The sequence below is a fragment of the Schistocerca piceifrons genome, chromosome 5 (assembly GCF_021461385.2).
Source record: "Schistocerca piceifrons isolate TAMUIC-IGC-003096 chromosome 5, iqSchPice1.1, whole genome shotgun sequence".
Classification (NCBI taxonomy): domain Eukaryota; kingdom Metazoa; phylum Arthropoda; class Insecta; order Orthoptera; family Acrididae; genus Schistocerca; species Schistocerca piceifrons.
The window spans coordinates 26,529,562-27,004,149 of record NC_060142.1 but is presented as its reverse complement, the minus strand read 5'-3'; the positions used below and the strand labels follow the sequence as shown (position 1 = coordinate 27,004,149).

General features: G+C 41.9%; 1 protein-coding gene and 1 non-coding gene across 2 annotated transcripts; both read right to left on the bottom strand.

The window, feature by feature from the left end:
- Positions 1-50,017: 50,017 nt before the first annotated feature.
- On the bottom strand, positions 50,018-413,458 carry LOC124798129 (trehalase-like). Its single transcript, XM_047261387.1, has 7 exons — positions 413,346-413,458; positions 253,030-253,818; positions 232,749-232,882; positions 218,501-218,784; positions 163,179-163,442; positions 103,905-104,049; positions 50,018-50,200 (listed from the first exon to the last, which is right to left on the bottom strand). Exons 1-7 carry the CDS (start codon positions 413,453-413,455, stop codon positions 50,151-50,153), a joined length of 1,776 nt encoding a protein of 591 aa, XP_047117343.1. The 5' UTR covers positions 413,456-413,458; the 3' UTR covers positions 50,018-50,150.
- Positions 120,893-120,967, bottom strand: Trnat-ugu. Its single transcript has one exon. It is a non-coding gene; the product is annotated as a tRNA-Thr (tRNA).
- Positions 413,459-474,588: the final 61,130 nt, after the last annotated feature.

Below are 474,588 nucleotides of genomic sequence, written 5' to 3'. Positions count from 1 at the left end.
TACTCCCACACGTCGACCCCACACAAGACGAGCGACACCGCCCTGTCCTAATGCATGAGGCAAGCAGGCTTAAAAAACCGAAAAAAAGCAACCGGCCCAGACAAAATACTTTCAGAAACATTAAAACAAACGGTAACACAGATCACACCTTTTCTTACTAACGAGGCACTACTAACATGCAGAATTCCCAACTTTTGGGAAACTGCTAATGTAGTAATAATCAGGAAATCACAAAACAAAGAGCAAAAGACCCCAAAACGTACCGACCGATCTGCCTCTTAAACACTCTCTCCAAGGAACCGGGAAGGCTCCTGTCTGAACGCTTACAACTGCACAGACACCTCCTCGGGCTAACGCCGCATCAATTCGGCTTCAAGGAAGCTAGATCAATAGAAGACGCCGTCAACCAAGCTCTGACAGTTACAAATAGCATCACTGAGAAATATACGTGGCCGTCATAAAAATCGACATAGCCGGGGCTTTGACAACCTGTGGTGGCCGTCCCTCTTCGCCAGGAGGTTAAGGGAAATGAGGCTATCAGCTTCCCTCGCCAATAACCTCCTCGACTACTGCAGAGGCAGATTGGCGGAGTGGAGGGCTGGTACACACAAGGTTGTCAAGAGAATAACGAAGGGATGTCCACAGGGCTCGATCTGTGGACCAATATCCTAGGTCATCGTAATCGAACCCTTACTGAACATGCTGGATGGTGGCGATAGGGTAAGAGGTGTGGTAGCAGATGCAGATGACCTGCTCGTAGTGGTGTCAGCCAAGTCGAGAGTAGCAATAGAGACAACAGGTAAGCAACTGATTCAGAAAATTAACACTTGGTGCAAAGAAAATAAATTAAAAGTCGCTCCCATAAAAACTGTATATTTATTGCTCAGAGGGATATACAGTGCAATCAAAATCTAAAATTAGGCAATATAAGCATATAAGAGGAAGCAAGCCACACGCTATCTAGGGCTACCAATTGGCCAAAAACAGACTTTTAACTACCATATCAAAGTTACAACTGACAAAGCCTCCAAATACATCCACAAACTAGCAAGACGCAACACAACTCAGTACATATTACCTATTAAGCCGGTAAGGACCTACCACATTGCGATATTTGACTCCATCGCAAGCTTTGCTGCAAGTGTGTGGGCTCACAGACTGAACATAGACTAACGAGACAATTGCAAGACAAGAGTTGTAGGACATCAAGGAGTCACCCCACCTTGCATTGTTGCCAAATGTGTTCAAGATGGCGGGTCCAAGGTGGCGGAGATAGATATGGCAACGTCGCGATGATGTCACTGCGGGAAGTTCAAATTTTGGCGGGAAAATAGATCAGTTGGGCTACCTCTCCAAACATATGGGGGAGAGACAGACACTGTGTCACGGACGTGTGAGGGCTTCCCAGCGAAACTTTTGCAGCGCAGTTGGAACAGCGGGCACGCCAGCTGCGGGAAACTCACGATGACCTTTTCCTTTGACAGCTGGGGCCCGCTGCTCACTGAGTTTCTGGAACACGACGCCACAATTGATGCCCATGGACATGTAGATGTTTTCCCAAACTGAAGCGTTCCATCAAGTCCAAAAGCCCAGGAATGTTGACGCACGATGTAATTCTGTTGCAGAATAATGGCCGACCACAGGTCGCCAACGTTGTTTCGATTACCCTTCAGAAGTGTGACAGGAAGCCCCTACTCATACTTGGTGGGTGACTGTGGAACAGCCACCCTAAGGCCTGATCTGGCACCCTACGGTTACCAACTCTTCAGTAAACTGCTAAACAGTGGGCCACAGGCGCTGGTCCTGTCTTCAGTCGTGCGGTTATACAGGCCATAGTTTCACGGTGGTATAAGGCGACTGAAACGGACGGAGATTATGTCACAAAGTTACATTTTGTCCGTCAAGAGTGTGTCAAAATATGTAAAGGTTTTAAAGGTTCGGAAAGTAAAACACATGACCGAAAAATACATTATGCAATCCTTTCGGAGTGATCCTCGTAAAAATACGGCCACCCAAGGCTACACGGCAAAGCAAGCACGAGATATTTACACAACAATTTTGTACGACAGGGTTGCCGACGGGCAGTTCGTAGAAGCGCACTCACTGCACAATTGTTTCTACGTATGCGCCTGACGTAACAAGCGAATCCGCACGGAGGTGTGCGGCCGGCTTGTCCGACGCTAGCGGGTCAGCGTGCCGATGAAGCCCGCTCTCTCGTCGACAGTCGCCATCCGTCGCTAAGCGAACGTCATTCCGCCGCCCGATTTCCGTTAAACGCGATCAGCCATCAGTAACAGTCACCTGCAGCGAGCGCACGCAGGGGGTGACACGGAACGGCAGCCGCTGCAAAGCTGCTGCCCGGAATGAGACCAGCACTGGATGTGTAACTCGTCATGTTTCCTGTCTTGTACATCATAACTGCTAAACTACGCACCAAACACGCTGACGAAAATGGAGAGTCTAGCTCCATGAAGCAACAGTCGATATCAATCAAACTTTGTGGAGATGTTCGTCACATAACGGCCATTGAATGATTAAACTTTCACCCCGTTTGGAGGTAATGTCCCTCATCAGCAATGGTATTATGTGTGGCCATAACAGGTAGAAAACGGCTGAGAAGTGTTGTTAGGCTGATTCTTTAATAGATATGTTGTATTTTCCATGTTTTTTGCTAATACATAGTAATTTTTCGTTCGTCTTCCGCACAACATTTGCTACTTGATCGTCCTACATTAAGTTGTTCGTAGTTATAATCCTAGGTATTTAGTTTCACTGACAGTTCCTAGATTTGTGTGGTTTATCAAGTAACCGAAATTTAACGAACTCTTTTTAGTACGCATATGGCTGACGCCACGCTTTGTATCATTCAGATGAAATTTCTAACTTTAGCATAATACAGATACCCTGTCTAAATAGTTTTGCAATTAGATTTGACCTTCTGATGACGTCACTAGACGGTAAGTGACATCATCATCTTCTGTTTTAGTTGATGACTTTCCTAATTACTTCGAACTATCACCATCCTGACAGGAAATTCTCTACAGCTGCAAGCGCTATTTATATTCGTTATTTGTAGGATATAAATGTGAAATCAGTAACATAATTATACAGGTAATATGTTTGTTTGTGATATTACATACGAGTATTCCTCATTTACAAACAAACTAGAAATGCGTAACCTCCTGGCATATACCCTCGTCTAATTGCAGCCCCACCCGAACCTGCACGATATCGGCTATCGTTGTGTAGTCACTCCCCGTCACAAGCACAGTTCTCGCAGTACGTGACTGAAAGATCTACTTCTTCAACCCACGCTCCCAGTCCAGCTGTGCGCCTCTGAGAGGAATACAACTCGTACACGATCTTTTCCTACGGCTCACTCCCTTTCCATCGGAATTTCTTAGCCAGAGCTTGTCGTTGATCTCCAGTCGAGCTACAGCAGCTTCAGTGTCAGTAACATCATCAGCATTACGCCTCTAAATTACCCTCAGCATCACATTCATACATCGTCACACCAACGTATCTCGTTCCAGTTCATCAAACTTGCACTTTTTATGATCCTTTTTCTTTAAGATTGTTGTAGTCATTACCTATACGAATGAAGAACAGATACATCAGTGCAGCCAGCTCGCCCCAAATTGGAACGAAATTGTAAAAATTAAAAACGCGTATTTGTGATTTTTAATTGTTGTCATTGAGAACACTCAAACTTAAAATGCAAATAAAAAATTTCTGCGGTAAGTGATAGCATAACCGTATTAAATAATTACATAGAGGCAATTCACATCAAGCCATCAGCAACGATCTGAGGTGAACTTATCATGCACTGTCTACTTCGTATTTTGTTCACTGGGCTTCTTTGTCTAAGAATCATGATGTACTTACAAACTGGTAGAATATCAGTTTGTCACATAGTCAACAGTAACTCTGCAGGTATTCAGTGGCGGCTTGCGTGTAGGCACTGTGGAAATGTTGCACCTGCTATTTCCTTCCACTTTATATAATCAATAGTGTTTAATACAACGAATTCTTTATTTACATTTGTACAATGTACTCAGACAGCAAAACTTGCAACAGCAAGAAGGAGTTGTCCGATGTAAACGAAAGGTGGTAGGCGTGTTCCTGCATCTGGAAGATTGTGTCCGCTCTGATGTCACGGCGGTCACAGAAGAGAGCCGCTGGTAGTGCCACTGTGAGGATGCAAATCAGTTTTGCTTTAAATACACGTCGTAACGGCGGCGAGGGATAATTATCTCTCTGATGTGTCGACAGAAGTGCCGACAGAGTGTGGTTTGAGGAGACCGAAATACACGCTATAACCTCACGCACGATGGCGTTAGGTCTGAAACAGGATACGTAATGAATGCTATAAAGAAAAGTACGTAGCTTCTGGAATACTTAACTTTAATCCATCCTTGTGGTACATCGCTCTTGACGAGACAAGTGAGACTCTTTAGATACAAGCTATGTAAGGCTAATGGCGCCTTGCTAGGTCGTAGCCATTGACTTAGCTGAAGGCTATTCTAACTATCTGGTCTGCAAATGAGCGAGGCTTCGTCAGTGTGCATCGCTAGCTACGTCGTCCGTACAACTGGGGCGAGTGCTAGTAAGTCTCTCAAGACCTGCCGTGTGGTGGCGCTCGGTCTGCTATCACTGAAAGTGGCGACACGCGGGTCCGACGTATACTAATGGACCGCGGCCGATTTAAAGCTACCACCTAGCAAGTGTGGTGTCGCGGTGACACCACACTCTCAGACTGGACGTGGTGAGCCCATGTTAGTCAAGAATGCCTTTAAGACGACAAAGGCACTGAGTTTGAACTAGGTCCTGTAACAAGGCTACGAGAAGCAGGATGTTCCTTCTACAATACTGCACAAGGGCTGTGGCCACTGAAAACGACTGCTGGCAGCGGTGGTCACGACAATGTGCGGGCGCAACGAGACCGGACTCCGGGCGACCGCGTGGCAGTACCGGGAGGGGAGGCCGGCGTTCCCGGCGTATCGTTCTGGAGCGTCGAACTGCGTCTGCAGCAGCAGTCTGAACAGCAGTTGGCTCCACAGCGACACAGCCAGCTGTAACGAGTCGGACACATCGAGGACAGCTCTGAGCCGGACGCCCTGCAGCGCCCTTCCTGCTGACCCCAAACCACCGCCATCTGCGACTTCAGTGGTGTCGAGCGAGAGCTCACTGGATGGCAGCTGGAGGTCTGTTGTGATTCCTGATGAAAGCTGCTTCCGTCTCGGAACCACTGTCGGTCAACTGTTGGTTATCGGGAAGCCAGTTGGTGGCCTGTAGCCAACCTGTCTGCTTGCTGGACACACTGGACCTACACCTCGAGCTGTGGTCTGGGGTGCGGTTTCGTGTGACAGCAGGAGCACTCTTGTGGTGATCCCACGCACCCTGACTGCAAATCATGTGTCAGTATTATGACAACGAGTCGTTGCTATACTGCCATTCGTGTACAGCATTCCAGTGGTGGTTTCCAACAGGATAACGCTAGCCCACAACCGCCGCTGTAACCCAACATGCTGTACAGAGTCTCGACACGTTGCTTTGACCTTCTCGCTCACCAGATCTGTCTCCAATCCGGCACACGTGGGACATCATCGGACGACAACTACAGCGTCATCCACCAACAGTATTAACCGCTCCTGTACTGACCGACCGACAGCAGCAGGCGTGGAACTCCAGCCCACAAACTGATGTCAGGCACCTGTACAACACAATGCATGCACGTTTGCACGCTTGCATTCAACATTGTGGTGGTTACACCGTTTATTAATGTACCAACATTTCAAAATTACATTAATCTTCCCTAGACAAAAACATTCTCAAAATTTCATTTCTCTACATTAATTACTTTTTGGTGTTGCGATATTTTCTCCTTCAGAGTGTAATCATCAGTTTATGAAAAATCATCTATTTATGAAAAAGATACAAAAACCTTCGCTTGGAATTCCGCTTCACACTTCCAGCAGCGTGGTTTTCGGTTGTTGAGCGCATGCGCGCACAGGAAACTGTCACAGTGGGTGCCGCGAGGGAGGGGGAGACACAACACTGTCGCTTCTGCAGTGCCGAATCTGGCGAGGTGACTGCTGCTGGGAGGCGGGCAGTCTTCTTTTTTACTCCAGCTGTGTTGTGCTTAAAAACGGTGTTTCATATTATTGAATGTGGTAAATTGTAGAATGAGATTATAACTCTGTTTCCAACTATTCTTTCCGATTACTTTTCTTTCAATTCTTTTGTGAGAATGAAAACTTTAATCATGGCCCTGTATACCCAAGAAATAAATCCTATGACTATAAGCCACAGGGTTCATGAAAATTTGTAACATTTAAAAAGTCATTCAGTCAATAACAAATTCAGATCAAACCATTGCAGAGGCAACAGTAATTTAAAATACCTGAATGATGCTAATTTCAAGTTTCGGTTATTCTTATGAAATTATACCTCATGCTGAAATAATTTGCAACCAAATGCACTCTCAAGAAATTAGTGTATTTAAAGGTAAAGCACATATAACAAATTTCATAAGTGTTTTTTTAGGATTTGCCGACTGCCTTGCCGCAGTGGTAACGCCGGTTCCTGTCACATCACCGAAGTTAAGCACTGTCGGGCTGGGCTAGCACTTGGATGGGTGACCATCCGGTCTGCCTGACACTGTTGGCAAGCGGGGTGCACTCAGCCCTCAGGAGCCGCTTGATTGCAAAGTAGCGGCTCCGGTCTCGTAAAGGGACATACGCCCGGGAGAGCGGTGTGCTGACCCAGTGCCCCTCCATATTCGCATCCAATGACGCCTGTGGGCTGAGGATGACACGGCGACTGGTCGGTACGGTTGGACCTTAATGGCCTGCTCGGGCAGATTTTAGTTTAGTTTAGTTTCATTTCATTTTAGGATTAAGAAAGTCGAAGTTCTGTGAGAATCCTTCAAATACACCAATGCCAAAAGCAAGGTAAGTGTGTGATAATGGACAAATTCTCTTCCAATGAGCACACAGTAGCTGCTAAATTGTTCAACAGGGAATGCTTTATCACATTAAAGAACGATCAACGTACAGAAGACTTAGCACTGACCACTGCAGCTTATCTCTAGAATGACAAAGAAAAGCTTGAAATTGAGCAAAAAGTGTTCTATTGTGGGTCTGATATTCACAAATATTACAGATGTTGTTTGTGAAATTACGAAACTTATAGAAAGTGTTGTTAACAGGTCTCATGACTGCATGAGAGGCAGAATGTTGATTTTCAACGCTGAAAAAATAGTAAGTTTACGAAAAATCACTAAGAATTCGAAAAGACTAAATGCGCTTAAAGCGATTTCAGTGGAGAAGAATGTTCTCAGTTGTTATCATCCAGAGAATAAGGAACAAATGTTTCATATTTTCGCACAAATTAAAAAAAGAAGAAACGATTTAATTTTTGAATGCTTAGATCAGACTCGAACTGTAACAATTTAGGCTCAAGTGAGTAAAAATATTTGATTCTGTTCTTTTAGGATTCTATCAAGTTTCTGAAAATTCTGTTTTTATACACGGTCGTTTCTGTTTACATCATATCTAAACTGAGGCTAAAAATTTTCTGGAGCATCTCCCTCACTATTTTTAGCTACGAACTGACAGTGCAGACATAGTTCAGCAAACCTGTTCTGCCGTACTCATGTCAGATGTCCGGTCTTGTTCGTAAATACCCTGAACTCTGGGCACTGTAACGCATCGGGCGTGTCTGGTCCAGCGGTACAGTGTCACTGAATTTCCTACTGCAGCAGCAAAGCGATATAAATAACGGTAAATGGTGTCACGTCTACTGTAGTGGTTACTTTAGCTGGCATAGAACTGAGCGTCAGTACTAGTCGTTCGGTTATTCATTCCTTGGCGTCAGACTTCTGAAAGTAAATCAACAACGATTATGGGCTGCTAGCAAGTCTAGACGAGCCATTTATAGTAAAAGCTTAGTCAACCGAAACCTCTACAAACTACCGAAAAATTTCAAATAATAAGGAAAAAAGGAACATGTACTGGACGGAGATTTGAGGTGAGTGTGTGCTGGGCCGCCGCGGTTAGCGGGGAGAGGTGAACGCTGACATGGACTTGTCTTCCCACCCACAGACTCACCTGTCTAAGCAAAGCTACAATGCCAAAAATAGTGCATTCGAGTGGCTGTTTCTTTCCATTGCGTATGTATTTTTGTGTTATGGCGACTAAACGGGAGCATGTTGTGATTACTTTCGCTGACCAGCTAGCTACTACCCATGAAGCTAAGAAAGGAATTTTGCTGAAAACGTCGCAGCTAATTACAGAGCTGGTGCTTCTGTTGATTCAGAATGGGTCAAGTCGTGATCTAAATTTGTAGAGTAAATCTGTGGAAAATCCAATAGGAAAAACAGTGAACATTTCCGAGAAAAAGAGATGCCTTTCCCGGCTTGAAACTGCAAAAAGAAGCTAAAATATTGGCTGTTCCTAGGCGAGGAAAAAAAGATTTTTCTTCATGCAGTGGATGGTTAATCGGGTTTAGAAACAGATATGGCATTCCGCAATAGAATGTGTGTGGATTAAAGTTATTTGCAGACCCGGACGCGATATGTTTTCAAAACAGAATTTGGAGATTACACCCAAGGCTACACTAAGCATCGATTTTAGATTTTACAATGGCCTGAAACGGGAGTTAATTTCAAGATGTTGTCTCCTAAACCTTTCAACTCCCTCAAATGAAACGTCTGCTTCACGACACAAAATGAAAAAAGAAACGCTTCCGGCACACGTAGACTGCCCCTAATGTGTTTCGGGAAGGTATTCTTGATCAACGGTATTTTTGTATAACTTGTGAACTCATTGCCAGATGGTTTAGTGATCAGTTCGTAGCGAAAGTTGAAAAGTTATGACTAAAAAGGTCTGCTTAACAAAGACATCGCATGAGTACTCAATGCGCCTACATGTCGTTGCGAGTTAAAAAGTTCCGATATTGTTGTGCATTTTCTTCAAATGGTTCAAATGGCTCTGAGCACTATGGGACTTAACTTCTGAGGTCATCAGTCCCCTAGAACTTAGAACTACTTAAACCTAACGAACCTAAGGACATCACACACATCCATGCCCGAGGCAGGATTCGAACCTGCGACCGTAGCGGTCGCGTGGCTCCAGACTGTAGCGCCTGGAACCGCTCGGCCACCGCGGCCGGCGCATTTTCTTCCCCCAAGAGTTACGTCTGTATCTGTCACCGGCTCAAAGCATAATACCATTTAAATGGCGCTACCTGTGGCTGTTTGTGAGAACGACCCTGCAGAATAGAGACATGCAAAACAACTATGCGAATGATGCGATGAGGGAAGTAAATATGAAATACATAATTTATTGGTAATTGCAGGCCTGATAATGTCAAAGCAGATATTCTTCATAGACGCTGTAGAAAGTTGTACGATTGGCATGAGGAAAAGGATTCGTAAAATTTTGAGAACAGTAAGGAGAATTCGCTGGTAAGGAGACATGGATACCTGCGATGTAGATGAGTGGGTAGTGGCGGACGATTCACAAGAAATAACGGACCAAGAAATTGTGGAAACAGTGTTCCAGGGAAACAAATGACGCGATCGAAGAGGCGAAGTAGATGATTTGAATGACAGAGTGACAGCGGCGATGGTTTTCGAGTACTCGTGGTAGGTCTGTATTAATAATTTACCTTTCAAAAACCTACTTGGTATAGTATAACACAGAAATCACGGTACATGTTTTGTTTTTATAGCAGGTTTCTCCAAGGTTTGTTGAACAATGCGTTGTGTCAACGCCAGCTGTTGTCCTAATGAAACGATGGCGGGACATCGCTGCTCGAAAACGTGGCAGAGACACAAGAAACAAACAAAAATTACCAACTTTTCTGAATGAGTAATTCGCATGCAACAAACTACTGTATTACGTACAGCGTATTGTATACGAATGTAATGTAATCCTAAAAAGGTAATTCTTACTTTCATAAAGAACGTAAGTATAGCCTACAAAGAGATTTTTGAATTCGTTTGATCTTCAAAACTTTTTAAATGTACTTACTGTAATTACAATACAAAGTACTGCAGTACATTTTAGAGGTTCATGGGCTAACCAAAGAAACTGTTACCCAAAACGTCTTCCCCTCCTTTGATTCGGTTGTACTGTATAATACCAATCGACAAACACGGGGCACGGTAAACTGGCCCCAGTTGCAAGTATCCTATTTAACGGTTTCCACGTCCGACAAAAATTTGATTTTCAATGTTTGATACAATTACTGACGGAAATTAAAAATTTTTAATGTTGTCACAATTTGTCGTTAAGACGTATAATCTTACGTTGCAGGTCAAACACAGTAAGACAAGTACACTCATGCTCATAAATTAAGGATAATTGCAGAATGTGGTGCCACACAACGTGGCACACCAAAAAACTGGCGCTAGTAGCATAGCCTCATAGGCAACACACACGACACAGATTTATAAGTCCACAATATTGGTGATAAGTTGAGAAAACCGTCCCGGAACACATGTGCTACAAAGCGCCACTGTTTCCTGCGCATGCACCCCGACATCAGTGTGGGATATGATCACCATGCACACGTACACAGGCCGCACAACGGGGTGGCATACTCTGGATCAGGTGATCGAACAGCTGCTGGGCTATAGACTCCCATTCTTGCACCAGCGCCTCTCGGAGCTCCTCAAGTGTCGTAGGGGTTTGAAGACGTGCAGCGATACATCGACCAGGAGTACCACAGACGTGCTCGATTGGGTTTAGGTCTGGAGAACAGGCAGGCCACTCCATTTGTCTGATACCTTTTGTTTCAAGGTACTCCTCCACGATGGCAGCTGGGTGGGCCCGTGTGTTATCATCCATCAGGAGGAAGGTGAGACCCACTGCACCCCTGAAAAGGCAGACATACTGATGCAAAATGACGTCCAGATACACCTGACCTGCTACAGTTCCTCTGTCAAAGACATGCAGGGGTGTACGTGCACCAATCATAATCCCACCTTACACCATCAAACCACGACCTCCATACAGGTCCCTTTCAAAGACATTAAGGGGTTGGTATCTGGTTCCTGGTTCACGCCACATGAAAACCTGGCAAGAATCACTTTTCAGACTATACCTGGACTCGTCCATGAACATAACCTGGGACCACTGTTCCAGTGACCATGTCACTGTGTTATTGACACCACGCTTTACGGGCTCTCCTGTGACCAGCGGTCAGTGGAATGCACCTTGTACGTATCCAGGTGCCTGTTCAGTCGTCCGGAGACTGTGTGTCTGGAGACAACTGTTCCAGTGCCTGCAGTAAGGTCCCTAGCAAGGCTACCTGCAGTACTCGGTCGCCGTCTGCGGGCACTGATGGTGAGATATCGGTCTTCTTGTGGTGTTGTTCACTGTGGACATCTCGTCTCCTGGAAACGTTTCCTGTCTGCTGGAATCGTTGCCTTAATCTTGAGATCACACTTTGTGGCACACGGAGGGCCCGTGCTATGACTTGCTGTGTTTGACCAGCCTCCAGTCGCCCTGGTATTCTACCCCTCATAACGTCATCCATATGTGTTCTTTGAGCCATTTTCAACACACAGTCACCATGAGCATGTCTGAAAACTTCTGTAATGTGACATGCACCAACACACCTCAGCGTATGTGGACTGCTGCCAGTGCCACCGTGTGACTGTGCGACGACCTCTAGGGAATCAGTCTACCCACGCAATATAGAATTCACATGCGTTCCATTGTGTGCCAGCCTAGTCCACTGCAACCAGCTATGACGTCAAAAATGTTGTGCAATACCTTAAAAGTAAAGTAAATAATCCGAAAAGTTAATAGCATGTCAGAAGTGATGCTAAAATGATAATGTGTTAAGTTTCAGTTTAGTAACTTCAACAGATTTCGAAATTTGGATATTTTACGTATAAAACATTAGTGCAACAGGAAGGAGCTAGAAACTTCAAAATTAATATTGGTATTCCTTTTTCATTGTAATTTAATGGAAACACCATGCTGGATTTCCCAAAATCATATTTTGGTTGAAATTCATGGTTTTCTGATTTTGTGTCCTAAAAGTACGGAAGCAAGATAGATTAAGTAAGTGATTAGACAAAGCTAGGAAGTCTAGATTTAGGTTGAATGTAGATACGCTATAATAACAAAGATGTGAGAATTTTCCAAAGGGTAGCTATAAAATTATAGCTGTAGCGTCTCTCCAAAGGGCAAGTTCAGAGATCATCTATTGCATGCAGTGTAACTGAAATAATTCTCTCGCCAAAAGTATTTAACTTAGCCACATCAGAATTTCATTATAGATACTTACCTGTGTGCTGATTGCACAGTTAAATTGAGAGCTTCATCGGCCTTCAGCGAATGAGGCAATTAATCATTTAGTAACTTGAAGTGGTGCTCTACTAGCCCCAGCGGCTACTCAGGAAGGCAAATTTTGTTGGCGGTCCGCACCGTGGCTGTATAAATAAGAGGGCTGCGAGCCAGAGTCAGGCCCCAGTTCTCTACTACATTCGTATCGACGCGCACTCCATGTTGGAAGCCACGTCGCGTCTGGGCAGTTGCAAGGAACAGCCTTGGATGCTGTATTACGTAACTCAGTATGCACGTAACAATGAATTCGCATTGTGGTAAAGTGTTAAATGTGGAACGACCTCAGTGGTTTATTCTCAGTTTGCGTATGTCGTATTTTCACATGTCGCCGCAGGACATACCTTGTACCATTACTAGCATGGCATTTGATGAGTATTAACATCAAATTTTGGTGAGCATTCAATTTGAACATTTACATTGATAACGATTATTGAACAGTTTCATTATCTAGGAATAATAGGATCTGCGCAATAGACTCTGAACAGATCTGATACTATAAGAGCTGACAGTAGCATTGCTTCGGTAAGCTTTTGTCTGGAACTTTATGCTTTATCGTTTTCAGAATATAGTGAAAATTCTTATAGTAGGCCCCTAAACTGCGTTTTCTATGAATCCCAGACATAATCCTCAATTATCAGCGTAATGAACTTCAATGATCAAATAACTCTATTTCTCCATCAGAGTGGGCACAGTGAACTTTAACTATAGGCATCACGTTTTTGCTAATCACTTCCTGGTTGCCAACATTGTAGTTAGAGAACGGCAACAACAGAAAAATTTCCACCCACCGTCCCGCAGACCGCAGGTCCAATGCACCGCATGGTCATTCTGCGAGGTGATTTAAACCCGCAAACTACCCACCAGAGTGTTGTTTCACCATGTATCATCCTTGATTTATGAACATGAGTGTATTACGGTTAGAAACTGTGTATTCGTCTTCGGATGGCATAACAGATCGCGAGCAAATATCAAGAATAGATTCATTCAGTATATGAGCATGAACGCACTTGGCACATTCCAATACAATTACCACAGCACTTCAAGCATTTATGGAATTCTTTTTGGCTGAGCCCACCACAAATAACGGCAGGAGAAAAATTTATCACTCATTGCATTTTTGCTTTTCATGTAGTAAGACTGGAGCATCAGGCATGGCGTTTTAATTCATTACGTATTTACTACAAACTCTATTCGCAGACAGTATCCACATATACGGCTAAATGTAGTTCCATAATTATATCACTGTACGGCGCACAGTTCAGGAGAAATCACGCGAGAAACACTGAGATGTGAGGAAAACTGGTTTATCCTTCAAATGGAGCGCAAATTGCTCAGACTATACTCTTGCAGTGTCTGATAGTGAGAGCACCTAGCGACACCCAACCAGCTTTAAACATCATTCCAAACATTTTCTAAACTTTCTCTCGCTTATATGCTTAACGTCTAATACTGAGCACATCAACTCACTTGTAAAGTAATTAAAATGTTGACGCTGTTTTATACATGGGAGTTCTACCCTTTAAAAAATCTGTGTTTTACAGATATACAGTAAAACTAACTAAACCATTGTTTTTGTAACCAGCTGTCCTGAGACTGCTTTGACATTACACCGTAACCTAGTCTACGTTCTGCAGTTCATTTCTCATCTACCTCAACATTAATTTGAACAAATTTATTGTACTCAATTCGCGGTGTTAGTCTACTATTTCTAACCTCCATCTCTACGTTCCATTATCAGATGAACTGTTTAACCGATGTCACAGATCTAATGCTGCAGCCCTGTCCTCACAATTAGATTCATAAACACGTTAATAAGTAAATCCTCTAAACATCTGTAATCTGTACCAGCATGTTACAGGGTCATCTGTTCCCCCAGCTCGCATACTTGGATTGAGTCGCTTATGCACTCCTGTGCGGTAGTGTTCAACCTTGTATGAAACTTCCTGGCAGATTAAAACTGTGTGCCCGACCGAGACTCGAACTCGGGACCTTTGCCTTTCGCGGGCAAGTGCTCTGCTATCTGAGCTACCGAAGCACTTGCCCGTGAAAGGCAAAGGTCCTGAGTTCGAGTCTCGGTCGGGCACACAGTTTTAATCTGCCAGGAAGTTTCATATCAGCGCACACTCCGCTGCAGAGTGAAAATCTCATTCTGGAAACATCCCCCAGGCTGTGGCTAAGCCATGCCTCTGCAGTATCCTTTCTTTCAGGAATGCTAGTTCTGCAAGGTTCGCAAAAGAGCTTCTGTAAAGTTTGGAAGGTAGGAGACGAGATACTGGCAGAAGTAAAGCTGTGAGTACCGGGCATCAGTCGTGCTTCAGTAGCTCAGATGGCAGAGCACTTGCCCACGAAAGGCAAAGGTCCTGAGTTCGAGTCTCGGTCGGGCACACAGTTTTAATCTGCCAGGAAGTTTCATATCAGCGCACACTCCGCTGCAGAGTGAAAATCTCATTCTGGAAAGTAAACTTTTGTTTGAGAAAATGCTTGTTCAGTTGTATCTATCTCTGACTAGGAGAAATCATTAACCCATTACATGGCATCCCAATCCTCGTTTCAGTCCCTGAAAATGTCAAGCACTTCATGCATCGAACTTGCATTTTCAGCCTGAATGAAACCAAAAAAATAAGTAAATTGCCCACATTATTCCTCATAGCTGTCAAAATAAAAGAATATCATACATTCTTGTTTTGTATATTACAACTAACAAACAACTATTCCCATATTTCTTCAGATTATCTCTTTGCCAACAGCTCTAATAGCAAAATATTGGCACCTGTACCATGTCTGTAATAAATTGTGTCTCAGTTCCTTATGGCACTCATTAACCTGATTCTGCAGTCCAATTTTATGAAACAATACTTAATTTTTAACCATACAGGGCCCCATATAGATGACTATAAATTGTTTTCTCAGTGGGGTAAAATGTAATAATCATTTGACGCATTGTGTGTGTGTCCGAGGGAAACTGTTATCAACAGATCTAACAAGAGCCACATTATTGGATATATGATGTTGTTCCATTATTCATCTGAATTTGTATTTGCTTTACAAGCCCTCATTAGAAAATGTGTGTGTGTGTGTGTGTGTGTGTGTGTGTGTGTGTGTGTGTGTGTGTGTTTTGTGTGAGAGCACATGCACTGATTTGCTGGCGAGCAAACAGATAAAGTCTTTCAGCCCTCTTTGAGATTCTAAAAGGATCTGGCTTAGGAATGAGTGTCCTAAATTGATATGAAAACAGTTTTCAAATTCTCTGCACAAACTGTAAATACAGAGTGCGTTCCATAAGTAATGCCACCAATTTTTTCTGATGCAACAGTACACCACAGTGGGTTCTAACCAGCTGGGCTAAGTGGAGGGGGCGTTAGCTGCAAAACTCTCTTTGTCTCATTCAGTTGTGAGCTGCTGGAGAGTCAGGACATGCATTTCTGTCAACCCCATTTTGAGTTTATGTAATGTGGCACAATGGATCATTCTGTAGAACAATGGTACACTATCAAATTTTGCGTTAAACTTGGGGAGTCCACCACCAAAACATTTCTATTACTTCAGCTTGCCTTTGGGACTGATTGCTTGTCCAAATCACAAGTTTTCCAATGGCACAAGTCATTCATGGAGAGCCGAGAGCAGATCACTGACGAACCTCGCAGTGGCTGGCCACCAACTGCACGAGTCCATGAAAATGTGACACATGTGCACGATTGTTTGAACTCTGACAGACAGCTGAGCCTTCAATTGATTGCACATACTCTAAACATGTCAAAAACAACCGTTTTCCACATTGTGACTGAAGATTTGAACATGAGAAAGGTGTGTGCCAAACTCGTCCCAAAAGTGTTGACCAACAAACACAAGCACATGCAAGTGTTTCGATGCTGAGAAATGTTGGAAATGTGTGATAATGATCCTCATTTTTTAAACTCAGTTACCACTGGTGATGAGTCATGGATTTTTGAGTATGACCCTGAGACAAAAAGGTAGAGTTTAGAGTGGCATACCCCATCATCGCCCCATCCCAAGAAGGCACACAAGAGCAATTCCAGGATCAAAACCATGCTCTTTGTCATCTTTGTGGCCAGAGGCATTGTCCACCATGAATTTGTACCTATCCGGACTACAGTGAACTCAGCCTTCCACTTGGAAGTGCTCAAAAGACTGAAAAAGAGGGTCTTGCACTGCTGAAGTGACATCAAGGACACGTGGAAGGTTCACCACAACAACACGCCAAGGCACAGCGTCTTCATTATCAATGACTTCCTGGCCAGAACCGAGACCCCATTGGTTCCCCAGCCTCCCTAAAGTCCTGAGCTGGCTCCTGCTGACTTTTTTGTTTTCTCGGTTAAAAGGAGTCATGAAAGGAAAACATTGGGACACACATCTCAGCTTTTCTTCACTGTAATTACTCTTTATTCACTCTGTTTTAGTTTTCTGCATCTTTCATTTCTTTCACATCCATTTTCACCAATCCCCTCCCACCTCTGTTACCCACAATGCACTTAGCTTCTCACTTTTATTAACTTGTGCATGATGTTTTAGTAGTAATCTCTGTCTTACATATTACCCTGTCTTCCACCTTTAAGCTCTCAGGTTTTCAAATCTCGTCCTATGCAGTCCCCAACAATCAGACTTTCCTTCTCATCCTGTATGATAAGTCTCCCATGTTCCATGGTTCTGGGTGACTTTCCCAAAATCTACTCCTTTTCCTAGACCTCTCCAGCCCTTTTCCTTCACCCTTCTTCCTTCCCCTTCAACACTTCTGCCTGAAGAAGGAGCCACTCACTCCAAAAGTTTGCTAACTGCCACAGTCTTTTATGTGTGCATTCTGCTGCTGCTTTGTGAGTAGATTTACTATGTATCCAAGTAAATAATTTTAGCAATAATTGATTTTTTTGTTGTTACAATAAAATAAATTGATGTTCATATTTTTTTCTATACAATTATCCTCTGCCTGGAATAATTACTGGGTGGATTGAGTAGCTCAGTAATTTCTGCTGGCAGTCCCAAGCCCAAACAAAGGAGGAGGGTAAAAGCCAAAAACTGCAGCAATACATCCGCTGCTCTATGGACTAACAACCCGTACAATGAGAGTGAATTGAATCAACAATCAGCCACTCCCCCCAGGCAGATGCCCACCAACTGAAATCAACCATGAACTTAGCATGATGGAAACACAAATAACAAAGCAAGTACCTCAGGTCCTAACTCAGAAGAGCGAAAGTGAACCTCGTCATCCAGATTCTGAGGGACCAGGACATCATGCAGGGAAAGTCAGAGCTTGCCTAAACTCCTCAAACCAAAGCAAAAGCAATTCATTGGTACACTGAACTACAGACACTGACTAAAACAGCAAAACTCAAGATCCTGGTAGAGACTTGTGATAGATTTGGGATTCATATACTTGCAGTTCAAGAAACACATTTTTGTGATTGTGATCACTTTGATTCTGGTGACTAGCAAGTCTACAAGGGAAAGTCTGCAATCAAACTGAAAAATTTTGACATAAATTTGTTGGTAATGGCTTTCCTCATGCATAACAGTATCCAGGACTCTGTGATCTCATCACCCTCTCAACATCTCTCACAGTTAAATGTGCCAATAAGGCCTATACACTGGTAAACGCACATACTCCAGCCAATAATGACCCTGACAAAAACAAAGTGGAGAAGTTCTGGTCACAACTCGAGTGTGTACTGACCAGGATCCCTCAACACCAACTTCAGGGTATTGTTGGGAGATTTCAATGTGCAAATTGGCAGAGAACATGAACACAGACATATAATTGGGAATTTTTCAGCACACAAAAAGACAAACACCAATGGACATTGCTTAATCAACATATGTGGTATAGCAACCTCCAAATGATGTTCACTCACTTTAAGAAACAACTGAGGAAAATGACTACATGGAAATGTCTAAATAACCACATTGGGGAATATCAAATTGATCATGTAACGGGAACTAGAAAATTCTTTCCAGAAATCATGAAAGTGAGGGTATGCAAAGGTTTAATGGAGTCCAATCACCATTTCTCACAAGTAAAAATCCGCTTCATGCCGAATGGAAAACCTAAACTGTTGCATATTGACCCAGAACACCTGAAAGAACATGCAGAGGAGTTTACACAATCACTAGATACTAACACAGAAACACGGGAAGAGCTTCTTGGAACCATCCAGCAGTCATCAAGAAAACTTGTTCAACCACCAAGGAAAAGGAAACACAGGTAGTGGACAAAGACTGAAACAGAACACTTGAATCATGTATTCAAGCCTGAAAGATTTGGCACAGCCATCAAACAGAGGAGGATTGGCAGAACGTTTTGGAAACACAGAAGAAAACATCCGAAATTATCAGACAAATTAAACACATGTACCATCACACACAACTAGAGGAAAGTGATAATGTTTTTAAAACAAACAACATAAGAAACTTTTATAGGACATTTAGGGAAGAACTAGCAACCTTCAAGCCACCCACTCTTTGGCACCATGATGGAACACCTGAGCTGAATGCAAAGGCCAACTGTGAAATCTTGAAACAGCCAGCATTTTGGGAAGTTACACAACTGTGAACCACCAGCAGACTAACTTGACTTCCATGTTACAACTCCAAACCAGGATTCAACTCCACCTACGCATGAGGAAATATGAAAAATTGTAAGACATCTGAAAAACAACTAAGCACCAGAGGAAGATGGTGTGATTGGCAAAATGCTCAAGATTGGAGGTGAACTCTTAATTGACCGACTAAAAGCTATCATTGCAAATATATGGGAAAGTGGAGTCCTACCAACAGATTGGAAAACTGCATTGATTCACCCTCTACACACAAAGGGCGACAAGACTGATCCCAACAACTATCGAGGCATTTCACTCCTACCAGTTGCTTACAAACTGCTCTCATGTGCTCTTCTCACCAGATTAGAACAGCAAACAGAACATAGGATCAGTGAATATCAGGTAGGCTTCCACCCACATCAATCCTGTGCAAAACAGATCTGGAACTGAAGACGATACTGCAGCACCTTCAGTCAAACCGCATAGTAGTTAGCTTCATAGATTTCAGGAAAGCATACAAGTCAATTCATCACACCAGTTTTTTCAATGCACTTCATGAATATGGTGTAGATAACAAAACTGATTCATTAATTTAGCAGACTCTAACATACATAACTTCAAAAGTGAAATTCATGGAGAAAGTTTCTGAACCGATTCAAATTAGGACAGGAGTGGGTTGTCCCCACTCCTCTTTACCTGGTACTGGACAAGATTATCAAGACATGGGAGAAAGAAATACCTGAAATAAATATGGGAACAAAGAACAAATGAATCAACATAAAATGCCTTGCTTTTGCTGGTGACATGAGGTTGCCGTCAAAACAGGACTCCAAATTTCTTATGAGAAAACACAATTCATGGATTCCAAAAGTTCAAATCTTAAACCACTTGCAACAAGATATGGTGACATCAAACAAGTTAAGTTCCTCAGAAATGGTCAGCAACACTGGCAATGAAAAAGTAGCTCAAAAAACACAGCATACAATGACATGGAACACATACAATAAGAAATTGCTATCCACCCAAGCCAAATTTCACCACTGTCATTTAGTCACTCTTCCAGAAGCACATTCTGCAACTGAAACATCATCATTAACCATCAACATCAAGGACATAAAGAAAATTGAAAGGCAGATATGCCGGAAAATATTTGGACCCAAGATTCAAGATGGTATCTGGATATGCAAAAGCTCTGAAGAACTGTACTCAAGGACTGAACATTACACATCAGTTGCACAGAAAAGATGATTGAAATTCTATGGACATTAGCAAGAATGGATGCCTCTAGAATGACCAAGAAAATCTTCCTTGTCATCAAAGGAACTCACCAAACAAGGGCGCGCTGGCTAACAGAAACCCAAAATTACCTCACAGAGCTCAGTATTAACCCACTAGAACTGTGTACAGACAGAAAATCAACTCATATATTCACAACAAAAAACCTGATGTAGAAAAATCTTAAATTGAAAAATGCATGACCACAAGAAAGAAAACAGGCCCATAATGAAAGGATGAGGAAGTTTTGGGAAGAAAAGAAGAACAAGAAAGTTAAGAAGACCAGTACTAATTAATGCTTCCACATGCTCATTAGATGGCAAAATGAATAAATAATAATAATCCTATAGCTTCATGACTTGAGTTGTGTGTATAAGGGAAATGAAGCAATAACCGTTCACAAATTGTGTACGGAATATACTTAAGTTAGTCAGGTTTTTACTGAAGATTATTTACCAAAGCCCACAAAACAGGCTGCATTCAGTAATACTACAAACAGTGATGCCTCACTAAGGCAGACACAAACCTCGAACCTTTTAAAAAATTTAGTTTAGCAGGAGCAAATTACACTCATCAAAGTTTGAAATGAGACTAAGGAACCTCTCAGCCTTGAATTCCACATAATTTTGCACTCTGCTGCTTAAGTTTTCCTTTTAGATTTATTACATTTCTTAAAGAGGCTCCTGTAACAAACACTAGCAATTCACATAGTTACAATATGTGATTAATACTGCTTATGTTTCACAATCTCATATTTCAGTTTCACTCTGTAGTTGCTGGTAAATATTTCCATGGAAGAGTAGATTTCTTACACCAAACAGTAGCTGCCTTAAGGAACATTAAGAAACAAGTTATTTACAAATTAATGAAAAAGGAGGCAGGGTTCCAAAAAGTATAAAGGTATGCCCTGGGTAGTCACTTTTACTGGATTAAGCTCTTTCCATATCCTTTCTGATTTCGGCCAGCTGTCCCTTACTGTACAGAGATGACAAACACCTTTTTGCAAATGCCTTGGTCATGAATCCAATTTTTGTAAGAGCAAGGTGTAATGAACTAACTCAAAAACCTTAGTGTTATATGGCCAGAGCAAAAAACAACTTTATTAAATGAATGAAGGATCTGGTCAGTAACTACCTTTTTTTGTGGGCCAGATTCCAAAAATACACTTTGTGCCAAGGCATTCAGATTGTACATCACCTTTCTGTACATTTTTAATGTAGCAGGAAGAGTGGGGATTATTTAACTTATCTTTATCCTAAGCTATATTACAGATTGTATATACATTATCACGCAAAAATAGTGTAGGAAGCAGATGGCAGGTGGCAGATAGACAAAGAGAACAATTTTGCATGGCAATGAAAGACCTACACCAAAACAAGGCACCTAGAATAGACAACATTCCTCACATTTGTGGAGATCCTTCAGACAGACAGCCAAGTCAAACTATTCCATCTGGTATGCAAGATAAGAGACAAGCAAAGTATCTGCACACCTCAGGAAGAAGTAATAATTCCTATTCCAAGAAAGCCAGGTCTGAAAGTTGTGAATATTACAGAACCATCAGTCTGGCAAGTCAGGGTTATATTTGACACAAATTAACTACAGAAGGGTGGAAAAACTGGTAGACACCTGTTGTGACTCGCCGATCTTTCAAAGTGCCACCGCACAGTTACACGTGTCCTCTACATGCAGCGCTGTCTGCCAGCCATGCAGCAGCAGCGCCACCTAAGCGGCCAGCCAGCCAGCAACCGCTAGACTCGGACTCAGTTATGATTTGACTGTTAAAGTGGCACAAGTCATACTCTGTTTACTGTATTGCGTCGTCCTTGAAATATATTTGTTCAACTTGAAGTTATAACAACACCAACTGTGGTCCTATGAAAAATCACAAGATGGGTTAAAGAAAGACAAACATGCATTTATAACATTGGTGGATATAGAGAAAGTTTTTTTATAATGTTGTATGAACTACACACTTTGTATTTTATCCTTTCTAACTTCAGGATTTCAAAGACTAATTCTTTTTTTTTAATTTGCACAATAATGAAATACAGTTATGTGTAAAGGCATGAAAGGTGTGCAGTACTTAGGAAAGAGACTGAGGTATTGTAGAGGGTGAATCCATGGCTTAAGTATGTATGTTCAAAGGAATGTTGTTCCACAAACACTCTTTTCATTGCATTGGAGTTAATTATTTTGTGGTCAGTCCTTCCCGTGCATCCTAATACTAATCTTTTGAGGGCAATGTCAATATTGAAGTAAAGGTATACAAATTCAACAAAATCAAACAATGGAAAATCCAGGATGGAATATAACAGTATTATGAAAAGGGTGGTTGCTGCTCACAATACAGCGGAGATGCTGAGTCATAGATAAATACAAAAGAAAGACAGTCTCACACAATAAGCTTTCAGCTAACATGGCCTTTATCAAAAATAGAAAAAACACACACACAACCACAGTCTCTGGCAGCTGAAAACAGACTATGAACAGCAGCACATGACGGGAGAGGCAACAAGGTGGCGGTCGGGAAGTGAAACGAAGAATGTAGTGTTAGGCTGCATGCTCAGCAACAAGGTGGCTCATTTCTTTTTTGTCCATCATTTGTCAGTGACCTCTCATGTGGACAGAGAGCTTGTTGGTTGTCACACCCACGTCAAATGCATCACAGTCATTGCAGCTTAGCTTGTAGATTACATGACTGGTTTTACAAGTAGCCCTGCCTTTAATGGGATATGTGATGTTTGGGACCAGAGTGGGTGGCATAGGGGGGATGTATGGGATAGGTCTTGAATCTATGTCTATTACAGGGATATGAGGCAAGGGGTAGGGAGCAGAGGTTGTGTAGGGATGAATCAGGATATTGCGTAGGTTCAGTGGGTAATGGAGTAGTACTGCAGAGAGGAGGAGGCGGGGGGGGGGGGGGGGGGGGGGGTTCGGAAGGGTTGTGGGTAGGACAATTCTCATTTCACAGCATGACAGAAAGTAGTCAAAACCCTGCTGAGAATGTAATTCAAATGCTCCAGTCCTGGCTGGTACTGAGTCACGAGGGGAATGGTCCTCTGTGGCCGGGTGGTGTGATTCTAAAATCTAAAAAAATTCTAAAATTTGGTGTTAGGTGATGGGCGACTGGAAAGATACAGCATGGGAGGTCTGTTTTTGTACAAGGTTGGGGGTGGAGGAGGTAATTGCAGTCTGTAAAGGCCTCGATGAGACCCTTGGTGTCTTTTCAAAGAGACTGCTTGTTACTGTGGATGTGGTGCCCACAGGTGGCTAGGCTGTATGAAAGGGACCTCTTGGTATGGAATGGATGCCAGCTGTCAAAGCAGAGGTATTTCTGGCGGTCAGCAGGTTTGATATGGAGAGAAGTACTGATGTAGCCATCTTTGAGGTGGAGGTCAACATCGAGGAATGCGGCTTGTTGGTTTGAGTAGAACTGATGAAGTAAATTGGGGAGAAGCTGTTGAGGTTCTGGAGGAATGTGGATAGGGTGCCCTCACAGTGGATCCAGAGCACAAAGATGTCATCAATGAATCTGACCCAGGTGAGTGGTTTAAAATTCTGGGGGTTTAGGAAGGATTCCTCTAGATGGCCCATGAATAGGTTGGCATAAGATGGTAGCATGTGGGTGTCCATAATCATACCCAGATTTGTTTTTATGTAATGCCTAAAGGAGAAGTAATTGTGGGAGAGGATATAGTTGGTTACAGTGATTAGGAAGGAGGTTGTTGGTTTGGAATCCATTGGGAATTGTGTAAGGCAGTGTTCAACAGAAGTAAGGCCATGGGCATTAGGGATGTTAGTATAAAGGGAGGTGCCAACAACAGCGATGAGCAGGGAACCATCATCGCAGGGAACCATGTGGTAAAGGAACAGGAACTGCAGAGAGTCCATGGAGGAAACATTTGGTATCTTTTATATAGGAGGGTATGTTGTGGGTAATAAGCTGAGGGTGTTGGTGAATGAGAGCAGAGATTCTATCAGTGGGGGCACAGTAACTGGCCACAATGAGATGTCCTGGGTGGCTGGGTTTATAGAAGGTAGGAGTATGGAGAGTGGCAGGGGTGAGAAGACAGGTGGATATGGTGAAAGGTTCTGAGATGGGCCTAAGGATTTAAGGACTGACTGGACATCCTGCTGGACTTCTGGAACAGGGTCACTGTAGCAGGGTTTGTAGGTGGATGAAGTGACAGCTGGTGGAGTCCTTCCACCAGGTAATCTTTGCAGTTCAAGACAACAGTGGCAGAACCTTTGTGAGCAGGTAGGATTATAAGGTTGGCATCATTTACGAGTCCTTCCTAAACAGCCAGAACCCAAAACTCCTCACCTGGTTCAGATACGTTGATGACATCTTCATTATGTAGGTCAAGGGTCAGGACACCCTATCCACATTGCTCCAGAACCTCGACACCATCACCCCCTACTCAACCCAACAAGTCGCCTACCTCGATGTTGACCTCCACCTCAAAGATGGCTACATCAGTACCTCTGTCCATATCAAATCTGTCGACCACCACCAATACCTGCACTTTGACAGCTGCCACCTATTCCATACCAAGAAGACCCTTGCACACAGCCTAGCCACTGGTGGCCATCACATCTGCAGTGACAAGCAGTCCCTCTCAAAACACACTGAGTGCCTCACTGAGGCATTTACAGACAGTAACTAACCTCCCCCCTCCCCCTCAAACCTTGTACAAAAACAGATCTTCCTTGCTTTATCTTTCTAGTCACCTACCAGCTCCCAAATTCTCACCATCCAGCCACAGAGCAGCATTCCCCTCGTGACTCAGTACCACCGAGGAGTGGAGAAAATGAATTACATATTCTCCACCAGGGTTTCGACTACTTCTTGCCGTGCTCTGAAATGAGATGTCCTACCCACACACCCCCATAGTGGTACTCCAGTGCCAACTGAATCTACACAATATCTTCGTCCATCCCTACTCAACTACTGCTCCCAACCCCTTGCTCCATGGTGTGTCGTACATCCTCCCACAACCACCTACTCCAATCCAGTCACAGGCATCACGTATCCTATCAAAGGCAGGGCTACCTGCAAAACCAGTCATGTATCTACAAGCTAAGGGGCAACCACTGAGCTTCATTCTATGTGGGCATGGCAATCAACAAGCTGTCTATCCACACGAATGGCCGCTGAGAATCCATGGCCAAAAATCAACTAGACCAGCCTGTTGCTGAGGGCATTGGCAAACACAACACTCTGCATTTCAGTAACTGCTTTGCAGCCTGTGCCATTTACACCCTTCCCACCAACACCAGCATTTCTGAATCACTGAGACGTGAACTCTCCTTGCAATATATCCTGGCCTCTATCTTTGTCAGTCATTGTCTCTACCCATCTAGCCCATTCTCTGTTCCCATTCCAGCACTATGCACCCAGTCTTTTTACTTCTCTCTCTCTTCTCCCTCTAATCCCACCTCTCCCTTCCACCCCGTCATCTGCCTAATCTCCCGACTGCACCTATCTGCCTTATCCTATCTCCATCTTGTCCCTGCACACTCCTGCAGCAGCACTTTACCATCCCCCATCTTTACCCTACTATCCTTCTCCTCCCCACCCCAGCCTCTTCCTTACTCTCACCCAGTTGTCTTTCCCATCATGCACTGCTGTTCTTAGTCTCGGTTCAGCTGCCAGAGACTGTGATCATGTGTGTGTGTGTGTGTGTGTGTGTGTGTGTGTGTGTGTGTGTGTGTGTGTGTTTGTGTGTGTGTATGTGTGTGTGTGTTGTCTATTTTTGGCAAAGGCCTTGTTAGCCAAAAGCATATTGTGACAGTATTTTTGTTGTGCCTATCATTGACTCAGTACCTCCACTATATGGTGAGCACCAACTATACTTTTCATAATATTGTTACAAATTCAACAAAGATTTTTGACTAGTCAATGTATCATCTTCAAGCTCTGATACTTCAACACACACTTAAATTGCTTGATTGTATATTACAAGACTTTGTAGTTCATGACAATTCATTACACGTAATTTGAAGATTCAACAGCAAAGTGAAAGACCTGACGTAAAAGTAGCATTCACTGAGCGATTGGTATGACAGTTATTCTAAGTTGACAATATTTTACATCTAAAATATAGCCATAGGAGTTACTTATATCAATCTGAATTGGTGTACATTGCGGTGATCTACATAATAAACCCACAATACATACCCATGGTTTTGAAGCACTCATCTTCTAATGCTTTGGACAATGTTTTAAGTGTGAATTAGATATACTAACTTCCACTACTTTTACAAGAGGACTTACTTGATTGATTCATTGATTGATTTCTTTATTAATCCATGTAATAACTTACATTGTGTGGATTTCGTCAGCTAAATCATATACAATACAATATACCTACAATTTATATACATAAAATTAATATTTACACACATTTTTAAAGTATCTTACATTAGTTTTATATCTTTATGTAATTTTCTTATAGTACTGTACAGTTCTGGATTTCATATTCTAATTATTTCCTCATGTATTACAATGCAGGTTACTTTAATTACACTACATGTTTTAATTCAGATAGTCCATTACTGCATAATAACTTTTATTTAATAAAAGTTTTGAACTGTCCAATTGTGTCAATATCTTTTATATTTTGGGGTAATTTATTATATAATTTAACAGCATTGTAGAGCAAGCTCTTCTGAGTTTTAACTTTAATTTTCCTCTAAGATGCAGATTGTATTGGTTTCTAGTTTCATAGCTGTGAACTAAAGAATTTTTAACATAGCAGTCAATATTTTTTAAAAAATATCCAGCTTTTGGAAATGTTCAAGGCAGTGAGCCCTACTGCCACTCTTGGTTATTATGCAAATTGCTCTTTTCTGTAATTTGAAAACTATTTGAATATTTTTACTGTTGACTCACCAAAATATTATTCCATAGGTGATAACAGAGTGAATATAAGAAAAATATACAGATCTGACACATGTAGTATCACACACAGCAGTCAGAATTCTAAGAGCATAGCGTGCTGTAGCAATTCTGTTACTAAGTATTTTAATTTGGTCTTCCCACTTTAACTGACTGTCAACATGCATACCAAGAAATTTTGTGTAGTCTACACATTCTATAGTTTCATCGTTTAACTTAAAGGTGTTATAGTGTGGTTTGCAGACATAGAAGTTAACAGCATTTTTTTTTTTTAAGTGATAGTTTATTATTGGAAGCCCACTCACGTACACTGTTTAGCGTTTATTTGACTATATTTACATAATTTGGGTCTGAAATATACTTTACAATATAGTTTGAGAAATTTGAAATATGTGAGATTTCAGTTATCTGTCTTCTATTTTTTAGATTTGACTGGAACCACTTTTTCACAAGTCCCCATATTCCCAGTTCATCTAACTTACTTAACAATGTGTTGTGGTTTACTGCATCAAACGCTTTAGTTAGATCAAGAAATATACCTGTTGTGTTGTTACCTTTATCTAATGCTTCTAGAATGTGTTTTGTGAGGTGTGCTGTTGCTGATTCTGTGCTTTTCCCTGATCAAAATCCAAACTGGTCAACAGACAGTAAGTTGTATTTATTTAAATAATTCATTAGCCTATCTTTCTTAATAGTTTCTAATATTTTTGCAAAGCATGAGAGTAGAGAAATTGGCCTATAATTTTCAATTTTTTCTGCATCACCTTTTTTGAAGAGATGTAGTAATTTAGCATATTTTAAATAGTCTGGAAAGTAGCCCTGCTTGGAAGATTGATTTAGAATATCAACTAAAGGTGGAAGTAGGCTCTTGATACAGTCCTTAATTATAAAAATGCGGACTTCATCCACACCAACTGAGTTTTCGTTTTTCAGTTTGCTGACTGCATTGTAGACTTCTTCCTGTGTTGTAGGAAATAACACCATTGAGTGTGATATACCATTATGTGGCTTTTTGACCTGAGGGGCAGTTAGAAAATTTTCCTGTAATATTATTCCTATCCTCCTAAAATAATCATTTATATAGTTTGCCAAATATATTTGGGTCTTTTATTAGAGTCACTCCCTCTCTGATTTTCAAGTGACAGATTCATTTTCCTGGTACCAGTTTCCTGCTTTACAATCTTCTATAGTGCCTTATTTTTGTTTTCAGCAGAGAGCACCAGTTTGGAGTTACGAGCTCTCTTTGTTGCAAGCAATATTTTCCTATATGTTTTCCTATATTTTTTATAAAAGAGTGAGAAAGCAGGATTAGTTTGGCTGTGTTTAATGGAGTTCAGGTACTTAAGAGTTTCAGATGATTTTTTTATGCCTTTTGTGACCCACTTGTTTTTTCCTGCTGTTGATAATAGACATACACTTTATGAAATGTTTCTTCAAAATTTAATTTAAACAATGTCATGAAATTTTTGAATTTTTCATTTGCATCTACCTCTGAGTATACTGAGTCCCATGTTTGTCCTGCTATCTGTTTGGCAGACTCATATCTATTTTGTTTAGAAAAATTTGTCTGTAAATATGCATTTTCTTTGTTTCTTCTGGAACCACTTTTGTATTAATGATTTGGCCTGAGTGATCAGATAGTCCTAGCTCTGCTACCACCACCTCACAGTTTCCTCTGCCTAAATCTGTTAATACCTGATCAACAGCTGTCTTTGAGTATTTTGTTATTCTTGTTAACCATTGGAACTAGATTGAAACTTTGAGCAAGACAATTAGTAATGAGTCCCATCTACATTTAGGTCTCCACATATGAGAATGTGGTTCTTTGAAGAGGATATCTTGTCAAGAACATGATTAAGTTTGGAGAAAAAGATGTTGAAATCTCCACTAGGAGATCTGTATATACATAAGATAATCAAATTCCTACACCTGTATTGATCCCTGATTTCAACTGCTGCCAGTTCAAAATGTTGCTCTTCACTGTTTACACTTAAATCGCTTCTGGTCTTATACCAATAATTTTGTTTTACATAAATACAACACCCTCGACACTTCATATATGTCCTACAGAATGCACACGCTAAATTATAAGACTGCAAGACTAATTGATTAATTTCAGCCTCGTTGCACCAATGCTCAGTGAGACAAACAACTGAGCACTCTGTAGACTCCAGCTCCACTTCTAGCTGTTGGGTCTTATTTGCTAGGCAACATATATTTCGGTGAACAACTGTTAAGTAATTTTTGCCAACACTATTTGCATTTCCACTTTTTTTCATTTTAATGTCATTCTGTGTTGGTTCAACTGCTTCCATATTATGATTACACTCATGTTTTTTGTTTGCATATGGTATTCTTGGATAGTCACCACCAGCAGACTGTATTAGTTTCCCTTATTTTTTATTTTTTTTATTTTTTATGTTGTCCACAGCTTCTTTGCTGGCTTCAGGAATCTCTTTAAACTTCTTCTCCTAAGAGTGATGCCAGGTACAGGGATATTTAAAATTCTCCATCTACTTGTGAAATAAGTAGATGCTCAAAGGTTACTTTTCATCAACTAATGATATATTAAAACTTCATACAGAACAAACGTCTCCCTCCTCACATAAACATCTGGCTTCTTGTAAGTCCCTTGTATTGCATCACATCACAAAACAAATCTAATTACATCCACAAAAGAGTTGGCTTAATAACCATAACTCTTTAACACAGGATTCATGAAATACGTCTTGCCTCTACCAAGGCTGGAATGAGAGTTTCTTAAGAGTTCTCTTTTCACTAACAGTAGTCACTGATACTGTTATCACAGAGTTACATAAATACTTCATGGTCCTCTCATATGCACTCACTAAACATCCATGGACTGCGCGACAGGTACTTGTCAGTGCCGTTCGACCGCCACATCTACATTCTTCCTGCGACTGAATTTAAACCTGCACACACAGACATGTGAACTGCAGCAGGTAGGATTCCACTGTCTCACACTCATATCTAAACTATCATGTGTTTCAGATGGTAGAAGGCTGAGTGGTTCTTGAATTTACACAGAAATTCTCGAAACACTACATATCCCTCCCCTCAGATCAATCACGTGATATTTTATACATAATCATTATGTAAATAATATCACACATAATAACAATTTCATATTTTAACGGGATACATTTCTTTTCTTTCAATAACTGTGAATCATATTTCACTTATTACTTCGCTATTCTCTCTTGTCCTACTTTAATATTAAGCCATAAGCATTCACTCAAGGTTTTAGTCAGCTCTTCACTAGTATTGAGGAACTATGAGGACTCCTTTATTTCCAATGGTAAATTCCAGGTGTTCATGACACAGGAGCAATTTATTTTCTGTTCTCATCTTTTGTATTACCTTTCCTTGGTATGTACAATTCTTACTATTTTTGTAGCTTGGAGGAACTCTGGGCAAAATGAAAGTGTTCTTTTGACCCTCACAAACTTTCATGAAATATAATAATGCTAGTTGTGCATAGAATTCAAACTTTCCAGAACAACCCCTATAAAATTCGTGACTTCTCCTAGGATCAGTACCAATACCTTGCTTGGAAGTTGACCTTATGAGAGCACTTTCCATTCTGGTAGGTACGCCCCTAATCAAACAATGTAGGTACACCTGCCCTATATACTTAGCAAATGCTGGGTATGCCCCCCCTCCCCCCCCCCCCCTTATCCTTTCTGTGTAGGCCTCATGGTTCATTAGCTTCGAATACATTTCTATGTATACTATAATTATGTATTCTTTGGTAAAGATACAAATCTATGTTACACTTCACATTCACTTTTCAATGCATCATTCAGTCCCTAGAATCCTCCTCTACTTCTCAACTTCTATACTCTCAGTAGATAATATGTCTACATATACTATTCAATTCCCACTATCTTACGATTCATCAATTCATCAGAGTAATTATTGAATGGACTTTTCTTGAATGACTATCATGATCAATTCCACTCTGGCTTACATTCTCTTTCTTATGTATAATCGATGTAGAATCATCACAGTTCTTATATGCATATGCGATGTGGATTCATCACAGTTTTTATATATGTATGTGTGCCTATTTCCCTTTGTGCACATTTTTTTTCCTTTACAATACCTGGTGATTCTCACATTGTAACAGGGTTTTTAGTCTGCAATTTCAATGTTTGTATCTAAATGTAAATTTTTTTGTGTATGCGGATGTATGTTCGTGTAGTCTGATTCTTTGTCCAGCTTATCTAAAGATAAGATGTAGGTTATTAGAAATCACAGAAACAAGTTTGTGAATATCGAAAGAGGAAAACAAAAAGGTAGATACTCAAATGAGAAATAAGAAAGGAAAACAAAATAGAAATGGTTGCTAAGATCAAAGAAGAGAAAGAAGATAGCCCCAAAGACAGGAAATCCTTCCAATACCCCCACCCCCTCCCCCTTCCCCTTCAGGTATTTGAGTGAGATGCCGGAGGAGGTTCGGTGTCAAATCATCTACTACAGAATGGATGTTTCCACCTTCACAGTGGAGGTCCCCAAAATAAATCTTAGCAACCCTGTGGAAATGGTGAAAAATCAGGCACACTGGTTTGTGAGGGTTGTCTGAAAGGTGTGATGTGTGTTTTGTGTTAGCCATGATTTATTTGTTCTTGTAAACCATGCTTTTATCTACAATACCCACCACTTCCTAAACCTACACAAAACCTTCCATTTATACCACATGTCATAAAAGGTATAAAATACTCTATACAAAATAGAAAATTTATACACTCTGGTATCACAGTTGTTTCATTGGTCACCTCATATTATATTATATTGTTGTTGTGGTCTTCAGTCCTGAGACTGGTTTGATGCAGTTCTCCATGCTACTCTATCCTGAGCAAGTTTCTTCATCTCCCAGTACCTACTGCAACCTACATCCTTCTGAATCTGCTTAGTGTATTCATCTCTTGGTCTCCCTCTACGATTTTTACCCCCCACACTGCCCTCCAATGCTAAATTTGTGATCTCTTGATGCCTCAGGACATGTCCTACCAACCAATCCCTTCTTCTAGTCAAGTTGTGCCACAAACTTCTCCTCTCTCCAATCCTATTCAATACCTCATCATTAGTTACATGACCTACCCACCTAATCTTCTACATTCTTCTGTAGCACCACATTTCAAAAGCTTCTATTCTCTTCTTGTCCAAACTATTTATTGTCCATGTTTCACTTCCATACATGGCTACACTCCATACAAATACTTTCAGAAACGACTTCCTGACACTTAAATCTATACTCAATGTTAACAAATTTCTCTTCTTCAGAAACGCTTTCCCTGCCATTGCCAGTCAACATTTTATATCCTCTCTACTTCAACCATCATCACTTATTTTGCTCCCCAAATAGCAAAACTCCTTTACTACTTTAAGTGTCTCATTTCCTAATCTAATTCCCTCAGCATCATCCAACTTAATTCGACTTCATTCCATTATCTTCATTTTGCTTTTGTTGATGTTCATCTTATATCCTCCTTTCAAGACACTGTCCATTCCGTTCAACTGCTCTTCCAAGTCCTTTGCTGTCTCTGACAGAATTACAATGTCATCGGCGAACCTCAAAGTTTTTATTTCTTCTCCATGGATTTTAATACCTACTCCAAAATTTTCTTTTGTTTCCTTTACTGCTTGCTCAATATACAGATTGGATAAAATCAGGGAGAGGCTACAACCCTGTCTCACTCCCTTCCCAACCACTGCTTCCCTTTCATGACCCTCCACTCTTATAACTGCCGTATGATAAGATATGCCGATGATATAGCTGTCCTGGCTGAAAGTGAAGAAGATCTTGTAGTCCTACTGAATAGAATGGATAAAGTTATGGATGAAGAATATAATATGAGAATTAATAAAGCAAAAACAAAAGTAATGGCATGCGACAAAGAGGATCAAGTGAAAGTCCAAGTTCATGTAGGCAATGAACTGCTGGAACAAGTTGATAAATTTACTTATCTGGGCAGTAATATTACCAGGGATGGAAGGAGCAAGGCAGAAGTGAGAAGTAGAATAGCTCAAGCAAAGGCTGCTTTTAACAAGAAGAAAAACATATTAATATCTAAGAGCATCAGCCTTGAAACCAGGAAAAGATTTTTGAAATCATATGTGTGGAGTGTGGCATGCTATGGGTGTGAAACATGGACTCTCGGGACAGAGGAACAGCAGAAGCTAAATTCTTTCGAAATGTGGTGCTATAGACGCATGCTCAAAATAAAATGGATCGACAAGGTCACCAACGAAGTGGTTCTGGAAAGAGCAGGTGAGAAGAGAAGCTTCTGGAGTTTCATAGTTAAAAGAAGAGTGCAATTTACAGGCCATCTATTAAGACATAAAGGACTCCTGAACACAATTATAGAGGGATATGTCGAGGGAAAAAGACCAAAAGGAAGACCACGACTGAGGTACATGGATCAAATCGTGAAAGATGTGGGATGTGACACCTATAAAGAAATGAAGAGAAAAGCTGAAAGACGCACAGAATGGAGACAAGCTGCCATTGTAGCTGTTGCAAACCAATCCTTGGATTGACCACTACAGAAGAAGAAGATGGTTTCTGTACAAATTGTAAGTAGCCTTTCGCTCCCTGTATTTTACCCCTGCCACCTCCAGAATTTGAAAGAGAGTATTCCAGTCAACATTGTCAAAAGCTTTCTCTAAGTCTACAAATGCTATAAACGTAGATTTGCCCTTCCTTAATCTAGCTTCTAAGATAAGTCGTAGGGTCAGTATTGCCTCATGTGTTCCAACATTTCTACGGAATGCAAACTGATCTTCTCCGAGGTCAGCTTCTACTAGTTTTTCCATTCGTCTGTAAAGAATTCGCGTTAGTATTTTGCAGTCATGACTTATTAAACTGATAGTTCTGTAATATTCACATATGTCAACACCTGCTTTTTTTGGGATTGGAATTATTATATTATTCTTGAAGTCTGAGGGTATTTCACCTGTTTCATACATCTTGCTCACCAGATGGTAGAGTTTTGTCAGGACTGGCTCTCCCGAGGCCATCAGTAGTTCTAATGGAATGTTGTCTACTCCCGGGGCCTTGTTTCGACTCAGGCCTTTCAGTGCTCTGTCAAACTCTTCGTGCAGTATCATATCTCCCATTTCATCTTCATCTACATCCTCTTACATTTCCATAATATTGTCCTCAAGTACATCGCCCTCGCATAGACCCCCTATACACTCCTTCCACCTTTCTGCTTTCCCCTCTTTGCTTAGAACTGGGTTTCCATCTGAGCTCTTGATATTCATACAAGTGGCTCTCTTTTCTCCAAAGGTCTCTCTTATTTTCCTGTAGGCTGTATCTATCTTACCCCTAGTGAGATAAGCCTCTACATCCTTACATTTGTCCTCTAGCCATGCCTGCTCAGCCATTTTGCACTTCCTGTTGATCTCATTTTTGAGACGTTTGTATTCCTTTTTGCCTGCTTCATTTACTGCATTTTTATATTTTCTCCTTTCATCAATTAAATTCAATATTTTGTCTCTTACCCAAGGATTTCTACTAGCCCTCGTCTTTTTACCTACTTGATCCTCTGCTGCCTTCACTACTTCATCCCTCAGGGCTACCCATCCGGCTTCTACTGTATTTCTTTCCCCAATTCCTGTCAATTGTTTCCTTATGCTTTCCCTAAATCTCTGTACTACCTCTAGTTTAGTCAGTTTATCCAGGTCCCATCTCCTTAAATTCCCTCCTTTTTGCAATTTCTTCAGTTTTAATCTACAGTTCATAACCAGCAATCTATGATGATCAATATGTATGATACTACTCAATTTCGTTTCTGAACTGGTCCAAAAACTCTGCCGCAGTGAGATCATGTAATGACTTAGGAATAATAGGATACATTTTGTATTTCACATGAGCATTTTTTTCACTTTCTGGTGAAATTCACAAGTTATTATCAAAGATGCTATTCTATGCCCTAGCTTCTTAAAATAATAAAACTTATTCATATGGGCTACACATTTTTTGATTCCGAAGTGTCCATCTCCTGTATAATCACAACACACAAGTGCATCTTCCATTACGTTCAGAATACACAAGTGACAATGCTGTGATGCGCTGTCTCTCTAAATCAAGTTATGACCTATAGTTTTACATTTTCCTAATTGATTAAGAGGTAATGAGTTCTGAGTACACATAGAGAATATTTCTGTAAAATAGGGATCATGATGGATATTTTCTGTTATTGTCTGAGCCATTTCCTTTGCTCTGATGTTCAGATATTTTGCTGACATAAAATTAATGGCAAAATTAACACCAGGTACTTCCGTACATTTCAATTCTTCCATTCCTATGGGTAGCCTAGACAAAGCATCAGGTACTATATTTTCGGAACCTTTTACATATTGTATCCTAATATCATATTCCTGTGGGAAAAGCATCCATTGCATTAACCTACTGTGTAATAATCAATTACTCATTAGAAAGGATAAAGCTTGATGATCTGTATAAACATGGATTTTTGATCCCCATGCAACTATCTGAAATTTTTGGATACTCCATAAAAAAGCCAATACTTCTTTTTCGGTAGCTGTATAATTTAGTTCATGCCTATTTAGACTACGACTTGCAAAAGGTATGGTTCTGAGTTTTACATTATTTGGATCCCACTCTCCTTGGAAAAGTTTGGCAGCAATACTATAATCAGATGCATTTGTTGAAATTTTAAACAGTTCGCCCATCACTGGATGATGTAATAAGGGTGATTCAACAAGTGCTTTCTAACATTTTCAAACACATCATTTGCACCTTGATCCGAAATCCACAGTACTCCCTTTCTTAGTAAATTTAAAATTCTTGGGTCATTTAGTTCTTGCCCTCTTACATACCATCTATAGTATCTGGCCTTACCTATAAATCCTTTTAATTGTTTTATGTTTTTTGGGTGTGGACATTCTTCGATAGCTTTTACGCATTCTGGGTCCAGTCTAATTCCCTCTGCCCCTTTGGCAAATTAACATGTTTCCAATATTGCAGTTCACTTGGGTTTCGTATTTCACAATTTTACTTTTTGTTCCTTTTATCCCAGATCACGTAAGAAACAGATTGACCGTCCTTACGGCGGAAAAGGCAACCGTAAAAATAGTTTTCCCGTCGGTCTACAGATGTCGCAGGCAACGCTACAATGCTAACTGACCTGTCCATGTCGTGGAATTGGCAACGCTGTATCTTCAGTGACACGAATGACGCTGATTTGTGTTTGGCTAGAGCATTGTGCGCGAAATGTATTCGTCACACAGCTGACTGTAGACAATGATCGGCTATGGTTTTTCCCGAGTTTTCAATCGAAGAATGTAGATTAGCTCCTGTAATTCTACAAACCAAGTTTATTTCTACTATAGGGATACTTCTCACAATCATATGTGAAATGAAATAAATGAAAAGTAACACACAGATATTTCTCCTGAGTTACTGTTTAAATGCAGGCTGTATTGCAGTCGCATAGGTTTTACACTCGCCTTCCATGTTGTCTATTTTCTCTTTGTTATACAGCTCTTCTGATACGGATTATGGTGGTAAAAAAGATCTCCACGTGCAGGTTAACACTAGAAAGTTTTCAAAACCTCAATGTCTTTGAAATATAATCCGTTAATTTACTGACAAATATTGCACTGAGCAGTGGGTTTCACGTCCTGACTTTACCGACATAATTATTTATTTTGCATAAAGTATGTATAGGGATTAGGTGAGTTACAACTACAGATATTTTTCACATTGAGACTGTAAATAAGTTTAAGAAACAGATTTTGCTTCCTTTCTAAGTATTTCTGTAAGTGTTCTTAAGTATAACTACATTTTGCATTTGCTTACTGTTAGTTGTAAACGAATATAATTTCATGTACGCACTTAACAATGATATCTTTGAAAAAATAAATATTGTGAAACTTTAAATATCGTGAGTAAAAAAAAAAATTCTGTGATGGTAAACATCTTAACTTTGCGGTCAGCACATCTACTATTGTCACGAGCAGCATGTTTTGCTCAGATTTAACACATTACTTCTTTCTAGTTAAACGTGGTAGAGTGATCAAGGAAAGGCAACGAAACTTATTTGGGCAGCCTAATGGAGAATCTTTATTTGGTACTTAAATATGATATGAATAAACTACATATTTTTTATAATTTTCAGTTTTGAGACTGTTCTACTACACATGTCTTTGAACATTTAAAAACTCCAAATCACAGCAAAGATTTCATTTAAAAATTATATGATATGATTCTTGTACAGGAAGGGCTGCCACATTATATCAGAATATAAGATCGACAAAATGTAGATAGGGTCAAATGCTTAGGGCTCTTCATTAATTCTTACTCGTAACTAATTTATTGATTTACCTTAATTTAAAATCCACTTGCGTAACCTTTCTTTATCTTTGACGGGAAATCTGAACATTTTTAATTCAGGATTTGTCCGTCTACTCCTTCCACAGTTGATATACTCGCAGGCCCTTGGCATGACGACTCAATCCACTACCACTGGTATGTCAGAAACAGCTGTACTTCACCGACGCCAAATAGTGGAACGCTGCACGCGTTCGGCCGATGTTGCCACATATTTCACAGAACGGAGTGCCATCTAGTGGTTGATTCCACAAGTAAGCATGCGATGCTGTTGCCGCCTTGTGGCCGTTCCCTGACAAGGGTTGCCTGCTAGACCAATCAATCGGGCAATCTGTTTCTTACGTGATCTGGGCTGTTATCCCGACTATGCAAAGTACGATTTAGACAGTTTCACCATAATACCTTTCTCTTTAAATTTTTTCAAAGTCCTGCTCAAAGTTAATCAATGTCCTTCCCAAGCAGCTGATATTATAAGGATATCGACTATATATATTATCAATTCTTTTAATAACACTCTCCCTAGTGCCTCATCTAATGCACATAAAAAATGAGACACAGAGGTATTAAGTCCGAATGGCAAGACATTGAAGTGATATGATTTACCATCAAACAAAAGTGATGTATACTTTTTGGATTCAGGATGTAACTTTATTTGCCAATCATACTAAACAACCTTGCCTTTTCAGATTTGGATAACAATTCATCAGTATTAATCGGTCGTTCTCTTTCGGTCTCTATATGTCTCCTGTAGCTTTTTTCACCATGACCAGAGGATTGTTCATTATGCTGGAACTTCATTCTATAATATTGTTATCAATTATTTTATTGATTTCATCCCTAACTGCAAATTTCAGACTTACAGGTATTGGATATGGTTTGCAAAAGAATGGGGTGTCATCTATGATTTTAAATTTTCAGATGTAGTCGCTGATACTACCTGGAAGATTGGAAAATACTACTTCATACTGCATTAGAATTTTATGTAAATCTTGTCTTTATTGATCAGTTAATATTTTTGCTCATTCACTTTGCCTTGTATGTCAATTCGGTGTGCAGATGTACATCATTGATCTTTGGTGACAATTGTGCTGTAGCAGCTAATCACAAACACTGACACTCAGTTGTTTGTTTTCCAATATAGTTATCTGTTGCAAATGGTATCTAACATCTACTGTCTCCATTTCCAAAACAAAGATTTTCGTCAAAATTTAAGATAACTTTAAACTCTAATAACCAATCTAATCCCAATAATATATCTCTATTAATATTTTCTACTGTCAACAGTGTTTGACAAAATAACATGTTTCCAATACTGCAGTTCACTTGGGTTTCGTATTTCACAATTTTACTTTTTGTTCCTGTTATCCCGACTATGCAAATTCCAATTGCTGGCAAAAGTGGTAAGTGTTGCTTAGTCTGTAATGAATTAAAAAATGTGTTGGAGATGAGTGATACCTCACTCCCTGAATCTATAAATATGTTAACCTAGGAATTTTCCACATTTCCTGCTATTGTAGGTTGTGGATTATTGGTAGCTAAGCTTTGTTCTTCAAGCAGCAACCATTCCTTTGTGGGTAAAGTTAACATACCCATACAGAACAAGTCCTCCTAATGTATCTCCACAATGTGGGCCTCGGCCCTGCATCCAGATCAAATGACATTTTGCTCATTACTGCTAATTACAGGCTGGTTATCGAAACGAGATATTGATTGAAGGGGTAAACAATACGAAATCGTGCTGACCCATATTCAAAAAACTGTCAGTTCTTCCTCTTCCTTTCATTTTTATCAATGAAACATCAGCTTTCATCAAACAATATGATGATAGACTCCCAGATATATTATTAAAAAATGAAGATATACATGCATACAATACCAGGCAAAAATCTGACCTTCATATGAAACAGGTGAGAACATTATTGTGCCAAAAAGGCACTCTGCATACTGGGATAAAAATTTACAATAATCTGCCTAACCATATTAAATCAGTAAGTAAGCTCAGTAGCTCTAAGGCTGAATGAAAGGCATATTTAATTGATCATTGCTTTTACAGTCTGACAGAGTACCTAGAAATCAGACAACAAAAATAAAGATGCATTATGAATATTCTACTTTGTATGTTGCCTCTAGTGTTTATCGTATATATGATTCTTTGCTAAATTACTTCAATATCTAATCCTTAAGAATGCAATACAAATTGTATTTTATCTTGTAAAGACCTAAACAATGTCCAATATCCTTGTATATATTCTATATGTGTAGGATTTGAATGACTAAATAAACAAATAAAAATAAATAAACATTACCATTTTGTGGTCTATTGTTACTCGGTACAAATTCCTGAGCAGTCACTGGACTTAAATTTGAAGGTGAATGCTTCTTCCGATAGTTGTCATCATACTTTTGTTACTGTATTGGTGTACTCTTGCATAGTTAGCCTCATGTTTTTTAAAATTATTCCCAATGCTCTTTTTGTAGTTCGGGCTTTCACTTTGGTGTAAGTTTTCATTGCGGTCCTTATTTAATGCATCAAGGGCGTCAACAAAAGATAATAACTCCTTTATTGTTTTCCAACCACTACATAAAGATTTCCTTAAAATTCACACTAATCCTTCCTCTTCCATCAGCTTATCTAAATACTTTGCCCAGGTTAAATTCTAATCAAAATAGTTCCTCATAGCATCCTAAGTATTATTGTGATATTTTGGGTCCCAGAGATCAGATATTAATTTTTCCTGGGCACTTGCAGACCAATACTTCTCTTTAAATTTCTTTTGGAAATTTGCCCAAGAACAAAAATTCTCAATATTTACAGTCCCCCATTCTCCAGCTTCCCCTAAAAGGTAACCCACAGCAAATGCAATTGTATTAGAATCTTCCCAATTTTTCGGCAAAACTCGGTTAAAGCTTTTCAAGAAATGTGTCGGATGTACATCTCCATCAGGCTTGAATTTAGGGAATTGTCTGGATAACCCTAAATTAGTTCCCCATTGCAAATCAGTAACTACTTCAATAGTTAACACAACAGGCTCAACGGAAGCATCCAATTCCACCCGTCTGCAAATTTTTTTTTTTTTCCATCCTTGTGCGTGTTTTGGGATCGTGGTGGTTTTTATCTGTTATATTTAGCTTGTCCCCTCCCAAAATCCCCCAATTACCCACAGTTACCCCATTAGTTTGTTTATAGTTTAGGAGGGAGATGTTATTGTCTTATTTATACGTATTTTCGTAAGTATGTAGTGACATTATAGGCGCCATATTGGAGACGCATAGAATAGCCATTTCTGCCATATTGATGGAGTCATAGGTCAAGGAAGACTCGTAGAATCAGACAAATCCTTAATTCGAAGCTGTGTATTAGACAACAAATGCTATTTTTCGTATGCAATAACAATGTTTAGGCTCTCTGTAGAGTTCTATATGACTGTTTATGGAATGTGTGAGGGACATAATGCATTTATTATTAAAGTGGATACATAAAGTACACATTTTATGCTACTTATTTGGTCCACATCAGAATAAACAGATCAACCACAACATGGGCAAGAAACAGGTTAAATCTGATAATATGACTCCATACAACTTTTTTACTTGTACGTAATTTATTAATGTTTGCATTTCATTGCTACAGTGTAAATACAATAACAACCACATTTTGTACACACTATGCACACATATCAGTGGATCATAATTGTTTCAAAAACATTCCAAAACATGGAGCAATTTGTTAACACACACTTCTCTGTAGTCCAAACAATGTAGCCTACCTCGATTCAACCACGGATCTCGATCAGTCGACAAGACTGCTACACGTGCTACACACACTGCAGCATCTGGCGCTGCCAGTGGTCCACAAGTATCACTTTGACCCATGCGATCTTGTTCTTTTCAAGGTTTATGGTGACCGTGAGTACTGGGAAAGAGGTGTGATCCAGGAATGAATTGGCTCATATATGTACTTGACTGCAGGTCCCGATGGTTGGCAGTCCTGCCACCAGAACCAAATTCACGCACGTCATTTGACCTGTGATTGTGCTGCTTTTCTTCCCATAGATTCCTGGCTTCATGGGACTGCACAGTGTTCAAAGCTGCCTGCTGGTGCCACCAAGGCACCCCAGGAGGAGAGCCCTCACCACCATCATCCCTGCTCGCCAACCCCATGGACCTGGACCCGCCATCGCTGTCACAGTCGCCATAATTGCCCCAGTACACACTCTCAGGCTTGGACTTGTGCCCTGGTGGCCTATTACCTCTTAAGGCAGATGGCAGCGTACTGATGGGAGTATGCCATCCTCCACAGTCATGTCCCTCAGCCCATCTCTACATACAGCATCCTGCCTGCCTTCCCATTGTCGTTTGCAGCCTCACGCACAACAACAGTGCGGAATTTCGAGAAGGAGGAATGTTCTAGCATAAGCTGGCGCCAGCACACCCTGCTGCAAAGAGGTTGAAAGACAAGAGAGGTCAACAACAGACTCGCAGGAAACACCTCTCGGCCACCAGTATTTAGCATTGCCGCTGCGGATGGGAGGGCCAGTAAGTTTGAGTATGTTGCACCAAGTGAGTTCCAGTGCCTAGTGGGAATCACAATAGCAGCTATCTCTGCCACTAACTCAGAGACAGGTAGCACATAACAACTATAAAAGTGTACTTAGCAGACTTTGTACTTTACCAGCAATTAGGCTAACGTGGACTGTACAGAAAAGCTTGTACAACAACAAATATCTTGAGTGAAGTAAACTTTCCATTCTTATGAACAAAGAACCCAGTTAATCTATGCATGCAGTTTGTGTTATAGGAAGAGGATACCGGCCACCAAACAGCATCCTTCCTTGTTCCCATGGTACAGCTCTACAGAGACAGTGACAAAACATAAAACTTGTCACAGGACCTTTAAAGTCTCTGGTTCAGTCCTTACATTCAACTCAGAACCAAAGGGCCATGATCTGTTCTGGGAACAATGCAGCAAATTGTGAACTTCGTTGAAACATCATGCTCAAGGTTGGTCTTCTCAACCTTTTATTCCAGTCACCAGAATGACCCAAGTATGACGTTGAAGCCCAGGCGACAGGCATCATTTGTTCCAATGTGCACCACAATCTGTAGTTGGTTGCACCCTGTTTCCTCAATGGCTGCTGCTATAGCCTCTTCAGCATGTTGACTGAGACCTCCCAGGCATACACACTGAGTGCCCATGGTGTACTTTACTGTCCCTTGGTACCATTTCCCTAAGGTGTTCAATAATTTGCCTTATGTTTGAACACTCCAACAATTAATACACCCCTACCCCACTGCCCCAATTTCAGTTTCAGTGAAAGACAACACCTCAAACTTGTTGGTAAGGGGGATCAGAACAACACCCTGCATCCTCCCTTGTCCCTGCCCACCTTGTACAGGACGCCCAGATCTATCATTGATATGCCACTGGCAGTCAAGTGGTCAAGTAATGACAGATACTGTACTTTCTGCAGAGGAGATGCAATCCACAGGAGAGGATGGTGCTTGAAGTACCTCCGGTACAGATATCACAAGTACATATCTCTTGGGTGTTCTTGTAACACACTGATTCATAGCAGTTGCCAATCGCTTGACAGTAATCAGGGCGATTTCCAGATAGGACTACTGCTCTCAGAAGTTTTAGATGAACACAATTAATTTTAAGCATACAATTGATGACAACTGTATGTGGTTATCGTGAAAGTTTGAAATTTTGCAATACATTGGAATATAAATGGGTATTGATGCTATCAAGTAAACATTACACAGAAGCAATGTGAACAGTGAAATATATGAATCTGGAACTTTAAGGCACATAACTTTGTACAAGCAGTCCCACACAAAGGAAAATTCCTAACTCAGTTTCTACATATAAACAAACGTGGATATTGTATGAATTTTTCCTTTAGTTGATTCTGTGAACACTTCTAAAATGGTGTGCCAAAGAAAACACTGCAATGTGAGTTTACCTCAGTCACAATCACAAAATTGTGCAGCACCAACAAAGCACATGAGTTGCCTGTTGCAGCTAACAATGCTAGTTGTTGAATTTTGTGTTTCCTTGCATTTTGCAGTCTCTTCTCACGGCTTTCCTCTGTTTTTTTACCTTTTTTAATGGGATGGTAGGCCTGAAAAGTTACCAACAGGTCAACTGGAACCACTGTAAGTCGCCACCAGATATAAGCACGGATGCCATAACATTGTCATTCATGGAGTGGGTACACATCCTTTACACTTTGGTAGATTATATTCTGAGTAACATCCTGCATCATTGCCAAGGTAACTGTTCTTCAGTTGATCTCATTACATCTTCTTGTGAAGTACTGCTGTATGAAATGGTGTGCTGTAGGAACTCGTGTAGTACAATAATTTAGGTGTTTGTCATTACATCTGGATTGAATTTTGTGTTCCTCTTGCATTCTCTCTCTCTCTCTCTCTCTTGTTCTTTTTTTCTAACTTTTTTATTTTATTTTTAACCCACTGATTCAGTGAACATGGTTGCCTACTATACATAAAATTTGATTGAATCATTCACCAAATTAAATTACATAATTGACACTTTATGTGGCTCAGTTTTCTTGCTTAACTCTTTTACTGTGTTCCCCCCCACTCTTCCATCTGTTAATAAATTAGTTATCTCTTGATGTCTCAGAATGTGTTCTGTCAATCTATAGGTTGTGCCTCAAATTCAGTACCTCCTCACTAGTTGTGCGATCTACCTACCTAATCTTAAGCATTCTTGCATAATACAAAATTTCAACAGCTTCTATTCTCTTCTTGTATAAACTGTTTATTGTCAACATTAAACTTCCACACAAGGCTACACTCCATTCAAATGTTTTCAGAAAAGACTTCCTAACACTTGCATTTATATTATGTTAGCAAATTTTCTTTCATCAGAAATGCTTTTCTTGCCATTTCCAGTCTACATTTTATATCATTTCTGCTTTGGCCATCATCAATTACATTATTGCTCAAATTAGAAAACTCATCTATTACTTTAAGTGTCTAATTTCTTAATCTAATTCCCTCAGCATCAACTGTCAGTTACATTTCATTGTCCTTGTTTAGCTTTCGTCAATGTTCATTTTGTATCCTCTTTTCTAGACACTGTCCATTCTGTTCAGCTGCTTGTCCAGGTTCTTTGCTGTCTCTGACAGAATTACAATGTCATTTGCAAACCTCAGAGTTTACATTTCTTCTCTTGAAAATTTAATTCCTAATCCATATTTGTCTTTTGTTTCCTTCACTTGCTTGCTCAATGTACAGATTGAATAACATTAGCAATGGGCTACAACACCGTCTCTCTCCCTTCTCAACCACTGTTTTCCTTTCCTGCCCCTTGACTCATGTAAATGTCATCTGTTTTCTGTACAAGCTGTAAGCAGATGTTTTATGTATCCTGAGCAAAATGTTAACTGTGTACATAACATGAATCTTCTCCAGTTTAACCCTTTCATGGTTAAGATTTATTTTGCAGATATTTGAAAAAAAAGGTTAAAACTGTCTTTTTATAATATATAATACACTTTCACAACAAAACAATTTTAGGTTAACTGATGCTGAATATTGGTGAAGTGGGACACATGTGTCCCACAAACATAAGTAGAGCCCTGTTTTCATGTGCACGTAGGATTTTCAAAATTAAATTTTAATTTTAGAATGACTTCATCAGGATGGAAATTATGGAGAAAAGTATAACAAATCAGTACCAAAACACATTTATTTCTTGACAATGAAAATCATGAACTGTCCCACACAAGTTTCCAATGTATCATTTCAAATGGTGTTTATACACTACACATCAATGTTTTCTACATTCTATGAAGTTTTCAGGGGCATACACATCCCACCACATACAAATGACAATAATGTGTAACAGTCATTTCGTTGTTAGATTAGATTAGATTTTCATTCCATAGATCCATGCTGTGGAGATCCTCATGGATGTGGAACATGTCATTTTTTTAAAAAATATTTTAAAGCTGAAATAACAATACTATTAGTATGAATATCTACAATACATCACTTGTTTCTATTAAAAAATTTGTCAATGGAGTAGAAGGAGTTGGCCACTAGTAAGTCTTTCAGGCTCCTTTTAAACTGGTCTTTATTTGTAACTAAATTTTTTATGTTTGCTGGCAAATTATAGAAGATGAGTGTTCCTGAGTAGTGGACCCCTTTTTGAACTAAAGTAAGTGCTTTTAAGTCCTTGTGCTTATCTTTTTTTGTTCCTGCTATTGTATGTATGAACTGAGCTGTTTCTTGGAAAAAGAGATATATTATTTAGGACAAATTTCATTAAGGAGTAAATATACTGAGAGGCAGTAGTTAGTATACACAGCTCTTTGAAGAGGTTTCTTCGGGACGTCTGTGAATTTACTCCACAAATAATACGTATTATATGCTTTTGGACTCTGAAAACTTTTGTTTGACTTGAAGAGCTACCCCAGAATATTATACCATATGACATTATGGAATGAAAGTAGGCAAAGTATGCAAGCTTTTTCTTTTTTATGTTGCCTATGTCTGCTAACACTCGAATTGAAAATACAGATTTGTTAAGGCATTTCTGCATTTCTGTGGTGTGCTCCTCCCAACTGAATTTATTATCAAGTTGTAATCCCAGGAATTTAAGACTGTCAACCTCTTCTATCTGCTCTTCTTCATACTTTATGCATATGCTGGGTGGAAACCTCTTACAGTTTCTAAATTGCATATAGTGAATCTTTTCAAAGTTTAATGTCAGTGAGTTGGCTTTAAACCATTTATTACTATTCATGAAAATATCCTTAGCAGATCTTTCTAGAACTACACTTGACATACTATTTATTACAATACTTGTGTCATCTGCAAACAAAACGAACTCTGCTTCTGGCAGAGTAACTTTCTGTAACTCAATGGGTTATCTTTATGATGAGCAGCAATTGATCCTTTTCCTAAATTTGTTGATATCCCAACTTGGAGTGCCCAGTACATACAAATTATGTATAAACCAGAAGAATTACTGATATGTTTAGTGTTGTTTCAAAATAATGTATGATGTAGAAGAAAACACTATTAGTTATGTCAGAACACCAAGAGAATAAAACTTCTCTGAAGTCCTAAGGAGAGGATCTTTGGAAGAGACTAGCAGCGAATTCTTGAGGTTGTAAATCTGCAGAAGCTCTTGTAAATTTGTTCTATGTAATGAAGCAATTCGTGTACAATTATGTTGAACATCATTTGCACTATTAGCATGCACACAAGAAGATCTGAAAAGAAGTATGCAGACCTTGGAGTTATTGGCAGTTAGGATTGGTCTACAACTTTGCTCTGAGAAGACTGAATGTATGACCATAGGAAGAAAGACCCAAAACTCTCAAGGTTTAATTGTGAACAACACCATGTATAAACATGTGAAAGAGTTCAAACATCTTGGATAAATTTTTATAGAAGTAACATCAATTGAAGCAGAGATAAAAGCATGACTGCAGGTGGGAAACAGATACTAGCTCTCTCTAGACCCTATATTAAAATGTAGAAGTGTCTCTCGACAACTAACACTGTGTTTTTATAAGACATTAATAATGCCAGTAGTACTTTATGGTTCTCAAAACTGGAGCACTTGAAAGCAAGACGTTAGCTGTCTGCTTACATTTGACATGAAGGTCCTCAGGAAAATATTTGGACCAGTTTGAGATCAGACTACAGGAGAATGGAGAAGTCGTGATAACACAGAATTAGAAGAGCTACACAATGTACCTAACATCTAGGGAGTGATGAGAAGCAAAAGACTGCAATGGGCTGGACGTGTAGTTAGCATGGAGGCAACAAGGTGGCCCAAAATTGCAGTGAACTGGATCCTGTCAGGCAGCAGACTAGTGGGAAAACCTAGAATGAGGTGGATCGATGGAGTAAGAGAAGACTTGTTGCAATGGGGAGTCACGGAAAACTGGAGACATATAGCAGAAGACAGAGACAGATGGAGAGCTTTAACTGTGGTGGTGCATGGTCCACTGGGCCTGATCACGTGACTGAATGAAATGATCATTTCATACTGGTTCTAGTATGCCTTAGTAACTCTACTTCCACTTTAGACAGATTGGAATAGAAAAAATGGGGATTTCATCTAAGTTTCATGAAATAGATGCACTGCCCTACCTGTAAACACAAACAGGTCCAATTGGTTGCTCACCGCCTTCTACATATCCAACCTGTAGTCTGTAGCATTTTTATCCAAGTTCAGTAAGCACTTCACTACATGTTAGTGTTGGACAGATATGAGACATAAATGCCCCAATGCTCAAAACTGTGTATTACTTTAGTGAGGATTATGTGCCCCCATCAGCCACAAAAGGGTTAAGTGATCATTGTGTCTTCTTTCATCTTGTCTGCTAAGGTGACTTGACTTAGAAATTAGCATTCTGGTCTGAGCTGCCAGAGTCGACAGTCATGTGCATGAGATGTGTTTGCTTGTGTGTATGAATGGCGTGTGTTTGTCTTTTGCTGATGAAGGCTGTGACCTAAAGCTTTATGTAAGTGTCTTTTAATTGTGCCCTTCTACAGCTTTCCATAATATTGCCTTCAAATTCATTCTTTTGTATACCTCTTCTACATTTTCCTTATGCTTTTTAGCTCCCCTTCTTTACTTAGTATTGGTTTATTATTTGAGTTCTCGATATTCATACAAGTGCTTCTCTTTTCTCCAAAAGTCTCTTTTGTTTTCCTATAGGTGGAATTCATCTTTCTTCTAGCTCATTTGTATCAGTTCTCTAGCCATTCCTGCTTAGCTATTTTGCAGTTTCTATGAATCTAATTTTTTTTACATGTGTATTCCCGTTCACTAGCTTCCTTTACTGCATTTTTATATTTTATTCTTTTGTCAGTTCAGTATCTTATGTTTTATCCATGGATTTCTACTAGGCTTTGTCTTTTTACCTATTTTATTTTCTGCTGTCTTCACTACTTCATATCTAATAACTGCCTATTCCTCTGTAACTTTTGACAAACTCTCATTCTATCTATGTATCCAGGTCCCATCTTAATTTCCTATCTTTTTGCAGTCTCTTCAATTTTAATGTAAATTATGGTAAGAGTCCACATCTGTCCCTGGAAACATCTTACAGGTATAGATCTGGTTTTGAAATCTCTTTCTTACCATCATATAATCAATATTATACCATTCAATATCTCTGGATCTCTTCCAAGTATAAAACTTTCTATCGTGGTTCTCAAACAAAGTTGTAGCAATGATTAAATTATGCTCTGTGCAAAATTGAACTAGGTGGCTTCTTCTTTCATTCCTTTCCTCCAGTCCATGTTCTCCCACTATTTTTCCTTCTCTTCCTTTTCCTACTGTCAAATTCCAGTCCACTATCACAATGAAATTTTCATCTCCCCAAGCTGTCTGAATAATTTATTTTATCTCCTCACAGATTCTTTCAATATAAACTTGTACGACTGTGGTGGATGATGGCTTTCTGTATATCTTGGGTATGATACAGTTTTCACTATGCTATTCATAGTATCTTATGCACATTCCTATTTTCTTATTCATTATTAGACAAATTCCTGCATTAACCCTATCTCCTGTTATTCCTCCCGATGCACTGCACACTTCCCACTAAATCTAACTTAAACCTATCCATTTCCTTTTTTAAAAAAAAATTCTCCAATCTACCTACTCTATTAAGAAATCTTAATACTCCATCCTTCAATGCATAGAATTCCAGTTTTGTTTTTCTTGATGATTACATCTTCCCAATTAGTCTCTGCCTGCAGATCCAAATTGGTGGGGGAAGGGGGGGGGCTATTACACCTCCAGAATAATCTACCAAAGAAGATACCATCATCCTTTAACCATCCAGTATAGCTACATACCATCAGGAAAAGAACTGTAGTTTCCCCTTGCTTTCAGCTAATCACATTACCAGCTTGGCAAGGTCATGTCGGCTAATGTTACAAGACCAGACTGTTGCCCCTGCAACTACTGAAAAAGCTACTGCCCCTCTTTGAGAACCATTGATTAGTCTGGTCTCTCCACTGATAAACCTCCATTGTGGTTATTCAGCCATAGGTGTCCACAAGGGAGGAAGGGATGTTAAGAAAGGCATTTGCCACCAACCCCCCTCCCCCCCAAAATCTCCCTGGAACCTGTAGTACAGAGTTTTTATTTGTATAATGAGCAGATAACCATCAGTTCTGTGGAGCATTATAAGTTTTTGTGTGACCTACAAAATTTATTTCTCATGGCATGATGAGGTCTCAGACCCAACTAACTCATTTATATAATGAAACTAAAACAGCAATTTTAGAGTCTTACCCCACCTCCTGAATAAATTTCTCCAGAGATTATGCTTTCTTAAATGGATTGTGGTAGATTTTTTGTGAAAAGTGTAAAATTCAGTGTTTCTTTGTTGATGTAAAAAAATATTATCCTGTTTCCATGTGTAAGTGATATTTAATAATGTAACTGTCTGCTGCAGTCAATAATAGAAACGTCCTGGGAAGGGCTATAGAAAGGGATGTGTGTTCATTGAATTAGTGAATGAATTAAATGTTATATTCCAGATGTTTTTATTAAATCTTAAAACAATCAGTTGAAGCATATACAACTCCTTTTTTCTCTCTCAGAAAATACAAGTACAAATAAATCACGCAACATTTTTTAATCAAAGTCCATCATCTGAAATCTAAATTTTTCCACGTTGTTGTTTCCGTCTCTTGACAGCTCTGCGAGATTCTGAAAAACAAATGTCACATGCATAAAACATTGTGCAGTGTCAGAGCCATAGGGAGAGGAAGCTCTTTCTGTTGAAACACATGGGTTGCTCATAACTGTTGACTCAGTGAGAGTTTCAGGAAGAAATTTACCAAGGACACAACGGATGAAAAAAATTGATTCTTTTCTAAAAATATTCTAAGAATAGTGCATGCTGGGAGAAAGGGTACCAAAGAACTGGGATCAAAATATTTCGTGTTATGAAGAGATAGTTTTATGTAACACAGAGTTCTGACTGGACATTTATGGGGCACTTAAAGCAGCTTTGAAAAGTCTTTAATCTGTGACCAAAAAGTTACAAACTATGTACTGTCAACAGTATGCTTAAAATCCCAAGGAACAGCAAAGTCAGTTTGGTTGTATTATTAAGTATGAATTGAATGAATTTGGTAAGCAAGTGATATTCAACTCTCTGATGACAGAAGCAGCAAAACACATAATTAAATTCAAACTATTGTCTACCGAGATTCAATGATTCTTCCAACAGTAGCTGAAAACACAGGGCTAAGAAATTTACCCTACTTAGACAGTCATTGCATACTTTACCACGAGACATCAGCTATGCCAAATCATGTGTTTGAAAGGTCACTGAAAAGTAGTAACTCTTATGGCCATTACAGCATTTCAAAGTTCTAAACTCTCAAGCTGACTCAATAGTGCCACCCTCACCCCCTTTAAAATCATGGTATATTTCATGATAGACTGAAATAAGCAGCAGTAACACCCATTTAGAGTTAGATAAGCAAGTGAGCTATATTTAGAGACCAATCTCCATAATTTCCACATTCTTAAAAAGAACTGAGAAAGTAGCTACATACATATTTGGAAAACACTGTGAGGTGCATGGCAGAGTGGACTTAGCATGGCTTCATATTGTAGGATTTTGTTCCTGTTCCAATAATACTAAGTGCAAGAAGAATGACTACTTAAATGCATTTGTTTTCATGGTCCCTACAATCACTATATGCAGGGGGTTGAAAAATGCCTCTGATCCCTCAAGTAATACTGGTTTTTGAAACTTCAGACTAGGCTTTCATGAGATAATTGTGTATATCTTCAAGTGTCTGCCAATTCAGATTTTTCAGCATATACATGTGACCATTTATGCTGTTCTCCTTTGTTTACATTGAATATCCCCTGTTACTCCTATTTGGTATGAGTCTCACACAATTCAACTATATTTTAAGATCAGTCACAGAAGTGTTTTGTAAGCAATCTCCTTTGTGGGTTGATTGCATTTCACCAGTACCCCATCAGTGAACCACGGTGTGCCACCTGCTTTACCCACAACTGAGCCGTGTGATGATTCCATTTTATATCCCTACAAAATTATGCACTGAGGTATTTGTGTGACTTGTTTGATTGGGATTGTAAATCACTGACATTTTAGTCATAAGATATTAAGTTTTTTATGAAGTGTACTATTTTACATTTGTGGACATTTTTGTGGACATTTAAAGCAAGCTACCAATCTATGTACAACATTAGAATCTTATTGAGATCTGATGGAACATTTATTTCTGCAACTTTTATCAGACAACTTTTTATTATAGACAGCATCTGTCTGATGTTTCTATCAATATCGTCTGTCAGGTAGGCCCCTAGTGAACATAATACAGAAACAAAAAGAATTCCAACACACTGCCTGATTTTCCTTTTAACAAGTTTCTCCAAAGCTCTTGAGAAAATTGTACATAAGTGAATTGTGTAGCACCTGAACATCCACAAGTCTCTTAGCCACTGTCAGTTTCAGAGTCCAAGCAGGCTTGTCCACTGACTATTGTCTACAACTGTACACCTTGTTGTATACCTATTATGTAGAGACAACTATTTCTTTAGAAGTTTCTCTTCAGGTTTTCTAGCAAATAGATCATAGTATGTTATTCTTAATAGAGAGTAATCTCTATAAGCAAAAGTAACTTCGGGTGTATCCCAAGAAAGGGTCATAGGAGTCTTACTGTTCACAGCACATTTAAATAACCTTGTAGATGACATCAAAAGTTCCATGTGGCTTACTGTGATGTGTATAGAGAACTCACAATGCTAAAAAAATGTAGTGAAATGTAAGAAGAATTGTGGAAGAGCAGTGCTTGGTGTAGGGATTGGCAGTTGACCCTTAACATAAACAGCTGTGAAGTACTGTGCATATATAGGCAGAAAGACCCATTATTGTGTAATTATGTGATTACTGAAAGGTCACTGGAAAGATCATTAATGGGAAGTTTGGGCTGTGAGAGAAGTGAGCTGGAGGGAAGTATAGTTTGTGGCTTTGTTCTGCATGATGATCTTGAAGAGAGTATCAGCATAGATAGGTGGCTAGAGTATTGTAAATCTGATATAGTGTTGAATTTTTTTCTGAGTTTTTTGTTTTTTCTTTTTGTTTTTTTTCTTCTTTTTTTTTTTTTTGTATTGTTTTCTTTTGATGTTTTTGTTTTTTTTTTTTTTTTTTTTTTTTTTGAATTTTGCTGATGATTTTTCTCTTTTTGTATTTCTTCACTGTTTTGTTCTTTTCTTTTTTTTATTTTTTTGGACTTGGAAGAGGAGCTGAACAGAACAGATAGTGTGTTGAAGAGGAGTTATAAGAAAAACATGAACAAAAGTAACCAAGGGTAATGGAATATAGTTAAATTAAATCAGGCAGTACAGAGGGGATTACATCAGGAAATGAGACCCTAAAAGTGATAGGTGAGTTCAGCTATTTGGGCAGGAAAACAGCTGGCTGAATTAGTGGGGATATAAAATACAGACCGATTATAGCAAGGAAAGCATTTTTGAAAAAGAGGAACTTGTGAACATCTAATATAAATTTAAATGTTAGGAAGTGTTTTCTCAATGTATTTGTATGGAGTACAGATGTACAGATGTGAAACATGGATAACAGGCAATTCAGACAAGAAAAGAATACAAGCATTTGAAATGTAGTGCTGTAGAAGAATGCCAAAGATTAGATGGATACATTGAGTAACTAATGAATATTAGTGTATCGAAATGAGGAAAGATAAAATGTATGACGACTTGAAATAGAGAAGGGACCAGTTGATAGGATACATCTTTAGGAATAAATTTGCCAGTGGAGTGAAGAGGGGAGGGTGGATTTAAAATTGTGGAGGGAGAGCAAATAATGTATACAGTAACCAGAGTTGGATGGATGTAGGTTGCAGTTGCACAGGATAGACTAGTGTGAAGAACTGCATCAAACCAGTCTTCACTCTGAAAACATTAATAAAACAACAACAACAACAGGCATTTGGTTTGATTTAAAGTGAAATGACAACAGAAAACGAATCATAAGAAAACCAGTTGTCAAACTGAGATTTATTGGAAGAATCTTCATACCTAATAGAGGTAGGTTACAATACCTTTGTTCAAATGGTACCTGAATACTACTCAGCAATCTGGGCCTCTTACCTGGTATGACAAAGGAAATAAAGACTATTGAAAGAAGAACAGTGCCTATCATCACAGCTTCGATTAGTAAGCAAGAGAGCATCATGGAGATAAATTTACACTTCGTGATTTTTGTTTCTGACAGTAAAAATGATTTTCAGCTGAACTTTCATTTACAGCGGACTTGCCATCTTGAGTTGTGTGTATGACATAGAAAGCAATTTGTGCAGTGAATTATGTTGGCAATCAGTGACAAAATATAATGTGCAATAGTATAATGTCAATCAACAGCTGCACCATTACACCATGCACCAGCGATGCAAGTGAAGCAGCAAGATAATGAAATTGCTGTGATATACATAGTCAACCACAAAGAATAAAACCAGCAGAAGACATCACTGATTTCGATTTCTAGCCATACACTGCAGAAGGGGGGGGGGGGGGGGGGGGGCAGTGGTAGTGGCCCAAATGCCACACCAGTAGCTACAGTAAAAAATAATGGACGAAGTGTTCTAGGTTAATCTAGTTTAAGACTGTTTATTTTTAAGTAACTTTTCTCTATGTGTCTATGTTTGTTTTGTATGTGTAAACACCTGAAGATGAACAGAACATGTTCGAAATGCGTTGCATTATGTTAGATTAAGCATAAAATAAAAAGTGACTGGTAGCAGAAACTTGAAATAAATAACTATTTAAACTCATTGTCCTGCTGGATAGCCTCTTTCCTGGAAAATTTGATGCTGCTCAAACATTTTGCTTTCTTTTGAAATTTTACATCTTCCAATACCTGTACCCTTTCCTCCAACCCAGTAATCATCTCATGTGAACAAATAGTGTCCCTATTCTCATTGTTCTGTTCTAATAATTCAATATGACCTGTTACATCTGTGATTTGATCTTTCACAATTTTGCATTCCTTTTTCATAAATTCGTGGACACTGTTTATTATGTTCAAGTATCTCCTTACTTATTAATATAATGTAACTGGATACATAAAAAACCTACTCACCAAGCAGCAGCAGACATACACATAAAAGATGATTGTAATTAGGCAAGCTTTTGGACCCAGTGGTTTCTTCCTCTGGCAGAAGGGTTGAAGGGGAAGCAAGAGGGGGTGAAGGAAAAGTCACCCAGAATCATGGGACAGGGGAGACTAATGGACGGGATGATAAGGAAATACTGATTGCTTGGGATTGCAGTGGACAAGATTTGAAGAGTTGAGAGCTTAAAGATGGATGACAAGGTAACATGCAAGACAGAGATTACTGTTAAAACATCATGTACAAGTTAATAAGAGTGAAAACTTAAGTGCAAGGTACATAAGGGAGGGGAGAGGGGGACAGCGAAAAATAGGCAGCTAAGAAAATGAAAAACGTAGAAAACTAAATTGGAGTGAATGAAGCAGTAGTTACTGTGAAGAAAATCTGAGACAGATGAAATTAACATAAATTAATGCCAGATGGGTGGCAAGGACCAAGGACATGTTGTAGCACTAGTTCCTACCTGCTGAGTTCTGAGAAATTGGTGTCTGGGGAAGAATCCAGAAGGTACATGTATTGAAACAGGCACTGAGGTCATGACTGTCATATTATAGAGCATGCTCTGCAACAGGATATTTTGTGTTGCCACAATAGGATATTTTGTGTTGCCAATACACACCCTCTGCCTTTGCCCATTCACCCTAACTGATAATCTGGTGGTTGTCATGCTGATATAAAAGGCTGAAGAGTGTTTACATAACAGCTGGTATATGACATGTGGAAGACATATACACATTATATACCAACTGTTATATATGGGCATAGGCAGAGGGTTTGTACTGTCAACTTACAGTATCCTGTTGCAGAGCATTCTTTACAACATGACGGTCATGCCTGTTTCATCAAGTGCAATCTGGGTTCTTCCCCCAGACACCAATTCTCAGAACTCAGCAGGTGGGAATTAGTGCTACAACATGTCCTTTGTTCTCCCCATCCAACTGACATTAATTTACATTGATTTCTGCCACCTTGGCATTTCTTCATTCTGTTTTAGTTTTCTACATCTTTCATTTTCTTAACTGCCTATTTTCCACCATTCCCCTCCACCTCTGTTACCTGCAATGCACTTAGCCTTTCACTCTTATTAACTCATACACAATGTTTTAACAGTAATCTCTGTCTTGCATATTACCCTGTGTTCCACCTTTGAGCTCTCAGGGTTTCAAATATCATCCGGTGCAGTCCCAAACATTCAGTATTTCCATCTCATCCCATTCATTAGTCTCCCTTTGTCACAGTTCTGGATGACTTTTCCAAAATCTACCCCTTTTCCTACATCCCTCCAGTCCTTTTCCTTCAGACCCTCTTTCTTCCCCCTCAACCCTTCAACTGGAACAAGGAGCCACTGGCTCTGAAAGCTTGAATAATTATAACCTTCTTTTATGTGCATGTTCTGCCCCTGTTTGGTGAGCAGATTTTTTATCTATCCAGTTACATTATATCACCAAAAATTGATTCCTTACATACTAAGTCACATTGCTGCACAATTTCTGGATGTATCTCCTCTTTCAAAGCATTTAGTTTACTGTGAACTATGTTTCTGAAATGTGACTGCAGAAGCTCATGAACTTAAGAATATTTAGTTTGAAGTCTTCTCTTAATTCACAGTTATTTCTTTGTAAGTTGATTATATTGTCTAGCAAGTTACCTTTACTGTCTTGTACTAGTGAGAGTTCTTTATTAATCTTATCAATGCTGTCTCTAATTTTGTTATTAATACCATCCTCTTGGATCTTAAACATCTCCTCTAGTTTCACAAGTAAAGTCATCATACCTACTCCTTGTGCTTCTATGGGCATTTTCCTGGTCCACATAAGCATATGCTATTATGGTACTGCTAATTACTAATAAGTATTATCACACTTTGCTTCACACTACTAGCTAGTTATTCTAATCTTCTTTTACCACAATGCAGAGAATTGTAATGATCACAGCTCACCCACTGACAAAACATTGTGTCTGGGATGAACTGTGACTGCTTTATTGCTTTGCAGCTATGTCATGTTGAACAACTGTGCTGAGGTGCTGCTGGGCTGCTGATGGTTGCACAGTGTCATGTGACAGCCCACTGCCTTAAACAGTGGGTCTTGTAAATCAGCCGATACAATGTCCATCAGGTGCTACAAACTCACCGAGAATTCTTCCGCTTCATAATGCAAAACTTACATGTGTGCTTCATATTCATATTTCCTCACAATATTTTAGCAGTGGATGCAGCTACTGTATCATTTGCTGTATCATTTGCATTTTCTCACAAAAACTTCGACACTTCTTCTTTCATAGTTTAACAATTTCTTCAATTACACTGAATAATGCATGCTCTGCTATAAAGCTTGTTGTTCTGCAGCTGTTTACTTTTCTTACCTCTGGAAATGTGTATTTCTTCAATATTTCTTGCTTTTTTCCATTTTTTTTCTTATTAGCTTCTTTATTCTCTTTTCCCTGACTTACTAAGTCCTGGCCATAACGGTGGACATGTTTGTGCCTAGTACTCACAGGGAGAAATCAAACCTGTCAGTTACATATGTCATCCTGGAATAATACATGACCTTCTCTTTCTTTTTATAATTCAATTTGTTTGCTATTATGTTCTGGATACTATGGTCGCCTATAAATTTATCATATAAGGCTGGTCCCAGCTAATAATCTTCTTCACTATGCTTGGGTCCTCTTCCCCAAAGATTTAGTTAATTAGCTGGAAAGAGTTCATTTCTCTTCTCATATAACATAAAGCACTCATAACCAGAGTGCCATCATTTCAATCACATATTGTCACATTAACCATTAACACCATGTACTTTACAATAAGCAACTGGCTCATCCATATATTTGGTCCATATACAATAAAGTAAGTTCATTACTTTACATTTTACATGATGTTCATTATTAATGCAGGCCTTTTTATTATTCCTTAGTGATCCATCATAACACCTTCCATCAGCGACTGCATGGAATAATACATTCCCTACAGCAAGTGACAACTTCTGTTCACCATTCATGTTCAAGGGAGGAGCAACTCCTGCCTATATTCTTGGCTCTGCATAAACAGATGCCTGGCTATAGTGTTTTGCTCCACTGTAATTCAATTAACTTAAAATAATAGTATTTCTGTCGATATCTGTGTGAATATCTTCCATTTCTTGAAGTGCCTAAGAGTGTACTATGGCATTTCCTAAAGAAGTGCCATGTTACACTAAAACTGAAGAGTTCTTTTTCTGATTTACATTTTTCAAAATATCATGTAAACTTTGTATCATGTATAGGCATCTCTATGCCTAAATGTCTAGAGGTCAGCAAGTTTCATAATAACAGTCATTTATTTGTCTTGTAAATCAGTATGTATACACAGTATATGCTACATAACTTCTGTCCTTAGCTGTGGTGTATAATAACCTACTTTTATTTGTTGGTCACTATTAACATATTGTTTGTAAGCAACCATGTATGAAGTGTTGAAGCTACTGTGGAAAAATTAGTTCTGGCGAGCACTGTAGCTATTGTGACAGATGAATATTTAAGATCTAATAATCACAGGAGAGAGAAACAAGGTCATAGGAGAAGGGACAGAAGAAAGGGTTATGGGAGAATGTGGGCTTGGCAGTAGGAAAGAGAGATCTGCCTTGACAGCTGAGTGGTAACCATAAAGGGCTGCCATGCAGAGGATGCCAGATCAATTCCTCATACTGTCAAGTACATCTATGTGATGAGTGAACTGGTACATGGTACACTCAGCTTTCTGATGCCAGTTTAGGAGCTACTTGTCAGAGTAGTGCCTCCACAGTCTGGAATATTTGCAAAACGGCGAGGAGAGCTGCGTGCTGACCACATTGACTCTTGGTGATGTATTTGCATAACAGAGCAAGGCAGAGGATACTTTGGAAAGTCCCAGAGACATTGGATGATTCCAGCAGGATTACATCATGGTTAGAAAGACATTCCAGAATCAGATATTGGATTGTAAGATATATCCTGGTGCAGACATAGATTCAGATCACAATTTCATAATGATGAAGAGCAGGATTGAATTTATAAGTATTGTCACAGTGTTATGAGAAGGAAAGTTGCCACTCACCATACAGTGGAGATGCAGATAGGCACAACTAAATGACTTTCACAATTAAAGACTTTCTGTCATTGGCCTTCGTCAACAATAGACGCACACATGCTCATGCATGCACACACACACACACACACACACACACACACACACACACACACACACACACAGACACACACAAATGCAACTCACACACACGACTGCAGTCCCAGGCAACTGAAACCACACTCTGAGACTGCAGCATCTCTGCCATATGGTGAGTGGCAACTTTCCTTCTCATAATATTGTTACATTCCATCCTGGATTTTCTGTTGTTTCATTAAGAGTATTGTCCAGAAGAATCAGTGTGGAACAGACTGTGGTACTGAAGAATGATGAGAAATGTTTGAAGTTCACTAAGGATATGCATACCGTGATAAGGAATACCGGAGTGGGCAGTTCATTTGAAGAGAACTGAACATCTAATCACAGATGTTGGACAGACAAACATGGGTACATGGAAGGTAAATGTGAAGAAACCATGGGTAACAGAATAAGTACTTCACTTGATCTGTGAAAGGAGGAAGCACAAAAAAAGTCAAGGAAAGATAGAAATACAGCAGAATGAAACAAATAGCAATTGCAGGTTAGTCGAGGCAAAATGACTGGCAGAGAGATGTGAAGAAATTGAAAAATGAACGACCATCGGGAGGACTGACTTGTTGTAACATTAAGACTGCAATGGAAATTCCACTTTTAAAGCCAGCTGAGAGAATGGATAGGTGGGAAGAGTATACCAAAGGTCTCTATGAGGAGAACTTGTCTGATGACATGATAAAAGAAGAAACTGGAGTCAACATGGAAGACGTAAGGGATCCAGTATTAAATTCAGAATTTGAAAGAGCTGGCAGACTTAAATCAAATAAGTAGGATAATAAATTACATTCCATTGGAATTTCTAAAATTGGTGGAGGAAGTGACAAATAAATAGCTATTCAGGTAGGGTGTAGAATCTATTAGAGTGGTGACATGCCATTAGAATTTAGGAAAAATATCATCAACACCCTTCTGAAGATAGCAAGGGAAGATAAGTATGAGGAGTATCACATAGTCAGCTTAAGAGCTCATGCATCCAAGCTGATGACAAGAATATTATATACATGAATCGAAAAGAAAACTGAATATCTGTGATGGTGATTATTTTGGCTTCAGGGAAGGTACCAGAGCGGGAGTTATGACAATGCACTTGATAACAGAAGAAATGCCATAGATTTGTCAACCTATAAAAATTGTTTGATGATATAAAATGGTGCAATTCAAAATTATGAGGAAATATATTTGTACAATATATACAATAATCACGTGGGCACAAGAAGATAGAAAGAGAAGGAAATGCACAGATTAAGAAGGGTGTCAGACAGGGATGAAGTTTTTCACCATTATTGCTCAATATATACATAAAGGAAGCAATAACAGAAGTAAAGGAAAGGTTCAGGATTGGGATTAAAATTTCTGGTGAAAAGATATCAATGATAAGATTTGCTGATGACATTGCTCTCCTCAATAAAAGTACAGAGGAATGTTACAGTAGCTGTTGAGTGAAATAAGCAGTCTAAAGAGTACATAAATTGGATTGAGAGTAAAACACAAAAAAGACAAAAGTAATGAAAAGTAGCAGACATGAGAATAATGAGAAATTTAACCTCATAATTGATGATTACAAAGTAGACAGAATTAAGAAAGTCTGCTACCTTGTAAGCAAATTAACCCATGATAGATAAAGCAAGGAGGACAAAACAGGTAGATTAGCATAGATGAAGATATCTTTCCTGGTCAAGAGAAGTCTAGTTATATGAAATAAAATCCCGTGGAAAAAATTTTGAGACACTGGGAAAACTGGAACAAAAAAGAATCAAGATGTCTTGAGATTTGGTGCTACAAAAGAAAGCTGAAAAACAGGTGGACTGATAAGACAAAAAATGAGGAGATTCTCTGCAGAATCAGCAAAGAAAGGTACATATGGAAAACACTGTCAAGAAGAAGGGACAGGATAATAGGGTGTGTTAAGACACCAGACCCCCATGGTACCAGAGGAAGCCATAGAAAGTAATACGGGAATACCGGAATGTTGTTGTTGTTGTGGTCTTCAGTCCTGAAACTGGTTTGATGCAGCTCTCCATGCTACTGTATCCTGTGCAAGTTTCTTCATCTCCCAGTACTTACTGCAACCTACATCCTTCTGAATCTGCTTAGTGTATTCATCTCTTGGTCTCCCTCTACGATTTTTACCCTCCACGCTGCCCTGCAATGCTAAATTTGTGATCCCTTGATGTCTCAGAACATGTCCTACCAACCGGTCCCTTCTTCGTGTCAAGTTGTGCCACAAATTCCTCTTCTCCCCAAACCTATTCAATACCTCCTCATTAGTTATGTGATCTACCCATCTAGTCTTCAGCATTCTTCTGTAGCACCACATTTCAAAAGCTTCTATTCTCTTCTTGTCCAAACTATTTATCATCCATGTTTCACTTCCATATGTGGCTACACTCCATACAAATACTTTCAGAAATGACTTCCTGACTCTTAAACTTATACTCACTGTTAACAAATTTCTCTTCTTCAGAAATGCTTTCCTTGCCATTGCATCTACATTTTATATCCTCTCTACTTTGACCATCATCAGTTCTTTTGCTCCCCAAATAGCAAAACTCCTTTACTACTTTAAGTGTCTCATTTCCTAATCTAAGTCCCTCAGTATCACCCGACTTAATTCAACTACATTCCATTATCCTCGTTTTGCTTTTGTTGATGTTCATCTTATATCCTCCTTTCAAGACACTGTCCATTCCGTTCAACTGCTCTTCCAAGTCCTTTGCTGTCTATGACAGAACTACAATGTCATCGGCGAACCTCAAAGTTTTTATTTCGTCTCCACAGATTTTAATACCTACTCAGAATTTTTCTTTTGTTTCCTTCACTGTTTGCTAAATATACAGATTGAATAACATCAGGGAGAGACTACAACCCTGTCTCACTCCCTTCCCAACCACTGCTTCCCTTTCATGTCCCTCGACTCTTATAACTGCCATCTGGTTTCTGTACAAATTGTAAATAGCCTTTCGCTCCCTGTATTTTACCCCTGCCACCTTCAGAATTTCAACGAGGGTATTCCAGTCAACATTGTCAAAAGCTTTCTCAAGTCTACAAACGCTAGAAACGAAGGTTTGCCATTCCTTAATCTTTCTTCTAAGATAAGTCGTAAGGTCAGTATTGCCTCACATGTTTTAATATTTCTACGGAGTCCAAACTGATCTTCCCAAAGGTCGGCTTCTACTAGTTTTTCCATTCGTCTGTAAAGAATTCGCATTAGTGTTTTGCAGCTGTGGCTTATTAAACTGATAGTTCTGTAATATTCACATATGTCAACACCTGCTTTCTTTGGGATTGGAATTATTATATTATTCTTGAAGTCTGAGGGTATTTCACCTGTTTCATACATCTTGCTCACCAGATGGTAGAGTTTTGTCAGGACTGGCTTTCACAAGGCTGTCAGTAGTTCTAATGGTATGTTGTCTACCCCCGGGGCCTTGTTTCGTCTCAGGTCTTTCAGTGCTTTGTCAAATTCTTCACACAGTATCATATCTCCAATTTCATCTCCATTACATCCTCTTCCATTTCCATAATATTGTCCTCGAGTACATCACCCTTGTATAGACCATCTATATACTCCTTCCACCTTTCTGCTTTCCCTCCTTTGCTTAGAACTGGGTTTCCATCTGTGCTCTTGATATTCATACAAGTTGCTCTCTTTTCTCCAAAGGTCTCTTTAAGTTTCCTGTAGGCAGTATCTATCTTACCCCTAGTGCGATAAGCCTCTACATCCTTACATTTGTCCTCTAGCCATCCCTGCTTAGCCATTTTGCACTTCCTGTTGATCTCATTTTTGAGATTTTTTTATTCCTTTTTGCCTAATTCATCTACTGCAGTTTTATATTTCCTCCATCCATCAATTACATTCAATATTTCTTCTGTTACCCAAAGATTTCTACTAGGCCTCGTCTTTTTACCTACTTGATCCTCTGCTGCCTTCACTACTTCATCCCTCAGAGCTACCCATTCTTCTTCTACTGTATTTCTTCCCCCCATTCCTGTAAATTGTTCCCCTATGCTCTCCCTGAAACTCTGTACAACCTCTGGTTTAGTCAGTTTATCCAGGTCCCATCTCCTTAAATTCCCACCTTTTTGCAGTTTCTTCAGTTTTAATCTACAGTTCATAACCAATAGTTTGTGGCCAGAGTCCACATCTGCCCCTGGAAATGTCTTACAATTTAAAATCTGGTTCCTAAGTCTCTGTCTTACCATTATATAATCTATCTGATACCTTCTAGTATTCGCAGGATTCTTCCGTGTGTACAACCTTCTTTTATCCTCAATTATTTGCTGAACTTATTCCAGTATTCTCTCATAAAAGAATACTGGAATACATTCAGCAAATAATTGAGGATGTAGGGTGAGAGTGCTACTCTGACATGAAGTGATTTGTGCAAGAGAGGAATTTATGACAGCACATCAAACCAGTCTGAAGACTGATGGGAAAAAGAATTTAAAAAATAGTGGGATTCTTCCATGCATGGGACAGAAAAATAGCTGAACAGGTGAAAAAAATTAGTGTCCTTAAGGGGACCACACCCAGCCTATCTAACCCACGTTAATTTAGGCAAGTATCTGACTCATTTCTGAAAAAAACTGTTTGATGCAGGAGCTTAATATTTTTACTGTATGTTACATGATGCTAATAGAGTCAACTGTACTAAAATATACTTTATTACTTTTATAGATTTTAAGAAATACTTTTTTAAATTTATTAACAAAAAATATTAAGTTTTTTCTGTAGAAAATATTTTTTTGTAAACTTCCTAATGGGGGAATATTACTGAATGTTGTACCAGAGGTGGCTTTTTATGTTATGTAGAGTCTTATCTGTGATAGTTTCTGATATAATTGGGCATATGCACTGAAAATTTTAGTTTGCAGGAAATTGACTTTAAAGAAAAAACTTTTGAAATTTGTTACTTACAGTTAATTAAAACTGTCCTTCTGCATATTATGGCCCTTCTCTGGCCTCTATCAGGTCTTCCAGCTTCTTTTTCACCTTCTTGGATGTTTGTCTTGCTTTCTTGACCATATTAGATGCAGACCTGTTTGCATCGGCTATCCTCATTTTATTGCAGTGTTGCAGCCCAGTGACCATATTTTCGCCAGGATTTATTCCCAGCTTTTTCAGTACCAAATGCTTTCCAATATTACCACAATTGAATGTAATAACAGCATCATGAACTCCTATTTTCATTGTATGCATGCCTACAAATACAATTTTAGGAAGGTGGTTCCAAATTGTGCTGTTGAAACATTCATTTAGTTTCTGGGTCTGCCCAGGCAGACATTTCCTTAGAAGGTCAGGATGAGCCAACTCTCTGAAAATAGGTTTAATTGCTGTAATGACAGCAGCTGGGAGAGAATGCTGGAGAGAATAAGATTCTCCAGTTGCCTGAGCCCTATTGTATTTGCACCATGAGTTTTCTCCTGATGGACACAATCCATGACATCAGTAGAGGACTTATTGAAGAATATGGCTCAAACATCTCTCTTCATTGCCTCCAGATTTTCTTTATTTCTCCTAATTGACTGCCCATAGTATACCTGCAAATTTTTTATTTCAGTTTTAGTTAACCTACCCTGCCTGGTCAACAGTTTTCCATCTTCTAACATTTTTCCTCTCATATCAACAGTTAGTTTTCTCAGCCTTGTTCCCAAACGTTTTTGAACATGGCCTACACATTCTATTTTGCTAATAATGGCATCTCCATATGGCTTAGAGTTCACCACATTGTTGTATGCCTTACTGTCAACATTGCCCAAATATTTGGTGTAGCGTATGCCTCTTGTTTCTACAGAGCAATGAAATATTTGTTGTACTCCATGAACTTCCATACCACCACTTGTTCCTCTAAAATTAGCCACACAGTTGTGTTCTTTATGTTCATTGACTTTGCAACATTTGCAATATTTAGACATTATTTCCACATCCAACACTTTAGCCGTGTCTACACTCGTGTCATTCACCACTCCATTCAAAGAAGTATATCCTCTTTTCTGCCAACTTCCATCAAGTGCAACTGCAATATCCAAACATCCATCATTTTCTTCCACTGCTTCCCTAGCAGCCAGTTTCATGCTTTCCTCACTGACCTCACATTCAGCTTTCTCTACTATTGCAGTCAGTTTTTCAAATTTATTTCGTGGTTGATGTAAGTATGTCACTGGGCAAAATGTTCTCCCTGCAGCCATGTCATTGCCAATGGATCGTAAGGCATACACTAATCTAGTATTGATTTCATAAGGGCCACTTGCATCTGGTTTTGAGGAACTCATAAATGAAATCACAGCTGTGCATTTAGTGCAAATTAAATCCAATGCAATTGCTAGGCTTTCTCTCCCACTGGTACTCGCACAAATTTTCACACACTGTGACTCACCACACTGTTTATATTCTACAAATTTAGAAATTACATCTGATAATATTCTCAAATTTATGATGTTACCTCAGTAATGTCACTTCAGTAAATTAGTTGTAACTGTCTTGAAATGGTGAGAGCTTCTTTGATGATGCACTTGTTAAAGAATTACAATTAGAAACATCATTGCCAGGCAACATAACCTCTTGTACAGAAAGCGTTCTAAACTTGTTTCCTCTAAATTGTCGTTTCTTGAAAATGCCTTTATGTTTCTTCATCTTCAATAAACAAAACACACATAAACAAGCACAGCAAACATAAGAATAAAACTACTTACAATCACACTTGAACAAAACTAATAGCGTGTTTGAAAGTGTCTTATTTACAAACAGCAGAAACAAAAGAATACTGACTGTTGCATTCCAAAAAATCCCTAACGTGCAATGTAGGGGATATAAAGACCTAAAATATATCCAGGAAGGTGGGTGACAGAAAAGTGGGTGTGCCACATAAACACACGTGGTAGGAAAATGCTCTTTAAATGCTTGAAATAATTTTTTTTCAGCAAAATCCTTTTTAGAGTACTTAAATGAAACCTTAATCTATTGAAATATGCTGAAAACCGAAAATCGGTTTTTTTTGACCTGAACCACAGTGTGGTCCCCTTAAGGAAGGTTGACAGTGCTAGGAAAATGTTGGAAAGGTTAAATGGGGAGAAGGGTAATAAGAACTGTGAAATGGTTGGAAGAAAAATGAGCCACAGGAAGATAATAGTATCTTGCAGCTTTGGCAAGGAAACAATTTCAAAACAAAATTACTGGGTATGGATGCCACGGTTCATGCCAACCAGTATGGAAACCAAACAAACCACATTGTTAATAGAGTTGGAGTGAACCATGGCTTCTGTTTTATGATATGATGATGACAAATGATGGCCAGAACCAGTAATATTGTCCTGAAATAAATGTGATTTTGTCACATAACAAATTATTTTCTAAATAAACATTCACTGTATGTTTTCAGCTCAACTGAAATTCCACTCTTTGCAAAATGCTTTTCCATTGGGAAAAAAAGAATGTTTTGCCCCACTTACTCAGATAAGGAAGAGTTTCCAGTAGATGCAGGTGTAGTCAACATGCACCAAACTTTCAAAAGGAAACCAGACAAAGTAGGAAAGTCATACTGTTGGGTCGAAGTCATAGAAGAGATGTGGGCCAATTGTTGTGGGAATAATTAAAAAACAAGTACCAAGCTACAAACTACTTCAAGCCATGTGCAAGTCATAAAAAGGGGCAGAAAATATATGTTGTTTTTGGAAAAGAGGATCATATAATAATGATAGGAGACACTATATCCAGGGACAAGGGCTACAGTATCAAGAGTGGCCTGATAAAGACAGCTTCTTTTTTTTTTTAACTATATCAACACCTGCTGTTAGGTGCTGGGTTGAACAACAGTTTGGTTTCTGTTGATGCTGTTGCCAACTAGGATTTTACAAGGCATGGCTACATCTCAACAGAAATGGGAAAGGAAAGTAAATGATATGGTAGCAGAATTTCTGAGGGAGACACTGATACTGAAGGTGGCATCCCTGTAGTTACAGGTGTGAGAGCAGCAACCTTTTAATGCCAGACTTGAAACTTCAAGCTTTCAATTATTAAAGGAGTAAATATATGGTATAACTGAAAATTTTGAATGTAAAATACATAAATATGAGGAGGTTAAAGTAAACGTGACGTGTTGCATCAAAATATCAGGGGTTGAAAAACAAAATTGATGAACTTCTTATCTGTTTGGATGAAAGGCAGTTGGCAAATCACCTAGATGTAATAAATGTCTCTGGACATCATTTCATCATGGAAATAGGAATGTAGAAAATGGATAGATGCATGGGAATGTTGATCTACAGTAGAATATATGATACATATAATGATGCAAATGAAGAAGCCGTATTTACGACCCAAGAACTACACACTGATACAGAACATGTGCTGTAGGTAATTCAGTAGAGATACATTTACAATGAGGACTGAAAAAGTTACAAACTCAAAGATATTTGCTGTCTGCCTCATAATCAAAATAATCTCGCTGCCGCACACACCCTCTGACCGCCCCCTTCCAACCCTTGTAGAGCAGAGCTTAGGAAAGTTATGCAAATTTATTGTGAACTTTGCAAAGAAACCTCATGTGAACGGAAGTCATGTGTTGAGGAACATGATGTGAGTCCCAGTTGGGCATCTGTTGTGTAGGTGATACTAACATTAGTGGGTCAAAACCATCAACTGTTGCATGCAATGGTGAACTGGAGCAGTTCCTCTGACAATTTACACCCTTTTCCATGACACTGTCGCTAGTTTCTGCTTCATTCCTGAGTTTAGATACCCCACCATAGTCAATTATGAAAACACAAGTGTTTATTACACAAAAACCACGTCGAGGAATAGCAGACATAGGAGTTACGAGGTGCTGCTTCGTAACCTCAGACACTGGCTGCTATCTCAACAGCTGCCACTGTTGCTAGTGCAGTGGTGGTTGTCAAGATGGTTGCTGTTCCAGCTGTTGCTGCAAGCTATGATGTGGAATGTGGGCAGTAAATGTTTTGTTTTGCAGGCTTGGTAACACATAGGGCTGTTGTTATTGTAGATGTTGATGTAGCAACCTAGTTACCATTTGGTTTCTGGTTTTAGAAACTGTGCCATCATTTTGTGTGTTATAGTTGAAGTTGAAGGAACTGGTAATGTCATTTGGCTGCAGGCAAATTCTAAATTTCCAAGGAGAGTCAGATAATGTCAAGTGACAATGTTAATTTAAAAATTTTATTGTATATCTATTCTAGAACTATCATGAGTCCTTTGCCCTTTCAGGTAATCTGGCCTCCCTTGTATAATTTGTCACATGAGTTAAGGGAACCAGCAACACTCTGTTGATAATGCTTTTGTAGATACATCAGGATTGCAGAGTTATAATGTAATTACCATACTTAGTTGCCTCTCACACCAAAATGGTCAGTTGCTAGCATTTGATATAGAAGCTACAGAATTACAAAACTGCTATAAGGATAATAAATGAAAACAGAATTGGAGATTTTAAGAAGTATTTGGAAAATAAAAACTGAAAAAAAAGTGTGAAACACACTTCACATTAATGAAAATATAATGTATTCTGTAACACAGTCATAGGCTATTTTGAAAATTGGTTTCCTAAAAAATTAACTGATGGGAGCTGATTAACTGTATCTATTCCTGGGTTACAATTGGAATCAAAATATCATGCGAAATCAAGAGGCAGTCTTATTTGGCACCATGGTATATGTATGATGACAGAGTTAAGTCACATTACAAACTGCGACATAAAATTTTCAACAAAATCATCAGCACATCGAAATTTTTGCACTTTCAAGAAAAAATAAGCTCCTCTGACAACAAGATAAGAGCTATGAATAACGCAGTCTAAAATTAAATAGAAGAAACTAATCAAGAAAATGAAGACATTTTAGAGGTGGATAATGAAGTGATCAAAGATAGTTCCAAAATTGCAGAAAATTGTTATGACCTCCTTCTGTTAGTAGCAGATAATTTAGGATGGATACTTCCTCAGAATACAGCCAACAGTTCCTGATAAAAAGCTTCCAAACCAAATTTGATAAAATTTAGTTTCATCCAACATCCCCAAAAGAAAATTTCAATGTATTTACTCTGTCAAAAATAAATGTTCCAGTGGCTATGATGAAATCACTGCTGAAATAATGAAAAGTTGCTCAGCTGAATTTAGAAATATATTGTAATAAATGTTCTTGCAGTGGCACTTTCCCAGAGATACTTAAACATGCTGTTGTCAAGTATCTCCACAAAAAATGAGACAAAACATTGGTGAATACTCACTGACCACTCATATTGCCCCCAGAATTTTCGTAGACTTTCCAGATTGTATGCAGTACTCTATAAGCACTTAAGTCAAGAAAGAAATATTTATTAGCAAACAGTTAGGATTTCAAAAAGACCTGTCAACTGGGAGGGTTAAATGTAGTTTAACAGATGATGCACTAGAATCAATAAATCAGAAATTGCTACACGTGGGAGTATTTTATGACTTGGATGTTGACCATGTGGACTGTGATATCCTAATGCAAAAGTTAAGTATGACAGAATAGTGAACACAGGAGGCTCAAGGTTTTTATCATATCTGACTGACAGAAAGTAATATGTACCATTGCATAACAATAGGCATTCAGAGTTTGAAGTAATCAAGCACTGTGTAGCACAAGGTATGATTTTGAGTCTTCTGATATTTCTGATACACGTAAATGTAAATGTTGTCCTTCTTTGCTGATGAGACAAGTATATGAATAAAAAGTAGCATCAGCCGCCTAACTGGAAAGTGCAGATTTTCTATGAAGCCCAGTACATATAGTCCAATAATTCTCACAGAACTCCATGAGATCTAAAGATATCAAAAAATGAAATATGAGAGCAACAAAGTGCTATGTTTAGGGACTACACAATCATAATCAGAAAACATATTGCCTTGAATTAATGAAATGTCCTTTCTACAGCTATGTCTGGGAGTATGCATGATTGCTGCTTTTTCTGGTTTCAAAATGAAGAAACTAGTTTGCATTTCATATCACCAATAACTATCTTTTCTGAAAAATACCTAGTGAAAAGCACATATGTAAAACACTTGGACCAAAAATAATTTCTGCAACAGATTTGTATGCGCTAACAGTAGTACAATGATGATGGCATCCTCTTGGGTAAAATATTCTGGAGGTAAAATAGTCCCCCATTCGGATCTCCGGGCAGGGACTACTCAAGAGGATGTCATTATCAGGAGAAAGAAAACTGGCGTTCTACAGATCGGAGCATAGAATGTCAGATCCCTTAATTGGGCAGGTAGGTTAGAGAATTTAAAAAGGGAAACAGATAGGTTAAAGTTAGATATAGTGGGAATTAGTGAAGTTCAGTGGCAGGAGGAACAAGACTTTTGGTCAGGTGAATACAGGGTTATAAATACAAAATCAAATAGGGGTAATGCAGAAGTAGGATTAATAACGAATACAAAAATAGGAGTGCGGGTAAGCTACTACAAACAGCATAGTGAACACATTATTGTAGCCAAGATAGACGCGAAGCCCACACCTACTACAGTAGTACAAGTTTATATGCCAGCTAGCTCTGCAGATGATGAAGAAATTGATGAAATGTATAATGAGATAAAAGAAATTATTCAGGTAGTGAAGGGAGACAAAAATTTAATAGTCATGGGTGGCTGGAATTCAGCAATAGGAAAGGGAGAGAAGGAAATGTAGTAGGTGAATATGGATTGGGGCTAAGAAATGAAAGAGGAAGCTGCCTAGTAGAATTTTGCCCAGAGCACAACTTAATCATAGCTAACACTTGGTTCAAGAATCATAAAAGAAGGCTGTATACATGGAAGAAGCCTGGAGATACTGACAGGTTTCAGATAGATTATATAATGGTAAGACAGAGATTTAGGAACCACGATTTAAATTGTAAGACATTTCCAGGGGCAGATGTGGACTCTGACCACAATCTATTGGTTATGAACTGTAGATTAAAACTGAAGAAACTGCAAAAAGGTGGGAATTTAAGGAGATGGGACCTGGATAAACTGACTAAACCAGAGGTTGTACAGAGTTTCAGGGAGAGCATAGGGGAACAATTTACAGGAATGGGGGGAAGAAATACAGTAGAAGAAGAATGGGTAGCTCTGAGGGATGAAGTAGTGAAGGCAGCAGAGGATCAAGTAGGTAAAAAGACGAGGCCTAGTAGAAATCTTTGGGTAACAGAAGAAATATTGAATGTAATTGATGGATGGAGGAAATATAAAACTGCAGTAGATGAATTAGGCAAAAAGGAATAAAAAAATCTCAAAAATGAGATCAACAGGAAGTGCAAAATGGCTAAGCAGGGATGGCTAGAGGACAAATGTAAGGATGTAGAGGCTTATCGCACTAGGGGTAAGATAGATACTGCCTACAGGAAACTTAAAGAGACCTTTGGAGAAAAGAGAGCAACTTGTATGAATATCAAGAGCACAGATGGAAACCCAGTTCTAAGCAAAGGAGGGAAAGCAGAAAGGTGGAAGGAGTATATAGATGGTCTATACAAGGGTGATGTACTCGAGGACAATATTATGGAAATGGAAGAGGATGTAATGGAGATGAAATTGGAGATATGATACTGTGTGAAGAATTTGACAAAGCACTGAAAGACCTGAGACGAAACAAGGCCCCGGGGGTAGACAACATACCATTAGAACTACTGACAGCCTTGTGAAAGCCAGTCCTGACAAAACTCTACCATCTGGTGAGCAAGATGTATGAAACAGGTGAAATACCCTCAGACTTCAAGAATAATATAATAATTCCAATCCCAAAGAAAGCAGGTGTTGACATATGTGAATATTACAGAACTATCAGTTTAATAAGCCACAGCTGCAAAACACTAATGCGAATTCTTTACAGACGAATGGAAAAACTAGTAGAAGCCGACCTTTGGGAAGATCAGTTTGGACTCCGTAGAAATATTAAAACATGTGAGGCAATACTGACCTTACGACTTATCTTAGAAGAAAGATTAAGGAATGGCAAACCTTCGTTTCTAGCGTTTGTAGACTTGAGAAAGCTTTTGACAATGTTGACTGGAATACCCTCGTTGAAATTCTGAAGGTGGCAGGGGTAAAATACAGGGAGCGAAAGGCTATTTACAATTTGTACAGAAACCAGATGGCAGTTATAAGAGTCGAGGGACATGAAAGGGAAGCAGTGGTTGGGAAGGGAGTGAGACAGGGTTGTAGTCTCTCCCTGATGTTATTCAATCTGTATATTTAGCAAACAGTGAAGGAAACAAAAGAAAAATTCTGAGTAGGTATTAAAATCTGTGGAGACGAAATAAAAACTTTGAGGTTCGCCGATGACATTGTAGTTCTGTCATAGACAGCAAAGGACTTGGAAGAGCAGTTGAACGGAATGGACAGTGTCTTGAAAGGAGGATATAAGATGAACATCAACAAAAGCAAAACGAGGATAATGGAATGTAGTTGAATTAAGTCGGGTGATACTGAGGGACTTAGATTAGGAAATGAGACACTTAAAGTAGTAAAGGAGTTTTGCTATTTGGGGAGCAAAAGAACTGATGATGGTCAAAGTAGAGAGGATATAAAATGTAGATGCAATGGCAAGGAAAGCATTTCTGAAGAAGAGAAATTTGTTAACAGTGAGTATAGGTTTAAGAGTCAGGAAGTCATTTCTGAAAGTATTTATATGGAGTGTAGCCACGTATGGAAGTGAAACATGGATGATAAATAGTTTGGACAAGAAGAGAATAGAAGCTTTTGAAATGTGGTGCTACAGAAGAATGCTGAAGATTAGATGGGTAGATCACATAACTAATGAGGAGGTATTGAATAGGATTGGGGAGAAGAGAAGTTTGTGGCACAACTTGACTAGAAGAAGGGATCAGTTGGTAGGACATGTTCTGAGGCATCAAGGATCACCAATTTAGTACTGGAGGGCAGTGTGGAGGGTAAAAATCATAGAGGGAGACCAAGGGATGAATACACTAAGCAGATTCAAAAGGATGTAGGTTGCAGTAGGTACTGGTAGGTGAAGTAGCTTGCACAGGATGGAGTGGCATGGAGAGCTGCATCAAACCAGTCTCAGGACTGAAGACCACAACAACATCAACAACAACAACTCTAGTACAGAAAAGAGTCCGATACATTTTTATATATGTATTCAAAAACTTTTGAGAGCACATTAAATGTCATGTAGATAATGTGGTGGAATTTAAGACTAAATTTAAAAAGTTGCTGATGAACAACTCCTTTTACCCCATTCAAGAGTTTCTTCACAGAAACTCTTAAATTTAATGTTTTAGGTTAGTTTATAATTTTAATTGGTGCTGTAATACTGTAATGTAAAATACTGCATTTAAATTAAGTGTACATATTTGACTTCTTTCCACATCATCAAGAATGATTCCAAGGGATTCATAGAGTTCCAGTAACATAATGTAATGGACCAAACATACTGGTCAGGAAAGCAATACTATTTCAGAGTGGAGAATGATTGAGAAGACAGAGTGTTGCCTTAGCTGCAGGGGTGAGCGTTTCAGTTCAGTCATTCACTCATTTGCTCATTCATTCACTCATTGTTCCCCATGAATCTCATCATGAAATAGATAGTACACTGATGTTAAATAAATCAAATTGCATGTTACCAGGCAGTAGCAGCCACTGTGTGCTACTTGCGTAAAATATATTGAAACAAATAGAAGTAATACTAATTGAGTCACATTAGCCACTATGGGTTTAGCTTATACAACAATAGAAAAGCATTTCATAGTTTCTCTTTCTCTCAAAAAAGAAACTTCCCATTCTCTTACACAATTTAAACTCCAAGAAGCCTGACAAAATGTAGGAAGCATGGCCAATATGCACTGTCTTACTTTATTTTATAATACTGTCTAATTTAAGTTTCATGTCTGATGTCTACCAGTAACCTGTTAACTCCTCATAATTCTTCCTGGCCTGAAATTTCTATTATGGTATCACAATCAGATCAGCAGAAGCAAAACTGGCATACAGATCAAAGCATGGAATGTCAGATCCCTTAATTGTGCAGGTAGGTTAGAACATTTAAAAAGGGAAAAGGATAGGTTAAACATAGTTGTAGTGGGAATTATTGAAGTTCAATGGCAGGAGGAACAGGATTTCTGGTCAGGTGAATACATGGTCATAAATACAAAAATCAAATAGGGGTAATGCAACAGTAGGATTAATAATGAATAACAATACAGGAACACAGTAAGCTACTATGAACAATATAGTGAATGCATTATTCCACACAAGAGACACACAAAGCCCACACCCACCACAGTCATACAAGTTTATATGCCAACTAGCTCCGCAGATGAGGAGGAGATTGGGGAAATCTGTGATGAGATAAAAGAAAATATTCAGATATCTGAGGGAAACAAAAATTTTATAGTCATAGGGGAGTGGAATTCAAAAGTAAGAAAAGGAAGCAATGGGAAAGTAGTAGGTGAATATGGACTGGGGGAAAGGAATGAAAGAGAAAGCTCTGATAGAGTTTTGCACAGAGCATAATTTAATCACAACTAACACTTGGTTTAAGAATCATGGAAGAAAGCTGTATATGTGGAAGAGATCTGGAGACACTGGAAGGTTTCAGATTGATTATATAATGGTGAGACATAGATACTGCAACCAGGTTTTAAATTGTAAGACATATCCACGGGCAGATGTGGACTCTGACCACAATTTATTGGTTATGAGCTGTAGATTAAAACTGAAGAAACTGTGAAACAGTGGGAATTTAAGGAGGTGGGGCCTGGATAAACTGAAAGAACCACAGTTTTTAGAGAGTTGAGATGGAGCATTGGGGAACATCTGACAAGAACAGGGGATAGGAATATAGTAGAAGAAGAATGGGTAGCTTTCAGTGATGAAATAGTGAAGGCAGCAGAGCACCAAGTAGGTAGAAAGACGAGGGCCACTAGAAATATTTGGGTAGCACAAGAGATATTGAACTTGATTGATGAAAGGACAAAATATAAAAATGCAATGAATGAGGTAGGCAAAAGGGAATACCAACATCTCAAACAATGAGATTGACAGGAACTGCAAAATGACTAAGCAGGAATGGCTAGAGAACAAATGTAAGAATGTAGAAATATATAATACTAGGGGTAATTTAGATACTACCTAAATGAAAATTAAAGATTCCTCTGGGGAAAAGAGAAGCAGCTGCATGAATATCAAGAGCTCAGATGGAAAACCAATTCCAAGCAAAGAAGAAAAAGCAGAAAGGTGGAAGGAATATATAGAGGACCAATACAATGGAAATGGACTTGAAGGCAATATTATGGAAATAGAATAGAATGTAGATCAAGATGAGAAGGGAGATATGATACTGCATGAAAAATCTTCCAAAGCACTGAAAGTTCTAAGTCTAAACAATGCCTGGGGGTAGACAACATTCTATTAGAGCCTGATAGCTTTGGGATAGCCAACTATGTCAAAACTGAGGGTGCCAATATGAGATACACTGGATCTTTTGGCCCAGCATTTTCCATCTGGAATCATTAAGTTGTTCCAGCAAGTCCTAATGACAATGTACTTTTTGTACTGAGATGAATATTATGAGATGACGGATGGCACAGCCATGGGATCACCACTGTCTATAGCAGTTGCAAATTTCTTCATGGAGCACTTTGAGGAGCAGGCTCTGCAAACTGGGACATTGCAGGTGTCTTGTTCTCTATGATACATTCATGACACCTTCCTGATATGGCCTAATGGTGAAGATACACTACAGCAGTTCGTCGATCATATGAATGGTGTCCATCCCAACATTAAATTTACTGTGGAGATAGAGAAGCATGGCAAGCTACCATTCTTGGATGTTTTGGTTGAGTGGAAGGCAGGAGGCCAGCTTGGTCATTCAGTGTACCAGAAACCAACAAACACTGATCGGCACTTGAACACCAATAGTTCCCACCACCCTGTACAGAAGAAAGCTGTCCTGAACACGTTGGTTCATAGAGCCAAGATTATCTCTGACGATGACCACCCACAATCTGAATTGCAGAACATAAACATGTTTTTGGGGAAAATGGATACAGCAAAAGAGACATCGCAAATACTTTCAAGGACCACCAATGAAAGACACTTGGTGAATCAGTAGAAGAGGCCAAACAGACTGTATTCCTGCCATACTATGGAGCAACTAGCAGTAAGTTAGGAGTCTTCTGCAGAAATATATTTCTACATACAGTGTTCCGGCCTGCCCAAAAGATACAAGATATGTTGCACCCTGTTAAAGACGACACTGCTCTTCGAGGGTCCGGTGTGTATGGTGTACCCTGTGAATGTGGCAGCATGTATATTGGACAAACAATTCACGTGATTGTGGAGCACTGTACTGAACACAAGTGCCATGTAAACCAAAGAAAGCTTGACAAGTTGGCCATAGCAGAGCATTGCCTGAAAACAGACATAAATTACAGTTCAAAAATACAAAAGTGTTGGCTCATGCATCTACATATTGTGACTCTATTATAAAGAAAGCAGCCAAGATTTGCTTAAACAACAATTTCAACAGAGACCAGGAATACACACTGAGCAGGGCATGGGGGCGGGTGTTGGACATCAAAAGAAAGCAAAGACAGATGTGTGAAGCAGGCGTGGCAGTTTCAGACATGGCGCTTGCACCTGGTGTCACCTGATATCACTGGTGCTGCCACAGGAAATAGCTCTGTAGCTACCCGGGTCGACTTACGCAAACACACTACATCGGGTCAATCTAATTGGCTGCTGATGATGTCATCATGCCTATACAGGTGAGAAACCATAGCAGCTACAGCAGTCAGTGAACTCCTGACGATGATGGCAGAAATGGCCAACAAAAGCTTAAGGATTTTATTCAAATTGATGTGGCTGGAAAACCCAGAAAATTTTTTTCATGTATGCCATCATTAAAGGCTCTGGGGACACAGATCAAAGCTATTCCACCTGGTGAGCAAAATGTATGAGACAACTGAAAAACCCACAGACTTCAAAAAGAGTATGGTATTTCCAATTCCAAAGAAGCAAGTGCTGACAAGTGTGAAAATTACAGAACTATCAGTTCCATCAACCATGGACCTTGCTGTTGGTGGGGAGGCTTGCGTAGTACCTCAGTGATACAGATATCCATAATGTCGGTGCAATCACAACGGAAGGGTATCTGTTGAGAGGCCAGACAAACATATGGTTCTTGAAGAGGGGCAGCAGCCTTTTCAGTAGTTGCAAGGGCAACAGTCTGCATGGACTGATCTGGCCTTGTAACGTTATCCAAAATGGCCTTGCTGTGCTGGCACTGAGAACAGCTGAAAGCAAGGGGAAACTACATCCACAATTTTTCCCGAGGGCATGCAGCTTTATTGTATGGTTAAATGATGATGGTGTCCTCTTGGGTAAAACATTCTGGAGGTAAAAATTCCCCCATCCATATCTCTGGGTGTGGACTACTCAGGAGGATGTCATCATCAGGAGAAAAAAAAAACTGGCATTCTACGGTTCGGAGCATGGAATGTCAAATTACTTAATCGGGCAGGTAGGTTAGAAAATTTAAAAAGGGAAATGGATAGGTTAGAGCTAAATATAGTGGGAATTGGTGAAGCTCAGTGGCAGAAGTAACAAGACTTCTGATCAGGTGAATACAAGGTTACAAATACAAAATAAAATAGGGGTAATGTGGCAGTAGGTTTAACAATGAATAAAAAAAATATGAGTGTGAGTAAGCTACTACAAACAGCATAGTGAACACACTGTTGTAGCAAAGACAGACACAAAGCCCAAACACACCACATTAGTACAAGTTCATATGCCAACTGGCTTTGCAGATGACAAAGAGAATGATGAAATGTATGATGAGATAAAGGAAAATAACAGATAGTGAAGGGAGACGAAAATCGAATAGTCACAGGTGACTGGAATTTGATAGTTGTTGTTGTTGTGGTCTTCAGTCCTGAGACCGGTTTGATGAAGCTCTCCATGCTACTCTATCCCGTGGAAGCTTCTTCACCTACCAGTACCTACCGCAACCTACATCCTTCTGAATCTGCTTAGTGTATTCATCTCTTGGTCTCCCTCTATGGTTTTTACCCTCCACGCTGCCCTCCAATACTAAATTGGTGATCCCTTGATGTCTCAGAACTTGTCCTCCCAACCGATTCCTTCTTCTAGTCAAGTTGTGACACAAACTTCTCTTCACCCCAATCCTATTCAATACTTTCTCATTAGTTATGTGATCTACCCACCTAATCCTCAGCATTCTTCTGTAGCACCATAATTCAAAAGCTTCTATTCTCTTCTTGTCCAAACTATTTATCGTCCATGTTTCACTTCCATACATGGCTACACTCCATACAAATACTTTCAAAAATGGCTTCCTGACACATAATCTATACTCGATGTTAACAAATTTCTCTTCTTCAGAAATGCTTTCCTTGCCATTGCCAGTATACATTTTATATCCTCTCTACTTCGAACATCATCAGTTATTTTGCTCCCCAAATAGCAAAACTCATTTACTACTTTAAGTGTCGCATTTCCTAATCTAATTCCCTCAGCATCATCCGACTTAATTCGACTACATTCTATTATCCTCATTTTGCTTTAGTTGATGTTCACCTTATATCCTCCTTTCAAGACACTATCCATTCCATTCAACTGCTATTCCAAGTCCTTTGCTGTTTCTGACAGAATTACAATGTCATCAGCGAACCTCAAAGATTTTATTTCTTCTCCATGGAATTTTATACCTACTCCGAATTTTTCTTATGTTTCCTTCACTGTTTGCCAAATATACAGATTGAATAACATCAGGGAGAGACTACAACCCTGTCTCACTCCCTTCCCAACCACTGCTTCCCTTTCATGTCCCTCGACTCTTATAACTGCCATCTGGTTTCTGTACAAATTGTAAATAGCCTTTCGCTCCCTGCCACCTCCAGAATTTGAAAGAGAGGGTGAATGGCGGACAGTGGTGGGCTCGCGCGTGCCTGGCCGAAAGGCGAAGGTGGGATCTGGCCGCGTGGCAGCTGCCTTACCCCTTTCCAACAGGTACGGGGTGCTTCCTAGTGGTGATGACATCGTTTCCGAGCCACCGCAGGATGCCTCGCCTGTTGGGCCAGTGGCCGATTCTCCGGCAAGGTCCCGACAGTCACAGAGGGCGGGCCTATTAGTTATAATGAGCTCCAACGTTAGGCGGGTTATGGAGCCCCTTAGGAAAATAGCGGGTAGGTCGGGGAAGAATGCCAGTGTGCACTCGGTGTGCTTGCCGGGGGGTCTCGTCCGTAATGTGGAGGAGGCCCTTCTGGCAGCTATCGAACGCACTGGGTGTGACCGGCTGCAGATAGTAGCACATGTCGGAACGAATGACGCCTGCCGCTTGGGTTCTGAGGCCATCCTTGGTTCCTTCCGGCGGCTGGCTGATTTGGTGAAGACAACCAGCATCGCACGCGGAGTGCAAGCTGAGCTTAATATCTGCAGCATAGTGCCCAGAGTCGATCGTGGTCCTCTGGTTTGGAGCCGTGTGGAGGGTCTAAACCAGAGGCTCAGACGACTCTGCGACTATAATGGTTGCAAATTCATCGACCTCCGTTATTGGGTGGAGAACTGTAGGGCCCCCCTAGACAGGTCAGGCGTGCACGTGCACCGGAAGCAGCTACTAGGGTAGCAGAGTACGTGTGGCGTACACACAGGGGTTTTTTAGGTTAGAGGGACCCCCCCTTGGGCGAAACGATAAAATACCTGACGGCTTACCAGAGAGGACATTATCATCGTTGATAAAGAACGTCCGTCCTCAGAGACCAAAAACAGGAAAAGTCAACGTAATATTGGTAAACTGCAGGAGTATCCAGGGCAAGGTTCCTGAATTAGTATCTCTTATTGAAGGAAATAGTGCGCATATAGTATTAGGAACGGAAAGTTGGTTAAAACCGGAAGTGAACAGTAACGAAATCCTAGACACAGAATGGAATATATACCGCAAGGATAGGATAAACGCCAATGGTGGAGGAGTATTTATAGCAGTAAAGAATTCAATAATATCCAGTGAAGTTATTAGCGAATGCGAATGTGAAATAATCTGGGTTAAGTTAAGTATCAAAGGTGGGTCAGATATGATAGTTGGATGCTTCTATAGACCACCTGCATCAGCAACCGTAGTAGTTGAGCGCCTCAGAGAGAACCTGCAGAACGTCGTGAAGAAGTTTCGTGATCATACTATTGTAATAGGGGGAGACTTCAATCTACCAGGTATAGAATGGGATAGTCACACAATCAGAACTGGAGCCAGGGACAGAGACTCTTGTGACATTATCCTGACTGCCTTGTCCGAGAATTACTTCGAGCAGATAGTTAGAGAACCAACTCGTGAAGCTAACGTTTTAGACCTCATAGCAACAAATAGACCGGAACTTTTCGACTCCGTGAATGTAGAAGAGGGTATCAGTGATCATAAGTTAGTGGTTGCATCAATGACTACAAGTGTAATAAGAAATGCCAAGAAAGGAAGGAAAATATATTTGCTTAACAAGAGTGATAGGGCACAAATCGCAGGATATCTGAGTGACCACCATCAAACGTTCATTTCTGAGGAAGAGGATGTGGAACAAAAATGGAAAAAATTCAGAAACATCGTCCAGTACGCCTTAGATAAGTTCGTACCGACTAAGGTCCAAAGCGAGGGGAAAGATCCACCGTGGTATAACAATCATGTACGAAAGGTACTACGGAAACAAAGAAAGCTTCATCGTAGGTTTAAGAGTAGTCGAATCATAGCTGATAAGGAAAAGCTGAACGAAGCGAAAAAGAGTGTAAAGAGAGCAATGAGAGAAGCATTCAACGAATTCGAACATAAAACATTGGCAAACAATCTAAACAAGAACCCTAAAAAGTTTTGGTCATATGTAAAATCGGTAAGCGGATCTAAATCCCCTATTCAGTCACTCGTTGACCACGATGGCACCGAAACAGAGGACGACTGAAGAAAGGCAGAAATACTGAATTCAGTGTTCCGAAACTGTTTCACTGCGGAAAATGGTAACACGGTCCCTGACTGCAGCCGTCGCACGGACGCCAAAATGGAAAATATTGAAATAAACGATATCGGAATTGAAAAACAACTGCTATCACTTAGTAGCAGAAAAGCATCCGGACCAGACGAGATACCCTTAAGATTCTACAGTGATTATGCTAAAGAACTTGCCCCCTTTCTATCAGCAATTTATCGTAGATCGCTGGAAGAACGTAAAGTACCTAGCGACTGGAAGAAAGCGCAGGTCGTTCCCATTTTCAAGAAGGGTCATAAATCAGATGCGAATAATTATAGGCCTATTTCGCTTACGTCAATCTGTTGTAGAATAATGGAACATGTTTTGTGTTCTCGTATTATGACGTTCTTAGATAATACAAATCTCCTTCATCATAACCAACATGGATTCCGCAAACAGAGATCATGTGAAACTCAGCTCGCCCTATTTGCCCAAGAAATTCACAGTGCCGTAGACACTGGCGAGCAGATTGATGCCGTATTCCTGGACTTCAGGAAGGCATTTGATACGGTTCCGCACTTATGTTTAGTGAAAAAAATACGAGCTTACGGAATATCGGACCAGGTTTGTGATTGGATTCAGGATTTCCTAGAAGAAAGAACACAACATGTCATTCTTAACGGTTCAAAATCTGCAGATGTAGAGGTAATTTCGGGAGTACCGCAGGGAAGCGTGATAGGACCTTTATTGTTTACAATATACATAAATGACTTAGTTGACAACATCGGTAGCTCCGTGAGGCTATTTGCAGATGACACGGTTGTCTACAAGAAAGTAGCAACATCAGAAGACTCGTACGTACTCCAGGAGGACCTGCAGAGGATTAATGCATGGTGCGACAGCTGGCAGCTTTCCCTAAACGTAGATAAATATAATATAATGCGCATACATAGGGGCAGAAATCCATTCCAGTACGATTATGCCATAGGTGGTAAATCATTGGAAGCGGTAACGACCGTAAAATACTTAGGAGTTACTATCGGAGCGATCTGAAGTGGAATGATCACATAAAACAAATAGTGGGAAAAGCAGGCGCCAGGTTGAGATTCATAGGAAGAATTCTAAGAAAATGTGACTCATCGACGAAAGAAGTAGCTTACAAAACGCTTGTTCGTCTGATTCTTGAGTATTGCTCATCAGTATGGGACCCTTACCAGGTTGGATTAATAGAAGAGATAGACATGATCCAGCGAAAAGCAGCGCAATTCGTCATGGGGACATTTAGTCAGCGCGAGAGCGTTACGGAGATGCTGAACAAGCTCCAGTGGCGGACACTTCAAGAAAGGCGTCACGCAATACAGAGAGGTTTATTATCGAAATTACGAGAGAGCACATTCCAGGAAGAGATGGGCAACATATTACTACCGCCCACATATATCTTGCGTAATGATCACAACGAAAAGATCCGAGAAATTAGAGCAAATACGGAGACTTACAAGCAGTCGTTCTTCCCACGCACAATTCGTGAATGGAACAGGGAAGGGGGGATCAGATTGTGGTACAATAAGTACCCTCCGCCACACACCGTAAGGTGGCTCGCGGAGTATAGATGTAGATGTAGATGTAGATTCCAGTCAACATTGTCAAAAGCTTTCTCTAAGTCTACAAATGCTATAAACGTAGATTTGCCCTTTCTTAATCTAGCTTCTAAGATAAGTCATAGGGTCAGTATTGCCTCATGTGTTCCAACATTTCTACGGAATCCAAACTGATCTTCTCCGAGGTCAGCTTCTACTAGTTTTTCCATTCATCTGTAAAGAATTCGCGTTAGTATTTTGCAGTCATGACTTATTAAACTGATAGTTCTGTAATACTCACATATGTCAACACCTGCTTTCTTTGGGATTGGAATTATTATATTATTCTTGAAGTCTGAGGGTATTTCACCTGTTTCATACATCTTGCTCACCAGATGGTAGAGTTTTGTCAGGACTGGCTCTCCAAGGCTATCAGTAGTTCTAGTGGAATGTTTTCTACTCCCGGGGCTTTGTTTTGACTCAGGTCTTTCAGTGCTCTGTCAAACCCTTCACGCAGTATTGTATCTCCCATTTCATCTTCATCTACATCCTCTTCTATTTCCATAATATTGTCCTCAAGTACATCGCCCTTGTATAGACCCTCTATATACTCCTTCCACCTTTCAGCTTTCCCCTCTTTGCTTAGAACTGAGTTTTCATCTGAGCTCTTGATGTTCATGCAAGTGGTTCTCTTATCTCCAAAGTTCTCTTTAATTTTCGTGTAGGCAGTATCTATCATACCCCTAGTGATACTCGCTTCTACATCCTTACATTTGTCCTCTAGCCATCGATGTTTACCAATTTTGCACTTCCTGTTGATCTCATTTTTGAGACGTTTGTATTCCTTTTTGCCTGCTTCATTTGGTGCATTTTTATATTTTCTCCTTTCATCAATTAAATTCAATATATGTTCTGTTACCCAAGAATTTCTACTAGCCCTCGTCTTTTTACCTACTTGATCCTCTGCTGCTGTCACTACTTCATCCCTCAGAGCTACCCATTCTTCTTCTACTGTATTTCTTCCCCCCATTCCTGTCAATTGTTCCCTTATGCTCTCCCTGAATTTCTGTACAACCTCTGGGTTAGTCAGTTTATCCAGGTCCCATCTCCTTAAATTCCCACCTTTTTGCTGTTTCTTAAGTTTTAATCTACAGATCTTAACCAATAGTCCACATTTGCTCCTGGTAATGTTTTACAAATTAAAACGTGGTTCCTAAATCTCTGTCTTACCATTATATAATCTCTCTGATATCGTTTAGTATCTCCAGGGTTCTTCCATGTATACAACCTTCTTTTATGTTTCTTGAACCAAGTGTTAGCTATGATTAACTTATGCTCTGTGCAAAATTCTTCCAGGCGGCTTCCTCTTTCATTTCTTAGCCCCAATCCATATTCACCTACTACATTTCCTTCTCTCCCTTTTCCTACTACCAAATTCCAGTCACCCATGACTATTAAATTTTCATCACCCTTCATTATCTGAATAATTTCTTTTATTTCATCATACATTTCTTCAATTTCTTCGTCATCTGCAGAGCTAGTTGGCATATACACTTGTACTACTGTAGTAGGCGTGGGCTTCGTATCTATCTTAGCCACAATAATGCGTTCACTATACTGTTTGATAGCAGGTGGATATATATAATGGGGGTATATAATGAAGGAGGAAGCCGCCTGGTAGAATTTTGCTTAGAGCTTAACTTAATCATAGCTAACACTTGGTTCAAGAATCAAGAAAGAAGGTTGTATAGATGGATGTGGCCTGGAGACAGTGGAAGGTTTCACATAGATTATGTAATGGTAAGACATAGATTTAGGAACCAGTTTTTCAATTTTAAGACATTTCCAGGGGCAGATGTGGACTCTGACCACAACCTATTGGTTATTAACTATAGATTAAAAATGAGGAAACTGCGAAAATGTAGGCATTTAAGAAGGTAGGGCCCAGATAAACTGAAAGAATCAGAGGTTGTAGAGAGTTTCAGAGTGAACATTAGGGAATGAATGACAAGAAGGGGGGAAATAAATACAGTAGAAAAAGAACGGATAGCTTTGAGAGATGAAATAGTGATGGCAGCAGAGGATCAAGTAGGTAAAAAGACAAGGGCCAGTAGAAATCCTTAGGTAACATAAGAAATATTGAATTTAATTGATGAAAGGACAAAATATAAAAGTTCAGTAAATGAAGCACAAAAACAGGAATACAAACTTCTCAAAAATGAGATCGACAGGAAGTGGAAAATGGCTACGCAGGGATGGCTGTAGGACAAATGTAAGGATGTAGAGGCATATATCTCTAGTGGTAAGATAGACAGTACCTACAAGAAAATTAAGGAGACCTTTGATGAAAAGAGAACCAGTTGCATGAATATCAAGAGCTTAGATGGAAACCCAGTTCCAAGCAAATAAGGGAAAGCAGAAAGGTGGAAGGAGTATATAGAGGGTCTATACAGGAGCGACGTTCTTGAGGACAATATTATAGAAATGGAAGAGGTCACAGATGAAGATGAAATGGGCAGTATGATACTGTGTGAAGAGTTTGACAGAACACTGAAAGTCCTAAGTTGAAACAAGGCCCTGGGAGTAGACAACATTCCAGTAGAACTACTGATAGCCTTGGGAGAGCCAGACCTGACAAACTCTACCATCTGTTGAGCAAGATGTAGGAGACCAGCAAAATACCCTCAGACTTCAAGAAGAATATGATAATTCCTATCCCAAAGAAAGCAGGTGTTGACAGATGTGAAAATTACTGAACTATTAGTTTAATAAGTCATGACTGCAAAATACTGACATGAATTTCTTACAGATGAATGGAAAAACAGGTAGAAGCTGACCTTGGGGAAGATCAGTTTGGATTCTATAGAAATGGTGGAACACCTGAGTCAATATTGACGCTATGACTCATCTTAAAAGATAGATTAAGAAAAGGATAACCTACAATTCTAGCATTTGTAGACTTAGAGAAAACTTTTGACAATGTTGGCTGTAATATTCTATTTCATATTCTGAAGGCGGCATGGGTCAAATACAGGGAGCAAAAGGTTATTTACAATTTTAACAGAAACCAGATGGCAGTTATAAGAGTCAAGGGGCATGAAAGGTATGCAGTGGTCAGGAAGGGAGTGAGAAGGGATTGTAGTCGATCGCCATTTTTCAATCTGTATACTAAGCAAGCAGTAAAGGAAACAAAAGAAGAATTTGGAGTAGGAATTAAAATCCATGCAGAAGAAATAAAAACTTTGAGGTTTGCTGATGACATTGTAATTTTGTTAGAGACAGCAAAGGACCTCGAAGAGCAGTCAAACAGAATGGACAGTGTCTCGAAAGGAGGGTATAAGATGAACATCAACAAAAGCAAAATGTGGGTGATGGAATGTAGTCTAGTTAAATCAACTGATGCTGAGGGAATTAGATTAGGAAATAAGACACATTCTGCAATTTGGGCACCAAAATAACTGATGATGGTTGACATAGAGAGGATATAAAATGTAGACCGGCAATGGCAAGGAAGGCATTTCTAAAGATCAGAAATTTGTTAACATCAAGTATAGATATAAGTGCCAGGAAGTTGTTTCTGAAAGTATTTGTTTGGAGTGTAGCCATGTATGGAGGTGAAACATGGGCAATAAATAGTTTAGACAAAAAGAGAATAGAAGCTTTCAAAATATGGTTCAGTTTGGATTCTGGAGAAATGTAGGAACATGTGAGGCAATAGTGACCCTACGACTTCTCATAGAAGATAGGTTAAGGAAAGGCAAACCTACATTTATAGCATTTGTTGGCTCAAAGTAAGCTTTTGATAATGTTGACTGGAATACTCTCTTTCAAATTCTAGGGGTAAGATATAGGGAGGAAAAGGTTGTGCAAAAACCAGATGGCAGTAATAAGAGTTGAAGGGCATGAATGGGAAGCAGGGGTTGAGAAGGGAGTGGGACAGAGTTTTAGCTTATCCTTGATGTTAAATCCAGGGAGAAGAAATAAGAACTTTGAGATTTGCCAATGACATTACAATATGTCAACATCAAGTATAGATTTAAGTGTGATTAAGTCCTTTCTGAATGTATTTGTATGGAGTGTAGCCTTGCATGGAAGTGAAACATGGACGAGAAACAGTTTAGACTAGACAAAAATAGTAGCTATTGAAATATAGTGCTACAGAATAATGCTGAACGTAGATGGGTAGAGTATGTAACTAATGAGGAGATACTGAACAGAATTGGGGGAAACAGAAATTTGTGGTACATCCTGACTAGAAGAAGGTATCGATTGGTAGGGCACGTTCTTAGGCATCAAGAGATCACCAATTTAGTACTGGAGGGAAGCGTGGGGGATAAAAATTGCAGAGGGAGACCAAGAGATGTATACAGAAAGCAGATTCAGAAGGATGTAGGTTGCTCTGGTTAGTTGTATATGAAGAGGCTTGCACAGGATAGAGTAGCATGGAGAGCTGCATCAAACCAATCTCTGGACTGAAGACCACCACAACAACAACAGTGTTTCTGATTTATATACTTTTATGTTTTTTAGCTTTACTAGTAAATTTTAAATGTGTCTTCTAATAAAACTGATGACATATAATGCTGAAAATTTCTATTACATATTTACTTTTTTATATATATATTTTGAATATCTCAACCCATTTTACTTCATGGGAGCAATAACACACAAAGAAATAGACTGAAATGAAATAGAGTGGATCATTTCACCATTTAAAATATGTCAATAATGTAAATAACAGGATCAAAACAAAAAATTAAAGTACCTGATTTATGTGTGTGTCATAGACAAATTTATTAGCCTACTTATCTATTTTTTGTAGAATGCTGCTGCTTGTAAACTATGTACTGAGTTAATGAATAGTCATTATGGTTCCCAGTATGATGTTTATTTTTGTCCATAGCCAGTTTTTGCTGTTATATTTAAGCCTTTCATATCAGATCTGAAAACTGTATAGTGGCGAAGAAAACATTTTACATAGTTTCAACACAGCACAATTTTCAGATACACTAGAAACTGTCTTAAATATGGAATATGAAACCATAACATATGAGGGTATGCTGGAAAGCAATTCCTCTGAATATTTTATGCAAAAACTCTTGATGTTTTTAAATAAAACATTCTACATATTCTTCATTCTACATATTTATGCTTCATGTTTACATTTTCTCAAAACAGTCACCCTGGTGGTGAATATATTTCTCCCAACAACAGAAGAGTTTGTTGGTACTGTCACTGTAGAATGTTTGATTCTGTTGACAGTACCACAATCTCACCTCCGACTGCACCACTTCAACACTATTGAAATGAAATCCTCAAAGGTGTTCTTTGAGTTTTGGAAATTGATAAAAATCTGATGCGGCCAAGGCAGGACTGTATGGAGGATTATGGGGGATTATCAGTGACAGTGTACCCAAGGCATTGGGTTGTTGCAGATTTTGCAGTGCTTGTGTGTGGTCCGGCATTGTCATGCTGAAGGAGAGGGTGCCCCATGTGTGAATAAACTCTTCAACTGTTTTCACATGCCAATGTAGTTACATTATACACCACCGTGTTACATGCTACAATTCAAAGCCTCTAATGGTAGAGAGTTGTAAGTATATAGACATGAAGACTAAAGGTGTTTTTTTTTTTTTTAAAAAGCCTTATGAGTTTTCACATAAAAGTTTTGAGGCATTACTTTTCGACATATTCTTTACAACTAACTGGAGTTCACTAATGGGAAGCCCAGGATGGAATCCTTTCAATGTTATTCATCAACACAGAACCACAACAACACAGATGAGTGTCTAGTTTTTGAGCCACTGTTCTTTTTATGTTATAAGTGTGAGGTCATTCCACATCAAATCACGAATGTCGTGTCACCTATCATCTCAGATTTTCATGAAACTTTGCACATTTGCTTGTACTTATAACATAACAACTTGTGCTAAATCTTTTTGTTCTCAGACTAAAATTTTGCTTTATATCGAATTTTAAATGTAGTGATATTCTGATAATTGGGATCTATAAGAATGTCAATGCAAAATGATACTTATCTACATAAATAACTCAGCTTTCAATTTGGAATTTTTTCGTAACTCAAGAGAAGCATGTACTTAACAGACATGTAGTTATTTAAGCAGTAAAGTTACAAAGAACAATACAAGAAAATTGAATATGTGTCACTTTCCAATTTCTGGAAAAAGTATAGACACATTAAAAAATGCTTATATCATATGTTTCTAACCTGGTGGGAACTTGTAATTGGTTTTAAGTAATTCCCAAGACAGTACAGATTGTAATAAAAAATATTAAAGAGTTTTCTATGAATGGCCACAGAAATAAATCTGAACTCACAATACTTTGTGTTGTGATGAAAATGATAATAATAATAATTCTAATTAAGATCACCCATACCTAAAACCCACTGCTTCAGATTTTCATGAAACTTTTTCTACTTGTTACTTTCTGCATGGCAGTTGTCAATGTGAAGTTTGTTCACGTATGTGTAATTTCAGGGGAAAAAATGGAAATCTTTAACAAATGTAAATGTCGCAACTGAAGTTTGTCATTTGGACAGCATTACTTCAGACAAAAATAATAATAATAATAATAATAATAACAATAACAATAATAATAATAACAGAAAGCATCATATTTTCAACAAATCACTGTCACATTTCCCCATATGTCACAGAGGGGGTGTATCTTTATTGGAAAGAAGTTAATAACTATTCTTGACATATGGGAATATAGAAAATCAACTTAAGACCTTGTGATCCAAACAATGACTTTAAAAATATGTAAAACACTTTCTGCTAGCTGGTACAAGATTTATTTTTATCAAAACTCTGATATTGTTTTAAGAAAAAGAAAAGAAAAAAGAAGCAGCACCCTGAGTTTTGATAGATATTAAATATTCATTTAACATAGATCACATTTTTGTCCAGAAGATCATTCAAATCAGATTATGTAAACTTACAATCCAGGGTAAGGTTTCCTCGTGAAAGTACAGAGCCAAAAGTTATCAATTTAGTAGAAATATTTTCATTACATGGGTTAATTTTACTTAGGGTATGAAAATGCAGGCTTTCCCAGCAAATCTCAATGATAAAAATCTTCTCAGGTTGACGGCTAAGTCAATGCATCATTCATGGCAATGTTTCAGCAAGTTTCTCACTTGCCATCTTCAGGCAAAATGTTGGCTTTATGTCTCATCTGGATCTTCATAGCCACTGGGCCATGGGCTTCTCTACATCCTCAGTGCCAGCTGGTCCAATCAGACATGAGCTGAATCAGCATGGTGGGAGGTGCTGCAGGTGCCAGGTGCCAGCATCTCGTCTCCGTGTGCCCTGTTTATTCCATCCGACCTGCCTCCACCGGTGCACTCTCATCTATTCTCCATAATGTTGTGTTCCAAGCAGTGCTGAGTTGGAAGCTGCTAGCCCTGTTGACTAGGTTATCAGTGACTCATATCTCCACTGTCCCTTTAATAACAGAATCATAAAAACCTTTTGCTGTAAACAGCATCTTGATTTATTCAAATTGTAACACGTTTTCTTCTCTGAGGCTGTGCTCCACTACCACAGATTTTTCCTTTTGTCTGAGGTGAAAGCTTCTAACATGTTCATAGTTATGTTGTGTTATGCAATACTGTGTCTCTCTGATATATTGTTTTTCACATCCACAGCAAATGCTGTATCTGATGTTCTTAGACCCAGGTTGTCCTTCATTGAGTCCAGCATATTCCTCATTTTTGCTGGAAGATGGTTTTTATCTTGTTCTTCTTCAGTATCCTGGTAATCTCAGCCACGGATGGCCCTGTGTACAGGAGAAACACCAGGTCCTTGTTGTACTCTCCTTCCTGAAGGTCCTCCTTCATCTTGCTCATGATAAGAGTATGTCTAATCTGTGTTTTGGTGTAGCCATTTTTCTGGAAGGTTTTCTTCAGATGCTGAATCTCAGTAGATAAACTGTCCTTGTTGCATATGTCATGAGCTCTGCAGAAAGGGTAATGAGCACAAATTTCCAGTATGCTGGGTGAAGGCAGCTGTTGGCTTTGAGATACAGATCTGTGTGTGTTTTCTTTTGGTAGTTTGAGTGTCTCAGAGTGCCGTCCATTTTCTTCTTTATTAGGATATTGAGGAAGGGTAGGCACCCATTTTCTTCTAATTCCATTGTGAACTTGATGTGCTCATGTATGCTATTCAGATGGTTGAGTAATTCTATTAGAGGGTCCCTGCCATGGATCCAGACTGCTGTCAGGACAAGGATATGCTGCCACAGTTCACACACCTGCAACATCCCATCCATACAAGAACCAAACACATACTGCAAAGTGCCAGCTTGGCACTGGTGAGGAAGCACATATGCTTCAAATGGTCTGAATTAAAAAAAAAAAAAAAAAAAAAAAAAATGGACGAGCCTTACTTGCATGCCCTCTACAACTGGCCTCAACTCACTCATCTTTCACATGGGAGTGGGTAGATGGCAATACCTTCAGCTCAAGTGAACTTGCACGTGGTAGGCCACCATGAAATAAAAAAACAAGTACCAATGACTACCAGGGGCACTAATGCAGGAGGCCAACACTGAGGATTTGAGGACCATTGTCAATCTGACTGGCAAGGAAATGGATGAAGTGACAACATCTGTGCTATCCAAAGGATTAAACTTTGCACCAGTTCCGATCCCGCATCCGGCCATCCTGATTTAGGTTTTCCATGATTCCCCTAAATCGCTCCAGGCAAATGCTGGGATAGTTCCTTTCAAAGGGCACGGTCGACTTCCTTCCCCGTCCTTCCCTAATCCGAAGAGACCGATGACCTCGCTGTCTGGTCTCCTTCCCCAAAACAACCAACCAACCAACCAGTTCTGAGTTACCAAAACTAGAGCAGCAGCAATGAACAGGCCAAACAGGGGCTACCATCTAAAGCCACAGAAGAGGTGAGAAAGGAGACATACAGAATCCTAGACAAAGCAAGAATGCCTAAAACCAACATCTCAGTGGTAGAATGCAGGGTGATATGCAGCCTCAGAGAAGATGAGGGTACTGTCATTCTACCAGCAGACAAAGGAAATGCAATGGTGCTGCTGAGAGCAGCTGATTACTTGCTGCCACAAACAAATGGAGAAGGATGATACAACATCTGTGAGCAGAAAGACCATCAGTCTTCTCATCAATTCAGGTCTGGACCAGGACCTGGTAAAAAGGATTTACCCCAGAGCTCTGATTCCCCCATGGTTATATGGCCTCCCCAAGATTTACAAGAAGGAGGTACCACTATACCCAATAGTAGACTTGATAAATTCTCTTACCTATGATATAGCCAAACACCTGGCACAACTATTCAGGCCTCTGATGGGTAAATGTCCCCACCACATCAAGAATTCCATGGAGTTTATTAAGACACTCAAGGAGTGGTGTCTAGACCAAAATGATATTTTGGTCAGCTTTGACATCACATCCCTCCTCATGAGGGCACTGCTAGAGAACTGCTTAAAACTAATGGAAATTCATTTCGGCAAAGACACAGTGGAATTATTCGGGCACGCACTCACAACCACATGTTTCCCATGTGGATGTAAGTTGTATTGCCAACCTGTACATGGAACACTTCAAAGATATTGCCTTGGAAACAGCACACCTTAAACCCAAGGTCTTTTATTGATGGGTGGACAATACTTTTGCAGTCAGGCCATACAGTGAGGACACTAATTGAATTTCTCAACCATCTGAACAGCATGAACAATAATATCAAGTTCACAATAGAATTAGAAGAAAATTTGTGCCTATCCTTCCTTGATATCCTAATAAAGAAGAAAACGGATGGCACATTGGGACATTTGGTCTACCAAAAGAAAACACACACATACCTGTATCCCAGCACCAACAGTTGCCTTCACCCAGCACAACAGAAATCCATGCTCACTACCCCTGTCCGCAGAGCTCATTACCTATGCGGCAAGGGCAGTTTATCTACTGAGATTCAACATCTGAAGAAAACCTTCCAGAAGAATGGCTACACCAAAATGCAGATTAGATCCACTCACATAATGAGTGAGAAGAAGGAGGAGGAGGACCTACAGGAAGAAGAGAACAACCAGGGCTTGGTGTTCCTCCCATACACAGGAGGGCTGCCCATGTGAGAGACTGTTAGGATACTGGAGAAGAACAAAATTAAAACCATCTTCATCCTCCAGCATATTATTAGGAACATGCTTGGCTCAATGAAGGACAACTTGGGTCTAATAACACATGGTGTCTATAGCATTTCCTATGAATGCTGAAAACAATATATCAGACAGACACAGCATTGCATCACATAACACATCTCTGAACATGTGGAAAATCCACACTAGCAGAGCACAGACTCAGTGAGGAACACATGTTTGAGTTTGAACAAACCAAGATGCTGTGTTTCTGGGAGTCTATTATTAAAGAGGCAGTGGAGATATGAGTCAGTGATAACCTAGTTAACCAGGATAGAGGCTTCCAACACAGCCCCACATGGAACACAACATTAGTAAGAATATGATGAGATCACACCAATGGAGGCAGATTGGTGGCAGTGGATGGAATAAAGAGGCCGCACTGAGATGAGATGCCAGGACTTGGCACTCACAGCTGCCCCCCACCATGTGCCAAGGATGCAGAGAAGTCCATCATCCAGTGGCTATAAAGATCTGGACGAGATGTGAACTTGATACTTTGCCTGAAGCTGGCAAGTGAAACACTAGTTGAAACATTGCCAGAGAATGATGCATTGACTCATTAAAGTAATACATTCTGCCCAGTGATGTTGATTTAGGTACACCAACAGCCCATAAAATGTTTTCAAAAAGCACAAAACACAAGTCTTCCTTCACAGGCTATAAGAATGACACTGATGGTCCAGATGCATGGAGAAATAGTTGTTAAACATCACCTTCTTCATCTCAGACATTTCTGGTGAAGGCAAAGCACCACCTGTCATTATATAAGGCTGTTAAAAAAGAATTTTATTGAGAATGAGTGCATGTCCATTGTGGGGCATCTTCACTGAATGAAAAAACCAAGGAAAGCTTTTCAGAAGTTACTATTCTAATCTCTCAAGAACCACAAAAAAGTGGGTGGTGAGAACCAAGGGCATGTTATAGAGCTAGTTTCCACCTTCGGAGTTCTGAGAAACTGCTGTCTGGGGGCAGAATCCAGATGGTGCGTGTGGTGAAACAGGTGCCAAGGTCATGAATGTCATGTTGCAGAGCAAGTTCTGTAACAATATATTGCAAGTTACCAGTATACAACGTCTGCCTATGCCCATTCATCCTAATTGATAATTTGGTGGAGTCATACTGATGTAGAAGCTGAACAGTGCTTCTGTAAGAGCTGGTATATGACATGTTGTTTCACAGGTGGCTCTCCCTTTGATAGTACACATTTTGCCAGTTACAGGGTTGTTATAGGTGGTTGTAGGAGGGTGCATAGGGCAAGTCTTGTAGCAAGGACGGTTGCAGGGGTAGGAGCCATAGGGTAGGGAGATGGGTGCAGACGGAGCATTGTGTCAGACAAGAATATTGCAGTGATTGGGAGGGCAACGGAAAGCTATTCTAGGTGTGGTGGGCAAAATTTCAGACAGAATGGATCTCTTTTCAGGGCATGATTTTAGGAAGTCATGGCCCTGTTGAAGTAGCTGATTAATACATTCTAGACCATGATAATACTGAGTCAGCAATGGTGTGCCCCCCAGTTGTTTTTAGGAGGGATCAGCAGTAAGAGGATTGGATTGTTGGCCCACGAAATCTGCTTTTTAACTAGGCTGGTGGTGTAGTTATGGTAAGTGAAGGTGGAGGTGAGAATGATGGTGTATTGCTGTAAAGAGTCTGCATCCGAACAAATATGTTTGCCTTGGGTGCCAAGGCTTATGCAAGGAAAGGAAAGGAATGTTTGACATGGAAAGGATGGCAACTGTTAAAATATGTTTGTTGGTAGGTTTGATGTGGATGGAATTGTTTAGCTGGCCTTCAGTAAGCACAAGATCAACATCAGTTTGATAGTTGCCAGCTATCCTTTCCATGTCACACGTTCCCTTCCATACAGTCTTGGCATCTGGGGCAAACATATTTGTTCTGATGCAGACTCTTCACAGCAATACACCACCATTCTCACCCCAGCCTTCACTGCACATAATTACCCCACCAGCATAGTTAAAAAGCAGATTTCCCAGACCATTACATCCAACTCGTACACTGATTATCCTTCCAAAAAACAGCTTCAGAGCACACCATTTGTGACTAAGTATTATCCTGGTCTGGAATGTGTTAATCAGCTACTTCAACAGGGCCATGACTTCCTAAAATCATGCCCTAAAGTGAGATCCATTCTGTCTGAAGTTTTGCTCACCACACCTAGAATAGCTTTCTGTCATCCTCCCAATTTCCACAATATTCTTGTCAGGTCCTATGCTCCTTCTGCACCCATCTCCCTACCCTATGGCTCCTACCCCTGTGACTGGCCCTGCTACAAGACTTGCCCTACACACCCTCCCACCACCACCTATAACAGCCCTGTAACTAGCAAAACATATACTATCAATGGGAGAGCCACCTATGAAACAACATCTCATATACCAGCTGTTATGTAAACACTGTTTAGCTCCTACATTGGTGTGACTACCAAAAAATTATCAGTTAGGATGAATGGGAAGGCAGAGGGTGTATACTGGTAGCTCGCAATATCCTGTTGCAGAGCTTGTTCTACAACATGACATTCTTGTCCTCAGCATCTGTTTCACCACACGCAACACCTGGATTCTTCCCCCAGACACCAGTTTCTCAGAACTCCACAAGTGGGAACTAGCACTACAACATGTCCTTGGTTCTTGCCACCCACCTAGCCATAATTTACGTTAACTTCTTCCATCTGAGCATTTCTTCAGTGTAACTACTCTTTGCCTCACTCCGTTTTAGTTTTCTACATCTTTCATTGTCTTTCCCATCTATTTTTCACTGCCCTTCCTGCCTCTGTTACTTACAATGTACTCTTATTAACTCATGCATGATGTATAAGCAGCTTTTTCCACCTTTCTGCTCTCAGCAGCAATTTGGAATATTATTGAAAGGGAAACAGGGCAACCAAGAGCACAAGAAAACTTTAGCGCCATAAAACTGAATGACAAGTGTACTAACGAACAATCAGAAATTGAAAATATTTTCAAGAATCATTTTTTAAATGTTGTGGAGAAAATAGGATCTAGATCTTCACTAGAAGAGGCAAGGCTTCAAATAGAAGACGCCATACCTGTGCAGTTTGAAACAACTGTATTTCCACCAACCTCTCCCTCTGAAATCAGTAAAATAATAAACTCACTGAAAAGTAAAAGCTCTCACGGAATTGATGGCATTTCCAGCCAGATACTTAAAGCTTGTTCCCCACAGATAAGTAGGACTCTCAGCCACGTATGTAATAGCTCTTTGGAGCAGGGTGTTTTACCCGATAGACTGAAATATGCCATTGTAAAACCATTGCATAAAAAGGGGGATACGTCGGATGTCAACAACTATCGCCCAATCTCTCTTCTGACAGCTCTATCAAAAATTTTTGAGAAAGGAATGTATTCAAGAGTAGCCTCCCATATTTGTAAAAATAAAGTACTAACAAAATGTCAGTTTCATTTTCAGAAAGGCTTTTCAACAGAAAATGCTATATACGCTTTCACTGATCAAATATTAAATGCTCTGAATAACCGGACATCACCCATTGGTATTTTTTGTGATCTCTCAAAGGCCTTTGATTGTGTAAATCATGCAGTTCTTTTAGATAAGCTAAATCATTATGGTTTGAGGGGGGCAGTGCACAAATGGTTTAATTCATACTTAAGTGGAAGAATGCAGAAAGTTGAAATAAGTGGTTTATGTAATGTTAAAACAACAGCTGATTCCTCAAACTGGGGGGATATCAAGTACAGGGTCCCACAGGGTTCGGTCTTAGGTCCTTTACTGTTCTTGATATACATTAATGACTTACCATTCCACATTGATGAAGATGCAAAGTTAGTTCTTTTTGCTCATGATACAAGTATAGTAACAACATCCAAAAACCAAGAACTAAGTGATGTAATTGTAAATGATGTTTTTCACAAAATTATTAAGTGGTTCTCAGCAAACAGACTCTCTTTAAATTTTGATAAAACACAGTATATACAGTTCCGTACAGTAAATGGCACAACTCCAGTAATAAATGTAGACTTTGAACAGAAGTCTGTAGCTAAGGTAGAATTTTCAAAATTTTTAGGTGTGTCCATTGATGAGAGGTTAAACTGGAAGCAACACATTGATGGTCTGCTGAAACGTCTGAGTTCAGCTACGTATTCTATTAGGGTTATTGCAAATTTTGGTGATAAGAATCTCAGTAAATTAGCTTACTATGCCTACTTTCATTCACTGCTTTCGTATGGCATCATATTCTGGAGTAATTCATCATTGAGTAAAAAAGTATTCATTGCTCAAAAATGTGTAATCAGAATAATTGCTGGAGCCCATCCACGATCATCCTGCAGACATCTATTTAAGGATCTAGGGATCCTCACAGTAATCTCACAGTATATACATTCACTTATGAAATTTGTTGTTAATAATCCAACCCAGTTCAAAAGTAATAGCAGTGTGCATAGCTATAAGACCAGGAGAAAGGATGATCTTCACTATGCATGGTTAAATCTGACTTTGGCACAGAAAGGGGTAAACTATGCTGCCACAAAAGTCTTTGGTCACCTACCAAACAGCATCAAAAGCCTGACAGATAGTCAACCAACATTTAAAAATAAATTAAAAGAATTTCTAGATGACAACTCCTTCTACTCATTGGCTGAATTTTTAGATATAAATTAAGGGAGGGAAAAAAAAACTTAAACATTAGTGTCATGCAATATTTTGTGTAATGTAATATCTTGTACAGACATCTTTTATTAACCTGACACATTCCACATCATTACAAAGTGTTGTATTCATGATCTATGGAACAAGTATTAATCTAATCTAATTTAATCTCAGGTTTTCAAACCTCATCCAATGCAGTCCCCATCAATCAGTTGTTCCTTCTCATCCTGTATGGTAAGTTTCCCCTGAACCGCAGTTGTGGGTGACTTTCCCAAAATCTAGCCCTTTTCCTAGACCTTTAACAGTTCTTTCCTTCATCCCTTCTTCCTTTCCCTTCAACCCTTCTGCCAAAAGCAGGAGACACTGGCTCCAAAAGCTTGGCCATCTTTTATATGTGTGTTCTGCCACCACTTTGTGAGTAGATTTTTTATGTATCCAATGAAATAGTCTTCTCAATATAAGTTTTATAGTTCCTCCCAAACCATCAGACACATATTTACCATGGATACCAGCAAAAAAGGAATAGCATCAATAGAAAAATTGTTATCATGCTCATACAATTTTTAAAGATTTTTGTATTGTTATATTGAGCAGCACATCTATTAGTGAAATACTGCACTTTCTTCACTTGTGGGTAATGCTCTGCCAGCCACTTATCCATTTCTTTCTGGACAGCATTGTTCACTATTACCAATTTTCTATCTTCATTTACTACATAAACACACATGTACATTGTACAGCTGCTTCTTGTCCAGTAGTAACTCTGAGTTTCATTCTGAATTACAAATCTGTAGTTTTCAGCAAAGTCCATTAACAGAATAGCTTGTTCTGGTGTTAGATTTTCTTTAAATTTTTTCAATGATTTTGACTGACACTTAGATGTAAATGAGCGCGTGCAATTTTGTTAGCAACAAGTCTATGTATTCATCAACACTTGAAGACTTCTTTACCAATTCTGGCCAATGATCTGTGTTTACCCACTGGCTGAACTCAATGTCATCATCGTGATCTTTGTAAGCTAATTTTTGTCTTCATAATTCTGATAGTTCATCAGCTAAAATATACCACTTCAGTCTTTGCAAAAAAAAAATTAGAGAGGCCAATGTTAATGTTTGAATTCTCCCATTTTAAACAAGAGTACAGTTCTCTTAAGTTGCAAGGGATGAGTCTTTTTTGCATATACACATTCTTCTGAACACTAACTTTGTCTTTTGCTCCTAGTAAAATTTCAGTATTTTCATTATTTTGATAGAAATCAGTGACAATCTTTATCACTTCATCAGCTATAACTTTCCATCTTTTTGGTTTAGTAATTGATAAAATACCCATTTCTGTTTTCAGTTCCCTTGCTTGTTGAACCATGTATTCACTAACATTGAATTCTGACATTAAGTTTTCTCCAGGAGAGCTTCTATGAAGTATGGAAGGTAGTACATGAGGTATTGGCAGAACTGAAGCAGTGAAGATGGGTCATGAGTCGTGCTTGGGTAGCTCAGTTGGTGTAGCACTTGCCTGCACAAGGCAAAGGTCAAGAATTCAAGTCTCGGTATGTCACACAGCTTTAATCCACCTGGAAGTTTCATTATGTTTCATTTTGACCAAGAGAGTGGAGCTAAAGTTCAAATTTCAATTTTTTCAGGTACTCTTACACTATCCATTATTTCTTTCATTAACAATATCATAGCATCAAAAAACAGTTTCATCACGAAACTTTTCTTCTCTATGGTCAGAATTTTGAGTACTGCAATCCAATGCCTGGCATAGTTTTCTTTCCAAAACATACTTCACTCTTCCTAGCTTCTTTCTGCCATATGAAGCCTTGCTGTGATTTGGAAGGGAGTGAAGTTTTAAGGGAGAGCACCCCAAATCATGTACAGTTTTATTTGCATCCTCAATACTTTGACTTTTTAGTACTGATTCGAGAAATGTCATCTCTGGTTCATCTGCATCACTGTCGTTTCTATCACTGATGTCTGTTTTCTGTTCACAAATCTTACAACATGTTGTGAACAGTTTTTGGCCTGGTTTTACATAGATTCATTTAGCACCTAATGTTTTACACAAAGACAAGCAAACTGTCCTCTGTTTGTATGTGTTTTTTGAAAGGAACACAACAAGTCCTTTGAAAATTTTCAGAAACTTTTAAGTAGTAGTATTTCTGATGTCCACATATAGTTGCACTCGCTTGATGTTGCAGAAAACTCATATTGGATTGCAGCAATATTAAATCTCATTGGTCTTCACTCAGCTCTTCTGTTTTTTGTAGAGTTTTTACCAAGGTATAGGTTGTCAAATGAAATGGTGTTTTTAGTAAATATGCATTTTCTATTGCAATTAACTGAGTACTAATTCACTTAAAAACATACTTTATACAAGAGGAATGATAGGGCCGCACCATGAACAGATTGGACCTAAAGACAAAGAGGAACTCAGACCAAATAGACTAATTGTTGCATGTCAGTTATTCTCAACAATGAATTTCAGGCATTGTTGTGTTGTTTTTGTGCCTATAAAAGTTTCAAGCAAGCTACTGTTGTCTAAGAACACTTTTTTTTATCACTGTGAGCAGGTAATTGGCTGAATGCGTAAATCATATATATTATAGTCTTAGAAAAATTACTGAATTAGTCCAATGAAAGGACATAGATTTTCACACTTAAGTTAACTTGGCTGCCTAGAATGAGTTATACTTAAATATGACGATTTGATACCCTTGCATCTGAGGCAGTGAGACAGGGGGTTAATGGACAGAGTGAATCTTTACCAACACAGAAAAAAGTATCTGATTTCAGATGTGTATGTCAGTTACCAGAAGGTCCATTCAAATTTTCATTTTATTACATAGCTTATGATATAGTGGATTATTGAAGACCAAAATCAGGTTCGCAGCAGGTTGTAGAAATGTGATATAAGCATTTTTCCACATCCTCACAATTTTTCTGAAATCGAAAATTGACATATATTAGTATTTTTTTTTTAAGTTTTCTTTGTAACTTTTCTGCTTCAATAACTCAATATTTGTTAACTATATGCCTTACTTAATTTCTGAAAAAAAATTCGAAATCAAAAGCTTCTTAAACACCTGAGTTATGTGCAATTATGTAGATAAGTACCATTTTGCACTGACATTCTTGCAGAGCCCAATCATGAGAATATCACTAAATTTAAAATTTGATATAAAATAAAGTTGAAGTCTGAGACCAAAAAGATTTAGCAGAAGTTCCTGTGTTATAAGTATAAGTAAATGTGCAAAATTTTGTGAAAATCTGAAATAGAGGGTTACAAATCCTTGATTTATTGTGTGTTTTGGGGTGAAGTGACCCTCATCATCATCATCATCATCATCATCATTTAAGACTGATTATGCCTTTCAGCGTTCAGTCTGGAGCATAGCCCCCCTTATACAGTTCCTCCATGATTCCCTATTCAGTGCTAACATTGGTGCCTCTTCTGATGTTAAACCTATTACTTCAAAATCATTCTTAACCGAATCCAGGTACCTTCTCCTCGGTCTGCCCCAACTCCTCTTACCCTCTACTGCTGAATCCATGAGTCTCTTGGGTAACCTTGCTTCTCCCATGCGTGTAACATGACCTCACCATCTAAGCCTGTTCGCCCTGACTGCTACATCTATAGAGTTCATTCCCAGTTTTTCTTTGATTTCCTCATTGTGGACACCCTCCTGCCATTGTTCCCATCTACTAGTACCTGCAATCATCCTAGCTACTTTCATATCCGTAACCTCAACCTTGTTGATAAGGTAACCTGAATCCACCAAGCTTACGCTCCCATACAACAAAGTTGGTCGAAAGATTGAACGGTGCACAGATAACTTAGTCTTGGTACTGACTTCCTTCTTGCAGAAGAGAGTAGATCATAGCTGAGCGCTCACTGCATTAGCTTTGCTACACCTCGCTTCCAGTTCTTTCACTATGATGCCATCCTGTGAGAATATGCATCCTAAGTACTTGAAACTGTCCACTTGTTCTAACTTTGTTCCTCCTATTTGGCACTCAATCCGTTTATATCTCTTTCCCACTGACATTACTTTCGTTTTGGAGATGCTAATCTTCATACCATAGTCCTTACATTTCTGACCTAGCTCTCAAATATTACTTTGCAAACTTTCAATCGAATCTGTCATCACAACTAAGTCATCCGCATATGCAAGACTGCTTATTTTGTGTTCACATATCTTAATCTCACCCAGCCAGTCTATTGTTTTCAACATATGATCCATAAATAATATGAACAACAGTGGAGACAGGTTGCAGCCTTGTCTTACCCCTGAAACTACTCTGAACCATGAACTCAATTTACCGTCAACTCTAACTGCTGCCCGACTATCCATGTAAAGACCTTTAATTGCTTGCAAAAGTTTGCCTCCTATTCCATAATCTTGTAGAACAGACAATAACTTCCTCCTAAGAACCCGGTCATATGCTTTTTCTAGATCTATAAAGCATAGGTAAAATTCCCTGTTCCACTCATAACACTTCTCCATTATTTGCCGTAAACTAAAGATCTGGTCCTGACAGCCTCTAAGAGGCCTAAACCCACACTGATTTTCATCCAATTGGTCCTCAACTAATACTCGAACTTTCCTTTCAACAATACCTGAGAAGATTTTACCCACAATGCTGATTAAAGAGATACCTCTGTAGTTGTTACAATCTTTTCTGTTTCCATGTTTAAAGATTGGTGTGATTACTGCTTTTGTCCTGTCTGATAGAACCTGTCCCGACTCCCAGGCCATTTCAATTATCCTGTGTAGCCATTTAAGACCTGACATTCCACTGTATTTGATGAATTCCGACTTAATTTCATCCACCGCAGCCGCTTTATTGCACTGTAATCTATTGACCATTTTTTCCACTTCCTCAAATGTGATCCTATTTCCATCATAATTCCTATCCCATTCTACCTCGAAATCTGAAACATTACTGATCGCATTTTCACCTACATTGAGCAACTCTTCAAAATATTCCCTCCATCTGCCCAAGGCATCCACAGGATTCACCAGCAGTTTTCCTGACCTGTCCAAAATACTTGTCATTTCCTTCTTACCTCCCTTTCGAAGACTGCTAATTACACTCCAGAATGGTTTTCCAGCAGCTTGACCCATGGTCTCCAACCTGTTTCCAAAGTCTTCCCACGATTTCTTCTTGGATGCTGCAATTATCTGTTTGGCTTTGTTTCTTTCTTCAACATAACTTTCTCTGTCTACCTGGGTTCTGGTATGTAACCATTTTTGATACGCCTTCTTTTTCCTTTTACAGGCTGCCTTGACTGTATCATTCCACCAAGCTGTTTGCTTCATCCTACTTTTACACACTACTGTTCCAAGACATTCTTTAGCCACTTCTAGTACTGTGTCCCTGTACCTTGTCCATTCCTTTTCCAATGACTGTAATTGACTACACTCAACTAACTGGTACCTTTCTGAGATCGCTGTTATGTACTTGTGCCTGATTTCCTTATCCTGAAGTTTCTCCACTCTTATCCTCCTACATATGGACCTGACCTCCTGCACTTTCGGCCTCACAATCCCAATTTCACTGCAGATTAAATAATGATCAGTGTCATCAAAGAATCCCCTGAATACATGTGTGTCCCTCACAGCCTTCCTGAATTCCTGATCTGTTATTATATAGTCAATGACAGATCTGGTTCCCCTGCCTTCCCAAGTATACCGGTGAATGTTCTTATGTTTAAAAAAGGAGTTTGTGATTACTAAGCCCATACTGGCACAGAAATCCAAGAGTTGTTTCCCGTTCCTGTTGGCCTCCATATCCTCTCCAAATTTACCCATAACCTTTTCATACCCTTCTGTTCGATTTCCAATCCTGGCATTAAAATCACCCATGAGCAGAACACTGTCCTTGTCCTTTACTCTAACAACTACATCACTGAGTGCCTCATAAAAACTATCCATCTTATCTTGATCTGTCCCTTCACAATGCGAATATACTGACACAATCCTAATTTACATACTTTATTGCAACTACGCTGGGTTCCATTTCTTTCCTGATGTAAAGCCCTACACCCCATTGTGCTATTCCTGCTTTGACTCCTGACAGGTAGACCTTGTATTCTCCCACTACCTCTTCTTTCTCACCCCTTACCCGAATGTCACTAACAGCTAAAAAGTCCAGCCCCATCTTACTTGCAGCCTCTGCCAGCTCTACCTTCTTCCCAGAGTAGCCCCCATTGATATTAATAGCTCCCCATCTCATTACCATTTGTTTGCCAAGTCGTATCTTAGGAGTCCCTGGTTTGTCAGTTGGAGGTGGGACTCCGTCACCTCCAAAGGTCCGAGGCATTTTGCTCTGATTGTTGCCAGTATCATATTTAAAGTACCAGGGAAGAAGCAGGTTGCTAGCCTTACTTGCCCCAAGTCCCATTGGGTGACCCTGTGAGCATGTATTTAAAATGGAAAAACTGGTAGCTCAAAAGCTGACAACATGTCTCTCTTGTTATATGTGTCTGTGTGCCACACAGTAATCAGCTGCTGGTACGTGGTTGCTTTTCCTCATTCTTTTGTTCTGTCACTATACAGTTTCCTCTTTTGCAAATGGAAGTATAATTATTCTCCTTTGCCTTTTAGGAGAAAATTATTTTGAGGACTAGAAATAGAAGGGACAACTATGCATTTATTTACTGTTAACAGACCTAAGATACTTACCATGGTTGTTTGTTTTGGGTGTAGCTACTAGTACTTGGCCATATTTTTTCAGGAGCTCGAGGATTATTCCATTTGACCATCCAAAACCAGTCTGAACTTCATACTCTCCACCACCTCCTTTCCTCCCAAAGCTGGAAGCATCATACTGCAACAAACGATAATACCTAAAATTCTGTCTGGAATTTAATTACTTATTTTTCATCTGTTGACACTTTTGTAGTGATATTTGATATGTCAGGGTATACATACATTACTTACAGAACATTTAGTATTTATATAAACTTAAGGTATATAGGGTAGTTTGGTAGATAATATCAGTGCTGAGCTTCCAAAGATCAGCTCAGTGATGTGTCCCCTTTCACTGTTCGAATCCACAGAGGGTAAAGAAAGCTACATTTTATTTACATTAAATGGTAGAAAAATCATACCTCAGTAGCATTATTAGCAAAAGCAGATAATGTCAGATTTTGTCTGCATCTCCTCTACCACAAGTTGCCCAAACTTCAACAGAACTAAGAAGAACTTGAAACCTAAACTCTTAAAATTGGCAGGATCTTTGGCACTCAGTGGGTTGCCTCTAGCTTTAGAAAGATTTCAGCAGTTTGCAAAATTATGAGGCAATAGTTTCACATGTCACTTTTGTTAACAGATAGAACACTGATAGGAAAATGTATGAAAGTCTTCTAAAAATATTATGGATCCAGGTTTAATGTGCAAATGAGTTATCTGGCCTTTGTTTAGAACTATAGGCTTGTCATGTTCCCACTGTGCATTAGGCTTGTAACTAACTATCACATTCTTATTGTGGAAGAAGTACGTCTTCTATGTTTATCATGTTTTCATTGAAGACCACTCAAGAAAGAGCACATAACATATGCAGCGGTTACACAATGATAACCAATGGAATTTTACAGAAAACTTGTGTAGAACTGCCCAGAAATGTTCTGTGAAATCAACAATGGAACAATTATAATGTAGCACATTGTTTAAAAGTTATGGTATGCTCGCACACCATGGCAAGGAGTAAGTACATGTAAATGCTCCTCGTGGCCGGCATGCGAACCTCGTTGACACTTGCATTCTGTCAGCTGCTCGGGGCTGCCAGCCACATGACCATCTTAGTCACCACACAGCCCCCCACAGCAGAGCGGAGCACTTTTGTTGTTGGTAACTGCCTCAGAATCTGTCCTTAAATCTGGCCGGAAAGTGCACACGATGTCCGTACCACGTTGTACTCTGGGTCTGTGTTGAAGGAGATGCATGAGGTTCTGGATTATCAGCTAGCAAAATTGCCAGTCGGTGGAGGGAACTGTATGCATCTAAAGATTCCTCCAAGAAAAAAGCAGGTTTAACTTGGTCGACCGACACTGTGTTCCTTCTTCCATTCACCGTAATGTCCATTGTTTTGTCCCATCTTGTTATTAAGTGATGTGGTCCAGTGTAAGGTGGTGTGTGCACTGGTAAATGCCGTCTTTGTGTAGCATGACATGGTTGCAATGCTTTAACTATTTATGTACAAACATGTGTGGTGTCTCATGTTGCGATGTCAGATGCAATCGAATGTGTGAAATCCAATCCCAAAATTGAGTTATAAACTGGGACAACTGTGATAAGTCCCCCAGTGAGGCACCAGGATGAATAAGCTCACCTGGTAGCCGCAGGGATTCCCCACAGACCAACTCAACAGGGGATGTGTCGACGTGTGCCTCAGTGATGCTGCAGAGGGCAAGTAGCAGTAAAGGAAGAGCCATGGTCCACTTGGATTTGTGAAACATTAGGGCAACTTTGAGGGACTGGTGCCACCGTTCAACCATGTCGTTGCTGGCTGGATGATAATTCATTGTTATGTGACATAATGTGCCACAAAACTTGCTTAGCTGAGTAAACATTTCACACTCAAACTGGTGTCCTCTGTCAGTTATATGTAATGGACAGCCGAAACAAGCAACCCAGAGGGACAAAAATGAGGTAGCTAGCGTTTCGGCAGAAATGTTGTCAATCAGAATAGCTTTTGTCCAACGAGTGAATCTATCAATGATTGTTAGCAAATAGTGTTGACCCTCTGAGGGCATTAAAGGTCCCACAACATCCAAGTGGACGTGGATGAACCTCTCGGTCATGTCTGGGAATTTGCCTACTGGCACACGAACATGACGTGAAATTTTGCTGTGGTGACAATTGACACACGTGCGAGCCCACTGACGGTAACCTTTTTGTATCCCCAGCCACACGTAATGATCAGATATGAGCTTTGTCATTGCCTTTACCCCCGGATGACATAAATGGTGGAGGTTATTATATATTTGCTTACACAGGTCTGCCAGGACAAATGGGCACGCTTTGTTATTGGAGGTGTCACAATACATCTAAGTGTCTGACCCTGGTACATCAATGAGCTTGAGCTGCAGGCCTGCTGTGTCATCTTTTAGGCAATTTTCAAGTTCTTAATCTGATTGTTGTGCTTGGTCTAGGCGTCTGAGGTTGATAGTCTCCATGATTGCATTGACGCATGAGAAACAGTCTGCCCCTACATTGTTCAACCCAGAAATGTGTTTAATGTCAGTGGAAAATTAAGCAATAGCTTCCTACTGATTGAACTGTCTTGGGGAGCATTTCTTGTTCTTCTGGCGGAAGGCGAATGTCAGAGGTTTATGGTCCATATAATTGTAAATACTCTCACCTCCAGCTGCATTCGGAAATATTTTACAGAAACGTAAATGGTCATCAATTCATGGTCGTAAGTGCTCCATTGTTGCTGAGTGGGTGATAATATCCAAGAGAAAAAAGCGAGGGGCTGCCAGGCTTTGTCCACATATTGCTGCAATACTGCACCGATGGCCACCTGGCTAGCATCGACCACAAATGCAAGAGATGCATCTAAAGCAGCGTGAGCAAGAAACGTTGCCTCAGCTATGCTTTTCTTGGCAGTTTTTAAAGTGTCTATCATTGTCTGTGACCACTGCACAGGTGCTTTGCTTTTTGCTTTCGGACCGGCCAGCACTGCTGTAAGTGGTTCTTTGAAGTTCTGCCGCATGTGGCAGATGGCAGCGATAAAATTTGAGGATTCCAAGGAATCTACATGATTCTTTGGCTGTCTCTGTGTGAGGAATATTGAAAATGGCTTTAACTTTCTCTGGCAAAGGGTGCAATCCCGCAGAAGAAATTAGGTGACCCAAAAACATTATCTCCAGTTGTCCAAACACACACTTAGTGACATTCAAAACAATGCCGTACTTGTCAAGGTGTTCTAAAACTTCAATGAGATGCTGCTCATGTTCCTCTGGTGACGCTGAAAAGACGAGTATGTCATTTAGGTAGGCAGAACAACACGGTAACCCTCACAATACAGAATCAATGAATTGTTGCCATGTTTGTGCAGTGTTCTCATGTCAAACATCATAAATAAGCTTTCGAACAAGCCAAAAGGCGTTGTAATTGCTGTCTTCAGTATATCTTCCTCAGCAACCAGAATTTTTATGTATGCTTTGGCACAATCCAACACACTAAACACCTGTTTGCCACACAATGCACGATTGTAGTCGTTTAGGAGAGGCACTGGATAGTGGTCTGTAATTGTTCTCATGTTTAAGGCTTGGTAGTTGCCACACAGCCACCACATGCCATTCTTTTTAGACACCAAATGCGGGGGTGACGACCAAGCCCCACTAGATGGGTGGATAATGTCCTCGGCCGGCATAGCACCAAACTCTGCCTTAGTGACTGCATACCAGTCAGGAGATAATCGCCTGGGTCTGCGTGATATTGGGGCACCAGCCATAGTATTAATGTAGTGTACTGTACCACGACATACCTTTTGTGGGGCCCCTGAGACCTTGTGAGAGCAGGGAACCATGCTAGCAGCTTAGAGTACCTGTTGTCTGCATCCTGGATCGCCTTGGCGTCGTAAGTTACAGTGTGGTGCTAGAATCCAGTGGTGGACAGCCCTGTGACTGTGTCCAGCAGCCTGAGCTTTGGCGACGTCGGGCATCAGGCGGTAATGCACCAAGAGGTCTGCATTTATGATTGGCTCCATCACGTCTGCAACTATGAAGTTCCACACCAAAGAACATCTCAGTCAGAGGTCTAGTTCCAAATGTTGTACTCCATAAGTCGTGATCACAGAATTATTAGTGGCTGACAGTTGAAATGTGGCAGCCGGATGGTATTTATGAAGCTTATCATGTGGTAGGATGCTGAGGTCAGATCCAGTGTCGATCAAAAACTTTCAGCCTGTCTTGCAGTGCGTTAAGAATAGATGTACAGAATATCTGCCAGGTGTGTTTAATTCCGTGTGATGTTTGCTGCCGGTATATGCACAAGGCAGATTTCATTTGCGTGCCTGCTCTCCATATCACTGGTGATACCAACATACGTTAGTAGGCAGTGCATCACCAGAGGCATGCACACATGATAAAGAGTAGCTTCAGGATCTCCATTGGAACTGTCCTTTAATGTTCCGGTCAGCGAGCAATTCATTCATTTGTCTACTGAGGGTATCAACCTTGCTTAATAAGTTCTATTGTAGTTGGGCTTAGTTCCCAACAAAGCACTGGAACACACCATCAGTGGATCAGAATAGGAAGTGGGTACAATTGCATCTTCAATATGGTTGGCGAGATCGGCTATGGTGTCAAGCAGCATATGGGTTTGTGACTCGACAATGGCTTTCACTTGGGCCGGCAATCTACTGCTCCATAATATACGAAGTAGCATATCCGGGACCATGCCTGCATTGACTTTGCTCCTCAAGTGACAGAGGTATTTAGACAGTATTTGTCTCCAATGTCCTCCTGTGTTAGAACCTGGCATGCCCTCTCCTCTTGCGAGGCGGATACTCATTGAATTAACTCGGTCTTGAGTTTCATGTAGGCCTCTGTGTTGGGTGGCGAAGTTAGAATATCCTGTACTTTGGCAGCATATCAATGGTCTAATTGGCTCACTACCAATGCAAACTTGGTGGAATCCAGCATTTTTATTGAAGATCACTCAGGAAAGAACACATAACATAGGCGGTGATTACACAATGATAATCAATGTTACAGAAAACTTGGGTAGTACTCCCCATAAACATTCTGTGAAATCAACAACAGAACAATTATAAATAGCACATCATTTAAAAGCCATATAATGCTCGCTCACTGTGGCAAGGAGTAAGAACATGTCAGTGCTCCTCGTAGCTGGCACATGAGCCTCGTTGACACTTACATTCCCTCAGCTGATCGCAGCTGCCAGCCACGCGACCGCCTTAATTGCCACAGGCTTATGATATCACTCTTCATGCTGCTACCACGAAAATAAAAATGCAACTCAGTGTTTGAACAGAGGAAGGTAAATAGAGTCCCATATTACAAAGAAGCTCTCAAAACAAAGAAGCAATTATAGTTAAGGGGGATTTATCTTCAGAAAGGAAATAAAAAGAGGTTTATTGCTGTGCATAGCTCTAGTGACCTAACATCATTTTATGAAAGGTTATGAAAGTGAATGGAAGATAGACTTATAAAAGAAGAAAATGATACTTCTTCATGCACTTAAGCACTAGACCCTTCTCACTGACTTTGAAAATCCTGCAATAATTTTTGGTGAGGAAGAAATTTTATATACTGCTTCTGATAAACTTGATTAACTGCATACTGGTACCCACCAGAGAATATGAGAGGGGATTTTTCACAAATGAACCTTGTTTTAAAACTATTAGGAGTGTCACGATGCCTGAAGAATGCTTCTTACAACTTGAAGTTCATCAAACTAGTGGAACCTCCTTTACAACTGCCCAACCCAGATCTCTACATAGAGACCTGTATCCTAAATGGCAGTCACCTGGCTACAGACAGCAAATGTAAGAAATACAAGCAGGAGATATATGATAGCAGTATTCTGATGCTAATTTGGAATCTGCCTTAAACAAGACAGTTCATATACAAAGTACTACCTTTAACTTTAATTCCAGATATTATATATATATAAATCTGAATTATTTGCTTACTTTAAAAGTATGTCATAATTTCTTACAGTAATAATTTGTAAATTTTAGACATTGGCAACAAGTCACTCAGAGAACCACTTAACTTTTTCCCAGGAAATCAGCACTGGCATTATGTTAAAACTAGTCCTTCTACCAAATAAATACAATGCCAAAGAATGCAAAGATTACAATGCAAGATTACAAGCACAAAGGCAACTAAACAAGTAGAAGGATTTATATTTTCAGCAAACTAGATAAAGAGGAATTAGTGTCATATTTCAGTAATGAACCTGAAACATTTAGCCCTGCTGAAAGGCATGTAGAAGAACTAAGGCACAGATTTTAAGGTATAGTAGACAATGGAATTTATAGATATTCACCTAATTGAACAGTTCATGATGACAGAAACATCCATGGTATATACAATTTATTTATTTATTTATTTACACGCCTAGTTCCATAGGACTAAACTGAGGAGCAAATCTCCAAGGTCATGGAACATGTCAGTACATGAAATTACAACATAATATAATAACAGAAAAATAAATTGTTTATGAACCCAAAAAAAGTCAAACCATAAGTAAACAGAATCAGCAATATAATGTAAGAATCAGCTTAATTTTTCAAGGAACTCCTCAACAGAATAGAAACTCTTCAGTTTCAATTTGAAAGCACTTGGATTACTGCTAAGATTTTTGAATTCTTGTGGTAGCTTGCTGAAAATGGATGCAGCAGGATACTGCACACATTTCTGCACAAGAGTTAAGAAAGTGCGATCAAAATGCAGATCGGATTTCTGCCTAGTATTCTTATTCTTGGGAATAAGCTGATATTAACAAGAAATGACAGTAAAGAATATTTGTATTGAAATGCCAATGTCAGAATACCTATACTCTTGAACAGAGGTTTACTAGATGTTCGCAAACTTACACTATTTATTGTCCGAACTGCCCATTTCTGAGCCAAAAATATCCTTTGAGAATGAGAAGAGTTACTTCAAAATATAATAACGTATGACACAAGCAAATGAAAATAAGCAAAGTAGACTAATTTTTGTGTCAAATGAACACTTGCTTCAGATTCCATTTGAACAGTAAAAATGGCAGCATTATGTCTTTGAATAAGATCCTAAACGTGGGCTATCCACAACAGTTTACTCTGCCTGAAACCCTAGAAATTTAAACTGTACAGTTTTACTAATCATATGCCCATTCTGTGAAATTGAAACATTGGGTTTTGTTGGATTGTAGTTAGAAACTGTAAAAACTGAATGTTACTGTGATTTAGATTATTTTCTGTGATTTAGATTATTTTCTACAAACCAAGAACTTATGTTATCAACTGCACTATTTGAAACCGAGCCAATGCTGCACACAACATCCATTACTACCAAGCTAGTGTGATCAGCAAACAGAAATATTTTAGAATTAATTGTAATACTAGAGGCAATAACATTTATATAAATAAGGAACAGGAGTGGCCCCAACACTGATCCCTGGGGCACCCCCAATATGACCATGTCCCAGTCAGACCTCATATCACAGCCATTCTCAACAATGTGAATAATGACCTTTTGCCATCTGTTGTTAAAGTAAGAGGTGAGCCAACAATGAGCAACTCCCCATATTCCATAATGGTCCAACTTTTGGAGCAAAGCAATATTTTGTGACTCCCCCCCACCGCGAACCATGGACCTTGCTGTTGGTGGGGAGGCTTGTGTGCCTCAATGATACAGATAGCCGTACTATAGGTGCAACCACAATGGAGGGGGTATCTGTTGAGAGGCCAGACAAATGTGTGGTTCCTGAAGAGGGGCAGGAGCCTTTTCAGCAGTTGCAGGAGCAACAGTCTGGATGATTGACAGATCTGGCCTTCTAACACTAACCAAAATGGCCTTGCTGTTCTGGTACTGCGAACGGCTGAAAGCAAGGGGAAACTACAGCCATAATTAAATGATGATGGCATCCTCTTGGGTAAAATATGCCGGAGGTAAAATAGTCCCCCATTCGGATCTCCGGGTGGGGACTACTCAAGAGGACGTTGTTATCAGGAGAAGAAAACTGGCGTTCTACGGATCAGAGTGCGGAATGTCAGATCCCTTAATCGGGCAGGTAGGTTAGAAAATTTAAAAAGGGAAACGGATAGATTAAAGTTAGATATAGTGGGAATTAGTGAAGTTTGGTGGTTGGAGGAACAAGACTTTAGGTCAGGTGAACACAGGGTTATAAATACAAAATCAAATAGGGGTAATGCAGGAGTAGGTTTAATAATGAATAAAAAAAAATAGGAGTATGGGTAAGCTACTACAAACAGCATAGTGAACCCATTATTGTGGCCAAGATAGACACGAAGCCCACGCCTACTACAGTGGTACAAGTTTATACGCCAACTAGCTCTGCAGATGATGAAGAAACTGATGAAATGTATGATGAGATAAAAGAAATTATTCAGGTAGTGAAGGGAGATGAAAATTTAATAGTCATGGGTGACTGTAATTCGAGAGTAGGAAAAGGGAGAGAAGGAAACATAGTAGGTGAATATGGATTGGGGCTAAGAAATGAAAGAGGAAGGAGAGCATAACGTAATCATAGCTAACACTTGGTTCAAGAATCATGAAAGAAGGCTGTATACATGGAAGAACCCTGGAGATACTAAAAGATATCAGATAGATTATATAATGGTAAGACAGAGATTTAGGAACCAGGTTTTAAATCGTAAGACATTTCCAGGGCTATGTGGACTCTGACCACAATCTACTGGTTATGAGCTGTAGATTAAAACTGAAGAAACTGCAAAAAGGTGGGAATTTAAGAAGTTCAGACCTGGATTAACTGACTAAACCAGAGAATGTACAGAGTTTCAGGGAGAGCATAAGGGAACAATTGACAGGAATATGGGAAAGAGATACAGTAGAAAAAGAATGGGTAGCTTTGAGGGATGAAATAGTGAAGGCAGCAGAGGATCAAATAGGTAAAAAGACAAGGGCTAGTAGAAACCCTTGGGTAACAGAAGAAATATTGAATTTAATTGATGAAAGGAGAAAATATAAAAATGCAGTAAATGAAGCAGGCAAAATGGAATACAAACGTCTCAAAAATGATATCGACAGGAAGTGCAAAATGGCTAAGCGGGGATGGCTAGAGGACAAATGTAAGGATGTAGAGGCCTATCTCACTAGGGGTAAGAGGGATACTGCCTACAGGAAAATTAAAGAAACCTTTGGAGAAAGGAGAACCACTTGCATGAATATCAAGAGCACAGATGGAAACCCAGTTCTAAGCAAAGAAGGGAAAGCAGAAAGGTGGAAGGAGTATATAGAGGGTCTATACAAGGGTGATGTACTTGAGGACAATATTATGGAAATAGAAGAGGATGTAGATGAAGATGAAATGGGATATATGATACTGTGTGAAGAGTTTGACAGAGCACTGAAAGACTTGAGTCGAAACAAGGCCCCAGGAGTAGTCAACATTCCATTAGAACTACTGATAGCCTTGGAGAGCCAGTCCTGACAAAACTCTACCATCTGGTGAGCAAGATGTATGAGAAAGGTGAAATACCCTCAGACTTCAAGAAGAATATAATAATTCCAATCCCAAAGAAATTAGGTGTTGACAGATGTGAAAATTACCGAAATATCAGTTTAATAAGTCACAGCTGCAAAGTACTAATGCGAATTCTTTACAGACAAATGGAAAAACTCATAGAAGCCAACCGCGGGGAAGATCTGTTTGGATTCCATAGAAATGTTGGAACACATGAGGCAATACTGACCCTACGACTTATCTTAGAAGAAAGATTAAGGAAACAGAAACCTACGTTTCTAGCATTTGTAGACTTAGAGAAAGCTTTTGAAAATGTTGATTGGAATACTCTCTTTCAAATTCTGAAGGTGGCAGGGGTAAAATACAGGGAGCGAAAGGCTATTTACAATTTGTACAAAAAGCAGATGGCAGTTATAAGTGTCGAGGGGTATGAAAGGGGAGCAGTGGTTGGGATGGGAGTGAGACAGGGTTTTAGCCTATTCCTGATGCTATTCAATCTGTATATTGAGCCAGCAATAAAGTAACCAAAAGAAAAGTTCAGAGTAGGTATTAAAATCCATGGATAAGAAATAAAACTTTGAGGTTCGCCGATGACATTGTAATTCTGTCAGAGACAGCAAAGGACTTGGAAGAGCAGTTGAATGGAATGGACAGTGTCTTGAAAGGAGGGTATAAGATGAACATCAACAAAAGCAAAACTAGGATAATGGAATGTAGTGGAATTAAGTTGGGTGATGCTGAGGGAATTAGATTAGGAAATGAGACACTTAAAGTAGTAAATGAGTTTTGCTATTTGGGTAGCAAAATAATTGATGATGGTTGAAGTAGAGAGGATATAAAATGTATACTGGCAATGGCAAGGAAAGCGTTTCTGAAGAAGAAAATTTTGTTATCATCGAATATAAATTTAAATGTCAGGAAGTTGTTTCTGAAAGTATTTGTATGGAGTGTAGCCATGTATGGAACTGAAACGTGGATGATAAATAGTTTAGAAGCTTTCAAAATGTGGTGCTACAGAAGAATGCTGATGATTAGATGGGTAAACCACATAGCTAATGAGAAGGTATTGAATAGAATTGGGGAGAAGAGGAGGGTTCGGTTGGTAGGACATGTTCTGAGACATCGAGGGATCACCAATTTAGTATTGGAGGGCAGTGTGGAGGGTAAAAATCGTAGAGGGAGACCAAGAGATGAATACACTAAGAAGATTCAAAAGGATGTAGGCTGCAGTAGGTACTGGGAGATGAAGAAGCTTGCACAGGATAGAGTAGCACGGAGAGCTGCATCAAACCAGTCTCAGGACTGAAGACCACAACAACAACAACATTTTGTGACCAACACAATCAAATACCCTAGTAAAATCAAAAAAGATGCCTAGAGTTCGAAACCTTTTGTTTAATACATCCAATATGTTGCAGAGAAAAGAGAATACAGTGTTTTTAATTGTTAAACCAGTTCTTAAGCTAAATTGTACTTTTGATAGGAAATTATGTGATATAAAATGATCAATTATCCTTATATACACAGTTTTTTCAGTAACTTTAGGAAACACTGATGGCATAGAAATAGGTCTAAAATTGTCTACATTATCCCTTTCTCTCTTTTTATAAAGTGGCTTTACTACCGAGTACTTTAATTGTTCAGGAAACTAACCATTCTTAAAGGAGAAATTACAGATATGGCTAAGTACAGGGATAACATGTGCAGCCCAGTACTTTAATATTATTCTACGCATTCCATTACATCCATGAGAGTCCTTAGTCTTCAATCATTTAATTGTTGACTCAATCTCTGTCTTGTCAGTATCACAGAGGGGTATTTCAGTCATCAATCTCAGAAAGGCATTTTACAAGAGAGTTATATGATTCCCTGTAGATACTAAGTTTTTATTTAATTCACCAGTAATGTTCACAAAATGATTGTTAAATACTGTACACATATCTGACTTATCAGTAACAGAAATATTTTTACTGCGAATTGACTTTATATCATTGACCTTGTGCTGCTGACCAGACACTTCTTTCACAACTTACCATATGGTTTTAATTTCATCCTGTGAATTAGCTATTCTATTTGCATACTGCATACTCTTTGCCTTCCTAATAACATTTTTAAGCACCCTACAATACTGTTTGTAAAGGGCTACTGTAGCTTGATTGTGACTACTTCTAACATTTTGATATAATTCCTGCTTTGTTCTACATGATATCCTTATCCCAATAGTCAGCCACCAAGGCTGCCTTTTACTGCTATTACCCTGTTTAGAATGTTCTAATGAAAAGCAACTCTCAAAGAGAATGAGAAATGTGTTAAGGAAAGCATTCTGTCTGGTACCTATGTTAACATAATCCATTAATGAGGTTTAAAAATCTATTGTCACTGGATTAGCTTTCCGAAATAGTTTGTAATTACATGTAAAATTCATTTGAGTACAAAAGTCTTTTAGTGTCAAAATTTGTGCATCATGGTCTGAAAGGCCATCCACCCTTTTATTAACAGAATGCCCATCTAGTAATGAAGAATGAATAAAAGTATTGTCATGGCTGTGCTGCTGTTCCCCTGCACACTGGTTGGAAAAAACACTGTATGCATCAGATCATATGAATTTATGAGATCTATCAACATCCTTTTTCTCGCACAGTCATATACAAAATTAATACTGAAATCACCACATATAAATAATTTTTATTGCTTCATATAAAGTGAACCAAGAACACTCTCTTGCTTGAGAAGAAATGTCCTGAAGTCAGAATTAGGGGTCTTAAAAACAACAACAATTAGAAGTTTAGTTTCACTAAACTCAACTGCCCTGCACAAGATTCAAATAACTGTACAGTGCTGTGCTGAGATACATCTACAGATTCAAATGGAATAATGTTTTCTTTACATACATGGCCACTCCTCCACTCCACAAAGAACTCCTTGAAAAACAGCCAGCTAATCTGTATCCTGATAAAGGAAGACTGAATTGTCAAATTATTTAAGTGGTACTCCAATAAACCAATAAAGTCAGAGTCAACATCTATAAGCAGTTCACTAACTTCATCTCTAATACCTCTTATATTTTGATGAAATATGCAAATTTCTTCTCTTCTTGGATACTTGACCGCCTCTGAAGGTGATTCCTTTGTGATTCCTTTGCTAGAGGGACTTCCTTTAAGCAGGTATACCTAACAGCTGACTTCAATCTAGAAAAGGTGCATTTCTAACACCAACTACTATGGGAATTTTTCCATGAGTTTTCCAACAGCCACACACTACACTGTTGCCTATAAGCTTTGCCAGCCTCCTCTTCCCATACCTACAGAGGTGCAGGCCTTGTCTACTGAAATCTGATCTGCTGATAGACTAAACTGGTACCACTGCAATGTGACCCATGGACTCCACCATTAATGCCTTTTCCAGCCCCATATTGACACACCTCACATCAGCATTAAGACAAGACAAATCATGATGCTGAAACAGTTGCACAAAGTGCTCATTAGTGCCACCAGTTTGAGTAGTTATCTTTATCAGGTCACCACCTACATCATATTCCCAATCCCTATCAAGACTATTCCCTGCTCCACCCACAATCACTACTTGATCCTTTTTCATAAAATTCTTACGTAACTCTCCTATGCTGTCAGTCACCTGAGCCCAAAATTGAAGGTAGCAAAGCAAAAGCAGAAACACTGAACTTGGTTTTTAAATAGTCTTTTACCAATGAAAATGAAATGGTATTGTCCCAATTTAATAATTACACCACTGAAAAGATATGTGATATAGATATTACTGTCAGTGGTGTTGGGAAACAGGCGAAAACTCTAAAATTGGACAAGACTCCAGGGTCCAATGGAATCAGTAACAGATTCTGCACTAAATTTATGACTCACTTAGCTTCTCTTTTAGTGATAATCTACCATAGAAACCTTCAACAAAAATCATGCCCAGTAGTTGGAAGAAAGCACAGTATATGGCTGAGTCTGTCTGTCACTCTGGGAATGTATGGCAGAAAGGCCGTACCTGACACTTCTTCTTTCAATGTGTCACTTTGCCAAGCCTTTGGTTCTGTGACACTTCTTATGTAACTGGTGGAGTACCTTTTGCTCCTTGGAAGACTTTCTAGGTGTTTAATCTCATGTCTGATCTGCTATGGCTCATATTTCTGTCTTGAGTGTGTTACGAATATATTAATCATACCTCTTTTCTGCCTGAGGTGATGATTTGACAGTCTGTGCAGGTATTGATCCATGTGTGTCGGTTTTTGATACAGGTTTTGTCCCAGGTTTTCACCATCCCCTGCAATCAGCACATCTATAAAGGGTAGCTGTTGGTGCTTCTATACCTCCATGGGAAATTTTATGTTGGCAGGGAATCTGTTCACATGTCTTAAGAAGTCACCAAGGTTTTCCTAACCATGGCTCCACACAATAAAGGTATTGTTAACATATCTGCATCATACCTTATGTTTACAAAGTTCAAAGTCCAAAACCTGTGCTTCAAAATGTTTCGTGAAGAACTTGGCCACCACTGGACTAAGTGGACTACTCATGGCATCATCTTCCAGCTGAAAGCTGTTCATAGGAACTGCCATTCCACATGAAATAGCTCATGGTGAGACAAGCATGAAAGATCCTGGTGATGCCTTGCAAGAAAATTGAACTGATATACTCCTGAGAATCACTGATTGGCACTCTGATAAACAAAGAAATGACATCAAAGCTGAGCAGGATGTTGTCTGGTCAAAATTTTAGTTTCTTCAACTTCTCAATGAAATGTCCTGTGTTCTTTAAGTATTTGTTGGTCTTTACCAAATGCAGCTGAAGCAGAGAGGCCTAGTATTTTACCGGTTTATACACTGGTGAGCCTGGAGCACATACAACTGATCTTCATGGAACATTATCCTTATATATCTCTGGTAATCCAGATAGCTGAGATGGTAGGGCTTCTGTGTTGCATAGATTCCTCTTTATGTCTGCCATTAGAGAAGGCTTCTTGAACAACTAATATGTATTCCATGTGATTCACTGCAGGGAAGGAGGAGAAGGAGGAGGAGGAGGAGGGGGAGGCAATTAGTGTTTAACATTCTATTGGCAATGAGGTCATTAGAGATGGAGCACGAGCTCATATTTGGGAAAGATGGAGAGGGAATCAGCCATGCCCTTTCAAAGGAACTATCCTGGCATTTGCCTGAAACAATTTAAAGAAATCAGGCAAAAAATTAAATCAGGATAGCCAGATGCAGGTTTGAACCACAGTCCTCCCAAATGCGAGTCATGTGTGCTAACCACCTCGAGTGGTGTGATCTGCTACAAAAGATCCATGCTTAGTTTTCAGTGGATGTAATAGGTCCTGAATAAAATTTTCAGTCATCATTATGTAGTCACATTTCCCTTGTAGGCAGGCAGTATCAATATACTCTTATCAGTGTTATGTCTCTTGATACTATAGTAACTTCTTGAAGATCTTAAAAGTTGTTGATGTAGACTAGAAGAAAAGGAGACACAAAAAGAATCTACGCAAGATAAGGTAATCTAAGGATTAGTGATGGGAAACAGATGAGGCATATATTGGAAGAAATGTTGGACAAGGGTGTTATTTGTCAATGACAGCTTTCAACATTAAACCAAAAACCTAACAGCCCAAGCATTACAAAACGAATTGCATATAATAGTAGGATGGGAGACGGTAAAGACTTAAGTAGGTGGATGATCAAATGAACAATCAGTGTTGGTTAAAACACAGCAAAACTACAATTTATGATGGAGACAATCATACAAGTGGGAAAACAGTATGAAATGAAGATAAATACAGCAAAGACCAAAGTAATGAGACTGCTTAACAAGCAATGTCTTTACATGATTAAGATGTTTGGTGACAGATAATGAAAGTTGTGTTGAGGAAGTAAGAAGCAGAAGGCAAAAAGGTAAAAGAGATAGCAAGAAGGTGGAAGGTTATTGACACCAAAAACAATTCTAATAGAATTAAAAAAGAGATTTGGCAAATGTTTTCTCTGGAGTGTACTACTATATGTCAGAAAATAGTGGACAGTCAAAATGAAAGACAAAGAGTACTTCAATAATTTTTAAATGTGTAGTGGACACAAATGCTAAAAGGGGAATTCAGGGAAAGAATGATGACTGGAGAAGTGCTTGTAAGAGTACTACACAAAAGAAAACTACTTGAAATAATAAGAATTAGGGAAACATCTCAGCTGTGCCACACAATATGCTGCGAAGTAACTGCCTGCAACAGAGACACTGAAGGGAAGAAAACAGTATGGGAAGGAGTAACAAAAGTAAGGAGACCTGGAATGCTGGAACCTGAGTGGAGGAGTAGGTCAATAACTAAGGTGCCAATTCAGGAACTAACAGCTCCAAAAGGTAGGACAATTGTTTCTACCTTTGTAAGTCTACCAGAAGAACTCAATATTTTTCCTTGTGAGGCTAAGCTTACACTAGCCATCCTCTCGTTCTGTGATTGTTGGTCAGTATTTACCTTCAGCAGACAGAATACTGAGTCCTGCCAGTAAACACATATGTAATTATATACACTCTGTATGGGCATTTGTCTCTCATCTGATGAAGGATTTTGCCTGAAAGCTGAAATTTTTCAGGAGTCTACTTTTACATGTGTCTGTCCACCACTCAATGCCTCCTAATGTGGTGAGTAGCAGTTTTCCCTAGTTCATACTGTTATCTTTACATTGTATTATTTGATGCTGGATAAAAAGGGTGAGGGGGTAAGTGCCCTTTTATTCCACTGTGTTCTTTAAATATTTAGGAAATCTTGTGTAGTGGATTTTAAAAACTACTTCGCATTGTATCAACAAACTGAAATCAGGTGACATCATAATTTTAGTTTGAATGTGAACTATGTTTTGTGTTAATGGTATTGTGTAGAAGAAGGTTCTAAAATTTGCATCCAGCTGTTCAGGACTTCTTTTTTTGTTTAACTTAAATCTGCTCATATATATATGATAGTAACGCTTACATGAAGGCTGTAAAAAAGTTTTATTAATCACTGAACAGTATACTTATAGAAACATACATGCTTCACAGATGTGCTCAGCTGGTACAGTCTGAATTTTCAATTCTTCAAATTTATCTTGACAGAAATGCCTCAACTGTATGTTCTTCTGCAGTTTTAGCAACCTGTATATGTTTACTTTTGTTGCACTGTCACATATAAATACCAAAGTAATTAAATTTTTTTATGATAAAATAGCACACTCTTTAGTAATCAGTCATTTGTGCAAGTCAGCTTCCCTCATGTTTTAAGTAGGCAGAGGTAAAACCACTACACAAAAAAGGATCAAGGCAATATGGAAAATTACACACCCTATCTCTACCCTCCCAGAATTAGACCCAAGTATTTCAAAATATAGCTGCAGATCAGATAACAAATTTTATCACAAAATATGACATTAGAATTACATATTCACACCTTCAGCTGGTGATAGGCATTGATATATATCAATGGGAACAGGTGAAAATGTGTGCCCCGACCAGGACTCGAACCTGGGATCTCCTGCTTACATGGCAAATGCTCTATCCATCTGAGCCACCGAGGGCACAGAGGATGGTGCAACTGCAGGGACTATCTCACATATGCCTCCTGTGAGACTCACATTCTCCCTTATATGTCCACACATTACATCGTGGTGTCCCTACCCAACACACACATTACTCGTGAAAGACATTCTTACCAAGTCCCGTAAGACCTTGAGTAATATGTGTGCATCCACACAGAAGAGGAAGGTAATGGATGGTATTGCCAGAACTATTTAGATGGATATGGTGTCTGTTCCTTTGGACATATCCATATCCATATCTACATGCATCAGACATGCCTGAAAGAACAGACACCATATCCATATAAACACGACATTACCCTCCAAAACCAAAATGGGTTCCAAAAACAAAAAAGCATCTAGAATGCAATTAATGAATTCAATGAAAAAAAAAAATCAGCACATCACTGGACAAAAACTATAAAATGGCAGGTATCCTCTGCAACTTTCCAAAGGCATTCAGTTCAGTGAATCACTCCATTCTACTTCATAAAATAGACAGATATGGCATCAGACAAAATGCTCTGCAGCCGCTTTGGTCTTATCTGACGAAAAAGAAAGAAGTGGCAATCATAACACCTAATACCTTAATTATGCATCTCAGTGGGATGAAATTTCACAAGAAATCTCTGAAGACTCAGATTTAAGCCCAATCTTGTTTCTCTTTTACATTATGGGAACAGGATAGGAATAGCAGTATACACAATAAACTGTCCTCACTAATATCTGCACATACATATATTTCGACAGTTATCATACATGTGCACACAGTTCAAGGTATAAGAACAGACTGAATTAACATGGCGGCTGGGATGAGCGACCTGAGTCCCAAAGATTAATATTGTCTACGGCCAATATGACCTATTGATGCCACAGAGCCCCCCCCCCCCCCCCCTGCACCCCCCTCCCCTCCCCCACCCCCACCCCTTGGACTGAACAGCGGATGGCGGGGTGTAGGTGTGGCAAGCCCAGATGCTAATTGAGCCATCTGGCAAGATGAAGGCACGAATTGTCATCAGGTCACACTCATGAGGGAGGGTGAGGTTATGCACAACACCGACATTTAACTGGTCATTGGGTGGCGGGGCCACGGTGTCTCCACAGTTGATGAGGTAGCAGCACGGGTGGAGGGTAGTGTGTCTGAGAAACCCGCAAAAGGTGACAGGGCAGCATCGGGTGAACAAAACAGCATGGTGGCCTGAGGAGAAACATTATCAGACTCCACGGGGGGAGAGAGACTGGTGGGAGAGTCATTAGGAGAATCAGACTGAGCCAGCAAGGGGATGTCGGGGTCCACGAATGCTGGTTGTCAGTGTAATGAAACAGTTTGTGGATTGTCAATGACGATGATGCTGAAAGTTGTATCGCCCCATCAGAGGACTTTAAACAGGTCGAGATAAGGTGGCTGCAGAGGCTCTCAGACCAAATCGTCTCTCAGCATTACATGGGAGCAAGTGTTGAGAGCAGTTAGCATGTAAGTGTCCGGCGGGGAGTGGCTGATAGGTGGGTGCAGGCATGCATGTTTGAAGGGGAAGGGGAAGTCTTCAGGTACTTGAGACTGAATGAGTTCCCCTGGTAGGAAGGTGTTCCCCTGAAAATGAATTGTGAGATAGTTCCCTGTAAATCAGGCTTGAAAGTTGAACAGAGGCTGAGCAGTACCCATGGGAGTGCCTTGGACCAGAGGAAGTTGTGGCACTTGAGCACCATTTTTAGAGTGCAGTGCCACTGTTCCACTAAGCCATTGCTTTTTGGGTGGTAGGCTGTGGTGTGAATTTTCTTTATGCCGTAGACATTACATAAAATGATGAACAGGGAAGACTCAAACTGGTGAACCTGGTTGGTGGTGATGGTGGTCAGAGAACCAAACCCAGCAGTCCATGAGGAGATAAAACCCTTGGCCATGGTCTTGGCGGTCATGTTAGGTAAGGGGGCTGCCTCTGCCCAGAGGGACGTGCAGTCAATTGTGGATAGAATGTATCTGTAGCTCTCCGACAGTGGAAGAGGACCGATAAGATTGATATGTACATGACGAAATCGTCCTGGAGGGATGTTGAACTTGACCAGTGGTGGGATGGTGTGACGACCAATTTTGTTGCATTGGCAGGGGATGCAGCTGTGTGCCCAGGTCTGACAGTCCAGTTTTGTATTTGTCCAAATGAAACGCTCGGACATGAGCCATGTAGTGGCGTGGATGCCAGGGTGAGCGAGGTTATGCAGAGCGTTGAAGGCCTGCCAGTGCAGGAGGGTGGGGGTAATGGGCATAAGGTGCTGGTAGACGAGTCACACCACACCTCATCCTCAACACCAGGGAATTTAGCTTTAGTAAACACAAGGGATGTTTGAGGGTCCATGAGGAGAGCTTGAGATTCCATGTAGGAGGCTTGTATGGCAGCCAGGTTGGATAAGTGAAATAGTATTGATCTAAAAAAAAAAAAAACTGTGGTGATGTTGTCCATGCCTTTGATGTAGAGAACATCAGTTGTGAATTGGGAGACTAGATCAAAGTGACGGAAACGGCAAGGAGGTGGGTCCTCGGAGCGGTTGCAGAAAGTGTCTGTGAGAGGTTTGTGATCCTTGACAATGAAGAATGAGCGACCCTTCATGTCGGGGCAGAACTGTTTGATGACCTCATAGATCACAAGTAGTTCTCTATTGAAAGTGGAGTCTTTCTTCTGAGCTGTTGAGAGTTTTTAGAGAAGATATGAAGAGGGGAAACCGCGTCTGCCTTGTGTTGCTGTAGTACCACTCCCACTGCGATGTCACTGGCATCCGTAGTGATGAATAACCCGGCCGAGAGGTCAGGTTGGGTGGGTGTTACAGCATGAGCTAAGGAAGTCTTTAATGCATTGAAAGCCTCAAGCATAAGTGCAGTCCAGCTAACGGGTTTTGAGTCCTGAAGTCTGTTTACCCGACAGTCAGCGGGGCCTGCACGGTGGCGGCAGAAGGCAGGTGATGACAGTAGTAATTTATTGTGCCCAGGAAATGCCGGAGTTCTTTGTAAGTAGCTGGGGGTGGCAGTAAGTGATGGTGTGCATGCAAGATTTGGGAGGCTGTATTCCATCGGTGGAGACGGTGTAACCCAAGAAAGTGACGGAAGGCTGACGCAACTGGAATTTTTCTTTCTTGACCTTGACGCCATTGAACTTCAAGGTCTGGAGGACCATGGATAAATGATTTTCATGTTCCTCAGCTGACTTGCTGAAAATGAGTATGTAACCCAGATATGCAAAGCAAAACTCGAACTGTTGTAAGATGGAGTCAATTAAATGCTGCCACATTTGCGCCACATCTTTTAGGCCGAATGGCATGAAGTTTTATTGTAACAAACCTAGCAGTGTGATAATAGCTGTTTTAGAGATGTCATCTGGCGCTACAGGAATCTGGTGGTAAGCATGTTTACAGTCAGTAACACTGAAGATTGTAGCACCTCATAATATGTGAGTGAAATCATTTATGTTAGGCATGGTAATTGTCCATGGCAGTATGAGTATTTAAATGTCTGTACTCACCACAGAGTTGGAAAGAACCCCATGTTTGAGGACGACATGGATCAGTGAAGATCAGCTGCTGCCTGATGGTTGCAGGATACCTGCCTCCAAAAGTTCGTTAATTTGTTGCTGGGCTGCGTGCAACTTAATAAGGTTGAGGCATCTAGCCTTGTGACTAATAGGAGGGCTGGCAGTGGTAAGTATCTTGTGTGCTGTTCCGTCAGTGATGGAAGAAACTGAGAACTGCACATGAGACAGATCAATATCCTGACACAAGGTTTTTGGATGGGTAGGGTACGACAAGACATAGCCATTATTGTGATTGGGAAAAGACAGCACGAAAGTCACATGTCTCTTACGTGAGCATGGTGTGCACTTGTTTGGAGAGGGCAGCTGTGTGCACAGTGCAGAGCAAGTCAGAATGTGCAGCAACTGTCTGCTGTCAATCTTGCACATGGTACCCAGCGCGGGTGAGAGTGGCATTGGCATTTCACGTGGAACAGCGATGGCTGCCGAGTCACGTGACTGGCACGGGAGAGAAGGTGAATGTTTATCAACATGCAGGGTGGATGCCTGTGCAATGGGCATGGTCATATCATGCATGTGACTGTTATTAGAAGCACTGTCTGACACATATGGCAGTCAACGTGGTGAGCACATTGGGGATGCAAAGTCTGCCTGACACGAATTGTCACGCACAGTTAATGTTTTTGGACTAACCTGATGAGTGTCCGAGCTGGTGTCTGCTGGAGAAACATAATTAAGTGGCGGGGATGTGGACTGCAGTTTCAACAGTGAGGTACGAGCCATGACGAGCTCGTTGTAAGTGTGTGGTATTTATTGTTCCAGCTTGTCTTTTTCAGTGGAGTTGGGCTGCCGAGTCGTATTCTGACAGTAGGTTAGTGATGAAGGTCACACAGTCACCCACAAGGGTGGAGCACTTGCATACCAACTGATATGTCTCAAGAGAAACAGACTGTGGAACATAAGTGCAGGAGCAAAGTATCTGAGTGTTAGTGGGACGGTGTAGCACTGAGCCCTGAACTACGTTCGGAGAGAGTTTGTAACTGGACAGAAGATCCATACTGAGAATTGGTTCTTCAATGTTGGTAATGTAGAAAGTCCACAGAAAACGCAGAGAAGGAGATAGGTGCACTGTAACTTTGACAGAGCCTGAAGTTTGCAATGTTGATGCATTGACAGCTTGTAGCAGTGACTTCATCAGTGAAAAGACAGGGGCAGCCATCGATGTAGGTATGGTAGACATGTCAGCATGAGTGTCGACTAAGAAAGTGAGCCGTGATTAAATGTCAGTAACATACGAATGATTGCTCGGCTGGGCAGATGAGTGAATGGAGTGCAATGTAACAGGAAGCCTGTGAGGTTCCCCACAGCACTTGGCATCTTTTAGGTCCTGCCAACTAGCGGTGAGTGGTGAGCTGGTTGGTGTTGTTGTAGCAATGAATACAGTTGGTCTGCAATGTGGAGACAAGAGCTGATGGACTCGAAGGAGTGCGGTAGAAGGTGGATCTGTAGGTCAGTAGGAAATTTGGCAGACCACTCCGCCCACAGAGTGATGTCCGGCATGATATGTTCACTCACAAGCAACCGAAGGCAGTGCCAGAGTTGTGATGGAGTTCAGTCCCCCAGGTGTTCCTCATATAAGATTTTGATGATTATTTCTTGTGGTGAACAGGTGAGTCATTCCATGATCATTTACTTCGCGAACTCCTACTTCTGTGGAGGCAGTGGCGAGAGGAGTAGATCGCAAATTAAGTCTGAGTGATCATGGAGGTGCGTGACGAGGCAAAGGAATTTAGAGTTGTCATCAGACACGTGATGCAACTCGAAAAGATGCTCAACAAGTACAAACCATGACACAGGGTTGTCTTCATATAAAGGTGGCAGCTTTGGGAGACGACCTGGGGAAGGGGACAAAGGCAGCTTCGATGTCCATTGGAAAATTGGCTGGTTCGTGGCAGGCCAGCACAGTAGGCATGCATGAGTTACTGGCAAGAACATCCATAGCAATGGCGGGTCACATTATCCTTGATGTGTCACGAAAACACAACGCTGCTGGCACGGTAGGTACCATGGGAACAAGTGGTTACGAGATACGTGTGGGGATCCCCTAAACTGGGCCGTAGGTTACAGGTACTAATTTGAATTTGCTCACCTCGAAAATAATGCAGAAGGCTGGTGTGGTAGACACAGGCAGAGCTGTGGGTGAGGCGAGCAACTGAGCGGTCAGAACAGGGGCCCCTGCAGGTGTGGAGGGGGGGGGGGGGGGGGAGAGGACGGGGGGGGCACAGTGGGGGGCAAGGGAAGTGTGTTGGTAACTCACATGACAAAAGTGTGAGTTCTCCACGCATGTTCAAAACATGCCCTGTGGGGTTTGACTATAAATTACTGGTGGAAGTTGCAGAAGATCACTGCGGTGTGGTAAGACACCCCTAGAAGGCGAACTGCTGAAATATGTACTCGAACCCACGTGGTCGAAAATTTGAGCAACAGGTATCATGGGTGAGCAAGAAGAATTTTGCGCACAAAAATGTCCATCATTAGTCTGCAAATGAGACAAAACTGGAACAGGTCATGACTGATAGTGGCCTGGTGTGTTTTGCACAAATAGCAGTGCTGCACACAGCATGACAGTAACTGTTGTTGCAGTCTGTTGAGAGTCAAAGTACATGTGCAAATGTAGATCACTTTGAACATTATATGATCGATTGGTAGGTACACAGTTCTGAATATTATGTTGGTGAGCACAGTGTGGCAACACAAAACATGAGTTTGAGTTAACGGCATAGCACTTGACCGTTGTAGAACAACAGAGTTTGAGGTTAACGTGGTTGGAGATCATGAATCACTATGGAGTAATGGAGAGCCAGCCATTGGTGAAGGACTGAAGGGGCCCGGCGGTCATAGTTGGGCTTCCAAGTCATCGAACAAAGCGTTGGGTGAGGTAGCCATGGCACCGTGCACAGAACCTGTTGCTTTACAACACCCGGTGCAGAAGTTGCAGAAGATGTAGAAACTTTGGGGTCACCAGTATGGGAACAGGATACGAATAGTGGTTTACAGAATAAACTGTCCCCACTAATATCTGTGCATACACATATTTCAACAATTATCATATATGTGCACACAGTACAAGATATAAGAACAGACTAAATTAACATGGCGGCTCGGATAAGCGACCTGACTCCCAAAGATTAATGTTGTCTATGGTCAATATGACCTGCCACAACATAAATGGTTTACCTCTCAGTATCAATGCTCAACCAATCATGTATACCAATGATGCTTTGGTACTTATTGAAAACAAAAATATCAGGAATTCCTGATGGCTTAATAAACACATCAAGCAACCTAGAGACATGGTGTGATGAATCAAGCTAAGATAATTTTAATTCTCCTCTTGTTTTGTCATCTGCCTCTTCAAAATTCATTTTTTTTTTCATTTTGAATTAATTACCGTTAACATATGTTAGTATAATCTGTATTTTCATAAAAGAGAAAGATTTGTCCTTAGTTTTAAAGAATATAACAACAGATCTAATTTTGTGCTAAGTTTTATGTTGTTGTTGTTGTTGTGGTCTTCAGTCCTGAGACTGGTTTGATGCAGCTCTCCACGCTACTCTATCCTGTGCAAGATTTTTCATCTCCCAGTACCTACTGCAACCTACATCCTTCTGAATCTGCTTAGTGTATTCATCTCTTGGTCTCCCCCTACGATTTTTACCCTCCACGCTGCCCTCCAATACTAAATTGGTGATCCCTTGATGCCTCAGAACATGTCCTACCAACCGATCCCTTCTTCTGGTCAAGTTGTGCCACAAACTTCTCTTCTCCCCAATCCTATTCAGTACTTCCTCATTAGTTATGTGATCTACCCATCTAATCTTCAGCATTCTTCTGTAGCACCACATTTCGAAAGTTTCTATTCTCTTCTTGTCCAAACTATTTATCGTCCATATTTCACTTCCATACATGGCTACACTCCATACGAATACTTTCAGAAATGACTTCCTGACACTTAAATCAATACTGGATGTTAACAAATATCTCTTCTTCAGAAACGCTTTCCTTGCCATTGCCAGCCTACATTTTATATCCTCTCTACTTCGACCATCATCAGTTATTTTGCTCCCCAAATAGCAAAACTCCTTTACTACTTTAAGTGCCTCATTTCCTAATCTAATTCCCTCAGCATCACCCGACTTAATTAGACTACATTCCATTATCCTTGTTTTGCTTTTGTTGATGTTCATCTTATATCCTCCTTTCAAGACACTGTCCATTCCATTCAACTGCTCTTCCAAGTCCTTTGCTGTCTCTGACAGAATTACAATGTCATCAGCGAACCTCAAAGTTTTTATTTCTTCTCCATGAATTTTAATACCTACTCCGAATTTTTCTTTTGTTTCCTTTACTGCTTGCTCAATATACAGATTGAACAACATCGGGGAGAGGCTACAACCCTGTCTTACTCCCTTCCCAACCACTGCTTCCCTTTCATGTCCCTCGACTCTTATAACTGCCATCTGGTTTCTGTACAAATTGTAAAAAGCCTTTCGCTCCCTGTATTTTACCCCTGCCACCTTTAGAATTTGAAAGAGAGTATTCCAGTCAACATTGTCAAAAGCTTTCTCTAAGTCTACAAATGCTAGAAACGTAGGTTTGCCTTTCCTTAATCTTTCTTCTACGATAAGTCGTAAGGTCAGTATTGCCTCACGTGTTCCAGTGTTTCTACGGAATCCAAACTGATCTTCCCTGAGGTTGGCTTCTACTAGTTTTTCCATTCGTCTGTAAAGAATTCGTGTTAGTATTTTGCAGCTGTGACTTATTAAGCTGATAGTTCGGTAATTTTCACATCTGTCAACACCTGCTTTCTTTGGGATTGGAATTATTATATTCTTCTTGAAGTCTGAGGGTATTTCGCCTGTTTCATACATCTTGCTCACCAGATGGTAGAGTTTTGTCAGGACTGGCTCTCCCACGGCCGTCAGTAGTTCCAATGGAATATTGTCTACTCCGGGGGCCTTGTTTCGACTCAGGTCTTTCAGTGCTCTGTCAAACTCTTCACACAGTATCATATCTTCCATTTCATCTTCATCTACATTCTCTTCCATTTCCATAATATTGTCCTCAAGTACATCGCCCTTGTATAAACCCTCTATATACTCCTAGTTTTATGTATGTAACTCATTTTCCAATTTATTTTGACTATTACTAGTTAGTATCTTTCATTATAGGGCGAAATCAGTGATTGTTTCGTAAATTAAATTATATTGTTGACATAAAAACAAATGTAAATCCTGCACTAAGTATAAACATTTGGAAGAACAACTAATAGTAATTTTAATGGATCTATTTGGATATATTCAAAAACATGTTACCAAAGCCAGCCCTTAATTAATTCCAAAGTAATAAACAGTTTTGTCAAAAGTATTGTTTGTGTAACTATATATGTTAATTTCATGATTTAAACAAATAATTTGGCTTAACCCTTGTAGTAGAAGAAACTGTTAAAAAGACGCAATTTTTCAATGTATTTAGTTAAACTGATGAATTAAGGTTTAATTGTAATTTCTGTAAATTAAACGTCAAACAGTGTGTAGTTTCAGCACCTATTATTTCGAGGATATATAAGGGTCAGATTTTTGGTCACAAGACAGTCAGTCCATGACCAAGTTTTAGATGAGGAATGTGTGTTGCTTAGGATGACAACAATGCATCATCTTAATCGTGAAATAAGTGTTACACAATTAGGCCAAGTGTAAAAATAATGACAGTGTCTGCTCTGAATGTACCTTTCTATTCTTCAAGAACTGTGTACTTTGTGGTTATGTTATTACTGATTGTAGATGTTCAATAGTAAACTATTTTAGCAGTACGTGGAGGTTTTCCTGCTAACTATTAATGAGGCTTATGGAAAGTTTAAACAATAGTGCACTGGCCATACACATATAACTGTGTGTTATTGGGGGTTTGTGCAAAGTGTAAGTAAAAGACAGTGAAATGCAACTGTGCATCTGTTGGCTACATCATTTACAGTAAACAGTAGTTGCACATCCAACCCCTAATTTTTCATCCAGTGTAGCAATGCAGTAAATTGACACTGAGGACAATAAGCGAAGAACATTAAAGAGGTGGAACTGCTACATGTGGTGCCCTTGCAGGTGAGGAATATTGCACATAGCCACAATAAATAAGGACTCACAAACTTTCAAAAGTGAAATGAAGAGGGGTTTACAATGTAGTGATGATACAGCCAATCAGCGCTGGGGTTTCATGGCGACAGTAGGTCAGCAGCCAATCAATGAGCAGGTTCTATGGAAGCAGCCATTGAGTACAGGAGCAGTCAGTCAGCACACAGGTGGATACATCTGACTGGAGGTAAACAAGACACCTCACCGAGAGAATTACAACTTGCAGCAGACAAAGAACCGAGATGACAACCACAGCATTAGCAACAGCACCAGCAGAGGAAGAGTGAATGAGAATAAGGTAATTTCATAGCAAAAGCTGTTTTGTATTAAGTGATACATAATGAGTGACTTTAACAAACAAGACAGTGTGATGGAGAACAGCTGTAGAGGTTAATTTGTTAAATGAACAGAAGGACATGAGTAATTATAAATCAAATATGAGTGTAACTTTGAAGTATGGGGACGAAAGTCCTACAGTAAAGAGTGAAATGGACAAAAACAATACTGAAGTGGGTAAGGTCATTAAAGGTTAAGGAGGAGGAATCTAGCAGCAAAAATCTGCAAGGGAAAAAGTTTATGTCATAGGGAGAAGTGGGAGTGATGTTAAGGTATATTATGAATAACATAGCTGCGAAAGAAGACATCAAAAGTAATATGAATAGGGTGGAAAAAACCATGAATAGGGTGGAAAAAGCCATGAATAGTGTGGAAAAAGCCATGAATAGGGTGGAAAATATGTTTGTGTTTGTTTGTGTGTCTATCGACCTGCCAGCACTTTCGTTCGGTAAGTCACATCATCTGTGTTTTTAGATATATTTTTCCCACGTGGAATGTTTCCCTCTATTATATTCAATCATATAAAGGAAGTAATACGTAATACTAGTGAGAAATTAACATTGAGTCGTAAATGTGTAGAAGAGAGGGAGAAATTTTGTGATGATAATAGCAGGAAGGTGGAGGTTTTCAAGAAACAATGTGTTGAAAGTACAGTTAAACTTAACAACCAAATCAATCACATTAGAAATTATTCAGAAACTGAGATAGAATCCAAGTGTGTAGGAAAAACTGGTAAAAGTAAATGGAAATATAGATTCAAAACTGACTGAAATAGATAAAAAACTGGAAGAGGTACCAAATATAAAGCATAGTATAAGCAAAAGTGTTTCTGATTCTGACTGTAGTTGTAATGATGATAGCAATGACGTATCCAGTAGTGATGAGAATGGGGTATTTGAATCTATAATTGATAATGATGGCCACATGTTAAGTAAAGAAAAGATTAATGAGGATTTCTTGTATGAAGATCACCTGGCAACTAAATAGGAAGTGTGTCAACCTGTAATAACAGCAAGTGTACAATGTGTATATGTTATAAGTGTTTACTAGACAGTGGTAATGATTTGAGTGGCATGTCCCAAGTATTTTTTGAACCTATTAAGAACACAGGGGGTATAGTAATGATGCATGTTTCCAGAATAAAAATTATTGGTGTTACTGGTAAGCTATCAAAGAGTATGAAACAAGAGGAACTTTGGAATTGGCAGGACAGTTGTTGAAGTACAATTTGTTGGTGATTCAAAATCTCAGCAATGATGTAATATTAGGGACTAATTTCTTGTGCTATTAGCAAGTAGGGGTTCAACATTCTGTATTGGATTTATTATGTGGCAATAATGCTGACCCCAGCTGTCTGTCTCATTTTTCATGTTTCTGAGGCAGTCAAACTCTTCTATTATCCTATATGTAGTTAATAACATTCTATCTTCGACTTTTACATAATTTGGTAAAGTAGGATTCTTTAATATAGAAATATGTGTGTGTGTGTGTGTGTGTGTGTGTGTGTGTGTGTGTGTGTGTGTGTGTGTATTTATATAATGTTGTGTTAGTGATAAGTAATGCAGTCATTAGAGGAAGGAAGAAAATAAAGTGGTACCATGATTAAAGAATTTCTGTCAAACAAATGGAAGGAAAACTGAAACCAAAAGGTGTCAGCATATGTGGATGATAATTAACATCTGAAATAATCAGTTCATTGGTGCAGTAGCAGAGGCAATATGCAGTAAAAATCATCTTGAATACTACATCTTAATATTAAATGTGGTATAGAAGAAGTGTTTGTGTTTGGTGCAATCAATATATTGAGATAACTATCTACCCATAGAAGTGTTGTCATGGTACAGCTGTTTCTAACATTAAGGAATTATAACTTGAAACATAGTTGCCTGGAGTAATGTGTGTGAAAAGAATAATCAAGATTTGTATATACAGGGTTATTACAAATGATTGAAGCATTTTCACAGCTCTACAATAACTTTATTATTTGAGATATTTGCACAATGCTTTGCACACACATATAAAAACTCAAAAAGTTTTTTTAGGCATTCACAAATGTTCGATATATGCCCCTTTAGTGATTTGGCAGACATCAAGCCGATAATCAAGTTCCTCCCACACTCGGCGCAGCATGTCCCCATCAATGAGTTCGAAAGCATCGTTGATCCGAGCTCGCAGTTCTGGCACGTTTCATGGTAGAGGAGGTTTAAACACTGAATCTTTCACATAACCCCACAGAAAGAAATCGCGTGGGGTTAAGTCGGGAGAGTGTGGAGGCCATGACATGAATTGCTGATCATGATCTTCACCACGACCGATCCATCGGTTTTCCAATCTCCTGTTTAAGAAATGCCGAACATCATGATGGAAGTGCGGTGGAGCACCATCCTGTTGAAAGATGAAGTTGGCGCTGTCGGTCTCCAGTTGTGGCATGAGCCAATTTTCCAGCATGTCCAGATACACGTGTCCTGTAACGTTTTTTTCGCAGAAGAAAAAGGGGCCGTAAAATTTAAACAGTGAGATTGCACAAAACACGTTAACTTTTGGTGAATTGCAAATCTGCTGCACGAATGCGTGAGGATTCTCTACTGCCCAGATTCGCACATTGTGTCTGTTCACTTCACCATTAAGAAAAAATGTTGCTTCATCACTGAAAACAAGTTTCGCACTGAACGCATCCTCTTCCATGAGCTGTTGCAACCGCGCCGAAAATTCAAAGTGTTTGACTTTGTCATCGGGTGTCAGGGCTTGTAGCAATTTTAAATGGTAAGGCTTCTGCTTTAGCCTTTTCCATAAGATTTTCCAAACCGTCGGCTGTGGTACGTTTAGCTCCCTATTTGCTTTATTCGTCGAGTTCTGCGGGCTACGTGTGAAACTTGCCCACACCTGTTCAACCGTTTCTTCGCTCACTGCAGGTTGACCCGTTGATTTCCCCTTACAGAGGCATCCAGAAGCTTTAAACTGTGCATACCATCGCCGAATGGAGTTAGCAGTTGGTGGATCTTTGTTGAACTTCGTCCTGAAGTGTCGTTGCACTGTTATGACTGACTGATGTGAGTGCATTTCAAGCACGACATACGCTTTCTTGGCTCCTGTCGCCATTTTGTCTCACTGCACTCTCGAGTGCTCTGGCGGCAGAAACCTGAAGTGCGGCTTCAGCTGAACAAAACTTTATGAGTTTTTCTACGTATCTGTAGTGTGTCGTGACCATATGTCAATGAATGGAGCTACAGTGAATTTATGAAATCGCTTCAATCATTTGTAATAGCCCTGTATATCACCCTTCAGGCTAGAATATGAAGCAAATTGATGGAATACAGTGAAATAATAGTTTTTCTAAGTAATAATTTTGTCTGATCAGTAAGGAGAGTTAAGTTTGCCTTAGCATAAGGATCTGTTATTGTGGAGTGTTTTTCTGTAGAATCAATTTTGAATCTGATAATCAGAGCTGGTGTTTATTTACTAGATAATGAAACAATAATGATATAATAAAACAAAGAATAATGTTAGGGTATTAATAGTTGGGGAGCCTGTCTGTGCAATAGGGTTATTTTTTTGAGAATGCACTCCACTAGTTAACTAAGTAAGAAAGGTAAGCAAAATAATGGAGCTGACAGACATGACTGAGTAATGAAAAAGATAACTGTATACAAACAAATGTGGTGTAACTGTATTAATTATCTATTTGTGAACCAGGTAACATTAGGTACTGTTTATATTGGGCAATTCATGACACAGCAGCTGGAGTGAGAGATTAACAAAATGAGGTACAAATAATATAATGCTGCATCATTGGACCTACATGTTATCTGAAAACTTCTATTTGTGCTCTGAAGAATTATGAGCTTAAAGTGGTAACACTGGAACAAAGTACAATAATTTTGCTGGTTAACTGATAACTGTGGTGCTAGACTGATGTGGATATTATGACAGGTCAACTATTTGGTAACATTTTGTGGTTTTGTGAGTATTTAATTTTCTGATTGAATAAGAATAGGGCTCAGAGTTGAGTAGAGAAGTGGAGCACTGATTTCGTACGACTTCTGTCCCTGTAATTTTGATTTGAGTAGTAACTAAGTTATGTAATGGTGACTCTATTCTTCTTTCATAAAGTAATAATTAGTAAATCTATACTGCTTCACATCTTGAGATTTTGCTATTTTGCAAATGGAAAAGGAACCCAGATCTTTCAAGTTTAGACAGGTTCAGACAGTTATGACTTAGAGTACAGTATTGGTAGTGTAACTTGCACTTGATTATAAATTGTTACTAGTCCACACCTTTCATATTATAGTCAATTTTATTGTTAATTGTTGTAATTTTATGAGAACTATGTATTTATTTTCTATCATTTGCCCTTAGGGTTAAACATTTTCTTAGACTGAAGATAGAAGTAAAAGGAAGTGTACTAAAGTGGGATGTTTTTTCTGACTTTTTTATGTACTGTGGCAAAGGAGAACCACCTCCAAGGGAACTGATCGCAGTGTATTTCCCAACTAACTGCCTCTTGGACCTATTGAAGGCATGGAGAGATAAATCAGAAAGTGTGTTAAAGCTCACTGAAAAAGTGAAAGTGCTTGTGAAAAATACTGAACATTGAGCAAATCCATGAGGATTTATTTCGTTTAGGAAGATAGGACTTGTACAAAGTGGTATGAGTTTTAAAATGGAATTCTTATTTAACCCAAAAAGAGCATCACTTATGATGAAAATGCATAAATTTTGTTGAAAGTATAACTTGTAGATATTTTGTGATCTGTATGTAAATATTTTGTATGGGAATTTTCGTATGGCCAGTTAGTGTAAGTATAAATTTGAAAAAAAAAAAAATGGCCTGTAGTTTTTGATAAGATTTCTTATGTAATATTTTTGTGTGTGTACATTGCTAAACCCAATTTCTGGCATCACTTGTGGTCATTGAATTGTCCAGTTAGCTATTAACAATATCTCTTTTGTCAATCCAATAAGGGGGTGATGTGACAATTCCCCTCTCATTTTGTCATCTTTCTCCTTAAAATTCATTTTTTCATTTTGAATTAATTATCATTAACAAACATTAGTATAAGAGAAATATTGGTCCTTAGTTTTAAAGAATATAACACCAGATCTAATTTTGTGCTCACTTTTATATATGTAATTGATTTTCTAATTTATTCTGACTATTACTAGTTAGTATCTTTCATTACAGGGCGAAATCTGTAATAGTTTCATAACTTAAATTCTATTGTTGACATATAAACAAATTAAAACTCTGCACTAAGAATAAACATCTGGAGGAACAACTAACAGTTATTTTAAAGGACCTATTTGGATCTATTTGAAAACATGTTAGCAAAGCCAGCCCTTAATTAGTTCCAAAGTAATTTACAGTTTTGCCAAAAGTATTGTTTGCATCACTACATATGTTAATTTTATGATTTAAGCAAATAATCCAGCTTAACCCTTGCAGCTGAAGAAACTGTTAAGAAGATGCAATTTTTCTATGTATTCAGTTAATTTAATGAGTTAAGTTTTAATTGTAATTTCTGTAAATTAAGCTTTGAACAATGTGTAGTTTAAACACCAAAATGGAGAGAAGTACAGGACTGTGAATGCATTTGTGGAAAGAAAGCTGTTTAATGCTGGAGTGAGAGCAGGGAAGGGGATAGGTGGGCAAACGGCAGTGACTAACAAAGGTACAGGAGAAGTACAGAAACATAGGATATATGGCAGGGATAGTTTCCACCTGCACTATTCAGAGAGCTGGTGTAGGTAGGAAGGATCCTGATGGCAGAGTCTGTGAAGCAGTCATTAAAACCAAGAATGTGGTGTTGGGCAGCATGCTCAGCAACTGGATGGTCCAGCTGTTTTTTGGCCATAGTTCATTGGTGGCCATTCATGGAGACAGATAGCTCATTGGTTGTCATGTCCACATAGAGTGACACACAGTGATAACAGTTTAGCCTGTAGATCACATGACTGATTTCACAGGTAGCCATACCTTTGTTGGCATATGCGGTACTTGTGGCTGGAGTGAAGTAGATGGTAGTGGGAGGATATATGGGACAGGTCTTGCATCTAGGTCTGTTTCAAGGATATGAGCCATGAGGGAAGGGGTTTGGAGCAGAGGTTGTATAGGGATGGATGAGGATATTGTGTAGGTTCGGTGAGTGGCAGGATACCACAGTGTGAGGGGTAGGGAGGAGTCCCTTCCATACACTCTAGCCACCTGTGCCCGTCACATCTGTAGAGACAAGCAGCCCCTCTTTAATCATACTGAGGGTCTCACTGAGGCATTCACAGACCAAACTTACCCTCTCAACCTTGTACAGAAATAGATCTCCTGTGCCTTATCTCTTCACTCACTCACCATCTCCTCAAGTCCCACTGTCCATCCACACTGGCACATTGCCCTTGTGACTCAGTATCACCCAGGAATGGAGAACTGAATCAATTATCCACCAGGATTTCGAGTACCTCTTGTCATGCCCTGGAATCAGCAACATCCTACCCACTATCCTCCCCACTCCTGCCACAGTGGTACTCTGCCAACTACCAAACCAATACAATATCCTCATCCATACCTACATAAACCCTGCTCCCAACCCCTTGCTTCATGGCTCATATCCCCGTAATAGACCTAGATGCAAGACCTGTCCCATACATCCTTCCACTACCATCTACTCCTGTCCAGTCTACTCTCTGTCTAACCTCCCAACTACATCTAGCTGCCCTGCTCTCTCTAACATAATTGTCTGTGTGCTTCCACAAGCAGTACTTTACCACCCCTTACCCAAATCCTGTTACCCCTAATCCCCCCCCCCTCCCCGTCAGGCTCAGCCAGCTCCTTACCACCTGCTCCTTATCCCCATCATCCAGACTGCTTCTGCAATCACACACAGCTGCTTGTTGCAGTCTTTGTATTTGTGTAGATGTATGAGTACATATCTTACCTATTCCAAAGGAAGACCTTCTGGCCAAAAGCTTGTGTTAGTAGCTATTTTTTTTTTTTTTTTTTTTTTTTTTGTGCCTATCTGCAATTCAACATCTCTGCTGTATGGTGTGTAGCAGTCTATTTTTCTCTAATATTGTCATTATTCCATTCTGGATTTTCTACAAATGAAATATAAATTCAATATGAAACATGCAGATAAATAATACCATAGTATATTTCTGGTAATATATCACAGTTGATAACTTCAGACATTTTACAGAGGATAAAAATATTGTGCTCATCTTTGAAGAAATTTTATCTGTGTGAGCTTCTCATCAAATAGAACTGCCCATTGTAAGTCCTAGAAGATTTCTGGAATGAAGTTCAGAAATATTCAAGTCGCCTGACTCAGTGGTGAGTTCATCAGCATTAACTGTACTTTTCGTTTGTCTTCCCATGTTTATTTTATTTCCAAGTGTGAAGAGGTTGTTCTTGCCCAACAAAATGCATGCTGTGTCTTGCCATTTCAACACACATCTCCATTTCTAACAAGGGGAGACCACAACATAGGGATCACAGATTTATTTCAAAATTTGTACACCCTAATGACCTACGAGGCCATTAAAACAACATAATGTGCAAGCAGTAAGGTGCACTACTCTAGCAACTCTGAGAAAATCACAAGAAAAATTTTATGCCTCTATTATGTGGCTTACGTATCTGTCTGTAGGTACCAGGTGTTTGAGTTCATGGTGATCAAGTGACCAGCTATCGAACTTCATAAACAGAACATGCATAAGGCAAAGGTTCGACTCCCACTCAGTCATAATTATTGTTCTTTATTTTTCATCACTGGTCATATTATTTAATTTATGTGACATTTGAAGGGTAATATAATGAAAGAAGAAACACATGTATTTGCATGAAGTTTCAATTTACGTTTTCCATGTCTGTATGACAAATATCATCCCACAATGTATGATGTTGAGTGTACATTCAAAGAGTAATTGTACACTACTATTGTGGTCTGGCACATTGTAACGTACTATATTACTGATTGTGAATAGCGTCATTCGCATAAATATTTATCTAGATATAACTTGGGCTTTCCTAGCCTGTCCCTTGACCTTGAAAAATTAATTAAAAATACAAATAATCAATAACATATGAAATTCATGAAAACTTCACGAAAATGATCATGGTTTTTATTTTTCATTGTATTACCTCTCAAATATCATATATCATTGTATTACCTCTCAAATATCATAAAAATCCCCCCCATGAACCATGGACCTTGCCGTTGGTGGGGAGGCTTGCGTGCCTCAGCGATACAGATAGCCGTACCGTAGGTGCAACCACAACGGAGGGGTATCTGTTGAGAGGCCAGACAAACGTGTGGTTCCTGAAGAGGGGCAGCAGCCTTTTCAGTAGTTGCAAGGGCAACAGTCTGGATGATTGACTGATCTGGCCTTGTAACAATAACCAAAACGGCCTTGCTGTGCTGGTACTGCGAACGGCTGAAAGCAAGGGGAAACTACAGCCGTAATTTTTCCCGAGGGCATGCAGCTTTACTGTATGATTACATGATGATGGCGTCCTCTTGGGTAAAATATTCCGGAGGTAAAATAGTCCCCCATTCGGATCTCCGGGCGGGGACTACTCAAGAGGATGTCGTTATCAGGAGAAAGAAAACTGGCGTTCTACGGATCGGAGCGTGGAATGTCAGATCCCTTAATCGGGCAGGTAGGTTAGAAAATTTAAAAAGGGAAATGGATAGGTTGAAGTTAGATATAGTGGGAATTAGTGAAGTTCGGTGGCAGGAGGAACAAGACTTCTGGTCAGGTGACTACAGGGTTATAAACACAAAATCAAATAGGGGTAATGCAGGAGTAGGTTTAATAATGAATAGGAAAATAGGAATGCGAGTAAGCTACTACAAACAGCATAGTGAACGCATTATTGTGGCCAAGATAGATACGAAGCCCACACCTACTACAGTAGTACAAGTTTATATGCCAACTAGCTCTGCAGATGACGAAGAAATTGAAGAAATGTATGATGAAATAAAAGAAATTATTCAGATTGTGAAGGGAGACGAAAATTTAATAGTCATGGGTGACTGGAATTCGAGTGTAGGAAAAGGGAGAGAAGGAAACATAGTAGGTGAATATGGATTGGGGGACAGAAATGAAAGAGGAAGCCGCCTTGTAGAATTTTGCACAGAGCACAACATAATCATAACTAACACTTGGTTTAAGAATCATGAAAGAAGGTTGTATACATGGAAGAACCCTGGAGATACTAAAAGGTATCAGATAGATTATATAATGGTAAGACAGAGATTTAGGAACCAGGTTTTAAATTGTAAGACATTTCCAGGGGCAGATGTGGACTCTGACCACAATCTATTGGTTATGACCTGTAGATTAAAACTGAAGAAACTGCAAAAAGGTGGGAATTTAAGGAGATGGGACCTGGATAAACTAAAAGAACCAGAGGTTGTACAGAGATTCAGGGAGAGCATAAGGGAGCAATTGACAGGAATGGGGGAAATAAATACAGTAGAAGAAGAATGGGTAGCTTTGAGGGATGAAGTAGTGAAGGCAGCAGAGGATCAAGTAGGTAAAAAGACGAGGGCTAGTAGAAATCCTTGGGTAATAGAAGAAATACTGAATTTAATTGATGAAAGGAGAAAATATAAAAATGCAGTAAGTGAAACAGGCAAAAAGGAATACAAACGTCTCAAAAATGAGATCGACAGGAAGTGCAAAATGGCTAAGCAGGGATGGCTAGAGGACAAATGTAAGGATGTAGAGGCCTATCTCACTAGGGGTAAGATAGATACCGCCTACAAGAAAATTAAAGAGGCCTTTGGAGATAAGAGAACGACTTGTATGAATATGAAGAGCTCAGATGGAAACCCAGTTCTAAGCAAAGAAGGGAAAGCAGAAAGGTGGAAGGAGTATATAGAGGGTCTATACAAGGGCGATGTACTTGAGGACAATATTATGGAAATGGAAGAGGATGTAGATGAAGATGAAATGGGAGATATGATACTGCGTGAAGAGTTTGACAGAGCACTGAAAGACCTGAGTCGAAACAAGGCCCCCGGAGTAGACAATATTCCATTGGAACTACTGACGGCCTTGGGAGAGCCAGTCCTGACAAAACTCTACCATCTGGTGAGCAAGATGTATGAAACAGGCAAAATACCCTCAGACTTCAAGAAGAATATAATAATTCCAATCCCAAAGAAAGCAGGTGTTGACAGATGTGAAAATTACCGAACTATCAGCTTAATAAGTCACAGCTGCAAAATACTAACACGAATTCTTTACAGACAAATGGAAAAACTAGTAGAAGCCAACCTCGGGGAAGATCAGTTTGGATTCCGTAGAAACACTGGAACACGTGAGGCAATACTGACCTTACGACTTATCTTAGAAGAAAGATTAAGGAAAGGCAAACCTACGTTTCTAGCATTTGTAGACTTAGAGAAAGCTTTTGACAATGTTGACTGGAATACTCTCTTTCAAATTCTAAAGGTGGCAGGGGTAAAATACAGGGAACGAAAGACTATTTACAATTTGTACAGAAACCAGATGGCAGTTATAAGAGTCGAGGGACATGAAAGGGAAGCAGTGGTTGGGAAGGGAGTAAGACAGGGTTGTAGCCTCTCCCCGATGTTGTTCAATCTGTATATTGAGCAAGCAGTAAAGGAAACAAAAGAAAAATTCGGAGTAGGTATTTGAATTCATGGAGAAGAAATAAAAACTTTGAGGTTCGCCGATGACATTGTAATTCTGTCAGAGACAGCAAAGGACTTGGAAGAGCAGTTGAATGGAATGGACAGTGTCTTGAAAGGAGGATATAAGATGAACATCAACAAAAGCAAAACAAGGATAATGGAATGTAGTCTAATTAAGTCGGGTGATGCTGAGGGAATTAGATTAGGAAATGAGGCACTTAAAGTAGTAAAGGAGTTTTGCTATTTGGGGAGCAAAATAACTGATGATGGTCGAAGTAGAGAGGATATAAAATGTAGGCTGGCAATGGGAAGGAAAGCGTTTCTGAAGAAGAGAAATTTGTTAACATCGAGTATAGATTTAAGTGTCAGGAAGTCATTTCTGAAAGTATTCGTATGGAGTGTAGCCATGTATGGAAGTGAAACATGGACGATAAATAGTTTGGACAAGAAGAGAATAGAAGCTTTTGAAATGTGGTGCTACAGAAGAATGCTGAAGATTAGATGGGTAGATCACATAACTAATGAGGAAGTATTGAATAGAATTGGGGAGAAGAGAAGTTTGTGGCACAACTTGACCAGAAGAAGGGATCGGTTGGTAGGACATGTTCTGAGGCATCAAGGGATCACCAATTTAGTATTGGAGGGCAGCGTGGAGGGTAAAAATCGTAGAGGGAGACCAAGAGATGAATACACTAAGCAGATTCAGAAGGATGTAGGTTGCAGTAGGTACTGGGAGATGAAAAAGCTTGCACAGGATAGAGTAGCATGGAGAGCTGCATCAAACCAGTCTCAGGACTGAAGACCACAACAACAACAACATCATATAAATCAAATACTGTGACCAGTGATGAAAAAAATATAGACTGGAAAATAAGCAGAAGCAGGACTTGAACTATCATTTTGTCTATGCCCTGCTTGCTAACCACAAATGCTAACTGCTTGACCACAATGACATCTTGTCATCAGTACCTTTAGGTAGGTGTATCACAGCCACATAACAGGTGCATGAAACTTCTCTTGCATTTTTTTTGTAATTACCAGAGTAGTGCATCTTACTACTTACACATTATATTGTTTTAGTGGCCCACAAAAGGTGTGCAAAGCATGAACTAAATCCATGATCCCAACATCGTGGCCTTCCCTTGTAAGTCTTTTGCTGATTTACTGATGACTAAAAATATGTGGATTTTAAAAATTTTCCCAGAGAACAGAAAAATCTAAGAAATTTTCACCTGTAGATGACTGGCAGCTGCTCAATTGAAACATCATGGTTTGTAGTTACGGGCAACTAGCAGCAAGCTGGAAGCTTCTTTGAATACTAGAGACATGTTATCAGAGTACATCCACAGCTTTAGGCATGACATTTACGTAAACAATAAAAAGTAAGTCTTAATCTTGCAGTACTCACTATTTAACCTCCTCTACAGTTGAATACTCATTTTCCAATATATTGCAAATGCTACATTTTATACCTACACACCACTGCATATTTTCATTAAATGATTGCAAAATATTTATTGCTTTCCACTTAACACCATAATAGTGCAATTTCATTAATAGCAGTATGTGACATTTATGACAATAACCTTGGGAAGATGCAGGAATCAATAACAGATGTATCCCTGATCTTCAATTCCTTTGATTATTGTTCATGGTTACAAGGTCTCTATTTATACAGTGTCTGTATCTTCACAATACAATGCCTTTCAGATGTGCAAGCACATGTGAAGGAACAGACATTTTCACTGATGTTTACTGCTGTGGTAAAGATTATGAAAAATATTAGCATTCAGATTCAAGTCCAAGTCTGATACAAATTTTCATGTGTTGCAAACAGCTGATGTCAATGTATAGTTGCAACATGTGAATCTAATCCATAAACCATTGGTTGTACATTTTGGGATTCTGCAAGGCATACAGATGCTGGAGAAGCTGAAATGGCAGACACTTGAAAGTAGATACAATTTCTTCTGATAAACTAACAATATTATGAAAAGGAAGGTTGCTACTCACCATATAGTGGAGATGCTGAGTTGCAGATAGGCAAAACAAAGACACTGTCACAAATAAAGCTTTCAACCAGTAAGGTCGTCATCAAAAACGGATGACACACACATGCACGTGCACATGCTCATGCACACACACACTCACACACACACACACACACACACACACACACACACACACACACACACACATGTGCACGCAAACGCAACTCACACACACGACTGCAGTCTCAGGTAACTGAAACCACACTGTGAGCAGCAGCACCAGTGCATGATGGAGTGGCAACTGGGTGAGGGTAAGGATGAGGCTGGGGCAGGGATAAGGAGGGATAATTGGGTAGGGGTGGTGGACAGTGAAGTTCTGGAGGTTAGACAGTGGGCAGGGGAGAGGTGGGGAGTGGGGCAGTAGCAGAAAAGGAGAGAAGTAAAAATAGGGTGCGATGGTGGAATGAGGGCTGTGTAGTGCCGGAATGGAAACAGGGAAGGAGCTGGATGGGTGAGGACAGGGACTCACAAAGGTGGAGGCCAGGGGGATAACGGGAATGTAGGGTGCATTGCAGGGAAAGTTCCCATCAATGCAATTTGGAAAAGCTGGTTTTGGTGGGAACAATACATATGGCACAAGCTGTGAAGCAGTAATTGAAATCAAAGATGTCATGTTTGGCAGTGTGGTCAGCAACAGGGTGGTCTACTTGTTTCTAGGCCACAGTTTGACAGTGGCCACTCATGCAGACAGACAGGTTGTTGGTTGTCATGCTCACATAGAATGCAGCACAGTGGTTGTAGGTTAGCTTGTAGGTCACATGACTGTTTCCACAGGTAGCCCTGCCTTTGATGGGATGGGATAGGTGGTGTTTGTGACAGGAGCTAGGTCTATTACAGGGGTATGAGCGATGAGGTAAGGTGTTGTGTAGGGATGGACAAGTATGTTGTGTAGGTTTGGTGGACAGCAGAATACTATTGTGGGAGAGGTGTGGAGGCTAGTGGGCAGGAAATTTTTAATTTGAAGGCACTATGAGAGGTGGTCGAAACACTGGTGGAGAATATAATTCAATTGCTTCAGTCCTGGGTGGTACTGAGTTACAAGGGTAATTTTCCTCTGTGGTTAGACAATGGGACTTTGGGAGGTGGTGGGAGACTGGAAATATAAGGCATGGGATAATTGTTTATATACAAGGGTGGGAGGATAATTATGGTTTGTGAAGGCTTCAGTGAGATCCTTGGTTTATTTCAAGAGTGACTATTAATCACTGCAGATGCAATGACCACAGGAGCCTGGGCTGTATGGAAGGGACTTCTTGGTATGGAATGGGTGGCAGTTGTCGGAGTGGAGGTACTTCTGGCAGTTAATAGAATTTATAAGGGCAGAGGGACTGATGTAGCCATTTTGAGATGTAGGTCAACATCTGGGAAGATGGCTTGTAGGGTTGAGTAGCAGGAGATGAAGGAAATGTGGGAGAAGTTGTTGAGGTTCTGGAGGAATGTGGATAGGGTGTCCTCACCCTCAATCCAGATCGCAAAGATGTCATCAATGAAACTGAACCAGGTCAGGGTTTTAGGAATCTGGGTGTTTGGGAAGGATTCCTCTAGATGGAAATGAATAGGTTGGTGTAGGATGGGGCCCATAGCCATACCCTCGATTTGTTTGTAGTAATGCCTTCAAAGGAGAATTAGTTGTGGTTGAGGATATAGTTGATCATGGCAACTAGGAAGGAGGTTTAAGGTTTGGAATCCATCGTACATTGGGTAAGGCCAGACTCAACAGTGACAAGCAGTGCACCGTGTGGTAAAGGGACAGGAGCTGTGTAGAGTCGGTGGAGGAAATGGTTGGTATCTTTTATATAGGAGGGTAGGTTCCAGGTAATAGGTTGAAGGTGTCAGTCTACGAGAGCAGATATTCTTTCAGTGGGGCACAGTAACTGGCCACAATGAGACATCCTGGGTGGGTGGGTTTATGGACTTCAGGGGGAATATAGAAGGTAGGAGTGCAGGGAGTGGTACAGGTGAGCAGAGAAATGGACTCCAGGAAGAGGTTCTGTGATAGGCCTAAGGATTTGAGTAGTGACTGCAGATCCTGCTGGATTTCTGGAATGGGGTCACTGTGGCAAGCTTTGTAGGTGCAAGTGTCTGACAGCTGGCAGAGTCCATCATGCAGGTAATCCTTGTGATTCAAATCAACAGTGGTGGAGCTGTTGCCTGCAGGTAGGATTATATGGTTGGGATCAGTTTTTAGATGGTGGACCACGGTTCTTTCTGCAGATGTAAGGCTAGTTTGCATGTTGAGGTATTTGAGGAATGATGGTGAGGCAAGGTTTGAGGTTAAGAAATTCTGTAAAGTTGGCAGAGGGTGATATGGGGACAGTGGGGGTGGTTCATGATTGGATGGAGAAGTAAAGTGAGTTGGCCATAGTTCAACATTGGTTTCTGGTTGAGTCTGATTGGTAGGGTTGGTGGCAAAAAGTGTTTCCACTATACAGACCGGGCGAAGGAGAGAAAGTGTTTAACAAGTCGTGCATGACTGAATTTGGGAGTGCGGCAAAAGATGAGGCCTTTGGAAAGGACTAATATTTCTGTGGGGTTGATGCTTCTGGAGTAAATGTTCATTACTGTGTTATGGGTCTGCTTAGGTTCTGGATTATGTGTGGTGGTGGGAGGGAGATATGGATAGTGGGGTAAGTGTAGTAAATCTATGAGACAGGGTTTGTCAGCTATGAGGGGATGTGGGGGAGACTTGGAGGTGGTTGCAGAGGTGAGGGATACTGGTACTCCAAGGCAGAAGTAGGATGTGAGCAGGGTGGAGAGCTTTTTGAGATGGTTTTGTACATGTTGCTCTAGTTTCTGGACAGCAAGTGCTTCAATGTGTGTTAAGCATTATAGGAATTTGGGATTGCATAGCAGGAGCAAAATTTTGCAAATGGAGAGAAGGTACAGCAAGGGGGTTTGGGCTTAGTTGAAATGATTTTGCAGGACTATGTTGGTGAGGGCTATGGATTGGCAGAATATGAACAGGTGGAGATCATTGTGGAAGGAGGGGTGGCAGCCAGAGATGGGTAATTTGATAGTAAAGCCATTTGGGGATATTCCATGAACCAAGCAAAAACATAGGAACAGTATGTGGACTGTGTTCTGGCTAAGGGCAAGGAAACTTTTCTGTATTGACTCAGATGGATGGAGCATAGAAATGCGAAAAACTGCATTGATAACATAGAATTACGTCCGAAAAACTTGCAAAAATACACCAAAGTACATGTGAAAGCTCATGAGAAGGATGAAATGGATGCAAAAGGGGGAAACATTATGAAATCTGAAGGAGTCAATGATAAAGAAAGGCGAAAATAAACTAAAATGAGTGGCTACCAAGAAACTGTGGCCAAGAAGCAAGTTGACCACCCTGTTGCTGAACATGCTACCAAATATAACATCCTTTATCTCAATGATTGCTTCAAAGTGTGTACCATGTGGATCCTTCCCACCAACACCAGCTTTTCTGAGTTGTGCAGGTGAGAACTTTCCCTGCAATACATCCTACTTTCCTGTAATCCTCCTGGCCTCAACCTTCGTTAGTCACTGCCCTTACCCATACAACCCTTCCTTGTTCCCATTACAGCACTACACAGCCCTCATTCCACCATCACACCCAGAATTTTTACTTTTCTCTTTTTCCACTATCCCCTCCCCCCTCCCCATCTCTCCCCAGCCAACCATCTAACCTGCAGCACTACACTATCTTCATTATCTGCCACGCCTACCCTACTATCTCTCTCCTTCCACCTCCCCCCCCCTCCCACACAGCCTCCTCCTTACCCCCACCCAGTTGCTACTCCCATCATGCACTGGTGCTGCTGCTCACAGTATGGTTTTCGTTGCCTGAGACTGTAGTCATGTTTGTGAAATGCATTTGCATGCACGTGTGCATGCGCGTCCGCGTGTGTGCATTTGTATGTGTGTCTGTCATCTATTTTTAATGAAGACCTTACTGATCAAAAACTTTATTTGTTACAGTCTTTTTGTTGTGCCTATCTGCATCTCAGCATCTCCACTATATGGTGAGTAGCAGCTTTCCTTTTCATAATAGTGTTACATTCCATCCTGGATTTTCCATCGTTTGATTCTTCTGAAGAAGCCCACTTCCAAAGTTTAAGGAATCTAGAAATATACTAAAAACACCTACGTATCATTATATCCTATTGGTACACAACTGCAGCAGCCTTTATAAAGAACTTTAAATTTCTGGATTAGACCTGTCAGTACAGTTCTTGTTTTTCCTTAGGCTCCCTCATATGGTCTTTCTCGTGACACTATCAGACACTTTTTCAAGATCTAAAAATGTGAGGATTAAGTCTCCCCCCTTTTCCAAGTGCTTTTCTAGCAGCATTCTGAGTGCAAATATGAAATCTATAGTTCCATGGTGTTCTGTGATTCCATGCAATTCTTCCTGCAGTTATGGTTCTGTTCCATTGGTAGCCTTTCCTCCAGTATTTTCTCAAATATTTTGAGGCTGTGAGGCAATTGGGTGGCTTCTCTGTAATTGTTACATTTTCCTTTGGCTTCCTTTTTTTAAGAGAAGTACTATTTTGCCTTTTTACGATCATCTGGAATTTTCCCATCCTTCCACATTGCACCTATTATCGAAAACACCGTATTCTTAGTGGGTCATCTGCTCTGATTACATCTGTACTGACTTCATCAAATCCTCTCAGTTTTTCTTTGAGCACAATACTGATGGCTGTTTTTACTACCTTTCATGTTGGTGGACTCTCTCCATTGTGCTCAACATTACAACTAAAGATAATCTGTGTGGTTACATCACTGGGGTTCTAACCTGTGTGGTAACATCACTGGTTTCTTTTTCTTGTACTGTGGATATATAATTAAAAAATGTCATTAGCTTCCTTATTTCCACATATTTCCCTAATATATTACCATCTGTTTGCTGTTATGTATAAACTGTCTCTGCTTACAGCTGTTATCAATCAGTATAGTAGTTTAAAATTATCTTATCTGTTCTTCTCAAGTTTATCTGTAAAATCAGTCCAAGCATTCTGTTTTTCTTCAACCAATTTTTTTTCATATTTGTATTTCTGCTTTAAGTGATGACACTGAATTTTATCAAGGAAAAAATCAACTGAGAAAAAGAATAAATTCTGAGACAGAATTGCTGGTAAGGAGGCAAAATATTTACTATTGCTGAAGGACAGATAAAAGTAAAAGTAATGATCACTGTCTGATCTTTCAGAATTATTAGTTCCCTCACTGGTGAGGAGAGAGTGGTAGATCGATGAAGGTTAGAAAGGTAGGGCAGCTGACTCAGACCTCAGGCTCTGAGGGATGCAGTAATTGTTGAGAACATTTATAGTGGAGAACAGCAGTTTTTCTTAGTATTTTAAAATAAACATTAACAGTCTCGACTGCAAGAAACCATATTTGTCATTACCATTTTCAGTCAGTTACTGACGATCTTCTGACCTCACACCATGACGTAGGTGGTGGCAGAGAACAGGTATTACAGGCTCCATGAACATCAACTACAGCAGTTGACATTCATGGAATCCATAATGCCTGTTCCATTCTCTCCCACCACCTGCCATCATGATATGAGGTCTGAGGATGGTCAGCAACTGACCAAAACCAGTAACCACAAATATAAGGTTTTCTTGCAGTCGAGACTGTTTATGTTCATTTTGAGAGGTCTTCACCTCTAGAGAAGACAAGGGTACAAAATAGAGTGTTTCTATTTGTAACAGGGGGCTTAATTTCTCAAAACATGTGCTTCTTTGATATATGTTTACTGGTTTGATTGAAACAGTTTTTGTTGTTGGCCTAATTATGAACTTATGAAAGATCAGTACATAAATAATAATAAATTCATTAGCGTCCTCAGTGTCTTCAGCAGTGGCCTGCCTCAATAAAAGTTATTGGCACCAACCCTAGTAAATGTGTGTGTATACAGGGTGATTCTATGATGATGTTACCAAATTTCAGGGATGGTGGAGAAGGAAAAATGTATCAATTTGAGGTAAGGATCCCTGTACCAGAAAAAAAGAGTTAAAAATTATAAGCACAAACTGTTCTGATACCTCTGACAGTGGAATACACATACTGGTGCTGCTTTTCCTGAGACTGAAGGGTAGGCAACTTTCAAAGATGGTAAAATAGATCAAAACAAGGAAAGAGTCCAGTAAGAATGGGCTCTAAAAAGTTTACCCTAACAGCTATTAGCACTTGTTCAATGAGAAGATGTGTTTCACACTAGTGAAGATGAGCAAGTGCTTATAGTTTCTCAGGTATGCATTTTAAAGCCCATGTTATTAAGATATTGTTTCTTGTTTGGTGCATACCACCACCTCCGAAAGTTGAATATTCGACATTCTTAGCAAAAACCATTCTGGTACATGTATTCCACTGTCAGAAGTAGCAGATATGTGTATTCATCCCCATCATCCTTGAAAATTCATAAACATTTAGAGGTACGGGCACCCATAACTTTGGCACTCTTCAGTATCAGTGGAAGACATTTCCAGACATGGGTTCCTATTCAAAATATTATGTACTCATTCGTCTCTACAGTCCTAGAATTTTGAAATGGGAGTTTCTGAACACCCTGTATAGATGCAATGGCAGCGTGTGGAACCTTCCAGGCAGGGCTGAAGTAATGGATGCATGGAAGGCAATTTTGGCAGCTCACAACAGTCCTCTCCTGCTGTGGGAAGGTATGGGGTCTGGCACCACATCTGAAACTGCCACTCCTGCCTCTATACAAGTGTCATGCCTCTGTCTTTGCTTTCTCTCAGTGCCCAAAGCCACCCCATTGTCCTTGCTAAGTGTGCACCATTGCTCCTCATTAAGGCTGTTGCTGTTTATTCTAATTTCAGCCACATCTTTTACAACAGAATCTCAGCATGATGATGTTTGAGTCAAAACACTCATATTTTGAAATTGTATTTTATATCTGTTTTCAAGCAATGTTCAGCCATGGACAACTTCTCTTGTTTAATATGTAATGAGTGCTCTGTACAATGCTCAGAAACAGTGTAAATACTTTGTACTATGTAGATGCTACAAAATTCACAGGAGACCATACATACTAGGAACCTGAGGAACTATGTTGTCTTTAACAGGGCGTAACGTATCGTGTATCTCAGAAGCAGGACAGAGCACTGGCCTCTGCCGCATCTACATCTACATCTATACTCTGCAAGCCACCAAGTGGTGTGTGGCGGAGGGTACTGTGTGTACCACTCTGACTTCCTCCCCTTCCTGTTCCAGTCACGAATAGTTCACAGGAAGAATGATTGCCATTAAATCTCCACATGGGCTTCAGTCTCTCGAATTTTATCTTTTCAGCATTTTTGCAAGATATACATAGGAGGAAGGAATATATTTGTTGACTCTTCTACGAACATACACTCTCAGAACTTTAACAACAAACCATACCATGATGCACAATGCCTCACTTGCAGCATCTGCCACTGGAGTTTGTTGATCATTTCTATGATGCTTTTGTGCTTGCTAAATGAACCTGTAAGAAAATATGTTTCCTTTCTTTGGACCTCCTCTATTTCCCCTACCAGTCCTATGTGGTTCAGATCCCATAGTGACAAACAGTGTTGAAGTATTTTATATAACATTGTTGGAGAACAGCAATGTTATTGTGTTAAAATTATTTAAAAGCATCTTGATCACTGCCAATGTTAATTTCTGACTGGTTTTGGCATTTTAATTACAGACCATCATCAGAGTTTGCACTGTAGTGACAAAAGTAACAATGCTACATTACATAGAGAAGCCAATGTTGTAAAAGTAAACTCTAAAACGATGCATTATTACATATACAGGTGAAGGTGTTGGTGCCTGACCCACTGTGGATGCCTTAGTCACTGTAACTGATGCTGATGGCTAAGCAACCATGAGTTGTATAGGGTAGAGAGAGGATGGTCCAGAGCTTAAGGCATCACCATCAGCCAATGGGGAATGACTTACATATTGTTTTGGGTCTTCATTCTTAAATATTTATCTTTTAAATTGATATTCATTTATGGTTCATAAATCTTACAGTCAGCCTCATAAAATGCATGACAGTCTAGTGTGATTCATTAACTAAGGTTCAGAGCATCATCTGGATGAAATAATTAGCTCTTTGGGGCTGGTGTACATAACCTGAAGATTATTCATGATGTTCCCTCCTGAATGTTTGCTGTTAGTACGGAGTTGCCCAAAACTGATTTGTCAGGTGATGTACCACAGATGCTTTGTATGAAGCAAGTTTTAAAATTACAACCACTCTGGCCAACATATATTTTGTTACAATCATTACAAGTTAACTTATACATTCCTGATCCACAGTATTGTTTATCACATTTGCCAGTAATGCGTTTGAGTTTACTGAAAAGCCTGTCTGTGTTTGAAAAGGCAATGGTTAAATTATTATCTAGAATTATAGTCATTAGCAGATGCAATTTGTTTTAAAACTTTGAGTTCTTTTCTGTGTTTGATCTGTGGATAAAGGGAGTTTGATCATTCTATTCAACATGGTTAAGAAGAAAACTCTCTTATATTTCATGGGGTGACACAAATTAGCATTGATAATGGCATCAGTCGTGGTTGGTTACCTAAAAATACTAAAAAAGTGTTTCCTATTTCTATTAGAAATAGTCAGACCTAAAAATAAATGGTTCCTCATTTTTCCTTCTCTATTGTGAATATCAAATCTGGATGCAAATTATTCAGAGAACTCATTACAAAATTAAGATCTTCAGAGCCATTATATGGCAATAACATGTCACCTACATAACATGTATAATAAATGACTTTACTATTTATTTATGGGTTGTCTTCAAAAAATCTTGTTTCAATATAGTTGACAAAAATATCGGCAGTTGCACTTACTAGTTGATGATTTTTTTCCAAAAGGTATGATCAAAACAGCCACAGGCTCCTACAAAACAGACATTTTCTAAAATGATATATATGGGAACAGTATCTAACAATAAACAGGCTCTTTAGAAATTCTAGCTTAACCATTGCTTTTCCAACCACAAACATGCTTTTTGGTAAATTCAAACACATTACTGGTAAATATGATAAACAATGCTGTGGATCAGGTGCATGGTGACTTGTAATGATGGTGACAAAATATATATTGGCCTGAGTGGTCATAATTTTAAGACTTGCCTCAAAGAACACATGACAAATCAGTTTTGGGCAACACCATACAAACAACAAACATTCAGAAGGCAACATCATGAATAATCTTCAGGTTATGCATACGAGCCCTAAAGGTTTACTTTTAAATGTGTTGGAAGGATTGGAAAAATTTTTGTTCACTATATGAAAAGCTCACTCACTCAGTTAAATGAACAGTTAGCTTTTTGTGAAAAAGCCTTTTTTGAATTATTTGAATACATCTTTTGAAGCAGAGGATACTTGCTCCTCTATGGTTCTATCAGATTTTTAAGCTTCTACATTACAGTCAGGGTTTTTTTTTTTCATCAAATAGACAACAAATCTATTCTAATAGGTGTGACTCTTTCCTGACATAAAATGTGGAACAACTGCAGAAATATTAATTCATAATACCAGTAATGTCAATGTAATGATATGTGTATATAAGTTTTACATTTTTCTGCTCTTCTTAAGACATATTTTTATTCTAAACTCCAAATGCTTCTAAATTATTTGTAATATAATCATTTCCTTTTGTGAAACAGTTATGTATTGCAGATTATCTACAGTAACATAATGTGGGTAAACTGGCACCACTTCTGTAAACAATGTCCCTTTTATCTCTGGTGGGTGATATTGACCTCCAGTGTTATAATACTAGCATCAAATACGTCTTTGACAACCAACAGATTGGATGTCTCCATGGAAACAGCATCCTAACACATTATTACAGGCACCAAGAAATGGGGCACCTATACAACGATGCATTTAGTTTTTTCTAGTGTTTTGTAATAATTGACTACTACTATTAATAAATCAACATGTATAATTTTCATATTAATATGCCATATGTTCAGTTTCATTATGAATAAATAGCAGTAGCTATAGAACTAATAATCTTATAGTGTTAATTATTTCATCCAGATGATGCTCAGTTAATGGATTACACTAAATTGTCATGCATTATACGAGACTGACTGTAACATACACTCCTGGAAATGGAAAAAAGAACACATTGACACTGGTGTGTCAGACCCACCATACTTGCTCCGGACACTGTGAGAGGGCTGTACAAGCAATGATCACACGCACGGCACAGCGGACACACCAGGAACCGCGGTGTTGGCCGTCGAATGGCGCTAGCTGCGCAGCATTTGTGCACCGCCGCCGTCAGTGTCAGCCAGTTTGCCGTGGGATACGGAGCTCCATCGCAGTCTTTAACACTGGTAGCATGCCGCGACAGCGTGGACGTGAACCGTATGTGCAGTTGACGGACTTTGAGCGAGGGCATATAGTGGGCATGCGGGAGGCCGGGTGGACGTACCGCCGAATTGCTCAACACGTGGGGCGTGAGGTCTCCACAGTACATCGATGTTGTCGCCAGTGGTCGGCGGAAGGTGCACGTGCCCGTCGACCTGGGACCGGACCGCAGCGACGCACGGATGCACGCCAAGACCGTAGGATCCTACGCAGTGCCGTAGGGGACCGCACCGCCACTTCCCAGCAAACTAGGGACACTGTTGCTCCTGGGGTATCGGCGAGGACCATTCGCAACCGTCTCCATGAAGCTGGGCTACGGTCCCGCACACCGTTAGGCCGTCTTCCGCTCACGCCCCAACATCGTGTAGCCCACCTCCAGTGGTGTCGCGACAGGTGTGAATGGAGGGACGAATGGAGACGTGTCGTCTTCAGCGATGAGATTCGCTTCTGCCTTGGTGCCAATGATGGTCGTATGCGTGTTTGGCGCCGTGCAGGTGAGCGCCACAATCAGGACTGCATACGACCGAGGCACACAGGGCCAACCCCCGGCATCATGGTGTGGGGAGCGATCTCCTACACTGGCCGTACACCACTGGTGATCGTCGAGGGGACACTGAATAGTGCACGGTACATCCAAACCGTCATCGATCCCATCGTTCTACCATTCCTAGACCGGCAAGGGAACTTGCTGTTCCAACAGGACAATGCACGTCCACATGTATCCCGTGCCACCCAACGTGCTCTAGAAGGTGTAAGTCAACTACCCTGGCCAGCAAGATCTCCGGATCTGTCCCCCATTGAGCATGTTTGGGACTGAATGAAGCGTCGTCTCACGCGGTCTGCACGTCCAGCACGAACGCTGGTCCAACTGAGGCGCCAGGTGGAAATGGCATGGCAAGCCGTTCCACAGGACTACATCCAGCATCTCTACGATCGTCTCCATGGGAGAATAGCAGCCTGCATTGCTGCGAAAGGTGGATATACACTGTACTAGTGCCGACATTGTGCATGCTCTGTTGCCTGTGTCTATGTGCCTGTGGTTCTGTCAGTGTGATCATGTGATGTATCTGACCCCAAATGTGTCAATAAAGTTTCCCCTTCCTGGGACAATGAATTCACGGTGTGCTTATTTCAATTTCCAGGAGTGTAGATTATGAACCATAAATGAATACAAACTCGTTTCTTGATTAGTTAAATTTGAAAGATAAATATTTAAGAATGAAGACTTAAAGTGATATGTTAGTCATTCCCCATTGACTGACGGTGATGCCTTAAGCTCTGGAGTGCCCTCTCTCTACCCTACATAAATCATGGCTGCCTAGCTGTCAGTATCAGTTACAGTGACTGAGGTGTCTACAGTGGGTTAGGTCCCATCGCCATCATCCATATGGGTAATGATTTATCATTTTAGAGTATACTTTTACAACATTAGCTTCTCTATGTAACATAGCACTGCTACTTTTATTATTAGAGTGTAAACTCTGATGATGGCATGTAATTAAAAAACCGAAACCAGTCAGAAGTTAAATCGGCTGTGATCAACACTGCTTTTAAATAATTTTATGTTGAAGTCAGAAGTTAAATCAGCTATAATCAAGACTGCTTTTAAATAATTTTATGTTGAAGTATTGGTTGAATGAGTGTTCTGTAAGCTACTTCCTTTGTGGATGAACTACATTTCCTGAGGATTCTTCCAATGAATGTTGGCCTGCAACTGCCTTCCCCACAATTAATTTTATGTGATCATTCCTCTTTGAATAACTTTATCAGACATGCCAACTTTCAAAAGTGGAAAATCAGGAGAATTTTAGCGGTGTAATATTGTGAATTAGAACACATCCCTGATGATTAAAGTTGCAATAATTCAATACCTGTAACAACTCAATTACATTTGCTTTATTATTTACGTGTAAATACTAAATAATGGGCATACCTGAGCCTTTGGACTGTATAATTTATCATTCAACATGCAGAACAGCAGGTTTCTTTGGATTCACACACATTCAAATGAAGCACTCTCGAGAGAACTACGGTTCGAAATTATGATCCGAGGAAACAAATTAACGTCTATTAGATTTCTGTTTTGATATTAGCACAGTTTCTGCATGAATAAATCCCTGTTATATGATCACATGTTTTCATTTCATAATGCAACCCATATTTGAATGGCATCTTATATCCATAAGGCATCTTTCTGAAATTTAAATCAATTTTATACAGGATGTACATGTTAGGCTTAGCAAATAATTTGAATAGTTTATCAGTCTGAATTTGTCTGACTATGGTAGTTATTTATTCAGCACACTCGTAGCTGACTTAGCCTTCTTCAAAAACTCTGAACTAAATTTCTGCTCAAATCACCTGCCTTTTTGAACTGATTTTAAAATTAAAAATTTCCCCAAAGACGTTTCTGAAAGTATGGACCTAAACTGAGTTTTGGTCTTTGTAACTGTGCTAAAAATTCTCTCATATTTTGCATTACTATGTGGAATTTACAAAATAGCCAGCATCACCTTTGCAAGTTTATCATACTGAAGAACCCCATCAGCCAATTTCATCTGACCTACCAATGCCCACTGAACATCAATTCTCTCTGCTGCCAAATTAGTTTCTTCCAGCTGAAAGTTGCAGAACTGAGAGTGGAGAATATCAACTTCTGTATCTAAGTGTTCACTTTTGCTAGTCAGAATATTAGAAAATCTGTTTTTGAAAAATCTACGGCTCAAAAATGATGCTTTGCCAATTGTAGAAATATTTGCAACTCCTGCATGCATTAAAACTTCATCTTCTAATGTAAATTTGTGTATCATGTAATCACATGATGATAAGAAACATTTTTTTACTGACTTAAAGAATGTAAGACTTTTGCTCAGGTATCAAAGTTTTCACCAAAGCAAATGTAGAATTCCCTATCATCAGATTACAATCATCCTTTTGATTTACAGGGGCATTTAAGTTCTAAAGCCTCTGATTTTTTTTCTCCGGACTGGAAAGAGATAGAAACATGCGCAATGTTTTAAAATGAGGCCGCGTTCATTGTCAATACGTCCCAGAGATGGCAGCACCGTATGGCAGATGGAATTTTACTGCCAGCGGCGAGAATGAGAACTGTTTTAAATACTTAAAATGGCGATGTTTTCCTTACTTGAACAGCGTGCAATCATTCGTTTTCTGAATTTGCGTGGTGTGAAACCAATTGAAATTCATCGACAGTTGAAGGAGACATGTGGTGATGGAGTTATGGATGTGTCAAAAGTGTGTTCGTGGATGTGACAGTTTAATGAAGGCAGAACATCCTGTGACAACAAACTGAAACAACCTTGGGCTCGCACAAGCCAGTCTGACGACATGATCAAGAAAGTGGAGAGAATTGTTTTGGGGGATCGCCGAATGACTGTTGAACAAATCACCTCCAAAATTGGCATTTCTGTGGGTTCTGTGCACAGAATCCTGCATGACGACCTGAAAATGCGAAAAGTGTCATCCAGGTGGGTGCCCCGAATGCTGACGGACGACCACATGGCTGCCCGTGTGGCATGTTGCCAGGCAATGTTGACGCGCAACGACAGCATGAATAGGACTTTCTTTTCATCGGTTCTGACAATGGATGAGACGTGGATGCCATTTTTCAATCCAGAAACAAAGCGCCAGTCAGCTCAATGGAAGCACACAGATTCACTGTCACCAAAAAAATTTCGGGTAACCACCAGTGCTGAAAAAATGATGGTGTCCATGTTCTGGGACAGCGAGGGTGTAATCCTTACCCATTGCATTCCAAAGGGCACTACGGTAACAGGTGGATCCTACAAAAATGTTTTGAAGAACAAATTCCTTCCTGCACTGCAACAAAAGCGTCCAGGAAGGGCTGCGCGTGTGCTGTTTCACCAAGATAACGCACCCACACATCGAGCTAATGTTACGCAACAGTTTCCTTGTGATAACAACTTTGAAGTGATTCCTCATGCTCCCTTCTCACCTGACCTGGCTCCTAATGACTTTTGGCTTTTTCCAACAACGAAAGAAACTCTCCGTGGCCGCGCATTCACCAGCCGTGCTGCTATTGCCTCAGCGATTTTCCAGTGGTCAAAACAGACTCCTAAAGAAGCCTTCGCCGCTGCCATGGAATCATGGCGTCAGTGTTGTGAAAAATGTGTACGTCTGCAGGGCAATTACGTCAAGAAGTAACGCCAGTTTCATCGATTTCAGGTGAGTAGTTAATTAGAAAAAAAATCGGAGGCTTCAGAACTTGAATGCACATCATACTGGAGTGTGATAACCTACATCAGTAAGAGAGCTGGAGGTTTTAATAATGAGTGGTCTCACAAATCTTGCCATCACATTCTTCAATAGTTCCTCGAAAACTGACCTCAATAAGTGGATATCTGGGGCACTTGACTGAAGAGTTACATTTTGGCTCTCAAAGATAGGCATAAAGCTTGAAAGGAAAAGGCATAAAGATTTGTGTAAATTTGATGACAGAAACATGAACAGTCATTCCTCATGTGATAGAGCATGGTCCACAGTGTCAATGGTTTTCTGTAAAACTGATGATTGGGTTTTTCTTTTAAGTGAGGAGTGTGGTGAAATCTTATCACAGTGCTTGGACTTGTGGTATGAAGTAGACACATCTACATTTTGAGTGTGTTTTGGAATTTTATAATTCTTCATAGTTTCCACTTCAGAATCCTTACTTACAATTTCACTCTTGAACAAACTAACCAAAGGGTCCCACTGCTCCAAAATCCTATCTAAACATCTTTTCAATGATAACCATCATGTAGGCACATGTTTCAGAATTTTCCTCATTTCTGTGTCGTGTAAAGTTTGAAACTTTCTAAATTTTTCTTTCCTCTTTGCACTTCTTTCCAAATAATAAAATATGTCAATAATATTTTCGTCAATGTTTAAAGGCAAACATGCCGCCACCTTCTCAGCAGCAAGATTAATTAGGTGACAAGAACAGCCTACAATGATTAAGTTAGCAATTTCTTGCTATAAAAATCCTGGCACACCCTTTTTTAGCCCTTCCCTTACAGGAGCATTACTGGCACCAAACGCCAGACAGTTTTTATTGGAATACGAAATTCACGCAAGGTTGAAAGTAGCAGATCGGCAATATTAGCCCCAGTGGCATCCCATTTTAAATTAGGCACAGAGAGTAGGCAATTCTGAATTTCACGGAGTTCAGGGCTGAAGAACAATATGATAATAGGATCTAACTTAAAGTCTGTTTCATTACTACCATCGGTAGCAATAGCGAATGGATTAGACTGCAAGTGCATAATAATTTTCGCTTTTTCTTCCATGCACATCTCCATAAGGATAGTGGTTGTTTTTGTTCTGGTGCACCCATATCGTTTTGCAATTTCAGAATTGGGAAACATTTTGCAAAACAAAGGCCCAGCATGGTTGGCACAGGTAATAGTCAAGTTATGCTCTACAATAAATGAGGTAAATAAAGCCTCAACATTCGTCACAGAATCTACATTTTGTGGTTTACATGAGAAGTTAAGTTTCTGGTTCCATTCTACACAATGGACATTCTCCTTGTGTTTTTCAGTTTGCACATGTTTAAGAATGTCGCATTTTCCACCATGAGCCATGAAAAGTCACATCTACATATACTTCAAAATGCATAAGTTTGTCTCTTCCTCAAGTCACTTAAATAAAGAAACTCTTCCTTATATACGTTTCTGAAGACTGCATCGTATTTCTTCACCATTCTGTGTGAAAAATAATCAACACCTCCAAGATACACAGCCAACAACTACTACAGAGTACACAAATTGTGCAGCAGAATCGAGAACACAATGGTCCTATGTTCCAGACAATGGTCTTGTAGCAGTGATGTGATGCCAACTCTGGTGCATCATTTCCCCCTATATTGCACTTCAATTTCCCGTAAATAATTTATCACACCATCAGGTAAGCAAGTGGAGGGGGGAGGGGTGGAGGGGGGAGGGGCAGTAAAAGGTAGAAAGGGAGTCAAGAATGAAATTGTCGAATGGAGTGGCGGAGGTTCGCAGGAGAGCTTCTGTAAAGTTTGGAATGTAGGAGACGAGGTAGTGGCAGAAGTAAAGCTGTGAGGGTGGGTTGTGAGTCATACTTGGGTAGCTGAGTTGGTAGACCACTTGCCCGTGAAAGCGAAAGGCAAAGGTCCCGAGTTCGAGTCTCGGTCCGGCACACAGTTTTAATCTGCCAGGAAGTTTCATACCAGTGCACACTCCACTGTAGAGTTAAAATCTCATTCTGGAAGTATTGAAACTGCTCTGAAAATCCGGAGATCAGTCTTCATGGTCAGGAGATCAGGAGGAAGAAGGAAAAATTGAGAGTCTCCCACTTAAATTGGGAGAGGTGGCACATCTGCTTTATATGCACACTCCTGGGTATTTTCTGGAAGTAACTGCTTCCAGTAATTGTTCTGCAATCATGTAATCACACAATAGTGGGTCTCCCCATCTTCATGTGGGCAATACATTACATTTGTTTATGTTGGGGATCAGTTACCACTCCCAGCACAGTGTGTCAATCCTCTGCAGGACCTCATGCATTTTGTACTATTTCCTAACATTACGACATATCTGTATACAGCAGCATCATCTGTGAAAAGCCTCATGGGACATCCAGTGTTATCTAGTAGGTTATTTACATACATATTGTGAAAAGTAATGGTCCTATAACAGCCCCCTGGAGACACACAAAGTTATTTTTGTATCTGAAGACTTCTTTCTGTTCAGAATAACATGTTGTGTTCTGTTTGCTTTCCAGTCCAGTCACAAGGCATCTACCTGCATGCCTGTATCTATTGTTTTCTGTGTCTCGTGGACAAACAGAGGGAACTGGGTTTCAAACCAATAATGTTTTTGGAACCATGTTGGTTCTTACAGAGGAGATTTTCAGTCTCCAGAAATGTCATAATATGTGAGCATAAAACATGTTCCAAAATTCTACAACTGACCAGCATCAGTGTGTGTCTGTTTCATGACCCTTCTTGAAAATGGGAATGGCCTGCATTGTTTTCCAATCAGCGGGAACACTTCACTCTTCCAAAGACCTAGGGTGCACTGCTGTTAAAAGAGGGGCAAGTTCCTTCACATACTCTATGTAGAATCATACTGGTATCCCGTCAGGTAGGGTGGCCTTCCCTCTGTTGATCAACTTCTGCTGCTTTGCCATCCCATAGTCACTTATTTCAACATCAGCTATTCTGTCATTTGTGTAATGACTTAAATTAGGTGTTACAATGTGATCTTGCTCTGTGAAACAGTTTTGGAAAAATATGTTTAGTGTTTTGGCCTTTTCTATGTGATCCTCCGTTTCAGTGCCATTATGATCACAGAGTGAACATATGGCTTTGATATGTTTACTGATTTAACATAAGACCCAAACTTAGGATTTTCTGTCAAGCTGGTAGACAAATTTTACTTCCAAACTCTTTGAAGCCTTAACACATGGCTCTCTCCATATATTAATTTTGGCTTCATTTGGTTTTTCTTTGTCTGTGAGGCTTTAGATACATTTAAAATTGCAGTAACGCTCTGTTTGTTTTTATAGTAGTTTCCTAATGCAGCTGTTGAACCACAGCAATGCTCTTTAATGTTGCCCATTGATACTCAATATTGTTAGTACAGGAGATGAAATCTCTTTACTAACCAGTCAGGTAATCTGGAATCTGTTTCTTGTCACTTTTCATAAGCAGAAAGATCTTCCTGCCATTCTTTGTACTGCTATTTAAAGCTGTTCAGTGATGCTCCAATGGCCTTATGAGCACTGATTCCATGTTCTGCAATAAATGATTCAAATACTTTGGGTGTGTTTGTCACAAGAAGGTCTAATATGTTATCTCCAAGAGTTTTTACTCTGATTAACTCCTCAAGGTAATTTTTGGATGAAGTACTTAGGCAGTCAACGTCTGTTTAGCATGTTTCCTATCTTGCTAATCGTTGCTCCACCATATAGAAGGAATGCAGCTGGCCTGACCTCTTCGACCAATTCATGAGGCATCTTTTGTTGATGGCACCTGAAAGCTTTTGCAATTTCTTCCTTCCTGTAACCATTTTCCGGGAGCATACACTTCAGATTCTGAAATTCAGACTCTAGTTGGTCATTATAAGATATAATCTTCATCCTGTGTACTAAAGTGTTCATGACCATTTTCTTGTGTGTAGCATGGTGAAAACTGTTGGCAATCAAGTACCAGTCAGTGTGTGTAGAGTTGCTGTACACTGACTTGCATCAGTGTGCTGATAGGAAACTGAGGTGATGTATTTGTTGTAGCACATAACTCACATCCACCAAGATATAAATGAAAGCTGCATGAGAGATTGCTTGGACAAGATTCAGTATAAAGAACAGGGGTGAATTAATTGTCATGAGTTCAAACATAGAGTGAAAAGTGGTATTCCTTAGAACAATGACACCGAGGGATGGCAAGTAGCACTAGATGCAATGGCTGTGTATGCCTGGGTGCTTCATTCAAATTTTTGAAGAGGCTATTCTGGCAACTATTGAGGAAACTAGGTGCAATAAACTGCAGTTTATGAGGCACATACTGGACATTGAGTGAAAGCAGCATTGGAGGCTTGATGCTTGTAGTAAGGTGAGAATGGCAGCTTCAAATGCACCAGCCCCTCGCACCTCCTGACACCACTCAGTTCTGGAGCAGGACAGAGTGACTATGAGATGCTCAATTTGACTTTGGTGTATGTGTCACTTCAGCCCTCTCTGAAAGGTTCCAGGTGCTGTTATTCCATCTATACAAGCAGAACATCAAGCCAGCTCTTGCAGTCAGTGATTTTATCTACTGATGACGATTGTGGAGACAGCTATTGATAGCTGGAATGTTTCATTCAAAGTGACACAGCTTTTAAACCACAAAGATTTTATTGAAATAATTCAGATGGACAAATCATTCAATCTCAAGTGGTTATTCATATACAAAACTTCGGAAGATTTCACAAATTTTCTCTGCTGCAAAAACCTCTGCTACTGTAGTAATTTTTTTTCCTACTACAATTTCTTTAGAAGATGTAAAAATAATAATCTTTTGAAACTTTTATAATTAATAAATAGTGACAGATTACTTACCTTTTCATACATATATCCATCTGTTTTATATGATTTATAATTTGACTGAACCCATGTCTGTGCAAGTTCATATGCATATTTCTGGGCCCTTGGGTATTCTGTCAGGTCCAATCCTTGTATAATTATACCCTGCAGTGGTGGCCATGCATTTGGATAATCCCACTGTTCTCCAGTATAATCAAGGGATGTAGGGACACCACCAGGATAACGATCAATTTTGTTATCTTTGAGATAAGCAATTATTTTATCAATAGAGATGCGTTCCTGTAAATAAAATTTGAGGTATTAATTTGATACTTTACTCACCCTTAATTAGTGAATGTGCTATAGAAGACCAAGGTATCACTGAATCTTTCTGTGGTATAAGATATTAGTCTTCCACAAAGTTTACTATCCAGGTGAATGAAAGGATAGGGGTCAATTAATCATCACCAGTTCAAATGTACAGTGAACAATGGTATTCCATACAGAAATAGCTAGGATAGATTTTGCTAATTCAGATAGACTACATGTTATGACAGCAGTTATATCTTCATATATGGTGGTTTATGAAAGTAAAAAAATAAACTGGCTCCATGTTATGCGTCCACATTGGAAAAAGCCCATTTGCAACAAGCACAGGTGCTTTATTTGTAAATGTTTATGCCAATTTTAGTTAATTCTTAATTAATGGCTTAATTACTTTGTGATGTGTGTCATTCAGTCCAGGAAATTTAGAGCAACATAAGTTTGGTGCTAAAAGTTGGAATCTAACAAACACTATGGCAAAATTTGCAATGGGAAATCTGGGTGTGTTTGAAATTTAACATTAATTATCTTTTAAGTTAATTTGTTTCAGTAAAATCAAAATACTGTACTATAAAGTCTCAATCTCAGTCTTGTTTATAAGTTATTCCACTGTTATCAAATCTATCTATTTACTCAAAATGTTTTCCCTATTATGTACTGTAGGAGAACTCTCAAATAGGAATAACTTTTAAAAACTTGGTTTCAAACAAAACTAATTACATATTTGCAATTGGCTGACATGAGACTCTACTAAAATAATTAACTCCAATGGAACTGCTAACTGGGTAGATTCATGCCTATATTACATATATATGTTACAGAAAGGCAAACAGAAATTAAAGACAGAAAATAGTGTAATATGAGCAGACGGGAGTTCCAAGTTGCTCTGTTTCAGCATTACTGACATCCTGAATCCTCATGTGTTATCTCTCGGCTGACAGTATCAGGGTGCCATTTTTCAAAAGGATGATCCCCATCCCAACATGACACAAGTCTCTATGAACTGTCTGCATGACTTAAAGTACTCCTATGACCAGCATGATTCCCAGATCTGTCCCTGATAGGGCATTTGTGGGAGCAGTTCGTACATCATCTCTGTCCTAGTGTCAGTATCCCAGATATTGAAGGCCAGCTGCAACAGTTGTGAGCCAACTTGTCTCAGAGGAGGATATGACTGCTTTATGGCACTCTTCCCAGCTGAATCAATCCACACCATCATACTGATACATATGCTCATACCAACAAGTACTTCATAAATTTGACTCAATTTTATAATCACTAAAGGAACGGCACATGCACTCTCAACCCGTGAAGTTCCATTTAATTTCCTGCTTTTCTGGGTGCTTCAATTTATTTTTTTTATTTTTATCAGGCAGTCTATATCAGATCATATGGCAACAAGAATGTCCACACTGAAATGGATATGGATTACCAAAATACAAAGGGCAACTAAAACAAGTAGAATGATTACATTCAGCATATGAGATTCAGAGGTATATCTCAATATGAAATGTGGAAGATTTAGTTCTAGACAGGATCACATACATAAATAGTCATGCAAATTTAAATGAATAATTGTTCATGCACTTGATTAATATGTACCTAGGTCCATAGTCCTTGATGGGTAGACCCTCCCTGCACTGTAGACAGCTACCATAAAGAAACTTCTAAGGAAAGAGATACAAGTGCATAATATGTTTTAAACAAAGCACCGTATTTTATGGACTATAAGAGACACTTTTTTCTTTGAAAAATTACCTCCAAAATTCAGGTGCATCTTATACTTTAAATAAATATAAAAAGGTTTGGTGTTTGATTTAAAAATCCCGCCAGTCTTAAAAATGGCCATATATTCAATGCCATCAGAAACATATCTCTACCTGACAACATAGGAATGTACTTGAGGACAATACCATGGAAACGAAAGAGGATGTAGATAAAGATGAAATGGGAGATACCATACTGCATGAAGAGTTTGACAGAGCACTGAAAGACCTGAGTCGAAAAGGCCCCAGGAGTAGACAACATTCCATTGGAACTACTGACAGCCTTGCGAGAGCCAGTCCTGACAAAACTCTACCATCTGGTGAGCAAGATGTATCAGACGGGCAAAATACCCTCAGACTTCAAGAAGAATATAATAATTCCAATCCCAAAGAAAGCAGGTGTTGACAGATGTGAAAATTACCGAACTATCAGTTTAATAAGTCACAGCTGCAAAGTACTGACGCGAATTCTTTACAGATGAATGGAAAAACTAGTAGAAGCCGACCTTGGGGAAGATCAGTTTGGAATCCGTAGAAATATTGGAACACGTGAGGCAATACTGACCCTATGACTTATCTTAGAAGCTAGATTAAGGAAAGGCAAACCTACATTTCTAGCATTTGTAGACTTAGAGAAAGCTTTTGACAATGTTGACTGGAATACTCTCTTTCAGATTCTGAAGGTGGCAGGGGTAAAATACAGGGAGCGAAAGGCTATTTACAATTTGTACAGAAACCAAATGCCAGTTATAAGAGTTGAGGGCAATGAAAGGGAAGCAGTGGTTGGGAAGGGAGTGAGACAGGGTTGTAGCCTCTCCCTGATGTTATTCAATCTGTATATTGAGCAAGCAGTGAAGGAAGCAAAAGAAAAATTTGGAGTAGGTATCAAAATCCATGGAGAAGAAGCAAAAACCTTGAGGTTCGCTGATGACATTGTAATTCTGTCAGAGACAGCAAAGGACAGAATGGATAGCATCTTGAAAGGAGGATATAAGAGGAACATCAACAAAAGCATAACAAGAATAATAGAATGTAGTCGAATTAAGTCGGGAGATGCTGAGGGTATTAGATTAGGAAATGAGACACTTAAAGTAATAAAAGAGTTTTGCTATTTGGGGAGCAAAATAACTGATGATGGTCGAAGTAGAGAGGATATAAAATGTAGATGCAATGGCAAGGAAAGCGTTTCTGAAGAAGAGAAATTTGTTAACATCGAGTATAGATTTAAGTGTCAGGAAGTCGTTTCTGAAAGTATTTGTATGGAGTGTAGCCATGTATGGAAGTGAAACATGGATGATAAATAGCTTAGACAAGACGAGAATAGAAGCTTTCGAAATGTGGTGCTATAGAAGAATGCTGAAGATTAATGGGTAGATCACATAACTAATGAGGAGGTATTGAATAGGATTGGGGAGAAGAGAAATTTGTGGTACAACTTGACTAGAAGAAGGGATCGATTGGTAGGACATGTTCTGAGGCATCAAGGGATCACCAATTTAGCATTGGAGGGCAGCGTGGAGGGTAAAAATCGTAGAGGGAGACCAACAGATGAATACACCATGCAGATTCAGATGGATGTAGGTTGCAGTAGGTACTGGGAGATGAAGAAGCTTGCACAGGATAGAGTAGCATGGAGAGCTGCATCAAACCGGTCTCAGGACTGAAGACCACAACAACAACAACAGGAATCAATGGGCAGTGGTAGTGCACCAATGAGACGAATGTGAGGTATGAGATTTCACGAGCCTGCTAACACTGTACCCCTCCTGCCCTACCATCTAGCCTATGATGTGTCACTGCAGTCTACAATGCCACTGAACTTTAACTGAAGGTGGTTTGTGTTATCAGTAACTGTACAACATTTTTGTTAGTAGCTAGTTTCATAATGGACAAAAAATAAAAGGCATTCATATGATGTGGAGTGTTAATTGAAAGTAATAGCATATGCAGAAGAACATGGAAACAAAGCAGCTAAGTGGCATTTCAGCCCTCCACCAACCGAAAAAAAGAAACATTCACAACTGGTGAGCTAATAGAGAAGAACTGAAAAAAATGAGGAAGACTTAAACACACAAATAGAGGACTCAATGAAATGTGGTCAAAACAAGAAGATTGCATATTGAAATGGATTCAAGGGCAATGTCGAAATGGTATAGGAATTAATACAGAAATTATTCAAATACATGCTCATAAGCCAGTGCTACAATGAAACTTAACAGACATCAAGAGTGGAGTTTGTGCTACAGGTTTATGATGCATCACAGACTTAGCATGTGAACAAATACCAAAATATCTCAGGAAATGTCACTATCACCATTCCATTGCTTTATTACACAACATATAAAAAAATATATAAAAAAAATTAAAAAAACAAGTGTGGAACTAAGTCAAATAGCAAATATGAACAAAACTCCTCTAAAACTTGATGTGCTGACTAACAGAACTTTTGCCATAAAAGATGTTAAAAGTTTAACTATAAAAACACATGAAATGAAAATATGCACTACACTGTTGTTCTTCCATGATGCGGTGATGGTACTAAACTTAATCCAATGATCATTTCATTTTTGAGTGGAAAACAATGCCAAAACTTCTGAAATTTTGCTAGGTGTTGATCACATACATGACAATGGTTGGATGGATGAGGGTGATATGAAATTATGAATTAACAGATTGTGGGAGAGAAGGAAAGATACTTTATTGGAGAAGATTCTCTTCTTGTCCTACATCAGTTTAATAGACATTCTGAAAATACTGTGAAAGAGAAATTGAGACACGGAAATGTAGAGCTTGCTGTTATTCTGCAAGGACTTACTTCTCAAGTGCAACCTCTTGATGTCTCGATAAACAAACCATTTAAAGTACATATGAGATGGGAATGGAGCAAATGGATGATGGATGAAACCCAACATGAATTTGCACTGAATGAAGCTTTAAAAGGATCTACAATCAAACAAGTATGTCAGTGAATGAAACAGTCATGGTCTAAAGTGACAGAAGACATTATTGTTGAATCTCTTAAGGACAGGCATATGGCAAAATGCATTCCTGTACTTAAACATATATATCTCCAAAAATATCACAGCTAAAATGGTGAAACTTGAGACTTTTATGTACAACATAATGCTTGATATTCTGTGTGATTTTTGTTTGAAAATGCACAGCTACATACATTTTATAAGACTTTGAATTTTTAATTACCATTGTTTCTATAATGTACCTTTCCTCATAGACTAATCAAGCAATAAAACTGGAATTTCACAGTTCACATCTGCATAAGAGGCTAATAAAATGGAACAGATTTTTGCTTAAGGTCATAGTTGCTGTGAAATTAATTTTTCAGTTTTGTGTCACTCAGGATTGCTCCATTTTTTCTCAAATTTTGAAGGAGAACTTTTCTCAAAGAAAAGATAATGGAAAAGTGCTGCACAGTATTATTTAGTAAGTAATACTTAAAGACTACACTACATTTCAGGATGTTAGCTTTTATAGTTCCTGAAAAAAGGATCATAATAGCTCAAAAAGTTGGTTTATGGCAATCTGCATTTAAAGTTCTTATTTCAATTTTTGACAATATTTCCATACCACTATGGACTAATGCTGACCATATCCAAAATCTTTATTATCTTCCTGGACTAATCTCTTTCCCTGTCTCCTTTTTCTACTCAGCTTTTGCAATTTTTCTTCTGCTGCTTTAGCTTTGTCCAGTCACGCTTCATTGATGCTTCTGAGTATCTTCGTGTGAATGCACCTGGATGGAAGCCTATCACTGCAAGCATTAAATTCTACCTACTTTTCTATTATTGAACCCAGACAGGCACCACATGCAGCTATCTTCACAACAACTGAGGACACATATGTTGTTTTTGGATAACACATCCACATAAGGTGGTTGAAGCTCTTATTTATATTCTGTGTTCTCCCATTTTCAGCAGTTCAGGATTGATCTGGGTAGCTGAAAGTTGGTTTAATAACATCTCAAACCGCAAGTGGCAAACCATGTTTGTGGGTTATTAACTTCCATTGCTTTTGCCTTAAGATATTTGCACCACAGTATGTCACAAATGGAATGTGGAGTATTATCACCTGTGGAAAGTTCATGAATGAAAATTGACGACATGGCTTGCTGCATTGTTTTCACACTATGTAAGTTATCCCTGATAGCTCTTCCATAATATATTTGTAAAGTGTGTATTCCCTTCTCTGTCAGTCTGTTGACACCTCCCAGTAGCTTTCCTGCTTGTAATTTCTTGGTTTTCATTTCTTTCTTCAGTATGAGAAGTCTGTCAATCAATCTAAATCCACTGCAAAACTCATCTTTGGCCAGTACATCTTTCCTTCATTAGTCTTTTTCATCAATGAACTCAGTGATTTTATCAAAGATTGTTCTTCACACTTATCAGCAGCATTTGTAACACTGTTAGTTAAATTTCCTGTAACTCTTACATGTGAAATTCGATATTTCCTCACTTTTCTGAATATGTGTCAACTGTTATGACCCATTTCAAGCAAAACAAATTGGTACAGGCAAAACTAAAACCTGAAATAAGTTCCTAACACACAGTATTAAAAAAAAAACATTGTAAACAAAGGAATAAGGAAACATACTCTTTCTCACAGCCTTCTAGACTCATCTACAGTTCGTTTCGATTTCATGAATGAAAAAATAATGCACAAAAATTTTCTAGTGTAGAGAAGGTGTGAATCACAGCATAGAAAGAGGGGGCATGAGAGGTGCAGACATCCAAACAAAGATTTTTAAAACATATTTCTAGCCAGAATTCAGTTATGAAACTTTGAGATGTTATTCTTAAAGAAACAATAAAAAAATCTTTTTCCTTTTTTTTCCAAATAGCCTTGTGTGAATGCTCTGAAAAGCTAATCATTTGCATATCACAGCATCTTCTTCCTGTCGGTTAAATTTCGCATCTGTAGCACGTCATCTTCGTGGTCTAGCAATCTTAATGGCCAGTAGTATAGAAGTGTTGCAAGTGCATGATGTTATGCATGAACGGACCTCTCAACTGTGTCAGACAAATGTTAGATGGGATTTATGAAGGGAGATGGAGGTGGCCAAATCATTCGCTCAAAATGTCCAGAATGCTCTTCAAACCAGCTGCGAACAATTGTGACCCGGTGACATAGTGCACTGTCATTCACAAAAATTCCATCGTCATTTGGAAACATGAAGTCCTTGTATGGCTTTGAATAGTCTCCATGCTCCAGTCCATTCCACATAAAGACAGCCCACGCCATTATGGAATTGCCACCAGGTTGCGCAGTGCCTGATTGATATCTTGCGTCCATTGCTTCGTAGGATCTACACCACACTTGAACCCTACCGTGAGCTTTTACCAACTGAAATAGGGACTCATCTAACCAGGGGCCATTTTCCAGTCATCTATGGTCCAATCATTATGGTCACTAGACTAGGAGAAGGGCTGCAGGTGACGTTGTGCTGTTACCAAATGCACTCCCGTCTGCCGCCATTGCCCATTAACGCCAAATTTCGCCGTACCGTCGTAACGGTTGCCTTTGTTTCTGCAGTTCTTTCATGCAGTGTTGCTTGTCTGTTAGCAATGACTGCAACTCTACACAACGCCGCTACTTTTGGTTGTTAAGTGAAGGTTGTCAGCCACACCGTTATCCGTGGTGAGAAGCATTAACTTAAATGTGGTATTCTCGGCACATTCTTGACACTGTGCAATGTCGCATGCGTCCTGCTCGATCTACCATTCTGCTTTCTAAGTCTTTTAATTCTCGTCATGTGGCCAAAATTACATTGGAAGTCTATTCACATGACGCTTGAGTACAAATAAAAGCCCCGCCAATGCACTGCCCTTTTACACCTCGTGTACGACATACTCCAGCCATCTGTATGGGCGGATTTCGCTACCCCACGAGTTTTGTCATCTCAGTGTAAAGAGCTAGGGGCTGTAAGTGGTAGGATGGCTAATATTTTATGGGTCAAGAATAAGGAATTTGTCGAAGTTCCCTTGAGAAAGGATATGGAGGATGTTGAGTTGGAGTGACGGTACGACGAGTTGGAGCAGGGGCAACACAGAGGAGGCCTGAGGTACACATCTTGGTTACGGTAGACGAGACTGCGGGATGCGATTGCAGTCCTTCTCGGCGTATTCCACTGATGAATTCTGTTGTGTCACTGCTAGACACCACACTTGCTAGTTGGTAGCCTTTAAATCGACCGCGGTCCGTTAGTATACGTCAGACCCGCGTGTCGCCACTATCAGTGATTGCAGACCGAGCGCCGCCACACGTGAATCATGTACCATCAAGACCGACGTTCACCATTAACGGATTAAAGTTAAGTATTCCACCAGCTATGTCCATTTTTCTAAATTCTAATTTCCTTGTCCTGTTCCAGACCTCATGCCAACCTGCGTGAGCTAAAACGCGTGCCTTTCGGCCTCCTCTAGTAACCCGGTGTTGGCTCTCCTGCCAACCAAAACAAATTCTTCTTGGGTTATCAGCCGAGTGGTGGAGTCGTTTTGTCGCAACGTTTAGATGAGTTTTGTACCCATCATCATATAGCTGTTTGGAGAGCCATCGGGTTTCGACGGCGGGCCATGCGTCAGGCCCCCACCACTACCGATGAGGTACCCCCTTCTGGAGGAACGTGATTGGCCACCCTACAGAGCGGACGATGGCCAAACAGCTGTACAGATATGCAGAACACAGCATCCCGACACTTCGCCAGAAGATGAGGGATACGAAACTCATCCAAACGTTGCAACAAGACGACGCCACCAGTCGGCCAATAACCCGGGAAGAATCCATCAGGACGGATCCTCAAAATTACAGACCAATATCCTTAACATCAGTTTGTTGCAGGATTCTCGAACATATTCTCAGTTCTAATATAATGAATATCCTTGAGACAGAGAAGTTGCTGTCCATGCATCAGCACGGCTTTAGAAAGCATTGCTCCTGCGAATCTCAACTCACCCTTTTTTCACATGATATCTTGCGAACCGTGGATGAAGGGTATCAGACGGATGCCATATTCCTTGACTTCCAGAAAGTGTTTGACTCGGTGCCCCACTGCAGACTCCTAACTAAGGTACGAGCATATGGGATTAGTTCCCAAATATGTGAGTGGCTCGAAGACTTCTTAAGTAATAGAATCGAGTACGGTATCCTCGATGGTGAGTGTTCATCGGAGGTGAGGGTATCATCTGGAGTGCCCCAGGGAAGTGTGGTAGGTCCACTGTTGTTTTCTATCTACATAAAAGATCTTTCAGATAGGGTGGATAGCATTGTGCGGCTGTTTGCTGATGATGCTGTGGTGTACGGGAAGGTGTCGTCGTTGAGTGAGTGTAGGAGGATATAAGATGATTTGGACAGGATTTGTGATTGGTGTAAAGAATGGCAGCTAACTCTAAATATAGATAAATGTAAATTAATGCAGATGAATAGGAAAAAGAATCCCGTAATGTTTGAATATTCCATTAGTAGTGTAGCGCTTGACACAGTCACGTTGATTAAATATTTGAGCGTAACATTGCAGAGCGATATGAAGTGGGACAAGCATGTAATGGCAGTTGTGGGGAAGGCAGATAGTCGTCTTCGGTTCATTGGTAGAATTTTGAGAAGATGTGGTTCATCGGTAAAGGAGGCCGCTTATAAAACACTAATACAACCTATTCTTGAGTACTGCTTGTGCGTTTGGGATCCCTATCAGATCGAATTGAGGGAGGACATAGAAGAAATTCAGAGGCGGGCTGCTAGATTTGTTACTGGTAGGTTTGATCATCATGCGAGTGTTATGGAAATGCTTCAGGAACTCAGGTGGGAGTCTCTGGAGGAAAGGAGGCGTTCTTTTCGTGAATCGCTACTGAGGAAATTTAGAGAACCAGCGTTTGAGTCTGACTGCAGTACAATTTTATTACTGCCAACTTATATTTCATGGAAAGACCACAAAGATAAGATAAGAGAGATTAGGGCTCATACAGAGGCATATAGGCAGTCATTTTTCCCTTGTTCTGTTTGGGAGTGGAACAGGGAGAGAAGATGCTAGTTGTGGTACGAGGTACCCTCCACCATGTACCGTATGGTGGATTGCAGAGTATGTATGTAGATGCAGATGTAGATTTGATGTGGCCCACCAAAAATTCATCTCCTGCACCAACGTCTTCATCTCAGAGTAGCACTTGCACCACATGTCCTCAATTAATTGCTAGATGTATTCCAGTCTCTGCCTTCTGCTGTAGTTTTTACCATCTACAGCTCCCTCTATTACCATGGAATGAGGAGGGCAGCAGAAAGGGAGAGAAGTAAAAAGCTGTGGGTGTGTTGGTGGGATAGAGGGCTGTGTAGTTCTGTAATGGGAACAGGGAAGGGGATAGGTGGGTAAAGGACAATGACTAACAAAAGCTGAGGGCAGAAAGATAATGGAACATGTGACATATCGCACAGAGAGTTCCCACCTGCACAATTCAGAAAAGCTGGTGTTGGTAGGAAGGAATCAGATAGCATAGGCTGTGAAGCACAATATCACAACTGCATCCCTAATTCCACTGCCATTTCTAAACCTAAACTGATCAGCATCCAACAGATCCTCAGCTTTATTTTCCATTCTTCTGTATATTATTCTTGTTAACAGTTTGGATACATGAGCTGTTAAGCAGATTGTGTGATAGTTCTCAAAATTATCTGCCCTTGCTACCTACAGAATTGTGTGAATGATACTTTTCTGAAAGTCTGTTGGTATATTGCCAGACTCATACAATCTACACCATAGTCATTTGGTTGCCATTTTCCAAATAATTTTAGAAATCTGGTGGTATGTTGTCTATCCCTTCTGCTTTATTTGATCACACATCTTCCAGTGTTCTTTTAAATTCTGACCTAACAAACCCCTTGTGTTTTCCATATCAACAACAATTTCTACTTCTGTCGCATGATCATACACACATCAAAAAAAGTTTTGCACCATCCCAGTTCCCAGAACTCCTGAAGATAGATGTTGACTGTGGATATTATATCACAGACACAGTCCCTTTGACTGTTCACAGATGTCACTAAACCTGATCAAAGATGTAAACAATCATCCTTGAGCAGCACCTATTAGATAGAGGGGTCCAACAGCCAATCAGTTCCAGTCATTCCACCAGGAAGGACGTACACGGCTCATGTTGTCTGTAGTTCAACCATGCCTAGATGGTCAATACCGTGGTTTGATCATGTCTGCGTTGTTACTTTGTGCCAGGAAGGGCTCTCAACAAGGTAAATGTCCAGGTGTCTAGGAGTGAACCAGAGCGATGTTGTTCAGACATGGAGGAGATACAGAGAGACAGGTACTGTTGATGACATGGCTCGCTCAGGCTGCCCAAGGGCTACTAATGCAGTGGATGACTGCCAACTATGGATTATGGCTTGGAAGAACCCTGACAGCAATGCCACCACGTTGAATAATGCTTTTCATGGGGCCACAGGACATTGTGTTATGACTCAAACTGTGTGCAACTTCACTCCCGACGTCCATGGTGAGGTCCATCTTTGCAACCATTACACCATGCAGTGTGGTACAGATGGGTCCAACAACATGCCAAATTGACCACTCAGGATTGGCATCATGTTCTCTTCACCGATGAGTGTTGCATATGCCTTCAACCAGACAATCGTCGGAGGTGTGTTTGGAGGCAACCCGGTCAGGCTGAATGCCTTACACACACTGTTCAGCGAGGGCAACGCTGTGGAGGTTCCCTGCTGTTTTTGGGTGGCATTATATAGGGCCAACGTATGCAGCTCGTGGTCATAGAAGGTACCATAATGGCTATACGATACATGAATGCCATTCTCAGACTGATAGTGCAACCATATAGTCAGTATATTGGCGAAGCATTCGTCTTCATGGACCACAATTCACACCCCCATCATGCACATCTTGTGAATGACTTCCTCCAGGATAATGACATCACTCAACTAGAGTGGCCAGCATGTTCTCCAGACATGACCACTATCGAACATGCCGGGGCTAGATTGAAAAGGGCTGTTTACGGATGACACGACCCACCAACCAGTCTGAGGTATCTACACCAAATTGCTGTTGAGGAGTGGGACAATCTGGACCAACAGTGCCTCGATGAACTTGTGGATCATATTCCATGACAAATACAGGCATGCATCAATACAAGAGGACATGCTACTAGGTATTAGAGGTATTAGTGTGTACAGCAATCTGGACCACAGCCTCTGAAGGCCTTGCTGTATGGTGGTACAGCATACAAAGTGTGGTTTTCATGAGCAATAAAAAGGGTGGAAATGGTGTTTATGTTGAACTCTATTCCAATTTTCTGTACAGGTTCTGGAAGTCTCAGAACTGAGGTGATGCAAAACTTTTTTTGATGTGTGTAGAAGTTCTCTCAACCTGAAGGTCTTCAGTGCACTCTTTTTACCTATCAGGTGGGAGACAATGTTCGTGTCTGTGACATACCATGTCATATGTGTCCTCTGAGTGGCATTAAAGAACAGTCACTCCATACAAATATATAAAGCCAAAAAACAGAGATAGCAGATAATCTCACAGATCTCCACCTAAAATGAATTTGTTGCAAGATGAGGACTCACACAGTTCTTCTCAGCACTCTCCAGCTATAAACTTTGGACCTGTTATAAAGCTAGGACAAAGACTGTGGAGTCACCTCAGTTTTAAAACATCAAGTAGAACAGCATGATCATTACTAAGCTAGTTGGATGGAATCAAAATTATAGTAAGGAACAACACTCATATTTTGGCTAATAGGATTGCATCACCTTTACAGTCCACATCAGCAGCACCAAGGGATAAAACTCATACAAGATACATCTGACAGAAACTTATACTGCTCAAAAACAACACATGATCACTCTGACTTCTGAAGAACTTTCTCTATATCTGGAATTTCTGCTGCTCTTAAAATCTTAAAACCAGGAAAGGCACTGAGAAATGATGGAATGCACCCAGAATTACTTATGCCTAGAGGGAACTATGCAAAAAGACGGCTGGCAGATTTATTCTCTGACATTATATCTGGTTCAGTTCCACAAAAAAAGAAGCAATCAAAAATCACAGAAATACTCACACCTGGCAAGGCAGCAGACCAGCCTAAGAACTATCACCCAGTTGCAGTATTGGCACTATTTATAAGTTCCTTGAAAGAATTCTATACAATCAGAGTAGTCCAGTAATCTCTCAGAACCATCCTACTGAGGAAGCTGGATTCGTAACAGGATGGAGCTGTCCTGGTTGACTCATATTTTTAATAGCATTTATTGAAGCAGGATACCAAATGAAGCAGGAAACATCAGTTGCTCTTGTTGATCTAATTGCAGCACATGACATGGTTTGGAGGCATGGACTGTTTCACAAATTATTACAACTTGTCCCATGCAAACGGACAACAAAACCAATTGACAACATGTTAGCTGGAAAGACATTTACAGTAACTACAGAAAAAGACACTAGCTGCTCAAAAATATAATGGCTTACCACATGGCTCTTTCCTTGCTCCTCTCTTGTTTAATTTATGTATACCTGATATTCCTCCAACATAATCCAGAATGTTTGGCTACGGAGACAGCTGGGCAATAGCTACCCAACACAAAAACTTTGAAACAACTGAACCCTAACTTCTGATCTAAACATCTTAAGCCACTATTTCTATAAATCGTAGTTACAACCAACCTCGGATAAAACAGAAGTTACATCTTTTCTTCTGTCCAATGCAGTGGCACCCAGAGCCCACAATGTCTATCATAATATGCATTCAAAATACCTTGGGATCACATTAGATTGGACACTTTCTTTTGAGGAGTATTTTACACAAACATCCGCTAATCTCTAAACCAGAAACAACATTCTCCATAACTCTGTGGCTCTTGCTGGGGATCATCAGCAGACACCCTCCCGGTATCAGCATTCAGATTGGTATACTCAGCAGCAGAGTACTCTGTGCCTGCCTGGCTTAATAGTCCACATGTAAAAAAGATAGACATACAACTTATTGAGGCCATGTGCATTTTTAGTGGGTCAATATGATCTACTCCATATACTAGCTACCTCTCTTGAGCCACATCCCACCTCCTAATATCAGACAGAAGAGAGTGCCACTGTGTGAATGCCAGAAGATTGCTAATAACACTGACCTTCCAATAATGGATGATGTATTCGCTATGGAGCAAAACAGACTATGATGAAGACATCCCACTCTCATCACAGGCAGGACTCTCATGGAAACTGAATTCAGTACCATCGATGAATGGAAGTGCAGTTGGCCACAAAACTGTTCTCTAAAATGCCTGAAGCTGCCTTTCATCCAGAAGAAACCCCTTGGATTCAACCAGCCTAAGGTATCTGAATGTGCCATGGATGATGTGCAAGACACTTTCTATGAGTGGAGCAAATCTTTATCACCATTGTGTGTCTGTGGTGCAGAACAACAGACAGTTGTCCATGTTGTATAAACATGTGCTGCACATTCTTACAAAAGTCCTTTTGAAGATTTCCTGCCAGCAAAAAATGATGTTAAAAAATACATAATAAACCTTGACATCCATATATAGCTGTTGTCATGTATGTTGTTTTACACTTCTCTGTCCTTTGTAATCAATGGTACAATTTCACTGAGCTCTTAATGTCCCCACCATTATTTCTAATTTCATTGAATGTTTTCCAACTTTTCTTTATACTGAGTCATTCTTTCCGATGATCAATTTTTGAGTTCTTCATATTTTTCCTGCAGTAATTTCACCTTTGCCGCCCTGAACTCCTTATTTATTTATTTCCTAAATGATTTACATTGCTGTGTTACTGCATTTCCCTGAACATTTTTATACTTCCTTCTTTTATCAATTAACTGACATATTTCTTCTATTATCCAATGTTTCTTCACAGTAACCCCTTCTTTTATCTTTGTTTGTCTGTCCAACATATAGATGTCCATTCCTCTTCAACTGAACTGCCTACTCTGATATTCCTTATCAAAGCATTCACATCCATAGTGACCTTCAAACAGATGTCATCATTCCCCAGTATTTCAATATCCCACTTCCTTCCACACTGATTCTTCTGAATGATTTTCTTGAACTTCATCATTACTAATTTATAAGTTTAGTCTATACATGCTCCTGGGTATGCTTTACAATCCAATATCTGGTGTCAGAATCTCTGTCTAACCATGACATACTACAACTGTAATGTTCCTCCTCTTGTGACTTTTGAACAAAATATTCGTTATTAATATCTAAAATTTATTTCAGATCCAAATTAGAATTTGTCCTCTCTCACTCCTATTGCCAAACCCATTTTCTCCTGTATCCCATTCTTCTATTTCGTTCCCTACAATTGCATTCCAATCCCCCATGTTTATTAAACTTTCTTCTCCTGTTACATACTGAATTACCCATTCAGTGTCCTCATATACTTCCTCTCTACACTTTCTGCTATATATATATAGTTATAATAGAGGGAAACATTCCACGCAGGAAAAATATATCTAAAAACAAAGATGATGTGACTTACCAAATGAAAGTGCTGGCAGGTCGACAGACACACAAATGAACACAAACATACACATAAAATTCAAGCTTTCACAACAAACTGTTGCCTCATCAGGAAAGAGGAAAGGAGAGGGAAAGACAAAAGGATGTGGGTTTTAAGGGAGAGGGTAAGGAGTCATTCCAATCCCGGGAGCGGAAAGACTTACCTTAGGGGGAAAAAAGGACGGGTATACACTCGCACACACACACATATCCATCCACACATATACAGACACAAGCAGACATATTTAAAGACAAAGAGTTTGGGCAGAGATGTCAGTCGAGGCAGAAGTGCAGAGGCAAAGATGTTGTTGAATGACAGGTGAGGTATGAGTGGCGGCAACTTGGAATTAGCGGAGATTGAGGCCTGGTGGATAACGGAAATAGAGGATGTATTGAAGAGCAAGTTCCCATCTCCAGAGTTCGGATAGGTTGGTGTTAGTGGGAAGTATCCAGATAACCCGGACGGTGTAACACTGCGCCAAGATGTGCTGGCCGTGCACCAAGGCATGTTTAGCCACAGAGTGATCCTCATTACCAACAAACACTGTCTGTCTGTGTCCATTCATGTGAATGGACAGTTTGTTGCTGGTCATTCCCACATAGAATGCATCACAGTGTAGGCAGGTCAGTTGGTAGATCATGTGGGTGCTTTCACACGTGGCTCTGCCTTTGATCGTGTACACCTTCCGGGTTACAGGACTGGAGTAGGTGGTGGTGGGAGGGTGCATGGGACAGGTTTTACACCGGGGGCAGTTACAAGGGTAGGAGCCAGAGGGTAGGGAAGGTGGTTTGGGGATTTCATAGGGATGAACCAAGAGGTTACGAAGGTTATGTGGATGGCGGAAAGACACTCTTGGTGGAGTGGGGAGGATTTCATGAAGGATGGATCTCATTTCAGGGCAGGATTTGAGGAAGTCGTATCCCTGCTGGAGAGCCACATTCAGAATCTGATCCAGTCCCGGAAAGTATCCTGTCACAGGTGGGGCACTTTTGTGGTTCTTCTGTGGGAGGTTCTGGGTTTGAGAGGATGAGGAAGTGGCTTTGGTTATTTGCTTCTGTACCAGGTCGGGAGGGTAGTTGCGGGATGCGAAAGCTGTTGTCAGGTTGTTGGTGTAATGCTTCAGGGATTCCGGACTGGAGCAGATTCATTTGCCACGAAGACCCAGGCTGTAGGGAAGGGACCGTTTGATGTGGAATGGGTGGCAGCTGTCGTAATGGAGGTACTGTTGCTTGTTGGTGGGTTTGATGTGGATAGATTCACCTGGTCCTACTCCAAATCCCATGCCACTTTCCTTGATGTTGACCTCCATCTGTCCAATGGCCAGCTTCACACGTCCGTCCACATCAAACCCACCAACAAGCAACAGTACTTCCATTACAACAGCTGCCACCTATTCCACATCAAACGGTCCCTTCCCTACAGCCTAGGTCTTCGTGGCAAACGAATCTGCTCCAGTCCGGAATCCCTGAAACATTACACCAACAACCTGACAACAGCTTTCGCATCCCGCAACTACCCTCCCGACCTGGTACAGAAGCAAATAACCAAAGCCACTTCCTCATCCTCTCAAACCCAGAACCTCCCACAGAAGAACCACAAAAGTGCCCCACCTGTGACAGGATACTTTCTGGGACTGGATCAGATTCTGAATGTGGCTCTCCAGCAGGGATACGACTTCCTCAAATCCTGCCCTGAAATGAGATCCATCCTTCATGAAATCCTCCCACTCCACCAAGAGTGCCTTTCCGCCGTCCACATAATCTTCGTAACCTCTTGGTTCATCCCTATGAAATCCCCAAACCACCTTCCCTACCCTCTGGCTCCTACCCTTGTAACCGCCCCCGGTGTAAAACCTGTCCCATGCACCCTCCCACCACCACCTACTCCAGTCCTGTAACCCGGAAGGTGTACACGATCAAAGGCAGAGCCACGTGTGAAAGCACCCACGTGATCTACCAACTGACCTGCCTACACTGTGATGCATTCTATGTGGGAATGACCAGCAACAAACTGTCCATTCACATGAATGGACACAGACAGACAGTGTTTGTTGGTAATGAGGATCACTCTGTGGCTAAACATGCCTTGGTGCACGGCCAGCACATCTTGGCGCAGTGTTACACCGTCCGGGTTATCTGGATACTTCCTACTAACACCAACCTATCCGAACTCCAGAGATGGGAACTTTCTCTTCAATACATCCTCTCTTTCCGTTATCCACCAGGCCTCAATCTTCGCTAATTCCAAGTTGCCGCCACTCATACCTCACCTGTCATTCAACAACATCTTTGTCTCTGCACTTCTGCCTCGACTGACATCTCTGCCCAAACTCTTTGTCTTTAAATATGTCTGCTTGTGTCTGTATATGTGTGGATGGATATGTGTGTGTGTGCGAGTGTATACCCGTCCTTTTTTCCCCCTAAGGTAAGTCTTTCCACTCCCGGGATTGGAATTACTCCTTAGCCTCTCTCTTAAAACCCACATCCTTTTGTCTTTCCCTCTCCTTCCCTCTTTCCTGATGAGGCAACAGTTTGTTGCGAAAGCTTGAATTTTGTGTGAAACTATTATTGTAGATGTTGGTTTGCAGTCAGATCACATGAGAACAACTCTATCACTGAACTACTCACAGTAGCTCAATCTCTGCTCTACTTTTCTATTCATAATGAATCCCACTTCCATAATAAAATTTTCTGCTGTTACTTATATTACCCTGTACTTGTATGCCCAGATATCTTTATCGTCTTTCCATTTCACTTCACTGACCCATCAATATACCTAGATTGAGACTTTGCATTCCGCTTTTTCGGATTTTGTAGCTTTCCTACTATATTCATACTTCTAACATTCCATGCTCTGACTTCTAGAATGTTATAACTTCATGGGTTATTCCACATTTTTCTCGTTATCTCCTCCCCTTTGGCAGTCCCATCTTGGAGATATGAATGGGGACCAACCTGGAATATTTTGGCAATGGAGAAACCATCATGAAGCTTTTTCAGTTATAGGTCACATGTCCTGTGTATATACATTATGAATCTGTAATGCAGTGGTTTCCATTGACTTCTGTGTCATCATGCCACTGACCATTGGTGTTTCTTCCATCTTTTAAGGGCAATTTCCTAACCCAAGAGCAAAAGAGTGCCCTTAGCCTCTGTACATTCCTCCACCCTCTTTGACAAAGGCATTGGCAAGACTGTGGTCACTTCTTATTCCAGAAGTATTCAGCTGCCATTGCTGACAGCTTTTATTATAAATTTAAGCAGTGGATAGATTCAAACCTGGGACCCAGGACATTTTGATTATTAGTCAAAGATGCAACACTTAGACGTTTGGTGATGATAGCACAGAAATAGCAAAAATTATGAACTCAATTTTCAAATGTTCCTTTACAAAGAAAAATCCAGAAATCCTGTCCCAGTTCAATCCTTGCACTAAAGAAATGATGAATAATGTAGATATTAGTGTCAGTAATGTTGATAAACAGTTAAAATCACTGGAACTGAACAAGGCTCCACAGCAGAGAAATATCATTTCATATTCCATACTAAGTTTTTGGCTGAGTTATCCCCTCTTTAAACCAAAAACTACCACAGATCATTTGAACAAAAAACCATTCCCAATCATTGGAAGAAGGCAAAAGCAACTTTTGTTTAGAGGAAGGGTAGCAGAAGTGACCCTCAAAAATAAGGATACTATCCTTGACATATATTCACTGTAGAATCTTATAACATCTACATCTACATCTACATCCATACTCCGCAAGTTACCTGATGGTGTGTGGCGGAGCGTACCCTGAGTACCTCTATCGGTTCTCCCTTCTATTCCAGTCTTGTATTGTTCATGGAAAGAAGGATTGTCGGTGTGCTTCTGTGTGGGCTCTAATCTCTGATTTTACCCTCATGGTCTCTTCGCGAGATATACATAGGAGGGAGCAATATACTGCTTGACTCTTCGGTGAAGGTATGTTCTCAAAACTTTAACAAAAGCCCATACCAAGCTACTGAGTGTCTCTCCTGCAGAGTCTTCCACTGGAGTTTATCTATCATCTCCGTAACACTTTTGCGATTACTAAATGATCCTGTAACGAAGTGCGCTGCTCTCCGTTGGATCTTCTCTATGTCTTCTATCAACCCTATCTGGTACGGATCCCACACTGCTGAGCAGTACTCAAGCAGTGGGCGAACAAGCGTACTGTAACCTACTTCCTTTGTTTTCGGATTGCATTTCCTTGAGATTCTTCTAATGAATCTCAGTCTGGCATCTGCTTTACCGACGATCAACTTTATATGATCATTCCATTTTAAATCACTCCTAATGTGTACTCCAAGATAATTTATGGAATTAACTGCTTCCAGTTGCTGACCTGCTATTTTGCAGCTAAATGATAAGGGATCTATCTTTCTATGTATTGTCTACATTGAGATTCAATTGCCATTCCCTGCACCATGCGTCAATTCGCTGCAGATCCTCCTGCATTTCAGTACAATTTTCCATTGTTACAACCTCTCAATACACCACAGCATCATCTGCAAAAAGCCTCAGTGAACTTCCAATGTCATCCACCAGGTCATTTATGTATTTTGTGAATAGCAACAGTCCTATGACACTCCCCTGCGGAACACCTGAAATCACTCTTACTTCGGAAGACTTCTCTCCATTGAGAATGACATGCTGCATTCTGTTATCTAGGAACTCCTCAATCCAATCACACAATTGGTCTGATAGTCCATATGTTCTTACTTTGTTCATTAAACGACTGTGGGGAACTGTATCGAATGCCTTGCGGGAGTCAAGAAACACGGCATCTACCTGTGAACCCGTGTCTATGGCCCTCTGAGTATCGTGGACGAATAGCGCGAGCTGGGTTTCACATGAACGTCTTTTTTGAAACCCATGCTGATTCCTACAGAGGAAATTTCTAGTCTCCAGAAAAGTCATTATACATATTGTGAGCTCAAATGTATCTCAAACAGAATGACATCCTCCATGCTATCCAGAATGGAACCCAAAGACATTCATAATGCAAAACCTAATTTGAACTTTTCTCATGTAACATTCTGAAAGCCATGGATGAGGCAGTCAGATAGAGGCAGCATTTCTCTATTTCTGACAAGCATTTGACTCATTGCCACACATACACATATCATCAAAGGTACAATCGTTTGGGACATCAAGTGGATTTCATGGCTGGACTGAGGACTTCTTGGTAGGAAGGATGCAGTCACTGATAGATGTAGAAATAACTTCAGGTGTGCCCCAGGAAGGTATTTTGGGCCCCGTCTGGTTAGTGTCGTGCAATGGATTTTCTTAAACTGTATTCCATGGAACCAAGGGGTTCTGTAGGGATCACTCGAGGGTTCTGTGAAATATATGTGCTTTTCTTGATAACATTAAGGAAAGTGATTTTGAGAAGATACAATCAAAATTAATGCTTTTATTCAATTAAATTTAATAGAATAACAACTAACCATCACTTCCACTTACTAATTTGGGTATTTGATACCAATGACACAATGAATAAGATTGTAGATATCAGAGGACAGCTGGCAAATGTTGCAGACTGCAGGTTCTATATTGAGAGAGCCACTGTTGCCCATCTCACACTGTGCCCTTACTGGTTCCACAACAATCGCTCTGCTGTCTACCATCATAAAGGTGAGACTTGACAGTTTTATTCCTAGATTCATAATATTTTGTACACTTGAATCTCAGAATGAATCTGTGGTGTAGAGCGCCATAAAAATCGATATTTGTTCTGTGAGTAAGTGTGCTATCTTTGAGGAGAGGGCTTTGGAGAGCATGTTGGATGCTAACGGCAGTTAGCCTCTGGACTTGTATCTGTGTAGACGCTAAGTGTGAATAAATCTGTATATGAGAGAATTCTAGTTGTTTACCTACAACTATACCATATTCCCTCAAATATAACAATTTAGTTGGACTGTTGTGTTAATTATTATAGGTACCAGCACAAAAACATGTCACTGGAGGATGTACCACTAGAATTGGAATACAATGTCTCACAAATTCTTTTCTCGGAGAGGATAGAACATCATGGGACAACTGCACTGATATCTGTGCCAATGGTGCAAATGCCATGAGTGGCATGATAAAAATGCTGTACAGTTTATCAGGAATATTGTCAAAAACTCTTCTAGTTGCACTGCATGATCCATAGGCAGGACCAGCATTAAGGAGGGGGGTCAGTGGGGTAAGCGGGGTAAAATTATCCTGGGCCCAGGCCCCCTGTTCTAGGTGTCTTACTAAATATTAAGTCATTATATATAAAAACAAAGATGAGGTGACTTACCGAACAAAAATGCTGGCAGGTCGATAGACACACAAACAAACACAAACATACACACAAAATTCAAGCTTTCGCAACAAATTGTTGCCTCATCAGGAAAGAGGGAAGGAGAGGGGAAGACGAAAGGAAGTGGGTTTTAAAGGAGAGGGTAAGGAGTCATTCCAATCCCGGGAGCGGAAAGACTTACCTTAGGGGGAAAAAAGGACAGGTATACACTCGCACACACGCACATATCCATCCACACATACAGACACAAGCAGACATATTTGGTCTTTAAATATGTCTGCTTGTGTCTGTATGTGTGGATGGATATGTGCGTGTGTGCGAGTGTATACCTGTCCTTTTTTCCCCCTAAGGTAAGTCTTTCCGCTCCCGGGATTGGAATGACTCCTTACCCTCTCCTTTAAAACCCACTTCCTTTCGTCTTCCCCTCTCCTTCCCTCTTTCCTGATGAGGCAACAATTTGTTGCGAAAGCTTGAATTTTGTGTGTATGTTTGTGTTTGTTTGTGTGTCTATCGACCTGCCAGCGTTTTTGTTCGGTAAGTCACCTCATCTTTGTTTTTATATATAATTTTTCCCACGTGGAATGTTTCCTTCCATTATATAAATATTAAGTCAAATACAGTATACGTTTTAAAGTATATACCTATGATTTTGAATAAAAGGCCTAAAAGGCAGGGCTGAGGATTGGTTTTAAAAAATATGTACAGGGTGAACATCGATAAAACCAACAAACTGCAGGGTCACATTCCCACTGGAAATGGAGGAAAAAAGGTCCTATGTACATGTGTCTGGAAATGGATCATTGCCATGGTAGACGGCACTGACAAATGAAAGTTCCTCTGATCACATGCCATGTCTCCCTTGTGTGTTGCAGGCTGTTGATTGATGCAGCACACCGTAAGCAGCAGAATAGTCTGGTATTTTTGTCAGAAATGAGCCGAGATGGTGTTTGTGTATGGCCAAACAGATGGAAACAGCCAAGAGAAAGCATGGCTATACTGAAACAAGTACCCTTACAGATACCAGCCACATCACACATTTCACATTGGAGGAGGGAAAGGACTGGGAAAACAGGAGGAAAAACAGATGAAGAAGGAGAAACAGGGGAGATACAAAGTAGAGGCGTAGAAAGAGGACAGAGAGTTGGGACAAAAACAGAGAGCTAGAGAGAATGCCTGAACATGGTGATGGGAGGCGGGGGGGAAGGAGAGGGGGGAGGGAGGATCAGAGGAGGAGGCATTCCATGATCTTAACAGGAAAGGTGTGGACAGAGGAGAGGAAAGGAAAGTTAGGGTGAGGCACTGTGAACAGGTTAAACGAGGTTCAAGCAAGGGGAATTGTGAGAGCAGAGGATATGCTGGAGAGACAATTCTCATCTTGTGAAGTTCAGAGAAACTTTTGGCAGAAGGAAGTATCTAAATGGCCTGCATAGTGAAGCAACTGTTGAAGTCATTAGTGTTACTGTGTGCAACATGTCTGATGGGCAAGTTTTAGTTTGTCACTGTTTGGCAGTGGTAATTTGTGCAAGAGGACAGTTGGTTACTTGTCAGTCCCGCACAGAATACTCTAGAGTAATTGCAGCATAGCTGATATACACCAATGAGCCAAAACATTGTGACCCCCTGCTTGATAGATTCTTTGTTAGTATTTGGAACAAAATGCATCACTGATTCTGTATATCAGGGACTGACAGTTTGTTGGTAAGTTTGTGCTACATTATATTTTGATAGAGAGTGAATTTTATATTCTGATGAAAGTGCAGAGTTAAATTTTAGTAGTGCAATGATTTCTGTTTAAGATGATTAGAAGACAAGTGTTGCAAGACTTTTAAAATTTTGCTCAATTTTCTTATGTTACAGGTGTCGTGCTTATCTTTTGGCAATTTAGAAATCAACCAAACATGTTTTTCTGTTGGCTTAATTTAAGTTTCCATTGTTTCATTTCTCTTATTAGCATTGTGATTTTTGGAGTAAATCTAAGTAAACATTGAAAGAACATGTTAGAAGGTAATGAATGGGAGTCATGTACTAAGGTCTAAATCAGAGGCTCAGACAATTCTGCAGTGGTATCAGATGCAAATTTCTTGACCTCTGCTGCTGGATGGAGAGTTGTAGAGTCCCCCTTAGTACATCAGGCCTGCGCTATACACAAGAAGTGGCTGCTAAGGTATCGGAGTACTTGTAGTGTTCACATGATTTTTTTTCTTTTTTTAGGCTAGAGGAAGGAGAGATGAGGAATCAAAGATGAATTGTCTACCAAAATTGAAGATACATCAGCCACAATGTTCTCAGAGAATGCTTGACCTCACAGACTGGATACAGAAAAGGGTAATACGATATTAATAAACTGCAGGAGCATCCAAGGAAAGATCCCAGAATTCGTATTGCTTATTGAAGATTGCAACGCCCAAAGAGTATTAAGAACAGAAAGTTAGCTGAAACTGGAAGTGAATGTTGACAAAATCTTAAGTTCAGAGTGGGATATTTATGGGAAGGATAGATTAGTCACCAACAGTGGTAGCATACTTATTGGAGAAAAGAATTTAATAATGTCCAATGAGGTTATAACATATTCTGAACATGAATAAATCTTGGTGAAGTTGAGCATCAAAACATTGGTCAAAAATGGTATTCTGATGCTTTTATATACCACCTGGGTCAGGAGGCATAGTGATAGAGCACTCCAGAGAGAATAAGCAGAATATCGTTAATAGCTTTCTTGATAATGATATGATAAAAGAGGGTGACTTCACATTACCAGGTACACATTGGAGGAATCATGATATCAAAACTGGTGCCAGAGATTAGGAACTCATGTGACATCATTGTAAATATCTTGTCTGAAAATTACATTGCGTAGATGATTAGAGAACCAACTCAAGAAGGTAATATCTTAGGCCTCCTAGCAAAAATCTGACCTGAGCTTATTCTACATCTATACTCCGCGAGCCACCTTACGGTGTGTGGCGGAGGGTACTTATTGTACCACTATCTGATCCCCCCTTCCCTGTTCCATTCACGAATTGTGCGTGGGAAGAACGACTGCTTGTAAGTCTCCATATTTGCTCTAATTTCTCGGATCTTTTCGTTGTGATCATTACGCGAGATATATGTGGGCAGTAGTAATATGTTGCCCATCTCTTCCCGGAATGTGCTCTCTCGTAATTTCGATAATAAACCTCTCCGTATTGCATAACGCCTTTCTTGAAGTGTCCGCCACTGGAGCTTGTTCAGCATCTCCGTAACGCTCTCGCACTGACTAAATGTCCCCATGACGAATCGTGCTGCTTTTCGCTGGATCATGTCTATCTCTTCTATTAATCCAACCTGGTAAGGGTCCCATACTGATGAGCAATACTCAAGAATCGGACGAACAAGCGTTTTGTAAGCTACTTCTTTCGTCGATGAGTCACATTTTCTTAGAATTCTTCCTATGAATCTCAACCTGGCACCTGCTTTTCCCACTATTTGTTTTATGTGATCATTCCACTTCAGATCGCTCCGGATAGTAACTCCTAAGTATTTTACGGTCGTTACCGCTTCCAATGATTTACCACCTATGGCATAATCGTACTGGAATGGATTTCTGCCCCTATGTATGCGCATTATATTACATTTATCTACGTTTAGGGAAAGCTGCCAGCTGTCGCACCATGCATTAATCCTCTGCAGGTCCTCCTGGAGTATGTACGAGTCTTCTGATGTTGCTACTTTCTTGTAGACAACCGTGTCATCTGCAAATAGCCTCACGGAGCTACCGATGTTGTCAACTAAGTCATTTATGTATATTGTAAACAATAAAGGTTCTATCACGCTTCCCTGCGGTACTCCCGAAATTACCTCTACATCTGCAGATTTTGAACCGTTAAGAATGACATGTTGTGTTCTTTCTTCTAGGAAATCCTGAATCCAATCACAAACCTGGTCCGATATTCCGTAAGCTCGTATTTTTTTCACTAAACGTAAGTGCGGAACCGTATCAAATGCCTTCCTGAAGTCCAGGAATACGGCATCAATCTGCTCGCCAGTGTCTACGGCACTGTGAATTTCTTGGGCAAATAGGGCGAGCTGAGTTTCACATGATCTCTGTTTGCGGAATCCATGTTGGTTATGATGAAGGAGATTTGTATTATCTAAGAACGTCATAATACGAGAACACAAAACATGTTCCATTATTCTACAACAAATTGACGTAAGCGAAATAGGCCTATAATTATTCGCATCTGATTTATGACCCTTCTTGAAAATAGGAACGACCTGCGCTTTCTTCCAGTCGCTAGGTACTTTACGCTCTTCCATCGATCTACGATAAATTGCTGATAGAAAGGGGGCAAGTTCTTTAGCATAATCACGGTAGAATCTTAAGGGTATCTCGTCTGGTCCGGATGCTTTTCCGCTACTAAGTGATAGCAGTTGTTTTTCAATTCCGATATCGTTTATTTCAATATTTTCCATTTTGGCGTCCGTGCGACGGCTGAAGTCAGGGACCGTGTTACGATTTTCCGCAGTGAAACAGTTTCGGAACACTGAATTCAGTATTTCTGCCTTTCTTCGGTCATCCTCTGTTTCAGTGCCATCGTGGTCAACGAGTGACTGAATAGGGGATTTAGATCCGCTTACCGATTTTACATATGACCAAAACTTTTTAGGGTTCTTGTTTAGATTGTTTACCAATGTTTTATGTTCGAATTCGTTGAATGCTTCTCTCATTGCTCTCTTTACGCTCTTTTTCACTTCGTTCAGCTTTTCCTTATCAGCTATGATTCGACTACTCTTAAACCTATGATGAAGCTTTCTTTGTTTCCGTAGTACCTTTCGTACATGATTGTTATACCACGGTGGATCTTTCCCCTCGCTTTGGACCTTAGTCGGTACGAACTTCTCTAAGGCGTACTGGACGATGTTTCTGAATTTTTTCCATTTTTGTTCCACATCCTCTTCCTCAGAAATGAACGTTTGATGGTGGTCACGCAGATATTCTGCGATTTGTGCCCTATCACTCTTGTTAAGCAAATATATTTTCCTTCCTTTCTTGGCATTTCTTATTACACTTGTAGTCATTGATGCAACCACTGACTTATGATCACTGATACCCTCTTCTACATTCACGGAGTCGAAAAGTTCTGGTCTATTTGTTGCTATGAGGTCTAAAACGTTAGCTTCACGAGTTGGTTCTCTAACTATCTGCTCGAAGTAATTCTCGGACAAGGCAGTCAGGATAATGTCACAAGAGTCTCTGTCCCTGGCTCCAGTTCTGATTGTGTGACTATCCCATTCTATACCTGGTAGATTGAAGTCTCCCCCTATTACAATAGTATGATCACGAAACTTCTTCACGACGTTCTGCAGGTTCTCTCTGAGGCGCTCAACTACTACGGTTGCTGATGCAGGTGGTCTATAGAAGCATCCGACTATCATATCTAACCCACCTTTGATACTTAACTTAACCCAGATTATTTCACATTCGCATTCGCTAATAACTTCACTGGATATTATTGAATTCTTTACTGCTATAAATACTCCTCCACCATTGGCGTTTATCCTATCCTTACGGTATATATTCCATTCTGTGTCTAGGATTTCGTTACTGTTCACTTCCGGTTTTAACCAACTTTCCGTTCCTAATACTATATGCGCACTATTTCCTTCAATAAGAGATACTAATTCAGGAACCTTGCCCTGGATACTCCTGCAGTTTACCAATATTACGTTAACTTTTCCTGTTTTTGGTCTCTGAGGACGGACGTTCTTTATCAACGAATCAGTTAAGGGAACATTGTACATGAAATTCATTGAAAGTTGACATTTTCTGTTTGCTACTCCATAATATACTTTCCTAAACATTTTGGTATATAATACATTAAAATCAGATAATTGTGAGACCTTCAAATAATATATTGAATGTTGACGTGTGACTGTCAAATTTCGCGGCTATGAATATGCTGCCACAGTTGAGCATCTCGGGAAGTACACAGTCTAGAAGGATGTGAATTGTTTTGTTTTGTGCCTACTGCTGCATCTCAGAAGTTGGCATTATGGATAAACAAATCAGTCCTTTGTTTCTGATACTAGGTTTTGATGAAAGTAGTGTGATTATCAGGTATTTTTATAGCAAGCTAACTTCTATTGCTATTGATATGTAAATAAAATGATTGAGCATAAAAGTAACTTCAAGAAATGCAAATTTGTGGGCAACAGATATATGAGACCTGCATTTTCTTCCTGAAGTACTTAAAATGTGCTAGCAGTGAAGGAAACCATGTCATGATTTGTGTCCACCTCCACCAAACACTTGGCGTAAATATAGACACGCTGAATTTTCTGGCATCCTGCATGAATTTACACATAAACATTTTCTTCCTTTGGCAGTAATAGAGGCAATCATACCTATTTACAGAGATTTGACAAATCCTGAGCTACTAAAGAAATGTTTACATGATAAGACGCAGAATGTGAGTGAGTCCTTCAATAATGTTGTGTGGTGCCATGTGCTTAAAAACGTATTTGTTGGCCTTATGATTCTACAGTTAGCAGTGCCTGATGCTGTAATACCTATGAAAGTCAACTCTTTGAGCGCTGCACCAGCACGTGTGGATTGCCGTGTCAAGCCTGCCCTTGGGGCCCCTATCTGTGCACCTGCACTGGCAGCCTCTTCTGCAGACTACTGTGTGTGCCTGAGCTCTCCACTTGGCCGTCCTTGCCCTGGCATGAGTATTTCTGGAACCATGGAGGTCACAACAGTCTTTCAATTAGTGTAATCACTGACATTACAAAACGGAGAATTTCTGGATACTTATTCCATAGCTTCGAATCTGGAGATGAATTGCTCGGCAGACCTAATGTACACTGAAACTGCTTACGCTGCTAAAATGTAACACTTGATCATAGGCTTTCTTTCATTTGCAATTAGTTCTTGAGAATTGTCATAAGGTCTCAGTATAAATCTGTTTTTTATTTGGCATACTGATACTTTATTATCACATTTTTGTATGCAACCTACAATGTAAACGCTGTAGAATCCGTAACGACTAAACTTTGACATTCTTCTGTACTATCACAATTATTTGCCCACAAACAACCTTCGAGAGAAGTGTCTGGATGCCAAGACACACTTTTGAAGCTAATCACTATATTTTGAGAGCATTAACTGAATAAATTATCCCCAAGGAGACTTCAAAATCCAAAATTCAATTCTGAATGCTTTTTATATGGGATGCAATTGTTATTGTACAGCAGAAATAAACAATGATTCATAACTTTAGTTTAAGAATTAGATACGGAAATACTCAAGTTTCTAAACTACCTAATTAAATGTCACCTTTAATTCCTAATGACCTTTTGTGCTTCAGAAACAAGCGAGTGTGTGCAACTGACCAATGTGTGCCAAGATGCTCTTTCCAAGTGTAGGCCTAGAATTTTTCCACAATTCCAGTCTCCTGGAAAAATAGGACAGCAAACCGTTACTGAATATTAGTAGAAAATTGTAGCCTGGGTTGCAATAAAAGATATTTATTTAAGTGGTGACTAGTTTCAGGTGAAGCCCATTTTAAAAGAACCATGTCAAAAAGGAAAGTGACAAACACATTATAGCTGTTAATAAAACCATAGAATATCGATAGCTATCCATCTTCTATGGTTTTATTGACAGTTATAATGTGGTTGTCACAGTCTTTGTTTTACATGGTGGTTTGAAAATGGGATTTGCTCGAAACTAGTCGCCACTTAAATAAATATCTTTTACAACAACCCAGGCTACAATTTTGTAGTAATAATAATGCTAGAATTTTTTGTTTAATTAATGATATTTGTACTACATTTAAGGTTTAACTTCTACCAAGAAGGTATGGAAGAATCCATAAATTTGTACTACGTTTTTATTTTTGCACCTTATGTATGAACATTTGAAGCATCCAGTCTGTGTTAGTCAGCACAGACTGGATGTTTCACATGTTCGTACATAAGGTGTTTGTCAGCGAAGTATTTCATCTGGAGAGGCTCTTCAAGCTCAGACAATTCACTGGTTTTTTTTTTTCCTTTCTTTTCTTTCTTTTTCCATTTTTTCACAGTTATATTTCCCATCCTTATTTCTGATGAAGTTAAAAATATTTTTTTTAAATTTTTGTAATTATTATTTTTTTTTTTATTTTTGAGTTACTCTTTTCAGAAGTTAGAGCTTCATTTCATCTTCCAGCTGTAGCAACTTGGCTAAAAGTTCTCCTTAGTGTAGATGTTTCAAAACATGGGCCAACGCACAAAGTTACATTGCATGTTTTGCATTCATATTTCGCTTCTCAACCCACATTCTGTTTCGAGCAGACTGCACATCTATGCTATAGTCCATGTTTCTTGGACTGGTCACTTGGAATGACATGTGGAAAGTGCCTCCCAGTAAAGCGAAGAGGATTCTTATCATCAGAGCGTCTTCCTTTCCTATCTCCTCAGTTCTGTAGCAAACTTTTCCACAGGTTCTCATACCAGACATAAATGAAAATCTGCTAATGATATTTTGCTCCCTGTCACTGTTCTGTGAAGAGTGAGCATTCAAAACACAAAGGTTCACAACATGAAAAAAAACTTTTTGTGCCATTTAACAGCTTTACACTCAGATGCAACAAATCTTAATAGCATATCAGTGTGGTCTACTGCTCCCATATTTACATTGTAATCAACAACAATTGAGGCTTCATTACTTTTTTGCCACTCGTCCTGTTTGTCTTTCCCATGTCACAAATTTCTGTAGTGTTGCAGGTAGTCAGCATGAACAATTCTCTCTTGTAACACCACTTGATGGCAAGCATTGCATCAGTTGACATAAACTCAACTTCTCCTTGTTTCAATTTCTTTTGTAGCTATGGAAAGTTGCACATGTTCCTACGCTACGTAGAGTACCACATGCTGTTGTTCTCTGGTTGTGAAGCCAGAGGAATAAGGCTGGACTTGTATACCAATTGTCGACATACAGAGTATGTCCACGTTCAAGGTATGGCTTCATTAGTGTTGCCACAACACCACCAGATTTCCCAAAATTGTGGACTTCAATTTCTGTTGTTGTGCCTGTGTATACTATGAAATCCAAGATGTATCCAGTTTTACAGTCACACAACATGAATGTTTTGATTCCAAATCTACTTCGTTTCGAAGGAATGTATTGTTTAAAAGATAAGCAACCTTTGAACAATAATAGGCTTTCATTGACACAGAGTTTTCTGTATTGAATAAATGCACTGTGGAACACCACGTGAACTGTATCAATTATTTTCCTAATTTTAAACAAACTGTCATCTCCATGATTGGCCGAATTATCACTAAAATGCAACATTCTCAAAAGTAACATAAAACAGTCACAAGAAATAGCTTCACTGAAAATTGGAGTACCCAGAAGTACATCCCTGGACCAATATTCCTTTATTCTCAACTTTTTAACACAAGCCACGAGAAGCCAAATACCAATGAAGCTATACATTTCCTCAAAACCTGTATCTTTCTAGGTAGATAGTCAAGAACGAACTGATTCTGATGTATTTGCCATGGTGAAACTGAAAAATCAGTTCATTTCAAGTGCTATAAATTTCATCTGACCTTCTGATAGAAATAGCATGAAAAAGGACAGAACGCTTGAATCCAGCACTAGTTGGCAATTATGTCCTGAAGATGAGTCATCAAATGCATGAAGTGCTGGACTGAAATCACATTTTTTCCAATCAAATTTCTCATTATCACTATGGCATGGCCCTTTACGGATCAATTCGTCTTCACTTTCAGAATCTGAATAAGAACTGTCCTGGTGAGCTCTACTAGGTGAAGTATGTGGAGGTGTATTACTATGAGATTCTTCTGGTGAATCTTCATCATCACTACATTCATTGAAGATGCCACACTCACTTTCACTGTCAATCCTTGTCAGTATCTCCAGTATCCCTTCGTCAGTGCAACGATGCAGTTGTGCCATTTGTCTGTGGAACTCAAAATTGACAGCACTCTAAAAATCCTGATGAAACAGCAGATAGCTAAATGACACCACACAAGCAGAATGCAGATCACATGAATCAGCTAGCACGAATATCGAACATCAACTGCATAATGCATAGCAGAATGTTTCCCAGATAGCAGGGACAGCGGCACAGAACAATAAATTGGGTACTTCCATCCAAGAGAGTGCACGGGACAAAAGAACTTGTGATGGGTCAGCATGCAGCCCTGAATGGCTATTGATGTCTGCAGGCCCACAGGCAGTGGAACTGGCTGTGGTATAAGCCATCATTAGGACTCAAGTACCAGCCAGGCTGCATGGCAAATGCTGTCTGCAGGGCCCATGGGAAAGCCCACTTCAGCGGCAAACAACATCCACAGGCCCCATGGCAAGGTGGAGCACCGTGGCATATCATGTCTGCAGTATTCAAAGGGTTAAGGTTCTGGAAAAGTTTGGGGGAAGATTTGGACAGAACACAGCTAAAGGACTGCAGGAACTGGATGAGCTTTGTGTACGTGAAGGAGAGTTAGCTGCTCAGCAAATGACAAAAGAAGCAAGAAAAAAAAGGAGGAGGCAAACACTGGGCTGTTGTGACACTGAAGAAGACACAGACTATGGGCCAGGGCAATTCTTGTGCATAAAAGATGCCGAAATGTAAGTCTGTATAAAAAATTGTAATAAAAAAGTTTTAACCTCAATATCTCTGAACTACATTTTTTACAATAAATGACCCATTTTCTAAAAAAGTACTGATGGTAGAGACATGAAATTTTCACATTTTGCCAAGTGTGAGGTTCAACACATATGGAACTAGAATAATTAAAATATCCTGAGTTGTTTTGTTTTTATGTTCATTTATTTACAAAACTCTGTCAAAAATTGAGTTCAAAAAAAAAAAAAAAAAATAACAAGCCCCACATACAATTTAGTAATAATTCTACTTCAGTGTATCTAGAAAGGTGCATTCAATAATTATGGAAAATTGTAAGTTGGTGTCTTAAAAAGTTTGCAAGATAATGGGTCACAATATTTGATAATTTAACATCTGCAGCACAGGACATACATTGTCCCCTTAAGAAAGAAGAAGGTATCAGTCATTGTGAGGCTGTGATAGCAACTATGACCATGTGTATTAGAAGGAAGAAAGGTAGGGTGAAGATGTAGAGCTTAAATGTAAACAACTCAGAAGAATTTTTAAATAAGCCTTAGTCAAGTATGTTCCAAGCAAGGTCTAAAGGGAAACACGGATCATAGTTTAATAGCCACGTTAGAACATAGAGAAGTCAAAACCTAGATAATGAGCAAAAGCTGAATGAAGTGAAAATGAGTGTAAGGAGAGCATTGAGACAAGTTTTTGGTGGCTTTAAAGTAAAATTTTTTCAACTGTACGAACATTCACTAGGCAGAAACTACATTATACTAGCGCCGACTGAACCGACACACATTCCCTATCAGAGGTGACACAGGCCAGACGTGATAGATGTGGCCCTCATCAAGGGCATTACATCAACACTCAACGTTGCCATTGAAAACGATCTGCCCTCAAACCACCAACCTGTAATACTATACATTGAGGAAACACTGCAGCAAATGGAACAACGCGAGATGTTGGACTACGGGCGTGTGAATTGGACATTGTTCAAGGAAACACTCGATAGCCACATCTCACCCATACACAAAATTAATGAAACAGCACAAATTGATGAGGCAGTAAAAACCCTCACTAACGCCATCCGGGATGCAATGGCAGGCACCATACCTGATCGCACCTCACAACAACACAGTGCGGCCCTGTACCAGGAAATCCTGGGCCTAATCTCAATGAGGAATCGCCTCAGGAGACAATGGCAGTGCACCAGGCATCAGTACTTCAAACAGCACATTAACAGGCTACAGGGCATCATACGCGATAAAATACAAACACATAGAACACAATAGTGAAACCAAAAACTCGAAGGGCTGGACACCGCATGACCTGGCGTGTGGCAGCTAGCCCAACACTTCACCAGGGAGAAAATATACACCCCAACGCTTCAAGGGCCTGACGGACCTGCATACTCAGCAGAAGAGAAAGCAGAACTAATGGCCTGCACACTCGCAGCGTCATTCACACTGAACCTGGTACCATCAGATCCAGTGTTCACACTTGCTACTGACCAAGAGGTTACATGCATTCTAGCCAAACCATCGCTCGACGACATTCGACATGCTAGCACAGCCCATGTCTCCTGGGCTATAATGCATTCCACTGCTAGGAAAGCACCTGGTCATGATGGCATTGAAAACCGTGTCCTCCAGGAGTTCATGGATAAAGCAACTGAGTACCTAACACACATAACGAATGCCGTACTAAAACACCAACACTTCCCCGCCTTTTGGGAGACGGCCAAGGACCTGATGTTCAGGAAGCTGGGAAAAGACCACGTTGCTGTTGTTGTTGTTGTGGTCTTCAGTCCTGAGACTGGTTTGATGCAGCTCTCCATGCTACTCTATCCTGTGCAATCTTCTTCATCTCCCAGTACCTACTGCAGCCTACATCCTTCTGAATCTGCTTAGTGTATTCATCTCGTGGTCTACCTCTACGATTTTTACCCTCCACACTGCCCTCCAATGCTAAACTTGTGATCCCTTGATGCCTCAGAACATGTCCTACCAACTGATCCCTTCTTCTAGTCAAGTTGTGCCACAAACTTCTCTTCTCCCCAATCCTATTCAATACCTCCTCATTAGTTACGTGATCTACCCACCCTATCTTCAGCATTCTTCTGTAGCACCACATTTCGAAAGCTTCTATTCTCTTCTTGTCCAAACTAGTTATCGTCCATGTTTCACTTCCATACATGGATGGCTACACTCCATACAAATACTTTCAGTAACGACTTCCTGACACTTAAATCTATTCCCGATGTTAACAAATTTCTCTTCTTCAGAAACGATTTCCTTGCAATTGCCAGTCTACATTTTATATCCTCTCTACTTTGACCATCATCAGTTATTTTACTCCCTAAATAGCAAAACTCCTTTACTACTTTAAGTGTCTCATTTCCTAATCTAATTCCCTCAGCATCACCCGATTTAATTTGACTACATTCCATTATCCTCGTTTTTCTTTTGTTGATGTTCATCTTATATCCTTCTTTCAAGACACTGTCCATTCCGTTCAACTGCTCTTCCAAGTCCTTTGCTGTCTCTGACAGAATTACAATGTCATCGGCAAACCTCAAAGTTTTTACTTCTTCTCCATGAATTTTAATACCTACTCTGAATTTTTCTTTGGTTTCCTTTACTGCTTGTTCAATATACAGATTGAATAACATCGGGGAGAGGCTACAACCCTGTCTCACTCCTTTCCCAACCACTGCTTCCCTTTCATGCCCCTCGACTCTTATAACTGCCATCTGGTTTCTATACAAATTGTAAATAGCCTTTCGCTCCCTGTATTTTACCCCTGCCACTTTCAGAATTTGAAAGAGAGTATTCCAATTAACATTGTCAAAAACTTTCTCTAAGTCTACAAATGCTAGAAGCGTTGGTTTGCCTTTTCTTAATCTTTCTTCTAAGATAAGTCGTAAGGTTAGTATTGCCTCACGTGTTCCAACATTTCTACGGAACCCAAACTGATCTTCCCCGAGGTCCGCTTCTACCAATTTTTCCATTCGTCTGTAAAGAATTCGCATTAGTATTTTGCAGCTGTGACTTATTAAACTGATAGTTCGGTAATTTTCACATCTGTCAACACCTGCTTTCTTTGGGACTGGAATTATTATATTCTTCTTGAAGTCTGAGGGTATTTCGCCTGTTTCATACATCTTGCTCACCACATGGTAGAGTTTTGTCATGACTGGCTCTCCCAAGGCCATCAGTAGTTCTAATGGAATGTTGTCTACTCCCGGGGCCTTGTTTCGACTCAGGTCTTTCAGTGCTCTGTCAAACTCTTCACGCAGTATCTTATCTCCCATTTCGTCTTCGTCTACATCCTCTTCCATTTCCATAATATTGTCCTCAAGTACATCGCCCTTGTATAAACCCTCTATATACTCCTTCCACCTTTCTGCCTTCCCTTCTTTGCTTAGAACTGGGTTTCCATCTGAGCTCTTGATATTCATACAAGTGGTTCTCTTATCTCCAAAGGTCTCTTTAATTTTCCTGTAGGCAGTATCTATCTTACCCCTAGTGAGACAAGCCTCTACATCCTTACATTTGTCCTCTAGCCATCCCTGCTTAGCCATTTTGCACTTCCTGTCGATCTCATTTTTGAGACGTTTGTATTCCTTTTGGCCTGCTTCATTCACTGCATTTTTATATTGTCTCTTTTCATCAATTAAATTCAATATATCTTCTGTTACCCAAGGATTTCTATTAGCCCTCGCCTTTTTACCTACTTGATCGTCTGCTGCCTTCACTACTTCATCCCTCAGAGCTACCCATTCTTCTTCTACTGTATTTCTTTCCCCCATTCCTGTCAATTGTTCCCTTATGCTCTCCCTGAAACTCTCTACAACCTCTGGTTCTTTCAGCTTATCCAGGTCCCATCTCCTTAAATTCCCACCTTTTTGCACTTTCTTCAGTTTCAATCTGCAGTTCATAACCAATAGATTGTGGTCAGAATCCACATCTGCCCCTGGAAATGTCTTACAATTTAAAACCTGGTTCCTAAATCTCTGTCTTACCACTATATAATCTATCTGATACCTTTTAGTATCTCCAGGATTCTTCCAGGTATACAACCTTCTTTTATGATTCTTGAACCAAGTGTTAGCTATGATTAAGTTATGCTCTGTGCAAAATTCTACAAGGCAGCTTCCTCTTCCATTTCTTCCCCCCAATCCATATTCACCTACTATGTTTCCTTCTCTCCCTTTTCCTACTGACGAATTCCAGTCACCCATGACAATTAAATTTTTGTCTCCCTTCACCACCCGAATAATTTCTTTTATCTCGTCATACATTTCTTCAATTTCTTCATCATCTGCAGAGCTAGTTGGCATATAAACTTGTACTACTGTAGTAGGCATGGGCTTTGTGTCTATCTTGTCCACAATAATGTGTTCACTATGCTGCTTGTAGTAGGTAACCCGCACCACAGCCTCCCACAAAATTACCGACCCATCAGCCTTCTGAGCTCGCTCAGTAAGATTGTTGAGAAAGTGATTCTCAAACGCATCACTAGGCACTGCATAACAAATGACATCCTGAGACCAGAGCAATTCGGCTTCAGGAATCACCACTCCACAACACAACAACTCTTACGTGTCATTGAACATATAACATATGGCTTCAACATAAACAAAGCCACAGGGGTGGTGTTGCTGGACATCGAAAAGGCTTTCGACCGTCTATGGCACAACGGCCTCATTCGCAATCTCAGCGACGTGGGATTCCCCGACGGGCTGGTGCATCTAATACACTCATTCCTCACAGACAGGAGTTTCAACACTGACATGCAGGGAAAACAATCAACACGATACGGTATACACATGGGAGTACTGCAGGGAAGCATCCTAGGGCCCCTACTGTTTAACCTCTACATAAACGATCTCCCAACCACACACAATGCAATGATGGCAATCTACGCGGATGACACAGCCATCCTCGCGCAAGATTGGAAACCATCAAATATTACATCATGCCTACAGACTGCACTCTGAGTGGCTGAGCCTTGGCTGGAGAAATGGCATGTTAGAGTAAGCATCAACAAGTGCGAAGCCATTCTGTTCACTAGAAGACCGAAGCAACTGCGCAAACACTGATACTGCAGACCAATAACTCTACATGCACGCCCAATACGTTTCCGTGAGAAAGTCAAATACCTCGGTGTCTGGCTGGACCAGAAATTACTCTGGGGGGACCACATACAGCACATGACCACCGAGCTAGCGCGAGGCTCAAACAGCTCTAGCCTATGCTCAACAGGTGTAGCACACTGAACAGAATGGTGTTGAGGTCCATGTACATGAATCTGACCCCTGATGACGTACGCAGCTCCTGTCTCGGGATATGCTGTGCCTACACGCCTGCACCATCTGACGCTCATTCAAAACAAAGTACTCAAAATCATAAGCAATACTCCACGATACACACGCATCACGGACCTTCACCGGGAATACCGACTTGAGACTCTCGCGGAGGTAATCTACAAACTCACCACAAGACTATACAGAAACTCCAGACATCCACAGAACCCATTTATTCTGAATCTGGGGAACTATGACCACAACCATAGATGGAAACATAAAAGATCAAAAAACATACTTGTAAGGACCTAACATCTATGGCCAAGCATACGCAAACATAACGGTACAGGTGAGCCCCTGTTAATCAGATGCCTTTACTGGATATCCAGCTGGAATACACTGCCGAATAACTGACACCACACAGGGAAGCCATACTGTACTCTGCATGCAGACAAGCTCCACACATCCCCCACACAGTGAGATGATCTATGGCCGATCTCCCACTACTGTATAACGATCTTGATTGTTCCAGGAATGTAGCGGCTGCAGCAACTGGGATACATCGCCATCGCTTGCCACAGTAATGATGCATGATACCCATACTAACAAATCCAACCTTGCATAAACTATCGCAGCTAGTAAGCCACTACTGCTCTTACTACCCATCCCACTGTCGCAGAGGTTTTTTTCCCACGGCACGAGACATGGCACTTTTTTCCCTCTGCTCTTCAAATCGCTACCCTCACTCGCGTTTCATCCACTATCTATCACCTGATGAACCGTGTTAATGCATAGTCTTACCCAGATGCACGGATAACATCACAGCCCAGCATCCTGTGATCCACTTAGTAGATAACTAACATGTTTACGGAGGTGACAGTAGAACTTTTGGTTTGGTCACCACGTTGGTACGGGCGTGGAGGGGCCCCATCTCTTATTAAAACCAATCTGACTAAAAAATCTCTGAGATTTTGGTATTACATAAATTCAGTAAGCAGTCTGAAACCATCTATTGAGTCTCTCAGTGACCATACTGGCACTAAAACCAAAGATAACAGGGAGAAGTCCAAGATACTTCCAAAATAGTTTCACCACAAAAGGTCATAATATAGTCTCACTTTCCAATCACCTCACAAACATTGAAAAGGCAGATATTGAGGTAACCAGTCATAGAATAGAAAAACAACTGCAATTGCCTAGTAGTGGAAAGGCTTCAGGACCAGATGAGATATGCAAAGATTATGCAAAAGAACTTGCTCCCCTTCTAGCAGCAGATTATTGTAGTTTGATGGAGCAACAAAGAGCACCTAGAGACTGTAAAGAAGCACAGGTCATTTCCATTTTCAAGAAGGGTCATAGGACAGATGTACATAATTACATACAGGCTTTATCATTGGCATCAATCCATTGTAGAATTATAGAACATGTGTTATACATAAATATTTATGTAGTTTTTGGAGAATGAAAATCTCCTCTATCAGCAATCAACATGGGTTCTGCAAACAGAGATCCTGCAAACCTCAGTTCATTCTGTTCCTCCATAGATCCATAGTGCTGTAGACATGACACTCAGGTTGATGCCATGTTCTTGACTTCTGGAAGACATTTGACACTATCCCTGACTGCTGTCTAATGAAAAAAATATGAGATTACTAAATACTGGATCACATTTATGACTGGATTCAAGATTTTCTTGGAGATAAAACTCAGAATGTCACTCTTAAGGGAAAAAAATTACTTAAGTAATGGTAAATTTCCAGAGTACCTTAGGGGAGTGTCATAGGATTATTACTGTTTACAATGTATGTAAGTAATCTAGCAGAAAGTGTTGGTAGCTCTTCAAGACTGTTCACAGTTGACGCAGTTGTCTATAAGAAAGCAGCAAAGCCAGAAGGCAGCATTGATTTGCGCAATGATGTACAGAGGATGATGAAGTTGCAGGCTATGACAGTTGACCTTGAATCTAAATAAATATAACGATTACCATACACGGGAAAAGAAATCCACTACTGTACAACTACACTACTGATCACCAGATTCTGGAAACAGTATCTACCATAAAATATCTAGGAGTAACTATCAAGATTGGCCTTGAATGAAATGACCACATAAAACAAATAGTAGGAAAAGCAGAGGGCAGACTGTGATTCATAAGAAAATTCTTAAGGAAATGAGTTACATTTCCTTAAGAAGTAGCTTATGAGGTGCTGGTTTGATTGATCCTTGAGTATTGTTTATCAATCTTAGATCCTTATCAGGTAGGACTGACAGAAGAGAGAGAGAAGATCCAGCAAAGAGCAGCATGTTTCATCTCAGGATCATTTGGTCAGTGCAAGAACATTACAGAGATGCTCAACAAACTATGGTGCAAATGTTGCAAGAGAAGTGTGCATCATGCAGAGATCTGCTATTGAAATTTTGAGAGAGTACTTTCCATGAAGAATTGGACAACATATTACTTCCTACCACATACATCTTGAAAAATGACCACAATGAGAAAATTTGAGAAATTAGAGCTAATGCAGAGGCCTCCTCACAACCATTCTTCCCACATGCCATCCATGAGTGGAACAAGGAAGGGGGCATCAGTACTACCCACCACACACCATCATGTGTCTTGTGGATTATTGATGTAGATATATACACTCAAATACAGTGAGATAGAGACAGAGATGTGAGACTGTTTGGGCAAGACTCAGTGTCATGTGTGGAAATGAACTTATAACTGGCTCCATCTGTCAACCACCACATGCACTCCCACATCCAGCTAAAAACTTTAGAAGGAGAGTTTAATTATCAGACAGTACATTGGGATAGTTACAGCTTTGTAAATGGTAGGCACAGCAAGTATCCTGCAGATCAAACCTTAACGAAGAAATTTTTGACACCATGAAGGAACTCTGCTATCATACTTAGTATATTAATAAAAAGCAGCAGTAAAGATTACAAATGTATCTTATATCTACTGTGGTAACCGGTTTCAGCCATTACATTCCTCTGCAGACAAAGGCTCTGAAATACACAATACTAGCAAATATGACAATGCTTTGCAAATGCTAAATATGTATGGGAATCAGGTGTACATCCTAATGTCCTTCTTCTCCCTCTCTCTGTGCATCTTCTTCTCCCACCTATCTCTGTGCATCTTCTTCTCCCCCTAATCTCTGTACATCTAATCCTCCCCCCCCCCCCTAGCTCTCTCCACCTCCTCCATCCCACTCTTTCTGTCTATCTCCACTCCCTCTCCCCCCCCCCCCCCCCTCCCCTCTATGTCCACTGCCATCCTCTCTGTCCATCTACTCTTGACCCTTGGTATGCCCTTGGGTCTTGTGTGCTGTTACTGCCAATGAAACCTTAATTGGGAACTGAAGTTGCTTAACATGAATGATTGAACTGGTTGACATCATAAGTGTACGGGATATGAGAGACCTCCCATGCTGCTGGATATGTGAAGATAGAAGCTTCAAACACAATACTTAACATAGTTTTTATACACAAAAAGTTTCTATTGTAAAGTTTTAGACAGTCCAGATTTGCTAATAGTACCCTAATAAAAAGCCAAAAAGCCATAAACACAGCTTTCCCGTTTCCTGTTAAAACAGAGTGTGAGGAACAAAACAAGGCAGTGCATAGTTTATGCTCTTCACAGGTATGCTGCCAGATATTATTGTCTTCCAGCAGCATACCCATGAAGAGCATAAACATGTAAGATGCCAGGAAAATTGACAGAATCACATCAAAGGCAGTACATAGTTGCGTATACAACTTTTTGTTTAAATTTGTGTATACAGAGAAACAGTATGGTAGAAACATTTTGTCTAATGTTTAAGTGCTGCTATTCTAGATGAAACTGACTGCAAGAAAGTAATTGAAATTGCACATTTTCACAGCACAGCATTTTCTATCTCACAGTTGGTTTTAACATGAAACCTGTACATTCTTGTTTACAAGAATTTATAGCTGTCTTGATGTTTAATAGATAATCATGTAAAAACTTGAAGTAAGTCAGTCAAGAAATTTCAAAATATTTTTCTGACAAATTTTCTCTATTACATTTAAATATTAAAAAATATGTAGCCTATGTCCATCCAAATTTTTGTTAGAGTGTTGCGTAAAAATTTAAAGTAAATTTTTCAAGAACTTTTTGAGATTTTTGCTAACAATGCATCCTCATTATAAATACATTTTTTCTAATGTGGTGTATGTCCATCTGAACGTTCATTATGTTTTGTGTAAAAAGTATCCCATGTCCATCTGAATGTTTATTAGAACATCACGTAACTGGATAGATAAAAAATCTACTCACCAAGTGGCAGCAAGAGAACACACACATAAAAAAAAAACTTTTATATATGCAAACTTTTGGAGCCAGTGGCTCCTTCTTCTGGCTGAAGGTTTTATGGGGAAAGAAGTGAGGTGAAGGGAATGGACTGGAAAGGTTTTCCTTTTCATCCCGTCCAGCAAGTCTCCCCTGTCCCAGGGTTCTGGGTAACTTTTCCATACTCTAACACTTTTCCTAAGCCTCTGCAGTCACTTTCCTTCACTTCTCTTCCTTCCTCTTCAACCACTGTGCTGGAAGAAGGAGCCACTGGCTCCAAAAGCTTGCATACATAAAATCATTTTTGTATATGTATGTTCTCCTGTCACCACTTGGTAACTAGATTTTTTATCTATCTGATTACATTATATTGTCAAAAATTGATTATTTTCATTGTTGGATGTTTATTAGAGTACTAGGTAAAAATTTTATCTAAATTGGTCAAGAACTTTTTGAGATTTTTGGTAAAAACAATAAACATCAACTTGTCTTTGTCTATGAGTATAGAGTTTATATATCTGTTTATATATCATAGATATTTAAAAATATGTTTCTGTATCTGCCTGACTGGTTATTACACTATTGTGTAAAATTTGAAGTAAATGACTCAAGAATGAGATTTTTGCTAACAATATTTCATCTTTATATGGTATATATTTGTTTATATATGGTAAATACTTAAAAAACCTTGTAGGTGTTTTCCACATATCCTTTCCTCTCTGATTCTGTGCAGAACCTCCTCATACCTTATCAGTCCACCCAGTTTTTCAAAATTTGTCTGTAGCACGACATCTCAACTGCTTCGACTCTCTTGTGTTCCAGTTTTCCCACACTCTGCTCCAAATGTACATTCTCAGAAATTTCTCCCCCAAATTAAGGCCCATGTTTGATACTAGTACACTCTTCTTGGCTAGGAATGCCATATTTGCCAGTCCTCCTTGCTCTGTCCATCATTGGTTATTTTGCTGCTTAGGTAATAGAATTCCTTGACTTCATGACCATCAATCCTGATGTTAAGTTTCTCACTTCCTCATTTCTGCTACTTCTCATTGCCTTTGTCTCTCTTCAATTTATTCTCTGTACATATTCTGTACTCATTACACAGTTCATTCCATTCAGCAGATCACATAATTCTTCTTCACTTTCTCTGAGGATATCAATGTTATCCGCGAGTTGTAACATAGATATCCTTTCACCTTGAATTTTAATTCCTTTCCCGAACCTTTCTTTTATTTCTATCATTTAATTTTCAATGTGCAAATTGAACAGTAGGGGTGAAAGATTACATCCCTGCCTTACACCCTTTTTAATCTGAGCATTTTTTTCTTGGTCACCCACTCTTATTATTCCCTCTTGAATTTTGTACGTATTGTATATTACCTGTCTCTCCCTACAGCTTACTCCTATTTTTCTCAGATTTTTGACCATCTTGCACCATTTTACATTGTTGAATACTCTTTTCAGGTCAACAAATTCTATGTAAATGTCCTGATTTTTTTAAAGTCTTGCTTCTATTATCAACCACAAAATTAGAATTGCCTCTCTGTTACCTTACCTTTCCTAAAGCCAAACTAATTGTCATCTAACACATTCTCAATTTTCTTTTCCAATCTGGTGTATATTATCCTTGTCAGCAACTTGGATGCATCAGCAGTTAAGTTCATATCATGATAATTCTTACACTTGTCAGCTTGTTGTCCTTGGAATAGCATGTGATTAACATTTTTCTGATAGACATTCTACATAACAACATGAATAGTCTATTTGTTGACACTTCCCCCCCAATGATTTTAGAAATTCTGATAGAATATTATCTATCCCTTCTGCCTTATTTGATCTTAACTCCTTCAAAGCTCTCTTAAATTCTGATTCTAATACTGGATACCCTATCTCTTGTAAATCAACTCCCATTTCTTCTTCTACCACATCAGACAAATCTTCCCCCTCATAGAGATCTTCAGTGTACTCTTTCCACCAATCCACTCACTTCTATGTGTTTGATAATGAAATTCTCATTGCACTCTTGATGTTAGCAGCCTTGCTTTTAATTTCATTGAAGGTATTTTTGACTTTCCTATATGTTGAGTCAGTCCTTCCAACAATTATATCTTCTCCGATTTCTTCACATTTTATTATGCAGCCATTTCCTGTTAGCTTCCCTGTACTCCCTATTTATTTCATTCCTCAGCAGCTAGTATTTCTGTATTCTTGAATTTCCCTGAACATTTTTGTACTCCTTCTTTCATCGATCAACTAAAGTATTTCTTCTGTTACCCATAGTTTCTTCACAGTTACCTTCCTTGTACCAATGTTTTTCTTTCCTACTTGTATGATTGCCCTTTTCAGAGATGTTCATTCCTCTTCAATTGTACTGCCAACTGAGCTGTTCCTTACTACTGTATCTATCATCTTAGAGATCTTCAAGCATATCTCATCATTCTTTAGTACATCTGTATCCCACTTCATTCATTCTTTATTGATACTCTGAATCATTTTGTGTACATTTAAAAAATACATGACACCAAATTTAATACACCAAGACTTACAAAATTGTATGATAGTTATAGATTACAGTATATAGTACAAGTACATTCACAAGTTGTTCAAAATTAAGGTCAACAAGGACTGTTGTTGTTGTTGTTGTTGTTGTTGTTGTGGTCTTCAGTCCTGAGACTGGTTTGATGCAGCTCTCCATGCTACTCTATCCTGTGCAAGCTTCTTCATCTCCCAGTACATACTGCAACCTACATCCTTCTGAATCTGCTGGGTGTATTCATCTCTTGGTCTCCCTCTACGATTTTTACCCTCTACACTGCCCTCCAATACTAAATTGGTGATCCCTTGATGCCTCAGAACATGTCAGTTTATCCAGGTCCCATCTCCTTAAATTCCCACCTTTTTGCAGTTTCTTCAGTTTTAATCTACAGTTCATAACCAATAGATTAAGATCAGAGTCCACATCTGCCCTTGGAAATGTCTTATAATTTAAAACCTGGTTCCTAAATCTCTGTCTTACCATTATGTAATCTATCTGAAACCTGTCAGTATCTCCAGGCTTCTTCCATGTATACAACCTTCTTTTATGATTCGTGAACCAAGTGTTAGCTATGATTAAGTTGTGCTCCGCGCAAAATTCTACCAGGCGGCTTCCTCTTTCATTTCTTAGCCCCAATTTATATTCACCTACTATGTTTCCTTCTCTCCCTTTTCCTACTACTGAATTCCAGTCACCCATGACTATTAAATTTTCGGCTCCCTTCACTATCTGAATAATTTCTTTTATTTCGTCATACATTTCTTCAATTTCTTCGTCATCTGCAGAGCTAGTTGGCATATAAACTTGTACTACTGTAGTCGGCATGGGCTTCGTATCTATCTTGGCCACAATAATGTGTTCATTATTAAACCTACTCCTGCATTACCACTATTTGACTTTGTATTTACAACCCTGTATTCGCCTGACCAAAAGTCTTGTTCCTCCTGCCACCGAACTTCACTAATTCCCACTATATCTAACTTTAACCTATCCATTTCCCTTTTTAAATTTTCTAACCTACCTGCCCGATTAAGGGATTTGACATTCCACGCTCCGATCCGTAGAACGCCAGTTTTCTTTCTCCTGATAACGACGTCCTCTTGAGTAGTCCCCGCCCGGAGATCCGAATGGGGGACTATTTTACCTCCGGAATATTTTACCCAAGAGGATGCCATCATCATTAACCATACAGTAAAGCTGCATGCCCTCAGGAAAAATAACAGCTGTAGTTTCCCCTTGCTTTCAGCCGTTCGCAGTACCAGAACAGCAAGGCCATTTTGGTTAGTGTTACAAGGCCAGATCTGTGAATCATCCAGACTGTTGCCCCTGCAACTACTGAAAAGGCTCCTGCCCCTCTTCAGGAACCACGCATTTGTCTGGCCTCTCAACAGATACCCCTCCATTGTGGTTGCACCTACGGTACAGCTATCTGTATCGCTGAGGCACGCAAGCCTCCCCACCAACGGCAAGGTCCATGGTTCATGGGGGGTGGCAACAAGGACTAATTAAAATTAAAATTTGTGGATATATTTAAAATCAAATAAAGTACAAATAAGCATTATGTAATTTATACAATATTTAAGATTAGTAGATAAATATAACAAGTACATACTAGTAGATCAATTTTTAGTAGTTGGGTAGGCCTTATTGAAATTTACATTTTGAAGGTAAATTACAGTAGAGAAATATAAGTGTGCAAATATATTACATAGAAAAATCACATTCAAAATATGCATGTAAGTTATAAAAACAGTGTTTTAATAATATTGATCCAAGCCTTATTTTACAATGTACTGGATTCATGATGTGTTTTACATTTAGTGGTAGATGATTATAAAGTTTAATCCCCATGCATTTTACACTATCAGCATATAATTTGGTGGAATGGGGAAACTGTGTCAGCAAGTATTTCCCTCTAGTGTCATTCTGGTGATAGTGCAGATTCTGCTTCAGGCTGGCAATATTCAGCTTGGTAAAACTTAGTATCTCCAATATATACTGGCTTGGCAGTGGAAGACTACCTAGTTTTCGAAATAGTTATTTACACAAGCCTCTTTGCTTTTTAAATAAAATTATCCTGACATCTTTATTTTGGAGCTTAAATATTTTATTGGACCTAGAACTTTGTGTAGATGAATTGCTCTTTTGTTTGTAAACAAAAATCTTGTGTATGATAAACAGTATTGCACTCTGAAAGTCTAAGCTAAATAAGAAGTCTACATAGAATAGCATGGTTTTATAATAGACATTATTTTAGTAAAGTTCTTTTTAAAAATAGAAATGAACAGGTAAATGTCTGTTCATCTGACCAACAGTATGTGAATGACACTACTAACTGGAGACATTAGTATATTTCATTGTAAAATGTATCAAATGTTTTAAGCAGCTTTGTATCCTTGTCCTGTCCTGATACAGGCTACCTACAAAAGCAAGGGAAAAGGTTGTGATTAAACATTGCTGTGACAGCCAAATGATGAGTACTGGTCAGGAGACATCACTGCACTGGCCCACCAGCAAGAGAGGCTCCCTGTGAGTGCAGTTCTAGCTGAATTTTGTCTTTGTGACCACCACTGGCAACCCAACTAATACTGTCATTATTTAGCACAAAGGAATCACACACTTAAGAATAATTTGGTTAATAATATGATGTAATAATATTTCAATATACCGGGAGTTACTTTTGGCCTTTCATGAACAGTTTTCAAATGTAAATACCAAAATTGTAGATTGTAAGCAACATGCTGGTACTTCGGCATATACAACATAAGGTTTTCCTTTTTATTACTTGGTATGCTGTTTGGGGATTTTTAATGAGCTATTACAGATCATGTGAGAAACAACAGAAAGAGCTTCCCTTTTATAACCCCAAGCCCTTGAGGGCCAGTTAGCAGTTTGTGACAGATAGTGGTTGGTATTATACAGCAGCTGCTTCTCTTGTTGTCTTGGTAATACATTACTTTACATAAATCTTAATTAACATTGCTGATATGTTAGATTTAAGCTTGCCATGAATATGTCATATATGATCCATCATAATACAGTAAGTTTGAGATTCTTGGTCTGAAGTTGTTTGTAAAGATTGAAATCAATTACCAACATTAGATATATAATAAATTTGTATTCTCTGTCACTACTTTTAACTACAACATTAAATTCTCTCTCTAGAAACTAATTAGAATAGATATATCAGAACATCACTCATTGCAGAAAAATATTACTTGTTTGGGGGCGTCACCATTGATAATGCAATTGTGATATAATACAGCTCTTTGGTCAGTGGTTGAGTTCCCACAAGCAGAATGTCTTTGATGCTATCAGTATGCTGTATGATAATGCATCATGTGCCCATATCTTGTTGTATCTCCATATTAAGCAATAACGTGCGTGTGAATTTCATTCAACCAGGAATTCCCACAGTGGTGATGCCACAGTGAATAATAGCACCTACTTCAGCATAATAAGTGCACTTTCTTGATTTTAGTTTGCTTCAACACTGGTAATATATGAATGCAAGGGGTCTGTTTTTTTGTACATGTCTGAAAGAACAAACACCTTGCATTCATATCACTGATTCACCTCAATGGGGAATGAATCCACAACTTTCAGAGTGACACGCAGTATCGTTTGACCTCCAGCAGGAATTTAAAGTTAGTGAGCTGGGAGGACACAGGCAGGGACTGCAGATAGGTAGGGTTAGGTGAAAATGTGGGTCAGCCGGGGAGCATGCCAAGAAAGTCCATTTGTATGTGATAAACAAGGTGTCTGGATGGCGGATGGTTAACGCAATTGTCTAGTAAGCAGGAGATCCCATTTTCAAATCCCAGTCTGGCATACATTTCACTCATCATTGCCAATCCCACATAAAGTCCTGATGCACTGATGTCATCAGTTTCTTCCTTTTCCTTTCCTGTCCCCCCCCCCCCCCCCCCCCAACCATCCCATTAGTCCACTTTCCTACGATTTCCTACGACACAACAATTGCTTCCAAACATGCACGTGGAGATGAATGTCACTGCATGCACAACTCTGTCACCTGCACAGCTAAGTGTTCCCCACCACATCATAATGATCTCAATGCAGACCATCAGTTTCCCTGTGGCCACCCCTGTCAACCTCCACCTACCTCAGCCAATGTTACCTGCATCGGAACTGGGCAAGAATATATCACATTCTTCTCGTCTTTCTTGCGAAGAAATGGCACTCCAGTGGCCTGCATAGCAGCCAGCCAAGGAATTACTAGTCAAAAGTACCTGCTCTGAGATGATGTCAGCAACTGTGGTGCCTGTTGACCTCCTCCCTCAGTGCTCCAGCCTCCTGTGGGACAGAGTGGGTGCCTCTGAGGGGACGTCAACATCAATAAAGCAAGTGCAAGATACTAAAGACTCTCTGGTCAGTGGGTGAGCTCCCACAAGGAGAGTTTTGGTCAGTGGTTGAGCTCACATGAGGAGAGTGTCTTTCATGTCAACAGTCTGCCATATGTGTTCACATGTCAGCCAAGGAATATCTCCATGTTAAGCAATAAGGTGTGTCTGAATTCCATTCATGCGCTCTATGCATTTCACTATGAGCATGTTGTTGTTGTTGTGGTCTTCAGTCCAGAGACTGGTTTGATGCAGCTCTCCATGCTACTCTATCCTGTGCAAGCTTCTTCATCTCCCAGTCTGTACTGCAACCTACATCCTCCTGAATCTGCTTAGTGTATTCATCTCTTGGTCTCCCTCTATTTTGATTTTTACCCTTCACACTGCCCTACAGTACTAAATTGGTGGTCCCTTGATGCCTCAGAACATGTCCTACCAACCAATCCCTTCTTCACTCCATACAAATACTTTCAGAAATGACTTCCTGACACTTGAATCCATTCTCTATGTTAACAAATTCCTCTTCTTCAGAAATGCTTTCCTTACCACTGCCAGTCTACATTTTATATCCTCTCTATGTCGACGATCATCAGCTATTTTGCTCCCCAAATAGCAAAACTCATTTACTACTTTAAGCATCTCACTTCCTAATCTAATTCCCTCAGAATTTAATTTGACTACATTCCATTATCCTCGTTTTGTTTCTGTTGATGTTCATCTCATATATCCTCCTTTCAAGACACTGTCCATTCTGTTCAACTGCTCTTGCAGGTCCTTTGCTGTCTCTTACACAATTACAATGTCATTGGCAAACCTCAAAGTTTTTATTTCTCCTCCATGGATTTTAATTCCTACTCCAAATTTTCTTTTGTTTCCTTTACAGCTTGCTCAAAATACAGATTGAATAACATCAGGAACAGGCTACAGCCCTGTCTCACTCCCTTCCCAGCCACTGCTTCCCTTTCATGCCCCTCGACTCATATAACTGCCATCTGGTTTCTGTACAAATTGTAAATAGCCTGTCACTCCCTGTATTTGACCCCTGCCACCTTCAGAATTTGAAAGAGATTATTCCAGTCTACACTGACAACAGCTTTCTCTAAGTCCACAAATGCTAGAAACATAGGTTTGCCTCTCCTTAATACTTTGAGCATACTATGAGCATACTGACTAGCAATGCCCACACATGTAATGACAATGTATGGAACTGACTCTTTTGGAAACATATACTTTGAAACTGATCTCAGAGGGATTGTCAATGACATACAAGCTTTGTAAACAAACTTCTATACAAACAGTGACTACTGTGCAATAGGTGTAATTCAAATCATAGACCTACAAGTAGAGATTCATTGAACAAAACATATCTGGTTGTCAAATGGGATTTACAAATCCTTCGGTAACTAGCCTAGCATAATGTCATCAAAATATCTTCACAAAACTTAGAGAAATACTGTTCATATGTAAAGGCTCTCATTGGCACTAAGGTTAATGTCCACACACTTTTGGATGATACAGTACCCTAAGCTGAAGGTAGAAAAGCAAAAAAGGTACATGAGTCTTGAAATTTTACTAGTGTAATGAGTATCCCAGGAGATATTGGGACTTCAGCCAGATGAAGTCAACATCTAGCCATAATATTTTGGCTGGCAATGAGGGAGAGATCTTCAGCTGAGTTTTGGACTGGTGCACATCACTGAGTCTATACCAAGAATTGGCATAGTGGCGCACATGTGTTGGTTGTTCTTCCTAACTGCTCTCTGTTCCATTTCGCACCCTAGATGTGACCCTGTCTGACACTTGCAGAAATATGCATAATGATGGTATTTCAGGCATGCCTTGTATTGAATCACTGGCCTACAGAGGTGAAATTCAGCAGTCAAAATAATAAAATTAGTTTTTATTAGATGTGGTATTAACCATAAAATTTTGTCTTTGTGAAAGTATTAAAGAAATTACTCAGTCCATAAGTTATCAGGTTGAAATATGCCATTGTGGTTAATAAAATCTTCCAACAAACTATTTCCACAGATTCTTTAATAATTCAATCTCAGCAGGATCTTGTTGAGGGCAAGATTTTTGTGATAGAATAATACATAATGAATCAAACAATGGAAAATCCAGCTTGCACACACATCTGCAGTCTCAGAGAACTGAAACCACACTGCGAGTAGCAGTGCATGATAAAAATGGCGACTGGGTGGGGTAAGGAGGAGCCTGGGGTGGGCAGGGAGAGGGATAGTATGGTGGAAGTGGCAGACAGCGGGAGGGGGTGAGTAGTGGAAAGGAGAGAAATAAAAAGAAAAGAAATTAAAAGACTGGGTGTGGCAGTGAAATGACAGCTGTGTAGTGCTAGAATGGGAAGAGGGAGGGGGCTCGATGGGTGAGGACAGTGACTAACGATGGTTGAGACCATTAGGGTTACGGGAATGTAAGATGTATTGCAGGGAAAGTTCCCACCTGCACAATTTAGAAAAGCTGGTGTTGGTTTGAAGGATCCGTATGGCACAGGCTGTGAAGCAGTCATTGAGATGAGGGATATCATGTTTGGCAACATGTTCGGCAACAGGGTGGTCCACTTGTTTTTTGGCCACAGTTTGTCAGTGGCTGTTCATGGGGACAGACAGCTTGTTGGTTGTCATGCCTACATAGAATGCAGCACAGTGATTGCAGCTTAGCTTGTAAATCACATGACTGGTTTCACAGGTAGCCCTGCCTTTGATGGGAGAGGTGATGTTAGTGACCAGACTGGAGTAGGTGGTCGTAGGAGGATGTATGGGACAGGTCTTGCATCTAGGTCTATTACAGGGGTATGAGCCATGAGGTAAGGGATTGGGAGCAGGGGTTGTTTAAGGATGGATGGGTATATTGTGTAGGTTTGGTGGATGGCAGAATACCACAGTAGGAGGGGTGGGAAGGATAGTGGGCAAGGCATTTCTCATTTCAGGCAAATTGAGAGGTAATTGAAACCCGGTGGAGAATGTAATTCAGCAGCTCCAGTCCCAGATGGTACTGAGTTATGAGGGGAATGCTCCTCTGTGGCCGGACTGTGGGACTTTGGGAGGGTGGCAAGAGACTGGAAAGATAAAGCAGGGGAGATTTGTTTTTGTACATGGATGGGAGGATAATTACAGTCAGTGAAGGCTTCAGTGAGACCCTCAGTATATTTTGAGAGGGACTGCTCATCACTGCAGATGCGACAATCTTAGGTGGCTAGACTGTATGGAAGGGACTTCTTGGTATGGAATGGGTGGCAGCTGTTGAAGTGGAGGTATTGCTGGTGGTTAGTATGTTTGATATGGGCAGAGGTACTGATGTAGCCATCTCTGAGGTGGAGGTCAACATCTAGGAAGGTGGCTTGTTGGGTGAGTAGGACCAGGTGAAGCAAATGGGGGGGAAGTTGTTGAGGTTCTGGATGAATGTGAATAAGGTGTCTTCATGCTACCTACAGTCGTAGCATCTGCAGTGATGTAGGCATGTCAACCAACAAGCTGTCTGTCTGCATGAACGGCCACCAACAAACTGTGGCTAAAAAAAAAAAGGTGGAACACCCTGTTGCTAAACATGCTGCCTAACATGATATCCCTCATCTCAATGACTGCTTCACAGCCTGTGCTATATGGATCCTTCGAACCAACACCAGCTTTTCTGAACTGTGCAGGTGGGAACTTTCCCTGCAATACATCCTACATTCCCATAACCTCCTCCTGGCCTCAACCTTTGTTAGTCACTGTCCTCACCGATCAAGCCTCCACTCTGTTCCCATTCAAGCACTACACAGCTGCCATTTCACACCACATCCAGTCTTTAATTTCTTTTTATTTCTCTCCTTTCTGCTACTTACCTCCTCCCCCCCTCCACATCTTCTCTCCTGCCCTCCATCTAAACTGTAACACTTCACTGTCTGCCATTCCCACCATAATATCCATCCCCCCTGCCTGCCCCAGCCTCCTCCTTACCCCCACTGAGTTGCCACTCCCATCATGCACTGGTGCTGCTGCTCGCAGGGTGGTTTCAGTTCTCTGAGACTGCAGACATGTGTGCAAGTTGCATTTGCCTGAGTGTGTGTGTGTGTGTGTGTGTGTGTGTGTGTGTGTGTGTGTCTACTGCTGACAAAGGCCTTAATGGGTGAAAGCTATAAGTGTGTGAATCTTTTTGTTGTGCCTATTGTGACTCAGCATTTCTGCTATATGGTGAGTAGCAACTTTCCTTCTCTGGTAACAACACATAGTGTGGAAGCACAAGGCTCAGCTATGGCTTATTCACTAGGTTGTGAAAGGTGAAAGGCAAAAATGTCCCGTCCACCTTTAATTAATTGAATGGGTAATCTCAACAATATAGGTTTTGCCACATTGACATGATCTTCTGTAAACTCCAGTCTTCTGCAAACCCATATCATTCTTTATGATGTTGAGAAGAGCAGTGAGTAAGTGGCAGGAAGATTAATTTAGGAATCTGCCTAATTTATATGTAATGGTTGTGACGAAGCAAGCTGGGATCTCTTTACTTCCTCCTTCCTCTCGTTTTGCCATCTTCCTCCTTAAACACCCCCCCCCCCCCCCCCCCCCCCGCCATCCCCCACAGTTACCTTTAACATGCATGAGTATAATCTGCATTTCCATGAAAGAGAAAGGTCAGCCCTCAGTCTTAAGAAATACAGCACCAGATCTGATTTTGTGCTTAGTTTTGTATATGTAATCAATTTTCTAATTTATTTTGACTATTCCTAGTTAATATCTTGTGTTATAGGGTGAAATCAGTAATTATTTCGTGACTTATAGACAAATATAAATTCTGTAATAATTATGAACATTATGAAGAAGAACTATTAGAATTCTTAAAGTATTTATTTCGCTCAATTTGAAAACATATTAGCAAAGCCAGTCCTTAATTAATTCAAAAATAATGATGAGGTTTGTCAATAGTATTGATTTTTTATAAATATATGTGTTAATTTCATTATTTAAACAAATAATTTGGCCTAATCTTTCTGACAGAAGGAACTGTTAAAAAGGAGGAATTTTTCAATGTATTCAGTTAATTGAATGAATTATGTTTTAATTGTAATTTCTGTAAATGAAACACCAAACAACGTATAGTTTCAGTACCTACTATTGTGAAGATATATAATGGTCCAAGACAGTCAGTCCATGGCCAATTTTCAGAGGGAAATTATGTACTGTTTCAATTAACAACAATGCATCAACTTAACAGTGGAATTAGTGAAACACACATAGGCCATGTGTTAAAATAATGACAGTGTCTGTTCAGTTTATTTCTGAAATAGTGTCACACATACAATATTATTCTGCAAGAACTGTGAAATGTGTGGTTAGGTTTTTCTGCTCATAAATGTTTAACAGAAAACTATTGTAGCAGTATCCTGATGTTCGCCTGCAACCTATTAATGTTTATTAAAATTTACAATAGTGAACTGGTCACATACCTGTGTAATATTGGGGAATTTTGAACAGCGAAAGTAAAGAACTGTTAATCGTAACTGTGCAACTGTCAGCTACATCATTTACAGTAGTCAGAGTTGAACTTCCATCCCCCATTTTTCAGCCAGTATAACAATGCAGTACATCAACATTGTGGACTATCAATGAAGAAATAAAGCAGGCAAACACGACGTGGTATGCAGATGTGGGAAGTTAGCCTTGGACTTGAACAGATCTGTATCTCTCTATCTTACACCATGACTTTATCATCTTAATGTACCATGCATAAAGAGAAAACATCTCCTAATATGCTTGCCCACACATTTTTATAGTTACTGACATTATTAGCCATGTACATCAGTGATTTACTGAGGCTGGGCACAGCAGAGAAAACTGACAGGTTGCCCTGTAACTACACTGTGAATCATAGATACTGTTATATATATTGCATGCATGTCTCAGATGAGTTATGTATGATAAAATTTGGCACATCTTTTATCTTTATTTTTCAGGTCTTGACATGTTCAGAATGTGAGCAAAATCAGTTATCATTGTAAAAATTATATGAATAATATTTCAGTTATTGCAGATTCATCTCCACTTGACATCTTGTCAATCTTTTATACTGAGATTATGACATTGGAACAGTTAATTGATAGAACATTTGAAGTTCAAGAAACTTATTGTTAGTAATATTTGTTCATGTAATACTAAGGAAGAGAATTACATTCTTAATTAATCAAAATCAGATATAGGTCCTCCTTCCTTATCAGCACTTGCTACATATTATGACATAGAAACTAGAATCAGTTTCATAAGTCTTTCCATGCTATCTTACCTTCTTATAACATCCTGTCCATAGAGGAGCAACATTTGATGGATAAAAGTACTCTCTCCTCACATTGTTTGAAATATCATAATCCAGCCAGATACCTACATCGTCATGCCAGAAAACCTCTGTCACAGCATCTAACCATTCCTTAGCTTTGGTGCAGTAGTACTGAGCTTTCTTATGATTATGGAGAATAGAGTGAAACTTGCACAGAATCTCAGCATTCCAGTACACAAATGCATTCAGATCAACTGGGATAATATACTGTGTTTGTATGTTAGACAAATTTCCTGAAAAATTAAATTCATAAATTAAATTCAACTAGGTCAACCATCAGAAAAAGTACAGATAAAAAGTAATGGTATGGATAAGATCAGTTAACATATATATAATGAACATATCTTATTTATTTCTAATGTAATATCAGAAATGCTGAACTCTGTATACATATACTCCTTTATAAAAAAAAACCAGGGGTACTGTCCCAGTTAAATTCTCACTCTGCTGTGAAGATGAGTGGTATAGGTGTTCGATTCAGTGGTGTTGAGAAACAGCTGACATAATTAAAACTGAATAAGGCCCAGACACTATTCCTGTCAGGTTTTAAACAGAATTATCCCTGTCAGGTTTTAAACAGAATTTGTAGCTGTGTTTTCCCCAAGTTTAATCATAATATATTAAGAGAAAAATAGCCATGTAATTTGAAGAAGCCACAGGTTACACTCATCTAACATGAGGGTGACAAAAGTGATCCAGAAAATTGTCAACCAATATCCTAGACATCCATCTGTTGCAGAACCCTGCATGTTTTGAGCACAGACAGAATGTCTTCCTCCATGGCAGCCAACATGGATTCTAAAAGCTACAAACTGGCACATTTCTCATGAGATCTCCTGAGTGTCATGAATGAAGGCAAAGAAGTAGACACAGTATTTCTCGACTTAACAAAAAGCATTTGAGTCAGTACCACACCACCATTTTGTAACAAAAGTATGATCACGTGGGTTAATAAATGAAATTTTTGATTGAAATGAGAGTTTCTTGTTTGGAAGAATGCATCATATTTTCTTGGATGGAGAGTCATAAACAAATGTAGAAGTAACCTCAGATATGCCCTAGAGAAGTGTGTTGGGGCATTTGCTCCCCATGCTGTTTATAAAAGACTTGGTAGACAATATTAATTGTACCCTCACACTTTCTGCAGATATTTAGTTATTTATAATGAATTACTGTCTGAAAAAATGCTTTAAATTTGCAGAAACATTAATTGTGCACTCACAAAATGCAAAAATTTTGTATCACATGACTATGATTGGAGGTGACTTCAGTCCACCATGTACAGACTTGGACATCTATGGATTCACTGCGGATTGTACAGAAAGACAGTCTTGTGAAATACTTTTGAAAACATTTTCAGAAAACTGCCTTGAACAACTAGGTGACTGCCCACACACGATGGAAATATTTTAGACCCAATAGCTATGAACAGGTCTGACTTTATTGACAGTATGAATATACAGACAGGGTTAGTGATACTGATGTCACCATAGTGACAATGGTTACTAAAGTTAGTAAATCCATCAGGAAGACTAGGAGAGTATTTATGCTAGAAAAGTCAGGTAAGCTGTTGTTAGCATCCCACTTACATAATGAGTGCACATCATTTAGTTCCAACATGACAGACAGAGAGAAATTATGGGCAAAATTTAAACTGACTGTAAATTGACTCTGGAGATGTATGTGTCAAGTAAGTGGATTAAGAATGGAGAGGCCCCTCTGTAGCTTAATAATCAAATTTGGAAAATACTGAGGAAATAGACTGTTGCACTCTTGATTAAAAAAGAAAGCACAAGTGTCAACAGGCTAATGTTACCAGAAACTCATTCATCCATAGGAAGATCAATATGTGAAGCATGCAACAGCTTCCACCATCATATCTTAGTGAAAGATCTTTCAAGAACCTGAGAAAATTCTAGTCATACATAAAATCTGTAAGTGGGTGGAAGGCTTCTGTTCAGTCACTTATACAACAGTCTAGCAAAAAAAGGCAGGCTGAAGTATTGAATTAAACATTTAAGAAAGCATTCACACAGAAGGATCATAAAAACCTACCACTGTTTGACTCTGGTCAGACTTTTGCACGGACGACATAGAAATAGCCATTCATGGCATAGAGAAGCAACTGAAAGAATTGAAAACAATTAAGTCATCAGGTCTAGATGAAATCTTAGTTCAGTTTTACAGAGAGTATTCTGTGGCATTGACCTCACAATTAGCAAAGCCCCATATGACTGGAAAAAAATAGGTGACTCCTGTATAAAAGAAACATGAAAGAATGTACCCTCAAAATTACAGACCAACATCCATAACATTGGTTTACTGCAGCATTCTTTAACACATTCTGAGTTTGAATATAATACATTTCCTTCAGACAATAAATCTTCTTTCCAGAAATCGGCACAGATTTAGAAAGCATCCCTTGTGCATAACTCAATTTGGCCTTTTCTCACATGATATCCTCTTAACTAAAGATTAAGGGCAACAGGCAAACTCCAAATTCCTAAATTTCCAAAAAGCATTTGACATGATGCCCCACTGGAGACTATTAACAAAGGTATGAGCATACAGAATGGGTTCCCATATATGTGAGTGGCTCAAATACTTTTTAAGTAACAGGACCCGCTATGTTGTTCTCAATGGCAAGTGCAAGGGTAAAATCATGAGTGCCCCATGGAAGTATGGCTGGACTGCTCTTATTCTGTATATACATAAATAATCTGGTGGACAAGATGAACAACAGTTTATGACTGTTTCCTGATGATGTTCTCATGTGTGGAAAAGTGTCTATTTTGAGTGATTCTAGGAGAACACAAGATGTCTTAGACAAAATTTATGGTTGGTTTGATGAATGGCAGCTTATTCTAAGTGTAGAAACACGTAAGTTAATATGCATGAGTAGGAAAAACAATCCTGTAATGTTCAAATACAGCTTTAGTAATATGCTGCTTGACACAGTCACATTGATTAAATATCTAAGCACGACATTGCAAAATGATACAAAATGAGCATCTTGTTCATAGTTTGGAATGCAAATGCTTGACTTCATTTTATTGGGATAAATTTAGGAAAGTGTAGCTCATCTGTAAAGGAGATGACATATTGAATGCAAGTGCTACCCATTCTTGAGTACTGCTCAAGTGTTTGGGATCCCCAACAAGTCAGATCAAAGGAATACATCAAAGCAATTCAGAGGCATGCCACTAGATTTGTTACTGGTAAGTTCGATCAGTACACAAGTATTGCGGAGACACTTCAGGGACTCAAATGGGAAACCCTAAAGTTCTCTCTGCAAGGCACTATTTTAGAAATTTAGAGAACTGACATTTGAATCTAACTGCAGATTGATTCTACTGTTGCCAATGTACATTTCACACATTTGCCATGGAGATATGATGAGAGAAATGAGGGCACTTATGAAGGCATACAGACAGTCATTTTTCTCTTGCTCTGTTTGTGAGTGGAAAGGAAATGACTAGTAGTGTCATGTGATACCCTCCACCATGCACTGTACAGTGGCTTGCAGAGTATGTATGTAGACATAAATGTACGATATAATTAAGTTGCAACTAGAATCAAACTCATACAAATACCTGTGTGTCACAATTTTTGGTGCTATGAACAGAATCACCACATAGGCTCAATAGTAGGTAAGATAGGTGGCACACTTTAGTTCATTCATGGGATACTTGAAAAGTTCAATCAGTATACAAAGGAGGTTGCTTACAAAACACTCATGTAACCCACTCTAGAATATTACTCAAGTGTGTTTGTGTGTGTGTGTGTGTGTGTGTGTGTGTGTGTGTGTGTGTGTGTGTGTGTGTGTGTGAAACAAACTAAATAGGACTAATAGAGGATATTGAACATATACATATAATGTCACAGTTATAAGAGCCAAGGGGCATGAAAGGGAAGCAGTGGTCGGAAAGGGAGTAAGACAGGGTTGTAGCCTATCCCCGATGTTATTCAATATGTATATTGAGCAAGCAGTAAAGGAAACGAAAGAAAAATTTGGAGTAAGAATTAAAATCCACAGAGAAAAAATAAAAATTTTGAGGTTCACCAATGACATTGTAATTCTGTCAGAGACAGCAAAGGACCTGGAAGAGCCGCTGAAAGGAATGGACTGTGTCTTGAAAGGAGGATGTAAGATTAACATGAACAAAAAGAAAACGAGGATAATGGAATGTATTCAAATTAAATTGTGTGGTGCTGAGGGAATTAGATTAGGAAATGAGGCAGTTAAAGTAGTAAATGAGTTTTGCTATTTGGGGAGCAAAATAACTCATGATGGTCGAAGTAGAGAGGATATAAAATGTAGACTGGCAATGGCAAGCAAAGCGTTTCTGAAGAAGAGAAATTTGTTAACATTGAGTATAGATTTAAGTGTCAGGAAGCCGTTTCTGAAAGTATTTGTATGGAGTGTATCCATGTATGGAAGTGAAACTTGGATGATAAATAGTTTAAACAAGAAGAGAGTAGAAGCATTCAAAATGTGGTGCTATAGAAGAATGCTGAAGATTAGATGGGTAGATCACATAACTAATGAGGAAGTATTGAATAGAATTGGAGAGAAGAGAAATTTGTGGCACAACTTGACTAGAAGAAGGGATCGGTTGGTAGGACATGTTCTGAGGCATCAAGGGATCACCAATTTAGTATTGGAGGGCAGTGTAGAGGGTAAAAATCGTAGAGGGAGACCAAGAGATGAATACACTAAGTAGGTTCATGAGGATGTAGGTTGCAGGAGGTACTGGGAGATGAAGAAGCTTGCACAGGATAGAGTAACATGGAGAGCTGCATCAAACCAGTCTCTGGACTGAAGACCACAACAACAACAACAACAACAACAACAACAACATATAATGGCAGCAAGTGTGGTCTCAGGATTATTTGAACCACAGGTTAGCATCATATAGGTGCTGAAAAATCTGAACCAGCAGACACTCAACAATATGCAACAACCAGTCTACAAAACCATACTTATAAAGAATCAAGTTCTGGTAGTTGGAGAGAAATCTAGAAATATATGTTGGGCACAAAATTAAAATCACAGTGAAAATCCACTGAATCTTTGTGGAGATGTATTGTGCAGAGCCTCTAGTACATCTGTTGATTGTGTCATATTGCACTTTTCAGTTCCGAGTGCAAAGTGAGCACATAAAGATGCTTAGAACAATCAAGTCTCCTGCCAAGTTTGAAATGCCTACTGAGGGGTTCCGTCTGGATTGACGCAGCCCATATACCATAACTTCTTCCTGACAACACTCAGCCACACATTGCAGGTGCAATGATGACACCTCTGCAGAGTTTTCAATGGAAACTGCTGGGTCACCAACAATGCAGTCCATAATCGGCTGCCCCCCGAGTTTTATCTCTTTACACACACAAATCACTGACTATAAAGACAGCATTTTGGCACAGACAGTGAGCTGCAGGCCAGCATAGGGAACTGGCAGAAAGCACAGGCAGCTGCCTTGTAAGAAAAGGGTATTAAAAAGCTGATACCAGACTATGATAAATGTCTAAGTCGGAGTGGCAACTATGCAGTGAAGTAGCTGGAAGGACTAGTTAAATGTGCAAATAAATTATATTTAATTTTCACTGTTGTTTCTATTTTACAGCTGAGCAGTGATCAGGAGTAAAAAGAGTAGCCCTTCTACTTCAGCCCCCCCAATGTATTTTTCCCATGGGGCCTACAAATAGAATAATTTCAGCAGTCATTGTTCTCAAACTCCACGCAGGAATGGAATAGGAAAAAACCCCAATAATCTCATTGCACAGAAAAATTAATCAACCCTACACAAATCATTACAAGCATCATAAAAATCAAGTAATTCCACCGCTACACTTGATAACTGCCTGGATTCAGTTAGGAAGTGAGACCACAATGTTGTACAGGTACGTCATATCCAGAACTTGATTTTGCAATTCTAGCAAATTATGGGGATGCTGATGTCTGAGTTTTACCCACTATTCCAGCCTTTCTCACAGATTTTCTGTGGCGTAGAGATCAGGTGATTTTGCAACCCAACTGAGATGTAATATGGTGGGGGAGTGTTCAGAAACCAGTCAGATATTCTTCCAGTGTGATGATCTTTGCTGTTGTCATCTTTGTGCCTATGTGTGCAATGGCCTCTGATGACCAACTACATGCATTCACCGCATGCAGTTCCATCACAATGTTCTCTCGCTAACAGGTTGGGTTGGACCTTCAATCACTTTCTGCAGGAATCATTGTGTTTGGAAGTGACTTTGATTCACAAGCCATGAAATGCATCTCCAGTCTCTCTCAGTCAGGATCCTTTCTGGCCACAGTTCTGACATTGCATTTTGTGGCCACATGTGTTACACCACTGTTTGTAAACACACTGAACAACATGCTGCAAAACACCAACAAATGCAGCAACTGCTCATACTGTAAGCAACGGGAATGGTCAAACACGATGGCCCTTTTCCGCTGCTCATCACGTACTTACATTTACCAATTTTTACACACAGTTTCCGCTTGAAACACAAATGTCTCACTGAGTGTTCTGCCTTATGATCACATAGAGGCAGTGCATGTGTGGCTGAGCTCATGACTCAGTCACTGCAAAATATATAAAGGCTTAACTATTCATTTGTGTGTGCACAGTGGGGTCATTAATTTCTGGTGAGCTTAGATGGTACTTTGGGAAGCACCCTATCTCATGCATTACACAATGATTAGTAGAGTATATATGTAGGTGATAAATTAGGCTATCTAAGGAAATATGTTTATAGGAGAGTCATGGATATCCAATAATTTTTTTTTTTTTTGGGAGGGTGCCGGGGGATGGGGGAGGGGGGAGGGAAGCTAGACTCTAAAATTGTGATTTTTTTTATATGCAGGGTGACAATTATTGAACTACATGAATGAAGCTAGACTCTAAAATTGTGATTTCTTTTATATTCAGGGTGGCCATTATTGAACTACATGAATAAAACGTAAATTCATCATTTTGATTTGCAGCTCCTTGTGTTGTCCATGCTTGCAGTTAAAACTGTTGGATGTGAGGTCTGCCAGTTATGCAAAACACCATTTTTTCTCAGTACCCAAACATGTTTTGGCATCACTGTGTCATCATCAGTGGGTTTTCATTTTTATTTATTCTGTAATGTGAGCATTTTTGTTAAATGATTATAAAAATATGTGCATCTTTAGTTCAAACAATAGAGCATTCCATTTTGTAAACACCTTTACATTTCATGTGCATGAATTTTCTGGATCACTTGTGCATTTATTACTACATGTAGCTTGTCATCTGTAACCAAACATTGTTGATGAGAAAGTTTTTGCTGGGAGTTAACGTATCTTCCAGAATGTAATTCAGTTTGTCGCGATGTTTTCTCACCTATATTCATTTTTACTTATGTTTTCGTGTGGCAAGCACTTCCATTCTCCACATCATGCTGAGGTGTTCTGATGCACATGTAAATATAACAAGTATTTTCCACAAATAACATAGTAAAACATTTTTCACTTCACCAAAACACAGTGTGATTGTGGTTTGTTGTATGTCCCAGCCCAGTCAGTGTTTGTTTGTTCACCAAAGAGTTTGGCACCAAATTTTAATTTTATTTGCATTTTATCTTTGTGTGTGTGTGTGTGTGTGTGTGTGTGTGTGTGTGTGTGTAGACTTTACCTGTTTGTGCTGCTTTTATTTGTAAAGTTCCTTTAATGTGTTAAGTAGTGTGCCCTTGTAGAGTGTAGTGCATTCACTTAAGACCTGTTTTCCTTCTGTTATTGCCTTCTGTATATGGACGTTTTCCTCAGTGGTCAGTTTTCTGTATAGGCTGTGGCTGGGTTTTAGTATTCTTAAGTCTGTTTCTATTGTGGTTGGGTGGTGATTGTGGGCTACAAGGTTATCAGCAAATGTGATATGGTAGCTGTTGCTTTTTAAAGCTCTGAGATGGTCGGAATATCTGAAGTTTCTGCATGTTTGTCCTATGTACACTGACTGGCAAGTGTTGCATGTGAGTTCATATATACCTGATCTGTTAAATTTATCCATGACTGTTTCTCATGTTCTGGTTTTTTTCTGTGTTGTGTTCTACATCCTGTATCCTATTTGGAGTTCCTGTTTCTTTAATATGTTGCCTATTCTGCAAACAATCTTGTTATTGTAGGTGAGTATGTGCCATTTCACTTTGTGTATGTGTTGTTGCTCTTGTTTGTGTTTTGGGTTGTTCTGTGCTGGGTGAGGATTTGTGTGTGTATGGTATATTCATTTTTGTACTGTTTGCATATTTTTTATTTAAGTTGTCTACCATATGGGTAATATAACCATTTTCTACTGCTATTTGTTTTATTGTGTGTAGTTCTGTTTGTTCATGGGTGTTCTGTTTAATCTGTGGAGTACGAATCTGAAGTTTGCTGGCTTATCTGAAAATGGGTGGTTTGATAGATTATGAATGATAGTGCTTGTGGTTGTTGGTTTCCTGAATATTGTGAAGTTGTGTGTGTTGTTTGTTTTATGTATGGTGAGATCTAGAGAATGCAGTGTGTTGTTAGTTTCTGTTTCTAATGTGAAGTTAATTTTTGGGTCTAGGTTGTTTATTTCATTGTGTAGTTGTTCTATGTGTGTATGTGGTTCATAATCAGGCATATTATGTCATCCACATAATGGTACCAGTATTTAACTTTTTAGCTTTTTGGTTTTATTATGTGTCTGAAGATCATGTTCTCCTGGTTGTTCATGAATATGTTAGCTAGGAGGCCACTGGGCTGGAACACACAACAAACCACAATCACACTGTGTTTTGGTGAAGTGAAAAGCGTTGTACTATGTTATTTGTGGAAAATACTTGTTATAGTTACATGTGCATCACAAGACCTCAGCATGATGTGGAGAATGGAAGTGCTTGCCACACAAAAATGTAAGTAAAAACAAATATAGATGTGAAAACATTTTGACAAACTAAATTACATTCTAGAAGATAGGTTAACTGCCAGCAAAAACTTTCTCATCAACATTGTTTGCTTGCAGATGACAAGTTAGATGTAGTAATTAACACACAAGTGATCCAGAAAATTCATGCACACTAAATGTAAAGGTATTTACAAAAAGAAATGAGCTATTGTTTGAACTAAAGATGCACATAATTTTATAATCATTTAACAAAAATGTTCACAGTACAGAGTAAATAAAAACAAAAACCCACTGATGATGACACAGTGGTGCTGAAACATGTTTGGCTACTGAGAAAAAATGGTGTTTTGCACAACTGGCATGCCTCACATCCAACAAAATGTAAATTTGTTACAATCTACGGTGCATACACACTTTATTCCACATTTAACATCACTACAGATATTCAGATATGCCTGCCATCATTGGTGATGATGTGGTGCACATGATACCCCAGAGCCAGAATGCATTCCCCAAAGTGCTCCTCCAGGACATTAAACACTCCCCTGCTTCAGCGGGTTCAAGCTCTGTCTTGCATGAACAACATCTTGTTGAAATCAGGGTCACTTTGGATAATGGGCATAAAATCACGCTCCAAAACCTTCACATACCATTCAGTAGTCACCAAGTAATATTGTACAGATTAATCCATGACTGGACATATCACACCACACAGTCACCTGTTGAGAGTGAAGAGACTTCTCTATGGCGAAATTTGGATTCTCAATCCCTAAAATGCACCATTTTTGCTTATTAATGAACCCATCCAAATGAAAGTGGGCTTCATCACTAAACCAAACCATGCATGTGCATACCAATTCCCATCATTCCCCATGGCCAACTGTCCAGTTTCAACATCCTAACCAAAACCATTCAGAAGTTACGCCGATTTTATTTCATATAGTTCAGTATGAAATGTATGACGAGGTCAAAGAAATTTTTCAGGTAGCAAAAGGGGAGACGAAAATTTAATAGTCATGGGTGACTGGAATTCGTCAGTAGGAAAAGGGAGAGAAGGAAACATAGTAGGTGAATATGGATTGGGGGGGAAGAAATGAAAGAGCAAGCCGCCTTGTAGAATTTTGCACAGAGCATAACTTAATCATAGCTAACACTTGGTTCAAGAATCATAAAAGAAAGTTGTATACCTGGAAGAATCCTGGAGATACTAAAAGGTATCAGATAGATATATAATGGTAAGACAGAGATTTAGGAACCAGGTTTTAAATTGTAAGACATTTCCTGGGGCAGATGTGGATTCTGACCACAATCTATTGGTTATGAACTGCAGATTGAAACTGAAGAAAGTGCAAAAAGGTGGGAATCTAAGGAGATGGGACCTGGATAAACTGAAAGAACCAGAGGTTGTAGGGAGTTTCAGGGCGAGCATAAGGGAACAATTGACAGGAATGGGAGAAAGAAATACAGTAGAAGAAGAATGGGTAGCTCTGAGAGATGAAGTAGTGAAGGCAGCAGACGATCAAGTAGGTAAAAAGACGAGGGCTAATAGAAATCCTTGGGTAACAGAAGAAATATTGAATTTGATTGATGAAAGGAGAAAATATAAAAATGCAGTAAATGAAGCAGGCGAAAAGGAATACAAACGTCTCAAAAATGAGATCGACAGGAAGTGCAAAATGGCTAAGCAGGGATGGCTAGAGGACAAATGTAAGGATATAGAGGCTTGTCTCACTAGGGGTAAGATAGATACTGCCTACAGGAAAATTAAAGAGACCTTTGGAGAGAAGAGAACCACATGTATGAATATCAAGAGCTCAGATGGCAACCCAGTTCTAAGCAAAGAAGGGAAGGCCGAAAGGTGGAAGGAGTATATAGAGGGTTTATACAAGGGCGATGTACTTGAGGACAATATTATGGAAATGGAAGAGGATGTAGATGAAGACGAAATGGGAGATAAGATACTGCGTGAAGAGTTTGACAGAGCACTGAAAGACCTGAGTCGAAACAAGGCCCCGGGAGTAGACAACATTCCATTAGAACTACTCATGGCCTTGGGAGAGCCAGTCATGACAAAACTCTACCATATGGTGAGCAAGATGTATGAGACAGGCGAAATACCCTCAGACTTCAAGAAGAATATAATAATTCCAATCCCAAAGAAAGCAGGTGTTGACAGATGTGAAAATTACCGAACTATCAGTTTAATAAGTCACAGCTGCAAAATACTAACACGAATTCTTTACAGACGTGTGGAAAAACTGGTAGAAGCCAACCTCGGGGAAGATCAGTTTGGATTCCGTAGAAATGTTGGAACACGTGAGGCAATACTAACCTTACGACTTATCTTAGAAGAAAGATTAAGAAAAGGCAAACCTACGTTTCTAGCATTTGTAGACTTAGAGAAACCTTTTGACAATGTTAACTGGAATACTCTCTTTCAAATTCTGAAGGTGGCAGGTATAAAATACAGGGAGCGAAAGGCTATTTACAATTTGTACAGAAATCAGATGGCAGTTATAAGAGTCGAGGGGCATGAAAGGGAAGCAGTGGTTGGGAAAGGAGTGAGACATGGTTGTAGCCTCTCCCCGATGTTATTCAATCTGTATATTGAGCAAGCAGTAAAGGAAACAAAAGAAAAATTCGGAGTAGGTATTAAAATTCATGGAGAAGAAGTAAAAACTTTGAGGTTCGCCGATGACATTGTAATTCTGTCAGAGACAGCAAAGGACTTGGAAGAGCAGTTGAACGGAATGGACAGTGTCTTGAAAGGAAGATATAAAATGAATATCAACAAAAGCAAAATGAGGATAATGGAATGTAGTCAATTTAAATCGGGTGATGCTGAGGGAATTAGATTAGGAAATGAGACACTTAAAGTAGTAAAGGTGTTTTGCTATTTAGGGAGTAAAATAACTGATGATGGTTGAAGTAGAGAGGATATAAAATGTAGACTGGCAATGGCAAGGAAATTGTTTCTGAAGAAGAGAAATTTGTTAACATCGAGTATAGATTTAAGTGTCAGGAAGTCGTTTCTGAAAGTATTTGTATGGAGTGTAGCCATGTATGGAAGTGAAACATGGACGATAACTAGTTTGGACAAGAAGAGAATAGAAGCTTTCGAAATGTGGTGCTTCAGAAGAATGCTGAAGATAAGGTGGGTAGATCATGTAACTAATGAGGACGTATTGAATAGGATTGGGGAGAAGAGAAGTTTGTGGCACAACTTGACTAGAAGAAGGGATCAGTTGGTAGGACATGTTTTGAGGCATCAAGGGATCACAAATTTAGCATTGGAGGGCAGCATGGAGGGTAAAAATCATATAGGGAGACCAAGAGATGAATACACTAAGCAGATTGAGAAGGACATAGGTTGCAGGAGGTACTGGGAGATGAAGAAGCTTGCACAGGATAGAACAGCATGGAGAGCTGCATCAAACCAGTGTCAGGACTGAAGACCACAACAACAACAACATAGTTCAGTAATTGTCAGCCTATAAATGAACTGTTGAATTTCAGAACACTGTACTCCAGATTCCAGGAAGAGGGACTGTCTGAGTTGCAGGAATGGGGGTTGGGTGTCAACTGCCTCCTCAGGGCCCCCTTGCAGATGCCTATGAGTAGAATGCTACTGGTTTATTGTTAACGAACTGTAAAGTTTTTGTTTCTAAGAATTGCTCCTCTTAGTAGTGTTGAGTCCTTCTTATCAGCTTCATGTGACTGAGTGTACTTCTACATATCTGTAGTGATATGAGTTTTGAAACCCTGCATTACAGCTATCAGTGCTTTGTTAAGAGATTCTTGATTTGGTCTTTTTTTTTCTGATTCAAATCCTAACCATGACCATTCTACCGATACATTACTGTACTGGTTGGTAGATAATCAAACAGATTTTTCAAAGTAATTGACTTTCTGTTCTTGCGTTATGTTTATGCCAAGCTTTACGCATAAGCAGAATATCAATCATATTAATCTGCAGAATATTTTGATCATTTTGTCTGTGTTATGTGTTTGACATATAAGAATGGAAGTTTATGTTCTCTAGATTTGTAGTTTTGATGTTCAAAACACCTCATTTTTGTTTCTTATGTTAATTGTTCATTATGTGCCAAACAAGGTCCCAGCACCTCTCCACGAGCCTTGTGTTATGAGTCTCTGGAATTATATCTCTCATTTAATATTTCACAGCTCTGTAGTAGAGATGATAATTTCTTGCAGCACAAGTGCCTTCATGTTCTTTTCTTTTTCAGTATATAGTTCCTACAAGATAATTAGTAATCAAATATGCAGTTGGCTGGTATCTGATGCAATTGCACTGGTTAACGCTTTGAGTGGGTCATTACTGCAGGGTAATACCTGTCAATGGCAAGAGAGCAATATAATGAAAGTTAATTCCATTATTATTTAAACAAACAGTTCTTAAGCTCATAGTATGTAAGTTCATTTTATCATTCTCTAATTAAACTAACATCAAACTGTAATTTTCCACATACATGCTTACCATGGTAACATGAAAACAGCTATTCTTTACATATGTACAAAGTATGCTGCACACCCACTTGTGTTATGTAAAATGGCATGCCTACTTGACAGTTAAGGCACCTCTCTCTCTCTCTCTCTCTCTCTCTCTCTCTCTCTCTCTCTCTCTCTCACACACACACACACACACACACACACACACACACACACACACACATCACAAATTCACTATCTCTCATATATCTCTCTGCACAAACAAGAGGATTAACCTATCATCATTATTTATGTTAATTTTTGTACTTGACTTTCTCTGTTTTTTATACAGTTTCAGTCATAGTTGATTTTCTTCTAAATGAGTTTTTTAATATAAAAAATAATAAATGGTATCGAAAATTGTCTTACCATTCTTCCTCCCCCATCCCGTATGGACACCCATTCTTTCTCTCTATTCCCTCCCTGTTTACACCTTCATTTCTACCTTTGTCTCCTTTTCTCTCCTCCCTCTCACTATTTGTTATATGTTCTATCCTCTGAACTCTATTTATCTTGTTACACAGCCATTGTATCATCTGTCAAAAAAACTGCCTCACCTCCTCACCTCATGTGTCCTTTCCTACCTCTCCTCACCTTTAGCTACCCAGGCAACTGCTCACAACAATCAACTATAGCTGAGTGGCTGCCTTTCCTCTATTTTAGATGTTATTCCATCCAGGTATTTCCATTGTTGTTATATAAGGAAGATCGGTTAGTGGATGTAAGAAATGACAAATGTTAAATTATTTCAGTCAGCTTTAGAGAATCAACAAAACATAATAATTATTGTTTACCAGCATTGGTTTTGTCTTTAATGAACCATCGTCCAGAAAAATCCCATCCGGACTCAGCTCCTGATTTTATTTGGTGGTATATATTTTCACGTGCTTCATTTGTTGATGCATACTGTGCTGTCTCAATATCATCTCTGGAAAAAAATATTGAAAATGCATAACTGATCACATTAATATGTCAATAAAAATAATCAGTTTTGAAAATATAATGTAATTTGGTAGATAAAGAAATCTACTCACTGAGTGGTGGCAGAAGAACACTCATACAAAGATATTGAAATTTGCAAGCTTTGAAGCCAGCAGCTCCTCTTTCTGGCAGAAGGATTAAAGGGGCAAAACATAGGATGAAGAAAAGGTGTAGGAATTGGGGAGCATTTGGAAAAGTTGGTTCAGGGGAGACTTAACAGATGGGATTAGAAAGAAGACTGATCATTGGGGCTGCACCATAGACATTTGAAAACATGAGAGCTTAAAGCTGTAAAATACAGTAATAATCAAGGCAGAAATTACTGACAAAACACTGCATGTGCTAATAAGACTGGAAGGCTAAGTTCTTCTGTACAGTATCATGATTTATGTGGGCTATGTTTCTCAGCCTAGTATTTTTGAGAAACAATTCTTTCCACATCTAAACCTCAATGACTACTCTGCAATTTATTCTTAAGTGCTTATTAACACGATCAGATAAAAAAATCTACTAACCAAGGGGCAGCAGAACATATAAATAAAGATACTGAAATCTACAAACTTTTGGAGTCAGTGACTCCTTCTTCTGGCAAAAGGGTTGAAGGAACAGGAAGAAGAATAAAAGAGAATGACTGTTGAACTATAGGAAATGGGGAGAGTTCAGAAAAGTTGCCCAGAATGCCAGGTCAGTAAGTCTCTTACTGGACAGGATGAAAATGAAAGACTGATTGCAAGAGTCTGCACTAGATGAGATTTGAAAACCTGAGAGAGTAAAAGTGGAAGATAGCATAATACACAAGGCAGAGATTACTGGCAAGACATGGTGAATGAGTTAATAAGAGTGGAAAGCTAAGTGCATTTTATATGACAGAGATCAGAGATGGAGAAAAACAGTCATGCTAGAAAGTAAAATATATATAAAACTAAAAGAGAGTGAAGAAAGTAATAATTACTCAGAAGGAATACTTAGACCAAAGACATTAACATATATTAAGACCAGGTGGGTGACAACAACCAAGGACGTGCTGTAAAGCTAGTTCTCACCTGCGGAGTTCTGAGAAACTGCTGTTTGGGGGAAGAAACCAGGTGATACATGTGATGAAACATGCACCAAGGTCATGATTGTCATGTTGTACAGCAACAGGATATTTTGTGTTGCCAGTATACACCCTCTGTCTACACCCATTCATCCTTACTGAGAACTTGGTGATAGTCATGTCAATGTAAAAGGCCAAACAGTGTTTACATGACAGCTGGTACACAACATTTGTTGTTTCACAGGTGTCCCTCCCTTTGATTGTATAAGTTTTGCCAGTTATAGTGCTGGTATATGTGGTGATAGAAGGTTGCATGTGGCAAGTGGCAAGTCACAGTGGTAGGAGCCATAGGGTGAGAAAGTGGGTGCAGAGGGATCATAGGAACTGCAGAACTCCAGGCTCTTTGTTCCCTAAATGGGGATAGCTCCATCATTATCCTCCCAGTAGACAAGAGATCTACTACTGTCATTCTTGATTGGTCTATGCCACACCCTTGCATACAGCATCTGCCATCAAGATGCTGCCGTGTAAAACAAAGTGACCTACAGTCCCTCCTCAAAATGTGGGCCCCTCACAAGGTCTAACAACTAAATTCATAGAACTTCTTACCTCGTCAAAACCACACACCCCCACTTTTTACTTTCTCTGTAAGGTCCACAAACCCAGTCACCCTGGCTGTCCCATAGTTTCTGGTTTCAAAGCATCCATGGAATGCACACTGAGGTGACAAAAGTAATGAGATATCTTATAATATCATGTCAGATTCAACAAGTTGTTGGAAGTTCCCTGCAGAAATATTGAGCATTTTGCCTCTGTAGCTGTACATAACTCCAAAAATGTTGCCAATGTAGGAGTTTGTGCACGAACTGGCTACTTGATTATGTTTCAGCAATGTTTGATGGGATTCATGTTGGGCACTTTGACTGGCCAAATCATCCCTTCTAACTGTCCAAAATGTTCTTCAAACCAGCCATGAACAATTGTGACCCAGTGACATGGCACATTATTTTCCATAAAAATTCCACTGTTTTTTGAGAACATGAAATCCATTAATGGATGCACAGTGGTCTTCAAGTATCACACATAACTATTTCCACTCAACAATAGGTTCAGTTGGACCAAAGGACCCAGTCCATTCCATGTAAATACAGTCCATACCATTATGGAGCCTCTACCAGCATGCACAGTGCCCTCTTGACAGTTTGGGTTCATAGCTTCGTGGGGTGTGCACCACACTGAACCGTACCATCAGCACTTACCAACTGAAATTGCAACTCATCCAACCAAGCCTCATTCTTCCAGTCATCTAGGTTCCAACTAATATGGTCATGAGCCCAGGAGAGGCATTATGTGTGATGTTGTGCTGTTAGCAAAGGCAACAGCATCAGTTGTCTAATGCTATAACCCATTCATGCCAAATTTCACCACACTGACCTAATAGATGTGTTTGCCATATGTCCCACACCAATTTCTTTGGTTATTTCACAAAGTTTTGTTTGTCTGTCAGTGATGAAAACTCTGCATGAACATTGCTGCTCTCGGTTGTTATGTGAAGGCTGTTGGCCATTGCACTGTCCACAGTGAGAGGTAATGTCTGAAATTTGATATTCTTGGCATACGCTTTATAGAGTGGATATCAGAATATTAAATTCCCTAATGATTTCTGAAATGAAATGTCTGATGCATCTAGCTCCAACAATTATTCCATATTAAAAGTCTGTTAATTCCCATTGTGTGGCCATAATTATGTCGGAAGTATTTTCACATGACTCAACTGAGTAAAAATGACCATTACGCCAATGCGCTGATCTTTTACACCTCATGTGCCTATGTGCATATGACTATTACATGACTTTTGTCACCTCGGTGTACATCTGCCTTAGTGATCAACACCTGCAAGCTACAGTACAGAGACTTCCCTCCTATCTTAAAGTCACCAACCATTTCTAGATCATCTGAAATCAGACTCTGTCCCACTCCCACTACACACCTAAACATAATCAGTATTGTAGTTGTAAAATGTCATAGCTGCATTTCAAAATAACCAGAGCTCAAAGTGCTAACAGAAAGCACTGAAGCTCAAATTGTCATAGGTATGGAAAGCTGACTAAGGCTGGAAATAAGTTCATCTGAAAATTTTACAAAGGACTTCACTGTGTTCAGAAAGCACAGATTAAATAGAGTAAGTGATGGAGTGTTTATTGCTGTCAGAATCAGTTTACCTTGTAATAAAGTCGAAATATATACTTCTTGTGAGTTAGTACTGGTAGAGTTTATACTTGACACCTGGAATAAATTAATTTTTGGTTCCTTTTACCAAACCTCTGACTCAGATGATACAGTTTGCAAACAGTTCAGAGAAAGCTTGAGTCTCATTTCAAATAGGTACCCCACTCATACAGGTATAGTTTGGCGGTGACTTCAATCTACCCTCAATATGTTGGCAAAAATACACATTTAAAGTTGGAGGTAGGCATAAAATGTAAAGTTGGAGGTAGGCATAAAATGTCATCTGAAATCATTCTGAATGGGTTCTCAGAAAATAATTTTGAACAGTTAGATCAGGAGTGCACTTGAAGTTCAAATGTTTGTGAAAATATAATTCACCTCGTAGCAACAAATATTTGTGAACAAATAGGGAGCAGCATTATGGACAGAGGGATTAGTGACCACAAGATTTTGTAGCAAGACTGAATACCTTAACATCTGAACCTACCAAAAATAAATGTAAAATACATCTATTTAAAAAAGCAGATAAAATAGTTGCTTAAGGCCTTTCTGAAAGACAGACTCCACTCCTTTCCATCTGAATATGTAAGTGTAGACCAGATGCAGTTTATCTTCAAAGAAATAGTACCAATAGCGATTGAGAGGCAAACACCAAATAAAATAACAGAGATAGTACTGATCCCCATGGAACACAACAGGTCAGAAGACATGAAATGTATTCTCAGTTGTGAATATGGACAACCATCAGTTGTATAATGGAAATACGATGATCCAAATTTGTGCTGGGCCAGGAATCAAACCCAGATTTCCTGCCTGTCACAAGTGGTTGCCCAACCATTAGGTTATTCCAGCATGACTCATTACTAGATCTAAACTTCCATATGTCATCAACAGTGTGTCTACAACCTGTACTTGTACATCCATTATGTATATTCCCGTACAGGGGGAGGGGGTGGGGGACATTTTACTTGAAAGTTGCTTGCCCAGTGTCAGCAGATAAATACAATATTACAGTGATTGTGTTATTATTATGCATGCATCTCTAAAGGAACATTGCATCCTAATTTGGAGTAACGTGCACTACAATATCCAATTTATCTGCCGATACCAAGAAAGTGACCTTCAAGTGGTGTGTCTCCCCTGTACAGTTATATGCATAACGGATGTATGAGTTTAGATTGTAGAAACATAGTTGACAACATATGGAAGTTTGAGTCTGGCTGTGAGTCTTGCTCGGATAGCCTACTGGTGAGGCAGCTGCTACGATAAATGAGAAACATGGGTTTGATTCCTGGGTTGGGTTGTTCGGGGAAAGGAGGCCAGACAGCGAGGTCATCCATCAATTCGCACTAGGGAAGGATGGGGCAGTAAGTTGGCTGTGCCCTTTCATAGGAACCGTCCTGGCATTTGCCTGGAGTGATTTAGGGAAATCACGGGAAACCTAAATCGGGATAGCCGGACACGGGATTGAACCGTCATCCTCCTGAATGTGAGTCCAGTGTGCTAGCCACTGTGCCACCTCACCCAGTAGGTTTGAGTCTTGTTTCTGCACTAATTTTCATTGTTGTCATTCCATTCTACAGCTGATGGTAGTCTACATTCAGAACTATGAATACATTTTGTGTATTTCATAATGGCTTTAGTCACCACAGTTCTTGTTCCTTCAGACATCCATGCAGGTCTGAAGGAACACTGCATCATAATTTGGAATAACATAGTGAGTGCAATATCACATACATCAGAACATTGTTGCAGAAGCAACAAAAAGACTTGTCAAATTTAAAACAATGCAAAACCATGACTGGCAAAATGCTACACAAGCTCAAAATTTAGCAAGAACTGCAATGAGAGATGCTTTCAATACTTTCCACAAAGCAACTCTGTCTCGAAATCTGACATAAAATCCAAAGAGTCTCCGGTCATGTGTAAAGTACACCAGTGGAAAGACACAATCGATACCTTCACCATGTGATAGCAATGGTGATTTTACTGATGCCTGTGCCACTAAAGTGGAGTTACTTAATACGGTTTCCTGAAATTCCTTCACCATAGAAGGCAAAGTAAGTGTTCCAAAATATGAATCAAGAATAACTGCTAACATGAGTAACTTAAATAATATTAGAGAAGGAAAGTTGCCACTCACCGAACAGAGGAAATGCTGAGTGGCAATAGGCCTATCGTGATGTGCCTCACTGCGACTCAGCATCTCTGCTATATGGTGATTGGCAACTTTCCTTCTCTAATATTGTTACATTCCATCCTGGATTTTCCATTGTTTGATGAGAAACTTAAAAGTAGAAATCCTAAGTGTGGCAAAGCAACTTAAATCACTTAATAAAGGTGAGGCCTCCAGTCCCAATTGCATACCAGTCATGTTTCTCTCAGAGTATGCTGATACAATAACTCCATATGTTGCAATCATATATAACTAGTCAGTCATTGAGAGATCTGTACTTAAAGACTGGAAAGTTGTGTAAGTGACACAATATCCAAGATAGGACTGATACTGATGGAGGACATCAAAGAAGTTCACTGGACATAGTTACCTCAACAGCCTAGTTCAAGAGCAGATTTCCTGGGCCATAACATCCAGTCCTGATACTGCTGATCCCTCCAAAACACAACTTAGTAGTACAACTCTTGTCACTCAGTATTATACGGGACTTGAAAGTATTAATCAGCTTTTTTGCATGGCTATCTTTACAAAAAAATCATTCCCTGAAATAAGGTCTGTTCTGTCTCACATTTTGCCCACCACACCTAGAATAGCTTTTTGTTGCCCTCCAATCTCTGCAATATCCTTGTCAGATCCTGTGCTCCTTCCGCACCCATTTACCTACCCTACTGCTTGTATTGCTGTGATCATCCCCATTGTAGACTTGCATCTCACACCCTTCTATCACTCCCTGAACCAGACCTGCAACTGGCAAAATATATACAATCAAAGGGAGAGAACCCTGTGAAACAAGAAGTCATGTACAAGCTGTCATGTAAACACTGTTTGATCTTTTACACTAGCATGGCTACCGCCAAGTTATCAGTTAGGATGAATGGGCATAGGCAGAGGGTGTATACTGGCAACACACAATATCCTGTTGCTCTACAACATGACAATCATGACCTTGGTGCACGTTTCATCACATGTACCATCTGGATTTGTCCCCCAGACACCAGTTTCTCAGAACTCCACAGTTGAGAACTGGCATTACAACTCATCCTTGGTAGTCGTCACCCACCTGCCCTAAATTTATGTTAATTTCTTTGGTCTAATAATGGAAAATCCAGGATGGAATGTAACAGTATTGTGAAAAGGAAAGTTGCTACTCACCATATAGCAGAGATGCTGAGTCTCAGATAGGCATAACAAAACGACTGTCACAAATATAGCTTTTGGCCAGTAAGGCCTTCATCACAATTAGGTGACAAACACACACATACACACTCATGCAAACACAACATGCACATCACTACAGTCTCGGGCAACTCTGCAGTCTCATGCAACTGTGGAAACAGTGCGAGCAGCAGCACCACTGCAAGATGGGAGTGGCAATAGGGTGGGTTAAGCAGCAGTCTGGGGTGAGGAGAGGGACAGATAGTAGGGTAGGGGTTGTAGACAGTGACATGCTGTTGGGAGGCATGCAGGGATGAGGTGGAAAGAGGGTAGGGCAGCTATCTGCAGTTGGGAGGTTAGACTGAGATCAGTGGACAGATGAGGGATAGGGGGGGCTGGGGGGGGGGGGGGGGGGGGGTAGGAGCAGCAGAAAAGGAGAGAAGTAAAAAGAATGGGTGTGATGGGGAATGAGGGCTGTACAGTGCTGCAATGGGAACAGGGATGGGGTTGGATGGGAGAGAACAATGACTAATGAAGGTTGAGGCCAGAAGAATTATGGGAACATAGGATCTATTTCAGGGAAAGTTCCCGTCTGTGCAGTTCAGAAAAGCTGGTCATGGTGGGAAGGACCCATATGGTACAGGCAGTGAAGCAGTCACTGAAATGAAGGATGCCATGTTTCACCGTGTGCTCAGCAACAAGGCAGTCCATTTTTTTTCTTGGCTACAATTTATCAGTGGCCATTCTTGCGGACTGTCTGCTTGTTGGTTTCTATGCACACACAGAATGCAGCACACTGGTTGCAGCTTAGCTTGTTGATCACATGACTGGTTTCACAGGTAGCCCTGTGTTTGATGGGATAGGTGATGTTTTTAACCAGACTGGAGTAGGTGGTGGTGGGAGGATGGATAGGACAGGTCTAGCATCAGGGTCTACTTCAGGGATGTGAGCCATGAGGTAAGTGGTTGGGAGCAGGAGTTGTGTAGGGATGGACGAGTAAATTGTGCAGGTTCGGTGGACAGTGGAATACCACTGTGGGAGGGGTGGGAAGGATGGTGGGCAGGACAATTTTCATTTCAGGGCATGACAAGAGGCAGTTGAAACCCTGGCTGAGAATGTAATTCAGTTGCTCCAGTCCTGGGTGACATTGACATATGAGGGTAATGCTCCTCTTTGACCAAATGGAGGGACTTTGTGAGGTGATGGGAGACTGGAAAGATAAGGCATGGGAGATTTGTTTTAGAATAAGCTTGGGAGATAATTATGGTTCCTGAAGGCTTTAGTGAGACCATCAGTATATTTCAAGAGGGACTGCTTGTCATTACAGATTTCATGACCGTGGGTGGCTAGGCTGTATGGAAGGGACTTCTTGGTATGGAAACGGTGGCAGCTGTCAAAGTGGAGGTATTACTAGTGGTTAGTAGGTCTGATATGATGGAGGTGCTGATGTAGCCATCTTTGAGGTGGAGATCAACATCCAGTAAGATGGCTTGTTGGCTTCAGCAGGACTAGGTGAAGCTAATGGGGGAGAAGTAATCGAGGTCCTGGAGGAATGTGGATAGGGTGCCCTCACCCTCTATCCAAATTGCAAAAATGTCATAGATGAATCTCAGCCAGGTGTTTAGGAAGGATTCCTCTAGACGGTCCATGAAGAGGCTGGCATTAAATGGTGCCATAGCCAAATTCTGGATTTGTTTGTAGGTAATGCCTGCAAAGGAGAAGTAATTGTGGGTGAGGATTTAGTTGCTCATGGGACTATGAAGGAGGTTGTTGTTTTGGAACCTGTCAGGTGTTAGGAAAGGTAGTGTTTGGTAGCAGTAAGGACATGGTCATTAGGGTTGTTAGTGTAAAGGGAGGTGGCATCTATAGTGATGAGCAGGACACCATGCAATAAAGAGACAGGAACTGTGCAGAGTCTGCGGAGGAAATGGTTGGTATCTTTTATATAGGAGGGTAGATTCTGGGTAATAGGTTGAACATGTTGGTCTATGAGAGCAGAGATTCTCTTAGTGGGGTACAGTAACCAGCCACAATGGGGCATCGTGGGTGGTTGGCTTTATGGACTTCAGGAAACATGTAGAAGGTAGGAGAACAGGGAATGATAGGGGTAAGCAGAGGGATGGACTCTGGGGAGAGGTTCGGGATAGGCCTAAGAACTTGAGAAGTGACTGGACATCCTCTGGATTTCTGGAATGAGGTCACTGTGCCAAGGCGTGCAGGTGGCAGAGTCCTTCTGCCAGATAATCATCACAGTTCAAAACAACAGTGGTGGAGCCTTTACACACAAGTTGTATAGTAAGATCAGGATCTGTTTTAGATGGTGGACTCTGGTTCTTTCTGTGGATGTAATGTTAGTTTCCATGTTGAGGGATTTGGGGAATGATGGTGACGCAAGGTTCAAGGTTAAGAAATTCTGGAAAGTTAACAGGGGGGATTTGGGGGCAATGGTGGTGGATTATGGGTGGATGGAGGAGTGAAGTGAGCTAGGCATGGTTCAGCATTGGTCTTTGGTTCAGTCTGATTGTTAGGGTTCATGGCAGAAAAGTGTCTTCACTGTAGAGACTGGGATAAGGAGAGAAGGTGTTTAACAAGTTCTACATGATTGAATTTGGGAGTGTGGCAATAGGTGAGGCCTATGGAAAAGACTGATATTTCTGTGGGGCTAAGACTTCTTTCCCTGTTATGTATCCTATGTTCCCATAACCCTCCGGGCCTCAACCTTTGTTAGTCATTGTCCTCTCCCATCTAGCCCCTTCTCTGTTCCCATTCCAGCACTACACAGCCCTCATTCCCACATCACACACATTCTTTTTTACTTCTCTCCTTTTCCATTATCCCCCTCACCCCTCCCCACCTCTCCACTGCCCACCATCTAACATCTCGACTGCACATAGCTGCTGTATGCTCTTTCCACTTCATCCCTGCATGCTCCGCAACAGCACGCCTGTGACTGCCAACCCTACCCTACCATTCCTCACCCCACCCTTTTGCTTACCCCCATCCAGTCGCCATTCTCTTCATGCCCTAGTGTTGCTGCTCACTGTGTGGCCTCAGCTGCCTGAGGCTGCAGTCATGTGTGTGTGAGTTGTGTTTGCATGAGTGTGTATGTGCATGTTTGTTGTCTAATTGTGAAGAAAGGCCTTACTGACCAAAAGCTATATTTATGAGAGTCGTTTTTTTTTTCTTTTTTTTTTTTTGCCTATCTTTGAACCAGCATCTCTGTTATACAGTGAGTAGCAACTTTCTTTTTCACAATATTGTTTCTTTGTTCTACATGTTTCTTCTGTGTAACTATTGCTTTCTTCACTCTATTTTAGTTTTCTATCTATTTTACTTTCTGATATGACTATTTTTCGCCATCCCTGATTCTACCACATACAATGCACTTAGCTTTTCACTTTTATTAACTCATGCACAATGTTTTGTCAGTAATCTCTGCCTTGTGTATCATGCTACCTGCCACCATTATGCTCTCAGATTTTCAAATCTTGTCCAGTGCTGACTCCTACAGTCAATCTTTCCTTTTCACCCTGTCCATTAAGTCTCACCTGACCGTAGGTTCTGGGCAACTTTTCCAAACTCTTCCCATATACTGTGGCTCAGCTGTCTTTTTCCTTTATTCCTATTCATTTCCCTTCAACTATTTTGCCACAAGGAGGAGTCATTGGCTCCAAAATCATGCACATTTCAATATCTTTATACATCTGTTCTCCTGCTGCCACTTGGTAAATAATTTTTTTTTATCTGAACATGTTAATAAACACTTAAGAGTGAATTGCAGCATAGTCATTTAGATGTAGATGTAGAAAGAATTGTTTCTCAAAAATACTAAGCTGAGGCACATACCGCACATAAATCATGATACCATCTCCAAATTATACTTGCAAAACAGATCAGCTATCAGAATAAATACTGGAAAATAAAAAAATAGCTATTTTACTGCAAAGCATAGGTTATACATTTGCTTACTGAAGAATTAATATATCTAGACAGATTCTTCACCCAGTACAAAAAATTATGGAAATGTATCTTAAGACAACATTATGAAAAAATTCACAATTTTAGACTAATGTTCCAACAGTGTCACATGCAAATGAGAGTGCTGGATTTCATGTCATTATGTGTACAGGTAAGAGACATGTTGTTGTTGTTGTTGTGGTCTTCAGTCCTGAGACTGATTTGATGCAGCTCTCCATGCTACTCTATCCTGTGCAAGTTTCTTCATCCCCCAGTACCTACTGCAACCTACATCCTTCTGAATCTGTTTAGTGTATTCATCTCTTGGTCTCCCTATACGATTTTTACCCTCCACGCTGCCCTCCAATACTAAATTGGTGATCCCTTGATGCCTCAGAACATGTCCTACCAACCGATCCCTTTTCTGGTCAAGTTTTGCCACAAACTTCTCTTCTCCCCAGTCCTATTCAATACTTCCTCATTAGTTACGTGATCTACCCATCTAATCTTCAGCATTCTTCTGTAGCACCACATTTCAAAAGCTTCTATTCTCTTCTTGTCTAAACTATTTATCGTCCATGTTTCACTTCCATACATGGCTACACTCCATACAAATACTTTCAGAAGCAACTTCCTGACACTTAAATCTATACTCGATGTTAGCAAATTTCTCTTCTTCAGAAACACATTCCTTGCCATTGTCAGTCTACATTTTGTATCTTCTCTACTTTGACCATCATCAGTTATTTTGCTCCCAAAATAGCAAAACACCTTTACTACTTTAAGTGTCTCATTTCCTAATCTAATTCCCTCAGCATCACCCGACTTAATTCGACTACATTCCATTATCCTCATTTTGATTTTGTTGACGTTCATCTTATATCCTCCTTTCAAGACCCTATCCATTCCATTCAACTGCTCTTCCAAGTCCTTTGCTGCCTCTGACAGAATTACAATGTCATCGGCGAACCTCAAAGATTTTATTTCTTCTCCATGGATTTTAACACCTACTCCAAATTTTTCTTTTGTTTCCTTCACTGCTTGCTCAATATACAGATTGAATAACATCAGGGAGAGACTGCAAGCCTGTCTCACTCCCTTCCCAACGACTGCTTCCCTTTCATGCCCCTCGACTCTAATAACTGCCATCTCCTTTCTGTACAAATTGTAAATAGCCTTTCGTTCCCTGTATTTTACCCCTGCCACCTTCAGAATTTGAAACAGAGTATTCCAGTCAACATTGTCAAAAGGTTTCTCTAAGTCTACAAATGCTAGAAACATAGGTTTGCCTTTCCTTAATCTTTCTTCTAAGATAAGTCGTAGGGTCAGTATTGCCTCGCGTGTTCCAACATTTCTGTGGAATCCAAACTGATCTTCCCCGAGGTCGGCTTCTATCAGATTTTCCATTTGTCTGCAAAGAATTCAAGTTAGTATTTTGCAGCTGTGACTTATTAAACTGATAGTTCGGTAATTTTCACATCTGTCAACACCTCTTTTCTTTGGTATTTGAATTATTATATTCTTCTTGAAGTCTGAGGGTATTTCGCCTGTTTCATACATCTTGCTCACCAGATGGTAGAGTTTTGTCATGACTGGCTCTCCCAAGGCTGTCAGTAATTCCAATGGAATGTTGTCTACTCTGGGGGCCTTGTTTCGACTCAGGTCTTTCAGTGCTCTGTCAAACTCGTCACGCAGTATCGTATCTCCCATTTCATCTTCATCTACATCCTCTTCCATTTCCATAATATTGTCCTCAAGTACATCGCCCTTGTATAGACCCTCTATATACTCCTTCCACCTTTCTGCTTTCCCTTCTTTGCTTAGAACTGGGTTTCCATCTGAGCTCTTGATGTTCATACAAGTGGTTCTCTTATCTCCAAAGGTCTCTTTAATTTTCCTGTAGGCAGTATCTATCTTACCCCTAGTGAGATAAGCCTCTACATCCTTACATTTGTCCTCTAGCCATCCCTGCTTAGCCATTTTGCACTTCCTGTCGATCTCATTTTTGAGACGTTTGTATTCCTTTCTGCCTGCTTCATTTACTGCATTTTTATATTTTCTCCTTTCATCAATTAAATTCAATATTTCTTCTGTTACCCAAGGATTTCTACTAGCCCTCATCTTTTTACCTACTTGATCCTCTGCTGCCTTCACTACTTCATCCCTCAAACCTACCCATTCTTCTTCCAATGTATTTCTTTCCCCAATTCCTGTCAATTGTTCCCTTATGTTCTCTCTGAAACTCTGTAAAACCTCTGGTTCTTTCAGTTTATCCAGGTCCCATCTCCTTAAATTCCCACCTTTTTGCAGTTTCTTCAGTTTTAATCTACAGGTCATAACCAATAGATTGTGGTCAGTGTCCACATCTGCCCCTGGAAATGTCTTACAATTTAAAACCTGGTTCCTAAATCTGTGTCTTACCATTATATAATCTCCAGGCTTCTTCCATGTATACAGCCTTCCTTTATGATTCTTGAACCAAGTGTTAGCTATGATTAAGTTGTGCTCTGTGCAAAATTCTACCAGGCGGCTTCCTCTTTCATTTCTTAGCCCCAATCCATATTCATCTACTACGTTTCCTTCTCTCCCTTTTCCTACTACCAAATTCCAGTCACCCATGACTATTAAATTTTCATCACTCTTCACTATCTGAATAATTTCTTTTATTTCATCATACATTTCTTCAATTTCTTCGTCATCTGCATAGCTAGTTGTCACATTAACTTGTACTACTGTAGTAGGTGTGGGCTTCATATCTATCTTGGCCACAATACTGCGTTCACTATGCTGTTTGTAGTAGCTTACCTGCATTCCTATTTTCCTATTCATTATTAAACCTACTCCTGCATTACCCCTATTTGATTTTGTGTTTATAACCCTGTAGTCACCTGACCAGAAGTCTTGTTCGTCCTGCCACTGAACTTCACTAATTCCCACTATATCTAACTTTAGCCTATCCATTTCCCTTTTTAAATTTTCTAACCTACCTGCCCGATTAAGGGATCTGACATTCCATGCTCCAATCTGTAGAACACCAGTTTTTTTTTTTTCTCCTGATAATGACATCCTCTTGAGTAGTCCTCTCCCAGAGATCCAAATGGGGGACTATTTTACCTCTGGAATATTTTACCCAAGAGGATGCCATCATCATTTAATCATACAGGAAAAATTAGGGCCATAGTTTCCCCTTGCTTTCAGCCGTTTGCAGTACCAGCACAGCCAGGCCGTTTTGGTTATTGTTACAAGGCCAGATCAGTCAATCATCCAGACTGTTGCCCTTGCAACTACTGAAAAGGCTGCTGCCCCTATTCAGGAACCACACGTTTGTCTGGCATCTCAACAGATACCCCTGCGTTGTGGTTGCACCTACGGTACAGCTATCTGTATCGCTGAGGCACGCAAGCCTACCCACCAACGGCAAGGTCCATGGTTCATGTGGGGGGGGGGGGGGGGGGGGGCAAGAGACATATCAGATACTTAAAATGTAAGTATGTGGCAGAATCAACATCTCAAAGTTTAACAGCTAAAACTGATAACTAAAAGCAAAATGTGTACAGCTTAAAAGCAGGAGTCAAGACACTCTGGTCACCAGGCAATGAGGACTGATGAATTGCAGCTCAAAACGAATGGATTTCAGGTGCTAAGATCTGAATAAATAAGGAATAAAAGAGAAAAATACAGGGTGTCCCACTTGACAGAGGCCCCACAGTCAAACATTTGCTTAATTTACACTTAAAGGTGTCATCCCTTGCTCATGGGGAAATAGAGTTGAATCACAAAAGATGTTGGAAGTGTCCACCGTTGACTTGTAAACATAGTTGAACACGATGCTGCAGATTCTTCAATGCTGCTGTCAGGACCTCTGGTGTCACTGCCTGGATTCAATAGATGATGTCCCCTCATAAATCTTTCAAGTTGTATGGTTTGTTCCTGTAGACCTTGCCTTTTAGGCCACCCCATAGGAAAATATCAGGTAATGTTAAATCAGGTGATCTTTTGAAATCACTCTGTTGGGGAAAAATGATTCAACCTCAGACACGGTCACTCGAGATGTGTGGCACATGGTACTATCCTCATGGTACCAACTGAGGCTAAGTTCTTCATTGTCCAACTGGTTCATAAATTGCTGAAAACATTTTGATGTAAACTACACTTTTCGTAGCAGACAAAAAAACACACTGTGATATTGGACAGAACACACCAGTCTTTTGTGAATGCATGGGTTGCTCCACCAGTGCATGTGGATTTTCATTACACAACAAATATGTATTGTGAGAGTAGAGAGAGGTTGCAGTACGCTTGTTCACCCACTGCTTGAATACTGCTCAGCAGTGTGGGATCCGTACCAGATAGGGTTGACAGAAGAGATAGAGAAGATTCAACAGAGAGCAGTGCACTTCGTTACAGGGTCATTTAGTAATCGTGAAAGTGTTACGGAGATGATAGATAAGCTCCAGTGGAAGACTCTGCGGGAGAGATGCTCAGTAGCTCAGTACAGGCTTTTGTTAAAGTTTCGAGATCATACCTTCACTGAAGAGTCAAGCAGTATATTGCTCCCTCCTATGTATATCTCGTGAAGAGACCATGAGGATAAAATCAGAGAGATTAGAGCCCACACAGAAGCATACCGACAATCCTTCTTTCCATGAACAATATGAGACTGGAATAGAAGGGAGAACCGATAAAGGTACTCAAGGTACCCTCTGCCACACACCATCAGGTGGCTTGCAGAGTATGGATGTAGATGTAGATGTAGCATCCAATATTGTTTCACAAGAAACGTTCTCTTTGACAGGATATTGATACATTGTCACTAAACATTGAACACTGAGCTCCTGGCAAAGCAATGTAAGGAAACACACTGTTGTGTCAGACGATTTTGCAGTTGCAGTTGCTGTTATGGCGTAAAGTCAAGCAGCAGTACACCAGTCAGGAACAAGAGAGCAGAGGGGGGTGTGAAGAAGACATCAGCCCGTTGCACATTGACCGACCTCTCCCCAGGACAACAATGCGACAGCGGTGTCCCCTATGCGAAGAAAACATAAGTGTCGTGCCCTATTGGCCACAGCCCAGAAGCTTCAAGACTAGCGACCTCAATAGAAGTGTCAACTATATTACTTCACTTGTATTAGGAATTGTATTTACTGAAGAGATTTCTCATTTTACATGTCGCTCTTTGCTTGCAACATATCTACATACTTCTCAAAGTTAAGTATTGTCATTTGTCTTACTGTAATAAAAACTCATTATTCTGATTTGTTTGAATGTTGTCTAGCAATCAGAGAAAGCAGGTTTCCTAAATTTGCCATAATTGACTACTAGGCAGAATTCAACAGTTGCCTAGTCAAACATCACAGTTACATGGCGGAATTTCTGCAGCATTACTACAAATGATAGTGGAGCCTCTTTCAAGTGGGGCACCTTGTATTTTAGCTTGTAAGTATTTTTACCACCATGAACTATGGAAATTGCCAAGGGGAGGTGGCTTGCACACTGTGGTGATGTAGATAGCTGTATTGTAGGTGCAGATGCAACCACAATGGAGAGGTATATGTGGAGAGATCAGACTAACCCACAGTTCCTGAAGAGAGCAGCAGCCTTTTCAGTAGCTGAAAGCAAGTAGAAACTATAGTGGTTATCTTTTTTACCAAGCACATACAACTCTACTGTATGGCATCTCCCTAGGTAAAATAGTCTACTGTTTGGATGCCGAGAACAACTCAGGAGCACATTGTCATCTGTAAAACCAAAACTGGCATGTTATGGGCCATAGTGTGAAATGTTAGATCCTGTAATTGTGTGAGTAGTTTAGAGGAGCGGATAGGTGAAAATTAAATATTGTGGGAATTAGCTAAATATGGTGGTAGGAAGAACTGGACTTCAGGTCAGGTGGGTAGAGGGTTATCAACACATAATCAAATAGGGAAAATGCATGAGCAGGCCTAGTAATGGATAAGAAAATGGGATTGTGGGGAAGCTGCTATGAAGAACATAGTTGATGCTTTATCAGAGCCAAGATAGGCACTAATCCAACACCTATCACAGCTGTACAAGTCAGTGAAAATTTATTTGTAATGGGTGTCTAGAGTTCAGCAGTAGGAAAAGGAAGAGAAGAAAAAATAGCAGAACAACATGGACTGAAGTAAAGGAATGAATGAGAAAACAACCTGGTAGAATTTTGCACAGAGCATAATTTAGTCATCACTAAATTTGGTTTAAGTTTCACGAAGGAAGTTATACGTGGAAGAGATCTGGGGACACCAGAAGGCTTTGGATTGATTACATAATGGTAAGACATATTCTGAGGGCAGATTTTAAACTATAAGACATTTCCAGAGGCAGATGTTGACTCTGACCATAATTTATTGGTTATATACTCCAGATTCAAACTCAACAAATTTGAAAATGGTGGGAAACTAAGGAGATAGGATCTGGATAAATTGAGGGAACGAGGGATTGTTGATAATTTTAGAGGGAACATTAGATACCATTGGGCTACAACAATAGTGGATAAATGGGGAGCTTAGATAGAGGAAATAGGGAGGGCAGCAAAGGACTACATCTACAAAAAAGCAAGACCTAGTAGAAATCCTAGGATGATACCAGAGATATTGACTTTAATTCATGAAAGGAGGAAATACAAACATGCAGCAAATGAAGTAGGCAACAGCGAATGCAGCTGTCTAAAAAATGAGTTTGACAGAAAGTGCACAATGATTGAGTAGGAATGTCTGGAGGACAAATGTAAGGCTGTAGAAGCATGCACAGACCTTTGGGTACAGATGTATGCATATCAGGATTTCAAATGGCAAGCAAGGAAAGGAAAGCTGAAAGTTGGAAGGAACATACAGAGGGTATATATAAGGGTAACTAACTGACAACTGATATTTTAGAAAGAGAAGAGAAGTTGAAGATGATATGAGAGAAGATCTTGATGGAACACTGAAAGTCTTAAGTGAAAACAAGTTCACTGGTAATGGATGAAGTTCCCTTAGAAAATGTGAGATCTGTAGAACAGCCAGCCAAAACAAAATTTTTCCACCTGGTGTGTAAGATATATGAGACTGACAAAATATCCTCAGATTTCCACTTTCAAAGAAGGCAGGTGTTGACAGGTGTGAGTATTACCAAACTTCAATAAGTCATGCAAAATATTCATAACATTTGTGGATTTACAGAAAGTATTTGACAAGAGTGATCTGACTACACTCTTTGAAATTCTGAAGGTGGCAGGGATAAAATGCAGAGAGAAAAAGGTTATTTACAGGTTGTACAGAAACTAAACCACAGTTACAAGAGTCAAAAGACTTGAAAGGGGAACAGTGGTTCAGAAGAGAATGAGACAGATTTGTATCCTATCTCTGATATCCAGTCTTTGAAATGAGTAATCAGTGAAGAAAAGAAAGGAAAACTTTGAAAAAAGGGAATTAAAGCTTAGGGAGAACAGATTAAACTTTGTAGTTTGCTGATGACATTGTCGTTTTGTCATGATATGACAAAGGGCTTGGAAGGACATATGAATGGGGTGGATAATGTTTTCAAAAGAAATTGGAAGACAAATGTCAACAAAAGTAAAATAATGATAGTGGAATGTAGTCAAATAGTAGGGTGGTGGACAGTGAGGTGCTGCTGCGGAGTGCGAAGGGATGAGGTGGAGAGAGAGGTCAGGGCAGGTGTGTGCAGTCAGGCGATTAGACGGTGTGGGGGGTTGCAGATTCATAGATTTGGAGGAGGCTTTTATCATATGATATGATAGATTTGGAGAAGGCTTTTATAATATGGTATGGAATAAAATGTTCCTTGTTCTCAGGCAATATGTTGTCAGGTACAGGAATGGAGGGGTAATCCATTTTCTTAATATGAATATGTGAAGCAGAGTGAAATAGTCAGCACTGACTGCAAAATCAGGAAAGGTGATAGGCAAAACTGATGAGTGGCACCACTGAATTGAGTCTATAAATAGAAGAGGCAATGAGGGAATTGGAAGACTGTCTCTATATGGGAGGTCTTTGTCTGAGAGAGTACAAATCAGAATTATATGGATTACTGATTACATAGCAGTACTTGCCAAAAATGAATGGGAACTGAGTCAGGTGGTAGACTGAGTGCTAGCTTGTGATTATAATTTGCACATAAACAAAAAAGGAACTGAAACAATGGTGGGCACAGAAGGTCAAATTTTAAACTCGAATGTAGAACACTTGAAGAGGTTAATGAATAATTCTACTTTGTAAGTAGAATAGATAAATAAGAATAAAGAAGAACTGAATAAGAATAAGAAATAAGAAAGAATAAGAAATAAGATATAAATAAGAAGAAAGAGCTAAGAAATCACTAATGGCAGGGATTTCACAAGGCCAAAAAGATTTCTATCAAAAGAAAGATGTTCAGATCAGAAAGAGATTCACAAAATGTTATCAGGTACAAAACATGGGCAACTAAAAACACAGAAATGAAGTAATTTAAAAATTTTTGAAATGTGTCATTAAAGGAGACTGTTGAAAATGCGGTGGATTAGTTATTAATGAAGGAGTTATTAATGAAGGAGTTGTACAGTGAATTAAGGAGAAAAAACGAATTTTGAAGAACATAGTGAATCAAAGACATGGCATGTTTGGCAGATATTTAGACATAAGGTGTTGCTGAAAACTGACTTAAAGGAGTGGTAGAGGGAAATAACTGCAGGAGCAGTCATAGGTATGAGTACACATTTCAGATCATTAATGATGTGGCATATAGCAGTTGCAGCTGGGCTGAAATGAAGAGGAGGAAAGCTGGAAAGTGACCAGAAAGTGACCCTGCATCAAACCGATTTCAGGGTTGATGATCTAAACAAAACAACAGCATCATAGTGATCTGTACTTCAGTTAGAAGTTATTAATGAAGTTTTACAGTGAATAAGCAAGAAAAAATGAATTATGGAGAACACAGTGAATCAAAGACACGGCAGGATAATACATACATGTGCCTACATTGTCCTTTTATTAGAGCCCTATTGGGCAGGCAGGAGATGAAGGGAGGGAGGGAGGGGGGGGGGGGAAGTTGGGAGGGGGGGGGGGGGGGGCAGGCAAACTCCATCCCGTCCTACACACTTAATGCCTTGTGGAGGAGAACTGCGCAGAGGAAGTGCTCCCTACTTCCTTCGTACAGAGTGGTTTCAATGCATCTATGGATGCTCTGTGCTTCATACCAATAATGTGAACCACAGATAAGAAATGCTTAAATGTTTTATGTAGTTGGAATCATTCCTCATTGTTCTAGAACATAAAAACTGAACTTGTCATAATGAAATGATACACACTATTACTGAATAGCTAATACTGCAATACAATATTGACTCAGTTGCATAAATTGGCAGCTAATGGGGAAATCATAAATGGCCCAAAGTCTTTTCACCTCTACCAGTAAAAGATCAGGTAGCTGAAGAAATGATCTGATAAAACACTCACCTAACTTCTCAGACACCTACCTTTACCCACAAAACACACACACACATTGTAAATCTTGTTTAACTGATTCAGAAGTTTATTTTTATACTTACGTATAAGACTCAGGCCGGGGACCAGATGATGGTGCGTAGTAGCGGCATAATGTATAGCTCTTTCCATTTTTCTCAACAGCTACAGTTCTGTTTGACATCCAAAATGAAAACTCCTTGTCCATAGTATCTATGTACTGCTTTATTATCATTTGTGCTTCATGCGGCTTCACATAAGTAGTATAGGAATAAATCATGGGTACAAACATAGGTGGCTGTGAACGTTCTAAGTAGTATACACGACCACCATTTGGTATGTGGCCTATATCTTCTACCATATGAGCAAAGTTGGCAATAATGCCTTTTGCTGTTTCCTTCATGCCACATATCAGAATGCCATTAACAATCCAGTAGGTGTCCCAGTAGTAATATTCCCGAAAGCGTCCTCCAGGTATTATGAAACCATTTGGGACATATATCAGGGAATATCTGTCAGGATTTTCTTTCACATCATCTGAAATTCTTCGAGCCAACTCTTTCCACATGTCATTTAAATAGTAGGCCCAGTTTCTCAGATCTGGATCCCTAATAGTGTTTAGACTAGATGGATTTTTTACCCAATCTGGAGGAGTCCATTCTTCCAATTCCTTGCCCTCTTCAAAATTATCAGAAACAAAGTTCCGTATTTGTTCTTGTGAGGGTGAGCCATTTGTTGAGTCCATCAAGGTTTGGAATTCAGACAGAATTTCTTGTGATGGTTTTTTCTGTTTCATGTCCACAAAAGTTTTGTCATCGCTGTAAATTTTGCTCTTCTGCACAGTGTCTAGTAAGGATCCCTGGCAGTAAATCTGGCTGTAAAAAAGCAGAAAACAAAAAAAATTTAAATGCCATTTTCATAATAATTTCCAGTTTGCAAACTAACTATTTGTATAAGGTGAGTCTGAAGGCAACTAAAGAAAATTATGGAGGTTTCTTCACGACTTATTCTGAGTAACTGTGATTTATTCAGGTTTTTATGCTAGCTACCTTTATTTCAGTGTGAATACTTTCACAACAATGAAGAAGCCTGTAGTATGCAATCACTGAAACTTACAACATGAAACATTAAGTGATTCAAGAAACTTCAGATGCAAAAATACTCTAAAAAGCCAAGTCATATGGCACAGCTGACAGGGAGATGCCTAAATGCAAGAGTGTTTCTTTATTCTTCACACAGAGTGGCTGCCTTCCTTCACAAAGTGTTCAATTGTATCTGTTACATATGGGTAAGTTTAATGGGTACATGTGTAGCACAGTGCCATATTTCTGTCAGATGACAGCTAGAGAAGAGAGAGGGAGAATCTCCAACCTGGAATACAACTGACTCTTTCGAATAGCATCCAGGGCATTGCTGAGTTCAACAGTGTTACGTGCCCTCACTTCATGAGGTCCTACTGATAGGTTTGGAATTTAATTCAGAATACTGGCACAAGACTGTTGATCAGGAACTTTGCACCACCAACTCTCCTTCCATTTGCCATAAAGGCAAAGTACTCTGATGCGGTTGCTATGGCAGCAGGAGCAGCTCTACACAGTGTTTTTGTGCCACTCTTCCATTACACGGAATGGACCTGTACATGAGGTACAAATCAGAGAACTCTTCATCAGTAAACCTATCCATAAAGTTTTGTGTCACTGTAAGTATATAACTAAGATCAGTAGAGAAATGAATGTGAGACAGAAAAAAGTAATACTGAATGTGAGTTTGAGGATGAAGAGTAAAGTGGGCATTACTGTTGTCAATAGTAAATTTTGTATTACTGGTGGCAACAGTAAGTATCATGACTGAATGGAACAAATTCGTTACTAAGAAAGAGACACAGCTCATATTGTCAACATCTGCAGTGTTGTGCAGATATTTTCATTACAATAAAGATACGTAGGTGAATGGGAACAAGAAATTAAATAAAGTGAAATTGCTCTTTAATAAGCCTCATGAGGCTTTGGATGCCTTATTAAAAATACTCAAAAAATATCCCTGAAAAACTTGAAATTTTGTCAGTGAAGTGTAGGCTCAGCTCTTATATGCAAAGTAACATCAAACTGCTTCCATTCATTTCATTCATTCATTCATTTATGGCAATCCACAGATACTGTCACATAGGGGTACCTTCAGGAATTTTCTATCAGTTAAAGGATACATCAACAAAGAGAAGCACTTGCTATTAATTAATTCTGTACATTATTTTAAAGAATAAGTTTTATTACAGTTCTGTGAACTATTTTTGCTTGTTCAGACTAAACTGAAAATAATAAAATTAGCAGAGCATATGTTAATCTTCAAAAAGCTACACTGAAGAGAAGCTGTTTTTTCTATTACTGCTTGCTTATTTATTTTTGTAGTTAAGCATCATTTTTTGCCAAAAGAAACATGGACAATTTGTTCCTGTTGAAGAAACACACCACAGGCATATTTCTTACAATAAGGAAGTAAGCCTCAGAAACTCACCGGTTTATTGTTTTTTGTATTGAAAGGTAAAACCGCTTGAGAAAATTAGAAAATTATGAGGTAGAATTGTTGGTCAGCACTTACCCCCAGGCTTAAAAGAATGAGTATTTAGTGCTGACAGTACACATTAAAAAGTACAAAATTCTACTGTGGGTTTGAGAAAAAATAATTTGTTCCTTCTTCACGGAGCAGAGGGGAGAAGGTTGAGAAGGGCAGAATGAAATTCTCAAAATAAGTGGGTCACTATCAACCTGATATTAGCACAAAGATGTTAGAGGCCATATGTGCATGTATTGTGCATGTTTGAACGGCTTTGTCCAGAAGCTTAGTCTACTTACAAATTTACTTTTAAATATGATTGTTTGCTACTCAGTTCCTCCTCCATGTGGTGAGTAGCCTTCCACCCTAATTTGTGATGTGGAAGGTACTTGTGGTTCAGAAAGCTAAGAGAGTGTTGGGTACTTCTATTCTTATCTGTCAGCAGCACTAAATATATTGTCTCCTTCAGATAAAGTCTGTCTCAGAATTCTGTTGTCTGTTTGCTCATATATCAGAAGAATTATCTTCTTGGGCAGTGAACTTTAAGTAAACAATCTGAATATCAGAAATGAGCAGTAAGAATATTTTGTGAAGTAGTCAGCTGCTCATCTTTCAGATCTTGGAATTCTTACACACTTGACTCAATACATTTACTCCTTAATGGTTTCTGTTCCTAACATTAAAAATTAGATTCAACTGAACTGTGAGCTACACACATGTAAGATACAACACAAAAGTAGTTTATTATGTATTTTGAAGGGAGAGGGGCAAGAAAGGAAAGGAAAGGGAACGAACTTTGATGTCAGCTGCATTGGGACTTCATGTGGAAACAGTGGCGACGAGTAAAATTGTGTGCCAGACTGGGATTCAAACAGAGGATCTCCTGTTTATTAGGCAGTTGTGTTAACATTGCACCATTCAGACACAGTGTTTGTCTCAGCTACACAGCCTACCTCAGTACAACCCTCAGCCAACCCTCATTCCCACCTACCTGCAGTCCCTGTTCGTGTCCTCCATATTTGCTACTTTGAGGTTCCGAAAGGAGGTTGAACATAATTGTGTGTCTGCACTGAAGGCAGTGGATTCATTACCCATCAAGGTGAATCAATTATATGAACGTGTGGCTGTCTGTTATTTCAGACATGCTTGAAAGAATAGAGGCCATGCATTCATAAAACAAAAATAGTTTTCATGTAAACTTTGCCTTCTTGTTTATGGTTCAGAGAGGAGTTATGTGCTTTTGAGCTAAAGTATTCAAGTTCCTGTCTAAGAGAAATCAAGAAATTAGGGATCTCAACCAGCTTAAATGAAAATTAAAAACTTACCTCATGAGCCACTTTTCCAACAAATAATGTGAAAAGCTATTCTTGAGGGTAGAAAAGTTCTGTTACCTACATGGTGTAGTGGTATTCATTGTAAAGCTGCACAACAACTAGTAATGTATGTGGATGGGATCAGAATGTAATTGTCTAGGTAACTAATTTCCCAGCGATATGCCAGTGTAGCCAAATAACTAATAAATTACCTACAGAGGACAAACAGCAGCTGCAGAGTTTAACTGAGGGATCAACAGCATTCTTGAAAGCAGCAGCTTTCTTTTTAATTTACTTAAGTTTAACTGGCATAAGCATGCACAGGACTAAGCAGTATGGTAACAGAATGTTGTTCATTCAGTGCACAGAATATGCTTCTGTGACTTGCTTTTCTTTTGTGACTGAATGCACCCCATGCCAGTACTACTGAGGAAAACCCCCTAGCAGTACGGAGAACTGAATCTGGCTCCTCCGCATGGCAGTCAACTATGCTGACCACTTGGCTGGAGGTGGATAGATATCAATAACGAACAGCACTTGTACCAAACAATATTTTTGATTGTAGCAATAAAATATATTGCACCCAAGATGTCAGTTTTATTATGAGGATCACTGCTGTATGATTAAGAATTAAAGTTACAATATTCACCACTTGTGCATTATTTGATGTCAGTTATTTTTATATTTCCATTTTTAGTGTCATGGGGGTGGCTATTGAGAGTGCTATGTAAGGATCTGGCATGCTATTCTTGAGGGTAGAAAAGTTCTGTTAGCTACATGGGGTAGTGGTATTCATTGTCAAGCTGCACAACAACTAGTAATGTATGTGGATGGGATCAGCTATCTAGCTATCTAGCATGCTACATAAGGGTTATAAGTGCAGTACTGTCACTCTACTGTATAGGGGGGCAAAGAATGTACTTATTGTTTATAATGCAATGATAGAGGAACTCTGGCTCAAGTTTAAAAGAATAGTTGACCATGCACTGGATAGATATGTATGCAGTAATACAGTTCTTAATGGGAGGGATCCTCCATGGTATACAGTTACTGTAAAAAGAAGTTATGTAAAACAAGGCATAGGACTATAGATATGGAGATGCTGAATGAAATGCATTTGGCTGTCAAGAGAACAATGCATAATGCCTTCGATGACTACTGTAGCAGAATACTGTTAACTGACATTTCACAAAATCCAAAGAAATTCTGGTCCTTTGTGAAGACTGTTACTGGCACCAAAGTTGGTATTCAGTCCCAAGCAAATGAGTTAGGAACTGAAATTTAGGGTACCAAGGCAAAAGATGAAACGCTTAACTCTGTTTTCATTTGTTCCTTTACAAGGGAAAACCCACGAGAATTGCCCCAATTTAATCCTCGTACCACTGAAAAGATGAATAAAATAATTATTAGTGTCAGTGGTGTTGAGAAAAATCTAAAATGGTAAAAATCGAACAGAGCTCCAGGCCTCAGATGTAGTGCTTGACAGATAACTGTGGTCAGTTCTTGGAGAAAGGCACAAGTCACATTTGTCTACAAGAAGGGTAATAGAAGTGATCCACAAAACTACTGTCCAATACCCTTTACATCAATTTGTTATACAATTGTAGAACATATTCTGATCTCAAACATAATGGGATATCTTGAAGAGAATGACATCCTCATACTTAAAGCTTTGGATCAAGGCAGTCAGGTAGATGCAGCGTTTGTTGATTTCCTAAAAGCATTTTTAACTCATTATCACAACTATGCTTATTGTCAAAAGTACAATCATATGGGGTACAATCATGAGGCTGAGGAATTGCAGATGTTTTGTGTGGTCCAATGAGGTGCAGTTAGATTTTAACATTACTATGAACCATCACAGCTATTACTGTCCTCATGAAAATCTCACATTCATGTGAGCAAGGCAGTGAAATTATCAGAGCTTAATACATGGTGTCATCTGTTGTTGCATGTTTTGATTAGTACCTTCGGATCAGGCATAACTTGGTATGCTTGTCAGGGATTTTGGCTGTCAACCAAATACTGTGTGGAGATGAAATGTTTCACATGCAACAAGATGCAGCCTGTAATGAAACTGGACTTGTGTCACACTCCATTCAGTGTATAACACACTTCATCATCTTGGTTCAGATCTGCCAAGCCAGGTTTGGGTCACGTATCTGTGATTTCTGAGTATTGTAATACCCACTGCCTACATGTGCAATTCTGCTAATATTATTTATTCACTCATAAATTATTCATATAAGATTGACACTATGCAACTTTGGTTAATTTAATAATAAGCACTTAGTAAACAATGCTTTGATGTCACTGTTGGCATGTGGTACATTTATTGTGATAATATCAACAGAGTTGAGAGGGCTGTCAGCAATGAATATATATTGGATTGCAACTGCTAGTCATTTCCATGTTCTGAGTGCGTTTACAGTGCAGAGAGAGATGTAGATTGTATTTAACTCTTTATTAATAAATACTCTGAACATTGAAGTTGTTTACAATTGTTTGATAAAAAGAAGCAATGAACAATGAAACTGAATGCTTAAATAAAAATAAAACTTGAGAACTGGTAAGTAATCCAGTGAATCTAAACATTCTTGATGTAAAGTAGGTTTTTATGAGAAAATCAGATGTCACTTGTAAAGCAAGATTAGTTTTAAGGGGCTTTCAACAGAATGAGATTGTGGATGATATATGTTCACCAGCTGCTGGGATGCAAACATTGAAAGTGTTGTTGTCAAAAAGTCTTTACTGTAGAACCAATTGATGTACAGACTGCATTTCTAAATCATGAAGTTTTCTTGGAAATTTATGTAAACAAATGTCCAGGATATGAGGATGAAACAGGTTGAGTCTGTAGGTTACTTAAAGTATGGAAATGGAAATGTCGTGTGACTAGGGCCTCCTGTCAGGTAGACCATTCACTGTTTGAGAGAATGTCCTCAAGCACAGTGCCATTGTCTGGAAGAGTTTTTAAAAAGTCTAGGTTCTAAAAAAAGTAAATATGATTATTACCTATATGTACTGATGACTGCAAATAATATAATTGTATTTGTCGATGATTTGCTAATTTGAGGTAAAAGAAAAATGTTGAATACAAGAAATAAAGAATACATTATTTAAGCAATTTGAAATGAAAGTTTTAGATGAAGTAAGCAATTATCTTGGGGTAAACATTGACTATAATTATGCAGAGAATGCAGTGGCTCTTGGTCAGGAAAACTGAATCGATCACTTGCTGAGAAATATCAGAATGAACAATCAAAGTTGCATAGTATATTCATGCAAGTTAATTTGAGATTAAAACCAGCACAGTTTGAGCAGATTTCAGAGTTGTTACAATTATTTTCACTTTAAGTATGCTTTGTGAATACTCAAATATTTGTATCAAACAAAAGGTTTTAAGTTAACATTTTGAAGGACTGAAAATATTAATCTCTTAAATTATTTTGTAGATAAGAACTGGGCTGGTGATTGTATAGAATTTAAGTCTACAACAGGCTATGAAATTAACTTTTTCAGAACTGTCACACTTTGGAAAGCTAAGAAACAATGTATGTGTTACAAATTCTTATTTTTATGTTGAAATGTAGCACTGTCAGAAGCTGTCACTGAGATCAAGTTAATTCTGGATATTTTGAGTATTTTTGATGCAAAGCCTGGCGAGCCTGTTAAAGTATATGAAGACAACTCAGGTGTAGACAGTATTGCTATATATTGTAACATTACTAAAAGTTCAAAGGATAATGGCATAGACTACAATTTTGTGAATGAATCTTATATGTATGGGCTTATAGACATTTGTAAAGTGAATACATAAAACAATGTAGCAACCATTTTTTTAAAATCTTTGAGAAAGGATAAATTTGAATAATTTAGAGAAATGTTTGATGTAATTTGATTGTGATGTAAATATAAGGATTATGTATGGTTGTACAACAGTTAGTCAGTTTCATGCCCTGAGCATTTGCTGTGTAAAGAGAGATGTAATTGTGTTAACTTTTTGTTAATAAATAAATATAAAAAGTTAACAGATTATTAACTGTTGTATCAACTACTAAATAATGGTAAGAGCTAACTCCAAGATAGAAATCTACTACATTCTGACATCACATTTTGTGATACTTAAGCACAAGAATGTGCACTAAATGTGATGCATTTTTCGCAGATCTTTTATGTGATTTATCACAAAACTGCAAATTTTCATAATGCACAAGCATAACAATGAAAGGTACCAAATATGATTTGTTAGCTTCATAAACACTTAGATGAACGTGATGGCTAATCAGTTTTCTTTCCTTCTTTATCTATTACTCCATCCAAGACAGTAAATATTGTATGGATGGTCTCCAAAAGTGTGTGTTCTTTTATTCGCTGGTATGGTGTGCTGTGCTATTCTGAATACTATAGTTATGCAAGTCGGCATTTGTCTGAAAACCTGTAAGATGGGCCCTAAAATATAAAACATATTTGTATAGGTATATAAGGAAGGTACTGTTAGTACTGTACCCGTCACTGCCAAATGTAGATGTTGGCGTGTGGTGGAGGGATGTAGGACATGGATGGACCCTGTCAGGATGCACCATATTAGCAATCCATGCAAAAGGAACATACAAAATTTTACATTAAGTAATACAAATGAATAATACATACAAAATTGTACAAAAATGTTCAAGGAATAATACTTGGTCATACGAGACACAGTAATACAATTTTTATATATGTATACTAACGGTATTGTATCTGCATAGTCTCTTTGCCCTAAAGCTTTACTTTTGTCTTCCCTAAACAGGAAGCACTTATATTCACTACAATAATTCAGTAAGGATTTTACCACACTGTCTATCAGATTTAAAAAATTAACAGAAACTTTAGGGGACAAAAGACAGTGTTTTCAGTTTTGCCTTAGTATAAACATTTCAGAATTATTTATTGGCCTAAACAGTCACTTACCAAGTAAAAACACTGTTCAAGTAGAAATTATTTAAATTCTACTTTAAATCTGTTTTCACCTTGTAACTTTATGATGTTGGCTGGCAGTATGTTGTAGAGTTTTGTACCCATATAGCTCACAAGACTTTGCGTGTGTGTTCTTTTATTCGCTGGTATGGTGTGCTGTGCTATTCTGAATACTATAGTTATGCAAGTCGGCATTTGTCTGAAAACCTGTAAGATGGGCCCTAAAATATAAAACATATTTGTATAGGTATATAAGGAAGGTACTGTTAGTACTGTGCCCGTCACTGCCAAATGTAGATGTTGGCGTGTGGTGGAGGGATGTAGGACATGGATGGACCCTGTCAGGATGCACCATATTAAAACTCGGCCATGATCTTCAAGTGTGTTATTATTTCCAGCTACAGTGCCACATTCCTCTCTATCTGTGTCACAGGGTCCCACGATGCCAAGGACACCACTTCACTGTCTGCAAAACACCTTGGCGTGGAAAGGCTAACTCAGCGACCCATGCAACATATTGCAGTGTGCTGGACGTGTACAGCCGCAGTGTTTTGATGACATCAGGATGCACCGGCAGCTGACTCAGTGGCCTTTACTTCGGAATGCCTCCAGCGTGTGTTGAAAGTGAACAAGACTGCCCTTGATAGCAAGCCATCGGGTTGCCAGTTACTGGCTGGCTACAGACCCTGTGTTGGCCTCAGAGGGTCAAACCAGCGACCTGCCGTGGACTGGAATGCTGCTGGCACCCCATCTGCTGCTGCATGTACCCAGTGGTGTGAGACGCCCCACTGTCCAGGGGAGCTGCCATACTTGAATCCCCCTCGTTAGAAAACCAGCACCTACTTGTACGCAGCTATTTTGCTAACACGCTGCTCCAAGTCATGTACTCATAACACATAGTTTGGGTCAGTGCGCCCCTTCTGCCTGAAACTTGCATCATGCAAACCGCTGTGTTTACTCTTTTCAGCAGTTCTACAGCCCTGTGGCCTCCATTCTACTTTGCAATTGCTGGTAAGCGTGACTTACTGTCAACAGGCCTGTGCCTGGCTGTAACTTGTGCACTCAGAAATATTGCACTGAATCTAACTTTTTCCTATGTTAAACGGTTGTGCTGCTACATTATTCCCCCCTTCAGAAAGAACCTGTCCCCAGGTCGACCTCTAACTACTCTTAAACTTGTTTTGTTCATCCCATACTTATGACATATATACTAATACTATTAGGAAACTTTGGTGTGGCCTAATACTCTTAAACGCATGACATGAGACAAAATGTAAAAAATCTTTACTGGATGAGCACTCCACTTAATGCTCCATCAACCCCTTACCTACCCATCTTATGCCCTTGGTATCCAATCCACTGATATTTGGACTACCATCTCCACATACCTCGAAAAAAGGTCTATTATTGTCAGAATGAATCTGTTCCCCAATGGTGTTCGACTGAAAGATTCTAAGAAATTAATTCCCAACTCAGAAAATGGACATGTCGCTTCCGGCAACCATTGTAGCTGTATCCGTTTCCAACTCAAATCTGCTCTCTGGGCACATGGTATACAATTCTTGACATACTGATCCACTTCTACTTTCCTATCCATCCACCAATACCTGTCCGTCACTCTCCTATTCGTCGCTCTACTCCCACCATGACCAGATAACACGTGATCATGTGCTTCTTTTAAAAACTCATCTCTCAGCTTTGCTGGCACTGCTACCCTTGGCCCTAACTTTGTTTCCCTGCACAGAAGACTGTCGTACATATTAAATTCTGGCTGTGTCCGATACAATTTACAATCATTGTCAGTGTCCTGTAATTCTTGCCATCTTCCTAGGTCATAAACTATGACTTCTACTTTTGCCACCTTTCTACTCAGTGTATCCGCATTACCGTGCTTCTTGCCAGGCTTGTGCACCAACTCATAGTCAAATTCACTAAGCCTCACAGCCCACCTAGAGAGTCTAGTGGACAGATCCTTTAACTCCAACAACCACGTCAATGGAGCATGATCTGTCACTACCCGAAATCTTCTCCCATATAAATAACATTTAAAATATGTGATTCTATAGATTACACTAAGCATCTCCCTCTCTGTTGTTGTGTAATTCCTCTCTGCTCCATTCAACGGCCTATGCGCATAGGCTACAGGACGTTCTTTCCAATCGATTTCCTGACTAAGAACACACCTTAATCCTTGATTTGATGCAACACATGCTAGAATAAATTCCTTTTCAAAATCTGGAAACACAAGAACTGAACTTGATGTTAACACTTATTTCAGTTTGTCAAACACTTTCTGACACTCTTCTGTCCACTCAAATTTAACACCCTTCCATAACAATCGCATCAATGGCTGGGCTAAATCTGCAAAACCCTTCACAAACTTTCAACAGAAATTGCAAATTTCGACCACTAATTGCACTTCCTTAACTGTTTTTGTTCGCAAAATTCCTTACAACCTGTACCAACCTCGGTTCTGTTCACACTCTGTCCTTACTGATGATATGACCTAAATATTTCACTTCTTTCCATGCAAAATGACACTTCTCCAGGATCAACGTCAAACGAGCTGCTCTTAACCTCATAAGGACTTCCCTTAACAGCTGTCTACGCTGCTCCATACTTCTTGAAAACACTACAATGTCATCCAAATAGAGAAGACACTGCCGTGGTTTCAAACCCCTCAACACACTGTCTAGCAACCTCTGAAACGTCACTGGAGCATTCTTCAAAGCAAATGGCATTCTGATGTACTGGTAATGGCCTCCAGGAGTAGAGAAAGCAGTTTCTGGATGATCCTCTGGAGCCACCTCTAACTGATGATAACCACTTGTCAAATCCATCGTAGAAAAGTATTGACACTGTCCTAAGTGATCCAAAGTCTCCGATATGTTGGGAATGAGGTATGCATCCATTACTGTCTTATTATTGAGGTATTGGTAGTCACAACAGAACCTGTATATCTTATTTCCATCTATAGATTTTTTAGGCAAAACGACAATGCCCGCTCCCCAGTGATTATTACTATGATCTATAATACCGTCTGCAAGCTGCTGATCAATGAAATCCTCCACAATCAGTTGCAACTACCTCAGTATTCTATATAGTTTATGGTAAACAGGTAATTTGTTCCCTGTTAGTATCCTATGTCGATCTAGTGGAGTTGCAGGTAACGGACCTCGCAGAAAAAAACAAATCCTTAAATTCCCACAACAATTCTTCCATATGCTCTTTTCCTCCTCATTTCAAATGCTTAACTTTGCTACGCAATGCAATTCTACCAGCAGTTAGTGACTGATTGCTATGCCTACCTCTCAAACACCAGTCTTCATCATCTGGTACATCCAAATTCGCTACTAAATCTCCTTTTCCTAAATTCGAGTCTACAACGCTAAATTTATCCATGTTCACTGGGACTCCGCACCCGTCGTTTCCCTCTTGCATGTATACAATACTATGTTTCACAAAACAACCAAATGGATCAAAAACTTCATTATCCTCCAATGGTTCAATAACACATACCGTACCCACAGGTAGACTTGACTTTACACTTGCCCAAAGCGACTTCCTGGTGCCACTAGACACATAGCCATGCCAATTAAGCTTTCATGTTAATGTATGCGCCTCAATTAGTTTGCTCATTACATTGAACACCCCTCATGACAGCTCTGCATCAACAACAGTTTCCCTAGCTGAAATAACATTCCACCAAGTTCCACAGTCCATTGTCCAAGGTCAGTTTTGGGATGATTTTGATGCAAGAAATCGACTCCTAGGATCATGCCATAGCTCTCGCTTACCCATGGTACTACCTCCATGCATGCATCAAATCGGACTTTTCCTATGTGAAAGTCAACTGTCACTGACCCCAAAGGCGTGACCTCCTTATTCTGCACTCCACGCAACCTATAATGTGATGGTTCTAACTTCCTTCGACCCATTAAACTTTTAGTAGCCACTGACACTTGTGTCCCTATGTCCAACAAAATTAGTTCCTATGGATCCTACAACTGAACATTCCACCTCTGCATATGTACGTATTTGTAGCATTTAAATTAAGTGGGAGCTCCCTTAGGTGGGTCTTGGGCCCCCTCTGCCGTTTGACGATTGTCCACCTCTACTAACTAAACTTCTCCATCCTCTACACTGCTGATTTCCACCCCTTCATCTATTGTTTGGTGACTGGGTACACTGCCTCTACATATGTCCCATACGACCACACTAATAACATTTTATACTCACTGTAAACACTGTTTGTCTATCACGTACCCCTGTTGCCACGTCTATTTCTTAACATTGGATTGCCAGCTGAATGGCAGAATACAAATATTTTGGAGTCCGTTTCCACCCCATATGTGCTGGTAACCCCCTAAAAAATACATGAAGTGCCCTTTGCTCAGCCTCCTGCTACAGAGCACCATTCGCTTCATCGCTCTGACCCAACTCATAACTGTACTCGTTAAATTCTCTTATTCTGTCCGCAAATTTCTCTATCGTCACCCCATGTCTCTTTCTCATTGTATTCAACCCCTTCCCTAAAGTACTGAGCGCTATTCTGTTTCTTGTACCTCTCTAAAAGCCCCTCCTACAAATGCTTAAGCTGTTCTGCCTTCCTTAAGGCCTGAGAACATCTTACATATGTCTTCGCTTGACCCATTAATCTAATCTTGGCTACAAGTAACAACCGTTCATCAGACTAGCTATTCATCACAGCTGAAGTTTCCAAGTCTTCCACAGACAAACACACATCCTCAGATGCCTTGCCATAAAATGGAATAATTAAACTCATGGCAGCTGGATTAATCTCCTGCTGTGGCACCGTAGGCAACAACAACTGATCAGATGCAGTTTCCTGCCCACTCTAGTTGTTAATTCACTTCTCAGCTACGTATTGTCCACTGTCAATTGTGCTACCTTTTCCAACAAAATCCGTACCACTTCTGGTTGCAATACACCTTGTGACCCTGACTCTGCCATTGTGTTGCTTCACTCCCAGTTAGTCCCATTTCAACCCATAAAATTCCACAGAAACACAACATTTAACAACAAAAATAAACTGACTTCCTACAGCTCACTATCTCATCTTACGTTTTAAGAGAAGATAAATAAAACATAATATTCAACCCAATACAAAAGTAATGAAATTCCACGAAAGAAAAAAAAAAAAATCTTACTGCCCCAGACACACAAACACTTACTCTGAGAACGCTAAGAAAGAAAACTTCCAACACTCAAAACAAAAATTGTTCAACCCTCACCACATTTTGTGACTGTAATGCAGGCAATGGTCTCAAACGTCATAGTGTGTGGATGATGCCCACTATTCTGACACCAAATGTAGCCATCACTGCCAAATATAGGTGTTAGCATGTGGTGGAGGAATGTAGGACGTGGATGGAAACTGTCAGGATGTGCTGTATTAAAACTCATCCGTGATGCCAAATGTAGATGTTGGCATGTGGTGTAGGAATGTAGGACGTGGATGGAAACTGTCAAGATGTGCCATATCAAAACTCAGCCATGATCTTCAAGCGTTTTATTATTCCCAGCTACAGTGCCATGTTCCTCTCTGTCTGTATCACAGCGTCCCATGATGCCACGGACACCACTTCGCTGCCTGCAAAACACCTTGGCATGGAAGGGCTAACTCAGCAACCCATGCAAGGTGTTGTGACATGCCAGCCATGTACAGCCACAGTGTTTTGATGACATCATGATGCACTGGCAGCCAACTCAGCAGCCTTTACTTTGGGATGCATCTGGCGTGTGTTGGGAGAACAAGGCTGCCCGTGGTAGTGAGCCGTCAAGTGGCCCACCACTGGCTGGAGACAGACCCAGCATTGGCCTCAGAGGGTCGAACCAGTGACCCACCGAGGACTGGAATGCTGGCACCCCATCTGTGTGGTGGTGGAATGTAGGACGTGGATGGAAACTGTCAGGATGTGCTGTATTAAAACTCATCCGTCATGCCAAATGTAGATGTTGGCGTGTGGTGTAGGAATGTAGGACGTGGATGGAAACTGTCAAGATGTGCCATATCAAAACTCGGCCATGATCTTCAAGTGTTTTATTATTCCCAGCTACAGTGCCATGTTCCTCTCTGTCTGTGTCACAGCGTCCCATGATGCCACAGACACCACTTCGCTGTCTGCAAAACACCTTGGCATGGAAGGGCTAACTCAGCAACCCATGCAAGGTGTTGTGACGTGCCAGCCATGTACAGCCACAGTGTTTTGATGACATCATGATGCACTGGCAGCCAACTCAGCAGCCTTTACTTTGGGATGCCTCTGGCGTGTGTTGGGAGAACAAGACTGCCCGTGGTAGTGAGCCGTCAAGTGGCCCACCACTGGCTGGAGACAGACCCAGCATTGGCCTCAGAGGGTCGAACCAGTGACCCACCGAGGACTGCAATGCTGGCACCCCATCTGCTGCTGCATGTACCCAGTGGTGTGAGACCCCCGCCCGTCCAGGAGAGCTGTCATACTTGAATCCCCCTCATTAGAAAACCGGCACCTACTTATACACAGCTGTGTGCCTCTATTTTGCTAACGCACCACTCCAAGTCATGTACTCACAACACATAGGCTGGGCCAGTATGCCCCTTCTGCCTGTAACTTGCACCATGCAAACCACTGTGTTTACTCTTTTCAGATGTTCTACAGCCCTGTGGCCTCCATTCTACTTCAAAATCGCTGGTAATTGAAACTTACTGTGAACAGGCCTGTGTCTGGCTGTAACTTGTGCTCTCAGAAATATTGCACTGAATCTAACTTTTTCCTATGTTAAACGGTGGTGCTGCTACATTATTCCCCCCTTCCTATCTTAAGTGGTGGAACCATTACAGTACTTTAAGCTTGATGAAAAAGGGTTTGCTTTGTGTCAGTTGATGACTGTGTGTAACTGTTCGAATAGACCTCTTCTGCAACAGAAAGATTTGTTTTGGATGGCAAGTGGTGGAATCCCAAAATATTATTCCGTATGTTGCAAGAGATTGAAAATAGCCAAAATATGCCACCCCAACACCCTCTGCAGTACAAACATTTGCAATAATTCTAAGAGCAAAACAAGCTGAGTTAAGTTTCTACACAAGTTTCATTACATTATCATTAAAATTAAGATTTTCATCTACATGAGTCCCCAGCAATTTTGTTCATGCCACTCTGTGGCGTTGTCACCCAACAACAGATCAAGATTTACATTTTGACATATTTTCCCAAACTGCATATAAATTGTTTTATTTGCATTTCACATCAATCTGTTTGCCTTGAACCAAGCGTGGCCATTCTTTATTACTTGATCAGTAGTTGTTTGCAGCATTTGCTTTGGTGCAACTATAATCACACCTGTGTCTTCTGCGAATAGTATGGCCTTTGCTGCTCCATCTGAGGTGTGAAAGCCATCTATATAGACAAGGAACAATAAGGGACTTAGAATACTGCCTTGCGGCAGTCCTATTTCCAGTTTTTTTGCACCTATACGAAATTTATTTTGTGGTTGGAGTAATCTGGCATCTGTCCTACAATCTGTGTTATGGTTTGTAGGTATGATTCAAACCACTTTTCCCTCTCTCATGATTACCAAATTCTTCCAGATTTTCTAAAAGAGTGCTATAATTGACAATTTCAAATGCTTTGGTGTGCCTCCCAGAAGTACAATAAAATCTGTATCATGCAGATTTTTTACCTCTGCGGAAGCAGTCATTTTTTAAATTTCACTTAGTGGGGCTCCCGGTTTCACTATACCACACGAATATGTTTTAGTTGTTTCTGTTCACTTACTCGCAAGACCATGACCATGGCTGTCTGAATGCACAAACCGTTTGCTGTTATTGGAGTTCACAATGTGGGAATCATTTTGTATTGTTTTACTAAATACTTCCTCACAATTTTTGGTCGGCACATTTACATTTACCTCATTCACACTTGTTTGCGTCAATAAACAAATTAATAATGATTTTATTAAGCAATACTCGTCGGATGAATTAGCGGAGAACAATTGTCACTTCAAGAAGTTAGAGGTGTCACAGTTTAAGGACTAAGAAACCCTGTTGTTGTTGCTGTGGTCTTCAGCCCTGAGACTGGTTTGATGCAGCTCTCCATGCTAAACTATCCTGTGCAAGATTCTTCATCTCCAAGTACCTACTGCAACCTACATCCTTCTGAATCTGCTTAGTGTATTCATCTCTTGGTATCCCTCTATGATTTTTACCCTCCACACTGCCCTCCAATACTAAATTGGTGACCCCTCAATGTCTCAGAACATGTCCTACCAACCAATCCCTTCTTCTAGTCAAGTTGTGCCACAAGCTCCTCTTCTCCCCAATTCTATTCAATACCTCCTCATCAGTTATGTGATCTACCCATCTAATCTTCGGCATTCTTCTGTAGCACCACACTTCGAAAACTTCTATTCTCTTCTTGTCTAAACTATTTATCGTCCATGTTTCACTTCCATACATGGCTACACTCCATACAAATACTTTCAGAAACGACTTCCTGACATTTAAATCTATACTCAACACTAAAAAATTTTTCTTCTTCAGAAACGCTTTGCTTTCCATTGCCATTCTACATTTTATATCCTCTCTACTTAGACCATCATCAGTTATTTTGCTCCCCAAATAGCAAAACTCCTTTACCACTTTAAGTGTCACATTTCCTCATCTAATTCCCTCAGCATCACCCAACTTAATTCGATTACATTCCATTATCCTCGTTTTGCTTTTGTTGATGTTTATCTTATACCCTCCTTTCAAGACACTGTCCATTGCGTTCAGCTGCTCTTCAAAGTCCTTTGCTGTCTCTGACAGAATTACGTCATTGGCGAACCTCAAAGTTTTATTTCTTCTCCATGGAGTTTAATACCTACTCCGAACTTTTCTTTTGTTTCCTTTATTGCTTGCTCAATATACAGATTGAATAACATTGGGGAGAGGCTACAACCCTGTCTCACTCCCTTCCCAACCACTGCTTCTCCCTTTCATAACTCTCGACTCTAATAACTGCCATCTGCTTTCTGTACAAATTGTAAATAGCCTTTTGCTCTCTGTATTTTACCCCTGCCACCTTCAGAATTTGAAAGTGAGTATTCCAATCAACATTGTCAAAAGCTTTCTCTAAGTCTACAAATGCTAGAAATGTAGGTTTGCCTTTCCTTAATCTTTCTTCTAAGATAAGTCATAGGGTCAGTACTGCTCGCGTGTTCCAACATTTCTGTGGAATCCAAACTGATCTTCCCCGAGGTCAGCTTCTATCAGATTTTCCATTTTTCTGTAAAGAATTCAAGTTATTATTTTGCAGCTGTGACTTATTAAACTGATAGTTCGGTAATTTTCACGTCTGTCAACACCTGCTTTCTTTGGTATTGGAATTATTATATTTTTCTTGAAGTCTGAGGGTATTTCACCCGTCTCATACATCTTGCTCACTAGATGGTAGAGTTTTGTCAGGACTGGCTCTCCCAAGGCTGTCAGTAGTTCTAATGGAATGTTGACTACTCCGGGGGCCTTGTTTCAATTCTGGTCTTTCAGTGCTCTGTCAAACTCTTCACGCTGTATCATATCTCCCATTTCATCTTCATCTACATTCTCTTTCATTTCCACAATATTGTCCTCAAGTACATTGCCCTTGTATAGACCCTCTGCATACTCCTTCCACCTTTCTGCTTTCCCTTCTTTGCTTAGAACTGGGTTTCCATCAAAGCTCTTAATATTCATGCATGTGGTTCTCCTTTCTCCAAAGATCTCTTTAATTTTCCTGTAGGCAGTATCTATCTTCCCCCTATTGAGATAAGCCTCTACATCCTTACATTTGTCCTCTAGGCATCCCTGCTTAGCCATTTTGCACTTCCTGTCGATATCATTTTTGAGGCGTTTGTATTCCTTTCTGCCTGCTTCATTTACTGCATTTTTATATTTTCTCCTTTCATTAGTTAAATTCAATATTTCTTCTGTTACCCAAGGGTTTCTACTAGCCCTCGTCTTTTTACCTATTTGATCCTCTGTTGCCTTCACTATTTCATCCCTGAAAGCTGCCCATTCTTCTTCTACTGTATTTCTTTCCCCCATTCCTGTCAATTGTTCCCTTATGCTCTCCCTGAAACTCTGTACAACCTCTGGTTCTTTCAGTTTATCCAGGCCCCATCTCCTTAAATTCCCAACTTTTTGCAGTTTCTTCAGTTTTAATCTTCAGTTCATAACCAATAGATTGTGGTCAGAGTCCACATCTGTCCCTGGAAATGTCTTACAATTTAAAACCTGGTTCCAAAATCTCTGTCTTACCATTATATAATCTATCTGATACCTTTTAGTATCTCCAGGGTTCTTCCATGCATACAAACTTCTTTCATGATTCTTGAACCAAGTGTTAGCTATGATTAAGTTATGCTCTGTGCAAAATTCTACCAGGAGGCTTCCTCTATCATTTCTTACCCTCAATCCATATTCACCTACTATGTTTCCTTCTCTCCCTTGTACTACTCTCGAATTCCAGTCACCCATGACTATTAAATTTTCGTCTCCCTTCACTACCTGAATAATTTCTTTTATCTCGTCATACATTTCATCAATTTCTTCATCATCTGCAGAGCTAGTTGGCATATAAACTTGTACTACTGTAGTAGACGTTGGCTTCGTGTCTATCTTGGCCACAATAATGCGTTCACTATGCTGTTTGTAGTAGCTTACCCATACTCCTATCTTTTTATTCATTATTAAACCTACTCCTGCATTACCCCTATTTGATTTTGTATTTATAACCCTGTATTCACCTGACCAAAAGTCTTGTTCGTCCTGCCACTGAACTTCACTAATTCCCACCATATCTAACTTTAACCGATACATTTCCCTTTTTAAATTTTCTAACCTACCTATTCCATGCTCCGATCTGTAGAATGCCAGTTTTCTTTCTCCTGATAACGACATCCTCTCGAGTAGTCACAGCCCGGAGGTCCAAATGGGTGACTATTTTACTTCCAGAATTATTTACCCAAGAGGACACCATCATCATTTAATCATACAGCAAAGCTGGATGCCCTCGGGAAAAAAGAAACCGTAGTGGAGGGTATTTGAGAAAGGGAGGGACGTAAGATGCATACAATCAAAACACTCACATTAAGACATTATTTGAACCACAGTTGGATGACAACAGAAGTTTTCCATATGTTATGTAAAGTAGGAACCTCCAGTAGTCCATCAGATCACGGACTAAATACATGATGGAACTACTTGAGACTGTGCCAAGGGATACCATCCCTGTCATCAACAGAAGCTTTCCAGTATATGTAGGTGGTAACATTGAGTGGAAACCTCTAGGAGAAATCTGACATTAAAGTATTAATGTGTCAATGGAGCCAGCTAATGCAAATATCCCAAAATCGTATTATCAAGGGTCAGTCGCAAGTTGGTCGGTATATAAGCAAGAGAAGAGTCAGTCTGATGGAGAATTCTGATGGAGTAGTTTGATGGAGGAGTCCGAAAGCAGTAGTACACCAGTCCGCCACACAATCTGAGTATGCAGAAGTAATATTTGCAGTGAGAAGTCGGTGATCAGATCTGGAGATACACACAGCAACTGCAAGATAAGTAATCATTATCTATTCTGGGGAATAGCTCTGTCTTCATCTCAAGGAACAGCTAGCATGTGTAGCTTCATAATTAACAAGAAAAATTTGTGGAATAGTAATTGTCTCTTGTAAGTTTAGGTGAGTGGCCTGCTGATAAGAGTAAATTGAGTCTGACAAGTAATACAGAAAGGGGTTAGGAACTGTCACCTCTTTTATAAGGTATCAATGAGAATAAAGATATTACTTGAATAAGTACTGAATTCTTCAGCATACCCAGCCTGCTATTAATCCTAAAAGATTACCACTGTAACCAATAACTACACAGTCTACCTCAGACAGCTTTCTCCCTCTCATCTCCGACAATAAAAGTGGGCACTCAATCAACCCTCAGATTGTCATCAATGTTCTGATCCCACTACAAAACTGGGCTGGGATGCGACAATCCTTACAATTTTCACATGGTTTCTTTCTTACAGCAAAATTTACATTTCTCTGGAAGGATATTTGCTTAGCTTTTACACTAGCCACCATCTTGAAACCTGATGACCAGTCATAGGACAGCATCTGTGATGTCACAGAAAATTCACTGTTTCATTCTACAAATTCATAAACACTATGGGCTCTTCCCCACATTCTACTAGAATTAGCATATATAACTTTTAATTTTTCCACTTAAGCAAACAAATGGTCACTAAAAATAGTTATTCTATCAGTTTTAAACTCTGGAAACAGCTTCTGTGTTGCTAGATAGCAAAGAAGTCATAGCTATTGTACATGTTTTGGTAACTGTAAACAGCAGTAGCATGCTTTTGCTAAGAAGTCCTAGCTTCTATACATGCTTTGGTAACTGTGAAGAGCAGTAGCATGCCAGAATGTCTTAACAGGCATGTATATTCATGTAAGAAATAACACAGCAGTGCACATGCGTAGTGATTGTCAGCCAGTAAGTCCCAACAACACTGCCCATTCTGTCTCACAGTGTGAACTGGAAGAGAATGGTGAAACTCACCGGACTGGTAGGCTACAGTGACTCACAAAACTGGGCTACATCAGCTACTGTTATTGTGTCAGGTTCCAGCCAGTAGGATGCATTACGATCCAGTGTCTGTCAGTGTTCACAGCTTTGTGTTCCCAAAATGGATCAAACAACTTTGCTGGCAACCACTAGTTTCACAAAACGTTGGCTCCCTCACTCTTTTGTTGGATCTGTGGGCCTGGCTACTGATGAGGCTCACATGTGCTAGCTAAATAGCTGTCACTTGTCCCACAAATTAGTTTTTCAAGGTGAGCTTTGAAAAGATGTTATGAACCTTCCAGCTCCTGAGCCATAGGATATGTTCTCACCAGATAATGAGTGCATACCTGTTTAAGTCAATTTTCCACCAGAGCAATTGAAATAATTCTGTGCTGCAGAGCATATGTGCAGATCATCGTATATCCACCGCCATTTTAAATGTATGCAACTCAGCTTGTAGAAGTCCAGTTGTGTTTTTGGATTTCCTGCCATTATAAACTTAGCACAAGTGGGCTCTCAAGTTCTAAGCAAGGGACTCGTTGCTCACAGCATACGGTATAATGCAGTGTGCGGAGGACAGCTGTGCTAGTTCCACCACCTTCTTTTTGGATTTCCCACTATTACCAACTCACGACGCGTGGGCTCGGAACTCAGCGCCCACAGTCTACAGCTAAGTGCAGCACCCGAGGTTGTTAGGGCAGTGCGTTGGCAGCCGAGATGGCGGCAGTGATGGGAAGTCTCCAGAGTGGATCCCCATCCATTTAAAAAAAGTTGCAGTTGTGCATACCCTATCCTATCCTACACACCGTGAATGTTTAAACAGTGCTAGTGGGCTGGAAACTGAGATGGGGAGACATTGTTCAAAGATGTAGGTCACATCAGTGAGCTGGGAAAACCTACAATTTTTGTTTTCGTGCCCTTTTATATGTGACACAGATAAGCTCTCAGGACAAGTGACCTGACAACTACAAAGGTGGCACTCTTATGGTGAGATCTGTGATCTCTTATTCTAACACTGTAGGGCCAGACAAAACCCAGTCGGACAAGTCACCTACATTTGCCGTTTCAGATTCTGTACTCAGCAGAAATGTTGTGGCAACTGTGCAGCCCATGTTTGTATCCCTGAGTCTAAGTCCACCATTTCAATCACAAGAGCGATTTGGCAATGGCACAGGCAATGGCGGCACTTCTGGGTCCACCATCTCAGATTGACATCCCAGATTGCAGCACCATAGGGTCGAGGGCTCGGGGTCTGCCGTCTCAAATTTTATTTTAGTTTTTTACTGACAGGACAGTTGCCCGTCTGGAATTTTTGAATTTCCTAGCGTTTTATATGTACCACAAGTGGCTACTTCCACTATGACATCACAGGAGTGGAGGAGCCTCATAGTCCAATTGGCTGTTACGAATTTCCAAACATTTTTCGAATTTTCCACCATTTTATACAGAGAGCAACTGGTCTGTGACGTCAGAGGAGTGGAGAAGCAATGGGGGAGAAATCTGTCAATAGTGCACGGTGTCATCGTCTATGCTTTCACCGGAAATGTGGCTAATATGCAGCCTGTGCTAGAATTCTGTTAGCCCCCTTACTAATGTGTATGTTTGTCTTTGCATACCTAACAGTTGCGAGCAACTTTTATCAGCCAGAGAAAGAGTAGTAAGAGGAGAAAGGACAGTTGTTGAGGATGCTGCATTAGCTCAGGAGACTCTTTCATATTTCACTTTGGCTCTTTACTTGGGAGACCAGCATGCTGCGACACCAGCCAGCAGGCAGCACGGCGCTGGAGCCGCACTCTGCACTCAGCAGCTGCTTAGCAGTCACCCTCCTCTTTGAGCTCCCAGCTCTTTCTCTCATTCAGCTCACAGCGTTGTAGCTCACGTGTTACATTATTACATTTTACATGTATGTTATAATGTTAGTGCATCTGTACATTACAGGAAACATGCCCGCACATTTGTTTTCATTGTAAGTTTTTGCTATTTAAAAAGTGTATTTTAATAGCAGATACATTAATTTTTCTTGTACTCGAGTTTCAGTGCTGCAGACATGTCGACTTCGCCTAGAAGAACTTCGAACTACATGTGGTATCATTTTAACAAACAGTACGATTGTAGTAGACTCTAAACCAAACGCTGTTTCCTGCGCAAGACAAGAGAAAAAGGCTGAAATTTCAAGTTCAACGAAAAAAAGAAAAAAAAGGAAAAGAAAGAAAAACATGTCCTCTCGCAAAACATGTTTTCTCGATCTCAATTAAAGTAATAGATCTATGAATTTTGTAACCGACTTGATGGCGCTACATAACGTACCAAACTGAGGAGACCAGGACGGATTATATTCAGGCATAGCCTTTTAGGTGTCGATTCTACAGGTCATTTTGTGGCTGGTTTCTTAGAGACTCACCACATTCACCTTGCCGGACTAGGACTGAGGTATACTTTACGGAAACGGTCTAAAAATGTAGTTTCCAAAACAAATTTGGTGAAACTGTTAATCATGGCAGTCGTCATTAGAAGATGAAATGTGTGAAAGCAATGCAAAAATGTTAACATTTTAGATGTGGAGCCTTCTAGGGAAGAAAGTGGCTGTTGTCGAAAAAGCGTGTTTTAAAGAGTATTTCATATTTTCGTTATGAGTATTAATGGTATACTTCTCTACTTGTTCTTACTTATACCCAGCTGAATTTCCCATGTCATTCTGACCCTTTAGTTTCCAGGGTTGGCATCAAATTATTGGTGTACGAGTAAAAATAACTTTTGTGAATACACTCAATCTCATAAATTAAGGATAATGCTGATACATGGTGAAACAACGCTCTGGTGAGCAATTTTCTGGTTTAAATCACCTCGGGGTGTGAACGTGTGGTGCATTCGACCTGTGGTTGTCGTAAGGTGGCGCCGGCAGCAGTCCACACACGCACAGTTGTGTTGGTGCATGCCAGAGTACAGTGCAGCGAGTAAATGTGCAGACGTTTTCAGACGTGCTAATGGTGACTGTGTGTTGAAAATGTCTCAAAGAACACATATTGATGACGTTATGAGGGGTAGAATACTAGGGCAAATGGAGGCCGGTCAAATACAGCAGGTCGTAGCTCGGGCCCTCCGTGTGCCACAAAGTGTGATCTCAAGAATATGGCAACGATTCCAGCAGACAGAAAACGTGTCCAGGCGCTTCAGTACGGGACGTCCACAGTGTCCAACACCACAAGAAGACCGATATCTCACCATCAGTGCCCGCAGACACCCACGGAGTACTGCAGATAGCCTTGTTTGGGACCTTACTGCAGCCACTGGAACAGTTGTCTCCAGACACTGTTGTGGCCGTGCCCTCCCCAGGATTCTTCCATCAGACTTCGTTTGGCGCGACTGCACACCGGCCTGACAGATTGCCCTCTACGAGCCACTTCGTGGCGCCTGGAGTTGACAATCCTCACGCTCTGTTTATATCATACAAGAATTTTATAATGGGGAATAATCGGCAACACTTCACGCAGTAAGTCTTGGGTTGATTCCCTTTGAGGTATTTTATTTTATTTAATCTTCCCTTATCCAGACACACATATCCTTCAGTGAGAAACCTCGCTGTTTCTATTCCATCACACGTCTTTCCCCTACACAGCACAAAGATTATTACTAGAATATTACATCTACTAATCTACTAATATCTTTACAATAACTACTGATAAGACTACTAAGTTGTGGTGATCTTTCTGGATTTAATCACGGCAATTATCCTTAATCCTTCAATTTGGATTACTTGAAACTTTCACGCAGTTACTCTGCTGACTCATTTTCAACCACAGCGTAGCATCCGGAACTTGCAAGTGCAGTACCTTGTAGTGTCTTCTGATCCCTCCAGCTCATTGACATCCACAGTTGTCAAGTCTGAGTAACTATCCCCAGCGAAATTCTCTGCCTCAATGCGACTGCTGATGTTCCTGTAGACATCTTATGTACTCCATGACTTGTACCCAAGCCATGTACCTGGTGGTGAAGGACTCAGGTTAACACTCAAATAACATTCACTGGGACCACTATTTGGGGTAAATACTGATTTAATATTCTTTCACTCGTAGCACAATAGGTATATATACATATACTTCCTTTACATTGGAAAAACAAATACTGTTTTTTTTTTCTTACATTCACGACCTTGGCCTAACACAGCGCACTTAACAGCTTTCTTCTTTACCGTCGCCTCTGAATATACCATAGCGGAGTCCAAAGCCGTGGGTATAGCTGGTTGCCATCGTCATTGCCGTATTGTACAATAACGCCTTTATCAGTGAAATATACTTCTCTCCGTTCTGCAGCCCTTTTTGACCTGTATATGCCACTGCTCCACTCCACACGACGTCGTCTCGGCGCTGTCTTTCATAATAATTAACAAAAGTTAGTGTACTGCGTACTTAGGCCTCGCCAGCTCTCGTGCAAAACGTCCGCTTCCGTGAGTCACCTCGACTTGACTACTGACCACTGTTCTTTTTCTTGCCTGCCGGCTACGCTATTCCATCCGCATGACCTTGGGAGGGGGGGGGGGGGGGAGAAACTCCCCTTGTTATTCTTGTAAAATTACTGGTTCATTTACCAATAGTCTATTTACTCTTCTTTCATCAGTACAGCTCAATTATTATTTTTACTCATTTACTTATTATCTATTTTCATTACACACTATTTACATTTTCAAAGGGGGAGTACTGTCCCCAAGTAAGGCTAGCAGTACCGTTTCTCTTTGAAGGCGATAGATGCCTCTCACTGGCTGTCTCCACTCCCTGCTGCCCTCTCTCGACTTTATTTTATTTTAATACTACCATTTTGCTGCTAGATGGCTCGCGCTGTCTGCCTCCAGCTATCGTATTGTAGCGTCAAAAATGGTTCAAATGGCTCTGAGCACTATGGGACTTAACTTCTGAGGTCATCAGTCCCCTAGAACTTAGAACTACTTTAACCTAACTAACCTAAGGACATCACACACATCCATGCCCGAGGCAGGATTCGAACCTGCGACTGTAGCGGTCGCGCAATTCCAAACTGAAGCGCCTAGAACCGCTCGGCCACACCGGCCGGCTATTGTAGTGTCACAACACACAGTCTACAGACAACTGAATAGACATGGTTTATTCGCCTGGAGACCTGAAAGGTGCATTCCACTGATCCCTGGTCACAGGAGAGCCCGTAAAGCCTAGTGTCAAGAACACAGTACATGGTCATTGGAACAGTGGTCCCAGGTTATGTTCACGGACGAGTCCAGGTATAGTCTGAACAGTGATTCTAGCCGGGTTTTCATCTGGCGTGAAGCAGGAACCAGATAACAGCCCCTCAATGTCTTTGAAAGGGACCTGTATGGAGGTCGAGTCCAGGTATAGTCTGAACAGTGATTCTCGCCGGGTTTTCATCTGGCGTGAAGCAGGAACCAGATAACAGCCCCTTAATGTCTTTGAAAGGGACCTGTATGGAGGTCGAGTCCAGGTATAGTCTGAACAGTGATTCTCGCCGGATTTTCATCTGGCGTGAAGCAGGAACCAGATAACAGCCCCTTAATGTCTTTGAAAGGGACCTGTGTGAAGGTCGTGGTTTGATGGTGTGGGGTGGGATTACGATTGTCACACATACACCCCTGCATGTTTTTGACAGAGGAACTGTAACAAGTCTGGTGTATCTGGACGTCATTTTGCACCAGTATGTCCGCCTTTTCAGGGGTGCAGTGGGTCCCACCTTCCTCCTGATGGGATGATAATGCACGGCCCCACCTAGCTGAAATCGTGGAGGAGTACCTCGAAACAGAAGATATCAGGTGAACGGAGTGGCCTGCCTGTTCTCCAGACCTAAACCCCATGCAGCACGTCTGGGATGCTCTCGGTCGACATATAGCTGCACGCCTTCAAACCCCTAGGACACTTCAGGAGCTCTGATAGGCACTAGTGTAAGAATGGGAGGCTATACCCCAGCAGCTGCTCGACCACGTGATCCAGAGTATGCCAACCCGTTGTGAGGCTTGTGTACGTGTGCATGGTGATCATATCCCATATTGATGTCGGGGTACACGCACAGGAAACAGTGGCGTTTTGTAGCACATGTGTTTCGGGACGGATTTATCAACTTATAACCAAAATCGTGGACTTACAGATCTGTGTCGTATGTGTGCTCCCTATGTCCCTATGCTGTTAGCGCCAGTTTTGTGCAGTGCCACGTTGTGTGGCACCACATTCTGCAATTATCCTTAATTTATGAGGATGAGTGTATTTTCTGTCTTTATTTCCTAACATAATGGATTGCCTACATTCATTTATATAGGGATGGAATTTACAACCATTAACCGAAGAAACCTGTAAACCGCAATTGTATTAACAATATGAGACTTACCTTTCAGATATCATAAGTCGGCAATTATTACTCTCTGTGACACAACGCATTTTCTGTCTCTCTTACAATATCTGGTTCTGTGGGCACGATACGTTTTCAACCTCACGAAGTCAGTGACATAAAGAAATTGTAATGTTTAAAATCTTGACGCCTCTGGGACAAATTTATTTGGACACATATGCGTGTTAATACATTGATGAAATTTCTCTGCGAAAGTTTCTTTTATGAGCTGACAAAAATCTCACCTAGTTTGTGATATAATGCTGATTTTGCAAACTTGAAGAATTTTTGTGAACGTACATTCCTTTCACGGAAGGAAAAATGACCGAGTGGGAATAAGTGAACTGGATTGCATTTACAGAAAGGGTTCTCGAAGAATCACAGCGCCTATGTCTTTAACTTTAAAATGTCTCCAGACCTACTGTCACTGATCTGCAGTGTACTCTGCGACAGTTTTTGTGTAATTTCCGTACTTGTGCGACGGTCTCTACATCTACTGCATACTCCGCGAGGCATCTGGCGATTCTGGGCGCTTCAGTCCGGAACCGCGCTGCTGCTACGGTCGCAGGTTCGAATCCTGCCTCGGGCATGGATGTGTGTAATGTCCTTAGGTCAGTCAGCTTTAAGTAGTTCTAAGTCTTGGGAACTGCTGACCTCAGAGGTGCTTAGAGCCACTTGAACCATTTGCATCTAGCGGCGTGCAGTCACGGAGGGAAGCGAGCGGGTAAATTGCAGTGGCTGTCAACCTTTCTGAGATCGTCAGTCTAATGTTAGCTAGTATCGCCCCCCCCCCCCTTTTCTTCTTCTTCGAGCCCCAAACCCTCAGTATACACAACATTGGCATGCAACTGAACTTTGGAATGAAACAGAATTCGCTTCGAATACTTTTATTTTTGAAATGACGAAAGTTAAATCATATTTAGTTTTTTATGGTAGTTTGTTAAACCGCGAACTAGTGAGTCAGTGGGACAACTGGTACTGCTTATTTCTGGCAACCTTTTAGTGTAGAACGATAAGCGGTTCTCAGTGCATTGCGAGTGATAACCTAGAGCTCGTTCTCAGGAAGGAACACACTAAGAGCATGCGTTATAAAATCTTCCTCCTCTCCACTACTCCTGTCCCTGACGACGACACTTACTTCACCCACACCCTGCACCCCCATTAAAAACCAATCAAGTTAAAATGTATGTATTGCACTTACAGTTTGTAAATCACTTGACTGTTTGACTCGTTATATAGTTTGCTTCGCGGATGATCACTGTTGTGGGTTGGCAGGAGAGCCAACACCGGGTTATTAGAGGAAGCCGAAAGGCACGCGTTTTAGCTCATGCAGGCTGGCGTGAGGTCTGGAACAGGACAAGGAAATTAGAATTTAGAAAAACGGATGTAGCTGGTGGACTACTTAACTTTAATCCATAAATGGTGAACGTCGGTCTTGACGGTACATTATTACAGTATCAATAGTAACTGGTACTGGCGCCTTGCTAGGTCGTAGCAAATGACGTAGCTGAAGCCTATGCTAACTATCGTCTCGGCAAATGAGAGCGTATTTTGTCAGTGAACCATCGCTAGCAAAGTCGGTTGTACAACTGGGGCGAGTGCTAGGAAGTCTCTCTAGACCTGCCGTATGGCGGCGCTCGGTCTGCAATCACTGATAGTGGCGACATGCGGGTCCGACGTATACTAACGGACCGCGGCCGATTTAAAGGTTACCACCTAGCAAGTGTGGTGTCTGGCGGTGACACCACAACCACTAGCACAAATAATAATAATACTAATAAAAATTTTCTATTTCATGTCGGCATGATGCAGCAACTAGTGATAAATGTCTAGAAGAGATAAACAGTTTTGGTTGAAAAATAGGCTTTATTATTTTATAATTTGCTAACAACGCACTTCACGTTGCCTAGGCATCTTCAGATTGGCTGGCATGGCAGTTGTTAAACACGTAAGGCTGCCGACGATGCAAATGCCTCAACAGGCAAATACCGTTGTCAGTATTTTAAGAAAACTGCGGGGTGCCCTCACATACACAAACGTCAGTCTTAGAATTTATAAGTGCACTATTAACACCAATTAATAAAGAGAAAAAAGGTGGAATGTGGGAAATAACTGGTGCTTTCGCAAATTTTTTTAGAGTGGTAGCAGGGAATGTCATGAACAACAGACTAGAAATCCTAACAGGCAGGGCTGAATGTGGGAGGAAATCACTTTTGGACATTTTCTTGAACAACTCGAACACTACGCCTCTGGCGAAGAAAACGTATCTCAGCACAAAATTTCGCTATATCAAATTTCCTACTAAAAGGTCCTGTTCAGTTTTTTTTTTTTCTGTAGGACTATTACTTCGCACGTAGCGAACGAGGGAATATGAAAACCTCGCGCGTGGTTTCTGAAGGCCAGATATAATATTGCGGGTCGCATAAAACTACGTCGGTAGACAGCTGAAGGCCTTGTACAGTAGTTATGTTGTGTAGTAGCCATTAAATAGTTACTGATGTGTTGTGCTGTCAATTGCCGGCCGCGGTGGCCAAGCGATTCTAGGCGCCTTAGTCCGGAACCGCGCTGGTGCTACGGTCGCAGGTTCGAATCCTGCCTCGGGCACGGATGTCTGTCATCTCCTTAGGTTAGTTAGGTTTAAGTAGTTCTAAGTTCTAGGGGACTGATGACCTCAGATGTTAAGTCCCATAGTGCTCAGAGCTATTTGAACCATTGTGCTGTCAATTATTTCGTGTATCTGTTGTAAAGGGAGTAACGAAGCAATTTCTCTTCCATTGTGGGAACCACCTGCGACTCGCAGAAGCATTTTCATGAGATATTTAAGCATAAGTGATGTGTGTTCTATGTCGTAGTTTTACTGTCATAGAAGCATACGTGGTACTGAGTAAGCTCACCAGACACTAAAGCAGCCGCGCCAGTGTGCGCAGTGCGCGCAGACGAGTCGTTAAGCCTTCACAGACAGTGGAGCAGCACGGTCACGTGATCGACCACGAGAGCGCTGCCTCTACGTGAGCGTAAGGTGGCAGCAGCCACTGAGACAATCCGTGTTTCGAAGCGACATTGCATGTGAACGTGGGTAAATACAAGGGCGTGGCAAAGCGGCAAAAAGGGGCGATCGTGTGTGGCCGTGCGGTGGGTGAAATTGACGGATTTGTTCGTTTCGTGGCGGACTCTCGAACGTACACTACTGGCCATTAAAATTGCTACACCAAGAAGAAATGCACATGATAAACGGGTATTCATTGGACAATTATATTATACTATAATTGACATGTGATTACATTTTCACTCAGTTCGGGTGCACAGATCCTGAGAAACCAGTATCCAGAACAACCGCCTCTGGACCTAATAACGGCCTTGATTCGCCTGGGCATTGAGTCAAACAGAGCTTGGATGGCGTGTACAGGTACAACTGCCCAAGCAGCTTCAACACGATACCACAGCTCATCAAGAGTAGTGACTGGCGTATTGTGACGAGCCAGTTGTTCGGCCACCATTGACAAGACGTTTTCAGTTGGTGAGAGATCTGGAGAATGTGCTGGCCAGGGCAGCAGTCGAACATTTTCTGTATCCGGAAAGGCCCTGCAACATGCGGTCGTGCATTATCCTGCTGAAATGTAGGGTTTCGCAGGGATCGAATGAAGGGTAGGGCCACGGGTCGTAACACATCTGAAATGTAACGTCCACTGTTCAAAGTGCCGTCAATGCGAACAAGAGGTGACCGAGACGTGTAACCAATGGCACACCATACCATAATGCCGGGTGATACGGCAGTATGGCGATGACGAATACACGCTTCCAATGTGCGTTCACCGCGATGTCGCCAAACACGGATGCGACCACCATGATGCTGTAAACAGAACCTGGGTTCATCTGAATAAACGACGTTTTGCCATTCGTGCCCCCAGGTTCGTCGTTGAGTAAACCATCGCAGGCGCTCCTGCCTGTGATGCAGCGTCAAGGGTAACCGCAGCCATGGTCTCCGAGCTGGTAGTCCATGCTGCTGCAAACGTTGTCGAACTGTTCGTGCAGATGGTTGTTGTCTTGCAAACGTACCCATCTGATGACGCAGGGATCGAGACGTGGCTGCACGATCCGTTACAGCCATGCGGGTAAGATGCCTGTCATCTCGACTGCTAGTGATACGAGGCCGTTGGGATCCAGCACGGCGTTCCGTATTATCCTCCTGAACCCACCGATTCCATATTCTGCTAACAGTCATTGGATCTCGACCAACGCGAGCAGCAATGTCGCGATACGGTAAACCGCAATCCCGATAGGCTACAATCCGGCCTTTATCAAAGTCGGAAACGTGATGGTACGCATTTCTTCTCCTTACTCGAGGCATCACAACAACGTTTCACCAGGCAACGCCGGTCAACTGCTGTTTGTGTATGAGAAATCGGGTGGAAACTTTCCACATGTCAGCACGTTGTAGGTGTCGCCAAGAGCGCCAAACTTGTGTGAATGCTCTGAAAAGCTAATCATTTGCAGATCACTGCGTCTTCTTCCTGTCAGTTCAATTTCACGTCTGTAGCACGTCATCTTCGTGGTGTAGCAATTTTAATGGCCAGTAGTGTATTTACAAGCAGTGCCGTAACACACGTGGCCACGAAACAGGAGCTCAGAAATTTGGTCGTAGAAACAGCCTGACTCAGAGGGACCGGCGAACGCTTCTCATTGCGTCTGAATCAAAATCGCTTCCGAATCCGACACGGGTTGCTGCAGGGAGTAGATGCAGGTCCATCACAAACTGGTATCGAGACAACACAGCGTGCATTTGGTGTCTGTAACTTTGCAGGAGGCCATTGCTTACACTGGCACACGAAGATGATAACAGCGAATTTCATTGGGCTGGAAAAACATGCGACTGGTTTTGTGAGCACTCCGTCACGCTTTTACATTTCGACTGGTCTCGAAATCACCTGACTGGAACCAAATGGTAAATCTGTTGTGCGGGCCACGCTGGAACAGCTGCTAAAACGGCGATGTCAGAGGCACCGCAATTCGGTTTAACTGCGCGGTCATATCAAGCGACTGGCTTCACTTGGGTGTGTTGTACCTGCAAAATCTTGTGGACTCACTTCCTAACCAAACCCAGGCGGTTAAGGTGTCCGGGGAAGGAGTTATACGGTATTAAATGATGCTTGCAATTAAATGTCTAGAGCGAGTAAGTTTTTGTCCGGTGAACTTACGCGTGTAGTGAGTGGGTCGTGTGAGAAAGAAATTGTTGGTATATTCGTTTCACAAGCTGTAATCTCCGAGGCGCGTTGTGTCACGCGATAAAGCTAGCATTTGAAAAACAGTGCAATTATTCGTAACTCATACGAATATTACAGTCTTTCAAAATATAATATCAATTATTTTTTAAAAAATAATTTCGTTTCGTGACCGAAACAGAGCTGAACACTTTTGTTTACACCCGTTCAGGGGGCAATTACATGCAGGACAGGAGCGACCGTGCCACAGTCAGGCACTAGTTGCTGCAGGTGAACAAAGGAAGGCGGTGTCACGCAGGGGGCCGGGCAGCTCGCGCAACTGAACGCCACCACCCATCCCGCGAGGTCGGTCTCGTTCTCGTTCGGTCTAGTTCTTCTTCGAGGGGTCGCTCTTCCACCGTCCCAGTGCCGCCTCGGTCTGATTCATTTTCTGTCGGTCACTCGTTCCAACTACGCCGCGCTTCGTTCAACCGAGGTGCACCTCCACTCACCTGTTGTATTTCGCCTTTTCTTGTCCAAATTCAAATCGTTTCCGAACTCTGGTTCTATCTCATTTTATACGACATTCAACGCAGAGGACCAGTAATGTATGACATAGTTATAAATACTATGTATTTAAATTACAACGAGTCCCAATTAGTTGGAACTCGCTTTTAGACACGCTAGTCAGTGTTTTTGAAACTAAAGTGCCGATTATTTTCGCCTTACCTTTCACGAGTAATATTTATCAATGACAATGCTCGAGTCTGCATATGTGTATGTCTTACGAGTAACTGAAAAATAAAATTATACGAATATATTGATATAGTTCATTCGCCTCGATGGGCAATGAATCCAAAATCTTCAGTGCGGATGCACATTTCGTTCGATCTCCTGCGGGAATCTAAAATTAGCGAGTACAGATGACACGGACAGGCACTCCGGATACGTGGTGTGGGAATAAGAGTCGGCCGGGCAGTGTGCAGAGATGGTCCGTGTACTTATGATACACACACACACACACACACACACACACACACACACACACGCTGCGTCCGGACGACACAGTGAATAACGAGACTGCCCTAGTAAGCGAGAGATCCCAGGTTCGAGTCCCGCCAGTCGGGCCACACATTTTCATTCGTCGCCGCTGATTCCACAAAATTTTCCGATGCGGCTGAAATAATTTCCTTTCCTTTCCCACCCCTTGCATCCCTCCACTTTCAATTTACAAAATAAAAAATAAAATTTTAAAATGAAATAAAATGATTTTATCAAAACAATTCCCTTCGGTATTTTCAGTTTTCAACTTGTGAGGCACAGCTGGTAAACCTTTAAATGGATTTAAGGGCAGTTGGACATACTGATCTCAGTTTTGTTGGCTCCGGTCACTAACTTATTTAGTTCGAATTTCGAAAATTTCGTATCTAAATTGAGTTTATGGCGTATAAACGAAATTGAACCAAATATGTAAATTTTTAAAACAAGAGCTTCTTTAATTATAGAAATGCGTTACGTGTCACGAGAGAGAGAGAGAGCGATGTTACGAGGAACAGTTTCTGAACTTTCGTTTTTATAAGATTTTGCTTTAATTTTTATCTAATATGCTAGAACGTGGTATTTCCAGTTTTCTGTTTTGACGTTTCTCTAAAGCCAAGAAGCATTGCACAGATGGGTAATTTCCAAGAGTGATTGCCTATCGAAGTTGCGGGGTCCAAACGACACATATCGAACGTGCATTTTAAATCGATCATGCGAGTCTCGTGGCGGGCGTTATGATCAATTACTTGTGATCGTCATTTTTATGTTTTCCGTCGTTCATTTACTTGCTCTTTTCTCCGCGAATTACCTGTGACTTGCTTGGTAAACGCAGACGATTTCTGTGGATAGTGAGTGTGATGTCTGGTGTTCCTGACGTTTCTTCGGCGGATTCTCTCACATGCAAAAATCTGATTCCATGCATATCCACCATAGAAAATTGTTTGACTTTTTGCCGCAAATATGGGGTTCCACCGGACGACGAAAGGAGCGACTGTGTTGACTGTGGTGCTGCGGTGTGTGTAAAACTTCGTCAGAGGGGTTTCGATGCTGACATACCGTTTCAATTTCATTGCGGACAGTGCGGAAAACGAACGAGTATCAGGAAGAATACGTGGTTCGACTCTTCCAAGTTACGCATCCAGACTAGCGTGATTCTTCTATCGTGCTGGATTCGAGACTACACGTTGCAAGCAGCAGCAGCAGCAGAAACTGAGTTATCTGCAAATAGCGCCTGTGACTATTTCTGGTTTTGCCGAGAAGTCTGTTATGTGGTAGTGACAAACGACAGTGTACCAATTCGTGGAGCAAGTAAAGTTGTGGAATTTGACGAATCTCATATAGCTAGACGGAAGAAACAGAGAGGACGACCTCCAAAAACTGAAGTCGATCACATTTAGGTATTCGGTGGAATAGAAAGAGACGGTAGGAAGTGTTTCGTTGTCAGAGTATCGTACAGAGACAAGGTCACTTTTGTGGGTCTGGTAAAGCACTTCATACTCGCTGGTACTAAAGTCATTACAAACGGGTTTCATTCGTACAAGACTTTGAAAGCTGAAGGATTCGACCACGAATTCGTGAACCACTCTGTGGAGTTTGCGTCTTCGGATGACCCCAGTGTCCACACACAAAATATTGAGCGGCTATGGAAATCTGTGAAGTCTTCCATTAAAAGAGAAGGGCGTCCAGGACAAAGAGACGAACTGTACTTGATTCAGTACCTCTACTTCCACAACTTGCGTTTGCAGGGAAAAGTTAACGCATGTGGCACTCTGTCAATGTTCTTGCGTGATATCGGCAGAGTTTACCCAGGCTATGGCAAAAAGAAAAATTGTCCCTGTAGCGTACACATCACATGGGCTTCAACAAGACGATAACACTGATGACGAATAAGGTAAGTCGTGTCCTTTGTAATTGCAAGTATTTTTTAACGCTCTTCTTTTGTCGTTGCTGTAGTGACCACCGTAAACATATAACTCCCGCCACGAGACTCGCATGATCGATTTACAATCGCACGTTCGGTAAACGTCGTTTAGACCCCGTGACTTCGATAGGCAATCATTCTTGGAAATTATCCACAAATGGGTACAATAACGAACGGTGAGCGACTAAAAATGAACGGGCCAAAATAGGCTAGGTCACCGGTGAACTACTTGTGCGAGATGAACGAGTTTGCCCGTCCCTGAGGAACAGGCTTCGCGGGAGGGATGCCTCTCTGCTGCGCGCCCGCCGCTCCGCCTGCCCCCGGCTCTTCGCTGTCCCGGCTGACTGTCCCACACCGGCGGCTCGGGCACGGAACCGCAGCTCGGTGTGCGCCGACGAGTCGCCGAACGGCACTCCCATTTTTCGTCAGTTCGACGGAGGCAACAGTTGAAACAACACAGAACCGCGCTAGGCTATTGAGGACCGTGCATCCGTTACTTCCTGGTACCTTAGCGCACGTTACTCGTTCGATAGCTTCGTAACATGCTCAGACTGAATTCTTTCTCGTCAGAGTGATAAACCGTCACAAATGATTGTCGGTTTAACCCACGTTACCGCCTTCCTCCTGTCAACTCTTCTGACTGGCTATTCTGTGTTTACTCTGGAGATAAAATGTGCAGCTAAGATAACAGGTGACATTGTCTGGGGCGAACACTCAATACACCCAGCCTTCTAACGTCACCTTTCAAAAACGAGTGAAGAATTCGAAACTCGACATCTTTCTGTGTGCAGTCGACAACGACGATACGTGTTCAGCTCGACTCCTTGTCAGCAAACACGTTTTAGTCACTTTATCTCCAGTTCCCAAAGAAAGCAGGTTTTCACGGATGTGAAAATTACCGAACTATCAGTTTAGTAAGTTACAGCTGCAAAATACTAACGCGAATTCTCTACAGACGAATGGAAACACTGGTAGAAGCCGACCTCGGGGAAGATCAGTTTGGATTCCTAGAAATGTTGGAACACGTGAGGCAATACTGACCCTACGACTTATATTAGAAAATAGATTAAGGAAAGGCAAACCTACGTTTCTAGCATATGTAGACTTAGAGAAAGCTTTAGACAGTGTTGACTGGAATACTCTTTTTCAAATTCTGAAGGTGGGAGGGGTAAAATACAGGGAGCGAAAGGCTATTTTCGATTTGTGCAGAAACCAGATGGCAGTTATAAGAGTCGAGGGACGTGAAACGGAAGCAGCGGTTGGGAAGGGACCGAGACAGGGTTGTAGCCTCTCCCCGGTGTTATTCAATCTGTATATTGAGCAAGCAGTAAACGGAACAAAAGAAAAATTCGGAGTAGTTACTAAAATCCAAGGAGAAGAAATAAAAACTTTGAGGTTCGCAGATGACATTGTAATTCTGTCAGAGACAGCAAAGGACTTGGAAGAGCAGCTGAACGGAATGGACAGGGTCTTGAAAGGACGATATAAGACGAACATCAACAAAAGCAAAACGAGGATAATGGAATGTAATTGAATTAAGTCGGGTGATGTTGAGGGTATTAGATTAGGAAATGAGACACTTAAAGTAGTAAAGGAATTTTGCTATTTGGGGAGAAAAATAACACGATGGTCAATGGCAAGGAAAGAATTTCTCAAGAAGAGAAATTTGTTAACATTGAGTATATATTTAAATGTCAGGAAGTCGCTTCTGAAAGTATTTGTATGCAGTGTAGCCATGTATGGAAGTCAAACATGGACGATAAATAGTTTGGACAAGAAGACAATAGAAGCTTTCGAAATGTGGTGCTACAGAAGAATGCTGAAGATTAGATGGGTAGATCACGTAACTAATGAGGAGGTACTGAATAGGATCGGGGAGAAGAGAAGTTTATGGCACAACTTGACCAGAAGAAGGGAGCGGTTGGTAGGACATGTTCTGAGGCATCAAGGGATCACCAATTTAGTATTGGAGGGCAGCGTGAAGGGTAAAAATAGTAGAGGGAGACCAAGAGATGAATAGACTAAGCAGATTCAGAAGGATGTAGGTTGCAGTAAGTACTGGGAGATAAAGAAGCTTTCACAGGATAGAGTAGCATGGAGAGCTGCATCAAACCAGTCTCGGGACTGAAGACCACAACAACAACTACATTTCCAGTTCAAAATGCGTACTTCTCGCTACTGGCGAAATAAACCGATGTTTGGTGTCTATTAATGGCTAGAAAGCGAATGTGATGGGTTTGAATCTCGGTAAGGCAAAAAGTTTTCTTTTCGTCATTTCTGGTTCAGCCATATCCCTCGGGCGAAGAAAAATTCGGTACGTCATATCTTAGCGTACTTAGATAAAAATCCCATTACGCTCTCGATTCGAATCACTGTATATCGCAAAACCTTACGCCACGCTGTTTAAGTTTAAACATGTGCACACTTTTTTACTTGCAAATAAAATCGTATTTACTATCTTTCTTGGTCAGTTAACAGAGACTATAGCTGATCTATAAGAGTCCTTGTCCAGTTTAATTTCTTTTTTTTTTGCTTGTTTCTTTCTTTTTTCGTGTAAGTTCAAGCTCATACACTCCTGGAAATTGAAATAAGAACACCGTGAATTCATTGTCCCAGGAAGGGGAAACTTTATTGACACATTCCTGGGGTCAGATACATCGCATGATCACACTGACAGAACCACAGGCACATAGACACAGGCAACAGAGCATGCACAATGTCGGCACTGGTACAGTGTATATCCACCTTTCGCAGCAATGCAGGCTGCTATTCTCCCATGGAGACGATCGTAGAGATGCTGGATGTAGTCCTGTGGAACGGCTTGCCATGCCATTTCCACCTGGCGCCTCAGTTGGACCAGCGTGCGTGCTGGACGTGCAGACCGCGTGAGACGACGCTTCATCCAGTCCCAAACATGCTCAATGGGGGACAGATCCGGAGATCTTGCTGGCCAGGGTAGTTGACTTACACCTTCTAGAGCACGTTGGGTGGCACGGGATACATGCGGACGTGCATTGTCCTGTTGGAACAGCAAGTTCCCTTGCCGGTCTAGGAATGGTAGAACGATGGGTTCGATGACGGTTTGGATGTACCGTGCACTATTCAGTGTCCCCTCGACGATCACCAGTGGTGTACGGCCAGTGTAGGAGATCGCTCCCCATACCATGATGCCGGGTGTTGGCCCTGTGTGCCTCGGTCGTATGCAGTCCTGATTGTGGCGCTCACCTGCACGGCGCCAAACACGCATACGACCATCATTGGCACCAAGGCAGAAGCGACTCTCATCGCTGAAGACGACACGTCTCCATTTGTCCCTCCATTCACGCCTGTCGCGACACCACTGGAGGCGGGCTGCACGATGTTGGGGCGTGAGCGGAAGACGGCCTAACGGTGTGCGGGACCGTAGCCCAGCTTCATGGAGACGGTTGCGAATGGTCCTCGCCGATACCACAGGAGCAACAGTGTCCCTAATTTGCTGGGAAGTGGCGGTGCGGTCCCCTACGGCACTGCGTAGGATCCTACGGTCTTGGCGTGCATCCGAGCGTCGCTGCGGTCCGGTCCCAGGTCGACGGGCACGTGCACCTTCCGCCGACCACTGGCGACAACATCGATGTACTGTGGAGACCTCACGCCCCACGTGTTGAGCAATTCGGTGGTACGTCCACCCGGCCTCCCGCATGCCCACTATACGCCCTCGCTCAAAGTCCGTCAACTGCACATACGGTTCACGTCCACGCTGTCGCGGCATGCTACCAGTGTTAAAGACTGCGATGGAGCTCCGTATGCCACGGCAAACTGGCTGACACTGACGGCGGCGGTGCACAAATGCTGCGCAGCTAGCGCCATTCGACGGCCAACACCGCGGTTCCTGGTGTGTCCGCTGTGCCGTGCGTGTGATCATTGCTTGTACAGCCCTCTCGCAGTGTCCGGAGCAAGTATGGTGGGTCTGACACACCGGTGTCAATGTGTTCTTTTTTCCATTTCCAGGAGTGTAGTTTGCCTGGTGACCAAGAACGATCGGTGTTGCGTTCGAGACTCGGTCAGGTACAAAGCTTGATTAGTTAGTTTCGGCTAAAGCTACTGGGTTTGAATCTATATCCAGAAAAGAACGTCAAGTCATTTCAAATTCTAACACCTGCACAACCAGCTGCTCACGAATACCTACATTATGACGCTATTTCTCGTCAAACACTCATCGCTGACGGCCCCATTGTGAAAAGTACGAGTGCGTGCAACACGCAATAGTGTTCAGTACGAGCTTGGCGAACCCTGGCCGTATTCCCTACCAGATATTCCCAGTACGAGATTACTCCGATTTGGCTCCAAACCACGCCAGTCAGAGAGGTGCTGGCAGCCTCTCCCCATCGACACTGTACTCTGCCAGAATCACACATTTTCAGCACGCTCTAAATCTGAACACAATTTCTTGTCTCGAACTATGTCATCGTAAACTATAATTAATGTCTCATATTTTCTAGTCCGTGATGAGTTTTCGTAACAAACAACACACATTTCCGGTGATCGTTTACGCGATTTGTGGAAAGCAGCCTCTTTATTTTACGCACAGAGTTTACCAGCGCGCTCTTCAGGGCACAGTGACTGTTGAATGACTTGTACGATAGAGTGCGAGGCCTACAGAACGAACCACACCGACAGCTACTGCGGCAAGCTAATTCCGTGGTTCGTATGGAAACCGCAGTCGTCCTCAACGTTTGCCCCTGTAATTCCAGCCTCCCAATTAGGAACCTTATCGTCGACGTACGGTCGGGCTCCCTGTTGTGCGTGATGGGATATAAACTTTTTAACACCGCCGCGAGCACAAGTCGTGAACGAAAGGGCCAATTATTTCCTGCAAACGAATCTTACGCTCCGAACGACATATTGACGCCGCCGTTCCAATACCTGGACGCCCCGCAACACTGTGCTCTTCTGGACGGTGGTGCCCACTTGAGAAATGAACAGTTTGTCGGCCCTTACAACGTACTTAACACTATTGTGGTTTTTTCATACATCGTCTATAGTAACGTGTCTACAGCATTGTTACCTAGCATTATGGCAGGATACTCTCCGTTCTAACAGGCCTTGGAAGTCCCAGCGGTACCGACCGGCCGCCGTGTCATCCTCACCCACAGGCGTCACTGGATGCGGATACGGAAGCGCGTGTGGTCAGCACACCGCTCTCCCAGCCGTATGTCAGTTTACGACACCGGAATGGCAGGACAGCCTAGCCTTATATGCATCATTGTACAAAGTCACTCTGAGACACAGTAAGTTAGGCCCACTGACGTTTGTCAAAGTTGCAGTTCCAAGAAGCTGATTTGTGAGAAATGTATTACACACGACAGACCACGCATATGACGTTAGTTTGTTATGTACATTGATGATGGTTGACCGCCGTTCGAAATTAGATTGAAAGCCTATGTATGGTCTCCAGTCAACTGTATTTTTCATTTCCACTCCTCTCTCTCTTGGCTCACACTGCTACAGTCTGCGTCCACGTTCACAGGCACTTTCAGCCTCCCACCACTGTCTTCTTTCTTTCCCAGTGGCATGATCTCCTCTCTCTATTACTATTTTACAGCACAAAAGAGCGCCATGTTGTTCGCACACCAAGATTCTTGGCCAGGAATGCGCAGTGAGGATTGAGTGACGCAGCTGCTTCCCAGTTTTCAGTCAGAGTCATTTAAAAAAGAACACAGTGGCCTGTTTTGTGCTCCGAAAGGAGTATTTTTCCACTGGTTCCCGTCTTTTCCCTGCTACTTCAGGCTGTGTTGTGCTTATATAAAATGAATTCTATACGTCAGCAACGTTTGGCAATTTATTTATGTACTTCAACACATTCATGTACTCTGACACATACGAACAACGAATAAATATGCATGATGTAAGGTTAACACAAAATCTTTTGCTTTACACTTTTTCTGGATATTTTGCTTATTGGTCGCAATTCATCGAAAACGCACGGCTTATGATTTGTATCTTGAAAGAATAAAAATGTTACTAGAAGTGCTCTACTGAATTTGCTGTCTTTTCAGATTTATATTTTTGACAGTCATTTTAAATTCGTTTGGGATGTATTAAAACCCCTTTTAGCCCATTTTTTGCCACTGCAGTACACTTCGGGCGTATTGGTATAGGCGTGAGGTGTCTCTGTGTAATGGTAGAAAGACAGCGCGGCTCGAGGTTTTATTGGGAACAAAATACTGACGAACAACATAGTTTAGTGACCTCAGAATTCCTGCCATGTCACTAAAAATCCTTTCCAATTCTTCACTACGTCAGTTAAAACTACATTTACGCTTCAGGCAGGATATTACATGGATACTTTACGTGCGTAAGTCCGGTAACTTAGCACTTCTGGATCTCGATGAGAGATAACGATACTGAAAAAAGTTTCAAGGTTTCGCGAGAACATCATCTAAGAACATATGGTAAAAATTTCGTCGATTTGCCTTGAACAGAAATTATAGAAGTGACCATCCCCAGAATTGGTCACTTAGGTACTTAAAGCTGGTTGTTTTTAGGGTGTATCTGGATAACGGATACAATCAAACAATGGAAACTCTTGGCCGCAGATGCTGCAGTTGGCGGTCGTTTCAGCATGAGATGTGTGTGTGTGTGTGTGTGTGTGTGTGTGTGTGTGTGTATACGCGTGCGTGCGTCTCTTTTACTAACGAAGCCTGTCGCCGAAAGCTACAAGTGAATGTTTTTTAATTGTGCCTGTCTGCAACGTGACGAGTCTTCTTTACGGTAAGTAGAAATCTGTCTTTTCCAACATGGTTGATAACGACTACAAATTTTCGAAAACGGTAAAATGGAGTTTCTAGATAGCGTCTAAACAATCCACAATTAAAATTTCAGTCATTTGCTACCGTTATTATTTAGGTGATTGGAGACCACGGCGAAAAACCGGTTTTTGCCGTTTCCTGCCTAAGTGCCGTAATTCTGAAAAAAATAGCTCTGAGCACTATGGGACTTAACAGCTGAGGTCATCAGTCCCCTAGAGCTTAGAACTATTTAAACCTAACTAACCTAAGGACATCACACACATCCATGCCCGAGGCAGGATTCGAACCTGCGACCGTAGTGGAAGCGCGGTTCCAGACTTGAAGCGCCTAGAACCGCTCGGCCACAGCGGCCGGCCGTAATTCTGAACTTGTGGATCTCGTTAATGAAATAGAAAAACCTTTTAAAGTTCCCCGAGAATATCACGCTAAGAACATATGATAAAAATTTCGATTGTCTGCCATGAAAAAAATTAAAGCATTGACGCTTCCCACAACTGGGTCTCTTCGTAACCAGAAATCGTGATTTTTGTAGAACATTTTTAGGAACCACCCACGAACAAATGGTGTTTTTACAAGCTGCCTAAATGTCCACCCTAGACCACCTAATGCAAAAGTGCCAATAGATTTCCTCAATTTGCCTGGGCTGGAGAAAGTGTGTCATGTTTAAATTTTGACCGTGTGGTATAGGAGAACTACAGTGTGCCCGATCCTCCGATAGGTAGCCAGGCGAAAGTCTGTCCAAGTACTTAAACTCTTCTCAAAGGAACCCCAGATACGGCCGCTTCAAAAACCGAAATTTTCGTGTGCGGATTTTTGGAACATTTTGGTACCGTGCACCGATTAATTACATGCTGACAGGAGGTGTGTGAGCCTGGGTTTTCCCGCAGCCCGCGCCGCCCTGCCGCCCCCTCCCGCCGCACAGGAGGAGCGAAAATGGTTCAAATGGCTCTGAGCACTATGGGACTTAACAGCTGAGGTCATCAGTCCCCTAGAACTTAGAACTACTTAAACCTAACTAACCTAAGGACATCACACACATCCATGCCCGAGGCAGGATTCGAACCTGCGACCGTAGCAGTCGCGCGGTTCCGGACTGAAGCGCCTGGAACCACTCGCCCATTGCGGTCGGCTAGGAGGAGCATCGTCGTGATTGCGGCCTACTCGTGTCGCTCCTGCAGTCGTGCCACTGTCCTCGTAGTCAGTTCTAAAGCCAATTTCTCGCACTACGTCCTTTACGTGCGAACCGGCAGCGTTCACTTCCTGTAACGTCCACGTAGCGGTCAAACAAATCCCTCACAAATAGCGTAGTTAACCTTCGAAAGTCTAGTCAGTTCAGATAATCCAGCCTTACACATATAAACTAATCTGCGTCAGTAACAGCTTGAGTGCCAAAATAAAAAGGTGCGAGTGCTACTCGCCCGTCACCACAATAAACGACTTTACGTATTATACAACATTCCATTAATAGCAGTAATTCGGCTACTGCACCTAACAGTCACGTCATAACATTGAAACAACGCCTTAGTGCAGTACTGATTACATTTGTTACATAATGGTAGCCTAATCGTGAGACAAGTCACAGGAAGCACGGTTCATAAATGGAAGTCGAAATCGTAACTACCACTTACTGCAATGTGACTTGTGAGAAACAAGATAACAGAGAGCAAACGTGACATTCCGAAGTTAATTTTGTGGGACTTTGACATTGTTAAGAACATTAAAAAAAGAACAGAATCAGAGTTTTCAATGTGCGCAACTCACTTTTTCTAATAGACAAGAGAAATAATCCAATCAACTTCACATCCATGATGCACAAAGAGTCATTTAAATTGCGAGGTACTCGGAAGGCCGACTCTGAAATATGGAACTACTATAGTATGTGCTTACGGGCCGTCGTCGCCGAGGTCATCAGCGATGAAATTAACACCTCATCCCATAGCAAAAAGTGACACATATATCTTCAGAATGCACCATCAGCGCAGGACGAAAGTCAGGAAGCGAATTAAAGACGCACAGGACGACTCCCACAAAAAGAATGATTAGATTTCTAAATTCTCTCTTATCAACTCAAACTCTCTTTCGAGAGGCAGCAGCAAGTTTGTAGCAATTCTGAAGAACATAAGGGCCTCCAAGCGTGAAAATTTAGTGATGTAATGCAAAAGTTTCACTGATATGACATTCAAATACACATAAAGAATTTACAGGATTGGTACTAAATTTCAAAGTTCTTGGAGAAATAAGCATCAAAAGTGTCTAGTACGTGAAGTAATACACGAGACTGACCAGACAGAAATACTAATAAGGTAGTGCTGAATTTCTCATGTTTTTGAGAACAGAAAGGCAGGATTCTTGTTGATATCCATCCTCAGCAAATGACGAAGTGGACTAAACAACCGTTGTGGCCCCTAGTCAGGGATTGACTCCTGCATACTGCAACTCCAGAATATGCCAAGCAGGCCCTTGAGACCAGCTGAGGATGACACCCATGTCTAAAGCAACAGAAACCACGGGATGTCCTACGATCAGCAACTATGGACAACAGCTTTACAGACACCACCAAACAGCCAAATGAGAGAGAGAGAGAGAGAGAGAGCCATGAGGAGATGGTCAGAGAGTGGGGTTACAAGGATGTGGAAAGAGAGAGGGACAAAAGGAAAGGTTTCGAGAGTTGGGGGAGGAGGCGGTGGACAGAGAGATTTGGGGGGGGGGGGGGAGGCGGAGATGGTCAGAGACTGGGCAGTGGAGGAGGTGAACAGAGAGAGGGGGATGTTAAGAGATGATCAAAGATTGGAGGGTGGAGGAGATGGATAGAGAGAGGGACAGGAGAAGGAGGTCAGAGAGTGGAGGGTGATTGAGATGGACAGAGAGAGGGACAGGAGGAGAAGGTCAGAGGGTGAAGGGTGAAGGAGGTGGACAGAGAGAGGGGGCCAAGAGGAGATGTACAGCAAGAATGACAGCAGGAGATGAGCAGAGAGTATGGTTAGGATGAGGTGGAGGGAATGGGACAGGAAGCGATGGACAGAGAGGAGGAGGTGGGTAGAGAGTGGGGGGAAGGAGGAGATGGTCAGAGAGTGGAGGATGAAGGAGGTGGACCGAGAGAGGGACTGGAGTAGATGTGCTGAGAGTAGGGAGAGGTGGATATAATGAGAGAAAAAGAGGTGATAGAGGGACAAGAGACGATGTATGGAGAGTAGAGAGGGAGAAGGTGGACAGAGAGAGGGATGGGTGGAGATGATCAGAAAATGGCGTTAGGAGGAGGTGGACAAAGCAACAGACAGAAGGAAATGTGGTGGCAGTAGGGGAAGGAGGAGGTGAATTGTGAGATAGACATGGATGAGATGGCCAGAGAGTTGAGGGTCGAGGAGGTGGGCAGAGAGAGTAACAGAAGAAAATGTGCCAAAGGTAGGTGGTGGATAGGGAGAAGGAGAAGGAGGAGATGAAGTAGAAGAATTTTGGAATAAATACTTACCCAGGGAACTCTGAGTACCTTGCTAACATGAAATGAAATGTAAGTGAACTGCTACAGGACCAACCAGCGGTCAGTACTAGTCACGTTACAATCGAGACAACAGGAACTCGACACTGAGTCGCACTATCTTTGTGTAACGCAAATTATTTTTAGAGATATACTAGAAACGCTCTCAGGATACTTGCAGTGACCTCTAGTTTGACAATTTGCCTTTCGCACTAAATGTATCGCATAGGCATTTCTCGTCTCTTGCACAGAATAGCCTCACCAAAGAATACAAGTCACGCCACAACCCATACCAACATGATAGGATTTTTTTTTTCGCTACTTCAGATTGCTGCAGCTACAATGTGCTGCAGGGAAAAAAGGTTCAAATGGCTCTGAGCACTATGGGACTTAACATCTATGGTCATCAGTCCCCTAGAACTTAGAACTACATAAACCTAACTAACACCCAGTCATCACGAGGCAGAGAAAATCCCTGCTGCAGGAACTGTGCTTCTTGTTACAGAGCCCTCTCTGTCTATCACTCTGTGTCCACATCTCAATCCATATGAAGATCAAGACGTGTGTTCCGCACTCAGTATCGCTGACACTGTGTAGCGGAGAGTGTTGTACCACTTATGCAATTGTTTTAAAGAATGTCGTATTCACCTATAACTTTTTTGGTGCTTCATGTACGATAATGTGTGTCCATGTTCCAATTTCACTGTAGCATTGAAAGATGGTGGTGCCTTCCTTGTACGCCACTGCCGTGATAACACTCATCAGGTACCTTCTCTTTCATTTTGTTTCGGTGATTATCATACAATTTCATTCACCTTTGGTGTATCTAAATTTTTCCTGATTGATATGAAACTGATGGACTATTAGGGTTCGGGTAAACCACTGATTAATCTCACAGTACTTGCAAGACTTGTGTAGCAGTAGTAGGAAAACTCGGCTATAGCGACGGATTTTTGGATGTTGAGGGGTGATCATTGCATTAGGGGCAGCTTTAGAACTTTCCCCAACCAGCAAGTGAGTTGGTGGATTCCTTTGTAGTCAGCGAAGCGGGCCGTGGGCCTGTCAGGGCTGTGGTTTTGGGCTGCCATTCTGGCGGCAGGCCTTGTTCCACTAGTTGTCAAGCAAGAAGGTGGGAACGACGTGGCTAAATGCGAAATGAAGAAACTGGCGGCGCTGGGCATCCTGGTGCCGGCTTAACCGCTTTATTAGTGAGTGGATGTGGTGTGGGAGCCCGGTCTCCTTACCCCATGTGCGGGTCCAGGTAAAGTGGTGTCGCGCTGGCGCCTGGCTAATGTGTGTATTACAAGAACAGCGTACCTTGTCAGACGGGATGACGAATTTCTCTGGATGTCGAGTTCCTTAGATGCCGCCGTGCTTCGCCAAAACGGCGACCACTAAATCGTTTTATGGACGAGAGGGAGATTGGTTTCACTAGGAAGTCACTCCCGTGTCCATTGCATGTTAATTATATTTTGATGCGAGAGACCAATCAGTGAATTCGAGTTCAGCAGGAAGGGCTCCATGTGTGTATGCCCACGCTGCCCGTTCAACTTCAACTGCACGACAAGTGTGGGCTATGTGAGTCTTGTCAGCGTGTATTAATTACTAGCGTATGAACCACCCCTCAGCGTCTACACTATAGTGTTTGGGCAAACAGAGTTCTACCTCACTCTCCATTGTTACCAGATTAGCGATGTGTAGCATGCTGTAAACCATAGAGTAACTAGAAACATGTCCCATCTGCAAAGACCTTTACGCGAAAAAAAAAACCGACAAAAGAAAAATAGAGGAAACTCATATCTCCACTCATGAATACCGATGTCGCTGACGTAGCAGATTCCCAACGATCCCTATAATTTACAAAGTCAACTAAGGTGTTTCTCACCTCTAGACAACCAGCTAGATGCACACACCACAGTCGATGTCCCTTCAAGTAAATAAAGGCGCAGAAGCAGTCAACCGAACAATATACATAGGAGGGAATATCGGTCCAGCGCAAACACACGTCCATATTGAATCTTCTGAAATTTCCACGCGATCACGAAAGCTATCCAGCACTTACTAAGTATTAGTTCGCTATTTGGCAGTCTAGAGGACAACACGGTCAAGTCAGTTACACTCCAACAGCCCTCACCATTGGGACGCACCCGACCATTAACAAGAAACGTGAATCATTCCTGCACAGGTCACCAGCGCTGCACTCCACGTACGTATAGACAGACCCTTCCTAGGAAATCAGTCACATATATGTTTTATCACTGTACTTACAATTAGATGTTTTTATTGCAGTCTCAATTGAATGACATTCGACAATGAACGAAGTATCGGAAATACGCCCAGCTGACTGCTGTGGCTCTGGAAATATAAATATCTCTACCATTCTTATGACGTGACATACTCCCCCTCTGCTGTCACAGTATTCCACGTCAAATCCGTTCCTTCCTTTGCACATGTTGGAACACAAACACATACTTTATAAGCCTGATGATGAAGGCGAACCTATCACACACCCCCTACTACTAAGTATAATACCTCGCCAATAACTGATTGCTGGCGATACGAAATTATGCTGACCGAAAATCAGTGATGGGTGAACATGTCTCATACATTTTTCTTGCGAATGCTACCACTGTGGCCTAGAAAGAGATACGTAATCGTCTTACAAACCGCCAGGTTTTAAAAAAAGAAACTATCGCAACAACTACTGTATGTTACTGTCACAAGCGGTCTTGGTTCTACGGGTGCACACAACTACACATGTTAAAAGCTATACTGCCTTTATAAATCGAGGTAGAACATTACCTCTGAATCAGGTGGTTTCTTGTCCAGAGAAATACCGAGACTGTGATCGCTGGAGCATATATTATCAGACCAGCGGTCTGGTTACACGTAGCCCATGATGCAACCTCGTGATAAAACTGCTGAATTTTGAAACTGATTTGGCTAAGGAACGTAGTATGAAACGGGTATTCACAACTCCCTCGCTCCGCTAGATATTTCTCCAGTATTTGTAACGTATTCTGTTTCATTACCACGTCAGAGGTTCTGCGATATATCCACTGAGTTATAATGACTGATAGGCAAGGATCACAAACAGTAGTAGATGGTGTGCGGATTGAGGTCATAAGAAATGTACACTAGTTTTTCGGATCTCTAGTGCTACGCTATCAGCTAGAAATGATGTCAATGATTTGGAATCAAGTCTTTCCATTCAACCACATACCTGCATGGCATCCTTTACAACCACAAGTGAATCATATTTATGGTGCTCTCATATCTCGAAATGAGTCACCTTTCTCGAACTTACCTGCTACAGTAAAATTCCAACGTGGTTTTAGTCAGTCCCAATATATCTTGCAATTTCTGCCATTTATGCAGCTTTGCACACGTGATCGCTCCAATTTAAGTCAGAACTGGGCAGAAGTTGGAGAAAGCCATATCCACCACCTTCTGCAACCCGTGTAGAAACAGAGCGACATGAGTTAGTGGGACAAGACTGTGTTTTAACCATTTGGTGGAAGTGGGTGTGGTGTGCTCCCAAACTACATACAAGTACTACAGATCCGCATCCATTCATCTCTATCTCCCCAACATGCTATCATCGTTATTCTGTACCATCCAACCGAGAAAAATTCTGAACTAAAAGCTCCACTGACTTCATCCGATATAGAACTCAATAAGATTTTTACTGCATCTCTCTGCCCCCATATATCGAAAACAACATCTGTGTGCCAGTATCGAGCACATGTGATGATCCTATTAAACATACAGGTATTGATCCACTGCTGAGGCCAGTTTAAAGTTCCATCACTTGTACTGTAGGAGGAATATTGTATTCTGCAGACTATACTGTAAATCGCAAGAGACACTTCCTGTGGCCCTGTCTCGTTGTTTGAAACATATTTTTTTCTGCTGTAACATGTTTTGTACACTGCCATACATTTTGTTTTTCTGCCAAATCTTCGAGATCTGCGTCAGGTTCTGAACAGATATTTCTGCTTGCAAATACTAATGTCAGTGATCTGACAGATACCAAATCATCCCTATAATTTACAAGGTCAATGGACATTATTCAAGATGTCTGCCATGACGTTAGCTGATGACACGAGTACCGTTACCCAAGATAGGCCTCACACTGTGACTTGATTGATGTCATTCAAGATGGTTGGTAGGATGCTGCTGTGTGTGTAATACCGTGAAGTACGGCGAAAATGGTATGATATGTTTGCAAACCATGTTAAAATACATGTGTTCTTGTAATCCCAGAGTCTGGAGGTGGGTATAGAAAAAAGAAAGCAGAGAAGCAGGTCGGGACCATAAACAGTAATGCATTTGTGACGAGGGGAAATGAGCCCAAATTTGTAGAACAGTTCAGAGAGTGATTTCGGTCTACTGAGGGCGCTCTGGTCATCTGTCGGGAGTGCATGAACACCGACTTTGCAGGGAAATATCCAGTGCTGTGAGGAGTGTATACGGTGCTGTTTGTCTTCACAGTATATGTATGAATAATGTAAAAGAGGTGATTTTGTATGTTTACTACACCGAGCTGGTACTTGGTTATATATTGCTGGGTTGGAGATCGGTTTCGTGCTCTAATATTCAACCTCCTGTCCTCAGTTGAAGGGCAGTGTAATTGAGTTACAGTCTTTTCGTATTTTACGATATGTAGGAGTACTTTGCAGGGTTTAATTGTCGGTTGCAATATGGCGATCTGTGTAAAATAGATTTTTTCCCGCTGGAAGTATCGTCTGTAGAAAGAAAAAAAAAAAAAAAGGCAGACGGTGCTTCGATACTGGTGGCATCAGTAATTCGGCGGGAAAATTCGATAAGAGCCAATCATAATGCTCGATTCATTCACAAGACATCCTTTTGTGCTGGTATATAGGAGCATCAACAAACTGATTTGAACAAGATGGAGATATGTAAGGAAAATTCTGAGAAAGCAAGTGTTCAAAGACAAGCTGAAGCATATCATCCATCTCTGGTGCAGATGCTGCTACTCATCCACCACTGTGGCATTAGGACATCTCCAGACCTGTAGCTGTAGGATACCGAAAATTAAGAACTTTTTATCTCTTCTGTATGGCAGTGCTTCGAATTCTATTTGTGTAATTGTTCTGAATCGCCACCATCTGTACTTAGACAGTGATCTATTTCCAAACAAGGAGAATGCTTTTATGATTGTGTTTTCACAAGCGTGCACAGGCTTTTAGCTGTGTGAACGTTTAACAATTATGAGAAGTATATTGACAGCAGGACGAATATTCCACTATAAAGCGTGAGCCACGCTGGGTAAGCAGGCATAGTTAGACACAGCTCACATGTCACATTAGGGATGCGAGGAACAATGGACCATGTGATATTCTGGAAACTATTTCTGCAGTGTCTGTGAGGGTGTGTCGCTAAGCAATTAGGTCTTCACTGCATCACAGGTAGAGAGAGGGGATGACGTAAGTATGCGCATCAACCACATGTCATGAGCGGTGGAACAGTTTTCTATAGTGTCTGCGAGGGTGAGTTATTCTGAAAATAGATCTTCGGTGGATCGCAGGTAGAGAGAGGGGATGATGTCAGCAGCAGGAAACAAACACGTGGTCGGTCCAGAGGACGACTTGGCGCTTATCTAGATAGACATGTGACATCAGTAAACATTCGAAGAACTTTCACATGCCATCGGCAATGTGTGACAGGGATAGCTCCCGCTGGCTTGCATCCAGTGGTGGCTCATGGTGTGGTCAACGTGCACACGCTCTTGGAGCATCTGCGCACTGCACATAGGTCTTCGCCCCGTCCAGTCACATCAGCAGTGGTGCCTAGATGATCACGTATTTGGAGAGGGCGTTCTCAGGTGTCACATATGAGAGGGATGCCGCTGCCTCATGCTTGTGGGCACCTGTGCATGGCTTGGCAGCTGACAACTGCGTACAGACTTCTGGGAACATGTGCAGTAACCTCCTGTGTGGTCCAATGGATAAACGGCGGCAGGCAGTGTTTGTGTACGTTGTGTGTCTGTTGCATTACATTGTGAGTGTTTCTGTAGGCTGTGCTATGCGTTATTTGGATTGTTTACGAGTTTATTTCGTGTCTTCACATCAGTGTACTGCAATATCTAGGAGGTGTTTGCATGTCTGTACTGAAATTATTTCGGTGATTTAGAGTTGTTTGCGTGTCTGCAGAGCGTTATTTAGGCATAGTTTACAGGTCTGTGGGCTGTGTGGCACGGCCCCAAGCATGTCAGAGCGTGTGTTTTGTATCAGTGTGATAAATATACTATCTCAAATCCATCCCTAAATAAATTGTTCATAAATAAATAAAGTAAACTCCTTCCTCTCTCCAGCAGCCCAGTGCAGGCTGAGTCTTTTTCCACTCTAGACAGTCATCTTGGGTTATGTCACGGAATGGACAACAGCGCCCTCTGGTGACAGTAGTGTGTACTAGGTCAGTTGGACTCAAGATCTCGTGGCGGAAACACTGCCTGCAAAATAATGACTTATGAGCAGCACAAGGAGAGTCCTTTTCCTGCCATTTTCGCCCACCATCTTGGGTTACGTCACAGGACGGGTGACAGCACTCTCTGGTGGCAGTATTGCGTACTAGGTTAAGACCTCGTGGTGAAGACACTGTTTCCCACCATTTGGATAATGGTACTTGCATCATCAGGTGACATCATTAGTGCCATCTTGGATTAGAACATGGATGAGAGTGCCCTCTGGTGGTAGTACTGTATACTAGGTCAGTTGGACTCCAGACCCCATGGTGACTGCACTTGATGGTGTTACTGCCACAATTTTTTTAAATAAATAGTGAATGCAAAATGAAGACTTATGTTCAGCACAGGTCGGATTCTCTCCCCACCATTTCCTAGGTTGAGGTGGTAGTCGGATGATTTAGGTTAGTGGAGGTAGTCAAAGTGCCCTTTCTTTCCTGCCGTTTTTCTTACGTTAGTAGAGGCTGCATTATCTTGATGTAATCTGAACTTCGCACTATTTTCTGGGAGAGGAGGTTAGGTTAATGGAGGTAGCCCAATTGACCTATCTTCCTGCCAAAAGCCGCCATCCTGGATGAGGTCATCAGTTGACGTCACGGCCGCTATCTTGGATGACGTCATGCTCTCTTGCCTACATACCACCATATTGGATGACGTCATCTCCGCCATACTGGATATATCTGGCAACAATGGAGAGTGGGGTAGAACTGTCATTGCCACTGTACTCACTATGCCCTGTTTGTTTGACCATGTATGTACCACACACACTTCAGTATCGTTTTATACAGACAAAAAGTATTTTAGAAATAAACCAAAGTTTCTGTTTTCTGCATTCAAACCTGAGCTTATTGTATCATACTGTACTACATTTTAAGGCTTATGAAGTGTTTATATAACATATGTAAGAAGGAATATTATTTTACAGAGTTGAGAGCTATACATTGCACATAATTTTTGCAATAAAATTGAATCGTTACAACTCATTGCATGTGCCCCTCGGCACAATCTGTGGGGAGAGTATAATTTCATGGACTGAGAATGGGGACCTACATTCTGACAAACATAATAATAAGCTTGTAGGACAACTTACATCAATTAATTCAGCATTTGGAACTACCAATAGCAGCTTAAACAACCAAAATGAGAACTGCCAAATGTTTCAAATTCGCCTACATCTGTAGATCTGTGATTTAGTAGGCAATTATTTGCTGTTTTTTTTTTCATATACTGGTGATCACGATATCATCTTCGTTGTATCCATAATGGCATTAGCAGTTACTAAGATGCTACGTAGCACTAAATCAACTAACTATTGTATGCCTGTGACTATGACTTAACATTTGAGGCCAGTGCCGCAAAGTCCTGATGCCAAGATTCCAAGATAAGCGAGGAAAAAACGAAGTCAACGTAGTTTCAAATTCGCCTACAAAGAAATTCGGTGAATTTTTACTGGCCCCTCGATTAAGACCAGAGCCGAAGCAAATGAACAGGACTGACCTTTTATACCCATAGTGAACTTCACAGGCATTCCAGCATGATGAAAAATGTACTTTGTCTATACAGAGCCAGCCATGACAAAACCGGTCCATCTAGTGTGCAAGATGTAAGAGGCAGGCGAAATGCCTTTATATTTCAAGAAGAATACAGTTCCAATTCCAAAGAAAGTAGGTGCTGACAGGTGTGACTATCACTGACCTACCAGTTTAATAAGTCATGTTTGCAAACTACTAACACGATTTCCTTACAGAAGAGTGTAAAAATTGTTGGAAGCTAACTTCTGGAAAGATCAGTTTCGATTCCAGAGAAATGTAGCAACACACGAGGCAGTACTGACCCTAGAGCATATCTTAGAAGATAAGTCAAGGGCAGGTAGTAGTATCTGAAGCATTTGTAGACTTAGAAAAAGCTTTTGACAATATTGAATAGAATACCCTCTTCGATGATAACAGAGGAAAATACAGGGAGCAAAGGCTATTTACAACTTGTACGAAAACCTGACAGCAGTTATGAGACTCGAGCGGCATTAAAAGGAAGCAGTGGTTGAGAAGCGACTGAGACAGGGCTGTAATCAATTCCCAATGTCATTCAGTCTGTACATTGAGCAAGAAGTAAAGGAAACCAAAGAAAAATTTGGAGTAGGAATTAAAGTACATGGAGAAGAAATAAAGACTTCGATGCCTATAACATATTTTTTCTGTCAAAGCCAGTAACAGTAAAGGACTTGGAAGAGCAGCCGAATGGAATGGACACCGTCCTGACAAAACGATAGAAGATGAGCATCTACAAAATCAAAACAACGATAACGGAATGTAGTCGACTTAAATCAGGTAATGCTGAGGAAATTAGATTAGAAAGCGAGACAGTTAAAGTAGTATATGATTCTTGCTATTTGGGTAGCAAAATAATTGTTGATGGCCAAAGTAGAGAGTACATAAAATGGAGACTGGCAATAGTAAGAAAAGCGTTTCTGAAGAAGTTTGTTGACATTGAATATAATTTAGGTTTTAGAAAGTCTTTTCTGAAGGTATTTGCCTGAAGAGTAGTCCTGTACGGAAGTGAAACCTGGACGATAATCACTTGTGAGAAGAAAAGACTAGTAGATTTTGTAATGGGCAACTTCAGAAGAATGCTGAAAAAAAAAAAAATAAGTGGTAGATCGCGTAACAAATCAGGGGGTACTGATTAGAATAGGTAAGAAAAGAAATTTGTGGCATAACCTGACTAGAGGAAAGGATTGGTTGGTAGGACACATTCTGAGGCATCAAGGAATCACCAATTTAGTATTAGAGAAAAGTATGGCGGTTAAAAATCATAGAAGGAAATAAAAGATGAATGCAGTTAGCAGATTCGAAAGGTTGTAGGCTGTAGTAGTTGTTCGAAGATGAAGAGGCTCGCAGAGGATAGAGTAGCATGCAGAACTGTATCAAACCAGTCTTCGGACTGTGAACCACAACAACACATGCTGGATCTAAAACCTTAAGAAACACTTTACTTTCACAAGATAACCCGAAGGCAATAGAAGCATCAGTTATATGGATAATATCTGATAATAACTCTAATTAACAACATAGCCACAATTACAATCCACAGAAAACCAGTCGCTGTTTCGACATCCACATATCCCGACCCTCTTAAAGGAGCTGCATTTAAGGTATTTATCCACAAAGTCTATAAATCGCTTAAAACCGTAATCTTTTAGTGTCGGAAAGATATCACTGACTGATTAATACTGAGTACTAGACCGGGGCTCGAACCCACAACCTTTATGTAGATAGCTCAGGTGCTGGAGAATTCGCTCGCAGAAGGTAGAAGTTCGTGGTGCGGCACGCAGTTATTAACGTATGAGTAACTGCAATTACATGACTACTCTGCAGTCCGCTCTTAACTACCTTGTGTTGTGTTTTTGGTGTTTCGCGTAACTGTCTGGCGGTGGGTTCGTCGAACCACTTTCACGTTATCTCTCGGCTGATCCATTCTCAAACCGCATGCAGAAAAAAGAAAACATATCCTACGGATCGAGCTCTGATTTCTCTTATCTAATTACGATGATAATCTCTCCCTACTGCGTTCTCGCTTCCCACGCCCGGGTTCCCGGGTTTGATTCCCGGCGGGGTCAGGGATTTTCTCTGCCTCGTGATGACTGGGTGTTGTGTGATGTCCTTAGGTTAGTTAGGTTTAAGTAGTTCTAAGTTCTAGGGGATTGATGACCATAGATGTTAAGTCCCATAGTGCTCAGAGCCATTTGAACCATTTCTCCCTACTGGCGTGGGCGTGACATGCTATACTCGCATTCGGGAGAGAAAGATCTCGCTGCAGCGACGAACGCCTTTGGTTAAAGATTGCCAGCCTAACCCGAGTATTACGCTGAGATGTCGAAAGTAATGGAATATCGATATGCACACATACTAGTGGCGGTAGTACGGGGAACACAGGGTATAAAAGGGCGGTGCATCGCCGCAGCTGTCATTTTTAATCGGCGATTCATGTGAAAACTGTACGACGTTACTGAGACCTCACAACGGCAATTAACAGACTTTGAACGTGGAATGGTAGTTGGAGCTAGACGCATCGGACATTCCATTTGGAAAATCGTTGGGGAATGCAATATTACGAGATCCACAGTGTCAAGAGTGTGCCGAGAATACCAGATTTCAGGTATTACCTCTTACCACGGACAACGGAGTGGCCTATTGCCTCCACTTAACGATCGAGACCAACGGTGTTTGCATAGGGTTGTCAGTGCTAACAGACAAGCAACACTGCGTGAAATAACCGCATAGATCAATATGAGGCGTACGACGAACGTATCCGTTAGGACAGTACTGCGAAATTTCACGTTAATGGTCTGTGGCAGCACACGATCGACGCAAGTGTCTGCAGAGCCTCTCCTAGACTCATGACGATATTGGTTTGGCTCAAGACAACTGGAAAATCGTTGGCCTGGTCAGGTTATTTGCGATTTCAGTTGGTAAGAACTGACTGCAGGGGTCGAGTGTGGCTCAGGTCGCATGATCCTATGGAACCAAGTTGTCAACAGGGCACTGTGCAAGCTGGTGCCGGCCGTGGTGGCCGAGCGGTTCTAGGCGCTTCAGTCTGGAACCGCGCGACCGCTACGGTCGCAGGTTCGAATCCTGCCTCGGGCATGGATGTGTGTGATGTCCTTAGGTTAGTTAGGTTTAAGTAGTTCTAAGTTCTAGGGGACTGATGACCTCAGATGTTAAGTCCCTTAGGCCGGCCGAAGTGGCCGCGCGGTTCTGCCGCTGCAGTCTGGAACTGCGAGACCGCTACGGTCGCAGGTTCGAATCCTGCCTCGGGCATGGATGTGTGTGATGTCCTTAGGTTAGTTAGGTTTAACTAGTTCTAAGTTCTAGGGGACTAATGACCTCAGCAGTTGAGTCCCATAGTGCTCAGAGCCATTTGAACCATTTGTTAAGTCCCTTAGGGCTCAGAGCCATTTGAACCATTCTTTTGCAAGCTGGTGGTGGCTCCATAACAGTGTGAGCTGTGTTTACGTGGAATTAACTAGATCCTCTGGTCCAACTGAACCCGTCGTTGATTGGAAATGGTTATGTTCGGCTACTTGGATTCGGCTACTTGGAGAGGATTTGCAATGATGTCATATTACGTCCCACAATTATTCGCTACTAATTTGAGGTACATTGTGGACAGTTGGAGCGAATGATTTGGCCACCCAGATCGCCTGACATGAATCCCATCGAACATTTACGGGCCGTAGTCTAGAAGTCAGTTCGTGCACAACATCCTGCATCGGTAACAGTTTCGCAGTTATGGACAGCCAGAGGCGGCATGGGTCAGTAAATCTGCAAGGGACTTACGACGACTTTTTGAGCCCATGCCACGTCGAGTCGCTGCAGTGCGACGGGCAGAAGGAGGCCTGAGGCGATATTAGGAGGTGTTCCGTGACTTTTGGGACACTCTCTCTCCTGTTTCGCTACAATACAGAACAATCTAAGCCCCTCTGAACTTTTCAGATGTCTTCTGTCAACCCTATCAGGTAAGGATTCACGCCGCCAGCAGTACCCTAGCAGAGGACGGACAAGTGTAGTGTGTGCAGTGTCTTTAGTAGACCTGCTGCATCTTCAAAGCATCCTGCCAATAAAACGCAGTCTTTGGTTCGCCTTCTCCACAATATTATCTATGCGATCGTTTCACTATAAACTGATCGTAATTGTTATCCCCAGGTATTTAGTAGAACTGACAGCCTTTGGATTTCTATGACTTGTCGTGTAACAGCCTTTTAGTACTCATGTGGATCACCTCACACATTTAATTATTTAAAGTCAATTGCCACTTTTCGCACCGCTTCCGAAGACATACTAGACGGTAAATTACAGCATCGTGTGCAAACTATCTAAGATGACTATTCAGATTTTTTCCTGAATCGTTTAAGTAGATTAAGAACGGCAGAGGACCTATAACACTTCCTTGATGGGCGCCAGATATATGACTGCTGTTTTACTCGCTGAATTTCCACCAGTTACAAATCCATTCGTACATTCCGTAGGCACGCAATTTGATTAGAAGCCTCTTGTGAGGAACGGTGCCATAAGCCTTCTGGAAATCTAGAAATATAGAATCAATTTGAAATCCCCTGTCGATATCTTTCATTACTTCGTTAGAATAAAGAGCTACAGTTGTCAGTAGATCGTTTTCGTCGAGGTAATTCATAATGTTCAAACAGAGTATATGTTCCAAAATCCTACTGCATATCGACGTTAGTTATATGGGTTGTAACTGAGTGGATTACTCTTATTTCCTTTTTTATTAGTGTGTTTTTAGCAACTTTCCAGTATTTAGTTGCGGATCTTTCGTCGAGCAAGTCGTTTTATATGATTGCTAAATATGGAGCTATGGCATCAGCATACTCTGAAGGCAACCTAAGTGGTATGCAATCTGAACCAGAACACTTGTCTTTTTAAGTGATGTAAACTGCTTCGCTACACGCAGAACATCTACTTCCTAGTTACTCATGTTTGCTGCAGTTCGTGTTTCGAATTCTAGAATTTTACGTCTTATTTGTGAAGGAATTTCGGAAAACCGTGATTGACAACTCCGCTTTATTGGCACTGTCATCGGTAAGATTACTATCGCTGTCGCGCTGTGAAGGATGCAATTATGTCTTGCCACTGGTCGACTTTACATCTCTTTGGATTTTCTGCAAGGTAAACTTCGTGCTTCTTTGAAACATTGACAGGCATGGTTATCGTACGTTGTTTTACATTTGGCACGCTTTTTTGGTTGATCCCGAAGCAGTATTCTGGCCTGCTTTGTGTACGAAGAGGGATCAGCCCCATATCCTATTAATCTATCCTGTATAAATCTGTCAATCAGTATCGTTATATTTGTTTGAAATTAAGTGACATCTAATCTACCCTAAGTAGTTCGGAAGGAACGGATACATTCTCTTATGAAAACGTCAAACAATTTTGCATCTTATTCTTGCTAGGTTTTGATGACAATGTGTTGAGTCCCACTACAACAGTCTTGTCGTCACTAATCCCTGTATCAGTCACGATTTTCTCTGTTCGCTTAGGCTTGTTTGCTTCTGAGAGGTGAAGTATGTTTTCACAAACATTAACAGCTAGAGGGGGGTTCTGAACTAATTTCTCAAAATAATTCTAAAGAAAGCATTTATTCTATACCTACCACAAGCTTTGAAAATGTACACTACTGGCCATTAAAATTGCTACACCACGAAGATGACGTGCTACAGACGCGAAATTTAACCCACAGGAAGAAGATGCTGTGATATGCAAATGATTAGCTTTTCAGAGCATTCACACAAGGCTGGCACCGGTGGCGACACCTACAACGTGCTGACATGAGGAAAGTTTCCGACCGGCTTCTCACACACAAACAGCAGTTGACCGGTGTTGCCTGGTGAAACGTTGTTGTGATGCCTCGTGTAAGGAGGAGAAATGCGTACCATCACGTTTCCCACTTTGATAAAGGTCGAATTGTAGCCCATCGCGATTGCGGCTTATCGTATCGCGACATTGCTGCTCGCATTGGTCGAGATCCAATGACTGTTAGCAGAATACGGAATCGGTGGGTTCAGGAGGGTAATACGGAACGCCGTGCTGGATCCCAACGGCCTAGTATCATTAGCAGTCGAGATGATAGGCAACTTATCCGCATGGCTGTAACGGATCGTGCAGCCACGTCTCGATCCCTGAGTCAACAGATGGGGACGTTTGCAAGACGTTTGCAACCATCTGGACGAACAGTTCGACGAGGTTTGCAGCTGCATGGATTATCAGCTCAGAGACCACTGCTGCGGTTACTCTTGACGCTGCATCACAGACAGGAGCGCCTGCGATGGTGTATTCAACGACGAACCTGGGTGCAAGAAACGTCATTTTTCGGATGAATCCAGGTTCTGTTTACAGCATCATGATGGTCGCATCCGTGTTTGGCGACATCGGGGTGAACGGACTTCACAAGCGTGTATTCGTCATCGTTATACTGGTGTATCACCGGGCGTCTCGGTCTGTTCGCATGGACGGCACTTTGAACAGTGGACGTTATATTTCAGATGTGTTACGACCCGTGGCTCTACCCTTCATTCGATCCCTGCGAAACCCTACATTTCAGTAGGATAATGCAAGACCGCATGTTGCAGGTCCCGTACGGGCCTTTCTGGATACAGAAAACGTTCGACTGCTGCCCTGGCCAGCATATTCTCCAGATCTCTCATCAATTGAAAACGTCTGGTCAATGGTGGCCGAGCAACTGGCTCGTCACAATACGCCTGTCACTACTCTTGATGAACTGTGGTATCGTGTCGAAGCTGCATGGGCAGCTGTACCTGTACACGCCATCGAAGCTCTGTTTTACTCAATGTCGGGGTACTGATTTCTCAGAATCTATGCACCCAAATTGCGTGAAAATGTAATCACATGTTAGTTTTAGTACAATATATTTCTCCAATAAATACCCGTTTATTATCTGCATTTATTCTTGGTGTAGCAATTTTAATGGCCAGTAGTGTATTCTCCGGCAATCTATGGGGGCTACACTGCATTCCACCACCAACTATAGCTGAGGATGGGTACCTAGTTGAGCTGATCGTCTTTAAACCTCTCAGCATCAGTGTCACCTGAGTCAGTGGGTCGGTCACCGCTCTCGTGGTGCAGCAGTTTCCACGGCCGCAGCGCGAGCAGCCCGACTGCTGAGTGCGCGCCACCGCCGCCTCACGTTCTGCCCGCAGGCGCGCGCGCTCCAGGCACGTGGACGAGTGCTGTTGTTGTCGAGTGTTGTTGTTGTTGTTGTGGTGATCAGTTCCAAGGTTGATTCGAACTGTACCCAAAGACTCGTAAGTTGCACAGGTCACACCAAGATTCAGCGAAGGTAGTAGGAGTTAATACACTAAATTACACACCCATATCTTTAACGTCGATATCCAGCAGGATTTTGCAACATATATCGAGTTCGAACATTACGAATTACCTCGAGGAGAAGCGTCTTTTGACAGCAGAACAGGGAATCAGCGATCATAAAGCGGTTACTGCATCGATGATTTCAGCCGTAAATAGAAATTTTAAAAAGGGTAGGAAGATTTTTCTGTTTAGCAAAAGTGACAAAAAGCAGATTTCAGAGTATCTGACGGCTCAACACAAAAGTTTTGTCTCAAGTGCAGATAGTGTTGAGGATCGGTGGACAAAATTCAAATCATCGTACAATATGCATTAGATGAGTATGTGCCAAGCAGAGCCTTGCAGACAAACAAAAATTACGCGAAGAGAAATCTAGTGTGAGGAGGGCTATGTGAGAGGCGTTCAATGAATTCGAAAGTAAAGTTCTATGTACTGACTTGTCAGAAAATCCTAAGAAATTTTGGTCTTATGTCAAAGCGGTAGGTGGATGAAAACAAAATGTCCAGACACTCTGTGACCAAAATGGTACTGAAACAGAGGATGACAGACTAAAGGCCGAAATACTAAATGTCTTTTTCCAAAGGTGTTTCACAGAGGACAAAATGGTGGATATCGAAATAGACGACAGAGGGATAGAGAAACAATTAAAATCGCTCAAAAGAGGAAAGGCCGCTGGACCTGATGGGATACCAGTTCGAATTTACACAGAGTACGCGAAGGAACTTGCCCCCCTTCTTGCAGCGATGTACCGTAGGTCTCTAGAAGAGCGTAGCGTTCCGAAGGATTGGAAAAGGGCACAAGTAATGCCCGTTTTCCAGAAGGGACGTCGAACCGATGTGCAGAACTGTAGACCTATCTCTCTAACGTCGATCAGTTGTAGAATTTTGGAACACGTATTATGTTCGAGTATAATGACTTTTCTGGAGTCTAGAAATCTACTCTCTAGCAATCAGCATGGGTTTCGAAAAAAGACGGTCGTGTGAAACCCAGCTCGCGCTATTCGTCCACGAGACTCAGAGGGCCATAGACACGGGTTCCCAAGTAGATGCCGTGTTTCTCGACTTCCGCAAGGCGTTCGATACAGTTTCCCACAGTCATTTAATGAACAAAGTAAGAGCATATGGACTATCAGACAAATTGTGTGATTGAATTGAAGAGTTCCTAGATAACAGAACGCAGAATGTCATTCTCAATGCAGAGAAGTCTTCCGAAGTAAGAGTGATTTCAGGTCTGCCGCAGGGGAGTGTCGTAGGACCGTTGCTATTCGCAATATACACAAATGACCTAGTGGATGACATCGGAAGTTCACTGAGGCTTTTTGCGGATGATGCTGTGGTATATCGAGAGGTTGTAGCAATGGAAAATTTTACTGAAATGCAGGAGGATCTGCAGCGAACTGACGCGTGGTGCAGGGAATGGCAATTGAATCTCAATGTAGACAAGTGTAATGTGCTGCGAATACATAGAAAGAAAGATCCCTTATCATTTAGCTACAATATAGCACGTGAGCAACTGGAAGCAGTTAATTCCATAAATTATCTGGGAATACGCGTTAGGAGTGATTTAAAATGGAATGATCATATAAAGTTGATCGTCGGTAAAGCAGATGCCAGACTGAGATTCATTGGAAGAATCCTAAGGAAATGCAATCCGAAAACAAACTGAAGTAGGTTACAGTACGCTTGTTCGCCCACTGCTTGAATACTGCTCAGGAGTGTGGGATCCGTACCATATAGGGTTGATAGAAGAGATAGAGAAGATCCAACGGTGAGCAGCGCGCTTCGTTACAGGATCATTTAGTAATCGCGAAAGCGTTACGGAGATGATAGATATACTCCAGTGGAAGACTCTGCAGGAGAGACGCTCAGTAGCTCGGTACGGGCTTTTGTTGAAGTTTCGAGAACATACCTTCACCGAGGAGTCAAGCAGTATATTGCTCCCTCCTTCGTATATCTCGCGAAGAGACCATGAGGATAAAATCAGAGAGATTAGAGCTCACACAGAGGCATACCGACCATCCTTCCTTCCACGAACAATACGAGACTGGAATAGAAGGGAGAATCGATAGAGATACTCAAGGTACCCTCCTCTACACACCGTCAGGTGGCTTGCGGAGTATGGATGTGGATGTAGATGTAGATCGTTGTTGTGGAACACAACTAGCTCTACTCAAACCAAGTGTTGATTGCTACTGACAAAGGAATTCTTGACTTGCAGAAAGCTTTTCACACTGTACGACGCAAGCGGCTTGTAATGAAATTGCCTGCTTATGTCACTGGATTCAGAGTTGCTTGTAATTGACGGAAGTGATCGAGTAAAATAGAAGTGATATCTTGTGTTCCCCAAGGTAATGGTATAGGCCGTTTGCTGTTCTTGATCTGTATAAACGATTTAGGAGACAGTCTGAGCAGCCGTCTCAGGTTGTTTGCAGATGATGCTGTCGTTTATCGTGTAGTAAAGTCATCAAGATATCAAAACAAAGCGCAAAATTATTTAAAAATGATATCTGATGATGCTAAAATTGGCAATTCACCCGAAATAATAAAAAAATGTGAGGTCATCCACACGAATGCTAAAAGGAATCCGTAAATTCAATTAAATGTGTAGGAATTACAACTACGAACAAGTTAAAAGAGAGAATGTAACAGATTTACTAAATAGACTGCCTACAATACGCTTGTCCCTCCTCTTTTGGAGTTGTGCTGTGCGGTGTGGAATTCTTACCAGATAGGATTAACGCAGGACATCAGCAAAGGCAAAAAAGAAAAAAAAAGAAACAGCAGCACGTTTCGTATTAGCGCGAAACAGGGGAGAGAGTGTGATTGAAATGATAGAAGATTTGGAGTGGACATAATCTATTTTTTTTAAAGGCGTTTTTCGTTGTGGCGCTGTCCTCTCACAAGATTTCAATCACCAACTTTAACCTCTGAATGCGAAAATATTTTGATGACGCCGATCTACATAGGGAGAAACCATCATCATAATAAAATAAGGGAAATCAAAGCTCGCACGGAAAGATGTAGGTGTTCGTTTTTTTTGCACATGCTGTTCGAGAGTGGAATAATAGAGAATTATTGTGATGGTGGATCGATGAACACTCTGCCAGCCACTTAAGTGTGATTTACAGTCTCCATGTAGATGTAGATTTAGATGTAGCTTTCCAAACCAATCTGTTTGGCGCAAGTTGTCTCGCAACTGCTCCACCCAACGTCGATTTTTATCTGGTGACAGCGTACTAACCTCGGTCAACAATTTTTAATATCGGCCACAGACGTTTCTTGCTATTAGCCTACTGAGTATTCTTGAAACTGAAGATGCGTCGTTTCAACCGATGCCTTCTTTTAGTCAAATTACGGCGTAAACACCTCTTCCGTGTAGAGAAAGGAGATCGTGTGTCTTCTGATGGTCGATCCACCCATACCATGTTCTGTATTCTCGTAAAGCACCACACTTCAAATGCTTCTATTCTCTCACTGACTGAACTTTTATCCGTCGCGTTACTGGTTGTTTATATAAAGATTTTTATCAACAGCTGGAGGCGGTAACCGTGACACTTTTCAACAAATTTGTGAGTGTGTGGCCTTCAAGTCGTAGATAACTTCTGCTATCTTGGATCTGCTATAGAACCAAACATATCTGTTGACAAGGAAATTGATGCTCGCATTGGAAGAGCTGCGACAACTTTTGGCAAACTCTCTACACATGTTTCGAAAAACCACAAACTCTCTTTGACCACCAAAATTCTTGTATATCAAACTTGCGTCCTCCGCATCCTTTTGTATGCATCGGAAAGATGGACTACCTATGCCAAACAAGAACGTCGCCTTAATGCTTTCCACATGCGGTGCCTGAGATCCATCCTCGGAGTAACGTGGAAGGACCGAATGACGAACGAAGCAGTGCTATCTAAAACTAACTACGACAGTACTTCAGCTATCTTGAAGCAGAGACGACTCCGCTGGCTGGGACACGTCAAACTTGCGTCATCAACATCCTTTTGTATGCATCGGAAACATGGACTACCGATGCCAAACAAGAACAATGCTTTCCACATGCGGTGCTTGAGATCCATCCTCGTAGTAACGTGGAAGAACCGAGTGACGAACGAAGCAGTGCTATCTTAAACTAACTGCGACAGTATTTCAGCTATCTCGAAGCAGAGACGACTCCGCTGGCTGGGACACGTCCACCGTATGGATCCTGACAGATTACCACGTGAGGTGATGCTTGGAGAGATCTCTATAGCCAAAAGACCTGTAGGAGGTTCGCCGGCCGGAGTGGCCGAGCGGTTCTAGGTGCTACAGTCTGCAACCGCGCGACCGCTACGGTCGCAGGTTCGAATCCTGTCTCGGGCATGGATGTGTGTGCTGTTTAGGTTTAAGTAGTTTAAGTTCTATGAGACTGATGACCTCAGATGTTAAGTCCCATAGTACTCAGAGCCATTTGAACCATTTTTGTATTGAGGTTCAAGGACTCCTGTAAACGAAATATGAAGAGCTTTGGAATCGACACAAAGAGATGGTAGGCACGGGCTAGCATGAGACCAGAGTGGCGTGTTGATATATCATCTGGAATGTCGAAGCATGATGAAGGCTTGTTAGACAGATTAAGGCAGAAAAAGCTTCGCAATGCTACCACAGCTCCTGCCTCAGCAGCCACATACACTTGTGACAATTGCGACAAGAGATGCCGTGCTGCCATTGGCTTGACAAGTCATATGAAAAAATGCAACTCATAAACACACAGACACTGCAACAATCATCTACCAAGATGACGTGACCAATATATATATATATGGCCTTCACGAAACAAATACTGCCTAGAAGTGGCATCGTATGCGGAGACAGAAAGCTCGAGAGTGGTGTGCCAGGTGAGAACACGTGCCCCGCGCTTGCCCTGGGGCGGTTGGCTGGGCCTCGCCTTACCTGAGGCAGGAGGCGCGGCGGCGGCCCGCGGCGGCCCTGGCGCCAGCGCCAACGGCAGCGGCCAGCAGCAGCGGCAGCAGCGGCAGCAGCTGGGGGAGGCGCATCCCGCGGCGCTCGTCTGCTCGGCAGGCTGGCCAACTCCCACCTGCCGGCCGCCGGCCGCCGTTTGCTGCGTTCGCACTTTCGCAGCCCGGCCTGCCTGCACCCGACACCACTGCACGCTTGCCTGCCGTGCACAGCTGCCCTGCCTCCTTCTAACACCCACACTCGTACCCAGACTGCCGCGTGACGTACAGTACTTATACTTGTACGGTGTATATAGTTATTAGACGTTTTTTGTGCTAAAGATTTACGACGTTTTTGGAGAACGAAGATTATAAAATCAACACGGATTCACGAAACAGAGATCTTGCGAAATTCAGGTCGTTCTGTTACCCCGTGAGATTCATAGCGCTATAGACAATTGCGCTCAGTTTCGTGCTGTGCTCCTCGACCTCAGGGTAGGGTGACCAAATTATTTTCGGTGAAAACCGGTACACATTTACCCGGGTGCCAATGAACACCTCATTCCACATGTACCCAGGTTTCTTAATTTTAAATATTAATGTTTTGTTGATACATTTTGTTAACCCGATTATTATAACTAATAAGATTGATATAATCTAGATTATCTGTACAATTAATGACATATAATAAACGTATACAGTAATAAAGAAATGTATTACGATTTTACAAAATTGTATAGCCATTCAATTTTTAATCAATTAATATTATCATGAGCTTTAATATTACTGAGCACTTGTAGATGGAATTGACTGTCCTTGGAGAAAAGGGTATTTTTCACTGCCTCCAGCCTTCTTGATCATGTCTTTGTGCTTTGAAACACAGTGATAAAACCTGCCACAATCAATTTTGTAGTTGTACAGGATCTGCAGGATTGCTCCAAGAGAGTCCACCTCCATTCTGTTTCTTTCATCAGTCCACTGGATATTCATGAACGAAAATATTCTTTCCGCATTCGCATTATGGGCTGGGATTGCAAATAAGTACCTTGCAATTATTACCAACTCAGAGTAATGCTGAAGACAGTCACAGCTTTTAAAAAATCTCACCCACTTCTCTTGACATTCCAATGGTGTCTTTTTTTTTTCATCATTCCACTTGTGAAGACTTTCTTCAACAAAATTTGTTAGTATGCTAAACTGATCAAAGAGAATGGAATCATTGATTTCAATCTCTTTACTATTCAAATAAGAAACTGTCTCTTCAACACTTTCCCATTATGGCACTCTCTTCAGTAACATCCAATCAAACACCGGCGATGAGGGTAAATATGAGGCGCTCCACTTGCTGAGATATTCTACACAAGTGTCATAAAACTTGTTGACTTCTTCTCTAAAACTCCATTCCGCTGCTTCTGATACTTCTGCTCTTTTAAGGACAGATTTAAAATTAAAAGAAACGAACTGCTGTTCTCTCCTCTTAGTAACAGTTTCCAGAGTATTTTTCAAAACATCATTTACCTCTATTTCACTTTTCGTGCTTCCCTCAATTTCCTTTATCCCATGCTGCAAAGTGTTAAGCTGACTGTGAATGAATCATAACTAGGCTTCACTTAAAGGGTTACTGAAAAACTGAACCAATACTTTGGGGGGTTTTGTCTTCATTTAGGAAAAAATATTTTAACGGTTCAGACAGGCGGATTACTCTTTCAACTGCTGGAAACAGTGATAACCAGCGAGTTTTCGAGTGACACATTACATTCATATACTCAGTTCCCGCATAGTCACAGAACTCCTTAAGCCTCTGTGTTCTAACAGTATATATGTAAAGGTGTGAGTATACCTTCATGACGATAGTTTCAACATCACAGCTTAAACTGTCAGCAGATGTCTGCACGTTATTATGTAAAACATGTGCACGCCACCCTAAGCCTTCAATGTTTTCATGTAATGTTGCCTTTAATTTGGTAAATACGTTGCATTTGCCTTGTCTTTTTAAACCACCTAACTTTGTGTTGGTGTTGTCTCCACAAAATGCCACACATTTATTTTTCTCAAGATCAAATATTTCGATAGTATTCATACAAAATCTTGAAATTTCGTCAGATGTTTCATTTGGTAGGGAACTCACCTTCAAAAGTTTGATCTGAATTCCCTGATTAATATCGAAAAACTGAACAACAAACGGAAATATTTTAGTGGCCTTATAATTGCTGGCATCAGTGGATATCCCGTAGAAAGAAGACTTTTTGATGTATTCAAGGCTTTGCCGGACGGTGTGGCCGAGCGGTTGTAGGCGCTACAGTCTGGAACCACGCGACCGCTACGGTCGCAGGTTCGAATCCTGCCTCGGGCATGGATGTATGTGATGCCCTTAGCTTAGTTCGGTTTAAGTAGTTCTAAGTTCTAGGGGACTGATGACCTCAGAAGTTAAATCCCGTAGTGCTCAGAGCCATTTGAACCATTTATTCAAGGCTTTCCTTATCACCCTGGAGAGCAATAACTCCTTTCACTAAGGCTGACACATTAGTTGTTGCTGAACTAAACTTTTTTGCAATGGAAGAATTATCAAACATAATGCTGTTAAGCTTATTAGTACAATCACTAGATCTATAAGTTTGGTGATGTTTTACCGTGTGGTAGGCTAGTGTAAGCTCGGCTGCTCGAACTCTTGTCTCTTCACTTGACTGATGTTTCACAAAATAATTTTGTAGAGTTTTACTGCAGCTCGGTGCACTGTATCTGTTAATGTGTTTCTTTGGCCTGATGTGATCAACTATGTCGGAACGTCCACCATGACTTATACTAATAAAACAGTTACATACGGAACACTCTGCTTCGTAATCAAAACGACCTTTCCTAATGAAATTCCATTCCTTGGAATAACAGTCACTGAACTTGCAGGCACGTTTCGCCATTGCGTTTCACACTACTGCAGCAATAATACCACTAATATAAGAAAAAACTGTTGCAGTTTGTCTGACAAAACATCAACTACTACACTGTTCTGACAATGAGTGTGTGAGTAAGTGGCGCGACAATCGGACGGTTTCATAGCTCTGTTACAATAATACAACTTGCTACTTGTTGGCAAAAGTACCGCTCAAAGTAAATTATTGCCTGAGTGTATCAATACTGATACTGTGATTACTAGTATGGGACAATGGAGGTTTTAGACAAATAAGCTAAAATATATTAATTTCTTGTGTTGTATTTCCTTTAATATAGCTAAATCCCAAAAATTTGAGAAAGTTTCACGAAATGTATTTAAAAACTGAATACAGGGACTTTTGAGCGTCCCGAAACAAAATTTCGGGACCCCGGAATACAGAGATGAAAACCGGGACAATCCCGGTTTTCCGGGACGTTTGGTCACTCTACTTCAGGGAGATATTTTACACCGTCCTCCACTGATGTTTGAAATTTGCGACTTCCTTGCAGATAGAGCTTAGCAGGTCGCTCTTAAACGAACGAAACCGACATAGGCCCCTACGTAAACGAAGTTTGCGGACTACCCAAAGGCAGTGTGAAAGGACCGTTACTGTTTACAGTGCTTATAAATGCTCCATTAGAAAGCGTCGGAAGTCCTTAAGACCGTTGGCAGATGATGCGGTTGACTGCAAGAAAGCAGCAGCACCAGGAGACAGCGCCGACATGCAGAATGACCTGCAGAGGATTGATGAATTGTGCACGCACAGGCAGTTGACCCGAAACTTAAATAAACGTAACATACTGCGCACACAGAGGGAAAAAAATCTGCTACTGTTCTGCTGCACTATTGATGACAAACTGCTGGAAACAGTATCTGCCGTCAAGTATCTCTGAGCAACTATCCAGAGCAATAACTACATAAGACGAATAGTAGGAAAAGCAGATGACAAAATGAGATTCGAAGGCATAATGAGAAGGAACTGTAACTTGTCCACGTAGGAATTGGCTTACAAAGCGCTTCTTCGGCCGATTCTTGAGTACTGGTCATGAACCTGGGACCCTTACCAGGTAGGACTGATATAACAGACGGAGAAGATCCACGGAGGAGAGTCCTTTTTCGTCACGGAATCGTTCGGTCGGCACATGTGCTCAACAAACTCCACTGACAGTCGTTAAACCGTCGGCCCATGGACCGTTCTGTCGAACGTCAACTTTGAGCGTGTTGAGTTCAACGTGCTGCTGAACGCTCAGAAATGATGCGACTAGTGCGTGCGGTACGTCGGCCTCTATATACCCGATCAAAACGCACTCCAGATGCAGTTGCGGGATGTTTCTAGTTCGTAAATCACCCTGTTTACTAAAGGGGCGCGCGTAAAATTCCCACGTCAGCTCTATAAAAACGCTCATTTCCCCCATTGTCCACATCCTAGTCACGTTGTATACGCAAATAAAAACTTCAATATCCATGAACATAGAAATTCTTCCAATTCATATGTGGCATACAGCAAACCAGTGCTTAACAGTATTGGTTAAAAACGGTCTTGGTTGCAATTTTTTTTTTATTTTTCAACTACGCGTTTCGCCTTATTTAGGCATGTTCAGGTTACCTTAATTTGCTATTTCTAGGATGCTTTATAGAAATATCAAATTAAGATAACCTGAAGATGTCTAAATAAAGCGAAACGAGTAGTTGAAAAATAAAAAAAAAATAAAATTTTATTTTAACAAATACCAATACATGAACATGTTAAAGATGAAAAGGAAAGTCCATGTCCAGCCAGTAAGGACACAGGCTTCTAAAAGTTCCACTACTAACAGTGCGATAGAAATTTGCTACAGTTCATCACATAAAATAAACATTATTTCATCATTCCCACATTTTAGTAAAAACCGCAACGTCATTCTTACTAGATCACTGTTCTTACCCAGTAGCAGAATCTTTGCAACTTGTGAATTACAAAGTATAAAGATATTCTGCTCCTTTTTCTTTTACAGATAGCGCAAGCTGTCCTGTAGGTTGCCGGCCGGGGTGGCCGCGCGGTTCTAGGCGCTACAGTCTGGAACCGCGCGACCGCTACGGTCGCAGGCTCGAATCCTGCCTTGGGCATGGATGTGTGTGATGTCCTCAGGTTAGTTAGGTTTAAGTAGTTCTAAATTCTAGGGGACTGATGACCTCAGAAGTTAAGTCCCATAGTGCTCAGAGCCATTTGAACCATTTTCTCCTGTATTTTTTATTTAGCGTATGGCTAATACAGACATATCAGGAAATTACATATACATATGTACATATTGACACACAAGAAACTTAAGTTTGTCTTTACAACTGAATATCCAGTCCTTCAATCCAGCGTACTGCATCTGGAGTTGCTAGCAGGAAGTCCTCTTTGGCGCCGTGATAGGCTCGAATCCTGCATTCACTGACAATGTGGTGAACAGTCTGGTACGGAGCCCCGCAGTCACAGGCTGGATCAGGCAGCTTCTTCCACTTAAAGAGAGCATCCCTGCATCGCCCATGGCTGGTACGGATTCTGTTGAGAGTAGACCACGGCTTGCGTGGTAAGTCGAGTCCACTTGGAAGTTTAGCACCTGAGAAGATGTTATGCAGGTGCACATCTGTCACTGCTTCCCACCGACCTTTCCATTCTTCAAGAGGTTTAAAATTCTTAGCAACCATGTCAGCAGCATCGCACAGAGTTGGATGACGTGATTTCAGTCTCTTGCGATTTAAAAGTGGCAGGTCGCTATGCACGGGTAGGTTAGAATTCCTGGAGATCTTGTGGAATTCTCTCATAAGGGCAGTACATCTGCGTAGATCAGGAGGCATTATACCGGTTAACAGTGGAAGCCAATAAACTGGAGTAGATCTGATTGTGCCAGATATTATGCGCATTGTCGTATTCAGCTGGGTATCAACATGCCTTGTATGATGACTATTCATCCAAACAAGTGCACAATACTCAGCACTTGAGTATACCAAGCCCAGAGCTGAAGTTCGCAGGGTGGTTGCTGAAGATCCCCAGGTAGTTCCGCATAGCTTATGGAGGATGTTGTTTCGAGTCCTCAGCTTTTGAGCTAAGTTAAGAAGGTGTTGTTTGAAGCATAGTGTACGATCCAGGATGACACCAAGATATTTTGGGTTCCAGTTGTGACGAAGAATTCTGCCTCTGAAACTTACCTCCAGTTTTACGTTCGCCAACTGGTTATTTAGATGGAAGCAACACACTTCTGTTTTACTCACACTGAGTTGGAGTCTCCAGATTTTGAAGTAATTGTCTAATGCAGACAGGTCATTGGCAACAATCTCTTCTGCTGTCTTCATTTCCTGGTGTTTGAAGTCTAGATCCAGGTCATCGGCATAGCAGTATTTTCTGGACGAAGTGTCAGGTAGATCAGATAGATATGGGTTGAACAGTAAGGGTGAGAGAACTGATCCTTGAGGCAATCCGTTGTTCAGCTTCCTCTCCTTACTTATGTTGCTTCCAGTGATTACCTGGAACTTCCGATCACTTAGCATGCTGTTAATCAGTCGAGCCATTGTTCTGCAGGGTATGATGCGGAGAAATTTGTAGATAAGGCCTTCCCTCCACACAGTGTCGAAGGCGGCAGTTAGATCAACAAATGCCACAGATGTTTTCTGCTTCATTTGGTATCCTGACTCTATGAAGGATGTGAGAGACAATACTTGGTCACAGCAGCTACGCCCTGGTCTGAAGCCTGCCTGATCAACTGGAACGTTCTCTAAGATAGCGTTACTTATTCTGTTATATATTAGCCTTTCAAAAAGCTTGTAGCAGCAGCTGAGTAGGGAAATGGGGCGATAGTTTTCTACCCTGTTGCTGGGTTTGCCAGGTTTCAGAACAGATATTATCTTCACCTTTTTAAACTCAGATGGAAGTTGACCAGTCAGCAGGATGTCAGTGAAGAATTCTGCCAGCCACTTCTTAGCTTTTCCTCCCATATGGATCAGGAATTCTGGGTGGATACCATCGAATCCAGGTGCCTTAAGAGGTTTGAGGTCCTTCAGTCCAGAGTCAATGACTGAAACTGTGAAGGGATGGGTATACTCAGATGAGGGAGATGCCTTCTTTTTAAGGTCACGAAGCTGTCGTCTGATATGTCTTGTACGTTTCTTGTCAGGAGGTACTCCTGAGGTGGTAATGATGTGGGAAGCAATTTGGTCTGGTGTTACTTCGGAATTTTTTCTGCTTGCTGGTGCACTTCCTCCCAGTTTTCTCAGAAGACTCCATGCTTTCCTGCTCGAGTGGGTAAAGTCCATAGTTTTGGCTGTTTCTGCCCATTTCTGCCTCCGAGACATGTCCAAGCTGGACAATAGTTCCGTAGCTATCTCTGGGTCACCACTTTGCTGGAAGTATTGGTACAGTGTTTCACTTTCCTCATTCCATCCTGGAAAATATTCTTTTCGGTATCCTCTTGGCATACACTTTTTAGCTGTTGCTGTTACTGCACCAATGAAGCGTTGATAGTTATTATGTGATGGAGGAATCCATCGAATGGTCTTATCCAGTTCCGTTGAAAACTTCATCCAGTCGGCTTTCTGGAAATTCCATCGAGCATGTGGAGTTGATCGTATGACAGGAACAGTGCAGCCAATTTGTATTATTAAGGTCTGTGTTGGCTGTGAGGAAAGGCATCTATCACTTTCCTTGTGGTGTTTATGGGAAAGCCAGTTTCGTAGCAGCTAACAAAGCATAGGTCAGGATTTGAATCCTTGTCCCAAGCAGCTGACCTGAAAGTGCCTTGATCTTTGGCATCAAACACTAGATGAAGATTATTCTCTTCGATCCATTCTGCAAGCATGCTCCCATTTTCATCATTTTGAGAGTACCTCCAATGTTCATGGTGACTATTGAAGTCTCCTATGTAAATTGCAGGATGTTCTGCTGTGTGTAGGACAAAATCGGGCCATGTTGTTTTGGGTGGTTTGTAAACATTTGTAATAGTAATGCCGTGCTATTGTATGACAACTGTATGTATATCTGCCTCCACACTTAGAGAAATCAGCGAAGCTTCGTTTATGTCGTTACGGACATACGTAGCAATTCCATGCACCTCGTGGTAAGTTACACCAAGTGCAGAATATCCAGGAATTCGACCTCGGCTTCGGAATATTTCTTCGCTGGAAACACGAGTTTCTTGAATGGCGACGACATCGATATTGTTGTCCAGCAAAAATTTTGACAGGTAGTCACACTTTGCCCTGCTAATGCTTTCGATATTCAGTTGAAGGAGTCTGATAGTTGGTCCAATGTTTCTTGTTAATGAGCTCTGTAGATTAAGCCACTCGAACAAACTCACTCCTCAAAAAAAGGTGAATTTATATTTATATAACATCAAATATTACAGTATATACTTATATTATACTATCAATAAAGCATCAGAACCTATTAAAAGCACGACAGTTAGGAAAAAAAGTTTATGATGGGCTAAGACGTGAAAAAACCGCTGTGTCACGTATTCAGTTTAAAATCAGTAACACCACTCATTACGCTAAATCAACGACAATTGTTCAGCAGCCAATTCTACCATGTTACAATTACTAAAAGCTTTAATAATAGCTATGTTACTAATTGAAATTTAATTATAACAAATTGTACCAAGAACAATGTGTTTTTGGTGGCTCCTGAGTGTATAGTTGCTTTCAAATGGCATACCCCCATAATACACAAGTTACAATAACTCTTTTGCCACGAATATGATGCTTCTCGTTATTTTATTGCAACGAATCATACAGTTACCAACCGGCTTCTGAGCTATTCTTAATTAGCTGGTTGTCAAAAATGGCATATTATTCGTATAGGCTTGAAATGAATGCCAATATGGCGCCTCAGAACTCCGTGCTGACAGGAGATGGCGAGAAAGCGACGTAGGTGGCGTTGTGCCATCTCATTGGTCAACACTCAGATGCACGCTCAGAATATCTGACATGTTAGATATTGCTCTGCAGGTCTGGAAAGACTCCCGAACGTGCTATTCCACGCTCTGACGTCAGAAACTCGACACGGTCAACGCTCAACGTTCGGATGCACGGTCCGTGTGCCGACGGCTTTACAAGGGACGCGTTGTGCAACACACAGAGGCTTACTGTTGAAATTTCCAGAGAGTGCTTCCCAGGAAAAGTCGGACAACATATTACTTCCTCCCAAATACATCTCGCGAAACGACCACGATGAGAAAAATCGGGAAAGTAGAGCTGATACAGAGGCTCCCCGATAATCATTCTTCCCACACACCATTCGCGAGTGCAACAGGGAAGAGGGGGTTGATCAGTTTGTCGTACCAGAAGTACCTTCCGCCACACGTAATCAGGTGGCTCACGGAGTACTAAGGCATATGCATTTTACTGAGGGCTGAAAGATCTAATTACACCACCGCTACCAAACCATAAAAAAATTGGAGAAAATTTCACTGTTGTAAGAGAAACACCACTCAAGTATAAGCGCTAGGCATTGGACCTTATGGTAACACAGTAGCCGTGGTTGAAAATTGACGACACGAGTCTCATGTTCTCCGTATTTTATTCGTGTATCTGCCATTTAATAGCTACCAACTTTATACTTTATACTTTACTAGAGCAGTACAGGGACCTATTATTGTCTGTCCTGCTCATCAATTTGTGTGATGAGGATGCGTAGTCTGTTCCCAAAACCTCAAGTGCTGCTGGTCGTCCTAAATAACAAAATGGAGGATATGTATATATATATATATATATATATATATATATATATATATATATATATATATATATATTTGTGTGTGTGTGTGTGTGTGTTATTCTTGTTGTTGTTGTGGTCTTCAGTCCAGACCAAAGCTTCTTCATCTCCCAGTACATACTGCAACCTACACCCTTCTGAATCTGTTTACTGTATTCATCGCTTGGTCTCCCTCTACGATTTTTACTCTCCACGATGCCCTCCAATACTAAATTGGTGATCCCTTGTTGCCTCAGGACATGTCCTACCAACCTATCCCTTCTTCTAGTCAAGATGTGCCACACAAACTTCTCTTCTCCCCAATCCTATTCAATACTTCCTCATTAGTTATGTGATCTACCCATCTAATCTTCGGCATTCTGCTGTAGCACCACATTTCGAAAGCTTCTATTCTCTTCTTATCCAAACTAGTTATCGTCCATGTTTCACTTCCATACATGGCTACGCTCCATACAAATACTTTCAGAAACGACTTCCTGACACTTAAATCAATACTCGATGTTAACAAATTTCTCTTCTTCAGAAACGCTTTCCTTGCCATTGCCAGTCTACATTTAATATCCTCTCTACTTCGACCATCATCAGTTATTTTGCTCCCCAAGTAACAACACTCATTTACTACTGTAAGCGTCTCATTTACTAATCTAATTCCCTCAGCATCACCTGATTTAATTCGACTACATTCCATTATCCTCGTTTTGCTTTTGTTGATGTTCATCTTATATCCTCCTTTCAAGACACTATCCATTCCATTCAGCTGCTCTTCCAGGTCCTTTGCTGTCTCTGACAGAATTACAATGTCGTCGGCGAACATGAAAGTTTTTATTTCTTCTGTATGGATTTTAATTCCTACTCCGAATTTTTCTTTTGTTTACTTTGCTGCTTGCTCAATATATAGATTGAATAACATCGGGCATAGGCTACAACCCTGTCTCACTCCCTTCCCAAACACTGGTTTCCTTTCATGTCCCTCGACTCTTATAACTGCCATCTGCTTTCTGTACAAATTGTAAATAGCCTTTCACTCCCTGTATTTGACCCCTGCCACCTTCAGAATTTGAGATGAGTATTCCAGTCAAAATTGTCAAAAACTTTCTCTAAGTCACCAAATGCTAAGTTTGCCTTTCCTTAATCTATTTTCTAACATAACTCGTAGGGTCAGTATTTCCTCACGTGTTCCAAAATTTCTACGGAATCCAAACTGATCTTCCCCGAGGTCCGCTTGTACCAGTTTTTCAATTCGTCTGTAAAGAATTCGTGTTAGTATTTTGTAGCCGTGGCTTATTAAACTGATTGTTCGGTAATTTTCACATCTGTCAACACCTGATTTCTTTGGGATTGGAATTATTATATTCTTCTTGAAGTCTGAGGGTATTTCGCCTGCCTCATACATCTTTCTCACCAGATGGTTGAGTTTTGTCAGGGCTGGCTCTCCCAAGATTATCAGTAGTTCTAATGGAATGTTATCTACTCCCGGGGCCTTGTTTCGACTTAGGTCTTTCAGTGCTCTGTCAGACTATTCAGGCAGTATCATATCTCCCATTTAATCTTCATTTACATCCTCTTGCATTTCCATAATATTGTCCTCAGGAACATCGCTCTTGTATAGACCCTCTATATACACCTTCCACCTTTTGCTTTCCCTTCTTTGTTTAGAACTGTATTTCCATCTGAGCTCTTGATATTCATGCAAGTGGTTCTCTTTTCTCCAAAGGTCTCTTTAATTTTCCTGTAGGCAGTATCTATCTTACCCCTAGTGATATATGCCTCTACATCCTTTTATTTGTCCTCTAGCCATACCTGCTTAGCCATTTTGCACTTCCTGTCGATCTCATTTTTGAGACGTTTGTGTTCCATTTTGCCTGCTTTTGTACTTTCTCTTTTCATCAATTAAATTCAATAGTTCTACTGTCACCTGTGGGTTTCTATTAGCCCTCGTCTTTTTTCCTACTTGATCCTCTGCTGCCTTCACTATTTCAACTCTCAAAGCTACCCATTATTCTTGTACTATATTGCTTTACCTCATTCTTGTCAATCGTTTCCTAATGCTCTCCCTGAAACTCTGTACAACCTTGGGTTCTGTCAGTTTATCCAGGTCCCATCTCCTTAAATTCCCACCTTTTTGCAGTTATTTCAGTTTTAATCTACAGTTCATAACCAATAGATTGTGGTCAGAGTCCACATCTGCCCCTGGAAATGTCTTACAGTTTAAAACCTGGTTCCGAAATCTCTGTCTTACCATTATACAATCTATCTGAAACCTTCGAGTATCTCCAGGCCTCTTCCATGTATACAACCCTCTTTCATGATTCTTGAACCATGTGTTAGCTACGATTAAGTTATGCTCTGTGAAAAATTCTACCACGCGGCTTCCTCCTCCATTCCTTACCCACATTATATATATATAGTTGAATTCTCTGTGTAGCCATTTTTGCTCAGTTGATTGAGTGAATGTGCTATAGTGGTTACACATCCTTACGAGTATGTTTGTGTGTGTGTATGTGTGTGTTTCTATGTATTCCCACTACACGTGGGACAGAACATTCGCCTGTACACGCGTGCGAAAATTCAGGCTATTGTGCATAAAGTTGGAGGTATGTGCATGGAATTAGAGACGAATTACCAGACTATTCTGAGAATAGTCAATGCGTTGAATGAGTTAGTTAATGAAATCGGTAAGAAAGTAACTGACTTTACTGAAACGATCGAGGCTGTTGAGGGGAAAATAGATGCAGAGTTCCTTGTTGTTGAGAAGGGGGAGCAGACACTAAGTAAGAGGAAGAAGAAGAGCGGATATATAAAGCCTCACGCTGCGGAGATGTCTGATTAGTATACACCGAAATGTCAACGACGTAGAAAGTGATTCAAGCGCGGAAAGCGGTTCGAGAGAAATTACGGTTGCTAAGGTTAGGGCATATGGATCGACAGCTGACCATTAAACCGGTTAATGGATCTCTCAGGCAGCTCTCAGAAGAAACAAGCCCACACGCTAACGAGGATCTTGTCATTGACGAATTCATTATTCGTCACACCCCCGGTCAGAGAGATTCGGCGTTAGCAGGGGAAGACCGTACATGTTGGGTACGCATCCTATAACTGTAACTGACGACACAATACAGTGATAGGCGGCTTAATGAATCTTATTTTCCTAACACATACCAAAACACCGATAAATTATTCAGTTAATGATAGGGAAACGTACCGTGCAATACTGCACATGACTGATGTCCATAAGATCGCGAAAAGCCTGAACAACAAGAAATGTAAAACTACTATAAAACCAATACTGGAAGGCGAAATTGGCAACAACAACAGCAACAGCAGCAGCAGCAGCAGCAGCAGCGGTGATGGTGTTGACATTGAGCACAAAGCAGTGACCAATCGAATCCAGCAGTATTATGACGACCCCAACGAGCTAATAGATTGACTACGGCTGCTCATGGCATCAGCTGCTGCAGGTAATACAGCTCATTCGAATGAGGTGGTTTCAATAATATCTGAGCTTAGAGAGAGAGAGGTATCATCGAATAAGTATGGAGACAGAAGTTCGAGAACTGCAGAAACCAGCAATCAAAACATACCTCCGTAGGCATGTTATGATTAAGGGTTTGTATTATTTATGGCAGGCTGAGCTTATAGGTATGAGGGAATATTCACATGTGAATGATGGATGCAAATATATATTAATGGTTATTGATATATACTCCCAATCTGCCTGTTGAAACAAAAATAGGGAGAAATGCCGCGGATGTGATTGACCGTTTGCTACAGACAGGGACGAATCGGTGTCCACATAACCTCCAAATCGCTAACGGTGGAGAGTTTTAGAGTAGGTATTTCAATACTGTGAAGCACTACTCAACATTCATCCACCTGGAGGCGAGTATCGGGAAACGTTTGAACAGAACAACAAAAGGTAGAATGTGGATGCGTTCTGATCTTCGCGACCCATACAAATGGACAGATATCCTTTTCTGAAATAGCTGCTCAGTATGATCGAACGAAACACAGGACAATAAAAATTAGACCAATCGATGTTCGTGTTAATGGAGTCATGGATAGTGTGTACTATCGCATTAAAATGCTGGATCTACGTAAAAAGAAATTTAATGTAGGTGATTTGGTTCGTATCTCAAAACACAAGACAGCATTTGATAAATTATATCCGTCAAACTGATCAACTGAGATATTTACAGTTTCAGAGGTGCAAAGAACGAATCCTAGAACTTATATCTTGAAGGATAGTAAAGGCGAACAAACTACAGGTTTTTTCTACACCGAGGAGCTGGAGAAAACCTCAGAACCTGATGTGCTTCTCGTGGAGAGAGTCATAAGACGTCGGGGAAATAGAACGCTAGTCAAATTGCTTGGTTTTCCTGCAACACAAAACAGTTGGATTGATGCTAACGATTTGTTATACAATGGGTTGCGCAGTCCACAACCACCGCAGTAACGTAACATGCATGCTAGGAGACGCATTAGAGGAGGTGGTGGTGGTATTCTAGACAAACTGCCAATGGAATTACGCATTCCATGTTATAACTAATGTGAACCTGGAATAAAGCTTCAAAAACGCTTGGCACAAGGTGATAAGGGGATTAATCTACAGGACGAAGAGTATATGGGACACGACATTGCATACGCCGCAAATAAAGATGTCCTAAGTCGTCACATTGCAGACAAGATTCATCCTGATAAGGCTAAAGCGATGTGCAGAAGAAAGGATATTTGGTATGGGTCAGCGCATTGTAGCATTTTCAGTTGATAAAATCATGCGTGAAAAAATTAGGCTGGGTATAGGAGTGATGAATTTCAAGCGAGTTATGAATGCTGCACGTTGTGCACTAAACAAGAAGAAGGAGAAGGGCGGGAAGCAGAACTGTTTGAAGAACTGTGTCCTGACAGCGATGTGTGTAGCTAAAAACGCACTGAAGCAGAAAGATGCGGGAAGAAGAAGAAGAGGATCGGTTAAAGCACCTCGAGTTCTACCAATACCCAATACATCTGGCGCTTTTCTTCCATTTCTCATCCCGGCCATCTCCGCGCTCTCGGCAGTAGGGTCCTTGTCTGGTGGTACTGCAGCCATTGCTCGAACGGCCAAGACCGAGCAAACCTCCCAAGCGCAGTTAGAAGAGGCAAGAGGAGATAACCGCATGATGGAAGCCGGAGCCATCGGAAAAGGACTATGCTTGAAACCGTACAGGAAACGGCTTGGTCTGTTCATAAATAAAAAAAAGCCCATAAGCGGTTCTACCAGATCGGCCACTCGCAAATACTGATCTTAAGTTTGTTAGAAAAATAATCAACATTCCAAGATTCCTTGGTGTGTTTATGCGGGATACATTACCGAAGACTATGAGGAAAACTGGTGAATGTGGTATTGACAATTTAGATTTTGCTGGAGACCACGGCACCCACTGGGTGTCATATGTTATGAAAAATGCGGATACCGTCTACTATTTCGACTCATTTTGTGACCTGCAACAGTCAGAAGAATTACGACAATACTTCACTCACAGAAGACGTGTGTTCTACAATTTTCGGCGCTATCAGGACTTGAACACACACCTCTATGGGCATTTATTCCCCTGACGTCTACAAAGAAGAAGAAGAGGAAGCAGAAAATATAAGGAGGAAGTTTAAACATTCCTTCATCGGTTGAGGTTCAGATGCAGTGTCGTACACTTTAACGTTAAAAGACCGATCATCTGTATTGCGTGCAAATTACTTCCCGCCAGTTAATTTGAGCACTGATGAATTGAGTACAGCATTGATTGGACTGGAGATGTACAACAGCATCCCAAATTTCACCGATACTAACAACTGGATATTAGTGGCGGAAAAGATATCGCGGAAATAGAACCTGGTGCATAAGACACTGACGATTGAAACGAAGTCTTAAAAGAGTCCAGAAGAGGTGTTGAGCTATCTGCAAACATCAATACACTTAAATCTGAAATAATTACTGTAAATGCAACGATTGAATTTAACCAGAAAGGTTCAGTCGGGTGCCTACTGGGTTTCACAAAACGACAGTTTTTGAAGAAGGATCCAAGTAAATTTTACGAGTCAGATCAGACTATGGACATACTGCCCCTCAGCACAATCCGAGTCGAGTGTAACATTGCAACGAACTCCTGTCTCAACAACAGTCTGATTCATACTATTTACGGATTTTTTCCATCAGTTGGAACGGGGTATAAGGTTGTTCAGACTTCCACCAATATACCTTCCAGTGACAGCTCAGGCATTGGACTATTTGGAGTTGCATGTTGTGGACCGTAATAATCACTTGTTGACTTTCGCTGTGAGGAAATCATTGTACGATTACATCTAAGGTAAGATGGTCGTGCAGTATAAAACCTTTGCACGCAATCCACAGCACATCACTTCGCTGTCGAGCCGTAAAGTGATAAAGTGATAACACGTGAGAACTACGAGTTTCTTAAATCAGTTGGCTTGAAACCTCGCAAAGACGTCCTCACTCTACAGGGTGAGTCACCTAACGTTACCACTGGATATATTTCGTAAACCACATCAAATACTGACGAACCGATTCCACAGACCAAACGTGAGCAGAGGGGCTAGTGTAATTGGTTATTACAAACCATACAAAAATGCACGGAAGTATGTTTTTTAACACAAACCTACGTTTTTTTTAAATGGAACCACGTTAGTTTTGTTAGCACATCTGAACATATAAACAAATACGTAATCAGTGCCGTTTGTTGCATTCTAAATGTTAATTACATCCGGAGATATTGTAATCTAAAGTTGACGCTTGAAACCGCCGACGTTCAGTTGCGTGTTGTAACAAACACGGGCCACGGGCGTTTCATAGGACGTGGAGGACGCATAAATTGGCCAGCCTGTTCTCCTGATCTTACACCTCTGGACATCTTTCTGTGGGGTACGTTAAAGGAGAATGTGTACCGTGATGTGCCTACAACCCCAGAGGATATGAAACAACGTACTGTGGCAGCCTGCGGCGACATTACACCAGATGTACTGCGGCGTGTACGACATTCATTACGCCAGAGATTGCAATTGTGTGCAGCAAATGATGGCCACCACATTGAACATCTATTGGCCTGATATGTCGGGACACACTCTATTCCACTCCGTAATTGAAAACGGAAACCACGTGTGTACGTGTACCTCACCCCTCATGGTAATGTACATGTGCGTCAGTGAAAAAGACCAATAAAAAGGTGTTAGCATGTGGACGTAATGCGCTGTTCCAGTCTCTTCTGTACCTAAGGTCCATCACCGTTCCCTTTGGATCCCTACGTAATTCGGTGCACTCCGATACACACGATCGAACAGCGGAGGAGTGGTACTCAAACGTCAACTTTAGGTTACAATATCTCCGGATGTAATTAACATTTTACAATGCAACAAACGGCACTGATTACGTGTTTGTTAATATGTTCAGATGTGCTAACAAAACTAACGGGGTTACATTTAAAAAAAAACGTAGGTTTGTGTTAGAAAACATACTTCCGTGCATATTTTTATGGTTTGAATTAACCAATTACACTAGCCCCTCTCCTCACGTTCGGTCTGTGGAATCGATTCGTCAGTATTTGATGTGGTTTACGAAATATATCCAGCGGTAACGTTAGGTGACTCACCCTGTATATAACCAGTCCAGTAATGTTGAGAGGAAGACTTCTCGCATAAACGTTATGCTTCAACCACATTTGACAGGAATGATGAAATTAGGATTGTCATCCAGTAACGAGACGCGCTGAAGGAGTTCCATGCAAGAGTTTCATGTATTTGGAGGGATCATTCAAAAAAGCCGACGGCAGCCCTTTAGTGGACTCCAAGTTTATACTTAACGCTTTAGGATTCCAGTTTCAAGAGATATGCTGTGATCTAATTGGTTTGAGACTGGCTGTACACGCGATGTCGGCTTAACATTAACCATTAAAACGCACGTCTCTGCATCACCCACGGATTTTACAGGTTTGGAAAATTTCAGGATGGTTCATAGACGATCCGGTGGACAGAACAGTTGCAGAGTACATATGATTTACTGCACGCATACCTCTATAAATGCTTATGGGCTACTTTGAAGACATTAAGCAAATTATTATGAATGCTAAACAGGAACTCATTCTGGAACAGAGTGCGACGGATAATAACTCATGCATTTAGGGAGCACAACAGGTGAATGTGATCACAACCAGCAAGATAATATGGAAAATGCCTCACATCAGTTTATCAGACGAGGAGGGTTTGAAGATTTTAAAAATTCTGAATTCCGGATCATAGAGGTATCTATTACCAACATCCCACTCTTGGGAGGTTTTCGAGTACCCAGTGCTACTGACTGCAAGAAGAAAAACATGGGCTATTAAAACCTCTTCTCCGCTAGAAACGCATAGATTCATTATACTTGCTTTTCAGGCTAATGAAATATAGCAAGTATTTCCAGTGAATTCGACAACTGCAAGTTAACTAATGCCAGATTCTAGCCATATGACAATTTAAACTTGCAGTGGGGAGAAAATGTATACAGTCTAGCATATGACGCTGGCCGCTGTGGCCGAGCGGTTCTAGGCGCTTCAGTACGAATCGGCGCTGCTGCTATGGTCACAGGTTCAAATCCTGCCTCGGGCATGGATGTGTGTGATATCCTTAAGTTAGTTATGTTTAAGTATTTCTATGTCTATGGGACTATTGACCTCCCATAGTGCTTAGAGCCATTTGAACCTAGTATATGACATGTATGCTAGGTTCTGTACTTTTTACTATGAAAGTGCTAACCAAGAAGGAGGATGGTGTCTACTCAGTCCACGGAAATTCAAGGAGCTATCACCAATCATCGTAATAGACTGATAAAAACAGGACGAGATAATTAAATCTGGATGAATTGAATTTGAATCTTCGACAAGTTTCCCAGAATACACTGCAACCTATGCTCTAGCTATATATGACTGTGTTATTAACAGTTTCCAGCTCACTCGTGTTGTGCAACGAGCTGTATAAATGAACAGGTGCTGTACCATTCCCAGAGCATTCCACTATGGTAACTCAGGGTGTGAACATCATTGCAGACACTGAGGGTTTCTATGATGATGAGCGTAGACAGTTCATATTTAAGGACAGTGCATTCATAGCGTACACGGAAGACACTGGAACAATTGACATTATCAGCAAACATTGCATCACGGATGTCATTCAAAGATGTGAAATGCGCTTAAACACAGAAGTGTCCAAAGTGGTTAACACATCTCTTCCATAGAATTCGCTAGGATGATACTGGATACACTATAAAGACATGGTGACGTCACTGCGATTGTTTGACCACCATCTATATGTAGCGGAAGGAGAAGATCTCATGGGTGCATTGAATCTTCAAGTTTGCTGCTGTACAAGACCTGGAAATCTATGGGTGTCCTGCTCTCAATCGACTCCAGAAGAAGATGTGTGAAAATAATGTTGCTGTGTCTGCTTATGAAAACGTAATATTACTTTTAAATTGTAAGAGAAATAAATGAATTTTTAACTCATAATATGCGTATGATTTCTCTTCACCCTATCGTCACTTTGATACTATAAAGTGTTGGCCAGATACTATGTCTATGGATTTCTTCAAGCACAGGAGATATAATTTTAGACAAATGTGCTGTATATCTTTGGAAGTGGATGCCGTCACGTGCCGCCTGATCCCATAAGCCAGTTAGTGTTGTATTAGAGGCGTGGTTCCATGCAACCATTCTGTATTTTTTGTTATCTATCATCTTAAGCTTCACCTCCTTGATACCACTCATCTTCAAAAAAACTAATGTCATTTGTTTCATGCACATCCTTTGTATATACACAATGAAATAGGGGGACAGTTTTTTTGTAAAGAACTACAGCAAAGACGTACGGTACCGAATTTTTTTTATTAATTCGGTTCCCACAGATACAATTTAATTTTTGAGATACAGTTCAGCTCTCACATCATGCAGAGTATGTGAGTTCTGCCTCCACCACATACCCCTACATCAACAGCCATACTCCCATGATTTTTCCACCTAATCCCTTGCATTCATCTTCGGGCACCCATCAAAACTCACCAATCGACAGCGATCGTTGCATGGCATGCCTGTTACTTAAATCCAGGTACATTAAGCAACTTTAATGAGTTGATGCATTGTATCTGTCATCCATTTGTGAGTTATTTGCCTCGGCATGCTACAGAAACATTGACTAAGTCCCATTTGGATCCCTCACTAAAAGAAAAGAAGCATGTCAGCATCGGTCAGCAATTCAATGCTGCAGTTCGTTTTCTTGAGCATTGAATCTTAAAGACAAGCCAGGTTCCGTGTAATAAAAGGCAGGGTCCAGAGAATATGTGGTCATGAATAGATACCAGAATTTCTGCAAACAAGCGTACATCTGTGCCCATATAAAGCCATGCATTCTCCCTGAAGTACAGATATTGAATTCCCACCAGACATCCATTGCATGCTCATACTCTGCATCCATTATGGCACTGCCCGTAAGGTTGCTGGAGAATGCAGTTATGTCGGATATCCTGGTTTCGTCGAGTTTTGCCATACCATAGAGATACTCATATGGGAAAATAGACTTCTTACATTTGTGGTTACTAAACTGAGAGAACAGAAATTGGGAAATGTCTTTGATCCAAACATAATGATAAGCATCACCTTCATAGAAGAGCAGCATGTTTACATGCATCTTAAGCTCACCTGCATTTACCGAATCATACACACAAGTATTGATGTCCAGACGTGGTATTCGGCTGAGAGTCTTTGCTGACTCTCTCACTTCCATCTCGGAAAACTGGACCAATATAGCACTCAAAGTGGGTTCACGAAACCACTCGGCACCTGTTTTGCTCTGCGTTATCATGCCACTTTCTCCCCAAAGATAATGAAGACAGAGTCACGGTACCCTCCTTCTGGATTCTCAATCCTTGTGAATACGATTCGCAATCACTAAGTATTCTAAGTCATAATGTTCTTCACTAAAAAGACAGGAGATGAAACTGCCGCTAGCTTCAGGATTATACCTATTAGTAACAATACTACTCCTAGAAAGTGATGAGGTCCATCCTGTTGATGATTGAGTCGGCAAGGTGCACAGTGATATGTGCTGAGGCACACAGACCTTCCGTTGCCAGCAATGATTCTGACAAGGCTGAGCAGTAGGGTGAGCCTGACTGCGGCGATGACTCCCGTTGCTGCTGCTGCTGTAGACCTGACCTGCTAGCCTGAGGGGTGGTAGCTCATTGCCTGATCCACAGACTAGGTGCTGGAGCGGCTGTGGCGGCCACGATGGCGGCTTCTCGCCTTGCCTGCGAGGGATGCCTCACCGGGCACCACTTCGGCAAAGCTAGTTTAGCTGCCACCGGTACCTGCATCACTGTGTGCTGTGGCTGCGGAGATTGGTCTGAGCACATGGTGGTGCTGGTCTGCTGGCCACTAATTTCTCACACTTTTGCATTTGGGCTTCTGGAAATACCAATTTGCTGTTTGATCCATTCTCTGTGTCGGAGCACCCCCGCTTCACTCTGTGGGGAGCTGCATCCGTTGCCCGAGTTAGGGCTGTAACTCCTTCAGCAAACTACTGTGATAGTGCGCTTAACAATATTTTTTTTCTACTATGTAGGATCTTCTTCAAGGTTTCGATGCGGTGTATTTGCTCTCATTTATTTCTGTTTCAGTTTACAAACAATATTCCCAAATGATGTATTTTCGAGCATATTTGCCATAATGTATTTCCGTTCAGTGTGCAGCTGGGAAGACAGTGCAGTGTTCGTGTGCGAGTGTATTTGAAACGAATTGTTTAAAACAACATTCGCAAATGTATTGAGGCACTTAACGCATTAGCTACTTTGTTTGAGCGTGCAAATATTCCAGAGCAGTGGAGGAACACTGAGGGGTTTCATAAGTGTGCCATGATATTTTTGGAGTCTGTGTTCAAGTGTAGCGGTATACATCGCAAAACTGAAGGAAACTATTGCACAGCGATCTTTTTGAAAGTGTATTTGGAGGCATATTCAACTGGATTTATTAATTCCTGAAGCAACTCGTGCTCAGAGACAGTGGAAGGCTGTAGTATTTCCCGCAGAAGCGTGTCAAGTGTCTCAGGGAGGGAGACAGGATAAGGACTGAGAAGTTCCACATGTGTGACAGAACCTGCCGTGATCTTTTAGCGTCTGGGTTCAAGTGTGGTGGTATTCCTAGGAAGAAAATTCGTAATTACATCGCAAATTGTTTAAATACTCTTGTGTCAACTGCAAAGCTCCCTCCCTCTGTCTCTTTCTGCAGTGTACATTTACTCCTGCGACATCTTCAATATATGTATGTGAAAATTCTCTGCACATTCCTTAAACACCAGATTTAATAATTCTGAAGCAGTTAGTGTTTGACGACAAGGTGTATCCGTGTGCCACAAAGAAGGCCGAGACGTTTCCAGCGCCACAGGAAGTGGTTAGCATGTCCACTGAGGTTGGTGGTGGTTGGAGGCCGGTGTGGAGCTGCCCAGAGCATAGTTCCACATGGGGGCCGCGACTCTGTTGAATGGAGCGCGTGTGAGAGAGTCTTTCAGATACGTCTAGCGCGATCTGTGACAGTGTAATTACGTGGTTCCTTTCACTATCGGTTTAAAAAAAAGAGTATCGCAATTATTTCACAGCTTCGAAATTGCTTAAACATCAGCTTCAATTCAAAGGTTTATTGTGATTTCGGAAATAAATAAACAATATTCGTAAACAAGTGTTTAAACAATGCCTTGTGCACACTATGTTAGCCTATCGTTGTGAGGTCCCCCCAGCGCAGCAGCCTAACACAGACAGAGCGAATTTTCCGCCACTTTCCACTGGGCCACTATCTTGGATTACACCACGGGAGGGGAGGAGATAGGAGGAGGGCCAACAGAGCCCTCTGGTGGTGGTGTTGTGAACTACGTCAGTTGGTCACTAGACCACAAGGTCAACACACTGGATGGAGCTTTGTCTAGCGGTTCTTCAATGGCAACTCAAATTGTTTGAATAAACGATATACTACACATCATATGAAACAAAGATTTACATCTGTCCTATCCAGCAGCCCAGCACAGACTGTGTCTTTCTCCTGCAAGTTTCCAGATGGGGGAGAGGAAAAGTGGGAGGGGGGTGGAGCTAGGTTAGTGGAGGTAGTGCAATTGACCTATTTTCCCTCCAAAATTTGAATTTCCCGCCACGATGTTAGTGCGACATTGCCACATCTCTGGCTGCCACCTTGGTTCCGCCATCTTGAAAAATCTAACAACAATGCAGAGTAGGGTGATGACCCCTTTGTCTTGCTACTGACACATACACAAAAGACAAACTTCCACATATCGCCTACAGAAGAAAACTCTCCCCAACAATCAAACCAACCCTTCCGGTCTCCTAATCAACAGTGCCACACGAATTAATTCCCATTCTACTAACTCCAACAACGTTAAGTTGTGCTCGGACCTGTTACTAAGTAACGTATGGAAGTGCATTTAGTTCCATATAAATTTCGTAATTCTGTTTGCCGGTACTTTGGTGTCCTCCTTTTTCTTCTTCTTAAATAGATCACCTGATGATGAGCTACTAAGAAATCCATATGTGTAGATGCAGTTATGAAAGTTTGTTTTCAGCTCGTTAATCAATCCGGAAGTTTAGTTTCTGGAGCTGCCATCGTGTTCACCACTGCACTAGGTGCGTTGGAAAAAACAGCTCTCTACTTCAGTAGCGTTTGACTCTGTTTCTGTTTTACTTTAGAACACTCCTTAGTAATAGACCTACAGTAACACACAAGCTGACTGCATAAACATTTGCATTTTCGCGATAAATCAAAGCAAACGCGTTATCGTACGTGTGTTAGTCAAAACACCGATAGTGAACAAACAAAACAGGTCACCCCGCGCGCCTGCTAGCACGACAAGCGAGGCGGCAAGTCAGAGGGCGTGCCGTGACGTGACGTGACGTGACGTGACGTGCGGCAGTGCCAGTGCACTGGCAAAAACTCCAGGCAGCGGCTTCAGTGCTGCAACTGTGCCGTCCATCCGGCGCAGTATTTCAGTTTAGATCGCTCGGCTGCGAAAGATATGCGGCATATGGAACAAGCTTCTCCATAATGCTCAGAATGCTGTAGGAAACGGATAATCAAACAAACTAGAAAATAATTAAAAAATACGAAATAAAAAGATTTGTAACAGTCAATAAAAACAAAAATGAAACGCTCTGCTGTAATGGAGTGGGAATAACAGGTTTGGAAGAAATGGTGTAGCACTGATGGTGAATAAGAATGTACAAAGCTGTATTGAAAGTGTGATATATATAGCAGACAGGATCATAATCTTAAACCTGAGATTCCAAGAACAAACACTAAAAGTTATCCAGATTTATGCACCACAAGTAGGATGTATTGAAGAAGAAAAGATAGATTTTGAAAATGAGTTAGAGAACCATGTAGAGAGTTCCTATACAGTGATGGGAGATTTTAATGCACAGGTAGGCAAAGAAGGAAAGGGATTTGAGCAAGTGCTGGGATGTTTTTGATGTGGAGGCAGAAATGAAGAAGGGGAAAGACTCCTGGATTTGTGCCAGAGGAATGGAATGAAAATAGCAAACAGCTGGTTTATGAACAGAACAAGTCATGTTATCACCAGATGTAGTTTTCTCATAAATTGGAAATTCCTGCTCCATAGAAATAATGTTTTTTTTATTTCACTAGAATTTAAGTGACGGAAAAAAAGGTAGGTAGATGAACTCAATTGGCCTTCAACGGCTTGTCTGATAAAACAATTTCCTCTATAACATGAAACGTAAATTACTTTTCTTCTGAACTTGTAACCTCTCGTATTAGCATCATCTACCATTCAATACTCCTGGGTAGCTGTTGTTTCACAAAGCTAAAAAATATTTTTAATCAGAGTGGATCTTCTTCCTAACGCAATGAATTTTCTTCTTCTACTTACGATTGCTTCCCTAGACGTTACAGTGGCGGACAGCGACAAACAGTCGTTAGCTATTTAGCACTGCCTGAGTCGCGTGTTAAGTCGCCGCGCTGCGGCGCCCGCCGCCCCCCGGCACAGCGCTACGCCCGGCGCTCGCGCCGCCCCCCGCCTCCCTCCTGCCGTGGCAGCAGGCAGGCGGACTCCGGTCGCGAGCGCTTCCGCCCTGCTGTGACGTCTTCACGCGCGCGGCTGTCCCACATTCAGCTTCGCTGACGAAACAACTCCTTTGTCTCGGGCGGGTAGTAGAGGTGAGCTCGTTCCCTAACATAATCTAGAGCCGATTCTGCGTTCGGGCCTCGGCTGGCGCAGCGAATACCAATCCCTACATCACATCAACACAGCGCTGCCCTGCCCCAGGAGATCCTGGGTCTTATCTCAATGAGGAAACGCCTCAACAGACATTGGCAGTGTACCAGGCGCCAGCATTTCAAACAGCACATGAACAGGCTCCAGGGTATAATCCGGGAGAAAATACAAACATTTAAAACACGACAGAGGAACCAGAAACTCAAAGGGCTGGACACGACGCGACCTGGCGTGTGGCAGATGGCCCGACACTTCATCAGGGAGAAACTGTATACCCCCACGCTGCAAGGGCCCAACGGATCGGCATATTCTGCGGAAGAAAAAGCGAAACTGATGGCCCTCACATTTGCAGCGTCGTTCACACCGAACCTGGAGCCCTCAGACCCAGCGTTCACACTTGCGACCGACCAGGAGGTTACACGCATCTTGGCCCAACCAAGGCGCAACGACATCCGACGGGCTAGTACAGCTAAAGTCAAATGGGCCATACCACAGCTAGGAAGGCCCCTGTCACAAAGGTATTCAAAACCGTGTCCTCCAGATAAAACAGTATAATACCTCACACACATCACGAAATCCATACTTAAACACCGACACTTCCCCGCCTTTTGGAAGACGGCGAAGGTCCTGATGGTAATACTAACACGACTCACTAGGCACTGCAGTACAAACGACACCCTGAGGCCGGAGCAATTCGGCTTCAGGAATCACCACTAGACAACACAACAACTCCTCCGCGTCGTTGAATACATAACGCACGGATACAACACAAACAAACCAACTGGGGTGGTGTTCCTGGACATCGAAAAGACCTGCGATCGTCTGTAGCACAACGGCCTCATACGCAAACTGAGCGACGCAGGGTTCCCCGACGGGCTCGCACGTGTCATACACTCATATCTCACGGACAGGAGTTTCAACACCGACGTGCAGGGCAAACAATCAACACGACATGGTATCCAGGCTGGAGTACTCCAAGCAAGCATCCTAGGGCCCTTACTGTCTAACCTCTACATTAATGACCTCCCAGCTACACGCAACACGGCGGTGGCAATCTACGCGGATGACGCTGCCATTCTCGAGCAAGATTGGAAGCCGACTAACATTAACTCACGACTACAGACTACACTCAGAGCGGCAGAGCCTTGGCTGGTGAAATGGCGTGTTAGAGTAAACGTCGACAAGTGCGAAGCCGTTCTGTTCACTAGAAGACCGAAACTATTGGGCAAACATCAACACTGCAACCCAATAACAGTACATGCACGACCAATACGCTTCTGTGAGAAGGTCAAATACCTCGGTGTCTGGCTGGACCGGAAACTACTCTGGGGGACCACATTCAACACGTGACCAACAAAGCAAACACGAGGGTCAAACATCTCCAGCCTATGCTTAACAGGCGTAGCACACTGAATAGGAGGGTGTCCAGGTACTTGTACACCACACTTATCAGACCTCTGATGACGTATGCTGTTCCCGTCTGGAGTTACGCTGCGCCCACACGGCTGCGCCGTCTGCGGCTCATACAGAACAAAGTACTCAGAATCATAAGCAACGCTCCGCGCTACACACGCACCGCGGACCTTACCTGGAGTATCGGCTAGATACCATCCTGCAGGTATTCAAAAAACTCTCCACACAACTGTACAGAAACACTCGCGTAATCCGTTTATCCTTTCTCTGGGTAAGTACGACCACAACCATAGATGGAAACATAATAGCTCAAACACACTATTAGCCGCAAGACCGCTACGGTCGCAGGTTCGAATCCTGCCTCGGGCATGGATGTTTGTGATGTCCTTAGGTTAGTTAGGTTTAACTAGTTCTAAGTTCTAGGGGACTAATGACCTCAGCAGTTGAGTCCCATAGTGCTCAGAGCCAACACACTATTAGCAAGAAACTAAACATCTATCGCACGCTAACACGACAGTACTGGCGAGCCCTTGCAACACAGCTATTACTGGCAAGCCCAGATGCTCGACCCGCCGAAAAACTGGCAATCGCAGGGAAACCTTACTATGCACAGCACTCAAAGCAGCCACACACACCCGCTACACTGTGAGCTGATCTATGGCGGATCGCCCACTAATGTATGACGACCTCGAGCTGTTACAGGGACGCAGCAGCTGCAGCAGGCCCTACAACGAACACCCGCAACGACAAAGGTAACGATGCACGACACCTCGCACTAACATAACCACACCTCGCATGCACTGGCGCAGCTAGCAAGCCGCTACTGCCCTTACTACCCGTCCTACTGCCGCAGAGGTTTTCTTTTTCCCTTGGCGCTTGCCTTGGCACTTTGCCCTTACAAACCGCTACCCTTGGATCGCTTTCGTCCACTTTCTGTCTCCTGATGGACCATGTCAATGAGAAATCCTACCCAGACGCACGGGCAACATCACAGCCTGCATCCTGTGACTCACGATTTGAAAACTAACATGTTATACAGAGGTCACAGTAGAACTTTTGCTTTCGTCACCACGTTGTTGTGGGCTTAGATGGTCCGCATCCTACTAAAAAAAAAAAAAAAAAAGAGACCGCTATCCCGCTTTCAGAGGTCGGCAGAAGGTGTTGGCCGTCGAAGCAGCCGTCCCCGCGTTCGCCTAGGGAAAACCGGGCGAGGACTTAACAGGCTACGGCCTGCCCTGCAATCTCGTCACAGAGAACGGAGACGTCGATATACTGCTCGTTTATTTAAGGGGGGACGTCAAACGGGCCGACTTGGAGCAGGAGAGGCACCACAGGGCATTTTAATTTCCACTGTCTATACTTTTACAAGTAAATTCATAAAACTTTGTCAGTATGACCAGGAAGGATTCACCATTCACACTCGTAGCAGCGGAAGTTCAAAAACATAACAAAATAATTTTTTTTACATGTGAAATTTCATCATTTTTTCACTTACTATTGGCTGCATTTGTTGCTATGGGTACAGTTTTCTTCACAAGTAAGAGAGATTCTTTGATGAATTTTGCACAGCATACAAACCTTACTTACAGGTGTCTGAAACTCTAGAATGTATTTAATTTACGAAAAAATGTATGAGCTGTTACGTTTTAAACTTTATGTTTAGAAAAAAATCAAATTTTGTAGTTAATTATCTCAATTTCTACCACAGTTTTTAATAGATTTGGAAAATTCTAGAGTTTCATACACCTGCAAGTATGGTCTGTATGCTGTGCAAAATAAATCAAAGAATCTCTCTTACTTCTGAAGAAAAGTGTACCTATAGCAACAAATGCAGCCAATAGTAAGCGAAAAAATTATGAAATTTCACATGTAAAAAATTTTATTTCGTTATGTTTTTGAACTTCCACTGCTATGATTGTGAATACCGAATCCTTCCTGGTCATGCTGACAAAGTTTTATGAATTTATTTGTAAAAGTATAGACTGTAGAAAATAAAATGTCCTGTGGTGCCTCTCCTGCTCCAAGTCGGCCCGTTTGACGTCGTTACCCCCTTAATCACATCTCGCCCTCCCCAACACACGGTCAATCTGAGTCTCCTAAATTGGTGTCTAAAGGTGAATTCACTTCCACCCTGTGTACAGCGCAAAATATTTAAGCTCAGAATATCGAAATATCTCCCGACCTACGTGTCGTACAAGAAAATAGTCGAGACCAAATTCTCACGAATGATACTGACGCGGGCTCTTCCGTTAAAGTAATCTTTCCGAAAAATGTTCACGAAATTGGCAGAACGGATCACTGGTGATTTCCAAAGTCCTGCCATCAGTGTGCGTAGCATAATGACGTCGCGGACGGAGTTAACAAGAATGGGGTGCAGCGGTGCGGTCCTGCAGCTGCTTGTGAGCCGCAGTGCGTCATGGTGTGGAGGCCGTCGCCACTGGACAGAGGGTGCCTGGAGGCGGCTGGACCGCGCTGTGTCGCGTGCCAAGCTGGTGAAAGGCTCTCGGTTTGGCGTTACGTGTGAACGCACATTTTGATGAATTTCAAACATGTATGCATTATCGCTGCCATACTCAGCAGGATTCTTGGTTTGTTTTGTTTTTGAAGACGATACACGTGTGCTCTGGTTTACTGAAGGTAACCATCGATAAAATGAGTGGTAATGTGGAGGAATATATCGAAAAAGTTCCAATCTATGTTTTTTCAGCTCTTTAAAAGGTCGACAATTTGGATACAGGGGATCTTGAACAATATTTGAATTTTATGTAACGTTCATTTCATAAAACGCAATATCTTCCAGCAATGTTTCTTTGTAGAAAATAAAATCTTCTTGGTCTTTCTACATCTAAATCTACATAATTCCTCTGCTATTCACAATAAAGTGCCTGGAAGAGGGTTCAATGAACCACCTTCAAGCTGTCTCTCTACCTTTCCACTCTCGAACGGCGCACGGCAAAAAGAGCACTTAAATTTTTCTGTGCGAGCCCTGATTTCTCTTATTTTATCGTGATGATCATTTCTCCCTATGTAGGTGGGTACCAACAGAATGTTTTCGCAACGAGAGGAGGAGAAAACTGGTGACTGAAATTTCATGAGAAGACCCCGTCGCAACGAAAAACGCCTGTTTTCATGATTGCCACTCCAATTCACGTATCACGTCTGTGGCACAATCTCCCATATTTCGTTATAATACAAAACGAGCCGTTCTCTTTGTACTTTATCGACGTCATCCGTCAGTGTCATCTGATGCGGATCCCACACGGCACAGTAATACTCCAAAATAGGGCGGACAAGCGTGGTGTAAGCAGTCTCTTTCGTAGACCTGTTGCACCTTCTAAGTGTTCTGCCAATGAATCTCAGTCTTTGGTTTACTCTACCCACAACATAATTTATGTGATCGTTCCAATTTAGGTTATTTGAAATTGTAACCCCTAAGTATTTAGTTGAATTTACAGCCTTCATATTTGTGTGACACATCGCGTAATCGAAATTTAGTGGATTTCTTTCAGTGCTCATGTGAATAACTTGACACTTTTCTTTGTTCAGGGTCAATTGGCACTTTTCGCACGATACAGATATCTTATCAATATCACTTTGCAATTTGTTTTGGTCATCTGATAACCTTACACGACGGTAAATGACAGCATCATCTGCAGACAATCTAAGACGGTTACTAAGATTGTCTTCTATATCGTTAATATAGATCAGGAACAACAGAGGGCCTATAACACTTCCTTTGGGAGCGCCGGACATTACTTTGTTTTACTCGATGACTTTCCGTCTATTACTACGAACTGTGACCTTTCTGACAGGAAATCACAAATCCAGTCGCACAGCTGAGGCGATATTCCACAGGCACGCAGTTTGGTTAGAAGACGCTTGTGAGGAACGGTGTCGAAAGCCTCCTGGAAATCTAAAAATATGGAATCAATTTGACATCCCCTGTCGATAGCACTCGTTGCTTCTTTCTTTCGTAAGAACGATATTTTCTGAATCCCTGGTGGCTATGTGTAATAAATCGTTTTCTTCGAGGTACTTCATAATGTTCGAATACAGTATATGTTACAAAACCCTACTACATATCGACTTTAGTGATATGAGCCTGTAATTCAACGGATTACTTCTACTTCCGTTTTTGGGTATTGGTGGGACTTGAGCAATTTTCGAGAGTGAAGTACGGAGCAGGTGGTTACGGTGTTGCCCCCTTACTGTGCTTTAGAAAGCGCCAAGTGCGGAAGCATACGGGCACGCTGTACAGCACTCCCTGTAGTTGGAGCGGAGGGCAGTGCGGAGGCGACGGGCGGTCGTGTCAGGGCGACAGCGCACCCTGTCCCACGGCAGCGTACGTGAGGACGTGGTCTGTAGACAGTGAGATATCTGAAACTGACTTGTCTGTGCAGAGTCCCGAGCCAATGGAACACATTTGGGTCGAGTTAGAAAGTCGACTTCGCTCCAGAGCTAGGCGTCCAACATCACTGCCTCTCCTGCTTCCAGCTGTTCAGTAGGAATGGGATGCTAGTCGTTCACAGACACTCGGACACCTCACTGAAAGAGTCAGCAGCGGAGTTCGAGCTGTCGTGAAGACCGAGAGTGGACACACCCCGGGACAATGTCCACTAACGCACACATCAAATAAAGTTTTGCAACTCCCCGGTTCCCATAACTCCTCAAGATAGACGTTGACTGTGGCTATTGTATCACAGACACAGTCCTTTTGACTGTTCAGAAATGTCATTAAACCAGCCCAAAGGTGTAAACAACCATGCATGAGCAGCCCTTATTAGACTGAGGGGTCCGACAGCCAGTTATTCCACCAGGAAGGACGTACACGGCTCGCTTTGTCTGTAGTTCAGCCATGCCTAGACGGTCAATACCGCGGTTCGATCGCGTCCACATTGTTACTTTGTGCCAGGAAGGGCTCTCAACATGAAGTGTCTAGGCGTCTCGGAGTGAAACGAAGTAATGTTATTCTGACATGGAGGAGATACAGAGAGACAGGAACTGTCCATGATATGCCTCGCTCAGGCCGTCCAAGGGCTATTACTGCAGTAGATGACCGCTACCTACGGATTATGGCTCGGAGGAACCCTGACAGTAATATCACCTTGCACTTTAATATATTTAGTCAATACTCCATCAATCTTTGACCAAATATTAATCCTTTCATTAGCATTGACACGTTTCCTGTTTCTTGTATATAAAGAAAACGGTTTATCCGCAAGAACAACAGCTGTACCATAATTCCTATCACCTTTCACACCAATGGTAAAAGTGCGGTAGGCAATAATATCTCTGTCATAATATGACTCCAGTCCTGGCAACTGTATTCGAATATTATGAAGTACCTCGAAGAAAAAGATTTATTACACATAGTCACCAGGGATTCAGAAATTATCGTTCTTGCGAAAGACGCCACCATCTTCAGTAATGCTTTTCGTGCAGCCACAGGACATCGTGTTACTACTCAAACAGTGCGCAATAGGCTGCATGATGCCCAACTTCACTCGCGACGTCCATGGCGAGGTCCATTCTTGCAACCAGACAATCGTCGGAGACGCGTTTGGAGGCAACCCGGTCAGGCTGAACGCCTTAGACACACTGTCCAGCGGGTGCAGCAACATCGAGCTTCCCTACTGTTATAGAGTGCCATTATGTGGGGCCGACGTACACTATGTGATCAAAAGTATCCGGACACCTGGCTGAAAATGACTTACAAGTTCGTGGTGCCCTCCATCGGTAATGCAGTAATTCAGTACGATGTTGGCCGGCCTTTACCCTTGATGACAGCTTCCATTGTCGAAGGCATACGTGCTACCAAGTGCTGGAAGATTTCTTGGGGAATGGCAGCCCATTCTTCAGGGAGTGCTGCACTGAGGAGAGGTATCGATGTCGGTCTGTGAGGCCTGGCACAAAGTCGGCGTTCCAAAACATCCCAGAGGTGTTCTGAAGGATTCAGGTCAGGACTCTGTGCAGGCCAGTCCATTACGGGGATGTTATTGCCGTGTAACCACACCGACACAGGCCGTGCGTTATGAACAGGTGCTCGATCGCGTTGAGAAATGCAATCGCCATTCCTGAATTGCTCTTCAACAAGGGGAAGCAAGAAGGTGCTTAAAACATCAATGTAGGCCTGTGCTGTGAGAGTGCCAGGCAGAACAACAAGGGATGCAAGCCCCTCAATGAAAAACACGGACACCTCATAACACCACTGCGTCCGAATTTTACTGTTGGCACTACACACGCTGGCATATGACGTTCACCGGGAATTCGCCATACCCACATCCTGCAATCGGATCGTCACATTGTGTACCGTGATTAGTCGCTCCACACAACGTTTTTCCACTGTTCAAAGGTCCGATGTTTACGCTCCTTTCGCCAAGCAATGCGTCGTTTTCCATTTACGGGCGTCATGTGTGTCTTATGAGCAGCCGCTCGACAGTAAAACCCCGCCTAACTGTGAGAGTACTAGCAGTATATTCTGATGCAGTTTGGAATTCCTGTGTAATGGTCTGGATAGATGTCCGCCACATTACGACCATCTTCAACTGTCGGCGGTCTCTGTCAGTCAACAGACGAGGTCGGCCTGTACACTTTTGTGCTGTACGTGTCCCTTCATGTTTCCACTTCACTATCACATCGGAAACAGTGGACCTAGGGAGTGTGGAAATGTCACATACAGACGTATGACACAAGTGACACCTGACCACGTTAGAAGTCCGTGAGTTCCGCTTAGCGCCCCATTCTGCTCTCTCACGATGTCTAATGACTGCTGACGTCGCTGATATAGAGTACCTTGCAGTAGATGGCAGAAAAATACTACACCTAATACGAAAAACATATATTTTTGTGGATGTCCGGATACTTTTGATCAATTAGTGTACGCCGCTGGTGGTCATCGAAGGCGCCGTAACGGCTGTACGATACGTGATTGCCATCCTCCGACCGATAGTGCAACCATATCGGCAGCATATTAGCGAGGTATTCGTCTTCATGGACGACAATTCGTGCCCCCATTGTGAATGGCTTCCTTCAGGATACCGATATCGCTGGACTAGAGTGGCTAGCATGTTCTCCAGACATGAACCCTATCGGACATGCCTGGAATGGATTGAAAAGGGCTGTTTAGGGACTACGTGACCCACCAACCACTGTGACGGATCTACGCTGAATCGCCGTTGAGGAGTGGGGCAGTTTGGACCAAAAGTGTCTTGATGAACCTGTGGATAGTATGCCACGACGAATACAGGCATGCATCAATGCAAGAGGACGTGTTACTGGGTATTAGAGGTACCGGTGTGTACAGCAATCTGGACCGCTATCTCCGAAGGTCTCGCCGTATAGTGGTACAACATGCAATGTGTGGTTTTCATGAGCAATAAACAGGGCGGAAATGATATTTGTGATCATGTTTCTTCCAGTTTTCTGTATTAGTTCCGGAACTCTCGGAACCGAGGTGATGCGAAACTTTTTTGACGTTGTCAAAAAAATGGTTCAAATGGCTCTGAGCACTATGGGACTTAACTTCTAAGGTCATCAGTCCCCTAGAACTTAGAACTACTTAAACCTAACTAACCTAAGGACATCACACACATCCATACCCGAGGCAGGATTCGAACCTGCGACCGTAGCGGCCGCGTGGTTCCAGACTGTAGCGCCTTTAACCGCTTGGCCACCACGGCCGGCTGACGTTGTCGATCAGCTGGCGTAGTACAGAGGGCTGGGCAGTAGCGAACCTTGTCTCTATTTTTTAAACGTCATAATACGTCTACATCTTTGATTAGAAACCTGTCTGCTGATTCTAATAATAAAGTATTAAGCGAATGAATTTCAATTTTTACACGAAACGCGAAATTCTTGCCATTTGATTGTAACGAATCGTACCAAGAGTGACGTTCGTGATAAATCTTCAATTCGCCGTTCCCTTGAAACGGCATACGATCGTAACACGCAAGTTATAATAACAGAAGCAACAAAACACGGTGAAATCGCATATGGAGTCTCCAAAGAAGCAAGCGAGGGACGTCTCGTGACCCGTCCCGAATGCTGTGTAGTGCTATTGGTTATTCTTGTTTCGAGACGAGCTGTCCCTAACGATACGTAGTTTGTTAGATTCGTAACAGACAGATCTGCGACTCAGTGCGGCGTGAACGCCACTGCAGCAAGGTTCGCTACGAACAAATATGGTACAAGTGTTCTATTTTTACAAAATCCAGCTAAAATTATGTAATTTATTGACATCTTCATATTTCTATAAAAAGAAGAGATAAAAAACACTAACATGTTTAAACCAGGCTATCATCCACTCTGACACCGTTCACAGCAGTCCCACTCCGGCATCAGAAGTTTCAGCCCTCACGCACCGGTACGCCAATGTTTCCCATTTAAACACCTTTTTACAGTGTTAGAATTCGATTAGCTAAGCATTCCTCTGTTACAAGTGACGTAGTGCGTGTAGAATAAATATGTGGCATAATAGCTAGATAGGAACAAGAAACGGGAAATGTAATGCAAGATAAGGTTGAAAACAAGGTAGTATACATCGTGCTTAGTGCTCACAGATCTCAAATTTTGTTGCATTATATTTTCCGAAGAAGTAAAGAAACACATAGTGACGAATGAACAACTGTTTTGAAAAATTTTGGTAAAAAGTTTCTGCATGGCGATGGAGATTCTTATTCCCTACGACAACGGACATGGGCTTAAAATCCTTTATGATATTCCGATTTACGCCAATCGACAATGCGCCGCACGAGTAACATTCTAAACGACAACAAAACGCCTCGTTCGCGGCCGAGCCACGGGACACGGGACGCTGCTGCGCTCTGGCGGCGGCGCAGTCAGTCAGTGTTCACAGGGCTTACCCACTGTGGTCGTCAAGTCACCCATTTTACCTCAAAATACTCCCCGTTTCAAAAAATAGTTGGACAAGTGCTTCCATATAACAAAAATGTCAAAAAAATACACGAAAAATTACCAATTAAAATTTTACTGATCTAATGCGAGCCTCGCGGCGCTGAGCGAAGCCAGACGCTGCCCCTCTCGCCGGTTCCAAAGAACTCCTTCGCCTTCGGTCCGCTCTATTGCAGCCATCAGTGCTGCTATTGTCTCAGTTTTCCGTCTGGTCCTATGAACCGTTTTCAAGCTGTTTAGGGTACTAAACACTGAGGTATTGGAAAAGGGAAGACACAGGATAAGGAATAAATTAGGAAAATTTGGAGTTTTGGCTGTAGATTTCACATCATAAACTTGATTCCAATACTCGATGGCACATTTAGATCATCTAGTGCAAGTTTCTCATGGTCTACCATAGCACTATTTTTCCATTCACAGTCCAGCTGCTGTAAATTTTTAAAGAAAAGCAAACCTTTTTACGACACTGAGCAAGAATTTAACAGCGTAGGATTGGGCTACGCTAAGTTCCACAATGAAAATTATTTCAAAAATGGGGTCTGAGAAATCGTCTTTTGATCTGTGATACAAGGTCTTCATAGAAACTGCAGCAACTTTTGTAGAAACAGTTTGTCCTATTCCTGCACTTCAGTGTTGACTTCGAGTCCATCAAATGTCTCCTGTGCAGTGATACCCAGTTACATCGTAACTAAGCCTTGGATTTGTATGGTCTAACAGCAAAATTGGAGTTGTCTTAAGAGCATCAAAATCAATACAATTAGAACTCAGATCATTTAGCATTTATTCTACCTCTGACTTCTGTTTGTGAAAGAGAAGGACTTCACTTTGAAAGAAGGCATTAAAATCCCTAAGTATGCCTAAAACATGCGACACGAATCCCATATAGGACTGATGACCTCAGAAGTTACGTCCCGTAGTGCTCAGGGTCAATTCCAGATATGCGAAAGTAAATCCATTATCCGTAGTTGAAAGGATGTATTCTGTAGTTGAAAATGGATCTTCCAAGACAGTATTTCTCATGTAGGCATTAACGCATTATACTGTTCCGGTATCCTATCCACACGATTTGACAAACAACCATCGAGTTGCACAAGACATAGAATATTGTGTATTTCAGTACGAAGAAACACCTGAAATTCTTTAAATGTCTCTCTCCTGCCGAAAGTTCTACTGAAATGAGAACCGAAGTTTCTCAGCCAATCCTCGATGCTTCTTGGAAGTTTTAAGCATGCTTTTCAAGAACAAATATGAATCATTTAACACGAAGATTTAACACGTGCTACAGTTGGGAAACCCTTTTTTTAGGCTTGAAAAAGCTGAATGGTGCTCTCCTATCGTAACATTTGCTGCGTCAGAGCTAAAACCATCGAAATTGTCAAGATCGTGCTCTCTGATTTTAAAGAATCCATCATTTCCTTGTATAAGGTATTAGAAGTGCCCGATGGATCTTGAAACGTATCAAAGGAACTGGTTTTAGTCTAGCGTGAATCCCTATCAAAATACACGACTGTTTACACGCATTGCTTGGTTACTGTTAGATCAGTAGTTTCAACCATCGTGAGTGAAAAAGTGTGGCTGGATGCGTCAGTTTATCTTATAAGGATTCTGAAAGTGGTTTCCTTAGCACATCATTAATAACAATTGAGGATTTTGTACGCATTAAAGCAATCTCCTGAGCGACCGTTGAATCAGAGAAGACATTCTTACAAAGAGGGATCAGTGTATCCAAGGTGCTGATTGGTAAATTATTCGCGCCGACAAGTGCTATTAATTTAATTTCTGCCATTTTTACTTTGTTGGCATTGCTCTTTACCATTGAAGATATATTAGAAGTAGATACCACATCTTCCATTTGTTTAATATATTTGGAAGACTTTGTCTCAAAATTTCCGATTTACGCGCTGTTAAAACACAATCACATACCTTGCACTACGCCAAAACGTGTCCGTCTCTCCGTTTCTTGCCCTTCTGTAACCAGCCAGTGCACTCAGACAAGCTTAACCAGGAATCACAAAATCTATTTTGGATATTTTGAGTTGGAGATAGTATTATGGTGCTTTTCAGTAAGCTCACTCTGTACATTTGGAGTTTCAGGTAAATTAGATGAGACATGAAATTCAAGGAGTATGTACTTGTAGACTGTCTACAGATTTCGCACTAACACTGTTGTGTTGGTAGAAGAGCCAACACCGTGTTACGATTTGAGGCCGAAATGCACGCGTCTTAGCTCAAGTAGACTGGCGTGAGGAGGGAAGAACTATACTGACGTGAGGTCTGGAACATGACAGCCGCCCGCGGTGGTCTTGCGGTTCTAGGCGCTACAGTCCGGAACCGCGGGACTGCTACGGTCGCAGGTTCGAATCCTGCCGGGGGCATGGATGTGTGTGATGTCCTTAGGTTAGTTAGGTTTAAGTAGTTCTAAGTTCTAGGGGACTGATGACCTAAGATGTTAAGTCCCATAGTGCTCAGAGCCATTTTTGAACCTGGAACATGACAGGGAATTAGAATTCAGAAAGCGGACGTAATTAATTTGATACTTTAATCCATCAATGATGAAGGTAGCTCTTGACGGTACGTAATTCACAATATTGTCTGTTCAGAATTAATTCTAATTACTGAATATGGCGCCTTGTTAGGTCGTAGCAAATGACGTAGCTCAAGGCTATGCTAAACTGTCGTCTCTGCAAATGAGAGGGTATGTAGTCAGTGAAACATCGCTAGCAAAGTCGGCTGTACAACTGGGGCGAGTGCTAGGCAGTCCCTCTAGACTAGACCTGGCGTGTGGCGGCGCTCGGTCTGCAATCACGTATACTAACGGACCGCGGCCGATTTAAAGGCTACCACCTAGCAAGTGTGGTGTCTGGCGGTGACACCACAAACACTTGCTTTACGCAACCACTTATCCATTTCAGTGAAATAAAAGCACTATAGTTTAATAACTGTACTATTACTGACCACAAACATAACCCGCAACAGAACATTCAAACTAGTAGTCCAGTAAAACTGTGAGATACTGCTACCATAAGAACAACAAGATGACAAGTAGGCTACGACACATACTAGTTCAGACAAACAACGGAAGAGAGAGCAGAGAAACGGAGCAACTTCCGGGCTCAGCTCACAACACAACACCTGTCACAATTCTCATATTCTCATACCGGGTCTGTACTTTCATTTTAAAAAGTTATAGCATGATTAGAATGTAGACAAAAATGTTTGCTCTCAAAATAATCAAATAACCCGAAAAATACCCGTCATTTCCTGTTACCCTCCAAAATTTCCACCAACCAAGGTTTTACCCGAAAATCTGACAACTACCCTCCAATTGGCGCAACACAGCCGCCAGCTGCTGGTACTCACTAGCGAGCCATCTGTTGGTGGCGCCGCGAACCTCTGGTACGCACTGACGCTGCTCGAGGAGACCGACACAGTAGACAGCAGCTGGCTGGGAACGCAGGCGCTCCACTTGACTTCTATTGGCCTCCACGTCGCCTGGAGCCTCCAGTACCCTCCGGAACGTGCCCTATATACCGTTCCATCCGGCCTCCGTACCTACTGAGCACCTCTGACTGTTTTCTTCGCTAGCGCCTGTTCACACTGACTTGCCGTTTGATTCGAATTTTCATAACTCTAGTAGCCTAGGTCTACACGTACCCTCTGTACGCCGCAGTACGATGGAACACCAACTACTCGTACTAAGGAAGCGCCGCTTCACGTTACTTTAATTCGATTCCCGTTGGTACGACTGCAGCTTCGCAAATCTATATTCTTCCGTTTATCGTTTTCTAGTACCACAGTACTAGATACACTAGTGAACCGAGACGCCTTCACAACTGCCCACGGCAAGACTGATAGCTGCGTTGTGGCGTTGCAGAGGCGTGTTGCGTTAAGGGAAGTATGTAAACTTGACAGAAGCGAACGGGGAATCATTCTTGTGACGAATCGAGCACCAAATGGTCAAGTCCACTGACGTATGCGACTTTGACAAAGTCCAGACTGTCACGGCCCGTGAGTACGAGCATCGCGGAAAAGGCGAAACTGGTCGCTGTTTGCCTGATCATCTACGGAAAGGGGTCGAAGAGCGGTCAAACCACGGGCAGGCGACAAAGTGTCGAACGTCCTCGTCACACCAGAGACTGTGAAGGTCGGAGATTTGCCCGCTCTGTACAGCCGGATAGGTGGCGACGATCTGTGGCAGGTGTGACGGCCTGGAACAGGTGTTCCGGAGCAATGCGTTCAGCGTACATTGCCGGAAATGGGTCTGTGCAGCAGAGGAAACCTAACTGTCGGCACGCTCACAGAATGACGTCAGTTGCGGTTGCAGTCGGATCGTGGTCACCGAGGCTGGACCGCGGATCAGTCAAAAAGCGTCGACCGGTCTTCTGGCATCAGGTCGTCGGCCATGACAGGCGAACAGCTGCTCGGACACGGATGGAGAGCAGTGGGGGAAGTTTTATACACTACTGGCCATTAAAATTGCTGACGTGCTACAGACGCGAAATTAAACCCACAGGAAGAAGATGCTGTGATATGCAAATTATTAGCTTTTCAGAGCATTCACACCAGGTTGGCGCCGGTGGTGACACCTACAACGTGCTGACGTGAGGAAAGTTTCCAACCGACTTCTCACACACAAACAGCAGTTGCCAGGCGTTGCCTGGTGAAACGTTGTTGTGATGCTTCGTGTAAGCAGGAGAAATGCGTACCGTCACGTTTCCGACTTTGATAAAGGTCAGATTGTAGACTATCGCGATTGCGGTTTATCGTATTGCGACATTGCTGCTCGCGTTGGTCGAGATCCAATGACTGTTAGCAAAATATGGTATGGGTGGGATCAGGATGGAAATGCGCAACGCCATGCTGGATCCCAACGGCCTCGTATCATGACCAGTCGAGATGACAGGCATCTTATCCACATGGTTGTAACGGATCGTGCAGCCACGTCTCGATCCATGAGTCAACAGATGGGGACGTTTGCAAGACAACAACCATCTGGACGAACAGTTCGACGACGTTTGCAGCTGCATGGACTATCAGCTCAGAGACCACGGCTGCGGTTACCCTTGACCCTGCATCACAGACAGGAGCGTCTGCGATTGTGTACTGAACGATGAACCTGGATGCACGAATGGCAAAACGTCATTTTTTCGGATGAATCCAGCTTCTGTTTACAGCATCATGATGGTCGCATCCGTGTTTGGCAACATCGCATGTATTCATCATCGCCATACTGGCGTATCACCCTGCGTGATGGTATGGGGTGCCACTGGTTACTCCTCTCCGTCACCTGTTGTTCGCATTGACGGCACTTTGAACAGTGGACGTTACATTTCAGATGTGTTACGATCCGCGGCTCTACCCTTCATTCGATCCCTGCGAAACCCTACATTTCAGCAGGATAATGTACGACCGCATGTTGCAGGTCCTGTACGGGCCTTTCTGGATACAAAAAATGTTTGACTGCTGCCCTGGCGAAGACATTCTCCAGATCTCTCACCAATTAAAAACGTCTGGTCAATGGTGGCCGAACAACTGGCTAATCACAATACGCCAGTCACTACTCTTGATGAACTGTGGTATCGTGTTCAAGCTGCATGGGCAGTTGTACCTGTACACGCCATCCAAGCTCTTTTTCAGTCAATGCGCAAGTGTATCAAGGCCGTTATTATGGCCAGAGGTAGTTGTTCTGGGTACAGATTTCTCAAGATCTATGCACCCAAATTTCGTGAAAGTGTAATCACATATCAGTTTTAATATAGTATACTTGTCCAATGAATACCCCGTTTGTAAGCTGCATTTCTTCTTGGCGTAGCAGTTTTAATGGCCAGTAGTGTAGTACGTGGGAGATTCAGGTCGGCTTTGACGGGTCTCGCTGTAGTAATGAAAGACACCGTGGCAGCTGTGACCCCCTGGCCCCCTTCACCGCTGATGTCTTCCCCGACGCCGATGCAATCTTACGGCGGGATAGCTGTCTTTTTCACGAGGCCATAATCGTTCTACAGTGGTTCGAGGACCGTTACGGCGAATTCAGGTTTACGTCTCGGTCACCAAATTCGTCCGATGTCGAGGCGACGGACACCTCGGACACTACCGGGCACCGGCTCCGCGCCCACAAACCAAACGGCCCTTTACTGGCGAGGATCGCCTGGCCTCTGAGTACACGGCGGTGCCACACTGCAAGCTTTGGACATGTAGCAGCGGCTCGTCGAATCCGTGCGAGGTGCAGCCGTCCCAGAGGTGAAGAGCCACGCTGTTAGGTAGAGGGTGTGACGTCCTGACGTCAGTATTTGTAGGAAGAGTCGGTGTGCGCGGGTCACGCCTCCCGGGCCGCGGTCCTCCCGCCGCCCAGCCAGCCAGAGAGGGCGCCAGCAGGTGGCAGTTCTCGGCCGTATCTGGTTCGTAAATCCACTGTTTACGAATTGGACGGGCGTAAAATTTTGTGTTAGCAGAAGAGCCAACACCGTGTTACGAGTGGAGGCCGAAATGCGCTGTAATCCATTAATGATGAAGGTCGCTCTTGACGGTACATGATTCACAATATTATCTGTTCAGAATACATTCTTGAAGATAGTAATTATAGTAACTGAATATGGCCCCTTGCTAGGTCGTAGCAAATGACGTAACTCAAGCATATGCTGTCGTCTCTGCAAATGAGAGCGTATGTAGACAGTGAACCATTGCTAGCAAAGTCGGCTGTACCACTGGGGCGAGTGCTAGGGAGTCTCTCTAGACTAGACCTGCCGTGTGGCGGCGCTCGGTCTGCAATCACTGATAGTGGCGACACGCGGGTTCGACGTATACTAACGGACCGCGGCCGATTTAAAGGCTACCACCTAGCAAGTGTGGTGTCTGGTGATGACACCACATAAAATACCTTTTTTTTTTTGGTCCTCAGTCTACTGACTGTGGTGTCTGGTGATGACACCACATAAAATACCTTTTTTTTTGGTCATCAGTCTACTGACTGGTTTGATGCGGCCCGCCACGAATTCCTTTCCTGTGCTAACCTCTTCATCTCAGAGTAGCACTTGCAACCTACGTCCTCAATTATTTGCTTGACGTATTCCAATCTCTGTCTTCCTCTACAGTTTTTGCCCTCTACAGCTCCTTCTAGTACCATGGAAGTCATTCCCTCATGTCTTAGCAGATGTCCTATCATCCTGTCCCTTCTCCTTATCAGTGTTTTCCACATATTCCTTTCCTCTCCGATTCTGCGTAGAACCTCCTCATTCCTTACCTTATCAGTCCACCTAATTTTCAACATTCGTCTATAGCACCACATCTCAAATGCTTCGATTCTCTTCTGTTCCGGTTTTCCCACAGTCCATGTTTCACTACTATACAATGCTGTACTCCAGACGTACATCATCAGAAATTTCTTCCTCAAATTAAGGCCGGTATTTGATATTAGTAGACTTCTCTTGGCCAGAAATGCCTTTTTTGCCATAGCGAGTCTGCTTCTGATGTCCTCCTTGCTCCGTCCGTCATTGGTTATTTTACTGCCTAGGTAGCAGAATTCCTTAACTTCATTGACTTCGTGACCATAAATCCTGATGTTAAGTTTCTCGCTGTTCTCATTTCTACTACTTCTCATTACCTTCGTCTTTCTCCGATTTACTCTCAAACCATACTGTGTACTCATTAGACTGTTCATTCCGTCCAGCAGATCATTTAATTCTTCTTCACTTTAACTCAGGATAGCAATGTCATCAGCGAATCGTATCATTGACATCCTTTCACCTTGTATTTTAGTTCCACTCCTGAACATTTCTTTTATTTCCATCATTGCTTCCTCGATGTACAGATTGAAGAGTAGGGGCGAAAGGCTACAGCCTTGTCTTACACCCTTCTTAATACGAGCACTTCGTTCTTGATCGTCCACTCTTATTATTCCCTCTTGGTTGTTGTACATATTGTATAAGACCCGTCTCTCCGTATAGCTTACCCCTACTTTTTTCAGAATCTCGAACAGCTTGTACCATTTTATATTGTCGAACGCTTTTTCCAGGTCGACAAATCCTATGAAAGTGTCTTGATTTTTCTTTAGCCTTGCTTCCATTATTAGCCGTAACTTCAGAACTGCCTCTCTCGTCCCTTTACTTTTCCTAAAGCCAAACTGATCGTCACCTAGCGCATTCTCAATTTTCTTTTCCATTCTTCTGTATATTATTCTTGTAAGCAGCTTCGATGCATGAGCTGTTAAGCTGATTGTGCAATAATTCTCGCACTTGTCAGCTCTTTCCGTCTTCGGAATTGTGTGGATGATGCTTTTCCGAAAGTCAGATGGTATATCGCCAGACTCATATATTCTACACACCAACGTGAATAGTCGTTTTGTTGCCACTTCCCCCAATGATTTTAGAAATTCTGATGGAATGTTATCTGTCCCTTCTGCCTCATTTGACCGTAAGTCCTCCAAAGCTCTTTCAAATTCCGATTCTAATACTGGATCTCCTATCTCTTCTAAATCGACTCCTGTTTCTTCTTCTATCACATCAGACAAATCTTCACCCTCATAGAGGCTTTCAATGTATTCTCTCCACCTATCTGCTCTCTCCTCTGCATTTAACAGTGGAATTCCCGTTGCACTCTTAATGTTACCACCGTTGCTTTTAATGTCACCAAAGGTTGTTTTGACTTTCCTGTATGCTGTCCTTCCGACAATCATGTCTTTTTCGATGTCTTCACATTTTTCCTGCAGCCATTTCGTCTTAGCTTCCCTGCACTTCCTATTTATTTCATTCCTCAGCGACTTGTGTTTCTGTATTCCTGATTTTCCCGGAACATGTTTGTACTTCCTCCTTTCATCAATCAACTGAAGTATTTCTTCTGTTACCCATGGTTTCTTCGCAGCTACCTTCTTTGTACCTATGTTTTCCTTCACAACTTCTGTGATGGCTCTTTTTAGAGATGTCCATTCCTCTTCAACTGTACTGCCTACTGCGCTATTCCTTATTGCTGTATCTATAGCGTTGGAGAACTTCAAACGTATCTCGTCATTCCTCAGTACTTCCGTATCCCACTTCTTTGCGTATTGATTCTTCCTGTCTAATGTCTTGAACTTCAGCCTACTCTTCATCACTACTATATTGTGATCTGAGTCTATATCTGCTCCTGGGTACGCCTTACAATCCAGTATCTGATTCCGGAATCTCTGTCTGAGTATGATGTAATCTAATTGAAATCTTCCCGTATCTCCCGGCCTTTTCCAAGTATACCTCCTCCTCTTGTGATTCTTGAACAGGGTATTCGCTATTACTAGCTGAAACTTGTTACAGAACTCAATTAGTCTTTCTCCTCTTTCATTCCTTGTCCCAAGCCCATATTCTCCTGTAACCTTTTCTTCCACTCCTTCCCCTCAACTGCATTCCAGTCGCCCATGAGTATTAGATTTTCGTCCCCCTTTACATACTGCATTACCCTTTCAATATCCTCATACACTTTCTCTATCTGTTCATCTTCAGCTTGCGACGTCGGCATGTATACGTTGTCGGTGTTGGTCTGCTGTCGATTCTGATTAGAACAACCCGGTCACTGAACTGTTCACAGTAACACACCCTCTGCCCTACCTTCCTATTCATAACGAATCCTACACCTGTTATACCATTTCCTGCTGCTGCTGATAATACCCAATACTCATCTGACCAGAAATCCTTGTCTTCCTTCCACTTCACTTCACTGACACCTACTATATCTAGATTGAGCCTTTGCATTTCCCTTTTCAGATTTTCTAGTTTCCCTACCACGTTCAAGCTTCTGACATTCCACGCCCCGACTCGTAGAACGTTATTCTTTCGTTGACTATTCAATCTTTTTCTCATGGTAACCTCCCCCTTGGCAGTCCCCTCCCGGAGATCCGAATGGGGGACTATTCCGGAATCTTTTGCCAATGGAGAGACCATCATGAGACTTCTTCAATTACAGGCCACATGTCCTGTGGGTACACGTTACGTGTCTTTAATGCAGTGGTTTCCATTGCCTTCTGCATCCTCATGTCGTTGATCATTGTTGATTCTTCCGCCTTTAGGGGCAATTTCCCACCGTAGGACAAGAGAGTGCCCTGATCCTCTATCCGCTCCTTTGCCCTCTTTGACAAGGCCGTTGGCAGAATGAGGCTGACTTCTTATGCCGAAAGTCTTCGGCCGCCAATACTGATTATTTATCAAAAGTTAGGCAGTGGCGGGGATCGAACGCGGGACCGAAGACGTTTTAATCGTGAATCAAAGACGCTGCCCCTAGATCACGGGTAAAAACATAAAATACCTATGTTAGCTTTATTAAAACATACTTTCGTCCCTTGTCCGTATGATAAAGTTTTCTGTCTCCAATATACGTAAATAATTCTTCTATACCCGTGAAAATATTGCAGGGGAAAAAGAAAAGTACCGTGTCCAATCAGAAAGGACATCGGCTTATGAAAGTTCCGTTACAAATAGCGCGATACAAATTTAAATTATGGCTACGAAGTCTTTCGCGACGTATTTCTCGAATAAAAATCTCTCGGTGTACATGCCGCGTCAACTCAGGATAAAACTCGAAGCTTTCGACCACTGCCTCCATGGTCGTCGTCAGGGCTAAAACTGACTGGCGTGAACTAGCGAGGCTCCCACTTTTATATGCAAAGGACGGCTTCTGATTGTCTGGTATATGTCACAGCAACGGCGAAATGGCGCGTAGTGAAGTGGTGCCCTCTATTTCCATAGATGTAGTTTCTATCCCGCGTTGCTTGCAGTGCCATTCCTTGAAACAGGAGGTAAAGTGCGAGAAGTTTTCTCTGCGATTTTTCTTTGTCCAGTGCTTTCTTCCAAGTGTTGCTAATTGCATAGCCGTTGTCTCTGTTAAAGTTATTTTCGCTAAGTCTAATTTCGACTGCTTCCCGGATCACAGAGTTCCAGTAATTCGACGCGTAGGCTGTTACTCTGGTTTCTTCAAATAAAATCTTATGCTTGTTAAGCAGGTTATGTTCAGCCACTGCTGATTTTTCCAAATACTTGTATTTCAGGTAGCGCTGGTGCTAAATGCAGCGGTAGGCAACGGTTCTTACAGACTGGCCCACGTAATTCTTGACGCATTCGCAAGGAATAGTATAAATTCCCGGCACTCTTAAGCCGAGACTATCTTTGACTGGTCTCAACATTTCCTTAATTTTCCTAGGTGGTCGGAAAACTGGTTTTATTCCTTGCCTCTTTAGGACTCTGCCTATCTTGCTTGTTGTAGAACCGCGAAAAGGAAGCCGCGCTATGTGTTGGTCCTCTTCTTGTATATGGCCGGCATCGTGTCTCAATTTCTTGGACAATACTGATTTCATTTCACCGGCAGAATAACCATTCCTCTTGAAAACAGTCGTCAAATGGTTAATCTCGGAACCGAGGTGGTCCTTGTCGGAAATAGTCCTGGCTCTGTGTACTAAAGTATTCAGCATAGCTCTCTTCTGAGACGGATGATTGAAGCTGTGGCTATACAGATATACTTATGGGTTGGCTTCCTGTACACAGAATGGCCCAGTCGTCCATCCGGCTTTCGCTCCACCAGCACATCTAAGAAAGGTAGCTTCCCTTCCTTCTCTAACTCCAATGTAAATTTTGCGTTTGGATGTACACCATTTAAGTGTTCGACGAACTGCTGCAGCGTGTCACTGCCGCGTGGCCAGATTAAAAAAGTATCGTCGACGTATCTGTAGAAGCATGATGGGCGGAGGTGAGCACTGCTCAAAGCTCGTTCTTCAAAATCCTCGATGAAAAAATTCGCTATTTCTGGTGACAGTGGCGAACCCATGGCTGTTCCATCCGTCATTTCATAATAATTTCCACTGTATAAAAAGTAAGTGGTCGTCAAGGTATGCTGGAACAACTCCAAAATTTCTGAGGAAAAATGAGCCGCCAACAGTTGTAATGTGTCATCCACAGGTACTTTGGTGACCAGAGAAACCATGTCGAGGATGACCATGATATCATTTGGGCCTATCTTCTTTTGTTTTATGACATCAACAAACATTTTTGAATTCGTAATTTGATGTGGGCAGTGACCAATTATAGGCGCCAACAATTTAGTTAAGTGTTTTGCAAGCCTGTACGTAGGAGAGCCAATAGCGCTGACAATCGGTCTCAACGGGACGTTCTCCTTATGAACCTTTGGCACACCGTACAGTCTTGGTGGCCTAGGTGCTCTCGGCCGTAATTTCTTCACCAGTTCGTCGGAGAGGCCAGAGTTTTTTAGTAGCTTCCTTGTCTTCCTGCTGAGCGCCGATGTGGGATCCCGTTTAAGAATCCGGTATGTGCTGTCCTCCAGTAACAATCCAAATTTCTTGTGTAACCTGTAGCATTGAGGATTACCGTGGCGTTCCCCTTGTCAGCAGGTGAAACAACTAGATCTTCATCCTTCTCCAACAATTTCAGTCCTTGCCTCTCCTCTCTGTTGATGTTTGACTTAGGCGGCTTGGATATCGCTAAAATCCGGCTAGTAGCAAGCCTTAAGTTATCCGCTGCTTCTTGAGGAAGATGACGAACTGCTTGTTCCACTCCACTAATAATCTCAACCACCGGTAACGTACGTGGAGCTGGGGCAAAGTTCAATCCTTTACTGAGAGCCGAGACGGTATCTTCATCAAGTTCCTTGTCATAGAAGTTGATAACAGTCCGGTGAATGCCGTTGGACCCAGTAGTTCCTTGATCACGGTTAAGCCGCTCAAATTTATCGGCCTGTTTCGCTGTAGTCCTGCTTAAATTGGCTCGTTGGTGTGCCGCCAAAGTCATATCCACCCATTCCCAGTCCAGTGGTGAGAGGACTCCAGCCAGAAATAAATGGCAACTAAATAACAGGCGAGCTTTCATGTCTAGTTCGTACCTGGTATGGCGTATCCTCTCTTTCACAATATCATGGCTGGTCTTTCGTAAAATTCTGTTTACTGCAGCGGTTCTGATGTGTTGTTTGACGACTGCAAACTCTGGTACTACCGCCTTGTCACGACAGCGTTGTAAAAAAAAAAAGCCAGATTGCTCAGCAACTGAGACTGTTTCAGGTGCAGCTTCGCCAGGTCACGAACGCTGTGCGCTATATCCCCCCCGTAGAGGAAACTAATATGGCTACGAAGTCTTTCGCGACGTATTTCTTGAATAAAAATCTCTCGGTGTACATGCCGCGTCAATTCAGGATAAAACTCCAAGCTTTCGACAACTACCTCCATGGTCGTCGTCAGGGCTAAAACTGAATCAGAAGCCGTCCTTTGCATATATAAGTGGGAGCCTCGGTAGTTCACGACAGTCAGTTTTAGGCCTGACGACGAGCATGGAGGTAGTGGTCGAAAGCTTGGAGTTTTATCCTGAATTGACGTGGCATGTACACCGAAAGATTTTTATTCAAATTTACATTAGTTTTCCACGTAAGACAAAAATCATTTCATCATTCTCACTTCTTAGTAAAATCCTAATGTCATTCTTATAGGATCACTCTTCTAGTCGGTAGCACAATCTCTACATGTGAATTACAAAACTTAATAGAAAAAAGGGCAAAATATCTTACTACTAGTACCGCAAGGTGTCCTGTAGATGAAACCAATCGAACATACGCACCTCCCAAAACGAGCTCACTTATACTTCATAACATCGAATGTTCTTCTTCTTCTTTCGCTTACGCCATAGACCCGCAGCGATCGCAGGGTCAACTTGGTTAGAACGGATTTTGCAAGGTGTAAATCGTGAAATAGTGCGACTGTGTTTCAAATTCCTGCGACGCGTGTAACTGAGGCGGAACTTGAGGACCAGCCCGGTATTCACCTAGCGGAGTGTGGAAAACCGCCTAAAATCCACATCCAGGCTGGCCGGCACACCGGCCCTCGTCGTAAATCCGGCGGGCGGATTCGATCCGGGCCGGCGCGCCTACCCGAGTCCAGGAAGCAGCGCGTTAGCGCTCTCGGATACCCTGGCGGGTTGCTTCATAACATCGAATATTGTAGTATATACTTACATTAAACTAAAGAGAAAGTATCAGAACCTATTAAAATCGCGAAGGCTAGAAAAAAAATTGAAAATAGTGGGACGCTTGCATTCTGTGCTGCTGTGCTCACGTTTATCCGGAGTGGACGTCCCATGACACTTCTTCAGGGTCTCGTTGATCCATTCACTCAGCTTACCCTCCGACCAAACCCGCTGAGCTACCACCCCGGCTAATACCAAACCGACCACTTCCGTCGAGTAACCATATCTACCCTTTCCTGAAAGCTTTAACCGTAGCTTTCTTACTAATTGAAATTTAACTGTAGCAAATTGTACAAAGAACATTGCATTTTTAGTGGATCCTCAACATGCTGTTGCTTTCAAATACCAAATAGTCATAATACGAAGTTAGAATATTTTTTTACCACGAATATGATGTTTGTCCTCATTTTACTGCAACGAATCATACAATTAACGGTGGGTTTTCGAGACCTCCTCAGTTTGCTATTGCTCAGAAACGGCACATAAACATACCGGCCTCAATTGGAAGCCCTTATGGTGCTTCACAACTCTGCAGCGAACTGAGATGGCGTGTATGTGACGTAGCTGGCGTTCTGCCACCTCATTGATCAGAATATCTGTCACGCTGGATATTACTCTGTACTTTCGGAAGGACTCACCAACGTGGTATACCACGCTATGACGTCACAAACTCGGCACGGTCAACGCTCATTTCCTTAAAGTATGACGCTGAATGTCATTACATACATCTCCCCCGTCTTTCCTTGTACGCGTACTAATTCCTGCTAACTTTGCTTGTCGGCATTCTTCCATCCTTTTCCGAACAGAGCGCTGAAGATCTTTGCTTCGTCGGGTTTTCCCCAATGTTATTGTTAAACCGGACTCGGTGTTCCCGTTCTTATTTAGTACTTCAACAGAGCGAGATGCACGCCAAGTTTAAACTATACCCACAATTCCTCTACGTTCTTCGCACTGGAGCGAAATTATTTCCATTGACTGTTTATCTCCTCCGACAAGTGTAAAAGCTCTGCTAACCCTTTGGAAGGATTTAATGGCTCCAGTAACCATCTCTGAATTTCCGGTAAGCATGGCACCGTAGTCGCTGGTTCCTGCCTCCTTAATAATGCTGCGATAAAGAGAGGTCCGTATGTAACAGCGAGGTCTGGAATATTGCTATTATGTGTGTGTGTGTGGACCATCGAAGTGCATGCTCGAGGCAGTTTCCGAGCTGGGCAGTCCGTTATAATGGCGGTGACTGCGTAGGCGTTCCAGTCGGCCCTCGGCAACTTAACGCGCCCTATGAGTAGTGCGGTGCTGGCTACTCCGCGAAACCGTGCGTTGGCTTGCTTTGAATGTTCTGCAACCGTTCTAGCGGAAGCCTGTGACCTGAAAAGCATCTGACGACCAGTTTGACTAGACGTCAGCCAGTTGCCGCTACTCGTTATGACTTTGAGGACTCTACACGTGCCACACCCTGCCATTTCCCCCGCCGGCCAGGACGGAATCAGTGTACCCCATCTGTCTGCATAAGTCCGATGTGTGAGAAAGTTTTTTAAAACTTTGCACACCTTGTATCTGTGGTGGTCTGTGGGTACCAGCCCGATATCCACATCGTGGGATGTGGAAAACAGCCTAAATATAGCATTCGGGATGGCGCGCAAGCCGGCCCTTGGCGTTAATGCATCCCTGTATCGGTAGCGGGTGCTTTAACGCATGCTGCTATCCCGGCATGCCGATTGCTCATCCCCCGTTACGGCCACAGTCCGTCCAGATTCCGATATGGCTGCGCATGCGAAAATTCCCCTTTGTGGATAATCTGACTTTTGGTTGGTACGCTTGATGGCCAGTTTCGGTTTCGTATGCGCTGCAAAAAAGTTTATGGGTAACTTTGCGTGATTTTAGTTACGTAGTAAAGTGATATGTCAGGATCAAATAAGACTGGTTTGACGCATACAATTTCTAAATGGATGGTGTACTTTGCGTGAATAATCAACGTCAGTAACGTGAAACCCGAGGAAGACTGCAATCTTTAACACAATGAAGTCTGACCTATACTTTGGATAAGCGTTCCATGTCTAGTTAAACATTCCGGAACTCCCTGCTGCTGGTTTCGTGCAGCTCTCCAGTCATAGTACAGCTTACACACGACAGCTTCGAAGGAGGGTGCTGAAATCTGGGACTTCAGCCTTCGACAATTAACTGTCAGGATTTTGATGCTCCTTATCTCCGTACCTAGTTGGCCATCGGATTCCGGTATTTGCTAGTCGACCTACGAGTGTCCGCAGGATGTCGATTCAGGTTGGGCTGTAACATGTGTGCAAGGACGTGCAACGAACAATTAAAAACCACTGAGTAATGTAACAACGGCGTTACCGCGAAGCTGTGCAAAAGAAAGTGCAGCGACGACTCGCTTCTGACGTCGTGACTCTGACAACAATACACGCAGTTTGCAGCCCGAAAGAAAGCTATAGTTTTGTCTGCCGCAGTGAATTCAGTGAGTCGGCGGTGATGGGGGAGGGGGGGGGGACGGATAGCCTCTGGTCCTGGGGGCGCACCAATTGTAGACGGCCTCGATGGCTGGAGGCACCCTGGGACGAGACTACTTTTTAATCAAATCCGAAACGAGGACAAAATATTTTCAATAAACAAGAAGTACCTTGGAGTTATAGATCCTACACGTACATAAAATATAAAAATGTGTACCAATTTACAAATTACCATGCCGTGGCAATTGTCATTGAGTGTGTTCAGAATTTTTGTAAGACGCTTATGAAACTTAAAAACTGTAGATTTCTAACCAGTTGTCTGGTAGACGCAATTATTCTGCGCGAAACGTTTTTTGATAAATACGCCCTCTATATAGGGGTAGTATAAGTATAGTTTAAAAATATGCGCATAACTGCAGTGAACAGTTCAACAATGATTGATAAAGGTCAATCCTTCCAAAACCTTCTAGATTTTTATGTAATCACATATGGCTGCCCCATTAACCTCACCTCCGTCCTCAAGTACCTTGGTGTCACTCTCGACCGCAGCCTTTCCTGGAACCCCGTCTCCAGACAGTCAAAGCCAAGGCACATACCTGACTCCATCTCCTTAAACTCTTATCCGGCTGAACATAGGTTTTGGACCCCTCCAACCTCATCTGCACTTATCAGTCCCTCATCTACCCCATCCTCTACTATGCCCATCCTGCCTGCATTTCTGTCCCTCCCACCTACTGTAAGTCCATCCAAATCCTTGAATGCCATGCACTCTGCCTCGCCTATCGCATCTGCCTCCCATCCCCCATGCAGACCCTTTACAACTTGATTCTCTTCCCAGACCTTCTCCTTTTCCTCGAACAAATATGAACCCTCTACACCTCCTATGAGCTTGATCCTCCACACCCACTTGTCTCTCCCATCCTCGCCGATCCTGACCCATTGCCGCACCTGTATTCTTACATCCCACCTGCTCTCCATCATCAGACTCTCCATTCCCTTGCCCAAGGTGGCTTCCACCAACTCCCCCACCCTGATGATGTTCTTGTTCCCTTCATCTACCCTTCCTTCCAGATCTGACCCCCCCCCCTCCCTCTCCCCCCCCACTTCCTCCTGGGCTCCCCCTCAGATTCCTTTCTCCCCCTCCTCTCTCCCTTGTCTCCCTCTTCCTCCCCTCCCCCTCCATGGGCTTCCAACCCCTACCCTCTCCCCTCCCCCTCTCTTCTTTCTCCCACTGCCTCCTTCCTCTCTCCTTCCCCCCTACCTTTTCCCTACATCCAGTGGCAGCCCGTCACGCCCCCCCCCCCCCCCTTCATCAGTGTGTTGGTGTCTGTTTCGCCGATGATCGTCACCACAGTGGTTCTGTGCATCAGTGTTTCTTTGCTTTGTGCAACAGTGTTTTCATTCGTGTCCTTCACCTTTCGTGTATCCAACTGAATGTCTATGTCTGATTTGATAGCTGACCTCCTTTGTGTTCACAGTGCCTTCAGCCGAACGGCTTCATATCTATCATGCTACGTTTATCTTCATATTTTACCATGCATTTATTCTGTACTTTGTCTTATTGTGTCTAACATTGTACCTATTGGCCGAAGAGTGGCGTATGTAGGCCGCTGCCGGCCCGCCTCGTATGAGGAATGAAATTATAATAAAGAAAAAAAAAAGAAATAATTATCGTGTGTTTCCTCTAGCGCCAACTCCTTTGGAACTGTAGAGAAGTTATATTCATTCTTACTATCCTCTACATATATAAAGGTGTGTGACGAGGGCCTCCTGTCGGGTGGACCGCTTGCCTCGTGCAAGTCTTTTGATTTGACGCCACTTCGGCGACTTGCGTGTCGATGGGGATGAAATGATGATGATTAGGACAACACAACATCCAGTCCCTAAGCGCAGAAAATCTCCGACCCAGCCGGGAATCGAACTCAAGCCCTTAGGTTTGACAGTCTGTCGTGCAGACCACTCAGCTACCAGCGGCGGACATCCTCTGCATATGTGTAGATGGGTATTACTTATAGAAAAAAGCAGGAAATAGTCGCTGGAGTGCTCATTAATACAATTTAAGTCATAAAAGATAACGTGAAAACAACTGTGGGCCTTCCATCTTAGGCAGTCGTTAATACTAGGTCTGCAGCAAGCTTCCTTCTTCCATCTATTTGTAATATTTCTCTTCTGACCTACATCAGATTTTGGTACACAATACTTCAAGCAGTAAATTTACTCTACCAACTACAGTTACAGAAATGCTTTTACTAAAATGCCGTTATAAGGAGATTAGCTTTGACCGACGAGGAAGAAAGAGAGGAAATAAAACAATACCGGGTGAAGTACATAATGAAGCTGGGTTATCGATTCGAGAAATTCGTCAATTAATGTCTGAATTCATGGAGCAATTTACACAAGAATTGTCACAGCGAAACGCTGTTATGAAACAAAGCACCAAAATTTTCCAACCTGTTAAAACAAAGTTTATTTTCCAAACTGTTAAAACAAAGTTCATGCTTGAAAATTCGGCTGACGCTCTGGCTGTAACACTGGAGAATATTGTAGAAACTTACGCTACGTTGATAAGGAGCTGACTCAGCAAGAAATTAAAAGGTACCATAGACACCTACGTGTATCCGATACGAGTGTGGATGTTGCTGCTAGGAGAACAGCACAAGAAATCCTTCAGTTTACAAGTAAATGGGACTTCAGTGAATCGTTGCCCTGGAGAAGTTTTTTTACGAACTGAAACTAATAAAAATTATCTTCGTTCTACATCTGAATCCCCACCACTACTCCGCAAGTCCCCTGTCGGTGTTTGGCGGCGGGTACTTATGTTACCACTAACTGATGCCCCTTCTCTGTTCCACTCGCGAATCGCGTGTGGGAAGAACGATTGTCGGTAAGTCTCTGTATTAGCTCAAATTTTCTCCTCGTGGTCGTTTCGCGAGACGTATGTGGAAGGTGGTAGTTTGTTCTCCGACTCTTTCGGGCAAGCATTCTCTCGAAATTTCAGTAGCACACATCTCCGTGATGCAAAACGCCGCTCTCGTAGCGTCTGCCGTTGGAGTTCGTTTGCGATCTGTGTTTCGCTCTCGGGCCGACCAAACGGTCTCGTGGCGAAACGTTGGATTTTCTCCACCTCTTCTATCAGCCCTACATGGTAATGGTGCCACATTGAGGACCAACATTCAACAGTCGGTTGGAAAAGCACCTTGTAAGCTGCTTCTTTCGTAGATGAGCTACATTTCCTTTAAGATTCCTCCTATGAATCTCAGTCTGACATCCGCTTTCCCTACAAGTTGTATTAAGTGGTCATTCCACTTAAGGTCGCTCCTAAATGTTTTACTGTAGGTGCTGTTTCCAGCAGTTTCTCATGAATAGTGTAGTTCCTTTTATGCACATTTATTTACGTTCAGAGTCAACTGTGAAACCCTACACCATCCATCAAACTTCTGCAGGTCATTTTGCAAATCGATACTGTCGTATGGCGTTCCTACGTTGTTACAGACAGCCGCTTCATCTACGAACAGCCCTAAAGAGCTTTCGACGCTTTATACTAGAACATTTAGATACATTCTAAACAATAATGATCGTGTCCCACTTTCTTGGTATACTCTGGAAATCACCTTAAATCTGTCGGTTTCGATGTGTTACATTCTAAACAATAATGATCGTATCCCACTTTCTTGGTATACTCCGGAAATTACCTTAAATCTGTCGGTTTCGACGTGTTGAGATCTGTGTGCAAGGAAGTCGTGAATCCAGTCGCAAATCTGGTCCGATATTCGGTAGGCTGGTAGTTTTTTCACCAGACGACAGTGCGGGACGGGGTCAAATGTCTTCCCGAAGTCAAGAACGGACAAGGCATCAACCTGAGCGCCGTTGTCTACGGCGCTACGGATGTTACGGAGGAAGAGAGCGAGCTCAGTTTCGCAACACGTCTGCTTACATACTCCATGTCGATTATAGAGGAGATCCCCTTTCTCCAAAAAAGTCATAAGGCTTGAGCATAAAACACGTTCCACAATTCTACAACAGACTGACGTAGATGTAGACCAATATTTATTGTCATCTGTCCTACGATTCTTGTTGAAAACGTGTGTGACCTGCACCTTTTTCCAGTCGTACCAAAAGAATGGTTCAAATGGCTCTGAGCACTACGGGCCTCAACATCTTTGGTCATCAGTCCCCTAGAACTTAGAACTACTTAAACCTAACTAACCTAAGGACATCACAAGCACCCATACCCGAGGCAGGATTCGAACCTGCGACGGTAGCAGCAGCGCGGTTCCAGACTGAACCGCCTAGAACCGCTCGGCCACTCCGGCTGGCCCAGTCGTACCCTTCGTTGGTCCAGCGATTTGGGATAAACGGCTGCTAGAAGAGGAGCAGTTTCTTTGTGGAACCATACAGTGTCTCACGTGGTCCTGGAGCCTGTCCATTACCCAGCGACTGTAGTTGCTTTCCTGTTCCGCAATCGGTTACCTCAGTATCAGCCATTTCCAAGTTCGTACGCTGCTTGAACGGAGGGACAGTGTTACGCTCTTCGGTGGTGAAACGATTTCGGAAGACCGAATTCAGTATTGCAGCCTTCACTTTGTTATCAGACCTTTCGATGCCAGTACGGTCACTGAATGACGGAATAGATGATTTTCAACCGCTCATTGGTTTTACGTAAGGCCGAGGCCTCTTGGGGTTTATAGACAGATCGATCGGCAAAGTATTACTTTCAAAGTCAGTGAACGCTTGTCTCATTGCTCTCCTTACGCTCATTTTCTCTTCGTGGAGCGTTTCTTTGTCGGGTAGGTTTCGACTTGTCCTGAATCTGTGTCGAACCTCTGTTTAGGTAGAAGCTTTCTAACACTGCTACAAAATAAAGGCGAGGAAACATGTGTGAGCCGTGGTAAAAATTGCTGTTTTGAAGAGCGCGCCACAGCGCGTAGTGTGAAGCAGTCGCCCCCCGTTTCTGACGGTGGCGCCGCTGTGGCAATCGCAGCTTTGGTGTCTCCCTCTGGTGGGAGGTTGCCTGTTCACGTGCATTTAAGGGGCGCTTTGAGCTCGCCAGTTGGTCAGTCTGAGTCAGTCAGTCGGAGTGAGTCTGATCAGCTGGTCAGCAGGGTCAGTGTGGGGCAGTCAGTGTCTGTCTGTCGTCCGGAATGCTAGTATGTGTTAGGCCGCCAGTCTGCTCGAGTTTGTTCAGGCAATGAGCATTGGCGGTGGGATCAATCGGTTGGTTGGTCGCGCACTGAGGCACAAGATGACTTGCCCGTCTTGAGCGTCGGCGCATGTGAGGTCACCACGTGGGTCCAGTGGGCCGCGCCATACAGCGAGGGGTAGTGGCTTGGCGGTCGACGCGAGATCAACAGGAGCCAACCCACGACATCGGTCTGGCCGGCGCAAGCTACGACGCCGTGAGATGGGAGATCGCCGCGCCTTCCTGCGTCCATTGAAGCGGCTTGTAGCGGACGGTTCGGGAGAGCGTTTTGGGCGTGCTGCACCAGGTCTTCGCCAGAGACCGCAGTTTATTAAAAGTTAAGTGATTCGTGATACGTGGTTTCATTTACTTGTTAAATTCTACATGTGTTCTTGGTTAGTCTCTCGTCTCCAGCTTGCTCGTCTGTCTCGTCCGCATTTGTTAGGCAGTTAGTGTCTGTCTGTCGGTCTGCCGTACGTTAATGGCTGCCTCTGTCATTTTTGTCGGATTCGGTGTTAACGAATTTATTGCTTAAGGTGTAAAGGCCGAATTCCTGAAATGTGTTACTATCTTGCGAGATGGTATATGTGTAATGTAGAGGATGTTGGTTCATTTTATGTAAAACTGCATTTCGTGGATTTTATTTAAATGGTCATTTTAGTATATATAGTTGCCGCCCTTCCCCCGTAAGAGTTCTTTTGAAAACAAGTTGCAGTTTCAGTGGCAAATAATTTTAATGTGAGTGTTTTGTGCCCCTTCCATCCCTCCCTCTTACGGGGTGCATAGTTTATATGTTTGTGTGAGTTGTTAAAATTTTTAGATTAAATTAATCTGGTGTGTTGCAGATTTGCACCAGTGTAGTCTTTCAGAGGTTGTTGTGAGCGGTCGTGACAACGGCCGTGTTAAAAGGGAGCGCCAAGGTTCTCAGCCCGAAAGTTCATACTACAAATAAATAAATAAATAAATAAATAAAAAATAAAAAAAATTGTTCTGCCTGTGAAGAGATTGTAACTTGATATTTACACGGTGCTTTCAGATTATAAATTTAATTCTGTTTTTTTTTTAAAAAAAGCTTTTAGGAATAAAATTTCCAGTTATTGAAAAAAAAATGTTAGTTTGTTTTTCAGTTAGTTGGCAACTCTCTCTGCGGGCGGGCGGCGCAGCGGGGATAGGAAGGGTGGACAGCGGTCGCAGAAGCCGTTCCGCCGTCTGGCGCATTGGACTGGTGAGAAAGCGGCGTCTGCTGACTCGGCCGTGCACGGACTAGCTCTTAACTAACAAGTAGTGAAATGAGCCTCATTTATTTTGTGCAGAACAATGCAAAAGCACACAGCTTGCGTGTGTCTCTGGCGGTATCACAACCTGTTTCAGGTGACGCAGCACTCTTCGGGAACACACACACACACACACACACACACACACGCGCGGTCATATTTCAAATAACATGACGGCTCAAAGCGGCTGATGGCACTGTCACTGACAGTGTGTGCGCTCTTGTATTATCCTGCCTTTAAAAAGCGATCTGGCTTTATTACTTATCGGTTCTCCGAGAACAGATGCAGAATATTGACTTCACAGATATAATAAGTTACGATGGGGTGGCAAAAGGTGAGTCCATAATTTGATAGGCATTGATTCCACACCACATTCCTGTTTTCACCTCACGTGGTGACGTAATGAATATTTTGAGAACTGCATTCTTCCGTGTGTTCGTATACCGCGATCATGGTAATTGTGCGTCGTGAGACAGAGAGAGTGTTTCACGGCCAGGCTCCACGTCCGTCGCGCACAAGCCGTAGTGGACAGCGGCAACACTCTGCGTGTGGACCCATCAGTCGGTGCACCGTGCTCACGTTGCCATGTTCCCGACTCACTCTGTACGTGGCTGTTGTTAACATAAGAATGTGAAGCGCCAACTGGCGCAACGATTTTCTCCGATGTATTTCTAGCGCCGACATTAATTTGAAAAAAAAGGAAAAAAATGACCGATACGGCACTTGTCCCTGACCAAGCAACGTGCATACTAGCCACAAGTTCATTAAGCACTGTTGGTAGAGATTGTGCCACTTCTCAACGGCGATTCGGCGTAGATCCGTCAGAATGGTTGGTGGGTCAAGCCGTCCATAAACAGCCCTTTCCAGTCTATGCTGGCCACTCTAGTCTAGCGATGTCGTTGTCCTGAACGGAGTGATTCACAAGATGTGCACGATGGGGGCGAGAAATGTCCATGGAGACGACTGGCTCATCAATACGCTGCCGATATGGTTGCACTATAGGCCGGAGGATGGCATTCACGTATCGTTCAGTCGCTATGGCGCCTTCCATGACCACCACCGACGTACGTCGGCCCCTCATATTGGCACCCCAAAACAGCAGGGAACCTCCACCCTGCTGCACTCGCTGGACAGTGTATTAAGGCGTTCAGCCTGACCGGGTTGCCTCCGAACACGTCTCCGACGATTGTCTGGTTGGAGGAATATGCGACACTCATCGGTGAAGAGAACGTGATGCCAATGAGCCGTCCATCGGGATGTTGTTGGGGCCATCTGTACCACACTGCGACGTGTCGTGGTTGCAAAGATGGACCTCGACATGTACGTCGGGACTGAAGTTGCGCATCATGCAGGCTATTATGCACAGTTTGAGTCGTCCTGTGGCTGGACGAAAAAGTTATTCAACATGGTGTCGTTGCTGCCAGGATTCCTCCGAGCATAACCCGTAGGTAGCGGTCATCCACTGCAGTAGTAGCCCTTTGGTGGGCTGAACGAGGCATGTCATCCACAATTCCTGTATCACTGTATCTCCTCCATGTCCGAACAACATCGTTTTCGCTCACTCCGAGACGCCTGGACATTTCCCTTGTTGAGAGCCCATCCTGGCACAAATCAACAATGCGGACGCGATCGAACCGGGGTATTGGCCGTCTAGGCATGGTTGAACTACAGACAACACGAGTCGTGTACCTCCTTCCTGGTAGAACGATTGGAGGTGATCGGCTGTCGGAGCCCAACTGTCTAATAGGCACTGCTCATGCATGGTTGTTTACATCTTTGGGCAGGTTTAGTGACATCTGTGAACAGCTAAAGGAACTGTGTCTGTGATACAATAGCCACAGTCAACGTCTGTCTTCAGCAGTTATGGGAACCGGAGTGATGCAACACTTTTTTTTATGTGTGTATTATTTCTGTTATTTAATATCGTTTGAAAGAGCTGTTCGTACTTGGTGTCAAGTTTATTTCCCTCCCCCGGGCTTCTACAACCAACCCTACCCTCTCCCCTCCCCCTCACTTCCTCTCTCCCACTGTCGTCCTCCCCGCCCCCCCTATTCCCTGTGGCAAGCTCCCCTCTTTTTCGTGCAATAGTGTGTGCAGTGCGTCGAAGGTTATTTTCTGTGCAGTGTTTCCACGTTACAGTGCAATTGTGTCTCTTCAGTGTCCTCTACCGTTCGACAGTGTATTCATTGTGCCTTCGTGTACGGTTGCACTGGCTTATGCAATTCAGTGTGTTCAGTTCGAACGTCTTCGTTATTATCATTATGTGTGTCACCTGTGATTTCATATTCATATTTTCTGTATATCTACCTACATGTTATCTGTTCCATGGTTTTCTGTGGCCGAAAAGCGCCGTAGATAGGCCGCTGCCGGCCTACCTTTTGTACAAGCTATTAAAATAACAACAAAGAAAAAAAGCTTGTTGTTACGTGGACATGTATCGGTGTAACTAGCTGTGGTATCCCTGACATTATTGGTCGTTAATGCGCAACCGCCGGCCGTTGTGGCCTAGCGTTTCGAGGCGCTACAGTCTGGAACCGCGTTACCACTACGGTCGCAGATTCGAATCCTGCCTCGGGCATGGATGTGTGTGGTGTCCTTAGGTCAGTTAGGTTTGAGAAGTTCTAAATTCTAGGGGACTGATGACCTCAGATGTTAAGTCCCATAGTGCTCAGAGCCAATGCGCGACCTTAGTGTGTTGTAGGGGCACTCTGCACCTGTCTGGCCTTTCTAACACTGGCGTAGGGACGGCGAGTGGTCGTGCGGTCAAAGCTTTCGGCAGCGCCTCGCGACTGGTTGTCTGCACATTGCCTGGTTATTTTAATAGGTTTCAAATTCTCGTTGGTCGAATGCCCAAAATTTTCTACGATTAATTTGTTGTTGTTGTTGTGGTCTTCAGTCCTGAGACTGGTTTGATGCCGCTCTCCATGCTACTCTATCCCGTGCAAGCTTCTTCATCTCCCAGTACCTACTGCAACCTACATCCTTCTGAATCTGCTTAGTGTATTCATCTCTTGGTCTCCCTCTACGATTTTTACCCTCCACGCTGCCCTCCAATGCTAAATTTATGATCCCTTGATGCCTCAAAACATGTCCTACCAACCGATCCCTTCTTCTAGTCAAGTTGTGCCACAAACTTCTCTTCTCCCCAATCCTATTCAATACCTCCTCATTAGTTACGTGATCTACCCACCTTATCTTCAGCATTCTTCTGTAGCACCACATTTCGAAAGCTTCTATTCTCTTCTTGTCCAAACTAGTTATCGTCCATGTTTCACTTCCATACATGGCTACACTTCATACAAATACTTTCAGAAACAACTTCCTGACACTTAAATCTATACTTGATGTTAACAAATTTCTCTTCTTGAGAAACGCTTTCTTTGCCATTGCCAGTCTGCATTTTATATCCTCTCTACTTCGACCATCATCGGTTATTTTACTCCCTAAATAGCAAACCTCCTTTACTACTTTAAGTGTCTCATTTCCTAATCTAATTCCCTCAGCATCACCCAACATAATTTGACTACATTCCATTTTTCTCGTTTTGCTTTTGTTGATGTTCATCTTATATCCTCCTTTCAAGACACTGTCCATTCCGTTCAACTGCTCTTCCAAGTCCTTTGCTGTCTCTGACAGAATTACAATGTCATCGGCGAACCTCAAAGTTTTTACTTCTTCTTCATGAATTTTAATACCTACTCCGAATTTTTCTTTTGTTTCCTTTACTGCTTGCTCAATATACAGATTGAATAACACCGGGGAGAGGCTAAAACCCTGTCTCACTCCTTTCCCAACCACTGCTATCCTTTCATGCCCCTTAACTCTTGTAACTGCCATCTGGTTTCTGTACAAATTATCAATAGCCTTTCGCTCCCTGTATTTTACCCCTGCCACCTTTAGAATTTGAAAGAGAGTATTCCAGTTAACATTGTCAAAAGCTTTCTCTAAGTCTACAAATGCTAGAAACGTAGGTTTGCCTTTTCTTAATCTTTCTTCTAAGATAAGTCGTAAGGTCAGTATTGCCTCACGTGTTCCAACATTTCTACGGAATCCAAACTGATCTTCCCCGAGGTCGGCTTCTACCAGTTTTTCCATTCGTCTATAAAGAATTCGCGTTAGTATTTTGCAGCTGTGACTTATAAAACTGATAGTTCGGTAATTTTCACATCTGCCAACACCTGCTTTTTTGGGATTGGAATTGTTATATTCTTCTTGAAGTCTGAGGGTATTTCGCCAGTCTCATACATCGTGCTCACCAGATGGTAGAGTTTTGTCAGGACTAGCTCTTCCGAGGCCATCAGTAGTTCTAATGGAATGTTGTCTACTCCCGGGGCCTTGTTTCGACTCAGGTCTGTCAGTGCTCTGTTAAACTCTTCACGCAGTATCTTATCTCCCATTTCGTCTTCATCTACATCCTCTTCCATTTCCATAATATTGTCCTCAAGTACATCGCCCTTGTATAAACCCTCTGTATACTCCTTCCACCTTTCTGCCTTCCCTTCTTTGGTTAGAACTGGGTTGCCATCTGAGCTCTTGATATTCATACAAGTGGTTCTCTTCTCTCCAAAGGTCTCTTTAATTTTCCTGTAGGCAGTATCTATCTTACCCGTAGTGAGACAAGCCTCTACATCCTTACATTTGTCCTCTAGCCATCCCTGCTTAGCCATTTTGCACTTCCTGTCGATCTCATTTTTGAGACGATTGTATTCCTTTTCGCCTGCTTCATTTACTGCATTTTTATATTTTCTCCTTTCATCAATTAAATTCAATATTTCTTCTGTTACCAAGGATTTCTATTAGCCCTTGTCTTTTTACCTACTTGGTCCTCTGCTGCCCTCACTACTTCATCCCTCAGAGCTGCCCATTCTTCTTGTACTGTATTTCTTTCCCCCATTCCTGTCAATTGTTCCCTTATGCTCTCCCTCAAACTCTCTACAACCTCTGGTACTTTCAGTTTATCCAGGTCCCATCTGCTTAAATTCCCACCTTTTTGCAGTTTCTTCAGTTTCAATCTGCAGTTCATAACCAATAGTTTGTGGTCATAATCCACATCTGCCCCAGGAAATGTCTTACAATTTTAAACCTGGTTCCTAAATCTCTGTCTTACCATTATATAATCTATCTGATACCTTTTAGTATCTCCAGGATTCTTCCAGGTATACAACCTTCTTTTATGATTCTTGAACCAAGTGTTAGCTATGATTAAGTTATGCTCTGTGCAAAATTTTGCACGATTAATTATTACTGTTTAAAGGGAGCTTTTTGGGTCTCACTATTACCGCCTTTTGAGCGTAACATGTTGTTGCTCCGCTCGGTTAACTATCTCGTGATTGCTCTCTGATCCTTTGTCAACGCTGGAGTCTGTGTATTCTATTTATTACTGGTTTACGTGAAGTTACTTGCCTAAGTGTTTTGTAGCTGAAGTTTATTCAAAATTTTCAGTAATTTAAACTTATTAATTTCAAATTTAGATTAGAGTTATTAAAGAAGACCTGCTGTTTTCTCTTTGGTAATTTTACTTAACTTGAGCCGTTATTAAAGAAGGCCTACCTAAGCTGTTATTGTTGAAGACTTACCTCTTCCCTTTTACTTAAATTAAGAACTGTTTCATAATTTAGGTTAGATGAAACTCTTATTGATCAAGGAGTTCCTGTTTTTATTGACCTGTTATTGATATCTGATATCTTACTCAGTCTGAAATTGTAATTGCCCAAGACCTACCTGCTTCAGAGGTATTTATGTCAACAAGGCAGTAACAGGAAATGACCCATGAGGGTAAATCGGCCCTAACCTTTCTCCTTACATTCCTCTATCCATAATTGTAGGTTTCAGCGACAGTCTGGCGAGTGAGTCGGGTCGGCGTGCGTTTGAACTATTGGCTGCCGCACCCACCGAGAGACCACGTGCTAGGTGACACGTGTAATCATGTGTGGGTAGTGCCTCCCCCCTCGTCTGCCTCTGCTGGTCCACCCGTCAGTGCTTCTTCTCGCTGCATCGACGAGTGTAAAATGCTCTGCTGCTGAGAAATTTTCCACCGAAAACAGAGTGAATGCTCAGTCAAAAGACACTCAAACACTTCGTCTTGTTTCAGATGCACGAATGGGCTCATCCAGACATTAATCCGTGGCTTGCAATTACTTTTCTTCTCACTAATGGCCATTCAGGAAACTTTTTGGGTTGGAAGGGTGCGATCACGTGTCGACTGTCAAAGCCAGGCCAGTAATTTTTGATGCACATGTAACAAAAATGGCTCTGAGCACTATGGGACTTAACATCTGAGGTGATCCGTCCCCTTGAACTTAGAACTACTCAAACCTAACTAACCTAAGGACATCACACACATCCATGCCCGAGGCGGGATTCGAACCTGCGACCGTAGCGGTCACGGGGTTCCAAACTGAAGCGCCTAGAACCGCAAGGCCCCTCCGGCCGGCACACATGAAACAAAAGTTAGTGATGTGACAATTAGTCGTGCGAGATGTGATGTGAGAAATTTACAAAATGAGTAATGCGCGGTGAAGATGAAAACTGATCTGTAAGATGTAATTAACTGAGCGTGTACTGTTAGCACCTTCAGTCAAAAAACTGCAGGATGAAACTGCTCAAAACTTTACGTATTAGCAAGACAGTGAACGCTTTTCAACTCAAAATAGAATGCATATATTTGCGATTTTGTCTCATATGCAGGTAGCTGCAGAAATGCGATAATGGAGTAAAATGTAGAAATAAACGTCATTGTACACTTTGAACGCTTTTTTTATGCCACTGTATGCACCACAGAGAAAATATACAAGTCTGTCTGTTTTTTTTATTAAATTTCTCTTCTTGCTTACTTCCTAAGTGATAAATAAACAAAAAAAATAATTCTGTCGCTGATGATTTCTACCATTTTCTGCTGAGACTTTCTTTTCTAAGTCTGGTGGCTCGGTATTTACAATGAAGATACTTATGACTTCTCCAGCCGGATCGAGGTTATAGGAAGACTTGTGAATCAGATCGAAAATTGATTGTCGCAAAAGGAGATTGCTGGTTATGGCCTTTTATCGTTTTAGTAATTATTGTAAAGAACAAGTACTTGGAAGAATTGATTTTCCAGAATACGGGGAATTAAATTAAAAAATGTGGATGTCACTAGTCAGAGGCAATCGAGCACGTGACAGGTGGCAGAGTCCTCATTTGTGTCTCAAGATGTCTCCCCCACATACCGATCTAAACGTCAGTGCATTGTCTTCTACTTTGGCCACAGTTTGTCACCCATTAGGGTTGAGGAACTTGGTCTTCTCATTCTGGGGACTTGACTGAAGTTTTCGGTTTACCTCACCGAATCAGTGGTGAGAACTATTTTGAATTTTTTTTCAGGTGTAGTAGTGCAGTCGTGGAGCATTTCTCTCCTCACAGTAGAGGCAGGGGGCGTTGCAGTTCCGCAGAGCGGTGCCCGTATCGAGCTCTGTCGAGTAAACGTCGCGAAAAATGTCGTTTCATGTAAGCAGCCTTGGGCACAAGGACAAAGCTTAGCCAGTGGCGGCTGCTGTGCTTATGCAACTGGCGTTTAGCATACCGGCTCGCACAACAGGAGCCGTCTGAGGCAGGTCGCGGTCGTCGCCGGCTGGTCTCTGTTGCTTCGCAGAGCTGCCTCGCGGTCTCTGGTGATTCAGTACACAATACTCGACTGCACGTTGTTGTACCTCTCAGGCTCTACGTACGTATATTCGCCACAATATTGCTAGAGCAGTCAGACCTATCGTCAGTAATGAAAATTTGTGCGAGACCTCGATTCGAGACCAAATTTCCCGGTTTTCCACGAACCACTAGGCTGCCCGAGCAAACGTCCAGTAGGGACTGAAACTCTCATTGCCACTGACCCTTCCACCTGCGGTCTCCCAACACCACTGATAGAGCTCCTCCGAGTGGGAGTGTGGCAACGGAGCAGCTAAGCCCACTGCTGGCCGCTCTTTGCGTTTCGGTGAATCTGCAGTAACTCCCACACATCGTGGCATCCTCCACCGTGTCCGTTCCCACAGTCGTGTTCTATTCCTGTGCACCCAGTGCGACAACATCTGACGGTAGTGTTTCGAAATCGTAGGAGACAACGAGAATTGGAATCGCTGAGATACCGCTGGCGAGAACACACGTGATCGCTTGATACGGGCAAGTCTTCAGGTCCAGATTGTATACCGATTAGGTTCCTTTCACATTACGCTGATACAATAGCTCCCTACTTAGCAATCATATACAACCGCTCGCTCACCGATAGATCTGTACCTACAGATTGGAAAATTGCGCAGGTCGCACCAGTGTTTAAGAAGGGTAGTAGGAGTAATCCATGGAACTACAGACCTGTATCATTGACGTCGGTTTGCTGTAGGGTTTTCGAGCATATACTGTATTCAAACATTATGAATCACCTCGAAGGGAACGAGCTATTGGTACGTAATCAGCAAGGTTTCAGAAAACATCGTTCTTGTGCAACGCAGCTAGCTCTTTATTCGCACGAAGTAATGGCCGCTATCGACAGGGGATCTCAAGTTGATTCCGTATTTCTAGATTTCCGGAAAGCTTTTGACACCGTTCCTCACAAGCGACATCTAATCAAGCTGCGAGCCTATGAGGTATCGTCTCAGTTGTGCGACCGGATTCGTGATTTCCTGTCAGGAAGGTCGCAGTTCGTAGTAATAGACGGCAAATCATCGAGTAAAACTGAAGTGATATCAGGTGTTCCCCAGGGAAGCGTCCTGGGACCTTTGCTGTTCCTGATTTATATAAATGACCTGGGTGACAATCTGAGCAGTTCTCTTAGGTTGTTCGCAGATGATGCTGTAGTTTACCGTCTAGTAAGGTCATCCGAAGACCAGTATCAGTTTATCAGTTGAGAAGCGATTTAGAAAAGATTGCTGTATGGTGTGGCAGGTGGCAGTTGGCGGTAAATAACGTAAAGTGTGAGGTGATCCACATGAGTTCCAAAAGAAATCCGTTGGAATTCGATTACTCGATAAATAGTACAATTCTCAACGCTGTCAATTCAACTAAGTACCTGGGTGTTAAAATTACGAACAACTTCAGTTAGAAAGACCACATAGATAATACTGTGGGGAAGGCGAGCCAAAGGTTGCGTTTCATTGGCAGGACACTTAGAAGATGTGACAAGTTCACTAAAGAGACAGCTTACACTACACTCGTTCGTCCTCTGTTGGAATATTGCTGCGCGGTGTGGGATCCTTACCAGGTAGGATTGACGGAGGACATCGAAAGGGTGCAAAAAAGGGCAGCTCGTTTTGTATTATCACATAATAGGGGAGAGAGTGTGACAGATATGATATGCGAATTGGGATGGGAGTCATTAAAGGAAAGACGTTTTTCGTCGCGACGAGATCTATTTACGAAATTTCAGTCACCAACTTTCTCTTCCGAATGCGAAAATATTTTGTTGAGCCCAACCTACATAGGTAGGAATGATCATCAAAATAAAACAAGAAAAATCAGAGCTCGAACAGAAAGGTTTAGGTGTTCGTTTTTCCCGCGCGCTGTTCGGGAGTGGAATAGTAGAGACATAGTATGATTGTGGTTCGATGAACCCTCTGCCAAGCAGTTAAATGTGAATTGCAGAGAATTGATGTAGATGTAGATCGGCTACTAGTGTCGGAGCGGCACAGGTTTTCGTTGACGACCGCATATTCAGTGCAGCCCGTGTTTCAGCACTTGTCACCTTCATTAACTACATCCCCGTCACTGGTTTCGTAGAACTAAACTCAGTAAATATTCCTGCCCCCGCTTTCCAGGACTGGACAGCATTTTGCCTCAAAGTCCACTCTCGTACCGGTGTTTGTAAAATCAATCAGATTTTTCATAATGACAGTGTCGTGGGAAAAAGGAAAACGACAGATGGAGACAGGCGAAAAGCACTATATTTATGTTGGGAAATGTACAGCAAAGTGTTGGACATCGAGAGAAACATTACGTTTCAAAGAAGCCCCTCTTATATGTTGCGAACTTTCTTGGAAGCTCTGAGGAAGATAGTAAAGGATGTCTCTGAGTATGTAAGTGAACGCTTCGTGGAAGGCTGAGGCAAGACTGTGGTGAAGTAACGAGAACTACGATAACCACTAAGGCTATTAGCGTGCTGAAGTGTTGCAATGCTGTGACTTTGGTCTCCTCAGAAATAGTCATGTTTAGTTATTATGGCCGACTTCATGGAAAAGATACGAGTATTTCCTGTACGTACTGTTGGATTTCTTCCCTGATACTTGGGGCCCCTCAGTGGCTGGTAAACCGAACGCTGACCAGCGGGCCGGCAGGGCGTCGCTGACTGGCTCTGCCCTGCCGCGGTGGAAACTGTGGCGCTATCTGTAGCAACGACACAGGGCACAGGGAGACGGTCTGGTCCGAGGGACGGGGGAGCGGGCCGATGTACGCTTAGGGTTGTTGGTGTTGTTTAGTTGGGGGAAGGAGACCAGACAGCGAGTTAATCGGTCTCATCAGATTAGGGAAGAATGGGGAAGGAAGTCGGCCGTGCCCTTTGAAAGGAACCATCCCGGCATTTGCCTGGAGCGATTTAGGGAAATCACGGAAAACCTAAATCGGGATGGCCGGACGCGGGATTGAACCGTCGTCCTCCCGAATGCGAGTCCAGTGTCTAACCACTGCGCCACCTCGCTCGGTACGCTTAGGGCAATGAAAACAAAATGTGTATTGCTACAACAGTTGCTGTGGAAGACAACCAAACAAATGTAGTTCATAAACTTTCGCTAATTTTAACGCTTTGTTAAATTATGAGTGCTCTTTGCTGTGGCAAGAAAATGCGCCAAACGCCTTCATCGGCCGCCTCCTCCGCCGTACACCCACTCGTTCACGCCTCATTCCACACGGGGGTCTGTTTGTGTAATCTTGAGTTCGAGTGTTGGCAGTGGTTCCTTTTCATTAAAAATTAAAAAGTTGTTGCAAAGACAGAAAACAACTACGTGAAAATATTTTACTCCCATATACGTGTCCATTTTTAATTCTTTGCAAGAAATTTGTAACAAACGACAGGAATTTCACACCACAAAATTACTTCCCCTGCACAACTATAAACTGCAGTGGCGGTATTTTTCATGAGAGACATATGATTATGTCTCCAAATCCACTGTCCGAGCTCCAAGGGCGGCATGGCAAAAAAATTTTACACTACTGGCCATTAAAATTGCTACACCAAGGAGAAATTCAGATGAAAAACGGGTATTCATTGGACAAATATATTTTGCTAGAACTGACATGTGATTACATTTGCACCCAATTTCGATGCATACATCCTGAGAAATCAGTACCCAGAACTTCCACCTCTGGCCGTAATAACGGCCTTGATACGCCTGGGCATTGAGTCAAACAGAGCTTGGATGGCGTGTACAGGTACAGCTGCCCATGCAGCTTCGTCACGATACCACAGTTCATGAAGAGTAGTGACGAGCCAGTTGCTCGGCCACCATTGACCAGACGTTTTCAATTGCTGAGAGATCCGTAGAATGTGCTGGCCAGGGCAGCAGTCCAACATTTTCTGTATCCAGAAAGTCCCGAACAGGACCTGCAACATGCGGTCGTGCATTATCCTGCTGAAATGTAGGGTCTCGCAGGGGGTACAGCCACGGGTCGTAACACATCTGAAATGTAACGTCCACTGTTCAAAGTGCCGTCAATGCGAACAAGAGGTGACCGAGACGTGTAACCAGTGGCACCCCATACCATCACGCCGGCTGATACGCCAGTTTGGCGATGACGAATACACGCTTCCAATGGGCGTTCACCGTGATGCCGCCAAACACGGATGCGACCATCATGATGCTGTAAACAGAACCTGGATTCATCCGAAAAAAGTCGGAAACGTGATGGTACGCATTTCTCCTCCTTATACGAGCCATCGCAACGTTTCACCAGGCAACACCGGTCAATTGCTGTTTGTGTATGAGAAGTCGGTTGGAAATTTTCCTCATGTCAGCACGTTGTTGGTGTTGCCACCGGCGCCAGCCTTGTGTGAATGCTCTGAAAAGCTAATCATTTGCATATCACAGCATCTTCTTCCTGTCGGTTAAATTTCGCGTCTGTAACACGTCATCTTCGTGGTGTAGTGTACTTTGAGGCTTTATAAACAAATTTCCTCTATTTTCACAGTTAGAAAGTACTGCTCGGTCTTTAGTTTACGCACCGCTTATACTTACAAGGTTGTACAACCTTTTCCCCTTATTTCATATTTCTATGCAATTTAACTTTCGTGACCTACATCTTTCATGTACCTATACTTCCCATTACTTGACTTCAGAGACTACAATTTGACCAATTTTGACTTATTTCGCACCTTTTAAGTCCTATACAACAGGAGTTCTTAATAAGAAGTCGTATGTCCAGCTTAAGATGTGTGTTTAAACCAGTCGCTTCCAAGCCAGCGACAGATTCCAAATTAAATGTAGGGAATTTCAAAACTATGTATACGATGTCTCTAATCAATGGTTCTGAAAGGGATCAATATCGGAAAATGAGTCTCAGTGTCGATCGTATGGGATCGAGACATCACACCACAGAAGGCTTATACGTTGTAAGAATCTTGATGCCTTCGTGTGTTCGATTTCACTAGTAATTCTCAATTCAGACGCTTACCAGCGTCTTTGTCGTCACTTTTACTTATCTCAACACTCGTTTTTCAGTAACTCCGTATTACACGTAGGAAATTCCGTATACAATTCCCCTGAGTCTAATGACAAAGAGCATTTATGCGTGAACTGGAATACTTCTGTACTGGCACATCGGTGACTTAGTGTACTTGGGTGGTATATGCCGTGACCCGATGTACTTGTGTACTGTTACGTGTGAGCTGGTGTGCTGATACGTATCGTGAACTGGTGTATTTGTGCAGTAGCACATTCCGTAATGCTGTCAACAACGCTACTGTGCTTGTATACAACACAGCTACCTAGTTATGTTGAGCACATTATTGAAAGATGCTGTGGATTCCCAGAGACTTCATTAGGCAAAGTGCTTGAATCCACGTCACACTCGTCGTTGGTGGCTTACACAGCTGATTTTGATGACAGACTGACGTAGCCGTTCTCAAACGTTGACGATACACAGCGCTCAAACTATTTCCTACCAAAGGTTCCTCGTTGAAAAATGCCAAGTTTATCGTTCCACACAATGTACGAAGCGTTGTTGGTGTTTTTAATTTTCTACACCTTGTATATAACTCATCAAGAACTGTACTTACAGTCGTCAGTAAACTACAATCACATGTAAATGTATTATATGTATTAATATGCCTTGGATCAAATGAAATGGTTGCCTAAAAAAGTAAACTATGTCACAGTGCATGGCTCGCTCGTTATACGATTTGACTGACCGGCCGCGGTGGCCGAGCGGTTCTAGGCGGTTCAGTCTCAAACCGCGCTGCTGCTACGGTCGTAGGTTCGAATCCTGCCTCGGGCATGGATATGTGTGATGTCCTTAGGTTAGTTAGGTTTGAGTAGTTAATAGGAATATTAAAAAAAAGGGAGGAAGGTTTATCCGTTTAGCAAGAGTAATAGAAGGCAGATTTCAGACTACCTAACAGATCAAAATGAAAATTTCTGTTCCGACACTGACAATGTTGAGTGTTTATGGAAAAAGTTCAAGTCAATCGTAAAATGCGTTTTAGACAGGTACGTGCCGGGACGGGAAAAACCCACCGTGATTCAACAACAAAGTTAGCAAACTACTGCGAAAGCTAAGAGAGCTTCACTCCAAGTTTAAACGCAGCCAAAACCTCTCAGACAAACAGAAGCTAAACGATGTCAAAGTTAGCGTAAGGAGGACTATGCGTGAAGCGTTCAGTGAATTCGAAAGTAAAATTCTATGTACCGACTTGACAGAAAATCCTAGGAAGTTCCGGTCTTACGTTAAATCAGTAAGTGGCTCGAAACAGCATGTCCAGACACTCCGGGATGATGATGGCATTGAAACAGAGGATGACACGCGTAAAGCTGAAATACTAAACACCTTTTTCCAAAGTTGTTTCACAGAGGAAGACCGCACTGCAGTTCCTTCTCTAAATCCTCGCACAAACGAAAAAATGGCTGACATCGAAATAAATGTCCAAGGAATAGAAAAGCAACTGGAATCACTCAACCGAGGAAAGTCCACTGGACCTGACGGGATACCAATTCGATTCTACACAGAGTACGCGAAAGAACTTGCCCCCATCTAACAGCCGTGTACCGCAAGTCTCTAGAGGAACGGAAGGTTCCAAATGATTGGAAAAGAGCACAGGTAGTGCCAGTCTTCAAGAAGGGTCGTCGAGCAGATGCGCAAAACTATAGACCTATATCTCTGACGTCGATCTGTTGTAGAATTTTAGAACATGTTTTTTGCTCGAGTATCACGTCGTTTTTGAAAATCCAGAATCTACTCTGTAGGAATCGATATGGATTCCGGAAACAGCGATCGTGTGAGACCCAACTCGCTTTATTTGTCCACGAGACCCAGCAAAATATTAGATACAGGCTCCCAGGTAGATGCTATTTTCCTTGACTTCCGGAAGGCGTTTGATACAGTTCCGCACTGTCGCCTGATAAACAAAGTAAGAGCCTACGGAATATCAGACCAGCTGTGTGGCTGGATTGAAGAGTTTTTATGAAACAGAGCACAGCATGTTGTTATCAATGGAGAGACGTCTACAGACGTTAAAGTAACCTCTGGCGTGCCACAGGGGAGTGTTATGGGACCATTGCTTTTCACAATATATATAAATGACCTAGTAGATAGTGTCGGAAGTTCCATGCGGCTTTTCACGGATGATGCTGTAGTATACAGAGAAGTTGCAGCATTAGAAAATTGTAGCGAAATGCAGGAAGATCTGCAGCGGATAGGCACTTGGTGCAGGGAGTGGCAACTGACCCTTAACATAGACAAATGTAATGTATTGCGAATACGTAGAAAGAAGGATCCTTTATTGTATGATTATATGATAGCGGAACAAACACTGGTAGCCGTTACTTCTGTAAAATATCTGGGAGTATGCGTGCGGAACGATTTGAAGTGGAATGATCATATAAAATTAATTGTTGGTAAGGCGGGTACCAGGTTGAGATTCATTGGGAGAGTCCTTAGAAAATGTAGTCCATCAACAAAGGAGGTGGCTTACAAAACACTCGTTCGACCTATACTTGAGTATTGCTCATCAGTGTGGGATCCGTACCAGATCGGGTTGACGGAGGAGATAGAGAAGATCCGAAGAAGAGCGGCGCGTTTCGTCACAGGGTTATTTGGTAGCCGTGATAGCGTTACGGAGATGTTTAGCAAACTCAAGTGGCAGACTCTGCAAGAGAGGCGCTCTGCATCACGGTGTAGCTTGCTCGCCAGGTTTCGAGAGGGTGCGTTTCTAGATGAGGCATCGAATATATTGCTTCCCCCTACTTATGCCTCCCGAGGAGATCACGAATGTAAAATTAGAGAGATTCGAGCGCGCACGGAGGCTTTCAGACAGTCGTTCTTCCCGCGAACCATACGCGACTGGAACAGGAAAGGGAGGTAATGACAGTGGCACGTAAAGTGCCCTCCGCCACACACCGTTGGGTGGCTTGCGCAGTATAAATGTAGATGTAGATGTAGTTCTAAGTCTAGGGGACTGAAGATCTCAGATGTTAAGTCTCATAGTGCTTAGGGCCATTTAAACGATCTGACTCATTCGCAAGAGTGAACGTCTAAAGACCCGTTTGTCTTCTGGAGGAAAAATGTCAACTGCGTTGTGATACAGGCGTCACCTTCATGCGCTTTACGGCATTTGTCCGGCTGTTGGGTGCGCTGGTAAAGAAACTACTTAGTCTAACTTGAACTAACTTATGGTAAGGACAACACACACACCCTTGCCCGAAGGAGGACGAGGGGAACCGCTCGAACCGTGGCAAGGCGCCTGCGACCCCGCGCGGCGGAACTGGTCAGGGACGTCGCATATGACACTGGTGAGGAAGTGGACAAGACAACCCCCTGGCTCGTGGCACAACGTGCTCTCTGTTGGAAGTTGGTGCGGGTTAGCAACAGAACCTCTGGAGTGCCGTGTGCTCCGTCGCGGGCGCCCTCAGGGGCCAGTCACAGGCGCATTTTGCTGACAGGCAATGCTGCAGGTCCCCTTGCATGAAGTGAAGGGCGAACGGTTGCTGGTGGTGGTGGCGGCTGCGGTCCTTACGGTCAGGAGATGTACCCATTACCTCCATAAGAGACGTTGCGCTGCACGTGGTAGACATTTACACTACTGATTACGATGTAATGTTGTTATCTCGATGCTGCCAGGTAATCACAAACGAATGTACGAGAAGGCGGCACAGGAGGGGCTGAAGAGACCCTGTCTATCGCGCAGTTCAGTTGCAACTGGGAAATGAATTTAGTAGTCCTGTGAATGAGTTGTTGTTGTTGTGGTCTTCAGTCCTAAGACTGGTTTGATGCAGCTCTCCACGCTACTCTATCCTGTGCAAGCCTCTTCATATCCCAGTACCTACTGCAGCCTACATCCTTCTGAGTCTACTTAGTGTATTCATCTCTCGGCCCCCTCTACGATTCTTACCCTCCACGCTGCCCTCCAAAACTAAATTGATGATCCCTTGATGCTTCAGAACATGTCCTACCAACCGATCCCTCCTTCTAGTCAAGTTGTGCCACAAACTCCTCTTCTCCCCAATTCTATTCAATACCTCCTCATTACTTATGTGATCTACCCATCTAATCTTCAGCATTCTTCTGTAGCACCACATTTCGAAAGCTTCTATTCTCTTCTTGTCCAAACTATATATCGTCCATATTTCACTTCCATGCATGGCTACACTCCATACAAATACTTTCAGAAACGATTTCCTGACACTCAAATCTATACTCGATGTTAACAAATTTCTCTTCTTCAGAAAAGCTTTCCTTGCCATTGCCAGTCTACATTTTATATCTTCTCTACTTCGACCATCATCAGTTATTTTGCTCCCCAAATAGCAAAACACCTTTACTATTTTAAGTGCCTCATTTCGTAATTTAATTCCCTCAGCATCACCCGATTTAATTCGACTACATTCCATTATCCTCGTTTTGCTTTTGTCGATGTTCATCTTATATCCTCCTTTCAAGACCCTGTCCACTCCGTTCAACTGCTCTTCCAAGTCCTTTCTTTGCTGCCTCTGACAGAATTACAATGTCATCGGCGAACCTCAAAGTTTTTATTTCTCCATGCATTTTAATACCTACTCCGAATTTTTCTTTTGTTTCCATTACTTCTTGCTCAGTATACTGGATGAATAACATCGGGGAGAGGCTACAACCCTGTCTCACTCCCTTCCCAACCACTGCTTCCTTTTCATGTCCCTCGAATCTTATAACTGCCATCTGGTTTCTGTACAAATTGTAAATAGCCTTTCGCTCACTGTATTTGACCCCTGCCACCTTCAGAATTCGAAAGACAGTATTCTAGTCAAAAGCTTTCTCTAAGTCTACAAATGCTAGAAACGTAGGTTTGCCTTTCCTTAATCGAGCTTCTAAGATAAGTCGTAGGGTCAGTATTGCCTCACGTGTTCCAATATTACTACGGAATCCAAACTGATCTTCCCCGAGATCGGCTTCTACCAGTTTTTCCATTCGTCTGTAAAGAATTCGCGTTAGTATTTTGCATCACTGACTTATTGAACAATTGTTCGGTAATTTTCACATCTGTGAATGAGTACGTCGGACTAAATGGAATATTTTACGCCACAGACCAAGATATCTCGCGCTCAGCTAGATCTTTGAGCGCTCCTGCGAACTAATGAAGTATGTTGGTACCAGCTCACATAATATACTTTATTTCGTTTGTTAGGTGTTTAATTCCTGATACATAATCTTTTTCGTTTTATCTGATTGTGCGTATGTCGTTTTCATACATTAGCAGCTGGTAACTTGTGGACACGTTCTTGTGTACGACCATTCATTCAGTCACTCAGACACAGTGTTCCAGAAATTCCACCGTGAAGAGTAGTCCTCAGAGGCACGGGAAGGGCTAGTTGGACGTTAAAAGAGGAAGGCGAAAGCAGCCGCGGCGGCTGTGCGCCGGCGTGCAGTACAGCAGGCTGGCTGCTGGGGGTCGCGGCTGGCCGGGAGAGGCGCGTATCGCGTCAGACCAGGGGGCACTCATACGTCACGGACTGCTGACGCGGCGCTCGAAACCGAGTTGCGGCCCGTGTTGAGACATCTCGGTGTCGCTCGATCGCGAGGGTCGTTACCCAGCCCCACAACTTGTTACCGTGTGAGAGCTGGATATACTACACTACTGGCCATTAAAATTGCTACACCACGATGATGACGCGCTACAGACGCGAAATTTAACCGACATGAAGAAGATGCTGTGATATGCAAGTGATTAGCTTTTCAGAGCATTCACACAAGGTTTACGCCGGTGGCGACACCTACAACGTGCTGACATGAGGAAAGTTTCCAACCGATTTCTCATACACAAACAGCAGTTGACCGGCGTTGCCCGGTGAAACGTTGTTGTGATGCCTCGTGTAAGGAGGAGAAGTACCGTCACGTTCCCGACTTTAATAAAGGTCGGATTGTAGTCTACTGCGATTGCGGTTTATCGTATCGCGACATTGCTGCTCGCGTTGGTCGAGATCCAATGACTGTCAGCAGAATGTGGAATCGGTGGGCTCAGGAGGGTAATACGGAACGCCGTGCTGGATCCCAACGGCCTCGTATCACTAGCAGTCGAGATGAGAGGCATCTTATCCGCATGGCTGTAACGGATCGTGCAGCCACGTCTCGATCCCTGAGTCAACAGATGGGGACGTTTGCAAGAGAACAACCATCTGCACGAACAGTTCGACGACGTTTGCAGCTGCATGGACTATCAGCTCAGAGACCGTGGCTGCGGTTGCCCTTGACGCTGCATCACAGATAGGAGCGCCTGCGATGGTGTACTCAACGACGAACCTGGGTTCACGAATGGCAAAACGTCATTTTTTCGGATGAATCCAGGTTCTGTTTACAGGTTCATGTTCGTCGCATCCGTGTTTGGCGACATCGCGGTGAACGCACATTGGATGCGTGTATTCGTCATCGCCATACTGGCGTATCACCCGACGTGATGGTATGGGGTGTCATTGGTTACACGTTTCGGTGACCTCGTGTTTGCACTGACGGCACCTTGAACAGTGGACGTTACATTTCAGAAGTGTTACGACCCGTGGCTGTACCCTTCATTCGATCCCTGCGAAACCCTACATTCCAGTAGAATAATGCACGACCGCATGTTGCAGGTCCTGTAGGCGCCTTTCTGGATACAGAAAATGTTCGACTGCTGCCCTGGCCAGCACATTCTCCAGATCTCTCACCAACTGAAAACGTCTGGTCAATGGTAGCCGGGCAACTGGCTCGTCACAATACGCCAGTCACTGCTCTTGAAGTGCGGTATCGTGTTGAAGCTGCATGGGCAGCTGTACCTGTACACGCCATCCAAGCTCTGTTTGACTCAATGCCCAGGGGTAGCAAGGCCGTTATTACGGTTGTTTTGGGTACTGATTTCTCAGGATCTATGCACCCAAATTGCGTGAAAATGCAATCACATGTCAGTTCTAGTGTAATATATTAGTCAAATGAATACCCCTTTATTATCTGCATTTCTTCTTGGTGTAGCAATTTTAATGGCCAATAGTGTATTATGTAACTGTGGGAGAATTACAGGTTCTTACAACGATTTTTAATTTCAGGTAGACTTTGAGATGGCGGTGGTACAAATAAGCTCTAGATCTGTGGAGTATGGGACGCCATAGAGCTTTACTTCTTACAGGGAAAGTTTGCAAAGGACAACCGAACTACACTTCTGCAGCCCGCAGTAAATCGTACTTGATAGCCATAGTAAATATGTCATGCCGAGTTAGCCATTCTTCAGATGATCTATCGGACGATTTGCCAAGTTAAAATTGCGTCTACGTTAAGGATTCCAATTGGGGCTGCTAACCTTCGTGATGGGCATCTTCCAGTGCCACCATGTGCGCTGCACTTAGTGACAACTTAAATCTTGTCAGTCGCCATTTCTGCCAGTGTAACTCGTGAAAAATAGGTGCCGGCTGTGTGGCCGGATCTTGACACGTCGTTTCGCCGGGTGAGAAGGCCGTCGTCGCCAGCGGCCTACACGCCTCCTGCCGTCACCGTTACGCCCCGCTGCCCTGTCCTGGGTTCATCGCGCGCCCCGCCTGATCTGTTGCGCTTACAGGGCGCCCCCTGCTCCCTCTTAGCCAAGCACAGTGGTCGTCCCCACGAGCCACTAAGGTTTCGCCCACAGCTGCTTACTTACTCCTATCTCGTTGGCTTCTTTTCTGACACGAGACCGTAGTTCGTGATCTAGTGGTCAGTGTTGCTGCCTCAAGAGACTGAGCTCCCAGGTTCGATTCCCTACCGGATCGGATATATTGTTCGCTCGGGGGCTACGTGTGGGTGTTGTCCTCCTCATTTCATCTCGATCTTCGTCGACAGACATATCACCCATGCAGTGTTAACTAGAAATACTTGCATCACGAAGCCAAACAACAGCAGACGGGGTCTCCCTACCAATAATCCTATACCATCCTTCCATTTCATTCCTCAGTTGCTGACACAGTCCCAGTATTTTGACGTCTACATTCGTGATCCATTCCTCGTAACATGGGCGGACTGTGCTTTGCGGCTGCAGTGGCTTGCTGCGTTTCGGCGGTGCACGCCGCCCGCTGTGTATACGTGATGGCGAACAGGGCAGTGTCAAGTAGCTCCCGTGTGTTAGCCAGAGGGCACAAAACAGTGCTCAAATGACGTTTGCTGTTTCTCGTGACACCGTTCATCGGTTTCGTGAATGAGATTCCCGTTCATTTATGAGAGATACTTACAACAATTGTACCACAATTATATTTTGTTCAAGAAATGTTCAAATAAGTTTGCGACAGGTGTTTAGACATGACCCTCATTCCACGCTTGACGGCTTCGGTGGAATGGCCGTTCTACTCTGTCGAGATTGTCTGGGTCCTGCGTCAACTTGTGAAACGAATGACTCGTTCGGGCGCTGCACTCGCGCACTGGAACGTGCCAGCTCTCAGCGTCCGCCCGACACGTGGCTCCCCGCTCTGCTGAAACAAGTGCCACCTACGATGTGGGGATCGAAACTCGTCATGTGTGTGTGAGTGTTTGACAGGCATAATCCAACTGCGTAAGTTGCATACGACGTGTTACAGTGGGCGGTCGCAGCTCCTGCAACTTGCACAGTCAGCAACTACAGTTCACAACTGTCGGGCAGCGGACGATCAAGTGGCAGAGCGGCTCACGCCCATTTATCGCATTTCCGCTTAGCAACGTGCCGTGAATGCTAAGCAAATAAGGTTACGGCTGGAACTGCAGAACAACATGCTGTTTTGGATCATTGGGTAATTTCGAATAAAGAAACTTGATTGGTTAGATTTCGCCACTTTAAGTTTGTTCAGCGCAGCGCAATATTATTAATTAGTGCTAGTCACCGACATCCGATGTGGAAGTGACAGTTCTGTTTTGCAAACGAAGTAAACCATTACTTGACATACAAATATGCCTGTTTGTCCGGTCTTGGAAATAATTCGGTCGACGTCTGTTACTGTTACGAACACGCCTCTCAGTGGAAATCCAAGGCGTCCCAACAGACCTCTGTCTCTACTACTGCTCACGACAGTTTGCTCGTCTCGATTAAATTCACATCAATAGAAAACAAAACCTAGTGAAATACAAATTGGGCTACCGTTACCTGCATTACGGTTATATCGACTGCAGTGTCATCATCACCATCAGCATCTTCATCATCATCATCATCATCATCATCATCATCTTCTTCTTCTTCTTCTTTTTGAGTTTCCCGGAGTACACGTGTTCACATATAAGATGCATTCGTAACGTCTCTCCTCGGGACTTCCGAGTCGTCCTTTCCCACGTCATACCTAGTCTACGTGTTTCATTTGTCTCGGTGGAGAGGAAAACCTTTGGCATACACGGTCCACGGAAGAGGCAAGAGGCAACAGTAAGTAGGAAACGATCGCCTTGTGACGGACGAGACTTGATGAAATGCTAAGGGAACAGTCGTAGAAAACAGTGTTCGTCTCGTCATTAACCATTAGATTGCAGCCCCATTAAATGACTTACTTGGCTAGACTTCGGTTGTCTGTTAGGGGGACGTACATATAAGGAACGAGAGCGTTGCTGCAACGTATGTGCAACCCAGCACGATTCAGATGCGGGTATATCAGCACCGGCATGTAGGCAAGGTGTTAGTGTAGCATTCGAAGTGTCCTTTTCGCTTCCCCTTGTATTAACGACTGGAAATATCCAAAAGGAACAAGCAACGGCCCGGACTCGGACCCTGACGTACCAACGCAAATCACTGACGGGAGGTCCACTGACAGTGCGCCACGGAACGGTCGCAGCGAAACGGCACAACGTTCGACAGGACGCTGCAAATGGTGGCATTCTCGCGGGCCGTCAACGGAACTGAACGGAACGCCATTGTCAAAATTTGTCGCGAGGAAACATTCGCACTGACCCTGTCGCCCGTAGACACGGCTGCTAATACTTTTCTAGTCGATGTAGCGCCTTATTAATCGTTGTTACTTGCTTTGTTATTATGGCGTATTACGAACGCTGCATAAGGGGTTTCTCTCCAGTCGATGTTCTCAGGCTAAACTGGCCAAATGTATATAAGAGCGAACAACGATTTACGTTTTACGCTACCTAGACATAGGGAAGGGACGAATAAGTTAGTGTTGCGAGAGGTATCCTCCGCCATTCACCGTTAGGTGACAAGCGGAGTATAATGCAGACGTTGACGCAAATCAAATAATATTAAGAAGTAACTGCCAGAGGGGAACGAAACACTAACTGAAAATAATACAGAGACTGGCTGAGTTTTGAACCCACCAGAATGGTATTCAGGCAGTAAACCAGTTAGCCCCGAAGACATGTTCCAGAACCTATGGTATCAAATACGGGTGATACGTGGTGCGCTATGCAGTAAGTGTATAACTTAAACGATAATTACAGCTGAGGTACTAACACAATTTTATGACGACTATTTGGTAGTAGAAATCTGGTATTACTATTGGTTCTTGTCCTATCAACAAGCAAATTGTTCACTACAACACATAATGGTTTCAGAACTATTGCAGATACAATGGTTAGACACTGATAGTGGCGTGTCAAAGGGCAGACTACGTACTTGGCACAGTGTCCACAAGCCGCCTACAGGACGCTCGCCTTCCAGATAAACTGGCCACTGTTGTCAGCTTGTCGGAAATGCCGGCCTCGTACTTCGCTGAAGTTTTTGTAGCTATTGTGGAAAGTTGGGCGCCGTGGCCCTGCAGCGTGCTGCGTCCCCCTCCCGGCGCCGGGTGTTCTCCGGTCTGCGCGCTGCACGAGGAGGCAGTGGTCGTGCTGACCACTGCCGAGCGTGCTGCTCGGCCCACTGTACTGACTGCTAGAGTATAGCTAGCTGCGACTCTCAAAGGGGTGAACTCACTCTGTTGCTGAACTGGAGCATTCAAAATCTGGCAGTATCGACGAGTGTTAAAACTATCTTGGACACAAGGAATTGGCAGTGAAGGTATCCTATGGGGAATCAATAGCGATAACGAATGTGAAAATACAGTCAAAACCAGAAAGCTAGAATATTTCGACAGATCGTGAAAGAAGAAAAAGCAGTATTCTAAGCCTGATAATGGAATGAAAAGTTTTAGGGAAAAATCAGCAGCGAGAAGATGAACAACGTGGCTAGCGAATCTGAGAGAGTGGTTTGGACGCACTTCCCTACAACTTTTTAGATCCACAAAAAACAAATGTACTTGTAATGCCAGCCAACATCCAGGGAGAGATGGTGACTTGATAAGAAGAAAGAGAAGCTACACTGAAGCGCCGAAGAAACTGGTATTCAAACACAGAGAAATGCAAACAGGCAGAATGCCACTGCAGTCAGCAAAGCCTATATGGGACTGCAGTTGGGAACGCCTATGTAGGACAAGTGTCTGGGGTAGTTGTTAGATCGGTTACTGCTGTTATAATGTTAGGTTATCAGGTGAGTTTGAACATGGTGTTATAGCTGGCACACGAGCAATGGGACATAGTATCTCCGGGGTAGCAATGAAAGTATTGGGGTGAGGCTAGTTCTGGCACACTCTGCATTGTTGAAAGATGCATCCAAGACGGCGGCGTGCAGACTTAGCAACAGCGCATGATGTCATCCAAGATGGTGACAATGACATCAGCTGATGACGCAAGTACCATATCCAAGATGGCGGCATTTGGTGGGAAAGTGCCATGCCCCCCTCTGCTCCCATCCCCCAGAAAAATGACGTGAACTTCAAATTCCAACAGGATAATGCAACACCCATAGAAAATGGTGTGAAAGAAAGGGCAGTTGGACTAACTCCACTAACCTAAGTCACCCGACTGCCACCTCTTTCTAAGGATTCGTGCGAAAAGGACTCGACCAGTTCTGGATATAAGTCTTTATTTAAACAATTTCATGCAGTAGGACCATCCAGTGTGTTCACCATGAAGTCCGGACTCCAACTGACTTAGTACACAGTACTGCAGCCAGAGGGTGCTCTCATCTGTGACATAATCCAAGATGTTGGTAAACTGTGTTCGTCACGAGGTCCGGACTCAAACTGACATACTATGCAGTGCCACCACCAGAGGGCGCTGTCGTCCAAGATAGCGGCCATGACGTCAGGCAATGATGCAAGTACTGCTAGACCTGTGATGTCATAGACACACTGATAGGGTTCCCACCCCAAATCCAAGATGGCGGCAGTGGGAAATTCAAAAAATGCCACACCCCCTCCCAGGTGGGAAATTCAAATTTTGTCAGACTTTCGCGAGTGCAACGCCCACGTGGACTTGCAAGGAAATAGTTACTCTTCACCACGATCCTCAACTGACCACCACGCCCCCATAACAACCCATATTGGTGGGCTAACATGTACTAATGTGTACTAACATCCACTAATGTGCACAGCACATGACGTCATCAGAGATGGCGGCCGTGACGTCAGTTGATGACACTAGTGCCACACCCTCCTGGTGGGAAGTTTCAATTTTGGCGTGAAAGAAAGGACACCTGGACTACCTCCATTAACCTAAGTCATCCGATTGCCACCTTATCCTAGGAACTGGCACCAAGTTTGAATTTTGGTGGAAAGATAGGTCAATTGGGCTACCTCTGCTAAGCTAAGAAAATGGCGTGGAAGAAAGGGCACTTGGAGTAACATCAGTCACTCGACTGCCACCTCCTCTTAGAGATTCGTGGCAGAAGGACTCAGCCTGCACTGGGCTGGTGGGGAGAGGAAAGAGTGTAATTTATTTTGGTATAATTTATTTAGGGATGGAGTATATTTAATATGCTGATACAAAACATATGCTGTGACATGTTTGGGGTCACATCACAGAGCCTACAGATATGCAAACCACTAAAAGACTCTGCAAACATGATTGCTATTCATCAACTGTCGAAATCATGCACCAATCTTTATTTAAACAATTTCAGCCGCTACCGCCATTCAGCATGTTCACCACAAGACCCAGAGCCCAACTGACCTAGTGCACAGCACCACCACCAGAGTGCGCTATCATCCCTCACATCTGTTTGACCACTTTCTCTCTATTGCCATTCTAATGGGACACCTCTGAGGCATTTTGGATACCAACATCACAGATCATGCTGTTCTACCGCTTGGGATATGTGTGTGTGTGACGCCCATACTGACGTTACAGCTCATGCTATACAAAAACTGTTCCATTGCTCCTAAATAATTCAGTACACTCATGTGCGGACACGAAATCAACTCATAAACTGTCCCAATAATGCATAGCATTGCCTACAGACCTGCTCGCAAAATCATCCAACAGACATGTGCAAGCACTGCCTGCAGCCCCCTGTCCACTGCACCGCACTGGAGGCTACCAGTGAAGTGATGCAACTGTCAGCTGCCAAGTCATACACAGCTGCTGCAATCATGAGGCAGCAACATCCCATTCATACTCTATGCCTCAGAAATTCCTCTCAAAATATGTATTCGCCTGGACACAGTTGCTGACCCAACCGGACGAGCGTGCAGACCTATTTGTTCTGATTGTGCTCATTCCGGGTCCAGACCGCATGCTCGTGTCTTTTTTAATGTTGCTGGTGTGATCACGCTGTAGCTGCAGTACAGGTCTATTGGGAGCACTGTTCACCATTGTTTTCTGCAGAGGAGACTTTCAGTGATAAATTATTTCCCATAGATCGCTAAAATGCACTCACAGTTAAACCCACAAAACTTGTCTACTGATCATCAGATACATACATACTAGACTCACCATGCACAGGGAGGGTGATGTCTCCAGTGAGCGACCAAATGGTGTAAATTGCCCTGAAGATGACCTCATCGTGGGTTTAAACCGGATGGTGGCAAAATAGATGATGCAATTGTGACTGTCATTTTGAATAATTAAATATACTCCATCCCTAAATAAATTGTTCCAAAATAAATTACACTCCTTCCTCTCTCCACCAGCCCAGTGCAGGCTGAATCCTCCCATGAATCCCTAGGAGAAGGTGGCAGTCAAGTGACTGAGGTTAGTCCAATTGTCCTTTCTTTCACACCATTTTCTTAGCTTAGTAGAGAAACCCAAAATGACCTTCATTTACGATCAAAATTCTAACTTGGGCCCGGTTCCTGGGAAGAGGTGGCAGTCGGATGACTTAGGTTAGTGGAGGTAGCCCAATTGCCCTCTCTTTCTTGCCATTTTCTTAGGTGTGATATATTATCCTCTTGGAATTTTAACTTCGTGTCATTTTTCTTTTGGAGGGGAGAGATTATGGCACTTTCCTGTCAAAAGCCGCCACCTTGGATAATGGTACTTGCATCATCAGCTGACATCATGGCCTCCATTTTGGATGACGTCGTCGCCGCCATCTTGGATACATCTGGCAACAATGCAGAGTATGCCAGAAATGGCCTTGCCCCAATACTCTGGTCTAGCCCTGTCAGCAGCGAAATTGGACTGTTGCTGACTGGAAACATGTTGCCTGGTCGGAAGAGTGTTTAAAATTGTATCCAGCGGATGGACGTGTGTAGGTATGGAGACAACCTCATGAATCCATCGAGCCTGCACGTCAGCAGGGAACTGTTCAAGCTGGTGAAGGCTCTTTAATGCTGTGGGGCATGTGCGGTTGGAGTGATATGGGATCCCTGATGCATCTAAATAAGATTCTGACATGTGTCACGTATATAAGCATCCTGTACATTCCGACAGACTTGGACAATTCCAGAAGGACAGTGCGACACCCCACACATCTGTAATTGCTACAGAGTGGCTCCAGGAATACTGAGTTTAAATGCTTCCGCTGGCCACCAAACCCCCAAACAGGAACATTACTGAGCATATCTCGGATGCCTTGCAATGTGCTGTTAAGAAGAAACCTCCGCCCCCTCGTACTCTTACAGATTTATGGACAGCCCTGCAGGGTTAATGGTGTCAATTCCATCCAGCAACACTTCAAGCATTACTCTAGTCCATGCCACGTCATGTAATCTGCATGCCTCTGGGGGCCCTATGTGATATTAGGTGTAGTAGTTTCTTTGTCTCTTCAGTATAAAATGACTGTGATGCTGCTTTCACAATTCCACATTATTCTTACATATTTCATTTTCTGCTGCTATTTTGACATTTTCTAGTGAGTACACTGGAGTAGTGTGTCAGCAAACGCAGCCAGCCCTACAGCCACCATAGTGGGTGCTGCACTGCATCCTTAGTCAGGACGAAGACAGTCACTGTGTCTTGTTGGGTCGAGCTGGCCCACTTCTGGGGGAAGGGACAGCTCACAGAACTTGGTAAGTGATCCCACTTGTGGGTATCGAAAGCCAGACTGGCTCGTGCACCCCTGCGGTCAGTGTATGCTAAGGAAACACCACAGCCCACAGACAGTAACTGTGTGTAATGGTCTGTTTATTCTGTGCAACTTTAAAAGTTCACCTGCCATGGCACCATCTCGCTAGCGTCAGAGAGTCTGTTGTGTTCACTCTAAAAATTTGTTGTAGCTAATTTTACTGCATCACTGTGGATAGAGTGTGTAAGGTTAACCAGTTACAGAGACACTCCTTCTGCCAAGTGTCAACATTGTGTTCAAAAATGTGCATCTCCTATGCAAAAGGAGGGAAGTTACGTGCACTTCACCCTGGTTTTGGAAGAACTTAGCAAAAGCATCATCCCTGGGTAGATTTTATTTTCGGTTGAAAGTCCAGGCCCGCAAACTTGGATTCTGGGCATTCTGTTCTGCGCTGTTATACGGACAGTATTCTGCTCGGAGTTGATGTATAGGATGTCATCTCTGGTCAGCTCCTGGATACTGTTTAAGGGAATGTACGTAGCACAACTGCAGTAGTGCCATGCATATTCTCTGCAGTTCATTGATTGGTTACTTTAACAAGGAGCTTGTGTTGTTTATTTTATTTATACAGGATGTAGTAAGCATAAGACCAGATATTTCTATTGGTGGCTCAAGACACACATGAACAACTTTACAACTGTATTTAGGTCATTTGTGAACTAATAATTACAGCTATTACGAGTAGGATATTTTTAGCAGTAGCAGAGCAAATTCAGGTGTATCTAAGTTTGTTAGTCTATGTTGCATATATGAAATGCAAGTATAAATTCACCGGCAGACTTCACTGATTTATGCACCAACGACCACGCACACTATTTTAATATCCTCCAATCGAACCAACAATTATGCAAATTGTACGGGATCCACAGTGCAAAAGCTGCAGAGTAACGATATGGTCACAGACACCAGCCATTAACACCTCACTGGCCAGGCTACACACAAAGACGGCACTAGAATTCAGCCACGGATTCAAATCGACCCACAAATATGCCCAGCAACCATTCACCTGACTCTGTGCCCAAAACACTTGCAGAAGTGCTCACCTCAGTCGCCGGGTGAGCTTCTCACACCATCCTCCTCACTCCATTACAAATCGCCAACTCACCACACCGCAATGCCCCCCCCCCCCCATCTCCAACGACAATCTAGAGCAAAGATCTTAGTGGCCTCAAACCAGAAGGACATCACATGACAGATCGAGCTAGTGGCACCAGGAATTCGAAATGCGATGCCAGCAACCCCACCATGGCTCACTGTGTAATTGACATCAATTTCGTATCATGAGATCCTTCCAGTACAGACTGAGTCCTTTTCCCACGAATTTACATTTGTGGACAGAAGGGCATGGGGTGGAGGGGAAGGCCAGGGCATGTCCCAGAGGCTGAGGGATTAAAAATTGATCGATTTCATTAATTAGTCAATTAATTTGATATCAAAAGTCTGTTTGGATCAGCTAGGGGGTAGGAGAAGAGGTTGTGGGTTTCCCAGACGGGTGGAGGAGGAGGGGAGGAAGAGGGGGAGCTGGAGCCATGGGAGGCTTCTCAGAAGGACATTAGCCTCAGGGGGTCATAAATCAACACTCTGTGGCTCATAAATCAAGTAACAGAGAAATAGGTTAAGGTTGTTAATCAATCAAGTTTGCCCCTGAATGTGTGCTTCACCTGATGTATGTAACCCGCACTAAAAAGATGTGCTACAACAGGCTTTTCCCCACTACTGTTAAGGATACAGGGTACTTATGAATGGTAGCAGGAAGGATTTGGCGTCAAAATTAGTTGTTCTGTGCAGATCCTGCAAAAAATCTACCTTGAAGATTTCGAAAATCGTGCATAATTCATATCATGTGAATTTGAAGATAGTGTTTGCAATACGTGCAATAGGAAAAGGAAAAAAGGCTGCTCAAACGTTCTGTGGTTTCATGGACCTTCCTCCTCCTCCCAGTAGGTTCAACAAGTACATAAAAATACTTTCAGGTGCCTTGATGGTTGTGTCTAAAGCATCTATGAAACGTACAGTAAAAGAAACCTTAAATATTAGTGGAACCAGGGACATTGCTGATGCACTTGATGGGATATGGCAACATCGAGGACATCATTCCTTGAATGATGTTGTAGGTGCTACTTCTCTGGAGAATAGAAAAGTTATTGATGTTGAGTGCTTACCTAAGGACGTATTGTATATTACTGTTCTAAGAATTATAATGGTTAAAGTGGAGGTATGGAGTGTGATGGAGCTCTAAAAATGTTTCAGGGGTTGGTTCCCGTTTATAACATTAGATATACGAAGTACCTAGGCTATGGGGACTCTAAAGCTTGCAATAAAATAAATGAGTTCAATGTTTGTGGTGGAAAGGAAAGTTGCTATGTGAACGAAAATCTCAGTCTGTCCAAGGCTGATTGACAGAAACTGAAATAGACCTTCTTCAGAGTTATTATGGACTGGCCAGTGGACGAACTGCGCCTCTGAATGATGTTACAGCAATGAGAAGAGCTGTATGGGCCACGTACTTTTATAAGTTGTCCACAGATGACCACCCTGTTCATGGACTTTGCCCTAAAGGAGCAGATTCTTGGTGTGGTTACAAAAAAGCAAAATAATGTGGTCAAATATACCATCATAAGCATTCTCCTCCTAAGCCTGTTATGAATGAAATAAAACCTATTTTTAGAGATCTGAGTGACCCTGTTTTGCTTAGTAAATGTCTTCATGGGGGCACTCAGAATACAAATGAAAGTTTCAACCATTGCACATGCGAAAGATCACCCAAGAATGTTTTTGTTGGACTAAATACAGTCTGGAACCGCACGACCGCTACGGTGGCAGGTTCGAATCCTGGCTGGGGCATGGATGTGTGTGATGTCCTTAGGTTAGTTAGGTTCAAGTAGTTCTAAGTTCTAAGGGACTGATGACCTCAGCAGTTAAGTCCCATAGTGCTCAGAGCCATTTGAACCATTTGAACTAAATACATTAAAAGTTGGTGTACTAGATGTAGTGATAATGTTTCAGCGATTGAGTGATAGGAAGGCTGGAAGTCCTGAGAAATTTAGGCGTAAAATCTGGCTCTCATATGGAAGAATGGGAGCGTGAAGCTGAAAGATTCGCTCTTCAAGTTACCAAGAAGCAAGAAGTGCTAAAAATAATGCCAAGAGAAAGCTTGAAGATGAAGAAATGCTGGAGGACGAAGACTAAGCTTCAGGAATGTGTTTCATTGGACTCATATCTTCATTCGCAATTTTCTGCAAGTTGTATTTTCCAGAATTCAGGTACAAATATTTCCTAAAGTTTGTAAAGCATTGCTCTAATTTTTTTCTGTAACTTGCAATAGTCCATGCTTATGTAGTAGACCTAAACTTTATTACATAATCAACTGAACTATACAAAAAATAACATTTTTATTAGGAAAAAAATTATAAAAATTAAAATGTAAGATGTGATATTTTTTTATCCTTGTAATACACATAATAGGTGGAATTAAATAGGTCTGGTACCTCATCCATCATGTCATGCATATCTGGTAAAAATCTGGTCTCCTTCAAATGTATAACTTTGGATTAAATGGTACCTCAATTTGAGGAACCATTTTGGGAAAAAAATGCATCAATTTCTCTGTAATTTTTCTTAACAGCCCTAAGCACGTTCAAAAATATTCATAATACTTCTAATTTCTCCAGAAAGTGTGCTGATATAAAAGAAATCTGTAAAACATATACATTATAAAGAGTGCCTGAAAGGAATAGCTGTTGATTTTTACTTAATATTGAGCCGGAGAAGTACCCTGCATCCTTAAGTCGGTTTATCCCTCCAAGTACAAGCCATCAATACTCATTTTCCCATAGATGGGTTATAGTGTGGATGTTTGGATGCCTAAGCGTTGCTCAATTCTGACAAGTGTAGTCCATTCAATGGTACAGTTACGACACTGTGGAAAACATTAGGTCATAAGGTTTGTGATTTGTTTGTAGGTGGACTGTTCAAGGCAGAGGAAAAACAATCAACACAGTGATGCAGGTACATCTTAAGGTACCACATACAGAACTGTCTGTCCTTTTGTGGTATAACCTTTTGCCCATTACTTTCAAAACTTCTCGTCAGTATATTAGCCTTACACGTTCTCGCACTATCTTACACTTTTTTGATGAATGCTTATTTGCAGCTATTGTCGGTTAAAATACTTGTCAATTAGAAAATAACTGAGCTGTGCAGGCTTAGCCTTCAAATTTGTGTCGCCCCTAACTGACAGTCTTTGTTTGGACAACTTTGGAGGTATGTCAATAGTGCCATCAGTGGGAACAAAAGCCGTGAAGCAGGAAGGTTTTGGGGAGCGACTATGCAGCGTGCAGAGCGAATCGGCTGGGGGCACGAGAGGTTTGGAGCTCTGGACGGTACACGACAGAACGAATCGGCTCCTGTCAAGGTTCCAAGCCTGGTTTTGAGTGTCGGTTACTGCCTGTCCTGCGAAGCCGTTTCCATCAGTGGGCACGTCATTCTGGGAAACAGACCAGCAACTTGGAGATTATTTGAGAGGTTCGACGTCAGCGAAGACCAGTCTCTTGCAGGCTTAAGAAGTGAAAGGACGGCGGCCACCCTATCCAAGTTAAGTAACTTCCTTGTATAGCCTTCGCTTCCCCCCACCCCTCCCTCCTCTCCTGGTGGGGTTTACGATACCAACACTCATAATTAATAGCGTGTGTTTATAAATCATTTGCTTAAAATGTGATCGGTGAATTTTGGTTAACTGTAGCTCTATTCACTGATTCTTAATTGTCTTTTTAAGCTCTGTATTTTGCCGTCTGCTGAATGACATTGGATTCATGGGGTCAGCATTGACCAGGAGTGGACATGTTCCTTGCGTGACTGCCGCCCCCCCTCCCCGACCCGATATAAAAAAGGGAGTGGTCAGATTTATTGGAATGGCGAATTTATTTTGGAAGTTTGTTCCTAATTTCACCCAATTGACGGCGCCCTTGAATGACTTGTACGAAAAAGGTGAGCCCTTCCTTTGGAGGGGGAGAGTCATCAAGCTCCGTTTGAGGCAAATAAAGCCGCCCTTAGCAACCGTCCTGCGTCATTTGCCAGATTTCGGTAAGCCCTTCACTGTCCAGGCCGACGCATTCAGTTTTGGGACAGCGGCAATATTTCTCCAAGAACATCAGGAAGAGAGGCGTTCCGTCGCCTGCGCATCATGCTGATTATCTGCTACTGAATTAAAATATTCATTGTGTGAGTGGGATGTGTTGGCAGCTCTCTTCGCCTTGCATAAGTTTAAGTTCTACCCAGAGCCAAGGGAAACATGCTCGAAAATGATAATCAGGATTTGAGTTATATACTGGCCCACCCCAGAAAAACTGGTAGGGTTGCTCGTTGGGCACTCCTCATCTCCTCATTTCGTTTTAGTTCGTCGTACCAGGGGTCTAGACAACAGTGTGGCCGATTCGTTAAGTCGCACGTATGAAGACTACGACTCCCCGCAATGTGCAGAAGACAGTGGCCAACTTGCCTTGGGAAGTGCTGTGCTGACTGTAGTTTCTGAACTCTTTTGTGATCTCAGCGGAAGAGAGGAATGAGATTCCCGTATTTTCCAAACAAACAAAAAAAGCCTTTTAAATTGCGTGTCTAAAGGGGAGGGCGACCGCACATGCAAAATTTGCTTCCCTCAGGTATTGATTCCAACTGCATTTAGGTATTTTCATAGCTTCGCGGTGGGCTGTCATCCAGGTTTCCAAAGACCTTGGCCAAAATTAGGTAACATGTGGTTTGACCCTCTGCGTGTGAGAGGATATACATCGGTTAGTGGGGTGTGTCAGTTGTGCAAACAAGGGAAACCCAATTTTAACTCATGCAAAGGTCTTGTCGAGCCTACCCTTGAGAACAGACCCGTGGACCATCTCTTTGTAGACTATGTAGAATCTCTTTTCCTCATATGATGGCGGAGGTTCGTTAGAAGTTGGTAGTGGTGGACGGGTTTTCCCGTTCTAGCTGGTTAATTCCCAGCTGCGGTATAACTAGTGGCCAATCCACACTGCATCTTATAAAATCCTTGCCGTCTTTGGAGCACTGTGCGCCCTCGTAAGAGATAATGCTCTGGCATTTATATCTCGGGAATTCTGGAGATTTTGTTTCGACCATGTTATTAGGGATGTTACCACTACTCCTTACTGCCCCTAGCCGTTCTTTCCTGAGTGCACGAATAGAAATTTGAGGCGTGCGTTGATAGTATTTCAAGCTAAGTTCCATAAACGCTGGAACTTTTCTATCCTGTCTCTGTATGTCGATCATTTTAGAAATGGTTGCTCTACTCGGCTGTTCGATAGAGAATGTCAAATTAAATAACCCTCAACCGTCAATTTTCAAACTTATTTTATTTGGCAACCAGTTTCAGCGTTTTACTTCGTCATCTTCAGGCCCCTGACCGACGTGCAGGAAAAATCTACTTCGGCTGTGTTCAAAACAGGGGCCAGCAATATTGGCATTAGCACATATTTGCTACATTGATTACTTCAACCATCACCTGCCGAGTCCGCTAGTGAAGTGATTCGCCGTATTATAGGCTCTTGTAAAATATTAAGATTCCTGATTCCAGTTAATCTCTTGGTCCGTAATGAATTGAACAGGAAGATCTCCAGCGTACATGGTTGTTAGGTTAAGGAGGGTAGCTAGCCCCATCTTTAGCTTCTGCCCCCGGTGCCGGACTCCGGTGCGGTGTGTTCGAGTTTCAGTGGGAGGGACTGAGCCCCGTGGGCTCGGCCTTCGTTGACGGTATTTCTCTGGATAACTCGGGAGGTGCGCCGGTAGCGCCATCGGTAGGGACAAAAGTCCGGAAGGGGAGCGAGTGAGCGTGCGCTGTCTGCAGCGAGTCGGTTCTCGGCGCTACAGGTTTGGAGTTCTGCATCGTGCGCGAGAGATCGAATCACCTCCTCTGAAGGCTCCAAGCTTGGTTCTGATTGTCGGTTATCGCCCGTTCCTTGAAACGGCTTCCGCGAGTGGGTGTGATATTTTGTAAAACGCACCAGCGACTTGACGGGTTCGCTGCTAGGGAAGGCGTCCGGCTTCTTGCAGGCTCAAGGAGAGGAGACCGTCGGCCATCCGGCCCCACTTTAGTAACTCTCGTGTATGTCCTTACCTGTCGCCCTTCCCTTCTGTCCCCCTCTGCCCCCGCAACCAGATGGGATATGTGCTGATAATTAATAGCAGCTATTTAAAAATAGTTTCCTTAAAATCTGATCAATGAACTTTGGTTAAATGTAGCTGCCTATTCTGTGACTGTTAAGTTGTTTTAATATCCTTTAGTATTAAAGAAAAGTTGCTCAGTGGAACTTGCTAATCGTTGTTAGTTGTTTTTGAAACACTGTACTTTTGCTGTATACTTAATGGCTGGTGGCTCGTAATTCGTGGCAGGTGTTTAAAAGTCATTTTTGTAAAGGCTGTTTCGCCAATTTTGCTGTCGATCGTTTTTAAAACTTGTTTGACTTAATAAAGGCAAGTTATGAATTAAAGCTGATGAAAGCTGAAGCAGTTATATGGAGATCGCAGGCCTTCCATTAGGCTAACCTGATCCCAGATCTTCCCTCCCGAATTCCTATTAATTACTGGACTCAAATAAAAGTTTTTAAAAATATTGCTACGTGAGAAGACTCGGCACTTGTGAGTTACGCCTTGGGCACTCTGCTGCTGGGTTATCTCTCGATATTCTCGATTTCTTTGTACACAACTGATGTCGCAATTCTTCGGAGTCGTCGTTTTTTTTGTCAAGTTTTCTCGATAACTGGTCTGTAGTGTACTAAGAAACTGGCTGCACGCCAGGTGTGCGCGGCCCTCCCTACCTGTCGCACGAGGGCGGCACCTCCTGGCCGGCGGCGGCGCCCAGCAGGAGCAGCAGCAGCAGCGGCAGCGGCAGCAGCGGTCCGGCGCAGGGGCGGCGTCGCGCGGCCATGGCGTCGTGGGCCGCCGCCCGCCGCCCCCTCTATATATGCACGTACGCAGAGCGGCCGCCGGCTATCGGCCGGCGTCCTTGTCGCCGCGGGCGAAAGCGCCGATAAGGCTGGACGGCGCTCGTACCTCGGCACCGCCCCCGCCGCCGCCGCCGCCGCCGCCGGTCCGGACTACGTAATGTGGACGAAACCGACAGCTGCTGACACCGAGCATTTTACTAAGTAGAACCTTCAGGCACATAGATCAACAGTGTGCTATACCCGTGTGTTAAGGATTTGAAGGTGGCAATTACTGTTTTGGTTCCCTTCGGTTCTGATAAGATCGATTTTGCCTTACAAATTTTTGTTCTCAATAATACTACCGCGACAAATCTATTCCACCTGGTATGAAAAATATATGGGACACGCGAAAATACCACCACGCTTCGAGAAGAACGTAATAATTCCAGTTCCGAAGAGGGTAAGGACGGTAAGTGCTCGCTGTTTGACTGTTACAGAACCATCAGTTTAATAAGCCACGGCTGGAAAATACTGACACGAATTAATCACGGAACAGTGAGAAAGTCGTGCAAACTTTATACATTTACAGAAACCTTTTGCAATCGTTCGCCAGTCTACCCTATTTGACATTCTGAGCTAACAAGAGTAAACAGGGTGTGAAAGATTATCTGCGATTCGTGGAGAACTCTGTTTGTTGTTATAACATTGGAAGGGCCTAAAAGGGACCTGTTGGTCGACAAAGGGCTGACGTCATAACGTATCCCCCGAGTCATTTACTCTCTGTACCTGCGAGGCAACAGAGGAAACCGAGCACCCGACTTCAAAAGGGAATTAAAGTTCAACGAGAGCAAATTTGAGGTCTATCGAGGACGACGTAATTTTACTGTAGACGCCAGAAGAGTTGCATCACGGGTGAAACGGAATGGACAGCGTGCTGAGAAGACGTTACAAGGTGTACATTAAAAAAAGTGAAACAAGGGAAACTGAGTGTAGCTGAACAGACCAGCAAGTGACTAGAAAATTAAATTAGTTAACGAGCCACTAAAACTACTAGTTTTTCAAAACAGAAGACAAACTGCTGGCAATGAGCATAGTAGAGGCGATACAAAAATGAAAACTGTCAATAGCGAGAAACGTAAGACTAATTTGCAAACGATAAATATAAATTTAAGAGACAGTAAGTATTTTCTGAAGATATTTGTCCAGTGTATAGCCCTCTCCAGAAGAAAAGGGTGGACGATAAGCAGTTCAAACTAGAATACAACAGAAGCATTTGAAATGTGGTGCTATAGAACAATAGTGAAGGTTATATGGGTACTGAATCAAATTGAGGAAACACTTAATTTTACGCACAATTTCATTAAAAGAAATGATAGGTTGACCGAATACATCCTCTTCTTCCTCCCACTCTCACTCACACCACCATAATATTAACTCAATCGCTCAGCTTGTCGAACACTGTAAACCTACTCGTATTTTGCAAACATTTGAAAGAAAAACATGAGTAATACAAGAAAAAGACTAAAATGACGCAAATATACACCGCCGGAAAAAAAAATTGTGCCCCAGGAAAGACGACGTCGATTTAGATCCGATTACGGCATATGCCGCCCGGGGATAGTAGATTTATTCACAATCGTATCAACTTCGTCTGCCAATATGCAGTGTAGTGGGATTTATGTCTATCTTTTAATAGGGAATGTTCACAGCACTACTGCTTTCAACAGCTTACTGAGCGAGTTTCAAAGGGGTCAAATTGTGACGAGATCACCCTTTCCGAGAATTACCATAAAAGTTGAACGTGTCACGTTAGTTGTGCAACGACGCTCGCGTCAGTGGTCACGTGAAAATTCTCACACCGGCAGACGAGGTTCTGGACGTCCACGCAGCACAGACGGCCGCCAGTCTCGCCGTATTGTACCGGCAGCAGTGGCAGGTCGTACAGTTACCACGGCACAGGTAATAGTGCTTGTGAGACCAGACGTGTCAGCGCGAACTTTGGTGAACCGGTTACTAGCAGTGGCACGCACGCCTCCAGCCCACCTTCCACTCGCGCCTCAGTACCTCCGTGCGCGGTCCGACTGGTGCTGTCGGACATCACTTGAAAGATGGAATGCCGGCCGTGGTCTTTGGTGATGAAAGCAGATTCTGTCTGTACGCAAATGATGTTCGTTCGCATGTGCAATGTAGACTTGGTGAGTGCTGTCTCGTAGAGCGCATCCGTCACATGCTTTATGGTCTTGGGTGCGATAAGCTACGACTCTCTTTCACAATTGGTATTCTGTGGGACGAGAGGTGACTCCGGTGACTCGTCAATTACAGAACTACGTAAACTGGTCGAGTAGGCGTGGCTTAACGTATCCCAGGACAGTGTTCACCATCTCTACGATCGACTGAATGCCACAGTCAACGCCTGTATTGCCGCCTGTGAAGGCTACACAACGTACTGGTATGGATCTTTCAGCATGGTCGGTATCTGGCGCCTTAGAAACGCTTGTGCTATTGATTTGTAAATGTAATCATTTCATGCAGTCCATACGAATTGTTGCAATAAGAAGTCTTGAAGGAAATAGAAACCTGTGAAGTGGAGAACTACTTTCTTTCTGACAGTGTAGCTGGCTGACTGACCATTTTCGTAAAACCTGCATAACACATTCAAAACGCCTTTCTAATGCTTTTGGCAGACAATGGGACGATTTCAGTGCTCTTAAAACTTGTGTCACGTGCTTATTTATGTCAGCTGAAAGGGGGGCAAGTGTCTTGCCAGTGTCTGCTTGTCAGTAAGCCAACACGTGGAGCATCGCGATCCCACGATCTGTATGCCACAAGCATCATCCACTGGTAGCTGCTCTCGCTGGAGTGAAAAGTCTCACGTCATATGACGGCTTCGACATGTCTTTGCGGCTGGAAGCCTTGTTCACTTGACGAGCCGCAGCTTATCCTACATCAGTTCCAGTCATTCTTTTTCCGATCAGCAAATGACATGGCAAGTAGGTGGACGGCACACTCAGCCACCTGCTATGGTCATGCAAAAAGGCGGAAAGCATTTTGCATATCGATTTCATCAATAATTTGAGCATATTTATCATTCTGAGCCTGACTACTGGAACAATCGGTACAGAAATGTTAATGATATTGTGAAACACAGTGAGTGACAGTAGGGTGCCCTGTATAATTTGCCTGTCTCTCGTTATTAACCCGGCATGCTTTGTATTGGGTTATGAATGCTTCGGGAGGGCGCGCAAAAGTGCACAGCAGTGGACTTGTCACAGAGCAAAAGGAAACATTTTAGATATGGAGGTCAGTGACCGGTGGATGGGACCTCGACCTGGGTGGCGTAAGATTCTCGCAGGTAAGGCCACCTCGGAGAATGCAGGGTGCACCAAGCATTGTCCTCGCACACGGCTTGTTGCAGCTGTGGCGGTCCGGAACCACGTGCCGGAGTCGGGGGCGCCTTTCCATGTTTTCAGATTTCTTTTGAGATTAGCACCTGCTGCTCGTAGAAAATGCAGGCCACGGGAAACAAACTCCAACCTCTTAGCGGTCCTCTCTGAATTCCTCGAACACAGTTACACAGTTGAGAGGCTATCAACATTGGCGGGAAAACGTGTGGTCGGCGCAAAGCTGTGTGACGCCAGATAGCAGCGCTGGAATGATTGCTTTTGGTAGTAGGGAGGGGGGGGGGGGGGGGGGCTGGAAAAATCGCGCGGTTGTCTGTTGGATTGGGCCTCAGTTGTTCGTAATTTTGCGAGTGGCTGCTGAGACCTTTTGGCGGCGAGGAATACGCACAGCACAACCCGGCAAAGTGCCTGGTGGGACATTCCGGTAGTACAGCGGCTGAGTACTCCGTCTTCCCAAAGGGGCCGGCACACCCGCAGCGCACAGCTCGCGACGCAGTGCACTCGTGCTCACCGTGTGTGATTTGCAGCAACAAGCAGAACACTTGGATTTGATTTCACACTTGTGGAATGCAGGAGGAACGGCTGTCACACCTCCTTCTGCATTGGTAATGAATGTGTGGTTTTCTGGGTTTTAGTCACCTGATTCCAGTCACTCTTCCGATCGGGAGTTATAGGATTAATAGTCATTAGTTATCGTGAACACCGACAGAGAGGAAATTCTTGAGAGGACAAGAAGTAATTTAATGATAGGAGTGTGACACTGCTTTCTATTCAGTCTTCATGCTAATGTGGATAGATATTTTCTATGTTGATCCCGTAAATGTGTTTATTAATTAATTTGAGTATTGAATTTAATTGTAGTTCCTGTCCCAACCGTTCACACACGTTAAGCTGTAGGCTTTTAAAGTATCAGGTCAAAATTATAACAAAAATCTTTCTGCATTCAGATTCCAGACTGATATATCTGCTTTGCAATTTCGCCCAGTGTAAGAGCTATGGCTAGGGCAGTAATTTTCGCGCTCCCCATTCAACTTTGCGCACAAACGTTTAGAGATTAGATCTTAAAGAGGTGGTCGGCACACAATTAGTTTCGCAGGTTAAGGGAAATTCTACATCTCTGGGTTTTCAAAGTTAAACCCTAATCTTGCTTCTTTCTTCTAGTGAATGGAAATATGGCAAGTAGGTTGAAATATTTTTTCCGAGACTAGTAATGTCACGGAAATCAATGTTCTGCGAACTTGCATATCTGATAAACTCGATAACGTCTTTCGAACTTCACTAGTTCTCATAAATATGTTAACTCAAAAATTCGAACCTCTTTGACATATTCATTGACTTGTTTCGATGTTCCATTTATCTTTTTGTTTTCCTACTTGTTTTTTGTATACAAACCACTCTTCACTGGTTGCACGGATTCACTTATTATTCCAGCCCATTCCATCTCATTTGTAGGATGTATCCTTTGACGTAAATGATCAACGCTGGCACTTACTTACACTTTACTTCGTCGTTCGTCACTTGCTTTGGCTGCCACCGCCCACCCAGTCACACAAATAAGGGTGACACTGCGTACACGTGGAACCCATTCAGGAACCCATGCAGGAACGTTATCCATTTATTACTGTAGGAGATTTCGCTCTACTCTTACTGCGTGGGGAAATTTTCGCAAATGTTCCTTTCCCATAATTTGTCATGAACTAGTAAACAAAATTATACTGCACTTATGGTTTGCACCGTTTCTATTTTTTTCGTCAGTACTATTCAGACTTTTGGCTATCACTACGTATAACCAGATGGCTAATGGACATAAAAGTAATCGAGCATTGTCCGTGCAGTTGGGTACAGCTCGCAGTGGATCCGACACGCAATGGGACGCGGAGGTCTAGAGCTGATGAACGACCCTGTAAGGGCAATTTGGACCTTAGGCCGTGTGTGAGCCGCCAGCTTAGGGCGAGGAGGATCGCCGGTGTTCCAGCTTACCGGAAGACTGGTGTACAGCAAACATTATTTGAGGTTATTATTGAGCTTTAAACATTCCTCTGTGATGCTGTCGAGACATGGACCCAGTAACCTATACAGTGAAGAGATGGCTCCCCATAAAATCATGTAAATAAGTAAACTATAGTTGCACAACGGATAAATGCTTGGTACATCTCATTTCAAACAGGGCTACAAAGCTCACAGTCATACGAACAGTGTTTCATCTATTTATGGAGTAAACTCCTCTTTACGCTAAAACGCATGTACCTGACTCTAAAAATTGAATGGATAATACAAGTAGCTGTAAAGTGCACAGTGGCTCAAATGAATTATTAAACATACATGGTAATACCTTTGCACAAGGCGGTGGAATTGGAATGGAAACAACAATAATGAAATACAGTTAACTATGTCTAGTTAAAAGATTAAAGGAAAGACCTGGAAATTAAGAAAAGCAAGATGAACCAAATGTCTTCGCATCCAGCTCGTCATACAATACACAGTGCTTACCGTCGTTGCCGATACAAATGCTGGCTGCAGCGGTAGCTGACAGCTACGAGTCAGGCCCCAGCATCTGTGATCGGCTCTGAGACAGAGTCTCAAAATAGCAATCAGCTAAAGCATTCTCTGCTGGAAGTGTAAATGGAGCTCTCTGGAGCTCTTAAAATCTTGCTGGTTGTGCAGCACCAGATTCTCACTATCCAGTTGCTACGGTACATCTGTGTACCATCCAATGAAAAATTCATAAAAAATATTAGCGATCTACTTCCTCTTAAACAACCTGTTACGATTCTCATAACGCACATTTCTGTTTTAGAGTGGAAGAGGTCAGTTTCATTTTTCAGCGAATGACAGCCGCTGCAGGAAGAGACTCAGTAGCTTTCATCTCCACTCAAAAATTAATTGTGATGAGCCTCTCCTGGGCTTTCATACAAAAATTTCCTCTTCAGTTACTGCTGGCCCCCTTCGAGCCCGGACAACTGCTCCCCCCTGAGACAGTCTCACTTGCAGCCCCCCCCCTCCCCTCTCCATGCCTTTTCCGCCGCTTCGCACACTGTGAGTTGACGGCCAGCCGAGTTCGCCCACACGTCCCCTGCTGTGGCCGCCGAGCTCCGCCGCGAGCTTCCTCCTGCCCGGCACTGCCTCCTAGCAGAGGATTCGTGGCCTGCCCGCTGCTCTTCTCTTCCGCTCTAGCGTTCTCAACCAATGGACACAGTTCACAAAAACATTACTCAACATTTTTTTCACCGCACAGAAATGAAATGAGGAAATACTTCTTAAATTCACACTCAGTGATGTTTGTTTCAGCTATATGCCACTTGTAATCTGAATAGTGGGTCATTAATTACGTTACGGAGCAGTTTCGCTTCAGGAAAGGTGAAGGCACCGGAGAGGCAATTATGACGTTGCAGCTGATAATGGAAGCGAGACTAAAGATAAATCGAGACACGTTCATAGGATTTGTCTACCCGAAAAAAGCGTTCGACAATGCATAGCCGCGCCGGATTAGCCGAGCGGTCTGAGGCGCCGCAGTCATGGACTCTGCGGCTGGTCCCGTCGGAGGTTCGAGTCCTCCCTCGGGCATCGGTGTGTGTGTCTGTCCTTAGAATAATTTAGGTTACGTAGTGTGTAAGCCTAGAGACTGATGACCTTAGCAGTTAAGTCCCATAAGATTTCACACACATCTGAATATTTGACAATACACAGTGGGGCAAGATGTTCGAAATTATGAGGAAGAGAGGGGTAAGCCGTATGGAAAGACGGGGAATAAACAATATACGGGATGTCCCATTTATCTTGACCACCGTAAGTAACTGTTTGTCCAGATGCAAACTAGAAAATGTTTCGAGAAAATGTTCTTTAGGCTTCAGTGGGACATCAATCAGAATGATTGCCTTCGTTGTAGCTTTGTTTTATACAAGGATATGAAGAGCGGTATGACTTTTTAAATGGACCCAGTACCTTTCTATTCGGTAACTCATTTCCTCTCCTAAAGTCCTACTGAAAAATGTATCGCACAGTACCATTCACTGAAAAAAAACGTAATTAATTACATAACAAAACACTGACGTTGGCGCTCCCAGCGCTTAGTGCAGGTACTCGGGATAATGGAACGCATCCACGTGCTGACGTTGACAGACGACAAATGTAAACATAAGCAGAATGCACATCCGTCATCATTCAACAAAAAAAACACAAGCTACACTGACGACTGAAGGCCTTATTAAGAAAGGATTTAAAATTATTTGTCAGCTGAAGGCCACAAGCAATAGCAATACTTTAACAAAATATTATTTTTAAACAATTGGCACTATCGGACCAAGTAAGAAGGGAGTGGTCCACAGAGTGCTCAACCTGAGAAAAGTCCCTGCAGCTGCGTAAGCGGTGGGACAGGCAGCCAAGAGTTATGCTCACGTAACCTGATGGCGACTCAAACTAGGGAGAGTTTAGACGCCGATGAATGCTCTTACCAAATTCACCTAACGTGTGATAACCAGTACAATGATGGATTAATTCACACGAGGGCGAAGTGACAGCACTGCGTCTTCAGAATCCAGTATTTAAAACATCGAAAGGCAGAAGGAACCACTACACTCAAGGTAGACAAAAGAAACCACAGTCCACAACGCAACCAAGAAGGCTGTCGAACTACACGTCATGCTGGACAGCATCGGAAAGACGAGGATAAGTACACTGCCGCAAAAGTACGCTAACCTCCAGGGCAGGTAACCGGGGCGTTAGTGGCCACTAGGCAGTAAAATACCGCTGGTTGCATCTCACCAGTAATAACACAAAATTCAAAACCAATAACAGGCAATATAAGACGGCTAACAGATTCCGCCAACTCGACACGCTCCACTCGTATCTGTTTATCTCACGGCGACCTTCGAGCACCAACGCACGAACAAACGGCGTGATCACAAAGTAGTGGAGGTTTCACTACTGGATTGCTGTTCACTCAACTCAACGTCCTGGGTCCTGTGCTACTGCAGACCCTCGATCCGGCAATGCCTGCCTGCCGCCAGCGGTCCTGGCATGTCCGCGTGCTGCCAGACCTCTCTGCTGCTCCCTCCCAAACGAACTACTCACGCACCACACCTGGAAAAACACCACACGTCCTTCCAAAGATACGGGTACTAGATATCGATAATCGCTGCTGCTGCCATTCGCAGACAGACAACGCTAGCAAAAGTTCAAATGGTTCAAATGGCTCTGAGCACTATGGGACTTAACATCTGTGGTCATCGGTCCCCTAGAACTTAGAACTACTTAAGCCTAACTAACCTAATGACATCACACACATCCATGCCCGAGGCAGGATTCGAACCTGCGACCGTAGCAGTCGCGCGGTTCCGGACTGCGCGCCTAGAACCGCTAGACCACCGCGGCCGGCGCTAGCAAAAGTTGTGGCGCCAGTAAACAGAAGAAGAAAACGAGACGCCACTATCCCTATCACGGGATGCCAACCTACTAACGGCACCAACACGAGCCGCATAAGGCTCAACTTCCCCCCTCAACCACCAACCTCGGGGTAACGCAGAAAAGTGGCCTAACCAAACTTTATTTGATTAAGATGGACCCGGTATTGCCTGCCGGTGCGGTTGTCCTTAACCAGAAGATTACTGAAAATGGTTCAAATGGCTCTGAGCACTATGGGACTTAACTTCTGTGGTCATCAGTCCCCTAGAACTGAGAACTACTTAAACCTAACTAACCTAAGGACATCACACACATCCATGCCCGAGGCAGGATTCGAACCTGCGACCGTAGCAGTCGCGCGGTTCCGGACTGCGCGCCTAGAAGAAGATTACTGAGCCTAAAATACGCATAATAGTACAGTGACCCAGGAAACGGGGAGTGAACTTACCAAGGTTTCCAACACGCACCTCCCTCTCGGGAAAATTACGGACATACACCTGGTCTCCTGGTTTACCCCTAAAGACTCGCCGATAACGGTCGTAACGGTCAGCTTGTTTGTTGTGGGCCCTGAAAATATTGCGCCTGGCACTATTCAAGTTTTCTTTGACGATCTCAGGGGTAATATCCGCAGGGGATAGATCTTGAACTCCCCATAAGTTTGCAAGTAGAGAATTAACAGGATAAGGAAAGTTCGAGGAAACCGGAGTAGCCTTCAAATCGTTATGGCTGGTAGTACTGAACGCAAAACTAAGCCAAGGAAGACTAGAATCCCACTTACTGGGAGTCTTCTGATGGAATATAATGAGTGCTGATTTGAGATTACGATTGACCCTCTCCGAGAAAGAGCCGTACGGGTAATATGGGGTGGTCGTCACGTGCTTTACATTTCTTTGAAAACAGAAGGCCTTGAAGGGAGCAAAAAGAAAGGCCGGTGCATTGTCACTAACGATTTGCTTAGGGAGTCCAAAAACACTAAATACGTTAGTTAAATGCGCGATGGTAGTAGCAGCAGTCACGTTACGAGTCGTAAGAAGCTAGGTAAACCTCGAACCGCGTCAATAACAACTAATACGTACCAATGGCCTCTTTTGGTGCGAAGTAAGGGCCCCACATAATCAATGTAGAGTTTGTCCATGGGGCAAGACTCACTCTTAGAACTAAGGAACCCCTGCTGAAGAGTGTTATTCGGTTTGGCCACACGACACAACTGAAACCGAGACACCAATTCTCTAACGGCCAAGTCTGATCTTCTGCAAAGTCTTACAGGTTCCTAAATGCCCGCCAATAAACGAGTTGTGAAAATAATGGAAAACCGGGCGTATTAGGGTGCTTGGCAGACGGATCTTAACCACCCTTTTACACAAAATACCCTTCCTGATAATGTATTCATCCAAACGCTCTCCCACCAAAAGCCGTTCCTTGACGGCCCCACAAGTGGGGTCCTGATCCTGATGGGCGCCATCAGCTACAAAAACATGCGAACAGCCTCAACTCTTGAAGCTATTCGTATGTTTTTCTATTTCTGCAGCTACAAAAGAAAAAAAAAAAGGCAGGTAGCTCCAACAAGAAATAGTAAAACCTTAAGGTAAACGGATCCTGGCTTCCCGTACTGCAGCGAACGACCGTCGCAGGTAGCAAGAGGAGAACCGCACCGGAAATGACCGCGGAGAAGCCCTCGCACGTTGGCGCGCCAGGTACATGTAGTCTGCGGCCGCGAGCTCGTCTCCAGTTCACCTCCTGCAATGGAAGGTGAAGCTTTGACAATGCCAGCCACTCGTGGTGGCGAAACGTCAGTAAAATCAACAAATGAACGTCGGCCGAAGAACCCGAGACAGAAGCCAATAGGCAGTATGTCAACAACTGGCCACGAAAGCATTAACAATTTTTTACCCAGCTCAATGCCTGATTGTCGGTTTCTAGCTTAAATACTTTATGCGCGAGATAAAAGCGATACTTCACCAGCGCGAATAAGACGGCCAATGCCTCACATTCGCAACCGAAATATTTAATTTCGGCACTGGTTAACCGACGAGACGCGTACGCTAATGGCTGCCTTTGACCCTCGGACTCCTGTAGGAGGACGGCCCAAATTCCCGCATTAGATGCGTCGGTTTGTACAATAAATTTTTTATTACGATCAGGCACTCCGAGAACGGGAGGGTTGGCTATAGGTGCCTTAATGTGGTCAAACGCGGCCTCTTGGGCAGACCCCCATTCAAAACGCACCCCTTTTCGACGTACTTCATTTGAAGGAGCCGACAACTGAGCAAAATTAGGGACAAAACGTCTAAAATAATTAGCCATGCCTATGAACCTAGCAATCCCGCGTTTATCAGTAGGCGGCGGGAGAGCTCTCAGTGCCTTGGTCCGCTCCTGGTCAATGCGTACGCTCTCGCCTTCTTAGGATACCTGCAGCCTGGCTAACGTCACCGTACTGCGTTTAACAGTCAAACCGGCTCCTTGCAACCTAGCAAAGACTTGCTGGATATGCTCCAAATGGTCCTGAAATGAACGGCTATAAATCATCAACTGGCCCATGTAATTATAAACACAGACTAATTTCAAGTCTCCAAGAATATTATCGATCAAACGAGTAAGAACGGCTGCGCCAATAGCCAAACCAAAGGGAACTCTGTTAACTCACAGATTCCAATCAGTACAAAATGCTGTATGGTGTCTACATTCTTCGGCTAAGGGAATCTGATAATAGGCTTGATTCAGATCGAGCACGATGAACCAATTAGCGCCGGCAAACCGAGTAAAAGAGTTATGAAGGTCAGAAAAGGAACTGAGTCGAGGACAATTTTGGTGTTCAGGCGCCTACATTCAACAACAGGCCGAAAACCCCACCCCTGATCCTTAAGAACAAGGAATATTGGGGAAGAATAAGCAGATGTAGAAGGCCTAATAACTCCTTACTCAAGCATTTTAGAAATCTTACTATCTTCATCTCAGGCGGTGAGAGATGATATGGGGACTGCCTGACGAGAATGTGGTCAGATAGACGAATATGGTAGTCAAGAACACTAGTAGCTACCAGTCTATCACAGAGAATCTCGGGGAACCTCTGCAACAAATCCCCTAGTTCAAAGGCTGCTGTGAAGACAGATCAGTAAGATCAAACTCATTGACCTTATATTCAACAGCCAGCATGCCGGCATTTCGATGCACCTTACGCTTAGCACATTCACAGAACCCAAACTTCTGAGCAGGAGAGAACTTAAAAAAGACGATGTATCCGGCATAATCCAAGACGACCAGTTTTACTGATAAAATCACATCCCAAATCAAATCGACCGGCAGCTTCTTAACCAAGGTCAAAGACAAGGGTCACGAGAAATCCCCAACCGAGATACTCTCTTGGACTTAACCATGCAGAGGCAACACCTGCCAATTGGCAACCCAACATCTCTGCACTGAAGAAGGGACCGACTTAAGCCTCATGAGATGGCCAAATTCAAGAAACCATCACAAGCTCAACAACGAAAAGGAGCTACCAGAATCCAAAAGGGCACTAATAGGTTTGCCACCTACTCGATAACAAATATAAGGCAGGGAAGGTGATGATTGAGCAACGACATGGGCACACCAAGGTCTGAAGGCTCGATCCCGAGGTCGCTGCCCAGCCCGGTGTCATTTATTGCCTCCGGGTGGGCGCGATTGAACGCAAGAACGAACTAAATGACCTGTCCGACCGCACCTGAAACAACGCTGCGGTTCCCTTTTAGCAGACTCAGCTGATTTAGAAAATCCGGAGGTGTCATTGATAACGCCTGCGGGCTGAACCTTAACTTCACGGCATGGATCGTCCGCAAGCGGTAACGTAGATATCGCTGCAACGGCAGAAGTTTTTCCCAGGTGGAGGGACGACGACGGAAAACAAAGGGCGGCTCATCCGCCACTCGCATTCCTCTCAGGACAATAGAAACTAACTCCTGTTCTGGCAAGTCGACTAACAAGGCCAAGCAGGCCATCTTGGCTCTGTCCACATATTGATGTAATTCATCTTTATCTTGCTGCATCTGCCAAATATAGCGACACTCGAGCTGTTTTCGGACTCCCATGGTCAATGTTTCGTTAATTACAAGTTCCCTCAACCGCCGCAAGGAAAACCCCTCTGCCGTGGCTCTGGATACGAGGGTCCTTAATTCCCCTCTAGATAATAGATACAGTAGCGACAAAACTACTTGATGCGAAACGCCAAAGGCATCAGCGTGTTGCTCAAGGCGAACCAACAACCATAATAACCTTTCAATTTGCTCGAGTCGGTCTATCACTACTTCTGTGACGTCCCGAAAGAGATTCACCAGAGGATTAGGCAATTTAGCAAACGCTGCGTCTAACCTCTCGGGAGGCATAAGTGCATCATTCCCGGGCTGGAGTAAATCATACTCCCCAGTTCTCTAACCATCAAGCTTTAAAAATGTAATCTTAAACTGCAATTCATTAGTCAAGGACTTCAATTCAGCGGTTGATTCCTTATGACCAGCCTCTAACTTTATTGTCGTTAAATTCGCTATCCGGTTGGTTAAATGTACTAACTGTGAAATCAACCTGTCTAACTGACTGCCACTAGGTCGAGTGCCTTCCAAAAAGCCAAAGGTGTCCTCAAGGCCCCTAACAACCTTACTCAAAAACTCAATGGCTGCTTCTGCCTCACCCACAACAGCCGGTGTGACATCAAACAGCTGAAGAACAGTACCACGCAAATGGGCGACTATGTGTGGGACACTTCCTTCAATAGGCTGGCGCCTTATCTCCAGCTCATAAATTAGGTGGTCCTTCCTCAACAGGCCGATCCCGGGCACTGCCTGACCGCCAATAGAATTGGTCACCTAAAACAACCAAATAGCAAAGACAGATATCGTGTAATACTGACAGAGTTACAATTCGAACCAACGATAACGGTAGTGGCAATATTACAATCTTAACCATGCTCTGCTACCACTGAAACGTGGTACTTAGGGAAAGCAACAAAAAGTGTGGACGGGGCCTGATCAGTTACCGTTGGTTGCACAGTAAACACATAAACATGCACCCTGCAGCAGATTCTAATTAACAGATGGGGGACATATATGCACTTTGAATATACTGCCTTTATTTTCTTAATTCTTTTGTATTTATTCCACAGAAAATTTATTGTTTGTTTGATAAAGCTTATTCTTTTACATCCTGCTTCCAATGAATCAAAATCCACAGATGCTCACTTTTACGCGGCGTTTGTATATATTATCTTATATGTACACGTATCAGTGTGACGGTTGTTTCTTCCCTATGTAGAACAGTCTTTCCTCAAACATGTTACAAACATTATGACCTAATGTTTTCTGCATAGTCGTAACTGCACCGCTAAGTGGACTACACCTGTCGGTATAGATTAACCGTTTGTGTCCACACATTCACCCTTCAACACCTGACCTATCGCTCAGGGAAAAATAAGCACTGAGAGCTTGCTCTTGCCGCATGTACTTGGGCGTACTAACCAACCTAAAAGCATACTACCTCTAATAGCTACGGTTATTAGTATGCAAATGAAATAAATGCAGACGTAAAGTTTGCACAGTACACCACCCTCAGTCACCAGTAGAAATAGTTGCACCTTTACACTTTACACCCTATATACAGATGGCGCAATAGTTTTGTTCATAATTTTTGGATCGGAAGTGCACCTTCCTATAATTTCTCATACACCTCAACCCATCGGTGGCTGAAATTGACTGACAATTACTTTCATTATTATTACCATTACTTTAGTTTCAGTAGTTATCGTTCACAGATAGGATCATTCAGTGTCTCATCTGTGTAATTTTTATGCACAAAACCTGTTGTCGTTGCCTCCTCTGCTTAAACAAACGATGTTCTTTTGTTGCGGTCTTCAGTCCTGAGACTGGTTTGATGCAGCTCTCCATGCTACTCTATCTTGTGCAAGGTTCTACCTACTGCAACCTACATCCTTCTGAATCTGTTTAGTGTATTCATCTCTTGGTCTCCCTCTACGATTTTTACCCTCCACGCTGCCCTCCAATACTAAATTGGTGATCCCCTTATGCCTCAGAACAAGTCCTACCAACCGATCCCTTCCTCTAGTTGAGTAGTGCCACAAACTTCTCTTCTCCCCAATCCAGTTCAATACTTCCTCATTAGTTATGTGATCTACCCATTTAATCTTCAGCATTCATCTGTAGCACCACATTTCAAAAGCTTCTATTCTCTTCTTGTCCAAACTAGTTATCGTCCATGTTTCACTTTCATACATGGCTACAAATACTTTCAGAAACGACTTCCTGACACTTAAATCAATAATGGTTGTTAACAAATTTCTCTTCTTCAGAAACGCTTTCCTTGCCATTGCCAGTCTACATTTGATTTCCTCCCTACTTCGACCATCATCAGTTATTTTCCTACCCAAATAGCAAAACCCCTTTACTAGTTTAAGTGTCTCATTTCCTAATCTAATTCCCGCAGCATCACCCGACTGAATTCGACTACATTCCATTATCCTCGTTTTGCTTTTGTTGATGTTCACCTTATACCCTCCTTTCATGACACTGTCCATTCCGTTCAACTGCTCTTCCAAGTCCTTTGCTGTCTCTGAGAGAATTACAATGTCAGCGGCGAAACCCAAAGTTTTTATTTCTTCTCCATGGATTTTAATGCCTATTCCGAATTTTTCTTTTCTTTTGTTTTTCTTCACTTCTTGCTCAATATACAGACTGTACAAGGGCGATGTACTTGAGGACAATATTAAGGAAATAGAACGACACATAGATGAAAATGAAATGAGAGATATGATACTGCGTAAAGAGATTGACAGAGCACTAAGTCGAAACAAGGCCCCGGGAATAGACTACATTCCATTAGAACTACTGATAGCCTTGGGAGAGCCAGCCCTGACTAGACTCTACCATCTGGTGAGCAAGATGTATGAGACAGGCGATGTACCGTCAGACTTCAAGAAGAATATAATAATTCCAACCCCAAAGAAAGCAGGTGTTGACAGATGTGAAAATTGCCGAACTATGAGTTTAATAAGTTACGGCTGCAAAATACTAACACTAATTCTTTACAGACGAATGGAAAAACTGATAGAATCCGACCTCGGGGAAGATCAGTTTCGATTCCGTAGAAATGTTGAAACACGTGATACAGTACTGACCCTACGACTTACCTTAGAAGATAGATTAAGAAAAGACAAACCTGTTTCTAGCACTTATAGACTTGGAGAAAACTTTTGACAATGTTGACTGGAATACTCTCTTTCAAATTCTGAGGGTGGTAGGGGTCAAATACACTGAGCGAAAGGCTATTTACAATTTGTACAGAAATCAGATGGCAGTTATAAAAATCGAGGGGCATGAAAGGGAAGCAGTGGTTGGGAAAGGAGTGAGACAGGGTTGTAGCCTATCCCCGATGTTATTCAATCTGTATACTGAGCACGCAGTAAAGGAAACAAAAGAAAAATTTGGATTAGGAATTAAAATCCATGGAGAAGAAATAAAAACTTTGAGGTTCGCCGATGACATTGTAATTCTCTCAGAGACAGCAAAGGACGTGGAAGAGCAGTTGAACGGAATGGACAGTGTCTTGAAAGGAGGATATAAGATGAACATCAACAAAAGCAAAACGAGGATAATGGAATCTAGTTGCATTAAGTCGGGTGATGCTGGGGAAATTAGATTAGGAAAAGAGACACTTAAAGTAGTAAAGTAGTTTTGCTATTTGATGAGCAAAATAACTGATGATGTTCGAAGTAGAGAGGATATAAAATGTAGACTGGCTGTGGCAAGGAAAGCGATTCTGAAGAAGAGAAATTTGTTGACATTGAGTATAGATTTAAGTGTCAGAAAGACGTTCCTGAAAGTATTCCTATGGAGTGTAGCCATGTACGGAAGTGAAACATGGACGATAAATAGTTTGGACAAGAAGAGAATAGAAGCTTTCGTAATGTGGTGCTACAGAAGAGTGCTGAAGATTAGATGGGTAGATCATATAACTAATGAGGAGGTATTGAATAGAATTGGGGAGAAAAGACATTTGTGGCAAATTTAATTAGAAGAAGGGATCGGTTGGTAGGACATGTTCTGAGGCATCAAAGGATCACCAATTTAGTATTGGAGGGCAGCGTGGAGGTTAAAAATCGTAGAAGGAGACCAAGAAATGAATACACTAAGCAGATTCAGGAGGATTTAGGTTGCAGGATGTTCTGAGAGGTGAAGAATCTTGCACAGGATAGAGTAGCATGGAGAGCTGCATCAGACCAGTCTCAGGACTGAAGACCACAACAACAACAATCACAATGTGATTTATGTTTAAAGATGCATCCACCCAGTATCGGGGCTAAAATATACTTTAGGAGGAAGTTGTGTTCCCATAAAAAACTGGCAATAATTGGCATTTTAGTAGAGAGCAGCAAAAAGCGGTCAGTGTACAGTATAGTACGAAATACAAATTCTCCATTGCACAGTAAAATTCGTTAATCGACACAGAAGTGATGGTTTAGGCACTAACTGAAAGTTAAATGGTTGCTTCACGTCTGGTAGCGATCATTTGGTAAATTTTACTGACCAACTGAAACTTTGTACGACATCATTATTACCAATGTTTCGTTTTAATTACAGCTAATTTCTCTCAGTTTGTATGAAATAGTGCTTATATGGACAATACAGTTTCGTTACTCTGAATTCAGAGTTGATGCAGTTGTTTTGAGAGGCACCCACATGCCTTGCTCATACTGTGGCATCAAGCAGTCAGGCCTGCAAGATGAGTGGTCTGCCAAGCGAGTGGATTCATTCTTATTTATCGAGTAACATGAACTCTAGTACTCACACTTAAGTTACAAGTTATCCTCCTATATGATTAATACGCAACGGAAACACGCATCTGACTATCAGTAATTTACAGAGCTCTGACTGTACACTACGCACTGGCAATACCACATTTTCTTTTTGTCTTTTATTTAACGGCTTTTGTCACCACGTGGCCACCGCACTGAATATGAATGGCGCACACATTATAAATTCGGGACATTATGGCAACATACAATTCGAAGGAGAAGTCCACCAATCTTTTTCTTTTCACTATCTTATTTATTCCGATAAATTCTCTAACCTAAACACACAAATTCTACAACCTACAACAATAACACACGAGAAATTCCGCCCAGTGGGCATGGCTTTACAATAGTGAATGTCTATATTATGGTCTCGTAATTATTTTTAACGCTACAGTGCACTTTCTGGATAGGATGGTCGATCTTTTATTATACCTCACATTTCGACTCTCACAATAATCATCACTAAACTTTCCTCCAGACCGAGCGGTACCGAAGGAACATGCATAACCCACTAATCTTTTGAAACTACCTCGCTACTCTCCCATGCAAACCACACATACCCTAATTACAAGACATACACCACACTACAATAGGAAATACTACACAGAGAATGGCACAACATTATCACTTTCAGCTTTCCCACTTCAATTAATACTTATCCCAGTTTCACACGACACTGTTCCACTTTGTAATTCTACTTTCCTACTATGGAGATATTTGCACGTCTTCCTGTGCAATGCAAGCCAAGTGGCGTTGCTGGATAGACGGCCGACTCACCTTGATTGTCTCTCAGAGTTTAAATCTAGCGTCACACGGAATCATATCACGCAAAGTAACATTAAGAACATATTCATCACACACGCGAGTCCTCAACTGATACCATGGACGAGTACTTCTCATTATCTTTTGTCTCATACACAGTTTGAGACTCACACAGTACTCACCACGTGGAAGTACTCGTCTCTAATTTGAAGTCCTGCACACGCCATTTCTTAAATATTTCAACTTATGGTACACACGCTATTTCTTAAATATTTCAACTTATTGTACACACGCTAGTAATTCGGCTTAACTTAAGCACACGGAAGTATTTCAACTTATTGCTACACGTGGTTTCATTGTGACCGTTGGTCACTTCCGAAGATTGGTACAATCCCATTAATATTACCTGCCTGACATTTAATTCTCCCCAGAGAAATTATTATTTCAAACTACTCTTAAATATTCCACATGCATACCATGTCTCCACTCTTTCGTCATTATGGAGCACAACTAAAACAGGTCTTAACAGCACAAGATCCAGCGGCAGAGTCCTGAAACATGGCCGTTCTCTAGGTCCTCTCCCATCTCTGTCGAGGTGGGGGAAGCATCTTGCTATCGTATTGGTCAGCCACATTTCAGGCGCTCAAAGCTCTGGTAAATTTCATCTCTTTGGTCCCACCAAAGGTGGCCAAAGGATCGTCTCAAAGATGATCATATATTCACATTCACTATCTGCGGTTAGCAGACGACCATACATTTATTCATTTCACAGATCTCACCAAACTGGATGTAGGGATTTACTTTGTGGGAGTGCACATGTGATCAATTAAATTAATAAATTGTCATTCTTTCCCACACTGGTATCCGGCTTCGCTGTATTAATTGAAACTGAGTTATTTTACAAAAAAAAATGTGTTGTTCTGACAAAAATAATGAAGTATGTTGTACCTATTTTCAATGTCGGGTGGTACTGTACCCTTTCAGTTCCTACCTGTGGCCACTACAACCATGAAAGTAGTATTTGCTTCTGTATATGTGAGCTGTACACAAAATTGTCACCGACCATATAGAAGAAAAAAGGACATTTTTGATTTTACTCGTATTAGGGAAGAGCTGGCTTTATATCTGCCTCCAGCTCTATGGAGCATTTACTAGTCACGAACTAAATGACAGATCGAAACAAGTGCTACGATTAGCCCTTTGTCTGGGTTTCACAGATGTTGAGACAGTTTCAACACAACGTATTTTCACAGCTTTTGAAAACAAGACACTGATTCAGCTGATCAGTATAGTGCAGGATATACACGTCAGTGAATACGTACGTCACTGTGTTGATCAGACTCGGTCAGGGTGAGCGAGATAGGCAGATCAGAAGGAGGAGGGAAGTGACTCAGTTCCACATCCACAACGATGTTCGCAGCAACTCCAGAACAGGTTTTCAGATGCGTGAAGTGTGGAATGAGGAAACTGAAGGTGCAAACTTGAAAGCAGACTTTAAAATCAATATCAGCAACAATATAAATAGGCTTACCTTATTATTTTGGGTCCAACCGATGACATATTTTTGAAATTGGTTAAGTCTTAAAAGTTTACTTAAACAATGAACTTTATCTATTCTGTTGTGTTTTTTTACTAGTAACGACGTTTTCTGAGAAATTGTTGCTGGCCGGTGTGGCCGAGCGGTTCTAGGTGCTACAGTCTGGAACGGCGGGTCCGCTACGGTCGCAGGTTCGAATCCTGCCTCGGGAATGGATGTGTGTGATGTACTTAGGTTAGTTAGGTTTAAGTAGTTCTAAGTTCTAGGAGACTGAATACCTCAGCAGTTAAGTCCCATAGTGATCAGAGCTATTTGAGAAATTGTTCCTGTTAATTATAGCATAAAATTCAAGATAAGTTCTGAACTATTTTCAACACTTAGCAGATGTTCCAGAGTAGATACAGAAAGCCTGCCCCTTTCTGCAGACCAAAGGTTCCCCATAACTGAAAAAAACCTCTGTCAGCTGGAGCAGATGTCCCAGGCAAAGACATCGTAACCTCATCCATTTCAGAAATAGTACAGCCTGAAAAATCAGCCTTCTGAAACATCTTAAAAATTACTTTCTTCTTCTTTCAATAATACCTGATACTTTTTCAGAATTTCAATCGCAACCAACAGTGCATTAATAGCACTCCTATGTTTAGTTAGCGATTTTCGCGTAGTCTTTATCATCACACATTCCTTTATGTGGAGCAAATAATTCCCCGGTGCAGAGCGTGCAATAAAAACTTTCTTTCTCTGAAGTTAAACAATTTCAAAAGTTTCTATTCCTGTTGCAGGTTAACATGAAACATACACAATCCTTTTCCCTTCGCTAAACGATGAGACAAAAACGAATAGTAATAAAATGACCAAAACCGAGTAGACGAGTTACTTCACACACAAAAGCAGCATTATCTCATTGCTCCTGTTGTGTTGCCAAATAATTAAGGGAAAATTGTGGCACAGCCGATAGCCACGCCTCCCCATCGACGTAAGTGCTTGCTCCGATGTCGAGCGACAAGACAGAGGCGTGGCCATGACACAAAGTTCAAAATACGATATCGAGCCTATAGGTCTAAACTTAGAAATTCTTGCGAGCCATAAAATTTTCGTCCGCAGACATAGTTGCAACGCCGGATATTATCCCGGACACCACTAAAAAACGAGACTGTCTAGATAATCCCGAACGAAAGAAAGGCCTAGCTATAAATGTGTAATGACACACCGAACAGAAAATAGTTCGAGCTGTCAACGAAGGAACGACAAACAATCAGGACTTTATGTAGGTGGTCAGCTCGAAACGCGGACGCCAATTTCCACTTGTTTCAAGTACATCGTGCTGTGTCACCGTTAATTCCGCCAGCTGACTCGACATAAGAACAAGAATATATCAGTCATAGCAAAAATAATTGCTGTCTAACAAGTAGCAGTGCCTTTATCCCGCTGTTTCTGTTTAGTATGATGTACCTCTTAGTATGGCAATGTAGGAGCAATTTGGTTTTCTCTGAAGTTCCATCATGTAGCGAGGATAGGCTTTCGCGTTTATTTTCGTCTGCTGCTTTCGGAGTATTTTGGGGAAAGGGTTCCCACAGTGACGGAGCGCTGTGGCCCTCTCTGCCGTCCGCTGCGTTTGCGAAGCGGCGGGCAGAGCGTCTCGTAGAGGGCAGCCTCCGCGCATGCGTCCACGCTGTGGCTGGAGGCCAGTGGCGGCGGCTCTCCTCCGTGTCGCCAGTACAGTGCGGCGTGCGCGGTTGTCGGAAGCGCGAGAAAATTTCCGTACAGGGCGAATTTAGAAGGGCAGTCCTCACGCACGCAGTTTAGACGGCGAGAGTATTGCAGCTCGTATTTACGAGACGTGCTGTTTTTGTTGCTGGCGCCTCGCATGGTCGGTTGGTCTGAATTTCCTTTGAGAAAGGGAACTGCGCAGGCGATTTGCTGTCGTGTCATTGGCTGACAATAAACTACGACGTCTCGAAAAGCCGATGCAACTCGTAGACGCAATTTTTTTCTCACGGGAACGGCAATAGGAGACAAGAGAAAAGTTTTTCGTTACTCGTTTCCTGGTCGTGGCTCGAAAAAGATCAGTAGGTATAGCTTCGCTCTTGTAGTTGACCTGAGCAGAAGGTGCAGATGATGCAGTTCGATGATGTGTCGATTGATTTCAGGTCTTCACAGTGACATTTGACTTTTGTTTACTCACGTATTAAAGATTTTCTTAATTTCCGTGAATCGCGAGTGGGTAATATCTTACCGAATATTTGTGCACATGCTTCCACGAAATTGCTCACTACAGTGCCAACTTCTCCGTCTGCCTGATTAACACTTCCTCTCGCAGCATGGACAATGCAGTAGTTTCAGCAGCATCGGTGAAAGTAGGTTCGCGCACAATCCCTGGAGGTAATGTCTGTCTCGTTTCCCCAATATCTAACGGCCAAAGTCTAAATACCTAAGCTACGATCTATACTTGTATTCCACAGTTTTCAAGTATGTTAAAGGCTTAGAATGTGCATTTCGTTCTGGTGAAGTTGCACATGCGCGTGTTTTTTTAGTATAAAAAAAAACAATAACCAGACCTTTTCTACCAGTTCTATACCTTCCTTCGTGACTTCGTAATTTTGCAAGACGAGCACCCATTATCTATGTTCAAAGGCTCCCTGCGCGAACTTGACACTACGTACTTGAATAAATAGGGAGCCTTCTGACTCCCGCAAAGTCCAGGCGACGTCGGAAATCACTTCGAGAAACCACGGGCTTTCTTACAACCACCGCCATGGAATTTGAAGGCGATGACTAAGTGGCCAGGAAAAGAAATAAGCGGTAGAGCGAAAGCTGGAGTGTCTCACCTGAAGTACACTAAACACGATTTTCGAAACTCTGTGAAAAGTTTTTGAGTTATGGTAATACGGCGCTGACATTAGATATGAAAAGTTTTCGAAGACTTAGCGTTAATTGTAGACTGATAGGGAAGTGCTTTCTGAGAGTATCCTGGAGACACAAGACGGATCGAACAAATGTAGCAGGTGACAGAGTGGAATGAAAACTGAATCTATGGAAATGAAATGCACGTGAACAGTGCGGGTTATGTAGTGAGCCGAATCGATGGTAGTGTGAGGTTCGTGTTGAGCCATGTGGATGTCAGAACGACTCGTAGTGGCTGACGTTACTGACAGTCAGCTCACTCCCCTTGGAATCACGTCAATGTAACTGAACGTGTCCCGCAGTGGATAACTTAATGAAATTATTGTATTAGACAGTGTGGTCCTACGTGCAAGAAACCTGGTTGCTGTAATCCACAAGGCGATAAAATAGCGAGTTTCATCAAGGTTCTGAATTAAACAATAGTCACTGTAGAAACCTAATTATTACAGTTTGCTGTGGACTTCAAGTTAGACACAAGTATACAAAGACTGAACTTGTTACATTAATTAAATATAGGTACAAGGTACCACCGAATCAAAATAACAACACCTTAGTTGGACGATGAGATTGAGGTGAATACGATAAATTTAACACAACATTTAGGAGAACGATTAAGTTCGCGGAAGTCAAACAGTATTGCCAAATGTTATTCAGAGAGGAAAATAAGAAGTACAGAACGAATCTTTATCGAGTCCACGTTGAGTTCGAGATTGCCAATAAATGTGTTTCAATCGGAAAAGTAAAAACCCTAACATCAATCTCAAAACTGTAAAACTTATATCGATCAGAAGTAGGTTTATATTATGTAACTGTGTATCTGCAATTATGGAGTGTCTATTTTTTGATAAAATCCTTGATTTGTGACAGGAAATTAGAGTTTTGTAACGTACGTATGAAAAAAGCAAAATGATTTGTTAAAATAATGAACTTTTATAATATGTGTATGTTTATAAGAGAGACAATGTTTACTGGAAGGTAGTTCATACTTAGGGTACTTGTATTGTAAATTGTAAAAGATGTAGTGAAGTCCCTCCGCAACGGAAGTGGCATGGTGCGATGTAAAAGATAGTTTTGGCGGTCGAACTGGACGGCTCCTTGGTGGGAACAGTACGCAGCAAGTGGCTACCCATAGCACAGTACACTTCGAAAGTTTTCTTGAATGGCCCCTTTAGATATATGAAACTCTTGCATGCAAGCGTCAGTGTGTCTTGGCGCTGGATGACAGTCCTAATTTCATCATTCCTGTTAAATGTGGTTGAAGCATAAGGTTTAAGTGAGAAGTCTTCCTGTCTTCATACTCTGCTGGACTGGTTGTATAGAGTGAGGACGTCATTGCTAGGTTTCAAGCCAACTGGTTTAAGAAGCTCGTAGCTCGCACGTGTTATCACTTTATCACTTTGCGGTTCGGTGGCGAAGTGACGTGCTGTGGATTGCGTGCACTTGTTTTATACCGTATTTTTCGTAACATATGATACCCAGTGGGTGCCGGGGCCTCCAGCAACATCTAAATTCACAATGCCACATTCACCAGTTTCCCACATAGTCTTCGGTAATGTATCCCGCAAAAACACAACGGAATCTTGGAATGTTGAATTTCTTTCTAACAAACTTAAGAAGATCAGTATTCGTTCGTGATCTATCTGGCAGGACCGCTAATGGGCTTTTTTTTTATTTCTGCACAGAACAAGCCCTTTCCTGTACGGTTTCAAAGTATAGTCCTTTTCCGATGGCTGTTCCTTCCGTCATGCGATTATGTCCTATTGCCTCTTGTAACTGCGCCTGGGGGTATTGCGCGTTCTTGACCATTCGAGCAATAGCTGGAGCTCCACCAGCGAGGGACCCTACCGCCGAGAGCGTGGAGATGTCCGGGATGAGGAATGGAAGAAAAGCGCCAGATGTCTTGGGTATTGGTAGAACTTTAGGTGCTTTAACCGATCCTCTTATTCTTCCCACACCTTTCTGTTTCAGTGCGTTTTTAGCTGCATACATCGCTGTCAGGACACAGTTCTTCAAACAGCTCTGCTTCCCGCCCTTTTCCTTCTTCTTGTTTAGTGCACAACGTGCACCATTCGAAACTAGGTTGAATTTCACCACTCCTAAACCCAACCTAATTTTTCCTCTCATCGTTTTATGAACCCCTAATGCTGACCTATACCAATATCCTTTCTTCTCTGCATCGCCTTAGCCTTATCAGCTAAAATCCTATCTGTAATGTGACGACTTGAGAGAACTTTCTTTGCAGCGTATACAATGTCATGTTCCATACAAGCTTCATCAAGCAGATTAACCCCCTTATCACCTGGTGCCAAGCGTTTCTGAAGCTTCGTCCCAGGTCCACAATAGTTACACCCAGGAATGTGTAATTCCACTGGTAGTTTGTCTACAATACCACCACCTCCTCTAACGCTTTTCCCGGTACATATGTTATCTTACTGCAGTGTTTGTGGACTGTGCACCCCCATTATATAGCAAATCGTCGGCATTAAACCAACTGATTTGTGTATCAGGAAAACCAAGCCATTTGACTTGTGCTTCATTTCCCCGACGTCTTATACTCTCTCCACGAGAAACACGTCCGATTCTGAGCTTTTCTGCAACTCCTCGGTGTAGAAGCAGCCTGAAATTTCTTCACCTTTAGTATCCTTCAATATATAAGTTTTAGAATTCGTTCTTTGTACCTTTGAAACTGTAAATATCTCTGTTGACCAATTCGGCAGGTATGATTACTAAAATACTATCTTGTGTTTTGAGATACGTACCAAATCACCTATATTAAATTTCTGTCTGCGTCGACCCAGCATTTTAATGCGATAGTACACCGTATCCATGAGTCCATTATCACGAACATCGATTGGTCTCATTTTTATTGTGGTATGTCTGGTTCGATTATATTGACCAATTATTTCTGGGAAGATATCTGTCCATTTGTGTGAACCGCGAAGATTAAAACGCATCTACATTCGACCTTTAATTGTTCTGTTCAGACGCTCCACGATACTTGCCTTCACGTGAGTGAATGTTGTGTAGTGATGTATTCCGTACCGCTGCTTCACGGTCTTGAAATACCGATTGGAAAACTCTGCACCGTGATCGGCTTGGAGGTTATCTGTGCTTCGATTCGTCCCTGTCTGTAACAAACGCTCAAAAACATCAGCGACATTTCTACCCGTTTTGTTTTAACAGGTAGTTCCCAGGCATATATGGAGTATGTATCAATAACCATTAAAATATATTTGAATTCATTATTGTCATGTGAATATTTCCTCATATCTATAAGATCAGCTTGCCATAAGTCATCCAAACCTTCAAACATAACATGCCTACGAGGTTATATTTAGACCCAAATATTAATTTTTTCCGCAGATTCGGATAAGTTTTGTTTGTTTCGTGGTCAACATTTATAAAACTCTAATTCCTCTCTGTCAAACCCCACCCTATGGGGAGGGTTTCAGTTTTAGCGAATCAAAATTTACGAAGTAAATAAGTATATTTTATTTATCTGTAACCATTTTCCACACAAAAATGAGAACATGGATTTTCTTGAATTACAGCGCCAACTACCGAGAATCAAAACAAATGTTTCAGACAAAATATACGTAGTTTTTTTATGTAGAATCTGGTTCTGCAATAAAAATTTTAAAGTTACCCCCGCCCCACCCCCAAGGGGCTGGGTTTAAGGGCTAATTTTAGCACCAGCAGATGTCCCTCTCGAAAATAATCAACTTTGGATTCTACATATTTTTTCTTGTGAAGCATATTTTTTGAGTTAATCTGGTTTGTCAACTTCAAATTTGCACCCTGTGTATCCTGCAAGATTCAATTGCTCACTGCTTTACGCTCAATGTCAATACATCACTGGTGCTGCTGCTGATGTTGTTGTTGTTGTTTCCACCATCAAGTATTGGTTTTATGATGATTTTATGTTTCTTGTTGCTCAGGCTTTTCATGATCTTGTGTGCGTCAGTCATGTGCAGTATTTCACGGTACGTTTCCCTATGTCTTAGGAAAATAAGATTCATTGAGCCAGGTGTTCTCTCAAACCGTCTATTACCAATCTGTATTGTATCATGAGTTACAGTTATAGGATGCGTACACAACGTCTACGATCTTTCCTGCTAACGCCGAATGTTCTATCTGTCTGACCGGGGGTGTGACGAATAACGAAATCGTCAATGGCACCACCCTCGTTATCGTGTGTTTTTGTTTTTGCTGAGAGCTGTCGGAGAGATTCAGTAACCGGCTCAATAGGCTCTCTTAGTGTTTGCTGTCGATCCATATGCCCTAACCTCAGCAGCTGTAATTTCTCACGAAATGCTTTCCGCGTTTGAATCACTTTCTACTTCGTCGACATCTCGGTGTATACTAATCTCCGCAGCGTGAGGCTTTATATATCCGGTCCTCTTCTTCCTCTTACTATGTACTTGCTCCCCCTTCTCAACAAGAAGGAACTCTACATCTGTTTTCCCCTCAATAGCCTCGACCTTTTCAGTTAAGTCGGTTACTTTCTTACCGACTTCATTAACTAAATTATTTAACGCTTTAACCATTCTCAGAAGAGTGTGGTAATACGTCTCTAGTTCTCTGCGCATTCCTCCAACCTTATACACAATAGCCTGAATTTTCTCTTCCATGCACAGGCGAATTTTCTTTCTGTGTACACCCATTCTCTCGGGTTGAGAGCTAGACATGCGCGCTAATTTGTCCATGGTGCAGCGTATACTGATGTACCAACCTCTCTTACCGTGCTGTATATGTAGAAACTCTTGAAAGTTTTGCCCGTACCTACCATCACTCAGTTTTCTGGTGTTATCGATAACGAGAAACCCATACCGTAAATGATTCCAGCAATCAAGACATATCTTTACAAAATCATTGAACAACATGTCAGTTCCAACATGTCCCTTGTAAATGTGTTTTAAATTCAAATTGTCTTGTTTGAAGGCTATAATGAGGTTTGCATTATCCCCAACCAACTGTTTCGGGCTTCTGGAATATGTTTGGCTTAGATAAAATACATCAGCACCCATATGACGACCGAAACAGAAATATTTTCGAATTTGGTCTTCGTTTTGCACAGAAACATCGTCAAATATTTAGATAGTGTTTGGCTTTGCTTATTCAGGTGGACGGATATCACCGAATGTCGCGTATGTAACACCACCTACACTGCGCAATATCTCCTCTAATAGTTGATACTTGGGTTGAAACAGTGTTTTTGAGAATACACAAACATGTTCAAATCGAACTCCATCTACATGTGTCAGCTGCGTCACGAGGACATTAGTCTTTCCACAGTTGGATGGACATACAATAATTGCTCGTATATTATCAGTAAGGAGAATTCCATTCTTCTTATTCCTCAAGTCTTCTTTTGGATCTTCACAGGACCATTCACTGACAACAATGTGCCTGTGATGAGGATGTTTCACCCACCCTGCCAATATACTAACTACGCCAGGTAGTTGACATATATCGAAAGATACACTTGAAAGGACGGTAATAGTATGTGTAGCCACTATAGCTCCATCACTTAACTGACTGAGCTACATTGGCTACACAGAAAGATCAGACATATATATATATATATATATATATATATATATATATATATATCTGTGTGTGTGTGTATACACATACATATATATTCCCCATTAAGAGTAACTTGTTTATTCATTTTGTGAATAATAAAACACCCACATGGTTTGGGATCATATATAGATACATTATTTATTTATTTAAATATCATACATCGGATGCAGTATTTCAGGAAAATCTCTTCTTTATCTCCTCCTTCGCACCTGCACCGTATTTCTCAAACCAATGTATTTGACATGCAATAAATTCCTCTTGTATCTCCCTCAAACCAATGGATGCCTCACAGAACTCAGGTTTTTGACACACACCTTTAACCTGTTTCTCTTTCGGTTCAGTGTTCATGTGCAAACAAAGATAATGTTTCAAATCATCAACATATGCACTATGCACGCATAGGAAGCTTACAACATCATTGTATACAGAGTATATGCTCGCCAATCAACGTTTTCATCTCTTCAATGCAAGACGTAGTGCAGTATCCAGATCGTATAAGTTCATAACTGAGGCGTGCCTTGGATAAACACAGTTGTCACCCGATTTCACACATAGAGCACAGTCATCATAAAATGTTGTAATAGATGGTGTCTCACCAGTAAGACAAATGTCTGGAGGAGAACGAGTTAGATAATACTCCATAGTCATCTTCTGATAGATGTAGCGCTCTGCACTACATATTTCATCCCAGTCGAACTCGGAAATTGGCACTTTAATACCCTTCGATGCATTTTCAATTTCTATTCTCACATGCAAGCCCCAGACATGATTTGCTTCTATACCAACATTTATACGTTTCATTCCACTGGGAGTTAAATTGTATGTGGAGCTGTGAAGCATGGATACACTCGATGCATTCTTATCCACAGCATCTGCACTCTGTGGTTGCGCTAGCCCAGGGATCTTCTACTGGGATGGGTCATTTGCTGGTGACCAGTACTGCTGTTATTTAGTACCACCAGCAGCGATCGATGAGTTGGGAGCAGATTGTGTGTCCTCATCACATAAATCGATGAGTGGGACAGACAACAACAGCTCCTTTTCCTGCTCCAGCAAGTGGGCTATGTGCGCTACAGGATGCCACGTGGTCACTACAGGATCAGACATGCTGGAGGTTGTTGCTGCCGCAGGTCCAGAGGTTGCTGCATGTCTTGACAAGATGCCAGTCAGGTTTGCTACGGGTCCAGACCCGGCAGAGGTCGGCGAGTTGGCACTCGACCCTGCAGGCTTGGATGCTTGGTTGTGTCAAGGGCTACTGCTCAACAAAGGCAAGGACCAAGACGCAAGAACAACCTATAATGTGATAGGGGGTACTTACTTTTCCATTTCTTCCTGTTCTGCAGGGCTTTGTTGGATTGTGACTGCTGTTCACACTTCATGGTTCTTATTCTTCTGCTGCTGCTGGCTGACTGAGCAAGACTGAGGTCCCTCCAATGATGTCCTACTGGCTGAAGTCTAACACGTGACTAGATTAAGGGTTCCTATTGGTTCTCACAATTTTTCTCCCTCCAGACCACCATCTTGGATAACGTCATGGGAGGGACGACGGTGTCCTCTGCTGGCAGTACTGGATACTAGGTCAGTTGGACTCTGGATCTCATGGTGGACACAGTGGATGAGGGTACTGCCTCATATAAAGACAGTTTAAATAAAGGCTTACATCCATCCTATCCAACGCAGGCTGAGTCTTTTCCCACGAATTAATAGGAAGAGGTGGCGCTCAGATGACTTAGGTTAATAGAGGTTGACCATGTACCCTTTTTTCCTGCCATTTTCTTAGGTTCATAGACGTAGACATGGTGTGATGCATTGTCATGATGGAATTTGGACTTCCTGCCATTTTCTGGTGGAGGGGATGGGAAGGAAGGGGAGAAGAGGGGGTTAGGTTAGTGAAGGTAGCCCAAGTGTCCTATCTTCTCACCAAAATTTGAACTTCACGCTATGACGTCATTGCAACATTGCCATGTCTATCGCCGCCGTCTTGAATAAATTTGGCAGCATTGTAGATTGGGATGACATCCTCTTTGCTCTACTATTGTGGTACCGATAAATTCTTCCAGCACACATAAATGCAGTATATTTCCCCGAATCTTCCGAGAGCGACGTCTGCCAATATGAAGATCACATGTAGATGCTAGATAAATATCTAACACCTTAAAACTACCATAGCTGTTCCTTCAAGTTTTCAGGTCACATTCGTACCACCATAATCCCTTGCATAGAGTACGAGGCGTCCTTTACCATTGGGCTTGGGAAGGATTAATGACCACCTCACCCCCCACCCCCCACCCCCACCCCCCCCCCCCCCATTCTCCCTCACTCTGACATACATTGTATTTCTTGAATCAGAGCCTCTCTCTTAGACTACGGAATAGATGTTTGTAGAAAAAGTTTCATGTGGATTCACCTTCACGTGGTATTCATAGGTTCTAATTATAATTATGCCTGGCTTCTTGTCAAACACCTGAATATACTTTGACAGTAAATCTTTCAATTGCTCTTGTTGTTGGAGGGTAATATCTGTTCACTCTTAAGACTTTATCCTGAAATCATTTTTCACTTATCCCTTAAGAACACAGTACCAAAGAACTCAGTACCAAAAATGCTCCCTTCTATCAAGTCTTCCACTATTAAAGTGATGCGTCCCACGATCACGTTATCATGGGTTTGGATATTTACTAGTTTCGACTTGCTAGCCACTGCACCAACGATCCCGATATTATGAACTGGCTAAGTTGTTGGCTATCGTATTTACTTATTTCACCAAACAATGTTTTGGACATAACATGATTATTGCCCCAGTTTCGCGCAAGAACATTTCTACAGTAGTTTCCCTTGAACCTTTATTACAGATGTGGAGACTGTCTGTTGATTCCTCTCTCGGATTGCATCTTCCATATAGCTTAACGGGTGACTACGGAAATCAGTTTCACCGCACTCCATCCCATGGCCAGCATCGGAAGATCAAATGTGGCCGACTCTAGTCTTTTGAAATAGGCACTACAGGAAGAGTCTCATTTGTGACTTCTACAGCATTCCGCCAACTAGTGTGAACATCAGGATTTTTTTTGCATATAAGTGTTGCTGTTTCCGTTGAAATTTATCTCATTCTTTAGATTGCAGTTCCACTGGTTGTTTGAATTAGTTTGTGTAGTGCTGAGCTCTGAAGTGTTTTGAGCATTGGAATACCACTGATAATTACCCCATGAACCATGGACCTTGCCGTTGGTGGGAAGGTTTGCGTGCCTCAGCGATACAGATGGCCGTACCGTAGGTGCAACCACAACGGAGGGGTATCTGTTGAGAGTCCAGACAAACGTGAGGTTCCTGAATAGGGGCAGCAGCCTTTTCAGTAGTTGCAGGGGCATCAGTCTGGATGATTGACTGATCTGGCCTTGTAACAAGAACCAAAACGGCCTTGATGTGCTGGTACTGCGAACGGCTGAAAGCAAAGGGAAACTACAGCCGTAATTTTTCCCGAGGGCATGCAGCTTTACTGTATGATTAAATGATGGTGACGTCCTCTTGGGTAAAATATTCCGGAGGTAAAATAGTCCCCCATTCGGATCTCCGGGCGGGGACTACTCAAGAGGACGTCGTTATCAGGAGAAAGAAAACTGGCGTTCTACGGATCGGAGCGTGGAATGTCAGATCCCTTAATCGGGCAGGTAGGTTAGAAAATTTAAAAAGGGAAATGGATAGGTTAAAGTTAGATATAGTGGGAATTAGTAAAGTTCGGTGGCAGGAGGAACAAGACTTTTGGTCAGGTGAATACAGGTTTATAAATACAAAATCAAATAGGGGTAATGCAGGAGTAGGTTTAATAATGAATAAAAAATAGGAGTGCGTGTAAGCTACTACAAACACCATAGTGAACGCATTATTGTGGCCAAGATAGACACAAAGCCCACGCCTACTACAGTAGTACAAGTTTATATGCCAACTAGCTCTGCAGATGATGAAGAAATAGATGAAATGTATGATGAGATAAAAGAAATTATTCAGGTAGTGAAGGGAGACGAAAATTTCATAGTCTTGGGTGACTGTAATTCGTCAGTAGGAAAAGGGAGAGAAGAAAACATAGTAGGTGAATATGGATTGGGGGGGGGGGGGGGGGGAGAAATGAAAGAGGAAGCCGTCTGGTAGAATTTTGCACAGAGGATAACTTAATTGTAGCTAACACTTGGTTCAAGAATCATAAAAGAAGGTTGTATACATGGAAGAATCCTGGAGATACTAAAAGGTATCATATAGATTATATAATGGTAAGACAGAGATTTAGGAACCAGGTCTTAAATTGTAAGACATTTCCAGCGGCAGATGTGGACTCTGGCCACAATCTATTGGTTATGAACTATAGATTAAAACTGAAGAAACTACAAAAAGGTGCTAATTTAAGGAGATGGGACCTGGATAAACTGACTAAACCAGAAATTGTACAGAGTTTCAGGGAGAGCATAAGGGAACAATTGACAGGAATGGGCGAAAGAAGTACAGTAGAAGAAGAATGGGTAGCTCTGAGGGATGAAGTAGTGAAGGCAACAGACGATCAAGTAGGTAAAAAGACGAGGGCTAATAGAAATCCTTGGGTAACAGAAGAAATATTGAATTTAATTGATGAAAGGAGAAAATATAAAAATGCAGTAAATGAAGCAGGCAAAAAGGAATACAAACGTCTCAAAAATGAGATCGATAGGAAGTGCAAAATGGCTAAGCAGGGATGGCTAGAAGACAAATGTAAGGATGTAGAGGCTTATCTCACGAGGGGTAAGATAGATACTGCCTACAGGAAAATTAAAGAGACCTTTGGAGAGAAGAGAACCACTTGTATGAATATCAAGAGCTCAGATGGAAATCCAGTTCAAAGCAAAGAAGGGAAGGCAGAAAGGTGGAAGGGTTTATACAAGGGCGATGTACTTGAGGACAATATTATGGAAATGGAAGAGGATGCAGATGAAGACGAAATGGGACATAAGATACTGCGTGAAGAGTTTAACAGAGCACTGACAGACCTGAGTCGAAACAAGGCCCCGGGAGTAGACAACATTCCATTAGAACTACTGACAGCCTTGGGAGAGCCAGTCATGACAAAACTCTACCATCTGGTGAGCAAGATGTATGAGGCAGGCGAAATTCCCTCAGACTTCAGGAAGAAAATAATAATTCCAATCCCAAAAAAGCAGGTGCTGACAGATGTGAAAATTACCGATCTATCAGTTTAATAAGTCACAGCCCCAAAATACTAACGCGAATTCTTTACGGACGAATGGAAAAGCTGGTAGAAGCCGACCTCGGGGAAGATCAGTTTAGATTCCGTAGAAATGTCGGAACACGTGAGGCAATACTGACCCTACGGTTTATCTTAGAATAAAGATTAAGAAAAGGCAAACCTATGTTTCTAGCATTTGTAGACATAGAGAAAGCTTTTGACAATGTTGACTGGAATACTCTCTTTCAAATTCTGAAGGTGGCAAGGGTAAAATACAGGGAGCGAAAGGCTATTTACAATTTGTACAGAAACCAGACGGCAGTTATAAGAGTGGAGGGGCATGAAAGGGAAGCAGTGGTTGGGAAGGGAGTGAGACAGGGTTGTAGCCTCTCCCCGATGTTATTCAATCTGTATATTGAGCAAGCAGTAAAGGAGAGAAAAGAAAAATTCGGAGTAGGTATTAAAATTCAGGGAGAAGAAATAAAAACTTTGAGGTTCGCCGATGACATTGTAATTCTGTCAGAGACAGCAAAGGACTTGGAAGAGCAGTTGAACGGAACGGACAGTGTCTTGAAAGGAAGATATAAGATGAACATCAACAAAAGCAAAACGAGGATAATGGAATGTAGTCAAATTAAATCGGGTGATGCTGAGGGAATTAGATTAGGAAATGAGACACTTAAAGTAGTAAAGGAGTTTTGCTATTTAGGGAGTAAAATAACTGATGATGGTCGAAGTAGAGGATATATAATGTAGACTGCCAATGGCAAGGAAAGCGTTTCTGAAGAAGAGAAATTTGTTAACATCAGGAAGTCGTTTCTGATAGTATTTGTATGGAGTGTAGCCATGTATGGAAGTGAAACATGGACGATAAATAGTTTGGACAAGAAGAGAATAGAAGCTTTCGAAATGTGGTGCTACAGAAGAATGCTGAAGATTAGATGGGTACATCACATAACTAATGAGGAGTTATTGAACAGAATTGGGGAGAAGAGGAGTTTGTGGCACAACTTGACAAAAAGAAGGGACCGGTTGGTAGGACATGTTTTTAGGCATCAAGGGATCACAAATTTAGCATTGGAGGGCAGCGTGGAGGGTAAAAATCGTAGAGGGAGACCAAGAGATGAATACACTAAGCAGATTCAGAAGGATGTAGGTTGCAGTAGGTACTGGGAGATGAAGAAGCTTGCACAGGATAGAGTAGCATGGAGAGCTGCATCAAACCAGTCTCAGGACTGAAGACCACAACAACAACAACAACAACAATGGTTATTGTGATTATTCCAGGGGCGTACTCCATTATTTTGATAACCCAGACGGTGTATATCATCGTTTCTCCTCCTCCTCTTATATATCTGGAGAGTCAACACTTGGATACCTAACTGCGCTGGCGGCGGGGGGACAGAGCCTGGTTCATTCCACTCCCGGTCCTGTGACTATTTCCATTCCCTCGTTTATGAAGTCAGTGGGGTCTAGTAGCGATAAAAAGTATCCCAAACAGGATTGAGGCACCTGCACTAGCTTTTCTCCGATGTGAACCGGTGACTTGTCTTTCAAAACACCTAACACATCTTTAATCGGATTTAGGTTTACCCCAGAACCGAGTCTTGTTCAAATATTTCTCAAAATTCTTTCTTACGTTCTTTGTCTAGGACTGTATAATTTTGGATTAAAGAGTTCCCTTCTTAATTGGACGCGTTTTGACCGATGTTTCTCCGAAAAGGCATTTTAGAATTGTTCATGCGAATGACAACGTTCTGCAATCGCATTTGCTTACAGGGGCAACTTTCCCTTGGACAAAGCCTATACTGAATTAAATCTTTTGTCGGCCAGACCACGTTTCAGGCAATATATTTCTTAAAGATTTAACGAAAATGACGGGATGTACAGTTTTCTTTTCTGGTAAGAACATCTCACACTCTCTATGTTTGAGGAGAATTTCCTCCAACAAGTAGGGGTGGGTCCTTCTACTAAATTCCTACTGGTATAGCTTTGTGGCTACGGTCTACCTGACCATATGTCATCCAATGCGTGCATTGTTTTACGACAACGGCCTGTGACAGCGGCCACTGGCTCCGTCTGCTTGAGCCACATGTGATGTGTTATCAGCAATTTGCCCTTTTGCAGTATTTCATTGCTTTCCCACTTCATTAATTCGACCAGATAGTTTAAATTGAACCTCTTGTTGCTAGTTCGTCAGATCTCGACTCAACGTTTTTCTCGCGAAGCTAAGCTCGCTGCTGACAGCTTGCACTGTGGCGCCATGTTCAGCACTTTCTTCACTACAGTCTGCTCTCTTGCCTTCCGCCTCTGACGAGCTCGTTGTCGACGGGACGTAAAAGACTAATCTTCGCCTTCTTCTCCATCGCTTCCATCAGCTCTACTTCCAATTTTTCACTGATCTGATTACCCTTTTCTTTTAGAAATTCCTCCATTTTGCTTTCCCGATCTACACCACACTTCTTGTTCCGCTATGAGCTTCTCACAATTTTGTTCTAGTTACAAAGTGTCAAAATTTTCGGAAAAATCCTTTACCTTTTCAGCAATTTTATCCTGCAAACCTGATGTTTATATCATCCATATCGGATCTTAACACATTTGTTACGCGATTAGGCACATCCACGGTCAACTGTGCGGTTTGATTCTTAAGTTGTTGACTAACTTGCTCCACTTATTCTTTCAAAGCATAAATATCGTGTGACACAGGGTCTTGCTTATTATTCGTAAAAGATCGGTTGCTGTTCTCGGTTTCTTGTTTTTGATCCGTGCTTTCCAATGTTTGCTAGATCACTGCAAGAGGCTCTTGCGCCGTAGTAACAGATTCAGTTGTGAGCTGCGAATGTTACGCTACTTACCTCGAAAATGGGGCTAGAAATAATAACATTTGGATCAATTGCTAAGTTAGTGTTCATAGTATTAACTTCAACAATAGGAGCAGTCGTCGTGATATTGCTTGCTGAATATGCGTGTTTTCAGCTGGCGACATACTACTCGTGGCAACTGCATCGGCAATTCTGTTTACATCGGCTGGCTGGTCGTTAACCATCTGAATATTTCCGTTGCTGGCGACGTAACACCATAAAAAGGGACTGTAGCTTTCTAAGAAGTTATCACTTCTACCTAACACAGCTCGTTAGTACACCTGGCAAAACGTATCATTGGTAACATATGCCGATCAGACCGGTCGTTTCTCATGTTTAGCTACGCAGATAAGCTATCTTGCGAAATTTCTACAGATTGTAATTTTAATTACAAAAAATTGTAGAAATCTCACTAAATGCAGAAGAACAAGTGTCAAAGCACAGGGGACTTATTTCTGCTGAAGCGGGGCTGCTGAAAAATGTTGAAATATGTGTGAGTTCCTAAGGGACCAAACTGCTGAGGTCATCGGTCCCGAAACTTACGCACTACTCTTATTAACTTGAACTAACTTATGCTAAGAACAACACACACACACCCATGCCCGGGGGGGGGGGGGGGGGGAGGGGGGAGAGGTCTCGAACCTCCGAGGGAGTGGCAGGGCAATCCGGGACATGGTGTCTCTGACAGGAAGGCCATTCGGGCTGCTAAATTTGAAAGCATTGAGTGCCTATTTTTCGTTACCTGGTGCAATAAATGTCAACGAGCGTTACGATAATAAATTCATAATTCCTTAATATCAGATTCTTCCTTATTACATAGTTTGGACATTTTATCCTCTTTTTCTCGTTAGGTCTCTCAGATGTCAGACACTGAGAACGGCACCGAACGTTGTATGTCGATAGAGTATCAGCCAAAACACCGATGTGCTGTCTTCCAGTAGAGCATGCGTAAACGGTAATCATCAGTAGTGTTTGAACGCGGGACCTGTATTACGATGACCGCACGCTCTACCAACTAACCCACGCGAAATTTACAAATAGTTTCTCACAGGTAAGCTTTTCGTGAGCTTCATAGTTCTGGTATTGCTTTCAGTTGCCGATTACGCAAGTGCTACTGGACTACAGAACATAGTCCTAATTAAATCAGTCTTTGGTTGATACTGTGACGACATGTGTTTGTACTGATCTGACTGACTCCTGGAGGTTTGGGTCTCAGTATATTCAAGCGATGGCTCGTCGATTTATAGCCGTAGTACCGCGCATGCGCAAAGTCCTTCCGCAGCGGCGAGCCCCTTGTTCCTCCCGTGCCTCGTGGGCCGCGCAGAGCCGGCAGCGCATCCAGAATCCCGCCTGCACGTGTCCCGTGGACCTGCAGGCGGGTGAGTTCGCGGTAGCAACGTTGCGTGTGCCTTTGCAGTTGTTGCTTCTTGTGGAATCTGAGTGCAGTGCAAACGCGTGCTATTTCAGAGAGTTTTCAGTGGAGAGCGTTTTCCGTGCAGGAGGAAACTTTATGGAGCATGTGGGACGGCAGTTTAGACTGCGGTCTCCTGCTTCAATGTGTCCACGTCGTGACGCTGTACATAATTTAGTTCGCAAAGTCCAGACAACAGGTTCAATTCGTTGTGAATTACGAACTGGTAGGCCCACAACTTTAACAAAGCAGAAGCTTGGCGTGATTCTGGACATCGTGTTGTGGAGTTCAACAAAATCAGTGAGGACATTATAACAACAGGCCAAAAGTCCGTCGTACGACAGCACATAACGCCGTAACCAAAGAATTGGGGATGTATCCGTATAAAAGTACTGCTGTGCAACAACTTCTTTGTTTGGACCATGAGAAACGTATTGTGAATGGTTTCAGCGATTTGTTAACCGACACGGAGCTGATGTTCTACATCGAACCATTTGCGCTGGTGAGGTTTGGTTTCACCCACTTGGCTGCATTAATTCCCGAAATTCACAAATTTGTTCATCAGAAAATCCACGTGCCCTCGGAGTGTGGATTGCCATGATGCTAGCACGAATTATAGGGCTGATTTTTTCGGTACTGCCGTCACTTCCGATGTCTATTGTTCCCGGACAATTTTTCAATCTACGGCCCTGCTGAATGAAAATGGGATCAGTCACTCGTTTATCCCACAAGACAGCGCTACTGCTCATACGACACACCAGTCTACATCTACATCCATACTCAGCAAACCACCTGACGGTGGATGGCGGAGGGTACCTTGAGTACCTCTAAAGGTTCTCCCTTCTATTCCAGTCTCGTATTGTTCGTAGAAAGAAGGATTGTCGGTATGCCTCTGTGTGGACTCTAATCTCTCTGATTTTATCCTCATGGTCTCTTCGCGAGATATACGTAGGAGAGAGCAATATACTGCTTGACTCCTCGGCGAAGGTATGTTCTCGAAAGTTCAACAAAAGCTCGTACCGAGCTACTGAGCGTCTCTCCTGCAGAGTCTTCCACTGGAGTTTATCTACCATCTCCGTAGCGCTTTCGCGAATACTAAATGATCCTGTAACGAAGAGCGCTCCTGCGTTGGATCTTCTCTATCTCTTCTGTCAACCCTATCTCATACGGATTCCACACTGCTGAACGGTATTCAAGAAGTGGGCGAAAAAGCGTACTGTAACCTACTTCCTTTGTTTTCGCATTGCATTTCCTTAGGATTCTTCCAATGAATCTCAGTCTGACATTTGCTTTACCGACGATCAACTTTATATGATCATTCCATTTTAAATCACTCCTAATGCCTACTCCCAGATAATTTATGGAATTAACTGCTTCCAGTTGCTGACCTGCTATATTGTAGCTAAATGATAAGGGATCTTTCTTTCTATGTATTCGCAGCACATTACACTTGTCTACAATGAGATTCAATTGCCATTCCCTGCACCATGCGTCCATTCGCTGCAGATCCTCCTGCATTTTAGTACATTTTTCCATTGTTACAACCTCTCGATATACCACAGCATCATCCGCAAAACGCCTCAGTGAACTTCCGATGTCATCCACAACGTCATTTATGTATATTGTGAATAGCAACGGTCCTACGACACTCCCCTGCGGCACACCTGACATCACTCTTACTTCGGAAGACTTCTCTCCATTGAGAATGACATGCATGCTATGACGTTTAGAGAAATCTTTGGAGGCAGAAAAATTACGAAAGGTATCTAACACCCGCTCGACTGTTTTCTTTTGGGAGCGGCTAAAATGTATGTGTATCAAAACAACCCAAACACAACAGACGAACTGAAGACAGTTATAATTCATCATCTGCATTCGATTACATGTGAAACATTGGTAAAGGTATTCGCAAATAAATACAAAGAGGAAAACACTTCCAACACCTACAGTGATACAGATGAGTACAGTTTATTTTATTGTAATTAATGTAATTAATTAATTTCGTTGTTTTAATTGTAATAATGTAGAATCCCATCTCCCAACATAACTGCAGCCACTAGGACTGGATCCCGGCCACCAGCTTATGCGGCGACATGAATACACTGGTAAACTGTGCTGCCACCTACTGCTAGGTACTCCATATCAGCGACATCAGTAGTCATTAGACATCGTGAGAGAGCAGAATGGGGCGCTCCGCGGAACTCACGGACTTTGAACGTGGGCAGGTGATACTGTGTCACTTGTGTCATACCTCATTTCCACACTCCTAAACATTCCTAGGTATACTGTTTACGATGTGATAGTGGAGTGGAAACGTGAAGGGACACGTACAGCACAAAGGCGTACAGGCCAACCTCGTCTGTTGACTGACAGACAGCGCCGACAGTTTCGTACTGTGTAATAGGCAGACATCTATCCAGACCATCACACAGGCATTCCAAACTGCATCAGGATCCACTGGAAGTACTATGACAGTACGGCGGGAGGAGAGAAAACTTGGATTTTACGGTCGAGCGGCTGCTCATAAGCCACACACCACGCCGGTAAATGCCAAACGACGCCCCCCTTGGCGTAAGGAGCGTAAACATTGGACGAATGAACAGTGAAAATACGTTGTGTGGAGTAACGAAACACGGCAATCCGATGGCAGGGTGTGAGTGTGGCGAATGCCCGGTGAACGTCATCTGCCAGCGTGTGTAGAGCCAACAGTAAAATTCCGAGGCGATGGTGTTATGGTGTGGTCATGTTTTTCATAGATGGAGCTAGCACCCCTTGTTGTTTTGCGTGACACTATCACAGCACAGCCCTGCATTGACGCTTTCAGCACCTTCTTGCTTCGCACTGTTGAAGAGCAATTCGGGGATGGCGACTGCATCTTTCAACACAATCGAGCACCTGTTCATAATGCACGGCCTGTGGCGGAGTGATTACACGACAATAACATCCCTGTAATGGACTGGCCTGTACAGAGCCCTGACCTGAATAGAACAGCTCTGGGATGTTTTGGAACACCGACTTCGTGCCAGGCCTCATCGACCGACGTCGATACCTCTCCTCAGTGCAGCACGCCGTGAAGAATGGGCTGGCATTCCCCAAGAAACCTTCCAGCACCTGACTGAACGTATGGCTGCGAGAGTGGAAACTGTCATCAAGGTTAAGGGTGAGCCAACACCACATTGAATTCTAGCATTACCGATGGAGGTCGCTGCGAACTTGCAAGTCATTTTCAGCCAGGTGTCCGGATACTTTTGATCACACAGTGTACGTTACCAACCTCAGGCGCCTCGCAAGGCGAGACAAGAGCGGCGCGCCACTGCGGAGAGACTTTCCGGACTGTACATTGCATGTAACAGGAAACAACAAAATTATTGCAGCGTATACAGCATAAAAGTCAAGTCCTCCTTAACATGTCACCAGTGTAACACTCCTTGCAGACCGAGAAAAGAATTATATCAGCAACAGAGGAAATATTGTTAATTATTGTAATTTTGAGATTGAGATTGTCGTCAATTTGATCGCCCTAAGACATCGGACTTCGTACAGAATCAATAACTGCAGGCTCTGAAATAGTTTGATACCTTTAGTAGTGACCTGCATAAGATGCAAAAGATAGGTGCTAGTTGTTCGTCGGCAAGCCATTATTGCGGAAAGCGTTAAAAATACTTACAAAAATTCAACACCTGAGAAAATGGTCATTATCATTTTTTGATAGATATACTTACACAATTTCCTATAACATATTTATTAATAACGAAAATTACAAATGCTTAAACACGCAATGGTCAAATGGTTCAAACGACTCTGAGCACTATGGGACTTAACTTCTGAGGCCATCAGTCCCCTAGAACTTAGAACTACTTAAACCTAAATAACCTAAGGACATCACACACATCCACGCCCGAGGCAGGATTCGAACCTGCGATCGTAGCAGTCGCACGGTTGCGGACTGAAGCGCCTAGAACCGCTCGGCCGCCACGGCCGGCGTGCAATGGCCAAGGCAAGAGAGAGAGAGGGAGAAAGTGAGAGAGAGAGGGAGAGAGAAGTGTCTGTCTCGAAAGAACAAGCGTGAGAGTGTGTAAAACAAGATGAACAACTTACAAAAATTCAGACACAGAGCTTCGTTCATTTCCATCGCCATCGGTGATATACACTAAGTCTGCCTCCTCTGGCCACGAAAAATCAGTAGATTACATATGTCACATAGCATCTATAGCACAAAATAGAAACATGTTGTTGTATGTTTTCAAACTGAAGAATTAGCAATTCCTGCAACAGCTTGTGTTGCACGGTACTTAAATCTGTAAAACCCATAATATTTACAAATTCTGTACAAAGCACAGCCTCACGTCCCACAACAGAGACAGTAGAAAACGCCGGAATTTCCTTATGGCGGTCTCTCTGCATGTACCTTCATGTTGTTCTAAAATCAGTCACTAGATTGAAACATCATGTAGTGTAGTCCGAGGTCGACCTCACTGAGCTGTTCTTGTGTGGAGGGCTGAGGAATTATCCCAATTACAATACCTTAACGATCACTTACTGCGACAACAAAATGAGCGGCCAGGCAGGATGGACAACCCTTTTGCACCACTAGGGCTCGCATCAAGTGCAGATATGCAAGGCTGAAGGGTACAGCATCCTAAAACTAGTATCATCCACGACCTCCAACGCAAACGGGTTTCAGTTCACTAATAACTGATAATTTCGTTTTCGGTAAAGTACAATCTCTGCGGAGTTCTACTACTGTGGCCTTAACACAAATGGTAGATATCAGCAATAGCTCCCTCCAATTCACAACTGCTATGAGGACCGCCAACGTCAATCTGCAGCCTCGATAATCAACTCAAAAGATGGTGGCTTGAGGTGCACAGCAAATAAATAATTAAAATATAACAAGCAAAATCTATAGAAACATCAACCATGACGATAACAGCCTGCCTAACTGAGCAGCACTTATAACTCATGAAAATTCAATAAGCAGCTGCAATAACTCAAATAAACTCAACAGCAGCCTAGCTCATCTCAGCAGCACCTAAAATCCCAGGTAAATTTAAACAAAAAGTTGCAACCAAGCTAAATGAACACAATGGCTGGCCAACTGATACGCACAACGGTCTAAGGCGCCTTGCCACGGTTCGCGTGGCTCTCCCCGTCGGAGCTTCGAGTCCTTCCTCGGGCAAGGGTGTGTGTTTGTCCTTAGCGCAAGTTCGTTTAAGGTAGATTAAGTAGTGTGTCAGGCCAACAGCCTTGCTGCAGTGGTAACACCGGTTCCCGTCGGATCACCAAAGTTAAGCGCTGCCGGACTGGGCTAGCACTTGAATGGGTGACCATCCTGTCTGCCCAGCGCTGTTGACAAGTGGGGTGCACTCATCCATTGTGTGGCAGAGGAGCTGCTTGATTGAAAAGTAGCAGTTCCGGTCTAGTAAACTGACGCACGGCTGGGAGAGCGGTGTGCTGACCACATGACCTTCCGTATCTGCATCCAGTGACGCCTGTGGGCTGAGGATTACACGGCGACCGGTCGGTTCCGTTGGCCCTTCCAAGGCCTGTTCGGACGAAGCAGTGTGTAAGCCTAGGCACCGATGAACTCAGCAGTTTTGTCCCTTAGGAACTTACCACCCCCATGAAAATTCAATCACAACTGCAACAACCCGAACGAATTCAATACTGCCCAGCTGATCTTTGCAACATTTAAAGCTCATTAACATTTGAACACAAGTCCAAAGTCGCTCAACACAACTGTCCGCAGCCAGAGCTCGACCCCCCCTCCCCCTCGCCCTGCACAAGGGAGCATTCCCATTCCAGTTGACCCTGCGCGCGATAGATCGAACCAGCGAATCTGTCAAACTAAATGTCTACCCGACACGACGCAAAAGACGAGGGATGAACTCACGGAAAGTGCCATTAGCACAAACTCCCACTCCTTGTTTGTGTTCCCTCTGGGCACACAAGGTTCCCGGCCTGGCTAACTTAGGTACCCAAACCTACCAGACCCATCTTCAGCCGAGATATATGTTTCTGAGTACATTACTGCGCTTCATTCCAACTAGATGATCTGTAACAGGTGTCAAGAAACTGATTATGTGAAAAGGTTCCCTGAAACCGTATTAGCAGCTTCATTGCGGTTTTTAATTCTTAGTTCTTAATGAACGCCGGCCGGTGTGGCCGAGCGGTTCTAGGCGCTTCAGCCCGGAGCCGCGCTACCGTTACGGTCGCAGGTTCGAATCCTGCCTCGGGCATGGATGTGTGTGATGTCCTTAGTTTAGTTAGGTTTAAGTAGTTCTAAGTTCTAGGGGACTGATGACCTCAGATGTTAAGTCCCATAGTGCTCAGAGCCATTTGAACCATTTCTTTCTTAATGAACACAACATCTGTCATGAGATATGCAGTTACCTGCCACCCCACATTGTACTTCTTAGGTTGCTGTTGATGCGCTCTACCGGGGTTAACCTTATCTGTCTTCTACTGCTGTAAAATATCATCAGCACCAATCTTATTTGGAAACAAATCCACTATGGCCCATATGTTTCTGAGGAGCGAAGTGACAGTAAAGGTAAATGCCAGTTGGACAGGAGTTGCCTTGTGGCTTTTATGCCTCGCTTTGTTAAAGGTGAACACGAGACTGTTGCGATCATAAGGGATCGGTGCTGCCCGCTCCACTGTAGAGTGAAAATTTCATTCTAGAAACATCCCCCAGGCTGTGGCTAAGCCATGTCTCCGCAATATCCTTTCTTTCAGCAGTGCTAGTTCTGAAACGTTCGCAGGAGAGCTTCTGTGAAGTTTGAAAGGTAGGAGACGAGGTACTGGCGGAATTAAAGCTGTTGAGACGGCGCGTGAGTCGTGCTTGGGTAGCTCAGTTGCTAGAGCACTTGCCCACGAAAGGCAAAGTTCCCGAGTTCGAGTCTCGGTCCGCACACAGTTTTAATCTGCCAGGAAGTTTCATCCATTTGGGTGTTGGTAGCTGCGACTACTTATATGATTTCCTATTCAGTTTTTACCCATTCGCAACAAATGCTGTTTCTACTGGCCCACTCCAGGTCCAACGATGTCACGGAACTGCTTGAATCCACCAACACAGACTGGCTCATTATTAACATACCAGCATATTGCAAACTCACACTCGGCTGTGTTAAATCCTAATACCTGCTATTGTCAAATATAAATTCGTTTCTTCTTATTATGGGCATTATTTCTTGTTCCACTGTATAACAATCTTGATGACTGTAGCTGATAGTCACCTCTTACTGGTAGTTGTTGCTATTGACGACAGGGCAAAATTTGTAAGTATGGCCGCGATAGTTACTGAACATTAATAACTGATTTTTATCACTCAGGTTATTGAAATACTGCACAAGGGATAATGCTCCGTGAATCAGTCAACAGCCAGTATAATCAACTTAGATGGAGGGTAGAGATATGCATTTGCCGTACTGCTTGCCTTTAAAATTTGAATTATTTTCATTCTGAGCTTACTTACTTTCGATTTATTGATTCTACTGAATTAAATACCATCAAGTATTTGGAAATCTACTTTGACTGGTGGGGCATACTATCAGTGCTAGGATATTTTCTACATAGGTTAGATTTATTTCTCAATAAACAATGATGCAAGTTTCGGTTACTCTTTTATTTATGACATTTAGATTTACCAGACTGCATGTTATAATTTCCAATGTGGAGTAACTTGGCCTCCTATGATCACTCTAAGAACGTCACACTATGAGGTAGTAAATAACTTCTGCGTAATGGAGTAAATCTCGCCTCACCTGAGCGGTGTGCAACTCAGTGCAAAGCACTGCTCGTGGCCGTGCTAGAGGGAAACAGAACCAGCTGCAGCCGCTACGTTGCTGCCCCTCTGGTGTCCTGTGGGTGGTTCAGAAGAACAGCAATGACCTCTCACCTCCCCAGCTTCAGGTTGCAGCAGCATCCAGGAGCACCCTCTCCACTGCCTGAATGTTTCCCACAAGACCTCACAGCCGCCACATCCTCCTACTCCGCCTGCGACTGTTCGCCCTTGCTGGCAACGAAAGATGTGTGTCTTGGCGAGTTCCCCTCATCCCGGAAGGCGCCTCCTCTGCAACGCAATCATCCTATAGGTGGACACAGTTGTTGGCTTCCCCTAAACGTAGTTTTATTGATAGTGATAATGAACCTGTGGCCAGCGGTAGTGCTCTCTCCTGTCCTCGGTCAAGAACATCACATTGGTGGTGTCATGACCTCTCTAGAATACTCAACTGTAGCGAGAGCCTTTCAGGGGTGTATCTCTTTCACTAGAATTGAGAACCCGGCCGGGGGTTATTGTGATCCAGTCAGGTTTCTAGAAGTGTGCCTCCTGGTGCTGCTGACAGGCCTCCTCAAAGCCCCAGATGATCCGAGATTTAATGACATTAAATGTAATGCAGTACTCTGCTGTGAGATGTCCCACCCTCCCAAACTACAGAATGCTGCTGAGGAGAAAAGCGTGCGTGTGAGGTGACGTTATACCTTAGAGAAAACCAATCGCCAAGTGGTGTCGTGAATCTACCTTGGGTGCAATACTGGCCCGGTTTTCACAGATGGAAGTAAGAGGGTCAGCTGAAGCACTCAGCCAAATACGACACCTCGGAATCCAGATGCATGTCTATGATCTGATAAAAGGAGGATCCAGATACATCAAGCTTCCATGCCATAAGAAGGCATGTATTAATGTCCAAAATGAAAAGGATAATGCTTGTTTTGCGTGGTTAATCCTGGCTTGCAAGAGAAACATTAAACAGAATACAGAGCACACATTCCGTTACGGAATTGCCTTAATACTTTTGGATGTTATAAATTTGATGATGTCGGGTGCTCTGTAAAGATACCGGACAAACCTAAATTTAAGGTACAAAATTATGTCTTCTGCTTGGGTGGAATTTCACAAGTAATAGTGTAAGAAAATTGTATCGCTGCAATAGTTGTAGTCATTACTGCATTGTAATGTAGAAATTTTCACCCAGTACTGTTAACGACATAGGAATATTCAATCGGTACTGCAATCCAAAGTAAAAAAAAATCCAACCAGTACCATTATTTTTAAAACCAAGAACTGTGAATGTGTGTAAAAAAAAATGAAACAGTAACAAGAATTGTGAATTTCAAAGCAGTATTACTTTCTGTATTACAACAACAAAAAAGATTTGTGAATGTAAAGCAATATTACTAATGCGAATATTTATGCCTGAATAAAAAAATTGAAAAAATTGTTATTGATTACCATACGTCTTTGTTGTTATTTCAGAAATCCTTATCCTCACAGATTGATATAAAGGCTGTGCAAGATGCACAAGGTATTAGTTTGAAGCATGAGGGAAGTGGTGTTTAAGATGGAGGAAAACAAAATATATCTAATGACTGCATGGGATTTCACTTATCGTGCTACACATTTAGGCTTGTAGGAATAGGCAGCGCGTGACAGTGTCCGCTTCCAGAGACATGTAGCAAACCTGGCTGATATTATGTCACCTGTGCTTCAACAAAGCCACAGACGTAGGATCTGAGCAAAACTACATAGTATCCAAGTGGAAGCTATGTAGAAGGGAAGAAAAACGCAGAATGTGAGGTAAAGTATTCATTTAAAACCAATTTCACATTTTCATAACCAGACAACACTATTTCGACACATCATCTCTTCCTTGAGCTGATGGGCAAACAGGGCACCCACAGAATTCCAGGTCTTGAGTAGATGCAACTGGAAAAATCGATGCATCCATGTGACCTCCTCCTCGCCTTTGACATAGATGACCCGGGTTCCCGGGTTCGATTCCCGGCGGGGTCAGGGATTTTCTCTGCCTCGTGATGACTGGGTGTTGTGTGATGTCCTTAGGTTAGTTAGGTTTAAGTAGTTCTAAGTTCTAGGGGACTGATGACCATAGATGTTAAGTCCCATAGTGCTCAGAGCCATTTGAACCATTTTGACATAGATGATGGTATCAGGATGACTGAATATTCCAGGCGACGCCATCATATCTTTGCTAGGTATACCAGGATTGTCCCAGTGATGTCTATGGGAAAAATGTGTTAGCCACTTCACTGTCCTCTGTGTTTAACACAGTTCACATCCTTTAAAAGCCTCGACAGTGAAATGTTTGCTGATAATGTTTCTATTATACCAGCATCTTCTATGTGTGCTATGAATGCAACATATTTAAATATGAATTGTCTGCCCCCATCATCATAGTAACCTTGAACGTCAGCAACATGTTTACACTCAGGTTGCCATTGTGAAATGCTCTGTGTGTGACACAGCACTTGGTTACTTATACAACATGCTGCACAGCACCAGTGAGTGGTCAACCTCTCTTGGTGACACAACCTTGACGAAGCACTGTTCGTGAAGGTGGAAAGGCTTGTCTCCGTCCGTGGGAAGCTGAGGGCTCTGTCGAAGGTAGGGGACCTACTGCCAGAATGGCCTCAGCCAATGGATCAGACTAGGAGCGTCCCACAACGTCCCATCTTCCCTATTCACTCCTAGTCCTACCCTATTCCCTGACCCAACCCAAGGTGTGATGCGATCCATGCCGAGGGGTGCGTGGCACACGGGAAGATGTGTTGCATGTGGAGCCTCAGGGATACTGGGCGACCTCCCTGAGTAATTAGCCTTACACTGCAGGGGTATTCGTGCTGTGGACCAATACGCACACGTTTATAGAAAATAAAGAAAAACAAACTGAGGGGAAAATTGAGACCTCAGATACCCAAACATCGCGGACAGAAACGATGGAAGGCATTCCCACTACTGAATCTGGGTCTAGACCTGAGCCAGAAGTGGGAACTGTAACCGAGAAACTAGACCAGATTAAGATCAAAGGCTTGTCTGGGGCCCAGAGGAGGAAGTTATTCAGGGAACAGAGGAAAAATAAAGGGAAAGAGTGGCTTCCTAAAGACAAGTGGAGGGAATTAAAGGGACTAGAACCTAAGACCTCCAGGAAACTCTCTCAGGTTGAAGGGGACATGAAGACTCCCACAACGTCAAAAAACAGGTAGTAAATGGATAAGGTAGGAATCAAAGACTCCCTCCTCTCTGGATAAGTGAATTCAGAAAAAAAACAGATGCAAGAAATAGGGATGGCAGTTATCCAGGAAGGTTATCCACTGGTGACCATCACCTCATAGCAGGAGAAACTGGTACAGATGGCCCTCTTTGAAAAGATTTGAGTGGCTCTGGCCCAGGTCCCAGCTTCAAGAGTGTCTATCTAGATCGTGGTGCGCCCATTTTTGTCTGTGAGGGGGTGCACACACGGTAGAATGGCTCAAGGACAAGGTGCCCATGATATCCCCATGGGAAGATGTGAAGCTGCTGGTTAAGACAGCAGCGGAGATTCGTAAGACCGTGAAGATATCATTATGGGTACCTAAGATCCTTAAGGAACTCTCTCCCAAGATCTGTTTGGGAAAATAAGGGTCCAGAACCCAAAAGTCTCGACAGAAGACTGGAAGGTGATCAACCAAAAGGTTGCTCCAGAAGGACGAATCCTGGTGGTGGAGGTTGGTGAGAAGTCCATGAAGGTGATGCAGGAGCAAGACCTGAAACTGTTTTTAGGGTTCTCGCATGTCACTGTCAGGGTTCTCAAGGACCAAAAATGGCAGCAAGACAGAGCCTGGAGGTGTATCAGATTAATCTGGCCTCAGTGGTACTAGAGGTAAGCTGATCTACACTAGGAATCTAAGACACTCCAGAACATGCATTTATGGAAGAAATGGCATTTCTTTCATGCTAGTGATAGATTTCTGCTCTAGGGACTTAGTGACCATTACAATGCAGTAATGTGAGGAAGGCATCACGAGGGAAATTATTTTGGCATCAGCATACCTTCCTTACGAAGACATCTCTATCTCTCCTCCTCCCATGGAGGTGAGGAGACTGGTAGAGACATGCCATCGGCAAGGTGATCAACTGCTGGTGGAATGGGACGCCAATGCCCACAACCTAGTGTGGGGCAGCAAGGACACCAACAGTAGACGTGAGTACCTTCTTGAATTTCCTTTAGCTAACAACTTTGAGGTCCTGAATAGTGGCAATGAACCTACATTCACGAATAGCAGAAGGGAAGAAGTAATTGACATAACCTTTGGTTCAAGGACAATGGGTAGCTGTGTCAAACAATGACATGTTGTGTTGGAGCCACCCTCATCGGACCACATGTACATCAAATTCAAGGTTGAAATGGGAATGAGACAGACCATGACCTATAGGAATCCCAGGTAAACAGGCTGGGAGGCATATAGGAGGGACCATGACTTAGGCTTACTGGAAATTAAAACCTCGATAAGGAATCCAGTAGAATTTGAGGAAGAAGCAGAGGATGTTACCTCTGCCATAGTGACCACATATCAGAACAACTGCACAATCACCAGGAAGTGCACACATAGGAGTGATCCTTGGTGGAATAACAAACAGGAAACGCAAAGAAACAGGTACAGAGACTGTTTAATATTGTGAGACATAAAAGACAATGGTCTAAATATCGTGAGGCCCTTGTCAATTACAATATTGCAATAAGACAAGCAAAGGAGGCAATCCTGGAAGGCATTCTGTGAGGAAGTGGAGGGCACGGCTGCACAAGCCAGACTTCACAAGATTCTCACTGGAGTACCATCCAATCCAGGAGGTACATTGAGGAAGGAGGATGGGGAATATACAAAGACAGCACGTGAGACGCTGGAATTCCTCCTCAAAACTCACTTTCCTCAATATGCTCTGCTGGACAACATAGACCAGTATGTGACCCCAGAGAGAGACAACGGTTCTCAGGCACTCGAAGAGAGGATTGGGAATCAGCCAAGGAGTGTGTGAACTTCAACAAAATCCAGTGGGCGGTGGGAACATTCCAACCGTTCAAGTCACCTGACCCAGATGGAATTTTTCCAGCTCTTCTGCAACAGGCAGGCCATTCGGGGTTAGCCTAGCTGTAGGAATCATTCCCAATGCTTGGAGGGCAGTGAAGGTTGTCTTCATTCCAAAGCCAGGGAGAACTGATCATACCAAGGCCAAGGATATGAGACCAGTCAGTCTTTCCTCCTTCATTAGAAAAACTCGTTAATGTGTATGTCAGGGAGAGGAGGCTAAGTAGGGTACCTCTACACTAGAACCAACATGCATACCAACCAGGTAAATCATGTGAGACAGCTCTTCACCAACTCGTTGGGAAGGTGGAAAAAGCACTTCGCTTCCAAGAAATAGCCTTATGCATCTTCCTGAATATCGAGGGGGCTTTCAGTAACACGACCTTCGATTCCATGGTAAGGGCAGCAGAGGTGCGTGACCTGGGGACCACTATATGTAGATGGACCAGGGCCATGTTTAGTGGAAGGAAGCTAGAGGCTACCATGATGAATGAAAAGATGGTAATTAAGACCAATAGAGGCCGCCCACAAGGAGGGGTCTTGTCTCCTCTATTGTGGAATCTAGTAGTGATCGAACTCATTGATGACCTAAGTTTTTGACAATGCTTCTGCCAAGGATAAACAGATGACCTTGTCATAGTAATACTTGGCAAATTCACTGACACAGGCAGGAATATGGCACAAGGTGGATTGGACATATTGCAAAAATGATGCATTAAACAGGATCTGAGAGTTAATCCTAAAAAGACTGTTGTGGTGCCATTTACGAAGAGACATATTCAACACACAAATTGGGATCTAAAGCTCTTTGATGAAACTCTACCTATGAAGGGGATAGTGAAATATCTAGGGGTAACTTTGGATGAGAAGCTAACATGGACCTCTCACATTAAGAGCACCTGCTCCAAGGCAAAAAGTACTCTAGTGAGTACTAGGAGGGCTTGTGGCAAAAACGGGGGCCTAAGCCCCAGGGGAATGCACTGGATATACACCACAGTGGTTAGACCTAGGATTTCCTACAGGGCCATAGTGTGGTGGAAGAAGGTAGAACAGCTGGTTGCTGCTAAGGAGATTGCTAAGGTGCAGAGATTGGCCTGATTAGCCATAATGGGCGGAATTAGTAGCACACCAACGGCTGGAATGCAAGCCATGGTGGACACGCCTCCACTTCACCTTTGGGTCAAGGTGGAGGCAGCAGCAGGGACACACAGACTTAAAGCTGGCAAAAACTGGATCTCATTCGGCTATCCAGAATCGCACACTAACATAGTGTGTGAGGTAAATATAGGAATGGCTGGGGAAATGCCTACCGACTATATAATAACTCCCAACTGCTTCGACAAGCCTTACAACATAATAATCGGAAGTAGGGAGCAGTGGGAAAAACAGTTCGGCACCGTACGGGGGACATCGTTTGGTTCGAAAACAGATCAAGGCGTTGGGGAAGGGGTGTACGGGGTTCAGCTAAGACTGCAGAGCATCATATCTCTAGGGAAACTGGCCACGGTATTCCAAACCGAAATTTCTGCCATCAGGACGTGTGGAGGAGAATATGCGTAGGTGCTACAATAGCCGTAGCATCTACATCTTTTCAGACAGCCAGGAAGCCCTGAAATCATTGGCAGTTCCTGAAACAAGATCTAAGATTGTTGCAGATTGCCACAGGGGTCTGGTGCAGCTAGGGGGAAACAATAGAGTGTACCTAGTGTGGGTCCCAGACCACTCAGGGATCTGTGGCAATGAACAAGATTGGGTAGGATGGGGACAACAACTCCATTTATTGGACCGGAACCAGTCCTGACAAACACCAAGGCTATGATCAAATTAGAACTACGGAACTGGCTTAGGAAACAGCACGTAGGATATTGGACCAAAGTCCATAAACAAAAACATGGTAAGTTAATGATGCCCAACCATGGGAATTTCGCCGGCCGGGGTGGCCGAGCGGCTTTAGGCGCTACAGTCTGGAACCGCGCGACCGCTACGGTCGCAGGTTCAAATCCTGCCTCGGGCATGGATGTGTGTGATGTCCTTAGGTTAGTTAGGTTTAAGTAGTTCTAAGTTCCAGGGGACTGATGACCTTAGAAGTTAAGTCCCATAGTGCTCAGAGCCATTTGAACCATGGGAATGTCAAAAAACACCTACACACAATGGGTATAACGGAAGAGGACCCTAAATGTAGGATCTGTGATGAGGGTAAAGAAACTGGAGCACACCTAATCTTCGAATGCATGGCATTGGAGAGTAAAAGATAAAGAATCTTCGGGACAACTAGACCTGAAGAAATTGTGTTTAGCACAAAACTGGTAGAGGGACTCCTTGCACTATTTAAGGGCACTGGTTGGCGTTACTAGATATACAGGGAGCGATACCGCACAATAAACCTAGTTTCTGTGCCGTCAGTCGCGAGTCAGACCTAAGCTGTTTTAGCTTCCCTGTTAAAATTAATCAATCAAGTGGTCAAAAGTTAATCATATGGTCATGCAGAACTATAGCATACGCTGCATTGTGATTTGGGAAGTTTGATGAGGATTCAAATTCGCTTTGTACATCTATTCGTCCTGATTTAATTATCTCATCCTGCTTAGAGCAGTCTATTACGATGGTTAATACCAGCTCCTTGAATTTCTGTGGACTGAGTAAGCATCCGTCCTCTTCAGACCACCATTGTAAGAAGCAAGGAAACTAGAATACAAGCCAAACGCTAGACTGTATACATCCTGGTCCCACTGCAGTAGTAAAAAGTTAGTGGCAGATATGTAGTGGTATTCAGAACCTTTAAAAGCTTCAAACGCTCCTCGTCTGCCACAGTGAAGTGTGGCATTTTCCATATAATTTTATTGATGATGACTTAATCCTCCTCTTGGTCTCTTTCTGTTCCAGAATAAGTTCCTATTTAGAATTCGTAATAATTCTTCTAATGTTCTTAAAATACCCCATAAGCATTTTTAGAGGTATGTTTGCAGAACTCTTTTGCTGTTCTCCACACAGGCTCGTCTATTAACCATGATTAAACATATGCTTTGTTAGATGTATGTTTTACAGGTTGATGCTACGCCTACATTATGTGTACGATCACTCTCTACCCCATTAAGTTCATATCATATTTCCTGGAACACAAGGCCAGAGCATTACGTGTAAGCTTTGATTCCACTGCGTGACTACCACTCTTTTCCTTAAACCATTCATCCAAACATACGAAACTCTTGCATGGAAGAGTAAAAGCGCCTTGGTGATGGATGACAATCCTAGTTTGATCGTCTTGTTAAATATCGTTATTAAACATTACCGTGTGCTCTGGTTTTATACTGTACGCCCCTCCTGTCTTAGATGTAGTCGTACAGTGATTTCCTCGCTACGAAAGTCGATATGTTGGTTGCTTACTCTGGTCTACAGTGGGCAGCTCCAAGTAGTGCAACGTCTGGACTGTCACTGGAAGGTACACAGCGTTGGTGGAGTCTCAACAACGTTATAACCTTGAACCGCGAATTTAAACTTTCAAAATATTTTCTTAAAGAACTTACTTTATTTACTAGCGATTCATCAAGAACATTAACACACTATGTGAGCGTGGAAGTAGTTGCCAAGGAATAACTGATGGAAACAAATTAAATTTCAACCAATGGAAATTTATTCAGAACAGCCTTTTCAAAAACAGATTTAAAATTTATAAGTAGAAAAGCACCCTCGAAATATCAAGTTACAATTTAAGCAATGTTAATTTTATTCCTAAAAGCTTTTTCAAAACATATTTAAAATTATAAGCAGATTAGCACACTCGAAATATCAAGTTACAATTATTCAGAGGCAGAATAAAAAATTTTTTTGTTACAGTAGGAGCCTTCGGGCTGAGAAGCTTGCCGCTATCTTTCAACACGGCCGTAGTGACGACCGCTCACAACGAACTCTGAACAACTACACTGGTGCAAATCTGCAACACACCAGATTACTTTAAACTAAAAATTTTAACAACTCACACAACACATTAACTATGCACCCCGTAAGAGGGATGGAAATGGTACGACAACCCCCACTAAGAAACTATTTTCCACCAAAAGTGCAATTTGTTTTTAAAAGGACTCTTACACTGGAAGGGTGGCAACTTTATAAAAATGACTATTTAAATAAAACCCATGAAATTCAGACTTACATAAAGTGTACAACATGCTCTACATTACACATATACCGCCTCGCAAGATGATAGCCAAGATAAAAACATATTTCAGGAATTCAGACTTCTCCTTAATTCTATAAATTGGTTAACACCGAATCCGACAAGCATGACAGAGGCAGCTATTAACGTATGGCATACCGACAGACAGACAGACCGACACTAACGGCCTAACAAATGCGGACGAGAGACAAACGAGCAAGCTGGGGACGAGAGACTGACCAACGACACAAGTAGAATACAACAAGTAACTGAAACAACATATCACTAATCACAGCTTCTGATAACTGCGATTTCTGGCGAAGACCTGGCGCAACATCCCTAAAACGCTCTCCCGAATCGTCCGCTGCCAGCCGCTTCAACGGACGCAGGAAGGCGCACCGATCTCCCGTTTCACGGCGTCGCAGCTCGCACCGGCCAGACCGATGTGGGTTGGCTCCTGTTGCTCTCGTGTCGGCCGCGAAGCCACTACGCCTCGCTATACGGCGCGGCCCACTGGACTCACGTGGCGACCTCACATGCGCCGACGCTCAAGACGGACAAGTCATCTGGTGTCTCAGTGCACGACCGACCAACCGATCGATCCAACCGGCCTTAAGGTCGATCCAAACGACAGACATCCTGGCACTCCAGACGGCAGACCGACATTGAGTAAGCGATCACTCGGTGGACCCACCCCTGCAGAGGAAACATGCCCTCAGGCTACCAAACATCCCTGCCCCGGGAAGACACCGACCTAGCGATCAATCCATCCAACCGCCAATGCCCATTGCCTGAGCAAACTCGAGCAGACTGGCGGCCTAACACATACTGGCACTCCGAACGACCGACAGACACTAACCGCCTCACCAATGCGGACGAGAGACACACCCAGACTTACCTGGATGACCAACTGACCAGACTCGCCCAGACTGACAGACTGCCCTGGCTGACCAACTGCCTCCGAGTAACTGACAGACTGACTGGCTCCAACTGCCTGCCACTGACCGACTCCTGCCGAGCTGACAGCGCCCCTTAAATGCACGTGAACAGGCAACCTTTCCCCTTTCCCACCAGAGGGAGACACCAAAGCTGCGATTGCCACAGCGGCGCCACCGCCGGAAACGGAAGGCGACTGCGTTACACTACGCGCTGTTGTCCGCTTTTCAAAACAGCAATTTTTACTACGGCTCAACCCTTTTCCAACTGATGGCACGAATCTGTAAATTGAAAGAAACAATCTATGGTTGCAATATTACACTGAAAACGGATTGTACTGAAATGGAAAATAACCACTGTCCGATGAGATGCGTGAAATTTACTGGGACCTGTCTTCAAAACCTGTCTCGTTGTGAAACCAGTAGTGGGCCTATGGAACCCTTCTGCTTAGAGTGACCCTATGAATTTACCGTCATAATTACAGGTTTGGGTGTACTGATGTTTGCACGTGGCTCAATACCTTTTCCAGACTGTTTTAAAACTTCCTTTAAATCGTCAATGCCGTATGCACCAGGTTCAGTTTCTACAGTTCCGTTTTTACCATTAATTTCCAGATGAAGTTTATTGTTAGCCTCTGTGATATTTAGGATGGTGTTGTATGTCTCCGGTCCCATTAGCGTGCTATTCCAATCTCCAATGCTTTAATCAATTGGTGGGAAGTATTTTGCACGTAATACAGACGAATGTTCTTTTAAAGTCACAATGTACGACGTTGCATCTAAACATCAGCTTGTGAACTGATGCTTAATGCCCCTCCGATATGTCATTCGGGAACGTCAGGAGGGGCATGATGCATAGATGACCGCCCAACGACGAAAATTGCAGAACACATGTCTCTGCCTGTTCAATCGATCTTCTTTTTCTCGCTCCTTTCTGCTTCAAGGCCCTTTTAGCTGCATGGTTGTCTTTCTTCTTCCTTGGCGCTTATAACTTGGCTGAACTTATTCACACTTTAGCCCTTCTTAACTTTACGACACATGGTTTTTTTTCAACTGCAATTGCTGCAATACATTGACATGTACCAATATCTCTTCTCGCGTATATTGCATTAGCTTTACCATCTAAAATTCGATCGGTGGTGTGCCGATCTTTATTTGCTGCTTATGCAGTGTCGTGTTCCATACACGCTTCGTTGAGCAGATGTATCACTGCGTGCCGATCGTTTTTGAAGTTTTGTTTCAGGTCCACAGTAGCTGCGTCGATTCAGCTGGTTTGTGATGCAGGTAAACCAAGCCATCTGACGAACGCTCTATTCCTTCGACGCCGTATGACCCTCTTTACGAGAAATACATCTATTTCTGAGCACTTCTGTATCTCATCTGTGTCAAAGCATCCTGCAATTTCAGTACCACTACTGGCGTTTAAAAGGTAAGTTCTAGGATTCGTTCTTTGCACTTTGGAGAATATCTTAAGTGATAAGTTTGGCATGTATGACTTCTCAAATCCTGTCTTGTGTTGTGAAATATACACTCCTGGAAATTGAAATAAGAACACCGTGAATTCATTGTCCCAGGAAGGGGAAACTTTATTGACACATTCCTGGGGTCAGATACATCACATGATCACACTGACAGAACCACAGGCACATAGACACAGGCAACAGAGCATGCACAATGTCGGCACTAGTACAGTGTATATCCACCTTTCGCAGCAATGCAGGCTGCTATTCTCCCATGGAGACGATCGTAGAGATGCTGGATGTAGTCCTGTGGAACGGCTTACCATGCCATTTCCACCTGGCGCCTCAGTTGGACCAGCGTTCGTGCTGGACGTGCAGACCGCGTGAGACGACGCTTCATCCAGTCCCAAACATGCTCAATGGGGGACAGATCCGGAGATCTTGCTGGCCAGGGTAGTTGACTTACACCTTCTAGAGCACGTTGGGTGGCACGGGATACATGCGGACGTGCATTGTCCTGTTGGAACAGCAAGTTCCCTTGCCGGTCTAGGAATGGTAGAACGATGGGTTCGATGACGGTTTGGATGTACCGTGCACTATTCAGTGTCCCCTCGACGATCACGAGTGGTGTACGGCCAGTGTAGGAGATCGCTCCCCACACCATGATGCCGGGTGTTGGCCCTGTGTGCCTCGGTCGTATGCAGTCCTGATTGTGGCACTGACCTGCACGGCGCCAAACACGCATACGACCATCATTGGCACCAAGGCAGAAGCGACTCTCATCGCTGAAGACGACACGTCTCCATTCGTCCCTCCATTCACGCCTGTCGCGACACCACTGGAGGCGGGCTGCACGATGTTTGGGCGTGAGCGGAAGACGGCCTAACGGTGTGCGGGACCGTAGCCCAGCTTCATAGAGACGGTTGCGAATGGTCCTCGCCGATACCCCAGGAGCAACAGTGTCCCTAATTTGCTGGGAAGTGGCGGTGCGGTCCCCTACGGCACTGCGTAGGATCCTACGGTCTTGGCGTGCATCCGTGCGTCGCTGCGGTCCGGTCCCAGGTCGACGGGCACGTGCACCTTCCGCCGACCACTGGCGACAACATCGATGTACTGTGGAGACCTCACGCTCCACGTGTTGAGCAATTCGGCGGTACGTCCAGCCGGCCTCCTGCATGCCCACTATACGCCCTCGCTCAAAGTCCGTCAACTGCACATACGGTTCACGTCCACGCTGTCGCGGCATGCTACCAGTGTTAAAGACTGCGATGGAGCTCCGTATGCCACGGCAAACTGGCTGACACTGACGGCGGCGGTGCACAAATGCTGCGCAGCTAGCGCCATTCGACGGCCAACACCGCGGTTCCTTGTGTGTCTGCTGTGCCGTGCGTGTGATCATTGCTTGTACAGCCCTCTCGCAGTGTCCGGAGCAAGTATGGTGGGTCTGCCACACCGGTGTCAATGTGTTCTTTTTTCCATTTCCAGGAGTGTATGTCAAATCACCTACATCAAATTGCTGTTTGTGTGGATCTACCATTTCAATACTATTGTATACTGTATCTAGAAGTCTATTATCACAGACATCGATTCGTCGCATTTTTATTCTGCGATGTTTGCTTCGATTGTATTGCGCAATTATTTGTGGGAGAACATCGGTGAATTTTCGTGAGTCATGGAGACTAAAATGCATCCACATTAGGGTTTTTACTGTTGTATTCAGACGTTCCACCGTACTCGCCCTGAGATAGTGATGTATTCCGTACCCCTCCACCACAATCTTGAAATATCTATTGTAAAACTCGCTGCCATGATCTGCTTGAAGGTTGTCTGGGCTTCCATTCTTTCCCATGTGCAGAAATTGCTCATACACACGTGCGACGTCCTTCCCTGTTTTCGCTTTCACAAGTAATGCCCAGAAAAATTTATACTAAGTGTCAATGACCATTAAAATAGATATGATGCCATTATTCACACGTGAATATTCCCTGATGTCGACAAGATCCTCCTGCCACAAGTCGTCGAAACCTTTAGTCATAATATACTTATAAGGGTATGTTTTTCATGCTAGTTTGTGCAGTCTCAGACTACAGTCTCCATACTTATTCGATGATACCTCTCTCTCTCAGGAATTTCTGAAACACCTTCATTTGAATGAGCTGTATTATAAGCAGCGGTTGATGCCACGAGCAGTCGTAGTCAATATATTAGCTCACCAGGATCGTTGTAATATACAGGGTGGTCCATTGATAGTGACCGGGCCAAATATCTCACGAAATAAGCATCAAAGAAAAACCTACAAAGAACGAAACTCTTCTAGCTTGAAGGGGGAAGCCAGATGGTGCTATGGTTGGCTCGCTAGATGGCGCTGCCATAGGTCAAACGGATACCAACAGCGTTTTTTAAATAGAAACCCACATTTTTTATTACATATTCGTGTAGTACGTAAAGAAATATGAATGTTTTAGTTGGACCACTTTTTCGCTTTGTGGTAGATGGCGCTGTAATAGTCACAAACGTATAAGTACGGTATTTGCTTCGTGATACATTACCCGTGTTAAAATGGACCGTTTACCAAAGGAAAAGGTCGATATCGTGTTGATGTATGGCTATTGTGATCAAAATGTCCAACTGCCGTGTGCTATGTGTGCTGCTCGGTATCCTGGACGACATTGTCCAAGTGTCCGGACAGTTCGCCGGATACTTACGTTATTTTAGGAAACAGGAAGTGTTCAGCCACATGTGAAACGTCAGCCACGACCTGCAACAAATTATGATGCCCAAGTAGGTGTTTTAGCTGCTGTCGCGGCTAATCCGTTCATCAGTAGCAGACAAATTGTGCGCGAATCGGGAATCTCAAAAACGTTGGTGTTGAGAATGCTACATCAACGTCGATTGCACCCGTACCATATTTCTATGCACCAGGAATTGCATGGCGACGACTTTGAACGTCGTGTACAGTTCTGCCACTGGGCACAAGAGAAATTACGGGACGATGACAGATTTTTTGCACGTATTCTATTGAATGACGAAGCGCCATTCACCAACAGTGGTAACGTAAACCGGAATAATATGCACTATTGGGCAACGGAAAATCCACGATGGCTGCGACAAGTGGAACATCAGCGACCTTGGGGGGTTAATGTATGGTGCGGCATTATGAGAGGAACGACAATTGGCCCCTATTTTATCGATGGCAATCTAAATGGTGTTACTACAAGATGTTTCACTGCATGACAGAATGGCGATGTACTTCCAACATGATGGATGTCCGGCACATAGCTCGAGTGCAGTTGAAGCGGTATTGAATAGCATATTTCATGACAGGTGGATTGGTCGTCGAAGCACCATACCATGGCCCGCACGTTCACCGGATCTGACGTCCCCGGATGTCTTTCTGTGCGGAAAGTTGAAGGATATTTGCTATCGTGATCCACCGACAACGCCTGACATCATGCGTCAGCGCATTGTCAATGCAGGTGTGAACATTACGGAAGGAGAACTACTCGCTGTTGAGAGTAATGTCGTTACGCGTATTGCCAAATGCAATGAGGTTGACGGATATCATTTTGAGCATTTATTGCATTAATGTGGTATTTACAGGTAATCACGCTGTAACAGCATGCGTTCTGAGAAATGATAAGTTAAGAAACGTACATGTATTACATTGGAACAACCGAAATAAAATTTTCAGAGGTACCTACGTTCTGTACTTTTAATTTAAAAAACCTATTACCAACTGTTCGTCTAAAATTGTGAGCTATATGTTTTTGACTATTACAGCGCCATCTATCATAAAGCGAAAAAAGTCCAATTAAAACA

What these genes read in the sequence shown, in the direction of transcription:
- LOC124798129 (XM_047261387.1), bottom strand. Translation starts at nt 413,455, where the DNA reads ATGGCCGCGCGACGCCGCCCCTGCGCCGGACCGCTGCTGCCGCTGCCG. An exon ending in GTGCCGCCCTCGTGCGACAG is followed by an intron (nt 253,819 to 413,345) that starts GTAGGGAGGGCC and finishes GCTTTTTTACAG; the next exon opens with CCAGATTTACTGCCAGGGAT. An exon ending in ATGGATATATGTATGAAAAG is followed by an intron (nt 104,050 to 163,178) that starts GTAAGTAATCTG and finishes CGTTTGTTGCAG; the next exon opens with TATGATGCTTCCAGCTTTGG.